This window comes from Mauremys reevesii, linkage group 3 (assembly GCF_016161935.1).
Source record: "Mauremys reevesii isolate NIE-2019 linkage group 3, ASM1616193v1, whole genome shotgun sequence".
Classification (NCBI taxonomy): Eukaryota; Metazoa; Chordata; order Testudines; family Geoemydidae; genus Mauremys; species Mauremys reevesii.
Genome location: NC_052625.1, coordinates 38,057,523 through 38,481,344, shown reverse-complemented (window position 1 = coordinate 38,481,344; position 423,822 = coordinate 38,057,523). Strand labels below are relative to the sequence as shown.

General features: G+C 42.6%; 2 protein-coding genes and 1 long non-coding RNA gene across 12 annotated transcripts; 2 read left to right on the top strand and 1 right to left on the bottom strand.

Moving 5' to 3' along the window:
• Window positions 1-10,963: 10,963 nt before the first annotated feature.
• On the top strand, window positions 10,964-346,798 carry THADA (THADA armadillo repeat containing). Of its 10 annotated transcripts, none has more exons than XM_039529575.1 (38): window positions 10,965-11,174; window positions 18,179-18,279; window positions 20,181-20,266; window positions 20,731-20,861; window positions 26,758-26,906; window positions 27,069-27,101; window positions 28,540-28,588; window positions 29,779-29,969; window positions 32,013-32,107; window positions 32,231-32,451; window positions 40,737-41,428; window positions 42,181-42,332; window positions 42,490-42,645; window positions 45,017-45,139; window positions 45,627-45,750; window positions 47,877-48,025; window positions 49,377-49,590; window positions 52,633-52,768; window positions 53,303-53,439; window positions 54,685-54,843; window positions 56,033-56,190; window positions 61,567-61,676; window positions 78,969-79,101; window positions 85,045-85,158; window positions 90,744-90,866; window positions 93,810-93,901; window positions 140,222-140,311; window positions 150,611-150,742; window positions 178,767-178,935; window positions 237,643-237,758; window positions 272,180-272,265; window positions 286,383-286,795; window positions 287,354-287,475; window positions 293,605-293,677; window positions 295,224-295,368; window positions 301,979-302,110; window positions 344,081-344,247; window positions 345,419-346,798. In XM_039529575.1, exons 2-38 carry the CDS (start codon window positions 18,204-18,206, stop codon window positions 345,758-345,760), a joined length of 5,790 nt encoding a protein of 1,929 aa, XP_039385509.1. In that variant the 5' UTR covers window positions 10,965-11,174; window positions 18,179-18,203; the 3' UTR covers window positions 345,761-346,798. The 10 variants fall into 10 exon arrangements, with proteins under 10 accessions (XP_039385513.1, XP_039385514.1, XP_039385515.1 ...); XM_039529574.1 differs by having other exon boundaries at window positions 20,172-20,266; window positions 32,016-32,107; XM_039529572.1 differs by having other exon boundaries at window positions 20,172-20,266.
• A 4,736-nt stretch (window positions 346,799-351,534) lies between these two features.
• On the top strand, window positions 351,535-355,838 carry ZFP36L2 (ZFP36 ring finger protein like 2). The gene is made up of 2 exons (XM_039529582.1): window positions 351,535-351,808; window positions 352,500-355,838. The coding sequence occupies exons 1-2, from the start codon at window positions 351,758-351,760 to the stop codon at window positions 353,850-353,852; spliced, it is 1,404 nt and encodes a 467-aa protein (XP_039385516.1). The 5' UTR covers window positions 351,535-351,757; the 3' UTR covers window positions 353,853-355,838.
• A 19,673-nt stretch (window positions 355,839-375,511) lies between these two features.
• On the bottom strand, window positions 375,512-377,769 carry LOC120400212. Its single transcript, XR_005595603.1, has 3 exons — window positions 377,700-377,769; window positions 376,942-377,067; window positions 375,512-376,037 (listed from the first exon to the last, which is right to left on the bottom strand). It is a non-coding gene; the product is annotated as an uncharacterized LOC120400212 (long non-coding RNA).
• Between the last annotated feature and the right edge of the window lie 46,053 nt (window positions 377,770-423,822).

Genomic DNA, 423,822 nt, shown 5'->3' with positions numbered 1-423,822 from the left:
CTGTCACCGTATGTGTACTAGATGCCGCTGACAGAGGCGATTCAGCAGCGCTACACAGCAGCATGCTTTTGCTTTTGCATGATAGCAGAGATGGTTATCAGCCATACTGTACCATCTACCATACCATAAATTGGTAATAAGATGGGCATGGCTACCAGTCCTTTTGCACTGTTCCATTTGCTGCTGTCATAAGTGCCCCTGGCTGCTCTTAGCCAGGCGCAAAGCAAAATTGGGAATGACTCCCTGAGTCAATCCCTCCTTTTTGGTATCTAAAAATAGAATCAGTCCTGCCTAGAATATGGGCAAGTGTACTAGAGAACCGCTGTATCAGAGAAGCAGAGAGCACAGCTGCTCTGTGTCAGATCCTGCAGAAATTATGAGCTGTATGCTATTCCAAGGGGGTGCTCCTGCAACAACCCCACCTGTTGATTCCGTTCTTCCCTCAGCCTTCCTTTGCTACCGTAGCATTGTCCCCCCACTTGTGTGATGAAGTAATAAAGAATGCAGGAATAGACACAGTGACTTGTTAGTGAGATATGAGTGGAAGGCAGCCTCCAGCTGCTATGATAGTCCAGACAGGACAGTAAGGAGTGTGTAGGAGAGGAGCCCAGCATCTCTCTGCTAGTTCAGGGGCACTTGAATCTTTTCTTTACACATGAAGGGTGGGGGCTGATGGAGCTCAGCCCCCTGTTGCTATGACGACGATGGTTATCAGCCATACTGTACCATCTACCAGGAAAAATTAGGACCAGGCGACCTTGATCGACCTGTCCCAAGCAAGTTGGTATGGTTACCAGTCCTTTTGCACTGCCCCATGTGCCAATAGGCTGATGATGAGGACTGGTACCAGTCGTATTGTACCATCAGCCAGCCATAGCGTGGGGGGAGCAAGGATGTTGGTGTTGAGTGCTGCACCATCGCGTCTATCTGCAGCATTCAGTAAAGATAGGGTGACATGTAAAAGAGTCAGAGGATTGTTTTCCCTTTCGCTTCTGGGGGTGTGTGTGGGGGGTGAGTAGATTGCCAAGCTATGCCCTGACCCACCGCGGACACTGTGTTTGACCCTAGAAGCATTTGGAGCTCAGCCAAGAATGCAAATACTTTTCGGAGGCTGCAGGAACTGTGGGATAGCTTCAGTCCTCCAGTCCATGAGCGTCCATTTGATTCTTTGGCTTTCCGTTACGCTTGTCACGCTGCAGTGCGCTGAGTCCCTGCTATGGCGTCTGTCTGGAGATTTTTAAAAAAGGATTCTGAATTTCATCTTCTGTAACGGAGCACTGATAGAACGGATTTGCCTGCCCTTACAGCGATCACATCCGCATGGTCCGTGCTGGAGCTCTTTTTTTATTTTGATTTCGGACTGCATCGCCACCCATGCTGATCGGAGCTCCACGCTGGGCAAACAGGAAATATTCAAAAGTTCGTGGGGCTTTTCCTGTCTACCTGACCACTGCATCCGAGTTCAGATTGCGGTCCAGAGCGGTCACTGGTGCACTGTGGGATAGCTCCCGGAGGCCAATGCCGTCGATCAGCGTCCACACTAACCCTAATCCGATATGTTAATACCGATACTAGCGTTACTCCTCTCGTTAGGGAGGAGTACAGAAACCGGTTTAAAGAGCCATTAAAATCGATATAAGGTGCCTCCTAGTGTGGACGGTTGTGGCGTTAAATCGGTTTTACGCTCCTAAAACCGGTTTAAACGCCTAGTGTAGACCAGGCTTAAGTGTTCAGCGTGCTGTTCAAGGTATACACTTTACTTATACATATTGCATGATAAAAGAGTGTTCTCCAACTTTTATTCTGGATAAATATCATTTTATGTAAAGGTCATTATTGCTATTATTTCTTGGAGAACAGCAGCTAGCTGGGCTTTGCCTCTGGACATGATATACTGGGATGATTTTAGTTCTCACAAAATGTCCTATGGTTCAGATTCTCTTAAGAGCTTGGCAGATAGTTCACCCTTCCCCATAAGCCAAACGTGTATTAATTCTAATGAACAGTGCCACATTATGCAGTATTCATTTTTGAAAGTTTATAATAAGCGATGCTCCGGGGGGAGAGGACCGGGGGGTGCAAGGTGGAAGTTTTGCCTAGGGTGCAAAATATCCTTGCACCAGCTCTGATAATGATATACCTTGTTTTGTTGCTTCAAGAACTCTAATTGGCTTTCCCCCTTTCCCGCTGTCCTGCACAGACATCAGAGGAACTATTCACAGTTAAATACACATGTAAGTCTCTACAGGATCGGGACGCAAGAGGGTAATAAATACACTATTTAGAAATCTTTCATTAATGCTTTTCAATTTCCTTTGGGAATTTCCTACTGTTGCTATCAAATCCTGGTTCTTTCACTTCAGTCATTTGTATCCTGTAATAAATTCCCTACCTTACACTTTTCCAAATATTTGAAGGAATAATTTAATGCATTGATCCAAATGGGTAGTACCCTGTGATGCTACAGGCTGAGACCCAGAAGGCCAAAAAGAAGACCAATTGACTCCACAAGGGCCTGTCCACGTGGTTTACTTCATAGGAGTAAGGCCCAAGTGTGAGCTGGAGAGCAGGTCACAAAAGGCATATCACTTACAATACACGTTACAGAAATGAACATTCAATATTTTCTCTGTTTAATTTCTCCTCACTTTGACATAGCTGCATGTATTGTTTTAGCTTTCCATAGTATAACTTGGGAATCTTGCAGGACAGTTTTCCTGTCCAAAAAAAACTAATAAAAATATTTTTAAAATACAAGAGGATTGCTTCTCCTCTGCTCCTCTTAAGTCTGAGCATTAGCCAGAATGCTAGGTTGAGGAGAGGATCATAATATAATTTGTAGTACTGAAATTAATTTTATTAGTGAAACAGTTGTACAGTATAACTGGTGCAAAAAGAACTAACAAAATATAATTTGTTGTATTCAAAACTTTTGGAAATGAATTGTATAATAACTTTATAATATGATTTAGAATCCCTTAGGATGAAAGTTACAATAGAAATGCAGGTTAACACATTAATATATCAACTATATACAAGAATGATGTTGCTATCTCTGTGCTGAAAATGCAGGGTGAATTTCAAGTAGGCCAGAACATAATTACCTGAGTTCCAGTTTGGCCAGAGTAATGGACATGAAATCCCTACTCATGCAAGAAGTTCCATGGATCCATAAGTAGCGAGAACATCAGTTTTATATCTCATCTGTTATTCCTACGTAGGTTTTAAATGTAAGAAGATGCAACACAATTTCACATAAATCATCTATTGATATGCAGATACAATACAATGAACATATGAATAGATATTGTGTATTCATATAATTATACTTGTACCTTTTCAGAATAATTTACCAATATAAATAAATGATTCATCCTCAGAGAATATTGTATGCAGAACTGATTACCCCATCTCAAAAAGGATATTACAGATATAGAGAGAGTTCAGGGAAGGGTACTGAGAATGATTAAAGGCATGAAAGAATTCCTATAAAGAGAGATTGAAAAGACTGGGATTGTTTACCTTAGATAAATAAAACAGGACATGATAAAAATATATAAAATAATGAACAGTACAGAGAAGGTAGATTGAGAACTTCTGTCCTTCCTGTCTCATAACACAAGAGCAAGGGGATATTCAATTAAATTAAAAGGTGGTTAATTACAGCTAATTAAATGAAATGATTTTTCAATATACAACATGTAGTTGGATTGTGGAACTCATTGCCACTAACTGAGACCAAGAATTTAGCAAGATTCTAAGGAGATACTGGACATTTATATGGATAACAAAAATGTTCAGAGTTATAATAGTTAATGCTAAAAAAGTTTTGGAACGACTATAAAATCTCATGCTTCAGGGGTTAAACCAATATTTAATTATTAGGAATTATGATGAGACCTTAACTGGTGAGAGATGGGGAAGATTATCCCACATCTGTCTACTATGAGCCTTTCATCTTCCTGTGAAGCATCCGTTGCTGGCTATTGCTGGAGACAGGATCCTGGACGAGATGGACTATTGGTGTGATCCAGTGTGGTGGTTCCTACGCTTTTCCTTTATTTTTTGTTTGGTTTTTCTTCATCCTTCACTCCAATTTTGTTTTACATTTTTTTTACATTATATGGATTTTTCTCAGTCTCTCTCTATTTTCCCTAAAAATAACTGAAACACATCCTCCTGATTCTGAAGTTTATGAGCACCTCAGAAATGAGGGTGGCAGTGCTGTTAACATTATTCAGCAAAAAAAGTAGAATTTACCAAATATAAACTCAGGGGTTGGAATTGTGTCGATCACCAGGGAAGGGGTTTTGACTTGCATGACATAAAACTTGACTTTTAGGAGTTTTTTCTCATTAAATAAGCAGACCAGTCCATGGCTGAGCAAGCTGCCTTCCGGTTACCTGTAGCTTTCTCAAGTGCTTGTAAGGTACCAGCACTGTATTATCTGAGCACATAGCTCTTGAACACAGTGAAGAAATCTGACTGGTTTCAGATTGCCTGTTCCCTTTTAAGAAAATTGTGCTCCATCTGCTTATAAGAGGCTATACTCCAGACCATGCTTTGTATCAATATCAAATAGTGTGAACAGCAATTTACTATAGAATATAATGATCTATTTAATTGCATTTTTAAAGCACTTTTCACTGAACTATTTAAACTGAGTATTATGCCATGTGAAATAAGTGATTTATACAGTAATGTTTTACCAATAAAAACAATTGAAATAATGCAGAGTATTTCTATTTGAATTATGTTTGAAAAACAATTTTTATAATTATAATTATAAAATATTTTTTAAATATTACAATATACATATGTTATTACAAAATGATAAATATGAAGGGAGGAAATTGACATAATTTATCTTCACTTTCTCTACAATCTCACAATACATGGGCATATATGGTAAGACACGCTGTGATTAATTGAAAGGACCCCACATGGATTCTAGCAGGAAAAGAGTTAAAGATCTCTGTCCAAACAGCTAACAACCTTTGCACTCTAGTAATGGAGACAGGTGATTTAGCAGATGCTAACGAGTCATATGCTGGCAGTAGCCCCCTAATTCCCAAATTATCAGGGAAGGAGTTGTGTATAGATTTCAGGTAAATAGTAAGCTGAAGTCTCTCTTTATCTGGATATGTATAGAATAGCTGGTTAGTTTTGTGACTTGGCTAAAATATGTAAACTTTGTCTCATATGTATGTTTTCACATGGACTGTTATGTAGGAAATATTTGTTTGGCTTATGATAGGAAGTTGCAGCAAAGTTTCTTGCCTCTCTACATTTGTAAACAAGTCACACATTATAGCATTTCTTCTTCTAGCAGGACCAAGTACTGATTTTGCCCCAGATGGCCCCCCTCAAGGATTAAACTCAGAACTCTGGGTTTAGCAGGCCAGTGCTCAAACCAGTGAACTATCCCTCCCCTATAATAAGTTGTTACAAGGAGGAGGGAGAAAAAATGTTCTTTTAACCTCTGAGGCTAGGACAAGAAGCAATGGGTTTAAATTGCAGCAAGGGAGGTTTAGGTTGGACATTAGGAAAATCTTCCTAACTGTAGGGTGGTTAAGCACTGGAATAACTTGCATAGGGTGTGGAATCTTCATCACTGGAAATTTTTAAGAGCAGGTTAGACAAACACCTGTCAGGGATGGTTTAGAAGATAATACTTAGTCCTGCCATGAGTGCAGGGGACTGAACTAGATGACCTCTCGAGGTCCCTTCTAGTCCTATGAGTCTATGAAAATCTTCTGTCAAACTTTTCTTGATGGAAAATGGCTTTTCAACTGAATGGAAAATTTTGCAAATTCATCAACATTTTGACAATTATTTCAATTTAGAAGTTTTTGTGGAAAAACAAATTCCTTGACCAGCTCTAGTTACTGTCCTGACTTGTCACAATCTGTTCTGTTTAAAGCCTACAACTTGTATTTTAGTGATGGATGAAATTAGGGTTTTATAGAAATAGTTTTAAATATTCCTCAGGTGCTTTGAGACCATTGGATGAAAGAGTCTATAGAAATGTCAATTATTAGTAAAGTCTTTTTCTGCATATAAAAAATACAATCTCAGGGTTTTTAGTGTCCCTTCAAAGGTGCAAAGATTTTTTTCTATTGCATGATGCCACAGAGTGGTGAAATTTTGTATTGCTTTAAATAATCAATTTCCATGAGACTTTTGGCATTTAATTATGAATTTACCTCATCTCTCCTAAACTAGCACTAAAAACAGAAAATCCTCTTCATGCAAACAGATATCGGCATCACTTGTTCAGGTTAACAATAGGTCAGAAAGGAGACTCTAGAAGAGCCAAGAAATCCATTGCTGGATTTCTGATAGCAAGGTACTTGGGGAGCCTAGTGGAAGAGAGGTGAGAAGCCCTAATATGAGAATGATTGGGGAATCCTTGAGGAGAGCCAAAAGGATGTGCAGGAATTGAACTGAACATTGCACTAGTAATTATTCTGGAGAAGTTCTATGACCTGTGTTATACAGGAGATCAGACTACATGATCACAACTGTCCCTTCCGGCCTTGGAATCTATGAATCTATGACTGAAGAATTGAAAGCTGATTTCTTTTGTTGGATTCTATGTTTACCTGGGGAGAGGACAAACTATATGATGGGGGTTGGAGGGCTATATTAGGCCTCGTCTACAGTACTATTTTTGTTGACAAAAGTTATTTTGATGACCAAAAAGAGCTATAATAACATCGCTATTGCATGTTCACACTATGCTCTCTCTGTTGGTAGAGTGCATCCACACTTGGTGCTCTAGCAACAGCAGTGATAGCAGTCCACTATGGATAGCTATCCCACAGTGCTATTCACCACCTTGTGCTACCAGGACTTGTGGGTTGGTGGAGAGGATCACAGTGCATAATGGGTGTGGGCTCAACGTTCCATGATGCATTGTTTTCTGTTCCAGTATTCCATAAGCGTCTGACTGCAGTTCACAGCATTTTTCAATGGCCCTTGTTTGCTGTCCACCTACTAAATCTATGTGAAAGGATGGATCCCACAGTGCTCTCTACTGCTCTGTTAAATGTCATTAACACATCGTGGATGGCAGTGGAGTTAATCAAGTTCCTAACTAAACAGGATTCAGACTTGCCTGAACTGCTGTGTGACAGGGATAGGAGTAACGATTACTTTTGGAATTCACGGCGCTGCTGTACATGGTAGATTGTCACTTTTGGTCTTGGGAAACTAGCACTGAGTAGTAGGATCACATTGTTATGCAGGTCTGGGATGACAAGCAGTGGCTGCAGAACTTTCAGATGTGGAAAGCCCCTTCCTGGAACTGTGTGCAGAGCTTACCCCAGCACTGTGGCACCAGGACACCAAAATGAGAGCTCCCCTCTTGGTGGAGAAGCACATGACAATTGCAGTTGGAAGCTGGCAACTCCAGACTGCTACTGGTTGGTCGTGAATCAGTTTGGAATTGGGAAGTTGACTGTCAGGGCTGCATTAATGCAAGTGTGCAGGGCCATTAATTGCAACTGGCAATGTGCGTGAAATAGTGGATGGCTTTGCAGAAATGGGTTTCCCTAACTGCAGGGGGGTGGTAGATGGCACGTATATCCCAATTTTGGCACCGGATCACCTTGCAATGGAGTACATCAATAGAGAGGGATACTTCTCCATAGTGTTGCAGGCGCTTGTATATCACAGTGGTCATTTCACTGACATAAACGCTGGATTGTCCTGGAAGGTGCATGATTCACATATTTTCAAGAACACTGGCCTGTACAGAAAGCTGCAAGGGCAGTGGTGGGCAAGCCGGTGACAGGCCTCTGAACCATTTGCATGGCCGCCCACAGCTCCCACGGGCTGCAGGTAGCCCACCACTGTGCAAGGGTGAAATGCCCTTAGAGATCCTGGGAGACCCAGCATATCCCTTATTCCCATGGCTCATGAAGCGTTACAAGGGAAACCTGGATAGCAGTAAGGAGCGCTTTAACAATAGGCTGAGTAGGTGCAGAAGGAGCATGGAATGTGTGTTTGGCAGATTAGAAGCACGCTGGTGATGCCTTTATGGCAGGTTAGACCTCAATGAGGATAATATTCCCTTGGTCATAGCTGCCTGTTGTACTTTGCATAATAGTTGTGAAGCTAAGGGTGAAAGGTTTGCTTGGGGCGGATTGCTGAGGCACACTGCCTGGAAGCTGATTTTGAGCAGCCTGATACCCATGCTATTAGAGGGGCACAGTGGAGGATAATTTGACTCAGGGAAGTTTGAGGCAACGATTTGAGAATGAGAACCAAGAATGTATATTTCTATGCTGCAAACTGCAATGCTTCATTAAATCAAGTTTTGTTAGGAAACACTTGTGGTCTAGGATCTCAGTAAGCAACTGATTAAACTGCCTGTGTATGTCTTGCTGCCACCTGATATCACAATTTGTAGGACACAAATAAAGATCACTTATCTTTCAGATTCTTTGTTTTTATTAAACAATCACACACACAAATGCTTGGTGGGAAAAGGAGGGACCAGGGAAGGGCACACATCATCCATGTGTGTAGGTCCAGCTATCATTTTGAAAATTGTCAGAGGCAGTGGAGTCAATGGGAAACCGGCAAGTTCTGGAAAGCATAAGGGAATGTGTGGATGGAGTTGGGGGAGGGGTATGAAAAACAATGTCAATGATGCAGTTTTCAATGAGAATTTCACCTGTGTAAGGACTGCAGCAAACATAAGGCTGCTTATCTCTGTTTGGAGAAAGGACCCTCATCCACTGTAAATCACTGATTGGAAAGAGGAAAGATCATCCTCATTTGATGTTCTGTTAAGTGTTATAGGGTCCCAGTTACTGTGTGGCTGTGGGAAACGGTGCAAGACACACTGTACAGGAGTTGCAATCTAACAAAATCCATCCCATTTGACACTTTAATAGGGAATGTTTGCACAGCAAAGTAGCTTCTACTTAGCTAGCTAAAGCAGAATCAACTTTAGTTTTGTTTTATTAGTTTTATAGTTTTATAAAGAGGTGTTCAGGTGACAAGATGACAAGCAGAGTGCTATTTGTTTGGTGGTGAACACCTCCAATTTTGTGGGTCAGGAGACATAAAATAAACGTGTGCAATTGGAGGGCAGTTTTCAGACAAAGTGTTACTGTATTTTTATATGGCACTTCACAATGTACAAAACAGACTGAAAACCTGATCTGAGGAACTTTCAGTCTAAGGATCTATCTGGCAAAAAGTGCTGAGCGCTGATTTTCTACTGATGGGGATCACTTCATCGTAGCGAAATGCAATCACCTCTGAGGCAAAACCTAAGTAACTGTTGCATACAGCAATGATACATGACAGCCTAAAGTCGGAAGTGATGAATGCCATATCCAATTGAAATTCAGGAGGGTGGTTCAGTTACAGTAGGCGTCAGAACTACCCACAATGGAATTTGGCCTGGAGAAAGAGGTAACATTCTAACTTATATGATTTCTATTTAAGTACCAATCCATTGTTGTGAGTACTCTAACAATAGTTAAAAGCATCAGTATAAAACATAGAAGTTTAGTCATGCATAGTGAAGACCCTACAGAGAGCATGTTCTTAGTAGCCCTTCCAGTCTAAAGAGGGTGCTCTAACTCAGTGGTTCTCAACCAAGGGTACGTGTACCTGTGGGGATATGCAGAGGACTTCCAGGGGGTACATTAATTCATCCAGATATTTGCCTAGTTTTACAATAGGATACATAAAAAACACTAGTGAAGTCAGTACAAACTAAAATTTCATACAGTGACTCGTTTATACTGCTATATATACTATGCATTGAAATGTAAGTATATTGAAATGTAAGTATAAATTCCAATTGATTTATAATTCTATGAGAAATGAGAAAGTGAGCAATGTTTCAATAATAGCATACTGTGGCACTTTTGTATTTTTATGTCTGATTTTGTAAGCAAGTAATTTTTAAGTGAGGTGAAATTTGGGGGTATGCAACACAAATCAGACTCCTGAAAGGAGTAGTCTGGAAAGGTGGAGAGCTATTGCTCTAACGTGTGTCAGTGCTGATTGCAACTGCAGTGATATTACAGTAGGGTCAAATATTCAAAACTGGCTGCTTAAATTGCACCAACTGAATTTACACTCACATTGCAATTGGAAAACCTCAACTTGTATGGAAAAATAATACAAGTAATTTTAATGGAAATGTCACATGGAGGATTTTCAAATGAAACCTAAGTTTTGGAACAAACCAACATCTTCCGCTGCCTAGTGGATCCTGGGATTGGGAAGACAGAGACCAGGAGGTGAAATTCTAATAGAGGGGTTCCAAGTCATGGGCCCAAGTGTCTGATGCCTGGATTCTGTGAATGAAATTCAGAGCCAATTTTTACTACTGCAGCAACCAGGAATGGATTTTTATATCAAACTCTAAAAATGACGCCATCTGCCTATAGCACAGTGCGCACTACTACCACTGCACGGCACTCCATACCATTGACCCCACTAAGCAGTGGGCCATACTAGAAAAGCTATGTAACTATTTGGGGTGATTTTTTTTGTTAATCCAATATAGTTTTACAGCTATAGCTTATTCTGCTTCCTGAACAGTCACAAGCCATGTGCTGCTGCAGGCAATTTCACTTCTATATACTTCCTAGCTTTCACCCACTGATTTTGAGACTGAGGAACTTTCAGTCTAAAGATCTAGCTGGCAAAAGAAGTAAAGGGGCAACTGCCCTCCAAGGGCATGCGGGTCTCAGATACCATGGTGGTAAGTGCACCATAAGTTTCCTGGGTAGACAAGCCCTCAGCACACTTGACTGACAATTCTCCCATCCACGTACTGTCCCTGAGCAGCACCGCTTAGCTTCGGAGCTCATCCTGCTAACGGAAGGGCTCTAAGCCCCGCCTCTTCTGGAGGCCAGGGGGCAGTGTCTGTGTCGTAATTGGCGAGCGGGATCTGTCAGTCAGTCCCTGTACCGAAAGCCGGAGGGCCAGCGTGCGTCACTCACAGCTGCCGCGGTTTGGTTCCGCGTCCCGGCCCCGCCCTCTCCCGCTCCGGCCGGGAGCTCCCGCCCCTTCCTCAGCGGGGACGACACGTGGCCGGGCCGGAACCTGACCGAGACCCGCCGGGGGACGGAGGCAGTGTGGGTGGGTGGCCAGGAGGCGGCAGCAGAGGCTGGGTGCAGAGCCAGTGTCCCCATCGGGTAAGGGGGGCGCGTCTCAGTGAAACCCCCCGTGCGGGGTGCAGGTGATGGGGGTAAATGCGCCAGAGGGGTGGGAGGCGCAGGTCCTGCCCCTTTCTCTGGTGATGGGGGGATAAATGCCCCAGGGGTGTGGAGTCACAGGTCTAGCCCCTTTCTCTGGTGTTGGGGAGAAGGAGGGTAAATGCCCCAGGGGACGTGGGGGTCACAGGTCCAGTCCCTTTCCCTAGTGATGTGGAGAAGGGGGGTAAATGCCCCAGGGGACGTGGGGGTCACAGGTCCAGTCCCTTTCCCTAGTGATGTGGAGAAGGGGGGTAAATGCCCCAGTGAGTTGGGGTGGGGGCACAGGTCCTGTCCAGTTTTTCTGGTGATGGGGAGAAGGAGTGTTAATTCCCTGGTGCTCTTGCATTTCATGCCCTTGCCTGCAGGGTGATTGGAAGCTGTACGTTGTAGGTGAAGAGCAAAGCACTAGAATGCTAGATTCCTGGGTCCTCTTCCATGATGTTGTCATTTATTTATCTTGGCCTGTTTGCTTAGGGCAGTGGTCCCCAATTTTTTTGTGGCCAGTAGCACATTCATGTTTTCAGAAGAGTGTGGTGGGTGCCAACAATTTTTCAAGGCTTATTTTGTATTTGTACATTAAAGAATATGCAAAACATCATGTTTAATATTACATAATATATGAACCCATAAGATAAGAAGGGTAATTTTACATGTAGAAGATATTAATTAATTATTCAGCAATTACTCTTTCACCTTACCATGTGAATTTGCTCTTTTTTATCTACCTGTAATAAAAATTAATGCGTTTTTACAAAATAAATATCATAAACAGTTTTCATCTTATTTATTTAAAAAAAGTAAAACATTGTTGAACTGCTGGTCCAAATATATTTATTATTCTTACTTTAACATAGAATGAAGCCTGCAGCCCTAAAGTTCTCTGTCCCCAGCAGGCGTGGGGCTGCGGGCTTCTCTCTGGCTTAGGCCACAGCCCCACACCTGCCAGGGACCGAGAACACCAGCGCCCGCAGCCCTGGAGTTCTCTGTCCCCGGCAGGGGTGGGGCCGCGGCTTCTCTCCGGCTTCGAAGCCAGAGAGAAGCTGCGCTCCGGTGCCTGCCGGGGACAGAGAACACCAGCGCCCGCAGCCTGCAGCCCCGGAGTACTCTGTCCCCGGAAGGCGCAGGGCCGCAGCTTCTCTCTCTGGCTTAAGCTGCGGATCTGTGCTTGACAGGGACGGAGAACGCCGGCTCCTGCAGCCCCGGAGAAGCCGGAGAAAAGCTGCAGCCCCGCGCCTGCCAGGAACAGAGAACGCCGGTCCCTGCAGCCTGTGGGCCCCGGAGTTCTCGGTCCCCGGCAGGTGCAGGGCCATGGCTTCTCTGCCCTGCTGGGCACTAGGTGAGCACACATAAATACCCCGGCGGGTGCCATGGCACCCGTGGGCACTGCGTTGGGGACCATTGGCTTAGGGCCAGATCTTTATCTATGTGGTCTCTGAGGCATTTGGCTGCGTAAGAAATAATCTCACCTTTGGGCACAACTGGGTGGGTATGCATGTCAGAGTACATTTTGAGGCCAGGTGAAAATTTAGCTCTCCACTATGTGTTTGTTTCCTCATCTCTAAAATTGGTATTGTAGAGAACTTCGAGATGCTTAAATGAAAGGTGTTGTGAACGTGTAGTACCTCTCATAACTCAAGCCTGACCCCAGATGTACAGTACCTTCCTTCTTAACTTGTGTAAAACTGATTTGAAACATTAGCTTTAATAATTTTTTTTAAAATAAATATTACAGTCCTAAAGTTACTTCCTAAAAGTAGTTTTGGGCTCTCATAGACTTTAAGGTCAGAAGGGACCATTCATGATCAACAAGTCTGACCTCCTGCACTTTGCAGGCCACAGAACCTCACCCATCCACTCCTGTAATAGACCCATAACCTCTGGCTGAGTTACTGAAGCCCTCCAATCATTTTTCTCTTTCACGTGCATAGATTTGCACTAATATTATGTATTTAATATAAATAAAATCAGTCTCTTCTCTGGGAGGAGACTCTTCCTGTCCCAAATCGTGTTTTCTTTCTCCACAAATTATTCACCTCTAAAACTGCTAGAGTAGCATAAGAGGTTGTATCTGGTTTATTAGTCCCTGCTGGCAGTGATTATGATATGATAAGTAGGATAGTATAGTTTTCTGCTGGTGGCATCAGTAGTATAGGCTGTGGACACCAAGGCACTTTTGCCACTGTGTCATGTAACCATTGCGATCACCTGGAATCACCTGGTGGTGAGTGATGGAGACTAAAATGCCTGGTGTAGATAAGGTATTAAAGTGGTCGCTGATCTACTGTATGTGTCTGGAGAATGGAAACTGGTACAACCTGGGACTTGCATCTGGCCAGCTAACAGCTAAAAAGTAAATGGGATACAGGAAACCTAACTTTGAAAGGAAACTATTTTTTTTTTTAAATAATACAGAGCACTTATGGCATTTTTCATCCGTAGTTCTCACAGTGTTTTACAAAAAGTAAGTCTTGCAGTTTTACTGATAACCTTTCTCTCAGCTCAGATTGCCTAAGGGTGCAATCCACAAAACAACTTAGGTGCCTGAAGTCCAGAGTTAGGCACCTAAGTCCCTGTGTACGGCACCAGTGCAGTCCTAAATGGCTGCTGCATAACCCTGTAGGTGCCAAAACTCACTGTGAACCAACTTTGCACTGTAAAAATCCCTGAGACACCTAAGTTTTAGAGCCTGGGCCATGCCCTCTGCAGGCATCTGGATGTCTGTTTCCCATCTAAGCCCAGAGTGATTCAGAAAATGAGAAGATAGACATTCAGCCACCTAAGTTGCATGTAGGGCCTGATCCAGTAGGTGGCCTTCAAGCGTGCCTACTGAATCAGGTCCCATTCCAAATCTGGTTGGAGGTGGTGGTGCCCACCTTGTAATATTTAGTGTGGTAGATAGAGCACTTGCCTGGGTTGTAGACAACCCAGGTTCAATTTCCCCCTCTGCCAGAAGGGGAGCAAGGATTTGAACAGGGGTCTCCCATCCCTCAGGAGAGTGCTCTAACCATTGAGCTATGAGATATTTTGATATGGGGCTTTCTCAGTCTCTCCTTTTGAAGCTGTTCCACTGTGGCTAAATAATGAGTGATTGGAGCAAGAGGTTTGAAGCGGGTCCCCTACCTCCCAGGTTGGTTCCCTAACCACTAGAAAATAGCATTATTCTTGTTATTTCCATTCTCTCTTGTCCCATCACCTCTTCCTCCTCTGGCCATTTTTTGTGTAGTGAGGCAGGTACCTAACTCATTCCCACAAGAAGTGGCTTAGGTGCCTAAACTGAGTGACCCCAGCAAAGATAGGCACCTTCCTGCAGCCTGGACTCAGGACAATCTCTGTGAGAGAGATGGCACTTAGCACACGCCTCTCTCGTAGGCATCTCCCATTGGCTAGCTTAGGCAGCTCCACACCCTGCATGCTGGCTTTTGTGGATCACATGCTAAAGTGCTTATCTCTCCCTGTTCATTGCAGAGGGCAGTGGTTCTCAAAGCTGGTCCGCCGCTTGTTCAGGGAAAGCCCCTGGCGGGCTGGGCTGGTTTGTTTAATGGCCGCGTCTGCAGGTTTGGCCGATCTCGGCTCTCACTGGCTGTGGGGGCTGCAGGAACTGGTGTGGGGCGAGGGATGTGCTGGCTGCCCTTCCCGCAGCCCCCATTGGTCTGGAGCGGCGAACTGCGGCCAGTGGGAGTCGCGATTGGCTGAACCTGTGGACACGGCAGGTAAACAAACCAGCCCGGCCCCCCAGGGGCTTTCCCTGAACAAGTGGCAGCCTGGCTTTGAGAACCACTGGCATAGGGAGCCTAGGCGCCTTACTCAGCTTTGTGGGTGGCAGTGTGGATCCTGTGACTTTTCGAGACACCTTAAAGTTGAGTGCTCTGATACTCAGTGTTTCAATGCCCGAGTCTCTCTGTGGAGCTAATCCTAAGTGATTTGGATAGTAATGCCAAGAATGAGACTTGGGTGTCCTGTCCCCCTGTGCTGTTCCCTATCCATTGCCTCCCTTAACAGTAAATTTAAGTTTGTTTTGAAATGAAGAGAGATCAGTCAAATTAGCCCTCAGTGTATGGAAGTGTTATTTAAATTCTTGGGATTTCCAAGGACAAGATTGGTTCATTCTTTTTCTATAGCGGGGTAGGCAACCTATGGCACGAGTGCCAAAAGCGGCACGCAAGCTGACTTTCAGTGGCACTCACACTGCCTGGGTCCCGGCCACTGGTCCTGGGGGCTCTGCATTTTAATTTAATTTTAAATTAAGCTTCTTAAACATTTTAAAAACCTTGTTTATTTTATATACAACAATAGTTTAGTTATATATTATAGACTTATAGAAAGAGACCTTCTAAAAACGTTAAAATGTATTACTGGCATGCGAAACTTTAAATTAGAGTGAATAAATGAAGACTCGGCACATCGCTTCTGAAAGGTTGCCGACCCCTGTCTGTAGACTCAAATGAGACAATTTGACCCTTCCTCCACACCTTCAGTGACCAAGCTAGCTGAAAGATGGCATAACTGTGTTAAATTATAAATTGTGTTCTTCTCAGACAGTCTCACGGGAAAAAGTCACTACAGTCTACAAAAAGGAACACTTCTGTGTCATTGTTTTGTCAAAGTATTGCTGTTCACGGATTCACACAATGGCATAGGCAGTGGCAATACTAGCTTCCCCACACTGCCTTGATCATCTGCTTCAATACTGATATGGAGGAACCAGGGTCCGGATCCACAAAGGGACTTAGATGTCACTATGCTCAGCATCAGAATGCCTAAGTTTTAGGTGCATTGAAAGTCACTGGAATCCACAAAATCTGAGTTACCCGCCTAGCATCCTTATGCAATGCGTGGGGAGAGGTATGTGCTGGAGAATGGGATCTGCAAAAGCCAGTAAGTTAAATGAGGAGCTACCTAGGCTACCCAGTAGAAAATGCTGATGAAAAGGGTGTGTCCTAAGCGTTGCCCCTCTCACAGAGTTAAGTGCCGAAGTCTGGGCTGTAGGGAAATGTCTCGGGTTGTGATCCAAAGCTGGAAATCTCTCTGTTGGAGTCAGGCGGCTAAGCTGTTTCTTGTTAGCCAGGTGCCATTCTCACTCAACGCAAAACAGCTAGGTGTGGGAAGAAGAAGCTTCCTTTATAAAACTTAGTCTGGTGATTAGGGTACTCAACTGGGATGTGATAGATTAGCTAGATAATGAGAAGAAAACATTTGAACAGAGGTCTCCCGCTTTGCAGGTGAATGGTCTAACCACTGGATTGTAGAGTGATTCTCACTCTCTGTGCCCCAATTAATATTTAAGGATTTAATTAAAGTAGAGTGAGACACCCACATCAGAATATCCCTTAGTCCAGTGTCTGACTCAATCATCTGAGAGCTAAAAGATCCCTGTTCAAACCCCTTCTTATTGGGCAGAAGGGGAACTGAACTGAGGTCTCTCTCATGCCAGGTAGGTACCCTAACCAATGGGCTAAAGATTAGACAGAGGAAGAGGTGGCAGCCTCCCTCTTTCCCAGAGTTGAGGATCATGCTGGGGCTTAGGCATGTGATAGGCATCCAGATGCCTGCCTGAAGCAACTGTAGAATGCCCAAAGGCAGCTACTTAGGCACATAGGGGATTTTTACAGTGAAAACATAGGTGTCGAGTGACTTTATGCACCTACAGGATTAGGCAGCAACCAAGTGAGTGAGGATTTTGTGGATCACAGTGGTTTTTAAATCTGAGATTTAGGCACCTAAGTCGCTTTGTGGATCTGGTCGCAACTCTGGTGGCGAGAGAATAGTTTACTCACCAGTTTTGTTTGCTTACATGTTACAGTAGTTTTGGAGGTTAAAGTCTGGTAGTTCTTGTGAAGTGGGTGACTGTTCACCATGAGCTAGGCTGAAACTATCATCTCATTTCACAGAAACTATCAAGCAACCTTTGGATGGTGATGCTTTCTGGTCATTATCAACCTAAACTAAACTTTGAATTGTTAACCTAGAACTGAAAGGCTCTGTGCCCCATTTACAATCACATGCAACTTCCAATTCGTAAAGTTTTGAATCAAATAACATTTAATTGGGCTTTAAAACATCTTTTTAGTACTGGTGAAAAGTCACTTGTTTGTTACTTAACACTCTTTATTAGAAACCCTGACATCTCTACACTAGTAGATCTCTAAAAGACCTTGCCTGGTGGATTTCATATCCCATTTATACAGGTCATGCTGGCCTTAAACATTAAGTGAGATAGGACCTTGGCCCGTTGAAATTTAGCTCTTTAATTCTTATTCTCCCAACAATTTTTAATCATTGTTTTTTGCCACTATTACATGGCCCAACTGCTCTGCAAGGGCTTACAGTTCTCAGGTACCATGGTGATGAGTGCAGTATAAATTGCTATATAGTTCCTATCTTTCATCCTCTGCTTTTGAGACTGTGGCTATATCTACACTAGAGATCTTACAGCGGCACAGCTGTACTAATGCAGCTGCGCCCTGTAAGATCTCTCATGTAGCCGCTCTATGCCATTGGGAGAGAGCTCTCCTGTCGACATAATTATACTACTTGTAACGAGTGACGGTAGCTATGTCGGCAGAGGAGCTCAGTATCACTTATCTCGGCAAAACTTACGTTGCTCAGGGGTGTGTTTTTTCATATCCCTGAGCGACATAAGTTTTGCTGACATAAGTGGTAGTATAGACATGGCCTGTGCTGTGTTTTTTTTGTCTTCTGTTTTGTGTCATGAATCCTCAGTGAATTTTGTATGAAAAGCTTGAAGTGCTTAAAAGTGACAAAATGAAACAGGAGTGAATTTACCACATTTCCTGTAAAATGATTGTGGAGGTTAAAATGGAATGGAACAAACTATTTTAGGGAAAATATGAAGATCAATGTTAATAGCTAAAAATGAAACTGAATTAATTATGCTTTGAAACAGTATTTTTAGCAGGTCCTAAAGTTTAAATTTTTTTTTAAAGTAGGTTACATTTTAATCAAACAAAAATGGTTTTGAAGAAGAAGAAAGAAATTCAAGTTGATGCATTCGTTCTTGAATGCCAAGAGCTTGAAACACTTCGGTGTAAGTATTTTTTCCCTAAATTAATTTGTGTAATTTGTCTGTTTGTAGAATTACCTGAATACCTACTAAAATTGATTTTTTGTTTTTTATTTTTTTAAATGTTTTGTGTCTGAGAATAATTTAAAAAAAAAAAGGCTTTTTAGCTTGACAGGCTTCAAAGGAGTCCTATTCCATCCTCCTTCTGAAGAATCTTGGCTGTTACTTATGGGTGTGAATGGATGGTTTAAAGTATGAATGGACCTTTTAGGTGTATGAGGGTTCCTAAGGAGAAAAACACACAAGAGACTTTAAATAACTGCAAAATAAGGTATTCCTGTATTTCTCATGATTCTTGGATTTTCCAAGGCCAGTTTGATTTGAAGAGGTAGTTCAGATACTTTTAGAATGTTGTATGTTTGGTGATCAAACGTGATACAAGTTTTCAGTAGTCTTTGTGAAAGAAATTAGTAATAAAGACAAATATGTTTATGTTATTGAGAATTTTGACTTTGTACCTTACAATTAGGAACATAGGAATTAACACATGGATCTGGGATCCATGTAGTCTAATATCTTTTCTCCAGTAGTGGCCAAAAGCAGATGCTTCTAAGGAAGGTTAAAAACACCACATTAATCAAATATGGGATGATCTGCTTCTGACATTAAGTTCCATCCTGATCTTAGGGTATGTCTATAGTGTAGTTCAACATCCTCAGCTGACCTGGGCTCGCAGGACTCAGGCTATGAGGCTGTAAAATTGCAGTGTAGGTCTCCAGCCAGAGTCCAAATGACTGCATTGTTAGTGGCTTGTGCCCTAAAGCATGTGGTTTAATATCACTTCCAAAAATTTTATCATTCATTACAATAACTCTGGATAGTTTTGTTGTCCATGTACATGTCCAGTCCCTTTTTGAATCTTGCTGAGTTTTTGGCCTCAATGACCGTTCTGCTTTTTGGATATGTTAAAATAGAATGAGAGAAACTTAAGCACCTCCCTTCTGCTCCCATATCACTCTTGTGTTCTGGGAAGAAAATCTGCTGCTAGCAGGTCCTTTAGTCCTTAGGTCTGGGCTGCTGCTTCTTGTCCTCTCCCCAAAACCCTTGTGTAGGACATGACATGCTGTTGGCTATAGGGACACTGGGAACAAGCAGCCCACCAAAATTAGTCTGAGATGAATGTTTTCTCCTGTATTTGGCACTGTGTCCCTGACCCAGCACAGAGAAGTGACCAGGGGCTGTGGTCTACCTATGCAATTCTCTTTACAGGCTTGATGCCTACATATTCTGATCTTAGAAGCTCTGCAGTTGGCCCTTTTCTGAGTCACTCCAAGTGACTTTTTAAATATGAGGTCTGAACAGGCTTTTCTGTTTCCTTTTGCTTTTTTTCTTTGCATTGGGTTTTGTCTAGTTGAACTTCCCATTTAGCATGGGTTTTCCCTTTTTCAGCATGGTGGTTCATTTTCTTACATAACGTACATGAATATGAAATTTGTGCTTGTGTGAGTGTGTTTTCAGGATCACCTCCTTACGTTCTGTAAAAGTACGTGTAGGAGTACATTCTTCTAGCCACACAGATTGTTTTGCAGAATAATAATAGGCTGATTCTGGCTTTAATGTTTATCTACTATTTTCATATAAGTGCAGTCGTTTTTGCTCTGTGAAGAACTTGGCTAAGGGTTAAGGTCTATACAATGTATTGAACATGTAATGTATTCTTATAAGTGCTAAGTATTGTTATGATAATGAAAGGCTTGAGAAAGCGACAGATTAAGTGTAGGGGGAAAGGATAAAACAATAGTGATATGTTACAAATATGATATAATTATGAATTGTTTACTGGTTCAGAAAATCAATTTATTATTTATTACATGGTTCCCAATTAAAGACAGCTTCTTTTCCCAAATAAAATGTAGCATTTGCAGATGCTGAAGACCAAAATCTGGCTTCTCTGCTGTTGCACTGTGTACAGCTGTCTGATGGCATCCATCAAATCTACTCTATGAAACAGGTACATCTTTGCTAATATTAATTAATGGTAAATTGTAACTGCTAATTTATCATGATACCTGAGAATTTTCTAGGCACCAAATAGCAAGAGCTATTTTTAATGTACACTTGTCTTGTACATTTTAAACATTATTAGGACCAGTTTAAAAGAACAGTTGGTATTTCTCCACATGTATTAAAAGTTTAGTCTGATTTTTCAGAAATGCTGATATACTTCAGTGGGAGCTGGAAGTGCTCAGTGCCTCTGAAATCAGACTATGCGAGGTGTCTGCCAGCAGAAAAAAATACAGAACAGGAAAAATTTTTGAACCTTTATTCTGACAGTTGAAATTTGGTGGCAGAAAAAGAAACTTGTGAAGTAAATTCTTTTAAATTTTAGGTAAAGGAGAATTTCATTTCTTTTATGTATGAGTACATAAACAAAAGTTTAAACTCTGTGTATGGTTTTTAATTTGTTGATCACAGATTGTGACATTATTGAAGAAGATGGATAGAAACTCTGCATGTAGCCCCATGATTAAATGCTGTTTGGATATTATTGGAGTGATGTATTTTTCACTGGGCGCAAAGAATCCCTTGAAAAAGGTGTTGGCAAGGTAATTAATTGGATAGTAAATAAAAACCCTTTTTTGTTTTTCAAAAATAGTAGAATTTTAGCTAAGGATGAACATCTGCTGCCACAGAATATTTCACTTAACTTTCAAGTACTTTATTGTATTATAGTTCCATTACTGACATTTATTATTATAGTAATAAGGATGTGGGTTGTCCTTTCTGCCTTAAAATTAGCTGGCTTCTGTAGAAATGATAGATTTATGTTGGTTGATGAATATGATTTATTTGGGCAGGTAAATTATTTGATTTATGGTCTGAAGGTATACTCCATGAGTAGAAATGGTAGAATGTGAAACATAAAGAAGTAACATACATGTAGGTACTATAAACTGTATTAAAATATAACTTAAAAATGACATTTGGGTAGAAAATAAAACTTGTTTCCACAGTCAAAGATGAATCTTAGTGTCTGTGTTCCATCTAGTTACAAATAGTTTTATTATGATAGCGACTATGGTGGCACATGCTTATGCTTCGGTATTGTGGAGGTGCTGTTGTATGGTTTTCATTAATTTTACGCCTTTAATATGTTTGTGGTTTGGGATCCTGTATTTAAGTGTTTTAATTTCATACACTCCAAAACATAAGCAGTAAGAAATTATCTGTGCTCCAGCATACAATATAAAGCTTCAGTTGTGCAATGTATTCTGTGCTGGTGCCCCTCTTATAGCTGCACAAAACTCCATTGACTTGAAGTAATTGGGAGCCTGTGTGGGATGGGAACTTGTGTGTGTGCATGCACCAGAATTAGAGCCTGAGGCCTTGATTTTGTGATGAAATGTGCGCTGGTGGACCTAGGCTCATGCAAGCACAGAAATTCAACTCCACACATTTTTGTGCAGCATCTGATCCTAATTCTGTAGCTGTGTGGACCTGATCCTTTGGTGCTTATACGGGCTAGGCTCCCACTGACCTCACGGTGGGCCTCAATACTGCTGGTGATCTGTAGATTAAGGTATGATGCTTGAGATTTGGAATTGGTGCAGCAGTGACTTAGTGGAAAAACCATGGGTGAAATCCTGCCAAAACACCTATTGACTTCACTGGGATCAGGATTTCATTTTTGTGTCTACTGAAGGGATAGAAGGGAACAAGAATCCCAAGGAGTCATGGGGAGTAGAAGTCTTCTGGGGGGTTTGAAATCTCAAGGAGGTAGGTGGTCTGGGAGCGTGGGGAAGAACTTACACAGAGGCACCTCACTGTTTTTTAGAGACCTGTTTAAATTTTGATATAGCCATATCCAGGCTCCACTTAGTTTTAATCCACCCTGGATTTTATTCATACTGTCCTAGGAGAATGAACAAATACTGCAGAGTCTTGGTTTGGAGTAATTTTAAAAACATTAAGGAAAGGCAAGTAAATACTATTAAAAAGGAATCCAAGGTAAGCAATATGAGAATTTAATCTGATACGTGCTCCACTTAGCGTGTTTGTTTATAAGACAACCCCCCAAGATAGTTAGGTAAAAATATGTATGATCCTTTCATAAGCTGACCCTATATTTCAGGGGTTGGCAAACTTTGGCTCCTGGCCCGTTAGGATAAGCCTCTAGTCACCTGGACGTTTTGTTTACCTGGAGCGTTCAGAGGCATGGAGCCCATTGGTTCCCAGTGTCCGCGGTTTGCCGTTCCCAACCAACAGGAGCCACTTCCCGCAGCTCCCATTGGCTGGGAACGGCGAACCGCGGCCACAGGGAGCCAAGAGGCTCCGTGCCTGCAGACATTCCAGATAAACAAAACGACAATATATTAGATATTCAATTCAATGATTCCATAGAATTTAAAATAATCAAATTTTGGTGTAGACCCGTTTATAAGCCGATCTCTGCTCTTTGATGTGTCACTTTTTTACATTCGGCTTATGAACGAGTATATATGGTAATTCCTTTAATATAGTGGCTCTATCCAAAAGCAGTAGTTCAGATTAAAGAATTTAGGACTAGTTTTACCCTTTGTGTGTATGTAATTCATTAAACGCTTTCCAAATGTCATTTTAAAATGATGTTTTTGGTTTGGATACAGCAACAAATAGATTTTAATTTAAAAAAGAACAAACTTTGTTTTCTATAAAAGCATATCACTGAAAGTCATTTGGTTCATGTTGCTTTAAAAACCACTCTTTTCTATTGTGAGGAACTATGTGCCAGATTTAAGATAGGAAGGAATTTCTTTGGCTATTATAAACCCCAATAAATAAAGGTTCATAGTGGAAAAGCTGACATGCATATATGCTCCACTTTCAAAATTAAATTAGAATGTGTCATATTAAATAAAATATTTTAATAGGTTTAAATTAATAAAGTTAAATAGGTCATTGTCATAGAAACAAAATATTATGCTGTGTGTTTAATTTGAATTCTGAGTTAGAAAAGGGGCGAAGGGCTAAATCTAATAGCTCTATATTCTAATGGAACCTTGTGCGATTAAACAAAATTAATATAAAAAATCAAATTACAGAACAATCAACTATTGTCCAGTCAGAGGTGAAGTAGTAAGGCTGGCAGATATTAAATACATTTGTATTTAGTACAGTATTCTGGATTCCAGCATGTAAGGGGCTGGGACTCACCACTGCGGTGCCCCCTGCTGGATGTCCTGGGGATCAGCTCTGTTAGTTATTGCGCCCTCTTCTGGTGGTGTTTCACCGCCGTCACTTCTGCTCCAAGTGGTATTTGCTACCTTTTCTAGGCCATTGTTAGCTCTTTTTATTTGTTTTTGTTTTGGACATTAAATGTAAAGCCAAGATTAATCTTGCTGTCTTCTTTGCTTTCAAAATTTACTTGAGAAATACTTTGATTCCCCAAATATTTTAACTTTTTAAACATCTGTATTGGGAGCTGGACTCTCTTTACTTCTATTCCTCCCCCCCCCCCCGAACAATATAATAGCAAGGAAAAACCACAAATAGGATGAATGGCACTCAATAAATAAGTTATTGCGATGAGCAGTCCAAATGCATTCTGTGGGGACAGATGAAAGGTTCGGTTGTTCCATCCCATGGGAAAAGAACAGGGAAGTCAGGAACCTCCACGAGTTTGACCTGGTGGAGAATCCAAGCAGTCGTCTTCTCGGGTGGGAAGCAGGAAAGAAGATTGGGCAGGAGGTGTAGCATCCCAACTTCTCAAATCCTAGAGGAGCTGTAAGGATGGGAATCCCTAGTGATTTGGATGCAGAGATATCTGAGTGGAGGGCTGATTTCCAGGTGCTTCAGTAAATTAAATTCCCATGTAGCACTGGAGTAACAATGGTAGAGAGGACCCAGTACAAATAAATATTGCTTAAGCAGCATTTACTTCTAGTCAGATATTCACAGCATAAGTGAACAGTAGAAGGCCTTTGGGTCTACCTCCCTGTTGTCTGTTCTCAAAATACAGAAAGAAAAGCCCACATGGAAGCCCCTTTGCTGGAGCACTTCATAGTTATGGATGTTTCAGAAACGCATAGTTAGGTGCTGCGTATTCATTGCTCCTTCTCTTTCATTTCTCCTTTTCCAAGAGAGAGGTGGTGGATCAAAGTCCCTTTCCCTTAGCCCAAGGTTAATAGCTGTTCTGTTTTGCACTGAGGTTTGTTTTATGGCTCTGAGGACTAAAGTCAAAAGAAATGCCCAGTGCTCTTAAAGAGCTTATCTGATGATGTCCAATTTATTAATTTGACACAATGTAGAATTCTGTGATAGGTAAAGAATGGGTATATAGGGAGATATCTCTGTATTTTTCTCCAGGAATGAGCAACAGAGTGGATCACTTGATGATTACCTGTTCTGTTTATTCCCTCTGGGGCACCTGGCATTGGCAGGACAGGATATTGGGCTAGATGGACTTTTGTCTAACCCAGTATGGCTGTTCTAATGTTCTTTGTTCTTTGAATTCCCTCATCAGTGTGTTATCTCATTGATGAGTCTTGCAGTTAAACAGTGGAAATGTGATAAAAGGTCTGATCCTGCAGCCTTTCATCAGGGGAAATTGCTATTTATTCCAGTCAGAATTTTTCCCTGAGTAATGACTACAGGACCAGACTCTAAATACATTTTTACTATAATCTAATTTAATCTAATGTAAATACACTTTTAAGATTAATACTGTGGATACTATTATTTCCTTGTTCGTTTCACAGTCTGAGAAGTAAATTTGCTTAGTGTTCACAGTGTATACACTAAATAAAATGTTTGGGGGAGAAATCCTGACTAGTTTGATTTCCTATGAGTTATCCAAATAGTTTGCACCAAAAATACTGTCCCATCTTCTATGCTTTCCCTCCTTATATATGAAAAGTAACTTTTATAATCTACTAATTTAGGGGACAATTAAATGCTGAAATAATGTTGGTTGTATTTTGAGTGTGAGTGAGTGCTTGGCGTCATATACATAAGTAGCTCCCTGCCCTAAGGATGGTAGTCTACTTTAACAGATGATACATTGGGTGACAAGCATGAGGTATTGAAGCAGTCTGAATCTTGCAGTGATCATCCCTGGAGGATTTCATGTGATAAGTGTTTATGTTTGAGAGGTCTCTTCTTTTTTGGGGCGAGGTGCGGGGATGTGTTACAAGGTTAGAAGAGATGAGGTGAGGGCGGCTACTGAAAATCAAAGGGGCAGCATGGGAGAAAATGAAAAGATGAGTGGTGGAAAAGAAGAAGAAGCAGTTAGCCCAGAATACTCCTGGGGGGATTCTGTGTGGCTGTTCACCCTTAGAAAATGCACCTCCACCCCTGCAGAATTCCTGTACTTCCCTGCTGAAAATGGGGGTGGAACAGGGCAGGGGGAGGGGAATGTGGGAGTGAGGGGAGGGGGATGGAGAAGAAAAGGGGATAGGGCAATTGCAGGGGGAAACGGGAGCCCAGCATGCGGTATCCCCTCAGCAGCAGCTGTTGCTCCCCTGTTAAACAGGCCCATCAAACCCTCACCCTGATAAGCCCTACCCCTCTATACCTGGACCCCTCACACCCAGACCCCCGCACTGATCCCCAAGGAACTACACCTGGACCCTCACCCCATCAAACCCCACTTCTCCAGCACCCGGATCCCCCCCCCCATCCCCGCTGAGCCCCACCCACCTTCACCTGGATCCCCTGCAGAGTCCCATTGCCCCTGCACCCAGAACCCCCAATGAGCCTCTGTGCATGGAGATCTCCCACTGAGCTGCCCACACAGAAACCTCTCACTCCACACCTGGATCCCCCCACACTAAGCCCCTCCACACTTGGATCCTGCTGGGCTGAGCCTGCCCACATATACCTGGTGCAGGAGGGCAGGGCCTGGCCCTGGGGTGTTTCTGGGGCAGGCTCAGCCCTAGTAGTGTATCCGGGTCAGGTGGAGCCCCCCTGTCGAGTCCCTGTACCAGAGGAGGTGAGGTGGGAGATCACTCTGAAGCCCCCAATACCACCAGTGGCCTGTGCTCCCCACTGCCATGCTGGAGCCACATTTATTTATTGACAAAATTTGCAGAATTTTTAATTTTTTGGTGCAGAATTTTTAATTTTTTGGTGCAGAATTCCCTCAGGACTAAGAGCGGCTTGGGAGAAGCTAATTTTTTAAAAACAAACGTTATACTTCTGGCTGTCATTAAAAATGCCTCGTGTCTTAGAGTAATGTATCTGAGACTTGTTTCTACCGAATACCTTTATACTTGCATTCATTTATGTTTATTTTTTTTTCAATGTTGTAAAATGCCTTAAACTCCGGTCCTGTAATTAGATCTGTATGGGTACATCCTTGCACCTGCACAAAACCCCATTCAAGTCATGGGTGCTCAATACAGGCCTGCATGGATCCAGTTGCAGGACTGAGGCCTAAGTTTTTCACCGATTTGGCAACTTTGATATTGAGGATGCTTTTTAATATTCTGTTTGAAATAATTGATTATTCTCTTTCTATTGTAGTTCACTAAATGGCCTTCCTGAACAACTTACGACTGAAGCAGTGCACAGTTTTGTTCGTTGTCTTAAAGAAGAACTAAAAACTACAGACTTATGCTTGTACCGAAAAGTAATGGACAATCTTGCTTCCTGTATGGAAAACTTCAGCCTAGGTATGATCACATGCAATATTATCTTTCATATTTTTAACTTATTCAATTGTGATTTGGAACTTGGTATTGTTTATAATGGTCTTGGTCTGATTGAGATTATTGTAAAGTAAATGATTGCTTCTAACACATACTTATTGAAATACATATTTTCCCCCCCCATAGGTAAAGCAAGTATTAACAATTTATTCAAAGAAGGTAAGGTCATGCTATTTCTGTAACAATACAATAAATGTAACTTTTTGATTTCTTATGTTTTCTTGAGACTACCTTAAGGCAGGCAGGAAATTTTAAATGTGCATAAGCCCCACTCTTACTCCTCTATGAAAACTCACATTCAACAAAAACTAAATGTGAAGACAATATAAACAATTTTTGAACAGCTCTTCTTAGTGGGCTTACTAGAAGTGAAAAAATTGCATGAAAATATTTTTCTCCATTATAGCTGGAACTTGGTAGATTCGTCTGTTTTTCCATGACTTTTTGTCTTTCATCTTCAATTCCCTTAGTTGCATTTATTGCTGGTCTGAATGAACAGATCTCAGTGGAACCTTTTCAGAGAAGGAGTTGCAATTAAGTGACATGAGGCATTCTCTCTCTCACACTTCCCCACCCTAAGGTTGGATGTGATATCTGTGAACGGTTACCAGCCTCTGCTAACCAAAGAGAAAGAACCAGGAACTGGCAGTGATGAATAATTTGGTCTACCAAGAGCACAGTTAATTATTGTATCATTTATTAGAGTCCGTTTCTAGACCATAGGGTAATGGCAACTTGATATATTGGAAAACTAGGTCTTTGTCCAGATAAAATTCGAAGACCCTAGGCCAGGGGTGGCCAACTGGAGCCAGATGCGGCTCTTCAGAGGTTAATATGCAGCTCCTTGTATAGGCACCAACTCCGGGGCTGGAGCTATAGGGGCCAACTTTCCAATGTGCTAGAGGGTGCTCACTGCTCAACCCCGGGCTCTGCCCCAGGCCCTGGCCCCACTCCACTCCTTCCTCCAAGGCCCCTGCCCCTTCCCCTGCATATGCCATGCACTTGCTTTTCCTCCTTCCCCCACACTGAGCCTCCTGCACATCACAAAACAGCTGATTGTGGTGGGCAGGTGTAGGAATGGAGGGTTAGGTGCTGATGGACAGCGCTGCTGGTGGGTGGGAGATACTGGGGGTCAGGGGGAGCTTATGGGGAGCTGCTGACGTCTTACTGTGGCTCTTTGGCAGTGCACATTGGTAAATTCTGGCTCTTTCTCATGCTCAGGTTGGCCACCCCTTCTCCAGGCTGTTGCAAAGCTGCATGAGTAAAGCTTGTGTGAGTGAGTTCCTTTCCTCCAGCAAGCTGCCAATCCTTATTTTGGAACCATCTCTTTCTCATCGTAACTTAAGGTTGCACAGCCCAGGGGAATTGTACAATTTTTATAATGGATTTTTTCCACTTCCTTTGAACACTACTCCTATGAGACTATACTGAAGTTCAAATTTGATTGATATGTACTGTTGTAATGTTGCTTCCATTTGGCAAATAATTTTTCTGTCCATGCACGAACCCTGCACGCACACATGTGGGACCAATTCATATTTGCAGTTCAGTCTGTTTTTAAACAAAATAATTTCTTACTATAATTTATTTTTAATAGTTCTTCAGTTTCTGCAGAAGTCTGTGCTTGAAATACAGGAGGAAAACAGGCAAGTGAAATTAAATGTGAAATGTATTTAGCTATTTCAAATCCACTCTTTGTGGAAGATACAGTTGACTATGAATATTCTTTCTGGTGACAATAAATGCCATAGTGATAAAGTTGATATGTGCAGTACTGTGCCATTTATAAAAAAAAAAAAAGGAGTAGGGAGTTTCGTATCCCATCCTGGTGCATGCTGGAATGTAGAGGAAGGCGGGATGAAAACCAGGATGTGTCAGTATAAGAGGCATAGAGACCTATAAATTGTGGGTACTTTCTTCATTACAAAATTGGATCTGAAGTGTGTAGTTCATGAATACCATTGAACAAAACTATAATGTGGTCTTCCACTTCCCATGTGATTTTTTTGTTTTAACTTAATGTTGTTATCAGATTACTGAAGTGGTTGTCATTGGAATTTACCCAAGAACCTAAAAAGGACATAATAGAATGTGTCCATTTTAAACACAGACTACCATTGAAGCTGCTGGTTTCTCTGGTAGATTCAACCCAATAAGTTGTTTAATAGTTGCACTTTGGGTTGGGGGATCATGCTTTCCTAAGGGCAGTGAAAGGGATTAAGCACTGTGTCAACTCCCTTCTCTGTTACACCTATACTGAAATTGGAGTTCAGCTGACTAAGGTGGGCCTTATATGTGCTTTGTGCAACTACAGTTGAATTGTGCATGTAGTGGTGTATGTTTCTTATAACCAGTAGCACTCTGGTCCATTCTTCTCTTCATATTAATGAGAATGGGACCTTAGCTTACATAGCAAGGGCTGAATAAAATCTTTTCCGTGTTAAGTTTTTAGTATTCCACTTGACTTTCCCTGCTCCATGTTTGTTAAAAAATGATCACAGCACGAGTTATCTTGACTTAGATAAAATATCAAAAGAAATTGAAATATTTGTGGCTGTTTTGTGATTAATATTATTGATTGTAACAATGCGAAGACTGATGAGATTTGTTCACAAAGTTATGCATTTGTTTAATCAGCATGCAATGAGGTTTTTTTGTTTTGTTTTTTTAAAGTGAAAATGCCTTGGACTTAGCTTTCCTGTTTTATTTTTATAATATTCTCAGTGGATAGAACAAAGTAAAAAACTTCCTTTCTGTAACTTTGGCAAAATATTTGCATGGGGGAAACACAAATTTTAGTTGACTTTCTTCTTTTTTTTTTTTTTTTCCTTTTCAGAAAGCTTAGTGGAAATAGTATTGCTGAAACTCGACTGATGCATGATTTATTGATGGCCATTAAAGTTTCAATGATGCTACTACAGAAAGTACAAGAAAATTTTCAGGGAAGTCTTTGGAAGAAACCTGGTTCTCTTGTTTGGCAAAGTATGTGTGGTTTACTGAAGAGCTTCTCAAACTTTTTAATGAATGGTAAGTATCAGCAGTTTTTAAATATTATAAAATTTGTTCTTAGTAAGAAACTGAAATAGTTCTTTGTTGGAAAAATTTGTCTTTTGGACTTGTCCTCCTTCAGTCTAAGTCACTGAGCATTGTACTGATTCTGGTAGCTTACTAAGTTCCCAATCGTACTGCTATTATCAATTCAGAATGAGCAGAATGTACAGAGGGAGAAATGAGACTTATCAATTATAATGAATAAATATTTTTGATGAGTGAGTGGCATTTCTGTTATCTTTCAAACTTTAACAAATAGGTTCGGTGAGCATTGCCAGACTTTTATGTATGCAGAAAATTTGTACCAAATAAATACAGGGTTGTGCGATCAGAAGCACAGGTACCAATGTCACAGAACTACTAACTGGGGTATGTAACCTATCATTTAGTTCAGGTTCTGTGCCAGATGACTGGAGGGTAGCTAATGTGACACCATTTTTTAAAAAAGGCTCCCTAGGCGATCCTGGCTTTACAGGCTAGTAAGCCTAATTTCAGTATCTGGCAAATTGGTTGAAACTATAGTAAAGAATAGAATTATTGAACACAAAGATGGACACGATTTGTTGGGGAAGAGTCAACATGGCTTTTGAAAGGGAAATCATATCTCTCCAATCTATTAGAATTCTCTGAGAGAATTCTTTGATTCTTTCTTTCAACAAACATGAGAACTAGGGTGATCCAGTGGATATAGTGTACTTGGATTTTCAGGAAACCTTTGAGAAGGTCCCGCACCAAAGGCTCTTAAGCAAAGTAAGCATTCGTGGGATAGGAGGGAAGGTTCTCATGGATCCATAACTGATTAAAAGACAGGAAACAAAGGGTAGGAATAAATGGTCAGTTCTGAAAGTGGAGAGTGTCCCCCAGGGATCTGCAGTGGGACCAGTGCTGTTCAACGTATTCATAAATGATATGGAAAAAGGGTAAACAGTGAGGTGGCAAAATTTGCAGACGATACAGAATTATGCAAGTTAGTTAAATCCAAAACAGACTGAGAAGAGTTACAAAGGGATCTCACAAAACTGGGTGATTGAATTTCATCTGTCATTTTGTTGCCCAATGTTGATAAATGCAAAGTAGTAAAAAACATAATCGCAATTATGCATATAAAATGATGGAATCTAAATTAGCTTTTACCACTCAAGAAAGAGATCTTGTAGTTATTGTGGATAGTTCTCTGAAAACAGCTGCTCAATGCGCAGTGGCAGTCAAAAAAGCTAACACAATGTTAGAACCCATTAGGAAAAGGATAGCTAATAAGACAGAAAATATCATAATGCCACTGTATAAATCCTTGGTACACCCAAACCTTGAACACTGTATGTAGTTCTGGTCACCCCATCTCAAAAACCATATATTGGAGTTGGAAAAGGTATAGTGAATGGCAACAGAAATGATGAAGGGTATGGAACAGCTTCCATATGAGGAGAGATTAAAAAGACTAGGATTTTTCAGTCTCAAAAAGAGTCGACTAAGAGGGGATATGATAGAGGTCTATAAAATTGTGAATGGTGTGAGAAAGTGAATAAGGAAGTGTTATTTACTCCTTCGTATAACACAAGAAGCAGGGGTTACTGAGTGAAATTAATAGGCCTCAGTTTTAAAACAAAAGAAAGTACTTCTTCACACAACACATAGTCAACCTGTGGAACTCATTGCTAAGGAATGTTGTGAAGGCCAAAAGTATAACTGGGTTCAAAAATATAATATGAGCATAGCAGACTCTGCCAGAGACTTCCTTTGTGACTTTGGGCAAGTCACTTAATGGCTGTTTTCCCCCCATATATACTGTGGGGATAATATTTTCCTACTTCACATGAGTATTTTCAGTATAAGTTCATTAATACTTACAAGGAACTCAGATACTGCGGTGATGCAGGCTATGTAAATAATTGTACATTCTGTCAAAAAATAAAATAGCATATTTACAGTTCTAATCATTTCTATCAAATAGAGCAAGCATTGTACAATGAAGAATGTTGGGTTATTTTTGTTTGTTTTTTTTCCCCCTCTATCATAAAGAAGGTCTCTTGCCTACTGTTCAGACTACCTCAGGATTGGCTGTCATTCTCTTTACTAAGACTATGTTTGAGCCTGTTGAAAAGTTACCTTGTTTGGTAAGTATGCTTCTTCTCTTAAACTAAAGCTATATCTATTTACTACTACCAATTCCTAGGTACTTTAATGTTCTATTTGTAATTAGTCAATAAGATTGGCATTAATTGATTTTGCTTTTGCAGGTCAGTGACTTGCTCCTCCGCTCAGTGAAATGTGCTAGTGTACCAGAGTGGTTTGTGAGCAGCTGTGGGTGCCTCTGTACTGAAGAGCTCTCTGATTCAGTCCTCCTCTTCCTTTGTCATGGAGCGCTGGCCATGTTAGAGTGGAAGAATGGCAGTATGGGTGAAAATGGAGAGAAATTACTCTTAGATATTGTGTTGGTTTTGTTATCTTTGGCTTCACGGTAGGTCTATTTTTTTTAATGCTGTTTTATTAACTATTTTTCTGACCTTTTACATGTTCGTTCCTGTTGTTGAAACCACATCTACTTATAATGGCCTGCAGTCCATGTCCTTTTCTGAAGTTGGAAATTTAATTACTCTTGTCCAAGTTTTGCCACCTTTAATACCTTATTCTGAGTAATCCTAATGATATCAATTCTAAAATAAATACAATATTTGTATATTTCATTGCCTAGATTGGGGTGAGCAAACTTTTTGGCCTGAGTGCCACATCGGGGTTGTGAAACGGTTTGGAGGGCCAGATAGGGAAGGCTGTGCCTCCCCAAACAGCCTGTCCCCCCAACCACCCCTCCCACTTCCTGCCCCCCTCCGAACCTCCAACCCATCTAACCCTCCCGCTCCTTGTCCCCTGATTGCCCCCTCCAGGGACCCCTTGCCCCAGACTGCCCCAGGGACCCCACCCCATCCGACCCCCCCTCCCAGGACTCCCTGCCCCTAAACGCCCCCCTGGACGCCCCTATCCACTCTCCCCCCGCCCCTTTTGGAATGTGGCCCTGCGAACATGGGCGGAGGACTCAGGAGGAGCAGGGGCAGCCGCGCAGCCGGAGAGAAGCGGCCGTTTCCCCTTCAAAGCGCCGCTTCTCTCCGTCCGGCTGCGCGGCTGCCCGGTGCTCCTCCTGAGTCCTCTGGCCGCATTCCTTGCGCTCCCGTCACCCACACTGCCCGCCTCCTCCCCTGCCCCTGCGGTGCAGCCCCTTCCCCCCACGGGGGGGTGCCCCAGTCCTGAGCTGCCTGAGTGCTGGGCCCAGGGGCCCCCTATTGTTGTGGGGAGCTGTGCCAGGGCACCCTGTGTTCACCCCTGAGCTGTGCTGCCTAGCTGGAGCCAGCCAAGCCACCGTGCAGCCGGCACGGTGATCCGAGGCTGCGGGGGAAGGAGGACAGCAAGGGAGGGGCCGGGGGCTCAGGTGCCGGGCAGGACAGTCCTGCGGGCCACTGTAGTTTGCCCATCTCTGGCCTAGATGTATTTGCAGTTTTCCACTGTTTCCTAAATGCAGAAATACGTAATTTTTCTTTTGATTTCGGTAGGACTAGTGTTGGAGTAAGGGATTACTCCGCGTGAGAAAGTGTGGCAGACTCAGTCCTTATGTAATAATGTGAATCTTATTTGCTAGATTTAATCTTTTCTGCAAAAGATTCTTGTTTTCTTACAGAATAAAAGGAGTGGAACTCTTAAAATGTGATGAATTATGTTGGAGTACTTGATGACCTTTTAAAATTGTCATCCCTATTAAAATGTGGATTAAAATATATCCCATATCCAGCTCCATCCTCTCTACCTAAGGGGCCAAGGAAGTGGTTACTGTTTTTTACATTATGTCATTACTATACTGTTTAATTTTTAATTTTCTTGTAACAAAGAAAACATTTATCCTTTTATTTTTAAAGTAGATGTAAAGTAATTATGTGAAAAATAGTAAAGCTGTTCAGATATATCAACAGATACTCAGTTCTTTATGGGCTTAGTATTGACTGGCTATTTGGACTATTTTAAAATTAAGACTACACCTCTACCCCTGTATAACACTGTCCTCGGGAGCCAAAAAATCTTAGCATGTTATAGGTAAAACCGTGTTATATCGAACTTGCTTTGATCTGCTGGAGTGCGCAGCCCGCACTCCCCCTCCGCCCCCCCCGCCTCCGGAGGACTGCTTTACCGCATTATATCCAAATTCGCGTTATATCGGGGTAGAGGTGTATTTGTCAAGACTATTTGTCAGGGAATTCTAGCAGTGATGATAATCCATGGTAAAGAAGACAGGGTGGTTTATTGCAGTGTTTCTCAACAACTGGTGCATGGACCAGCACCGGTCCCTGAGATCTCCTTGACACAGTTTAGGAAGGCAGCAAACTAGTCCCTGGTATCAAAAAGGCTGAGAAACACTGGAATTTGAGTTTTGATCCTGCCACTGACTCAGTGTGACTTGTCACTTAACTTCTTCGAGTGCTTGCTCATATCGATTCCAATTAGGTGTGCGTGTGCGCGTGCCACGTGCACGTTCGTCGGAAGATTTTTACCCTAGCAACACTCGGTGGCTTGGCTGGGTCGCCACCTGGAGTGGCGCCGCCATGGCACCGGATATATACCCCTGCCGACCCAACGGCCCTTCAGTTCCTTCTTACCGCCTGTGACGGTCGTTGGAACTGTGGAGTGCGGCTTTGCTGATCTCCACTTCCCTAGCTTACTTGTTGTTCTTTATTGTTAATTGTGTTTATAGTTAGTGTTAGTTGTTGTGTATGTATATAGTTGAGGGGGGATCGGGGATTAGCCCCTTTCCTCCACCCCGGTGCCGGGCTCATGCCCAGGTCACCGGGATTCAAACCGTGCTCGGCGTGCCAAAAGCCAATGCCAATAGGGGATCCCCACGACTCCTGCCTTAAGTGCCTAGAGGAATCCCACCTTCCTGACAAGTGCCGCATCTGTAAGTCATTCAAACCGAGGACGAAGAAGGAGCAGGATTTTCGACTGAAACAGCTCCTCATGGAGGCAGCACTTAGCCCTGCAACGTCGGTACCGAGCGCTCAACAGCCTGTATCGGTGAGGAGCGCTCCTTTGGCTCCGGACCGCTCCGGTACCGCGAAGGAGCCACGGCACCGACCCTCACCGCCACCGACGTCTGCTTGGCACCGCTCCCTGTCCCCGCGGCCCAGGAAACAACACAGCGCTCCAGCTGCTTCGTCATCATCCGCACCACAGAAGGAGCGCCTGTTGATGACGGATCTCCCGGCACCGCCGAGTGCAGCACTGCTGAGTGAGGCACCGTTGATTCCTGTCCCGCAAGGGCCGTTGAGTCCGGTGCCTGAAAGCTCCCCGGCTCACGCTGTGCTTGAGCTTGTTCTCTCATCTACGCCGGAGACCTTCTCCACAGCAAGAGAGCTGATAGCCATGATGGAGACCGCACGGCCTCAACCCCAAGCACCGCCGGTGCGGGTCATCCAGTCCATTGGGAAACCTGCCTTGGTGAGGCCACCCTCCGTCGGACCCGCAGAGAGACGTCGTTCAAGATCGCGGTCTCACCGATGCTCTCGATCACGCTGATCCCGCAGCCCCGGCGCCACTTGCAGTCCCGGCACTGCTCTCCATTGCGGTACCGGTCGCACTCGTGGCATTGATTGGCCTCCCGTTCGCCTGCCAGATACACCCGGTACCGATCCGACTCCCGGCACCGTCCACGGCACCGCGCATCTCGCAGCTGCTCCAAGCGAAGGGACTCGAGATCCCAGTTGAGCTCCCGGCACTGCTACGGTCGCAGGTCCTGGTCTCGATCGCGGTACTGTTACAGTTCCCGGTACCACTCCCCAGTGCCGTCCCGGGAAAGACCAACCCGAGACGTGGCTCCCTCTCAGGGTCTGTCAGCACCGCCTTGGCCATCAAGGCACACCTCGGTGTCATCACAGACTTGTAGCGTTTCCTATCCGCAGGATCGTGACTCGGATGTCCCCAGCCATATATTCCTTGAGAGCCAGGGCCACGAGCAAGGACTCCATCAGTGGTCGTTATGGACACCATGGGCGTACCACCAAGCCCAAGGTGCTCCCTCAGTTGCACCACGGTCTGCCCCGTTGGAACACCGGGCACCAGAGGCAACCGTAAGCCGCCCCCCCCATGGGTACGGATGAGGATTCGGTACCACCTGCAGACACCCAGGTCCCACCTGAGCCTGACGCTGCTCCTCAAGAACAGGAGCCCCCACAGGACCCTCTTGTCCCTGGCCTCTCCTCTTCCTCCTCGCCAGACGAGGCTGTGGCAGAAACATCCTCTTCCTGCCCTCCCCCAGTTGAGCTAAGGGCCCATCAAGACCTCTTGAGACGAGTGGCGCAGAATATGAATCTGCAGGTGGAGGAGGTCCCTGAAATAGAGGACCCTGTAGCGGACATCCTGTCTGCAGACACACCTACTAGAGTGGCTCTGCCGTTTATCCGCACTGTACAGGCAAACGCGGACACCATTTGGCAATCCCCAGCCTCGATTCCCGCCCCCACAGCCAGGGGAGTAGAGAGAAAATACATGGTACCCTCCAAGGGGTATGAGTATCTCTACATACATCCATCTCCTTGCTCCGTAGTTGTTCAATCGGTGAACGAGAGGGAGCGTCATGGCCAGAAAGCTCCTGCTCCTAAGTTGAAGGAGGCTAGGCGCATGGACCTCCTAGGCCGCAAAATATATTCGCCTGGGGGCCTTCAACTTAGGGTAGCAAACCAGCAAGCCCTCCTAAGTAGGTATAACTATAACACGTGGACGTCCTTGGGGAAGTTTACGGAGCTTCTTCCCCAGGAGTCCCGACAAGAATTTGCGGCCCTACATGAAGAGGATAAAAAGGTGGCGAGAACCTCCCTCTAAGCCTCTCTGGGTGCAGCGGACTCTGCTGCCAGGACTCTGGCATCAGGAGTGACGATGAGGCGTATCTCCTGGCTCCAGGTATCAGGCGTTCCTCCTGAGTTGCAACAAACCATTCAGGACTTGCCCTTTGAAGACCAGGGGCTCTTCTCAGACAAGACTGATCCCAGATTACAAAGACTGAAGGACAGTTGCGTAATAATGCACTTGCTGGGCATGCACACACCAGTGACCCAACGCAGGACCTTCCGACACCAGCTTCACTGTACTTACCCCCCGCCTAGGCCACGACAGGACTTCAGCAGAAGGCGTGGCTGAGGGAATAGACGGAGGCAGTCTGGCCCACAAGGGGGTCAAAATCAGGCCCCCCGTAAACCACTGGTGGGACCCAAACAGAACTTTTGATGGGATGCCCGAGGACGGCCCACCAGTTGTTTCCCCGGATCCTTCCCCTCCCTTTTACAACTGCCTCTCCCATTTCCTCCCTGCGTGGTCCCATCTAACTTCAGATCGTTGGGTCCTGCGCATGGTGGAGTTAGGATACCACCTTCCCACCCTCCCTCCTTGTCCCTCTTCAGGGACCCCTCTCACGAGCAATTCCTCCTACAAGAGGTCCAGTCGCTCCTAACCATTGGAGCCATAGAGGAGGTACCAAAAGACCTGAGGAGCAAGGGGTTTTATTCCGCTACTTCCTAATCCCCAAGGCAAAGGGAGGTCTACGACTGATCCTAGACCTGCGAGGACTCAACAAATTCATGATAAAGTTGAAGTTCCGCATTGTATCCCTGGGGACCATTATCCCCCGTCTTTGGATCCCGGAGACTGGTTTGCCGCCCTCGATATGAAGGACGCGTATTTCCACATCGTAATTTACCCACCACACAGATGGTACCTCTGTTTTGTGGTCAACCATCAACATTTTCAGTTCACGGTTCTTCCATTTGGCCTTTCTACGGCTCCACGAGTATTCACAAAATGCATGGCCGTAGTCGCCGCCTCCCTCAGGCGTCGTCGGGTGCACGTCTACCCGTACCTCGACGATTGGCTCATTCGAGGGACCTACGAGTCACAATAGAGACATCACCTGTACATTGTCAAAGACCTCTTCAGGAGCCTAGGCCTAATGATCAACATAGAGAAGTCTACTCTGATACCCACGCAGAGAATAGACTTCATCGGGACGGTTCTGGACTCCAATCTGGCCAGAGCCTGCCTGCCGCAGCCTTGTTTTCAAGCGATGGCTACAATTATTCAAGGCCTCCAAACCTTCCCGACAACATCGGCTCGCACTTGTCTCAGCCTAGTAGGTCACATGGCCGTATGCACCTTCGTGACCAAACACGCCAGGCTATGCCTCCGTCCATTTCAAACCTGGCTTGCCTCAGTATACCGGCTGGGCAGGGACAACCTGTATTCGATACTCACTGTTCTTCCGAATGTTCTAGGCTCCCTAACCTGGTGGCTAACCCCCACTTTAGTCTGTGCAGGGATGCCATTTCATCCACCGCAACCTTCGATGGCCCTAACCACGGACGCGTCATCTCTGGGTTGGGGTGCCCACTTCAAGGGCCTCCGCATTCAAGGCCTCTGGTCAGCTCAAGAACTAACCTTACACATCAATGTGTGGGAGCTGAGGGCAATTCGTCTAGCGTGCCAGGTGTTTCGAGAGCATCTCCAAGGCTGTTGTGTTTTGATATTCACGGACAACACAATGGCCATGTTTTACATAAACAAGCAGGGCGGAGCACGCTCCTCCCTCCTTTGTCAGGAAGCCATCCAGCTCTGGGACTTTTGCATAGCCCACTCGATCGATCTGGTAGCATCCTTTCTCCCAGGAGTTCATAACACTCTGGGGGATCACCTCAGGAGATCCTTCCTGTCTCATGAGTGGTCGATTCGTCCGGATGTTATCCATTCCGTTTTCCAGAAGTGGGGTTTTCCCCACATAGACCTCTTCGCCTCCCGCGAGAACAGGAAATGCCAAGTGTTCTGCTCCTTCCAAGGGTGCTTCCCGGGCTCCCTCTCAGACGCATTCCTGATATCGTGGACGAACCGTCTACTTTACGCCTTTCCTCCATTCCCGCTGGTCCACAGAGTCCTCCTCAAGCTCCGCAGGGACAGCGCCCACCTGATCACGATCACTCCAGCGTGGCTGAGGCAGCACTGGTACAGCATGTTGTTCGACCTCTCAGTGGCAGACCCAATTCCCCTACCACTCTGGCCGGATCTCATAACTCAGGACTTCGGCAGACTTCACCATCTAGACCTACAGTCTCTTCACCTCACAGCATGGTTGCTCCGTGGTTAAGCCGATCCGAGTTACGCTGCTCTGCCTTGGTCCAACAGGTACTCTTGGGCAATAGGAAGCCTTCCACTAAGTTGACATATCTGGCCAAGTGGAAGCGTTTCTCCTGCTGGTGCGCTCAACGTAACACTGTCCCCGCGCAGGTACCAGTTCCTACTGTCCTGGACTACCTCTGGTCCCTGAAAGAACACAGCCTAGCGGTCTCTTCCATAAAAGTGCATCTGGCAGCCATCTCCGCCTTCCACCCGGGGGAGAACGGCCGATCAGTCTTCTCTCACCCCATGGTTTCAAGGTTCCCCAAGGGCTTGGAACGTTTGTATCCGCAGGTTAGACGCCCTACCCCTACCTGGGACCTCAGTCTGGTTCTAGCCAAGCTTATGGGTGCTCCTTTTGAACCATTAGCCACCTGCTCGCTGCTGTACCTCTCCTGGAAGACAGACTTCCTCGTTGCTATTACTTCGGCAAGGCGAGTATCCGAGCTTTGGGCCCTGAACAGCGGACCCCCTGTATACAGTGTTTCATAAGGACAAGGTACAGCTGCGACCACACCCCGCCTTCCTCCCTAAGGTGGTGTCCGCCTTTCATGTCAATCAAGACATCTTCCTTCCGGTCTTCTTCTGGAAGCTGCACTCATCGCATCGGGAACAACAGCTGCACTCCCTAGACGTCCGCAGGCTCTCGTCTTTTATATCAAAAGAACAAAACCCTTTCGAAAGTCACCTCAGCTCTTTGTAGCAGTGGCAGACTGCCTGCCAGTCTCCCCCCAGCGAATTTCATCTTGGGTGACATCTTATATCCGCGCCTGCTATGATTTGGCTCATGTTCCGACTAGCCACCTCACCGCCCATTCTACCCGGGCTCAAGCTTCATCTGCCGCCTTCCTGGCCCATGTTCCCATCCAGGAGATATGTCGGGCAGCTACTTGGTCATCGATTCACACCTTTGCATCACATTACGCATTGGTACAACAATCCAGAGATGATGCAACATTTGGCTCAGCAGTTTTACGTTCTGCAACATCTCACTCCGACCCCATCGCCTTGGTAAGGCTTGGGAGTCACCTAACTGGAATCGATATGAGCAAGCACTCGAAGAAGAAACGACGGTTACTCACCTTTGTAACTGTTGTTCTTCCAGATGTGTTGCTCATATCCATTCCAAACCCGCCCTCCTTCCCCTCTGTCGGAGTAGCCGGCAAGAAGGAACTGAGGGGCCGTTGGGTTGGCAGGGGTATATATCCGGCGCCATGGCGGTGACCCAGCCGACCCACCGAGTGTTGCTAGGGTAAAAATCTTCTGACGAATGTGCACGCAGCGCGTGCACACCTAATTGGAATGGATATGAGCAACATATCTCGAAGAACAACAGTTACAAAGGTGAGTAACCATCTTTTCTCAACTTCAGTTTTCCCACCTACAATGTGTGGTCACTGTTTCCTTACTTGCCTAAGGGGAAGGCGGAGGAGGATGTTATGAATTAATGTTTTTAGTGCTTTAAAAATGTAAAGCAATATTTAATAAGTAATACTGAGTGGATAATGACAAATGGGAATACTGCAGATTTTTTCTTTTTTTCTTCTTTTAAAGATTAAAGGAATCCAATATGGCAGTATCCTTATCTAGAATCTTAGCTATTTGGACTAATTCAGCATTGGATGTCCTTGAATCAAGCTCCCAAAATCTAAAGAGCAGTCTTAATGGAAACTCCAACACAACTGGGAAACTGCTGGAATACGTGTACACGCATTGGGAACATCCTTTGGATGCTGTTAGACACCAGGCCAAGTTGATATTCAAGAATATCCTGCGGATACACCAAGCCACTCTTAAAGGATCTGTTGTAAAATCAGACCCTTTCTTTTCAATGTTGACAGAGAGCTTGCTAAGTTTAGAATGGCACGTTAAAGGAAAATATGCTTCACTTGGCTGTCTGGTGGAGTGTGTGGGTGTTGAAAATATTTTAACAGTGGATAGAACAATCCCAGCGCAAATCTTGGATGTAATGGGTGATCAGTCTCTTGCACCTTATGCAAGTGATCTTTTGGAAACCATGTTTATAAATCACAAGAGTCATCTAATATCTGCATTTCAAAAAAACATCTGGATTAACCACTGGCATGACACATGGGTATCTCCTCTTCTTTTAATATTGTGTGAAGGAAATCCTGACCAAACTACTTATGTAATAGATTATTATTTACCAAAACTGCTGAAATGTAGCCCTGACAGTCTGAGCTACATGATTAAAATTCTTCAGGCTTCAGCTGATGCTAATATTGGTAAGAAAATAAACTTAATATTTATAGTTCAGATGTTTAGATAAGCTGCAGCAATTGTAGAGAAATGATTTCTGTTTTTGTCTTAGAAGTAATAAGTGGGAGAGGCAGGGTGAGAAATTCCAAGCTTTCCTTAATTGCTCTCAGCATAGCTGAGAGGAATTTACAATGATGGCTGAGTGCATATATAAGAGCTTCTCCACTTTAAGTTATGTGTTTACACCCTCACCATAAAGCCAAAATGTCACTCTAGCTTTACTTGTATTTTTTTTAAATTAAGCCTGCCTTATTAGGTTAATTAATAGTTTATTAATAGTTTCCTTATTTATCAGTTTTTAGTTATAAAATGCATGAGAGTTTCTACAGTATTTCTGTATATTTTGTCCATATTTCTTATAAACACTTGCACACAACAAGTTATAGAGGAAACAAATCAGTAGTTCACTTTTGTAGTTCACTTTTAATAAAATATTTTTGTTACAATGGGCTGTGACTAAAAGGTTTATGGTGCTGTTGTAGCTACATGGTTTAGTGGTGGTTCTCAGAGTGGTTTTGTGAACTGCTGCTGTTGGCTCTCCAAGCCATTTCTGGTGGTACTTGGAATAAGGAATGGGGGACCTGATTGGATCCAGGAGAAGATCCTTCTCTTAGGATGTCACCTATAGACTAGAAAGGTTGGGGATGCCTGAAATAGAGTATTGCCATTCCAACCAGTAATATATTAATAAAACAGAAATTATTAATTCTTTCTTTAGGCTCTTGCAATACAAGAGGTGCTCTTGGAGCCTTGATGGCATGCCTGAGAACAGCTAGAGCTCATGGACATTTACAGTTTAGAGAGATCATGAGGGATGGTCTACTATCAATTGGATGTGTAAAGCAAGGTTTAGTTCATCAGCATAATCAGGTAGATGAAGAAAGTTTATTTTTGTGCTTTAAAGTGTGAAGACTTGGTTAGCCTTACAATGTTTTATTTCAGTATCATTATACAAACTTTCTGTCTCAAGTATTTATTCCAGGTAAAAACAAAAAAAGTCTACAGTTCACTTTGAAATGTTTTGTAGGTTCGCATTGATGCTTTAGGTTTGCTTTGTGAAACTCATCGGAGCACAGAAATCTTGACTATGGAGGAGATGCAGCTAATTCAGTTTTTTATTACATACAATTTGAACAGCCAGTCTCCTGCAGTGAGGCAGCAGATTTGTTCCCTACTAAAAAAGGTAATAGTCGAGAATAAACAATATGTACTAAGGCCCATGTATTTATGATGTTTATGCTGTTTAAAACCAAGTCTCTTAGCATGTTATAAAATGGGGACTATTTGTGATCCCGTAATGCTTAAAAGCTCTAGTTGTGGATCAGGCCCCATTGTGCTAGGTACTATACAAACCCAGAACAAAAAGATGATCCCTGCCCGTAAGAGCTTGCAATCTAAATACAAGGTAATAGGGAGTCGGGAGAGTACATGAAAACAATGAGACAGTATTCGTCAACATTATAGTCAGTGGTATCAGTGCGTTATCAGTTTTACTTTTGTACCATGATGCCTACAAAAAACTTGATGAAGAGTTTTGAGGAGGATAATGTGTTATATTTATGGAGAGCTCCTCTCAAGCATGAGGGGCAGCATGGGAGAAACCAATAAAGGTGCTTGTTTGGAAATTTAACAAGTGGATGATGGAGGCTGATATCATTATCCAGTTAGAGCCGGAAGTTGACATTTCGATTAGTGAATGAGAAGTAGGTAGAGTGAGGATAGACTGTGAAGGAACTGAAGAAAAGCAGCTTTTCCTCAAGAGAGGGTAGGGGCGCCAGTGGAAGGATTCAAAGAAGGGTGATGTGGTCAAAGCAATGGGCTAGGAGAATGATCTTTGTAGCAGTATTCTGAATGGATATGAGCAGAGCAAGATTGCATTTGTCAAGGGGTGTTGCGGTAATCGAGACATGAGGTGAAGGAGAGTTTTATCTGAGTGGATGGATAGAAAAAGCTAAAACTGAGAGGGGTTATGCTGAAATAATCTGCAAGATGTAGACATAATCGGGATGTGAAGAGCTAGAGAAAGAACTGCATTGAAGAGGACACCCAGGTTACAGACTGAATGACCAGCACATTGGTAGTGGTGTGCACACTGGCTGAGAAAATTGGGCATGAAGGAGAAAGGTGGGCTTCAGGGCAAAGATTAAGAGCACTGTTTTTGTCATGTTCAGTTTAAGCTGATGGCTAGACATCCATGGGGAGATGTCAGAGACAGGCTGAGATTTTTAGTTTGAACAGAGAAGACTGGTCTGAAATAATCTGTGAGTTGTCAGCATAGGGAAGATAGTTTAATTTGTGCTTGCAGATGAGACTACTTGGAGATAAGCTGTTGAGAGAGAAGAGACGGGGACCAAGGACAAAGCCCTGTGGAACCCACTTAGAAAGCTGGAGAGGGGATGAAGGAGCATCCTCTGAAAGGTGTGCTGGAAGAATAGGTAGAGAAGTAGGAGGAGAAACAGGAAAGGACAGAGTCATGAAATTCAAGAGAAGACAAGATTTTAAGAAGAGCATGGTTGACCATGTTGAAGTTGTCTGACAGGTCAAGGAGGATGAGGACCGAGTGCTGGTTCTGAGCTTTTGGCTATGAAGAGGATAGTAGAGAACTTGGCAAGGGCAGTGTCAGAGGAGTGCAAGGGGCCAAAGCTGAATTGGAGTGGGTCTAGCATGGAATTGGAGGAGAGGAACTCCAGATGATGATTGTAGACTGCATGTTCAGTGAGTTTAGTGTTGAAAGGGAGATGGAGTGGTAGTTGGAGAGGCAAGTGGGGTTAAAGGTGAGAGAGACTAAAGCATGCTAGTATTGTCAGGGAAAGAAAGAACCAGAGGAGGGTGACAAGTAAAGGAGAAGAGTAAGGTAGGGCAGTGCTTCTCAAAGTGGTGGTCCGCGGACCGGTGCCGGTCCGCAAGCTATCAGCTGCCAGTTTGTGGCGAGTTTCCTCATAAGAGCGTCGAATAAGATAATAATATGGCACCGGTCCCTTGCACATTGGGGGGAAAAATTGCCGGTCCCCCACATCAGATAGCTTGAGAAGCACTGAGGTAGGGGATAAGAGTGGATTTGAGAGCAATCAGGAGATGGGGTTGGATGAGGTCACTGGAGCAAGTGGAAAGGTTAGAGGAGGACAGGAAATACGAAACTTCTGTGTATATGATGTGGGAGAAGGAAGAGAGAGTTGTAAGGATGCAGTCGCTGAAGGCAATGAGATATAAAGAAGTGTCTGTGAACTTTTTACAGGGTGGGCATTCCAGAGACAGCAAGAGAAGAGGAGGAGGGGAATGGGCGTGAGGTTAGGAATGGTGGCAGGGATGGAGGAGGTGGATGTGTTATCTAGATTTGTGCTAGCAGGAGAAGGGGGCAGATCAGGGTGGAGAGGGGAGGATCAAGGAATGATGTCAGTAGTGTGTGATTGTTACATGGTGCATGAACTTGTACGCTTTTTGAAACTATAAGCAACTAAACCTGAAACCTATGCCCAAATGTTTTTGTTTAAATCTCCTATTAGTCATACTTCAGTGTGTGTCTGATGAGCTACATTTTGTTTGTGTTTTAAAAGTTGTTCTGCAGAATACAAGAAAGTTCCCAGGTACTTTATAAACTGGAGCAAAGTAAAACCAAACAAGAGTTAATTAAAGAATCAGCTAAATGGGATCATTTTGCAACTTTACAGCAGTATAAAGTAAGTATAGGAGCTGTTGCAAGAAGTATAATAATAATAATACTTAGCATTTTTATAGCACTTGAAAAGCATTAACTACTAATCCACATAACACAGTCAGGAAAATGAAAATGAAGGATATCCAGCTGCCTGCCTGAGGGCTCTTCTCAATTTCACTTTCTAAAGTGAAATTGAGAAGAGCCTTCTAGGCTGGGCAGTTGAGAAACCAAAAAATTCCAGTTTGGTTTTCCCACAATGGAATTTTTTATGAAATCTTTTCCTGGTTTGGGGCAAAAACACTTTTGGAAAGCGCTATTTTCTTTCTTTCTTTCTTTCTTTCTTTCTTTCTTTCTTTCTTTCTTTCTTTCTTCTTAGCTCTAATTTTTTGCCCGCTGTGTTGGGATGCATAACTATATGGGTGTCATCTTGTATCTGATTTCTCAGTACATTTTTGTTAATGTGCATAACATACAAACTGTACTCAGCACATGCCTTTTGTAATCTTCAGGATTTCATGTCATCTATATGTGACAAACTTTTTGAAGCCCTGTTTCCTGGTTCATCCCATCCAACCAGGTTTTCTTCATTAACTATTCTGGGATCAATGGCAGAAATATTTTCTGCTCCAGAAGGTGAGGTGTTTGACTTTCATAGTGGGGCAACGGTAGAGTTTAAAAATGGGTTTGCTTACAACAGTGCCCTGGTTAACTGGGTACTCAATTTCTGTGTCAGTTTTGCAAAACTGACACTTCAGGTGCAGTTTGCTAAATTGTTTCTTCTTTAAATAAAATGAAGGTGTCAATAAAATAAGAAAATTCTGATTTTGGAATAAGTGTAAATTAAAGGATGATAAATGCAGTTTTCAGAAACGATGGGGAATTGAACATGCTGCAGTTAAAATATCAAGACCATAAAAATTGTTAGATTTGTAAAGACTCAAATGATACTGGGTTCTCTGAGTACTGCACAATAAAAGGGTGAATGTTTTTTAATTAGGTGATTGCTCATGTTCTGGTGCAGATAAAGTATTGAGATATTCTTTCTTTCAGTATCAGGACTATCATTCCAAAATATTCATAATAGGAGCCTGTTTTGAAGTGTTTATAATTAGTAAAATCTGTGTTTACGTTGTATGACCAACTTAAAACTAAAATGGTTTGTAAAAAATTATGTAGAAAAAGCTAAGTGTTTGAGCAAGAGAGTAGAACGACTAATGAATTCAGAAACTAGACAATGTTTTTAGAGTGGACTATATTAAAAATTTAGCTAAGTGATCTTATATGTAGGAGTAAAAGTGTGCTTTTCAAAACAGCATTCACTTTTGAGTCTGTTGCTTCATTCCTGTTAATGCCAAGTAGTCAGTCATGGGTAGTCAGCCCCAAAAATCATGTTTTTGGTTTTTTTTAAGAAAAAATATTTTTAATTCTTTTTATTATCTTCTGGGTTTTGAGCTTTTAGAGCTCAGTCTGGTCACATTTTCAGTCTTCTCTCTAAAGCCATAACAGCTAGAAACTTTTTTTTTTTTTAAATGAAACCTGAGTTTCTCACCTAGTAACATGGCTAGAGCTTCAAGGAAAGCTAATTTGGTGAGAGTTGGCAACTATGAGCTTTGAGAATATGAGAATAATTTTTTTTTTTAATGTGGTAAGTACCTTTTGTACTCCCTGGGGCTTGCTTTCTATATTACAAATATATATTTTTAAACAACTCATACTGATTTGTAGGTAGTGATAGGAAAACTCTGTATATTGAAATAATGCATTACTCTGTTTAGCCTTAACACAGTCATAGAACTTGTCTTCATTGTGGGGTGGTGCACACTATGGTGATTTCTGAAGCACACTAATGTAGATCCTGTGACGGGTTGGATCACAGAAACCCTCTTGGGGCTGCCAACTGATGTGCCAAGACTACTTTCACAGACTGGATGCCTTCCTAGTCTGGGTACAATCCTTTCCCCTGGTCCAGCCCTTGTTCCAGCTCAGATGGTAGCTAGGGGATTTCTCATGATGGCTGCGCCCTTTGTTCTGTTCCACCCATTTATATATCTTTTGCATAAGGCAGGGATCCTTTGTCCCTCACTGGGTTCCCACCTCCTCCTTCTCAATGGAAAAGCACCAGGTTAAGGATGGATTCCAGTTCAGGTGACATGATCACATGTCACTATAAGACTTCATTACCCACTTGCCAGCACACATGTATACAGGAAGACTTACAAGTAAAACAGCCATCTGCAGTCAATTGTCCTGGTTGATGGGAGCTGTCAAGATCCCAAACCCCCATTAATGGCCCACACTTTGCATAATTACAATAGGCCATCCGAGTTATATTTCATATTTCTAGTTTCTGATACAAGAGTGATACATTTATACAAATAGGATGACCACCCTCAGTAGATTATAAGCTTTGTAATGATACCTTACAAGAGACCTTTTGCATGAAGCATATTTTAGTTACATTATGTTCACACTTATCAGCATACTTTCATAAAATCATATAGAGTGCAACATCACAGATCCTGCTGGCTCACATCAACTGTTTAACTAGGGAACATTGAGTGCGCATCAGCAGGGTCTATATAGACCAATTAATACTCAACAAATTAGTGTGTGTTAGAAATCAAACTCCCGTAGTATGCATTATCCCGCTATGTAGACAAGCCCTTAAGGTTTGCAGTAGTTCCATTAAATAAAAGTGGAATACAAATTCTTGTTATTTGATAATAACAAAGCATAATGACATTGGTTTCTTTGAACAGGTCAGACGCAAGCAGTCTTTCAGTTGGCTCAAGAGATTGATCCTACCCGTGTTCAAACGTTAATCCAGTGTTTTGCCAGCACTTTTGAGGAAGTAAAAGTTTTAGCATTTGAACTTCTTATGAAACTACATGATAGGTTAGATTTACAGGTATGACATAATTTTAGTTTAAAGATACGGATTCCCTAAAAATCATACTTCCCGTTTTAATTGTTTTATCAAGAACACAGACCACACATCAAATGGAGAAGATCAGAATATGATGGTCATTTTCACAGTAGCACATGAAGAATATGTTTTTGATCTGATATCCTTTTTTGCCTCATTGGTTGGGAGAATAGGAGCAAAATTTAGTGGGGAAGGGAAAGGAACCTTAAGAAAATGACTTGTGGCTGCATGACCCTGTACTGTGATTGTATCATATCTCATAAATTAAGGAGGGGTCAGGCCAAGTCACTACTTAGAAAGAATTAGTGATATGGGTGGTTTAATAGGTGCCAGTTTTCAATCTCCAGCATGTTTGAGGCACTGTTGTTGAAGGGGCTGTCTTCCTGAAGAGGCGTAAAACCCGAGGACCAAACCACTTCTGGTCATTGAAGATCCTGTGGCATGCTCTGATAGACTAGGGTTAATGACATGAGTGTTCTAGCAAAGTTCCAAGTTGGGTGGTTATATGCTGAGTATCTAAATTCCCCCATTAATATCAGTTGAAAACAGATACTTGTTACTTTCTGCTTTTAAATATTGTGTTGCTATGTGTTGTTAAGCTGCTTCTGCCTTCACCCCTGAGGTGTTTCATTTTAGTGGTGGATGAAGTGAACACAGTATATGCTTTGCCCATCACTAGGTAAGGAATCCCAGGAAGGAAGGCACTAAAGAGTGAAAAGTATTGACTATCCGTGCCCTGCTATGCCTTCCTTTTGAAGGGTATTGCTGAGGCATTTGACTCACCTATTGTTGTACCTTAGAACATTCAGCTCTTGGTCTCTCTCCCTTACACTGGTTCTTTGTGGCTGGTTTTAAATTTATTTTTTAAGCTGTTGCCTCTATTGTCTGCAAATTGTCCCCTGATTAACCTGATTCTGGTTTATTTAATTCTTGCCATTTATTACCCTGAAAAAGCTTGATTTAGAATGTATAAACAAATCAGTGGGCAGCTGCTCTTTGGTTTTGATTGTTTTTTTGTGTGCTGCACAGTTAAAATGCAGAAGAACATGTTTTGTTTTCATAATGTTTGAAGTGTCTGAGCACTGCTTGGTATGTGAAGAGTCTTATTTTCAGATTTCCTGAATGTTAGTAAATGTGCTTATGCAAATCCCTGTCTTGACATATGGTAGGTAGTTGGTATACCAAAGAGAGACCTGTGAGAAAATGCATTCCAGTGAAGTCACTGAAAAGTAGACCCAAAAGGGTTTGAATTAAAATAATTAGCACTGTTGATATGCAAACTGAAGAAAAATGTATATTGAAAATTACTGAACCTGTATTTTTTTTATTTCAGGATTCTGAAAATCTACATCTCTTATTTCAGGCAGCCATGGATCTTAGCATAAGTACCAAACCCTATGACTGTGTTACTGCCTCATATTTGCTGAACTTTTTAATACATCATAAAGGGCTACTGAATGGCTGCTTAAAACATCAACAGGTTGCACATACATTTCAGATAGATGAGGATATGTCTGCAAGCACCATGGAAAAGAACACTTTAGCTGGTTAGTTCTGAGGAATAGAAACTTTTTGGATTTGTTTGTTTAGAAGCCTCCATCTTATTTTCTTGCTGGCTATTGTTATGGGCATTCCGGAAAGAATAAATGTACCCAAACTTTTATGAAAATAGGTTAGATTTAAGCATTATACTTGGTATAAATAGAACAGTTTGAGAGCTGATAGTCCTTGCAGGTCACCTCAGGGATGGCAACTTGTCTTAACCCCTACCCCAGCCATGTACTGTAGGACAGAAAACTGGCCCCGCCCTCCTGCGCTAGATGTAGCCGTATAATGCTCCACTGCCTATGCCTTATTCATACTGAAAGCTTGGGCTTTCTTGTTAACACACTGTTCTTGGCCGCTCATAGTCTTTATTTATTTATTTGTTTTATTTATTTTTAATTTGTAGAAGGCATGTTTCTTTCTCATAAATTCTGTAGAATCGCCTATAGTCTCAGGCCAAATTTTTAAACATGGCATCTCAAAAGCACCTTAAGTAATGTTTTGACTCCTGAAGTAAGAGCCCTGATTTTTTTTTTCAGTGGTGGCAAGCACCATTAGCTCCTGTTGAAGTCCTGCTGAATTCCTAATGGCCTGTGGTTGCCCCTGTAACTGTAAAAGACAGGTACAAAGCAAGGGCCTGATCTTTTTCTTGCGCTGTGCTTCAGAATTTTTCTTACCCATCTTCTTAACTTGGAGGAAGGGTGTTCGACTCATTCTCTGGAGAGGGCTGAATTCTATTTGCATATGGCCTTGAGTTAAAACTTCGGAACAACGTTCTCCCCTCCATCCACACCGTATTCCACACTGATATCAATGAGCAGTTTACACAGATATCAATGGTAGAGTATATCCTTTATGCAGTAAATAAGCTTTTATTTATTTACACTTTACTTTACCATTGCTCTCTGCATTGCTCAGTGTGAAAATATGCTCACTTTTAGGCTTCACGGCTATTTCTGCCATTTTTTCTTTTTCTTTTCATGGTCTCTTCCACTGTTTTTCCTTTGTTTTCTTTTCTGCATCAACTCTTAATTGCCTGCCCATGACCTGTGTCAGCTTAAGTCTTAACCTCTTCAGCATTCCAGTGCTAAAATAAACAACAAAATAATATTTACATTTAAAATGCCTTTAGGCTTTAGGCTTTAACCCCCCCCCCCCCCCGAGTAATTAGGCAGGGGAGTTGACTCCTCTGAATCATTGTTTCAAGTGATCTGCAACCTCAGACACACAGCACTGTGTTGGGTACATTTTATTCAGTGCAGCTATGAGGGCTAGAAATCTTTTTTAAACAAAAGCTTAGATTTTGCACGATCAGCCTACATATGTTGTGTGGGCCCCACAAATGCATCATATAGGCTGGATCCAGCCACAAACGCTATCCATCTGTCTGTCTTGGATACTGAGGTATTCAGATACTTCAGTCTTTTAAAGTATTTTTGACACCTGTGATTTATGCCTTGTCTACACTGCCACATTTTGTTGACAAAACTTATGTCGACACCCAAAAATCGCCAAAGGGTGTTCACACTTGCTCCCTCTGTCGACAAATCATGTCCACATTGGGGACACCATCACCGACAGGGTGAGCAATGCACCATGAGTATGTATCCCACAGTGCAGTGTTGTAGGAAGGAAGAGCTGATTGCTGCACATCTTGGGATTCTCTCAGAGTTCTCCCACAGCCCCCTGAGCTGCCGAGAGCAGCATCATGAGTAGCTCTGTGAGTTCTCCGTGCTGAGGAATGGCAAAGAAGCACAGCAGTCTGTCCCCCTCCCCCTGCAGCACCAGTCTGTCTGGTGCTGTATTCCTAGTGCATCTCAGAACAGGAGCATTCCAATGATTTGCTCCTGAAACGGAGCAGCACACAGATACTTCCCGGAGCTTTGAAAGGGGAGGGGCACATGTCTGCAGGGCAGCAGAGGTCAAAACACTGCGCAGAGCCATCAGGGCAGGCATTGTGGGATACTGGCTGAAGCCAGTTCTGTCGACAAAACAATCAGCAGTGTCTACACTGGCTCTTTGTTGACAATAAAGGGAGGGGAAAAGACAAAAGTCTCTCGCCAAAACAAAGCATTTTTTGTGACAAAAGTCCCATTGTAGTGTTCTTGCTGTTTTGTCGCCAAAAGGCAGTTTTTGGCAACAAAACTTAGTAGTGTAGACAGGGCCTCTGTATAGATACCTTTGTCCTAGAACAGGGGTTGGCAACCTTTCAGACGTGGTGTGCTGGGTCTTCATTTATTCACTCTAAGGTTTCGCGTGCCAGTAATACATTTTAACGTTTTTAGAAGGTCTCTTTCTACAAGTCTATAATATATAACGAAACGATCGTTGTATGTAAAGTAAATAAGATTTTTAAAATGTTTAAGAAGCTTCATTTAAAATTAAATTAAAATGCAGAGCCCCCTGGACTGGTGGCCAGGACCCGGAAAGTGTGAGTGCCACTGAAAATCAGCTCACGTGCCGCCTTCGGCACCCATGCCATAGGTTGCCTACCCCTGTCCTAGAGTATGGAGAGAGGTGATGATGCTCTCCAGTGCAGTGTTTTGGGCCCAACCTGTTTGGTTGTCTTTCAGCGCCACCCCAATATAAATGTTGTAGTAAGGATGGGAAAGTACGACTGAAAATCACTTGTCCGTCTTAAGTGCCGAAATAAGGATTTATATGTCATCCAAGTTTGAATGTTCTGCCAAAGTGGTTGTTATTTAACTAACCCTTCTTTAAGGGCAAATTCCTCCTTCTAATATGTGTATGTTACTTCCATTTACTTCAATGTGAGCTGTGTGATTGTGTCTGAAGATAGTGTTTGATCATTAGTCTTTACAGAAAATAGTCAACTTAGGCTAAGATTTCAAATTGAGCTTATTGTTGGACACTGAGTGAATGAAAAATGTGGATAATATGTTGGGGCAAGAACTTGAAGGACAGTGACAAGTTTAAAGAGAACAATTACTGTGCAATTTACCGTAATTTATCTTGCTGGCAAGCTTAATCTGTATATGTATTTAAAATAATTTTCCTTTTCTGTGTTATGCTTTTTATTCTAGTAATCAAATATTTGTTATCAAACCTCGAGCGAGAAATATTCCAAGCTGAAAAGTCTCTGCTGCAAGCAGCAGCTTCGTTCCCAATGTACGGGAGAGTACACTGTATAACTGGCGCTTTGCAGCAGTTATCTTTAAAGTAAGTAAAACATACTGCTGTGTGTAGTGATAAATGAGTAGTGAAATTGTCTCAGCCTTTCACAAGAACATTAAAGAATACCACCTAATTCACAATAAGATCAGCAATGTATAGTCCTAATGCAGTGGTTCTCAAACTTTTGTACTGGTGACCCCTTTCACATAGCAAGCCTCTGAGTGTGACACCCCCCCCCCCGCAATAAATTAAAAACACTTTTTAATATATTTAACACCATTATAAATGCCGGAGGCAAAGTGGGGTCTGGGATGGGGCCTCACAGCTCGTGACCCCCTATGTAATAACCTCATGACCTCCTGAGGGGTCCCGACCCCCAGTTTGAGAACCTCTGCCCTAATGCCTGGATTCTTTACTGTTTAGGGTTTTTTTAGTAGGTGCTGACTTCATAATTCTGATTTATGGAACATCTTATTTAAAATTAATTGTATAATTGCAGATGTTATTTTTACTTCAATTATTTCTTGAAGTTTTGAATATATAATTACTTTTAAATTCCTTGTTTGTATTTTCTTAAAGTAACTTGACCTTGATGACAGAATGGAGGCAGATGGTTACAAAGCTTATTTTAATGTCATACAGACTTTCGTCTGTAGTATCTCCCATTGTCCAGAGTTCATCGCCAGAGGGCCTTATTCCAATGGATAATGATTCAGGTAAATGAAATCCATTTTAGCAATAATTGAGGTTGCTAGTGTTTTATTTAAGCATTCAAATTATGTTGTAAGTCCAAAGTTATGAATGGTTACAAAGTTTTTAATCAAATGTCTGTAATATATTTGTAATTGACAAAGTACTTTAAAAAATCATACATTAGCATTTAAAATCCTTTCAGGAAGACACAGTATGTATTGGGACTGGTCCTACTAGACTACTCTGTTGGACTTTCAGCATGTACCTGCAGCCTACCCATTTTGAACTCCCCTTGTCCTTAGCCCCTAACCCTCGTGGCCAGCATCCTGATTCATCTTCCCCATCAGCTATCATCCTTCTGAGTCCCACAGAGACAAGTGAAGGCAATAAGTTTGTTACCACTTTAAGGTAGGCTGAGTTAGGACATAAATCCATTCCCCAGATGCCAGCAGTCGCACACCCCTGCCAGATATACAAAGCTATTGGTAGAGGCTTTGAGTTAGCATCTGCCTTTGCACATGGCCCCACAAAACTAATACTGCCCTGGTAGGGAACTCTAAGCAATATAGACTGTAAAGTCTGGGCCAAATCTTGCTGAATTTATGTATGTGAAGTACTCCTGTGTCATCAGCCAGGTTACTTTTTTGCAGTTCTTAATTTGTGCCAGGGCTGAGCTCTGATACTTGTAGGAATGGCAATTCATAGCCCCGGCAACTCTGGGCTTGCTGCATTAGTTATGAATGTAAAAAAAATGGCTTGAGCTCTGGTACATTATTACTTGAGCCCTTGCACCTCTTTCGTGACAGATTATGCACTGCTTTTTTGAGGATTGTGTCCAATTTTTGTTAAAGTTGAGTTTAGTTATACATGTCTGATATTGTAAAATAACAGTGAACAGTAACTTCTTTTGTTTTAAAAGTTCTTGGATATGTACAGACTTTTTCCTTTGAGTTGTTTTATTTTAAAATATCAGAATCTTAAACCATTAGCTAACTTGGATAAAGGACCTATTTTCTCACACTCTAGTTAGAAAGCATTCGTTTGAAGCATAAATATGACAAAGTGAGTAGAAGGAAGACTGTTTTCTTAACAAAGGCAGAACTGATTATTAGGGAGGTATTTGCTTTTTATTACTAACCAACTGTTTTCTAGTAATGTACCTAAAAAAGGTCTCTGTGTGTGTGTGTGCGGGGGGGAGGGGGAGTTGTGAATGACAAATGTCAAAATGATGAATTATTATCTTAAATATTCTCTTATTTAAAACTTAGAAACTGCAGGTCATTTGCAGATGATCCTGCATGAGATACAGCCACGAGATACAAATGATTATTTCACTCAAGCAAAAATATTGAAAGAACACCACAGAGTAGACTTTGCAAAACTGACTGACAACGAGCCAGTTGAAAATGTTTGCACAGAAATTAGAGGTAATTCAGAAGCTGCTTTTTAAAATTAAATCAGGATATTTTCCACAGAACAAGCAATTTTCTGTGGATGATCCAAGTTAGAAGTTATTTGGTATGTATAGCATTTCACTTTTAATAATAAATATGTCAGAAGCTAGTTTGTTTATGGGCATGCTTTTAAAGGTTAATTCACTGTATTTCCAGAAGATTGTGGTTAATCTCTCTCTTGGCTACAAGAGAAGATGAGTCATTTGCTGTTGGCCTAGTTATCTATTGCCTTGTCTACACTGGCCAGATAATCTTTAACACCTTTATATCAAGCTAGGTTTAAACACAGTTTTTGCTTTGATCCTAGTATAGTTTCCCTGTGCAGCGTACACAAGGCCGGTAGGGAATTTATTAATGCAATAAAGCCCAAATCATGAACTGACACAAAGAGCCTCTGCTTTGAAGACTCCATTATTAAAATAATAGGGGATGTTGTGTAATTAATCCACTGGGGCTGGATGAATTGTAAACTTGTTTTTCATACTTTTTTTAAAGTCTTTGTTCGTGGTGATACATAATAATACCTAAAGTATAAAAAAAGTTGTATTTTATACAGTTTTTAAAGGTAAAAACCTAAAACTTCCAACTGTCTGGACTCATTTATTTTCATTAGTTTAAAATAGTTATGGATGGGCTGTGCTTTTTTATTTCATGGAAACAGTACTGTAAATACAGTGTTTTGGACTCCCTTTTTATTGTAGTTCATGTGATGAACACTAGATGGGGCCATTGAGTTATAAACATTTATGCTTATAAAAGGTCTCATAAAACTTTGAGTCTAGGTTAAAAACAAATAAGATGTGGTGAATGATAAATTTCTGACTGGTATTGAAGCTTAATTCCAAAACAAAGTAAAACCTACGTTTACTTTTCATCCCGAAGTTGTAGTTATATGTGTGGTTTTATTGTCAATAGAATGGCTTCATTGACCAAAACAAAGGATATCAACCATTTAAAATATCACACTGATTTTTTTTTTGTCAAATTGTATGCCAAGCACAACAATGTAGTATAGGAATCTCAAGAATGGAAAATTTTGTTCATATTAAAATTATTTTTGTAAGAAGATTAAAGTTAGGAGCACTAATGATGAAACAAATTTCTATTACAATTTATTTAACTGAGTTATATGATATTGCAAATATTTTATTTTATTTTTAAGGTAAAGAAGGGCAAACATGTGATGTAACAGCTCAAATGGTACTAGTATGTTGCTGGAGAAGTATGAAGGAGATATCCTTGCTTTTAGGGATGCTGTGTAAACTTCTGCCTTTACAGACTGCGTCTGGATCTTCTGATGGGTTAATAACAGTAGAACAGGTATGAAAATACTTTCTGCTATAAAATCTTGCATTTCTGGAAGAGGTTTCTAAAAATTTCTGGAGGGGGAAAATATGGAAAAATTGCATTCATTATCTTGTTCTTTATTTTACATTGTTTATTTTTCAATAAATTGATATGCAAAAATAATCAAAACTGTAGGAGTAAGAGGCGAGAAAAAATAGAGTAACAAGTTATTAAATTGTACATAGTTGCTGGAATTAATATTCTGCTAACGAACTCATGAGCTATTCATTCTTGTTCAGTAGTGTTAGGGCCTTTACCAGGTATACGCTACAGCCATTGACATTCTGTCCAGTGTGAGGCGGTGTTGCACATATTAATTTAGAAATAGGACTTTACTCTATTTTAGTGAATTAAAGACTCAATGGAATGTCTTTGCTTCCATTTTGAAACATGGAAGTTCAGACTTAAGTTGAAAATGTTCTTTTCTTGGACTTCATACTCAGTAATTTTGGGGGAAGAATTATGTTGATTGTTTCTGAGTATCATGTTCTGCATAATATGGTTGATTAAAATTATAGACATTTTGTGGGTTGGTCCCTCTTTCAACTGTCCCCCCACCTCCCACCCCACCGTTTTTAAATTGAAAGACCACAAAAGCTAGCACACTGCCTGGGAATGTTCAAGAGGCTTGAGTTCTGTGTTTACTAGAAATTAGGTTACCGCAAGTATTTTATTTGGGAATATTTTGAATTTATTAGATTTCTGTTTTTAATTGATGATCTTTTTCCTTTCCATATGGTTTCAACAAAACCAGTTGCCAACATGGAAAACTGAAATATGTAGCACATACTTCATGTTTAATCTTTTTCAACTGAAAATAAATATTTAGTTTTTCTTAAGGTGTTACCACATTCTAGAACAAAATAAATAACAGTATAGTATGCTGGTGATCTGATTTATTATGCTGTCTCATGTGCAGTGCCTTGGAAATAATGCTAATATTTTTTTATTCACATATTGTCTCCAGCTCATATGTTTGCATCTGGTTAGCAGCTGTGCTTGTACTGTTGCAAAGCTCTGGAGTTTAGATGAGAGAACAGCAATATGTCTCTACTGTTATGTTTCTTAACCTGTTCCAAGTCAAACAGGAATTGGTGTCTTGGAGTTAGTCAGCTCTGGAGCTGGCACTTCCATCTTCACTTGGAAATGCTGCAACAATTAGTGCTTGCTTCATTGGTGTTTGTCAGGGTATTTAGACACATAACTCTGATTTTCATAGGTGGCTCTGCTTTCATGCCATATATAAACCAAAATGTCTATGTTTTCTTTTTAAAGAGTAATAAACTGACTTTTCAGTCAAGTGGTTGAATCGTGGAATCTTCATTTACTTAGGATTAGCAGGAAAATACATGTAGACTGATTGACTATATCAGGGGTAGGCAACCTACAGCACGCATGCCGAAGGTGGCACGCGAGTTGATTTTCAGTGGCACTCACGCTGCCTGGGTCCTGGCCACCAGTCCGGGGGAGGTGGGGTCTGCATTTTAATTTAATTTTAAATGAAGCTTCTTAAACATTTTAAAAACCTTATTTACTTTACATACAACGATCGTTTAGTTATATATTATAGACTTATAGAAAGAGACCTTCTAAAAAACATTAAAATGTATTACTGGCATATGAAATCTTAAATTAGAGTGAATAAATGAAGACTCGGCACACCACTTCTGAAAGGTCCCGACCCCTGGACTATATTTAGTATATAAAATTGTGTCTTCTAGCTAGAAAAATGAAACTGTTTCTTTAGTCTAAAAATAATTAATAAAGTTGTATAGTGCCATAGTAGTATTTGGAAATTTTAACTTCAGAACTTGTATTATCCTAATTAATAGACTGTCTTCATGAAAACATCACCATTGAAATCCTTTAGTGAATATTCTGTTTGTGTGCATTTTTAGTGTAATAATGTTTGACTTAATTACATAATCTATATAAACAGAAGAAAACATAACTGTAAGCTCCTTTTTATGTAGCAGCACCAGATTGTGGATTTAAACCACTGGCATCACTGGTCCAAAGTAAATGAAAATATTCCTGCCGACTTTTATAGGTTTTGGATCAGACATGTGATGCAATAGACATCCCAATGAAGAATTCTCACTCAGCGTTCTCCCTGGTGCACTGGGGCAATGTGTGCTGTAATAGTAGCTCCATTGCGCTTGGAAAGGGTGCATACGCTTCTCCCCACATTGGGCCCAACGCTGCTGGCACATGCGGAGCAGGGATGGTTAATGTTCCTGCAGTCACACTAACTTGGAGCAAGATACCTACTCTTCGCAGTCTGGTGTGGCTGGCCCTGCACCATGATACAAAGGGAAGAGGAAGTTTCCTTGCCCTGGCTGCCCCCATATTGAACTTCCGCTGCTTCTTACTTTATTAGATAAACTGTATTTATTTCCTACATGTTAGTTGTGGAATTAAAAAGCTCTCTTCGTATTAAAGAAAATATGCATCTTTCAACAATATAGAATACAAATAAGCCATTTCACTTGTTTTCATGGAAGATGCTGTTTGTGTTAATTGGATCTTGATATCCATTTCCAGTAAGTTATATTACTTGATACCAAGTTCACTCCATTTAAATGGAAGTCCATTTGAAAACTCATGAAAGCAAATTTAATAGCATTGCTCTAAGCCAGGTATGTAAGACAAGCAGCTAATGGACAAACCACCTGGCACAGCACTACCAATCCTTTTCAGTTTTGATCTATAATATTCCTTTTTTTCCAGTCCTGGGCCTTTCTTGAGTTTAGACTGCTAATTGTGCAAAATGATCTGGTGGTTTTGTGATGTGGAGAAATAGCAGTGGCAAACTATGATGAGATCAGATTCTTCTCTCACCCATGTCAGGATTTGAACTTGGAAAGTGGTGCTTTGATGTAAGCACTAAAAGTGCTCAGCACTTCAGTTGCTTAGCTTTTCAGTTTCTGTATGAAGAGGGTTGGACTTTCACAGCCAGACCATAGGTCATATATGGAGTCATACCTTTGGGTGAGCAATGGTTATTGGCAGCCAGTCGTGGCTGTCCTGTGTCAGAGCCTCTGCCACGGCTAATTCTCAGTGCTTTTTTCAGGAGTTCTTTTTCAAGAGCTGGCTGACTGTGTCTGTCTATAAAGGGACAGTGTCAGGGAGAAGCAGCTCTTGACTGATCCATTCTCTGCAGCTGGCAGTTAGGGATAATGCTCTTTTTTTTCTAATTCATTATTAGCCCAGCTTCATTGAAGTAAGACGTTAGATTCATATGGTGTTCATGCAAGGCCCAGTGGCTGCTTCATACTGTGGCAGGCCTTGGGGCTATGGCTTTTGTCAGGGCTGGGAATGAAGTGGTCCTTGTAGGTTTAGGAAGTGTTAGGGTGCTTTGAATTTGAGAATCAAAAAGTGAGGAGGCTGACGGCCTGGAGTGGCTGTGGTCTTAATCCTCCTTTCCTCTGCTGCCAGAACAGGTTGCTTTTGGGACATATCTTCAGGGTCCATAAAATTGCCATCACTTGGCCAAAAAAGGTAAATTTTGTCTTTGTGCTCATCGGTGTTTACCATTCACATATGAAACTGAAATACTAAGGCTTTAATTTTGCATTCTCTTACTACTGGACTAGTGACTTCAGTGGGATTCTGCTCAGTAGTAAAGACTGTGCCTGCTAGTAAGTACAGGTGTGTTTATATATAAAATGTCAGTATCTGTATCTAGATAGCAGTGTTGCATCTCTTGCAGTCTTTTCATGAGTCTCTGAATGTTTGGTATTAAAATCCTAGAACATGCAGTCAAGTTTCAAGTCCTCCTGGTTATAGAGAAAATCTTGAAAATGTGACTCCTAAAGCTTGAAAAGCTAGAGGCAAAGAAAAAGAACTCCAAATGTATTTTTAAAATATCTTGATTTATGACTTTTCTATGCTTGGGATTGCCAATGCTATGTGTGTGAAAAACATTTCAGAAGGGAGAGATTTACATCTGCCTCTGCTTGGAAAGCTAAAATCTTATATGTGCACTAAGATGATATTTGGATTAAAATGCACTTCAGGAGAGAGTTTAGCTCAAATATCTGCAAGTATTGATACCCTTTTCTTCCTGTATCTTAATATATGGATTTCATAATATATGATGAAAAAATATTTAGATTTCCTTTGACTGTAAAAGGGGAAATGTCTTCTGTTTGGTGCTAGCTTTTACTTTACCAGAATTTGGATAAAATGCATTATGAAGCAGTAGAAGTGGAAAACTATATGCACCTGGCTTAAGTTCTGTGATAGTATCCTCTGCAGTTTATAAACTGTTACTTTTAGTTATCACTCAAAATGAGTGGGCATAATTTTGTTCCTGAGTTTTATTTGAGCTGCTTGTCAGGTTGAACTTTTGTGAATCGGCATTAAAAATGTATAATCATTTTAGATTTGTCACATGATTCAGTAATCTGCTTTTTGTGTGACTTTAGTAAACAGTCATCATGGAAACTCACTGAGAATAATAGGTAGTATTGACAAAATTTTCTGTTTTTTTGCAGAATAAAATCCTGGCATTTCTGAAGATGTACTGATGCTTACACACTTGATTTATTAATAGAATTATAGGACATGATGTCAGTGGCATTTATTCTCTGAAGACAACATTTTAGTGTATCTCACATTTTAAGTGTAGTTCTTGTTATACTAAACAGTTAAATGGACAGTGTAGACTATTTTTCAAGCTTCTAAAAGGTTTTTAATGACCACAGATTGTAAAAAAGAAAGTATATTTTCTTACTAAATACAAAACTTTTCATTTGGCAATCTGTTTTTCTTTTGCTGTGAACAAAGCTACCCAATTTAAGAAGTAACATGTTTTGAGATGTAAGGGGCCAGCTACTTAAAATATAATAGGAATCCTTTTCTCTTCACAAATACCCTTCCAAATGTTTATTTCCATTCATGTTCTTCAGTGTACATTTGTCTCTGCCCTTTGCTAACATCCTGAGTAAAACCGCATGAGAGAATCTTGTTTGTAGCTCAGGAAATCAGTGACTCACATAGGTCACTACAGTCTTCTATAATTTGTTCTGCAGTTAATGACACTGCACTGAGAACAAGAATTGAGTCTAGCATGTTTTAGGATAGTTTTCTTATGTTTAAACTAAAATGCCTTTCACCACTTGCATTCTACTTTTGTATTTTCCTTGCTTTGTTGATAACTATCTGACCTTTTTAACCTGAGAAAATGTTGTTGTGTCTCAAATGAGAGGTATAAAGGCATAAGGTGGTATTGACACCGTTGGGGAACACTTGTTTGAAATTTCAGTCTCAAAGTATTTTGTGTAAATAAATGTACTAGTTGTATCAACTCAAATCATGACTTGCATTTTTAATTTTTTTTTCTAGGTTAAAGATATAGGAGACTACTTTAAACATCATCTTTTGCAGTCAAGGCATAGAGGGGCATTTGAATTAGCTTATACTGGCTTTGTGATGCTCACTGAAATACTCTCCAGGTAAAACCCACATATTCCTTATTTTAAAAAAAGTGTGTAACAGTTTTACAAACTATGGCCTTGATTCTGCAACTGACTGTGCAAACAATGCCTTGCACCTTTGTAGAGCTCCATTGATTTCAATGAGGATTTATATAGCTTCAGGTGTACATCGTTTGGAATTAGTTGCATGATATATGACTGTATGGACTGTTTTATTTTAGTTGTATCCAGGCACTCGAGTTGGAATGGTAAGAGTTAAATGGCTAGTTCTTAAAAGAAAAATAAAACAGACAACTCACCCTTTTCTTAATTTCTGTAGTGCTACCTACTGAAAAATTAATAGGAGCGCATGGGAAAATTGGAGTGAATCCCATGGATCCTGCAGTTTTTAAAATCTGAGAATGAGTAGTAAATTTGCTATATTCAACAAGCAGCTTTATATTTTCCTGGAAATTCTCGTCAATTTTCATTGCATAAACTGTGTATTCTGACTTTTGGAAAATTACCTGAAAATGATTTTTCCCTGTAATTTTATTTTTATACTTTCCTATGAGAACAAAACCAACTGAACTGCCTCTGTGCCTAGGTAAGGGTGGATTTTCCATTATGTGCTTAGAGAATAATTTCACAAAATAGATAGTGAAGTGCTTGCATTGCTGCTTTGAGACCTAGGGAAAGGGGGTAAGTAGGGACAGTATTGAGTTTTTAATGAGACAAACCAAAATGCAAAATCTCCCTTAATGACTATGCTTTTCTGAGCAGCAAAGCTGACAAAAGCCTAAACATTTTGTTTATACACTGTATTAAATCCTGTCCCTCTTGAAGTGAATGGGAGTTTTGCCATTGACTTCACTGGAGTCAGGATTTCTTCCCTTGATTTCAAAGAGTCTAACTATTGTGCAGATTCACGAGACGAGCTGCTATTTACTTTCTTATATAACCTTTTGTATTAGAGCTGTACCAATTTTAGCTGTGTCGGGGGGAATTTTTTCAGAAAGGAGACTAGTGTAGGCTCAGCCACTGGATGCTGAGGTAGCAGTTCATGGGACCTGCTAAGACGGTTGAAACTCAAGTTTTTCAACAGCATGAAGAGTGTCAACCTACTTGTAGTAATGTGGTTAGTTTTTTCTGCTTATAAGAAAATTGGCACCATTAGCCACCTTTGAGATACAAAACGGGTGATTTAAAGGTAACCAAATTTGATATATAGAGAAAACAATATGTTCAGTTAGTTGAGTCTGTGGAAGAACTAAATCCAGTTTCAATGTAGATATATGTAAAACAAGATAAGAGACTAATCACTGTGGGACCCTGAGACCTCTGGGGCACTTTGGCTTCTCTGCAGGAAACCAATCTTTTATGGAATTCTCTTTTTGAAGATTATTATGGGCTAACCTACAGGCAGGCCTCTGACACATCAGACAGATCTCCTTGGTCTGTCCAAAGGTGTCCCTGTGATATTGCCAGCCTTAAACTGTGAATACTAATCCTCATGCAACCTTAGTTCAGAAAATATAATACCACCTTTTATCTTTGTACTTCTCCTGTGTTAGCAAGGGATTATCCACTATCATGGACAACTAGTACATGTTGTGGTGGGCTCCCATCCAGCTAGACAGCTTCCTTAAACAACATCTCATCTATATTATCCCATCAGCTAAGTGAATCCTATCTGGATGGGAATAGGCTTGCGCATTTGTACTTGATGTTTCCTACCATATGCCAGGTTGGGATACAAAAAAATATTCTGCTTTCTGTTGGGTAACAGCTGCTACTTAATATCTATTCCCATAGGTTTAATAACAATATTTACTATTACATCCAAGTCCTCATAAGTCTGCAGAATGAAATATTGGGCATGGAACAACCTTTCTTTTTTAACTGAAATTAATTAATTACTTCTGATGTCCTCTTTTGCAAGTCTCTGGAGTAATCAAACTCTTTCTCTTTCTTATCTAAATTTGTAACTTTAATTCTGCTTCAGATGAAGCTAACAGTAAAATCAAATTACTGTCCTTAGAACTGAAATGCTAAATGCCGTGTTGTAGCCTTGTTGGTTAATTATAAATGATTTGAAATTTCTTCAGATATAAAGAGAGTTCAGTATTAAACAATCAAACAACGAAATAAATACAAATAGTAGATCTGTATTGAGAGGCTATCCTGTGTGTTGAATATAAGGGGGAATTTGCATAATTTGATTGTATGAGCCACCTTTCTTTTTTAAGGGTCTTCCCCGCTCCTATCAAATTCAAGGGGGATTTGCCATGTGGTATTATTTTTATAATGTCAAGACTTTTGTTAGGTGAATTTGAAAGGTAAAAAGACACAGACTATGCTCCAGAATATATGTGATTTTAATAAACTATGCTCTAAATCAGGGGTGGGCAGACTACGGCCCGGGCGCCACATCTGGTCCTCCAGCCTGTTTAATCCAGCCCTTGAGCTCCTGCTGGGGAGTGGGATCTGGGGCTTGCCCTATTCCCGTGCTCCAGCTGGGGAACGAGGTTGGGGGCCACGCCAAGTGCGCGTGTCGACTTCCAGAAGCAACAGCATGTGTCTCTCCCCCCCCCCCCCGGCTCCTATGTTTTGGGGTAGCCATGGGGCTCCGTGTGTTGCCCCTGCCCCAAGCGCCACCCCTGCAGCTCCCATTGGCTGGGAAATGCGGCTAATGAGAGTTGCTGCGGGCGGCGCCTGCAGATGGGCCAGTGCGCAGAGCCGCCTATCTGTACCTCCGCAAAGGAGCCGGAGTGGGGACATGCTGCTGCTTCCAAGAGCTGCTTGAGGTAAGTGCCGCCCGGAGCCTGCACCCCTGATTCCCTCCCACATCCAACCCTCTGCCCCAGCCCTGATCCCTGTCCTGCACCCTGAACTCCTCATTTCTGGCCCAACCCCAGAGCCCGCAGCTCCAGCCAGAGCCCTCACCCCTCCTGCACCCCAACCCCAATTTCACAAGCATTCATGGCCTACATACAATTTCCATACCCAGATGTGGTCCTCAGGCCAAAAAGTTTGCCCACCCCTGCTCTAAATAGATGACAGTGGGCAAAGGGTAGGCGATAGGATGAAACAAAAGGCGATTAATTAGGGATGTCTAGTATGCATCTTTTTAGTTTCACTTATTTTCTAATGCCTTGTGTACTGTTAAACTGGGAGGTACTACTGACTGGATGAATCATAGATTGATGGCTGTGAACTCATTCTTCAGTTAACATCTAAGGATAAGGTAATCACATGACCTCACCTGAAACAAAAGGAGTTTTGAACTGAGTGACTGAAGGTTGCTACAGTTTGTAAGGCATGGGGGAGGGATAGCTCCGTGGCTTGAGCATTGGCTTGCTAAACCGCGGGTTGTGAGTTCAGTCCTTGAGGGGGCCACCTAGGGATCTGGGGCAAAAGATAAATACTTGGTCCTGCTAGTGAAGGCAGGGGGCTGGACTCGATGACCTTTCAGGGTCCCTTCCAGTTCTAGGAGATAGGTATATCTCCATATATATAATTTCATGGGAGGGGCAGTAATCAAAGTATTGTTGGGGGGAAAAATAGTCGTGTGACTGTTCAGTGGGAGTTTATGGGGAGCGTTTGGACTATAGTAAAGGGAGGGTGGTTATGAAGAGGGGCATAAATTGGGTTGGATGATAGCACCCTACTTCTCTTGGCTCCCCTCAGGTGAGGGAGGCATGGCATTCAACAAAACAGCTCTGCCAAGGTACCCCAATCTTCCTGCATCCCCACTACTCTGCACCCCACAGCTCTGCTAGCGAAATTCAAACACCCTGGGTCCGACAGCTCTGCCAGTGCACCCCAATTACCCTCCAGCCCAAGAGCTACCGGTGCACCCTGCCGCTTTGCCAGTGCTCTCCAACCGTACCACAGCCATTGAGTTCCACAGCTGTGCCAGTGTACCCCAACACTGCATGAAAACTATTAATGAATGCTGGAAGATCATTAATTGGGAAAATTGGGAGGGGTCACAGAGATGGGGTCCATCTGTTGGACAGGGGTCAGAGATCTTTCTCTCATACATAAAACTGTCAATATTTTAGAACAGGAATCCTGTCTGTAATTTTGTTTCTACTCTCTTTCAGCAATGCCCCAATGTGTCCCGTTAACTCTCACCTTAACTCTGCCAATGCTGGAGTTGGTGAAATGTACAAGATCTTCACATCCTTTTACAATCCAAGCATTATTGGATATTCTCCAGGCTATCGCTCCTTCAAAATTGGTACTCCCATTAAAGAGGCCATACTGGAGTCCGGTGAAGAATTTGGCGCACACCTGCCACTTGTGCCCCGACTCTTGTTAATCTGAATTTTCTGCTTTCTCAGTCTACCTTGTCAGTTATTCTCTGTAAATCCTCCTTGGTCAGTGCTGTGAAGTCAGTATGGTCTGCTAATCTGAGGTTATGCACAGTCCCACCATATAATGACACTCCTCCAATTTCATCTCTCAGGGCTACAGTCATTACTGCTTCCAGTACCAAGTTAAACAAATCTGGTGATAGCATGCATCTTTGTCTCACTCCTACAGTCATTCTGAACCATTCAGTCAGCTTTATGTCAACTGTCACTGCACTCATCAACTTGCTGTGGATGCTTTCTATCAGCTTGATCAACTTTTTGGAGATGCCATACATTCTCATAACTTTTCATAATTCTTTCTGCTCAATGCTATCAAAAATTTATTTGAAGCCTATAAAGTTGTAATAGGTTTGGTTGTGTTCTGTGTACTTTTACGGTATCTGTCTTATTACAAATAACTGATCTACTGTGCTTCATCCTGATCAAAATTAGGGCTGTCAAGCAATTTAAAAAAATGAATCATGATTAATTTCCTTGTTAATAATAGAATACCATTTATTTAAATATTTTGGGTGTTTTCTACATTTTTCAAATGTATTATTTCAATTACAACACAGAATACAAAGTGTACAGTGCTCTCTTTATATTCTTTTTTATTACAAATATTTGGACTGTAAAATGATTTAAAAAATAGTATTTTTCAATTCAGCTAATACAGTACTGTAGTGCAATCTCTTTATCATGAAAGTTGAACGTACAAATGTAGAACTATATACAAAAAATAATTGCATTCAAAAATAAAACAACGTAAAACTTGAGAGCCTACAAGTCTACTCAGTCCTATTTCTTGTTCAGCCAATTGCTCAGATGAACGAGTTTGTTTATATTTGCAGGAGATAATGCTGCTCGCTTCTTGTTTACAATGTCACTTGAAAGTGAGAATAGGCGTTGGCATGGCACTGTTGTAGCCGGTGTCCAAGATATTTGTGTGCCAGATGCGCTAAAGATTCATATGTCCCTTCATGCTTCAACCACAATTCCAGAGGATGTGTCCATGCTGATGATGGGTTCTGTTTGATAATGATCCAAAGCATGCAGACCGATGCATGTTCATTTTCATCATCTGAGTCAGATGCCACCAGCAGAATGTTGATTTTCTTTTTTGATGGTTCAGGTTCTGTAGTTTCCGCATCAGAGTGTTGCTCTTTTAAGACTTCTGAAAGCATGCTTCCCTCCTCAGAGATCAGTCGCAAATTTAATTAATGCATTAATTTGTTAACAAGCGTGATCACCATGGAAGCATGTCCTCTGGAATGGTGGCTGAAGCATGAAGGGGCATACGAATGTTTAGCTTATGTGGCACGTAAATACCTTGCAATGCCGGCAACCAAAGTGCCATGGCAATGCCTGTTTTCACTTTCAGATGACATTGTAAATAAGAAGCAGGTAGCATTATCTCCCGTAAATGTAAATAAAACTTCTTTGTCTTAATGATTGGCTGAAAAAGTAGGACTGAGGGGACTTGTAGGCTCTGAAGTTTTACATTGTTTTATTTTTGAGTGTAGTTATGTAACAAAAACATATCTACATTTGTGAGTTGCACTTTAACGATAAAGAGATTGCATTACAGTACTTGTATGAGGTGAACTGAAAATTACTATTTCTTTTATAATTTTTACAGTCCAAATATTTGTAATAAAAAATAATATAAAGAGAGCACTGTACACTTTGCATGCTGTGTTGTAATTGAAATCTATATATTTATTTTAAAATGTAGAAAAACATCCAAATATATTTAATAAATTTCAGTATTTTATTATTTAACAGTGCGATTTAAAACTGTGATTAATCGCCATTGATTTTTTAAATCGTGATTTATTTTTTTGAGTTAATCGTGTGAGTTAATTGCAATTAATTGACAGCCTTAGTCAAAATCCAGCCTGTTCCTCTGCAGGTGCTGCTTCCACATACCTCTTCGTTCTACTCAGCAACGTCTTGGTGATTGGTTTTCCTGGTACACTTAATAAGCTGATTACTCGGTAGCTCTTGTACTCGCTCTTACTGCATTTTTATATGGATTGGTACTATTACCACTTTCCCTCATTCGCTTGGCAGTTGCTATCTTTTGTAAATCTTGAAGAGCTGGTCTATTACCTTTGCTGTGTGTCCTCGTCTGCCTGCAGCAGCTCTGCAGTTATGTTGTCACTTCCTGGTGTCTTTTTTTTTTCAAACTTCTGTTAAGATCTTTATTATTTCTTCTAAGAATTCTGGCCTCTGTTCGCCCTTGTTTCTGCTGGGAAGCTTGTCCAGAACTATTTAATCTACTGTGTTCTGCACATTGCACAGTTCTTCAAAATATTTTTTCCATTGTTTAGTCTTTACTTGTTTGCCGTCAGTTTTTTGTCCGCGTTTGCCTTTCGCTGCTGACCTTTTCAGATTTTTTATTCCATTAATTTCTCTGACTTTGTGATACAACCCATGTCACATTTCTCTTCGCACATTCTTCTTTATGTTGTTTACTTATCTGGTTATTTTCTTTGTTTTCTGTTTTATCTGTCTGGTCAGACTTGTACTTTGCTCTTAGACTTTCGCTCTCCTTCTTGTTCTTTTCGGCTTGCTATGCTTGTCACTCAGCGGCAGCACTTTATCTGTTATCCACCTAGGTTTCTTCGTTTTGGCCCTGTAGCACAACACTTGTTCAGCTGCTCTTGTAATTCCGCCTCCCCCCTCTTTTTTTTGTAGTGTTCTGTATCTCTTCAGCATTCATTTCTTCTTTCACCAGAGATACGAAGTTTCTTCTGCGCGACTTCTTTATGTTCATTCTGGATATCTGGCTCTTTCTTTCTTTGCCCATCAGGTATCTCTGTCCACTTCCTGTGCGGCTTTCTTTATTGAAATAGCATGTTCATTATCACCAGGTTGTTGCTTAGGCTACTGAATTTCTGCCTTTCTCTTCTCACTTTCTTCACTCAGTCCAAAATCTGCCTGTTGTATGTTATACAGTTACCGTTCAATATACTGGGAGCTCTGTAACCCTCTCTGTTTCATTAATGGAAACATTAATGTTTCAGAACATAATGGAATGTCCTTCCACAGTTACATTTATAGGGCTTCATTCATTTGGGAGGAACAGGGTGGATTGATTTAAATTAGTGGTTTTCAAACCATCTTAGGCTGCAGACCCCTTTCCAAATAATGTAATCTACTGCCTACCCCATCTGAGACAAGATCATAATATATCCATGGTCAGATTGCCAAGTCTTACTAAATAAAATGCATTCTCCGCCATTACAGGATTTTTCGTGTACCCCCTGATGAGAGCTCATGTACCCTTACAGGTATGAGTACCCGAGTTTGAAAATCACCAATTTAAATCAACGTGACTGATTTTTTTTGCATTTGTATTTTTTAGTTACTTTCCTGAAGTAAAGGTGATTCTAATTGGTTGGTAACCAATAAAACATATTTATTTGCAACTAAATATAGTTTTTACACTAAATTGGGTATTAATTTTTGCTATACATGTTTTTAGCAGTTATGCAGCTTACCATACATTTATTCAGATTCTTAATTTTTACATTTTTTAACATGTTAGAAAATGGTGAATGATGCGTTTACAAAATGATGTATTTATTTATTTATTCTTGTGATGTGTCACACACTATTTGGATGGGAACTGGCATTCAATGACAAATGTCCAATGTTAAGCAGCATTTAAATTTTTTATTAGTTAAATAAAACAGCCTTTAAATGTGCTGGATAAATAAGAAAAATGTTAATCTAAACATGGTTTTCATTTAAAATTGAGTTATATTTTCCTTCTTTAATAAGTAGTTAGCGAATTGAACTGATTGTTTCAGGTGACCACGTTCAAATTTTAGAACCAGTGGAGCTCATCCTCACACCTAGTTTTTATCCATAGATGGAAGAGAAAAACAAGCTTTCTTGCATTTTCGTCTCCAAATTGGTTTCACAACTTTGAATGAATTAGTCATTGAACTGAAATAGTTGAATAAACTGAAATGAAGAGAATATTTTCCTTGTATGAGCAGAAAAAGCTACTGCAGTCAAAAGCTGGTTTAACTCTTCAATAAACTGATTCCATGTTGTTAGCCAATGACTTCTCTCAGGGTACGTCTACACTACGGGACTATTCCGAATTTGCATAAACCGGTTTTGTAAAACAGATTTTATAAAATCGAGTGCGCGCGGCCACACTAAACACATTAAATCGGTGGTGTGCGTCCATGGTCCGTGGCTAGCGTCGATTTCCGGAGCGTTGCACTGTGGGTAGCTATTCCCTAGCTATCCCATAGTTCCCGCAGCCTCCCCCGCCCCTTGGAACTTCCGGGTTGAGATCCCAGTGCCTGATGGGGCAAAAATCATTGTCGCGGGTGGTTCTGGGTAAATGTCATCAGTCACTCCTTCGTCTGGGAAAGCAACGGCAGACAAGCATTTCGCGACTTTTTCCCCTGGATTGCCCTGGCAGATGCCATAGCATGGCAATCATGGAGCTTGTTTTGCCGTTTGTGACTCTCACCGTATGTGTACTAGATGCCGCTCACAGAGGCGATTCAGCAGCGCTACACAGAAGCATGCTTTTGCTTTTGCATGACAGCAGAGATGGTTACTAGCCATATTGCACCATCCAAACCCTTCCATAAATTGGAACTGAGGATGATCATGGCTACCAGTCCTTTTGTACCATTTGCTGCTAGTGCCCTGGCCAATCAGCCAGGCGCAAAGCCAAGATTGGTTACTAGCCATATTGCACCTTCCATCGCTTTTGTACCATTAGCTGCTGTCATAAGTGCCCCTGGCCGATCAGCCAGGGGCAAAAGCAAAAATTGGGAATGACTCCCTGAGTCAATCCCTCCTTTTGGTATCTAAAAATAGAATCAGTGCTGCCTAATATAGGCAAGTGTGCTAGAGAACCACCGTATCATAGAACCAGAGAGCACAGCTGCTCTGTGTCAGAGCCTGCAGAAATTATTATCTGTATGCTATTCACAGGGGGTGCTCCTGTAACAACCCCATCTGTTGATTCCGTTCTTCCCCCAGCCTTTCTTGGCTACCGTAGCATTGTCCCCACTTGTGTGATGAATTAATAAAGAATGCAGGAATAAGACACACTGACTTGTTAGTGAGAAATGAGTGGAAGGCAGCCTCCAGCTGCTATGATAGTCCAGACAGGACATAAAGCAGTGTGTAGGAGAGAAGCCCAGCATCCCACTGCTAGTCCAGGGGCAACTGAATCTTTTCTTTACACATGAAGGGTGGGGGCTGATGGAGCTCAGCCCCCTGTTGCTATGATGAGGATGGTTACCAGCCATATTGCACCATCCATCCACCAGAAAAAATTAGGGCCAATAGGCTGATGACAAGGACGGTTACCAGTCCTTTTGTACCATCAGCTGAGGCTGATGATGAGGATGGATTTCCATCTTTTTGTACGATCAGCTGATGCTGATGACGAGGATGGATTGCCATCGTATTGTACCATCAGCCGCCCATGGCGGGGGGGGGGAGCAAGGATGTTGGTGTTGACGGCTGCAGCATCGTGTCTATCTGCAGCATTCAGTAAAGATAGGGTGACATGTAAAAAAGTCAGAGGATTGTTTTACCTTTCACTTCTGGGGGTGGGTGGGGGGTGGGTGAGTAGATTGCCAAGCTATGCCCTGACCCGCGGACACTGTGTTTGACCCTAGAAGCATTTGGAGCTCAGCCAAGAATGCAAATACTTTTCGGAGGCTGCAGGAACTGTGGGATAGCTTCAGTCCTCCAGTCCATGAGCGTCCATTTGATTCTTTGGCTTTCCGTTACGCTTGTCACGCTGCAGTGCGCTGAGTCCCTGCTATGGCGTCTGTCTGGAGATTTTAAAAAAAGGATTCTGAATTTCATCTTCTGTAACGGAGCACTGATAGAACGGATTTGCCTGCCCTTACAGCGATCACATCCGCATGGTCCATGCAGGAGCTCTTTTTTTATTTTGATTTCGGACTGCATCGCCACCCGTGCTGATCGGAGCTCCACGCTGGGCAAACAGGAAATATTCAAAAGTTCGCGGGGCTTTTCCTGTTTACCTGACCACTGCATCCGAGTTCAGATTGCGGTCCAGAGCGGTCACTGGTGCACTGTGGGATAGCTCCCGGAGGCCAATACCGTCGATCAGCGTCCACACTAACCCTAATCCGATATGTTAATACCGATACTAGCGTTACTCCTCTCGTTAGGGAGGAGTACAGAAACCGGTTTAAAGAGCCATTAAAATTGATATAAGGTGCCTCCTAGTGTGGACGGTTTTGGCGTTAAATCGGTTTTACGCTCCTAAAACCGATTTAAACGCCTAGTGTAGACCAGGCTTTAGTAGAGTGGCTTGACTTTCTTTAAAGCTTTGGTGACAAGCATGCACTGTTTAATAATTTTTTTTATTTAATAGATTATAGTAAGTTAGGCCTTCACATAGGATGTCAGAATTTAAAATTTAATTGTTAATGTTTGTTTAAAAATGTATGTAATTTAAATAAAATCTGATTTTAAATAAAAATCAATTAAAAAAATAAATTTTATTCCTCCCCCCCCCCCCCCCCCCCCCCGGGGAAGAATGAAGCAGAGAACTATGGTATAAAATATTTAGGGCTTAGTAGATTTCTTTTATTTAAGAAAAACGTATTTGGAGCACTTTGAGGAAATGACGTAATAATTATTTTATACATTGTGTACTGAATTCAGTTAATATCACACATTGTCACCAGGAAGCTATGGCATTTGGTCTCAAATAAAAATACTTAAAGGAGTCATTTTGGAGTCAGCTGGACTAATACATTTAATCCAAACTCCTTGGAAATTATCCATCTATCACTCTAGTGGTATGCTGAACATCTGCAAGTGCAGTATATGAAGCTATATGGAGAGTTCCAGTAGGGGATTGGGAGTAGACAGTCCTCTCTGCTGTTGACTGTTGTGACCCTTGAGAAGTCATATAACTTTCCCGTGTCTTCTCAAACCCCTAAAATCTGGTTAGCTGGTATTATGTAATTTAAAATTCATTAACAGGCAGATCACTGAAGTAAATTACCATTTTATAAACCTTCAAGTCATGCACTGACCTTTTTACCATAACTTGTAAAATTTTTCAGTGTAAAGTGAAATCCTCACCTATAAATGGTAGTTGCGTGGATGACTTTCTGTACTTTTAAAATGGGTAACTTCAATCTTTCTGGGCTTTGAAACTGATTTCTTATTCAAAATCACCATGTCTGTGCCCACCATTTAGAAAAAAACCCTACCCGTGATTTCTAGAGCATGCCAAACACTTATATATTCAGACACTGTAGTGTAGATAACTATAAAAGTACTCAGTTTAAAAAGAACACTGGAACCCCTACAAATGTCTAAATACATTATTCACCTGTGAAACTTTCACTGTGCGCTAGATTCTCCATTTCAGTTCCCCTACTCTCTGGGTGCAGGGAAAGAGTAGGGGTAATGGTGGCTCTATATCTTTTTTTGCACCTCCCTATTACAGAGTTCTATCAAGTCTTCAGTGAAATTTAAGGATGTCTCCAGAACTGCTCTGATTTATAACAACTTGTAACTGCTGCCTGTGAGCTGTTACATTGCTTGAGAAATCCACGTCTTCTATGCCGAGGCTACAAAGAGTGGGGCAAGGATGGCAATGTAAAGTTATTGTACCTGCTCTTAATTAATAGGGAACCCCTCTTATGAAGCACATTTTCTGGGGCAACTTCACCTTAGATTGTAATAAACTTCTAAGGGCAGGCCTTCTTATTGGTTTGTAAAGCACCAAACACGCTATGGATGTTAGTTTACAAATAATAATAGCATCCGGGACAAAAAGAAAACTACAGTAGGACTACTGGAGAGCAAAGTGATGACATGAGTTTCCCCAGGGCAAGTAGGATTAAACTGATTTAAACTTTGAATTTAGATATACTAACATAGACACCACTTCTAGTTATATGAAGTTTAAGCTACAAGCCTCAAAAATTCAGGATATCTAGATCCAAGGTTGACCCTTCATCCTTAATACACAATAATTTTTGTGTGGGGAGGAGAGTACAGCCTTATGAGTTATGGAGAGAGGCTCAACCTTAGCTTTGAATTACCTGGTTTTTGGCAGTTTGTGTCTCAGGTTTATTGGATTCAGTGAAACTGATCAGAATAGCTGTTCTGGCCAGGCATGAAATTGTTTTAACTAGAAGAAAGATAGATAAATCAGAAAAACCACTCACTGAACTGCAATTGAAGTCATTTGCATATCAAGTTACTGTGTGGTGTTTTAATTATATACTTCAATTACTCGTCTGGCAAAAATAATTAATACTTCAGGCTGATACAGATTAGTGGTCTTAACACATTTCTGAACACAATTTTTACCTTGGAAAGCTTCATTATTCTTAAATTTCAAGGCCACCTGCTTATTATGACAATAATCTGCCTGCCAGGCCATAAGAGATGCTGTTGCCAAGCATAAGGGAGTAGTCTCCTCCATTTAAAAGTCAATAGTCTCTAATGTCTTTTACTTTAGAGCAGTAACACTTAGCTTTCACAAAAAAACTTGGGTTTGGGTGAGTGATTGAACAAGATAGAATTACTTGTGGCAACTTCAGCGTTTGAAATGTCTTAGATTGTATTTCAGTATATTTTTCTCTTTCTGCTAGCTCTTAAGGTAAAATCTATTTAAAAATAAAATATGCAGTAAGATAATAATAATATAATGCAACCCCTTGCAATCTGCAGCATAGTAGCTTTTAAATATTCCCTAATATTTTGCCTTGTTCTCTTTTGTACCACCATAAATGTTAGCATAGGATGTTTGTTTTAATGCTGAGATAACATACTGAAGACTTAAGCACTATTCTTTGGATAGCTAAAATAAGAAGTTTAAACCATGTTTGAATTAAGGAAATAGGACCAGTAATGCTGGTATTTACAATTAAAACAGTAATATCTGCAGTAGTAGTAGTATACTATAGTTGAAATGGAGTCACGGAGTCTGAGGTAACCACCAGAATTACTGGTTGGTCAAAACCCTGGAAAGTTGTCACATCCATGTGTACAAAAGGATAGAAAGCCAGCCCATGTCTTAAATCATCTGAGGAAGGCCAACAGTAGGCTATGTAAAACAAAGATAGGACAGACGTGACCATTATGTTGTAAAAGGTCCAGAGGAAGATGTCGCAACTGGTTGCCTTGGTTGTGGATCTTGTAATGTTGTGTGACTCACTTTCTTTGAAGCCATGTTTCTCTGACACTTTTGAGGTGGCTGTCAGGATGGTAGTTTAGAGGTGCACTACCTGCTTGAAATGGAGCTGTGAAAAGGGGAGAAGGAAGAGAAGCAATGTAGGGAAACCATGGTGGTGCCCAGTCCTAGGGAGGGATTGGGTATCCAGGAGTCCTTCCTTTAACTGGCCCTTACAAAAGGTAGAGGACCTACTGTGACTGTTGCCTAGCTACATGGCATGCTGGTTCTTTTCTTTTCCTTTTCCTTTTTGCTGGGTAGGGAGGGAATAAGACAGACAGATTGTGTTTTTAAATATTTAGGTGGTGGTCAGATACTACAGTGATGGGGTCGATAAGAACCTAGCGAGTTGGAAATGGAGTGGGGGACAGCAGTGGTGGTAGAAATTTGATGTCTTTTTAACACTTAAACTGAGGGAATATGATGTTGGGGATGGGAAAGAAGTAAGATAAAAGTGGAAGGCTCTCTTCAGCCTTAACTTTCTTCTCCCCGCCCCCCCGCCCTTTCCTGTCTTCTCTCTTAACTTTAGACTTCTTATTTCAACCACCCAGGTTGTCAAATGGGGCTAGCAGGAGGCCACTAAAATGGGAGAGTAATTAGGACTTGTGTTTTGGCAGCAGCAAATCCTACAGGGTTAATATAATTGCAGTTGTATTAACCATAACTGATCATTATTTGTTACAGGCTGTGTCAAGGCAAATGTTTTAGTGCTTTTAATAATGATATAAAATGGCATTAATGGAAAAACTAATTTTAACTGCAAAAGCTACATTTGGAATGGCTATATAATGGTTAAGGAGTAGGTTTTATTCTGGCCGACTAAATTATATTTTGTTGAACTTTGGGCAGCGCCTGGGACTGAAGTAGGCTTGAAGTTCTGCTCCTGCCCAAAAGTCTTTTGCTTGAGGCTGTTCCTGTAATTTTGATGAAGTATTTATTTTTAGGGCTATTTGCCCTGTGAGAGTGTTTCATAGGGAATGCCAGATTGTATAACTGCAGAGGAAAAATACTTCATGGCAAAAGTGCAGTTTAGACACTTGACAAATAAGTCAGAGTACTGGTAATGAATTGTACCTTTGTTTTTTGCTGTCTTCACTAGCTGCATGGTTTTTTTTGTGTATTTTACATTTAGAATTATTTGAACGTATTTTATTTTAAACTCTTTTAAGAGACCTAGCATTATAAAAGCTTTGCAATACTGCTGCTCAGGTTTGCAGAAGCATTTTATTTAATTCATTTGTACTGAACATACACTCATTTCATAAGCTTTCAGGTGCATTGTGTATGACTAGGCCATAGTTAGTCAGCCTTAGCCAGATAGTACCACCTTCATTCTACATCCAGTCCCCAAGGTGATTTTATATTGCACAAAGGCACTATAATGAAGACAAACCAGCTACTTACCTAACCAATTCCTTTAAACATTAGACTCCTTCATAAATGGCCTGCCTCAGGCAGAGGGATGAGTACACACATGGGCCTTACGTAGCACTCTGAAGGTCAGTAAAGTCAGGCTGTGATGAATAGATTAGAGAAGTAAAGTTTCAGAGGGCAGTATCCTCCATTAAGAACACTCTGACTAGGGCACTTTTTCTCAAATGCAGCCACTGTGGCCGCATGCAGCCACCAGGGGGTTTCCCTGCGGCCACGGCAGTTTCCTGTTCAGCATCAGCCCCTCCGCTTCCTCCCTGTTGCTCCTGCACATGTTGCCTCTCTGGAGATACAAGTGGGGAACACAATGCTTAAGGAGCAAGGTGAGGAGGGGATGAGAAGGCAAGCAGTGGGCAGGGGGGAGGAGGTGAGCGGCAAGGTGAGTGGCAGAGGGCTCTGGTGGGGGAGTAAGGAGGCGAGCAGTGAGCTGTGAGCAGGGAGGTCTGGCTGCAGGCAGGGGAGTAAGGAGGTGAGCGGTGAGCCACCCACTGAGCAGGAATTCTCGTGGTGGGCAGGGGAGTGTCTGTGGCAGGGAAGTGAGGAGTCGAGCAGTGGTGAGGGAGCGAGGAGAGAGACAGCAGGTGAATAGGGGTGAGGAGATGAGAGGCGGGCACATGGGCAGCAGGTGGAGCCCCCCTTGGGAAGGCTAGCCCCCGACTGCACCCCTTCTGCCTGTGCTCCCACCCCTGGCAGCTGGATCTCTTGAGACCTCCTGCACCTGGAGCCACAAGCCCCCTGCCCAGAGAAGCCCCGAGCACCCTTCCTCCAACGGCTGGAGGAGCCCTGGGCTGGCCAAAGCCCTGAGACTCACCCCCGACACCTGCCCATAGCGTCCCCGCCCCCTTGTCCAGAGGAGCTCTGGGCTGGCCAAAACCCCGAGTCCCCCTACCTGCCCGGAGAAGCCCCAGGCCAGCCACAGCCGTGCCTTCCTTCTCCTCCCCTCTCCAGACCCAAGCCATCCAGATATGTTTTTCATTATTATTTGGATTTCTATTATGTAAAAGCATTTTTAAATTTACTTCAGAATTGCTATACAGACAACCACTTTTACCAAAAAAGCAAAAGAAACACTAATAAAAAAGACAAGAACGTGCAAAGCACCTTGTTTGCATTTCTACTCTGTTAGGCTGGTAAAGAATAGAGTTAACTGTGCATGATTTTTATTATTGAGTCTGCAAAAAAAAACCCAAAACATTACATAAATAAATTATAATGATTTGGATGTATATATGTGCATATTACTTTTATTAACGTTAGGAAAAATAAATAATTTTAGGAAAAAGTGGTAGTGTGGCCACGAGCAAGAGTTGGTGGCCGCAGTCTGAGGCCACCAAAAAATTTGTTGCGAGAACCCCTGGACTAGGGGCTGCCTAAAGTTCAAATCTGGGGACTGTTAACAGAAGCATCTTGGCTGTTCCCAGCTATTAGGAAAAAGTTGGTCTCTTAAGTAGCTAGGAACCAGCTCACCTAATGTTTTTTAGATGAAACTTTCTTATGTCCAGTTTTTGAGATATGGAAAAATCCATGAGTAAGTGAAACACACATGCACCCACATTCTCCCTGCCTCTTCTCTCCTGCTCCCTTCCTCACACATCTGTACAGGTTACAGGGTGAAGATGTGGGGAAAACGTCATTCCCTTCCACCTCATGGCTTTGCACAAGGGTTGGCTACATTCCTGATAGGTAGAGATGCTAGTAGGGTTAGCCACATCAAAGTGGGAGAGGGCATGGCCATGGACTTGAGCCAGAACAGACGACTGCATACTGCACCCTTTGAAATGCTGGTGGGAGCTCCTGATCCAGTCTTTGCTCCTCATAGCATTCCCTGAGGAAACTTGCTGAGTCAGATGGGATCCCTCTGGTGGTTTCTACTTCTATGCAGCACCTCTGTTTCTGCCCTGCAAAAAAGTGTCCGGTGGCTTAAAATAATAATCTCTTCAAGATTTTAAAATACTGTAATTACCATTTAATACAGCATACCAGGCATGTAATACTAGATCTATTTCAGTGTCTCTAATTTTCTTTTTATTTGCCTGGATACAACTCCCATGCTTAGTATCCCCAAATATGTAAGGCATATGAGTATTCCCATTTTTCAAAATGGGTTGTATATTTCTCCCAACTTTGGTCAAGTCAAATCAATCCTGCACATTAAGTGCATATCAATCCTACACATTAAGAAAAAATGGTCTTAGTTAATAAAGGTAAATAGCACTCTCTGCAACAGCAATAGGTCACAGTTTATTATCTTTCAATTTTGTTTTGAACTTGTTTATCCTAAATACTTATGCATGCTTATTTGTGTCTCTTTAGATGTACTAACGAGAGTCTACGTACATTGCCACAGCAATGGTTGTACAATGTTTTAGAAGAAATTAAATCTTGTGATCCTTCTTCTAAACTATGTGCAACTAGACGCAGTGCTGGAATTCCATTCTACATACAGGTACCTACTAATGTTGCACCTGTAACTTCATATGACTGCATTCATTTTATTGCCACATCATTGTGAGGCATATAAATCCCTGAGAAGTATCAGTGAGTACATTGTGAGATTGGCGAGAGTTTACCGATTTCACTCATTTTGGGTCAAATTATGCCCCTTCTAGATACTTTGTGAACATAGATGCGGGCAGGAGTCCACATTTTGTCCCAGTTTACATTCATGCAATTGGGATTACAAAATGGGAGTATAATTCGCCGTGAGATGTGGATCCATTGACTGGGGTTTCTGGAGGATGAGCGCACATGAGATTTGTGGTTTCAGTGTGGTATCTGTCAAATGTATGTTCAGAGATTGTAAATATAGCTGCTTATTTTATTTGATAAATAAAAATGTGGATATTGCATTGTGAAGAATATGCCTGTTTTCATTTGAGTGCTCCATTATGGAGCTGAACTCCATTTTAGTGACACTAATACTGAAACAAATGGAAATTCTTCTGTATTTGATAGATTATATTTGTAATTGGGACATGAGTCAAGAACCTTCATTCTTATGTTTGTAATTTACACTATACATTTTATGATGTCTGGATTTTTTTGTTTCAAATAAAATATGGTTGAGCAATTCTACCCCTCTTTGAAAGCCAAAAATTCAACATTGTTGAAGTTCGGAGACAGGAGGGAAAATGTTTTTTCTTTTTCTTGTCCTTTTCTTTTCTTCCCTTTCCCTTTCTCTTTTCTTTTTGTAAAATATTACAGATTGTGCAGTGATGGTAACTGATTTATGATTGAGAAAATCCTTTACTATCAATGCAGATTTTCTGTATAAAAGGAGTATTTTGGGGAGACTGGGTGGTGTTGGAAATTGTAAGCTCTTTCTCTTTTTAAGTTTTTCTTTCAAATCCTGCTCCGATTGATAAAGATAAAAAATTCTTACCCTCTAATATTTGCAAGTGGTATACATGAAATTAATTTGGTGGCTTCAGCCCTATTGCTGGGGACAAGTGTCCCATTCATATCACAAAATTTAGCACAGTTAGCACTAATTGGCACCATTAATAGCATTCTGAGAAGCCAGGTTATGAATTGGCATCTGTAAACAAGATGGATAAGCACTAAATGAGGATAACATTATCCTTTTTTTTATCTAAAACTGGTCTTTGTAGGCCGAGGTTGACATACATTGGTGGGGAAGTTTACACTGCCACTGTCCCTGCCATACCTGTTTGGATAAACTAGTCTGGAAGGTGCTGCTTTGTCAATCCCAGAGGGAGTACTAAATTCATATTCTGACCATTAAAATACCTATAAATGGAGATTTGGAACTAGCTTTGGAATTGAACTGAAACCATTTGGTTGAAGAAATGAGACGGATAAAACAAAGATAAAATATGTACAATTTTCTTTCTGGTTTTCCATTTTGTTTTTCTTTGATGGATAACTCCAGGCACACTTGTGATTCTCAGTAAAATTAATGAACCCTGAAACGGACTGTTGCATTTAAATAATCCAAAATATAGATTGTAGTATGTATTATAAAGTATCCTAAAAAGATGGCATTAATACATAAAATATCTTGTTTTATTGGTCATAAATGCAAGACTCAATGTGGCTTTTTGCCATCAGTCTCCTGAGACATGTTTTACTGGCTCAGTAAACTTGCTCTGTTGTGTTTTAATGCTTTTATAATATGTTCTGTAAGGTTACATGCATTTCTAAAATTACCCTTTCAGATTAAAAATATTGCTACCTAAAATAAATCTTTAAACTGCAGAGAGTGATTCCTTTGGGAAGAATAAGAGGAAGTAGTTGGAAAGGGGCTTTATTTCATTTTTGTACTATGTTATGATAACATTACATTTTTAGCCTTCTTATGTTTTTGCTGAATGTTAGTCTCCATACTGCCTCAATACTTCCTCTCTCTTCTCTCCATGCTCCATGTTTTCCCTCAAAGACACTGCTAAAAGTGCCAGTTACTGCCTTTGTGCATGCTCCCAGTTTCTGTACTCATCAGTGCTTCCATTGGCTGAATAGCTCAGAGGTTTTGCTTTCACATTTATTTTTTGCAATGTGATATGGTATTAAATGCCTTAATATTGGTTATTGAAGTGGATTCTATATGAGGTTCTTCCCTGTAAAAACAGAGTTAAAGACATTGATTCTTTTCCCCCGAATGTAATCTATTCTTGCTGTGTGATTTTTATTTATTTATTTATTTGATTATCTAGTATCCCTCTCTCCTGCCCCCTTCCTCAATATTGCATCACTTCTGAGCACCTGCATTCATAAGCATCTTGACTATTTTATTGTTCTTGTAATAAATATATAGTTAAACTAAAATCACTAAGTTGGTCCTCTTCCAAAATCAGGGTGCACATGTTGTGCTCTGGACTTGATGTTTCAGTGAAGTGTCTCCAGCGAGTATTTTTATGGTGTCTGAAGTGTACTCCACAGGTTGAAAGGATTGTGCTCAAAGAGTTAGTAGAATTAGTGACTACTTTCATTTATAGAAACCGTGCACTTTAGTACTAGTTTGTAACAAAATAATGTTTAGTTAATGAGGATGTTACAGCAGTACACATTTTATTGTCCATTTTGATTGTCATAATAATTATTAGGGCTGTCAAGCGATTAAAAATATTAATCGTGATTAAAAAATTTTATCGTGATTAATTGCGCGATTAATTGTGATGTTAATAATAGAATACCATTTATATAAATATTTGTGCATGTTTTCCACATTTTCAAATATATTGATTTCAGTTACAATACAGAATACAAAGTGTACAGTGCTCACTTTATATTTGGTTTTATTATAAATCTTTGCACTGTAAAAATAAAAGAAATAGTATTTTTCAGTTCACTTAATACAAGTAGTGTAGTGCAATCTCTTTATCATGAAAGTTGAATTTACAAATGTAGAGTTATGTAAAAAAAATAACTGCATTAAAAAATAAAACAATGTAAAACTTTAGAGCCTAGAAATCCACGCAGTCCTATATCTTGTTCTGCCAATTGCTCAGACAGACAAGTTTGTTTACATTTGCAGGAGATAATGCTGCTCGCTTCTTGTTTACAATGTCACCTGAAAGTGAGAACAGGCGTTGGCATGGCACTGTTGTAGCCGGTGTCACAAGATATTTGTGTGCCAGATGCGCTAAAGATTCATATGTCCCTTCATGCTTCAACCACCATTCCAGAGGACATGCGTCCATGCTGATGCTGGGTTCTGCTTGATAACGATCCAACACAATGCAGACCAACTCATGTTCATTTTCATCCTGAGTCAGATACCACCAGCAGAATGTTGATTTTCTTTTTTGATGGTTCAGGTTCTGTAGTTTCCGCATCAGAGTGTTGCTCCTTTAAGACTTCTGAAAGCATGCTCCACACCCAGTCCCTCTGAAATTTTGGACGGCACTTCAGATTCTTAAATCTTGGCTCTAGTTCTGTAGCTATCTGTAGAAATCTCACATTGGTACCTTCCTTCTATTTTGTCAAATCTGCGGAGAAAGTATTCTTAAAACAAACAACATGTGCTGGGTCATCATCCGAGATTGCTATAACATAAAATATATGGCAGAATGCGGGTAAAACACGGAGCAGGAAACATACACTTCTCCCCCAAGGAATTCAGTCACAAATTTAATTAACACTTTTTTTTTTTTAAATTAGTGTCATCAGCATGGAAGCATGTCCCCTGGAATGGTGGCCAAAGCATAAAGGGGCATATGAATGTTTAGCGTATCTGGCACGTAAATACCTTGCAATGCTGGCTACAAGAGTGCCATGCAAACGTCTGTTCTCTCTTTCAGGTGACATTGTAAATAAGAAGTGGGCAGCATTATCTCCCATAAATGTAAACAAACTTGTTTGTCTTAGTGATTGGCTGAACAAGAAGTAGGACTGAGTGGACTTGTAGGTTCTGAAGTTTTACATTGTTTTGGTTTTGAGTGCAGTTATGTAACAAAAAAGTACATTTGTAAGTTGTGCTTTCACAATAAAATGATTGCACTATGGTACTTGTATGAGATTAATTGAAAAATACTATTTATTTAATCATTTTTACAGTGCAAATATTTGTAATAAAAATAATATAAAGTGAGTACTGTACACTTTGTATTCTGTGTTGTAACTGAAATCTATATATTTGAAAATGTAGAAAAACATCCAAACTATTTAATACATTTAAATTGATATTCTGTTTAACAGTGCATTTAAAACTGTGATTCATCACAATTAATTTTTTTAATTGCTATTATTTTTTTGGAGTTAATTACATGAGTTAGCTGCAATTAACTCCAAATTAATCAACAGCCCTAGTAATTATACTAACACAGTGTTTCCTCCTTTCATCTACATATGAAATAGCTGCATTCTCCTTAGTCTCCACCATTATTTTGAATAGATAAAATACACCAGGTGAACATCCAAAGTGAGAGTTATGGGTGCATATACAACTGTTAACAATACCCTCTGGATAAAGATTACATTGTTAAAATACAAAATTCCGGAAATGCAACAGTTAAGATAATATAAGCAGTGTTAATTCATCTACATTACACATGCTCTGTTTTACAGTATGAATTTTATAGTACAGAGCCGCCCGGGGGGGGCAAGTGGGGCAATTTGCCCTGGGTCCTGCAGAGGCCCCGCAAGTCCTGGCCTGGTGGCAGTCCGGGTCTTTGGCGGCATTTCGGTGGGGGGGGGGCCCTTCAGTGCTGCCGAAGATGCGGAGCGACTGAAGGGCCCCCCACCGCCGAAATGCCGCCAAAGACCCGGACCGCCCCCGGGTGAGTACAAGTGCCGCAGCTGTCCCGCTTTGCCCCAGGCTCCCTGAATCCTCTGGACGGCCCTTTTATGGTATAAAGAGAAATATATTAAGTATATCTAAAATGAAAAAATTAATGACTCAATTTTAATGTCATAATTTATTTCTTGCATGTAACTTACTAGTTGTGGCAGAGCATTTGTGTGCATGTGTCTAGCTGGAGCTTACAAGCTACATACACTTCATGCAACTGTCTGGCTTGCTGAATTCATATTCTTTGCCAGTCTTACAGTTGTTGTAAGCACTTTGAATCAACAAAACTAATGGCATGCACACGTTTGCTTAAATGAACCTCAGTATGATTGAAGAAATATTCTTTAGTTCACACTCAAACGGTTGTATCCAGAGCTGGTTGAAAAATTTTCAACCAAACTTTTTTCTGTTGAAAAATTCCATTTTGACAGAAAATTCATTGGGGGAGGTTTCTGAGATCCAGGAAATTGGGACGTGGGGGGATGGAGCCTGGGGGTGAGAGGAGACTAAGACTGAGAGACTGATCAGCCAGGGCACCCCACCATAGAATTGCTAGTAGCTTGGTGGATAGGGCACTCATGTAGGATGGTGGGGATCAGAGCAGTGAGTTGAACATGGATTTCCTACATTCTATGCAAGTCTCTGGCCAATGAATACTTAATTATTTATACAAAGTGGAACAGCTCCAGCAGGAGATGCTGACTGTATGGCCTGGTGGTTAATGTTGCTATTATAATCTTAACTGATGACTTTTCTGACTTTTTTTGGTTCTGTTTTTATTGTTTGTTTTTTTTATTTGTGAGGGCGAGTGACTGAAAATGAGACCTTTTTTGAAACTTTTTTCATGAAAAATTTCAAAAAGGTCTCATTTTCATTCCACGTTAGAATGAAACAGTTTTCAAAAACTTTGTTTTTGCAGAATGGTATTGTTTTCCAACCAACCCATGTCGTATCAAAACTATATATTTTTTTCAAACCAATCAAAGAAAAACAGGTTTAAAATCGAAACTGTTGTGCCAGTTTCCCTAAGGTGCTCTGCTTTAATATCTTTTATATGTGTGAGAGAGATGGTAATTGGGCAATACTGATCGTAGATAACTAGAAATAACTAATTACTTACGACTTTTTACCCTCCCTTAGGCTTTGTTGGCTTCAGAACCAAAGAAGAGTAAAACAAACTTACTGAAAATGACAATGAATGAGTTAATATCTTTGGCTGTACCTGTGAATGAGTCACCCAACATAATCCCTCAGGTGAGAAGTAAAACACATCATGATATTAGGAAAAAAAGTTCCCAAAACAGTCCTTTGTCAACCAGTCATTGTGTTTTTTAAAAGTAGATGTAATTCATTTTTTTGATCCACAAACATGCTAAAGTTTAGTTTCTTGAAGCATTCAGAGGTTGTGGAGTTATTGGACTCTTCATGCAAGTGAATGATATGTTCTGAACAACAATCCTGAACATTCTATATTGACTCTTTTGGTGTATTGACCTCTTCATGTGGTGAAAGTATACTAATTCCTTTTTATTAGAATTTACATAATCAGATTATTGCCCTGTAATATTTCTGAACAAATGATGAGTAAATTTTAGTATTAAGCAATGTTCCATTTTGAGTAAATAAACAAATAGTTTGTGTTCCATTCATAGTATGGAACAGTAATGAGAACACACACTGAAAAATGACTCTTGTACATACTCAACTGCTCTTCATGCTTAAATATGTGATCAGCAACTTATATTTGTAAATCTTAAAACTAATTGGTCCAATTTAATGTCGAACATCTTTATTTTTCAACATTACCGTAGCAGTACTTTAAAAACTGGATAGCTGAGCATGGTTTGTGGTTAGCTAGTGTTTGTAGTATTTAGTTACTATGCCAGCTTGTTAGCTGGTGCAAATTTATGTAGCTCCATCAAAGTCAACTTCAGTGATTACCATCAGCTGAAGATCTAGCCCAGTATGTGTAGGGAAGTACAAGAAGAATACAGTGTCTATTGAGATAGCCCATGTATTAATCTTAGTTTAAAATTGGCAAGTTTTTCATAAACACCTGGTCCAGGTTGGGTTTTTGTGTGTGTTTTGTCTAATTTTTGAGGCCACGTCTACATTATAAATTTATGTTGACTCAAGGTACTTTGGCATACAGCTGCCACAGTTATTACATTGCTTGTGTGCGTGCATACTTGGCTCCTTGTGTTGCTGGTGTGCATACTCACCAGGAGTGCTTGTATCAGTGCAGAGAGCAGTGCACCATGGGTAGGTATCCAACCATGCAACTCGCCACCATTCAGCATGTTGTCTTTTGGGAAGTTTTGGCATTGCATGATGGGGCGAAAATGAATCGTGCAGAGATGACTGGGCGCATGGGGTGAATTTCCCAGTATGTAACTGTCTCTATCCCATAATGTTATCTATATCCTGTAATTTTCTCGCTTTTTTTCAAAATCCCACAAACCCACGTGGCCTTCCTCATTATCTAACATCTCTGAGAGAAGCATGGTGGCTGTATGCCTCTGTACTATTGTCATGAGTGTTGGCAAGCACAGGGTGCACAATCCTGGGGTATTTGCAGAGCCGTAAGAAGAACCAAATGAGTGAGAGGCATGGTCATTCCTTGGAAGACTGATTGCTGTGGGACATAATGGGAACCAATTCAAGGATTTTGGTGATGTTCATGGAACAGCTGCAGATGGTGGAGCGGCGCTTCTGGGCCTGAGAAACAAGCCCTGACTAGTGGGATTCCATCGTTATGCAAGTATGGGATCACAAGCAGTAACTGCAGAACTTTTGGATGCGCAAGGCCACATTCCTGGACCTGTGCGCTAAGTGTGCCCCAGCCCTCAAGCACAGTGATGCCAAAGTGAGAGCTGCACTGACAGTGGAGAAGCAATTAGTGATCGCACTGTGGAAACTTGTAATGCCAGATTGCTACAGGTCAGCTGGGAATAAATTTGAAGTCCCCCACAGGGGCCGTTGTGATGCAAGTGTGCAGGCCCATTAATCACCTCTTGCTTTGCAGAACTGTGACTCAGCAATGTGCAGGACATAGTGGATTCATTTGTAGCAGTTGGGTTTCCGAACTGTGGTGGTGCGATAGACAGCACATATGTCCCTATTTTAGCACCAAATCACCTTGCCACAGAGTATATTGACAGAATGGGCTACTTTTCTATGGTTATGCAACTGTCGGTGGATCACTGGGGATGCTTTGCTAACAGCAGTATGGACTGGTCAGCGAAGGTGCATGATGCTAGTATCTTCGAGAACTTTCTCTCCTGACTGGAGGATTAGCATTGGGGATGTTGGAATGTCAATAGTGATCCTGGGCTACCCAGCCTACCGCTTGCTCCCTGGCTCATGAAACCGTATGCCAGCCATCTCAACAGCACCAAGGAACAGTTCAATTACCAGCTCAGCAGGTGCAGAATAACAGTTGAATGTGTGTTTGGTCATTTGAAAGGTTGCTGGCATTGTTTACTCATGAGATTGGACCTTGATAAGAAAAATATCCCAATTGTTATAGCTGACTGCTGTGTCCTGAATAATATCTGTGAAGCAAAGGGCGCAAAGTTTCCACAAGGGTGGAGGACGTAGGTGGAGAGGCTGTCTGCTGAGTTTGAACAGACAGGTGCAAGGGATGTTAGAAGGGTGCAACGCAGAGCAGTATGGTTCAGGGAGGCTTTGAAAGACCATTTTAACAGTGAGCCAGAGTAAGTGTGTGGTGGTGTTGTAGTGTGGTCTGTCTGGCCCTGCTCTTTTGTGGCCTGGTAGGAATTGTATGGTGAATGCTGTAGGAATATAACATTGTCAATGCACCTATTAATGTTGTTTGTGAATGATTTTATGAGTTGTGTGACACTGTGTAATTGGTTGCTTTCAGAACTGCATAGTGCTCGGCAGCATGTGCTGTGAGTTAATAAATATGAATTATTTTACAAATAATAGAGTTTTATTCTGTAACAATCATTGGAAGAATGAAAAACCCAGTGTAGTTTTACAACAAATATATTTAAAAGCGTAATAAATTAAAAGAACAGAACTTATTAAGGGGAAGGATCATTCATGTTCGTTTAAACTACACATACTCCAACTGTGGCTTTCACAGGTCAGTGTATGTGAAGATGTGACTGTCTTTAATGTTCCCCGAGGTGGAGTGGTAGGGGTAGTGTAGCAACCTTTGATGCCATTTGGAATGTTGTGGGGAAGGGGAAGGTTTAGGGAGGTCCCAATGTTGAGCTTCAGAGGAATGTGAGCCTGGGATTGTTGAACCTGCAGGTCTACCAGAGTCTGCTGCAGAGTCTGCCTGAGAAGCCCCATTATGTCCTGGTGCATCTCCCTCTCCTTTTCCTGTTGGGACTCCTGGGCCTTTGTCCTCTCCATTCTTTCCTTGTCCATGGTATCTGCAATGTTCATCCGCCAGGCCCCCGTGTTCATGGTCTGATACAGCACTGGCTTGCAGGATCTCATTGAACATATCATCCTGAGTGCTCTTCCTCCTCATCTGGTTCAGGCATTCCGTGAGTGTGGAGAGAGAGACCCTGAAGGCTGCAACGGCAGCAGCTGAAGATAAAACCCACAGAGGTACCATTGTCAGTGTATTCACTATGGAAAGCGAAACTTGAGGTGCTGAACTCACTCGCCTTGCTCCTCTAAAGTTTTAAGTACAACATTGTCATTTCTTCTTGGGATTGCTTGTGCATGGCGTCAGTCACAGCGCCAGCCAGGGTGAGCATGGCCTGCTGGGGGTTGGTGTTGCATGATTCTAGTAGTATAGGGCAGTGGCACTGAATACTGGCACTTTTTTCCACCATTTTCCATTTTAGCTTTTATCTCACTCCTGAGGATAACAACGGCAGAGAGACAGCTCAGCTGCTTCTGGTGTCCTTAAGCTGCATGGGCCCATATGCTGCTAGCTTGTGTACTGCAATGGTGCCTGCCAAAGTTACCACTGAGTGGCATGGGAAAGCATTCTACCACGGAGGAAGAAAAGGGCAGTCCTCCCTAGAAACCTTCGGCAGAGGATTGCAGAGTACCTCCATGAAAATTTTCATTAAGATCTCTCAAGAGAATTCAAGGGACATCCCTGTGTACATAAAAAAAAAAAAAAATAGGCAAAAAAAAAAGCTCCAATTTGCTCCCCCTGCCTGACTCTATAGGCGAATGTAAAGCAGATAGCAACTCTACTGCTCTTGGTCATTACCACTACCTCTTCTAGCATGAGTAAATTAATGAAAAGTCAAAAGATGTGTCCTGCTACTTTGGGAGCGCCATCTCTGTAATTGAAAATTTATCTGCATGCTTGCCCAAGGTTCCTTCCCCTGCATTGGGCTCACCTGTGCTCAACTGGCAGGACTGCAGTGGAATCAAAAACAGGCTCACTGTGCAGCTTGGTCACCCATACTTCTCCTGGCTGTACCTGGCAGGGGTCTGTCACTCAACCTCCTCAGAGATATAAACGATGCTGTGGATAGTGGTGGTGGAGTCTTTGCTGAGTATGGCATGTAGCTTTATGTAAAAGTGGCAGGTCTGCAGCTTGGCACTGGATTGATTGTTGGCTTCCCTGCACCCTTCTGGTATGCCTGCTACAGCTCCTTGGCTTTCATGCAGCATTGGCGCTGGTCCCTGTCAAATCCCTTCTCCTGTGTCCCATGAGCAATCTGTAGATGTCGACGTTTCTGTGGCTGCTTCAGAGCTGAGCTCTTCTCCCCACAGGCCCAGGAGATCCAATATCTCCTGTTTGCACCAGGCAGGAGTGTATCTGGAGCATGTAGCTGACGTGATCAGCAGGGAAGTTGCACACAACAATGGAGAGCTGCTATGTGTGCTTGCCAAGCCAGGAAATCAGGAAAAGGAATTTCAAAAATTCTTGGGGCTTTGAATGGGCGTGTGTGGGCTTCCGGTCTCCGTGACCTCTTGGCAGTGGAGTTCACAATGCCTGACCAGAGTGGTCACTCTGGGGCATTGTGGGACAGTTGCTGGAAGACAGTTAGGGTTGACATAAGTACCGCAGTGTCTGCATTTGCACTCCATTAACTGAAGTACATCAGCAGTGACTCTATGCTGCTCGGGGAGATGGTGTTACTATGTTGGTGTAACGAGGCGCTTATAGCTGTGGGAGACAAATTTGAGTGTAGACACATGCACAATTAGGTCAATGTAAGCTACCTATCTTGGTAGTATGGACCAGGCCTGAATCAAAAAGTATCATTTTTTTCCCCCATCTTGGTTGTCAAATTTAAGTATAATGTACCTGAAGCTCAGAAAAGGGTGATCAAATTGACTTTACTTACAAGGTTTGATGCTTCAGATAATCCTGAGAAATTTTGAAAATTGTCTCCTCATGGTAACTGAAGAGAAAAAGTGCAACTTTTATGGCTTGATTTTACTTGTAATACAGAAGGTTCAGGATTTATTTGTCCGAGATAGATTGCTAAGCATTACAGTTTTACTAGCTGTAGTAACGAATTTGACACTCATTTCTTCATATGTTTGCTGCTGTTAAAGGATATAAATGTATTTATATTTTTTAGTTTCTTTCATCCAAGAATCTGTGTTTCATAAATGTGGGGGTAGCTAGAAAAGTGAATCATTTATTCACTGTTTCTTTTTTTAACTATGACTATGCTTTTCAAAGCACTTTGCACAGTGCCATTGTATTGATTTAATTGTTAATAGTGATAGGTTGAATGGAATTTAAAGTGGAAATTAAGTGGCATAAATGAGTAAATGCGTGGATTTGTTCATCTCCATGGCTATGGTTGAAGTATGTAGTTTGAGGACTTTTCCAACAAAGTAGCATATGTTACAAAACAAATTATGATTTTTTCCTCCAGGTTCATGCTTTAAATATCCTGAGGGCCTTGTTTAGGGATACCCGCTTTGGTGAAAACATCATACCTTACATAGCAGATGGAATACAAGCAGCAATTCTAGGTTTTACATCCCCTGTCTGGGCAGTAAGTTAATCCTTAATACATTATATTAGATTGGAGAAGCATGTGGTGATGGTGCTAATTAAAGCGTTTGTAATGTTTGTCAATAATTGTACCACTGCTGATGGAATTTTTATGAACTGAACGTTCATATGTATTACAGAATGTGATGTATCATGGCACGATACTGGAGGAAAATCACAGGAAAGCTGCAGTTTGTGTCTCAGTATTGTTATATCAATGTATTTTTTGTGTTGGTTTGATGTAATGCAGAGTGTACTTCTTTCTAATTTCAAGAGTGACAAAAGTAAATTATCTTACCATTAAAAAAAATCTGATTGGCTGATAAATAGTGAGTCGGTGCGTCATGTTAGCAAGAGTCAAGTTTTTTTTTTTTTTTTTTTCCCTAATCATTGGATTGGGTCTCAGTGCAAGATGGTTATCAGTATGTTATTTTTAAAGTCCAATATCTCATGACCTGCCATGGCTAAAAATAAATGCTTTAGACTACTGGAAACCTGGGCTTATGTTTGTTCCTTGCCCTTAATGTAGCCCAAAGATATGTCTGAACTTTGCAGTAGTTCTCAGACTGATTATTCCGGAAAGCCTCACTTTCTTAATAGTACTTTCATCTGATTGATGATGATTTTGTGATGTTCTTTGCAGGTAAGGGAGATGAGCTCTGGACCGTGGTCTCAGTGTTTTTTGATTTATGAAAGCTGTGATTCCCATTGAACTATAATGTGCTAGTTGAATTTGATTTGGTTTCTGCTGAGTGTTTCACTGGCCTTCAGTTCCCTGAGTTCCACTATTTCTGTCCTGGCCATCAACTCTGGTACTATTATTGACAGGTATCATCAATGTTGCACTTTGCAATGGGAAGCTACTCACCATCCTTAGACATGCAGAGATCCACTCTTTTCTTAATCCCATGAAAAATAGAGTTAATATTCCTTTTTAGATAATGCGACTGAGAAGGGGTACTTCTTAGTGTCTTGGTAATATTTATCTGAGAAACTCTTAAATTAGATATTACAAAAAACACACACGTAGTTTTTGGCTAATTAACATAATTGTTTTTTGTTGTTTAGATACCATGGTGCATTGTAAATACCTTGGTAAATGTTATTACATTTGTTGTACTACATAAAAAGCAGTCTGTTAAAATTTAGATAAGTGTATGTTGGGGAAACTAAATAGGAGAAAGTAGAAAAATGTAAGAAAATCAGAAAATTCTGATGTAAGCTGAAACTCCTGAGTCTTCAGTGCCATCATTTCTATGCTTCCATAGCTGTGCTCATTACAAAATGGAATATAGTTTTATCTGGCTACTGATCCCTACCTGTTCCATGAGACAGATAATGACCTCCTTTCAGGGAGGACTGGGAAAAGGCAGAACTTATGAGGCTAAGCATATGGCTCCTAAAACAGGGAGCAGGCATTGCCCTGCAGAGGGGAAAGCAGAACAACCCAGCAAGTGCTGAAGAAAAAATTCCTGTGCAAGGACAAAGAAATGAAAATTTGCCTACTACCAGACTCTCCAATTGCCTGCTATATTAGCATGTATTCTTTGTCTGATGCCAACCATTGAAAATCCATTCCAGAAAAAAACAAAACAAAAACACTATAGTCTAGGCCCCTACAGTGACACTAGCAACACTGAAGAATATGCATGTTGTGGAGTGAGAATTCATACTTTCTGGAGATGTTTGTGAGATGGTCCCTGGGCTAAAGAAGTTGGAGCCACTGGTAGATGTTCTTTTCCTTATTTTAAAGATTGGGAAATGGGGCAGAGGTTAGTGATTTACCCAAGGTTACACAGGAAGTTTGTGGCAGAGTCAGGGATGGATACCAGATTGCTTGCTTCCCAGCCCTGATCTTTTAACCATTAAGCCACACAATCTCCTCCATTAAACTGTTTTAGGTCATTGAAGTTCATTAAACTATTTGTCTGTTCCACTCACATGTTAAATATTAACAGAGAGTCCTGTGGCATCTTATAGACTAACAGATGTATTGGTGCATAAGCTTTCGTGGGTGAATACCCACTTCGTCAGATGCACGTAATGGAAATTTCCAGAGGCAGGTATAAATATGCAGACAAGAATCAGTCTAGCGATAACGAGGTTAGTTCAATCAGGGAGGATGAGGCCCTCTTCTAGCAGTTGAGGTGTGAACACCAAGGGAGGAGAAACTGCTTTTGTAGTTGGCTAGCCATTCACAGTCTGTTTAATCCTGAGCTGATGGTGTCAAATTTGCAAATGAACTGAAGCTCAGCGGTTTCTCTTTGAAGTCTGGTCCTGAAGTGTTTTTGCTCACCTGTGCCTGACAGGTGGGACTGGCAGGACTGCAGTGGAGTCAGAAACAGGCTCACTGTGCAGCTCGATCCCCATGGTCACCTATCCCTCTTACTTCTCCTTTAAATCTGCTATTGTGCGTCCAGGGAGGTTGAAGTGTTCTCCTACAGGTTTTTGTATATTGCCATTCCTAATATCTGACTTGTGTCCATTTATCCTTTTACGTAGGGACTAATCCAGTTTGGCCGATGTACATAGTAGAGGGGCATTGCTGGCACATGATGGCGTATATAACATTGGTGGACGTTCATTCACCTGCATGTCCACTCATGTTACATGTGTCTGATGAAGTGGGTATTCACCCACGAAAGCATATGCTCCAATACATCTGTTAGTCTATAAGGTGCCACAGGACTCTTTGTTGCTTTTTACAGATCCAGACTAACACAGCTACCCCTCTGATGTTAAATATTGTATAGCAAACTACTTTCACCCTCCTGTGCCGCTAAGAAGGATGCTAGATTAGGGACTGTTTGTCTAGTCTAGCATGCAAAATGTTCTGCTGGGGTTTTAAAAAATTCTAAATTAAATTGCATCTAAATTTGAAATCCAGTTTACAGTGCGGTTTGAAAACTGATTAATATCTATTCCATGTTTCTTTATACATTAGGTGAGAAATTCCTCCACTCTTCTGTTTAGTACCCTGATTACAAGAATTTTTGGAGTTAAAAGAGGGAAGGATGAAAATTCCAAAAAAAATAGGTAAGCTCCATCTGATGCTAACTTTACTTTTGCAAAGCATTGACTCAGCCAAGAATAATTTGAAAATGTTGCATGCTTTTATGGATTTATCTGAAGAATAATGTTACAAAAACATCTCAATTCATTTAAACTGTGTTTCCAAGATTAAGCTCTTGAGTAAAAAATATCTCCCCTAACGCAGTGAACATTAATTTTAATTTAAAGTGTAATTTTACAGAAAGAGCCTGATCCTGAAGGATGCTGAGCATCTACAGTTCCCAAACACTTCAATAGGAATTACAATGGTCATCACATCTTGGGATCAGACCCCAAAATGATCCTCCAGAAGCTGAGTAACTGGTCCATGATTTTCAGAGCATCAGGACTCCCAGGGAACTGCAATTTATTCATTTTTTAAATGTCTGCTATTTTTACTATACAGTGACTCATCTTGCGGGTCTTAGGAAACAATTTTATTTTTGTGTATAATATAATTAACTGTGGATGTTTTGGCTCTAGTGGTAGTCAATATGGTGGCTGATAGGGAGTTCTGAAATGTTTGCTGATGGCAGACAGCTGTATTGCTGTTGTTGACACTTCTTGCTGCTCTGTAATTACAGGAATTCCATGACAAATAGATGAAACATCGTAATTACTACCCAAAAATGAGAGCAGTACCATACCCCCAAATTAGTTACTATGATTGTATTCATGTTGGAGAGTGGGAAAGAGGAAATCATATGTTCAAATCTCACCTCTGCTGACTGTGACTTAATTGGCATCACCGAGACTTTATGGGATAGGTCTCATGATTGGAATTTAGGTATGAGAGATATAGTTTGTTCGGGAAGGGCAGACAAGATAAAAAGAGAGGAGGTATAAATAGTCATAGACTATATATATGCTTGTTCTGTTGTCTGAAAAGAGGAGAGATGCAGACCAGTTCAAAGTCTCTGGCTAAATATAAAAGGGGGTTAAAAAGGGAGGGGTGATGTCACTGTTGGAGGTCTACTATTGACCACCAAATCAGGAAGAGGAGGTGGATGAGGCATTTCTAGAACAAATATCCAAGACACAAGACCTGGTGGTAATGGGGGACTTTAAATACCCAGACCCCTGTTGCAAAAGTAATACAGCCAAACCCAAAATTTCCCATAAGTTCTTGGAATGTATTGGGGACAACTTTTTGTTTCAGAAAGTGGAGGACGTAATCAGGGGGGACTGACATTTTAGACGTGCAAGAGGGAGGAATTGGTATTGAATCTGAAGGTGGAAGGCAATTTGGGTAAAAATGATCATGAAATTATGTATTTCATGATCCTAAGGAAGGGAAAGAGTGAGCAACAGAATGACAACAGACTTCAAAAAACCAGACTCTGACAGACTCTGAGAACTGATAGGTAAGGTCCACAGGAAGAAAATCTAAAGTTAGAGGAGTTCAGAAGAGCTGGCAGTTTCTCGAAGAGAGACTATTAAAGGCACAACTGCAAATTATCCTGATGTGAAGAAAAGATAGGAAGACTAATAACAGGCCAATATGGCTCCATCAGGAGCTCTTTAGTGACATGAAAATCAAAAAGAAGTCCTGCAAAAAGTGGAAACATGGTTACTGGCCTAATGGATTGGGGAGGGAAGCAGTTGGTGTGAGAGATCTTGATTTTAGTTAGGCTTTTGACGCAGTCCCGCGGGATATTCTCATAAACAAACTAGGGAAATACTGTCTAAATGAAATTACTATGAGGTGGGTGCACATCTGGTTGAAAGACTGTTCTCAGAGTAGTTATCAATGGTATGCTATCAAACTGGGAGGATGCCTCTAGTGGGGTCCCATAGGGGTCAGTCCTGGGTCTGGTACTATTCAATACTTTCATTAATGACATGGATAGTAGAGTGGACAGCATGCTTATAAAATTTGTAGATCACACGAAGCTGGGAGAGGTTGCAAGCACTTTGGAGGACAGGTTTAGAATTCAAAGGACCTTGACAAATTGGAGAATTTATCTGAATTTAATAAGATGAAATTCAATAAAGACAAGTGCAAATTTTCACCTAGGAAGGAAAAATCAAATGCACTATTATAAAATAGGGAATAACGGGTTACGTGGCAATACTACTGAAAAGAATTTGGGAGTTTCAGTGCATCCCAAATTGAATATGAGTCAACAATGTGATGCAGTTGCAAAAAAGGCTAATTCTGGGTTGTGTGTAAGACATGGGAGGCAATTGTCCTTTTCTACTTTGCACTAGTGAGGCCTCAGCTGGAATACTCATTCTGGGCACCATACTTTATGAAAGATGTGGACAAATTTTCTTTATTAAAAACAAGTGGTTTATTTAATTCACACAAAGAGAACATCGTGCCACACACACTTATTTTATATTTGTAAATTATAGGGCACACCAAACTATAGGTGTTTCAGATTCCGTTACTTTGTCATTTTCCCCTTCTCCCATATCTAACAGTGTGAACCTATCCATTGAGGTACAAACCCTGTATAAAAGACTAGGAAATAAATATAAAAAACTTTATTAAGTGACAGTTAAGACTACATCAGTATAGACCCTATCCATGCAATGCCTACAATGCTGTTGATAACACTTCAGTGCTCCATAAGGCTTTCACTTCCTCATCTGACTGATACCAAAAGGCAATATGAACCTCAGCTTCTTCATACTCGTATTGTAATGGAAAACCTTAACTGTGATCTCAGCAGTATTAAGGCAGCCTAGTTCCCCAGATGTATGGAATCAGTATGTGACAGATGTGCTGATCTGTTGTTACGAGAGTGTCTGAGGTCTGCTCATGTTTTGCAACAGAGTGCAGCTTTCATGAAGTTGCATGTCGGTATCTGTTGGAGGTAGCTTGCACAGGCAACCTTAATTCTGTCATATCCCTACTTTTGAGTGCTTGACGCTGCAACCTCAGTGTTCTTTTAATGTAGGGTTTTAAAAATATATATGTTAAATGGATGCTGTCAACTTAAATTGTACTTCTCTCTGAAATGTCTTTGTTCACTGTTAAAGTAATACCCAGTGATTACTATAACTGAAAGATTAGAGTAGAAAATATTTTTACTGTCTTTTCAGATTGTTTACTTTGTACATTGGACAGGACTTTGGGTGTAGTCAGTTTTATTGTTTCTTCTTTGAGTACTTGTTCATGTTGATTCCAATCGTGTGTGCCTGCACACACATACACAGTAGCCAGAAGATGTTTCCCTTAACAGTAGCCATAGGGTCGGCATGGGCGCCCCCTGGAGTCGCACCTTCATGGCACCCAATATAGTGCCCTGCCGACCTGCCACCCCCTCTGTTCCTTCTTACCACCAGTGATGGTAGGTGGAACTTCCCTGGCTCTTGCTCTAGCAAGTTGCTTAGCAGCTCGACTCTCGTTGTATTCTTCTTGTTTAGTCAGTTAGTATAGGTTGTTACCTAGTTAAGTAGTTGTAAGTTCCATTGCAGGGGCTGTTCCCCTTCCTTGCTGTCCCCAGGGCATGCTGCGATCTGTAGGTTTCAAGGACTGCGTGAAGTGCATGCCAAAGAGTGACCCCCACACCTCTTGTTTATGGTGTCTGGGCGAAGGTCACCAAAAAGACAGCTGTAAAATCTGTCTGGAATTCCAACCAAGAACCCTGAAAGAGAGAGAGCAGCGGTATAAAATCCTCCTCATGGAGGCAGCTCTTCAACCACAGTCAGACCCCGGTGCTGGGGATCCTACCACCAGCACATCGTCTTTGGTGCGGAGCTTGCCGGCACCCTCTTTGAGGTACCAGGCGCCAAAAAAAGACGCGCTCAAGGAGCCTCGGCCCTGTGATGTAGCGTCTCGAGGACACTCCAGCCTTCGGGACTGGTCCCAGTCACCGGTGCAGAAGAAGAAGAGAGTCGAAAGCAGTCGATTCCCAATACCTAGACCCAGTTGGGCCACGGCTTTGAGACGCAAGGGGTGGCCATGTCAACTCTACAAAGAAACTCAAGTTCCTCACGGTCTCTCTGACCTCCGTCATTCCCTTATTGGATCCAGCAGACTGGTATGCCACCCTCGACTTGAAGGACGTGTACTTTCATATTGCGATCACTCAGCCCCACAGGAAGTACCTCAGGTTCGTGGTGAACATTCACTACCAATTTCACAGTCCTCCCGTTCCTGTCAGCAACAACTTGGGTTTTCACCAAGTGCATGGCAGTCATTGCTGCATTTCTGTGCAGGCACCAGGTTCAGGTATTTCTTTACCTCGACGATTGGCTGATCAAGGGCCGCTCCAAGACCCAAGTGAAGGCTTAGGTCAAGTTTATCAAAGCCACCTTTGTCAACCTGGGTCTCCTTTTAAATGAAGCAAAGTCCATTCTGTCCCCCATTCAGAGGACAGAGTTTATAGGGGTAGTATAGGACTCGATCAGGCCAGGGCATACCTAACGCAAGCGAGGTTTTGGGCCCTGCCATTCGAGGCCTCAAGACAGTTTCCCAGCAACACAGCAAGAAACTGCCTGAAGCTTCTGGGACACATGGCGGCTTGTACCTATGTGGTGCAGCATGCCAGGCTCAGACTACAACCTCGTTAGTCGTGGCTGACATCAGTGTACTGCCTGGCCAGAGACAGCCTGGACAGGATAGTGACCCTACCTCACCCGGTCCTTGACTCCCTCCTATGGTGGCTCGATGCTCAGGAGGTATACTCAGTGGTCCCCTTCACCAGTCCGCAGCTGTCCAGGTCTCTAGTGACAGATGCATCAGACGTGGGCTGGGGAACACATCTAGGAGACCTCAGGACTCAAGGTCTTTGGTCTCAGGCAGATCTGGCTCTCCACATCAACGACAGAGAGCTGAGAGCGGTTTGCCTGGCATGGCAGGCCTTCCGGGCATATTTAACGGGGCAATGTGTATCAGTCATGATGGACAACACCACTGCAATGTTCTATATCAACAGACAGGTACACACTCCTCTCCCCTGTGCCAGGAAGCCCTTGTGCTATGGGACTTCTGTGGAGAACATTCAGTACACCTGCAAGTGTCGTACCTCCCCAGGGTACAGAATGAGCAGGCAGACCTCCTCAGCAGGTCGTTTCATGGCCGTGAGTAGTCCCTTCACCCCGACATCATGATTTCAGTCTTCCAGAGGTGGGGCGTTCCCCAGATAGACCTATTCACCATGCAACACAACAGGAAGTGCCAGCAGTTCTGCTCCTTCCAGAATCACAGCTCCAGAGCAGATGCGTTCCCTCCTCCTGTGGGGAGGTTGTCTCCAATTCACCTTTCCACCCATACTACTCATTCACAAGGTGATCCTCAAGATCTGGAGGGAATGAGCTCAGGTTATATTGATAGCTCCAGCATGGTCCCGACAGCACTGATACACATGTCTGTGGATGCTCCAGTTGCCCTGCCGCTCTTCCCAGACCTTCTGACTCAAGATCATGGTCGTCTTCAACATCTAAACCTTGTGTCTCTTCACCTCACGGCGTGGAAGCTCCATGGTTGAACCCGATGGAGCTTTCCTGTTCAGAACAGGTTAGAGAAGCCCTCGGCTGTAGAAAACTCTCTTGGAGAGCCACCTACCTTGCCAAGTGGAAAAGATTTTCAATATGGTCGGCGCAGTGCCATTTGTCCCCGATGCCGGCCCCAGTGCCACTTATTCTGGACTACCTCCTCCATCTGAAGCAGCAGAGGCTTTCGTTGTCATTGATAAGGGTTCATGTAGCTGCCATCTCGGTCTTTCACCTGGGCGAGGAGGGCCGCTTGGTGTTTGCTATCCCTATGGTCAGCCGGTTTTTAAAAGGGTTCGACAGGCTATATGCTCACGTCCAACAGCCTGTCCTACCTGGGACCTCAATCTGGTCCTTTCTAGACTAATGGGACCACTCTTTGAGCCCTTGGCAATGGCTCCCTCCTCTTTCTCTCTTACAAGGTGGCATTTCTGGTGACGATAACCTTGACCACGAAGGTGTCTGAACTCAGGGCCCTAACCTGAGATCCCCCATATACTGTGTTCTATAAGGACAAGGTGCAGCTCAGACCTCACCCTGGTTTCCTCCCGAAGATGATGGTCGCAGTTTCACATCAACCAAGACATCTTTCTCCTGGTGTTCTACCCTAAGCCTCATTCCAGCTGCAGGGAGCAGAGACTCCACTCTCTGAATGTCTGCAGGGCGCTAGCCTTTTACATCGAGAGAATGAAGCTGTTCAGAAAATTGGTCCAGTTATTCGTGGCAGTGGGGGACAGAATGAAAGGTCTGACTGTGTCGTCACAACGTATTTCGTCATGGATCGCATCCTGCATCCGCGAGTGCTACAACCTGGCGGGGGTTCCTACGCTCCTGATCGCTGTGCATTCCACCATGGCGCAGGCTTAGACAACATGTTCCTGGTGCATGTTCATTCCAATACCCATCCTCTTTCCCCTCTGTCGGAGTAGCTGGCAAGAAGGAACTGAAGGGGTGGCGGGTCGGCAGGGCACTATATTGGGCGCCATGAAGGCACGACTCCAGGGGGCGCCCAGGCCGACCCTACGGCTGCTGCTAAGGGAAAAATCTTCTGGCTACTGTGCATGTGCACAGGCACATACCTGATTGGAATGGACATGAACAACACATCTCGAAGAACAACAGTTAAAAGAAGGTGAGTAACCGTTCTTTCCCTTGTATAGTCAGTGAGCTAATCTCACACAAACAGGGCGAGACAGAAAAAAGCTTTTTAATAGAAGAGCAAAATGAGTGTAGAACCATGAAAATTGACAGGTCCTCAAGAAGGTGTGTGTGACTTGAACCTGCTTTCAAGTTTTTTTTTCTTTAAGTTGACTTGGTTTCAACTTCATGGCAATTAGTTTATAGGAAAATGGTTTGTTTTGCTAGCTTATTTCTAATGTTTGTCATATACAGTAATGAATGAAGCTAATTTCACTTAATGTTTAAAACTATTCTTCTTCAGCAATTGCATCATTTTTGTAATTATAAACACCACTAGGTGTCGCTATTGTTGCATATCTTATCATACAATAGTCACTGTATAACTGCAATTTTACACAATTACAGTAGAGTGACAAATGCAATTCTTCTGTCTTTCCATATATTTTCCCGTATGTTTGCTGTTTTACTGGAACAAATCCTTATATTAAAGCCTAATCATGTTTAGTTTAAATTTTTGGCAGTTTGTCATCTAAAACTTTAAAATTTCAATGCCATAAGTTAGGCACTAAATTAAAATTAGCCTGGTTTTCAGATGTACTGAGCACCTGAAGTCTCATTTCTTAATTGGAAACTGTGTGTGTTTAGTACTTCTGAAAATTAGGCCACTTCTTTAGTGCCTAAATACGGATTTAGTGGCCTATATTGAGGTGCCTATGTATTACCTTTGTGATTACAGTACACACAGTAGTAAAGCAAGAGAACTGTATAATTACCAGGAAATGCTCTTAATTTTTTGGTAACGCCAATGGAATTAATGGTGGTAACACAATGATACCGCATTGTTGCTGGATAACTATGCCAATTTAATAAACTAAAAAATCCTTTGTTAAAAAATCCCACTGACAAAATAATCTTGTGTTGGGTATATTGCAGTATGCACACTAAAATACATCAGAAATGCATTTGCAGAAATAATATTTGTGTTGAATCTTTTAGAAATTTAACCTGGAACAAGAATGCAAGGTTATTTAGGTAACATTGAAATAATGTTAGCTTATTTTCACTTTGCTTCTGTTACAAGTTTAATATAGGAGTTTATTCAAAATTACCTGACCTTCTCACTGTCAAATCTGAGACAGGGCCTTGTGTACTGCAGTTTTATTGCAGTATTACTACTTATTCTCCTATCTGTATCAGGAAGACCAGGGTCTTGAATCTGGGTTTACCCCCTTCCAGGGAGTATCCTAATCTTTGAGCTATTGACTATTCTGAGGTGGTTAGTTGGTCTCTTTCTCTCTCTCTCGACCAAAAATTCCATCTGTGAAAAAAAATTCTGTTTAGACAAATAGGCATTTTACGAACACAAAAACGGCCAACCTGAGTTGAAAAATTCCTGACCAGCTCTCTTCCACATCTGCCTCCTTCTCCACTTCTGTCTCCTTTACCCCCTTCCCTTCAGTGCCTTTTTCCTTTTATTTTCTTTCCATTTAGCTTATGCCCATCTAATTAAACTCACCTCTCCTCCTTCCCTCCCCCGAGAAAAAATTGAGGAACAAATGTGACAATTGATGCCATCCCATTGTTCGCTCTGCTTGTGTTCTACCCATACCCTGCCTCATCCTTTGTCTGTCTTTTCTGTTTAGCTTGTAGGCTCGTCAGGGCAGGGAGAGTTCTACTCTGTTTATACAGTGCCTGGTGAAATGGGACCCCGTTCTTGGTTGGCCCTTAGGCACTACCCTAATAAACATGCTGAATGATAATATGTGTATTGGACAGCATGCATACCAGGGTTTATTTGTATTGGCATAAGTAAAGAAAGGACATTTACCTGAAAAATTAATGGTTGAAAAGTAGAATATGGCTGTTTCAGGAGACTTGGATCATTCTTGCTAATAATGTTTACGATGGTGTTAAGAAAGGGGGGGTTGTACAGTTTGAAGTTGTACAGTTTCTCCTTCCAGAGTTGTGATGAAAGGAAATCTTCTCTAGCTGCTTCTTATGTTAACAAAGAAATGAATACCAAAATTTAAACACTTCTGATGTGCTTTAGGGATAGTGGTTTTGGGGATCTGGAATAACTATGGTTTAAATTATAAATAATTTAACTTGAGCTATAATATTAAGAGTAAAATCAAATAAAAATTCTGTTAACTAAAATGAAGCCTTGAATAATTTTTTTCATATATTTGAATTGGGAATGTGTGTCTGTAAACATTAGCACATTTGGGAAGTAAGTAGATTTGGGACGAAATTGGAGTGACAGATTTGGGCAAAATTTGAGCGACATCAGAATGAAGTGCTGTAATGGTGGAGGATGGCAGAGGAGTTTCTGAAGCAGAGTGGAAAGTTTCTAAGTTACCCAGGTTGTGTACGGCAGGGTAGTGTGCAGTGTGTGGGAAGGCTGGCTGTGCACTAAGGCTAGCTAACCACTCCTTGTTGGAGTCAAGGTGCACTGCTGGGTGTGTTAGTTTGACTGCCCACGCAGTCTCAAAGGACTGCTAGGCAGCATCCTCCCTCTCATGCGGGAAAGACTCCCTGCATTCAACCCTTACACCATGGACCCACACAAGACAGGCAAGAGGTTTGCTCTTCACAATTAATTAAATGACCAGGGTTTTCCCTTATGCAATCAAAATACAGTTCAAATTTGCTGATTCCACAAATTTTCAAGCACTCTGGCAGAATGTGCATTTTTGTTATTAATTTCTGCATAAGTATGAATTCCTTTTTTTTCCTTTTCGTATTGCTACAGATCACAATTTACATTAAGCAAATGTTTGCTCTTGTGGTGTTTAGGATCAAGATTTCATTCTGTGAAAGGAGAGGATGGCTTGAAGTGAAGAGATTCTAAAAATATAGTGCAATACACATTGTGAAATTGAATGCAGATCTTTGCATGAAAGTCAGAATAACGTAATTACTGCAGTCAGATGGAGCAAAATAAAATTAACAACGAAATTTGAATTAAAGTCCTCATCGTCTAAGTGGTTTCTTCTTCCTGCCCAAATGAGAAACAATATAAAGGATAAGACATTTTCACCTAAATTCTAGCATATATCTATTTCAAAGACCTGAGAAACTTCCATTCTTTGGCCCATATCCAGTGCCCATGGAAATCATTTGGAAGACTGTCACTTTCTTCAGAGAGTGCTGGGTTAGGTCCTTTTCCTCATTAAACACTGCCATTTATTTGTTTTTAAAAGTGTAAATTCGTGGCCGCTGCTTTAGGCCTGGTCTGCATCTAAAATTCAGGTTGACCTAGCTACATCATTCAGGGCTGTGAAAAATTTCACACCCTGTGCAATGTTGTTAGGTCAACCTAACCCCCATTGTAGACACAGCTACATTGATGAAGAGTTCCTCCATTGACCTAGCTATCACCTGTTGAGGGGGTGTATATTTTACAGAGATGGAAAAAACCCTTCAATCAAGCTGCAGTGGTGTAGTTGTGCTGATATAGTGCCTGTAATGTATAGGGGTAGCCGTGTTAGTCTGTATCCACAAAAACAACAAGGAATCCGGTGGCCCCTTAAAGACTAACAGATTTATTTGGGCATAAACTAACTCCCTTCTCTTCATGTGTCGGTATATAATGCCAGCATCTGTAATTTTCACTCCACGCATCTGAAGAAGTGGGTTTTTTACCCACAAAAGCTTATGCCCAAATAAATCTCTTTGTCTTCAAGGGGCCACCGGATTCCCTGTTGCCTGTAATGTAGACATGCCCTTTCTTTCCCAGGGTTGGAACAGTCTGAAACTTTCTTTGAAGCAGTGCCCTTAGGCCTGGGAAGTGGATTTGTGCGTAAAGAGTGATCATTCTCTCTGATTGGCAATTGAGGTATTAATGGGCTCTTAAGAGAGTTCTGCCAAACTCTCTGAAGGAAGAATGATGTCCTCGAGGGTGCAGACTCGGGGGAGAATAAGGAAATCTCCCTGAACTTCCCACAGAGATGAAAAGGAGGATATTTCCATGAAGAAAAAGTAAAAGGGTAAACAAGTTCTAAGTGATACTGTGCAACTAGTAACTTTTTTATGCTAGAACATCTAGTATATTATTTCATTAAACAGAGCTTTGGAAGGAAAAGTAACTCTTACGCACTTAGAGCCCACTTCAGGAAAGCATCTGTATTCAAGAAAGCACTTAAGCATGTGTTTAAAGTTAAGAATATGCTTAAATTTTCCTGAATTGGGGCTTGACCATGACATTACCATGTGAAATGGCTTTTAATTTCACACAAATACATGTTATATGGAACAAATATTTAGATAATTAGAACTGTTAGGAGCACATGACCATAAACACTGCTATGTACCCAAGAACTATATAGGTATCCTGTATTTTGATCAACAAGGAAGGCAAAAAGTTTGTCACCACAAATGAGCCAATAAGGAAAATCAAATTCACTTTTTAAAATACAGAAATTTCAAAATAAGTGTTTTATAAGCCTGGGTATTTTGCACAAGTGCATAGGTTTTAAAACGATTTTAAGTGGTCATGTAAGATACTCAGTGCAGCTCAAAGAAAAATATCTCAAACCAAATACAGGATTTTTACTGCATTAACACACATGGCCATCTTTGAATACATTTATCTTAGTGAGAGTATTATAAATATGTTTCTTCAAAAAAACACTGTTGGGTGAGAAAAAACATGTATATCTGATACTGAAAGAAAGCAAGATTTGTTGGTTTTTTGTTTTTTTTTTTGCACCAAATATGTTGTAGACAACATTCAAGAATATTTCATTCTTGTAAATAGTCACACTGCTGTGATGTCAAAATTTGTGTTGTCATGGGCCATCTGCTGTTTGTTGTAAATTTCAGTCACATTGGTCATAGTTGTTTGGGACATACTCTAATCCAAGCCCTTGGCTATTTCATAACATTTTTTCTCAAATTAAACTGATATCCTTTTGAAACTACAATAAGTAAAATATCTCTCATAAATACAGACAGTACATGATAGCTGCCAGGTTTATACTTTTAGCATACTATTTTAAACAGTGGTAAGATGTGTAGTTTTATCCTCTGCAAAACCCCACATTTTATTGGGGATATTTGATCAGACTTGACATCCTCATTTCTTAGACATTTGCATCAAGTCATAAGCAGTGATGGTAGGAAGAGGGACCTGCCATCAGAGATTCTTCTATAACGTCCCCTGGTATCAGGACATCTGTCCTCAGATTAAGTTGGTTCAGAGCTTTGGTACTCTTCATTGGTATTAAATGTCCGAATAGCCGTGGAAGCAAACACCTATTTCCAATTTCCATCTGAGTAGATGGTGCTTCACCATGTCATATTCAGGGCCGTTAGGCTTTTTTGTAGCCGCATGAGCTTAAAAAACTCCAACTCCTCTAAAATCTAGCAGCACATTTACTTAGTAAAATGAATTGTTTTGAACATACCACCTCATGCTCAACTCTCTAAACTCTCTCTCTATTAATACAAGAGTCCAATTAATGATCTCTGTCCAGATATTCAAAGCCCTCCATGGAATTGGCCCTAACTGCTAGAGAAGTTATCCATTCCTCTGTGATCATGACCACCTAGAACATGTACTTTCTGTTGGGGAAAATGTCAACCAGTAACGGGGAAAACTTGTGAGGGCAGAGACGAAATTTTCTTAGGAGTTGGACCTAAACTGCAGAATTCTCTCCTGCAAAAGCTAAGAATGACCCCTAACATTGCTGCATTCAGAACTTGCATGTAAAATGTATTTCTGTGGCATAGCATTTCCTCCTGCATATGTCAAACCAGAGGATCATAATGATCCCTTCTGCCCATAAAATCTATGCTCACTCACTCTCTCATAAACCAGGCAAATTAAAAACAACAAAAATCTTATAAACTACTCAAGCTTTTTGTCCTGCAGCATTAGAAAGGAAGAGAAGAGATTTGTTGTTTCTATTTTTAAACACTGGAGGTGTCCAGATACTATGGTGATAGAGGCCAAATATGTAACTAGATAGGTAGATATTACCAATGGCCCCTGTACATATCCATGTCAGTTCCAACACCATAATATTTTTTTTGCCTATCAAGTAACTAACATACAGAAACATGTATGAGAAACAGGAAAATAACCCAGTTTTTGTGGCTATTAGTAACTGGTTGCAGTGGAATGACAGTTCTCTCGTCACTGTGGCGATTTATGTAAATGTTCATTTTTAGTATTCATGCTGACTGAAAGATGTAATGACTTCAGCACAGATGCACCATGTTATAAACAATTTTAAAAAGTTACAAATCAAAACCTGAAATATTTTATAGAGTTTTCTCCCAAACTCCATTAAACGTGCCTTTGCTTAAGCGCCGCGCCCCTCCCCCCCACGAAGTGCTCAAGTGGCTGTGCCCTGGAAACTTGTATTGTTTTGAAACACTGGGCAAATCTCCCTTTCCAGAATCTGGAAGGGAAACTTAAAGATCAAAAGTTCTGTGCATTTCAGGTTACAGCAAATGTCATGAAGAGTCAGATCATTAGTACTCAGCTTATAATGAAGGGGGACCCTTGCTCCTTTGGAGAGGCGGCACTTTTCCTGGAGACCAGCTGTTCATTGTGAGGCTTTTCTCTAGTGACCTTTTATAACTCAGTTTTTCCCTTACTGCTTGGAGTTTCAGCTGCTGCCAATATAATTCTTTTCCCATTGTTACTTTCTGGCAATGCTGCTTTTTCTCTGTATTCTTTGTTCCTCTTTCCGGTTCTGTCTCCCCCAGCTATATAGACAGGGTGAGGATGGTTCAGTGGTTAGTGAACTAGCCTGGAATTCAGGCGATGTGGGTTCAGTTACCTGCCTTGCCACAGACTTCCTGTGTGACTTTGGGCAAGTCACTTTGTGTTTGCGCAGCAGCTGGCAGGTATGATTCCCAGCGTGGAGCTAGTGTGTTAAAAATAGCAGTGTGGCTACAGTGGTACAGGCAGCAGCTCTGGCTGCCTGCCTGAGTACAATCTTACCTAGGCAATTGGGCTTACCCAAGATATTGTGGTGACACTGCTATTCTAGGCAGCAGAGCTAGTGCATGTATGTCTGCCCAGGCTGGGAATCACAACTGTCAGCTGCTTTGTAGATATACCCTTAGGCCACTACCCGGATCGGTGGGTAGTAATCGATCTATTGGGGATCGATTTATCGTGTCTCGTCTAGACACGATAAATCGATCCCCGAATCGATGCCCGTACTCCACCTCGGCAGGTGAACTTGCCACCGTGAGGACGGCCAGGTAAGTTGAACTAAGATACTTCGACTTCAGCTACGTGAATAGCGTAGCTGAAGTTGCGTATCTTAGATCGATCCCACGCCCCTAGTGTAGACCAACCCTTAGTCTCCCTATGTGAGAGTTCCTGTAATAGCACTTTCCTACTTCACTGGACCATTGTGAGGATAAGTACATTAAGAGAGTGAGGGTATGTCTACACTACAAGACTATTTCGAATCAACTTAAGTCGAATTTGTGGAATCGACCTTATGAAGTCGAATTTGTTTATCCACACTAAAAACACTAATTCGACTGTGTGAGTCCACAGTAACGGGGCCAGCGTCGAATTTGGAAGCGGTGCACTGTGGGAAGCTATCCCACAGTTCCCGCACTCCCCGCTGCCCATTGGAATTCTGGGATTTCCCCCCAATGCATGCTGGGGGAAAAATGTGTCGAGGGTGGTTTTGGGTAACTGTCATCGTTGAACCGTCAATCACGCCCTCCCTCCCTCCCCGAAAGCGCCTGCGGGCAATCTGTTCGTGCACTTTTCTGCTCAGTGACAGCACGGGCACCACAGCACTGCGAGCACGGAGCCCGCGGCAGTTATGGCCGTTGTCAACTCCTCGCACCTTATCGTCCACCTCTTCCACAGTCAGCTGCTGAGAAATCGGGCTACTTTTCAATGGTGCTGCGAGCACTGGTGGACCATGGGGGACGTTTTACCAACATCAACGTCGGGTGGCCAGGCAAAGTTCATGACGCGCGTGTTTTCAGGAACTCTGCTCTGTTTAGACGCCTGCAGGAAGGTAGTTTCTTCCCGGACCACAAAATAAGTCTTGGGGATGTGCAGATGCCTATAGTGATCCTCGGGGACCCAGCCTACCCGCTAATGCCCTGCCTCGTGAAGCCCTATGCAGGCACCTTGCACAGCGACAAGGAACTCTTCAAGTACCAGCGAGCAGCGTGACCTGTGACTGTTCAGTTTCTTTACAGAGAAGCTGAACCTGCCCCTGTTTCTTTACCAAGTTACTGTTGACCAGCATCTGCAGTTACATACCCCGTCCACCCCGCTTCCCCCACTTCCAACACAGTTCCACTGTAACTTTACAAAGGTTTCTTTATTGATGACTTTGCATTAAAGGGTTGAAACTGGGACGCAGACTGTGCTGGGTAGGGTGTGCGGTGATGTAAAGACCACCTCTAAACTCGAGGAATGACAGGCTCCTGCTCCCAGAGCGGTCTGCAGTGCCGGACTGGTTGTTTCAACAGAGCCTGCCATCCCTCCTTTTTGGGACTCTGTGTGCGGGGGCTATGTGGCCTTGTGGCGGGGGAGGACGGATACAGATTCCTCTGCTGCGTGGCTGTGTGGTCCAGGACAGGGACCGTTGCATGAGATCTGTAACCCCCCTCCCCCGCTACAAAGTCACGTACCCCCCCACCCACACAGAACCTGCAAACCACCTCCCATACCGACTAGGGTGCCTATTGACTGCACTGTGTGTGTGACCTGCTGCTGATCCTGCCCCCGTCTCTGTACCCTGCTAAAGGTGACTGTCCTATGCAATACCCTACCCCCTTCCCCACCAACCCACCCACCCCTTCAAACACAGTGTTGTGTAAAAAAGCATGACGGAAACAGTAATTAACAGCAAAGTATTTTTAATAATTAACCAGACAGTCAGGGGATGAAACTGGGATTGGGGCCTGGGTGAGTCAGGAAGGGAAGGAATTCTCAAAAATTAGGGTATGAGAGCTTTTGGGTACTTGAGCACTCTGCTGGGGTGCAGTGACAGTTTTCACGGCCCCTGGCACCACTCCTTCTGGTTACTTTGGGTGACGGGAGGTATGGGACTTTGTGGCGGGGGAGGGCGGTTGCAGATACACTGCGGGGGGGCTCTGTCCTCCTGGCTGCGGTCCTGCAGAACATCCACAAGGCGCCGGAGCGTGTCCGTTTGCTCCCTCATTAGTCCAAGCAGCGTCTGAGTCACCTGCTTGTCTTCCTCACGCCACCTCTCCTCCCGTTCATTGTGTGAGCGCTGGTACAGAGAGAGGGTCTCCCTCCACTGGCGCTACTGGTCCGCCTCGGCTCGGGAGCACCCCATAACTTCAGCGATCATCTCGTCCCGTGTCTTTTTCTTTCGCTGCCTAATCTTTGCCAGCCTCTGTGAGGGGGATGCTGTGGCAGGTCTGGAGACAGTCAAAGCTGTGTGATGGGAGAAAGGGAGTGAATTCCTTGCAAAGATACATTTTTGGGAACAATGAACACAGTCTAGTCTGTGTCTGTGAACAACACCATGCACAGCACCTATCTCGTCCGCACTCCTGTAGCAGGCAATCCTGAAAGCATAAACTCTGCCCATGTTCTACCCCATCGCAGTGTCCCCCGACCCTTGCACTTCTGGGTTGAGATCCCAGTGCCTGATGGTGCAAATTTCATTGTCGTGGGTGGTTCTGGGTAAATGTAGTCAGTCATTCCTTCCTCCGGGAAAGCAACGCCAGACAATCATTTCGAGCCCGTTTTCCCTGGATTGCCCTGGCATACGCCATAGCGTGGCAACCATGGAGCCTGTTTTTCCTTTTGTCACTGTCACCGTATGTGTACTAGATGCCGCGGACAGAGGCGATTCAGCAGCGCTACACAGCAGCATTCATTTGCTTTTGCATGACAGCAGAGATGGTTATCAGCCATACTGTACCATCTACCATGCCATTGTAAATTGGCAAGGTGATGATGGTTACCAGTCATATTGCATTATACCTTCTGCTGCTGTCATGGGTGCCCCTGGCCGAGATCAGCCGGGGGCACAAAAGACAAAACTGGGAATGACTCCCCGAGTCAATCCCTCCTTTATGGTATCTAAAAATAGAATAATTCCTGCATAGAATATGGGGCTAGTGTAGTAGAGATCCAGTGTTTCAGAGAACCAGAGAGCACAGCTGCTCCATGTCAGATTATGCAGGAATGATGAGCTGCCTGGCATTCACGGGGGGTGCTCCTGCAACAACCCCATCTGTTGCTTCCCTCCTCCCCCAGCCTTCCCGGGCTACCGTTGCAGTGTCCCCTGATTTGTGTGCTGAAGTAATACAGAATGCAGGAATAAGAAACAGTGACTTGTTACTGAAATGAAATAAGGGGAAGGCAGCCTCCAGCTGCTATGATTGTCCAGACAGGACATTAAGCAGTGTGTGGGAGAGGAAAACAGCATCCTGCTGCTATGACAGTCCAGGCAGTACAGAATCTTTTCTTTACACATGAAGGGCGGGGGCTGATGGAGCTCAGCCCCCTGTTGCTATGATGAAGACGGTTAGCAGGCCGTCTACTTATGGGCTGATGACGAGGACGGGTACCAGTCGTATTGCACTACACCATCTACAGCAAGGCTGATGATGATGACGACGGATATCAGTCATATTGCACCGTCAGCCACCCATAAGGGGAGGGGGGGAGGATGCTACAGTACAGTGCCGCAACATCGCGTCTACCAGCAGCATTCAGTACACATAGGGTGACATTTAAAAGAGTCAAGAGACTTTTTTTTTCCTTTTCCTTCTGGGGGTGGGGGGTGGTTGTACATTGACAAGCTATACCCTGAACCGCCGCGGACAATGTGTTTGACCGTACAGGTATTGAGAGCTCAGCCAAGAATGCAAATACTTTTCGGAGACTGCAGGAACTGTGGGATACCTTGCGTCCTCAGTCCCCCCTCCCTCCATGAGCATCCATTTGATTCTTTGGCTTTCCGTTACGCTTGTCACGCAGCAGCGTATGAATCTCTGCTACGCCGTCTGTCCGGAGATTTTTTAAAAATAATTTGGACCAGGCGTAACATTACAGTAATTCCCCTAATTAGATGCAGGAGTCTCCGAGCGAGATCACCCTGAGGACGGTCACTGAAGGAGACAGAGAGTGCATGCTTCGTGAAAGCCAGCACAAACCAGGGCCCTCTGCAGCTGTGCTCGGGGAGGCAATGCTCCCTGAGTACCTCATGAAAGCCTGGCGCGGAAAAGTGTGCTACCACGGAGCACCCAATAAGGCAGCTCTCCCCAGGAACCTCCTGCGGAGGCTTTTCGATTACCTCCAGGAGAGCTTCATGGAGATCTCCCAGGAGGATTTCTGTTCTATCCCCATTATATAGAGACCTCCTTTTCACAGACTTCAGATTCCTGTTATATTAAGAATAAAAGTTTACATGTTTAAAGCACTTACCGACTGCTCCTTCCCCTGATTCAGGGTCCGGGTTAACGGCCGGGGAGGGTTGGTAGGGGATCTCCATGACGGTGATGAAGAGATCCTGGCTGTCGGGGAAACCAGCGTTGTAAGCGCTGTCGCCTGCCTCGTCCTCCACAAACCCTTCCTCATCTTCCCCGTCCGTGAACATCGCCGAGGAACTGTCCGTCAACACTGTCCCATCGTCAGAGTTCATGGTCACTGGTGGGGCAGTGGTGGCAGGCTCCATAGTGTCCGTTTGCCGCTTTGATTTTTTGGTAGCCTTGTCTGGGGTCCTTGATTTTCACGCGGCGCTGCGTTGCATCCCGCCTGTATCCTCTGTCTCTCATGGCTTTGGAGACCTTCTCGTAGGTCTTTGTATTCTGTTTTTTGGAGCGCAGCTCCGAAAGCACAGACTCCTCGCCCCACACACCGATCAGATCCAAGAGTTCCCGGTCAGTCTATGCTGGGGCCCTCTTTCTATTCAGAGATTACATGAACTCCTCTGCTGGAGAGCTCTGCATTGCTGCCGGTGCTGCTGAGCTCGCCCCGATGTCCAACCACGAAATGAGATTCAAACTGTCCAGACAGGAAAAGGAATTCAAATTTTCCCGGGGCTTTTCCTGTGTGGCTGGTCAGAACATCGAAGCTCGGACTGCTGTCCAGAGCGTCAACAGAGTGGTGCAGTGTGGGATAGCTCCCGGAGCTACTAAGTTCAATTTGCATCCACACCTAGCCTAATTCGACATAGCCATGTCGAATTTAGCGCTACTCCCCTCGTCGGGGAGGAGTACAGAATTCGAACTAAACAGCCCTCTATGTCGAATTAAATGGCTTCCTGGTGTGGACGGGTGCACGGTTAATTCGAATTAACGCTGCTAAATTCGAATTAAAGTCCTAGTGTAGACCAGGCCTGAGATGCTCAAAGCTGTGATAATGGGGGTCAGATAAATACCTAAGATAGATAGCTATTGAAGCCAAAAGGTCTTATTGCTTGCTGTTACACAGTGACATCATATACTATATATTGCACAGAAAACGTTTAGAGGCTTTTTTGGTAAAGACTTTAAATGGGTTGATAGAAACTGATAGTAAAATAGATTGATGAATGTTTTTAAATCATGTAGCAAAATGAAGTCTTTTAGAGATATGTTAAGTATGCATTTTAAATAGATTACTTGAGTATGTTTAAAATGTTGCACTCATGAATGGTACCTTAGAACATATACAACATGAATTAGAAAAATGAACATGGTAGGTAGATCTAGCCTTGTTGGTTAAAATGTAATTACATCTGTGATTGTTTGGTTTCAAAGATCATTTGTAAATTTTTCATCCATTAACAGTTATTTAAACCCATAGATTTCTAAAAACCACAGGAATGGTAGTAAGAATATAGCTAAGAGTGGAGTGTGTGGTCAGAGGTATCTTGCCAAGTAATCTTTCTAAGATTTGATGAAGTAAACACTGTCAAGCTGTTTTTTTTAATACAGTAGCCCATATTAATTTTGATTAAATATTTGTCCATGCTCTGTCTTTTAGTATATTGACTTCTTTAGCAGACTTGCGGGTCTTCATGAGACAATTCTGAGCTTAAGTGTTCAAACCAATGTTTGCAGCAGACACGCTGCTGTTACGGTTTATATTGATTACCAGTCCAAAAATACTTGTTTAACAATATAAGAAAATACAGGCTTTGTACCCTACTGTGTTTTTCTAGTAATACGAGTGATAACATAACTGCTGTTAACTTATGAATTAAAGATAAGTTTTATAAAAATTTTGTGCAATAAGGCAAATTGAAAAGAGAGGAAACCCCATGTACTCCGTTTTCCATACTTCCTAAAGCTAAAAGAATTTGAATGTTGAAATAATGAATGTAATCTAAAACCATAAAACCATTTTAGGGTAGTCTTATTTGGCTTACAGAAAAAGTATATAGTGTATTCTCTGTTGAAGTTTTAAGGTGGGTGATGGATGGTAGATGGAGGATGGTTCTCTTTCTGTACATAAACACTGTTAAAGTAGAGCTCTGCTTGGGTCTAATAGTAAAGCTCAACCTGACCCTGACTAGACCACAGCTAATCTGAACCTGTCAGGTTTTTTTTCATACCTGACCCAAACCCAACACTTGTAGTTGGGTCACCTGAGATTTGGGTTGGGTTGCAAGGGTCCAGCGGCTGGTCTGGACTCCATTTTCTTTACTGTTTTTTCCCCCAGAGCTGCTGAGGTTAATTTCTCCCATGCTCTGTTCTCCACCGCAGCCCCGTGCATCCGAAGAATTGCTGTTTCCCCCCTGTCTCCCAGCCACTCCCCCCAAACTTGTCAGTGTTGCCGCTGCCACCTCATCCTTGGGGCTCACCCTAGTGGGGGCTTTCTCCTCCCCATGCCCGCGCTCCATTTCTGGCCACCTTCTCTTCATGCCCTGCCATCTTGCTGCAGTGAGAGATGCTATGACATGTCAACACACTGCACAGCATGCAGCACAGCCAGGTGGCAGTGGCTGGCAGGAGTGAGGAATGCAGCCGGTGAGATGCTGCACCCTTGGACGGGAGGAGGTGATCAGAGACCACCTGAGACAGAGTGTTGGGTTATTTTCAACCCACCTGACCCGAACTTGACTCTTGTAGTTGGGTCCCATTGGATTGCGAGGTTCTATACTAAGTTTAATTGAACTTACGAAGATTGTGACAAAAGTAGTTTATGCTTGCTGTGGGTAATATCAAGTAAACTACTAATTTACAGAGAGGGGATTTTAGACCCTGGTTGAATTAGGATCAGAGGCGCTATCATATTATATTATCCCAGTCATCCTTTTAGTCCAGTGTCCTGTCTCTGATAGTAGCCAGTTCCAAATGCTACAGAGGAAGGTGTAACAACCTCAAAGTGGCCAACTATTGGATGTTCTCCTTGTCTGTATAAATGTTTAATCCTTTTATGATTCCTCCTAAGTGCTTTTCTCAATGATACTTGTGGAAATGAATCCCACAAGCTGATTGTGCATTGTGTAAAAAGATTTCCTTTCATTCTTCTATCAGTTAAAAAATGGCAGCTTTTAATTGAGTGTGTCCTTGTAGTATGAGAGGGTTAATAGGAGTGCCTGAGTGTCTCTATGCTGTTCATTGTTTTGTATACCTCTATCATTTCCCCTCCTCTGCAGATAGTCAGTCAGTCTTTTTTCTTTCTCTTTATGTGGCAATAGTTCCATTCTTTTAACCACACTTGTCACTCATCTCTGTATCCTCTCTATTTCTAGTATATCCTTTTTGAGCTAGTATTAGCAGAACTGACCACAGTTGAGGGTGATTCCAGGTGAGGGTACACCATTGATTTGGGGAGTTAGATTTTGAGACTTGGTACTGTATGATAGTCTTTTTTCAATGCACAGCTAAAACAACTCCATTGATATTTGTAGATTCAAGGGGATAATATTTTGCATCCTTTCATCTTTGTATATTTTAGTATTCTGTATTCTGCCTGAAATTTTAATATCCCAGCCCATAGTAACTATCCATCCTGTGCACAGAACAAGACAGGAGGTTCTGTAGAAAAAATTAGGTGTGATCGCATAATTAAAGACTAAATCGTAATGCATGCACACAAGACAGGGCTGAATTAAGGTTACATAATCATATTTCCCAACTTTTGAGTTCTTGACCTTGTAACCTTAATAATGTTTTTTTAATTTAGTTTTTAATGTAACGTATATATTTAGGATCTCTAACCTATCTGATTTATAAATTTAGCACTCTCTTTAATGTCTAAAACCTACAAACAATAGTCCTGGTAGACAAAGTGCTGTGTATGTAGACCCAAATTAGGAAAAGCTTTTAATACACCCTTATCTCCCATTCTAGTTAATGGGACTTAAACAAGTGCAGAACTTCAAGCATGTGTCTAAGTGCTTTCCTGAATAGGAAGAGACTTAAGCACGTGCTGAACTACTGTCTTGAATCAGAGCCATATACTCCATTTTGAGACAGATGGTGGTTCCTCATTTTACGACTGTGATGGGTACCATATACAAACTCAAATAAAATGCTATCTCAAATGAGCAGTGATAACAATATGTGCACTAGCATGAGATGTGTCAAGAGCTTCCTCGAACCGTTCATATGTTTTAAATAAGGAAAAAGCAAAACTTAATTGGATTTTTGATTCTCCCTTCTTACATCCCTGAAACAGATCAAACGAAACAAAAACCTCTGAAAAATCTAACCATATGAGCAGGTAACTTATAGTATGTCTACACAGCAACTAGACACCCAAGGCTGGCCCGTGACAGCTGACTTGGGCTTCACAGGACTCAGACTGCAGGGCTGTTTCAGTGCCATGTAGACTTCTGGGTTCGGACTGGAGCCCGACCCCAGAAATCTACATGGCACTGAAACAGCACCTCAGCCTGAGCTCCACAAGCCTCGGTTACCTGGCATGGGCCATCTGCAGGTGTCCAGTTGCTGTGTGGACATATCCTTAGTTTTTCCATCTTATTTCTAGTGACGGAACATTTTAATTTCTCCTAATTCTGACATAATTGTTTGATTTTGTATTATATGTGAATATTGATATTGGGTCTGTCTGTTAGCTCAGATTTAAGTGACGCTCCTCTCCTTTATTCTGGCACATCATATTTTAAGATCTCTTGCCATCATACCAACAAAGTTGCCTTGAGAAAGATTCTTTAAAAAAGTTATTTGGGTAAGCTGCTTGTTACATAATACTCTATTCCTCTCAATTGCCGTTTTCCTTAAGTGTTTGCCGTGCACAGGTGTTCTTCCCATACCAAATTACACAAAGGTATCATAAATAGCAAACCAATAGGTATAAAGAGACTTGTACATAAAACAGATCAAAGCAAACAGACCATGTAGTCCTTTGGAAATCTTGGCTACCCACTTTTATAAATAAAAGTGCTTCTAAAGCAGAAAATATTCAACTACTGTATTTATATAAGCCTTGATTGACAGTTCAGTTATTAACCTCATAAAACACAGGCAATGTAAACTGGTAAGAATGTTTATTCTAGCACTTCTATCTGAAGAAAAATGAAAACTAAGATATAATGGCTTGGTCTCTATTTCTTTTAAGTATTTATTTTAGAACTATGCAGTATAAAAGAATGTTTTCTCAAGTCAGTGAACTTAAGCTATTTTGCTTACTGTTCTGGAATTTAAGTATGTTGTTATAATTCCTTAGAAAACAAACCTAACATTTACTAAAGCTATAAATTCCACTGATGCATAGTGATTCTTCCATCGTTCTTCAAAAATTCCCCCTTCTGCCAATGTAGTAAATAAATCTAAGTTGCTAACTACATGATGATGTAATAAAAAGGCTGGCACCCATTGCTCTAACTGAAGAGGTGTCCTAGAATTAAATTACTTACTGTAATAAATCTGTGAATGACAAAGATGAGATAATCCTTTTACATCCTTGTATAATTAATTACACAGGGCTTTTTATTAGCTAGTACATTATAACATTTATTTTAATTAATAACAAGGATATGCACAATATTGTTGATTAATTTTTCCATTATTTCCCTAAAAAGGTCAGTTATGTGGTCAGGATGTCTTATTGGGAGTACTAACATTCTCTTTAAGCATGTAGCAGTTTTCAACCTTGAAAACTAATACCATGAGCTCTCTAGAGACAGTATTAAAGTAACTGAAATGGCATCCTATGGCTAGGTCTAACAGAAGAGTGTACTGATTGTTGTAGACCAAGATTATCTAGAGGAAAAACTCATAAAAATATTATTTCATCTCCATTGCTATCTGGAACTGTCCAATGTGCATTGCTATCTACTTAAATTTCTAACCCTTAGAATGCTGATGTTTCCAGTCTGCCATCCAAATAAATATGTAGTGGGCTGGGCTGCCTGGTCTGGTCAGTCTTTCTCTCACACAAGTGCACACTCTTGCCTGCATTAGCTGTAATACTTTCAAATGGCAATTTTTGTTTGACAGCTGATTGGCATTATAAAGAGTAACATAAATTCATGCCAAGAAGATTGCTTCATACTGAAATAAAGACTACACTGTTTGTTTTTAGGAAAAGTTAGTAAATTCCAACTAGATCATCTTTCTTAGCTGGAGTCTATTGATTACTAAGCTCTAGTATCTGATGGGGCCTACAGATACAGTAGGAAATAACTAGTGTTCTTTTTGAAAATGGATATTTTCAGTACTGTCATTTCAAGCTGTAGCATTTATTTTGACTGAACTCTGCTTTTTTTTAGCTTCCTGGGCCCAGATTTTTCTTGAATCCTTAGCAGGTAATGAATGTTGTGCCATGAAAATGCAGCTCCCAGCCGGAAGTGATTAAAGAAATAGCAACATTTTTTCTGTTGTGTGGAATACAACTAAGAAAACCCCATATAAACCATCTGTGTTCTAACCTACCCTTAAAAGAAACATTTTAATTTATTAATAAATTAATGTATTTAACTGATAACTAACTGCTCTACAAAAAGTAATATACTGATTCAGAGAATAATTTCTAAAGGAAGAGAACTATGAAAGTGGTTTAGCCGTAATATTCAATGTAAATCTCAAAAGCAATATAAGCAGTGATTTTTTTTTATTGTGATTCTTACCCACATGTCACAAGTGTTATTAACTGAGTTTCAACAGGTAGCTATGCCTTTGAGCCTCATGCACCTGATAAACTGAGCCATTGCATACAGTAGGGTTAGCATTGGGTTTTGCACTGGATCAGTCAGCTGCACACATTTTAACTGCAAACGTAGAGCAGGACAAACTATGCTTTGTACTAGTTCAGAAAGCTGTGGTTAATACTTTTTCCAGGCATGCATTAACAGTGGTTTCTGAAATGTTGCTGAACACAGTTTGTCCTAGTGCACTCTTGCAGTTAAACCATATGTGCTTGAACTGGTGCTGAACTCATTGCCAACCCTTGTTATCACAGATCCATCAGCCCTCTGATCTCTGATGTGTTGTGGGTCACAAAGAGCCTATTAGAGCTAGGCCTTGCAGACGTAGGGGTGCACATGCCCTCCATGGGGATCACCAAAACCTACCCAGCCCCCTGCGCAGTGGAACATTACTGGTACTGCTGCAAGAGGGGTCTCAATAACCTAGAGCAAGAGGTTGGATTTGTTCCAAATAGGTGTGAACTAATTTCAGTGGCTGTTCATTCTGAAGCCCCTTTGTCATTCTGTGTCTTAGTTTTATCTTGCAAAACTATAGTAGCTGCCCTTAAAACCTTTCCAATTTTACCTTTGCAATTAGATAACATTATGGTGACATTACTTAAGCTTCCTATTCATTAGTTTAGGAAACACTGCACAGACTGATGTCTCATGTTATTTAGTTGTCTCAGGCAACTGAAACAATTTTAAGGGTGATTAATATGTCTGGAACTTCTGGGAGGTTTCATCCACCCCAAACCTTGTGTGCATTTGTGGTTACAAGTAGGATAAATTTGGCTAGTGACCTACTGGATAATATGAATATTGAGGTTTGCACTCAATCTGTGGCCTGGTATATAGAATAAAAATTACATGTTGTCGACAAGCATGTCAACAACAGGTTCAGCACCAGTAGAGGTGCACAAGATTTAAATGCAAGTACAGATCAGAACATACCATGTTCACCATCATTTCACAAATACATGGTTAAGGCTTGTTTCTGTATTGGGATGGAAATGGGTGATCTACGCCATCTGTTTTACTGATGTCTATGATTCTGCATAGCATAGAAAAAGTTGTGTATTTGGGGGTTAGGAAGACCTATCTGGTGAGAGAATTGGGAGAGAATGAAGAACCAAAAGTAAACCAGTAAACAACAACCAAAAATTTGAATATTGAAATAGTGGAATATTCTGTCCACTAAGTGTATAAGTGTGTGTGTGTGTGTGTGTTTTGTTTGCTTGCTTTCATAATTTGCTAAAAGCAAAAGAGGCAAGTATATCAAACTAGATTTGAAAACTTGTGTCCCTTTCATATGGCTATTTATATTTTCAGGCCCAAATTCAGCATTGGCTTAAAATGCTTTCTGCGGGAATTGTGTCTGCTGAGGCCAGGGCTGCATTTGGTTCCCAGTCTCTCTGTTTTATCTTTCCTCTGTGATATGCTTGATAACTCTTTAGGGTCCATTAATTTCAGTATAGTCATTGCCAGAATAAGAGTAGACGTTATTCTTGGCAGGAAAATATTAAAAAGAGGCCTCCAAGAACTCATGAAAACTACGCCCTTTAATAAAAGCCCCTGTAAATGTCTCTTGCTTTTTACCTTTATATATTCCTTTATCCTTGTCTCTTTTCCTTTTTTCCCTAGTTTTGTTTCATCCTTTATTTCCATCCCAATTTTGGTATTTGTGAGTGCCTATCAGCAGTCCAGGATTCTTCTTGTTGGTATTCATGATTTAAAATGAGTATTAGAGCGGCCTTGATAGCCCCAGAAGGTCAATTGTCTTTAAACCTCTTTTGCTATGTTTTCTTTTTACTCAAAACTCTCAATATGAGCAGATGATTCACAAATGTACTTTATAGTGTCAGTTATTAAAGCAGGATACAAGGCTATGGAGCCTTTAATTTTTCTGACAAATATGAAATCAGAGATGATATAGACTGAGATAATGTGACATATGTCACGGTAAAATGAGATGTACACACAATGTCATTGCTGTACGTACGAATTAAACCAATCCACCGCAGTATGTTCTAAGTATTTACTGCAGGAGCATTTAGCAAAGAGTACTGCAGGATTCAAACTCTTTTTAGTTTATTTTTTTATAAACATATCTGTTAAGCAATTTTAAATCCACAGATATCATACAAATACAGTAATACAACACCTATTTACAAAGACAGCTAAATGTACAAATACAGGTCTTGACCTACAGATGAGATCACAGCACTTAATCAGAATTGATAAATAAAGGAAAGAATAACTCTTGAGATATCATGTTGGCCTAGAGGCACTCATGAGAGAAGTAGGATGAATAAGATGGTGGAGGGGAACCAGCTGACCTGTGGTCATGCTATTGTCTAGTAGAAAACTGGAATCTATCTATCTATCTATAGATAGAGTTTTAAGTCTGTTACATTATAAAATGTTTTATCTATTTTATCTATTTTGAGAGTACAGTAATATTGAACAATCTTATCAGAGGAGTGGAAAGGAGATGAATAAGAATGAGGCCATTCTCTTGCTGTGACGATTCTATTAGGAAACAAATAAAGCCATAAAATCAAGTACAAATACATTGAGAAGTTACTGACCATCAAAAGGACAATAAAAGCTCCTTATGTTAGCTTTGTGTGGGAGAAGCAAACTACTTTTCTCATTCCTCCTTTTTTAAAAGAAAGTTTAGTCATCCACATAGCAAATTGCTCTCTAGCTGCAGCTTAAAATAGACTTTTCTAGAAGTTTATCTTGCGGGGTTTTATAGATCTACATCTGCCTTCGATTATGAATTTTAGCTGTAATAATGCAATGAAGGAAGGAAGTTATAACACTACATCTACATCTCCACTCTTTGCCTTCAAAGTAACTTCCGCTTCATAAGAACTCACTACATTTTACTAGAACAATTTTCTAGCTAGCATCATAAACTTTGTCCTTGTGTTTAATGAACTGTGGCGCAGATCCACGCAGACAGAAAAGGTTGGAACGAGTAAGTTCAGATGAAGGAGACAGATGAAACTAATATGAGTGGCAGGTTCAATGTGATCTAAAGTTAGAACAAAGGGCAGAATTCTTCAGTTAAGAGTTGTGGTGGTGGTGTGTTTTGTTAGCACTTTTCTTTAGGGGGAAACATAAGTAGAAGGGGAAACTGTCCCTGATTTACTCCCACAACTCAAACAAATTGTACTCATTTTCCTCCCATAACATCTCTGGATCCTGGTAAATCTTTCTTCTGACGAGAGCTGAAATGAATTGTTCCCAGAATCCATCAATACATCGGTGTAAATTAGCCTGAATGAGGTGCCACCATTCACTGAAAGGGTACTAGAAAGAAAGAATTGTGTTCTAGACCACCATCTGTCATATATAGAGAATTGGTGAACTGTGTTTAATTTTTTGTTATTGTTAAACTGCAAGCTCTGTAGGACAGAGACCTACTCTTCTATTTTATTTATTTACTTAAGTGTCCTGAACATGTAATGGTATTATATAAATGAAGCAATTACAGGGGAAGAAATGTGCTTCAATTTACTTTTCTGTATTAACTTCTTTGACATGGTGGTCAAAATGATGCTAAAAATTCTTACATGTGATTTACAGCAGCGGAAGAAAATTGATAGTACAGAAAAAGCTGTTTTATCTGGCACTTCACCAGCCGGAAAGCTCTAGAAACTGGCATTTCAGATCTTCATTGAAATTCTGGTTTACAGTTCGGTTGGAGTGGGGCTGGTGGGGGGATGGGGCGCAGGCTCTGGGAGGGAGTCTGGGTGCAGGAGGGGGCTTGGGGCAGCAGTTTGGGGCATGGGAAGAGGTGCAGCGTGCTGGATCTGGGGGGTGCTCACCTTGGGCAGCTCCCCCCAAGCGGCAGTCTGTCCCAGCTGCTCCTTGGTGGAGGTGCTTCAGGCGGCTCTGCACGTTGTTCCCACCCCACCCCGAGCACTGGCAACGCACCAACCTACTGCCCTGAGCCCCCTCCTACACCCAAACTCCCTCCCAGAGCCTGTGCCTTGCAGCCCAACCCCCAGCCCTGCACCCCCTCCCGCACCCAAACTCCCTCCCGCTTAGTTAACTGGCATTTTTCACTTACTGGTACTTCCCATTCCTCCAATATGCCGGATAAAACAGCTTTTACTGTATACTATAATCATTATTATTCTACTGATAACTCTTTTGGTTCGCATTAAAGTAATTCCTGTTTTATTAAATAACTCGGCACTATTTCTTATTGTTTAGAGCTTGCTAATCCTGTTTGAAATATTACCCTTTTAAAATGTTCTGTATCTACATGCAGAAGAAAAGGAAACTGAAATGACAGAGGGCATGGTTGAGCTATATGAGCAGGGGAAAGTCTGAAGCAACAATAAAGAATTTAAGGTCGACATGGAAAAAATAAATTTAGCAATGTCTTTGGGCTCTTCTCAGTTAATTTTTTTGTAAACAACATTTTTGGTATGTTATAAAATCTGGCAACCTATGACATGTCAGTTTAAAGGATTTAATTAAAGGTAGTTACAAAGCCAAAATCTGCATCTGAACACTATCAGCAATTGTTTGTTCCATCAGTTAGTCATCCTCATAGTCTTGTATCCATCATTCTTTGTATATTCCTCTTTTTTATAACAAATGTAGTTGGATTTTTGAGAATTGTTGTAGTGACTCTGCATGTGCATGTATCTGTTTATATCATGAAAATGGGGTGAGCTAAATCCTTTTTTTCCCCCCCTTAATTATTGGTTGAGATTCTCAAAGAAGTGCAGGGTCTTTAGCCATTTGTCTTGTATTAAAATTAATGGAAAATGTGTGACTAAATGCCTTGTGTTGCTTTGAAAATGTCAGCCATTGTCTTTATGCCAAGTGTAAAGGTAATACAATATTCTTAACCACTGCACAAAAATTTCTCTGTGTGCCTGAGATGCCTGACAGTGCACACACACATCTAGTGATGAAAATCCAAAACATCATCACTGTTTGAAAATCAGCCAGCCAGAAATCTCCATACCCCATATTACCTTCTCTTTACCTACTTTCCTGTATGTTCATTCTGTTGTCCCAGTGTTGGTCCATTTTCTTTTCTTCTCCCTTGAACTTCCCACGGTTTGTAGGTCACAGTCCTTCTTCGAGAGATGGTCCCTATGTGGATTGCAAATGTGGGTGCGCATGTGTGCTATGTACCGGAACTGTTCATAGTAGTGTCTGTTGACACACACATGTCATGTGTCGATTGTGTGGTGTGTCTGAGGCTTTAAGAAGCAGTCCGGGTCGATGCTGCTCTAGTTCCAACATACTGCCGCATGGCCAGAGTCGGAACCCCTGTTCCTTGGTGCTCCAAGCTTACGAGGAGTACTGCGTTTTTCACCATTTTTCCCCTTGTACATAGTTTTTTCTTCTCTCGTTGTAGTTAGTTATCCGTTCAGATAGTTGTTACCGATAGGACTTTCCCTCTCTTTGTGGGACTCTTCCCCAGCCCGAGGACTGTGCCCAGGCAAGCTGGGTTTAAGTACTACGCTTTGTGCCTTCACTCCTCTGGGATGGATGAGCACCAATGTTGCCTCTACTCCTTGGGCAGGGTCCATATAGCCACCTGCTGCTCCATTTGCTGATCATTTCTGTCCTGGACTTGGGAAGCTCAGGAGCTTCACCTCCATAAGTTCCTCATGAAGAAGCAATGCGGTCACGTGCCCCTTTGGATCCAGCAACGGCAGATCCGTTAGTTTACTGATCAACACCAGTGGCAGGCATTTCTCCTGGCCCTTCCCGCCCAGCACCTGACAGCCCCACCTCCTTAACCCAAATCCCACATAAGAAGCACACTCATGGGCACAAAGGTGGCTCTGCGACGGGGACCACCGCTAAATGCAGCGTTACCTCCCTGAGCTGCACCAGGTCAGATGAGAAGTCACATGTCGACTCCTGCTCTGAAGCTCCCACTCTGAAGAAGCCTCGTTTGGAGCATAAATCAAAGCACAACGGTCTGCCAGCATTGCCTTCAGCCACTGTGCCCATCCTGCCACCATCACCTCCAGCACAGTCCATGCTGCCAGGACTGGCTTGCGCACACCAGGATATTTGTCCTCCCTGACACCGACGATCGAACAGCTTCTGCCATTTGCTGACTCTCCTCAGCCTTCTGGACTGCTAGTTGTCCCTCCGTCTCCGTCCGTGGAACTTCTTCTGCTCATGAACCGCCCTGCGTCGTCCCACTTCTGCCAGATCTGTCTTCAGAGTCGGACTGATCCTCCAAACAGGACTCAGCCTTCTCACCAGCTCACTCCTACAGCCTGGACCCCCACAGCCAGCCCTATCCTCCAACCCATGGCCCGGTGGACAATCCGTAGCTTGCCTACTTGTGGGGACTGCCAAAGGCTGGCGACTCTGTGCTTGGCCCTACTGGTCCGCCTGAGACACGTATCGGTGCCACAGACTCCTGTCATGCCTGCACCACCGCCCATCCCCACCTCCCGTCGATCCACCCTCCATCTATGAGGATCCCTGTGACTCTTCCGCTTTCCTGGTGCCCTCTGTTCCACCAGCACTGCTGGCTCCCTTGGTCCCTACTGGCACTTCTTTATCGCTGGATGACATGCTCTTCCCTCCTTTGTTACCCGCTCAATTTAAGACACCCCACCTATACCCTACCGAGGGCTCAAGACATGACCTGGTCAATTTAGGGCACCCCCACCTATACTCTACCAAGGGCTCAAGGCGTGGCCCAATCAATTTAGGCATCCCCACCTTTTCCCTTCTGAGGGCTCATGATGTAAGGCACCTATCCTTACCCACGAGGCTCAGGAAGAAACCTGGTCAATTTAAGTACCTGCCCTTTCCCTTGGGGCTCAGGGCTCTATCGGTCTGCGGAACCTTTTCCCAGTGAAAGAGCGTTACACAGTTGTGCTCTAAACATCTATTTATTAATAACACACACAGAATACAAATACCAAGCAAATCTCTTATGCTCATCACTCCCAATATACAGACAAATTTCACCAGATGGCCAGTCAGGATTCATTCATCTGGGGGTTCTCGGCAGTGCCTCTACACGTCACGGTTGTGCAGAGGGGTCAGAGTTCCAGCAGCTTGATGTTGAACTGCAGTCCGGAAATGGTTCCCAAAGAGCATTGTTTTTCATTTACATTATATAGGTAAAACTAGCTCCCTCCTTCACATTTACTAAACCTATCACATTATCCTACACTCCTAAATAACAAAACATTTAACTAGTTACACATTGGCATCTGTGTCCTCCTTCCTGCACAAGTTCTTTACATTTTATCTTTCATGCCCAAATTGTAACTTAATTGTGAGCTTCTCTATTTGTGCAGATGGTCAGCATAAAACACTGGCCAGAGCTTATCTTACCATTTGTTGAGTCTCTTTCTGTATCTTCTCTAATTTCCCAGCATCTTTACAATCTTGGTGGTTATAACTCTTGTTAGGGACATTCCTGAGGTGGGGGTGCTTTATCAGCAGCAGAACATTTTTTTTTTCAGTTTTAGTGGTGAACTCCCTGAGTTTCACCCAAGGCTGGTTTAATATTGAGAGGGGTATGTAGTGAGGCGGCCTGGTCCCCAGGCGCCCCGGAGGATGAGGAGCCCAGCCGGAGGCCGGACTGGGCGGAGCTACGGGGCTCTGGGCCCGCCCCGCAAAGGGTCAAGCACCGGCCCAGAAGTACATAAGAACATAAGAAAGGCCGTACCGGGTCAGACCAAAGGTCCATCTAGCCCAGTATCTGTCTACCGACCAGTGGCCAATGCCAGGTGCCCCAGAGGGAGTGAATCTAACAGGCAATGATCAAGTGATTCTCTCCTGCCATCCATCTCCATCCTCTGACGAACAGAGGCTAGGGACACCATTCTTACCCATTCTGGCTAATAGCCATTTATGGACTTAGCCACCATGAATTTATCCAGTCCCCTTTTAAACATTGTTATAGTCCTAGCCTTCACAACCTCCTCAGGTAAGGAGTTCCACAAGTTGACTGTGCGCTGCGTGAAGAAGAACTTCCTTTTATTTGTTTTAAACCTGCTGCCTATTAATTTCATTTGGTGACCCCTAGTTCTTGTATTATGGGAATAAGTAAATAACTTTTCCTTATCCACTTTCTCAACATCACTCATGATTTTATATACCTCTGTCATGTCCCCCCTTAGTCTTCTCTTTTCCAAACTGAAGAGTCCTAGCCTCTTTAATCTTTCCTCGTATGGGACCCTCTCTAAACCCCTAATCATTTTAGTTGCCCTTTTCTGAACCTTTTCCAGTGCTAGAATATCTTTTTTGAGGTGAGGAGACCACATCTGTACGCAGTATTCGAGATGTGGGCGTATCATGGATTTATATAAGGGCAATAATATATTCTCAGTCTTATTCTCTATCCCCTTTTTAATGATTCCTAACATCCTGTTTGCTTTTTTGACTGCCTCTGCACACTGCGTGGACATATTCAGAGAACTATCCACGATGACGCCAAGATCTGTTTCCTGACTCGTTGTAGCTAAATTAGCTCCCATCATGTTGTATGTAAAGTTGGGGTTATTTTTTCCAATGTGCATTACATTACATTTATCCACATTAAATTTCATTTGCCATTTTGTTGCCCAATCACTTAGTTTTGTGAGATCTTTTTGAAGTTCTTCACAATCTGCTTTGGTCTTAACTATCTTGAGGAGTTTAGTATCATCTGCAAACTTTGCCACCTCACTGTTTACCCCTTTCTCCAGATCATTTATGAATAAATTGAATAGGATTGGTCCTAGGACTGACCCTTGGGGAACACCACTAGTTACCCCTCTCCATTCTGAGAATTTACCATTAATTCCTACCCTTTGTTCCCTGTCCTTTAACCAGTTCTCAATCCATGAAAGGACCTTCCCTTTTATCCCATGACAGCTTAATTTACGTAAGAGCCTTTGGTGAGGCACCTTGTCAAAGGCTTTCTGGAAATCCAAGTACACTATGTCCACCGGATCCCCCTTGTCCACATGTTTGTTGACCCCTTCAAAGAATTCTAATAGATTAGTAAGACACGATTTCCCTTTACAGAAACCATGTTGACTATTGCTCAAGAGTTTGTTTTTCTATGTGTCTGACAATTTTATTCTTTACTATTGTTTCAACTAATTTGCCCGGTACCGACGTTAGACTTACCGGTCTGTAATTGCCAGGATCACCCCTAGAGCCCTTTTTAAATATTGGCGTTACATTAGCTAACTTCCAGTCATTGGGTACCGAAGCCGATTTAAAGGACAGGTTACAAACCTTAGTTAATAGTTCCGCAACTTCACATTTGAGTTCTTTCATAACTCTTGGGTGAATGCCATCTGGTCCCGGTGACTTGTTAATGTTGAGTTTATCAATTAATTCCAAAACCTCCTCTAGTGACATTTCAATCTGTGACAGTTCCTCAGTTTTGTCACCTACAAAAGCCAGCTCAGGTTTGGGAATCTCCCTAACATCCTCAGCCGTGAAGACTGAAGGAAAGAATCCATTTAGTTTCTCCGCAATGACTTTATCGTCTTTAAGCGCTCCTTTTGTATTTTGATCATCAAGGGGCCTCACTGGTTGTTTAGCAGGCTTCCTGCTTCTGATGTACTTAAAAAACATTTTGTTATTACCTTTGGAGTTTTTGGCTAGCCGTTCTTCAAACTCCTCTTTGGCTTTTCTTATTATACTCTTGCACTTAAGTTGGCAGTGTTTGTGCTCCTTTCTATTTGCCTCACTAGGATTTGACTTCCACTTTTTAAAGGAAGTCTTTTTATCTCTCACTGCTTCTTTTACATGGTTGTTAAGCCACGGTGGCTCTTTTTTAGTTCTTTTACTGTTTTTCTTAATTTGGGGTATACATTGAAGTTGGGCCTCTATTATGGTGTCTTTAAAAAGGGCCATGCAACTTGCAGGGATTTCACTTTAGTCACTGTACCTTTTAACTTTTGTCTAACTAACCCGCTCATTTTTGTATAGTTCCCCCTTTTGAAATTAAATGCCACAGTGTTGGGCAGTTGTGTTCTTCCCACCACAGGGATGTTGAATGCTATTGTATTATGGTCACTATTTCCAAGCGGTCCTGCTATAGTTATCTCTTGGACCAGCTCCTGCGCTCCACTCAGGATTAAATCTAGAGTTGCCTCTCCCCTTGTGGGTTCCCGTACCAGCTGCTCCATGAAGCAGTCATTTAAAGTATCGAGAAATTTTATCTCTGCATTTCGTCCTGAAGTGAAATGTTCCCAGTCAATATGGGGATAATTGAAATCCCCCACTATTATTGTGTTCTTAATTTTGATAGCCTCTCTAATTTCCCTTAGCATTTCATCATCACTATTACTGTCCTGGTCAGGTGGTCGATAATAGATCCCTAATGTTATATTTTTACTAGAGCATGAAATTTCTATCCATAGAGACTCTATGAAACATGTGGATTCGCTTAAGATTTTTACTTCATTTGAATCTACACTTTCTTTCACATATAGTGCCACTCCTCCCCCTGCACGACCTGTTCTGTCCTTCCGATATATTTTGTACCCCGGAATGATTGTGTCCCATTGGTTGCTCTCAGTCCACCAGGTTTCTGTGATGCCTATTATATCTATATCCTCCTTTATCACAAGGCACTCTAGTTCACCCATCTTATTATTTAGACTTCTGGCATTTGTGTACAAGCACTTTCAAAACTTGTCCCTGTTTATTAGCCTGCCTTTTTCTGATGTGCCAGATTCTTTTTTATGTGACTGTTTATCATCTGATCCGTCCCTTACATTATACTTTTCAGTCCTCTGCTCCTGACTATAACCTGGAGATTCTCTATCATCAGACTCTCCCCTAAGAGAAGTCTGTGTCCGATCCACACGCTCCTCTGCAGCAGTCGGCTTTCCCCCATCTCCTAGTTTAAAAACTGCTCTATAACCTTTTTAATGTTTAGTGCCAGCAGTCTGGTTCCACTTTGGTTTAGGTGGAGCCCATCTCTCCTGTATAGGCTCCTCCCATCCCAGAAGTTTCCCCAGTTCCTAATGAACGTGAACCCCTCCTCTCTACACCATCGTCTCATCCACGCATTGAGACTCTGAAGCTCTGCCTGCCTACCTGGCCCTGCGCGTGGAACTGGGAGCATTTCTGAAAATGTACAAATGTACAAAGACTGACCCTCCAGGCTCAGTAAGGCCCCAGCCGTCAGCAAGGCTGGACGTCCCCGACCGAGCTCCCGCTGGGGAGGCCGCAAAAGGCAGCGGCTGACCCAGCCTCCCTCTCGCTCGCTACCCGGAGGAGGACTGGCCAAGCCTGCCCCGCTCCCGCTACCCGGAGGAGGACTGGCCGAGCCTGCCCTGCTCCCTCTACCAGGAGGAGGAGCCGACCCTGACGGTGGCCGCCAACCCCGAGGACTCGCTGAGCCCACCCGAGAACACTTACCTGGAGGAGCCGATGGTGGTTGAACCCTCTGCCGAAACCACGACGACTCAGGTACTCGAGGAGGGGGAAGGTGGAAGTAGCCCGGGGGCAGCCGACCCCAGTCTGGCTGCAGCACTGCCAGAACCGATGTCAGTGTGTTGCGGCCTGGATCCCCACTTACAGCAGCGAGTTTCTGCTGCTGCTAGGGCCCCGGGCTGGGACGCAGTGGAGTGGGAGGGCCTGCGTTCCCCCCTGCCACCCTTCCAGGGGTGGCAGACGTTCCCCTTTCCCTGGCCTGAGAAGGCCTTTAGACTTGAACCCCTGGCTCAGCCCTGCCTGAAGGGCTGAGCTCTGTACCTGTGTTTGTTGCCCTGCCCTGAGCCAGGGCTTGGGCTTTGTAGATTCATAGACTGTACTATTCGTGTGTAGTGAGGCGGCCTGGTCCCCAGGCGCCCGGAGGGCGAAGAGCAACCCCTCGCCCGACAGGGGCACCCTTACAGGATGTTTATCAGGTCTCAGGCCTACACCTTCTCTCTCACCTCTTCATGACTAAGCCCAGTATCAGGAACTTCTCTGCTGCATGGTGGCTGCTCTCAGCCTCCCAGTGGAAGATGTCCAGGACCCCCATGATCAGTTCCTGGACATTCTGTAGCCCTCTGGACCTTCCAGTATTGCCTTGCTCATACATGATGCCATCCTCCAACTGGCACAGGCGGTTTGGCACACTCCGGCTCCTGCGCCCCCACCCTAAACCAGGCCGAGTGCAGATACTTTGTGCCAGACAAGGGTACGGACTTCTTGTTCTCCTACCTGCCACCTAATTCCTTGGTGGTTCAGGCAGCCTTGGAACCTGCCCACCAGCAACATCTTCACTCCACCTCCCTGGACCGGGCAGCTAAGGTCTACTCCTCCGCGGGCCTCCAGTTCCTCATTGCCAGTTATCGGGGCATCCTGGGAAAATACAACTTTTTCCTATCCAAGTTCCTAGATTTCCCTGCCTTCCTACCCCCGGAAAGCAGCAGGGCTTTCAACACCTCATGGACAAGGGCAAATTAGTCACCAAGATGGCCCTTCAAGCCACGGTCAATGCTGCTGCCACTGTTTCCTGTTCTCTGGCTCTGCTGTCACACTTGTCTGCAATTCAGCAGTTTCCAAAAGGGGTCTAAACTACGCTTGAGGACCTCCCCTTCAACAACCAAAAACTCTTCAGGGACACAGCTGATGAGTCTCTCCATTCCCTAAAGGAGTCTCAGGCCTCTATATCCCTGCTTCTACCCGCAGGCAGCATCGATTGTCTTTCCGACCCCGTCCCCATGCTACCTATCAGCACCAACCTGAGCCATCTCACCGCCGTCCTCTCCCTGAATGCCCACGACATTCTACTGCTTCTGCAGAACTTTTGACTCCTTCCACGGGAACCGCAAACCCTCCTCCATTCTCTAGGTTCCGCTACCAGTCACTTTTGGGGGTCATCTTACCCTTTTCACCCACTACTGGGACAAAATCACCACAGATGGTTGGGTAGTGGACATCATTTGACATGGCTACTTGATCGAATTCTTCTCTTTTCCTCTCCCTCCCTCTGTGCAGAAGTCATCCTCTTTTGGAACTGGTGTCTCCAGAATGACATCACCTTCCATGCTGTACATCTTCCCGGCGCGAGCAACTCCCTTGTGGAGCAGCTCAGTCGCTCCTCCTTCCATGTCAATCATGACTGGGAACTCCACGATCCCAAGCTCCGCTCCATCTTTCTCCACTGGGGTACACCTCAATAGGACCTCTTCACCATGGTGACCAACCATAAACTTGCTCTCTTCTGCTCCAGGGGAGCCCTCAGTTCAGGCTCTCGGGGAGACACCCTTCTGATTCTTTGGACCAACAAGCTCTGTTATGCCTTCTACCCATTCCCCTACTCCCTCAGGTCCTGTGCAAAATTCGGTGGGATCGGACGACTGTTCTCCTTGTGGCCCCCGCTTGGCTTAGCCATTATTGCTTCCCAGACCTCCTTCATCTCTCTGCTTGTCCCCCAATTCACCTTCCCCTCTTCCCTGATCTCCTCACACAAGCCCACAGCCACCTCCGGCACTCCAACCCCAGTCCTCTTCACCTCACAGCCTGGTATTTGGATGGGGCTCGTGCATAGATGAGGTGTGTTCCGCTCCTGTACGTGACGTCCTCATGCACAGTAGGCACCAGGGCTTGCTACCACGGAAAGTGGCACTGCTTCAGCGCCTGAGCACATTGCTGCAGCTGTTCCTTGGACTCTGACTCCATTCCTATTGTCCTGGATTACCTTCTCCATCTCTGTCACTCAGGCCTCTCACATTCCTCTGTTTGTATCCATCTCGTGGTGCTTCGTGTCTCCCTTCCCGCTGTAGACAGGTTTCTTGTTTTCACTCACCTGACTATTGCCCGCTTCCTCTATGGTCTCCTCAACGCTTTTCCCTCGGTGCGGAAGCTTATCCCCTCCAGGGACCTCAGCCTTGTCCTCTCCTTCCTCACTAGGCCATCCTTTGAACCCCTGGAAACCTGCTCTCTCGCTCACCTCTCTATGAAGGTGATTTTCTTGGTCAGTGAACTGGCACAAATGATGGTGGAACTGCCCTTTACCATCTTCCACCATGACCAGGTCTCCCTACTCCTTCATGCCAAATTCCTTCCCAAAGTGGTCTCCCTGATCCACCTCAACCAGTGCATACACTTACCCACCTTCTAACCCAACGGTTCTCAATCTGTGGGTCGGGACCCCAAGGTGGGTTGTGACCCCTTTTGAATGGGGTTGCCAGGGCTGGCTTAGACTTGCTGGAGTTTGAGGCTGAAGCCCGAGCCCCACTGCCCAGTTCTGAACCCAAAGCCCAAGAGCTTCAGCCGTGGGCAGCCAGGCTCTGGTTGCAGGCCCCCTGCCTGGGACTGAAGCCCTGGAATTTCAGCTTTGGCCCCCCTGCCTAGAGTGGTGGAGCTCAGGCTTTGGCTCCCCTACCCGGGGCAGTGGGGCATAGGTGGGCTCAAGCTTCGGTCCCCCCTCCTGGGGTTGTGAAGTAATTTTTGTTGTCAGAAGGGGGTTGCAGTGCAATGAAGTTTTAGAACCCCTACCCTAAACTGCATGCCTCCTCCAGGGAGCGCATGCTGCACTCCTTCGATGTCTGCCGAGTGCTACCTTTTACCTCCAGTGTACACGTGACTTTCGCATCTCCCCATATCTCTTCCTTGCCATCGCTGACCGCTGTTAAGGATGTGCTCTTGCCTCACAATGTCTCTTCCACTGGATCTCCCACTGCACTGAGGACTGTTACACTCTCTCAGGTGTTCTCCTCTCCCCCGTGGGTTTATGCCGCCACATCAGCTTTCATTGCAGACATCCCATGGCAAGACATTTGCCGGGCAGCCATATGGTCCTTCATCCATACCTTTACCACACACTATGCCCCTGCCATGGTGGTGGATGCAACTCTTGGATGCACTATCCTCTAGACTGTGACTCCTGGAGAGCCCTTCCACCCGCTACCACACTTGAGCACTGCTTGCTACTCTCCCATGTTTGGAATCTACATAGGGACCATCACTCAAAGAAGAAGAGAAGGTTACTTACTGTAACTGGAGGTTCTTTGAGATGTGTGGTCCCTATCTAGATTCCAGTCCTGCCCTCCATCACCTCTGCTCTGGGCTCTGCACCTGCTTGATAAGAGGGACCTGGAGCGACATCAACCCGCATGGCATCTTAAAGCCTCTGATACGCCACACAGTCGATGCACAGCACATGTGTGGGGCAACGGGCACTACTATGATCAGTTCTGGCTCCAGTGCATGGCATGCATGTGCACCCACATTTGGAATCCAGATAAGAACCACACATCTTGAAGAACCTACAGTAAGTAAGTAACCCTCTCTTCTACTTGCACAGCCTCATCTTTGTACAATTCCCTTTTGTTTGCAACATTTCCACTAGTGTGCTGTACTATGTTGTTTCCTGTATGGACTGGAATGGGAAGCAGCCAAAGTTGTTGCTTAGGGTGTGTTTACACTGGAGCTGGAGGTGTAATTTCCATTTGGGTAGCCAAAGCTGTGCTACCTCTCAAGCTAGTTTGCTAAAACTAGAAGTGTTGCCATGGTGGCATGAGCAGCAGGAGGATTTAGTCATCAGAGTACAATCCCATCTGAAACACTAGGCACATGCTCAGCCCTGGTCTACCCTATGAGTTTAGGTTGAATTTAGCAGCGTTATATCAATTTAACTCTGCACCTGTCCACATGATGAAGCCGTTTTTTCGACTTAAAGTGCTCTTAAAATCAATTTCTGTACTCCTCCCCCGACAAGGAGATTAGTGCTGAAATCGACCTTGCTGGGTTGAATTTGGGGTAGTGTGGTCGCAATTCGACGGTATTGGCCTCCGAGAGCTATCCCAGAGTGTTCCATTGTGACCGCTCTGGACAGCGCTCTCAACTCAGATGCACTGGCCAGGGAGACAGGAAAAGGTCTGCGAACTTTTGAATCTCATTTCCTGTTTGGCCAGCATGGCAATCTGCAGGTGAGTGCAGATCTCATCAGCAGAGGTGACCATGATGGAGTCCTAGAAACGCAAAAGAGCTCCAGCATGGACCGAACAGGAGGTACTGGATCTGATTGCTGTATGGGGAGATGAATCCGTGCTATCAGAACTCCGTTCCAAAAAACGAAATGCCCAAACATTTGAAAAAATCTCCAAGGGCACGAAGGACAGAGGCTATAACAGGGACCTGCAGCAGTGCCGAGGGAGGGTCAACTGACGACATGGCTTACAGGGAATTAAAATCAACAAGGGGCGTGGGTTTGCATCAAGGAGAAACACACACAACTGTCACACAGAATGGCCCCCTCAAGGATTGAACTCAAAACCTTGGGTGTAGCAGGCCAATGCTCAAAACAATGAGCTATCCCTCCCCCCACTATTCCAGGCAGGACTGAATCTCCATTAAACTTTTCAAGGTGCTCCTGACAAACCTCACTGAAACGATTGTCGGCCGTTGATTTCACGGAGGGAGGGAGTGGGGAGCAAATGAATACAAAACAAATCTGGTGTCTTTCTTGTTTTGATCCACTCCATCTCTCTTATACATCTTAACAGACGGTGCAGTATGACTGCTAGCCATCGTCGTCTCCTGGCTGCTCGCCAGAAGCTGGTGCAGTACGATTGCTAGCCATCGTCGTCTCCTGGCTGCTCGCTAGAAGACAGTGCAGTACGACTGCAGGCAGGACTGAATCTCCAGGAGATGAAACTTAAAAAGAGAATGACCTGAAGTCACTCCCATGTCTGCCCAGGCATCCCTGACTGACCTCACTGAGGTCGGCTAAAAGAGCACCCAGGAGACAATGACGATGGCTACCAATTGTAATGCAACGTCTGCTGCCAAAAGGCAATGAGCTGCTGCTGTGTAGCAATACAGTACCATGTCTGCCAGCACCGAGGAGACGTACGGTGACGGTGAGCTGAGGGGGCTCCATGCTTGCCGTGGTATGGCATCTGCACAGGTAACCCAGGAAAAAAGGCGCGAAACGATTGTCTGCCATTGCTTTCATGGAAGGAGGGAAGGAGGGAGTGCCTGACGACATGTACCCAGAACCACCCGCGACAGTGTTTTTGTCCCATCAGGCATTGGATCTCAACCCAGAATTCCAGTGGGTGGCGGAGACTGCGGGAACTGTGGGATAGCTAACACAGTGCAATGCTCCGGAAGTCGATGCTAGCCTCGGTACTGTGGACGCACTCCACCAAGTTAATTATCTTAATGGTCTTAAGTGGGGACACACACAATCGACTGTGTAAAATCGATTTCTAAAAAATCGACTTCTATAAATTTGATATATTTCGTGGTGTAGACATACCCTCAGGCAGCTAGTCCCCCCTGCTTCCCCCCCAGCCCCCGCTGCTGCAGCTATGTTTCTATATCCAAATTAGCTCGGGTATGTCTGCCAGAGGTGGAAATTACATCTCCAGCTGTAATGAAATTATATCTCCACCTGCTCAGAGGCAGGAGTAAGCACTTCCTCTCACTGTCTTTAGACATGTTTTCTGCAAATACTTGACAAGTAGCAAGTAGGTTTTGAATAGATCCTTTCCTCCCCTCATACAAGATCCGGGCAGCAAACTGAGAGACAGGTTATGTAACTAGCCCAATTCAGTGGCAATTACCTTTTTGATTTTTTTTAATCATCTGAATATCAAGAAACTGCATAAAATTTACATACACTGTATATTGAGCACTTTAAGTTTAATGTTCTAGGAACTTTCACTCTTAGTGCTTAATTTTGATTTCATATTTGGTCACTGAGTTATTTTGTATGTTAAAATGGGCCTATCGTGACATGAACAAACTTTTGACTTAACGAGCTGCTTGTAATTTTTTCTTTTGAGGTGCTCAGCACCCAAAATGCCCATTGAGATCAATGAGAGCTGCAGGTAAAATCAAGACAGTTCTTGTGGGTACCTAAAATAGATGCAGTTATCTTGATAGTGCCAGTCACTATTGGGTGATGCTACATTTTTAGAGCCCCAGGACTGCTACTTCTTTAAGAAAAAAAATGCATATGTTCTTAAAAACAAAACAAAAACAAAACCCCCAGCAAAACTTTGAATATTTATGCCCCCGTTCACCAAAAATTCTCTGTTTCACTCAAGTATTTTCAAGACTTCTGTCCTTTGCAGACACATTTGAAACTATTTGTATATGGTTATAAATCCTTCTGGATATGAAGAAGGCACACATCATTCTTTTTATGCAGTCATCAGAAATCTAGAGAGGACATTTAGTCGTTTTAATAGAAAGAATGTAGATACTACATCTGATGTTGTTTCCCATTAGATGTTTCAGGGGTTAACCCTTGATAACAGTAACCATACTGCCCTCTCTTTGAAAATTTCCACTTTTTCTAAGAGAAAAATGATTTTTTATTTTTGAGAGTAAATAGAATTTTTCACACATTAGACGCGTGGCTGTCTTGGTAACATCTGCTTGGGAATTCTGTCTATTATTACTTGGTGCCTGAATTTGGTATATTAAAATGAAAATGCAATACAGTGTAAAAACTCTTACAGTACTGCTATAATGTAAACAAGCCTCCAGGAACTGGTTACAGTGGTTTCAGTTTGAATTTGCTTGGCTTTCTAGCCATACCTCCAGTTTCTGATCATTCCAGACAATGTAATGCATGGCTGGAAATAATACTTCACAATCGTCTTCTGTTTCCAAGAAGTCAGATTTCAGAGAGAAATTTTTATTTGAGGGGTAAAGGTGGAAAAATAGCAGTAGATTTGATGTTAAGACTTCTCTTGTTGACATTTTTGTTTCAAAATGTCATATTTGCCATAAATATTCTAAAATGGATTATATAATGTGTTTATCTCCTCTGCAAGGAATCCAAAGTCTCTGAATTTGTATTGATGTACATCTACGGTGTGATAGGTTAGATCAGAGGTTCTCAAACTGGTTGTCATGACCCCTCAGGGGGTCGCATGGTTATTACATGGGGGGTCGTGAGCTGTCAGCCTCCATTCCCCAACCCCACTTCGCTTCCAGCATTTATAATAGTGCTGAATATATTTTAAAAGTATTTTTAATTTATAAGTGGGAGGTCTCACTCAGAGGCTCACCAGCATAAGAGCTTGAGAACCACTGGTTTAGATTCTGTTAAAATGAGGTGGAGGTGGAGGATTTCTCTATAGATTTTAATTTATGTGGGCTGACTGGAGTTTAATCCAACTTCTCTATTCTTTAGTCCCAGACTTTTTTTTCATACTGTTCTTTTTTTTTTTTTAGTTTGTGTTTATAGGTATTAACATTTCTTTGGTTTTAGGGATTACGTGCTTGTTGTGAATCCATAAGAAGAGGGTATTATTTCATTAGTTATACCAAATCACCTTTTAAGCTTATGCCCAAGGGCTATATATATTCTGCAGCAAGTTTGACCCAAATACTGTAATAATAATAGGAGATATACTCATCTCCTAGAACTGGAAGGGACCTCGAAAGGTCATCGAGTCCAGCCCCCTGCCTTCACTAGCAGGGCCAAGTACTGATTTTTGCCCCAGATTCCTAAGTGGCCTTCTCAAGGATTGAACTCACAAGCCTGGGTTTAGTAGGTCAATGCTCAAACCACTGAGCTATCCCTGTAGCTAGAGCAGCTGGATTCTGGGCATATCACACTGTAGTAGTTTAGCGATTCTACATGGTATCTTCATAGTAGATTAAGTTTTATTGATTTAAGAAAGGAAAAAGAATGATGTAATCAGTAATATATCCCTTGTGTGTTTAATTTTATGTTAAATATTATTTGTTTTGCACGGCCACTGTGTTTTAAAATGTCAGTGTCCTGCACAGTTTGTACAGAAAATATGTAACCGTGCTGTAGAAATTGGAAGTTTTGGCAGCTTGGTATGGGGACATTTGGCGCTTTTGGCAACTGGGAAGCAGTTTGAGATTGTGGGTTAAGCAATTAGTTGGATGTTTCTGCTAAAATAATTAGTGAAATAGTTAATGTTGATGTTTGAATTACCATCATTACTTCAGTTTACTCTTGATTCACATGTAGAAGATTTTCTTTACAACCATATAGGCTAGAAGCTCAATTTAAAAAAAAAAAAAAAAAGAAATCTTTGGAGCAAAATTCTGTGGCAAATCCTCTGCATATGCCTATAGTTATAGATAGTTTGGGATTTTGGTATACTTTTTATGTGCCTACTGAAATTTTCCTGAACCTTTGCGTTTGAAAGTTTGTTTCCATCTAGGGATCATTTTTGCTGTGTTTACTCTATGGCCTGTGGCTAAGGCATGTTTTGTTAGCTGGGTACTGGATGAGGCTTTGCTGATGTTTGCCATGTGGTGATTTTACTCCTTGCATGGTGGGTTTTTTTGCTTATTTTCACTAAGAATTCATTTTTGCAATTCCTCCCTGTGATTTCGTAGATGCTAGCATGAATCTTTACAGTGAAGCTTTGCTAACGTTTGTTCACGCTTCTTCTTCTTCTTTTTTTTTTTTAAGTAAATCATGTGGTAGAAACATGTTTTACAATTCTGCTTTTTTCTTCTAGTGGTTAATTGTTTAAAAAAATTCAGAACCCCTTTTAATCTGTCTAATGTATATTCTAATTAGGCTCTTTCCTACTATGAGATATGAAATACAGTTTTTGCTGTACAGAGGTGCTAACACAGTTTCCTGGCCAGGGTAGACGGTGTCTGTGTTTATAAAATGGTTTAAAAGGCTGTGTTAAAGCTTATGCTTAGTTTGATTTTATTCAGCGCCATAACTTGAGCTTTGCTGCTTTATTAAGTCTGGTCATTGGTTGAGCTTTGCTGATCATTGGCATAAACTGTATTTTATTTAATTTATGTGCTGGAAATCTGTTTTGAATCTTGTTGTTATGTAGGCTTATAAGGCTGCAAATACACTGGCAAAAATGGGACCTGAAATTTACCACCATGGTCCAATGGTCAGCTTTCAGTTTCACTTGTAAAAGCGATTTAGTCACAGAAGTCAGATTCTGTGACTTCCAAAGACCTCTGTGACTTCAGTCAGCACCCACAGGGAACGGCAGGGTCCCGTGCTGCCTGTGGAGGCAGGGAGCTGTGGGGTACTCCCATGGCCCCAGGTGGAAAGAGCTGGCGGCAACAGGTGCACTCCCCACAGCTCCCAGCCACCGCGGATGGCAGCAGGGACCCCCGCCACTCCCAGGTGCCCTGGGCGGCAGGGGGGACCCCCACTGCTCCTGTCTACCGCAGGTGGCAAGGGTAACCCCCCAGAGCTGTCTGCCTCTGTGGGTGGCAGAGAGGAGTCCTGGAGCTCCCGGTCACCATGGGCGGTAGTGGGGGACCCTTGCAGCTCGGAACTGCCAGCAGAGGGGTGACCCTGGAGCTCTGAGCTCCCACGGGTGGTGGGGGCTCCTGGAGCTCCCAGCCTGCCCGCAGTTGCCCAGGCTCCTCATTTTATCATAGATATTTTTAGTAAAAGTCAGGGACAGGTCATAGACTTCTGTGAATTTTTCATTATTGCCCGTCACCTGTCCGTGACTTTTACTAAAAATATCTGTGACAAAATCTTAGCCTTAGTAATAGCATATGGTAGAAACTGTATTATAGTCAGGGTTGAAAGTGGGCTTGGGCATTTTTACAACCATGTCTTATAACCATGTTGTGAGCTACTACTTTGGGTTATACTCAGGTATTAATAAAAAAAATGAACACTTGTTGGCTAATTGAACATTTTGAGAAGAATAGGTAGTTATAGAACACTAACTGTTGTTCTTTTTTGTCCCTTTTGCAGAATGACAGGGAGGGAGTTTTTCTCTCGGTTTCCAACCCTTTATCCTTTCCTCCTCCAGCAACTGGAAGTTGTAGCCAGGCCTATGGACAGGTAAGAAGATAAGCATGTGGAATTCTACTGAATACAGTGCAATTTAAGGGTGAGGGCGAGGTGGATTTGATTTAAATCACTAGTCAGGAAGGCTCGATTTAATCATGGATTTCTACATAAAAGTGCATTCTTGTTGGTTGTTATAACCTTAATACATATTCTTCACAACTCAGAGATAGATGTAGGTTTCATTTTTAGAAGGAACACACTATACATTTTTTTAAGTGATCTGTTTTTAAAACTTTTTCATATTAGTTTTACAGCTATATCAGAAAATGAATGCTTGTTTGGTTATTTCATTTACCGAAGGTAATTGAAGCAGATATTTATGAAGTCATTGGGAGGTGAACTATCTCACATTCAACAGGTTAATCACTAATGTTTGGAGGAGTTTCTTGCCATGCTGTATTAGGAGGAGAACATCACCAGACAGACATTTAAATTGTTTTATTTAACTAAAACAACAACATTAAATATTCTGGATTTTTTCTTCAACAACAAGCATAATATTTTAACAAAACAAGCATATAAATTTTTGAATTTAGTTAAACATTCAAGTTTTTTGAAATCAGGTTTGTTTTTGTTAAAATTGTTTTTAACTAAAATAGTTAAATGAAATATTAAAAAAAAAAATTAAATTGACTATGTCAGCCAGGTCAACATAAGAAACTTAAAATATTGGCTTCTGCAGCTAACTCAGTCATCTTCACCTTCATTTTCCCATTTGTTCATAATCTGGAAAAGCAAAACAAGCTTTCCTGCTTTTTCAGGTCCCAAACGATTTCTCAATTTGGAATGAATTAGTCTAAAGAAAGAAAATATTCTTTCTACACCGTCAGAAGAAGCTACTGCTGTTAAAAGTGAGATTAGCACTTCAGCAGTCTCTGAATTCAAGTGCCTAAGTGACTTCCACCACTTCACTGGTGTGATTTTTCTTTAAAACATCATCAGCAAACATGTATTTCTTGAATGGTTCACGCTTAGCTCTGAAGTTTATTGTAGTTGGCATTATTGAAGGATGATTGCTGGATGTCCATGTCATAGCCAACTCCTCTTCTTCAGCAATTAAGTTTTGATCCTAGTACTGAGTATTGAGAATATTTGCAAGAAAATGAGCTGGAGATAGTGCTTGTCCCTTTCACTTTTTTAATGCTTGTAATTCAACTTTTTCATTGCATATTTCTCTTTTTAAGATCTCACTCTATTTCTTCAAATTTCAACAGTGTCAGCAATAAAACAGCTATTTCCCTGCATTTTATTCAAGGCTACAAAAATAGGCTTCAGGGTTCTCAGCATGTGTTCAACATTTCTCTTAAGCCCAATGTTGAGAACTTTGGCTGTGACAGTGCCATCTATTTTTTTCACAATTTTGTTCGCAAACTATCATCAGATTAGGCCAGTTCTTGATCTAGTGCTCAAAACAGTCCACTACTGAGTTCCATCACACGTCTTGTGGGAGAGTTAGCTTGGTTCCTCCCACTTTTTTAAGAGCAGCTGCTGCAAAGTGGTTGTTACGGAAGTATTTTGCAATTTCAACATTAGCCTTTATTTCTGGAACACTGAAGTCTTTGGCTAGGAAGTGCATCAAGTGAGCACTGCAACCGTACGTTATTAGCTTGGGATTCTCTCTTCTAAATTTCTTCTCATCTTGGATACATTTGCAGCATTGCCTGTGACCAACCTGCATACTAGACTTGTGAATTTTTGTTCATAGTTTGTTATAGCTTTTACTGCTACTTCTTGTAAGTATTCTGCTATGTGTGCATTTCCTGATGTACCAATTGTTTCTATAAGGAAGGCATTCCCTTCTTCTGTTGTCACACAAGCACAAACAACAGGATCATTGTGGACATTGCTCCACCCATCAAGACTCAGGTTAAGAATTTCACCTTCTAGACCTTTTGCACGCTGCTCAATTTTTCTTTCATACACTTTATTCAGCAATTTGCCTGCGACATCTGCTCTGTTGTGTGGACTGTATCCTGGTCTTAATGACTGAATCATATTAATGAATGTGGGTTCTCAATCATACGGAAAGGAGTTTGTTGTATAAACAAACTGGGCAATTTTTTCATCAATTACCTCTTTTTGTAATCTGCTGGTTCTCATCTCAAACTTATCTATGATTGTTTCTGGATGATGGAGTGGTTTTTTTTTCTTTTTGCTACAGGTGATATACTGTGGCTGTGTGACATACAGGATGTGACTGAAACACTATCATTGGCAAATAATTCTGAAACTATAGAAAATGATGGTGATCTTGAAGGTGGATAGTCTTCAGAATCCTGTATGTTGAAGATGGATTCTCCTAAACAAAACAAGTCAATGCAGTTATTTAATTATTATTACCATACTGCTCATTTAGTAGAATGAGCAGTATTCACAGCAGTAGAACTCGTTGCAGTCACTGACAGTCAGTACTACTTTAAAGGTGAAATTGTAAAAGGAAGATCTGCCTATTTCATCTATTTATTTTTTATCACAACTGCATCTAAAATGATAGTACCGTAGAGTAACAACTATATTTTTTTGCTCAAACATGAGAATTCAAGAATAGTCCAGAAGGAAGACAGGCAGTCCTTAAGAAAGAAGTATGAAATAAAAAAGTTTACCAACCTGAAGATCTTGCATGTTCCTGTCATCATCTTCAATGCAGCTTCCTCCTGAGAAGGAACACTTCTCATGATGTTGTTTCATTCTGGTAATCAGGCCTTGCATTTCTTTGTTGCACTGTTTGCATTTTGCATGCATGCCTGTCTTACCCACAGGTAGAGGAACTTCATTAAAATATTCCCAAACTGGGTCTCTTTCATGGCCTGCTGCCATTATAGGTTTTCCCTTCTAGTGAGAGAATGGTATGGTAGATCTCAACTCAATGAAGGTTACACTCAAAAAGACCTCAAAACTTCTGGAATATGCCACTGAAACAGTTTCACTTTTGTTTCTGCTGCCTGTCTCTCCCTTATCACATTTATCTCCAGACTTCTCCTTGTCCAGATCTATTCTGCCCCCAACAATCTTCTATTCATTGAACTTTTTGAAACTTTGTACTTTTAGAGAGAGGTAAGGGATTGACTCTGTGTACACAAATTTTCAGAGGGACAGTAGGGTTGAGGTCTGTTATTTCTCACCTCTATATACTATTTATTTGTATAAAAACATTGTTGCTGTTAACAAGCATGTTCTTTCTGGAGTCACAAATTCATAGTTTGAGAACTGCAAAACTAAACATCTCTGATGGTATCTTCCAGACTGAGCACTGAGTCCCATTGTGTAGATAGAAAGATTAATCTAAATAAACTATACAGAAGCCCCTGGAACCCTCTAAAATTGGGTCCCTAATCCATGAACTACTGGAACTCATTTACAAAACTTTTCTTAAACATTACATGAATATATTGTCTCATACTATATAATTAGAATTTATAATCCCTATTCCATGATGAGGTATCTTTGAGCTATAATGTATCTTAATTAAAACTGTCTTTAGATAAAAAGCTTTTTGAGGAAAAAACTTATCTAAAAAATCCGATTTTTTGATTTTTTAAAAAAAGAAATCATTGATTTTTATCCACCCTGGGTGAGTGGAAGTGAGTTAGAGGTACTGTTCTGTTGATGTATTGTTAGTAAGACTTTGTCCCTTTCTCTCCCTCAGTGGCTGTTCAAGGGGCACTGTTGTAAAAGAGTAGTGTGTTAGAAGGGGAAAAGTTTAGAAGGATGATCAGGCAGGGCTAGAAGCAGATGGGGCCACTTCAAGAGAATGTCACTGCATTATCCTTCCTGCTGACTGCAAGAGTGAGGGTATTTATATCCTATGCATCCCTGGAGATGCCCTCTTTACTAGGATTGGCTGGCTGCACCTACTCATCCAACTATGAATTTGGCAAAAGGATTGAGTTCCCTCATGACCTGCTGTGGGCGTTGTTTGACAGAAAGCAGGGGCGGCTCTAGGCACCAGCAAACCAAGCTGTTGCCTAGGGCGGCCAAATCTAGGGGGCGGCAGGCTGGGCCGGTGGACCTGCCGCAGTCATGCCTGCGGGAGGTCCACCGGAGCCGCGGACGACCGGACCTGCCGCAGGCATGACTGCGGAGGGGGGCTCGTCCCGCGGCTCGGCTGGACCTCCCGCAGGCATGACTGCGGCAGCTCAAGCGGAGCCGCCGGACCGTGCCCGCGGGAAGAGGGGACCCGCCGCGGGACCGAGGAAGGGCGGCGCAGCACACCGCGCTGCCTGGGGCAGCCTAATTTCTAGAGCCGCCCCTGACAGAAAGCATCCCTTAAAGGGTGTGTGGGATTCCTACATCTAAGACATTGGGGAGGCGACCCTCCTCCTTTTCCTATTCCCCTTTAATGGAGCTGAGGGTTTGGGGCTCCTATTACCGGAACTGAGGGGAGCCAATTCCTCTCCTTTCTGCACTGTACAGTTGTTGCTAGGTACTCCCAGATAATTTAAGTGAATAAAGTTGTAGTCTCATTAAACTATATCCATTGCCTCCTGTATTTCTTCTGGTGTGGTTGAACAATAATATTTAAAAATAGAAGCCTAAAGTTGGACTCCATATCCATATTTAGGCAACTAAGGGTGGGATTTTCAAAAGCACCTAAGTGACTTACAAGGACAAATCCCACTGAAGTCTAAACATGGATTTTAGCCCAGCTTCAGGATTCTACTTTTGAAAATGTTGGCCTGCAGCTTGTTTATCCAGTGCCTATTTCATTGGACACCTGATCTGGATTGGAATCTTTGCGTCCTACTGAAATTCATATATAGTTATTATTTGTATTGCAGTAGCACTCAGAGATTCCAAACAAGATCAGGAATCCACTGAAGTAGGCACTGGATAAACAAGCTACAGGCCAATATCGTCAGAAGCAGAAGCCTAAAGTTGGTCTAAATCCAAGAGCGTATTCCATAGTGCTATAAGTGGTTATTTTAGAACACTTTGAAATACACTGAGTTTTAAGGAAGTTGAAGAAAGCACTATTTGTTTTAGTCTGTAACTGTTTATCACTGTTGGCATTGCTCCACTGAAAATTAAAATCATATCCTCTAGTGGGGGCAATTTTATCCTCTAGTGAGGGTGATTTTAGCGTACCACAACAAGGAATATCTAGCTGTCAGAAAACAGTCCGCAGTGCTTAACTGTTATAACAAATTGCCTTACACACTCTTGTTTGTTATCACCATTACAGTATGCTCATATTCAAATAACACTTTATATTATGCCCCAAAAAACTAAGATAAAGAATGTTAAGATTGCAAAGTGAAGCACTCAAAAGTTAGGAAATGCCCGATTAAGGTTGCTTGTGCAATTTTAATTCAGCTTCCCTGTGAATATGTATTATGATCTAAGTTCCCTGTAATCTGCGTGGCCGTGCAGCAGCCTATTTAGTGCTGTGCAGGTGTCCAGGGAACCTGCTCGGGGACCTGCAGCAGCTGGGGCTCTGCTGCAGTTGGGGCGGCTGGGCTTGGCCCCAGATGTGTCCCAGCCCGGCCCCAGGCACAGCTGGGGCACACGTCCCCAGCTCGGACCCAGCCCTGGCCCCGACCTGCTGGGGCTGGAGAAGGGGCGCCTATCCTGCTCCTGCGGCGGGGAGAGGTGCCTTCCCCTCCCACAGCCCTGATGCTGCAGGGCAATAGAGCGCTGGGGGGAGTCCTCTCCCTGCAGTAGCTCCAGAGCACCCTCCTGCACCCCAAACCCCTCACCCCCGGCCCCACCCCCTAGAGCCCGCACTCCCAGCAGGAGCCCTCACACCCCTGCATCCAACCCTCTGCCCCAGCCCTGAGCCCCCTCCCACACTCCGAATCCCTCGGCTCCACCCCCACCACATGAAATGTAGTCTTTATTATTTATGTCTTTAATTACACAATCATGTACTATTTTTTTCCACAGACCTTTTTTTCCTCATTCACTCAGGCTTTATTTGCCATACACTATTCAAACCCTGCTCTGAATACAAAATTGTTTATTTCTTCACAGGCATTGCTGTGGTGCTCTTGCCACAGTATCTGAGTGCCTCACAAACTTTAATTAATTTATTTTTCCAACCCCCTGTTAGATTAGCTGGTATTATTTTCCCTATTTTCCGAAAAGGGGGAAACACTTGAAACACTTTGGGCTTGATTTTTCAGAGTACTGAGCATTTTTATAGCACAATTCTTCTTCGAGTATTGTCCCTATGGGTGCTCCACTGAAGGTGTGTGTGCATCCCTATGCTGCTGATTGGAAAGTTTCAATAACATTCCATCTCACCTGCACACATGCAGCTCCCCGCCTGCCATGAGGCTAGCCAGCATATATGGATTTCCTCCTCAGTTTCTTTTCAACCGCCCTTGCTAGTACTAAGAGCTATTCGTTCACGGATCATTAACTCCCTATAGTTTTGTAAATTTTGGCTTCCCTTGAAGCCTTTTTCTTTTAGTACCTTGTTTGTTTTCAGTTGGCCATGCCAAAAAAATAAAAATAAATAAAAGAAAAAGAAGAAAGGGTTTGCCTCCTGCCAACTCCGGTGGGGTGGCCCCCCCCAGACAAGGGTGCCTGGCTCTCCTGCAAAGAATCCATCCCAGTGACAGATGGACATTTGCAGTGCATTTGCTGCCTGAGGGAAAAACACAGTCCACAAAAATGTGATTGGTGCCAGCAGTTAAAACCCAGGTCCAGGAAGGACAGAGAGTTAAAGCTTGAACTCCTGCTCATAGTCTGCCCTTCAACCTCCAGACTGCTGGTGAGAGCTATCGCCGCAACCTTCTACACTGAAGGCAAGTGATACCAAGGAGATGAGCCACTCACTCAAGACCACTAAGAGAAGGTCTGTGAGTCCCCATAGTGAGCCGCAATCAAGGTGGAAGCAATCGCTGGCTCCATTGGTATCATCGGTACCAACGGCGCCAATGCTGTCTAGAGGTGGTACCCAGGGCACACGGTACTGAGCCGACAGAGCAAGTCAATTGTCCATGCCCATCAGGTCTTTGGGCACAAGAAGTACTGGTACCACATGGGCATGAAAAACATGGAAGATCTGCCCCAGGGAACATCAATGTGGGCATCGGTATTAGCACTGACCCCTGGTGCACGTGGCACCAATGGACCATATGACTAGATCCATGTCTCTGTCTCCGGTACAAGTCTCTCGGCACTGACAACCACCGGCACTGATATTGTGTGCACCGGCAGATCTCTCAATGTCTGATGCACCGGACTCGCCCCTACTCAGTGCCAGGGCTCCGGTGCCAAATTCTCCCAGAGCATTGGATTCAATGACCTCTCCATGCCGTGCACCACCTTTCTCTTCATCAGAGTCAGATTGTGAGGAAGAGGACTTGGGTTCCTACCACTCATCCTACCCACCATACTGGTCCCAATTTCATCATGGACACCAGGCATACTGCCCGCCTGACTCTCAACCTCCATGGTACCAGCCTCCAGACCCCTACCCTCAATGGCCATATTGGGACTCCTGGCGGGCCCAGAGGCAACAAGACTCCCAGGCTCCTAGTGTGGCATACCAGCAGGCAAGGAGACACCCTTCTTCAGCTGTGGTGTCAAAGGGTTTGGAACCTCCTGAGCAACTGGGAGAGGAAGTTGAAGCTGAGGCAGAAAGAGAAAGCACCCCTCAAGCTTGTCTCTCATCGTCCTCACCTGATGAGACGGTGATGCCCCCTCCGCCATCCATGGCAGATTATTTTAAACCATTCCAGAATTTAGCTCAGAGGGTGGTAGAAGTCCCGCAGATACAACTGCATGAAGTGACTGAGGCTCACCACACACTAGTGAATATTCAACACTTTTTTACCTCTGCCAGAGTGCTCCTGCCAGTTAATGAGGTGTTCCTGGATCCTGCTAGAGTTATATGGCAGACCCCTGTGTCCATCCCGCCAACATGCTAATGGGCTAACAAAAGGTATTATGTGCCAGTGAAGGACATAGAATTTTTATTTTTGCACCCACCTCCAAATTCCATTATTGGGGATGCAGTTAATTCTAGGGGGCCACCAATACCAGTTTAAATCCGCCCCGTATAACTGAGATGGGAACCGCTTGGACCTGTTTGGCAGAAAAGCGTATTCATCATCCATTCTTCAGTTCTAGATGGCTAATTACCAGGCCTTGCTGGCCAAATGTGACTACCAGAACTATGTGAAACTGTTTATTGATCAGTTCCTGGACTCCCACAACGACCAATTTATGGCCATAATTAACGAGGGTGTTAATTCGCTGATGGCGAAAACGTCTCTCCAGTCTGCACTGAACCCAAAAATGAGAAACACACAGTTAGTGCCCAACTGTGAATCTTTTGGTTTCGGTGATTTGCCTAACATCACTTGGGAACTCTGTGGCACACATAGGGATAGAATCCAGTTCTCCAGGGCAGCATTTAGCTGCCTTGATTATGAGAACATCCTTTGTCTTTGTGCAATATCTTGCTTTGTTCACTACACACCTTCCAGCTTCTTTAACAGGTGGGGCAGGGTTCCTACAGACAGCAATGCTCTTCATTACACAACCCTGCCTGTGCAAAGTGAGGCATTGGTCCTCAGAAAAAATAGTATGTGATCATGTAATTAAAGACTGTAATATTAGGCTTGGAAGGATTATTTTTACTGGTAAATGTCAATACACATCAGTTTCACCATGAACACACAAACTGATGAAAAAAATTTCCATCAATAGAGATCAAAATGTACAGTCAGAACAATTCTGCTTGAGAATTTACTAGATTTTGATATAAGGATATTTACTTTGTATATTTTAACACACAATGTTGACAATATATGTTTTAGTGAGGATAAAGGTTTAACTTTTTGAATCTCAACGTTTATTGTCACGAGACACAGCTGAAAATTTAAATAGATAAAAAGAGGAAAAAATGCTAAAAACAAAAACAAAAAAGCACTTGAATTCTGCCAAACCTAATCATAGTGCATAAGCAGACAAATTAAGTTTGCATGTGCAACTTTAGTTCTGGCATTTCCTAATTTTTAAGTATTTGAATTTGGAACATTACATGCAAAAACACATTAAAAAGCATTATTAATTTCCTAATTAAAAAAACCTGAAGAAACAGAATTTCTGTCATGTGGAACAATATTGACCTCAGCTTGGATCTCGAGCTAGATTCGGACCTTTAGATCTGTACCACAGGCCTCTACCGTTTGAACTAACAGAGTAACTTGTAGCATTTGTACGCTGTTAACATTTATGAGGGCCAGCCACTAGAAGTAGGTCTGACACACAGTTTGCCAGTGGGTTTAACAGCTATTTGCTGACAGCAGAAAAATGTAGAGACTCAGTACTCCTAGGTTCAGTTCCATGTTCTGGAGGGGAATGTGTTCCACTCCTATGGCCCTGGTTCTCTCTCCCCACCCCCAGAGCCTATCGACTCCCCTTTGCCTCACTCCTGCTTTCCTCTCCCTCTGCTCTTATATACACACCTACCTCCATCTGCCATGCTCCCAATGCCCACAAATCTTCTGGTTTTTACATTTGTAAATCCTTAAATGTATTGAAATAAACTACGCCAACATGAGCACATTACATCATTATAACTGCATCTGTACGAGTTGATTGCACCAATTTAGTTGTATCGGTTTTTACATCAATATGGTTAAATTGGTATAAAAACTGATTACACCTGCCTTAAAGCCTTTCCACTGAACAATCTTAACTGATCTTTTGCATGTAATAGCTTGGCATGTTAGTTGTTTTGCCTGTTGGATTTAATATCAAAATATGCTTTATAGTTGTCTTTAGTTTTTAACTTGGGCTATACAGACACCAGCATTCCAAAGTAAAACCTGCAGGACACCACATGCTAGTTTTCCTGCCTATCTGAAGATAGATGTATTTTGTTCTCATGCTTTCATATTGTATTGATCAAACTTTCTCAATTTCCCAATTCATTGGGAAGTGTTACCTGTTCAGTTTTTTAAGTCAGGTTAGACAATAAGTATGTAATGTAATGCACCAACTCTTTTGCCAACCTCTTCTGTTTCTTTTTTGTACTTCATCTTATTTTCCTAGAGTTGGTATATATAAAAAGGGATTTGATTGATTCACTGAGCTATCTGGGTGTCTCACACATGCATTTGAAATGAAATAACTCCTATCATGTGTAGGGCCCTATATTTAAAGGTTGAAAGTTTTTTTTGTTTTTTAAAGAGGAATAGTAGAAGGATGTGTAATTTACTTAAATCTCTACTTTGCAACATTTTCTGATATACCAGGGCCAATTATTGGTGTTAGCAGACATGTTTAAGGATAATGTCTTTAACCAGATACCTCTTAATTTTTTTCATTTAGTGAAACTGGTGAGTTGAAGCTCCATCCAAGTTTGTTTCTTTTGCTTTTGATCCTGGGCAAGCTGTATCCTTCTCCAATGGATGGCACTTATTCAGCTCTCAGCATGGCACCGTTTGTTCCTTTTATTATGAGGTGAGGTACATATTTCAAAAGAATTTTCTACGCTTACTAGAAAACATTCTCTGGTGTTTTTTTTCATATGAAGAGAAGCATAGTTTTTTAATATACTTTTCAGCATATTTCAAAATGCTTTGTAAATGTGTTAGTTACCATTTAGTTGAAATAACTCATGAAAAAAACTGTTACTTTAATAGTTGTTTGCAGTGTTTTTGTAGCCATGTTGTGTCCCAGGATATTAGAGAGACAAGGTTTATGAGGCAATATCTTTTATTGGACTAACTTCTGTTGGTGAAAGAGACAAGCTTGTGAGCTACACAGCTGAAAAAGAACTCTGTGTAGCTCACAAGCTTGTCTTTCACCAACAGAAGTTGGTCCAATAAAAGCTGTTATCTCACACACCTGGTCTTTGTTACTCTGATACTATATTAGATCAAAAGTTCTTGATTACATTTTAATACCTATTTTATTTTCACTGGGTTAAGAAAAAGACTAGGGTAAACAATTCTCATGCCAGTCACTGCAGGGATCAGAGACACTTTCCCCTCATGTACAGCATTGCACAATTAATTGGTTAGCTGCATTGTGGGTTTTTTTTAACTTTCATCTGAAGCATGATGTATGATATGGTCCCTACCAGAGACTGTACACTAGAATTGATGGATGAAATTGATTGACTATTCTGTGATCGGGAGAGTAAGTCTAATGCTGCTGATCTTTAAGAAGAATGTTTTCAACTCCTGTGGAATGGATTTAGATGTTCATTTCCCATAAAAAATTATGGGAGTTGTATATTTGATCCACTGTGCATGGTGTGGGAAACATAATGCTAAAAAAATTAATTGCTTCCATGTGGAGAGAGAATTATGGTTTTCAAATACTTTTTTTGCTCTTGGGTAATATGGTGAAAGAAAACAGGACTGGAGGTTGGGAAAGAAATTAGAATAGTTCTTAAGTACAGAGGAGGGCTTAAATGCCCTACCAGCTATGGGAAAATAGATTTTACAGTCCAAAATATTACTCCTTAAGCTTGGAAAGTTCATTATTAAATCTATTAGAGCAGTAAAAGAAGTTAAACATGTTTCTGCCCCAAGTCTTGTGATCATTATTTAAGCTGCTATTTACAGTGGAAAACAATAGTAGCTCTGCCTGTTTATCTCTCAGCAGATATGACATTAAAGCATAGTGTCTTGATTACCACAGCGTTGCTCAGTGTTTGTAGATAAACTCAATTTACCATATACTGTTTCTAAAAACAAGAACTGAAATAACAGAAGTTTATCTAAAATGTTTCTACCATTCCTGAATCTCAAACGTTTATCTATAGATCCATCTAGAGGGGCATTTATTAGTTAGGTCATTTAAGCTATATTCTGCCTTCATACCATATGCTACTTCACTGAAGTTTTATATATGGTCTAGAGTAGAAAACAGTGCCTGTCAAACATTCATTTATGCTATTTTTTCAGTTTACCTATTCTGTTTTTCATGTTCAGTCTGCATTCTGATTGGTTACTCTTAGTGAGAATGTAAGCAACATAAAGCTTCAGCATTGCTGTCCTCCTTAACAACTGCTGTGAACATTTTTTGGACCTGTCACCATTAAGCCTTTTCACAGAGATGTTATGGAACAAATAAAATATATTTGAATTAAAAACTCAAGACATTAAGAGATCTATATCACCAGGGACTTGCCTTCCTTAACTCCTATCGACTATAAAGACATCTGTATGGACATCTGTAAGGAGAGCAAAGAGATTTGTTTTTAAGATTTTCTTTCTGTTGAACATGGGCAATAAATTAGTTACACTTTTAACAAATTGGTCTAAGGCTAGAAAAAAGTAGTGACATCTTTCAATTTCCTGTCTGATACTTAGCAAATTGCTGACTTTTTACAGTTGTCTTGAGCTATACTGAAAACACTGTAGCCTTTTTAAAAAATCACATTGTGTTTAACCTGACATTCTTGATTGCGTATCATTATATAATTTGTTTTTTTTAAATGTACATAAACACTTCTGTGGATGCATTGATAATTAGTTAATTTCAACCTCTGTGTGCATTATCTGTGATTTACAGAGGTGAATCACCTAGGGAAGGATACTTTAATTCCTTCCTTTAAATTTTCCCCTTGCACAAGGGCAAATGAGCCAAAGTAAAAGTACCTCTTTTCTGAATATTTCTGATTCCTTTTAAGATTGCAGGTGCCAGTGAAGATTGTTGTGAAGTAATTCTAAGTGAGGATCAAAGAGAAAGTATAGTACCAAAGGATGTTAATCAACAATATACTAAACCAGCATACGTTAGTCATCCTTTGAATCTCCCCATGTAGATATATTCATCTATCTATATCTATATCTATATATCTCTATAGATGAATGTGTGTGTATATAATTACTTGGCAATCCAATACAATTATAAAATGTAATTGCTATATTTTATACATCATATAGTTTTATATGATTTCAAGTTCTGTAGAGCTCTAACATCACATTTTATAGAGGATAGATATTATATATGCAACGAGAGACAGAGGGAGTGAATGAACAGTATAACGTAGCTGATCTTTATCCCTACACACAATAAAGTGGCATTCATTTATTGATCTGAGAGAATGAACTGAGTACTTAGTGTGTTTGCAAGAAAACAGGCAGCTCCCTTAACAATACTGTACTTGCTTGGAAGATTTCTAATTAGGCTTTTGAACAGTTTCAGTTAGCTAAAGTGGAATTTTCCATCTAGTGGGAGTAGAGTTAAGGTCGCTCTGACCGTGCTGAAATGAATTGCACGATAGGAGTAGGATTAAATGCTGCAAGGACAAATCTCGGTCTCCCTGTAATACATATACTTTCTACTCCCTGCTAAACTAGGACATTTGATTGCCTATCTACATTTCTGTTAAAAGTACGTGGTTTTTTTCCTCCAGATGTTTTATTTGGAAGAGAACACATTGATTCACAACTTATCATCTCACTTTTTAAGATATTTGAAAGAAGTTGTTTTAGAGCTAGATATGTCTGACGTACTGATTACTTTTTAGCATGATGGAATGTTCAGAATGTTTTTGATTAATGAGGGAGGTAATCTGGAGGTGACATTTTAACTATAAAACGAAAACACTTCAAAAAAAATTCTTAGCTGTTAAAGTGATCCAAATTTTAATGACGCTTGTATCCATGCCCTCCTCAATGCAACGTTATTCATGAAGTGCTTAATATTGTTGGCTGAATTCTCCGTGGGAATAAATCAGTGTTCCTGTGGAATGGTGGTGAGACTCTAGCCCTCTACTCTTAAGGGCAGGTTTCAAAGCAGAATCATGAGTAATATAAATCATTAAAGGAAATGCATTCTGTGGAGAAAGTTTCATTAGAAATACAGAAATCTTGCTAAGTATTTAATATTTTTTAAATGTCACCATTGCTACATCATGGGAAATCTGTGATTGGATCTTTCTATTAAAGCACATATTATAACAGCTTAAAGGGTTGGAAAACCCCGTAAAAGAAAATCACACATGCCGTTTTATTTTTGAAAGTGTGGTGTAGTTCAGAGAACAGCTGGTCCTTGTTTCTGCTTTACCTTTGTTCAAGTATTGCTCTACTACATTTTGATTTTGAACATAAAGTATAGTAAGCTTGGAGAAAGTGTAGAGGAAGAGGGTGCCTGACTCGAATACAGAGGAGAGGAATGCTAGTCTGGGGATGGGGAGAAGTAGTAGTTTGTGACTGAGAACTGGGGGTGTGTGTGGGAGGGAGAGGCAAGTGAGACTGGAGGCATATGGCAGTGGAGGGGTGCAGGAGAAAGCGAGAAAAACAGGGACGGATAGTTATCAGAGTGGTGGGACAAGGAGACAGGGACTGGGAACCAGGGTGGGAAGCTGCAAGCCAGCGCAGGAGGAGGAAGAGTGAGTCAGAAAAGTCCTAGGTATGGTATAAGAACCTAAATAAAGAGGTACTTGTAGGTGGGCCTGGGAAAATAGCTCCAAGATCTATGCATATGTGAATCGAAACCTTTACTAAGAGGGTGCTACAGGTCTTCAGGATTAGTGACTGAACAGGGCCTACATTGCAGGTCTGCAGCTTGCCTGGAGGATGGGGGTGGAGCCCCTCCACTAAAGCTTGATTACATGCATTTTATGAAGTGTGTGTAGAGACAGGCTCTTTCACATTAAGGGTATGGCTGCTAGAGGTTACTCTTTCCAACTTGAGATAGTTAATCTGTGTCAACTGGAAATTAGTTATCAGGATCACACCCTATTAGTCTGGATACTCCACAAACATTTGTTGCAGGTTTGTGGCCTCAGTTAACTCAGGTTTTTGAAAAACCAAAACAAAACCCTGTAATATAGATGTAGGCTATGTGGTTTGCGCTACAGCTGCAGTATACTTACATAATTTAATATTCCAGAAATTAACTACATTCTGAACTGTATTTATCCAAAAAATAGACTGTAAGCAGGAAATAGGTAGCTGTTTTTAAACTAAATTAGACTAGCACAGAGTATTTTGTAGGTATATTGAACATGATTAATTTAGGAGTGAGCTGCAAGCTTGATACAAGAGATCTGGTTCTTTCCAGTTAACAGTCTAAAAGGAGGTTCACTCCCAAGAGTCCTATCAAAAGCTGTTCAGAGATTAATTAGCCTTGTGTGTGTCTGAGCCAATATTTGATAAACTATTTTAAGCAACATGACGGTATTACTGAAATATTGTCTTGTGTATTGAAATACGTATTTGTTCTAGTTCTGGTAGAAATACTAGCGTGAATAGTAATGTATTATAGTTAATACTGAATATAATTGTTTATGGGCTAGGACAAGTCAAAGCTTACCTTGACTGATGTTTACTTGAAGTTTAAATAGAATCACCTTCACTTGTGCCTTGTTGATGGTTTGTATATAGAATGAATTTCCTCTTAATGGGCTTTCTGATCAGTAAAATATTTTTTCTGATGTTGAATAACTTTCACCATAAAGATATGTAATCAATTTGTTCCCAAAACACAGATTTTTTTAAACATTATAGGTATATATGCCATAATTATGATTGTAGCGCCTATGAGCCCAGCCATGGACCAGCTCTCGTGCGCTAAGTAATGTTCTAACTGTACTAATTGTGCTGATTTGCAGTTAACTAATTTGTCTCCCAGTTGTTTTTCACTTCACTAACTAACAGCTGCCATTCCAATGTAACTACTTTGTCTCACTATATCACCTGTATTTCTCTATCCTTCTCCAGGCTTTTCCCTTCATCTATCCCCACCACTCACCTTCCCAAATTCCCCCTATCTTCTCTCCTGTCTTCATCACTCTGTTCACCTCAATTCCATACATGTAAGGGGAAAGCTATCACAATGATAATTAACAGCTATCACTTCTGAACAATAAATTCAATTACTTTTAAAAACCATGGAGCCTCCAGGATGCCCATACAAAGCCTATAAGCTCATTGTAACCATTGTGTTACCATTCCTGTAACCCATTATTGTAAACCACTTATTTTGTTAAGCTTGGTTGTATGAATGTGTGAGTAAGGATTTGCAGGATTGAACACTTGAATTGTAAACTTGTTAGAGGAGTCCAATTTTCAGAAGTTTTGAGCATCCATAACTCTCATGGACTTTTTAATTCCATGTGAAAATGAGAGTGGCGCTTATTTATCTAAAGGAACTATATGGCTCTCTAAATATTAGTTTTTGTTACTTTTCATAAACACGTTTCATTATTTTTAAAAGGAAATTATGATGAATCTTCACTAGCAAGTGGTTAATTTTTTTCTTTGTATTTAGAGAAACTTAACCTCCATAGACAGCTTGTATTGCTTAGATAGCATTATCGCTCACATCAGTAACTTATGGTAAATTGTTTTTTCAGTAAGTGCCTGATACTGCTCCCATTGAAGTTAGTGGCAAAACTCTCATTCACTCCATAGGGACCAGGTCTGGGCCCACAATGAGTAACAGAGCAACAAACTCAAAATGTAAAATGAAAAGTGTTTGTAAGGCTATAAAGTACACAGTCAAAATTTTCAAATTTAGGTACCTAAAGTTAGACTCCTAAATTTGTTTTTAGGTACCTAAATAGCATTGGCTTGATTTTCAGATATGCTAAGTACTCACAGTTTCCTTTTCAACTCAACAGCTACATTAAAAGGAGGAAGCTACATAATCTCAGAGAAAAGTAAACTAGTGCAGATCTTGTCCTGTCCTGAGAGATCTACAGTACATTTTTTGAGATTCTATAATTTTATTGAAAACTTCGTTAGTAACTTTATTTAGGAAAAATATTTCTGCAAACATTTTTGGTGTCTTAGATATTGTAATTGAAAAATATTCCTTATTTATTTATTTACTTTGTTTAAAAAAAAAAGAGATTCTCTGATTTTGATTTCTTCCTTATGTGCAGTTGCTTATGTTGACTTAACTATTTCGTCCTGTATTTGACTGGTACAGTATTTAACTGACTTTCTCACCTCCAAACCGTAGTACCCCTTTGAGAAGTGGCCAGTGTAGATTGCTACAGAGCTGTGTAACAATGTGGCTCTCTCTACCTTACAGCCTTTTTCATTTTGCTGTATTTTAGCATATTATGGCACCAACAGGAAACTTGATGCCAAAAACCTGCCTGATTGCAACTGCCAATGCTATGAGATAGAGATTTTATCAACAACCAACAGAAATTTCTGTTGGGATAAACGTTCAGCGTGATATGAAGAGAAATACACTTGTTGAAGCCAGTTTTACATTAATACAACTGTTGTGAGTTACTATTGTTAATTTAAAGTCTGTCCCTAAGTCTCTGTGTTAAAATGTAGACATCCTTCTTTTTTGTTTGTTTTTTATATTAGCTGGTCCATATGATTGGTTTAAGTTGTAGTTGGCTGGAATTATTTTTAGTATTTGGAATGTGAATGATGCAAAAATATTAGAAATATTCAGTTCTTGCTAAGGAAGCTCGTTGGGCCCATTTGTAATTTTACTACAACAGCAACTATCATCTTTAGTGTAGTTCGGGCTTCCAAAACCTATAACCTGATGTAAGTACAGAGAAAAATATATAGATGTAGATACATAATATAAAAATCATGTATATCCTGTTGTAAAATGTGGATTTTTTACATTTGTATTATGTTTTTCTATGCTAAATACTTATTGTGAGAGCACGTTTATATGTATTTTTGTTTGGTGCAAAACCTTCTTAGACAATAGTATAAATATTTCTTTTGACGGGCCTAGGATGCGAGTTCATTTGAGATGAAACAAAGTGACAAATACACTAAGACTATCAAAAAAAAAAGGCTAGTAAAAATCTGCTACTCTTAAGTGTTAGCTTTTGAGTATAGTAGCCAGTGTTTGAGCAAGTGATCAGATCTGCACATAACTCTCAAATGTATCTGAAAATACAATTTTTGGAAGCTAGTGGCAGCTGTTGGCATGCCCATTTCTGCATATCAGCTTTCTCTGACATCCAGGCTTATTTCTTTTAGAAATTTTAACAGCTCTCCATACAATAAACATAAAAACGGAACTGTGCTTTTCAATTGATTTGCACAGTGGCAGTGGTTGAGCAGACAGTGAAATGCTTACTTTCTGTTGATGGTGTATGGGAGAGATGCTTGCACTGCTCATCAAAAGTGGGCATGATTTTCTGACTTTTCAGAGAAATATATACTAAATGTCAGTGCAATAGGAGAAAGGCTTATTGGAAATGATAGGATAAATTAAAATCTTCTGGAAATATTTGCTTTAATCTTGAATATAGGTTTTCCTCTTAGATGTTGTAACTTGCTGTATTTAGTTTACACAATTAAGTCCCAGTCCAGCAAAGCACTGAAGGACAAGCTTAACTTTAAGCACAGGAGTAGTCCAGTGAAATTAGTGAGTCTACTCATACACTTAAAGTTAGCATTTGATTAAGTGCTTTGCTGGACCAGAGACATTTAGTCACATAACCTTCCTTCACAACAGTATACACAGGAAAGGGCAGAAAAATAGAAAGAAAATTGACAAAAATGGAAAGTAAATACTGCATGTTCCTCAACTAATTTCAGATTAAAGTCAAAATGCACGCAGACCAATTATAATGCATGTGAATCCCAGGAATGAGCAACTGAAGGTAAAAAATTTGATGCTTAATTTGTCTCCCTTTGGATACATTAGTTCTTGGATGATATAAAATTCTATGTGGAGCCCTTTAAATCATTTAAAGTATAATTAATATTCACCCCTGTTTACTCTAGGTTGGTTTCACAGCTGTGATCATTTATGAAGATATGTTTTTATTCATAAATGAAGTAAAAATTGAGTCTCTGAGAAGACAGGATAGAAAAGAATTATTTGCAAAATCTTTAGTTGCATAATACATTTGATCACAGCAGAAATTATTTTGTGACCCTAGCATATTATTTGTGGATACAAGAAATGCAGGAAAAGTCTCTCTCATATAAAATCAGAGATTTTGTGCCAAGCAGGTTGTAGCCATTGTTGGGGAGGTAAGGACACCACTGTAAGACTGAAATACCTGCACATAGACAGTAAACTGAAAACGAATCTCATTGCCCATCTCTTTTGATAGCCATACACAAATAACAAGAGCTCCCACAGTCCTAATTAAAGATTGTATATAGTTTGCTTCAGCATTAGTCCGCTCTCTTCTCAGAGTGTACTCACATGTTTATGGGCCTGATCCAAAGCCAATTGAAACTTTGGATCAGACTCTGTATATCTTGTGCCTCAAGAAACCAGTAACTTGCTTCCCCATTGAGGATTAGATTCTGTATAGAATCACTGACTTTCAAGTCATTTGACAGCCTTCACAGGTGTACATTGTGGAATATTCTTCAGTCGTACAGAATCCCAGTGAAAGTCATCAACATCAAGGCCACATACAGAGATGTGAAGTGCTCTGTAAGGGTGAACAACCAGATAGCAGAGTGGTTCAGTGTGGACACTGGCATGACAGAAGGCAGTATTTTATTTCCACAGTTGTTTGGAATTGCCATAGATTGGATAATGAACACATGTATTATCAACACAGATTCCAGTCTGGCATGGGTAGATGGCAAATGCCTAGAAGATTTAGGCTTTGCTGCTGATATTGTGCTATGAACAACACCCCAAAAAGCTACAAAGAAAGACAAACAATATGGCAAACATAGGAGGCCTACCAGTGTTCAAAATTAGTTATTCAAAAAAACACATTCTTGAAATCTAGATGTAAGGCAGTAATATCATATTAGAAGGCAAAAATATCAAGAAAATATAACAGTTCACCTACACAGGCAGCACCATATAAGTCCTTAAGAAGGAAGTGACAGCAAAAATAGGAAAGACCTCCACAGCATTTACAAAACTCAACAACATCTGGAAATCAGATATACCGCACCAAAACAAAACTGAGAATTTTCAGTTCTAATGTAATCTCGAGGCTACCATGCAGCTCAAGAGCTGGAGATTTACTGAAATGTTGGACAGTAAACTAGATGGCTTCTAGATTATTTATCCTCTTAAGGAAAGATATTTTCTCATTGATTTTCTCCAATATCAATGAGGAATCTAAGAGGAATAGTGTGGATCTACCACAAAAATAAATGCCTATGAAAGATTCTGAGCATCGGAAAGCCTCTGTCACCCGTGAAGAGATCTAATAAATTATCAACCAGCAGCTCATTTCTACCAGAAGCAGAAGGAAGCGCTGGACATCTGTGGGGCATGTACTCTAAATGCCAAAACACAGACTGCCATGTCAACAAAAACTGTAAGAAGAACGCTTAGCAAGCAGGGTAGAATAGACTATTTTAACACCACAGAGCAAATGGAAGCAGCAGCAAATGACAGAGAAATGGAGGAGACTGGTTTTCACCCTGTGTGCCAACACTGGCATGGGAAAGATGTAACACGCTGTAAATAGAATCACATATATTAGCTTTCACTTGTTTGAAATGCTAAAAATACTCTCTAAAGCTAGTAGAGGAAAATGGAGACTGGCTTATAAACCTACACTGGGGAAATTGTGGAGGAGATTCAAGCTTTACTAGGGACAGAGAAGAACCAGTTCCCAGGCATCCCAAGGGAGGAGGAAACAATACAGTGCCTTCATTGGGCAAAGAATCCCCTCTTTCCCAGTAGGATTAAATCCTGAGATAATGCTATTGTGCATAGTGTTGGCTGTGTGGGTATGGCATTTAACTGCTGCCCAGGTTGTAGGTAATACTAAGAGAAATGGTATATTACCATCTCTCTTAATTTCTATAAACCTATGCATTTGTAAAGCAAAAATGCAAATAATTATTTAGATTCTAAGGGTCATTGCTTTTATATTGGGTCAAATGACAAATGCAGAGTAGGTCAAGTTGAAGACCTCAAAGGTTTGATAATATCCCCTTTAGGAAAAATATTCTTTCATTGATTTTCTTTAATATGGAAATCAGAAGAATATTTAATAGTGGGGATGCACCACACAAATATTTGTATAGTCAGCGTACTATTCTTTTTACACCTAACTGCATAGCATTGCTAACTTCAAAATGTGATTCAAATATTATGTCTTACAAGGGATAATTTAGCAACTTAAAATGAATTATATTGAGCATCTATGAATAGAGCCTGGAACAAAATCATTTGATCTGATTTGAAAAGGAAGATAACTAGAAGCATTTACTTCATTTTTGTGAAAGTCATTTTTGCAGGAGCTCTTTCACGCTGAACAGACAGTGCAGTTTAGCTGGGCTGGTAGCTAAATTTTAACACAAAACTATTTTTTTCTAATAAGAACTTAATCCACTGCAAATTGAACAATACATAAAAATAACTTTCGGGTTCCTCAAAAATTATTTAAAAACCAAGGTAACTCTTTGGTTAACTTTGGGTAAGGCTGGCAAGCGATTGACCCAAAGACTAAAGTTCAATGTTCATTTTAATTGACAAAGTTGGCTATGCTCTACTGTTGTATTGGTTAGCAGTAGAAGTGCTGGGTTAGATATTTTTATAAGGGAACTGTTCATCAGTTAATCAAAAGAACAAAGGGTACTCTAGGAGTGGGAAATGGGTCCAAGACAGAAGTGTATGGTGAGCATAAAAAATGATGGAAATATTTGTCTGCTGTGACCGGGTAATCTGTATACTGCTGAGTGAGGGGGAGAGTAAATGTATTTTTTGTTCATACATATATATGAAAATGATGATTTAGTCTTAATGTAAGGTACACCATTTTTAAATTATTTTATTTATCCAGATTACCAGCAAGTGGTAAGCAGGAAATACATGGTAGTTCCTATTATTGCATTGGGCATTTTTATGAAAGGATTGGATATGTGCTTAGTGGCTAAAGCCGTTATTAAATATTGTTATTCTTATTTGGTAGTCACAGCTCTTCATCCCAGCTTAATTTTACTTTAGTCACAAACAGATGAAGCTTGTGCGTGACCTGTTGTTCATCCGTTTAGGTTTAAATAGTGTTGTGTGTACACCACTTATAATAATGGATGATATACCCAGGGCTCTGTTGTTGCCGAGGGTAGAGTGGGGGGAAAGGAAATAATATAAGATTCCCATTTATGGGCTGCAGCATTCAACCGTCCCCTGTGTCACCAGGATCCATCTAAACTCCTTTGTTCCCACTCCTCCTCAGCTTTCTCCTAGGAGAACATCTCAGATGCAACCTCCATTGTTTCCTGAGCTGCATGCTAATAAGCATGATTTGGGGTGCACCCCTCCATGTTTGTATAGGGTCAGGGTATTGTATTACTTCTATTATTATTATTTATTATTTGTATTAGCCCTCAGAGTACCCTTTTTTCTGCTGTCATGCCGTATTTGATATGACTTAGTGACAAATGTAGCATCAACATTAAAAGGACACTATTAACTTTTTAATTATTTTTTAAAATGTTTAAAAACGTTTCTAATCAAAATAACAAATTGATTCTGATAGCGTATGCTTTAAATAGCATGAACAGAATTTTGTTCTGTGTTTTTAAAAAGGCTGTTTTATAAAAAAAATTATTAGAGGGCTTTTTCCTGCTCCCACTGGGGTAAAAAAAGGACTTGGGTTGAATTTGAGATCAACACAGTGGTGTCCCTCCTTGCTCTGCTCAAGGGCATGCTTGTTGTTTATTCGGTTCCAAACACCCTATTTCATGTTTTGGTGAAAGTAGTACATTTCAGGTTACTCCAGACCAGTGTATGTGAATGTGGTACCACTATTCTAGTTCACTAACTTCCTACTAACCAAATAGTGAAATTGATTATACATAAAGTACTGTCAGACACCAGAAACAAACTAAAAATAGAGGGGATTTTTCCTGCTAATCTTTCTTGGTCTGCAGTTTCTGAAATTGTAACAATAACAGGTACAAAATTTTCATGTGGAAACATGATTTTTCAAGTTAACTCTGTTCCTTTATATTTCTGTGACATAGCTAATGTGCAAATAGTGAGAAAAATGTTTTAAAAATGTTTGTTTTATGGTTAATTTAGTAATCTGAGAATTGGTGAAAGTGAGTACTGCAGAAAAGGAACAGTTATAAATAGAAGTAAAGGAAACCATGCATATAGGGAACACCTTAAATTCTTTTATAAAAATATATTTGAAGTACTTCTACTTTTCTTCTCAATTAATGTCCTGTCATTTTTACCATTAAGGTAATTAACTGAATGCTTTGAAGTGTGCTTGGGAGTATAAAGCCTTTTCATGCCTAGCACAAGCTGCTGATATAATTTATGGATTAAATCTTGCCAGTTTTAGCTGGTTTGTTCAGGATCTGAATATTTCTAAGGTTGGCTAGCGCAGTGGAAATATGTTGAATCCATAATTAAACTTGCTGGAGTCTGTTCAGATTTATTGACTTTTTGTTCTTGATCACGAACTGTTTGAGGTAAATGTGTTACATTCAGTAGTTCTTGATGTATGTAGATGAACAGTACTGGTTTGCACATGAAGTACTTATTTTGATAATTGTGTCTAGGACTAACATTTACTTTCAGTGGATGGATACAGAATTGAGATTCTCCATAGGTAGAAATGTGGTAGTGTATTATTTGAGAATTTTGCAAACTTTTCCAGTTGACTAGTATTTTGAGGTGTAATAAAATAAGGGTGGATATACCAGCATGTTTGTTAGCAATTTTATAATTGGACTGAGGCATGATTTCACACTTTCCCTGTGACTCTTTATAAAATCTGTCCAAAGAATATCAGATCCTCAAGACACACATTAAGTATTTTTCAAATCTAAAGAAAATACCCACACTCCTCCCAATACACTCCACTGCTCACACTTCTGGCCCATGAAGAAGATGAAAGAACCAAGCAGCCTGTGATAGGTTTCAGCCACTTCACTTAATGTATTAGTGGAAGGTACTCAAACTCCAGTGATAAGCACAGTCTGAGAATCGATAAAGAACAGAACAGAATTTCAAATCTTAAAAATACTATAATTCAGTAACTGTGTCCTGTTCAGAATGGTTGGTTTCAGTTGGCAATGCACTGTTTTCATAATTGACTCTTGAAAATGGTTCCTTAACATGGCTCAAATTTTACTGAGGACCGGGCCTCTGATTTTAGGTTTCACAACACAAAAGTGCATTGTTTTACATTCTCAGGGCCTTCTCAGCAGTTAGAAGGGCCAAGATTAATTTTAAAAATCTCAAAAAAGTTTGTATTCTGCTGAATACATTGAAATCTCTGAATACCACACAGTTTGGTGAAGCAACTAGTTTACAACATGATGAATTCCCTCAGTCCCGAGCCAAGTCCTTGGAAGAAGCAAATAGATTCTCCCCTTTATCAGACAAAGGACTGCAAAGTCACAGCACCTGAACTATTTTTGATTTGTTACTCGTTTTGTCAGAATGACTGCCTGCAGTCTAATCCAGAATCCAGCACATAGACTATTCTGAAGAGTAATCAGCTTTCTTCTCAGAGAAGATCACATGTATACAGAATGGTCTATATGGGTCCCAGGATGAGGTAAGCAATCACAAAATAAACAGCTCAGACTGCTCCTTTATGGAGATTGGTCAATTTGCACAAGCAGCGGTCTGTAATATACTGAAGAACATTTGAGTTACTACCTGCTATGTAGATTGTGTCCTTCCTGGCTGGTGAAGGACAACAGAGAGACTACTCAAGCCATCTACCGACACAGATTGTCAACATTTCCTTCCACAAAGGCTCCTAACATGCAGCTGTCCAAGTAATACTTAAGACACAGCCTCCCGCCATCCTCGCAACCTAGTATCTGGTATATTCACAGGAACTCTAAACTAGCATAACCTAGAGCCTAATGGCCACAGATAACCTACTAAAAAGCACGAAAGCACATTAGTCAAATTCTAATTGTTCAGGGAAAACAGTATTAGTTATCCATTGTTTGTACGAAAATGTTGTTGCATGTGTTACAGTATACTCTGTATGGAGAAGAAAGTATTGAAAATGAAAAATATGGCATTTAGCTTTCAGTAGAATGCCTCTCATCAACCCCTGTATAGTTTCCTGCTCTCACCATTACTTTGTTTTATAATTCTACAACCACCCGCTGTGAATATTGGAAGTGTTCTTCAAAAAGTTCGAGTTCATTTTTAGCTCTGTTGAATCACTTTGAGCTGGTAGATTTTTTTTTTCCGAACCACCTAAGTAATTTAGGAGCATGTGTCCTATTGAGTTTTCCTCCTTAGTCACTTAGGCACTTTTGAAAATCTCACAAACTATCTTTAATTTGTCCCTTAAACATTGTCAGGTTTAGTGCTGCCTCTGTGGAATACAGGACAGGGAAAGACAGGAAAATATCTATCCACCAGTGAGAAAAGTTTACAGCACTCTCTCCATTGGTGTCTACGACTTTCTGGTTTACCTCCATTGTGTTGCCAGGGTTTCAGGGAAACCTTCAGTATCTGTACCATGGATTTTTTTTTTGAATAGTCAAGAGTGCCACCGTTTTTACGTTTACCCTCCAATACAAAGGTTAAATACTTAGAGCACAGTGAGGAAGCTTATTTGACTAATAAAGCTCATGGTAGCAAGCCAAAAAGATTTTCCAGCTGCTACTTGTATATTTTTCTTTGTTTATACAATGTCAGGAAGAAAATCCCCCAGATGAATTGAGCAGAAAGATCAAACAGAGATTAAAATGAAATCCTGTTTGTTAAATCCAGCTTCATTGCTAATGAACTGTATATGTTCTTTATTTATTTTTAACCTTAAAGTACTAGGTTTCACTATAGATGCAATAATTGTCACTGTCATTTTTGTCTTTAGAGATTGTTCCTAATTTGACTGGTCAGATCATTTCCCATATTCATTGTAAATTGCCAGTGGAAGAAGTATTTGTATAGACAGGTGCTCCAGAGTCAGATAGTGTGAGGGTCTCCTTTGTGACTGTTATAACAAGGAAGCAAGACTTGCCACTCAAAGCTGGAATTTTATGATTTGTTTACATTTGCCTGACTCTTGTGTTTGAGCTCATTCCTCCTCCCATTTTCCGATAATAAAACTCTTTTGAGTTAAGTTGCTGATAACAGGTGATGGCTGAGACAATAGCCATTAAAATGTCACATTCTCTGAGTCTAAGGTAGCCCTATTGGTTAAGGAATAAACTATGAGGGTATACATTATGAAGTTCATTTGTAAACTTCTCATGTAGTTAAGGCATGAAGCCAAGTACCTTCAAAACACCTGAGATGTATATATCAGGTGCCTTCAGGCAGTCAAGTTCATTGGCAGGTTACTAATGGTCACCCTGTTGTGATATATTATTGTGTTTAAAAACAAGAGAGAGAGAGAGAGAGAGAGAGCTTTTGGCGCATTACCAATAGTATATTTTGAAAAAATAAACATTTTTCTATGCATTCCTATGCCAGAAAAAGTAGTTCCTAGGAACGGGAACAAATATAAGAGAAGTTATTTACTATACAGAAGAATCTTAGTACTGATTTTGCTTCTCTGAAAAGCAAATAACTTGTAATAGAACTCTGTGACCTTATTCTGTTTCTCAGTAAGAATTTAATATAGTGCTCTCTGGAGGTTTCATATAATAAAGATTTCAGTACTTTTTCAAATATGTATATTACCATATATTTACTAATATGCTGTTAGATGTTATCATAGTTTACGTGTCAAGGTAAACAAAGTGCTTTTTGTTATGCAGTATCCTTCATTTTTAAAGTTTTGATTATCTAAGTCCAAAAACTGAGCCTTCCCAAGTGGGTCTTCAAGTCATGTAGATGGCATCAAGAGATTTGGGGGAATCAGGGAGGGCCAGATCTATTAGCAGATTTCCATTCCAGACCTCATGCACATTGCAGACCACAAAACCTCACCAACCCACTCCTGTAAAAGACCCATGACCTCTGCATGAGTTATTTAGCTCCTCAAATCATGATATAAAGACTTCATGTGACAAAGAAGCCACCATTTATTCTCATTTAAACCAGCAAGTGACCCATGCTTCAGAGGAAAGCAAAAAACTCCCAGGGTCTCTGCCAATCTGATCTGGGGGCAAATTCCTTCCTGACCCTAAATATGGTGATCAGTTAGACCCCTGAGCAAGTCAGCAAGGCCCACCTGCTAGACATCTGGGAAAGAATTCTCTGTAGTAACTCGGAGCCCTCCCCATGTAGTGTCCCATCACTGGCCGCTGGAGATATTTGTTACTCACAGTTGCAAATGGGCCACATTCCACTGTAGGCAAATTTGCCATACCATCCCCTCCATAAACTTGTCAAGCTCAGTCTTGAAAGCAGTTAGGTGTTTTGCCCCAACTGCTCCCCTTGAACAGCTGTTCCAGAACTTGTCTCCTCTGATGATTAGAAACCTTTGTCTAATGTCAAGCCTAAACTTGCTGATGGCCAGTTTATATCTATTTGTTCTTGTGCCAACATTGGCGCTTAACTAAAATAACTCCTCTCCCTTCTTGGTGTTTATCACTCTGAGGTATTTATAGAGAACAATCCTATCTCCCCTTAGCCTTCATTTGGTTAGGCTAAACAAACCAAGCTCCTTAAGTCTCCTTTCATAAGATAGGTTCTCCATTCCTCTGTAGAACGGTCTTCCATCCTAGTAGACCTTCTCTGCCCCTGTTCCAGTTTGACTTCATCTTTCTTAAACTGGGAGTCCAGAATTGCACACAGTGCTTTGTATAATGATACTATCACTTCCATACCTCTACTGGAAATACCTCACCTAATGCATCCTAGGTTTGCATTAGCCTTTTTCACAGCCACATCACATTGATGGCTCATAGTCATCCTGTGATCAACCAGTACACCCAGATCTTTCTCTTCCTCTGTTGCTTCCAACTGATGTATCCCCTGCTTGTAGCAAAAATTCTTTTTGTTAGTCCCTAAGTGCATGACTTCACTTTGCACTATTAAATTCCATCCCATTTCTATTACTCCAGTTTTCAAGGTCACCCAGATCTTCTTATATGATATTCCGGTTCTTCTCCATGTTGGCAATACCTTCCAACTTTGTGTCATCTGCAGATTTTATTAACACACTCCCACTTTTTGTCCCAAGGCCATTAATTAAAATGTTGAATAAGATTGGTCCCAAGACCAATCCCTGAGGAACTCTACTAGTAACCTCCCTCCAGCCTGACTGTTCACCTTTCAATATCACCTGTTGTAGCCTCCCATTTAATCAGTTCCTTGCCCTCCTTTTGATTCTCATATTAATACCCATCTTCTCCAATTTAACTAATAATTTCCCATGTGGAACTTTATCAAATGCCTTACTGAAATCCGGGTAGATTAGATCTACCATTTCCTTTGTCTACAAAATCACTTATCTTCTCAAAGAGATCAGGTTGGTCTGGCATGATCTACTTTTTGTTGTATTTTATCCCAATTACCGTTTACCTCTATGTTCTTAACGACTTCCCCTTTCAAAAATGTTCCAAGATCTTTTAAACTAATGGGCCTTTAGTTTCCTAGATGACTTTTTTTCCCCTTTCTTAAAAATAGCTACTGTATTAGCAATTCTCCAGTCATATGGCATGACCCCGAGTTTATTGATTCATTAAAAATCCTAGTTATTGGGCTTGCAATTTCATGTGCCAGTTCCTTTAATATTCTTGAATGGAGATTATCCAGGTCCTCCTATTTGCTCTCATTAAACTGTTTGAGTTTGACTTCCACCTTGAATGTGGTAATTTCTACTTCCATATCCTCATTTCCATTAGCCACCCTGCCACTACCCCTAGACTTCCCATTACTCTTATTAAAAACTGAAGCAAAGTGTTCGTTTAGGTATTGGGCCATGCCTAGATTATCTTTAATCTCTACCCTATTATCAGTATCTAGCGGTTACACTTCTTTCCTTGTTTTCTTTTTACTTATATGGCTAATGAACCTTTTACTATTGGTTTTATCTGAGACTCTGTGGTGTGCACTGCCCAGGACTCAGGGCAGATTGTAATGGAAGGAAGGAGATTCCACCACCTCCCTAGGTAACCCATTCCAGTACTTCACCACCCTACTAGTGAAAAAGTTTTTCCTAATGTCCAACCTAAACCTCCCCCTCTGCAACTTGAGACCATTACTCCTTGTTCTGTCATCTTCTACCACTGAGAACAGTCTAGATCCATCCTCTTTGGAACCCCCTTTCAGGTAGTTGAAAGCAGCTATCAAATCCCCCCTCATTCTTCTCTTCTGCAGACTAAACAATCCCAGTTCCCTCAGCCTCTCCTCATAAGTCATGTGCTCCAGCCCCCTAATCATTTTTGTTGCCCTCCGCTGGACTCTCTCCAATTTATCCACATCCTTCTTGTAGTGTGGGGCCCAAAACTGGACACAGTACTCCAAATGAGGCCTCACCAGTGCTGAACAGAGGGGAATGATCACATCCCTCAATCTGCTGGAAATGCCCCTACTTATACAACCCAAAATGCCATTAGCCTTCTTGGCAACAAGGGCACACTGTTGACTCATATTCAGCTTTTGGTCCACCGTAACCCCTAGGATCTTTTTCTGCAGAACTGCTACCCAGCCATTCGGTCCCTAGTCTGTAGCAGTGCATGGGATTCTTCCCTCCTAAGTGCAGGACTCTGCACTTGTCCTTGTTGAACCTCATCATATTTCTTTTGGCCCAATCCTCTAATTTGTCTAGGTCCCTCTGTATCCTATCCCTACCCTCCAGCGTATCAACCACTCCTCCCAGTTTAGTGTCATCTGCAAACTTGCTAAGGGTGCAGTCCACACCATCCTCCAGATCGTTAATGAAGATATTGAACAAAACCGGCCCCAGCACCGACCCTTGGGGCACTCCACTTGATACCGGCTGCCAACTAGACATGGAACCATTGATCACTACCTGTTGAGCCCGACCATCTAGCCAGTTTTCTGTCCACCTTACCGTCCATTCATCCAGCCCATACTTCTTTAACTTGCTGGCAAGAATACTGTGGGAGACCTGTATCAAAAGCTTTGCTAAAGTCCAGAAATAGCACATCCACTGCTTTCCCCTCATCCACAGAGCCGGTTATCTCATCATAGAAGGCAATTAGGTTAGTGAGGCATGACTTGCCCTTGGTGAATCCATGCTGACTGTTCCTGATCACTTTCCCCTTCTTTAAGTGGTTCAGTGGTTTATTCAGTAGATAAATGGTTGGTTGTCACAAAATATGAGATTGACTTTACTATCAGCTTGTTGTTAATAAGGTAGAAGTGCTGGATTTTATTACTTTTCGTCCTTTCTGAATAATAGTATTTGCTCTTGGGAGTTCGATGACATTTGTATGAGTGTACGTATGCTGGTTAAAATCCTGGCCCCATTGAAGTCAATGGAAGTTTTGCCATTTGCTTCAAGGAGGCAATAATTTCATTCCTTGAGTAGCTCCATTGAAATACATGGGGCTACCTGTGGAGTAAGGTATTACTCCGTGTGAGTTTGTGTGGCAGAATCTGGCCCTAAAAAATGACATGTTGGTACACTTAGGAGTTAATCACTGTCAAACTTTTCAGGCATTCCTGCATATATTTTAGTGGAACCAAAGTCTGCATTTCTTCTCTCCCCTCATCTGCAGAGGTTCCCCACAACCACTGTGGAAGAATTTTGGAAACTATCTGGGGAGTGTTGGTCTACATCTACAGCATACTTTGTAGCCCAGCTCTGGAAAGTGAAACCCCAGGCAGCAGTGTTTAGGAGATGAGCTGGCAGGGGCAGAGGATCTGCTGTTTCACAGATCCTCCAGTCAATGCCCTTCACAACAGGGGCACGGCAACAGGTGGAGCTACTGCAGCCTTAGCAATTGTGGAGCAGCTTCCACTCAACGGCTTGGAGGGTAGTAAGGATCCATTTTCCTTCAGCCCATGTGGAACCCACTGGCATCTCAGCTTGCATATTGAAGCCAAGATTGTGACCTTTTAAAATAATTAAGTTATATTATTGGTTGTTTATAAGTTTTGAAAATGTGTAGAATAAACAGTGTATAAGCAGGTTTTCATAGCAGAAGTCCCAGCTTTTATCCAGCAAATATCTGCTACAAATATATTATAGATGTGGTCCATTTTAAATAGTTTTTTTGACACCATTCTTTCCATTCCATTAATAATGGTCATTTAATTAAGTGGGGTTTTTTTGTATGTAGGGCTCGGTTGGAAATTAATGATTTTGCCAGCTCTCACTGTACTGCACAGGGAGAGGAGGATTGGGACCATAATGTTGTAATATCTGCTTATGTTAATAGTAAATTTATAAATATATCCAACTGGAATAAGTATTTACAAATATATAATTCTTGTATGTGTAAAGTTTTATATTTTGTTCAGCAGGTAGTGAAATGTTATTGAGAAAATGAAAGAAAATACTTATATCTATTAATAATAATTTTATTTTCAACTAGTGAAAAATGGTTGTATAGGTTTTCTGCAGCTGACATTTCAGAGAAAATAGGAGAGATGACTTGTGTAAGCGCCTAATCCAACAGGGCTACTCTCAATAGGGTTACTTGTGTGCCTAATTGTTTGCAGTATTGGATAGAGGGTAAAATTTTCCAAAGCACCTGTGTTGACTTTCAATGAGACTTAAGCTCTGAAGTACCTAAGTCGTTGTTGAAAATGGAATTTAGGCTCCTGAGTTTAGGCACCTGAATTTAGGCACTTGGGAAATTTTATCCTTAACATGTTTTTTTGTTGTCAACAATAACATACACTGTGGTTGCTTCTTGCATTACCTTAACAAATGTAATAAACAATAATCTGGCAATAATTGTCATATGGAAAAATTGTACAATTTTTTTAAGAGTGCTTATTGCAAATTGTTTTAAATAGAAGCATAGGACATAGTTTAAAATGAGGTTACTTAAAAATTGCCTGGAAATCTATACTTGATTATGTTACTAGAAAAAAAATATAGAATTCCATTCCATTGTATTTAATTGCATTACATTTGGGGAGGGAGAGAACCCCCAAACCCTGTGAATCATATGGTTTTGGAAAATACCTTTGCACAGGGTATCTGGCTGCAGCAGACTCTGGCTCTTTCCCCATTTTCCATTCTTTCTCCTGAACAGAGGCCAGATTCCTTTGGGAAATTATCATTTATAAAAGGTCATGAACAGAATGAGGGGCATTCTTTAGTATACAGTTACTGCTAATTAGAAACTAAACATCTGTAACCATGTCAGAGTTATTTGTAGCTGAAAAGAAACATTTATATACAAGATTCCCTCTGCTAACATAAAACATGGTATAGCACGAATACAGGAACAGTTGTAGACAGATCACTTTCCGCTGTGCTGAGGTTATTGTCTAGTAGAACTGAAGCATTCTCATTTAAAAAACATAAGTTCTTATTAGCACTAAACCAAATATTTTCTTACACTTGCCAATGCAGGATTAAAGGTTTTACCACATGTGGCCAAAAATACAATATGCAGAAAGGGTTAGACTATGACTAGGACTGACCCACCGTTCTTTACTTGTGTATAGGACACCTATTGTCACACTCCTTGCATTTCCCTGGGGCACAAGGACTATCCTCTCTTAGAACCTCTGTCATGCAAGTCACCTAAAGGAAATGTGGAAGAGATGGGGATGAGGAGAGGGGAGCATGCTGCACCCTCCAGAGGTTGTAACTGAATTCCAGGAGGGAGAGTTGCAGCTCCTACGGCAGTATAACTGCTCTGCACTTCTCCCAATGCATGCTTGTATCTTCAAGGTATAATGTGGTCTAAAATGGATACATTGTCAGATACATTATGCTGCTAACTAAGACAATGTCTACACTGCAAAGTTAAATCGACATCATGTAAATCGACATTGAGCCTCAGATTTAAGCAAGTCGATCTTGCATGTTCACACTACACTTGTGGCGGCAGAGTGCATCCTCATTAGCAGGGCTTGCATCGACACACGGAGCACTGCACTGTGGGTAGCCATCCCACAGTGCATCTAGCCAAGTGGAGTTTTGGGTTGGGCTTGCAATGCCTTATGGGACCAAAACATTGGCAAGCGTGGTTATGGGAACATGGCGTTAGCCTCCCATGATGCAGTTACCTCTCTCCCTCCCTCCCTCCCTGAAATCAATGGCAAACAAACCAAGCCTTTTTTGCGCCCCCCCCCTCCTTTTTTTTTTTTTTTGTGGTAAGCCTGGGTTATCTGTGCGGACGCCATAGCATGGATCCCGCTCAGCTGTACACTGTTGTGATCATTACAAACACCTTGCGCCTTATCCTGCAGTATTTACACAGCTGATACACACAGAACAATGTGATGCCATGCAAGCAGCCCTGCTGGAAGACAGAGCGGAGCAATTCGCAGTTGCTGGTGAAAGTCATGCATCACCTTTACATGGTTGAGTGCCATTTCTGGGCTCGGGAAACAAGCACTGACTGGTGGGACCGCATCGTTATGCAGCTATGGGATGATGAGCAGTGGCTGCAGAACTTTCGAATGCGTAAGGCCACTTTCCAGGAACTGTGTGAAAAACTTTCCCCAGCCCTGAAGCGCAGCAATACTAAAATCAGAGCTGCTCTGACAGTGGAGAAGCGAGTGGCAATAACTCTGTGGAAGCTTGTAACGTCAGACTGCTACCAGTCAGTGGGGCATCAATTTGGAGTGGGTAAATCTACTGTGGGATCTGTTGTGATTGAAGTTTGCAGGGCCATTAACAGACTTCTGCTAAGAAGGGTAGTGACTCTGGGCAACGTGCAAGACATAGTGGATGGTTTTGCCATGATGGGGTTCCCTAACTGTGGTGGGGTGATAGACGGAAAGCCTATCCCTATCTTGGCACCAGACCACCTTGCCAAAGAGTACATCAACTGAAAGGGGTACTTCTCGATGGTGTTGTAAGCGCTGGTGGATCACAGGGGCCATTTCACCAACATCAACGTGGGATGGTTGAGAAAGATGCATGATGCGTGCATCTTTAGGAGCACAGATCTGTTCAGAAAACTGCAAGCAGGGAATTTCTTTCCAGACTACAAAATAACCATTGGTGATGTTGAAATGCCAGTCGTGATCCTGGGAGACCCAGCCTATCCCTTGCTCCCATGACTTATGGAGCTGAATGCCGGCAGCCTGGACAGCAGTCAGGACCCATTCAACCAGAGGCGGAGCAAGTGCAGAATGGTGGTGGAATGTGCCCTTGAACATTTAAAAGATCACTGACATTGTTTGCTTACTAGGTTAGACCTCAGTGAAAGCAATAGCCCCATTGTTATTGCTGCCTGCTGTGTGCTCTATAATATCTGTGAAACAAAGGGAGAAAAGTTTCTGCTGGAGTACGGGAGTTGAGGTCGATTGTCTAGCAGCCAATTTTGAGCAGCCAGACACCAGGGCAATAAGAAGAGCACATCGAGGGGTGCTTCATCTCTGTGAGGCTTTGAAAACCAATTTCAGCATTGAGTCAGAGTAATGTGACACCTATCTGTGTTGTTCCTTACCAAACTGCCCCCTCCATTGCATTTTCTCCCCTGTAAACTCCATCCCCACCAACCAGGTGTGTTGAATGAATAAAGACCCTTTTCTCCTCAATCCATTCAGTTTTATTATGCACACAAACACACAGAGACAGTAAAGAAAAGTAAGATAACCTGAGGCAAAAGCACTGATAACACTGTGGTGGGAGAAACATGGAAAGCTTGTTTAGAGATGCACTGCAATAACAATCAAAGGTGTGGGAATGGGCGTCTTCTGGTCCTTGTACCCTCCGCTGGTGTTGAGTGCAAGGGATTCTGAACTCCTCCCACCCCCATCCCTGCCTCATAGGACGGTTGGGGGGAGGAGGATGTAGAACTGGGTGATGATGAAAGCAGGTTCCGCATAGGCTGCAGAGGGACTCTCTAGCATCCAGCTGCTTTTCTTCTTCCTCAGCATGTCTGTTTGCTCCTTCGTAATCCGCAGCATCTCTTCTTGCATGGCATGCGTTTGTTCCCTGTGTGCTCTCCTGTCCTTCCTGTCCATGTCCAGGTTCTCAGACAGTGTAATCCTCCATGCTCAGAGCTCCGTCTTGTCACTCTCGGAGATGCGCATTAACTCATTGAACATGTCCTCCCGAGTCGTCTTTTTCCGCCTTCTAATATGGGAAAGTCTCAGTCCCGGTGTGGAGGATGCACTGACGGACAAGGTTTCAGCTGCAAGTATTGCAAAGCACCAGGGTTGCATTGACAGTGCATACATTGTTTCTGGTGCAAGGTTAATTATTTTTTATAAAAAACAAACAAACCCTCAATATACTTCACTGCAAGTCACAACGTAATCAAAATTGCTGGCTATTGCAAGAGTCGGTTTCCTGCTTCAGCCATGGTGAGTACGGCCATAAGGCATGGGCAAGAGGTCTTGTGCTTCTGCTTTTGTGAAGACAGCCTCAGGATCACAGGTTGGAAATTGAGAAAAGCTGCCTTTCCCCTTACAACCTGGATAGTGCTTGAGGACAGGCACCAGCGTAAAGCCCCCTAAATAAAACAGGAGTACTTGTGGCACCTTAAAGACTAACAAATTTATTTTAGCATGAGCTTTCGTGAGCTGCAGCTCACTTCTTTGGATGCATAGAATGGAACACACAGACAGGAGATATTTATACATACAGAGAACATGAAAAGGTGGAAGTATGCATACCAACAGGAAGAGTCTACTTCCACCTTTTCATGTTCTCTGTATGTATAAATATCTCCTGTCTGTGTGTTCCATTCTATGCATCCGAAGAAGTGAGCTGCAGCTCACGAAAACTCATGCTAAAATAAATTTGTTAGTCTTTAAGGTGCCACAAGTACTCCTGTTCTTTTTGCAGATAAGGGGCAGGTCTACACTACGGGGGAAAATCGATAGAAGATACGTAACTTCAGCTATGTGAATAACGTAGCTGAAGTCGAAGTATCTTATATCGAATTACCTACCGTCCTCACAGCGCGGGATCGATGTCTGAGGCTCTCCATGTCGACTCTGCTACCGCCGTTCGGGTTGGTGGAGTTACGGAGTCGACAGGAGCGCGTTCGGGGATCGATATATCGCGTCTAGATGAGACGCGATATATCGATCCCCGAGAAATCGATTGCTACCCGCTGATACGGCGGGTAGTGAAGACGTACCTACAGACTAACATGGCTGCTACTCTGAAACCCCCTAAATAGTTTGTTTTTTATAAAAGTATGGGGGGAAGGGAGACAAACAGGAAGCTGCCACCCTCTCCCCCCCATTTTTTTTCCAGTGCTGCTTGCAATACACGGTGATCCCTTCCAACCACAACCACAGCACGTTTGGGAAAGTGTGGTTGTGTGACCCAGATTTCACCAAACGGGGCGGATTACTTGTTGAATTGTTTGTGGTTTAAGGGCTAGTATTGAAAACTTCCCCCCCCCCCCCCGTTTCCCCTAGGTGACCCTATGCAATATCACTCTCCTGAGGGTAACAGATGCAGCAAAGGAGCAGATACTGCAAGTGTCTGGGTACAGACCTGGTCTTTATGCTGTAATGTTGTGTGCTGCAAAGATGCCAGCAGAGTTAATACTGGAATGGTGCAGGAAAGTGTCCTACCGTGGTGGACCAAATAAGGCAGCCCTTCCCAGAAACTTTCTGCAAAGGATTGCGGAGTACCTCTATGAAAGCTTCCTAGAGATCTCCATGGAGGATTCCCAGGCCATCCCCCTGCACAGAAACAGTTCTTATGTAACCCCTACTGTTGGATTGGAAATGTGTGCTCAACAAAGGTGCCTTCCTCAGCATCACGCTCTGCCACCAACTGGTCCTGTGAACAGATGGGTTCCAGGGTTTAAAACAGTTCTTGGCTTCAGGGAGAGTGGATTCTCTGCTTGCCTGCCTCACATTCTCCTCCTCCTCTTCCTTATCAACAATGTCCTCGTTGTTGTTCAGAGTCGCCCAGGGCTCCTGGGAGCTATCCACGGAGTGTTTTGTGGTAGCGGTGGGGTCCCCGCCGAGAATCTCATGCAGCTCCTCATAAAAGTGACATGTCTGTGAGGCAGAATCAGAACAACTGTTCGCCTCCCTTGTCTTCTGGTATGCTTGCTGAAGCTCCTTTATTTTCACGCGGCACTGTTGCATGTCCCTGGTGTAGCCCTTCTCCCCTATACCCCGCATGATCTTGGCATAGATGTCAGTGTTTCTTCTGCTGGATCGGAGCTCTGCCTGCACAGACTCTTATCCCCACACAGCGATATGATCCACCACCTCCTGTGTACTCCATGCTGAAGCACGTTTGTGGCCTTGAGTCTCCAGGATTAAGGCTAAGTTTTTCTCACGGATACTTTTAGTAAAAGGACAGGTCTCGGGAAATAAACAAAAATTCCCTGACTTCCACTAAAAATATCCTGGACAAAAGGGTAAGCGGGTTAAGCACCCATTGCTCCCGGATCCCCCACTGCTGCCGTATGTGGGAGCTCCAGGGTCCCCCAGCCCACGGGACTGGGTTGCTGCGCGATCTGCCCGCTGCATCTGGGCAGATGCGGGGAGTCCCCACACCATGGCTGGGCAGCTGCAGGGTCCGCCAGCCCTCTGCCGCGACTGGGTAGCTACGAGGTCCCCCCACCAAGATGGGGCTGGGAGCTGCGGGGGTGGGGCTGGCTGGGAGCTCCAGACCCGGGGGAGAAAATGTCACGGAGGTCAATGGAAATCACAGATTCCGTGACCTCTGTGACATAATCGTAGCCTTATCCATGATGAGTTGTGCTGGTGAGCTCTCCACACTGATTAAACAGGAAATAGAAATTCAAAAGTCCCTGGGGCTTGAACAGGGGAGCAGCTGTTTTCTGTGTACCTGGCTGACGTGCAGTGGAGTTGAAAGTGCTCTCCAGAGCGGTCACAGCGAAGCACTGTGGGACACCTCGCTGAGGTCAATTCATTGAAATTGCACAACGCGGTGTCTACACTAACCCTTTGTCGACCATGGATGTCAAATCATGAATGCCTCTCGCGGAGGTGGAGTACAGAAGTAGACTTTACAGGCCACTTAGGTCGGTGGAAGGGACTTGGTAGTGTAGACATGTACATTATTAAATCGACCTAGCGTGGCTTATATCGACCTAACTTTGTAGTGTAGACCAGGCCTAAGTGTGTCTGCTGTGTACTAATCAAGGCCTTTTTATACATTTGTTTTAGGAGCATGTGTCTTATTGAAAGTTTACCTTATATCTGTATATCTTGTTCATATAAAATGTGTATTAGGCATGTTGAGAATCATAAATTTTAGTAAAATTATTAAGCATGTTCAAATTCACAGTTACTGTTTGTCATTAGTAACATCAATGGGCAACATAGATGGCTACTACTGAACAGCTGGGTCTATGGTCCCATTATATTTTTGTCTTAAAGAAGACAAGGAAATTTTTGAAGAATAGGCTCTAGTGTGGATATATTTAGATATAGGTGGCTGGAATTACACCCTATCAGTAGCTAGAGGAAATATTATAAAAGTATGTTTTGTAAGGAACATGTTTAGTTTTCCCTGTGTTTAGTCATTTATTTTGCATTTTTATTTCAGAATACATTAAAATAATCATATTTGGAATAAATGTGTAACTGTTACTTGTTAAGTAATAGCAATGCTTTCACTGTATGTGGATGACAAACTTGTTTCTCCCTTTTCTAGATGTGGCCACTCTCCTGTGTATCGTTCACGTGAGATGGCAGGTCGAGCCCTTGTTCCATTTGTTATGATAAACCAGATACCACATACAGTACAGTCTCTGCTTGCTGGGCTTCCAGAGTGCACCAATCCATGTATACGACAGAATTCTGTTCATGGAATGCTTCTGCAAGTAAGTTCTCCTTTTGTGTAATACGATGTAGTCATAGTTCATGGTGAGTAGAGAAGCATTTATTAAGCAGTATATGAAAGCACTTTACAAATCAGTTGTCTAAGAGGATAAATATAGGAAGCCAAATTCATAGATGATATAAATGTTGATATAAATCACAGTTCGGTAACTTAGTGTAAGCTGATTTAATATACATGCAAAAGGAGCAGAAGGACAGAGTTGTAAGAAACAGCAATCTACAAGAAGGGTGCAAGATGGTGTACAACAGCGATGACACTCATATAGCGTTTTTCATCTTTGAATCTCTGAATGCTTTTAAGAAATGGGAAAATATTCCCATTTTGCAGATGTGAACATATATGTTCAGAGAGGTTAAGTGACTTGCCCAAGGTCACACACCAACTCTGTGGCAGGTCACAGTCTCCCACTCCCATATCCTGTCTATTGATCCTCCTTACTTATCTGACACATTTTTCATGATCCTTTTGGTTGCCGCTCTTGCCACAACCTCACCTTGTTGTCCTCTTGGCATGTATTCTACACCCACTTCCTCTTACACACTGACTTATGTAACTTACATTACCAACTAAGAAACATCAGAATTTGTCCCCATATGTAGAAATGCGTAAATAGCCTATAAATAAATATTTAATTGAATCCATAATTGAAAAGCAAAACTGAAAATAATGAAAAGGTGTAGTTAGAGAATATGATATCTATCTATCTATCTATCTATCTATCTATCTATCTATCTATCTATACTTGAATTAAATTTATAAATTTGTGAAACAGTATTATTCCAAAAAATCTCTGAGCCCAAAAACGCAGAGAGAACACCTCCCAGGCAGAAATAATGATGTCTAAGGGTTTGTTAACATCTGTATTTCCATTTTGTTTCTAGAAATGTGCTCTTGATCCTCTTTTTGATTTTCTTTTTTGAACTATTAGGACATAGGACTGTAAAGAGACATTACTAGCTTCAAATTAACGCACAAAATTTTGTTTTTTATACAGCATCCTTTTAAATAGCATATCCTGAAATCCTTTATGAAAATTCCCTTCAAAATTGTTGTTTGTTTTTTGTTTGTGTTTTTGCTCATCTGTAAACATTTTCTTTTTAGCACAAGAAAAACTGACTGCCTAACATGACTTGGAAGCAGTAAAACTGACTATACACAAAAGTGCTATTAAATGCACAAAGTAAAGAAACTTAAAAATCAGAGAAACATTTGTTCCTCTAATGTTTTGATAATAGTAATATTAGTAATATAGTAATCGTATAACTATAGTAGATTTTAAAAAAAACTTTTATGCAGACATGGCTTTCAAGTTGATCATGTCCCTTTTTAAAATATGTAGCTGTGACAAAGATAGAACTTTTTATCTATGTTATTGAAGAAACTTCTTGGGACACGCAAGTATCAGTACTACATGCTTTCTTGTCTTTGATATGGTAATTGTCTCTGAAGGAATGAGCTATCAGTTCAAGATAGCTGTGGCAAAAAATGAAATAGTAAAGGACACCCTCAGTGCATTCTTTTCTACAGTAATGCATTTTCTTTCACATTTTCACTCAGAATTGTGCTGTTTCTTGTAAAATGGTCGTATCTACCCACTTTATAATTTTTTCACAAATTGCATTTTTGCAGGATTTCCAGAAGGAAGTCCATTTGATGCAAACAGACACCTTTTTCGCACTAAAGACAAAATGATATTAAATGATTTCATCAACTTTGAGTGGGAATAGTTAGTAATCTGCTGACATTTACATGTGAGGTTTATCATATGATAGTAGTAGTTGCTTTATGTCCTGAACCACGAGTGCTAACATCTCTTGTAAATTTTAATCATAGCATATGATATCCTCTTATTTCTTCTGACTGAAGGGTATATTGATAGGTACAGAGCGGCAGGCCAACTCTATTTGTACAGGAGTGTTAATGTAGACCTGTCATATTGGGGATGGGTATTTTAAAGTGCTTTATAGTTTAAGACATTATGGACAGTAGCTTTGCTTGTCCCCTTGTATGTTTTCTAAATCTTTTTCTTCTTCCAAACAATTTTTATTGTTCACTTTTAAATGGAGCAATTAAGTATTTTCTATGTGCTTCTTAATTCTGAACCCAGCTGCGATAAGCTTCATATTCTCTAACTGGAGGTCAAATTCTAGGAAACAGCCCGCGATCAATTTGGAATAATAAATTAACTCACCTGCTGTTCCTTTAATTTAGGGTAATCAATTGTGTTTTGTGCTTACTTTTAAATTTGTCATACTAGTAATTTAGCTGCTTTATTGCCTTTTTGAGAATTCATCTGACAATGCCTTATTGTGCATGTTCACTTCTGTTAGTCTGCAACTGCCCATGGCTCTCAATGTATCTTGGCACACCTTCCTATTGCGAGTTCTCTTATGTCTTTTCCAGAGTGTTCTTTTCTCTTAAATTTCCTGTATGGTCAGCAATTTTAGGACAGGGCAAATGGAGGGGAGTCCCTATACAGCTGTTATCCTTAGCTGTACCTGTGCCCCATGATATATCCAATATAGTTTCTGGTTTATCATTAACTTACATAAAGTTAGTTGTAGGTCTCCAATAATTCCCTCACTATTTTTAGACCCTGAAATGAGAATCTGCTGGCAAATCTATCTTCCCTCCTGCTTTATTTTATTTTATAGAAGAGAGTTCAGTGCTTGTGAAAGGAGCCAGACAGTGGGATCTAAAGAATGAAGTCTTTTGTTTATCTGTAAAATAGGCATATCCCAGGTAGTGGCATTACAAAATTGGCCTGACTGTAACACCAGTGTTCTTTCTTTAGTAATCTAGCAGAACTATTTTTGGGAAGCTGAGAGGGTAATTCAGTCTCCATGTCGAGGCTGCTAAAAAGGGTTTCATTTCTAATGATGGTCTTTGTGATATTGACATCTGCGGACCGAGACCACCAACTTATTTCACATAGCCTGTGAACTGCTTCAGTCAGCTGGAGCCAAGTTTGGTCATTGCTAGCCTGGGGCTTTTAATAATTGAGTCTACAGCAACACTAGGTCCTGTTAAGGGGCAAAAATAGTTCCTGTCTTGAAACTCTTGACTATAAAGCTATTCTCCAGTGTAAAACAAGATTCATGTTGATCATTTTGTGCATAAAAAGAAAAGTACTTATGAGGTTCAGGGTTTTGTCCTCACCAGGCATCTGTGAGGTCCAACTCCAAAGTGTCCTGGGTACACAAATGTATCCAATAAATGTTCTCCATGGCACTTAAATTATTGCAGGGAATATCATCATTTTGTAGAAATTTCCAAGTCACCTTCTTGAGAAGCTATTATTCTCTAGCAGAAAAGATAACATAAGGTACATTAATATGAGGTTGGGGGAAAGGAAATAACTTACACTGCTCTAAGTACTACACAGTCATAATGAATAGGAATTTGTCAAAATAGTGCTATTTAATTCTATTTAATTTTGAAAATGAAAAATCATTTAAAAAGAAAAGTTTCTCTCTCCAGTACGGTTTACATCAGGGGTAGGCAATAAGCGGACTGTAGGCCAAAGCTGGACCACCAGACACTTTTTTTTAATGGACCCCAAAATCTTTTTATTTCCTTATTTATTATCATTGTTGTTGTTGTTGTTTTTAAAAAAAACATGACTATACCCTGATCAAGAAATTGGGACCTTGACAAAAAAATAATTAAAACTGCAAGTGTTTATAAATCTTTATAAATCTTAACTTTTCGTCATGCTGTTTTGTTTACTTTTTTTGCATTTCACTCACTTTGGAAAGGTTTCACTTTTGTTTCTAGTACTATCTTATTAATTTCCCTTACAGGAGCAGGGCCACTCGGCTGCAGTGGTTGGGTTGTATATGCTGCAGGAGAGGAATATTTTACCTCAAAACAAAACTGTTTTTAAAAATTAAAAATTCATGAAAAATCTATTTTATTGGGCTTTGTAAAATTTCCCCTTCCCCTTTTAAAAATATATTTACAAAATATATATGTTTGTAAAACAATCTTGCATTGTCCCTTTAAAGTGAGCATATGTTTTCCCCCTTTAAATAATGAAATGAAACAAAAAAAAGCCCAGAATACATGGCTTCATACACTGTAATGATAGCACTATACATAACATAAATAAAGAAAAAAGACATATTCAATTATGGTTCTTCTAGTTATATGCTGAATAAAACCACCATTGATGGTAATTGAAAAGGATAAGGAGACTGGTTTCATTTTAATTGCTGAAATCCTGGTTTAGGAATTCTCAGATGGAAAGATATTTAGCTCTTATCTATATATAAAGAGCCATAAAAAAGGAGGGTAGGTAATTATTTTAAATGAAAATTAGAGTTGCATTTTTGAAAAGCTCTTCTGACTAGTTTTGAAAATTGAGTATAACTTCCAAAAATATTCAGAACCAGATCACATCCTCCTTTTGTAGGCATGAGGACAGCAGAAAACCAGTTGATATAAGCAAGATGTAATTGGAGGAGGTATCTTTGAGCAAATGTTGCATCATTTTTCTTGCACTGTTTATGGAATACTTCTGTGTGATATCTGCCAATTTGGCAGGAGATGGTTGGTTAGGAAGAGAGTGGGGCATGGAGAGAGTCATTGTAAGAACATAAGAACGGCCGTGCCAGGTCAGACCAAAGGTCCATCTAGCCCAGTATCTGTCTACCGACAGTGGCCAATGCCAGGTTCCCCAGAGGGAGTGAACCTAACAGGCAATGATCAAGTGATCTCTCTCCTGCCATCCATCTCCATCCTCTGACGAACAGAGGCTAGGGACACCATTCTTACCCATCCTAGCTAATAGCCATTTATGGACTTAGCCACCATGAATTTATCCAGTCCCCTTTTAAACATTGTTATAGTCCTAGCCTTCACAACCTCCTCAGGTAAGGAGTTCCACAAGTTGACTGTGCACTGCGTGAAGAAGAACTTCCTTTTGTTTTAAACCTGCTGCCTATTAATTTCATTTGGTGACCCCTAGTTCTTGTATTATGGGAATAAGTAAATAACTTTTCCTTATCCACTTTCACAACATCACTCATGATTTTATATACCTCTATCATATCCCCCCTTAGACTTCTCTTTTCCAAGCTGAAGAGTCCTAGCCTCTTTAATCTTTCCTCGTATGGGACCCTCTCCAAACCCCTTAATCATTTTAGTTGCCCTTTTCTGAACCTTTTCTAGTGCTAGAATATCTTTTTTGAGGTGAGGAGACCACATCTGTACGCAGTATTCGAGATGTGGGCATACCATGGATTTATATAAGGGCAATAATATATTCTCAGTCTTATTCTCTGTCCCCTTTTTAATGATTCCTAACATCCTGTTTGCTTTTTTGACTGCCTCTGCACACTGCGTGGACATCTTCAGAGAACTATCCACGATGACTCCAAGATCTTTTTCCTGACTCGTTGTAGCTAAATTAGCCCCCATCATGTTGTATGTATAGTTGGGGTTATTTTTTCCAATGTGCATTACTTTACATTTATCCACATTAAATTTCATTTGCCATTTTGTTGCCCAATCACTTAGTTTTGTGAGATCTTTTTGAAGTTCTTCAAAATCTGCTTTGGTCTTAACTGTCTTGAGTAGTTTAGTATCATCTGCAAACTTTGCCACCTCACTGTTTACCCCTTTCTCCAGATCATTTATGAATAAATTGAATAGGATTGGTTCTAGGACTGACCCTTGGGGAACACCACTAGTTACCCCTCTCCATTCTGAGAATTTACCATTAATTCCTACCCTTTGTTCCCTGTCCTTTAACCAGTTCTCAATCCATGAAAGGACCTTCCCTTTTATCCCATGACAGCTTAATTTACGTAAGAGCCTTTGGTGAGGGACCTTGTCAAAGGCTTTCTGGAAATCCAAGTACACTATGTCCACCGGATCCCCCTTGTCCACATGTTTGTTGACCCCTTCAAAGAACTCTAATAGATTAGTAAGACACGATTTCCCTTTACAGAAACCATGTTGACTATTGCTCAAGAGTTTATGTTTTTCTGTGTGTGTGACAATTTTATTCTTAACTATTGTTTTGACTAATTTGCCCGGTACCGACGTTAGACTTACCGGTCTGTAATTGCCAGGATCACCCCTAGAGCCCTTTTTAAATATTGGCGTTAAATTAGTTAACTTCCAGTCATTGGGTACCGAAGCCGATTTAAAGGACAGGTTACAAACCTTAATTAATAGTTCCACAACTTTACATTTGAGTTCTTTCAGAACTCTTGGGTGAATGCCATCTGGTCCCGGTGACTTGTTTATGTTGAGTTTATCAATTAATTCCAAAACCTCCTCTAGTGACACTTCAATCTGTGACAGTTCCTCAGTTTTGTCACCTACAAAAGCCAGCTCAGGTTTGGGAATCTCCCTAACATCCTCAGCCGTGAAGACTGAAGCAAAGAATCCATTTAGTTTCTCCGCAATGACTTTATCGTCTTTAAGCGCTCCTTTTGTACTTCGATCGTCAAGGGGCCCCACTGGTTGTTTAGCAGGCTTCCTGCTTCTGATGTACTTAAAAAACATTTTATTACCACCTTTGGAATTTTTGGCTAGCCGTTCTTCAAACTCCTCTTTGGCTTTTCTTATTATATCTTGCACTTAAGTTGGCAGTGTTTGTGCTCCTTTCTATTTGCCTCATTAGGATTTGACTTCCACTTTTGAAAGGAAGTCTTTTTATCTCTTACTGCTTCTTTTACATGGTTGTTAAGCCACGGTGGCTCTTTTTTATTTCTTTTACTGTTTTTTTTAATTTGGGGTATACATTGAAGTTGGGCCTCTATTATGGTGTCTTTAAAAAGGGCCCATGCAACTTGCAGGGATTTCACTTTAGTCACTGTACCTTTTAACTTTTGTCTAACTAACCCCCTCATTTTTGTATAATTCCCCCTTTTGAAATTAAATGCCACAGTGTTGGGCTGTTGAGGTGTTCTTCCCACCACAGGGATGTTGAATGCTATTGTATTATGGTCACTATTTCCAAGCGGTCCTGCTAGAGTTACTTCTTGGATCAGCTCCTGTGCTCCACTCAGGATTAAATCTAGAGTTGCCTCTCCCCTTGTGGGTTCCCGTACCAGCTGCTCCATGAAGCAGTCATTTAAAATATCGAGAAATTTTATCTCTGCATTTTGTCGTGAAGTGAAATGTTCCCAGTCAATATGGGGATAATTGAAATCCCCCACTATTATTGGGTTCTTAATTTTGATAGCCTCTCTAATTTCCCTTAGCATTTCATCATCACTATTACTGTCCTGGTCAGGTGGTCGATAATAGATCCCTAATGTTATATTTTTACTAGAGCATGAAATTTCTATCCATAGAGATTCTATGGAACATGTGGATTCGCTTAAGATTTTTACTTCATTTGAATCTACACTTTCTTTCACATATAGTGCCACTCCTCCCCCTGCACGACCTGTTCTGTCCTTCCGATATATTTTGTACCCCGGAATGATTGTGTCCCATTGATTGCTCTCAGTCCACCAGGTTTCTGTGATGCCTATTTTATCAATATCCTCCTTTATCACAAGGCACTCTAGTTCACCCATCTTATTATGTAGACTTCTAGCATTTGTGTACAAGCACTTTAAAAACTTGTCCCTGTTTATTAGTCTGCCTTTTTCTGATGTGCCAGATTCTTTTTTATGTGACTGTTTATCATCTGATCCAGCCCTTACATTATCCTCTTCCGTCCTCTGCTATTCCTCACAGTGTCACTATTCCTCACAGTCCCTCTCGAAGCATGTCTGGGATGATTGCTGGCAGTCTCCACTTTTTCCTTCTCTTATGCTTTTGACCATTGGAGCTTTATTGTGTCTGGATTATGCCTCTCAAGACTCCCCTTCCACTTTTTATTCGAACATCCACTTCATCTGCTTTGGAGGACAGGGTCATAATTCAAAATGATCTGGACAAATTGGAGAAATGGTCTGAGGTAAACCGGATGAAGTTTAATAAAGACAAATGCAAAGTTCTCCACTTAGGAAGGAACAATCAGTTTCACACATACAGAATGGGAAGAGACTGTCTAGGAAGGAGTACGGCAGAAAGGGATCTAGGGGTTATAGTGGACCACAAGCTAAATATGAGTCAACAGTGTGATGCTGTTGCAAAAAAAGCAAACGTGATTCTGGGATTCATTAACAGGTGTGTTGTGAGCAAGACACGAGAAGTCATTCTTCCGCTCTACTCTGCGCGGGTTAGGCCTCAACTGGAGTATTGTGTCCAGTTCTGGGCACCGCATTTCAAGGAAGATGTGGAGAAATTGGAGAGGGTCCAGAGAAGAGCAACAAAAATGATTAAAGGTCTTGAAAACATGACCAGGAAGGAAGGCTGAAAGAATTGGATTTGTTTAGTTTGGAAAAGAGAAGACTGAGAGGGGACATGATAGCAGTTTTCAGGTATCTAAAAGGGTGTCATCAGGAGGAGGGAGAAAACTTGTTCACCTTAGCCTCTAATGATAGAACAAGAAGCAATGGGCTTAAACTGCAGCAAGGGAGATTTAGGTTGGACATTAGGAAAAAGTTCCTAACTGTCAGGGTGGTTAAACACTGGAATAAATTGCCTAGGGAGGTTGTGGAATCTCCATCTCTGGAGATATTTAAGAGTGGGTTAGATAAATGTCTATCAGGAATGGTCTAGACAGTATTTGGACCTGCCATGAGGGCAGGGGACTGGATTCGATGACCTCTCGAGGTCCCTTCCAGTCCTAGAGTCTATGAATCTATGAATCTGATCATTTGCCCCATACTTATGTCGTACTGTCCTGGAACTGCACTCAAGAACATATAATGCCATCCTGATACCTCCATCTAGCTCATTTGTGGCTCTTCTGATTGAAATGTGTTGTTAATCATTTCTCTTAACTGCTTGTGACAAGTTGGGAATTTCTTGGAACACTTCTCTGAAAACAACTAATAGACTTGAGTGCTATCATGATTTCTTTCTGTCTTTCTTCTAGAGTTTCTTCAATGGATATTTTCCTTCTAAAAGAGTGTTCCTATCCTGGAGCTCAAACATTGTAAAAAGTAGACATGTCTGCATGTTGGCTCCCAGTTTATATCAGCTGTGCAGTCTGTTTGCTGACACAGAACACATTCCTCCAAGTCCAGTTAGTTGCTAACTCCCTATTGCTCCCCAGTAGGGGTTTCTTACTGTATTTTAATTTTTCTGAGTTTTACCCCTCCCACCTCTTACAGGTGCAATGCAGTTTTCTTCTCATTTTCTTCAAGATTTTACATTGCCTGTTCGTTCTTTAAATTCAGCCCATAGCAATGCAATCTCAGTTAACACATCACAGAAGCACCACCATTAGTACTTATTGACATCCTTGTTGGCATTCTGAGCAGAAAGGCCAAAGACTGGATGCATATGGAGGCTGAATTATACTCTCTCTCACCTAGACATGGGATCCCTCCAGGAAACAGTTGAGACACATTACCACTGCATATGCCCCATACTCATTGTGTGGACAAATAGGAAATTCAGTCTACAGTGTGGCCAATCTGTCACTGGTTGCAAGTAGTAAAAATGCTTATATACAGAAGAGATAAGGAAGTGAAATCTCTTTATATATTTGAATTAAATTCTGTGGAATGTTTCCCTCCCCTTGTTTGTTCCCTATTGTCTTTTGGGCAAGGTGAGGATTTTGTACTAAAAATGATCAGGGGGTATAGGATAAATTCTCTTAAAATTAGTTTGTTTGTTGAGGCTACCTGTCCCTCTTAAAACTGGAGTTTGTTTGTGTGGGTGTGGGGGTAGGGGTGTGGTATATAAAAATCATGTAGTGTAACTTTGATATCTCGATGCCCAGTTTAACTGAGCACAATGTCTGAATTAGCCACACTGCTTCTAATTTACAAGTCCAGTCCACTTATCTGTTATCACAGTAAATTCAGTTGTTACACATGAGATTTGTAACGAGCTAAGCAAATAGAGCATGCTCCATACCTCGTTCCTCTCAGATTTTGGAAGGCACTTCAGATTCTTAATCCTTGGGTCAGTTAGAAATCTCACATTGGTACCTTCTTTACATTTTTTGAAATTTACAATGAAAGTGTTCTTAAAATGAACATGTGCTAGGTCATCATCCGAGACCGCTATAACATGAAATATATGGCAGCATGTGAGTAAAACAGAGCAGGGGACATACAGTTCTCCCCCAAGGAGTTCAGTCACAAATTTAATTAACACATTATTTTTTCAACAAGCGTCATCAGCATGGAAGCATGTCCTCTGGAATGGTGGCCGAAGCATGAAGGGCCATATGATTGTTTAGCATATCTGGCACATAAATACCTTGCAATGCCAGCTACAAAAGTCCTGTGCAAATGCCTGTTCTCACTTCCGGTGATATTGTAAATAAGAAGAGGGCAGCATTATCTCCTGCATATGTAAACAAACTTATTTGTCTCAGCGATTAGCTGAACAAGAAGTAGGACTGAGTGGACTTGTAGGCTCTGAAGTTTTAGATTTTTTTTTGTTTTTGAGTGCAGTTATGTAAGTTGCACTTTCACAACAAAGAAATTGCACTACAGTAGTATATGAGGTGAATTGCAAAATATTATATCTTTTATCAAGTTTACAGTGCCAATATTTGTAATAAAAATACAGTTTTATTTCAATTACAACACAGAATACAATTTATATGAAAATATAGAAAAAGATCCAAAATGTTTAATAAATTTCAATTGGTATTCTATTGTTTAACAGTGCAATTAAAACTGCAATTAATTGTCAATAAGTTTTTTAATTGTGATTAATTTTTTGAGTTAATCGGATGAGTTAACTGCGATTAATCGACAGCCCTAGTTAAAATGTGCTTAATTACATGATCTCTGTATTGGCAATATTGGGTCAGATTAATGATCCATCTAGCCCAGTATCCTGTCTTCTGACAGGCCAGTATCAGATGCTTTAGAGGAAATTAACTGAACAGGGGCAATTGTCAAATGATCCTTTCACTGTTGTACAGTCCCAGTTTCTGACAGTTGGAGATTTAGGGACACTCAGAGGATGGGGTTGCTAATAGCCATTGATGGACCTATCCTCCATGAAGTTATTGAATTCTCTTTTTAACTCAGTCATATCTTTGGCCTTCACAACGTCCTCTGGCAATGAGTTTCACAGGTTGACTCTGTGTTGTGTGAAGAAGTATTGTCTTAATTTAGTTTTACTCCTGACTCCTATTAATTTCATTGGGTAACTCCTGGTTCTTGTGTTAGGTGAAGGAATAAATAATAGCTTCCTATTCACTTTGTTTACACCATTCTTAGCCTTCTATCATATCCCCCTTTCATCATCTCTTTTTCTAAGATGAACAGTCCCTGTCTTTTTAATCTCTCATCATATGGAAGCTGTTCCATGCCCCTGATAATTTTTGTTGTCCTTCTCTGTACTTTTTCCGATTCTATTATAACTTTTTTGTGATGGAGCAACCAGAACTGCATGCAGTGTTCAGAGTGTGGGCTTACAATGGATTTATACAGTGGCATTATGATATTTTCTGTCTTATTATCTATATCTTTTCTAATGGTTCCTAAAATTCTGTTAGCCTTTTTTGACTGCTGCTGCACATTGAGTGGATGTTTTCAGAGAACTATCCATGACTCCAAGATCTTTCTTGAGTAGTAACAGCTAATTTATACCCCATCATTTTATACATACAGTTATGTTTTCCATTGAGCATTAGTTTACACTTACCAACATTGTGTTTCATCTGCCATCTTATTGCCCAGTCATCCAGTTTTAAGAGATCCTTTTGTAACTTTTTGCAGTTAGGTTTGGGCTTATCTATCTTGAGTGGTTTTGTATCATCTACAGACAAAGCCACCTCACTGTTCACACCCTTTTCCAGATCATTTATGAATATGTTGAACAGCGCATCTCCCAGTACAAATCCTTTACAGACATTGCTGCTTGCCTCTTTCTGTTGTGAAAACTAACCATTTATTCCTACCCTTTGTTTCCTGGCTATTAACCAGTTTCTGATCCATGAGAGGACCTTCCCTCTTATCCCATGACTGTTTAATTTTTTTAATAGTCTTTTGTATGGGACCTTGTCAAAGGCTTTCTGAAAGTGCAGATACTCTGTATTCACTGGGATCACCCTTCTCCACATGCTGATTGATGCCCTCAAAGAATTCTAATAGATTTTTGTGGCATGATTTCCCTTTACAAAAGCTGTGTTGACTCTTCTCCAACATATTGTGTTCATCTCTGTGTTTGATAATTTTGTTCTTTACCATAGTTTCAACCCGTTTGCCTAGTACTGAAGTTTGGCTTCTCAGTCTGTAGTTGCCAGGATTGCCGCTAGAGCTTTTTAAAAGATCAGCATTACATTAGCTATCCTGTAGTCATCTGGTACAGAGACTGATTTAAATGATAGATTATATACCACAATTAGTAGTTCTGCAGTTTCATATTTGAATTCCTTCAGAACTTTTGGGTGAATACCATCCAGTCCTGGTAACTTATTTCTGTTTAATTTATCAGTTTGTTCAAAAAATGACTCTAATGACACCAATTTTAATTAATCTATTAATAGATTATAAATAAAAACAGTGAGGAGTACTTGTGGCACTTTAGAGACTAACAAGGACTCCTTGTTGTTTTTACTGATATAGACTAACACGGCTACCCCTATGAGATTATAAATAATGATTTTGAAAAAGTGATGAACTTTCAGCTTGCTTTTCTGGGCAAAACAGACCTTTTGTTCTTTTCATTTTATGAAACCTGTATCAGTAATGTGGGGGTTACTTGACTTCAAAAGCTGTGCTATATGTGTAGGACTGGAATCCCATCATATCAGTGCAGTGGAGTAACAGAGTGTGAGATACAGATAGAAGTGATCAGTCATCAGTCTCTGTTCATTAGTATCTAGAACCATCTTGCTCATTCTTGGAAAAAGCTTGACTAATGAGAACACACACAGCCCACACAAAATGTTCTTTTTAAGAACATTTTATTGAACTGCTATAACTAATTGTGTAGCAGATGATGTAGTATTTTGGATCAAACCTACAATAGCAGAGAATAGGTTTATTTCTTCAGACAGAAAAATCTAAACATAACTATGTCATCATCTTCTATTTTATGAGCCACATACACCTCCCATTGACTTCAGTGAGAGCAGGATTGGGCCCATGCCTTTTATCCTATAAAACTGATTATATTTTGTCTCTTTACAATATCAAATGAATGAAGATTATTAGAAGAGGCAGTGTGGTTTTAGTTAACTTCTCTGTGCCTCAGTTTGCCAATCTTTGAAGTGTGAATAATAATACTTATCTATCTCACAGAGGTCTTGCAAGGATTAACAATTAGAATCAGGTAGCTGGGTGCCATGGAAAGATATGGGGAAAGTATAATGAGCCCTACTCCCACTTCATCTTCCTTGCATCCCTTTCACAAGGGCCAGTCACAGCAATATTCCTTTCACTCTGGAGGGAGTGCTTGCACTCCCCATAGCACCTCTGGGATACAAGTTAGCCTAAAGAGAGAGAGGCTGAGGTAGGGCTCCTTGCTCCCCCACACCCCATTGTCTGCAGCTGACATGGTACACAAAGGAAAGCAAGTTCATTATCCAAATGGGTGGCGGTGTGTGCACACTCCCTCTGTGCACTGGGGAGCTGCAGGATATTTTTTTGTATCACCTGAGAAACAACTCCTCCCAGAGTTCACAAGCAGGCACTTTGAGACCGCTGGCTGAAAGTTGCAATAAATGTGCTAAGTATTTAGTTTTATTTAATTTTTCTATTTTATTTAGATGTTTATTCCATTCAAGCAGCTGTGTATAAATATTGAGTGACTTAGTCTTGAATTAAAACTGCATAGGGCTGAAAAATTCAATATCATTCTTGAATGTTACTTACATTAAGCATAAGCAGAACAACCCATTACATTTAAGAAATTGTAGTAATTTTTCTAGTTTTGCCCAAAAATTAATAAGATTTTTACATTCCTAAATGACCTTCTATTGAAATACAAAATCTGATAATAGTTATAAGTAGTTAACTCACTATTTCATAGGAATAATCTGGTGAAGGAAAGCTTTTCTTCTTTCTTGTAATACGTAGTCTTCACTAGTTCAAACTATTCCTTTTAGATCATGTGTTATAAATGCTTTGAAAAGAATGTGATTGTTGCTACTGAAATCAGTAGCCTGTATGCTTCTCTCACAGGCAGTGGTGAATTAGCCACTGGGTCAATGGGGCCCGTGCCCAGGGGCCCTGGAAAAATGGGTGCCCTCATGCCCTGACCCGCTCTGCCCGCCCAACCGGTGCTCCTGCCTGGTAGTGGGGTCAGGGTGCAGGGGCTTGCCCCACTCTGTCTGCCCACCCAGTGCTCCTCCCAGGGAACGGGGTTGGGGTGTGGGGGCTTGCCCCGCTCCACCCGCTCAACGCTCCTGCTGGGGAGCAGGGGAAGCCTCTGCACCTCAACCCCGCTCCCCAGCAGGAGCGCCAGGAGAGGGGGGTGGGAGGGACTGCAGGTGGAAGGGGTGGGGAAGGACCCCCACTTGCTCTGGCCCAGGGCCCCACAAAACCGTAATCTGCCTCTGTTCATAGGTGTAATCCGTGTAGCTCTGATGAAGTCAGTAGAGTTCCTGTTGTGTAAACCTAGTGCATGTGGTCTGAAAATTGGGCCCAAAGGGAGGCGAGGGCACTCAAGGCTTGATACTGCGTCATTGAAGTGGTTGGTAAACTCATTTTTTACTTCAGTGAGTCAGGAGCTCAGAGCTCAGTGCCTTGCATGAAATGCTCAGCATCTTACAGGTTTAGATCTCATGTTTATGAAAATACTCCATGTAATGAGCATTATGGTTCATGATACTTTAATATTTAGTTGGGTTGGCTTGACGCAGTGGTTTAGAAATGTCGTTTGTGAATTACTTTGTTTGGCTTGGCAGTAGCATTTAAAGCATAGCAGTTCATAGTTAAACTTATAAAATCTAATATAGTGAGTGCATGTTATTACCTGGAGATCAAAGAAGAAAAACTACTGTCATTAAATGTTTTCAATTGAAACTTCCTTGCAGCTGCTCTTCTTCAGAGCTCAGTTTTTAGTGTCCAAGATAAGCCTTACTTTTAAGATCAGAACAAAGAGAAAAGAAATATTAGTGTCAAGTGAAAAAACATTCACCTAAACATAAGTAACAGTAACAAAGCAGCTGTCTTATTTCTTCATGCTGTAAATTCTAATTCACTATCTATATATTGTCATAGATGTAGATAGTGCTTTATAAGTATGTGAGCAGACAAAGGCCATGCACCAAGTAACTTTTCATTGTACAACACAAATATACCCGTAGCTAAATTGGCAAAATGGAAGCTGACATCTTGGGTGAAGAGATGGAAAATGGTGGAAAATTTGCCAAAAAAATATCTTTCCAACTCCTAGGTTTTTTTTTAATCAACTCACATGGTACCAACAGTTAGAGATTTCATATCTAGACCAGACAGTACTTTGAAGAAGCCCTTACTTTAATTAATCAATAGCTCTCCCATATATTGACACTCTGACTTCCTGAGTCACATCGCCAGTTCTCAGGATGAAACAAAATTATAGTCTGATTTTACAACTCTCTCAGGTCATTTGATCTAGCCTCTTCTAGTTTGTTTAGTTCCTTATTTAGCCTAAATAGGTGAGCTATTAACTGGGGATATGTAGAAGAGCTCTGTCTTAGGCTTTTTCTTCACTGCTTTAAAAAAAAAAAAAGGTGTGTTTTTACAACAGGATAACTAACATGATTAGTTATCTGTTGTAAAATTCAAGTGGAGACAAGGCATTGTAGTTTTACCGTGAGGTAAATTTGGGGAGGTCAATTATCAGCAGGTGTAGTACTGGTCTCGCCTAAGTACCTCACAGTAAACACTACAGGGAATTTGTCTCCCTTAGGATTTTATAGTGAGAACTCTTTTGCATTTATCTCATTGTAAAAAAACCCCCAAAACCACGTCTTTAAGCAGTGAAGACAGTCTTGGTCTACCTGATAATTTTCAGAAAGAGCTTTCTGTTTCAGTATTGTACAAGAACATAAGAATGGCCATACTGCGTCAGACCAAAGGTCCGTCTAGCCCAGTATCCTGTCTTCCAACAGCGGCCAATGCCAGGTGTCCCAGAGGGAATGAACAGAACAGGCAATCATTAAATGACCCAACCCATTGCCAACCACATATGTTCAGAAATCATGAGTCAGGCCACTAAAATCATGAGATTTAAAAAAAATAAAAAAAAAACCTTGGGATCTTTTGTTTTTCTCGTTTTTGAGGCATATTTAACCTTTTCTCTGCAACCATGAAGGCTAAAGCCTTCAAATAAAAGCTAACATTCTCATGCAGTCGCTTGTCTTCAGAAGCTGGGGCTTAAAAAACAACAACCCACAAAAAGCACCAAATATTGTGAAACGTGATAAAATGGTGAGAGTTTGCAACACTGCTGTTTCCAAAGTGACTTAAATGGATTCATATAAACAATAGATTCATATTAACAAAAATGATTAAAGGTCTAGAAAACATGACCTATGAGGGAAGATTGAAAAAATTGGGTTTGTTTAGTCTGGGAAAGAGAGGACTGAGGGAGGACATGATAACAGTTTTCAAGTACATAAAAGGTTGTTATAAGGAGGAGGGAGAAAAAATGATGTTCTTAATCTCTGAGGATAGGACAAGAAGCAATGGGTTTAAATTGCAGCAAGGGCGGTTTAGGTTGGACATTAGGAAAAACTTCCTAACTGTCAGAGTGGTTAAGCACTGGAATATGTTGCCTAGGGAGATTGTGGAATCTCCATCATTGGTGATTTTTAAGAGCAGGTTGGACAAACACCTGTCAGGGATGGTCTAGATAATACTTAGTCTTGCTATGAATGCAGGGGACTGAACTAGATGACCTCTCGAGGTCCCTTCCAGTTTTATGATTCTGTGAAAATGCCTTCATATTTATTTATAAACAAACATGAATATACATCACAATAAGATATTTCTCCCAATGATATATTGGCTGTGCGCATACACCAAACAGGAATTAAAATTGTTGTTCATTTTATTTAAAAAAATCTGAAGATATAGTCCGTACACACACAAACAATTTTTCAAGTAATATGAAATAATATTTAAACTGGACGAAATAGATGACAATTACAGAATTTTAAAATATCTTTAAAAATGCAGAACTTTTCAAAAATTTTCTACAAGTGCTAAAAATATGAAAGAAAAATTTTAAACCTTGTACTTATAGAAATTGTTCTTTATTGTATATTAACAATATATTTTCATTGGCACAGTGTTCCAGAATATTTTTATAGAAAGACTTTTTATAGAATAAATTCTTCTCTACATTTATTACAATAATTTAGGGCCTGATTCAGAGCCTACTGAAATTAATGAAAAACTATCATTGAATTCAGTGACCTTAGCTACTGACTTGGAGCCTGATTTAGTGTACTATATCAGGGGTAGTCAATAGGCAGACCGCAAGCCAAATCTGGATTGCCAGATGCTTTTGAACAGACCCCAAAATCTTTTTATTTACTTCTTATTGTTTTATTATTTTCTCTGGAATATTTTCTTGATCCAGAAATTTGGACCTTTACAAAAAATAGACTACCCCTGAACTATATGTTTTCTTTTCAGTCAGCAGCACAACTTTCTTGAGATGCATTTCAGACTGAGATTTGTCAATTGGATTGAGACAACTAATTACAACATTAACTCAGCTGCAGACTTAGATGACCTATATCTGCCAGTCTATTTTCCACTATTTTGTTACATTTAGGGCTTGTCTATACTTACAGCTAAATCGACTGTGCTATGATTGATGCAGCGGTGTCGATTTAGTGGGTCTGGTGAAGAAAAGCTAAGTTGATGGCAGAGCACTCTCCCATCGCCATTTGTAGTCCAACTCCCCGACAGGCAGAAGGTGAGCTGGCGGAAGAGCGTCTCCCCTCAACACAGGGCAGTGTAGACACTGCTGTAAGTCGACCTAAGTTACGTCGACTTCAGTTACGTAACTGATGTAGCGTAACTTAGGTCGAAGTACAACTTCAGTATAGAGCAGCCCTTAATCTGTAGTAAATTTTATATAACAGTTTACTGTGTATCTTTATATAAAACAGTTTTTAAAAAGTGGAACACAGAGTAGTACACTGATCTACAAGATGTTTCATAATTTGCTTAACTTTACTACTAGAAGTTGTCACATTGAAGTTAAGCAGCGGAACAGTTGGGGGCATGTACATGTTCGCAAGATTGGGGCATTAATGTAACTGCATGAGTGCAAACAGGCAGCTGAGTAACTGTATTCATGTGCCAGCTCCAGGGGCACTATATTTTTCTACATTGCAAGATGCACAATGAACAAGAAAAATGATCCTATTGAGTCTTGCTCACGGTACACTTTTCTGAATGGTTTTTTTAACTGTGTGGGTGTGTTATGTAACCCATTTTTGCTCTGAATGCTGTTAAGAATTGCTGAACACCTTAAATATAGCAGTCCCTGCTCCTCCCCATATAATGTACTGATTTATTTGAAACAGTCAGTGAATTTGCAGGTGGCAAAATATTCGTTTTGTGATGGGTTCAGGGCCTAAAAGACAGTTTTAACTTATATACCATAGCATGTAACAAACAATACTGTTGCCCTTTTGTAAATTATCTTTAAAGCAGGAGCTATTTTATATAGAAATAGGTGTTTTTCAACATCTAAAGTTTTATTTAAATTAATGTGGCTAAATGTATTAATTATTTTTATTAACACCATTGTTAGCACCATGGTAAACTCTTAATAGTTTAATGAAAAGGAAATTCTAATATTTGTAAAATCTTAAATAATGTGGATGTTAGAAGCAAACGATGTTGGCAGAAGGTACTTCTTTTTCCGTTTAGATCTTTACAAAAGTGAAACTATTTTGAGCTTTGGCCAGTTAATTTGATTTAGTCCTGACTGATTTGGATTCCCTGAAGAGCAGGTTGAACTTGAGTGAAATCTTAAATTTTTCTCTTATTTTTAAGAGTTCAGTTATGCATTAAAGTACATATTTCTTGCATCTGTTTTATATTATGAATCCTTATTAAGTGTCCCCCCCATGATTAGTCAGAAAAGCAGCACTATCATTCTGTCATAGACAAAGGATGTTTTTACATTTGGGAAGGAAAAAGTTGAAACTTGTAAAGTGTATTAAAGATATATCCTACTAGGTGGTATGGTGGATTTAATCTCGCAACCTACAGAGTTCATTTTTCATCTATGAAAACATGTTTTCTATCCCACCCACATATAGGTATTTTTCTTCCTTTTGATCTGAAAACTATGTCTTTAATAGGTTCATAGCCAAAAGAAAGATAATCCTGGATACACATCCTAGATACGTGTCTTTATAACACATCATGGATTGGTATTTTAAGTGTCACAGTCAGGAAAAATGTTTATGAACAATGAGGGCTTTTTATTAGTTAGTAATTCAGGTTTTTAAGAGAAAGATGCTTTCTGATTCTGATTCGAGGAAATGATGGTTGATATAAATAGCTTTTCATTATACCCAGTATCTTTTAAAATTCATACTACATTCAGAAAACAAAGAAACGTGTCAATGTTTGGTCTCTGGGAACTTTCTCAATCTAGTTGAAAAAACAGAACATAATTTTACTTGAGACAAGGAATTGGAGAACCAGCATCTAAAGTGATGGATGAGAGAAGAGAATGATGAGAGGCAAATAGATACAAAAAAGTGGGTAAATTAATTGTCAAAGGATACGTTTACATACAGCAAAGGCCAAATTTAAGAATCCCAAACACTAGAATGAAGATTATAAGCAAGATTGGAGAAAAGGAACAGCAAGTAATAAAATAGAGCCAAGTGAACAAAACAGAATGAAATAAAAGGATACTTGACTAGGGAGGGAAAGTCTTTTTAATAAGAAACCAGTAGAATTAATTTAATACCACTTTTCTTCCCTGAATCGACAGCTTTGTGATCACCTTACTGCTAGTCTCACTGTCTTTTTATCTGATACAAGTCACAGTCCTTTCGCGTGCTAGCCTTTTGGCTGTCCCTGTCCTCTCTGTGTTGTATTGATTGTTTAATTATTTTACATATCTGCATTTTTAAAGTAGCAACAATTGTATAAGGATTTGCTGGGAGCAGGTGGGATGCAGCTGTTTGATTATTGACTCTGAATAAAGTGTGTTTTACTTTTTTTACTTACAAAAATCTAACAGACTAAGTGGAGTGTGAGAGTGGGCTGAGAGCAACCCTTAAAACACATTTGGTGGTTCTTCTGTTTTATTTTTCTGTCCCAAATAAGGTTGTGGGTTTTCCTAAATGGGGAGAGTGAAGAGGGGTGGACATTCAGGCTGAGCAAGGATTTTGTAGAAGTTTGACAGCTGGATTCAGGCAAGTTGGTTGAGGAAGAGGTTTGTCATATAAAAGGAAAAACTAGGGGGGGGAAGAAGTTTGATTATGTTGAGGAGGAAGCTAGAAACAAGCTGTACTGTACTTTTGGCAAGTTGCTTTTTTGTTTGTATTTGTTTGTGTTGTTTTTTATTGTAAACTCTTTGGGCAGGGACTATCTTCTGTTCTATATTTGTACAATGCCTAGCACAGTGGGACCCCAATTCTCTTTGGAGTCTTTAGTAGCTAGTGAAATATTAGTAATACTAACTGTCCAGTGGGTCAGTAGAAACATGAGCTTCAAGTTTCTCATTGGACTCAATTCTCTGCAGAGGAGCTTGCACCCTCTGAAACAGGCCATGTCTGAAATGTGGTGGATGGGGCTAAGCACATAAGAATGGCCATACTGGGTCAGATCAGTGGTCCATCTAGCCCAGTATTCTGTCTTCTAACAGTGGCCAATGCCAGAGTCTTCACAGGGAATGATCAGAACATGGCAATTTATTGAGTAATCCTGTTGTCCAGTCCCAGCTTCTGGCAGTCAAAGGTTTAGGAACCTCTGGGAGCATGGGGTTGCATCCCTGACCTTCTTGGCTAATAGCCATTCTGGACCTATCCTCCATGAAGTTATCTAATTCTTTTCTAAACCCACTTGTAGTTTTGGGCACGACGTCCCCTGGCAATGAGTTCTACAGGTTGACTTTATGCTGTGCGAGTAAGTACTTTCTTATATTTGTTTTAAACCTGCTGCCTATTAATTTCAGGTTGCCCCTGAGTTATGTGTTATGTGAAGGGGTAAATAACACTTCCTCATTCACTTTCTCCACACAGACATGATTTTATAGACCTCTATCATATCCCCCCTTAATCATCTCTTTTTCAAGTGAAACTCTCCCATTCTCTTTAATCTCTCCTCATATGGAAACTTTCCATATCCTTAATCATTTTTGTTGCCTTTCCCGGTACTTTTTCCGATTCTAATATATATATGAATTTGTGAAGTGGCAACCAGAACTGCGTGCAGTATTCCAGGTGTGGGCTTGCTATGGATTTATACAGTGGCAGTGATATTTTCTGTCTTATTATCTGTCCCTTTCCTAATGGTTCCTAGCATTCTGTTCACTTTTTTGACTGCGTCTGCATATTGAACAGATGTTTTAATAGAAATGTTCACGATGACACCAAGATCTCTTGTGCAGGGATGGGCGGCAGGGGCACTCCCCCTTCTGCTCCGGCCCCTCCCCCAAGCCCCTCCTCACCCCTTTCTCTCAGGGTGGAAGTCAGGCTGAGTGCAGATGGAGACGTGCCTGGGAAGGGCACTGCAGCTAGCGCTCTCGCTGAGCCCCACTAGATGGCGCCCAGAGCAGGGAAGCTGGGCTGGCAGCAGAATTCTGGGAGAGGGAGCCTGGGAAGCCTGCTTAGTCCCACCCCTTCCTTGCCCACAGCCTCCAATAAGTGTTTCGAGCCCGGGAGAGTGGCGGAGGCAGCGGGGCATTGAGGGCATTGGGTGAGAGGACGGTATTTAAAGTCGTGCCCCCGCCCCAGTAGTCACATTTAAATCCCTGCGCATACCCCTGCTATTGTGCATTACTTTGCATTTATCAGCATTGAATTCCATCTGCCACTTTGTTTCCAGTCTTTGTTGCAACTCTTCTTAGTCTGCTTTAGACTTAACTGTCTGGAGTAGTTCTGTATCAGAGGGGTAGCCGTGTTAGTCTGGATCTGTAAAAGCAACAAAGAATCCTGTGGCACCTTATAGACTAACAGACGTTCTGCAGCATGAGCTTTCGTGGGTGAATACCCACTTCTTCAGATGCAAGTGAAGAAGTGCATCCGACAAAGTGGGTATTCACCCACGAAAGCTCATGCTGCAGAACGTCTGTTAGTCTATAAGGTGCCACAGGATTCTTTGTTGCTTTTGGAGTAGTTCTGTATCATCTGCAAACTTTCCTACCCCACTGTTGGTGGGGAGCAAACTGAGAGGGTGATAGGCGATGGAATTTAAAGATATCCCTAACATACTTCTTTCTTGCCCCCATAGCTAGAGGCAGATCTGAAGGCATGATATTCCCCAAGCCTCCCCTATTGTCTTTCCTTCTTCCCACAGTATATACTGTTTGCCAAACACCCCCCACGAATTCTGCTGTCAGAGGTTTTCCCCCGTCTCTACACTGTGCATGATGCCCTCAGTCCTCCCACTCTGTCATGTTGTCCCTGTTTCCTTGATGTCACTTGCTACCCCAGAACATTGTTGTTTTCATTAGTGGGGTTCCTTTCTGTTTTCATAATGTTCCTGATGTTCCCTTGCATCTGAGACCAGATGTGGATGTAGTAAACCCAGGCATTAGGCACAATGCAGGGGTTACTAATTGAAATATAAGGGCCAGAGTTATGCGGGAGGGTGGCAGATTAGATGATCATAATGAGCCTTTGGCCTTAAATTCTCTGGGAAATATTGGTGGGGCCAAATTATGGCAAAGAATTTAAATAATCGTGTTAGTAAAATTTTCCTAAAAAACGGTGTAAGCATTTTTGTCCATATATAGGTAAAAGTATAGAAAAATCGATATCTGTATGTCTACTTTTGCTTCAGAAAGGGTTGAGTAAAAGGGTGAGACTCATCAGGAAATCTTACAAATGATTATATTTGTCCTTTAAAGTGCCTTCCTCTATTTCAAAATTGCCCTACCACTCAGTATCATCATCAGAATTCACATAAGAATTCAATTTTCATTGATTCCTGTTGACTTATGACCTGACTTTCAAAGGTTTAGCACCTGTAGTCCCATTGACTTTGATTTAAATAATATCTATGGTGTCTTTGCACATTTAATTTTTTCCCCTTCCCAGACTATAACTTCTAAACAGTTTCTAGTTATAGACTGTCTAGAGGTTAAGGGGTGTTTTGGTTAAAGTTTTACTAAAACAAAATTTCAGATATCCATTTGTTATTTACTTTTTCTGACTATATAAGAATGTTCTCCCTTCAAGTTAGTAAACAGTGCTTTAGGTATTGAAAAGGGTTTTTTTCATGGAGAAGTTTATTTGAGAGGGAAAAATAAATAATCGTTATGGTCCATTTGCAGCTGTATATTTACAGAATGCATCGACATAGGACTGAAGTTTAATTTAAACGTGATGGTTGCACTGTCTAAATGTATGTATTTATTACATTTCATAATGTTAGAGATTTGATTTGATAATCTTCAAAGAAAAATCTGTCAAAGTGGCAGAGTTATAATTTATGAGGCCTAAATTAAAAAAAAACCCGCTAAGAAACAGCTGTATAGCAAATTGAATATCTGTTATATCATTACCGCCCAGTTAAAAATATTCAGCAGTTTTTCCCCTTTTTATCTGTTCTCTTTATTTGTGAAACAATGCAGTATACGTAACTAGATTAATAAAATGTAAAGAGATCAACAGTCACTTTTATACAAAGCTAACATCACTATATGCACCCCAGATGGCGTCTGTCTTCTTGCTTCTCTGAATTTTAACATTTGAGCTAGTGTGTGGTGGTGTTGTGAATGTTTAGGGTAACCACTAGGGGACATAGAGCAAGGCAGTAAGAGTCAATGTAAACAGGAAATAAAGACAGTCTTGCATTCACCCCAACCAAGGTATGCTAAACCTATGTAATCTTTACATTGTATACCATAAAAAGATATCAGCTGGAGAGTTTGCTCTTCCATTGAGTCAGAATGATTTTTGAACAACAAAATGAAGCTGTGTATTTTGTTTTTCATCTGGTGGTGATCACTATTCAAGACCAAAAGAGCTATTGTCAGACATAGAAACAGCTCACATTCAGTTGCCTAGATATTTGAGTAAATATAGTGGTTTAAAACATGTTAATTATAAAACAAGATTACCATCTATGTGCTTTTCCCCCCTTACTAATACAACCTATATAATAAGAAAAGAGAAGATGCACACTGTATATGTGTATTGCTATAGTTACATCAAACAATGTCTGATTGAAACAAAATCGCTTTCTCCCTCAAACAAGGAGAGACTTCATTGATGGTAGTTCAAGTTTTTAAGAGAAAGATGCTTTCTGGTTCTGATTCCAGGGAATGATGGTTGATATAAATAGCTGGTAAAAGAAATCATTTTGAAGTATTTCTCATTTTTATTCTGCAGATGTCATTTTAGATTATTCAGTAGCCTGGAAATGTCGGAAAATTTTGAGCTTTATGTGTATTACACATAAAAACACTATGTTAAACAATATTATTAAGGCTGCAAAGTCAAGCTGTCAAAAGTTAGGAAATACCAGTATTGAGGTTGCCTGTACAATTGTAGTTCTTTTCTGCCTTGTGTGCATGCATTATGATATGGTCTTTAATTATGTGATCACATACTATTTTTTCCACAGGACACCTGCCTTATTCAGTGCAGGATGGATGGTGCTCACTTAATGAGCAACAGTTACAGCGCTGGCTGAGCTCCCTCATGTGGACACTCATCAGGCTGCAGACATAGTTCCAAACCCTGTCTTCCATATGCTCTTGGCTGGGTCTGACCAGAGTCCAGTGATTGTCTCAAGCTGTGGGCTTTTGGGCACACTCTTGGGGTGCAGATCCTATGTGTAGCCCCTTTGGGGGGATATGGTACTTTGCAGTCCAAGTGCTTAGGCTCTGAAACTTGTGCTGGCCTTCCCAATCGTCTCCATAGCAAATGTATGCTCGCTCAGTTCTTCAGAGCAGCATTCAACTGCCTTAAACGTGAGCCTGTCCTTTGTCAACTTGCAGTCCCCTAATTCATTGACTACACATCTTCCGTCTTCTTCAACGAATGAAGCAAAGGTCCTACAGTCAACAGTTTCCTTCAGTACATAACTCTGATTTATGCCTAGAATTGGTCCATTCTCTCTACTAAATGACATAGGGTCCTGTGGAAAAAATAGGATGTGATCATATAATTAAAAATAGTATATGAAAGTTGAGCGCCCTCTGGATTACCATCTCACCCTTTCGAGACTACGTTACTGTTAAAGCAAGGGGGACACACACTTTGCAAAGGAATTTCTAAACCACTGACATTACTTTTAGACAAAACACAAGAGAAGTACAGATTTCTGGAAAAATAACAGACACCTTGCAAAATCTTGCCTCCAGTGTCCTGACCACTCTGAGAATTTGTCAGTCTTGTCCCAGTCTCATGTTTTTCTTCCACCCACCGGTCCAGCTCTTGTCCTCTCCATTTTTGAACCAGGAAGCTTCATTCTCCATGCTGCCTGGGCATAGGGATCAATGAGAGTACAGGAGAGGCAGTCTCCCTGATCTTAGTTCCAGTGCCTGGACATGGCATGGCGTACAGCAGCCAAAAGTTAGAATTTCATGGAAAGTCTTGTTCAGCTGCCTGCAAACCTGGGCTGCAGCATGCTCTGTGTGGACAGAATCTTCTAAGTTTTGAGCTGCAAATGTTTAAGAAGTCTTTCCTGATCATGTGTGAACCGCGATTTTTTTCAGTGGCTTGTAACTTAGCTAAGTATTGGTGGATTTTCACATGAACAGCAAAAGGCACATCCTTAACACAAATTTCAAAGCCGGGCTCCAAAGCATGGGGGGTATTAGAGTCTCTCAAAGAAAAGTTCACCAGCATTTTTTAACAGAACAACACATTTTTTCACTGGAAACTTCTCTGTATAATGATATCCTACGTGATGGCATAAAATCTCAATCAGTACACTGGTTTCAGAGGGGTTGCTGTGTGAGTCTATATCAGCAAAAACATGCATCTGATGAAGTGGGTTATAGCCCATGAAAGCTTATGTCCAAATAAATTTGTTAGTCTCTAAGGTGCCACAAGGACTCCTCGTTGTTTTTAATCAGTACACTGTTTCTAATAATATATTACTTATCATACCGTGTTTTATATACACAGTTCTAAGAAGGGCTAAGTCCAGGTTGTTTAACTGTGTAGCAACATGCGCCTGGTTTAGAACATGAGTTTATCTTGAGCCATGTAACATGAAAACAAGGGGTTCCCTATTATAGAAAGCTTTTGAATTACCTTTGGAGGAGTCTGTAGGGGAATTGTTGAGTTGACAGTACTTTAGGGTGTCTGTGATGACATGAGTTATTCATATATCAAATCAGTAAATCTAATAAAAAATAATGGCAAAATAAGTAGGGGATGGTTCGTTTAAGACCTTTTCTATCCTTGTGGCTGCATGTAGGGTATGTGTAGCTACGTGCTGCAGTGAAAGACAGGCTGTGTACATGCACACTGTGTTGTGTAGCTACATACGACAATGAAAGGCTCTGGCAGTGGGGAGGCAGCAGGGAAAGGTTCTGGCAGCAGGGAGCTGCTGCAGTCTTTCTCTGCTACCTTCACCTTACCAGAACCTCTCCTCCCTGCCAGAGTCTTTCACTGCAGAGAAATTAGCAGGGCAGGCATGGGAGGCACTGCTTGGGAGTATAGGGCATATACCCTAGGGTTCAAGGATGAAGCGCATTCAGTGCCTCTCCTTCTACACTGCTATTTATACCTGTGTTAGGTTGGCGTGCAGTGTCTGTACTCTAGATGCTGCCATAAGTGTAGATGTACACTTAGATATCTCCACTATATTTGCTCTCTGTTTTTACTTCATAATGAAAAACTGATTCAGTAATTTGAAAAAAAAAACCTGATAGGTGATTAATTTTGTTTAATAATTTAATTGGTTTAAAATATTTAATTAAAAACACTTCATTTCATAACACTAATCTAGAGTGAGCAGATATTGCAAAATTATGGTATAATACACTCAAGACTGTAATTATTTTTGCCAGTGCTTTAAACATCATTAGGCATGCACAGTGTAGTGTTATAGCAGCAGCATGCTCTTTCTGTTTTAACAACTCCGTTTGGCAAGCATAGGCTAAACTAGCACTTTGTATTGTCTTAGCTCTTAAAACTGTTAGAACACAAAATCTTGAAGTTGTTCAACTGATCTGTGAAAAATTAGCTCTCTATGGTTTTCAGAGTTACAGTTGAGTAATGTAAAGCATAATCCTGTTCTCCTCTCCAAACAAATGTTTTACTGTTCATCAGTGGATAATGCATGGCATTAGGAGAAGCATATAGATCCACAAGGTATCCATAACATGCACTGAGAAATGTTTCATGTCCCTACTTTGCCCTCTATCTCTTCAATATGAGGGTTTTAACATTCTGAAAGTAGAGACTATAGTGCATTTTTGCTGGCCATCAAGTAGATTTAAGGTATGTGCTGTTTGGATACTTTTGCGGAAAAAACACATTTTTGGATGGTATTTGTGATACATTGATAAACATATTAATTTCAATTTCTTCTTTAACCCATATGACACAAGGAGCAGCACTTCTAATTATACCTCAAAATATTTTGAAATATTAGATGTTTTGGTATTGTGCTAAAAAGTTGGGGCTGTTCCATGTTCATTTGTCCTAACAAACCATCTCCTCCTTGAGATTTATTAGCCCAGGATATTGCTATTACTAAGTTAGCAGGATGCCTTCTCAAGTCGTTATACTGATGTGTACTTTCTATCATCTCACTTTGCACTGGCCTTTGCTACTATAAATCCCGTTGGCTATCAATAACTACTTTCCCATATCTTTCCAATGTATATGCCTATAGTAGGCATGGTCACCTCAAATTCTGACCCATTCTCAAGTCAGCCATCCCACCTGTCTTCCCAGTTCCCCAGTTTAATTATCTAATTAAAATGAGCCAGTGACTTCTTAATAAAGCTCTTATTTATGAGCAAAAAGAAAATCAGGTTATTCTAGGCGGTAAAGTCTTGAAATCTAGGAATCCAATTGTATAATGGCTCAAATTAGTCTACTGGCCTAGCAATGTGTAGCTCACATACCTAAGAATTCTATAATAAATTTCTCTTATTCTTGCATGGTCTATGTTGTATTGTAAACAAAGGAGGGATCTATTATTGCATAGTTTCTAGACATGCTGTAACACTGTTAACCGTCTGTCTATCATCAGATCTTGAAGCGAAAGTCATAATGTGTCCAGTTAGTGCTATATTGAGAGGTTTGACCCTTAGCCTGTGTAACAAAGATTTAGACTGCTTTTTTCTTTAACTTCAGCTTGCTAAGAGATCTATCATCTTAAAATAGAAACAGATGGCGGCTCTGTTTGCAGCTGGTTGATTCATGCTTAAAGGATTGCAGAGCTAACAAAACTGACAGTGCACCGATGATAAGTTAACTAGTTTTGGAAAAAAAACTGGGAACCTTTTTTGAGACCATGAAATTGCTATTGGTTAACTACTGTACATACAGTTTATCAAAAGCTATGCAGTGCCTCCTGAGTTAAAGTTTGATGGACCAATAACTTCTGAATCAACTCGTTGCTGTTACTTCCTCCTGAGAAGAAAGATACTGTCAATTCTCCCTTCTTGACTTAATGCTTCAGAGAGAAATGGTGGGCCTTTTTATTGCATTTCTGTTTCTCTTGTATATAGTAATGCATTCTTTCAGCTTGTTTATATTTTTATCCCAAAAGGTAGCAAAGCTGCGCTTACTTCTGCACTGCCTTCAGAGCTGGGCAACCGGAGAGCAGCGGCTTCTGGCCGGGTACCTCGCTCTGAAATCAGCGCTGCCGTCAGCAGTAGCAAAGAAGTAAGGGTAGCAATACTGTCACTCCCCTATAATAGCCTTGCGGCCCTCTTTTGGGTCAGGACCCCCAGTTTGAGAAACGCTGTGTACTTTTTTATACTTTTACCTTATAGTATAGGGTATTTTTATAGTATAGAGAAAAGTACACAAAAGACCAGATTTCACGGGTGAGACCAGATTTCACGGTCTGTGACGCATTTTTCACGGCCATGAATTTGGTAGGGCCCTATTCATGATGTACGTTTGTTACTTTAGTAAGTTTTATAGCTTCTAAAAAGCAGGTAAGGTGCAGTAAGCCTTCTAATTTGAAAAAATAGTTACCACCAGGCTCCAACAACATGGTTCCAATCAAATAGTTACCACCAGGCTCCAACTAAGGTTCAGGCCATGATATAGCAGAGACAGCTCTAGTGGCCCTACTAAATTACCTCTTTAAGGCCATGGACACAGGCAAGATCTCCATGCACACATTGTCGTACTTTGACATAATGAGCCATGAGGTATTGCTAGCTCACCTACATGGCATAGTATGGAGCAATTAATTAAAACTTTAAAAATTAAAAACGAAAACCTTATCCCAAACACAGGTTTAACTCCCCCAAAAGGACACATTCCAAAGACTCCATGAAGTTCACTAGGGACTTCTCTACTGCTATTGAATTTACGTGGAAGGAGAACATAAGAACGGCCATACCGGGTCAGACCAAAGGTCCATCTAGCCCAGTGGCCAATGCCAGGTTCCCCAGAGGGAGTGAACCTAACAGGCAATGATCAAGTGATCTCTCTCCTGCCATCCATCTCCACCCTCTGACAAACAGAGGCTAGGGACACCATTCCTTACCCATCCTGGCTAATAGCCATTAATGGACTTTACCACCATGAATTTATCCAGTTCTCTTTTATAGTGCTGCCATCTACTATGGTGATGGCAGCTGTATAAAATCCTTAGATGATAGACAAACAGAGTCATTTATGAAATCATATTATTACAACTTAAAGTTCCAACGTAATTCAGAGTGCAGAGGAATGCTTGACCGTTTAGAGTTTCAAACTAGTATGATCTGTACAGGCTGATCCTTTATCTGAAAAAATGCATTAGATGATGAGATTTGTGGGGAGAATACATTTTAGCTGCTTTAGACAGATGTGTTTAAATGGTTAGCTAAATTAAAGTGTGGGGACTGAAAAGCGGCATAATATATTGCAGTTGTACTTCTTGGTGTTCACTTCAAAGCATAAATGCCATATTCATTAAGCCTGTTCTTTGATTATGCAGTTAGCCCTCGCATTGCCCTTAAGTTTACCTTGGCTTGGGCACTTGCAGTTAAATGGCACTGCGAAAATTACTGGAAAACATTAACATTAACTTGTTATTGTAAGCTGACATCATGCTGAGCCTGATGGGAAGTAACATTTATAAATAGCCTTGTCTGTATGCGTAGAGTGAAAATCTGCTGAGTTTCAGCAATGGCTATTATAATGTGGTTCATTTATTTGCTACGGTTTAAATTTCATTAGGGGTTATCTCTGTTTCTATTAACATGTTTTTGTAATTTTGAAAGGTACACAGTGCCAGGGGAAACAGACAGGAAACTCTATTGTCTAAAACTTTTTCATATGTTATTAATACTGAGGGAATACTGACTTGATGTTTTCACCAAGTGTTTCTTGTGGTGCATTTTATATTTTTATCCATTTTACTAAAATAGATTTTCCCCACCTTTTTTCAGTAGTGAGCAAGACACTCACTTAAAAATAAAATAGGCTTAAAACATAGCATGTTTTGCACTTAGATATGTATGTGGGGCAAGGCATTGAACTGGGACTTGAAAAATCTGAGTTGAAATCCTTACTCTGCCACAGACTTCCTCCGTGACCTTTGGCAAATAACGTAATCTCTCCATGCCTCAATTCCCCAGCTGTAATACTTCCTTTCTGTCACCCTTTGTCTGTTTTTTCTTTTTTAGATAATAAATGCTTAAGGGCAGGAGATTTTTCTGATTCTTTGTATAGCGTAATGGGGTCTCAGTGTTAGTTGGGGCCTCTAGGAGCTACTGTAATACAAATAGTAAATAATATACACAGACCCACATATGTGTGTGCATATATACAATTTTTTTCACTGTGTATCAACTAAAGAAACAAGGGTTTTTTGATGTATCTGATGTTATCCTTGTATCTGTTTAAACTGCTCAGGATTTAAGGCCTTGTATGGGTTTACACTACAAAAAATTCCAGATAATATAATTTGGAGGAACAAGAATGTGGATGGAGGTGCAGTAATCAGGGGTTGTCAGGTGCTTACTTTGCTTTAAGATTTTATAAGGCTATACATTCATCAGTATACTATATTTTGTTGTTGTTTGGGATCCTGGTCTGTGATTGGGGCTTGTAGGTATTACAGAAATATAAATAATATATAGTGCAATAATAAAAATAAATAATATCTGGCTCTTATAGTGCTTTTCACTGTACATGTCAAAGTGCTTTACAAAGATGATCGTATCTCTATCCCATTTTACAGATGGGAAAACTGAAGCACAAAGGAGGTTAAAGTGGTTTATCCCAGGCCACACAGCAGGCTAGTGGCTGAGCTGGGACTAGAGCCCAGGTCTCCCCCTGTTGCTCTATTCACTAGGCAAAACTGCCTCCACATTGCAAAACACACATACATTTCTACCACCAACTTGTACCTGCTAAGTCTGCAAGCTAAATTCAGAACTAGTAGTAGCAGATGCAGCTCCCTTGATCTAAGTGTGCAGTCTGCTAGTGATATTGGTAAGTACACCTTGCCTTTGGCGTTAATTATGAACCTTTCTATTTTTTTCTCCCTCCCCCCTTTAAAAAGTCCTAGTAAGTTATGTTAAAAAAACACATTAATACAACCTTTAAGTTTGCACAGTTAAGCATTCAAAGGTCAAGGAATGCAAAACGTTGAATGCAATGTTAACTCTACCCCGACACACTTGTGTTAGATACAGTCGTTCTAATAACTTTTATTAAGGTTGTATTAAAAAGATTGTGGTTGAAAAATTGTGTGTGAGCACATGATTAAAGGCTGGGCTTGATGCCCCACTACTTGCACAGGAAGAGTTTGCGGGGACACTTTTCCCCCAGAGTTATTCATCTCTGGGGAAGCATGCAGTGTTTGCACTGCCATTCTCCACTAGGGGTATTTTAAACGTATGATTCCATAGGAACCCCACCAGCAGAGACTTCATGGGAACAGGCTGATAAGCTACAGCCTCTTCCCAGCCTGTAGTGTCCACTTTAGAAAGAGAGTTGTGGGTACTTTAGGCCAACACAACCCTTTCTAGCCTAAGTGGCCCTATGTCCAGGATTATGTTGGCTTCCAGGGCTGAATATAGTCATGTATTGTAATGCATATTTATAAGGGATCTAAGGGTAAGTTTTGGAGGGCAAGGGCCATCTTTTTTTGTTCTGTGATTGTACAGTGCCTAGTGTTGGTTCATTCCTAGGGCACCTTCATGATGCATGACTGGGGTTCTTTCCAAGTTAAGTGATTATGAATTAATATTGCATGTTCAGTCTTAACTTTTTGCTTTGGTAGTCCTGAGTATACACTGACTTTGTAGCACTGACCTGCACAATGTTAATGTTGCATTCATGCTTTTTGCATTGTTCTTTACATTTCCTTACATGTTATACAGATATGCTTATAGTGTTTTTACTTTGTTGAAATGGAGAACATTGTTGAATATTGCACATTCCTGTCTGAAGAGGCAGTAATTTGACACCGTAAAATTCTTGTGGGTATTATCTGCATTAAGAAAATGCATTAATGAAACTGTAGAATGGTCAGTTTTTGTAACATTTTTTCTGGTACCATAAATACAATGTGGCAGAAGTGAAAAAAGATGCCATGGTTTTCAGCATGCCTAGAAGATCTATTAATATAGCCAGAGGAAGACCCTTTGAGAACACAATTACTACTAGCAACTACATGTATGAGAGTTTGTTTTTGTGTAAGGGCTGAAATGTAACTGTAAATGGGGAATAGTCCTTGAGCAGATCTGTTTTCAGAGGGGTCCCACATGAATTGGTTCTCGGGCCTACACTATTTAACATTTATTATCATGACCTGGAAGAAAACATCAAATCATCTCTGATAAAGTTGGCAGATGACACAAAAAATGGAGAAGTGTTAAATAATGGAGAGGACGGGTCACTGATTCAGAATGATTGGCTCACTTGATAAACTAGGAACAAGCAAACAATATACATTTTGTTAGAGCTAAATGTAAATGCATGCCTCTAGGAACAAAGAATGTAGGCCATACTTACTGGATGGGGGACTCTATCCTGGGTAGCAGTGACTCTGAAAAAGATTTTGGGGTGGAGTGGATATTCAGCTGAACATTAGCTTCCAGTGTGACATTGTGGCTAAAACAGCTAATGCGACCCTGGAATGCATAATCAGGGGACTCTTGAGTAGCAGTGGAGAGGTTGTTTTACCTCTGTATTTGGCACTGGTGCGACCACTCCTGGAATACTGTGTCCAGTACTGGTGCCCACAGTTCAAGAATTCTGTTGATAAATTGGAGAAAGTTCTGAGAAGAGCCACAAGAATGATTAAGGTATTACAAAACATGCCTTACAGTATAGATTCAAGGAGCTCAATCTGTTTGGCTTAAGTAAGAGAGAGCTAAAGGGTGACTTGATCTCAGTCTTTAAGTATCTACACAGGGAAGAAATATTTAAGAATGGGCTCTTCAGTCTAGCAGAGAATGTTTAACAAATTCAAACTAGAAATAAGGCATACATTTTAAACGGTGAGAGTAATTAACTATTGGAACACTTTACCAAGGGTCGTGATGGATTCTCCATTGCTGGCCATTTTTAAATCAAGACTGGATGTTTTTCTAAAAAATTTGCTCCAGGAATTTATTTTGGGGAACTTCTATGGCCTCTAAGTTATACAGGAACTCTGACTAAATAGTCCCTTCTGGCCTTAGAATCTATGAATATGGAGAAACATGTATGGCAAATCATTGCAATGGAAAAATTGACAGATAATCTTATACCAGGATCAAGCAGATTTTATAGTGTATGGGTACCAGTTTTGGAATTAGAACAAAATAAATGTGTAGATAACAACATGAGGTTGAACAAGCACAACTGTGTCCATTAAAAGTAGCAAATTCTAGGGAATAAGCACAAGTGGGACAGTGGAGGTGATTCCCACACAAAGGGAATCTTTGGCAGCTGGTTATGACCTACATGATTTATAGAGGGGAAAAATAATAGAAGGGAAAAATTTTTAGATTTACATGGGCATAAGCATGAGATAACACCATGAGGAGAAGATGGAGTAACTATTTACATTTCAACAATGTGTGCTGCAGACTATTGACTAGCCCTTTGAACAGATGTTTGTGGTGTTGCAGTCTGTAGACCTGAGACACTCTTGTTGCTTTTCATCTTAAATAAAGTGAAATCAGTAGGTGAGGAACTGAAACTTACTTTATAGCTCTGGATAAGATGTACTATATGTGTTTGGAACTGTGAATTTATTAGGTTTCCATTAATAAGGATAAACATCTGTATAATTTAAATGATTAGTTCTTAGTTCACATATGCGCTGTAGTATTTTTTTTTCTTTCAGTTGAATGACACTTTTTTTAAACCTGCTCATTTTCAGCTGAAATGTTACCTCTTTTGGCACTGGCTGGGTGGAAAAGAGGTGAAATATTGGAGCATGGGCTTTTGCTCATTACGGCAGTTTCTATCACAATACTTTTAGACTAAATTAATGGACAAGTTGCTCTTTCCAAAACCAACAAAAGTACTGGTTCATGAAGTAGTGGGTACTTGTGAGCTCTCTTCGCCTTTGAAAATGCAGATTAGACAAAATACCCTTATGTAACTGACCTTGCTCATTGCCCTTCAGCTCTCCTGTTTCAGTGGGATAGTTTATCTCTTCCATGAAGCCTGCCTTTAACATCTGTCCTCGTTCTAAACCTCCCAGTTTAGAACAAATCTGTGCACCCAGGAACCTATTTGGACATTGCCTGTGGACTCGGGAACATGGTTTTTACTTAAATATGACATAAAAAACATGGGCACAAGGGGCATGAGGTGTCTAAGGGCCTGTTCCTGATCCCGTTAAAGTGAATGTCAGAATTCCTTTTAACTTCAGTGGGAGCAGAATTGGGCCCTAAACGTAGAGCTTGTCATTAATAACACAGAGACAAAAAAGTGAACTTAGGATAGTGCCAGAAAACACATATGGGGTATGATACTAGTTGGCAGCAAAAGAGATATGTATAACTCACTCATAGAAGAGCACTTTTGCACGTACCCTTTTACCCGATTGTCTCTTCCCCACCACTAGTAATTGTCGATGTTTTGTGTAGTGGTTGGTTGTGTTGTGAGAGGGTAGCTAGGTAAAGGACTGTGTGTAGAATGGTGGTTCTTTTTCGAGTGCTTTCTCATGTCCATTCCATGTTAAGTGTGCGCGCCCCGTGCACCGCTGCCGGAGATTTTTTCCCTCAGTGGTATCCATTAGGCTGTCTGTAGCACCCTCTGCTGCCATGCACTCATGCACCCTGGCCAGCCCCACAGTCTCCAAGTACCTTCTTACCACCTGTGACAGTCACAGGAACAACTTCTCTTGTTTGGGCAAGGTGTTCTACCAGTGGTTCTGTTATTCTTTAGTTACCTTCTGTTTTATTTTCTAGTATTAGTGTTCATAGTGTGTATAGTAGTGGTGTATATAGTTAGACCCTCTCTTTTATCGTAGAGGGGCATGCCCCAGTCTTTGGGCTTCAAACCCCGCCCCTCCTGTGGCAAGCACATGCTGGTGAGTGACCCACACCACAGCTCTCTGAAGTGTCTGGGGGAAGCCCACATATTAGAGCATTGCCAAATTTGCCGTCAATTCAAGCCTCGTACAAAAAAGGTTAGGGAGGCCAGACTAAGGGCTGCACTTAGACTGGCATTGAAGCCAAGCAGGTTGGACTTGGCACTGAGCACCTTGGCTTCAGTATGGAGCGGTCCTCCGGCAACATGGGTTTCTCGGCATCATTTCCCTTCTCTGGTACCAAGAAAGAAACACAAGAAACAACAGTCTGAGAGGGAACGCTCCCCAGAACTGTGAAAGAACAAGCAAGGGGAGGGCAGCAGAGTGTGACCTGCATCTGGTCACTCCTCTACCCCCGCTTCACAAGCAGTACCATTGACTCCACCCTGTTTGCTGGTGCCGTTGAGTCTGATGCAGGACTGGCCACTGACACTTGTGGGGGATAACATTGTGGGGCCAGTGGGATAATGATGCCTTCCACCCTGGAGGCCTTTGCAGCAGCCAGGGACCTGATGACTGTCCTGGTACCACAGGCTCCAATGGGCCAACTACCGGCACCAACGAGAGCGTCAAGCAGAAGGAAACATGTTACTCCAAGCTCCTATCCATCACCAGAGGGAAACTGGCCCTGCTGATGTGGCAAAGACTTTCCTGCCCCAACACTGATCCCCAGACCCTCAACACCAGCCAGCAGAAGCGAGGGATACTGCCCCCTCCCACGGTTTCCTTGAGATGAGTCGAACATGGAGCTCTGCACGCAACCAAGGGCCCATCACCAGCACCTGATTTACATCCCACCAGATCTCGCTGGTGCCTCTCCTGGCACCTGTTCTGGAGGGCACACACCTATGCATGTTCAATGTCCCAGTGTCTGGGCTTCAATAGGGTTTTTCACTGGTACAGAGACTACTTTCTAGCTGTTCATGGTCAGTGATGTTCAAGAGAAGGGCTCCTCCTCCATACCCATACTCCATTACCGATCCTGGTACCAACACTAAGGACTGAGGCCTGCATGATGTGGTCGGTGCAGAAGAAGAAGAGGAAGGCCCCCCCACTCTTCCTCCTCCTACCCAGACGAAGCTGTCTTCGGACCAAGCAACTTGGTGCCACAGGATGATTTTAGAACTTACCAGGAGCTCTATTGGAAAGGGTGACTTCTAACCTGGGGCTAGAGATGGAAGTTCTTAAAGAATCCTCACATAGCCTCATTGACATTTTGGCTGAGGTGGCCCTACCACTCAATGAGTCTGTTATGGGTCCAGTAACATTCCTATGACAGACCCCTTCCTCTTTGCCCTCCACCTCAAAAAGAGCAGAGGAAAAAGTACGATTTCCCTTGTGGTCACAGCAGCCAATGAGCGAGACAAGCAAGAGCAGTGAGGCGTGATCCCCACCCTCCAAGCAAAAGGACTCAAAAAAGCTAGACCTGTTTGGTAGGAAGATTTATTGTACTGGTGGGTTACAGCATTGCATTTCCAACCAGCAGGCTTAGAATCATAGAAGATTAGGGTTAGAAGGGACCTCAGGAAGTCATCTAATCCAACCCCGTGCTCAAAGCAGGACCATCCCCAACTAAATCATCCCAGCCAGGGCCTTCTCAAGCTGGCCCTTAAAACTCACCGGGGCTTGCTTGGGAGGTTTGATTATAGCAGCTGGGACTCCATGGCAATGTTTAAGGACTCATTGCCACAGGAGTCCAGGCAAGAGTTCTCCGCTCTGATGGAGGAAGGAAAGACCATAGTGTGGCCCAGCCTCCAAGGAGTCCTAGATGCAGCTGACGCAGCAGACAGAATTATGGCTTTGGCCATGGTCATGGGGAGGTGCTCCTGGCTCCAATCCTCAGGGCAGCAATTCATCCAAGATCTGCCCTTTGAGGGAACCTCCCTCTTCTCTGAGCAGACGGACTCAAAATTTTATGGTCTGAAAGATTCCAGGGCTACCCTCAGAATCTTGGACCTCGACTCCCTGGCACATTCGAGGAAGCATTTCAGACCTCAAGAGCGGACTGGCTCTTTGGTTCTGCCACCTCACCAGGACCTGTTTAAGAAACAAAGCAGGGGTTACAGGCATAGGCAGCTGCACCTCTCCATCTCATCCTCGCTACCGGGTTCACACTGCTACCCTGGAGACCTCAAGCAGAACTTTTGAAGGGGTGCCCTCAGGTGTTATATCGGTTCCTATGCCAGCTCTTGCCCCACTTTTGTTTTCAGACCAACTCTCTTACTTCAGCCCAGCATGGTCCCTCATCACCTCAGACTGTTGGGTGCTGAGTATGGTGGAGGAAGGTTACACCTTCAGTTTTCTTTCACCCCTCCCTCTTACCCCCTGTTCCTCTTCAGGAACCCTTCTCACGAGCAACTTCTAGTTCAGGAGGTGCAAACCCTCCTTTGGGTAGAGAGTATGAAGGAGGTGTCTCAGAACTTGAGAGGGAAAGGATTTTACTCAAGTTATTTCCTAATCCTGAAGGCCAAAGGGGGTCTCCAACTTATCCTAGAACTGGGTTGCCTCAACGGTTATCTCAAGAAACTGAAGTTCCGCATGGTCTCCCAGATCTCCTTTATCCACATGTTGGATCTAGGGGACTGGTACATCACCCTCGACTTGAAGGATGCCCATTTCCACATCTTCATCTTCCGGGGCCACAGAAGGTTCCTCAGGTTTATAGTAAACCAGACCCACTACCAGTTCACTGTCCTTCCCTTTGGCTTGCTGGCAGCCCCTCAGGTTTTCATAAAATGCCTGGCTGTGGTGGCGGCCTTCCTCAGAAGATGAGGCATTCAAGTCTACCCTTATCTCAACAACTGGCTGACCAAGGGCTGGTCCAAGACACAGGTGAAAGCCAGCATCAACCTGATCCAAGCTCCCTTTTGAGCCTTGGGCCTATTGATGAATGAGCAAAAGTCAGCTCTCATACCCATCCAGAGGACTACATATCAGGCCCCTTCAAGCCTGGCTGGCCTCAGTGTACTCTGAACCTTCACCACTTGGACTCAGTGCTTATAGTTCCTGCCCTGGTCCTTGTTTCCCTTGACTGGTGGAAGGATCCTTTATCGGTGGGTGCGGGCAATCCCTTTGTCACCCCCCAACCTTCAGTAACCCTAATTTCAGATGTCTCCAATCTGAGTTGGGGGGCTCACCTTGAGAACCTCAGGACTCAGGGTCTGTGGTCCCAGGAAGAACTCTCCTTGCACATAAATGTCAGAGTGCACAGAGCAGTCCACTTAGCATGCCTGGTATTCCTACCCCAGATCATGGGCAAAGTTCTAAGTGTCCTCATGGACAACATGTTTTACATCAGCAGACAGGGAGGAGTGCCCTTGTCTACCCTGTGTTAGGAGGCCATTTGCTTGTGGAACTTCTGAGTGGAACACTTCATCCACCTCGAAGCTTCCCACCTTCCGGGAGGCCAGAACGCTCTGGTGGATCACCTCAGCAGGTCTTTCTCTTCTCACCATAATCCTTTCACCCAGAAATGACCAAATCCATCTTCCAGAGGTGGGGGCTTCCCCACATAGGCCTGTTCGCAACCAAGCAGAACAGGAAATGTCAGCAGTTTTGCTCGCTATAAGGTCACAGCCCAGGATCGCTCTCAGATGCCTTCCTATTTCTGTGAACAGAGCTCCTGTTCAATGCATTTCCTCCCATTCTTCTGGTGCACAAGGTACTGCTGAAAGTCAAGCGAGACAAAGCAAGGGTTATCCTTATAGCTCCTGCGTGGCCATGATAGCACCAGATGGGCATGCTGCTGCATCTGCTTACTGCCACTCCCACCCCTCCTGGACCTGAACTCGCAAGAACACGGCCGTTTGCTGCACCTGTACATCAGAGCCCGCCACCTGACCATAAGGAAGCTCCAGGGTTGAATCCGGTGGAGCAGGCCTATTCAGAACAAGTCCACCAAGTCTTACTAAGTAGTCGAAAACCGTCTACTAGAGCGACTTACTTGACCAAGTGGAAGCGTTTCTCTGTGTGGCCGTCCCAAAGAGGCACCTCACCAACTCAGTCACCCCTCCAATGAATGCTGGAATACCTGCTCCATCTGAAACATCGGAATCTAGCCATTTAATTGATCAAGATGCGTCTAGTGGCAATCTCAGCCTTCTACCCTCTGGTGGATGGTAGGTTGGTCTTCTCACACAAAATGTCCATTTGCTTCCTCAAAGGGTTAGAGAGACTTTGCACTCAAATTTGCGAACATATACCACCTTGAGACCTAAACCTGGTCCTGTCAAAATTCACAGGCTCTCCCTTCGAGCCTCTGGCATCGTACCCTCTGTTGTATCTCTTCTGGAAGGTTGCTTTTGTAGTAGCAATTACCTCAGCCAGAAGGATCTCAGAAATCAGGGCCCTTACGTCAGATTCCTCATATACAGTGTTCTTTAAGGACAAGGTTGAACTGCACCCCCACCGACTGCTCCTTCCAAAGATAGTCACGCAGTTCATTGTAATCAGGCTATTTTCCTACCTGTTTTTCCCCCCAAAAAACCACACAAGAATATAAAGGAATGGCATCTCCATATGCTGAATGTTAGACGCACTCTGGCCTTCTATATTGAGAGAACCAAGCTGTTCTGTAAATCCACGCAGCTCTTTGTGGCAGTGGCGGACAGGATGAAAGGTCTACTGGTTTCAGCCCAGAGAATTTCATCCAGGATCACTTTTTGCATTCATACATGCTATGAGCAGGTAGGTATCCCACCTCCTGCTATCTAGACTGCCCATTTGACGAGAGCCTAGGCCTCATCGGTGGTGTTTCTGACCCAGGTCCCGATCCAAGACATTTGCAGAGCAGTAACCTGGTCATCAGTACATAGTTTCTCCTCACACTACACCATGACCCAGCAGGCTTGGGATGATGCCATGTTTTATAGAGCAGTGTTGCAATCCACGTGTCCATGAACTTCGAGCTCACCTCCTCAGGTACCGCTTGGGAGTCACCTAACATGGAATGACATGAGCAAGCACTTGAAGAAGAAAATACAGTTACTAACCTTTCCGTAACTATTCTTCAAGATGTTTTTCTCGTGTCCATTCCATGACCCACCTTCCTGCCCCTCTGTTGGTGTTAGCTGGCAAGAAGGAATTGAGAGAGTGTGGGGCCGGCTGGGCCGGCCCCTACCGGTGCATGAGCGTGCAGCAACAGAGGGCGCTAAAGCCAGACAGATGGATAACACCGAGGAGAAAAATCTCCAGCGACAGGGCACGCAGTGCACACACATCTAACATAGAATGGACTTGAGCAACACATCTCGAAGAACAACAGTTATGGAAAGGTAGGTAACCAGTTTTTAAAAGGGGTGATGAAAGGCTGGTGTCCTTAGGGGTTGCAGAGTTAAGACTGTGGTGCATAATCTCTGATTGTGATGCATAATCTCTGATGGTATTGGCCTGGGGGTGGAGTAGAGGAGGCTTAGCACCTCATTTCCTTGTGGTTGTGTGTGTAGCACCCTAACTGCTTTCAAAAGAAGCTTTTTATGTATTCACTTCTAGGGATTTTAAGTTCTCTTTTTAATGAGATTCTTTTGAGGAGTGGAGGCTGTAACAAGGCAGGGAGGTAGATCTGTAGGGGGGGTACTAGTGCAGCTGTTGACAGAGAATATTTTATCTGTGAGCAACTCCACACAAACCCATCTCTGCTGTCAATCTTTATCCTACAACAAAATGTTGCTTCTGACAAGGCTGTATGTGCCCTATTCGTTGATCAGATTTGCATGTGCACAGCCCCATTTATCTATCTGGCTTGTATGCACCAGGCCGTGTGCTCATCTATCAGTCAGGCTTTCATGCACCTAACCTTGCCTCTCTCATCAAATAGGTCTGGGTCCTCCGTCCTCTTGTCCCCCTCCCCTCATCAATTAACCAATCAGGTTTGTGTGCAAACGCATAAACTTTCCATTGTAATGTGAATAATGGCTAAAAATTATCCTAAATCCCAACTTTTTGAAACACTAAAAAGCTATCCATTGGACTAGATCTAGTTGGGGTTAACATCTCTGCCAAGTTTTGTATAGACAGATAAACAATGTATTTAAGAGAGAAGTCAGCAATATCATGCAAACAAAAAAGTCTATTGCACAGACAAAAAAAAGAGTAAGTTGAATTAGGACAGTGCCAGAAAATGAATATGGGGTAGTGACACTAGCTGGAAGCAAAAGAAATATATCTTGCTCCTGGGACAGCACTTCTGGACACACACATACTTTTACTAGACTATTCCCACAACCCAACAGTAGTAGTAGCAGCAGGACCAAGGAAAAATTTCAGCCAGAGCCCAAATTTAAACTCTTCCTATTAAAAACATATGAAGAGAAACCAAACAAAAACTACCGGTACATAAAAATTCAAGAGGCTTAAAATTAACCCCACATCAAATATCGCACCAGTTGGCCATCTCCTTTTAGAAAAAAGCAGGAATTTATGCTTCACTATAAACCTGTTTTCAGAACATACCAATTATGAAGTCACCACTATATGCCTCCATAATTTAAGGGAAAAGTGTATGCATTATTTGAGAAGGTTTCATTATTGTGTATGGCAGGTTCATCATTTTCAAACTCGTTGCTGTGTTTTGCTGGCTCACTTAAAGAAATTACTAGTTTTTATATTTTTATCCACTACTTGATTACATTTAGGATTCCATATTTTGTCCAGCTTTTTAGTTTAATGAATGGAGCATGTTTTCTTGTAATTTAATTGTCAGTTATTCCTTTTCTTTTTATCCAGCAAAATCTTATTTATTACAATAGTGATATTTGAATGAGAAATAATTAAAACTCCAGTGTTTCATGTATTAATAAACAAAGTAAATTTGCATAATTACGTTATTGTAGGGAGCCGGGGTGGCCCCCTACCGAGCTGGACCCGGACGTGCCGCGTTCTCCGCCCAAGAGGGTGGGGCCAGGGTGCGTTCGCTCCGACCCCGGCGGTGGGAGGGGCGGAGCGGACCGGGACGCGCCGCGTTCTCCGCCCGAGAGGGCGGGGCCAGGGCGGGTTCGCTCCGACCTCGGCGCTGGGAGGGGCGGAGTGGACCGGGATGCGTCGGGTTCTCCGCCGGAGGGGGCGGAGTCAGGGCGGGTTCGCCCCGTCCCCAGCTATGGGAGGGGCAGAGCGGGGAGTACAAAGGGCAGGGCCCTTTGCTCCAGGGGCGCGGCACCATGGACGGAGGCAAACGCTGACGCCGAGCCGCTTCCGCCCGACATAGCTGCCGACTCCGGGGAGGCGGAGGACCCGGCAAACCCCGCGGAACCGGAACTGCCTGCCGCGGTCTATCCGACCGAGCCGGAGGTTCGTGGATCTGGACATTTACCAGCGTTCCCCTGCTAGAGGGGCACGCTAGGGACTCTTACCAGCGTTCTCCTGCCCAAGGGGCGCGCCGTGGACCTTTGCCCGCGTTCCCCCACTAGAGGGGCACGCTAGAGACTGCTACCGGCGTCCCCCAGCCTGAGGGGTGCGCTGTGGACATTTGCCAGTGTCCCCCTGCCTAAGGGGTGCGCTGTGGACATTTGCCAGTGTCCCCCTGCCTGAGGGGTGCGCTGTGCACATTTGCCAGCGCCCCCTGCCTGAGGGGTGCGCTGTGGACATTTGCCAGTGTCCCCCTGCCTGAGGGGTGCGCTGTGGACATTTGCCAGCATCCCCCTGCCTGAGGGGTGCGCTGTGGACATTTGCCAGTGTCCCCTGCCTAAGGGGTGCGCTGTGGACATTTGCCAGTGTCCCCCTGCCTGAGGGGTGCGCTGTGAACATTTGCCAGCGTTCCCCTGCCTGAGGGGCGTGCTGTGGACACTTGCCAGCGTCTCCCTGCTAGAGGGGCACGCTAGGGACTGCTACCGGTGTTTCCCTGCCTGAGGGGCATACCACGGACCCGCCCCGCCGCCGCTGGCGGCGGTAGCAAAGGACGCCCCGGCTTACAGTTATAAAACACAGATTAAATCAAGTTGAAACTATGGACAAAATGCAAATAAATCTTCTCTCTTAAGTATGTTACTTCCCATCTGCCTTATATAAAAAGAATGAAATAATTTTATCAAGATACTTCTTCAAGAGGCAGGAAGTGTAGAATTTCCAATAGGAACACTTAAGTTATAACTTTGGAGATCTCCATCGATTCAATTGGGAACAGAAAGAGAAATTAAAAGAGGAAAATCTAAACACAGTTTGCACTATGAGGATGAAAAAATTGTGAATAAATATCTTATCAGTCATAAAGCCATCATTACAAAGTTATAGGCTTTGGAGAAGGGCACCTTTGTACCATTTTCTCAAACATGAATGATCCATTACCACAGTTTTATAACTTTTTCTCAGATGTTCTTATTAACTGGCTGTGTGATTTAAACTACATCTCTTTTGTGTGAAAGATTTCATGCTCATGCCAAAAAGGCTAATTTAATTTTTGTTGATATAAATCATCCTGTTGGTATTTATGCATGCCCCTCACATAGTAATATCTAATCATAAGATGTTACACTGCTGCTAATCACTTAATGGTCCAAATTCAGACCGAGTGTATGGGGATATTAGATTGCATACAACCAGTCATAATATATAACTTCATAAATTTATTGAGTATTATGATCAGAGTGTGTCTGAAAAATAATTGTAACGTCTTAAAATGGATGGGCAGGTCTGGTGTCCATGGCCTCAGTTTGCCAGAAGCTGGGAATGGGCGAGAGGGGATGGATCACTTGATGATTACCTGTTCTGTTCATTCCCGCTGAAGCACCTGGCATTGGCCACTGTTAGAAGACAGGATACTGGGCTAGATGGACCTTTGGTCTGACCTGGTATGGCCATTCTTGTTCTTAACCAGAAAAGGTGGTGAACCTAACATGGCAAAAGGAAGGACTTTCAAGGTATGGATGGAGCTTATTAGCTCTGGAGGTCGAGACGTGTACTTCACCAGGACTAGTTAAACTTCTGAGGACATTAATGTATGTAGCTATGCACTATATAATATAATGATAAAGAGGATGGGGCCTTTTTGCTTGGTACCTTGACCCCTTGCCCCATCTCTTCTTCCCACCCAAGCTGTTCTTTTCTATTCTTTTGCCATTAGTGTTCTTCATTTCTCCAGTGCTTTGATATTTAAACAGGAACATGAATAAAAATATTTAATTTCCCCCTCAAAAAAAAAAATTACAGGGGAACTCATCCTCAGTCATCTTTCAGCGTGTAAATGGATCCCTGAGATATCCCAAAGTAAATTTCCACTGTCTTAATTATGACACTGTGTAATTTTGCAGGTGCATTACAGGTTTTTTTCACCATCATGGCAGGATGTATATTGGCCATACATGAGAGACAGGGTACGGATGAGTAGAACAATGAGTTGATTAAACTGTATATTCCTAAGAAATTATAGGCCCAATTCTTCATTCTCTTGCACTTTTTGTAGTCGTTTGTACTTGTGCACTCTGGTTGTAAAATGCTACCAGTAATACATATAAATGGAAAATTCTGATTTGGTAGCGTTTTTACACCTTTTTTGGAAAAGAAGAAACAGCTACACAAGGGATAGGCCAGTGGAAAATCAGGCCCTGTGAGAGCAGAAGATGACCAGATCGTAGTAAGTTTTTAAAACAGATAAAATAAAAGCTGTTTTATCCAGCACTTCACCAACCCGAAAGCTCTATAAACCAGCATTTCTGATCTTCATTGAAATTCCAGTTTATAGTCCAGTTGGCACAGGGTCAACAGGGGGTTGGATTGTGGGAGGGAGTGTGGTGCGCAGGCTCTGGGAGATAGTTTGTGCGGGGGAGGAGGTGCAGGGTACTAGATCCAGGGGTCGCTCACCTGGGGTTTGAGTTTTTCAGTGCTGCCATGTTATGTATGTTAAATAATAATATTGCTTCTGTTGCTTGCAGTAGCCTGTTTGTACCACGAAATAGAAAGAAATTGTTCCTAAATTCCTTTTTAACTTTTTACCCCATTATTCTTGTAAAGGGTATATTTGTTTTGCTTCTGACTTCCTTCCATCTTATTGGAAAGGAGAATTTTCTAAATTCCAGTTTTTGTCTGGAGCAAAGCAGATAGCTTTTGTTTTCATTGTAAACCTGAATGTATTTATCCATTCTAAGAGAAGGCAACTTTTGCTATTGTGCCATTTTGCCAATTTCCACTTTCCCATTCTGATAGAATGATCAAAATAAGGCTTTTTTGAGAGAAACTTTAACACAGTGAGATTTATTGTATGGTAAAATGTAGTATTTTGCCAGATAAAAACCCAGATCTCTCTGTTTGAGTTGTGCATTCACAGAACTGAATTTGTTCTCTTATTTTCAGGCAACAGATTGAGACTGACCCATTCCAACTCTGTCATCTTTGGCGAAGTGCAGTCTTTTTACTGCTGCCATTTTGCAAACACCCTTTTTTCCTCTTCTTGTTGCTTCAACCCCCACAGTTTAGTCAGCGCCACGTTTTTCCAAGCTTGGTATTTACACAGTGTTTTATTTCAGCTGGTGAAACATCTGTATTTTTTCATGGAGTTAAATAAATGATCTATGCCGAGAATGTACAGTATAGGGTGATGTCAGTTTGCTTTTTTTCAAGAGTCACTGAGCAGAACAGTCAGAGTATTGTTTCAGCCTTAGAGTTAGGAATGTGAATATTTATACTGTATACTTAATTCATACAAATACAGCTAAGGGCATGCAAGCAGAAGTTTTTATTGCTTTAGGTCAGCTTGAGGGGAGAAAAGTCTAACCTTGCTATTTCACTGAAAAATGTGTAACTATATCACTTGCAAAAGTGTTGTTGAAAAATTATGCATTAAGAAGGGACTTTGTGTGTGACTACGTGTTAAAGATGGAGAATATCATCAATATCCTTTTTTTCTTTAAACAAAAACGTGCTCTCTCAGCATTCATGCCTGCAGTTAAACAACAAAATTTATTGTGAAGATCTGAAAACCACAATTTCTTCTGTAAGATTAACACTGGCATTACAAAATGTAAATTTATTTCTTTTTCAGAAAGAGATAATGTGACACAATAATTTGCAGCTGCTAGAGAGTTACGTTGCATTTGCAGTACTATGTGTTGAGAATTGACTAGCCTACCAATGCAGCAATACAACAAATATCTCATGGGATCAAAAAGTGATTAACATTTTATTAAGCAAATCCATCAACACTCATCAGTTTTTTTTGTCGGTTTTATACTGATGTAACTCAAAACAAGTATAATCCAGTGGTGAATCCATTCAACTTTTTAAAGATATGGGGGTTAGCATAATATCATCGTTCTTAAAGCTGATGTGTAAAGGTAAAGAATTGAGTTTGTGTACTTTTTTATTTTTCAGTGATGTATAGATAAGGCAGGGGTTGGCAACCTTTCAGAAGTGCTGTGCCGAGTCTTCGTTTATTCACTGTAATTTAAGGTTTCGCGTACCAGTAATACATTTTAACATTTTTAGAAGGTCTCTTTCTATAAGTCTGTAATATATAACTAAACTATTGTTGTATGTAAATAATATTTAATAAATGTTTAAGAAGCTTTATTTAAAATTAAATTAAAATGCAGAGCCCCTCAGACCAGTGGCTAGGACCCAGGCTGTGTGAGTGCCACTGAAAATCAGCTCGCGTGCTGCCTTTGGCATGCATGCCATAGGTTGCCTACCCCTGAAATAAGGTTTTAATGAGATTTATTCGTTTGGTTGTTTGAGCAAAGTTTTAAAAATATTCTGATTATGGTTTGTTGGCTATATATTAGGAATATCACTTATGAAAACTTGCTTTCTCTGTTTCGTGTTGGCAGTCTCCTCGTGGAGTCAGAAAATGGGGGCAAGAGCTTTCTCAGCCTTGATGAATCTTTCAAAAAGAAAACTTTTCCTATGGGTGTTGGTCTCGTGCTTGAGTTAAATGGGCATCAACAAAAACAAAACTTTAAATAGCCCGAATAAAAATTAATTCACTTCTTAAATTTCAAGTACCAGTGTCTTGGTACTTTCTCTGTCCTAGTCCTACCGGTTCTTCTGCTTTCCAGGAAAAACAGCATAGACAAGACCTGGATTTCTACTGCAAAAAATCAGTTTCCTGCAGCAGGAAAAAAGACCTTTAAAAAGCAAATGCCTCAGACCTTTGTAGCTCTAATGAATCAAAGTACATGAATGTTTTTTGGTTTTCTTTTATATTTAGTGTTTCATTATTGTGGCGGTAGAAGAAATGCAGGAAAAATTGATTTAGTCTATCTTTGAGACCACAAATGATAGAGCCTTGTGTTACTCAACAGTGACATCTGTCGGTAATTCAGTAGTGGCATAATAGATCTCTAAAGGAAGAATAGGTCAGTATAGTCTTCCCACTCAAAGGATTAGTCTTGGTGATGTGTAAGCAATGTATACAGAAAAGTTATAAAGGAAGAAAATTCAGCATTTGTGAAGGTTTGCATTGGACTTTTTGATTATCAGGTCTCAAATTCTGTGACCTAATCAGGTTTCCATTCTTCACTCCACAACACATGAAGAAAGCCTGTGTGTGTGAATGTCATGATAGTGGGAATTTATAATATAGTGGATAGTGCCAGCTGGCTGCTATTTGTGGTTTGGGAAACCTAACACAGTATTAGAAGCAGCACAGAGAGAATTTAGGAATACAAATAACTGGATGTTTAATACTCAGTTGATATTTGTTTGGGAAAAATATTAAAATAAGCAATGAATGGCAACGTTTTCAGAACTATTCATGTGAAACGCAAGTATTTGTACATGCAAATAGGCACCTGTAGACACTAGCAGATAAAAATACCCATTTTGCATACACAAGTACGTTTTCTGGACACACGGGGTGCACATCTTGTACCCAAACTCCCTCCCGGAGCCCGCACTCCCCCTGCACCCAAACCCCCTGCCTCTGCCCAGAGCCCTCTCCCACACTCTGAATCCCTCGGCTCCACCCCCAAGCCTGGACCCCAAACCCCTCATCCCTGGCCCTACCCCAACCTGGACCAGCCCAGAGCCCCCTTCTGCACCCTAAGCCTCTCATTTCTGGCCCCACCCCTGAGCCCATACCCCCTCCCACACACCAAGCCCCTGCCCTAGCCTGGTGAAAATTAGCAAGTGAGTGAGGGTGGGGGAGAGCCAGCGACAGAGGGAAGGGGGATGTAGTTAGTGGGGGCAGGGTTCGGTTTTTTGTGATTAGAAAGTTGGCAATCCTAACTGCTGTAAGTGCAGACACAGCCTAAGACCTTGTCTACACTAGAATTTACTTACGTCACTCAGGGATGTGAATAATCCAAACCTCTGAGCAATGTAAGTTATACCAACCTAAGGGCCGGTGTAGACAGTGCTATGTCAGCAGGAGAGCTTCTCCCACTGACATAGCTATCGCCTCTCATCGAAGAGGAGTAATTAAGCCAATGGGAGAACTCTCTCCTATCAGTTTAAAGTGTCTTCACCAGAAGCACTACAGCAGTGCAGCTGCATTGGTGCAGCTGTGCCACTATAGTGCTTAGATGTAGCCAAAGTGTCTGTGAATTCAGCTGATGAGCATTAACAGTTCTTCAGTGTGCTTTGATCTTCTCCACTTTCAAACAAGAGATCAAAGCATGCTGAGGAACTGTTAGTGCTCATTAGCAGTGTCCATACAGACACACCCCAGCTTGCAGGGAACTAAGGGCTTGGCTACACTTGAGAGTTGCAGCGCTGGTGGAGGCTTTCCAGTGCTGTAACTTAGTAACTGTCCACACCTGCAAGGCACATCCAGCACTGCAACTCCCTGGCTGCAGCGCTGGCTGTACACCTGGTCTGCTTGGGGTGTAGCAAGTGCAGTGCTGGTGATGCAGCGCTGCTCGTCAGGTGTGGCCACACACCAGCGCTGTTATTGGCCTCCAGGGTATTAGGAGATATCCCAGAATTCCTGTTCAGCCACTCTGCTCACCAGTTTGCACTTTACTGCCCTGGCCTCAGGTGACCCGCCCTTTAAATGCCCCGGGAATTTTAAAAATCCCCTTCCTGTTTGCTCAGCCAGGTGTGGAGTGCAATCAGTGAATCTTTCCAGGTGACCATGCCTCCACGCGCCAAACGAGCCCCAGCATGGAGCAATGGCGAGTTGCTGGTCCTCATTAGTGTTTGGGGGGAAGAAGCTGTGCAGTCCCAGCTGTGCTCCAGCCGTAGGAATTACGATATCTTTGGGCAGGTATCAAAGACCATGCTGGAAAGGGGCCATGACCGGGATGCGGTGCAGTGCAGGGTTAAAGTGAAGGAGCTGCGGAGTGCCTATTGCAAAGCCCGCGAGGGAAACCGCAGCTCCGGCGCTGCCCCCACGACCTGCCGTTTTTACAGGGAGATGGACGCGATACTTGGGGGTGACCCCACTGCCAATCCGACGACCACGATGGACACTTCTGAGCGGGGTGGGGGACAGAAGGAGGAGGGGGGGAGGAAACCGAGAGTGAGGGTACTGGGGTGGGGGGAGACACCCCGGAGTCCCAGGAGGCATGCAGCCAGGAGCTCTTCTCAAGCCAGGAGGAAGGTAGCCAATCGCAGCAGCCGGTACTTGGTGAAGGACAAGCAGAGGAGCGGGTTACCGGTAAGCGGCTTTTATTTTCAGGATGGAAATGTTTCGGGAGAGGAGGGGGGGTTAGGGCTGCATGCATGCATGCCTAGATGTGGAATAGCCCATTGATGTGGTCTATCACGTCGCGGTAATCGGCTGCGGTAATCTCCTCAAAAGTTTCAGCCAGAGCGTGGGCAATGCGCCTGCGCAGGTTTATAGGGAGAGCCATTGTGGTCCTTGTCCCAGTCAGGCTAACGCGTCCGCGCCACTGTGCCGCGAGGGGTGGGGGGACCATTGCTGCACACAGGCAAGCTACATAGGGGCCAGGGCGGAATCCGCATTGCTGTAGAAGACCTTCCCGCTCTTCCCTGGTGACCCGCAGCAGCGAGATATCTTCCAGGATTAACTCCTGTGGAAAATGTTGGGAGAGTGTTCAGTGCAGATGCCCCCTGTAGCTGTTTGCTGTCCCCAACGCACAGAAACCCCTGCACAGCCCTGAAGCAATCAGTCCCCCTTACTCACCATTTCGTGGCTCCTGTTGGGTTATGTGTGCTCTGTTTGGTATGGGAAAAGTATGCTAAAGCAAAGACTGTAAACTCCTTCACTGTGTGGGAATTACTGTCTGGATGAGATTATGAACAATGCTACCCCTGTTAACTGTTGCCATTTTTGCCTTTCCAAAAGCGACCTTGACTGCTGGACTGCCCGTCTCCTCGACTGCACAGAGACTACAAAACCTCAGGAAGAAGCCGCGAAAAACCAAGGAGGACATGCTGAAAGCAGTTATGGATCACTCTGCTAGAGAGAGTAAAAGCCTGCAGGACTGGAGAGAGAGGGAAAGCAGGATCCGCCAGAGAAACGCAGTGGGCAAGAGGAAAAGCACAAAGCAGCTGCTAAGCATCCTGGCGCGCCAAGCGGACTCTATCCAGTCACTCGTAGCCATGCAGGCAGAGCACTACCGTGCTGCCCCCCCACCCCCCGTCCCAAAGCTTTTTCCCTTGTGCCCCAAGGTCAGCTCCAAACCCCCTTCCCCAGCATCCAGGTTCTTACCTCCACCAGCTGCCTCCAACACCTGTACGTTCACCAACCAGCAATGAGAACTACGACCCTTACCCTATGCACTCAACCCCCATCACCATGCAGTATATGCACCCTGAAGTGCAGCAGTCATTGCACAGCACTCCAGACAGGACATATGCAAACCTGTGACTGTACAGTTCACCAACCCACCCCCCAGCCCGTGTAGGTTCCTGAAATGTTGTGTGTCTGTCAAGGAAGTTATTTTCTTTTCAATAAAAGAATTCTTGGCTTTGAAAACAGTCTTTATTATTGCAGAAACTGAAAGATACCTTAGCCCAGTAAAGAAACAGGCACTGCAAATCATTTTAGGGAACATAGAATCCTACTAACAGTGTAACCACTGCACTTCACTCCCGTGCAAGGCAGCAAACATTACTGTTGGCTTTCAGTCTCAAATTCCTCCCTCAAGGCATCCCTAATCCTTGTAGCCCTGTGCCGGGCCTCTCTAGTAGCCCTGCTCTCTGGCTGTGCAAATTCAGCCTCCAGGACTTGAACCTCGGTGGTCCATGCCTGACTGAATGTTTCACCCTTCCCTTCACAGATATTATGGAGGGTACAGCATGCGGATATAACCGCGGGGATGCTGCTTTCCCCCAAGTCTAGCTTCCCATACAGAGATCTCCAGCGAGCTTTTAAACGGCCAAAAGCACACTCCAGAGTCATTCGGCATCGGCTCAGCCTGTAGTTGAACCGGTCCTTGCTCCTGTCAAGCTTCCCTGTATAGGGTTTCATGAGCCAAGGCAGTAACGGATAAGCAGGGTCTCCAAGGATCACAATGGGCATTTCGATGTCCCCTACTGTGATCTTCCTGTCTGGGGAAAAAAGTCCCGGCCTGCATCTTCCTGAACAGGCCACTGTTCCGAAAGATGCGTGCATCATGCACCTTTCCAGGCCAGCCTGTGTAAATGTCAATGAAACGCCCACGGTGATCCACAAGCGCCTGGAGACCCATAGAGAAATACCCCTTCCGATTAACGTACTCGGATGCTAGGTGGGGTGTGTGCCAGAATAGGAATATGCGTCCCATCTATCGCCCCTCCACAGTTAGGGAAACCCATTTGTGCAAAGCCATCCACAATGTCCTGCAAGTTCCCCAGAGTCACGGTTCTTCTTAGCAGGATGCGATTAATGGCCCTGCAAACTTGCATCAACACGATTCCAACGGTCGACTTTCCTATTCCAAACTGGTTCCCGACCGACCGGTAGCTATCTGGAGTTGCCAGCTTCCAGATTGCAATAGCCACCCGCTTTTCCACCGTCAGGGCAGCTCTCAATCTCGTGTCCTTGCGCCGCAGGGTGGGGGCAAGCTCAGCACTCAGTCCCATGAAAGTGGCTTTTCTCATCCGGAAGTTTTGCAGCCACTGCTCATCATCCCAGACTTCCATGACGATGTGATCCCACCACTCAGTGCTTGTTTCCCGAGCCCAAAAGCGGCGTTCCACGGTCCTGAGCATTTCCGTGAATGCCACAAGCAATTTAGTGTCACACGTGGCAGGCGACTCGATATCGTCGGACTCCTCACTGTCACTTTGGAGCTGAAGGAATAGCTCAACTGCCAAACGTGTTGTGCTGGCGACGCTCATCAGCACAGTCCTCAGCAGCTTGGGCTCCATTTCCCACAGAAATCGCGCTTCACAGAGAGAGAGTAAAACACAGCAAGAGACTCACAATGGTGCCAAACGTGGCCAGAAAAACTATGACTGCTGGGATGTGAAGCGATGCATCACGGGGCGTTGGGACAGGAAGCGGAATGACCCGCACCCTTCCGTCCCCTTCCCACAACCCACGGTGCCAAAATGGGACGAGGTGCTCTGTGGGATAGCTGCCCACAATGCACCTCTCAATACAGCGCTGCAAATGCTGCAAGTGTGGCCACACTGCAGCGCTGTTAGCTGTCAGTGTGGACACACACCAGCGCTGTCCCTACACAACTGTACGAACACAGCTGTAACTCCCAGCGCTGCAACTCTCAAGTGTAGCCAAGCCCTAAATGTTTATGTGGACAAGCCCTTTGACTGGGACCCTGGTTTTGGGAGTATTCTTTTTAAAAGCACATTTTGTACCTGTTTTCTTTGTTTTCTTTCTTTATTTGTGAACTACCTTCGCCCAACCAACTGAAGGAGCTGTCAGCTAGTGCAGTTGGTGAATTTGGCAGAAAGCTTGTTATACCAATAGAATAAAAACCAGCAGGATCTTATTAAGAGGGGTAAGGCAAAGATGCCACATTTATTGTAAATATAATAATAAAGCAAAAGATAAAAATAAACAATGTTGTTTAACTATTTATTCCTATCACTACTTATTCCTTACACACACACATTATATATATATTCACACAATCATTCATTCAAGTTCTGTATAGGTGTTATAGTTACCAGCCTAGAAGTTGCTCATGCCAAGTTACTGGCCAGGTATCTTGGTCATGAGGATGGAGCCGAGTCTGTGTCAGATGCACCTGATGCTCCTGGAGGTTGGCAGCGGAACCAGAGACTCAAAGTCCTCAATCTTTAGAGTCCATTCTTATAGGAATTCATTCCTATGTTAGTCTATGGGAACTGTTTCATCCTGCTGTTGCTGACTCAATCAGCAGATGGCACATTCCTGGTGGCTCCACACTGTCCAAAGTTTGTGTTTCTCATCCTTCCAGGTGTTGGGGTGGATCCCAGTTTACCCTCTTGGGGTTGTCTGGTGGTCCACTTGACACATTCTTCGGCCGATTCATAGATTCTAGGACTGGAAGGGACCTCGAGAGGTCATCGAATCCAGTCCCCTGCCCTCATGGCAGGACCAAATACTGTCTAGACCATTCCTGATAGACATTTATCTAACCTACTCTTAAATATCTCCAGAGATGGAAATTCCACGACCTCCCTAGGCAATTTATTCCAGTGTTTAACCACCCTGACAGTTAGGAACTTTTTCCTAATGTCCAACCTAAACCTCCCTTGCTGCAGTTTAAGCCCATTGCTTCTTGTCCTATCCTTAGAGGCTAAGGTGAACAAGTTTTCTCCCTCCTCCTGATGACACCCTTTTAGATACCTGAAAACTGCTATCATGTCCCCTCTCAGTCTTCTCTTTTCCAAACTAAGCAAACCCAGTTCTTTCAGCCATCCTTCATAGGTCATGTTCTCAAGACCTTTAATCATTCTTGTTGCTCTTCTCTGGACCCTCTCCAATTTCTCCACATCTTTCCTGAAATGCGGTGCCCAGAACTGGACACAATACTCCAGTTGAGGCCTAACCAGCGCAGAGTAGAGCGGAAGAATGACTTCTCGTGTCTTGTTCACAACACACCTGTTAATGAATCCCAGAATCACATTTGCTTTTTTTGCAACAGCATCACACTGTTGACTCATATTTAGCTTGTGGTCCACTATAACCCCTAGATCCCTTTCTGCCGTACTCCTTCCTAGACAGTCTCTTCCCATTTTGTATGTGTGAAACTGATTTTTTCTTCCTAAGTGGAGCACTTTGCATTTGTCTTTGTTAAACTTCATCCTGTTTACCTCAGACCATTTCTCCAATTTGTCCAGATCATTTTGAATTATGACCCTGTCCTCCAAAGCAGTTGCAATCCCTCCCAGTTTGGTATCATCTGCAAACTTAATAAGCGTACTTTCTATGTCAATATCTAAGTCGTTGATGAAGATATTGAACAGAGCCGGTCCAAAACAGACCCCTGCAGAACCCCACTTGTTATACTTTTCCAGCAGGATTGGGAACCATTAATAACTACTCTGTAAGTACGGTTATCCAGCCGTACGGCTATCCAGCTGATGGGTACTCCTTTTCTAGGCTGGCACCTCCCTAACCATTCATGTACATCAAGCATTCATCAACATACATTCCATATCTTAACCATATTTTAATTTACTGTCTCCACCACTTTCGGAGTGTGTGCTAATTCATTTGAGACTCCCGGCCCTTTAATCACAGAGAGTGGGGGTCTGTTCCTAGGAGCTGTTGCTGTTACGATGAAGTGAAAGTCACTTAACGGCTTATAGCGTTTGTTTACATTGTATCAATTACAGTTTAAGGCTCACAGCAGCGGTGGTATTATAGTGTTCACTTCAAGAACAAAGTCAATTAACTTGTTTGTAAGTTTTACATAGTAATAGAGTATCTTTCACAGAACAGATACAATCAATGGTTTCTACAGACAGTAGCTTACAAGTTTTAACAGAAGAACTAAAAGATTTTTGTATTTGGTGAAACTGTTGGATTTTTAAAGCGGGGGGACAAATTATGGGGGGGGCCCACTGTCACTTAGGGGAATCACTGTTAGTACCTTCTTTAATATCCCTACAAGCTGACACCTCAAGGATCATGTTTCCACAAGGGCTATTATAGGTTGCCACTTTGCCCACCCCTTTCCACCAAGCCAGTGAGCCCTTCTGCAAAAGTCCATAAGCCAGACCTACCACCCAAGCAGAATCTAACTTACTGGGTGCCATGGAAAAAGGACGAGAGAGAGGGAAGGACTGGCTTCATGTACTTCCTGCTGCTGCTGCCAAAACCACATTCCTGCACAAAACTCCCTAACCTCCCATCCCCTGCACCATGTGTAATTTTGAAATCTGGTCACCCTAATTGTTGTAAGTTCATCCACCTATCAAGAAGATAGGGAATGGTAGGAATTTAATCACAGGGCTATTGACATAAAGACTTAGGTCACAGGAGTTTGTGAAGGAAACACTCCCAGTGCTAGTCCTGTGTTTTTTTATAGTACATCTGAGCACTATGGGGCTGGATAGATCCCCAAAGCATGCAATTGGTGCCAGTTTCCCTACACGTGCAGTCAATGCCCTCTACCTTCAGCACTAAACTCCCGCACCTACGGGCCAGTTGACTTTTTCTCCTCTTCAACATCACTCCTGGTAGCAACTTTTCTTACTCACTGCTGTTTTGCAACTTTGCATTTAAGAAAAAAAGTATGTATATAAAATGTGTATATATTGTTCAAATATGTTTATTTTTTGTTTGTTTTCTTATGAAATCAAAAATTTGGTATGACAGCATATGCCCTAAAGGCAGTGAATCCCAGAATGGAAGAGATGACTTCTTTGTTTAGGAATATTTGAGGTGATACACTTCTATAAAAATAAATGCTATTTGGTGATGGATTATTTTGTTGTTTAAAATGGAGGCAAGTTTTTGCTTTTTAATTTGGTGTGTTGAACAGCTGTTAGGAGCTTTAGGGAAAAAGTGGACACAAAGCGCTTTGAATTGTTCAAAGAATGTCCTTAAAATGCCTCTTGTGGCTGCATTGATCATTCAGCTCTGAACATTATCAGAAAATATTGCTCTGATCATAGCCTCCATGTTCAGACCCCTTAGTTGTTGACATAATACTTCAGTCCTAAGTTCTCTTAGTTATAAATCATTCCACATTTGTTTGGTCTCTAGTTGTTGGTGAGGAAATTGCAGCTCCTGATTTCAGAATGATCTAGCCAGAGATTTTATATAATGACAATGCGACATAGGTGGCACAGTTGAAAGAAGACAGCTTTACTTTCACAAGCTAGGCTGAAACTTACCCAAAGTTACAAAAACATGTTTGTTTGTTTGTTTTTCCCTGATTAAACTGAGTAAATGTGGCACCGAGTTTATACACTCGTCATCAAGTTGCCATTTGAGCTATGTTGATTTTTTTTTAAACGAAGGACATTTAGAAGATTTGATTGTTGGAAAATAATTGTAAACTAAAGTGTACACAGTTTATAACTTAGGCCTTGTCTATACTACCAGGGTAAGTTGACCTAACTAGCGGTGTCTACACTGTGCTGCGTCAACAGGAGATACTCTCCCATCGACTTACCTTACTCCTCTCGTTCCAGTGCAGTGCCGGAGTCGACCAGAGAGTGCTCTGTAGTCAATCCCCGGTTAATGTAGACATGGCCTTATTGTGTGTTGCAAAATTGTATCATTTTACAATGGCTTTTAATCAATAAATATTAAGTTAGTGGTGACAGCATAGAAAGCTTTTGTAGTTTGTTGTTATGTAACTCCCTAGAAGTGGTGTTGGGGAAGTCAGATGGCATTGCAGGTCTGCTTTTCTGTAGGTAGGAGAGCCCTGCAATAAATATAGGGAAGTAGGGCAGCGTTTTTTGTTGTTGTTTTTTTTCCTTCATCAGCTGTAGTCAGGGTCCAAGTTTTGAGGGCTTCAGGAAGGATAGTTTGGGACTATCTCAGGTGTTCGTGAAACTGTTAATATACAACACTTTTCCCTCCTGTGATAACATCACTACAGCAGCTGACATTCTAAGAAAAGAAATACAGTAAAAAATATCATGCACGGGGGATAGCTCAGTGGTTTGAGCATTGGCCTGGTAAACCCAGGGTTGTGAGTTCAGTCCTTGAGGGGGCCATTTAGGGATCTGGGGCAAAAATCTGTCTGGGGATTGGCCCTGTTCTGAGCAGGGGGTTGGACTAGATAACTCAGAAGGTCCCTTCCAATCCTGATATTCCATGATTCTGTTATTTTAATATTATGAACAAGTCTATTAATAGGCAGAACAATGTTGAAACATTGGGCCCAGAACTTGCAATGAGATATGCACAGGCATTTTGGCTCTAGGGATTCCTCTGTGCACATCTCATTGCAGGACTGGGGCCTATCTCTTTTTTATTATCCAAGTAAAACAAACATGCAGTTGATAGTATAATAACCAGTTAATTAGAATAATTACTCCAAAAAATGAAACCAATTTCTTACACAGTTTTTATCTATGACCTGTAGATTCAAATAAAAGCTAGAATGTTTAACACAGATGTCATTACTACACATACTATTTCATTAATTTTAAAGGGTTAAAACAATTTAAAAAGTGATTGTACTTGTTCTGATTAGGTTGATGAAAAGATAGAAGTCTCATTAGGAGGGACTAGTTCTAAGTAATTTCCATTTGTAGAATAAGCATGCATGGATTTGCTGCCACCTCTAGATCGATAGGTTCATTTTGAGTAGATGCAAAACTGCTGGTGTCAAGAAATATGTTTAAATTGTTTTGCTCTTGAAATCAGTTATTAGGTTGTTTTCTATATTTCATTAGTTATAAGCTTATTATTATGGGATAATTATCTTTTTATTTTGTATTGTGAAAAGTGCACGTAATAGAAAAGTAGATTGAGGATGTAACTTGCCATTATCCAAAACTAACACACTTTTCTGCATGAACAGTAGAGGGTCATTTTGCTAGTGGCAGTTTTCTTCTACAGGGTTATTTTGAAGAAGGGTGAAAGCTAGGAGCTGAGGAGTCAAAAAAATATTTTTACAGCGGTCTGCAACTTTTTTTCTTTTTGGATTTAGGTTTTTCACTTGCTGAGGTCCTACTTGGAATCTAAACACCGGGTTAATTCAAACCTTCAGCAGGGGCTTGTTGACATCATCACTTGTATAAAAGCCAAAGTGTGGTTGGCCAAGAGGTATGTTCAAAGACCATATATGCAAGAAGGTATCAAAGACTACTAATAAATACACTGAAGGGTTGGAGGGGGCTGTTTTTGTGTGTTTGTTTTTGAAAGGCTATTGACATAAGTGCTGCAGAAATATTCAGAAATTTGAGTCATATTCATAAAAAGTATTTATTCTTTTGGCCTCCCCCCCCAAAAATAAAGGAAGAATAGCGTTTATGTGCTTTTCTCACACACATCACTTTTTTTTTGCTTTATCAAGCTTCTTTCCTATATATGAAATAGTTGACTATCGTTTATATACCACAAAAGATTCAGAAGTCCAAATGTAAACAGTCATCTCAAATATTAGGTGAACAATACTTGCATTTAGATTATACCAGGAGAAAAAGAACAAGAACATTTTAAAGAAAGGATGAACATGGCTGTTATGATAAAGTCACGGTAATATATACAATATGGTCAGTAGCATGGCCATACTTTTCTTATTTTCTCTGGTCATTCTCACCAAAGAATGTAGAAAATGTGTCAGAGCATGCAAATGCTGGATCTTTTGCACGCTGTGTCCACCCAAACATCAGCAACGCAGGATAATTCTGGACATCTTTCTTCCGTTTTGCTGCAGAAGAATGTTGAGGTGGCCAACATGCCACCATAAAGCAAAAAAAGAAAATAGCATGTTATTACAATGATTCTCTGAGCACATGTGAAATATTAATAAATTGTACACACATCCTGTTGACCAACGTCAGTAGAAAGATACCTGCATAAAATAAACTAAGAGCGAACCCCACCCTGACAGAAGAGATGGGCCTTGCATATGTCTTAATTATATGTGCATAGTATTTTTAATCAGTTTAGATGCTCCCATAGACTCTTTGAAATGTGCCCATTTTGTAAATGAATAACATTATTAAATATGCTAGTCTTCTGACTTTCAGGAGAAAATATATTTGTAGGTTTCGGATAGAGGAATTCTCTGCAGCATTGAGACTAAGAAATCCAGCTTCCTAATCTGGATGTGTGGCCAAACTGCAATATTTCCTCTATTTCACTTGTACATAAAAAGCCACTCTCACATAAAATGACCGTATGCATTAATGTAAGCCTGCATCATTAGGCCGTTTTCCTTTGTGTATCTGCTCTAGACTCCTTTCTTGATTCATACATTGTAAATTATGGTGTTAACATATGTATATATGGATATAAAAGATTTTTCTTTTAAATTAATAGAGCTCTTATTATTTAGCTTTGACAGGAGGAATAAGAGTGGGATAATTTTATATATATATTTTTTAAACGAATAATGTTTTTCTGTATATTTTGAATATAGAGTTCTGGAAAACTATGTTAAGTCATACAGTGTTGGTTTAAAACTTTTCAAAACAAGTTTTTATCCATAATTTATTTGCTCATTCTCACTTGATCTGTGTTATTTTTTTTACTTAAAGGACACCATGAACAGAGTGAAGTTTGTTTTTACCTAACTGAAGTAATGAAAATATCTGTGAAACATTTGATAACACAATTTACTTGTACATGTATTAAACCTAAAAAGAAAAGGGAATGATTTCACTAAAATGGAGACTTTTCTTCTTCAAGTGGTTGTCTCTGTGGGTATTCCACTGGAGGTGAGCATGTGCTCTGAGAACTTGAGACTGAAAGATTTTACACTAGCAGTGCCTGTTGGTCCATGCCTGTGCCCCGTTGTGCTCAGAAGTGAGGCGTAAGAAGAGGCCCAGAATGACTACCTCTCTAGTGCTTGTGGTCTGAGATGGAATCCTTGGTGTCAGCAGCTTTGCTAACGGACCTGCTTCCAGTCAGGTTTTTCTGTAAATAGTTTTACCTTTTAGATAGTTAGTTAGTTTTAGTGCTTAGATAGTGCTCTGGGAACCAGGGTGTTTCTCCCTTCATTACCTCTCCACCATTTGGAGTTCTTAGTATAGCTGAAACTAGATCCCAAGGTGCAAGTCTGGTGTGTCTTCCCAGTGAGTGACACCCCCCCACCCCCGACTTGTGTTGGTTACCTTGGAATAGGGTTACCAACAGTCCTGTATTAGAAGGGATATCCCTTCTTTAAATAGAAAATTGCTTGTCCCGTACTAAATCAGTATGGGACACCTTTTATCCCATATTGAAATAGCAGGGGGCAGTACCCATAGCTGCATCTTTCCACTCCCTCCCCCAACCCTGGCCCTTCAGTGTTGTGCAGGAAAAACAGTGTCAGGAGGGGAGTGGAATATGCACCCATGAGTACTGGCCCCTGCTGGACAGGGTCCCCTGCTAACTCCAGCCCTTGAGCACAGCCCCATCTACTTTCTCTGCACAGGCTCTGCCTGGCAGAGGAAGTGAGCGGGGCTGTGTGTCCTGTAACTGCACTGAAGGGCCAGGGTCAGAAAGGGGCTCTGTCTGGCAGGGGGTTCAGCACTCCCAGGGTGTAGTGTCCCTTCTCTGAGAGTCTCTGCCAACATCCCCAGCAGGGTGGACAGCACAGCAGCAGGCAAAGACCAGCAACTGCAGCCTCCACCTTGGCTCCTGGTGTCCATGCAGAACCTGAACAGGAGTTGCAGCAGCTGCTGGCCCAACACCTGGGGCCCTGGATTCTCTGCAACATCCAGCGCTGATGAGAGAGAAACTCTAGAAAACTTGGGGATGAGGGGAAAGGGTCTTGTCCCCAGAGGTTCAAGTCAAGATTGGGGACATCTCAGGTCAGTCCCATGTTTTTAAATACAATGTTGGCAACCCTACCTTGGAGAATCCCATTAGTTGCTGTTATTTTCCATGTTGAACCCCAAAATCCTGTGAATTCTGGGTCCAAAGACACCTGATGGAATAATCAATGAGGCCTCAGTCAGACCCTGGATTGTGTGATATTGTACACTGGCTGAAGGTGCATCTCTTGGCCAGATGCTGCCTAGCTCTGGACCATTAGTGATCAGGCCTAAGAATTCTAGCAGGCAGCAGGAAGAGGGTAAGAACAAATGCCCTCATAAAAAGTGGAAAAAATCTCCTCCCAAGACCTTTAGCGAAGGACTGCCTCCTGTATACTAATGAGACTCTGTACAGGTGTGTCAGGAGGTTGTGGGGAGCAATGATCCGAATTGCTGGTATTGAGGTCCAAGAGCACTCCAAAGGTACTAGCCATGAGAGAGAAGGAAGCAATCGCCTGGTGCACTGACGGTACCACACCAGAGTGGGAAGAAGGACTCAGTAGTATCAACATGCACTGCTGGACCTAAGTCAGTATAGTTGGCTCCATGAAGAGTCAGACCCCGCTCCCCAAGTCTTAGACCTGGGTGTACTATTCTTGAGGAACTGGCTCTGTATTCTGACCTGGAATCACCGATACGCTCAGAACTGGAGTTACCTTAGGGAGATACCCACACTGTCAGTGCACTGTATGCCAGTCTTATCTGCCAGCAAAGGCATTACGTAGTGTACAGTACCAACAGTTCCACAGTGGAATCTGAAGATTTGTGTTCCTCTGGTGAGCTAGAACAGTGGTTCTCAACTAGGGGTACTCAGAGGTCTTCCATACAGCTTCCTTACATGAACTCATCTAGATATTTGCCTAGGTTTACAACAGGCTACAAAAAAAGCACTAGCGAAGTCAGTACAGACTAAAATGTAATACAGACAAAATGAGAAAGTAAGCAATTTGTCAGTAATTGTGTGCTGTGATGCTTTTGTATTTTTGTAAGCAAGTAATTTTTAAGTGAGGTGAAACTTGTGGTATGCGAGACAAATCAGACTCCTGCAAGGGGTACAGTAGTCTGGAAAGGTGGAGGCCCACTGGGCTAGAGACTGAGACAGTGGCTCCTCCGTCTGCTTTGAGATGCAATGTTAGCTCTGACAGAGGTTCCAGAGACTGGTAGGCACCCTTGCACTCCTGCAGGCCACGTTACCGGGTTTGGAAGCAGTGGTATCCTCTCCTTGGATACCATTTCCTTACCCTTACAATCTCACTCACAGGACCTATTGGGGTTCTTGGGATCCTTACATCTAACTTCTCAACTTCAAAGGATCTGAGCAGGAATTCAGACTGAGGTCACCTTGTACAGAATAGCCTCAACCCCCTGGGGAGTGTTCTGAGGAGGAAGATCAATGTGAACAGATGGGCCCACTCAGTCACCCTGTGGCACGCTCATCCTTATCTCTGAACAACGTGGTAGCACCGGCTTCACCATTGCCATCCAATGACTACAGACAATTGTAGGACCACCTGGGGAGAATTGCAGAATCACTCCAGATTCCCCTGGAGGAAGTTCAGGACTCCACTCAAAAATTTCTGGACATCTTCCTGACTGCAGGCCCAAGCAAGGGTCAGTCAACAAAGCTATACTGGAACCGATCAAAACAGTCTGATATACCCCAGCCACCAGTGACCTCACTGCTAAGAGAACAGATAAAAATTACTTTGTACTGTCTAAGGGAGTGGAATACTTGTTTTCACACCCTGCCTCAAACTTCCTGGTGGTTCAGGCCATCACTGAATGTAACAGACCACCAATCTAGGTCTGCTCCCTCCAACAAGAATGCTAAAAAATTAGACCTCTTCAGAAGAAAGTTTTTCTTCTCCTCCAACCTTCAGTTTCACATTGTGAATTATCCTGCATTGATGCCTAAATATTACTTTATTAACTACAACAAATTGTCTGAGTTCACCAACAAACTTCCATAGGAACTAAGACCGCAATTTCAGGGCATCATTGACGAGGATAAACTGATAGCCAAGTCATCCCTCCAATCTTCAGTTAATGCTGCAGACATGGTTTCCCGCTGCATGACAACTGTGGTTATCATGAGATGGGCTTCATTAGTTCACCCCTTTGGGTTTCCCAAAGTAGTTCAGGCTACTGTGGAGAACCTCCTTGTCAAGGTCAACAATCTGTTTAGTGAAAAACTGATGAATCTGTGTGCACCCTTTGACAAAGCCAGGCTGGATGGCTGCAAGAGGGTGCTAGAAGGCAGATATATTAGCCCCCGAATGTTAAAGTCCCTCTTTCCTACTAGCAGAGAAGGGGTTGCCTCAGGCCAATAAGGGACACCTGATTCCAGTTAAGGGCTGCCTTAGGACTTCAAGTAAACAGAAAAGTCCACTTTAGTTCCAGTGCCAAGTATAGACTTTATCAGAGCAACTGTGGACTAAATTTCAGTGATAACATACTTACCTGTGGACAGATTCCACATGAGCAGGGATTTCATCTCCTGGCTCTGGCAATAGTTAGATCCCACCAGGATGTCCTAGGCCCCATGGCTGCCTTCACCTACATGACTCTTTAGCAAGGGCTCCACATAGTCCACCTTCAGGCATTGTTATGGACAGTCTGCAATCTGAGCAGGGAACCTGGACAAAAAAAAGTCTGCTCCCTTCAGTGACCTGACATCATTCACCTACTGGGAAAGCAAAGAAGCTGTGTGCATTGGCGTTCCCTTCATTCTTACCCTCCCACCTGCAAAGATGGTGACTTTGGTTGGCCCTCTACTGGAGTGGGGAGCACATGTGGATGATCATATGGCTCAAAATTTGTGGTCCCAACAAGAATCCAAGCTGCACATCATCTCAAACTGCAAGCAGTAGACGAAGCCTGCAAAAGATTCCTTCCTTTCATCTAGGCCCTGCACATTCAGGTCATGTCAGGCAATATGATCATAGTTTACTACATAAACAGGGAGGAGTGGGATCCACTGCTTTCACATGGGAAAGTCAAACTCTGGAAGTGGTATATCTAATACCAGATAACCCTGTCAGCAGTGCCCTCCTGGGAATACTGAACACTTTGGCAGACAGACTCAGCAAGCACTTTCACAGGGAACACTAATGGGAACTGTGTTGACTCAGTGGCACAGAACCTCTTCTGGGAGTGGGGATTCCCATTGTGGGTCCTCTTCATCTTCCAGATGAACATGAAATGCCCAGCCTACTGTTCCTAAATAGTTTAGGGTCACAATTTCTGAAGAGGCCACATCCCTAGTTCAGTGATGAGAGCCATTAGGATATGCCCTCCCACCCATATCTCTCTTACCTTCAGCCCTGAGGAAAGTCAAGTAGAACAACCCATCAGTAATCCTAGTGGCACCCTGATGGTTGAAACAGTTTTGGTTGGTGGCATGTCAATGCATCTAAATCCATCTGTTTCTGAATCTGCTGACTCAGGAAAAAGGCAAGCCCAACCATCCCAACTGAGCATCTCTCCATCTAACAGCCTGGTATTTGAGTGGATGATGAGTTTAGAAAGGTTATGTTCAGGGAAGGTAAAAACCATCCTCAATAATAGTAGGAAAATCTCAGTAAGAAAACATTATGCAGCTAAGTAGAAGAGATTGTATGTCTGGTGCTAGCATCATCAGATACCTCCAGAGGACTGTGTTCCCTACCAACTTGGACTACGGCCTTTCCCCAGAGAAGTTGGGCCTATCTCTGAGCTCTCTGCATGTGGATTTAGCAGCGATCAACACCTTCCATTCTCTGGTGGTGAACTGTTCCGTCTTTACTGACACTATGACTTTAAGGGTTCTGAAACCTTTATCAGAAGCTTTCATCTGGTACTGAAACTGATGCGAACATCTTGTCCTTCTACCTTCTTCATCTGTCTATAAAAGTGGTCTTCCTCACTGTGATCATCTCTGGGAGGAGAGTTGGTGAGCTCGGAGCTCTTACAATGGACCCTCCCTACACAATCTTCCATAAGGATAAGGTTTCTTTGGGTGTGTCTACACTGCAGCATAAGTCTGGGCTCAGATTCAGGGTTGAGCCCCAACCCTGCTTCCATCTACACGCACATCTGTCAGGCTTGGACTCAGGGTCCTAGGACCTTGCAAAAGTGGAGGGTTTGAATCCAAGTCAAGCTGAAACCCAGGACTCAAGCTCTATCACTTTGCTGTGTAAATGCAGCCCCTCCTCAGCCCTCCAACATCTGCCAGAATTATCCCACAATCCCATGGGCCAAGTTTCTTTGTCCTCTCTCTCCCAGGAATCACCAATCAATTCCAGGGAAACAGAAGCAACATTCCTCTTGTAGTGCAGCAGCTCTGCGAGTCAGCATTGAACTCTTCTACTTCGTTCTAACCACTGAGCTGTGAACACACCTTGGGAGAATATTGTGCTCTTGCAATGGACATCAACCAAAAGAAGTCTTTTGCAAAGTGCCGTGCTTCATGGTCACAGGAGCACAGCCAGACTGTGGTTAATCTCTAGTATGTGACCAGGACAACAATTTTTAGTTTGGGATTTTAGCAAAAATATTAGGAATGACCACGCATACCAGCAAATAGTAAAGAATCCGCCAGTGCTGGAAATTTACCAGACTGGCAACTAGTGCGGGGAGTGGATTAAGTGGTTCAAAACTGAGTACTGGGAAATCAGGGGCCAGTACCAATTGACACTGCTAGTATAAAACCTTCTAGCTGCAGGTGCACCAACAGTGGAATGCCAATAGGATCCAGACATCTCAAGTAACTTGTTACTGTAACCCCCTTTCCCTCTCAGGGCATTTCCTGAGGCTTAGTTGGGTGCCCTAGCATTACCAGACTGCGCAGCTCCCCTCAGCTATTCATTAGTCCCAGGAAATGTCCTGCACCAAGGTCATTGTTACTACTGCAAGATGAAAATGGAAAAACAAATAGGCATATGGATTCTTGTTAATGGCTGACTCGGTTTCAATTGGCATATACAGGGTAGTTCCAGAGAATAAATACGCCATACAGAATTGGCCAGATGGGGAAAATAAGTGTAATTCCATTGCAGTAAATGAGTGAAGATCTGGCTCCTTTTCTCTCTATTAATCTATCTAATCTGTCTTCTTTATATGGTCCCTGTCACCATAGTACTGTAGCACCTCCCAAGTATTTAAAAATAACAGTAACAGGCTCTTCGCAAATGTTTCCAGTAATATCATATGATTAGAGCTGGGCAAAATGTTTTGCTTTTTTGCCAGTAATGCAGTTTTGGTCAACTCAAAACTATTCGTAAATTTGACAGGTTTGCAGCTCTGGGCATTATGGCTTTGGTTAGTTCCTTAAGTACTCTAAGGTGAATTTCATCAGGTTCTGCTGACTTAAATACATGTAATTTATCTAAATATTGTTTAAGCTGTTCTTTCCCTATTTTGCCCTCAGATCTTTCCCCCTTTTTGTTAATATTAATTATGGTCACAATTAACCTTTTAGTGAAGAGTTAAGCAAAAAAATTAGCACAAAACTCATCTCAAAATATCGAAATCCTCCATGAAACAGAATTACCTTTCTCTGCACAACTCTAGTCCTATATGTATGTCCTAGAAAGAGAGAGAAGCAGACTACAGCAAAGAATTACCTGTTTGGTTTTTTTAAATTCTAAGTATAAAAAACCCTGTAATATCTCAGATACCACAGTGTGGTGACGCTTGGCAAACATGATCTTTAGTGGCAACCGGTACTTATTTGCAATGGGTAGTAAAGCTAAAAATCATGGGGAAATAAATTTTAAAATTATTTAGTCTTGTATTATCGCCACTAGTTTCACATTCTGATTTGATTAAAATTAATTTGTCATTTCTGTACTCGTTCTGCATGGTTCCTAGCAACTTGAGTTAAAATATACACTTCCACTGTGCTCTGGAGCAATTCTTCTTGAGAGCCTCATACTCTTATGATTCTGGATGACAAGTGTGGGTCTCAAAATTATGAGGCCAAAGTGTGCTGTTACCTAGCAACAGCACTTAGGTGCATGAGCTGATTCCTGCTCCAGATATACTTAGCTGTCAGAAGGACTGTCCCTTTTTTTTCTTTTTTGGGGCTGCAGACAGCAGTACTATTTTCTAAACACTTAATTTATTAGCATAAAAGAGACTGAGACATTATTGCATAAATACTGTAGCACTGTAATTTTATTTTTTCAGGCAAAGGCATGTCTTTAGGGAACAAAATAAGACTTTCCCCCCTCATTTCCCCTAGTAAGCTGATTTTTTTCCAATGTGTCTCAGAAAACTTTTGGGTTTTTAGCTGAAATTTTCAGCCTATCATTAAAACAAACCTAGTGGGAGTTTTTTCTTTGTGGTCTTTGCTGCTAAGGCATCAAGGGAGGAAAGGCACTGATATTTCACCTCATTTAAGCTGTAGCTTTTAGTCTTTCCCTCTATTTGCTTTTTTTTAAAAATGATACTTTTCAAACAGCTAAATATTTATCACTACCCTTTTTGGACAAATATTAAAAGTAGGGGGTTTTATTTTTCAGGTTGAGTGAATTTGATGCTTATTTTCTGTCCTTCCTATTTTTTTAATTTTTATTAAGGTGATCTTTTTTAAAGTTTTCCTCCATGTTGTTCTTGTAGTTTACACTTCGTTCATTGCAGCATTTTTTTCTTTTTCTAAAAAAGGCTATGCTATGCCTTTCCCTCAAATGCTACAAACAGCAAAATAACATTATTTTACTTTAACATTTATTAAAATTATATATATATTTCCTAGTGTCGGAAACACAGAATATTTGAAAAGAACAGAAATGTGAAAATCTTGTTGAAGAGCTAAGCTTATGGGAAAATATTCTGGTGAAAAGCAGTCAGAAATAATCAATATTTCAAGCTGAACCTTTGAAAGATTTTTTACTTAACTGTGTGCCAAGGGGTTAAAAGACCAACAGTAGGTGCCTTCTACTTTGTAAATATAGAAAGTTACAAGTACAACATGGAGCTGTAATTTGTAAAATAGAAGCCATGGAAATATCTGTCTTGTTTCACTTGTGGCCTTTGGCAAGGCAGAATATTGCTGTTGGAAGATTTGTGAAATGTTCACTGCCGAAATTTGCTATGAGATGCAGTGTCTCCAAGTGTCTTTAGTTAGTTTTCTTAATTCTTCTTAAGGGAGGAGAATCAAGTGTCTTTTAGTTCTTGTAAACATCTATGGTATATGTTCAATTTTGCTTACACATCAGTACGTCACATCACACCACAAAGTAGTGTATCAGTTCCTAGGTAAAATCTTCCTTGGCCATTTTCTGACCAAGTAATCCCCCTCTTCAAAATCCTCTGTTGCCCCTCCGTCCTACACTGCATCAAGATCATGCTCCTTATCATTTTTATAAGTCCTGTATGACTTTGACCTCTCCCCACTTATTTGCCTTTGTCTCATTTCATTTTCCTGCTTCTGCAATAAAAGCTCTTCCCCTTTATGTCTGAGACACCTAGCGCATATTAAAATATACATGTATAACTTTCTCATCCAGGATATGTTTCATCCAATAGTTTAAAATTCACAGCAGGCACAAAATCTGTACAATAACTATGTTCTTAGGCATAGCTCCTCTCTTGTACCCAGCATATATAAGAATATTATTTCGCAGCATATCAAATTATGTGCCAAATTAATCTCTGATGTTAACTGTATAAAAGTAAATGGATTTTCACCTGGGATGAATTTGACCTCATGAATTTTTATAAGTCACCAAGGGGAACTGCATATGCGTCTCCTGAAGAGAATGAAAAACATACAACAGAATTTTGGCCCTGACAGAGAACAAGGCCATGACAAAACACACCCACCCCACCATCTGGTCCAATTCATCAAAGACAACTCAAAACACTACATCTCTAATTAAAAAAAAAATCTACTGAAAAAAGAGAGAACTGAAAACTCAGTAAGCTCTCAGTGGCGTCACAATAAAAAGAGTTTTTGCAGCTTTTCCTGAAGCAGTAGTAGCTTCCATGATGTTTCCAGGAAAAAAAAAAGCATGATAGCAGCAGCAAAATACTGGTGATGGCACACAAACTGCAACCAACACACTGAAGAATTTTCACATTGAGGAAACAACATTCTCTGATGCAAGGTTAACAGCTTTCATGTATGGGGGAAATCATGCAAAGGGACCTTGTTAGCAATTGCTCCAAGAAGGTTCCACCGTGGCAGTAAATAGCCACATCTGTACACCGTCACTTGATGTATTGTATTTGAGTGCTGATATTCTTGAGTTTCCAGGCACCAAACAAAAATTCTTTGTTTATGTTGCCTGCACATTTCATCTAGCCAGTGACACTTGATATTTCCGAATGCATTGCTGTTAACATGTCAGTCTGTTGACCATAGTGTTTGCTGAATAGATGAACATCTTGTTACATGGTTAACAGCATTAGTGTTCAAATTTAAAAATTAATAATTAACACCTCATTATTAACACCTCCTCATGAGCACTGGAGGAGGTTCACACCTTTTGCTGCTTTTGTTTCAGTCTTTCATGTCTCCACAAGACAGAAGCTTACAATATGAAGGTTGTCTTTCTCAATCAGGAGGGCAAAAATTTCTTCCAAGTTTTGGTCCCTACTGTGGGTATAAATGGGCTCCGTGCACCTGAGAGCAGAGAATTCTTTTAAGTAGTGTCCATTGGTCCACACCTAAGTTCCCTGTAAGCTGCACAACAAGCTATCAAGGGCTGCGCAGGCGGGGAGAGGCGCCCCTCCCCCGGCTTAGCCCAGCCCTGCCAGAGCTGCTGGGGAGAGGGGCCCCTCAGCTGGCCCAACCCAGTCCCACTGGAGCTGCCAGGGAGAGGGAGAGGCAGAGCTGCTGTGGCCGGGGAGAGGTGCCTCTCACCCAGCCCTGAGCTGCTGCAGCGAGAGAGGGCTGGAGGGAGTTCTCTCTCCACCGCAGTCCCAGGGCAGCCTGCACCCCAAACCCCTCATCCCTGTCCCCACCCCAGAGCCCTTACCCCTGCCTGCACTCCAACTCTCTGCCCCGGCCCCTCGGCCCCTCCCACACTCCAAACCCCTCGGCCCCACCCTCACCACACATTACCTCCAGATTGGTGCACATAACAAAATTCATTCCTCACATGGACGTAAAAAATTAGAGGGACCACTGGGCCACACCTATGCTGTTGCTCTCCTTGTGCTCCAGGATGAAAGTATAAGGGGCAGTGTGGACTGATGCCGCTCCAGTTCCTTCTTACTGCTGCATGGCCTGAATCAGAATCTCCATTGTCCAAAACTACCTCTTCAACATAAATATTACAATGTTTTATATATAGTTAGTGTTGTTAGTAGTTTTACAAGTTTAGCTAGCAGTTGGAGGATTCTCTGGGATGGGGATCAAGCTAATTCCCCCATCACAGGACTTAGATAATGCCCAGGCTTCTGGGCTTCAAAAAACTGTGTCTCTTGCCCTCATACCTTTGCGCTCAGCAATGATCATGTGTGCTGCCTCTATTGCCTCAGAGAAGCTCATTTCTCTGCTAAGCGCAGTATCTGTCGCTCCTTCCCCAGACAAACGTGGCAGGCATAAGAAGTGCATTTTGGAAGCACCTGATGGAACATGCCATGAGGCTTCAGTCAGATCCGAGCCAGGTAGCCACGGCACCCCAAAGCATACATTGGCCTGAGCCATCGAGAATTGCACCTCCTAAGTCGCTGTCTTGACTCAGGAGTGGGAATGGCTAGAATGAAGAACCATTTATTTGTCTGGGTCTTCTCACAAGAGTAAGCATAAAAGCAGATCCCCTTCTAGATCACTAATAGAAGGAGTCCCTCCCAAGCCCTGTCTACGTTGGGCAAGTCTTTGCACTCAGGACACAAAGACTTATGTCCGCTAAGCCTCGTGGTCATGATCAGAAGGCACATAGAAGCAAGTCTCCTTCAGTACTATCCCCACATTGTCATCAGCACAGACCATGGTACCAACTTAGACAAAGCACCAGTAGACAAGGGACCATGAATCATCAGTACCCGCAAAGACCACGCAGTTGGAGACTCCTTCACAAGTGGTACTATCACAGCCCCATAAGGAACTACCGATTACCAAGAGTCTCTTTACACTGAGGCAAGGCAACGAGAAGCATCCTTCGAAGGCTCCAGTATCTTACACCACTCCAGAGTATCCTCTGGATACTTCATCCTCCTGGATTCACAGTCTCCTCAGTTGCTGGGACTGAACCTCACCAGGGAAATTCCAATACCAGTAGACGTCATGGACTCAGGGAGAAGCCCATCTTCCATCCCATCCACTAGCCACAGCTTTTCGGTACCAGTACGACCTCCTTCTCATCAAGAGATCGGATGTACTGGTGGAACTGTCTTACCCTCCACCAAGAGTTCAGCCCAGACAGAGGATCAAGAGCAGGGGTTGTCAAACTGGGGATCGGGACCCCTCAGGGGGTTGTGAGATTATTATATGGGCAGGGGGGTCGTGAGCTGTCAGCCTCCACCCTAAACCTCGCTTTGCCTCCAGCATTATAATGGTGTTAAATATATTAAAAAGTGTTTTTAATTTATAAGGAGCATCACACTCAGAGGCTTGCTATGTGAAAGAGGTCACCAGTACAAAAGTTTGAGAACCACTGATCAAGAGTCTCCTGATACAAGTCTTATGTGCCCAAGTGAGGACCCCCTTGTGGGGACTGAGGGTACCCAATGCCTTGGAATCTACCACAATCTATGTTTGACCCCTCATGGTGACCTAACTGGGGGCAATGGGACTGTGCTATGTGATAGGAATGGAATGTGCTATCCAATGGGAGTCTGTGCTATCCAATAGGAAGTCTTACCATGCCTCCCCTCCAAGAGGCCAACTAGACTCTCTTGAGCCTATGGAAGAGGAGGACAATGATCAGGATCAGCCAATACCACCGATACTGAAAGGTATATCATCTTCCGTGCCTGATGAGGTGGTTACTCCAGCCTCACCATCTCCTCTGGATGACCACAGACAATTCAAAGAACTGTTTCGTAGAGTAGCAGAATTTCAGATCCTCTTAGAGGAGGTCAAGGACTCACAACACAAGCTTCTGGACATCCTACAGCCTACTGGATCCAGCTGAGTAGCACTCTCAGTGAATGAGGCCCTACTGGAATCAGTAAGACCTTTATGGCATATGTTGCCTACCTGTGCCTGAACCCCCAAGAGAGAAGAAAAGCAGTACTTCACTTGAGCTGAGGGAATTGAGTTCTTATTCTCCCACTCTGCCCAGATCTTCTTTGTAATACAAGCAGCCACAGAAAGGTCCAGGCAACAGCATCAAAGGGTCACCCCTATAGATAGGCAAGCCAGGCGTTTGGATCTTACGGAAGAAAGGTGTTTAATTACAGAGGCCTCCAATTTTCAATTTCTAACTACCAGACCTCCTGGCCAAATAAGTTTTTTGAACTATTTTAAGTAAGTTCCATGACTTCAAAGACAAGTTATACCAGGAAGATAGGGCTCAATTTCAAGCCCTTATTGATGATGGCAGATTAGTGGCAACAACCTCACTACAAGCTTCTGTGGATGCTGCAGATATTGCATCGAGATCTATGGTGACTGCTATAGTGATGCATTGGAAATCTTGGCTACACTCTTGGTGTTCGCAAGGAAGGTGTGGAACACTGGACAAGCCCTGCCTTTTGATGAAAGCAATCTGTGTACTGAGAAGACTATAACAGGGTTTAAAAAAAAAGAACTAGATAAATTCATGGAGGATAGGTCCATCAATGGCTATTGGGCAGGGATGGTGTCCCTAGCCTCTGTTTTGCCAGAAGCTCGGAATGGGCAACGGGATGGATCATTTGATGATTACCTGTTCTGTTCGTTCCCTCTGGGGCACCTGGCATTGGTCACTGTCAGAAGACATGATATAGGGCTAGATGGACCTTTGGTCTGACCCAGTATGGCCGTTCTTATGTTCTTGTGAAGACAGATGAATCTTTGCATTCATTAAAAGACTCCAGGCAAACCTTTGTTCCCTCGGAATATATACGTCATCCCCGAAGAGGAAATAATATAAACTGTCTTACAAGCTGAGGCCTTTACCCAGCGTCTCGCCCCAACCAAAAAATTATTTTTGACAAGATGCTGGGGATCTGCAGGCCAATGTTGATGCCATCTCCACCCGATTCTGAGATCTGCTTTGGTGGATGCTTGGTACAATTTTCCCACTACAGGAGAACAGCAACAATGGATAAGTGCATGCTGGATATCATCCATTCTGGCTATAGCACTGAATTTCTCTCCCCACCAGATCACCCTTCCCTGAAGCTTTTCAGGGTTCATTCTCATGAGGAGATCCTCTTTCAGGAGGTAAAATCCATCCTCTAGTGGGGAGCAACAGAGCAGATGGTACTTCAACATCAGGGAATGGGTTTTATTTTAAATACTTTCGTGTGGATATTCACCATTTCCATGAAAGATTTCTCAGATTTGTGGACGGTCCTGACAACTATCAATACAGGGCCTAGCAGCTGCACCCAGGATCTTCATAAAAGTGTTTTCCATAGTAGCAGCACTATTCAGACGGGCAGTTCTTCCATCATCCTGTATGTAGATGACTGTCTTCTTACAGGCAGCACTTGTCCAGCAGTCATTGCATTGACCTTGTCACTGCTCCATCTCCCAGCATCCCTTGGAATCTCTGTGAACATGCAAAAGTCTATCCTGACATCAGCACAGACTAGATTTCATAGAAGCGACCTTAGACTCCAAGCAAGGGCTTATCTCCCTATAGACAGATTTTGGGTTACGCACAACCCTCACATATCACTCTGTATTTGCCTTACTCTACTGGATCATGTGGCTTCATGTACTTACATCCAGACTGCACCTCCACTGCTTGCAGGCTTGGCTTTGAACAGTACATATACTGAGCAAACACAGCATGAACACTGTAGTGAAAATCCCCATCAAGATAAGGGTTTCTCTGACTTGGTGGAAAGAGCCTTCACATGTATGCATGGGCAATCCTTTTCTATCCCTCGCACAATAATCAGAAGCCTCTTTATTAGGATGGGGAGTCTCACAGGACACTTCGACACCCTGGGAAATCAGAATGCATGTGAATCTCCTGGCATTCAGAGCAGCAGGTCAAGAATCTTGTAGGGTATTTTTACTGTTAATCCAATCTCACCATGTTCTCATAATGTCAGACAATATGACAGCCATATTCTGCATAAATAGGGAGGAGCGAGATCCATTCCTCTGTGTAAAAGAGTGTCCAGTCTGTGGAACTGGTATATCAAAAACCCAATGCCCTATCAGCAGTGTAGCTCCCAGGAACCCAAAATTCACTAGCGGACAGACTCAGCAGATACTTTGCCACCAACCACAAGTGAGAATACACAGGTCAGTGGTGAACAGCATCATTGTTAAATATGAAACCCCTGCCCAGGATCTGTTTCCTTCCTCAAAAAGTAATCTTGGGTGTCAAAAGGTTGGAGACCACTGCTTTATTGAATTTCATCTTGGAGAATTGGTCTGAATTCAACAACTTGTCAAGGTCCTTTTGAATTCTAATCCTGTCCTCCAAAGTGCTTGCAAATTCTTACATTTTAGTGTAATCTGCAAATTTTATAAGCATACTCTCCACTCCATTATCTGTGTCATTAATAAAAGTATTGAATGCTACTGGACCCAGGACTGACCCCTGTGCAACCCCACTAGAGACACCCTCCCACTTTGACAGTGAACCATTGATAACTACTCTTTGAATATGGTCTTTCAACCAGTTGTGCCACCCACCATATAGTAAATTTATCTAGACCGTGATTTCCCTAGTTTGCTTATGAGAATGTCCTGTCGGACTGTGTAAAAAGCCTTACTAAAATCCAGATATATCACATCTACAGCTTCCCTCCACCCTTTAGGCCAGTAACTCTATCAAATAATTCAATAAGGTTGATTTGGCATAATCTGTTCTTGACAAATCCATGCTGGCCATTCTTTGTAACGCTATTATCCTATAGGTGCTTACAAATTAATTGTTTAAAAATTTGTTCCAGTATCTTTCCAGGTATCGAAGCTAGTCTGACTGATCTGTAATTCCTGGAGTCCCCTTTGTTTCCCTTTTTAAAGATAAGTACTGTGTTTACCCTTCTCCACTTCTCTGGGACTTCACCTGTCCTCCATGAGTTCTTGAATATAATTGCTAATGATTCTGAGATTGCTTCAGGGCTACTTTGTATTTACACATACAATCACCTCTAGGTTCTTAAAGGGCTTAATTAGAACTTTCTGACAGGTAATAAGACCAGTCCCTGAATGGGACCTTTCAGCATTTACCAAGCCACCTTTTGAACCCCTAGCTACCTGTTCAATGCTTCATCTGTCGATGAAGTTTGGCTTTCTCTTTGCCATCACCTCGGCCAGATGGGTAGGTGAATTGGAGTCCCTAATGGCAGACTCTTCTTATACAATATTTCATAAAGACAAAGTCTCACTGTGACTATGCTTGCAATTCACCCAAAGTAGTTTCTGAATTTCACATAAACCAGACTGTCCACTTGCCTGTGCTCTTCCTAAGCCCCACACCTCTAGCAAAGAGAAGAGATTTCATTCCTTTGAATGAACAGATCAGAAAGTCACCTAAGCTGTTTGTTGCCATAGTGGAATAAGCTCAAGGATAAGCTGTTTCCTCCCAGAGGATCTCCCAGTAGATCTCTGGAAGTATCCAGCTTTGCTATGAGCTAGTGTACCTTCCCTGCCACATGGAGTACAGGTTCACCATAGAACAGCACAGACAGCATCAGTAGCATCATTATTATTATTATTATTTATATTATTATTATTTTATCACTTCAGGAGGTACTTCTGCTTGATATTTAGAAGACAGCAACATGAAGTTCCATCCACGCCTTTTTGAGACATTACACCTTGGTCTAAGCCTCCTCTGCTGATGCATCCTTTGGGACAGTGGTTCTATAAGCAGCCATACTACCTGCATTTTCACACCCTCCTCCTCTCTAAATATTCCTGGTCAATCACTGTCAAGGCTGATTCCCCACTCTGGCACTTCAAGTGCAGAAGGTGGGAGCCCGCAAGGATTCTAAAAATTAATACAGGCCACTCCAAGCTTGTATTAAACTCCCAAGGTTACAGCTTCTCTCTGACCTTGGATGGGTAGATGCTGCCACCACCCAAATGCAAAAAAAACCCCTTTTAACCCAGGAAGGCGCACTTTGGAATTCCTCCTTGTGGGGTACCCTCAAGCCCTTTCATCCGCCCCCCCCCAAGCTAATAAAACAACCTATGCACAAACCTGTTAGGACACAAAAACCCAATCCTGTTCTTAAAAAAGGTAAATTTTATTAAAAACAACTTAGAAACTTAGGCTATTGCTAGATTTAAAAAGAGCAAATATAATAATCAAGCATCAAGAATGGTTTTCTTGAGGTCCAGCTTAATGTTTACAAGCAAAACAAAAGCATTTGGGGGTTAGCACAGAGGAGTCCACAAGCCTTACAGAAATAAGAGATAAACCTAATCGCGTCTTTCTAGACATTTCCTGATCTACTTACGTATCTGGGGTTTCAAATTGAGTAGTTTTTAGGTATGATCTGGTGATTTTCATACCTGGTTCACAGCTTTTTACAGCATAGCTTCAGCCCTGTTTTTGCTCTGTCCCCTCTCTCCAGAGAACAACAGACAGACAGACAAAGGGATAGTTCTTTCCCAATTTTAAAAAGTTTTAGCCTTCGCACTGGGTGGTCAGGTGCCCATGCCCTTCCTTTTACTTATGGTTTTTTTTAACCCTTTACAGGTAAAGCAAGTAGAGAACAGCTACTAACTAGGATTTTATAGCTAACTGACTGGGTGTTCATAAAAGGGAGGCCCCTCCCCATTCATTTATCACAATGGAATGTGGAATACACGTAGGGGCCAGCACTCAAAGAAGAAAGAAAAGTTACCCTTTGTAACTGAAGTTCTTTAAGGTGTGTGGTCTCTATCTGTATTCTACCTGTCCCTCTGCTTTGGATCATCTCTGATTTGTGGTAAGAGGAGGAACTGGAGACATGTCCATCTGCACCATGCCTTTACCGTTGGCATAGAACATTAGAAGATGAAAGGTGCAGGTGCAGACCAACAGATGCTACTTACAAAATTCTTCAGTCTCAAGTGCATGGAGTGTATGCACGCCCACAGTGGAATACAGATAGGGACCACACATCTCAAAGAATTCCAGTTACAAAGGGTAAGCAACTTCCCTTTTTAATTTAATTTTTAGTATACAGCAAATTTGAAAAGCCTCTGTTTCTCTAAATTATGGAAATCTCCATTGTCTTTGATTGTCATGCTGAACATTTTGGAAAGATCTACACCATGCTTAACCAATGTGAGTTGCACTGTTAAATCCTGTCTTTACTATTAAAAAAGCTATCTTGTTGGTAGACATTGTAGTGCCTAGCACAGTCAGAGTACAGTTCTAGTTTGCCAGTGTAAATATACCAAGTGGCAGTCCCTGCTTAATTGCTATTTGTGTACCACCTACTGTCTAAATTAAGTACAGCTTTGTGACATCCCCCGTTCCTGCACCTCAGTTTAACTCTTGCTGAAGCAGAAGTCAGAGTTCTCTCTTTGCAGAAAGCATTAAACTTTCAGGGCTATTGTATTCAAAACACTGTATGTAATATTGATAACATCTCCCAGTCAGCTTCAGGGAGAGAGTACCACACCATTTTGTTAAACAAACATTTAATATACAAAAAAATTGTGAACAGTATCTGGACTGCTTATGAATAACTTTTAAACAAAGCTATTAGGTAGTAAATCTACTGGTGTTTCTTATATACAGTTAGCTAGTAGCCAAATGTAAATGGCTTATCCTCTAGGAGCAGCAAATGCTCCACTCCCAACTCTCCCTGTAAGTCCATAAAATACATTGTAACAGATCATACATTTGTCTGAGGACTTCTCTAGTAAGTACAGCTGGAGTAACACTCATCTGTATCCAGGGACTCAGCCCTCAGAGCAGACCCATCTCTTGGCCTGCATCAATCAGAAGCTGAGTCCACAGGGCTGTCTTTAAGCCTCCCTTCCCAACATTTTGATTGGCTCAGCTGTTAGATAGTGAATATGTGTGGGGTCTGCAAGAGTGCTTGCCCTTAATGGAAACTTTCTGTACAGCTTCCATAACTACTGCTGAGCATGTTTAGTAACTGCCACACACCCTACTTGTGGATGTTTCTGGACAGGATGATAGGAACAGAGCAACACAAGAATGGCTCTGGCCAACTCTGTTAGATTGTGCAGATTCATCAACTTAACCTCCTTATGCTTTGACAGCTGTAAAAGGATCATCAGGAATATTTTATTGTCAGCTAATGACATCAATGCAATTTCTTTCCCATATCCAAGGTCATGATCAGATTGACTATATCAAGGAAATTCCTGTGCCACAGCCTATGCTTTACTCGAACAAGTTACTGGACTCAATAGAGGAGTAACTGGATACAATTCTGTGGTATACACGAAGTCAGGCGAAGTGATTTAATGGCCCCTTTTGGCCTTAAAATCTAAGACTTTATTAAAATATTTTCAACATTTGAGGATAAAAATCTTGCCAAAATTTGCCAGAAATATTTGCAAATTTTTACTGGCTCTGTTCTTAAAAGTTAAAAGCCAACTGACAATTGAAGCCATGTCATAGGTTTATTCCCCACTTTGAACTTTAGCGTTCACAAGATGGGGACCTGCATGGACTCCTCTAAACTAAAATTCTAGTTTAGATCTGGTTTTTGCTGCCACCAGTCAAGTTTTAAGTGTCTGACACACTCCCTGTTCCCCCAAAACTCTCCCTGGGGAACACAGATTCAAACTTGAATCTCAACACAAAGGGAAACAACCCATTTCCCCCCTCCCCTCTCCTAGTGCTTAGGAGAGATACCTGGATTCAAATTCCTTGAAGCAAAACAAAGAGGGATTCACTTTTCTCCCCCCCCCTTCCCCTGAAAATCCAAACAAGGAAGAAATCAATCAAGTTCTAAAAAGAAAAGATTTTATTAAAAAGAAAGAAAGTACCCTATCTCTGTAATACCAGGATGGAAAAATACAGGGTCTAACTTATAAACCTGGAGAGGCTCTCCCCCTGACTCCTTTCTCAGAATAATCAAAGTAACAGCCAACAGAAATAAAGATATTTCTTCAGCAAACACACAATTGCAAATGTAGAAATCAAATTATAAGACTAGTCTGCCTTTCTAATACTCACTAGACTGAATAGAAGAAAATACTTCAGGAAACTTGGAGAACTTGAAGAATATGTCTGGCCTCTCTTAGATCCAAAACGAGAACAAAGACCCAACAAGGAACACAGAGATTTGAAATTATCTTGTCCCCTGATTGGTCCTCTGGTCAGGTGTTCATCAGGTTACTGAGCTTGTTAACCCTTAACTATCTGTTATGACAAGCCAAATCTAATTATATGGTATGTGGAGTGTCCGCTGTAATGGTTACAGGGAGCCTCTGTCACCTTTCTGGACTCTCTGAGTGCGCCATCTCAAGTATCAGGCTTTGTGCCTTTACCTCTTCTGGATGGAATCCTGTGGTTCTCCCACTTTTAGACTCAGCCCTATGCTACAGTACCCTGTTTATCCTTCATTCTTACCCTGTATGTCTGACCAAGTTTGGGCACCTGCAGTTGTTTGCTTTGCAAGTTTGTGACCAGTGGTAAATATAGTGACCAGACAGCCTTCTTAAACCAAAGTATTGTTTATTTTAGCAGTAGGAACAGAGCATTAGAGGAAAAAAAGGATTTAAAAACAACTACTAGTCTATATGCATCACTGTCTTGCCTAAAGGCTTATCTTCCCCTGATGATAACCTAGGTAGGCCTAACTTCTTCAGATGCTCCCAGCAGGTCCATGTGTCTCACTCTAGTTTCCCCCCAAAAATATACCCTTTTAATCCTCCCAGAGAACATAAGTACAGCCATACATTGGGTCAGACCAAACGTCCATCTAGCCCAGTATCCTGTCTTTCGATAGTGGCCAATGCCAGGTGCTTCAGAGGGAATCAACAGAACAGGTAATCATCAAATGATCCATCCCCTGTTGCCCATTCCCAGTTTCTGGCAAACAGTTCTTCTGTTCTTCTGTATTCATGGGCCTTTCCTGTCCTGGTCCAAAATACTTTTTCTGGTTAGCTGGAGAGGAGGCAAAATCATGAGAGCTTTAGTTCTGGCATTATCTCTTAACAGTTCTCAAGTGTTTGCTGAGAGGTGGCTTATCTTGAGCTATTCTTTTCTTTCCTGCCTGGTTTTCCAGACAGACGCCTATTGAGTTAAATCAACATAGTCATACAGAAAACATCCCAAAAACCATTCATAAATTACAGAGCAGCTGCCAATCTGCCACATCCCCTTAATCTTTAATTTCAGAATGATAAAGTTCCCTGAAATTTCTACCATTTTTTTTAATCTGCTTTTCCTGCATAAAATATATCTTTTTTGTTAGCGACCTAATGCCATTCATCAGGGAGAAAAAATATCCAATATATTATAGGCAGGAGCTGGAGTATCTCTTAAAATGCATAGAATAACAAAAGCAACCCTTTTAAGGGCCAAATCGTGCCTTACTTGCACAGAACAAATTTGTCACTTACCTATGCCAGTGCAGCTATGCTAGGAACTAGGTCACAACTTAGTCCACAGGTAAAACTCTGATTGGTTCAGCAGGGTTGTCTAGGTTAAGTAATGCAGGATTTTTTACAAAGGCTTTACCAGTGGCATCCAATATGTTAGCCAGACTGTTAGAACAACAACCATTTTGTTTATCATTTAAAGGACGGGAGGAGGGAGAAAATAGGTTAAAAAATCAATAAGGGCTGGGAATTAAATGAAATTACAGCAGACCAATTTATCTTCTATAACCTGACTGAATTTAAAGTGGAGGTTTAAATATAATATATAGTTGTTGCTGACCACTGTCTTTCACACACATTTCTGTTGTGCAAAATGTAAGTGCAGTTTTTCTATGAGGCTGTCTTAAAGTGTAAGCAGGTAGGAAGTGTTCGTACCAGGAATTTTGGACATCTCTCCAAACTCCCAAAAATATTTAAAATTCCAGTAACAATTACTTCTTTATGACAGGTTGAGGAGGGGACAAGGTAGTTCAGTGAATCAATGCTGAAATGAAAATCTGACTTGGGTCAAATGAGACATAAGATTAATTGTTATTCTAATTCTGCACTAGGCATTTATGTATCGCCCCTCTCAAAAAGGCCTATGTGAGACTAGCTAGACCTGGTTCCCCTCCCCCTAGCCACTCAAGTGTATCTTAGGCTAATTTGACAGAGTATGCGGGGGAGGAAAGGGAAAAGGATTCTATGTAGGCTGCAAAATTTTGGCCACTGTTTTATATTCACTTAATTCAGAAGCCAAATTCCTTAGTCAGCTTTTAAAACTGAGGGTAGGGGAATAAAGCAGGAACAATGAATTAAACCCTATGCCTCTGTCTGAATGAAATATATTGGGAACAAATCTGTGTTTACACCCTGTGTAGTTAGTTATTACTTTAGAATTCACAAACTTGTGTTGTGCATTTCGCATATGAATAGGAATAGACTATGCAAACTTACCATAACCATGTGTTCTCGTAACAGAATAATACTCTGGTCTGAGAGCGATTGTTGGGGTTAACCAGGCTGATTTAGTTGGGGGTTGGTCCTGCCTTGAGCAGGGGGTTGGACTAGATGACCTCCTGAGGTCCCTTCCAGCCCTGATATTCTATGACTAATGCAATAAGAGCAGCTGCTGGATAGAGGTTGACTATATAAGCCTGGAAACTGTGTCATAGTCCTCCAACCAGCAACTTCCAGAGTTAACACGCATTGTAAACGGTTAACATAGAAAACCGTTAACCTCCCCCAATTAACATGGGTGGGAATAAACGCAGAGTAGAGGATTTTCCTGTTATGAGCAGACCTTTGTGGTTAATTCAGATTGTCTATTCTCACACACAGACTGTTGGGAAGTAGCAGCTACCCACCTGAGTTTGTGTTGGAGTGGGGTAGGGAACAGAAAGGCGGGAGGAGAAAAGGTAATGGCAAATGGCAATTTGAAGAACCCAGAAATCAAACACAGCCTCTGAAGAAGCCACATCTATTTTGTAGTGTCTAGTTAAAGAATGTGAGTATTGGCAGGTGGCCACTCTGCATGTCTCCTCATCCTCATAAGGCCACTTTGTTTTTTTCCTCTGAGATAGAAACAAATGTTGTAGAACACACTCTAAGATTTGAGGAACAGATGTTCCAGCCTTCTTATAAGCTTTGGTTGTTGATCTGACCTAATGAGAGGTGATTGTCTAAAATGGTTCAAGGCCTTTGTCCTTGCCAGCAATGAAGAAGTTCTAATCAACTACCAGTTGTTCACACAGGAACAGAGAGAAAGTAATATAAGATGATTAGGTCACTAGGAGTCCCTGTGCCCAGCCTAACTGATCCTATTATCAATAACATATACCAGGGACTCAGTAAAAGGAAAATATCTTTGCCTTAAACATTTATTCCTTCTCAAGAGGAAATTGGATGCCTGATTGCACTTTAGGGTGACCAGATGTCCTGATTTGATAGGGACAGTCCTGATATTTGGGGATTTTTCTTATATAGGTGCCTATTTACTCCCCCCCCCCACACACACACACTCTGTCCCGATTGTTCATACTTGCTATCTGATCACCCTATTGCACTTTAAGAGGAGAAAGAAGCTTTCTTAGAGGAATTTATAGATTTTTTTTTTGAAGGCTTCTTATTTCTGGGAACAGATCTCAAGAGGTAACAAGTGAAAGTAACAAACAATGAAGAAATAGAAAGGAGTTCAGAGTTTACAATAACAACATTAGATGGCTATTCAGAATGGTTTTGTGCCCATCTTGGCACGAGTGGTTCCAGTTTTTAAGTTATGTAATTTGACTCATAAGAATCAAGCCTCTAAAACCCTATAAAGCAATTTGAAAGCTTTTATCCAGTTTTTAAAATATCACTGAGATCTACAAGTAAACTTACAGTCTCATGAAAGCTGAGTTTAAATTTTATGCACATAGCTGTTTTATTTATAGATATTGGCCACCTACTCGTGTATGAAATTGCCAAAATATTTGTCCTCTGAGTTTGACTAGAAAAAAATACTTTTACTCAATTTTAACTAAATTAGATATTTAGCAAATATCAGAATTAATGTACTGTTATAGTTCCTGTTCTGCTAATTATTATTGGAAAACTTGCTTCGCAGTGAGCAAAAATAGCAAGTGTAAAGCAAATTGCTGATTTTGAAAATATCTAATTTCAGTGAGAGGGAAAAAAGTTCAAAACTAATATATTATAAATGAATACAAACCATTTTCATCTTTATATGCAGGAACCCTTATGTGCATTATTTACATATGAAATGAAAACATTTGTTAATATAAGGTGAGTTTATACTTTTCTACAGGGACTTCTGCATGATGAACAGGAAACTGCATGAATATCCTCTTGCAGAGTTTCCTTTGAATTGTTTCATTGGAGGTCAGGAGTGGAGACCACAAAAGATAGTACTAATAGGGATGCTATATAAATAGTCTCGGCATTAATAGCTTGAGAAGGGAAAGCCCTATGGTTGGATGGCGATGAATACTACATAGGGTCGCATTTCCCAAATGAATATAGATTGGATTTAAAGGTTTCTTCTGCTGACTTTTGTGTGGAGGAGATTATAGGTGGAGAAGAGATTATGCCCAGTACTGCGTTGGTTCAAATCCTTCCTCCTTGCTCTGACAGAAATGAGGCCAAAGGATTGAGTTTTCCATTTCTTTACTCTCTTCCAAAGGAAACAACAAAGAGGATGACCTGGCTTTTAACTCATTCATATCTTCTTTAAAAAAAGAAATAAAGCAGTAATACAACAGAAGTCTAGTTTCAGTAATTAAGACAGGTACTATTGATACAATTACACACCTGGTCCAGTGAGCATGTAATGTGGTTGACTAAATACTGCTAGTTTCTTCCAATAAATTCCTATTCATTTAGTGTCAGCTTTTGCAGTCCAGAATAAGCCAGCCAATGACTGCCTTATATTGAGCATGACTTTACTATAAAAGGTGAAGCAAACTATTAAAAAAAATATTTGCAGAGCTCCAAACTGAGAGAGACTAAGATTAATTTCATCTTGTATAAACCTAGTCTACAATCACCACTGCTTAGGGGAGGTAAAGGTAGAGCAAAAATCAAAGGGGTTCCAACATTATTATGCATTCCAAAGCCAGCGGGATCAAAATGTAGTTGCACATTAAGATTCTAAACCTGGCAATTCAGATTTACATTCGCAGAGGGGGGCATATCTTGTGAAGGATACATTTCCTGATTCACATACCAATCAGTTTCTTGCTTTAAACAAATCACTTATTGTTATCTCAATGATATATTACTATATAACTGCTAACTTTGGACCTGTTCATAGAAATCTGAATGTGAGCACATAAAGATAAAGGGAATATTTAGTTTTATTAACATTTTCTCTTAATTTTTTTCCCTGAATTCTAGGAACTCATGAAAGGTTCCTATTTTTGCCAGTGACTTCAACTCTTCCTAATTTTATATTCACACACCAGAATTAAAAATGTAACTACCACCAAGTCTCAGACTACAGTGATTTGTTCAACCTTAATGATATAAAATTGGCCAGTCGGTTAAGTCTTATTTGTAAGGTCTAACCCAGAGTTAGTGGATGTTTGTATTTGGTATGGAGGGTGATGTCTGTGATTTTTCTTTCAAGTCTCTGATCCAGAATTCAATTCCAGTTATAAAGATGAGATTTTATTTGTCAGGAAACACTTTCACAGCCAGAAAACAATGTCAAAGTTGAGCTTGCTAGTGCTTTCAAAATGAAATAATGCAGCTGAGGGCCTCATACAAACCTCACTATTTCTTCACACTTCCTGTTTCGTTTCCTTCCAGTCATCCTAAGCCCCCAAATCTATGAAATTACATGGTGAGCCAACGCGGCCTTTATGGCACTGTCTCTTTTCTCTTCTTCCTCCTCATCAAATTAAAAGAACATTCCTTCAAGACCTTGAGTGATTATCTGTTGATGGCAGGTAGTGATCGATCTATCAGGGATTGATTTATCATGTCTCGTCTAGACGTGATAAATCGATCCCCGAACGCTCTGCCGTCGACTCCAGAACTCCACCAGGGCGAGAAGCGGAGTCGACGGAGGAGCCGCAGCCGTCCATGCCACGCCGTGAGGGCAGGAGGTAAGTCGATCTAAGATGCATCGACTTCAGCTACGCTATTCTCGTAGCTGAAGTTGCGTATTTTAGATCAATTCCCCCATCCCAGTGTAGACCAGGCCTAGGAGAAGCAGGAAGTGATACAAAGGCACCACATGGAACTTTTAGGAAACCACATTTTTCCTCCCTCAGATATAAAAGTCCTGTCAAGCCTAAGTCCTGTGTAATTTTTTATGAACAGCCTATTTTCTTCATATTTTGATTTGATTAGTCATCTGGACTGGATGCATAATGTATTTTTTTCATAAATACACCTCTACCCCAATATAACGCAACACGATATAACACGAATTCGGATATAACGCGGTAAAGCAGCGCTCCGGGTGGGCGGGACTACGTGCTCTGGCAGATCAAAGCAAGTTCGATATAACAGTTTCACCTATAACGCGGTTAGATTTTTTGGCTCCTGAGAACAGCGTTATATTGGGGTAGAGGTGTATTCAGGTGGAGAGGAAAGTGACCTACATTTTGGCCATTTGTCTGTGGACAAAAATAAGGAGTGCTGTTTTGAATGCTTAAACTCACATCCTAGCTACTGCTAGGATTTTTGGCTGGAGACAAGATTTCTGCTGGGCTTATTTACCAGAGCACCATTATATTTAGTTAACTACCGTTGTAGTGGAAAGGGTGTGAAACATTTTTTATATTAATAATAAAATAAAATGTAAGAGCACAGTTTCTGTAGAAATCTGTGTGAGACATAATTTTAAATTATACAAACTGCGCATAACTGAAATATTTCAGGATAGGCCATCCAGCTATTGGGTGCTGTTATATAAAGTCAGTTTCAGCATTGAGTTCAACACTGAGAGTTTTTGTGACAGCCGGAGCAATAGTGGAATTGTTCACTTTTGGAAAATTGGATTTTCTGCTGTGTCCAACTGGCATATATTGCTAGGAATTTTACTCACATGTGCAAAGCACTGAAACAAGCCAACACCAAACATTTGGCTAACCCTAAGCTAATAAAGCACCATTTCTAAAGCAGAAGACATACGGTACACACAAGCTTATATGATGCTGTGGTGCTGTTGTCACTTTTTCCGTAAAGGTTATGTCAGCCATGTCTTTCAGAGACATAGACTAGAAACTGAACATTTGCTTTGAGTCAAAACATTGTATAAAAAGTGGGAGTCTGGGGGCAGTTTTAGCTCCCAGGAGATTCTCTGTGGTCCAGTTGGAACTCTGTATGCCCACCATCCACCCCATTTTAATTCAACTGTCTCCCAGCCATTGTCCTCTTCTCTCCAGATAACTGGATGGGACTGTTTTGAGCCCATCACTTTGCTTCTTAATGTGTTCTGGATGCTCACTGTTGAGTCATATTCTTTCCCCATGCATTGAGCATGCTATCTCTGAAAGGCTTCTAGTTTCTGCCAAACTAGTGTGTGAAAATTGAGAACACTGACACAATGCCAAGAACTGAAACTTGGCTGTGTAAATATTTGGACTTTGCTTAGTCCATGTGTGTAGAAGCTATTTTTTTTACAACTTTTAAAAATAGGCATAGCCATATTGAAATGATAATGGCTTCCTCTGGGCATTGTTCTTAATGATATACATCTTTGCTGGGGGCAGATCTTTGCACTCTAACACTGCAGTGTGTTTTGGTTTCTCTGCACTATTTCACTTTTCTGGCTCACCTGGATAAAATATCCATGTTGTGAAAGATGTATAATTATTCATAAGTTTCTATACATGGACTGTACTTGTATTACAAATTGTAAAACCTACTCATAAATATATAGCTAGGAAAATCATACTGGCTTTACACTGCTACATGTTCTGAAGCAGCCTTTAAAGCATTGTATTGACTTTCCAATGAATGTCTCTATAGAACAACACAGCATTTACAGTGTTTGGATCACTTATGATCTGATAAAGTGTAACATGTTTGGGACTCTCTTTAAGTGAGTTGTGTCCAAAGTTAAAACTTAGTGACTAAAAGCATTTGGGTTTTATGTGGTCACTTCAAACCTGTCTTTCCATTCTGTGGGTTTATTTTCTTAAAGAAAGCTAATTATAATAAAATATCATTATACCTCCAACAAAAAGGGACGCTGTCAGTGCCTCCCAGTGGACAGAGCACTCACCTGGGATGTGGGAGACCTAGGTTCAATTCCTCCTCTGCCTGATGTGAGAGAAGGGATTTGAACTTGGGTATCAGTCACTGCAGGAGAGTCAGTGGGCGAGAGAGAGAGAGTGAGACTGACTCTATAGCCTTGTGGTTTGGGTACTCACCTTGGAGATGGGAGACCTTCATTCAAAACCCCCTATTTAATTATCTATACACAGCCGAATAGTTTCAGTGCGGGGGAGAGATGTGCTGTAGAGTATCCTAGTGGCCAGGGCACTCTTGTGCACTGTATGGAACTCAAGTTCAAATCCCATTTTCATGTCAGGTAGAGGGTGGGAATTGAACTCCCATTTTCATGTCAGGTAGAGGGTGGAATTGAACTCCCATTTTCATGTCAGGTAGAGGGTGGAATTGAACTCCATGTCTTCCTCATTCCAGGCAGGTGCCCTAACCACTGGACTAAAAGTTAGAAGGGAGGTCGTCACTGCCACTGCTTTTCTTACTCCACCACTCTTTGGGGGGGGAGGGCGGGGAAGAGGGGCTGAAATTATTTGTCAACTTCATGTTAAATTTGCAAATACTTTTGGGTCAACAAAACCTCAATTTTTCTTTCTATCTATCTATCTATCTATCTATCTATCCACACATACATACTAAAGAGAAACACGTGATATTCTTACCACAGGCAGGAAATGGATCTTGATTTTCAAAGCTGCAGTTCTTGAGCTATGACAGTCCAAAGTTGGGAGCTATCTATCTTTACTTTTAAATATCAGGCTTTTCAGAGCTGACCCAGATTTTGAAACATGTTGAGATTCGAGTCCTTCAACTGGTAGAGGCTTGAGTTTATTGCAGTAATGATGATACAAGTGGAATATAGAACAGAGGGTGACAACCACATACTTCTTGTTGCATCTCTTACTAGTCATTTAGAAGAGGCTTTATATCTCTTTTTTTATTGGAATGGGAAGATTAATTTAAGGGGAAAATAGCCCCTGAATATTCGCATTGGCTCTACTAGGGAAAAAAAAGGACTAGGAATTTTTCCTTCTTTCATTTGGCCGACAGTTTTGAAAAATGTATAATACCTTATGTCACTGCATAGGAATAATATATGTAGCATGGAAAAGTTACAGGCCAGAAAGGTAAATGTGTGTTAGGCTATATATGTTTATAACCAAGTTTTCCTCTCCAGGGGTGTGTTACAACAGCTGGGTTTTCCATTGCCATGACGGACTGCCTCTTTTGTAGTCCAATACAGCTGCAAAACTTTTGTCCTAAAGCAAATTTTTCATTTTCATGTCATGGTTGTGTATATTCTCTGTAAACTTGCAAAAATGTTCCAGTGTTTTTTTCCAGAATTTTAAAGGAGTTGTAAAGTTGAAACTGTTTCTTGAAATATACTGTAATTAAATCCTTGAGTGAATTTAAAGCTTAAAATTAAGCATGCAAAACAAACTTCAGAAACTAAAATTAAAATGAAATATTGAACACTGAGTATTAGTAAGGCCCTACCAAATTCACAGGCCATTTTGATCAATTTCACAGCCAGGAGATTTTAAAATTGTCAGTTTCACATTTTCAGATGTTTACATCTGAATTTTCACAGTGTTGTAACCGGGGGGTCCCAACCCAAAAGGCTGTCAGAGTGTGGGGGTCACAAAGCTATTGTAGGAGGGTGGTGGAATTGCCATCCTTCTGCCCTGCTGCCTTTAGAGCTGGGCAGCCAGAGAGGAAGGATGCTGGCCAGGAGCCCAGCTTTAAAGCCAGCGCCACTGCCAGCAGCAGCGCAGAAGTGAGGGTCACAGTGTATGGTGGGGTGGGTTACCATATGTCTGGCTTTCCTGGCAGTCTCCCACCCAAGTGGAGGGATGACAGCTGGAGCCACAGCTTCCCCGTATAGGGGGCGACAGCTGGAGCCGCAGCCTCCATGTAGGGGAGGTGGGGGGTGTAACAACTAGAGCCATTGCAGCTTCCTGAGGTTCTCGGAAATGGGTCTGACCCACCCTGGGAGTGGCCCCTGCAGGGAAAGAGGAAGTCTCATCCCTGACCAGGACTAACAGCTGGAGCCCTGTGCAGGGTAGGAGCCCCTAACTGGGAGCCAGATTTCATAGGGGAGATCAGATTTCATGGCCCATGATGCATTTTTCATGGCCATGAATTTTGTACGGCCATAAATATTAGTCACAGCTAAAGCTTGCAGTTGTTTGTCTCTCCTACAATGTCAATTTATGTTTGTATTGTACTGGGTTTCTTTCATTCTATAAGTTATGCCCTAGCAAAGGGTATCCTGGCTGAAACATACAGTGATAGTGATACAGAGAAAAATAAAGAAATATGCCTGAATTAACTTTCATATTGTCCAGGTGATTTTAATTACTTGTGGTTTGATCAAGTGTAGCAGAAAGTGGTTTACAGTTGACTGATGCTATACAACTGAAACCCCCACAATTAAATTTTGGGTGCACAAAACAGAGACTCTGAATTCAGAAACTCATTATAACATGTTCTAAACCAAAGCAGAAATGTAGCTGTGCCTAACAAAAGATGTAGCAGTTAATTTGTGATGGAGGCTGCCCTTGATGTATTCAAAGGGAAAAGATTTTGGGGGGACAGAGAGAAGAGAAAATCTAGACTCTTGTTTTTGTTCTTTTAGTTAATTAAATAACAATAACAAAATAAGTAGATTTGTCAATTGACATAGTAATGAGACACTTATGTGATCTGACTCTCCCAAATAAGCTAGTTTAAAATAATATAGAAATGTGTAATAAGACATTTATTGCTGATGGGAACATAATGGGAGGAGTATCAGAGGGGTAGCTGTGTTAGTCTAGATCTGTAAAAAGCGACAAAGAGTGGGAGGAGACATTTTTCATTCCATTAGAAGGGCTGTCATTCAGTCAGAATGTAAATCTCTGGGTCATTGGCCTATTCTTTTGCATATGCGGTCTAGTACAAACAATAGATCTGTACTAATTAGACAATAAATTGAAGATGTTCCAGTTTTTGACTCAGCTAGTTTCTTTATGTTTACAGTAATACAGTAACAACTGAAAACTGTCATGATGCAAAGGAAAGACAGGAAGAATAGTAAGATGCCAGTATGGCTTCATTAGGAGCTCTTTAATGACCTGAAAATCAAAAAGGAATCCTACGAAAAATGGATACATGGACAGTTTGCTAAGGAGGAGTTCAAAAGAAGTAGCAACAGCATGTAGGGACAGAATTTGGAAGGCTGAGGCACAAAATGAGTTATACCTAGCAAAGGACAAAAAAGTCAGTAAGAGAAGGTTCTTTAAATACATGAGAAACAAGAGAAAGATGAAGGGAAGTGTAGGTCCTCTACTTACCAGAGAAGGAGAATTAATAACTAATGACATCCAGAAGGCTGAAACAAAACACCTCAGTCTTCACTAGGGAACTTAAGAAATTAGCTGAAGCAATTTCAGAACCCTTAGCAATTATCTTTGAGAACATCTGGAGGACAGGTGAGGTCACAGAAGACTGGAGAAGGGCAAACATAGTACCTGTATTTAGAAAGGGGAACAAAGAGGACCTGGGAAATTATAAACCAGTGTTAGCCTAACTTTGATACCTGGGAAGATACTGGAACAAATTATTAAACAATCAGTTTGTAAGCACTTGAGGGTTATAAGTAATAGCCTTAATGGATTTGTCAAGAACAAATCATGTCAAATCAACTTAGTTTCCTTCTTTGACAGGGTTGCTGGCCTAGTGGACGGGGGAAGCAGTAGATGTGATGTAATCTTGCTTTTAGCTAGGCTTTTGAGACATTCCCACAGGACATTCTCATGAGCAAACTAGGGAAATACAGTCTAGATGAAATTACTATAAGGTGGGTTCACAACTTGTTGAAGGACCATACTAAAAACAAAAAATGAAGATATAACTATCTCCTAAAACTGGAAGGGACCTTGAAAGGTCATTGAGTCCAGCCCCCTGCCTTCACTAGCAGGACCAAGTACTGATTTTTTGCCCCAGCTTCCTAAGTGGCCCCTTCAAGGATTGAATTCACAACCCTGGGTTTAGCAGGCCAATGCTCAAACCACTGAGCTATCCCTCCCCCCAAAGAGTAGTTATCAGTAGTTTGCTGTCAAACTAGTAGCGCATATCTAGTAGGATCTTCCAGGGGTCAGTCAATATTTTCAGTAATGACTTTGATAATGGAGTGGAGAGTATGCTTACAGCATTTGCAGACAACATGAAGATAGGACGGTTTGCAAGCACTTTGGAGGACAGGATTAGAATTCAAAAGGACCTTGAGAAATTGGAGAATTGGTCTGAATTCAACAAGATGAAATTCAGTAAGGACAAGTGCAAAGCACTTCACTTAGGAATTTAAAATCAGATGCACACCTACAAAATGGGTAATAACAGGGTAAGTGGCAGTACTGCTGAAAAGGATCTGGGAGTTATAGTGCATCACAAATTGAATACGAGTCAAAAATGTGATGCAGCTGTGAAAAAAGTTATCATTCTGGCGTGTATTACTAGGAGTGTACAATTCTGCATGCTACATTTTAGGAAAGATGTGGACAAATTCCAGAGTCCAGAGGAGATCAACAAAAATTATGAAAGGTGTGGAAAACCTGATCTGTGAGGAAAGGTTAAGAAAAATTGGGCATGTTTAGCCTTGATAAAAGAAGACTATAGGGGGGCCCTGCTAATAGTTTTCAAATATGTTAAGGGATGTTATTAAAGAGGACTGTGATCAATTGTTCTGCATGTCCACTGAATGTTTGAATGAAGGCTTAACCTGCGGCAAGGGAAATCTATGTTAGATATTAGAAACATTTTTCCAATTATAAGGATGGCTAAGCTTTGGAATAAGCTTCCAAGGGAGGTTGTGGAATCCCCATCATTGGAAGATTTTTAAACAGGTTGGACAGACACCTGTCAGGGATGATCTAGGTTTACTTGGGGTATGTCTTCACTACCAGCCAGATCCGTGGACAGCTATCGATCCAGCGGGGATCAATTTATTGCATCTAGTCTAGACGTGATAAATCGATCCTCGAGCGCTCTCCCGTCAACTCCTGTTCTCCAGCTTGGCGAGAGTCGCAGGCAGAGTCGACGGGGGAGCAGCAGCAGTCGACTCACTGTGGTGAAGACACCACGGTAAGTCGATTTAAGTACATTGACTTCAGCTACATTATTCACATAGCTGAAGTTGCGTAAATTAGATCGATCCCCCCTCTCCCCCCAGTGTAGACTAGGCCTTAGTCCTGCCACAACACAGGGGGCTGGACTTGATGACTTCTCAAGGGTCCCTTCTGGCTCTATGATTCTGTGTTACAATTTCAGTGTCTGAGCAGAGTGGGAATTTTATAAGGAATTTACTTTCTGTCAACAATTTGTTTTTCTAGGCTGAATCCTTGTTTGGTGACCAGAGCTGCATATCTTGATGTCCTTGTTGTGCTGAGTGATTATCTTGGGAAATCTAGAAGAAAAGGCAAGTCAACTGTAATATACAACTTCTAAATCTGCTGCAGGAAATTTCAGTGCTGTATTAATCCTGGGTGAGGGGGAATAGATGCACTAGTTAGACCAGTGGGAGCTGCTGGTGCTGAGCACTTTTGAAAATCTGGACACTTTGTGTAGGGGTCCAGATGAGGAGAAACTCATGACCCATTGGTATCTGTGAAAACCAGTACTGGCAGGGGCCGCTGAAGAGAAGGAGGGTTCCTTCCTGCCAGGGGTTAAAGGTGTTGCCTTTTCAGCATTCATGTTCCTTCTAGTCAAAAGCTTAAAAGTCAAACTCTGATCCCCTACGTAGCTCAAGCTTTCTAAGTAGTTCTATTTTATTGATGCAAAATTTCAAAGATGGAATAGTGTCTCCAATCCACCCTGGAAAAAATGGTTAAGTTCCATGGGAGTATGGAAAACTTCATAGAGATCATTTCTGCAGTAGGGTGAGAAGTTTTACAGAAAGTCACACCTCCAAAGATTCAGCAGTTTGATTGTTTACATCATCAATGGGAAGTTCTTGGATGAAGGACGAATCAAAACTATTAATGGCATTAAACTGTTGCTTAGCATGTTATTTATTGTCATACAAAACACAATAAATGATGAAATAAAGTGAAAGCACGATTAGAAGGCCAGGCCTCTGGAGTGTGACTGAGGGAAGGATAAATTCTGTGCAGCTATAATTAGCTTACTGTGTCTACGTATTGCACAGTTCTTCAGCATGGTGCTTTTTTATTATCCTGTCCTTAGCCACTGGTACAGCAAGGTGAGTTAAGGACAGTTTTGTTGGTTTAATTCAAACCCATAACATAAGTGTTTTTGTGGTTTAATTTTAATGTTGCATTTAACTGATTGAGACAAATCCTTTATTTATAAGAGGGTCTCTTCTGGAGGGAGGCACTCTCAGAATTAAAACAAATACATTTCACTTGTTTTACACATTTTCTTGCTGAGGGGTTTCTGCAAGGCAAGAATAGATTTAACTTACATAGGAGTGCTGCCAGTCAGACTACTTGGCTAGCACCACTCCAGTTTTGGGGCAAAATTGGCAAGCTCAAGCTCCCAGGCAGAGCAAGAGCTGCAATTATCTGGTACTGCTTCATATCCCCCTCCCCCGAATGAGCTTTCCACCCCCAGGGACCCACAAGCTCTGGGCGACATTAAATCCAGCATAGCCTGATGCTGAATCCAAATGTATGCTTTTACTGACGGATCAAGCAAAAAGAGAAGCTGTGGGGAATGTGGTCTTAACCAAGCAGAAATATCTGAAGTAATTGCAGTGGGGATGTAGAAAATAGCCCCCAAAGGGGCATACTTCATGGGAGGAGGTTAGGAGGCAGAGGCCAATGCAAAGGGTTCATATATCCTGTGCAATGAAGAGGTTGCTCCTGCACCATGCCATGGGGCTGCAGGCTTAGTGGCTCCACGACTACGTAGATCCGATATAGAAACATTGAAATTCCCATCCTGGATCAGACTAGTGCTGCATCTAATCTGGTATCCTGTCACAAACAGTGGCCAGTATCTGGTGCTTCAAAGGAAGGTACAAGAAATGTTGCAGAAAGTAGTTTTAGTATAACCTGCCTCCAGGGCAGGGACGACTCCAGGGTTTTTGCCGCCCCAAGCGGCAAAAAAACCCACAAAAAACAAACAAACAAAATAAAACCGCGATCAGCAACAATTCATCGGTAGCTCCACCGCACCACTTTCTTCTTTGGTGGCACTTCAGTGGCAGGTCCTTCCCTCCAAGAGGGACTGAGGGACCCCGCTACCGAATTGCCGCTAAAGAGCCTGACGTGCCACCCCTTCCCCTTGGCCGCCCCAAGCACTTGCTTGCTGAGCTGGTGCCTGGAGCCGGCCCTGCCCCAGGGAAAATTTCTTCCTATCCACAATAATTAGAGTTTGACTTGTGCCCTGAAACATGAGGTTTTATATCTCTTCCAAAAGTCTCATTTTTAAAAAATACATGTAAAAATATATTTACTACTATAACTCCAGATATTCTTGTTATCTGTCTAAATGCCCTGTCCTTCTTGGAATACTGATACGCTCAAAACATTCAAAACCTGCCTTCAAGACCATTCATTATTTTATATATTTTTATCATGTTTCCTCCTATTTGTGTCCTTTCTAAGGTGAACAATCCCAGTCTTTTCAATCTCTCTTTATATAAGAATTTTTCCAAGCCCCTAATCATTCTTGTTGCCTGCTTCTGAGCCCCTTGTAATTCTGCACTAATCCTTTTTAAAACTGATCAGAATTAAATACAATATTCCAGGTGTGGGCATCTCATTGTTTTATATAGTGGCATTGTCATATTTTTTATCAATTTCCATCTCATCCCTTACGCATCCCAATGTCTTGTCTGCTTTTTGACAACTGCTGCAAATAGATCAGAGGTTTTTGTTGACCTGTCCACATCTGTCAATTCATCTGTTCCTTTCCAACCCTCATCTTTTGAGGAGCAGATTCATTACAGAGTCTCTTGCATTGCTGTGGCTGTACAAATGGTAGTGTCTCCACTCATGTCTGGGGGTTAGAGGATTTCATTCTCTATTCGCAGCTCCTGCAACTTGGGCTTTGTGCTGTGGGAAAATATGTGATCCTAAACAAACTGATATTGTGTATACATATTTATCTTTGTTCATGTGTACTCCACTGGGAAAGTCATTAAAATTTGTGTTCACATATGATAATTTCAAAATACTACATTACTTCAGTACATTTTCTATGAAAATGCATTTAAATAAAGTAGCTTTTATTGACTGAAAGAGCACTCTGTTATGTTATATACAACTAGAAGTGTCCTAATAATATATTAAAGAGAATCTGTAGCCTAAGCAGTGTTGTCTCAAGTCTTATACTGAAATACTGTAAGCAATCATTGCAATTTGAAGTTTTACATTCTTCATAGTTTAAACATCTTTCTCCAGTGAGTGTGTTTCTGGTTATGGGCCACAACTGTTCTATTTTATTCTTGATTTGTAAAGTTGTTTCACTAAAATAAAAGGGGGATGGACAAGTCCAAATAAAACTGTTTCTTAGTGTGTTTATATAAGAGGCCCCAGGAAGTGCTGTATATGAGTTCCAGGCCACAGACTGAAACTGATTTTCATCAACACAAACTGGAATGCAGTGTAATGAGTCTGCAACTGGTTAAAATCAGACCACTTCTAATTGATTGTGCCTGTCAAAGGGGTTACAATTACAAAGACATTTTCAGAGTACAAGCATGCCTAGTCTTTTCCTATTTTACATTTACTTTCTGTCAATGATTTGTTCTCTTCAATAAATAAAACCTCTCTGTTAAAGTCCAGTTTAGACCATGTGGAATTTGCTACACAAATTCAAAGCAATTTAAGATGCAGGAAAGGGAGGCGAGGCAGCAGTGGTAGAGACTAAAACTATCTTGCTCAACTAAAAATTGATTATAACCCCAAAAATATATGTTGAGATAAGGTCCAGAAGTATTTATCATCTTAAAAAGGCTAGATATTCTGCCTTACTGCACTTCCTCAGAAACCTTTATTAAAATTAGAGACTTGCATCATAAGTTTGCACAGTTTAGTCTCTGTACACACAAAAAACGTATTTGGAATGTGTAACAACAAATATCATACAGTAGTCAGCTTCTTAAAGCACATCTGGCCACTGTTCATTTGTTTCCCAGTCTGAAAGCCCTTATGCTCCTCAAGCAGTATGCAAAGTTTTGATGCTTAGAGCTAGCTTCTGCTGTTCTTTTGGATCTCAGTGCTAAGACTCCTGAGACGCCACATGACCCAAGATAATGTAAATTTTCAAGAAATGTTTTACCTTTCGCTTTTCTTATAGGTTATAACTACAGTTGAAACAAGGTGAAAACTGGTTCAAATCCAAACTTTTTATATCATTCAGATATATAGCACTTTCTCTGTAGCTCCAAAAAGACCTCTTCTGCCTTTGTTGAAATCCATTTTAAGGTTTCATCTGGTTTAGCTTCTTTGCTGAGCTGGTTCCTATCTTCAGTGGTTATAATAATACCTAACACAGTATAGTACTGCGTACCTTTAAACCATTATGTCTATGTTAACCATCTACAGGACTATGTTGGCCACAGTCTTCAAATCTGGCATGTTCCAGGGTTTTTCCAATTTAATGAGGGAGGACTATGCATTCTGGAGCTCCTCTGACTTGGGGAAGCCTGGGAACTTTAAAATTTGTAACTTGTAACAAGTGTATCCTGCTGGAGAATAGCCAAGTACTCTCCCTCCAAATAGAACAGCACTACAGTGGACAACATAGGAGATTAGGGAGATGGGGAGTCAGGGAATTATTGGTGATAGGAAATTCAGAGAGTCAGGTAGCTTATTAGTAAAAGGTAGTGGAAAGTAAAGAGGAAACTGATTTGAGTTGAAGGAGGGAGGCAGAAAAGAGAGTGGTCACTTCACTATGCAACCTTATCAGAAGTTTGTCTGATACATGCAATCTTGACATTGCTTGATTTTTTTTCATTGCTTCTGAGACTGATTAGCTATAGTGGTAAACTATACGGGCTGACTTTCCTAATAGAAGTTTCCCAAACATAATAAGCCATCTTGGCAAAAGGACTTTCTTGCTGGTATAACTTCATCTACACTGGCTTTTGCTGGTATAGGTTTGTTGACTGGGGAAAGATTTTTTCACAGTCCTAACTGACATAGCTGTGCTGGCAAACTTTTAAGTGAGGGCCTGGCCTCAGCCAGCATTTCCTGAATTTTGAATGCTTGATTGTCAACTTTAATGTTGCATTAAATCTACATGTTTTGCATGGTATTATTACTTGTATTTTCAATAATATCCCAAAGCATAGAACTAATACAGTAATGGGAGAGTGGACTTCCAAGTTCTAACCGGAATAAAATGTAGTAGAGACTTGTGTCCCTGAGGCAAGCGAGAGTCTGAATGCAGGCAATAAAAGGGTCTGTTGAATAGGTCCAGTTTCACAACTACACTGTTCAGTGTAGATCTGCGTTTTATGGCTTAATAGAAGAATTGACTGACAAATAAGAGTGATTAGGAAAAAATATTATTTATCTGAACCTGCTCCAGAATTTCCATGGGAATGCAACAGAATCCAGGGACCTTGCCACAAAATTTAGGTCCAGTTTGCTACAGGATAAGCATTGGGCCAGGTTTGTATTTCTAGTTATTTTTGAAAATTCTAAAAAACACCAGCTGAAGTCAGGAAGAACTGCTCACGTTGTACTATTGCACAATTACATTCAGCATTGGCCTTTGCCAGAAACAGTGTACAAGGCTGGATGGACTATCCATCTGTTTAGGTGCAATATTTTTTATTACCAGATTTCTCTAAAGAGCACACTCATCTGGATTCCGGGCTGCTGCTCTAATTCCTTAGTGGCAGGTAACTCCAGCTGGTTAGTAGGTGTCATGGTGCGCAACTCACCGCTGCAGCACCTCCTGCTGGTCGTCTCAGGGAATTAGTGTTTCCAGCCTCCAGAGCTCCCTCTGCAGGCCAGTGTCCCACTGCCACTCCCAGGACCCGGTGTCCCTTGTCTTTGGGGTGCTGCCCCCTGGCAATGCCCCCTCAGTCTCAGGGTCTCCCCACACGGGGAACCCGCAACCCTCTATCCCCACCTTGCCTCAGTCGTGGGCTACTGCCAGTCACCATCTAGCCCCCGCTCACTGGGGCAGACTGCAGTGTAAAAGCCCCTACCTACCGGTGGGCTGCCCCTTGCAACCCCAGTACCTAATTGGCCTTCCACTAGGCCGCAGCCTGGGGGTTTCCAGGCTGGAGCTCCCCAGCTCCCTTGGCCTTCCCCCAGCCCTGCCCCACTCCAGGTACCTTCTCTCAGCTCCCTGCCACCAGGTCCCTCCCTCTCAAAGCTACAGAGAGTCTGTCTCTGGCTTCTGGCCCCAGCCCTCTTATAAGGGCCAGCTGGGCCCTCATTAAGCCGGCCTCGGCCTGATTGGGGCGTGGCCCTAGCTGAGGCTGCTTTCCCCAATCAGCCCCGCTTTTCCTTCTCTGCCACAGCCCTCTCTCCGGGCTGTTTTCAGCCTTTTAAGGCAGGAGCCCAAGGCTACGACATGGCTACATCACGGCATACATCCTCCCTATAACAGGTGGGAAACCCTCCAAGACACAACCTTCCCTCCTCAGACAGATGTCCCTTTATTTGTGCCATTCAGTGATTTGGCAATAGCTCTTGTCAATAGCTCTTTTCAATTCATAAAAAGCAAATATATATATAAAATTATAATATGAGCTCTAATAGTAAATGGCAGTTTGCACAGAGTAGTGTGCAAAAGCAGATATTTGTTTATTTAACATACTGTTCTCCCATAAATCAAATAAGAATATATAAATAAAGAAGAAAAAGAAACCAGTCAAAGCTACCAGAGAAAAGATGAAAGAAAAGTCTATGTATAAGTCCTTAATAGACACTTTTTTCTACTATGCATATACTGCCAGCCTCCTCGGGCCCAGTTCTGTCCTCAGATATGCATAGGCAACTCCTTTTGACTTCAGAAGTACTGTAGCGTTATATACCATTTTCAAAAATACTGTTGCTTCAGTAGGAGAGAGAAAACCATGAGTATGATCTCAAAGGTGTGAACCTAATGGAATAAAGCCATTAGAATTTCATGTCCATATTTAGATTTTTGACAGTTTGAGAGTGGGATTTTCAGAAGTGCCAAGCATTTGCCTAACTCTGCTTTTATTAATGTCAATGGGAGTAAAGTTAGACTAATGCTGAGTGTTTTGACAATTGTACCCTATGTCGACAGCTCCTTTTGATGCCAGAACGTAGCAGGTCAGTAATCCAGGTAAAATCATTTTATTGAAATTGAAAAACTAGATTCTGACTTGCATGCCAACTTTTAGCATTTTATTCCTTATATCAAGTGTTGTAGGTTTCACAAGCACTGTGCAGATTGGTATCCAATTAGCATTCTCAGTCCCATGATGCACTGTAGTAAATAAACTAATAAACTGGACAGATCTGACTTATTTTTAGGTATCTTTAAGGGCTCATATTTATCAGTAGGTACAACTGCAAGAATATAGTGCATCTGAAATGTGAGAGACACAAAAAACAGGCAATCAGTAAAGTTGTCTGGCATTTTATTTTTGTTTTACACCACATGGCCATGCTATCCTTAGAACAAATATTTTACAGTGGTGTTATCTTTGTCAAATATATTTGTGGTTTTCTTTGCTAATTAGAATGCACAGTACTTGTCCTGAATTTCTGCCAAATGTAATAAACTTTGTTTAGCTTCCATATATTATCAAAACTCCAAACGTTTTACAGTAACTAGTTTGTGAAAATGAAGCTGGAATCTCCAAAACAGTTTGTCTCAGTGATAAACTCATAGATATTATATATAATTCTAAGGCTGAGAATCTGGGTGTTTTCATTTTATACAACTTGCTCTTAAAAGGAAGCTAAATGCTAAGTAAAGTAAGCTTTCCCAAAGGCTAACTTAAAAATTAATTATGGTAAAATGGTAAAATCCAGGAAAAATAGTTAAAAGTACTTTATACTCCTTACAACTTGAATAATTAACGTGACAAGAATAAGTATAAGGTCAGTTATTTTAATGAGATTTTAACTTTCTTTACCTAAATCTCTAAGAAATGTGGCCAAACAGTTATAACGGGGGGGGGGGAGAGAGGGACCATTGGCAGCTTACAAATGCCTGCTTTGATTATTTGGTCTAATTAGGTTAAATTTAACAAATTCCATCTGAACAAATTGAAAACAATTTTCATCTGTTCATTATGTCATAAATTATGTAAACTCTGGGTGCAGATGCATTTAATGTGGTATATGGTCAATGCCATTCTTTTGACTAAAGATTTAAAACATATTTTTAGAATGTGCAGACTTTTAGATAGTTTACTCCCACTGACTTTCAACATGAAATTTGGTTGGATTACCCAGTATTCTGGTTTAATAAAATTAGCTCCTTGTCCTGGAAAAGATTGGTATTCTAGGCAAAAAGATGATTTTTCCCTATATATACATAGAATTTGAAAAATCTGTCTCACCTGGCTACTTGCCTAATTAGGTATTTATGGGTGTCATCATCATTTATCATTGCACCTCACAAACATTACTAAACAGCCCAATGAGGAAAGGAAATATTTAGTCCCATTTTACACATAGAGAACTGAGGGACGAAGCATCAGAAAGGGGGGCACCATTGATGCCAGCTCTAGCAGTTTTATCACAAGTCTCACAATATTCAGATTTTTTTTAAAGATTCTTGTGAATTGCTGATTTCTGCCTTCAATCTTATGAAATTTTTCCCTCATCCAAAATGGCCAGCATCCCTCATTATTGTCAACATGACTGAAGCCACATGTCGCCTTCCAACAAGATGACCACCATGTCTCTCTCACCTTTGCAAATGAAAGAAAGGCTGCTCCCAGCAAAAATGATTGCCATCTCCCACTGCTTCAAATAGGGCTGACACCAGCTGCCATCAGGGACAGTGGTGGCACCTTAATCACCATGTGAGGGTCAGGGGACAGGAGAATGCTATTCAGGATAGTGTTATGGAATTGGACAGGGAACTGTGAGGAATCACGAATGTGTAAGAAGCAAGAGGCAGAACAAGGGAAGAGTACAAGGAAATATGTGTTGAGACAGGAGGGAGACTGAGGAGGGTGCAATGGAAAATAAGGGGGCAGGAGGAGTGGGGATAGGAGACAGACTCAGGGCAGTTGCAGGGAATTGTGGGGGCAACGAGAAGACTTGAGGGGGCTGCAGGGGAATGTGGCATAACAGGAAGAATGTGATGGATTGGGGACTCTGAAAGGATATGTGGGAGACCAGTTCATATTGGAGAAGGTGGAGGAGAGGATAGTGGGGGGAACATGGAGAGAAAATGTAAGCGTGCAGGTGCCTATCCTTTGTCTAGTTAGGAGGTAGGAGTGGAGAAGGGTAGAAAGTAGCTCTCCACCCCCAAGGGGATAGGTGAGAGTAAGTGGAGACACTTCTGGTTGTTGAACAGAGAAGTCACATTCAGGGCCAATCAGAGGGAGGGCCAGGAGGGCCATTTGGCCTGGGCCTCAAGCTCAAAGGAGGCCTCAAATTTAGACACTTGATAAATTTCACTACTTGTTTTTATGCGCATCCCTATCGGACCAAAATGTGACACACTCTCTCAGTTTAGAGATGCAAATTTAAGCAAATAAGAGATGTGATTTGGTAAAAGACATATTTTTTTGTTAACTGATATAGATTTTGTCATATTAAAGAGTTAAAATGTTCATAAATATTAATAAAAAGATAACGGTTCTGATGGCGCAAGATAAGATCATGTGTCGTCATTTTTTATTTTTATTATGGCTAGGACCTCAAAAGCTGGAAGTGGCCCAGGCCTCTCTGGGCCTCTGAGGGGGCCTGGTCACATTTTGTGTGTGTGAACTTTGAACATGAAATTATCATAGGAGATTATTATTTGGGAGTAGACAGACAGCTTCTTCCAAAAGGTGAAAAAAATCAGACAGGAGACTAGATAGAGCAACAGAAGTATCTGTATTAAAGTACAATACACTAAGTTTTAAACATTAATTTCAACGTGCATAGGGCTTGTCTTCACTGCAGAGTTAACGTGAGTTATAACTTGAGTCTTGCCTCTAACTTGAGTCCCATTGATACATACACATTCTGAACTCAAGTGTGGTGGTGCAGGGGGTACAGGTTACAGCTCATGTTAGCACAATTTATCAGCTGCTGATCCAATCACTGTACCTCTGGAGTGGTATTTTACAGTGTGGCTGCTCTCATTCGAGCTAGGCTAACTCAAGAGGAGTTAACTCAAGCATATAAAACTTGAGTTAACTATACAATGAAGACATCACCATAGGCTTTTAGATAGGACTAGTAGAACTAAAATGTTCTCTTATTTTAGTTATAAACAGAGTTTGAATTAATTAAAAAAGGTGCTCCTAAACTCGACTCACAAGCCAAGCTCCACTTAACAGTAGACAGTGCTGATGTTCAAAATATCATCACGCAAGCTCTGCTGGGTTTCACTGGAGTCCTCAGGCGTTGCTCACTCTCATTGGGGTTTGGATACACCCATAGGCAGGACTGGACTAAGGCATAGGCAGAAGAGCAGTGTGACTAGGGCCCCGGGTCATGTGATGTCAGGATCTAAGCTTTCATTTAAAAAAAAATGTTTGTTGTCCTTATGGTTGTAAAGAAAAGCTTGAAAATGTGACCATCACGTAACCAATACCATGAGGGCTGCCTGAGCCTGCAGCCGGCCTTCAGTAGAGAGAAGAGAAGCCACCAGGTCTTGCATCCACATTCAGAGTAGACTAGGTAGCTAGCCCCAGTCTTGCCACTTTTGGGTGCAACTACCACCAAGACACTCTTTGCTGCTATTGTGGCTGTGGGAACCCTGCGTGTGGTAGTGTTTCAGAACTGACTAAGGAGAGCACCATGTTTGGACCTGCTAAAACTGAGGGCAGTTCCACATTCCTCTTTCCTTCTACTCTCAGCAGTGGTGGTGGTGGAGGAAAGGCATAGTTGACCAAGAGTGAGGTAGGGCATCCATTCCCAGCTATGATATAGACTGGAATATCTGCGACCACTAAGTTGTTAAATGGTTGGCTAATCAGACAGTCTCCCATCTCAGAGATCCCTTACTATGTTCCACGTGGAGGGAGGCTAGGGGACGGTCTGCCCAGGAAAGTGTCTGAGTTGTTTCTACATTTAGACTTGAATTTGTTTCCTATCCTTGATGGATGATGTATGCAAATAGCATAATTTGTCCCAATTAGATTATGTCATTTTACAGATGGGCATCTATCTCTTCCAAGAGATTTATGCTGCGTAGATTTTTGGTCCTTGAACATCTTCCCTGAGTTTGCTTCTCTACCTAGAATACTTGCATCTATTGTCAAGACTCTGGGGCTTGGTGTAACTAAAGGACTTGTGATATTTCTAATGGTCTAACACAGCAGACAATGGATCATCCATGGAGATATTCAATCCTTAGACTGATTCCAAAGGACAAGAATAAATCTCCGGCGTTCTAGCCTTGTCTGTGCAGAAGACTCAGAGCCTCAATAACTGTAGATATAGATAGACAATGATGTTGCTGTTCTCTGAGCTCCTGTTCCCCTATATCTTTTGTGTAGGGAATAAAACCACTAAGAACACACAAGTCTGGAGCATGCTTAGAGTTCACTGCATCTTTCAATGAGACACCCAGTGATACTCAAATCAAGAGGACATTTAGGAATGGGTACAGAGAAGTTCCTAGAGACTTTAACTAAAACCTGCATGAGTTCCCTAAGAGATGATAACTGGTGGACCTGAAGGAAGTCTTACAAATAGATTATTTTTTAATGTGGTATAATGGCATATTTCCTCATACAGTGTTAATAAATACATTTCACAATTATATAAATCACCAGGGTGTTGTTAGCTTTCAGAAAAGACTCACTCTATACCTCCTTATAATTAGGGCCCCACCAAATTCATGATTCAGTTTAGTAGTTTTTATGTGTTCAGATGTTTACATCTGAAATTTCATGGTGTTGTAACTGTGGGGGTCCCGAACCAAAAAGCAAGCAGGGTGGGAGGGTCGCAAGGCTACTGTAAGTGAGTCATGGGATTGCCACCCTCACTTCTGCCATGCTGCAGGCAGGGGCGCTGCCTTCAGAGCTGGGCAGCCAGAGAGGAAGGATCCTGGCCACGCACCCAGCTCTAAAGCCAGAGCCTTTGCCAGCAGCAGCGTAGAAGTGAGGGTTGCAGGGTATGGGGGAGTTGTTACCATATGTCCTGTTTTCCCGGCAGTCTCCCACCCCACCCAGTGGGGGGCTGACAGCTGGAGCTATTTTACAAGTTCTTGTATTTCACCCATTTGAAATGATGGGATCAATACCCACTGAAGGCCATTTCATAGTGGTTCCTGATTCTGACACAACCACATAATGTATCATTCCACCCTTCCTAAGGAGTTGCCTTTTCCTCCTTTAAAAGCGTTCAAATGCTGTTACTAACAGTATTTAGGTATTTCTGCAGTTTTGGAAGGCCTCATAGGGCAGGGTGGAGTAAAAGTGTATTATTTTTGAGCTCTCAATATGCTAACTTTAATCATTCTTTCTGTCTTTATTGCCACACCACCTTGAGCTTTAATCCTGAGCTTTAAATCTGTGTGATCTTATAAACAAAGCAGGAGGTGACTTGAAAATGACTTGAATGGGAGCTATCCAAGGAACACCTGAATGCTTCAGGAAGTGCTACTGGTGATTTAGCAGGTGCTATTCTTCCTTCCAAATTAGTACTGATGCAGTGATGGTAGGGGACAGTGAGCTGATGGAGCTGATGTGTTTCAGTTCAGTTGTAAATCCAGGTTCCTAACCAGTTCTAATCATGTTGACTAACTCTGGTAATTCCATTCTGCCATCCTTATTTCCTTCTGCAGTTTCAAATGAATAAGGGATTCTTCGCTTCCTGACTGGCTAGATGAGAGTAGATCACAAGTGAGAGGAAAACACCTACCAGCATTGCTGTGGGAGATGCTAATATATCCATGACTTCATGGAGCCTCCCCAAGATATTTTATGGAATTTATGTTTTTCATTTAGAAACCAGATGTCCTTGGGTGAAGTAGTATCTATTTTCCCCATATATAGTAAATACATTAAAAGATTCTGAGGCATTCAGATATTACAATGATGGGAACCATGTTAATATCCTGTGGGAGAGGGGCAGTTCCTTCTCATCCCAGTCAAGTACTGAGGGTCACCTCATTTGTTCCTTGTTTGTACTTCCTCCTTCATTCTTGAGGCTCCTTGTTGCATCTGTCACCATCCGGGTTAAGGAGGACTCAACAAAACTCCCTTTGCTGCTTGCAAACATCACTGCTTAGTCAGCCATGGGTGGTTCCTGTTCCCTCTTGCAGCAGCTGATCACCCGGACTATGCAGAATGTTTTTGTTTGTTTGGTATTTTAATAACAGACACAGACATTTACTTTGGTAATTAATGTGTTTATCGGTTTAGTCAAAAGTTTTGAGTTTGGCCAAAGAAAAGAGTTAAGCAGAAAAATAAATATTTCTATAAAAGCCTGGAAAAATGTCTTTATGCCGAGTATAAAAACAAGAATATTTTCACTATATTGAGATAAGAGGTATTTATTTTTGTGGAGAATAATTTTGGAGAGAATATGGAGCATTGTTGGTATCCTAAGGCAAAGCAAATATGCAAAAATATTACCAAGTGGGCCTGAAGTTCCTGTTTTAAGGTTTCCAATACTAACAGGACATTATTTGAAACATGAAGAATTAGGTACAAATTATCCAATCTCCCACCATACACAAGGAAGCCGGAAATCATCCAAATACAGAAAAAGTGTCTGGTATGTGTAGAAAAAGGAGAGAGATACCAGAATGACATTATCCCCCTGCAACATGCAGTGTAAGCCCGATAGATGTTTGGCCCTGCATTTTTGAGGTGTCAGAATAATTCCCCTCAAAATCTATGGGCATTTACTCCATAAGCTTATGCTGTCCCTAAAGCCTTGCAAAGCTATAATGAAAGCTTACTGACTAGGTGTAAAATCTGCTCACCCTGTTGTACCATGAACCATACCATATGTCCCTGAAAAAAATTACTTGTTTTGAGCAAGGGGGCAAGTGAAATTTTGCATGTCTAAAATACCATTGTGGACAGCTCTGAAGCAATCTGAGGACACAGACTCTCTAAATATGAGGCCTTTAGTTTTGGAACCAAAATGCTTGAACTTGAAACTTTTTCTCATTTATATGATTAGTTTATACTGTACAGTTGAGAGAGTTTAGTACTATATTATGACAGTTTATAAAAATGTTTCTTTATTTTTTGAGTTATTAGTCTTTAAACATAAATACATATGACAAGGCATCTGTGACAGTAATTTTATAAATCAGATCACTTCAAAGCAAAGAAGGAAAATAACTTTGTTTTCACTTTAGCATCTGCATTTATGTGGTGGCCATTTTTTCAAACCTCAGGATTTTTAATTACATAGAATCCTTTAGTTGTCAAGAATACATGTATAATGTCAATTTGTATTTTTATTTATTTATTTATTTTACATTCTATTTCAGGAATAGAGTTATTTGGCTTTTGGGAGGAAATAAGTAAGGTTATCTCAGCTTCTGAGCTGATGACAGGTATCCACTACTTCTCTGCGATACCAGGATTCACACAGTATCTTCAGAGTATCACCAAACTTGTAATCTCTGTGCTCTCAGTGGCTGCAGATCCTGACTTCTCAAACAGTAGTTCACCTGTTGCAGAGCAAATGATGAATCCTTCTTCAATGGTAGTTCACTTGCTTCAATCTGACTTTCACGAAGTGCGTCTGCCAATGTTGGAAGCAGTGCTGCTATGGTGGAAGCAGGTAAATTCTAAGCAGGCTACAGAGGAAAAGATAGGTCCATTGTCCTTACTTTCTGATTTGGAGGTGACTCTTCTTAGGATGGCTATGAAGGAAAAGCATCCAGAATGTTTTTGTAAGGTAGGAACCATTCATTTTTCTCAAGATTTGAAATGTTTTCAGTAAATGTGTCTAATTCTTTTCAAAAAATGCTCCTGCTGTATTTTTGAGCATGTCTTTTTTGTATTATATTCAGTATAACATGGGTCTCTTTCTCTTAATATTACCCAGGAATTTTACTTTGATTTTGCAATAGAGAGATAGAAGTCCATTTTCTTGCTTAAAAGTAAAACTTCCACTGTCTGATATTTATATCCTTATCGCTTTTCTAGTCCTGCTGGGAAACCTACATTTTTTCACCATGGTTTGGTGCCTGTACATTATGTCAACAATTTGTTAGAAGTGAATCTGTGCATTTGAGAATTAAATACAAAATATGTGGACTTGTATTTATTTTACATAAACTACACTATTGGTTTGAAGCCCATCACCCAGTTACTAGATATAGATAGGTATATAGATCAATACATCTAAAATATAATTGTGATAAATTCATTGCTGATAAAACAGAAAAAAATATACAGCTGGCGTCACTGTTTTTTTACTTACCAGTATTTTGTTTGTGGATTCTACATGCAGGTCCTAGAAATTCTTCATTGTATGGATCTCAGAAACGTGCTTCCAAGGACAGAAGATTCTATAAAAATGAATCCAAAAGAGTTCGTAAACTGGGCTATGAATATCATAAGTGCCTCTGACAGGTATAGTCTCCATCTTTGCATTTTACCAATCTATTAAAATATACATTGTTTGCAGTTTTAAATAAGTCTCTTCAGAATTGAAGGAATATTTAATGTGGAAAGAAATAATTCAGTACTTCAATAAACCCCAAACCTAAAAATAAAATTTAAAAAAAGGTTTTCTTTCTGTTTACAAAATAGGTGTTTCACAGAAGTGAGTGGTTATTACAGAGAGATAGGGAGCATGTGTGCTGTATTTTTGGATAAGTGTATCTGGCTCTGAATTATCTAAAGCGGTCCCAGACCAGGAAGCGAACATTCGATAAATGAGTGAATAATAATCAATTGGGAATTAACAAGATGCTGCAGCTGTCAGATGGTGGGGCCAGTGTATATCATATGACACTTCCCAAACAGTAATCAGTGAACACCATGTCACGTACAATTACTTCTCCCAAATGCACTCTGATTCACACTGGGTCTCTCATTCATTTGTGTAGATTAAAAAGGTTCTATTCTACGGTTTCACATCTGTGGATCTGCCTAGAGACTATCAAATTCTGTAATTCACAACAGTATTGTTTGTAAGAAACTATATTGGTGATTTAAGATTTTTACTGGAATTGCAAGAATTGACAGGATTGCTCATGACTTTATTATCTAAAATAGGCCATCAAGAGATTTTAAAAAAGAGAAGGATTAACCCAAAGGCATTCAGTTTTATTGCTGTGTTTTCCCATTGGTCACCTGGTTTTTTATATATATATATATATCTGTATAATTATAATGGTAAATTCTGGCCATCAGGCAGATACTACTTTCAGATGTTTTCTGAATGAACTGGAATCCCTTATACACCTCTACCCTGATATAACGCGACCCGATATAACAGGAATTTGGATATAGCGCGGTAAGGCGGTGCTCCAGGGGGGCAGCGGGGCTGCGCACTCTGGCAGATCAGCAAGTTCGATATAACACGGTTTCACCTATAACGCGGTAAGATTTTTTGGCTCCCGAGGACAGCATTATATCGGGGTAGAGGTGTACTTAAATACACGCCTTCAGTTGAGTAGGTACAAGGCATACGAGTAGGTACAAACTGTGATGCTCTCTTCCTTTCGTTAGCTTCTGAGAACATGTATGATGCACTGTATGGTCTAGATATGTGGGGTTCAGCTGAGCTGCACTGTCTTTGGCACATTACCCAATTTGGGTGGGATAAATGTGTCTCAAGTCAAGAGCCTTTAGGACTCTTAGAGGCAGTGTTTCAGAAGGGACTTGAGAGAGGAATAGTCATGTTAACTGGTAACTCAGATACCACTGTGTAATAATTACTTGAATAGTCTAGCTTTTTAATGGCAAACACTGTAATTATTTGTTTCTCTCTGTCATTTCATAATATCTTCTTAGAATTGTAATTTTTTTCACAAATGTTTATATATTTTCATTATACTGATCCTGTTAGCTTGCTACAGGATATGCAGATTGCTTAAAAGTTGTCAAAGTTTAAATGGATAAATTGAAGCAGAAAGCTCTTAAATTAAATACATGTCCTGAAACCAAGGTTGCATGGCTACCACTGTTGAATGAAATTGTTGAAGAACCTGACTATGGTGGTTCTTCGAGTGCAGGTCCATATGTGTGTTCCATGGGTGCCATGCACCTGAGTCCAGATATTCCAACAAGCAGTATGCATTAGCCTGCACATGCGCAGTAGATCTCCTTGTCACGACAGACAGTTGACTCTTGGAAATTATCCATCAACAATACTCCATTGAGTTTCTCTCCTGCTCTCACAAAACCCTTTCCTGGTCCCCCTTCAGGAACCACTCTCTGTAGGTGACTCTTTATCAAGAGATGAACTCCCTCCTACAATGAGGGGCAATAGAACATATGTCACCTCAATATAAGGGAGAGAGTTCTATTCCCTGTATTTCCTAATGTCCCAAAAAGACAGAGGATGGAGACCCATTCTGGACCTTCATCAACTAAACGTGTTTATTTGAAAGCTGAAATTCAGGATGGTTATGTCAGCATCAATAATCCCCCTCCTTACAGGAAAGGATGTGGTTTGCGGCTCTCAACATGAAGGATCCATGCTTTCATGTAGGCATTTATCCCTCCCACAGAAGGTTCCTGCAGTTTATGGTGGGCCAAGAACATGTCTTATTCAGAGTCCTTCCATTTGGCTAGCAACCGCAGCCAGTGTATTTACAAAGGTTTTCTCTTTGGTGGGAGCCCATTATGAGACATCAGAGTTACAGTTTTCCCATGTCTGGACGATTGGCTCTTGGTAGGTCGACAGAGTTTCTGCTCCATCTTCTAGCAGCTCTGCGCATCTGCATAAACAAAGAAATGTCCGTTTTATCACCCGCACAGATGATAAACTTCATTGGAGTAACACTGGTCTGTGTCTGTTTCTGTAAGAGTTTTCCTTCCCACAGAATGGTTTCAGTTAATGAGCAGCCTGATAGCACAGATTAGACCAAGGACTACAGTCAGAATGTGGCCCTCGCTTTTTGCCATATGGCCTCATGCATTTATGTGATGCCATTCATCAGGCTTCATCTACGATGTCTACATGCCTGGCTTCAGTCGATCTACGCATTAGACAAAGATCACATCAACTCTAGTATGACTGTTCCTGCCAGAGGCATCACCTCGTTCATGTGGTGGCCAAACCTGGAGAGAATGAGAATGGGCATTCCCTTCAACACTGCCACCATCGTAACAGATGCTTCCCTTCTGAGTTGAGGTGCTCACCTGAACAATCACACTGCACAAGGTACAGGGACTCATGGGAGGCCAGACTGCACATCAGCATAGTAGAACTGAGGGCAGTCTGCCTGGCTTGCCGAGCCTTTCTCCCACGTATACGTTCACTCCATATCCAAGTGATGTCAGACAACATCACCACAATCTTTCGCATAAACTAATGAACAAGATCTCTTCCCCTTTGCCTGGAAGCAGTTAGGCTTTGGAACTGGTGAATCAGAAACGGCATCACTATCGTAGCCACATTCTTCCCAGGTGCTCAGTACTCTTCAGCAGACAATGTGAGCAGGCACTTTTCTGCAGACCACGAGTGGGAGATTCATGACTCTGTCATGAGTGAAATATTCAATGGGTTACATCTCAATGAGATTTCTTTGCATCCCAAATGAACAGAAAGCTTCCCTTGTACTGCTCCTGAGGAGCTATGGGTCACAACTCCCAGGGTGACGCTTTGTCATGGACAAACAATCTCAGCTATGCCTTTCCTCCCTTTCTCCTGTTACCAAAGGTCCTGAGAAAGATCTGGTACGACAGGGCCAGAGTCATTTGCCTTGCTCCCAATTGGCCCAAGCAGCTTTGGTGCCAGAACTCTTGAAAATATCAGCCTCCCCTCCCCCAAGCAGAATCTGCCCCTTCCTGGACCTCCTAACTCAGAAGTGGGGGCAGAATCAGACACCCCAGTCTGGACTCCCGCCATCTCATAGCCTGTTGTGTGGATGGTCATCAGAAATAGAACGCTCCTGTTCAGCACCTATTCAGGCTATCCTTACACAAAGTAGGAAATATTCAACTAGGACCTGCTACCTAGCTAAATGGAGACATTTTTCTACCTGGATGCAACATAATCAATCTTCTCCATGCACTGCACATACTCCAGTTTTTTAGGTTATCTCCTGTTTCTAAAAACTCAGGTCTCTCCATTAGTGAGCTGCAAGTCATTCTTGCAGCAATTAGCGCCAGAAGACATTCTGTTTTCACCATCCAGCTACAGTAAGATTCATGAGGGGCCTAATCAGGACCATTCCACCAGTGGTCAAACCTACATTTCAATGGGACCTCAATCTTGTCCTGTCAGCACTCACTAGACCACTGTTTGAACCCTTGGTGACATGCTTCATGTCTCACCTGGCCATGAAAGTTTCATTTTTAGTTGCTAGAGAGACAAGGTGGGTGAGGTAATATCTTTTATTAGACCAACTTCTGTTGGTGAGAGAGACAAGCTTTTGAGCCACACAGAGCTCTTCTTCGGGTCTGGGAAAGGTACTCCCAGTGTCACAGCAAAATGTAATGTGTTTAGCAGAAGCAGTTAGCACATATTGTAAGGGAACATTCAAGGTAGAGTGACCCATTAACACCTCTGCGGTCCTTGGACAAAAAGAGTGGGTTAGTGGGTTAAAGATTGTTGTAATAAGCCAAAAATCCAATGTCTCTGTTCAATTCATGATGTTTAGTGTCTAGCAGAGTAATGAATGTAAGCTCCCAAGTTTGTCTTTTGAAAGAGTTGTGCAAGTTTTCTTTGAGGATGAGTACTAATAGGTCAGATGCTGTGAGTACCTTTCCCAGACCTGAAGAAGAGCACTGTGTGGCTCAGAAGCTTGTCTCTCTCACCAACAGAAGTTGGTCCAATAAAAGATATTACCTCACCCATCTTGTCTCTCTATTATCTTGGGACTGACATGTCCACAACACACTGCATAATACAACAATTTTTAGTTGCTATCACTTCAGCCAGGAGGGATGAGTGACTTGGGAGCTCTCGTGGCAGACTCTTTTTAGATGGTTTTTCACAGGGAAAAGGTATCCCTTCATCTCCATCCTAGGTTCCTCCCCAAGGTTATTTCTGAATTCCATGTCAACTAGAATATCCAATTATCTGTCCCTTATCAAAAACCCCACACTTTTGCTAAAGAGAAGAAACTTATTTTCCTCAATCTCAGACGTGCGCTGGCATTCTAGCTGCAAAGGACTAAACCTATAAGAAAATCACCAAGACTTTTTCTTGCCATAGAAGAAAGACCATGAGGTCAAGCAATATCCACAGCAGAGGCCTGAACTGGCGCATAATGTCTAGCGAACATGTGGATGGTGCTCCAGGATTCAGCAGTGAGAACTGCAGTACTGCAAGCATCTTTGCTGCCAACTTCCCCCCACCTCTTATCCCAGTCTGAGCACTGCTTGTCAATCACCCACATGTGGAATACACATAGGGACCAGCACTTGAAGAAGAAATGGAGGTTACTTACTTGTAACTGGAAGTTCTTTGAGATGTGTGGTCCCTATCAGTATTCCCCTATCTGCCCTCCATCCCTTCTGCTTTGGATCCTATTGGATTCTTGGTCAGAAGAGGAATCGGAGAGGCATCGGCCCACATTGCCTCTTGTGCCCTTGGTTGGGACAAGGAGATCTACTGTGCATGTGCAGGCCAATGGACAATGCTTATTAGAACTTCCGGACTTGGGTGCATGGCGCACATGTGAAGCCACATGTGGAATACAGATAGGGACTATACATCTCACAGAACTCCCAGTTACAGGTAAGTAACCTCCATTTACGCCTACACTAACTTTTTTTCCCCTTAAATTTCCATCATTCTACTCTCACTGTGGCAACTCTACCAATGCAATCAATAGTGAAAGCAATTGTCAAGACTCACTGCCAGCATTTCAACTATGGTGCCATCTAACCATATTAGAGGACTTTGTGGGTAAAATTCAGGCAGTTGACCTACATCAGCGCTTCCACCAGCACTAGAAATGGTGGAAGAGCAATGATAGGACTCTTGAAGAAAACTGTTGACGTAGACAAAACTTTAAAAGGTCTGTGCTTCATTTATCACTTGAAAGAGCATGAAAGAATACTACTGTCTTTGTATGTTGACTTGGGATCTGCATATGTATGTGTTATGTATACTCTAAAGGAAGTGGCTAGATAGGAAGAAAATCGATTCTAGGGAAGTTAAAAGAACAGTTTATGTCCATTTGCATATTAACTTTAAATGCAGCAAAAATTGAGAACTGTAAAGACCATTGTGTGCTCAGTTTGTAATCTAACCTTTAAAAAACCCTATTTGAACATGACGAATACCTGAAGTATAATGATAACTGCAGGTTTATATTCATGAAACACAAATCCTCATGACTAAACCAAAAAAACAAATGTTATTTCTCATCTGGATGTGTGTTCAGGTGCTGAACATTCATAACAGATTAGATTGTGTTGGGTTTCAAGCTGGCTGCAGCTAACTGTGTATAATGTGTTCAGCAAGTGAGAAGGTATTTTAATATTTGCTGCCAGTGATTTTAAGTGTTTTTAGATGTGAGGCGATGGCAAAATGTACTGTATTTTTATGATGTGTTCTTTACCTTATTTTTACAGCATTAAAATTCAAAGTGTAGCTCTCAAATTAGCCTCAAAGTTGGTCACCCATCTTGTACAGAATTGCCAAGAGGTAAGGAGATTTGTTTCTCAATCCCAAGCATATTGCTTTTTAATGTTTTGTTAGTTTGTTTTATTGTGATAGAAGGGTTGAATGGTTTTTCTTGGACAGAAATCCCTTTAACGCCCATTTGGTTTAATTGTATCTGTAGTGTTAGTTGTTCTTTGTTATGTTAGTGTGTCTCTCCCTCTGTGTACACTGCCACATTATGAACTGGAAGCCATATCAGCATTATTTTAATATTTCAGTCTCTCAGTAAGTTGAATTTGAATACATAAAATACATCTTTTAAGTGCTAGTGGATTCAATGTGCATCTGACTTCTGATTTCTCCTTTTATGGTCAATTTTATTGTCCTCATTCATAGTCACTCTGCATTGGAGAGAAAAAAATAATTAACATGCATATCCATAACATGAATCCAGTAATAATCCACGTAGCTCAAAGTGTATTGTATTTCTGGGAAATGAATATTGAGATTCAAACTTAGGGAAAAAAGGAAATGCAAAGCTTTGACTGCTGCCCTTTCCATCCCCAGCATATGCAGTATCACCTGCTGTATGCCTAAAACCTTGAGTCACATTGTAGGAACAGCAGGTGAAGCTATGTACAGAGATGCAGACTTAATTGCCTTTTAATATTAGTGTTTAACATACTAGAGAGAGGTAATAAGTCCTCATAATGTTATCTGCCCTTATAAATATTATAAATACAGATTATTAACCCAGAAGATTTACTTCCATTTTGAATTGGTAATTTGCAAATCCATTAATACTGTATATAAAGAGCAATGTTACTGGAGATATTAATGTCTGTCAGATGTCCATGCGTGTACATACATGTGCAGATAGATAGATATAGATTTTGGGTTATTTTTAAAACATATTGAAATACCACAATTTTTTCATTATAAAAATGTTCTATGTACAGTAATTGCTTTTTCTAAATGGAAAACTTTTAAAAAATATACCAGAATACCCGACAGAAGTAGTCTATACTGTGTGCTAATGGCCTGCAGTGTCTCATTTAAAAAAAAAAAAAGTAGAAGAATTGAAACAATTACTTCTTATTTTTTTGCATCCTCTTAGCTTAAAAAATGGCAGAATGTACATTTTTCAGATTTTGAAATATAAAATAACTGTGTAAACCTCATTTCACAGGAGATAACTTATTTGCCAAGTTTAAATCTGGAATATATTGTTACAATAAAATTTATGATGAACCTTGAAAAAAGAAGTTTATAGTGGAACTGTTGGCACAACCTAACCTATAGCAATGCTAACAAGAATTGCTATGATAATCAGTGTAAATCATGGAGTCTTAAAACTGTTACCTATATATGGAATATTTTATATTCATTACTAAAGCATGATGAGTGATTTGCACCTATTTAAGTAGTTCTTTTTATTTGATTTGCATTCTATGGCTCATTATTGGCAGGGAGGACTTTGGCTGCTGCTTTAGAAAAAAGTTAATTTAACAGTTTGTAGTTTAGTGTGATCCAGAATCCGCTCTAAATTGTACAGTTGAATACCTCACATGCATTTCTGTGCTTTCAGGTTATGGAATCTGAAATGAGACAGTGGATTCAGTTAGTAACTTCTTGTTGTGGAGATGAGGAACAAACAGATATACGATTGGCAGCTGCAGAAGTCCTCGTAAATATTACACCACTTTTCCTGACCAATCAGAAACTTATCCTTGGTGAGTAAATTTTAGGATTAAGCACTTTAGAGACTGGAATAAATGAAACTCAACAGTACATGATATTTTATATATTGAATGTGTTGTGATACAGCATGGCCAGAGGGCAGCAGGAGAGGGTTAGAAGGGAGTCTTATTCCCTGTAAGGGGAAGAAAGTTTGCTATAGATTAACTAGAGCACCTGATGCCAATTAGAGCACCAGAAACCAGTTAGAGCACCTGAAGCCAGTCACATGATAAAAACCCATGCTTCAATCAGACAGTGTGGGAGTAGGAGCAGAAAGGATTGGTGTTGGAGCAGAGAACAGTTTGAAGGGAAGCAGAGGACAGTTTGAAGAAGTGCTGCAGTGGGCTAAGAAGTCCTAGACCCTAGGTAAGGGGCACCTGGCTTGTGCAGAGGGAGGGCAGGAAGCCCCCCCACAAGCTGAAGGGCAGGAGAGGGAAGTAGCCCAAGGAAAGGAACTGTCAGTTCAAGTGGTTCACCACTGTCCTCAGGGCCCCTGGGCTGGGACCTGGAGTAGAGGGCGGGCCCAGGTCCCTCCCTCTCCACTCCCCTCCTCTAGGACACTAGTGGGGCAGTTAATATTCCAATTCAGGGGCAAGAAATGGCGCCCTGAGCCCCCCCAAAGAAGAGAAAGCACAAGACCCATCATAATAGTGCTAGGAATTTGCCACAGTGTTTTAATCATATCAATCAGTTATTCTGAAAGACTTAAAAGGGTATTATACACTTTAAATTGACCCTTTCAATATTGGAACAGCTGATTGTGTGTTTCATCTTACTGAATTAATGTGGAACAATAATTTACTAGAGAGCTCTTTAGTGTAGCAGAAAAAAGACATAACAAGATGCAATGGCTGAAAGTTGAAACTGTGAAAATTCAGTTAACCACCGGCACACCTTACAAAGAGATGTGAATTTTCCATTACTTGAAATTTTGAAATCAAGATTGGATGTCTTTTTTTAGAATATGCTCTAGTTCAACCACAGGTTATTGCATTCAAAGCAGGAATTACTAGATGAAGTTCTATGGACTGTGTTAATCAGGAAATCTCTTCTGGCCTCAAAATCTATGGTGGAATCCTGGCCCCACTGAAGTCAATGGTAAGATTTCCGTTGACTTCATTGGCTCAAGATTTCACTCTAGGAATCTGTGAGCATGGAGAAGCCTGCAACGTCAGCCATTCCTTTGCTACTTTATTTATCTGGTTGTAGTAAAGTAGCAGGAAAAGTTTAGAGCCCACAAATTAGTGCATAAACATCTCTGAAAATATTTTTGCTTTTGCCACATATTTGGTTTCTCCTATAAAATACTGTTGTTACCATGTAGAAAGAGAGAAGAGAGTGAGAATGACTCTCTAGCATGTTGATTAGGGTGTTTACCAGAGAGAGGGGACATCCAGGTTCCAGCTCTTGCTCCAGTCCCTGAATATTTAGTATGGAAAGTGGAGCAGCTTCAATGAGAGAGATCAACCCCACAATATCCCATAGCTAAGGCTGCGAATTTGTCACGCAAGTCATGGATTCCGTGACCTCTGTGACTGCTGCAGCGGCTGGTGCGCCTGGCTCAGGGACAGCTCAGGCAGCCCCTGTGCCAAGTGGACTGGCCACTGCTGGGGCAGTCTTGAGCCACCGCCCCCACCCCCTGCAGCAGAGTTTGGGTGTGGGAGGGGGGTAGGTGGTTGGGGAACGGGACGGGGTGAGGCGGGCTCTGGGTGGCGCTAATCTGGGTGGTTCCCTGGAAGCAGCAACATCCCACTCACTCAGCTGCCAGGCGGAAGTGTGGCCAGGCAGCTCTGCACACTGCCTCTGCCTGCAAGCACCTCCCCTCAGCTCCCATTGGCTGTGGTTCCCAGCCAATGGGAGCTGCAAAGCTGTGGTTTGGGCGGAGACAACACGCAGAGCTGCCAGGCCACGCCTCCAGCTGAGCGAGGGGGATGTCACCGCTTCCAGGGAGCCCCCCAGGTAAGCGCCGCCCAGAGCCCACCTCACCCTGTCCCGTGCCCTTATCCCCTCTCACACCCAAATTCTGCTGCTGCTGGGGAGGGGAAGAGGCGTGGAGCCAGGTAGGGGGCCTGCCAGCCCCGTCAACCCCCTCCCCCAGCACCAGTGGGGTGTCCCGGTCCGCACGCCACTGCCCGCCCCCTCCATTAGCACCTGTGGCACTCATTGGAAATGCCACCCTCTTTCTCCCCCCACCCCCCTGCAAGTTTTAGTCACGGATATTTTTAGTAAAAGTCATGGACAGGTCACAGGCCATTAATTTTTGTATACTGCCCGTGACCTAACCATGACTTTTACTAAAAATACCTGTGACTAAAACATAGCCTTACCCAAAGCCCGGCGGTTCGGGTAGTCCCCTGCAATATTGAAGACACAAGTTCAAATCCTTACTCCAAATCAGGCAGAATAGGGGCTTGAACCTGGATCTCCCACATCTCCAGGGAGATGCTAAAAGCTATCATCCCTGATCTCGTGTCTACAACAGGATGGCGGGGATATGCAATGAAGATTGTATTGGTCTGGCTTGGCTTCAAAGTTCTTTAAATAAATAAATGGTTGGGAGGGAGTGAAGTTAGTGCTTACAAAAAAAGGTGCCACACTGACAGTCCTGAAAATCAATATTCTTTAGTGATACACAAAACAGACACAGCATAAATAGTGGCATTGCCAATTTTCTCTCACAAACAAGCCAAAGTGAGGTGAATCTGATCTCCATGCCCAGACTTTCTTTGGCCTTTCTGCTTAGATTTCCAGCAGTGCTGCCAACTGTCATGGCGGTGAGTTTTGTGTGCTGTGAACACAGGTGTCCTTAGAACTGGACTTACACCATCAACTCCTTTTACTCTAGTCACAAAGCAGTCTTCAGATGGTAGCTATTTTCACTTGCTGCTGAAATGGATTTGAAGAAATGATTCTTAGTTGACACTCTATATCCCATTGCCACTTCTGTGAGTCAGGCAGTGTCTTGACTCCTGTTTTTTTCCCTTTGTCCCTCTAGCGCCTACGTTATTGTACACCTTCTTAAAGCCTTCTTTTAGTTGTTTTTCCTGGTACAGCTCCACCCTCCTGCCCCTCAGCATTTAAGTTACTTACACTGCTATTTATCTCACATTTTAATTTACCATAAGTTCATAGGTGTTACCATACTGGTGCAGAATGTGGGTCCAGCATGCAGCCTCCACCATTGATCAGTAGCTCGTGGTTCATATGAAAGTGAGACATTTCGATAATGCGTCTAGCCATCTGTGCACTTATGTACATAGGAGGTGGGGGAAAGAAATTCCATCCTGACCTTCTCAAACGATCAGCTTGGACCCTCAACGTGAAGTGTGTGGGTATCCTAGCTAGTTGTAGTATGTCATCTCTTGCCTTGGCCTAACCGGAAACTTTTAGACTCTGGCTGTTGAATTGTTTAACATAATATACAACATAATAAAATGATGTGAGAGCTGGATGGTGGGGTTTGATCAGATAATAAACAAACTTACTCAACCCATTAAGAACATATGAAGAGTATATGTATTCCATATGTTTGATAACATATACAGAGCCTTTGAAAGCTTAGCTTTGATATAATGCCAACTTTGCATTGACTCAGAGACTTTCAAGGTAAATTAATTTTGAAAGAAAGTGAGAATAGAAATTAACATATTTTTGCTTAATATATAAAATGGACATATTTTGTCGTCTGAGATGTCGAACGAGCTAAAAATGAGACAATAAACTATTTGTTTGGAAACGTGTCTGTTAAATGATAGTGATAGCATTTAGCTAGGCTAATTCTATGCTAATCCTTTGGTACCAGGTAGATGCAGCATTTATGTACTGTGCCTGAGATTATCACATTTGGAAATCTTGACTCCTAGAACCAAAGTTAGAGCCAGTAATAAGACAGATTTTATCACTAATATAAAATGAGGGAGACTGGGATGTTTGAATGACTGGTACTGGAATATTAAAGTTTTCATCTCTGTCACTGGTCTGAACTGGGCTACAGTTAGCAGTGATCAAAATGTGAAATGAGTCAGTAATTCCAGTCCTTTTCTGGCAGATGTGTCCCACTTGAAACCAAAATTGGCATTAATTGGCACCCTGGTTGATAGTCTTATCAACGAGGGCAAGGCCTGAAGAGTAGGCAGTCTGAGCTAGCATTTCTCCCCAAGAAGAAGGGCAAAGCAGGCCTGAGTTGAGACAGGAAAAGGGACTGTTCATCCTGCATGTTTTCTAGAGAGCTGGCAGTCTGGCATCTTTCCCAAACACTAAATGTATCACACGGAAAAATAATACCAAGTAAAGGGCCTGATTCTGCTGTCAGTTACACAAGTGTAAATCAGGAGCCACTCTCTTGAAGATTGTGGAGCTGTGCTTGTGTGAAACCTCTGTAAAGGAGAAGTTGGCAATTTATACCTGATTCTACTATCAGTTTGTTCAATGGCTGATGTTTTAAGATAGAAGTTTTAAAAAGCTAATGCTAAACAACTTCAGCCAATCAGAGAAATAAATACAAGAAGAAAATGTTTCTTAGAGGGAAAAGGATCATAGGACTCAAGGGAATGATCTGGACTCTCCTCTCTGCCTCTGCTTAGTGTTGCCTGAGAAGTCAAGAAAAGAAGCCTTTCCAGAGAGGCCATTTTCAGTTTTGCCACATCTCTTGGGAACACTGTAAGAACTTGTTTACACAGGGAAATTGGCTGGCATAGTTATAGCAGAATAATTATTCCACTATAGCTGTTCTGGTGTAAGCCCCACCCCCCCTTGTGTGGAAACTATTCCAGAATAAAAGTGCCTTGATTCTAGATTTATTAAAGTGGAGTTATTATTCTGAAATAGAGTCTCCAAGTGTGTGTATGCGAGGGAAGCTATACTGAAATAGCTATAGTAGAATAATTATTATCCTACAGTATGATAGCCAGTTTCCCTGTCTAATAACACAAACCCAAATACCCTTGCCCTACCTCACCCCTTCTCCCGAGGCCCTGCCCCTTCACCAAGGCCCGGCCCGCTCACTCCATCTCCCCTTCCTCCATTGCTCGCTTTCCCTCACCTTCACTCACTTTCACCAGGCTGGGGCAGAGGTTTGGGGTGCAGGAAAGGGTGCGGGCTCTGGGCTGGAGCAAAGAGGTTCAGAGTGTGGGAGGGGGCTCCCAGCTGAGCCTGGGGCAGAGGGTTGGGGTGCAGGCTCTGGGAGGGGGTTGGGTGTGGGAGGGGGCTCAGGGCTGGGGCAGGTGTTGGGGTGTAGGAGGATGTTTGGGGTGCTGGCTCCGGGAGGGGACTCAGGGTTGGGGTGCAGGCTCCGGCTGGGCAGCACTTACCTTGGGCGGCTCCCGGTTGGTGGTGCAGTGGGGCTAAGGCAGACACCCTGCCTGCTCTGGCCCCACACCTCTCCCGGAAATGGCCAGCATGTCCCTGTGACCCCTGGGGGAGGGGCCAGGAGGCACCACACGCTGCCCCTGCCTGCAGGCACCGCCCCCTCACCTCCCATTGGCCGCAGTTCCCAGCCAATGGGAGCTGCGGAGTTGGTGCTTCGAGTGGGGCCCTCTTCTCCCCTCAGTGGCCGCAGGGACGTGTTGGCCACTTCTGGGAGAGGCGCGGGGCCAGAGCAGGCAGGTAGCCTGCCTTAGCCCCACTGCGCTGCCTGACTTTTAGTGGCCTAAAATCTCCTGGTTTGACTTCAGTAGCCTCTGGGAGATAGAGCCTGATTCTGAGAGACTCTTGGCGAAACCTGGAGTGTTGGCAACCCTACTGGGTACACAATACCTAAGAATCTCCCACTACATGCAAGCAATAACATGGGCTTAATTCTCCACCTAAATCTCCATCACACAAACCTCTGAGGGAGAACCTGACAGAAAAGTGCTTTCCCCTACAGCAATGTGGTAGAAATAAACCTAGGCAACCACTGCATTGCTCCCCAATCTCCAGAGTGTAATCTGTGATATGGTGTGGTCAGCAGCTAGTCACTTTTTCAAGAGAAGTCCCAGTATATTCTCTTTATCATCAATGACATTCACAACCTGAGCAATAAATTCACCTGAGGTGCTCCAGAGAGCAGTACCATCAAGCAAGCTTTCTTAATACAGCCACTTAGTGTCAACCCAACATACTGCTGTTCCCCAGACACCTCCAGATAGAACCTCCAGCCAAAAGTCATTACTTCAAGGACCTGCTGGATCCTCTCCCACACTTTAACAGCAACCTACTAATGCCCAGCAAGAATTCCACACTCACAGGAACTGCAGAAATTTCAGAGCATTAGTGGTTACTCAAGACTCTGAGTATCCCAGCATTGGTTTGATGCTGAAGATGGTCTTTCCTCTCGCCAGCTACCAACTCCTAGGACCAGACAGGGCCAACCATCAAGGGGAGATAAAAGAGAAGAAAAGGTGGGAAAAATAGGTTGGCTGTTCAGACTTCAGCATTACAGAGCAAACAATATTTTGACTACATTGCCACAAGTCGTCCTCTTTTCTCCCCTTCACCCCCTTTTTTTGTGCGTTTCACTAAATTTTGTCATTTTTAGATGTGAGAATAAATATTTCTGTAACTGTTCTGATTTATCTGTAAGAAGCAAAATTCTAAATGCCTTGCCTCTTTGTAAATGTTCAGGTCTCTCCAGTACACTTGCCATGTGGAAATGCGTAGTTCTGCTGTTGCAGAGTGAAGAGCTGATAGTAAGGGATACAGCTGCGGATGTCATAAGGGTGGCCCAGTCTCAAAGCAATATCTGTAACAAAACAGGTACAGTTTGGTAATTTTTCTGTTGACTTGGACATTACTGGGTATTTGAGAGAAGAAAATATTTCCCTTTTCAGCACAAAAGGCAGTGCTTTAATGCTTGGTAATTGTAAAGTGACTCTCACATCTCTCATCACAGTGTGACATCACATACTGTAGAAGAAAACGGTCAATTATGGAGGTTTAACACCCCCTTTTTTAGTTTTTACATTTCTTGGTATAATGTGAATATAGTTATGTGTTTTTTTAGGAGAGACTGCTACAGTACTTAGAGATGGTTCTTCCTGTCATGAGTCAGACTGGCTCTGGTATAAGTAGTAATTTTGGAAATCCTGATCCATTTATATTAAATCATAACTGGAGATAAGGAATGGAAGAGGCTACTTAGACCCCAGGGCAGTGCAGCCAAAATACTCTAACATGAGGTGGCAGGGGACTGGGAAACAATGCCCCTGGGCTCTGTTCCTGTCTTAGCTACTGATTCATTGGTGGGACCCTGGGAAGAGCCCCCTCATGTGATCACTTCCCAGACTGCTGTGAAGGGAGCCAGGTGCTGAACCTGCCAGCTGCTGAACCTGTGGTGTTTTAAGCAAACAGAGTCTGAATGGAGCCTAGCCACTGCTGCTCTGTTAGGGCTCTGTTAGGGCCTCTGTTAGAGTGTGAGTCTTTGGTCTGGCACCTTCTCCTGAAAGCTGTGACCATGCAGCCCCCTGCTCAACCCCTAGACCAGTGCTTGACTGCTCAGACTCCCCCTGTAGCTTCAACATACCTTCTCCCAGAAGTTTCCTCACCAATCCAAAAGCATTTGTTGGGCTGGGGTCAGAGTCATATGGGGCCATCCATCCGTCCCCTTCTCCTCTTCTGCCCCATGCTTCCTAGGTCTATGTCTGAGTTTTCCTTCTGTGATTCCTTTTAAAACTCCTCCTTTGTTGCCTCTGTCCCTTTGTCTTGCTGCTCCTAACTTTCCACTCGCTTCTCTTCCCCTGCATACAAATAGAAACTATCTTCTCTCAGGTCCAGCAAACCTTCTTAGCATGTCTATTGTCTGGTAACTAAAGCACAGTCACTAAAGTTAAGTACTCGCCACTGTCCCTAGGGCTGGGTATGTGCTAGGTCCTACCTGACCTTGATGGATACACATATAGAGAGATTCCATAATACAGCAATTACTTCATAATAGCAACCAGAATTCATAACTTGTATATAGATTCCCCAAATCATCACAGGTCCCTTATGTTCTCTCTGCCTCAGTTTGCTCATTTGTATTATGTTTATTAGTTTACAAAAAAAAGCTCAAAGACTATTATTAGCTTTAACTAAGCTTGAATCTTATTCCATAGAACTTGGATGGTATCTTACATTATTTTGACTAATCCTGTTTCTTTGGCATCATATCTTACAATGGAAATGAAAGTAATTGAGCGTGAAAGTTTAATTTCTGTATAGATCAGAATGAGAAATGGGTGGCAAGCATTCTGTTTTCATACAATTTGTGATTTTCAGGTCCTGCAATGAAAGCTGTGCAGGTCCTACAATGAAAGCTTTTAAAGCTTATTGTTAAACCTTGTAATTTTTCTTCTTCTCCAAAACCACTAGTTAACATGAGTGATTACGGCTTCTTATATTTTCAGTTTAAAGAGACATCTGTTTTGTTTAGTTCATCAAGCCTTGCTCCAGCCCTAAAACCCAATGTATTATTATATACTGCCTCCTGGAGATTGATAAAGCTGCAATGTCTAGTATTTCTTGCTGAGCCTGTAAGACATATAATTGATGTCATTTTGCCAATAGAAGCCTAAATGGAAAGAATGTCACAGGATTTTCCATTTATTAGAATACAGTGCCTATCTGCCATGATTATACAAAAGTCACCAGGCTGAAATCCGTCTTCTTTATTATTTTTTCTAATTGTCAGAAATATGACTGTTTGGTGCTGGCAATGCCAACCACCCTCCCTACCTTCTTTTTTTGTGAACATCACTAGTACCAGCATTATGCACAAGCACCTGCTCTGAGTTTACTTTTTTTGTGGACATATTTAAGCATCCTGTGAAGAGGCAGCGCTGGAACTTTTTAACAGGACAGCTTCTCCTTTAATGTTTGATTAATGTAATATATCCAAGGAGGCTATTCATGGCATGATAGCTGTTCCTGAAGGTTCATATAAGGTTCAAACTGGTCCCGTTTTTCCCTACCAAAGAGTACAGTAGTGGGGCGTGTGTGTCTCTGTGTAGAATTATAGAATTATAGGACTTGAGGGGACCTCAAGAGTTCATCTAGTCCAATCCCCTGCATTCATGGCAGGACTAAACATTATCTAGACCATCCCTGACAGGTGTTTGTCTAACCTGCTCTTAAAAGTCTCCAATGATGGAGATTCCACAACCTCCCTAAGCAATTTATTCTCGTGCTTATCACCCTTACAGTTAGGAAGTTTTTCCTAATGTCCAACTTAAACCAGCTGTGTTGCAATTTAAGCCCATTGCTGCTTCTCCTATCCACGGAGATTAAGAAGAATATTTTTTCTCCCTCCTCCTTGTAATAATTTTTTATGTACTTGAAAACTTGTATATTGTCCCCTCTCCATCTTCTCTTCCCCAGACTAAACAAACCCAAGTTTTTCAATCTTCCCTCATAGGTTATGTTTTTCTGGATCTCTAATCATTTTTGTTGCTCTTCTATGGATTTTCTCCAATTTGTTCACATCTTTCCTAAAATGTGGTGCCCAGAACTGGACACAATACTCCACAATACTTGAGGCCTAATCAGCGCGGAGTAGAGCAGAAGAATTACTTCTTGTGTCTTGCTTGCAACACTCTTGTTAATACATCCCAGAATGATGTTTGCTTTTTTTGCAACAATGTTACATTGTTGACTCATATGTAACTTGTGATCCACTATGACCCCCCAGGTCCCTTTCTGCAGCACTCTTTACTAGACAGTCATTTCCCATTTTGTCCATGTGCAACTGATTGTTCCTTCCTAAGTGAAGTACTTGTATTTGTCCTTATTGAATTTCATCCTATTTACTTCAGACCATTTCTCCAGTTTGTCCAAATCATTTTGAATTTTAATCCTATCCTACAAAGCACTTGCAACCCCTCCCAGCTTGGTGTCATCTGCAAACTTTATAAGTGTACTCTCTCTGTCATTATCCAAATCATTGATGAAGATATTGAACAGAATTGGACCTACAACTGATCCTTGAAGGAACCCACTCAATATACCCTTCCAACTTGACTGTGAACCACTGATAACTACTCTCTGGGAACAGGTTTCAGAGTAGCAGCCGTGTTAGTCTGTATCCACAAAAAGAACAGGAGTACTTGTGGCACCTTAGAGACTAACAAATTTATTTCAGCATAAGCTTTCGTGGGCTACAGCTCACTTCTTTGGATGCATAGAATGGAACACACAGACAGGAGAAAAAAAACCTCCTGCTGACGATAGTTCACGTCAATTGATTAGACTCTTCCACTTGGTATGCATACTTCCACCTTTTCATGTTCTCTGGATGTATAAATATCTCCTGTCTGTGTGTTTCATTCTGTGCATCCGAAGAAGTGAGCTGTAGCCCACGAAAGCTTATGCTGAAGTAAATTTGTTAGTCTCTAAGGTGCCACAAGTACTCCTGTTCTCTCTGGGAACAGTTTTCCAACCATTATGCACCCACCTTATAGTAGCTCCATGTAGGTTGCGTGTATCAAGATAGAGCTAATCTTAACTTTGACTCTGCTTCTACCAGATGAGATATTTGAAATTTGAGTCTATGTATTAGTAGCAAATTATGAGGTTGGTTGTTTGGGACGCGCATATAACAGTTGTGATGCACTTTCCCATATTTTCTGCCACATTAGTGATTGTCTGTGTTACCCCACACATGTGTGGCAAGTGTGGGCTGGTGTGAGACCATATGTACCTCTTTTAGGCTATGCATTATGTTTGTAGAATAATGAGATCAGAGATAAATGATCTTACTGTACGTTTTAGTATGGTTTTATGCCCAATAACAATTACAACCTTACACAGTTCTTTGATATGTTAAATGACCTCCTTGAAGAACAAATGCATTATAATTTAGTACAATTTCAACCTTTTTTCATTTCCGGACCTCTAAAAATTTTCAAATGGAGGTACGGACCCCTATGGAAATTCAGCCTGTGCTCCACAAACCGCTACCATAGAAGTCTTAGACTGAAAACTGACTAAACAGAATTCAACTATGAATGTTGCTCGTGTTCGGCATGGCATTTGACTCAGTATGAGAAAGGATGCTAAGGTGTGGGCTTCTGTGGTAATGACAACACTTCCGGGTTTTACCCGTAGGTGGGATATTCACATATTTTTGATTGATCAGAAAAACGAAATGCCTTTTCTGTGATCTGAAACTTTATTTTCGTAGTCACCTTTCGCAGACCCCTTAGACTGAGGTCTTGGCTACACTTGCAGATTTGCAGCGCTGCAGCAGGGTGTGAAAAAACACCCCCTCCAGCGCTGCAAGTTGCGGCGCTGCAAAGTGCCAGTGTGATCAGAGCCCCAGTGCTGGGAGCACGGCTCCCAGCGCTGTACATTAATCCCCATGGGGAGGTGGAGTACAGACAGCGCTGGGAGAGCTCTCTCCCAGCGCTGGCGCTCCGACCACACTCGCGCTTCAAAGCGCTGCCACGGGAGCGCTCCCGCGGCAGTGCTGTGCAGCGCTAAGTGTAGCCATAGCCATAGTCTGCGTACCCTGAGGGGTTCACGGATCACAGATTGAAAACCACTGCTATACTCCATGGTTTTTGATGATTGCAGTGCTCAGCTCCATCTGCTGGCTAATCCATGCAGCTACATATCAGAGTTAGTTTTAGATGGCAGTGGCAGAAATAGAGACAAATTAATAAGGATAATATAAAGCATTTACCAACATGACAATGGTGTGTAAATAAAACTTTTGTCCCTCTTGTGGATCGGAAGGAAAAGTGCACAGAAGAGCATCTTTTCTGAGAGAGATGGTGCTAAACCAAAAAACTCATTTCTTTTTTATAGACTAGTGTTACTTTCCAATAGTGTCAGTAGACTGAAGTTCATTTTATATATATTTTAATTTATTTTGAAAAGCTGGATTTAATTTTGTTGCAAAAATTGATTCAGATGCGGATGGCTGCTGCCATTTTTCTGAGAAAGTCATGACACATGGAAACCAAACTGTCTAATTAGGAGCAAGATTAATTATTGTTTTGTTTGTCTAAAATGGAAGCTTGTCAGGTAGTTAATGTCTTACTAATGACCTCCCCATTACAAATCCAGTCAATGACTAAAGCTATTGGATGTATACTGACTTTGTTATTGCTTCCTCATGCATTGAGGTGTAAACTTCTGTGAGATTGTTTTATTGCTGGTAGTGTGAGGGAGAGCACAAGAAGACTTGTTTTCAGTGTAAATGTATAATAGTTTCTTTGAAATCTAATTAAATTAGTGACCCATGGCTATGTACTGTCTAGACCCATTCACAGCCCTATTGCTTATCCCAGAGCTTATTCCTTAAAAGAAAGATGATTTAAATCAAGGAACAGAGACCTTCCTTCCTATACTCATGGTCATTTTCCTGAATGTCCTGAGATGTTCAGGTAATTCAAGGCTGGAATGAAAGCTGCATCTATTACTGTGTCATTTTCAGTTTGGCTTTTGTTTACAAAGGAAGAAATGTCTTCAGTAAGGCTGTGGGCTTGTTGAGATTAGAAAAATTTCACCTGTTTAAATAAATCATTTTATAATTGTCCTGGTTAAATGTTTGCAAACCTCTAATGTAGATGCCCTTAAATAAGTTAGCCCTAATGCTGGTAAATTTAAGACCCATTTAAGTGTATGTACATTAGGACCTAGAACCAGATTAACTAGATTGATTTAACATTGGTTTAGTTACATTGTTGTAAACTGGGGGGTAGAGCTGTAAAGGCGGCTAAATTTTTTAGACGGGTTTATGTAATTTAGCAGCCTAAATCGCTTTTTCAAAAGTAGTATAGGTATGTAGGAACCTACATTTCATTGAAAATCAGGGGGATTTTTAGGCTCCTAAATGCTTAAATCACTTTTGAAAACAGGACCAGGGCTCCTAAGTCATGTAGGTGTGTTTGAAAATTTTGTCCCAGTCCTATATAATTTTTGTTCTGAAGGCCAAAAATTTAGACCTCTTAATCCTAATCTGAACCTACAATTCCAATTTTTTACCATTAAGAAAGTATCAACAAATAACATGAATGTGCCAGAAGTCCTCATTTGACACAGGGCAATTCAAAGCCATCTCTCCTGATTTCAGTGCTGCTCCCTGCTGTGTCTCTGTGTCATCTAGGAAAAGTGGTCACTCAGTACAAATGACTAATATCCCAACCTTTGAAGCACCAACACAGATTCTTCAGCGCGCGTGCGCGCACACACACACAGAGTGTTGTTTTCTCTCTCTCATCATGAGACCATAGAAAAATAGACTCCCCAGGGGGAAGATTAACCACTGTGGCTAATGTTTGTGCAGCACTTTGAAAATGTAATGCACTAGGTAAGTGTTGCTTATCATTTTTAGGCGCCAGTATGTAAGAGTTGAGGGAAATCTGAGGGCATCTCTTATTAACAGAGGGACTGGTAGCTGTAGTTGTTATAGGTAGGGGATGAGCCAAGGAGGAATTCTCCACCCCACTCCCCCAAAGGAAGTTTTGTTTGTAAAGGAAGTTTTGTTTTAACTTAGAGGGCAGAGCCCTAAGACTTCATCTAAAGTTTATATGAAGAAAGACACAGGACTCACAGTTCAGTGTGTGAATGTCTTGTATGCATCACTGCATTCTTGCTGTATCTTGCTTAAACCTGTCAAACCAATTGCAGTACTACAGCATTTGTAGTGTCTCAGTAATGAGTAGGGTTTGGCTACATTGTTTTACTTTTCACCCACGGCAAAATAAGTATTTCAAATTAGTTAAATTTACTGACTGTGTTAGATTTTTTTGTTGTTTTTCCATTGAATTCACATTTTATCAGGCTATTCTGAAGCCGTCAGTCCATCTCTATTTTCCCCCTCTCATACCCTCGTCAGAAAACTCACATTCAGAGAGAGTAAGAGGGAAATAAGACTGGTTGCTTCACTGTGGAGCTGGAGGAACGAAGCACCCCCAGCCATGCTGACTGAGTTCCACTGAAGGCTTACTCACTTCCTTGGCAGTGCTCACTGAGGAATAGAAATCACCATACTAGAGAGAAGATTTGGAAGCTGTTATTCCAGGATGCATCACTGAAGATCATTAGGGTGCTCAATACAGTATCAGTAGGGTGACCATAATTTCCCAAAGGAAAAACAGGACAACGCAGGGGCCAGCCCAAAGCCCTCCTCCCTCCCCCCCGCGTGGGGCCGGCCTGAGCCCCCCTGCTGCCCATCACATGGGGACAGCCCAAGGCCCCCATATACCCCTGCAGGCCAGGTAGTCCAAGCCACCCACTGCTGCTCACCCACAAGGGGACAGCCCGAGGCCCCCTGTCGCCTGTCCACATGGGGCCAGCCTGGCCTAAGCCACTCTCCTGAGCCCTCCCTCCCACACGGGGCTGGCATTGCTGCTCCCCGCCCTGCACATTCGTCCTCGCCCCACTTTAGTTTCATGATCAGTTGGCAAGAGCAAATGGGACAATGCCCAGTTTTGCTATAGAAGTTGGGACGGCTGGAATGGGGCTTAAAAAAGGGACTGTTCCAGCCAAATCAGGATGTATGGTCATCCTAAATATCAGTAACAGTATCAGCCTTGTTTAGTAATGTGATTAGTTCTGGCTTGTAATATCTCAGTTCTATTTTATTGCATTAAACTTAAAGTTTGTCTACAGGTTATCAGCCTTTAAGTAACCCTTACTTTGTATATAGTGATTAGAAAATGTAAACGGGGTGCGGGATATAATAAAAAAAGTGTGGTACTGAAAAAAATTGAGTGAAAATCATTTTCATCAGATTCATAGAAAATGTATGTGTGGGAAATCTCAATTCCTTGACAGAATCAAACTGATTTTATAAAACTTTTCTACCTGTGAATCACCTTCCTAGTATGCCCTCACTCTCCCCCGTACTCCCAAAAAGTTGCACAATGCGCTGTTCTCTAAAAAATACAACGATTTGGTTTTTCATAGGTGATGAAGCTGGAATGGAAATTAAAAACCAAAACTACAGCTTGATCTAAAAGCAAGCATGAAGAAAACGAGATTTTTTGGGGGCCGCTGCAGTATTGCTGATTTCATTCATAGGACTGGAAGGGACCTCAAGAGGTCATCCTTCACATGCCCTGCACTCATGGCAGGACTAAGTATTATCTAGACCAGGGGTGGGCAGGGTTGCACAACTGTATGGAGGGCCGGGTAGGGAAGGCTGTGCCTCCCCAAACAGCTTGGCCCCTGCTCCCTCCCACTTCCCACCCCCTGACTGCCCCCCTCAGAACTCCCAACCCCTCCAACCCCCCCTGCTCCTTGTCCCCTGACCGTCCCCTCCCGGCACACCCGCACCCTATCCATCCCCCCTGCTCCCTGTCCCTGACTGGTCTGACCCCTATCCACATCCTTGCCCCATGACAGCCCCCCTGGGACTCCCACCTCCTATCCAACCGTCCTCTGCTCCTCATCCACTGACCACTCCCTCCCAGGATCCCCCACCCCTAACTCCCCCCCAGGATCCCACCCCCTTATCCAACTCCCCCCCACTCCCTGTCCCCTGACTGCCCTCCTGACAGGCCCCCCGGGACTCCCACTCCCAACCCTCCCTGTTCCTCATCCCCTGATGTGGCCTGCGGGCCGTAGTTTGCCCATGTCTGATCTAGACCATCCCTGACAGATGCTCTTAAAAAACTCCAGTGATGGAGAATCCACAACCTCCCTGGGCAATTTATTCCATTGGTTAACCACCCTGACAGGAAGTTTTTCCTAATGTCCAACCTAACCTGCCCTTGTGGCAATTTAAGCTCATTGCTTCTTCTCCTGTCCTCAGAGGTTCAGGAGAATCATTTTTCTCCCTCCTCTTTGTAACAACTTTTTTATGTACTTGAAAACTGTTATAATGTTCCCTCTCCATCTTCTCTTCTCCAGTCTAAACAAACCCAATTTTTTCAATCTTCCTTCATAGGTCATGTTTTCTAAACCTTTTAATAATTTTTGTTGCTCTTCTCGGGACTGTCTCCAGCTTGTGCACATCTTTCCTGAAATGTGGCGCCCAGAACTGGACACAATACTCCAGTTTAGGTCTTATCAGCACAGAGCAGAGCAGAAGAATTACTTCTTGTTTCTTGCTTACAACACCACTCCTAATACATCCCAGAATGATGTTTGCTTTTTTTGCAACAGTGTTACACTGTTAACTCATATTTAGTTTGTGATTCACTATGACCCCATATCCCTTTCTGCAGTACTTCTTCCTAGGCAATCATTTCCCATTCTGTACGTGTGCAAATGATTATTCCTTCCTAAGTGGAGTACTTTGAATTTGTCCTTGTTGAATTTCATCTTATTTTCTTCAGACCATTACTCCAGTTTGTCCAGATTATTTTGAATTTTAATTCTGTCCTCCAAAGCACTTGCAACCCCTGTATTGTCTGCAGACTTTGTACGTGTACTCTCTCTGTCATTATCCAGATCATTGACGAAGATATTAAAGAGCGCTCCCAGTGCTGGTAGCTACTCCCCTCGTGGGGGTGGGTTTTTTACAGTGCTGGGCTTGTGCCACAGCAAGGTAGTATCAAAAGCCTTACTAAAGTCAAGATATACAACATCTACTACTTCCCCCTATCCACTAGGCTTGTTGCCCTGTCAAAGAAAGCTATTAGGTTGTTTTGACACAATCTGTTCTTGACCAATCCATGCTGACTGTTACTTACCACCTTATTATCGTCTAGGTTTTTGCAAATTGATTGCTTAATTATTTGCTCCATGATTTTTCTGAGTACAGAAGTTAAGATGACTGGTCTGTAATTCTCTGGGTTGTCCTTATTTCCCTTTTGATAGATTTGCACTAATATATTTGCCCCTTTTCAGTCCTCTGGAATCTCTCCCGTCATCCATGACTTTTTGAAGATAATCGCTAATGGCTCAGATATCTCCTCAGTCAGCTCCTTAAGAATTCTAGGATGTATTTCATCAGGTCCTGGTGACTTCAAGACATAAGGATTGCCAAAGTGCTGTTTAACATGGAAGAGGGGAAGTAACTTTTATTGGTATTACCAGTACACCCTACTAAAGAGATGGTAGAAGAGATTGGAGTCAGGGAGGTGTAGCTGCGTGTATTTGTGCTAGAACTTGTAGTTAAGGTAAGGAATGGGAGAAAGTGGAGAGAGAATCGGGATGAAAGTATACTAACATAGAAAGAGAAGAGAAAAGAAAAAACCCTGCTGAAATGTGCATCTCCCTGTGAAAACTTTCCTTTAACTAAAGTAAATCTGTGCCGAAGTTTTTCACACTCACACACCCTTGGAGGGACCTAGTAAATCACTTCAAAGAGAGATAATAGATAACGGAGTCTGTGTGATGTTGGTGTTACACAATGGACCTGGCATTCATCACCACCACCACAGGTGATGTCAGCAAATCAGTAGTGGCTGGTGTGATTGCAAAACTTCCAACCCAGCTGCCCTCTACTGCTGATCAATGAAGAATTTCAAGACAAGTGCCTGAAATCTAATCAGCTCTAGTTGTTAGTGAAGTAGATAAGTTATTCCAGCTGACCTGCAACACTACTACCTTTTTGTCCATCACTGTTTCAAATACCATGTTTCCAGTGGCTCTGTCTATGCCTTTTAAAATACCATTGCTCACATGCCAGTATGCATTATTTGTAGTTTCCCACCATTACAGTAGCACCTAAAGACTGCAATCAAAATTGAGGACCCATTGTTCTAACATAACATGTCCCTGCCTCCATGCCTTATATGAGGACATTGAGGGAGCCAGAGATTGTTATCTTAGGGTATGTCTACACTACAAGTGTAGTTCGATTCAACTTAAGTTGAATTTGTGGAATCGACCTTACAAAGTCGAATTTGTGTATCCACACTAAGGACACTAATTCGACTTTGTGAGTCCACACTAATGGGGCAAGCATCGACTTTGGAAGCGGTGCACTGTGGGCAGCTATCCCACAGTTCCCGCAGTCCCCGCTGCCCATTGGAATGCTGGGTAGAGCCCCCAATGCCTACTGGGGGAAAAAATGTGTTGAGGGTGCTTTTGGGTAACTGTTATCATTGAACCATCACTCCCATCCTCCCTCCCTGAAAGCGCCGGCGGGCAATCTGTTCGCGCACTTTTCTGGTCAGTGACAGCGCAGATGCCACAGCACTGCGAGCATGGAGCCTGCTGCGATCATCGCTGCACTTATGGCCGTTGTCAACTCCTCGCACCTTATCATCCACCTCTTCCACAGTCAGCTGCTGAGAAATCGGGCGAGGAGGCTCCGGCAGCACGGTGAGGACATGAAGTGTCAGAGTGGCACAGACCTCTCAGAAAGCACGGGACCCCGCGCCGTGGAGATCATGGTGGCAATGGGTCATGTTCATGCTGTGGAACGGCGATTCTGGGCCCGGGAAACAAGCACGGACTGGTGGGACCGCATAGTGCTGCAGGTCTGGGATGAATCACAGTGGCTGCGAAACTTCAGGATGCGTAAGGGCACTTTCCTTGAACTCTGTGAGTTGCTGTCCCCTGCCCTGAAGCGCAAGGACACCCGGATGCGAGCAGCCCTGACTGTGCAGAAGCGAGTGGCCATAGCCCTCTGGAAACTTGCAACACCAGACAGCTACCGGTCAGTAGCGAACCACTTTGTCATGGGCAAATCTACCGTGGGGGTTGCTGTGATGCAAGTAGCCCACGCAATCGTTGAGCTCCTGCTCTCAAAGGTAGTGACCCTGGGAAACGTCCAGGTCGTCATAGATGGCTTCGCCGCGATGGGATTCCCAAACTGCGGTGGGGCTATAGATGGAACTCACATCCCTATCCTGGGACCGGCCCACCAGGCCAGCCAGTATATTAACCGAAAGGGCTACTTTTCAATGGTGCTGCAAGCACTGGTGGACCATAGGGGACATTTTACCAACATCAACGTCGGGTGGCCGGGCAAGGTTCATGACGCGTGTGTTTTCAGGAACTCTGGTCTGTTTAGATGCCTGCAGGAAGGTACTTTCTTCCCGGACCACAAAATAACTGTTGGGGATGTGCAGATGCCTACAGTGATCCTCGGGGACCCAGCCTACCCGCTAATGCCCTGGCTCATGAAGCCCTATACAGGCGCCTTGGACAGCGACAAGGAACTCTTCAACTACCGGCTAAGCAAGTGCAGAATGGTGGTGGAGTGTGCTTTCGGACGTCTCAAGGGGAGATGGAGGAGCTTACTGACTCGCTCGGATCTCAGCTAAACCAATATCCCCATTGTTATTGCAGCTTGCTGTGTGCTCCACAATCTCTGTGAGAGCAAGGGGGAGACCTTTATGGCGGGATGGGAGGTTGAGGCAAATCGCCTGGCTGCTGATTACGCTCAGCCAGACAGCCGTGCGATTAGAAGAGCCCAGCGGGAAGCGCTGTGCATCCGGGAGTCTTTGAAAGCTAGGTTCCTCAGCGAGCAGCGTGACCTGTGACTGTTCAGTTTCTTTACAGAGAAGCTGAACCTGCCCCTGTTTCTTTACCCAGTTACTGTTGACTATTCTCTGCAGTTACATACACCGTTCACCCCGTTTCCCCCCTTCCAACACACGTGTAAAAATAAAATACATGTTCCATTGTTACTTAACAAAGATTTCTTTATTAATGACTTTGCGTTAAAGGGTTGAAACTGGGATGCAGACTGTGGTGGGTAGGGTGTGCAGTGATGTAAAGACCGCCTCTAAACTCGAGGAATGACAGGCTCCTGCTCCTAGAGCGGTCCGCAGTGCCGGACTGGTTGTTTCAACGGAGCCTGCCATCCCTCCTTTTTGGGACTCTGTGTGCGGGGGCTATGTGTTCTTGTTGTGGAGGAGGACGGCTACAGATTCCCCTGCTGCGTGGCTCTGTGGTCCAGGACAAGGACCGCTGCATAAGATCTGTAACCGCCCTCCCCCGCTACAAAGTCACGTACCCCGCCCCACCCACACAGAACATGGAAACCACCTCCCATACCGACCAGGGTGCCTACTGACTGCACTGTGTGTGTGACCTGCTGCTGATCCTGCCCCCGTGTCTGTACCCTGGTAAAGGTGACTGTCCTATGCAATTACCAACCCCCTTCCTCACCCCCCCTTCAAACACAGTCTTCTGTACAAAAACATGATGGAAACAGTAATTGACAGCAAAGTATTTTTAATAATCAACTAGACAGTTAGGGGATGAAACTGGGATTGGGGCTTGGGTGAGTCAGGAAGGGAAGGACTTCTCAAAATTTAGGGAATAGGAGCTTTTGGGTACTTGAGCACTCTGCTGGGGTGCGGTGACAGTTTTCACGGCCCCTGGTGCCCCTCCTTCTTGTTGTTTTGGGTGAGGGGGGTATGGGACTTTGTGGCGGGGGAGGGCAGTTGCAGATACACTGCAGGGGGGCTCTGTCCTCCTGCCTGCGGTCTTCCAGAACATCCACAAGGCGCCGGAGCGTGTCCATTTGCTCCCTCATTAGTCCAAGCAGCGTTTGAGTCGCCTGCTTGTCTTCCTCACGCCACCTCTCCTCCTGTTCGCTGTGTGAGCGCTGGTACTGAGAGAGGTTCTCCCTCCACTGGTTCTGCTGGGCCGCCTCGTCTCGGGAACAGCTCATAAGTTCAGCGAACATCTCGTCCCGTGTCTTTTTCTTTCACCACCTAATCTTTGCCAGCCTCTGTGAGGGGGATGCTCGGGCAGGTCTGGAGACAGTCGAAGCTGTGTGATGGGAAAAAGGGAGTGAATTCCTTGCAAAGATACATTTTTGCGAACAATGAACACAGTCTAGTCTGTCTCTGTGAACAAGACCATGCACAGCACCTATCTTGTGCGCACTCCTGCTGCAGGCAATCCGGAAAGCACAAACTCTGCCCCTGTTCCACCCTCTCGCAGTCTCCCCCGCCCCTTGGAATTCAGGATTGAGATCCCAGTACCCGATGGGGCAAAAATCATTGTCGCGGGTGGTTCTGGGTAACTGTCGTCAGTTGTTCCTTCATCCGGGAAAGCAACGGCAGACAATCATTTCGTGCCTTTTTCCCCTGGATTGCCCTGGCAGACGCCATAGCGTGGCAACCATGGAGCCTGTTTTGCCTTTTGTCACTGTCACCGTATGTGTACTAGATGCCGCGGACAGAGGCGATTCAGCAGCGCTACACAGCAGCATTCATTTGCTTTTGCATGACAGCAGAGATGGTTAGCAGCCGTTCTGTACCGTCAACCATGCCATTGTAAATTGGCGATGAGATGACGGTTACCAGTCCTAGTGCACTATACCTTCTGCTGCTGTCATAGGTGCCCCTGGCCGAGATCAGCTCGGGGTGCAAAAGACAAAACTGGGAATGACTCCCCGAGTCAATCCCTCCTTTATGGTATCTAAAAATAGAATCAGTCCTGCCTAGAATATGGGGCAAGTGTACTAGAGATCCAGTGTATCAGAGAACCAGAGAGCACAGCCGCTCCGTGTCAGATCATGCAGGAATGATGAGCTGCATGCCATTCACAGGGGGTGCTCCTGCAACAACCCCACCTGTTTCTTCCCTCCTCCCCCAGCCTTCCTGGGCTACCGTTGCAGTATCCCCCCATTTGTGTGCTGAAGTAATAAAGAATGCAGGAATAAGAAACAGTGACTTGTTAGTGAAATGAAATGAGGGGAAGGAAGCCTCCAGCAGCTATGATAGTCCGGTCAGGACATTAAGCAGTGTGGGGGAGAGGAGACCAGCATCCTGCTGCTATGATAGTCCAGGCAGTACAGAATCTTTTCTTTACACATGAAGGGCGGGGACTGATGGAGCTCAGCCCCCTGTTGCTATGATGAAGACGGTTACCAGCTGTTTTGTACCGTCTACTGGGAAGCAGTAGCACTCATGAGCTGATGATGAGGACGGATAGCAGTCGTATTGCACTACACCATCTGCCGCAAGGCTGATGATGATGACGACGGATATCAGTCATATTGTACCGTCAGCCACCCATGAGGCGGGGGGGGGGGGGGGAAGCTACAGTACAGTGCCGCAGCATCGCGTCTACCAGCAGCATTCAGTACACATAGGGTGACATTTAAAAGAGTCAAGAGACGATTTTTTTCCCTTTTCATTCTGGGGGTGGGGAGTGGGGGTACATTGACGAGCTATGCCCTGAACCACCGTGGACAATGTGTTTGACCCTACAGGTATTGGGAACTCAGCCAAGAATGCAAATGCTTTTTGGAGACTGAAGGAACTGTGGGATAGCTTGCATCCTCAGTCCCCCCTCCCTCCCTCCATGAGCGTCCATTTGATTCTTTGGCTTTCCGTTACGCTTGTCACGCAGCAGCGTGCTGAGTCTCTGCTACGCCGTCTGTCTGGAGATTTTTTAAAAATACTTTGGACCAGGCGTAACATTACAGTAATTTCCCTAATTAGATGCAGCAGTCGCCGAGCGAGATCACCCTGACGAGGGTCACTGAAGGAGATAGAGAGCGCATGCTGCGTGAAAGCCAGCACAAACCAGGGGCCTATGCTGCCATGCTCGTGGAGGCAATGCTCCCAGAGTACCTGAGGATAGCCTGGCGCGGAAAAGTGCTACCACGGAGCACCCAATAAGGCAGCTCTTCCCTGGAACCTCATGCGGAGGTTTTTCGATCTCCTCCAGGAGAGCTTCGTGGAGATCTCCCAGGAGGATTTCTGTTCTATCCCCATAGATATAGACCTCCTTTTCACATAGTTCAGATTCCTGTTACATTAATAATAAAAGTTTACATGTTTAAAGCACGTACCGACTGATCCTTCCCCTGATTCAGGGTCTGGGGTAACTGCTGGGGAGGGTTGGTAGGGGATCTCCGTGAGGGTGATGAAGAGATCCTGGCTGTCGGGGAAACCAGCGTTGTAAGCGCTGTCGACTGCCTCCTCCTCCTCATCTCCTTCCTCATCTTCCCCGTCCGCGAACATCGCCGAGGAACTGGCCGTCGACACTATCCCATCGTTGGAGTCCACGGTCACTGGTGGGGCAGTTGTGGCAGACCCACCGAGAATGGCATGCAGTGCCTCGTAGAAGCGGCATGTCTGGGGCTGGGCTCCGGAGCGTCCGTTTGCCGCTTTGATTTTTTGGTAGCCTTGTCTCAGGTCCTTGATTTTCACGCGGCACTGCGTTGTATCCCGGCTGTATCCTCGGAGTGCCATGGCTTTGGAGACCTTCTCGTAGGTCTTTGCATTCCGTTTTTTGGAGCGCAGCTCCGAAAGCTCAGACTCATCGCCCCACACAGCGATCAGATCCAAGACTTCCCGGTCAGTCCATGCTGGGGCCCTCTTTCTATTCTGAGATTGCCTGGACTCCTCTGCTGGAGAACTCTACATCGTTGCTGGTGCTGCTGAGCTCGCCCCGATGTCCAACCAGGAAATGAGATTCAAACTGGCCAGACAGGAAAAGGAATTCAAATTTTCCCGGGGCTTTTCCTGTGTGGCTGGTCAGAACATCCAAGCTCGGACTGCTGTCCAGAGCGTCAACAGAGTGGTGCACTGTGGGATAGCTCCCGGAGCTACTAAGGTCGATTTCCGTCCACACCTAGCCTAATTCGACATAGCCATGTCGAATTTGCCGCTACTCCCCTCGTCGGGGAGTACAGAATTCGAACTAAAGAGCCCTCTAGGTTGAACTAATTAGCTTCCTGGTGTGGCACCATCACTTCATGTAATTTGTTTTAAGATAAACTGGACAAAAAACCCAGCCTAAATGAGGAAATAAACAATATCTAGATGCTGTAGCTCTATGAATAAAATATCAATACTTTACCATACGTCTGTATACAGAGCTAGATATTTCAAAGTACTTCCCAATATTTTCATTACCACAGTTGCAAAGTAAATAAAGCATACAGCCAAAGATAACTCATCTTCACTACTTTCCGTATGGATGCTGTAGTGACTAAGTAAGACATGGTCTCTTGCAACTCCCCCAGTGATGTGAATAACTTTGATGGGAAATGCTGGCCAAGTAGGAGTGAGTTATTCAACAGCAGAATTTGTTAGGCAATTCTTTAATGTTGGTGCAGGACTTGCATGTTTAGAGACACACTGAGGTGTTAAAATCTCTCTTGGGTACTTTAGATAACACAGGTTGAGGATAAGGGAAAATAAGGGTCAAAGACATGCCTGGGTATTTTTAGTGATGCTTGAGAGTGTAGTAAAAAAGAGATTCCCTGCAGAGAAACAACAGCAGATTGAGGACTGGTCTACCCTAAAAATTTAAATTGTAGCTATGACGCCCTAACCCCAGATGTAGTCAGGTTAGATTCACAGAAGAATTCTCCTGCTGACCTAGCTACTCCCTTTCAGGGAGGTGGATTACCTACAGTGGTGGGAGAATCCTCCTGTTAGTATAGTGAGCTGTAACGATGCTGGTTCTGGTGGGACCCAACTGAGAGTGCCAATTCAAGACAAATTGCTTAAAGCAGGTAAGTTACAGTGCAAGGCTGGGGTTTCTATGCACACCAAGGTAAACCAAACCAGCCAAACAGAGAAAACTTTGGTTTTACCCCACTGGCTAACCATAAGTCACACAAGCAATTCCCTTAGACAGTCCCAGTATCACCACCAGTGCCACTCGTTATGGGGAGAAATGGTTATGAAAACCAATGCCCCAGTAAAAGAAAAAACGTTCTTCCAATCCCAAAGGACCAAGCCCCAGACCCAGGTCAATATACAAATCAGATCTTACCCACAAATCATGCTGTTGCCAATCCTTTAGAATCTAAAATCTAAAGGTTTATTCATAAAAGGAAAAAGATACAGATGAGAGCTAGAATTGGTTAAATGGAATCAATTACATACAGTAATAGCAAAGTTCTTGGTTCAGGCTTGTAGCAGTGATAGAATAAACAGCAGGTTCAAATCAAGTCTCTGGAGTACATCCACAGCTGGGATGGGTCATCAGGCCTTTGTGTAGAGCTTTCGTTTGTAGCAAAGTCCCTCCAGAGGTATGAAGGAGGATTGAAGACAAGATGGAGGAGCTGCAGCTGCTTTTTATAGTCTCTTGCCATGTGGTCTCTGCTTTCTTTGTCCCCAAGATAAGCTGTCCATCACACGTCATGGAAAAACTTCAGAGTTCTGTCCATAGGCATGTCCCTGCATACCTTATTGAGTCACAAGGTGTGTCTGCCTTCTCTCAATGGGTCAGTTGTATAGCTAATGGTCCTTAATGGGCCATCAAGCAGGCTAGGCAGAGCTGACATCAACTTGTCTGAGGTGTCACCCAGAAGCATAGCGTAAGTTTGAAATACAGACAGTATAGAGCCAATATTCATAACTTCAACTACAAAATGATACACACATATAGACAGCATAATCATAACTAGCAAATCATAACCTTGTCTTAAACACTCCTTTATAAAAGATTTGGTGCCACTACAGGACCTTGGTTGCAACAATGATCTATATGGTCCCAGTTCATGTCAATAACGTCACAAGCGTCTACACGAAAGTAGCAAAGAGTCCTGTGGCACCTTATAGACTAACAGACGTATTGAAGCATGAGCTTTCATGGATGAATACCCACTTTGTCGGATGCATGTAATGGAAATTTCCAGGGGCAGGTATAAATATGCAGGCAAGAATCAGGCTAGAGATTACGAGATTAGTTCAATCTAGGAGGATGAGGCCATCTTCTAGTAGTTGAGGTGTGAACACCAAGGGAGGAGAAACTGCTTTTATAGTTGGCTAGCCAGTCACAGTCTTTGTTTAATCCTGAGCTGATGGTGTCAAATTTGCAGATAAACTGAAGCTCAGCAGTTTCTCTTTGAAGTCTGGTCCTGAAGTTTTTTTGCTGCAGGATGGCTACCTTTAAATCTGCTATTGTGTGTCCGGGGAGATTGAAGTGTTCTCCTACAGGTTTTTGATATTGCCATTCCTAATATCCGATTTGTGTCCATTTATCCTTTTACGTAGGGACTGTCCAGTTTGGCCGACATACATAGCAGAGGGGCATTGCTGGCATATGATGGCGTATATTACATTGGTGATGGTGTAGCTGATCTGGTTAGGTCCTGTGATGGTGTCGCTGGTGTAGATATATGGGCAGAGTTGGCATTGAGATTTGTTGCATTGATTGTTTCCTGAGTTAGAGTTACTATGGTGCAGTGTGTAGTTACTGGTGAGAATATGCTTCAGGTTGGTGGGTTGTCTGTGGGCGAGGACTGGCCTGCCACCCAAAGTCTGTGAAAATGAGGGATCATTGTCCAGGATGGGTTGTAGATCACTGATGATGCGTTGGAGAGGTAAAATGCTGCACTGCTGTAGCATTTTAAGTGTAGACGTAGCCTGAGAGAATAGTGGACCTGAAGTGAGAGCCTGTTTTTCTACCTGAAGTGGCCACCACTGTTGAAACTGCAGTAGTAAAAGAAAAGACAAGAGGTGGGCAAAAGAGGATTGAATATTGTTTTGGGGACAGTTGTTGAAAAGAATAAAATATATATTACTCTTCAAAAAGAGATTTCCCTGGTGATGGAGGAGGGCACGAGTAGTAAGGAATTCTGGGAATATTTAGTGTGGAAGTAGGGAAGAACGCTCACTAGTAACATCACAAAGGTGAACTAATGTCACCTGTGCTTGTAGAAGAATGAAAAGAATGGTGTTTGCAGTTAATGAGGAGGATGTTCCGATTTAAAAAAAAGTTTAGACTGTTGTTTAGAGTGAATATCTTTAAAATACATAGGGATACTATTTGCAAGGTGTAAGAAGAGGTGAAACTGAGGTGATGACTCATTTTCCTTTTCTGCTGGTAATGATAAATGCTTTTATTTATGTATTTGAGCAGACTAGGAATTTAAGGAGAAATTGCAGCACCAATGACAGATTTAACCCATCATGGATTCAAAGGAATACATTTGTAATAGATTTTGCTTACCTGATGATGATGTTGGTCCGACACTTAAGAAGTTTGTTCCAGACAGCAAAGTGACATGTGGTAGCAATTATGAAAGATTGAACATGGCTGGAAGGCATAATTAGGTGGCTTTTGGTCCAGTGTACTAGTGTCTAAACAGAGACCAAGTACAAGAGAGATTTGTGAGGTGAAAGCAGTGGGTACTACTGCTGAAATATTAAATATGTAAATGTACTGGGGAAATTCAGTGGTGGCATTTGGCCCATTTCTTTCATTTGTTTCATAGTTAGCCTTAATAAATATATTTTGTGTCTTTATAGTAATATTTTTGGTGATGTGCTATGCTGTTTGTAGCTGTTAATGTGCTGTAGAAAATATTTTGTATTGTTTTTATCAAAACCATTCCTCAGAGTATCCAGAATTACTTTAAATAGTTGGCAGTCTTTTACCAATTATGGTTTCTGTGGTAATTTGTTAGTCTCTAAAGTGCCACAAGGACTCTTCATTGTTTTTGTGGTAATATGATTGTTTCCATAGTCGAACAGTGACTAAAACTCATTGATGAGCAATGTTCAAATGTTTTCAATAAGTTCGGAGAGGATAGAACCAGATTAATATTTAATAAATACATTTGTGCATCTTTAAAAGTTTTTAGCTCAGAAAACCTTTTTTATAATTAAATATGCAGTTTGTGGCTCACACCTTTGTTTTTATTTTCAGTTGTAGCCAGTACCTAGGGTGACCAGATGTCTCGATAAAATCGGGACCATCCCGATATTTAGGTGTTTGTCCCGCAATCTTTGTTCGGGAAGCAATTAGTCCCGATAATCCTCTCTCTCTCTTTTTTTTTTTTTTTTGGCTTCGCTGGCAGCACTCTTTTTGTTGTTGTTGTTGTTGTTGTTTTTGGTTTTTTTGCTCCGCCAGCGGACCCCGCCCCCAACTGTCCTGATATTTTCTCCCTCTCATCTGGTCCTCACCTTTATTTACAAAGCCAGATTAAAGCAAGGCTGCTATATCCACAGGAAGTTGCCCAGGAAGGTCAGAATCTCTGTGCCTGGGTAAAATGTTAATGAATGACCACTTCATGGAGGTCAAGATGAACATTCTTGTGCAATCTGTGAATGAAGGATTTCTGACTGCATGTACAGTAATTGTCTTGTCATTTTGGAAGTAGAGTGTAAAAAAAATCTTTGTCCTCATGATGACACCTTTCTGACTTATTGCTCAGTTGCACTTTGCTTTTGATAAAGGATTGAAATTGTATCTTAGTTTGTTGCTCTTTCCTGTTAATTTTTTCCCCTGACTGCTTAGAGGAACAGCAAATGCCAGTGGTAATTGTCTTACTTCTATATAGATCTTATCATCTACATTGATCAAAGAACTCTTTGCAAACCATTCCAGGTTACTATATAAACTCAGCTTCTCCAGTACGTGTGCAATATGCATAAATGAAAAATTACAAAATAAAGGACTGTCCGTAAACACAGCCACTTCAGCCCACTCCTTCCTCAGTACAGTTGCTACGATTCCCTCCTAACTTGGCTGAAATGTGGCAGCTGTTTAGCAGTGCGTTGGAACACTACAAAGCGGTTTATAACAGGCAGTGAAGAATAGTGTATGTTAATGAAAATAGAGGGGAAATGTATGTACATCTGGTTTATCCTTTCCTGTAAGAAGCATTCTGGAGAGTTAGCATTGTGGTGCCATCTACTGGAAAGCTAGGAAGCAAAAGAATCTAGTTCTTTTTTCCTCCTGTTCAGAAGTATGTAATCCTTGCCTCGGTGCGCCTGAGCGGATAGTTTTCAGAGAACTATCCACAGTGACTCCAAGATCTTTCTTGAGTGGTAAAAGCTAATTTAGACCCCATCATTTTGAATGTATAGTTGAGATTATGTTTTCCAATATGCATTATTTTGCATCTATCAACAATTGAATTTCATCTGCCATTTTGTTGCCCAGTCACCAGTTTTGTGAGATCCCTTTGTAACGCTTTGCAGTCTGCTTTGGACTTAACTATATTGAGTCATTTTGTATCATATGCAACCTTTTCAACCTCACTGTTTACCCGTTTTTCCAGAAGAGAGGAAAATTGCAAATAGGGATATTGTAGGGCATATAAAGCAGTTTACATAATGTAAAAACATAACATTTGACTTAGTTTATTGTGGGATCAACTCTCCATAGTGTCAGAGCAGAGCTTGGACATAGCTGGTTACAAAGCCCTAATCCTGTGCCACCCAACCCTGACAGAAATTAGAGCAGAGCTCTATCTACTCTAACTTATATCCCTACCATAAGATTTCTAAGGGGTCAGAACCTGCCCACATTGCACTGCCTAAATGTTGCAAAGTGGATGAAGCAGACTGGAGAATCTGGCCCAGTTGTCTTTCATAGTCAAGTTATCCTAAAATGTTATGCACTTTGATGTATAATAAGCCTTTATTTGCCAGTTTTGCACTAAATAATGTAAGAGTGTAAGAGTCTCTCTCTCTAGATGTTCTACAAACAGTTAGGCTAGAATACTAAGTGAGAACAAATGACACGCTGGGAAACCCCCCAAACTTTACGAGTTTCTTATTAATTATTTCTGCACCTTTGGTATTTCACAGCCATAGAAGAGATATACACCGCTACCTTGATATAACGCCACCCGATATAACACAAATTCGGATATAACGCAGTAAAGCAGTGCTCTGGGAGGGTGGGGCTGCGCACTCCAGTGGATCAAAGCAAGTTCGATATAACACAGTTTCACCTATAACGTGGTAAGATTTTTTGGCTCCCAATGACAGCGCTATATCGAGGTCTTGGTGAATTTCATCCTTCTTGAGGTGATTCCTTAAGATCCTTTCACCCGCAATGAGATGGTAGTAAAGTCTGCAGGTCCATTCAATCCTAGGTCTCTCTAGTGAGACTGCAAGCAAGATGTCATTTCTGATGTTTGTGTATGTGTGAAAGGGAGGGATGTGGATACTTGTCCATTAAGAACTAGACTACCAAACAGCCATCAATTGGTAATGACGGAGATAATATCACCTGGGCCAGAGTCAAAGCAGCGACCTAGAATAAAAAATTTTTTATTGGATTATTAATTTCCTGTGCCATAGATTTCCCACCAAATTTAGTTATTTTTCATTCGTTTTTTAAAAGCAGCCATGGGACACAATGGGTTCTTACTTCAAACCCTGAAATGTGTTAAACTACACTTCTTTTTTTCTGTAATCAGTTCCAAATGAGCTCTCACTGTAGGAAAAGTCAAGAATTGACTTTGTTGAGCAAATTGATTTCTCATGTATAAGGAAATCAAGTAAAAAATCTTTGGCAAGAAAAGACTAGAATCTTAACTTTAAAGATGTTGTTTGAGTTTTTGTAAAGTGCTTTTGATTGTTATCATACTTAAAAGAGTAAGGCTATGTTGAGACTGTTTTGAGGGCCAGAATTATTTATGGCAGTTGCTTACTCTACCACTGCGGTGGCACCTTTGCATGTTTTTAATTTTGTTCTCTTGGCGTGATCTGTTCTATGTTAATGATCACCTTGTCATGCTAGCAGTGGAAAACTTTTTTTATAAATAATTCCCAATGGTAAGATGAAAGTGTTAACAGAAATACTTTAGTGGAGGTCTAAATTAACTTAAACACTTGGCTAGATCACAGGAGAGGTTAGGCTTACAATATCTTATTACCAGCACCAATAAACCCCCATTCATTTTTTTTCATTTAGTATGTTAATTACATTCTCATTCTCTCTCATGCGCAGACACACAACAGAGGCCTATTTCAGTTTTGCATTGAATACCACAATTATATTTTACGCTTATACTTTTAGTGTTATAAATTCACACCCAAACAAATCAAATTAATCCAAACCTTCTCCCCTCCCTCATTCCAAAAACAGACTTGTTAGACTCTAATGCCACAATTTAAAAAATAGATGTTTAAAGTTAGATTCTTAAATCCATAACATAAGCACCTCAATAAATGGCCTGACTTTCAGGTGTTGAGCACCCAGCAGTTCTTATTGACTGATTTCCAGGCCTGTGCCTTAATCACAGAATTATCCTTACCCTTTAAAACAAGTAAGTAAACTTCCATAACAAACAGAAGTATAAACACTGTTGAAAGGCATTAAAAATTGTGCTGTATACAAGGCATACACAGCCTAAGCTCAACAAATCATGCAGGAGTTGCAAAATTTCTGAGAAAGTGCCCTCTGAATTGATACTAAGTTTACTAAACATGTTTTATTGCTACTCTGAGAAACGTAGAAAGCTCAATCTCGTAAACCTCATCAGAAAGCCGATGTTTTTGTGTTTTTTTGTTTTTCTTCATGTTTCTTAGAAGTGGTTATCACTTCTGCGAATATTAAAAGATACAAAAATAGGGATAAAATTCCAAAATATAACTTCCCTGCCAATCTTATTCTCAATCACAAAATACAAATTGCTCAAATAAAACAGCCTGCAACAAATAACCTCCCTTATCTAATTCCTCAGCCCACTCACTCCAGAAATACCCAGGAAAATAGATGTTTGCTGCATTCTCTGAAGGTCACTGGCCCCCATGCTGACACTTCTCATGATAAGATCTTGTTCTCAGTTGCTTATCACTTTGCCAAACTTTAATCATTTGGACAGAAATTTTCCATGCAGGATGTCTGCCTCAGGCTGAATGTTTTTGAAAATTTCAGCCAAAATGGTTCCCATTTCCAAGAATGAGGCTAGGGAAAAATACATGGTTTCGCCAGTGTTTAAAAAAAAAAATTGAGACCTTTTCTTTAAAATGCTCTAGTGCCCACATGCTTTGCAGCAGGGACTTGAATTTTTTTGGTGGGGCTGAGGGGTTGTGCCTTTGCTGTCCCTGTGAAAATCACCCCAAATCTGGCCAAGTTACAAGCCTTTGAAAAATCACAGTTCACACATACTCAGAAGAGACTTGATAGAGATTGCACCTTAAAACTCAGAAGATTCTGTCCCCATTGGGCATGCTGCAGCCTCTCAGAGCTCTGACTGCTGACCAGATTATGCATGCATCATCCACACAGTGATGAGCATGTTCCAGCCCAGGGGCTCAGAATGATTTTCCTTCTAATGGCTGATCTCAGCTGCTCTAGTGCTGAGTGTTGAGAAAATAAACTAGGAGAAGGAGCCCAGGAGGACATGGGAGCAGACCAAGCTTGGATGAGGAACCCAGGGAGGCAGACTGGGACTGGGAGGCAGTGGGCAGGGAGAAAGAGAGAGGTTGGATGAGGAGCCAGGAGAAGAGATCTGGGACTAGGCTGGGCAAAGAGACAAGGAGTTGGGGGGAGGGGAGATTGGAACTGGGCTGGTAAGGAGATCTGTACTGAGCTGTGAGGGAAATTGGGGCTTGGCCAATGAGCCTGGAGGGGACACAAGGCCTGGCTGGGCAAGTCGACTGGGACTGGGATGAGATGCTTGAGGAGTGGAGACAAGGACTGAGTAGGCAAGAAGAATGGGTCTAGGACAAGGAATCTTGGGGTAAAAAATAGTATGTGAGCATACAATTAAAGAATGCATCATAGTGCATGTACACAGAGGGGCCAATTTAAGGTTCCACAGACAATCTTAATTCTGGCATTTCCTAACTTTTGAATGCTTGACTTTGCAACCTTAATAATGTTTTAAACAAAGTTTTGTGTTTGTATGCACATGCATACAAAAATATAGAACTAACATTGCTTTCCAGCCATCCCTGTACTTGTATTTTGCATCCTTCTCTGTCACCCTTTGTCTTGTCTGTGAATACTGGAAGCTAGTCAGGCTTTCACCATGTGTTTGCACATTGAATAGTCTGTACTATAAATAAATAATACTCTTTTACACCCTAATAACTATTTAGAAAAGAAATTTTGTAGTTTTTGAGAACAGACCAGCATAGTACAGCAAAATATTTTTATTTTGAGGCAGGCCTGAAACTATTTGATTTAAATGTTTACTGCACCGGATTTATTTTATTTTCTAGGAAAACATCATCATAATCAGTTCATGTTAAATGTCTTCCTTTTTTTAAATGGGGAAAATAAAACAAGTGTAAGATTCAAAAGCAAATCACCTCTATTTAAACAAATGGTCCCTAGCATTATTAAAATTATAAGACTCCTCAAGAGACATCAAGACTGAGTCAGAGGTCCAACATTCCCATTCTACTTAGTACTCAAAGTGTCTGCATTCAGTTAGTCACAGACATTCAAGGTTCAGATGTTGCATAGTAATTTAGATAGTGTCTTCTCTAGTCGGACATGCTCAATTTAACTAAAGCTCACAATGAATCTGAAACTGCATTCTCCCATACTTTAGAAGTGAGCCAGTTGAAGAGGAAAGAGAAGCCATAACAATGTAAATTAATGTTCAGGGAAAAATACAGATCAAGATCAAAGCATGTTGCAACTTAAGAATTCTTGGGGTAGTTCAAATATCTCATTAATTACATATTGATGATTTGCCAAAAAGCAAAATTACTCCATATTTCATAGTTCAATAATGAATAGTTTATTGTGTTAGCAGTTGTCACCGGGGTGGTAAGTGTATACCTAGAACAAAGATCAAGATAGCAAACAAACCTTGAAGTACAAATGTTGCATCAGTATTTACGTATAAAAATATGCAGCAATGATATGTATGTCTTACAAAAGTACCAAAACACCGAGTTTATTAAGTTTAGTTACTATTTCAGAACATTTAGCAGAATAATTGAAAGGGACTGAGTACTAGCAGACTGAAACCTGTGATTACCTTAACCAGCATTTATTTGGAAGGTGGGGAGGGTGGGGCGTGGAAGAGGTGATACTTATTTCAAATCAACTAAGTGCTTTTGTCTGAGAGCTTTATATTGCTCCTTCCTCCCAGTTGTATTATTTTTCCAGTCACTGAGGATTACATTCCATAAGAACACATGACTCACTGTGACCTTGTACTAATATTCCCACATTTCATTTTAACACCAGTTCATCATTACAAGTTCTTCGTAGAGTTATTGCACAATACTAGGTCCTTATCTGGATAAAGGAACTTATCCAGAATGAAGTTCCATTAATTACAATGGAAGAGTGAACCAGTTGGAATTAATTAATATCAGCTCATCCTTCAAAGACTGGTTGAGGACCTTTTGCTGATAATACTTCATTTAGTCGCATCAGTTGCACTACTGTTCTATTATGCAGTGTTTGTGATTTGTGATGTTCTTGAAAAATATGGGAGAATATTTAAAAGGCAACTGTACTTGCTCAGCCCTGGAATCTGAAAATTCAAAATGTTGAGAAGAAGTTTGACATTAATAAACTATGAAATGTAATTAAAAATCAACTATAATTATAAATACCATTTCTGAGTTTAATGATGGTAATGGGCATCTTGCTGAAAGTTGGTGGTGTTTGACACTTATAGTATTACACTGTAGGAAAGCCTGTATTCTGCTTTATTACTTTCAAAGATTCAAATTTTGTTTTCCTGGTTATACTAGTATTGAAGCAGAAAGGAAACTTGTGTAGTCTCTTGCATTGAGCTCCCACGCTGCCCATGTTGTAAATGTTATTCAAATAATGAGGCTTCCACTTCTTTTTCCAAAGACTATTCCAAGGTCTATGGTCTTGTTTGCACTAGAGAAGCTAGACAACTTCATGTGGTCCCCCTAGTATGTATGCAACAGCCTCTCACCCACACTCAGAAATGCTCCTCACAGTACACCAGCATTGCATCTACAGTTTTTAGATTAGTCTTGCTTAAGCAAGTCTCACCATGGTGTGCCCTCTACCACATCAGTTTCCACCATTGTAGTGGCAATATGTATGGTGACTGTTAGTGTAATAGCCTCAGTGGTAGAAACAGTACTCTCACTACCGGGTGCACCAGTCACTGCTGTTTCAGACAGGAAGATTTTCCTAATTTTTTTTTATAGCATATGTGTTCCTTTTCTTAATTGTAGCCTTTCGTTCCATAGGGCTTAAAGCTGAACTTCAGAGAGAAAGGTCCAGAAGTAACCAAGGGAGAGTAGAGGAGGGTAGACATCAGAGACTAGGATGGTGGGTGCATAATGGCTGTTTGGGCGCAATCAGGGGACAAAAGTGAGAAGACCGTGGATGTGGAGGGAAAGGAAAAGTAGCAAGAGGGCATAGGGAGTGGAGCATGAGTGATTTTTTCCCCCCTTCCAGCTCCCTCAATTTGCCCCTTGCTCTTCATCAAGTATATTTAATTCCAAGGAGATTTCCAAATGCGTCTACTTTTGAATGAACGTAAATACTTGAAGATGTTGTGGGGATGGCAAAGGGAGGAGTTATTTGCTTCCTTCACACTGAGGCAGGATGATGACTGGTCTTTGTATCTGGGATTTTTTGTTTTGGCAGCAATGGAACTGGCCAGTACCAAACACTTAACAATTTTGTTTTAAGTAGCAGCTACTTAACACACACAAGAAGAAAAAACAGCAACATATATGGCTGTTTCAGAGCTCTAGAATTCTGCCATTTTTTCTCTTTCACGATAGTTCATTCTCTACTGCAAGCTTGGTATTGAACTTATTGAACCAGAAGATCCCAAGGAAAAAAAGTTTTTACATTGAGGGTAGGTCCAAACTTGTGGCGGCATATAGAGTATGGGCACTGCATGAGGCGCTTGCACAGGTAAAAACAGCAGTGTAGATGGTGAGGCATGGCTTAGGCAAATAGAGTAGAGTGCCCTATAAGCCTGAACCCTAGAGTATATACTCTACGCAGGCTCTCTGCAAGCCCAGCCATTGCCTTCCATGTCTATACTACGAACAGCGTAGTGCCCTGCTGCCCCGTTGATGGTGCCTTTCCTAGCCATGAGGGAGACAGCAGGGAACGGTCTGGCAAAGGGAAGGCAGTGGGGAAAGGCTCCAGCAGTTCCTGGCTGCCAGAGACTTGTCCTGCTGCCTCCACACTACCAGAGCCATTCACAGTGATGTATAGCTGCACACAGCAGTGAGTGTGGACACAGCCTTTTACTGCAATACGCACAAACCACTGCAATTGTAGAGAAGATCTTAGCTACTCCTCAGTTCCTTTACCCTCTTTTTTTGTATTGCAGTGGCATAGCCCCCACAAAATAAAGTTTCCTGGTAAAGTGACATTTAGTAAAAAGATCTTAGTTGTCATTAATATTTATTGAGGAGAATTCATCTCTCCAAGAAAACATCCTCTTCCATCTCCATTGCTTTAGTTTTAATTTTTTCCTCAATTTACTGCTTGATACATTTGTTGAGCTGACGTGGGTGAGGATATGGTTTATTGGTGATGTTCTCCTTTAGGAGATTTTCCTTAACTTCCATGCTAAACAGACTTGTAAGTACGTTTGGGTGCCAAATGTATTTCTTCAGACACAAAGTCTACCAACAGACATTGTTCCTGACTCTGTTCTCCTCGCATAAGCAATAGGGGTTTTGCCTGGATCAAGAGCACAGAATCACATCTTTCATGGAGTTAAACTCAGATCTACATAAGTACTTATGCGTCTAAACCACAGACTTAGGCACCTAAGTCTAGGGTTGAGGTGACAAAGTCCCAGGTTTCGTTCCACAGTGATCCAGAAAACTTCGGCCAAGCCCAGTAGGCACCTAAACTCATTAGGTGCCTATGTTTCTGTCTCTCGATTATGCATACTGCTGCCTCTCTTTATGCGTCTGGACACCTGTCTCCCACCTAAGTGGTGATTTCCCGTTTGTGGATTTCTAAACAGAGATAGGGCCTGGTTGTGCATTGCTAAAGGAGGAAAAAGAGAGAGGCACCTCCATGCAGCCTAGGTTAGGCACCTATCTTGGAGAGAGAAGTTGGGGCTTAGCACACACCTCCTGCTGTCAGCATCGCCCATTGGCTAGCTTAGATGGCCCCCCGCCTAGCATGCTGGCTTTTGAGCCTATCTCTCTCCACTCAGCTTTGTGGCTCCGTATTGTTCCTGGGATTTTTCTAGATGCCTAAAAGTGAGGTGCCATGACACTCAGCATTGCAACACTTAGGTCCCTTTGTCGATCCCACCTCTAGTGATTACTTAAAAACTTGAGGCTTTAATAACCTTATGTAAATCATGTTGTCCTCCATTTTATTCATGTGCACAGTTAGGCAATTTGAATATAAAGAGGTTGAGGTATCCTCTTCAGGTGCTGGGTAAGTAACTTGATCTCTTTTCCATGTTCTCATATAACAGAGTTATTGATTTATTAACACCACCCTTTACATGTGTAATTAGAGTATTAAAAGCCTAATTTGTTTTGTGCAGTTTGCAGTAAGTGAAATGCCTATTTATACAAATCTTTAACAAGAATTAATCTGTGGTTTAATATAAAATACACCGCTACCTCGATATAACGCCACCTGATATAACACAAATTCGGATATAACGCAGTAAGCAGTGCTCCGGGCGGGGGCAGGGCTGCTCACTCCTGTGCATCAAAGCAAGTTCAATATAACACGGTTTCACCTATAACACGGTAAGATTTTTTGGCTCCCAAGAACAGCGTGAGTCGAGGTAGAGGTGTAAAATCAACTTGTCCTAAAACGTATTTTATTGTATTTGCACTTATAATATAGGCTATCCTATTAAGGGTTTTGATTCACATACTTTTCTTTTAAAAAGTACTTTTCTTTAAAAAAGTAGGTGAATCAAGGCCTTAAATGGAATAGCTATCACTTAAGAAAAGTTTTCAAGGATTAAAAATAGCTGTTGGAAGCCTGAAACGAAAGGGACACCCTCAACTTGAAATTTAGTCAATTAAAAAATAAGAATAAAAGGTACTTTTCAGGTACTGCCCCTGTCCCCAGATTAAATTGTCACTTCTCATATTTCTGCTAATAGTCACAAACTTTCTAAAAATATTACATCATTTGTGACTTTATGAACCTCCTGACCCTGCAAAGACTTTCACAAATGCTTAACTTTAGTCACTGGGAGTAATCCCATTGAGGCCAAGGGAACTACTCACAGTGTATAAAGCTAAGCAGATCCGTAAATCTTTGCAGGATCGGGGCCACAGATAGTAATTCAGGTTTAAACTTTTTGTTTTGCAGCATCACCCACAATGTTCTAGGAATTCAGTATACAGATATACACAGGAAAACATAGTCCTTGGCCTAAGGAGCTTACACTGTAAGAATTCAAGCAGTATACCAGGATGGGAAAGAAGGATATAATCAAGATGTAGAATTATATACTCCTTAATGTAAAGAAAAAAAATTAAATGCAAACACTTCAACTATAACTACCCCTCAAACTATGCTTTATTAGCTAACCAATTTTTTGTAGGTGACACGGAAGAGTTGGGACTTGCTTTCCTTCTTCTTGGAGCCAGATCTTCAACTGTGCCCCTTTCACTGGATGCAGCTGTGACGGGGAGAAGCCAAAAGTGTGGGGAGGGGATAAGCTATACCGGCACAGCTGGGCTTTTATCAGTATAAGCTGGATCCACATTAGAAGCACTTTGCTGGCACAGTATACCAATATGCTTAAAACAGTAAAGCACTCCTACTGTAGATCTGGCCATAGAGTAGGTTAAGGTTAAGCATAAGGGCTGCTTTCAGGTTGCTGGCTGGATATGGTCCCTATGGAACCTGCCAGAGATTGACAGAGTGTATTGTGCTCCAGCCATGGTCCTGACACTCCCATCCATGCTCCAACACATCCCCTATGCTGAGGGCTGCAAGTGTCATCAGAGCTGTCTGACTGAAACCGTGCTGGGGATTCCTTCCAGCTGGGGCGGGAATGTCTCCTTTCCATTCCCTTAGCTTCATCTGAAGAGCACAAAGGTCCCAGAGCTGTGGGACAGAAACTAGTCACTAATGTTATAAACCAACATTCAAGTAGCAACTTGGTTTCCTATATTTTTGTTGGGCCCCCATGTATGACCAATATAATAAACAGTATCCTTTTTAATGAAATGGTGTCTGTTAGCACAAGATACAGAATTATTTTTTTTAATTAAAATTTTGAATTTAAATGCAATTCACGGTTTGTGTTTGGCAAGAAAGGTTTCCCACTCACAGAATTTGGGAGTAAGCAAAAAAAAGCAGCTTTAAATGGAACAGCACAATAACCAAATTCTTAGGTATATGTTAAATTTTAATTGTATTTGTCTTTTAAACTGTGTTAATCTCCATGTTCATATTACCACTATTTCTTTATTTCAGTAAGCAGACCGTATTAACCTGTATCCTTATTCTCTTCTAAATTTAGAACAAATAGGTGAATAAAAAAATAGGTGTTACTCATTTTCAGAACCTGTGAGATTCTCCATGTTTCTCTTTAATAAATACTTTTAGCAGCCAAATGGCACTCGGGAAGTATTGGTTTTCTGCTGACTACTGAGGTACAGTTTTCTTTGTGAAAGGTGATAAAGGCAAGTGGTAAATGTCCTAAGTTCATCCCCTCTAGAATTTCTGCTGTCTGCAATTATTTCCTAACAAACCCCGTTTCAAAGCAAGTCTGGTATATAGAGGGTAGACATTTTTAATTCTTAGGACATCTATCTGCTGCTGTGAGAGCTAGAAGATTTTCTTTCTTCCATGTTCGAAGACTGAGTTTTAAACAGTTCCGTGATAAAAATATTTTTGTGTGTCTTATGGCTCAAGAAAGAATTTCAAGTAATTATTTTATTCATGAAGGATATTTATTGCACAGGACTGAATAAACTGAGTTGTGAACTTCTTTAATTATGATAAGATGAGACCTTTAAAGCCAACACTGAGTATCACTATGCTTTGTAGACCAAGACTAGAAAAAATATGTGCAAGAACTTCCAACAAGTTTTGAACACTTTGTTTTGAAAAACTGTTATACTTTGACTTTTTCTTAACTTGATGTCAAGGAAAGGCCTCTCTTAAAAAGTTGTTATGAACAAGTACAGCTACAAACCAGAGATTCAGGCAATGAAATGGAAACCAGATGATTTAGTTGTATGTAATATGGGGAAAGATATTTCTCTAGAGGACTAAAATGATCTAATCTCCTTTGATTGTATGAAACATTATTAAAGGAATCTGCTTACAGAATAGATTTTACATAAATGGTCTTTTTTTAAAAAGGGAACTTCCTCATTTATAAATGAATTTTTGAAATGACAGAGTACAGTAAACTTAGCACATTTTCAAACAACAATTCCAGGCCGACATTCTGGGGGTGCTAAGACAAAAGTTAGTAATTTTCTCTCTCTCTCTCTCTCTCTCTCGCTCATCTGTCTTCTGTTTTTAACCTTTGATATGTTCAAAAGGACTGTCAGGCTGAAGCAGTGACTCTGGAGAATAGGTCAGGGCTATGGACCTTCTTGGGTTTTTACCTGCTGCTTGTTCTATAATTTGGGTATTTTTCTTCTCCCGTTTTACCAATGCACATATTTGCCATCTCTCTTCCTATATCCTCATCTGGAAGAGCCGTCAAAGGGCTTCATCTAAGCAGGTTCTCTGTATATATTTGCATGGCTGTAGAATTGTGCTCCAGCTTTCCAGACTCTCTTCCCTAGCCCACTAGGTCAATGGAATTTCTTTCCCTTAAAGACGTTGCATATTTTGTGATGTGCACACACACAAAATATTAGATAAATGTCTGTCTGCAGCAATACGACACTGGGTTGTGATTTCATGTTATATGATGAGAATAGGGTTAGCCCTGTTCAGTACACAGAGAAGAGGTACAAAGAAAACTTGGGATGCTGCAAAAAGTGTTCCTAGTGAGTCTGTAGCTGGTGATTTCCTTTGTGTGAATACTGAATCAATGCAGCAGCATGATCCTAGGGACATTGTGCTGCTGAAGCTGCCATTTTTGGGATGAGATGTTAAACTGAAAACCTGACCTGTCATACATTAAAAAGAGAGGCATGTATCATGTTGTGTTTAAGGTACTGAAATGAGACTCAGTATATCTGGATTCAATCCCCAGATTTGCCATAGCTTCACTGTGAACGTCACTAATTCAATCCCTCGCGTCAGTAAAATGAGGATGATAATATTACCCTACTTTACAGGGTATTTGTGAGACACTGAGTTACTAGGATGGCATAATAAGCATGTAATTACCTACCTATCTAGATCCCATGGCACTTCTTACAAAAAGTAAAATTTGCTAAATTTCAGCATGATTTATTGTATCCCGTCTACCTAAAAATCCTCCTTTAATTTCATTCTTCTAAAACCTATTGTTGCTCTTGGATAGCACAATGTTGTTGTTTGTGAGCCCCAACAGGATTTTTATACTGAGCTCTAAATATTGAACCAATTTGTTCTATTTATATTTGCATTGAATGACAACTTTTCTTCTATAACTTGCACTATTCTGCAAACTAAAGCTAAATTATTGTTTGACAATTACTCGTGTAAAACCAATTAGGAAACAGTTTATAGACACGTAACTCTAGTTTTTAATCTTTGTTCTCATAGTCTGTATCCTGCCTTTTCTGTTTTGTTTGTATTTTATCATTCTTGGCATGTATACTTCATTCCACTGTACTCAATGTTTGGGGTTTTTTCCCCCCAATTCTTAGTATAATACAAAAGTTTGAAAAGAGTATATTTTGAGGACACATAATAGGCTACCAGGAGAAATGTTCACATCTGGCGTGATCAAAGGACTTGTGGTATATGAATGTGTATGTGGGAGGTCTATTTCTTCCTCGGGTGGATTAACAAAGAAAACCCAAACCACTATAGTACTTATCCCTCCCCCTTTATGAAAATTTACTTCCTGAACATAGAAAAAACATCTAATACCTTATTTATATCTTCTATTTTTCATTTTAAGCAGTATTATTAATTCTTATGCTTTATCTTGTAACTACTAGTTTAAAGCACAGAGCATTCTGTGTATTTCAACCACTGAAGTGGCTTTATTTAACAAGATGATAATCTTGTTTATGACTGACATTTTTGCATGTTGTAACTTATACATGTCCTAGAGTTTTGAGAACTGATAAGTGATCATTTCAACACTTCTGCAGTGAATGAGCCTATAGATCCTGCCCTTTATGGAATGCTTACATTGTTTGTTATGTTCATTAGTAGCCTCTTGCAGTCTGACTCTTCAGATTCAATTCCTGCTATTTTATTTTTCGTTAGTAGTAGTAAGTTGAATGACTATATAAGTATAAAATATCTAAATGATACAGACAACTGGTTCTGAACAACATTGTTTACAATGTGAGAGGCTTATAATACTGGGTCATTGAATCACTTTCGTTAGGACTCTACAGTCACATTACTCTAAATTATGAACACAATATCAAGTAATATATAATATAAGGCTAATTGAAATCAGTGATGTTTGTCTATTGCCTATAAACATTAAATACTTCAGTGAAAACTATGTACATTCTTTTAAAGTTACCTATAAAGAAAGTTGTATTCTTCCTCTTTATGCATGCATATAACATCAATTATTGTCCTTTTACTTTGCACTTATGTAGTGCTATTCATCTTCAAAGCATTTTACACATATATAGTCATTGATCTACTCCATGCCGGATTTTCAGGTTGCCATGTCTACCTATGATCTCAATATGAGAAATTATACAGATGAGTGATGGATAAAATAACAGCAAAAATACTTCAATAATCTAGTTCCTGTACATCAGCGTCTGTAATTATTAATGTTAATCGTTCAGTTAATTAGAGTAATAGAACATATGCTGTCTTGGGGTAGTGAGTAAAGAAAGAGTGGATTGATTCAATGTATGCAGCTGGACATATAGTCAGTCCCAAAAAGAAGTGATCAACATCAGTGATTGGGCTATGCTGCTGACCCCCAGGATCTGGTTTGGATATGGAGAGAGACTTCTTTACTGTTTTTAATTAAATAAATACTACTGGGAATTGTGCGATTATGGGAGACTTTAACTTCCCAGGTAGAGATTGGAGGACAAGTGCTACTAAAAATAGTAGGACCCATATTTTCCTGGATGTGATAGCTGACAGATTTCTTCACCAAACAGTCAGCGAGGTGATGCCATTTTAGATTTGGTATTGGTGAGTAGTGAAGACCTCACAGAAGAACTGGCTGTAGGGGACAACCTTGGTTCTTCGAGTGCTTGCTCCTGTCCATTCCTGTGTAGGTGTGTGCGCTTGCCACATACACTAGTGCCAGAAGTATCTGTAGGGGACTGGCTCTGGCGCCCTCTGGAGTGGCATGCGTATGCACTGGTATAAGGGGCGCCGCTGACTCCCTCCACCCTCAGTTCCTTCTGACCGCCAGTGACGGTGCTGGAACGTCTCCTTGCATCAGCAAGCTTACTCTTCTCAACTGTGCCTAGTGGTGAACTTTCTGTATATAGTTGTTAGAAATTCATTAGTTTTATAGTTCCCTTAGTGTAGATTTAGTGTTAGTTTGTTAGTCCCAAACGGGACTTAGCATAGGGATGGGGTATGCCCCAGTCCCCAGGCTTCAAACCTTGTGACTGTTGCAAGAAATCCATGCCAATCAGCAATCCCCATAGAAGCTGTCTGAAGTGCTTAGGGGAAACCCATGTGAGCGACAAATGTCGCATTTGCAAGAGCTTCAGACTGCAGACCAAAAAGGAGCGGGACATTCGTCTCTGAGCAGGGCCGTCCCTACCCATACGCAAAGTAAGCAGCTGCGTTGGGCACCAGGAAATTTGGGGCACTACATTTCCTGGTGCCCTGCACAGCTGCGTGCTGCTCCAGCCCCACTCCGCCTCTTCCCCATGGCCCCTGCCCCTGGTCCGCCCCAGCCCCAACTCTTCCTGCCCCCACCCCCACTCCACCCCTTCCCCAAAGCCCCCGCCCTGCTCCGCCTCCAGTCCCCTGAGGTCTGCTGAAGGGGTGGGGCCTGCACTTACTGCACAGTAAGTAGAGCGACCCGGCCCCAGCCTGCTCCGCTCCACCGGTGAGTGCTGGGGGGCGGTTCCCCTCTGCCTCCCAAGGCTGGGAGCCAGGGGAGCAGATCGGAGTGAGCTGTAGCCGTGGGGTGGTTGCGTAGGGCACCAAAATGGCTAGGGATGGCCCTGTTTCCGAGCGCTCCTTATGGAGTTGGCCCTGGCACCGGCCTCAGAGCCGACCAGATAGAACTCTGCTCCTTGCACCGCAGTCTCAGTGCGGAGCGCACCACCAGCACTGGCCTCAGACCGGCACCGATTCCCATCCCTGGTACCGACTAAAAAGTAAAGGAAGGCCAAGAAGGGGCAATCTCCTAGGAGAGGACCGGAGAAGAGCAAAGACCTGTGAGGGGCAGATCTTCCCCTCCAGATAGTGGCCAGGCTCTGACTCCCGCTGAGTGGTTGGGCCCACTCAAAGATCCGCCCGCCACCCTGGGGAGCAGCAGAGGCACTTGGCACCTAGCGGTGCTATCCATGCCTGAGGCCTTTCAGGCCACGAAAGACATTCTGTCCCTGCCGGTGCCACCCATGCCGGCCACTGAGGTGCCCGGTTCAAGGGGTAAACCAGCCTTGGGACCCTTTCAGTGGTCCCCATCAGTGTGGCACTGTTCCTCGCCGCAGGGGGGCACCCTGTCAGCACTCGCCCAAACAGCACCACTAGCCCCCAGATGTGGGTCAGATTGCCTGCCAGAGTACCCAGCATAGGTCCCCGGACTCCAGGCATTGTTCCTTGGGCTCAAGGTGGCGATCGCCAGTGGGCTGCACAGACCTGCAGGAGCGGCACCAGTTCCACATGGGAAATTATTAGTTAAATTGGAGAAGATGGGGATTAATATGAGAACTGAAAGGTAGAGAAGGAACTGGCTAAAGGGGAGATTACAACAGATCATATTGAAAGGTGAACTGTCAGGCTGGAGGGAGGTTACTAGTGGAGTTCCTCAAGGATTGGTCTTGGAACCAATCTTATTCAAGATTTTTATTACGGACTTTGGCACAAAAAGTGGTAGTAATAAAATAAAATAAAATTTGCAGATGACACAAAGTTGGGAGGTATTGCCAATACAGAGGAGGACCGGAATATCATACAAGAAGATCTGGACAACTTTGAAAACTGGAGTAATAGAAATGGGATGAAATTGAATAGCGCAAAGTGCAAGGTCATGTGCTTATGAACTAACAACAAGAATTTTTGCTACAAGCTGGAGATTTTTCAGTTGGAAGCGACAAAGAAGGAGAAAGGCCTGAGTCTACTAGTTGATCACGATGTTTATGAGCCAGAGATATGTGAAAAAGGCTAACACAATCCTAGGGTGCATCAGATGAGGTTTATCCAGTAAAGATAGAGAAATGTGTTAGTACCATTATATGAGGCACTGGTGAAACCTCGTCTGGAATACTGTGTGCCATTCTGGCCTCCCATGTTTAAGAAAGATGAATTCAAACTGGAACAGGTGCAGAGAAGGGCTGTTAGGATGATCAGAGGAATGGAAAACCTGCCTTATGAGAAGATACTCAGTGAGCTTGGCTTGTTTAGCCTAACCAAACACAGGCTGGGGGGGGGGACATGATTACTCTCTATAAATACTTCGGAGGGGTAAATACCAGGGAGGGAGAAGAGTTATTTAAGTTAAATGCCAATGTTGCCACAAGAACAAATTGATATAAATTGGCCATTAACAAGTTTAGGTTGAAATTAGACAAAATTGATAAGTTTATGGAGAGGATGGTATGATGAGACTGCCTACAATGGTATACAGCTGATATGCGACTGCTAGTAGCAAATATCCCCAGCGGCCAGTGATGGAGCACTAGATGGGGAGGGCTCTGAGTTACTATAGAGAATTCTTTCCCAGGTTCTTTCTAACTGTTGGGTCTTGACAAAATGCTTAAGGTCTAACTGACCTCTATATTTGGGGTTGGGAAGGAATTTTCCCCTGGGTCAGATTGGCAGAGACCCTGGAGGAGTTTCACTTTCCTCTGCAGCATGGGGAACAGTTCACTTGCAAGTTTAAACTAGAGTAAATGATGGAATCTCTGCAACTTGAAATCTTCAGTTTAAATCATGATTTCAGGACTTCAGTAACTCAACCAGAGGTTACAGGTCTGTTAAAGGAGTGAGTGGACAAGATTTTGTTGTCTGCAATATGTAAGGCAGTGGTAGGCAACCTGCGGTTCATGGGCCGCACATGGCCCATCAGGGTTAGGCAGGGCCGGTGCAAGGATGTTTCGCGCCCTAGGCGAAACTTCCACCTTGCGCCTTCCCCCGTCCCTGAGCCCCTGCCCTGAGGTGCCCCCCCATGCCAGCTCCCCCCCTCCACCCTGAGGTGCTCCCCCTGCGGCAGCTCCTCACACCCCTCCGCCCTGAGGCACCCACCTGCTCCGCCTCCACCCCGAGCACGCCGTCGACGCTACGCTTCACTTCTCCCACCTCCCAGGCTTGCTTGCGGCGCCTAAGCTGATTGGCGCCGCTTCACTTCTCCTGCCTCCCAGGCTTGTGGCGCCTAAGCTGATTGGTGCCGCTTCACTTCTCCCGCCTCCCAGGCTTGTGGCGCCTATGCTGATTGGCGCCGCAAGCCTGGGAGATGGGAGAAGTGAAGCAGCCATGGCATGCTCAGGGAGGAGGCGGGGCAGGGGTGAGCTGGGGCGGGGAGTTCCCCTGCGTGCCTTGCCCTTGGCCGCCTGCAGCAAGTCTCCCCGCGCCCCTCTGCCCCAGCTCCCTCCACCTAAATGCCAGCGGCGGCCGAAGATCCGGCCACCGCGGTTGCTGCTGAAGAAAATGCCGCCCCCCAAATCCTAGCGCCCTCGGTGACTGCCTAGGTCGCCCCCAATAGGTTGCACTGGCCCTGGGGTTAGGGTGACCAGATAGCAAGTGTGAAAAATCGGGATGGGGGTGGGAGGTAATAGGAGCCCATATAAAAAAAACAAATATCGGGACTGTCCCTATAAAATTGGGACATCTGGTCACCCTAATCAGGGTAATCTGCTGGCGGGCCGTGAGACAATTTGTTTACATTGACTGTCCACAGGCACAGCCGCCCGCAGCTCCCAGTGGCCATGGTTCACTGTTCCCAGCCAACGGGAGCTGTGGGAAGCAGCGGCCAGCATGTCCCGTCTTCCTGCTTACCCTCTTCTAAACTCTTAAGACAGAGAAGTTGCTGTTCTCTCTTTCATCCCCTTCCCATATCACTGTACTCTCCCTTCACAGAGAATTGGATAAGTACATGGTAGATTGGTCCATCAATTCTATTGACCAAAATAATCAGGGACACAACCTGATGCTCTGGGTGTCCCTAAACCTCTGACTGCTGGAAGCTGGGACTGGATGACAGGAGAATGGATCACTTAATAAATTGCCCTGTTCTGTTTACTCTTCTGAAGCATTTGGCACCAGCCACTGTAGGAAGACATGATACTGGGCTAGATGGACCATTGGTCTGATGAGTATGGCCATTCTTATGTTCACAGTCTCCTGTCCAGGCTCCCCCTCATACCTTTTCAGTACCTTGCCCTATCCTGTCCAGTATCATGCCCCTTCTCCCTCCCATTTCCTGTCAGGTCTCTATGCCCACAGTAGCCTTGCCTGCACCCTCACATTCCTTTGCCCAACAAGTCTCACTGCTTTCTTTCCTTCCTTTGCATTTGTGTTTGCCTAGTGCAGATGTCAAACTCCATTGTGGATCTGTTGTTCAATTTGCATATCTGAAAATCAGCTGTAAAGTAAGTGGAAAATACACAATAGAGATCCTCGCTGCAGCTCAGAGGGAGTTGCTTCCAGTTTAGTCTTTTTCTGTCTGCATTTTTGTTCATTTTTAATCTCAACAATCCTTTTCCTTCATCAGATGAAATGAATCCTCAGAAAGAGGAAGTCAGTGCCAGCCTCCAAGTGTGACTAACTTTCTGGGTAGCTGTGATTACATCATTCCACCTTCCTTTGTCCTGGTAAAAAGGTGTCTTGGAGAACAGCATTACTTTAAAAATAAGCCCTTTGCATGAATAGCTTTTCTCTGGTGAATATAGATGAACCTTGCTAAAATCCATTTTACATCATGCTCTAGACAGGGAGTTTGCCTGCACTAGGATTTCCCCCCTATATTTTCCCACTGTTGCTACCACTAGTGAGCTCTACTGCTGATAGCAACAATGAGAACTCTATTGTAGACAGAGCTCTAGAAGGTTGCTGGCATTTTTACCATAGTCATCGAGAGCAAGCAAACACAGTGATTAAAACATAATTTGCACCAGCTGGAAATCTAGGGAAGAAACGCAGTGTAGAGAGGAGCTTATGGGTACAGTTTATAGCGTGGTGGTTTATCCATTTCTGCACTGTCCAGGGAAACTATATTAGCATCCTGCTAGCAAGACCTGTGTTTAACCCAATTCTGGCCAAAGATGCCTTGAACTCTTATGTAAACGGCCTGAATTTTTCTGGCTTTTGGGTTTATTTTAACCTTTGTTGTTTTGTCTATATTTGTAGCCCACAAAAGCTTATGCTCAAATAAATGTGTTAGTCTCTAAGGGCTAGTCTACACTTACCAGCCGGGTCGACGCGGTGAGTTCGACTTCTCGGAGTTCGAACTATTGCGTCTAATCTGGACGCGATAGTTCGAACTCCGGAAGCGCCGCGGTCGACTCCAGTACTCCACCACTGCAAACGGCGGTGGCGGAGTCGACCTTGGAGCCGCGGACTTCGATTCCGCGGCGTCTGGACGGGTGAGTAGTTCGAACTAGGGTACTTCGAATTCAGCTACGCTATTCACGTAGCTGAACTTGCGTACCCTAGTTCGACCCCCGCCCTTAGTGTAGACCTGCCCTAAGGTGCCACAAGTACTCCTGTTCTTTTTGCGGATACAGACTAACACAGCTGCTACTCCGAAACCTGTCATAATACTGAATGTTACTATCTGCACAACAGTAATTTTTAAATGTAATTGTCTTAGGTGTTACATGTATTATTTTGAAATAAGAAAAGAGCCCAACCCTCACAGTTGGCTAAGCATATAGTTCTAACTACTCGTGACTGTAAATTAGCATTCTAAATTTGCTTAAGTTCAGCCTTGGTATTCATATGAGAGCTCACTTATATGCCACTGTTAATGTAAAATGATGTTTGGTCTCAATTTACATTATTGTTCCTGTTTTCTCTCCATAGAGTTTGCCTTTCGTGTAGTAAATGCATCCATGGCCTTGGATTTAGCATTTGGCATACTGTGTGAGCTGCTTCAGCAGTGGAATCAAACCAGTGCTGGTGTCCCAGTGTTACTGGAGTGGCTGCTGGGAGAGGATGAGCAAAAAAAAGATTTGGAGACTACAACACTGGTAATAATAATAACTACTTAATTTCTGGAAATGGAACAGACTTAAATTTTAAAGTAAAATCTTCACAGTGACAACAGTCTGTTTAAAATAAATAAATAAATTGGGCCTGATCCTGCAATTCTCATATAAGTAGTCCCATTGATGTCAACACTAAATCATACCCTTTTTTTAAAAAGTTTAATGGTCTTCCTGGGTTATTTTAACATATCAGTTGTCACTCAACATTTGAAAGATGCAGGGCCTGATTTTCAGAGGTGCTGATCAGCTATAGAACTGATTGACATTAATAGCTGTTTTAGATGCTCAGCATGTCTGAAGTCCAAGCCCATTACTCCTGCTACTATTGGTTTGCTTCATGCTATTGTACTAGTTTTTCCAGAGCTTTCAAATTTTGTTATATTCTGTGGGCTCAATACTACGAAGTCTTACACACATGAATCATCCTCACTCATTGAAACCGTTAACTTCAGTAGATAGGACTATTTGCACAAACAAGACTTCGCAGGATTGGACCTACAGAACTTAATATTGTAAGTTAGGTGCTAACTTGCCTTGGAAAGGCCAAGAAATATGAATATAATACTATAAACTGGTAGTAGTGGCAACAGCAACATCTTTGAAACACTGGCTGACAACTGATATGATAAAATGACCATTCAAATGTCTTATGAAACTTTTCTTAAGCATTTGTGTTAGGTATGTCTTTTTTATGTTCTACTACTGTTTTGTTGACAGATGTAATTTTCCTTTATTAATTAATCTACTCCAAAAGCTCCATGATATACCCAGTTACCATACTGATTACAGAGGTCTCTGTATAATACAAGACAGTGATACAGTGGAAGGCAAGCTAATTCTGCACTCCCCAACGTACATTTTAATATTTAGGCTGTTTTTTTACTTCCACTATTTCAAAAATAAAAGTTACATCATAAGCGCCTGATTTCTGGAGATATGTCATTGGCACACTGGGAAACTTTGTTTTTTGCTTTCCAAATCTTTGAATAAATTGAAGATACGTATATGAATTCTTACCCTCACATAAAACAGCAAATAAATTGTTTTGGTAATATTTTATATCAGCATTATTTCTCCTTAATGTTGTTTAATATTGGATTATTTCCCCTTTATCATCAAACCACTGATCCTTCTTGTTTTTCTTTTCATTGAGATGGAAGATGACAACCTGTTTAATAAAGAGGAAGTGAATTTTTGGGCAGAGACGCTGACTAACGTCAGACAGCTTAGTAAACATCTGTTCTTGCTCATACCAGCCACTCGCTTAAATTCGCCAGATCAAGGAGAATTCCTTCGATTGGCAAGAAGAGCATCTGATCAAGCGAAGCTTGTTACACAGCTTCTTAAAGAGCTACCTCCAACTCCAGAATTTTCCAAAACTGTGGAATTCACAAGATTAGCCATTCAGAACGAAAGAATATCAACTTGCCTTAAGATATTAACCTTGCTTGAACTTGATGATGCTTGCAAGAACAAAGAAAATCCTGAAAAATGAAACACCGGCAGCTTGTCCTGTGCTGGTTGTATACATTTTACTACATTGTGAACAAAGAGTTGAATTCTCTCTAGGTTTGGGCGGGATATATTTGTTTAATGACTGTAGTAAACGTTTTTAATAGTACATGCTAAAAACACATTTTTCATGAATCCATTGAATCTTTGTCAGACTTGCTGTAGGAGAATATTTTTTTAATGCATTTACTAATTTCATTCAGACCAGCATAGTTTATTGGAGCTACTGTAGGACGCAAAGCAGCTAACCTTAATATTTTCCATTCATCCAGGTGCAGGCCACCTGCAAATCTGGTGTGTTTTATCCCACAAGTTATTCCTCCTCTACTCCAATGCCATAATTCTTGACTTTGTTTTTCCTTTTGTCAGCATATAGCAATTCTTAACATACTCAGAGTATTAACCAGATACTATTTTATTTTGATCTTTTTAAAAACTGTTCTTAAAAAAAAATATTGACTTCCTTTGCTTGCCCATTCCTGAATCAGAGTTTTTAACTTCATTTAACTTCATTCCATTTTTAACCAGGGGGGAAGTAAAGGAGCCTGATTTTTAAAGGTGACCTCTTGTTTTGCATGTGCAAATAGATGTGTAAGTGCTGCCTAATTGCTCCTGCAAAGAAAATAGGTATCAGAGTGCTAATATTTTTGCCTTCAAACCAGAGGCTGGGTTTGAAGCCCTTTCCAGAATGAAGACCACTGTGTTCAAAATAAAAGTATAAGGTCATACTTCCTCACTTAGAGTATGCTTTACTCTGTAAGTAAGGTGTGAGTAAAGATAGCAGAATCAGGCCTTTACAAAATAGAGCAAATCTGATAGCAACCTTCTGATGGTGATCAGAATAATTTTATTTTGACATTACTGTCTGTTTTAGGAGATTTGGAATATAGCAATGTGTTGTCTCAAATCATCAAAACAGATCTGGAGTTCTCTTATTTATGTGTGCTTTGTAGATTTCTCTTTCTGAATTCTTGAATTTGGTTCCCAGATAATAACAAGTTCAAATAAATAATTAAAAAGACTCAGTGCATTATTTAATCAAGAGCTAAAACCTATATAGCATGCATGCAGTAACCAAAACAAAGATATAACTTGCTTTAGACTGATTTTTAAATTATCACTGCAGGAATGATGGGGTTATGATCAAACAGTAATTCTTTATTTGCACTTTCACCCTTCATGTCTTTTAGTAAATGTTAACTGGAAATCTTACTGAAAAGTAATTAATAGTTCAATACAAGGTTTTCTGAAGCTCAGTACTTCAGACACTTTAAGTTATATTCTTAGTATCCCAGTAGGTGGCGCTATAATACAACATTTTCTAAGAACTAGTGAAACGGGGCTGGGTTTCACATTAATGTGTATAGCTTAATCTTCAATGTAAACCTGAAGCCCAGTTCAATTAGTGTAAAATGAATTTCTCTAGCAAGTATTAGTTGTATCATTGTTAATTTTTCATAATACTGTTATAACTAGAATGGGCTGCTAAACTAGGCTCTGAAAAATATTTTGAAAAATGTGTTAGATTGTCACAATTAAACATTTTTATTTGAGTTAAAAGTGGAAGAGAGCAGTTTGACATAATATTTGCTTTCCACTGCATAAGCATTAAGCTGAAATTAAAGCCTAAGTGGTTTATTTTCAAAACAGAATATTATCTTTTATTTCAGTGACTTTATATCATAAATATTTTCTGTAACTGCAGTTTCATGATTCAGCATTTCTCATGTAAATAACTTACAATAATAAAGAAACATGAGATTTCAATGAGGCAAAGGAAAACTTGGTTTACAATGAAAGGACGGTTCACCAGTATTCATTTTATCCTATTTACTAATAGATAAATAAAACCAGAATCCAGATTAATCATCATATATTTTTATGAAAAAGCTGTTTTGCTCATTAGATTAATAGCATACATTTTATCTCAGCTGTTCATAAGTACATTTGTTCAACACTAATAGTTAGCAACTGTCACTTTGCACACCTTTCCAACTTTTTTTTAACATCTGGTGTAGCTATTCACTTTTTATGGTATAATACAAATAGAAATGAATCCCTCTGAATTTCAAAAATCCTTCACTGCTGCTCTTCTTGTGTGGAGCTTGGTAGTTTGAATGGTATCAAAATGAGTAAGACAACTTTTAACAGCACAGTAGTATATCCACAAGATTTATAACAGAACATAAGTAACTTTTTGGTAAGCCTCAAGAACATGGTTAATCAGTTAACAAAATTACTTTAAATCTTTATCTTCCTTATCAATGTTTTTAAACGTGTAACTTTAAGTAATATCTCTTAGTTTATAGAGAGCAAATAATTTTGCATCATCTTGTATACATTTCACCACATATTGTTGGTAATTTGGGTTACTGTATAACTACTAAATCAGAAACCTTTAAACCTTAAACAGCAGCTGCAGTACAGGATTAGCAAAGTCTAGTAGAGAGTACTTATCTGTGATGTATTTGATCTAAGTCAATGTATCAAAGTATTTGTTGTTCAAAGGCTGATTACACACTGCTTTTTGCATGATTATCTTCATAAACTATGTATTTAGACTGGTAACTAAGGGGCAGGATCTGCCACCAAGATGGTGTTTTCAAATCTTATTACACGGTTTAGTTTTTGAATAGGGGGAGGAGAGGGACGTTTGAACTAACCACATTAGCATGAAACCAAATGGAAGGAGAAAATATACATTATTGGAAATATATAATGTTAATCGCAGTTTAAATTTTTCCCCATTTCTCATTATGTGGTAAGTCACTCACAACTATAATGTTTTCACAGAACTGCAGAAAAATATTAAAGGAAAACTTAAGTTTTGTTTGGATAGCGGTGAACATAGAATATTGTTGCCTCCTCTAACTGGGATGCCTTCGCAGGGTTGAGACACTAGAGGGTGACATGTTACCATAAAACCACTGCGGGACTAAATGTCAACATGTCACGTCCACCTCCAATTTAGCAACGCAGCTTCTCAGCCGCGAGTTAGAAAGCGCTGCCAAGTAGATTAGTTTAAAAGGTGCATTTGGTGTGTTAGAGATTTGTCCCATGAAGAACTGTGGTACGGAAAGGAATGTGATTTGGTGCTTTTTTCTCCCTCGGGTCCAATTTCTTCTCGGGTATCTTATTTTTACACGTAAATGGCCCACGTTAGAGTTTCTCGTTCTTTATAATTTATTAACACACTGTTAGCAACTGTGACCTTTTAACAGACTGAGCAATGGGATGAAATATCGCACCCTATGCTGCCTTTTGCAGGAGGAGGGACTGTGCTGCTGCGCTGAGACGTTGCTAAACTGCAGCCGCTCCCAAAAGTGCATTTCTCCGCGGGGCTGGACAGTCATACTGAGGAGGAAGCCAAATGGAGGCGTGAGCCGTTTTGCGAAAAACAGGTGTGAAGACCCGCCGCAAAATGTTCCAATAAAACGCCACTGAAGTTGCTTTTCCTTTTGGTAAATTTCTTTGCAAAGTGCAGGTTTCCTGCTGACGTGGGCAGACTTGCACCCTCGGATTTTCAGGGCTTGACAACCCAACTCAGAAAGAACCGAAAGAGGATCAAACGTCTCCACTGCTTTTGTAACCCATAACATGCAGGGAAACTTTTACACGCGCATCCATTTTCCCCTTGCATATGTTCCAACTGTTAGCAAACGCAAGTATTGGGAATGCAGAATCGTGCAGTTGAACGTGTTTATACAAGCCTGGATGTCGGAGTCAGGCCAGATTTATGAATGTTGCGGGGGGGGGGAGGGGACAAGCGGGGTTACCTGCAGTGTACAGTGTGGTTAAAAACATCCGCTGCTTCTCTGGGGGGGGCGGCAGCTTCCTTTTTGGCCGTTCACTCCTTTTAACCACCACTTCGTCCCCCGTCCCAGCTACCGTCCAGACAAGGGCTCTTCAGGAGGGAGGAGCTGCTGAGACCCAGAGCTGCAGGGGAAGGGATAACTTGGCCGGGCAGTTGCACAGAAAGAGCTGTGACCTGGGGGGGGAGGGGTGCTGCAAAGCAAGGGGCCCCGCCAGGGTTAACTCTTCCCCTCCCGGCCGCGCGGACTCTCGTAGGCCAAGCTCACGGCTCGTTTGTCTTGAGGAGCGCGTGTATCTCGCGGAGGCCAGGAACCCACGCGGGCAGGGCGCCTGCCCCCTCCCCCGGCCGAGGTGTGGCGCACAGCACGGTTACGTCCCTTGCCACTCACCCCTAGCACTGGCTTCCTTCCTCCCTGCTGCACAAGCTAGGAGCGCTCCGGCCTGGGGCCGCCCTGCAGCCACAGCTCGGCGGCACTTCCCCGGGCGGCGCCTCCCGCCCCCCGCGCACTGCGCCAGGGGAAGGGCACCGAGCGAGCGGCCCAGGCTGCGAGCGCCTGTGTCCCCGTTCCCGCCCTCCTGCTGCTGCTGCTGCCGCCCAGGGACGGGCGTTGGGGCTCCGAGTCAAAGGAGAAGAAATTGGCTTTGCTAATCGTATCACAAGACCTTGAGCGGCTGCCAAGTCTCTGTGATCTGCTAGGCCTTATTGGAAAGCTCCGGGAGGCGGGCACATGGTGCAGGCGGCGCGGGACGGGGAGGCCCTTTGCTGTGCAGGAGCCGCCCGCCGAAAGGGGAAATGATTCTTTCTTTCTGCCCTCCCCTCCTCTTCCCTCCCCCCTCCGCCCCCAAAACCCGATCTCTTTAGCCATCCGCGCTTTGTGTTGCAAAGTCACACACCCTAGCGACCGTCCGCTAGTTACGCGGGCGCAGCAAGCAAGGACCCAAAGTTTGTTTCAGACCAATTACGTGGCAAAAGTTGATGTTCGGTGGGGAGGGAGTAAGAGGTGTCCCGTTTCACTCCGAGGTACTCGGATGCGTCTTCCTTTTTTATTAAGCTTCCCAGCCTACTCGCCAGGAATATTAAACTGAGAGGAAAGCCCTTTCCGACATGTGCTGGTTGAACAGTCCTAGTCAGGGAGATGGTAGCGTGTATATCTTTTGCAATAAAAGGGACACTGATTTTCCCGAGGGGTTTTAAAAGAAAATTGGGAGTTTAATAATATCAACCGAGCAGAGCCTCCTATATTCGTCTGCAGAGTGTTTTTGCGTCAATAACTCCTAAATGTTAGCGTAGTTTCTAGGTAGTCGGTTCTGTAACAAGTCTTACTTTTGAGTGCTTTCTGTGCAGTTTGTATTTGTAACAAACCTATATGCACTGTGCTTTCGGTAAGTGCCTTCTGCGTTTCCATAGCAAATCGCAATGTATAGGACCATGCTTTCTATACGCATGTATACGGTGCAATCTGTAGCAAGCCTTCTATGTTTTCTCTACACTAATCTGTAGCAGCTTTGTATACACTGCACAGTGTTTACTAATACGAGTGTATACACAGTGCACCCTGTGTATAGTGGACTGCCTGCTACCCACAGTGCATTGTAGAGCAAGCCTTTTTCTATACACTTTCCACGCTATAACCCCATGCCTAGCAGAGTCACAAGACTGTATAGTACAATCGTGTAGCCAATGGCTCACTGCAACCCCGAGTGAGCATGACGTTAGCCGTACAGCCGACGGCTACCCCGCCCGCCGCGCTTTCTCTGCCGCTCAACCCCACAGCACCTCCCTGCACTCCAGGCCCCTGAAAGAAATTGGCGGCGCCCAATGAGAAGCAGCGGAGCGGCTGAGGAGGGGGCAGGGCTGGGTGAGAACGACTGGGCGGTGTTGCTGGGAGACCCCGGCGGGCCCGGCTGGGTCCCGCCCCTTGCACTGTCCGGCGTTTATATATGTGCCGAGCACAGGCTTGCAGAGTTCCAGCAGTCAGCTCGCTGCAGCAGTAGCCACCGCCTTCGCCGGGCACCCACTAACCCACCCCTGCTGGGAAAGTGATTGGACCATTTCGGATCTCAAGTAATCAGCCCTTTCCTATCTAGTCGTGGCTTTTCCAAAGCCTCCGAGGAAAGCGGGATCTTTCGGTCCTTCCTGTATTTCCGATCACTACAGGATCTCGAAATGTCTACGACACTTTTATCTGCCTTCTACGACATCGACTTCTTGTGCAAGGTAGGGGAAGAGTTTGCATTTTGTCTGCCAGGCACTTGGAACGTTTTAAATAGCTCTTAGCAAATCTGAGCACTTGAGTATTTTCTTTGCAAGTTTGTGTGACTATTTAACAAGTGGAATTAACTCCTTTTTGTTGTTGGGGGAGGGGTGCTGCTTTCCATGTGGGCTGCATTTTGCATGTAACTTGCTCTGTGATCAAGTTAACATTTAAATTGTGACAGTTTGTCTGGTTGGTGTTTCATCCCTCCCAAACTGATCTGCAGTTCTCTGGACACAGGGTTCTCAGTAGATTTGTTGACTGGAAGTTTATCAAGAGTTCGAGTTGTGTTGCAGTGGGGAGCTTCAAGGTCTTTAACGCTTTTAGTTTTAAATGTGCTGAAGTCAGTACTAGATTTCCCCCAAACCTTCGAACTCTTGCAATGGAAGTCCTTAGGCTTATGCTGTGAAGGTGAAGCTTTAGCTGGAGCTGTGTCACCTTGTTAAAGACACTGCTGAGAAGTGAGTTTTAGTGCATAGCTCTTAAGCTGCAGGGGAGACATTAAGCTGTCCCACGCTCGCGCTGCAGATGTGCTGCGAGGGGGGCGTTTTACCCCCGTGCAGTCTCAGGGGGCGCTGGCAACTTGCAGAACTGCTGCCCGGCCGAGCCACTTTGCAAACTCTCTTTCTCCTCCTTTCCCCCTCTTGTTTCCAGAGTGAAAAAGCCCTAACCAACCTGAGCAGCATGCTGGACAAGAAGGCGGTGGGGACCCCCGTGACCTCCCCCAGCTCCAGCTTCGCGCCGGGGTTTCTGCGAAGGCACTCGACCAGCAACCTGCAGGCGCTGGCCAACAGCTCCAAGTTCCCCAGCTCCTCGGGCTCCAGCTCGTCGTCCTCGTCCTCCTCTTCCTCGTTCGGCAGCCTGAAGGAGACGGGCACGGGCGGGGGGGGAGGCGGAGGGAGCAGCAGCCCCACCGCGCTGCTCAACAAGGAGAACAAGTTCCGGGACCGCTCGTTCAGCGAGAATGGCGAGCGCAGCCAGCACCTGATGCAGCAGCTGCAGCAGCAGGCGGGGAAGGGCGGCGGCGGGGCGCCCATCAACTCCACGCGCTACAAGACGGAGCTGTGCCGGCCCTTCGAGGAGAGCGGCGCCTGCAAGTACGGCGAGAAGTGCCAGTTCGCGCACGGCTTCCACGAGCTGCGCAGCCTGACGCGCCACCCCAAGTACAAGACCGAGCTGTGCCGCACCTTCCACACCATCGGCTTCTGCCCCTACGGCCCGCGCTGCCACTTCATCCACAACGCGGACGAGCGCCGCCCCGCGCCCGGAGGGGGAACGGCCGCGACCGCCGCCCCGCACCACCACCCCCACCCGCCGCCGCCTCACCCCGCCGGCAGCACCGGTGACCTGCGCGCCTTCGCCCCCCGGGACCCGCCGCTGGGGGGCGGCGGCGGCGGGTTCGGGCCCCAGCGCGGCGCGGGCGCGCGGCCCAAGCTGCACCCCAGCCTGAGCGTCGCCGGCGTCGCCGCCCACCACCAGCACGGCTGCGGGCAGCAGCCCGGCGGGCGCCTGGAGGCGGCGCTGCTCGAGAGCCCCGGCGGGTCCCGCACCCCTCCGCCGCCCGCCTCCGCCTCCTACTGCGACGAGCTGCTCTCGCCGCCCTGCGCCAACAACGCCTTCGCCTTCTCGGGCCAGGAGCTGGGCAGCCTCATCGCGCCGCTCGCCATCCACAGCCCCAGCTTCGCCGCCAGCCCCGCCGCCGCCGCCGCCGCCGCGGTAGCTGCCGCCGCCTTCTACCGCTGCCAGCAGCAGCAGCCGCCGCCGCCGCCCGGGGGCAGCTGCCCGCCGCCGCCCGCCTCGCCTCCCTTCAGCTTCCAGCCCCTGCGCCGCCTCTCCGAGTCCCCGGTCTTCGACGCGCCGCCCAGTCCCCCGGACTCGCTCTCCGACCGCGAGAGCTACCTGAGCGGCTCCCTCAGCTCCGGCAGCCTGAGTGGCTCCGAGTCCCCCAGCCTGGACTCCGGCCGGCGCCTGCCCATCTTCAGCCGCCTCTCCATCTCCGACGACTAGGGGGAGCCGGGCCGGAGAGAGGGGAGCGGAGAGGAGGGGGGGTGAACCCCGCGGAAGGGGGCAGGATAAACCCCGGGAGCAGAGACCGCAGCCTTGAGAACTAGCCAAGCTCGCACAGTCCTTCGATGATCCTCTTGGGTTTGGTTTTGTTTCATTGCTGAGCAAGTAAATTAAAAAGCGAGGAGAGGAGAAAAAAAAAACTTTTTATATCGAGAGATGAACAAAACATAAATTTGCGAAAGGGCAAATGGCGACATGAACAGAACAAACCTATTTTTATAGAGAGACCTTGGAAGAAGGGGATTTTTTTTTTTTTGTTTGGAGACTAGTTATAATATGCACCAGCAGCAGCAGCCATTCCATCTGTGTGTGGTTTTTTTTTTAAGCATTAGATGGGGGGGGGGGGGGAACAAGACAAACCCACACCGCCAGAAAGCAAGCAACAATCCAGAGGGGCATGAACTCTGCATTTCAAGCCTCTCCACATTTTTATATACAAAAAAGACAGGATTTAATAAGTAGTTTGTCTTTCAAGCCAATTTCAAATAAAGACCCACACCAGTACTAAACCTATAAGCTTTTAAAAGAAAAATCCAACATCCTGCCAAGAATATGCCTTGATAACAACCCTCTAGGTTTTTTTATATATAATCTATATATATTATAACAAATGCTAAAACTTCCATTCCAAAGTTTAATGTTGGTTCCATTGCCACCACTTAGTGGATGTTTGGCTTAGAACAATTTTTTGTTGTTGCTTTATTTGGAAGCACTCAACTGAGTCTAGTTTGTAATTGTTGGAGAATAACTGCTGATTCTTTTTTTTTTTTTTTTAATTTTTTTTAGCTGTTTGAGTTGATTGCATGAGTCACTGCACAACTCAATATGAAACTATTTAACTTATTTATTATCTTGTGAAAAGTATACATTGGTAATTTGTTCATACTGTATTTATCGGGTATGATGAAAAGCAATAGATATATATTCTTTTATTATGTTTAAATTATGATTGCCATTATTAATCGGCGAAATGTGGAGTGTGTTCTTTTCACAGTAATATATGCCTTTTGTAACTTCACTTGGTTATTTTATTGTAAATGAGTAAAAATCTTAATTTAAGAGATTGTATGTAATATTTATTTCATTAATTTCTTTCCTTGTTTACGTAAATTTAAAAGATTGCATGGTTTCTTTATAGAAATCGGTCTCTATGCTGTGGAAGTAGTATGAGGAATTTCTGTGGGTTTTTTAGAATGTAAAATGGTTGTAGCCCGTCCACATAAAAAACAAAACAAAAAAAACCCCAACAAAACTACTTTGCAATCAGACTTCAAAGTGGCAAACCTAATTCAAATGTGTTTAAATTAACCAAAAAGTATTTTTGTTGCCTAACTCCACCAATCACACTGTGATATAGTCTCAAAGTATGTAGCAATAATTGGGGGTCCCAGTGTTATGTCTCACAGTGCCTTCTCAAGGGTCCATGCTTGCCTTAAATCTTCCTCAACCAAATAAGTATTTTTCTTAATGCTTGAGATAATTTGAATGTAGGGATGGGTTTTAACTACATGAAAAGTTTCACCACTTTTTTTTATAAGCAAGGAGGCCACCTTTGGATCTGAAACTTTATGCAGTACATGAACATATCTTGTTTAATTAAATTCCAAAACTTGTAATTTTTTCCTTGTGTAGAAAGTCAGGAGTTTTCCGAAACTTTCCTGGACGGTGGATGAATGAGCAGTAGCTTTTAGTTTTGTTTGTACATAGGTACAGATCAAGCACTATGTACTCTATTTGGACTACTTTAACAGAAGTATGTTTTGAATGTAACTAAAGGATAAGTCAACTTGAGTTGTAATATATTTTCGGGAGTCAGTTCACTACAAATTGAGTGTGAGACTGTAAACTTTGTACTGTAAATGTTTTGTAGTTCTCCCAATAAAATTTTTGGAAAAAAAAATCAAACTATTAAAGCCATGTCTGCAAGGTGGTTTTTTATTAACTTTTCCCTATCAGAAATGTGTCTAGCTACAGATTAACCAGGTTTGAACAGCAAAATGGCTCCATTCCTGTAGAAATCATTGGTAGTCTGCCAAAACTAATAAACAATGTTCCAGAAGGTTCCAAGGTACCTAGTGCAAATCATATACTATATCAGGCTTCCTTAGGAGGACGGTGGGGAACAAACCTTTGCTTTTTGTACCTTAACAGCTGAAATGGAAAATCAGTTATTAAATGCTTGTTAAATTGTTTTTATATCAGGCACACTTGTTTATGGAGGTTATTAATATGCCATTAGTCTTTAAAGTTTGTATGGGACAAGTAGGAAATGGTAATCTGGGTAATAACTTTAATGGTTTTTTTTTTTTATTTTTTTAAAGCTTTTGTTCCAAATGCTCTTCCTCATTTAAAGGAATAGACTTGTAGCCTCATTCCAACGCTGAGAGTGTACTGGTTTTAATGCTAATTTGACTCTTCAGTTAATTCTGTCACCCAAAACCCAGTGGCTAAAGACTATCTAGCATTGCTGTGGATAAATATAATATATGGAGGCTTGTAAATTATACATACATGTATAAGGCATTTTATTAATATAACTTAATAAATTAAGGTTTTTTTTATGGAACCTGTTGGAGTATGTGCTACGTCATGATTCTTTTGTCAGCCTAATAAATGTTAACATAAGGGCATCTCTGGACTGTCACAATATTTTTTTTATAAATACAAAGTAGAATGTAATACTGGTGCCATATGTTTGTATAATCAATCTAGTACTGACTTGTAGTTTTAAAATGAAACAAATATATAACCATTCAAAATAATCTATAGATGGGATGATGCAAAATTATTTCTCTAGGTTATGCTCTGGTTTGTTTGCTAAAAATTATTTATTTTTTTCCAGAAGAAACTTTGTCTGCAAGGAACAGGAGTCCTTGAGCAAATTTTTACCAAATATTGGAAGTAGGCTTCTAATTTTTCTTAGTTTACTGATGTCTACTTGAGCTAATGCAATCTTGTTTTTTTTAAACTAACAGTCAAATTAAAACTGCATAGTTACAGGTGTGTGAGTGTGTATTTCATTTTACTTTTACTTTTCATTTTCTTCTAACTGTTCTTCCTAAACTAAGAACACTTATTGCTAAATCTCTTAGCTGGAGCTGCTGTATTCTATCAGCCCATATATTTTTATCTCCTATACAGTCTTTTATGCATTAAGTAGGATCTTGTGAGTCACAGAAGTACAGTTTGGAGTGTCCTGGTTGGGATATGAATTCTGAAAATTTGCAGCAGCTGTTCCACATTAAACACAATTGCACTCCTGTTAATTGAAGCATTTTTGTGTGTTGCAAATGCTGCCAAAAAAGCATGCATACCAGTTTACAAAATTTGTGCAAAAGGGTAGTGTATTGCTGTATCTATTGGTATTTGTGGGAAAGCAGGGCCTCAGCAGCTTTGCATCCTTCTTGCTGTAAGTGATACTCTGAGGTGAACAGTGACTAGTTTGCTATATCTCTGCAGAAGTGCATGTCAAAACACTAGGTTCCACTCTTGTTTCTTTGTTAAAAATCCCCAGCAATCCTTTAATGGGAACATTAGTGTCTGTCTTTTATGTCCTCCGCAACTGCTTATTAGCCTTTAAATTGACTCTTACATTGTTAACTCAAAAGTTATATAGCTTTTATTTCAGAATTAGATGAAACACAAAGCTGCCCAGACCATTCAGAAATTTCCTGTTGTCCTGCAGTAAATTGTGGCAAACCAATGCAATCTGTGTGACAGTACACTGGTGGTTTGGTTTTGTTTTGGCAGGTACTTTTGAATTAATAGGAAACAGGCCTCCTTTGGGAAATTCATTTGTTGCTGGGACTTGGTGATCTGACATGGGTGTGCTGTTATCATTACTTGTGCTTAATGGAGTTTTAGAACTAAGCCTTGCATGCTTTTTATCCTTTAGCTGAAACAGTAGTCTTTGAAACGGTAATGAACTTAATAAAACTGGTGTATTCAATATGGGATTCTCAAATCTATCAGACTTTTTCTTCTCCATACTTTAAAAGTAATCTTTTAAAATAGGCTCTCAACCTTTCCAGACTACTTTCCAGGAGTCTGGGGTATCTAGTGGGTTTCTGGGAACTGGGCGGGCAGAAGCCCACCCAATGCTAAAGGATTCTCCCCCCCGCCTAAGGGGAGGATCTACAGGACCTCCAGAAACCCACTAATTTCGGGGGACAACTAATAAAAAGAACAGGGACAGGAGTGCGGTCAAAAGGTTATAAGCAAGACCAATCAAAGTTTCACCTCACTTTAAAACCACTTGCTTACAAAATCAGACATAAAAAGACAAGTGTCATAGCACACTATTACTGACCAATTGCTTACTTTCTCCTTTTTACCATGTAATAAAATTAATCAATTGGAATATAAGTATTGTACTTATTTCAGTGTATATAGAGCAGTGCAAACAAGTAATTGTATGTTCTTTTTATGTAGCCTGTTGTAAAACTAGGCTAATATCTAGATTTAACATACCCCTTGGAGACCTGCATACCCCCAGGGCTATGTGTACTAAGGATTCCCCTTCATTGATTTAGGTTATGGATCTGTGCTACCTGTTTAATGAGAAGACTAAAACTGACTCAAGATGCATGTCTGAATGGATTGTGCAATATACAGAATAATGTATTCCAGTGGCATGCAACAACCAGAGCCATTGCCCTTTATTAACATACCATAGCTCAAGCTTAAACAGTGAGGCAGCTTCTTTCTGATAACATTCCCAGTTCAGTTGGAAGCTGAAATGCTGTAACTTAAGTAAAGTGCTTGTAGTTTCCACCACAAATCAGACTTTGCTGTATTCCAAAATGTAGGAGACAGCATGTGAACTGTTAGTTTAGGTTAGTTCATATTGTACATTTCTTCCACTATCCCATTTTATTTGTCCACACTAATGGTCTTGAAAAAATAACTCCTTTTATCCCCTCCCCAATAAATTTCTAATCTCTTTAACAATTGCTGAGGTGGGGGATTTAAATCATTTTGTGGCTCTGACAACCTCATATTGAACCAAAGTTAAAGATTTCAGTTCAGTTTGCAAGCGAGGCCTGTTTAGGCATACTTTATCCCATATCTGAACATACCTACTAAAGCTAAATGATTTGCACTGTGTATTGCAAATGGCATAGGTTCCCTTTTCGTTCTACCTCCCAATGACTTTTGAGTGAATTTTCATTTCGTGAGCTCGTATGTGGCTCTTGAGTAACCCCTGCAGGGTGAGTAGGAAACTCTGTTTAACTGCAGCTTTAGCTGACCAAAGAATTGTGTTGACAAGTTCCAACAGGAGTAGCTGTATTCACTATAAGGCTGGAGTCAAGACCTTGAAGGTGGTGGGCAGGAAGAAGAAATATGGGAAGCACTAAATGGATCACAGAGGCCTATCCATTTCTCTCCACCCTCCTTTTTATTTATTTAAAATTCTTGGTAGACAGGTTTTCCCAACCTCACCCAACACTAGTTTTTTCTGGCGTTATGAAGTGGCCTTGAAGTCAGTGGTATAATTATACAGTCTACTGGGCAAGCAGTTAGAATGAACTCTCAATCTTTATGTTTAAAAGTACAAATATTAAACAGTGGGAGATAGGAAAAACTATAAGCAGAGATATAAGCCCCTCCTTCTGCCTGTGTTGTGGAGTGGTAAGGCCAAAGAAGACACTTAGCTATAAAGCCCTTACTGTGCTTTTCTGATGTGTTGGAACTCCTCTTTTTAACTTTTCAATACTAAATTACACAAGAATGGCTAGTTTGTTTGCTAAGGTAGTGACTTTCTCTGGTGGGGAGAGGGGGATGGTTTTGTTCTGATGTTAGGAAAATTACTGTAACTCCCTTTTAAAGCTCTATTTCCATATTGGCAGCAAATCAGTCACCCTAAGCTTGAGCGTGTGTTCTAAAGTGCTTTTATTTAAAAAGAGAGCTCATTTATTTAAAAATAAGGCTCAAATCAAATGGAAAGAATATGACTGTCAAAACTCTTCTATAAAACAGCTTTGCAAAAATATGAAATTTACAAATCAAGCCACAAAAGGTATTTTCCAACTAGTGCATTACTGTCCCCAAACAAATAAAATTGTGCAAGATTGTTCTAAAAGTAAACCACACCTGATCATTTTAGTGCAATGTGCACTATAGGGGTAGTCCCTGCTCCAAAGTTTACAATTAAAAGGTAAAGGAGCAATACATAACATGACAACAATGGTCAAATATTAGTATATCCCTAAACTCTCCCTCTCTAGTTTGCCTACAACAAATTAGCCAGACAACAGCTCTGTTCTGGAAAGAAGATGAAATACAGAGTTAAGAGGGAGATAGTGATGTATTCTGATAGGTAACATTGCAAATGGTAGACTGTTCAACTGGAATTGTGTAATTTTTCTAAAAATCCAGATCATGTTAATTAATTTCTTTATTAGAAAAAGAAATTGCTATGTAAACTCAATCTCTGGCCTGTATTGATTTCTATGAATGTTTGAAAGGTTACTTAGCTGGAATGGCAAAACATGAAACAGTTGAACAAATGTTTTAGTCAGTGAGAAGTTTATTCTTGAGACTGAAGTATGCAAATACAAGTAATCTCAACTTTCTTCTCAAACTAGATCACAATAAATGTGGTAATGGAAGCCTTTTGGGGTGAAAAAGTAAAGATTAACTATAGACAGTTGTGTGGAAAGCAGGCAAAATTACCCAATAAATTGTTTATTGCTGATGGATAGATAACATTTGTTGAATAATTTCTAAGTCCTACAGCACTTGAGAAGGAACTACAGAATAATTTAAACCCTCAGTTTTTCCTCCTTGGTTAATAATATGAATAGAGAGGTAGCTCTAGAAGCACTGAAATTTAAACACAGAAGTCCTGTACCACTGGATTATTACCTGGGTCTTTTCTCAATCGTGTTCACTTAAATATCCACAGTTCTGAGAACTGTTCAAGATAAAGAATTAAAGGGCGACTCTATAACAGTAAGAGGCCTGGTAACTGGTATTGTGATTGGTCTTCAACAGTGCATAAAATCTAGAATAAGATCCATTGTAGTTTACTCACCAGATCGCTGGTGTAGAAACCATTTTCCTCCGGGGCAGGAAAGTGCTAGGAACTGGCCTTTATGATTGCTAAGGTTTTTCTACACATATATGCAAAAAAGGTCCTTTATTTAAGCTCACTTCTAACTCTTCCATGAATAAAAGTCTGTAGCTTAATTTTTAGTTACCTGGATATTCTGTCTCCCCTGGATAAAAGATGATGAGTAGAACTGGCACCTGGATGCTCCAGAAACCTTTGTGGATGGATAATAGCGTGAGGTATGTGGATCTTTTGAGTTTTGCTGTTATCAGATCTTAAATGGGACTCTTATAAAGGTCTATACCTTATACCTGCTCCTCAACTACATGAACATGGAGAGGGGGTTGCAAAAAAAATGGGACCTGTACCCAGACATTTGTTGTTTTACCAGTCTTCTGATTTTTGTTGCTCTTGTTGGAGGAGGGAGGGTACAGTACTTCCATATGTCCATAGTCAGCCCCCTAATTTCACCAGAACTCTTAGTTTATTTTTAGATTTCAGTGTGTACATCTCTTTGCACTGAAATTGTCTGTGTTCAACTCTTGGAACACAGCTGTTTTGCCTCTTGCTGAACTGGTCAGTTGCAAATAAATGGGAGTTGGCCCAGTAGACTGCTGGGTCAAGAGACACTGAACACAGATTTCATAATGCACCGAGGTTAACTCCCAGATTAAATGAAGGTTTCTGCTGTCCCAGTTCCTAATTCTCTTAACTTGTTTCCCTGGAGTATCCTAAAACTTGCCAGCAGCTTTGCCAGAATGCCTATCTTGATTCCCAAATGAAGAGTATAATGTGAAATTAAAGCCTGGGTTTTTAAATGTATTTTTAACCTACATTTAATTAACCTTACACCTGCTGTAGAATTTTCTTTTGTGCTATGAAAGAGCTGGTTCCTTGGGTTTTCATGCATTCTCTGGACATTTCTCAGATGCTGAAATTTTTGTTAAGCCTTTTAACTTAGAGAATGACTCTCCATTTCTATTCATCTTATATCACAGGTCCTCCAAGGTGCATATACATGCTTCCCTTCTGCTCACCCAACTGGAATGTCTACCGAAGAGAATGGATGATCAGTCACACAATTCTTGTATTAATATGAAATATTTAGCACTTCTGTTGTTCTGAAAACACTAATCCTCTCAACATTCCTGGATGGTAACATAATGTAAATTGGGAATAAGTGACACGCCAAAGGTCCCCCATGCAGTATCAGAGCTGGGATTGTAATACAGGAGTTTCTAGCTCCTAGTCTAGTGCATAGGCTCTGTCCAAGCAAACCTTTGTCACTGCAAGGCAAACATAGATCATATTCTAGAAATCCATTTTTATTGAAAACATACAGAAGGTTCGCATTTAATTGCACTTCACTAATGTCTCAGGATAGCAACTTAAATGGCTATATGCTCAGCCTGAAGATGTGCACATCCTCCGTGGGGGAATGTAATGGATCCCATTTGTTATGGTTACGAACAGTTGTAAAATCAAAGATGTTTATTATGCTGCTTCTCCAATGAAGCCAATTTGGCTTCCTTTGTTCAGAAACTACAAATATCTGTCCTGGTAAGAGGCATGCTCTGGCACTAGTGTGTTGTGTTCTGATTGTTTATGCACATACAAATGGAATTCCCTAGTGTATGAAATAGTGTTGGGTGGAGGGGAAATGAGAGCCTCATGGAACAATCTATATTCAAGTCTGTTAAATTGAACCTGAACGTTTTGCATTCAGTTTGGCTGTACTCCATTCTGGGTAAGGCACCTGGAAAGATTGGAGAAGGGATGGCTTCTTGGAAAAGCCTGTGCCCCTGGACCCTATTGCTGGTACAAGGTGGCCACTTCCTGGTCCCTGAAGGGACATCAGTGCTGAACTCCAGCTGGGAGACTTTCTGTGCTAGTGTTACAACGTAAACATCAAGTCATGGCATGGGTAAACTACAGAGTTTATCTCACTTTGTGCTTACCTCTCAAACGTCTTTTGGCTGTGCCTACCCCTTTAAATATCACTAAATCCAGCTGCATAAGAAAAAAACACTCTAGGCATCTACCTGGCAAATTGTTTAGCAGCAAAGTGGTTAAAGAGAGAGCAAATTGGTGCTTTTTTCTTTTGTGAGTGAGCTTTTTTAATGGTATCTTAATAGATTTAGAAATAGCACACAGGCTAATAATATTCAAACAGTGTGCTGCATAACAGTTGTGTATTTTGCAAGCACATTATAAAAATGAATATCACAAACCAGGTATCTCATTTTGTGTGATATATTTCTATTGGCAAAAATATATATTGGAATACATATCTGAAGGCTAATAATTTTATAGCCTTTACACTACCATGGATATTATCAGTATATGCAACTGAGGGCAATAGAAGGTTGCACTAATAAAACATTTTTTTCTCCTGCACATATGAACAACCACATGAAGATGTTAGGGGAGAGGGAGAATACACAGGAGATCTCTAGCCCCATTGAGGAGGACATCAACAGCTCAGTAAACAGTCCCCCTCAGTTTTCTAATGCAAATGAAGGCCAAAAGGAGGGCAAGAAAGACATTCCTGAGGAAACTAACTTTCCCACCCAGGACACATTGGCAGGGCTATTGCGCTTTATATGTCCGCATCTTTTCTGGAGCACTGAGAAGGATAATCTGCTAGGGTGAGTAGAAAGCATCAATTTCTGGTGGGGTTGGTGGATGTCAGCCCTTACAATTTGCTGTACTTCTAAATAAATTTTAGAAAAATACCTGACTGAGTACAATTCACTGTTATACACCTTATTGTAATAATGAGATATTTTAGAGAGGAAGCTTTTAAACCACTTGTAAATATCACCACTTGCAAAAGTGAAATGGAATACCACAGCATCGAAATGTACTGAGGCAATACAAAGCTTCTGCACCATGGAGCTGAGATGACTTGATGCCCCAGTGTGAGTTTCGGGGAGACTGGCAGTCGCTAGGCTAAGTAATGTGCAGTAACAAATCTTTGAAAACTGATTCATTGTTAATAAAAGTATTAGGTGGGATGAGGTTTGTTACAGATTATCTGTAAATTCACATTGCTGTAAATATGTGCATGGTATTTAAGGTATCCCTACACCTCCAACTATCAGTGTATGTTTTAAACCTGAAAGGTCTTAGCAGGATCTAGTGCATGGTGTCATCAGAGCATCAACCACAGCAGAGGTATATCTTTCCCTAAGGGAGACCAGGGCTCTTGGAGAAGAGATGCTGTGTGCAATGGGGAAGGGAGATGGGTCCATGCCCACAACTTTTCTTGATTTTATCATGTTGCAAGAGCATGGCTCTGTTGTATGTACTTTGTAACATACTCTTTAAGATACCCAAGCCAGGAAGAGGGTCCTGCTCAGTTCTGTGTTGGATACTTAAAAATGTTTTTCTAGTCATTGGAGACAAGGGGGAATGTAACAGCCAGCACTTCCTCTGCCCCCAGTTTGCAAACGAGAGAGCCACTAGAAGGAGTTGAGGAGAACTTCAGTCCGGTGGCTGGGCAGTCAGCACCCGAGGACCTGAGTTTCGGTGACAAGAAGGATTATGAGAACAACCCTTAGAAGAGACTCAGGTAAAACGGGTTAGGAACCATTTTTCTCTCAAAAGCATTTGGCACAGCACATCTACTTTGCTTGTGGTTTTATGCTGATTTTAACTCTTATCCTTGTAGGTTATTTATATTTCCAGGATTGTGCCCTATGATGACTATCAGTTATTTAATCTGTTTTATTGTAAATTGCCTAGGACTCTTTGGTAGCTGCAGTATAAATTATTATTAAATTGACATAGTTCTTACCATCATACAAAGTGTGAGGGCCCAAAATTAGCTCGATCCAGTCCTGAGAAACTCATGCTCACAAAAGTGTAGATTCATCTTCTGTCTTTCCCTTAGCCATAAGAGAAGGAATGTGTGTCCCAGATGTGGTGATCCAGTCATGTCAAACCTTTTCCTGTGTTGGAAGTGTGCTCCTAAACAGGGGTGTCCCCATTGGCAAATGAGCCAAAGAAGTGATGCAGTATATGAAATTCTAGTTTCTACTGTTGGAGATGTGAGTGCCTGGTTGTTTTTTTTAATGGTTTTATAGAGACAGTGTTTTATAACCTGGAATGCTGTCATTGCCAGCAGCGTATTATTGCCTAGGCCGATAAGGCCTAGGACGGCAAATTTGCAGGGGCAGCAAATTTATAAAAGCAGCATTTTTGTAATCATGGCATCAATGACACTGCAATTCTACCAATCATAGCGCGTATTGAAACCACTAATGATGGCGCAACGCCATTTAGTAAACATACTCGCGAGAATCCTAAATGTTAATAATATGACCAGAAGGAAGAAATTAAGTGGTTCTCAGTTTTGGATCCATGCGCGGTCCCGCGCTACAAGCAAAATCATGCTATACAGACGTGCGTTCAAGTGAGGGTCAGCTGTACTTGTAATTTTATTTATAATAAAACCTGTAAATGTTCAATTATTTTAATGATATTTAGATTAATTTTAGTTCAAAAGAATTTGTAAAAAAACTAAAAAAAGTTCATATGGGGCTGGAGACGGCAATTATTTCAGGGCCTAGGGGTGGCAAAATCATTAATCCGCCACTGGTAGTTGCATGTTGTTTTGCTAACTTGCAGCACCCAAAACTAATTGGAAAGAACAAATGTTTAAATATTGTGGAATTCATGGGGATCAAACTGATGATTGGACACACACAAATCCAGATTGTAAGCAAGGAAAGCAGTAAGTGTCCTAATAATAGGTACCCTAAAACAAAGCATGTTGGAAATAACCACAGAACTACTAGAAGGAGAGCAGAGTGTCTGCCAATTCTAATGTGACAAAAACAAAAACATGACAGTTCACAAGATTTCTTGATTGTGTCAATGTGCTTGGTGCAACAAAGGGAGAGCATCTTGGAAGCTGAAAACCACAGCATGTAACTAGCACTATTGGTTTGGCCACAAGAAGGGAAAAGGCAGTGGAGAATGTAAACACCATTATAAACAACTTCCCCTTCCACAGCCATGGTGCCATAAAGAGTGTCCAATATAAAAAATAATCCACTTCAGAGTTTAACAAAAGTAACGACAAGAAAAGGTTAAGTTTTTTAATTGCTGCTTGTATTTCAGAAAAGAAATGGAAGATATTAATGATATTAATACAGTTGAACCCTGTTATGTCGCCGGCCTAGGGGTTTGCCAAAAAGCGTCGAGATAACCGATGATCGAGATATCCACCCCCCCACCCCTGAACTCCCCTGCCCTCTCTCCAACACCCCCTCCCTGCCACCTTACCGCGCTGCCTGCACGTGGCTGGATCTGGCGAAGCGGGACGGGGAAGCGGGGCCAGGCGGCCGTGGACGGGACCCGGAGCCGGGCAGCCAAAGAAGCGGACCCGTAAGCGGGCCGGGCGGCAGGCGGCGGGAGCGGGTAAGCGGGCCGGGCGGGCAGGCGGCGGGACCGTAAGCGGGCGGGCGGCAGGCGGCGGGACCGGGTAAGCGGGCCGGGCGGGCGGGCGGCAGGCGTATGCGGGTCGGGCGGGCGGGCGGGCAGGCGGCGGGACCGGTATGCGGGCCGGGCGGGCGGGCGCGGCGGGCCGGGCGGACGGGCGGGCGCGGCGGGACGCGGGAGCCGGGCGGCTGGGGACGCGGGAGCTGGGCGGCTGGGGCTGGGAGCCGGGCGGCCGGGACGCGGGCGGAGCCGGGCGGCCGGGACGCGGGCCAGGGCAGGAGTCGCGCGGCTGGGGACGCGGGGCCAGGGCAGGAGTCGCGTGGCCGGGGAGGGATGCGGCAGGAGCCAGGCAGGGCCGCCGCCGGAGTTAGTAGTTTACCGGTAAGTGGCAAATTCGGCGCTCTTCTGTGCTCGAGATATTAGGGTTCGGCGAGATTAAAGAATCGACATAACCGATGAGAAACCGATAAGACAAAGAGGGAGTTTGGCGGTTCCACTTCTAAAACGTCGACTTAATACGATTGGCAAGTTAACCGAGGTCGAGATAAATGGGTTCGACTGTAATTGTCTTTCAAGTTAGAATGTTCAGGAGCACTAAACTATTCATTTGGGGCCTAATCCTATGAAATGTTTAGTGTAGCTTTAATTCTCAGTGAGTGGTCAGCATGTCTCAGGAGCAGGCCCTGGAATATAGTAATGGTGTGTGTGTGTGTGTGTGTGAGATCTGCTGCAGGATTTTGAGTCTTTAATGACAAGGTTTTCTTCTTGCTACTCAACTGTCAATCTTTCATAATACCAGCAATACACTTGGGCTGTTGCATTTGTGTTTGAATCCTAGTGGTGCAGAGAGAGGGGGAAGTGAATTCTACATTGTTATTGCAGCTGTGCATGTCAGTATTAGAGCTGGCAAATAGAGCGAAATTCACTTCATGCAGAGGGCCTACATAAGGCCTGTATATTGCTAAAGTCCAACTTCAACCTTAAGCCCGCTGTTAAGTTGTGCAGAGACCTATGGGGTTTGCCCATAGTGAGTGTAGTGGGGAATTATTCACTCAGTTTATGGAGGGAGGTGAGGGAAGGCGGCATTGTAATATTTGATAAATATGAAATATCATTCTTCCTAATTCAACCAGTGTATTCAATACTGAGGGTGAGTGGTCTCATGAAATGAGAGATGACCACAGACTTTCAGACAACTCCTTTGGTGAAGTTGGAGGAAGTCTGGCTAGCTCTTTCCAAAAGGATGCTTTAGTTCTCTGGGTGCCAACACGGCTGGGTTCTTTGTGGACACCACAGCAGTATTTCTGATCTTGCTGGAATTAGGGGGCCCTGGAAATCTGGTGAGAGCCTGCTCTTGTAAGATTTCCAGTGCAGCTTTGCAGGTGGGGAAGACCTGGGTGAGAATCTGAATTTTAGTGCACTCCTCTGTAGTGAACCTATGACTCTTTTCAGGTTCGCCTGTTCCAAGATGTTTAAGGTCTTAGCTCCAAGCGTAATGCCCCTTCATAGTGTGCCACTCATACATCCACAGGACATATTCGATCCTTTTTGGCTGTTAACTGTACCTTTATGTATACACATTGATGTAATTCCAAAGTGTATCCTTGGTATCTTTGAACTCCTTAGGCAGCATCTGCCTGAGAAGGAGTCACAGATAGGGGTGACTTCTAATTAAAAGCAGTACATCAGCATGAAAATTGGCCTTAATTAATATTTTAAAGCTAATTCCCTGAGTCTGTCGTCCTTTCTTTCTGAACTTTCAGTAGTTTCCTAAGAATCTTTGCCTGTGCTTAGAGGCTGTCACTCTTTGAAAGATGTGCTTCAGGGTTGACAAGTCTTTGTCTCACTGTGCCATGTGGGCACTTTGTCAAGAAGCTGAGGACCAGACCTTGGGCCACAGTGTCCCCTGATTTGCATGGGGAGGGAATCCTCGATCGTTCCCTGTAGAATGGGGACTTAGCTGCTGATGTCTCTTGCACTTTCCCGTTCTCCCCACCCCAATTCTGCCGTAGTGCTCTGTGGAATAATGAGACAGGGACTGAGCAGACCATAGTGGTGAGCTGTATGGGAGAAACGCACATCATCCCCTTTCCAACCTGCAGATCCTACCCAGAAAAGATAATATAACCTCAGACTGTATTAGCTTTTACTTGTATCTCCCTTGGGTCCAATGGAGGTGTGGGTGTCACACTGTCAGATGAGCCCAACTGTGGTCCTGAGTAGATGTGCATGCAAAGAGCTTGTACATCAATGATCCTGGCCTGTGGATTCTCTGGGATCAACCTGGGGTGTGCACTGCACCCTTTTTGGTGAGCTAGGGAAAAAACCCTACTCCCACCAGAGGAAAAATCTGAGGGAATCTTTATGCTAAATTTCTTCCTGTGGCTTTTAATGTACGAGGCGACTATTTGGGCCCTAGCATACATAAGCTCTAGCAAGATGGAGCATTGAATGTTGTGTCCTTTGCATATGGTCTCTTGGGGCTGCAGCTCTGGATTAAAGATGGGAGGTTGCACTTTGGACACCCAAATATATCCCGATTCTTAGCAGAGTAGTCCAGTGGATAGGGAGCCAAGAGACCAGGGTTCCAGTCATTGCGGTGCTGCTGATTCGCTGGGTGACACCATGCAGCCTTTGCCTCTCTTCTGTGTCTCGTTTTCCCCAGGTGTTAAATGAGGGCACCCACCTTTGTAAAGTACTTTGAGGGTATGTCTACACTGCAGTTAAAAACCTGCAGCTGGCCCTTGTCAGGTGACTCAGTTTTGGGAGTCTCAGTTTTGGGGGGAGGGGCTGTTTAATTGCAACATAAATGTTCAGGCTTGGGCTGGAGCCTGGGCTCTAGGACCCTGCAAGTAGGGAGGATCCCTGAGTTCGGGCTCCAGCCTGAGCCCAAACGCCTACACAGCAATTTTTAGCTGTGAGTCAGCTGACCTGGGCTTTTATCCCCATACAGATGTACCCTGAGAGCTACAGATTAAAAGCACAATATAAACGTTAACCATATAATGTTGCTTTATGGGCATATCCACTTCAACAGTTTTAAGGGGACACTCCTCCATAGGCATTTTACCTTTAGATGAGTGACAGACTCCACCAATTTGGTTGATTTTAATATACCTTCTCTACACGCATGTATATCATACATCATTTGAAAGCTTCTTATGTCTACTTTAAGATGAGGTATGATGTGGAGCTGTCAAGTGGTGCTGTTACCACATAAATGGGGATAAATAATGACACCATCAACACATTAAAATGACCACTTTGAAATATGGTCATTCATTTCTGTTAGTTTAATGACTCCCTGTATTATTTCAAGAAAGAAATGTGGATTTCTTTGTGACCTTAGAGCATAAAACAAAATCTAATAAATTTGTACATGTGTCATTGAAATGTAATAGCAACCGTGACATTTCTAGTCAACATCATCATCTTGTTCATCATTATGATCTCTGTCAAGAGAGTGCATGGGTTACCACAGTCTTCATTGCCTTGCTGGGTACACAGTTCTGTGCGGGGAAGATTGTTCTTACTACAGACACAGTTGATTGTGCAGCAGCACCTACTGGTACAGCCATAAATAAGATCTTGTAGATGCTCAGGTGCCATTGGTCCCTAGAAGAATACAGGAAGTAGTTCTTCTTCAAGTGATTGCTCATGTCCATTCAACTTAGGTGAGTGTGTGCTCGCCACATGCACTGGTGCTGGAAGTTTTTCCCTCAGCAGTATCCGTAGAGGGCCATCTCCTGCACCCCCTGGAGTGGCACCACCGGTGCCCCCCACCCTCAGTTCCTTGCTGCCAGTGATGGTGCTGGAACTGTTGCTGCTTCAGTGAGTGCTGTAGCCGCTCATTTGTACGAAGTAGTTATCTCCTGTATTATACTGTATATAGTTTTCTGTAAGTGTTTATAAATCCCTTTTTTTTGCCAACCGCCTTTCTACTTTCCTCCCTTCGTTGGCATCTATAACATCGGACCAATGGGTCCTCAGAATGGTGGTGCGGGGTTACACCCTTCATTTGCTTTCTACTCCTTCTTCCTACCCTTCTTCCCCCTCCCTCTTCAGGGACCCTTCTCAAGAGAGTCTCCTCGCGCAGGAGGTAGAGGGGTTACTGCATCTAGGTGCGGTCAAGGGCGGTTCCAGGCACCAGCGCAGTAAGCGCATGCCTGGGGCGGCAAGCCAGGGGGGGCGGCCTGGCGGTCGCTTTGAGGGTGGCAGTCAGTAGTCTTTGGCAGCATGCCTGCGGGAGGTCTGCCAGTCTCGCAGCTTCAGCGGCAATTTGGCGGGAACACCGAAGGCGCAGGACCAGCATATCACCTGCAGAAACGCTGCCGAATCCACATGATCAGCAGACCGAAGGTCACCTGACTGCCGGGCTTGGGGCGGCAAAAAAAATAGAGTCGCCCCGGGTGCGGTGGAGATCGTTCTTCCAGAGTTCAGGAACAGGGGGTTCTATTCCTGTTACTTTTTAATCCCAAAGGCCAAGCGTGGTCTATGACCTATCCTGGACTTGCAAGACCTGAACTGCTTCCTACCAAAGCTGAACTTCCGCATGGTCTCCCTGGCCTTCATCACCCCCTCCCTGGATCCGGGAGACTGGTACGCCGACCTTGATCTGAAAGATGCGTACTTTCACATCGCCATCTTCATGGAACACAGACGCTTCCTCCGATTTATGGTAGGTCCCAACCACTATCAGTTTGCGGTCCTCCCATTTGGCCTAGCAATAGCACCGCAGATACTAAGTGCATGTTGGTAGTGGCTGCCTACCTCAGACGTTGGGGTGTCCAGATCTACCCGTACCTCAGCAACTGGCTAGTCAAGGGCAGAGCCAGGTCCCGGGTCCAAAGGGCTGTCGCGATGCTGTTTGCCCCCTGCCGTTGCCTCGGCCTGTTGGTGAATGACAAAAAAATCCACGTTAGTTCTGGTACAGAAGCTAGCATGCATCGGAGCGGTGCTCGACTCAACTTGCGCCAGGGCATTCCTGCCTCTGGAGAAATTCAGGGCACTGACGGACCTCATCGCGGAAGTCTCCGTGTTTCCCCTGACCACGGCCAGGGTTTGCCTGCGCCTACTAGGTCACGCACACCTAAGATGAATGGACATGAGCAACACATCTCAAAGAACACCAGTTATGGAAAAGGTAACTGTCTTTTCATCATTTACACTTTTTCTTCCATGTTGCAATGATTTATCTATGTGTGAAGACATCCAAATCTTCGTTTGCTCTTTGACATGCTCTTCAAAACTGTCCTTATTTGGTAGGAGTTTGACCAATAACTTGTCCTTTTTGATGGCTAGAGTGAGGCGCAAGCAATTCAGTTCTCTGTGAGTCTCCTTTTCTTTCTCGCTGTAGTCATATTGCACTGGTACCAGTTTCCTTGCTGCAGAAATTGTGGCTTGTTCATCACTCTCCCAATTTGGCAAGATCCCTTAAGCCCTAAGCTCCCTTTGTTTTGACAACATTGAACACAGATTTTTCCACAGAGGCACATTTATGTTACTGTGTGTACAGCAGGCAGTATGTTGCAGAAGTCAGGAGTGAGTGCATCACAAATTACATGTACAGATATGAAGCAATACTTGTCAGTTGTACTGGTAATGGTGCATGTTTCAATCTACATGTTATCTGTGTGTTCCATTTTTGGAAAGTAGCGAACAGTAAGGACCAAAACATCTGTATCAGATGACCTAATTACTATGGTTTCTTTGCCACCAAGAGACCCAAAAGCACAGAGAGCATGCAGAACAAGCATCCTTTGTGTCTGCTTCCTTCTGAGTACTGTACAAGTCTTGGGCTTCTTCAGCACCTCTGCTGGTGATAGACTTTGTTACTTCACCATTGGAAAAACCTCCAGCAAGAAGGAGTGTTTGTTTGTCTTGGGTGTGCTCCTACATTCTCAGGTGCATTTTGAACCGTATATTCACAGAGGAATTTTACAAGTGGCAAGGTCTTCTTCACCATATCAGAAAAAGTTTTGATGCCAGATTTTTGGACTGGTCTGAAGAAGCTATGTGTCCCTTCAGAATGAAATGCACCTTTCACAAATCTCTCCATTTGTTCTTCATCAGCATCTGCTATTTTCAGTAAAGCCTCTTGTACATCTAATGTTCCATGCAGTACAGTAGATAGGTTGATAAGCACCTCTGGATGCACCTTGTGGAACTCCTTACCTGAGGAGGTTGTGAAGGCTAGGACTATAACAATGTTTAAAAGGGGACTGGATAAATTCATGGTGGCTAAGTCCATAAATGGCTATTAGCTAGGATGGGTAAGAATGGTGTCCCTAGCCTCTGTTCATCAGAGGATGGAGATGGATGGCAGGAGAGAGATCACTTGATCATTGCCTGTTAGGTTCACTCCCTCTGGGGCACCTGGCATTGGCCACTGTCGGTAGACAGATACTGGGCTAGATGGACCTTTGGTCTGACCCGGTACGGCCATTCTTATGTTCTTATGTGAATCAGTGTCAAATGGGTTTTCATATTGTTGATGACAGGGTTGGTAAGAACTGTAACAAGGTCTGCATCCTCTTCCAATGCAGAGACAAGGACTTGTTTTTGGACTTTGTCTTCACCACTTCTTGTTTGGCCATTTCTTTCTCTCATAGCTTTTGCATATTCATAATATAAAGCAGTATATTGTCATCTCTAACAGAAATACGGACCTGCACATAAGTGTCACTGTATTGAAAAGCTAGTTTCTAAAATATTTCGAAGGCTAGTACTGAATGCTTTGGCAATTACTAATTAAAACCTTCTGCAGACTAGATGCTACATTGCATGTACAAAAACTTGCAAATGGAGAAACATTACAGTGGAAATTCACCTACATTTAAATCTATCCACTATGCAGTACAAACTATTGGCATGCATTCGACTGCCACTGGTGCACAACCTTCAGTATGAGACCGATCTAGTCAGCAAATTTCAATTGAAAATATAGAAGACTATTATCACTTGTGAGATACTTTGACAATTAACAATATGTGATATAAAAACATTTCATGTTAGTATATTGCAAAACATAGATATTTGCCATTTTTCTCACATGCTAAATAGCTTCATCATTTCTAAAAGAAAAAAAACTTGCCCATGAAAACTAATATTTTAATATTATTAAATATTGGTAGCTTTGACCAATAACCACCACATTAAGGTGTTGAAATTAACTTAAAAAGTAAAAACCATCGTCATAGTCATGTTGCAGTATTATTAGAACTGTGCAAAATATGACACTTTCTCATTTGGGGTACCAGTGTTTCACCTAAGCTACAGGCTTATGGCTACAATTGACAGTTCCACGTCATACTTCACCTAAATGTACATAAAATAAGCTTTCAAATGATATATGATGTAGGTGTGTGTAGGTTGCTTGGGTACGTTAAATGGCAAAAATATGGCCCTTTTTGGAGAATTGCCATGTCTAGAAGAGCACTTCCATATTTCTGGCTTCCTCCAGTAAGGGTCACACCCAGGAGACATAGAGCACAGACCAGACCCTGTGATTCCATGACAAGGGGTAAAGCAAGTACCTCCCAGGGTGTAGCTTACCCCAGATTCATAGTTCTTCTATGCTAGGGGCTTGTACTGGTGCAGCTACCTCAGTGGCTACCGACTGATGGCTGAAATTGGGGGAATTCCACAATGTAAACAAGACCTAAATCAACATTAATTTAGATGGATTCCCTCCCTATCCATGATGTGTAAACTATGCTGAGAGAGAACTGTAGGGCACAGCTGCACCAGAGCTATATAGTAAAAGTAGTAGAAAGCTGTGATGAGTGGGTTCTGCATGCTGAACTTCCCATTCACTCACTCCACTCACTCTTCCTCTTGCAATGATAGAGTGATGAATAGGAGGGTCCCCAAGTGCAGATTTTCTGTCCTTTTGTCGGAATAACCTGAACAGGCACTTTTGTGGTCCCCAAGAATATCTTATGACTCATTTATTTAGCAGATATATTTAAAAAGAAGGTGCCCACATTAATGTAGATATTTCACAGGCAGTGAAATTCTACTTGATTCATAATGAATGCCAATGTTCGCAATTATCACTTAGTATGTTTCCTTTAAGTCTTTCCAAAATCTGTGATATTTTTATTTTTCAAGATGCAAAAGGAGTGACACTAATGAGGAACGGAGTCCCCCACTCCTCTCCTGCTTTCTCCCACACTCCAACAGAATGAGTAGTTCAGTCATTTTCTAAACCCAGAGCACCAAATTCTATCCTGACTTATGTTGCATTAAAGCCAGTGACAGTCAATACCATCTAGCTCCAAACAAGGGGGACTGCAACTAGAACATTCCCAAGGAGAAAAACTGCTGCTGAAGTTTCCTGCACGACATCAGACTTGGAGTCTGAAAGGAATTTTTCAGCTGTTTTTCACCAGAGCTTCTCCCATGGCTTCCAAGGTTGTTGCTAAGGTCACACTTTCAAGTTATTGCAAAAATTCTTTAGTGCTCTGGGGTTTTCTAGGATGTTTAAATCTGATTAGCAAACAAGAAACAAACCCATGGGGGGAAATATTCTAACCTATACATGTACTTCTGCTGCTCCTATTCTAACAGTGGCATTGGCATGATGTCTCTTTTAGCAGCAACAAATTGCCCTTGTACTCTTATATTTTCAGAAAAGGATAGATTCCCATAGCCACAAACACAATTCTAGGGGGAAAAAATCAACCTCTTATTTTTTTCCTAGTAGTTAACTATGTGACTGTATTTGTTTTACTTGCTATCCTTTATGTATCAAAAAGGTTTTGTTTAGGGAAGGTGGAGTTCTTGGCATTATTTTTTATATCTCTACATGTTTTGTGAAATGCTGGCGGAAACTTATTGTAATATTAATTGAATCGTATTTGATGTAAGGCTTTAAATGAGCAGCAAAAATTATGTAAATTAATGGCGAAAACCTTTTATTCAAAGGTATTTAAAATTCCAGGGCATGTTCAAATATGGATGAAACACCAGAGCACATGTGTGATAATGCGCTGAGGATTTACACATAAACTTTGCAAAATTGTTTACACATGCACACTGATTTGAAGCAGAGTGAAAAGACTATAACGGCCATGTTATCGCACTCAGAGCGGGTGAAAGGATGAGCTATGCTATACTGGGAGGAGTTTGTTAGACCACTACCCAAAAGACTGATACATCCATTGTCCGTGCATAGGCAGGAAAAATCTTTAAGGGGTGAAAATGACAGGTCCACATCACTGCCTTTAATATTTCCTTGTGCTGTGTTTGGACATTCCTGCATAGCAGCCTTTGATGTTTCTTTGGAGTGTGTTTTGATGTTGAATTAAAGTCCCTGTCCCAGCTGAAAGTTTGCTTGGTTCACTTGATGATTTAGGCCAGATTAACCATGTAAGTGTCAGCCTTACACAAGGTACAAAATGATGAGTCCCTACCCTGGAAAGCTTACATTTGAAAAGTCAAAGAGTAGACAGGCTGCCTTGGAAAGCCCAGAGGAGGGAATAACTAGGATTTTGAAACTGCTGTTATTAAATATTTACTTGTCATCTCATTGGCATCATAGGAGAAATGAGTCTTTTGGAGGAGAGGATAGTGGCTTTGGGGTGCTGTAACTGGGAGGCTACTCTTCGCATAGAGGTCACCTGGGAAAAAGGTATAAAAAGACTGTTATGGGAAAAGCAAATCAGCAGGGCATTGATGCTGGCATTAGTGATGGAGCACTGGGGCTGCTGAGATAAGAGACCAGGTCTAAGAGGCAGGCTGGGATGGCAACGCCCATAATCCTATAAAAATTACACAAAATAGCTGGGAGTGTAAGGGCAAGTGCTGGATTCTTTCCCTGTTTCAAGGCGCATTCACTGAATTATCTCATGAACCATGAGCACCTTGGTATTCTTTGGAAGTTTCTCATATATTGGCAAGTCTGACTTGATCATTATTACTTATTTTGTTTACTAGTATTATTGTAACACACAGGGTATGTCTGTGCTGCAATTAAATGCCCACAGCGGGCCTGTGCCAGCTAACTTGGGCTTGCAGGGCTCAGGCGAAGGGTGTGGACACATGGGCTCAGATTGGAGCCCGGGGTCCAGGACCCCCTGAGAGGGGAGGGTCCCAGAGCTTGGGCTCCAGGGAGACCCCAATGTCTACACCACAATTAAACAATTCCTGAGCCTGAGACTCAGTCAGCTGGCACAGGGCAGCCGCAGGTTGCTGCATAGATAGAGTCATACAGGCCCTAGTCAGGGATTAAGATCCATTGTGCTTCTTTTGGGAGACTAAGCTCTGAGACTGACTTAAATGTGCCTGGGTATTTAAAGGTCAATGTGTGGTGTTGTGCTGGTCCAGTCATTCTAGGGGGACATCTTGCAGGCTGCTTGATTCCTGGAATGGCTTTCGTGACTGATACTGAAGACAGCCAGAAACCTTCTGATCCAGCTGGCAAGAGGAACCTCTCTACAGAGCCTGGATGTCAGAAATGGAGATTCAAGTGGCAACTTCACTGCAGTGACTGGCTGTCATTGGGATAAAGAGCAACTTTCTCACTGAACTATGAGTTGTTGTAGACATGTGTGGTCTGACTCGCAGAGGAAGTGGTGGCGGTGGGAACCAGAGTCCAGTACCGAATGGGTACATACAACAGGAGCCATCTTCTGGGTTTTGCAGCTAGTTCTGGAAATAAAATAAAGGAGAACACAGCAGGGTGAGATAGGGTTATATTTGATATGCAGTGCCTGGAAACAAGAGGCAAGTCTCAATTTGTGTCCAGCTGCTTACGGATTACCACCCAACATAGTATTATCATTCTACCCTCAGGGAGCTCATCCTATGAAAAGAGTTATTGATGGCTGATCTCAACATTTTTCAGGCCTGAGCTCATTGTTGAGGATCTACCCAAAGCTTTTCTGATTTCAAAGTAAAATATTTTTCATTTTTGTTTTTTTTCCTCCTAGGACAGGCACAGAAGCAACTCATCAGCCAGTACCCCGTTGTGGGTCGATGTGGGGTGAGGAAACGTCTGTCTTTTCTGGGGCCTAGCCCTCCAGCCAGTTCACTTAAAAGTGCAGAGTCTGCTTCTGGGGTAGCCAAGTCCAGCTGTAACTGGTCAGGCCCCAGCTGGCTTCCCCTAGCTGTCCTCTTCCGAGTCCCTTTGCCTAGCTGCCCCTGGGCTAGCAGCAAAGTCCTTCTAAATCAGAGACTCGCCCTCTTTTTCTGTAGAGCTGCAGATCCCACGGCTTCTCCCTGGTCCCTCAGTAGAACTCCAAAATTCCAAGGCAACTAAATTCTAACAAAACATCTTTCACCTCTCTCTGGGCTTGAGCCTCTCATCCTTTTGGGCTCAGTCAACTCTCATCCCAGTTCAGAAGATTCTCCCAGTCCCCCTTCCTGGAGCTGGGCTTGTGCTTCATATGTTTTTTTCTTAAACAGGAGCCGCCCAGCTCTGATTCTCAGAGCTTGGTTGTTAGGCAGCCAGCTGCCCACTCAGCTGTCCCCCTTTCCTAATTAATCCTAAAAGAGGAAGGATGGTCAGCTGACCAGCCTCCTCCTGCTACTGTATACTCAGTGATGAGGAAGGAGGTCCCCTTGTCCCAGCACATCCCCGATTGGTTGAGTAAGAGGGGAGCCTAGCCCCATCCTCTCTGCAAGACTCTTGGTCTTGGGCCTTCAAAGATACGGTTACAGGGTTTTCTCCCAAGCCTCACTTAATCCTGCTACCACTTTTCTCTGTCAGTAACTCCTAGGACTTCATATATATACTGCACCTTTCAAACCTTAAGGGGCAAGCCATGTGACAGGGTAGGCTCACCACTAAGCACCACTGCCCTTAAAGGAAGACTATCCTGTCACATTCCCTTTTGCTCAGAATCTAAATTCTGATATAAATCATCTTTTTAAAGCTTTCTATGCAGAGAACTGGGTAGCTATGGACAAATATTTTTAATACAAGTGATTTTATTTAATTTGTAAGAAGTTATCATTCCAGTTACGTACGGTGAATCAACCTGTTTTTTCATGCCCTGATGGGTCAACCATTCAAGTCCAATTAATTAACTGAATGTCATATTCTATCCTATTGATAGAAGCAAGGTCATTTAGTCATCAGCTCAGAGCATCAGAGCTGGGATATCTGTCATTTGAAGAGTAATTCTGCATCTTTTGTGGAGACAAAGGTTTTCAGATTGTCACAAGTGTTCATACCCAAGGTAAAACAAATCATTTGCCATTCTCAGGAAATCATCTAACTTTTTAGCCTAATCTGAAAACACCTTATGGAAATTTTATAGCACAAATCCAACATATAGAGCAGTGGTTTTCAAACTTTTTTTCTTGGGACCTAGTTGAAGAAAATTGTGGATGCCTGCAACGCAACGGAGCTGGGGATGATGGGTTTGGGATGTGGGAGGGGGCTCTGAGCTGGGGCAGTGGGTTCGGGTGCACGTGCAGAAGGGAGTCAGGACTCTGGGCTGGGTGTGCAGGCTCTGGGGTGGGGCTGGGGATCAGGGGTTTGGGGTGCAGGAGCGGGATCCAGGTTTGGAGGGGCTCAGGGCTGGTGCAGGGGGTTGGGGCGCAGGCTTCCCTTGGGTAGATACCAGTCAGTGGTGCAGTGGGGGTGCTAAGGCAGGCTTCCTGCCTGTCCTGGCACTGTGGACCATGCTGCACCCTGGAAGCAGCCAGCAGCATATTTGGCTCATAGGCAGAGGCACACAAGTGGCTCTGTGTGGCTCTCACCCACAAGCACCGCCCTCAGCGCCCATTGGCTGGGAACTGGCCAATGTGACTGCGGAGCCAGTGCTCTGGGCAGGAGCAGCGTGCAGAGCCCCGTGGCCCCCCTGGCTAGGAGCCAGACCTGCTGCTGGCCGCTTCCAGGGTGCAGCACGCTGTTAGCCGGGCAGCACCACCAACGGGACTTTTAATCCCCATTAATCAAATCCATTCTCCCCAGAGGGGAAGGATGGGCTTGTGGCTCAAGCACTGGACTGGGATTCAGGATATCTGGGTTTAGCTCTTAAGGCTACCACAGATGTACTGCCAGACCTTGGGCACATTACTTAGGTTTTGTCTACATTAAGGATTTAGGGATGAAATCCTGGCTCTGTGGGAGTCAATTAGAGTTTTGCTATTAAGTTAAAGAGAGACAGGATTTCATTGTAGGTGAAGGCATTGGTCTCCCAAATGGAGACAAACCCTCAATCTCTCTGTGTCTCAGCTCCACATCTGTAAAATGGGGATACTTGCTTCCACGCTGTGTCTACCTTGCCTGTTTAGATTGCATGTTCATCAGGGCAGGCACTAGCTCTTATTTTGTGTTTTGTGCCTAGCATAAAGGAGCCCTGATTTTGGTTACGGTCTCTAGATGCTACTGTAATACAAATAAGAATGGACGAAATACTGGAAAACACGGATACTGTCAGCATATGAAATAATTTAAGAGAACTGCAACTGTATATTGTCTATGTACCATTCATTTCTTCACAAATCTATCGTGTGTGTGTGTGTGCACACTGTACCAGTGCAAAACATATGGGCCAAGAGTGCCAAATGTCATTCACAGACTATGGCTCTGTGCTAGAGTTTAAAGCTTCTGGAAAGAAATTTGCTTGAATTCCAAAGTGTGTCATAGGAACAAAGTTCACAAAAATAGTAAAACTATTTGGAAATATATAACTTTTCTATTATCCCTGTAAAGAAAGTGTATATTAAAAATCACTGGCCCACAGAGATGACCTTTCTGCATGGACTGTGGAATAATTTAATAAAAGGCTGTCCTCCATAGGAACAAGTTACCTACCACTTCTCCCAGGGAAAAGAGAGGTCAAGTGGATTTATATGCTGGAATTTTTCAAGAAGCAGAAAATAGATTATTTTATTCCTTTTCCCATAACAGCTGATTTTGAACTGAGATATTAAGTGCACTTTTAAATATGCTACAGATTTATATTTGTAAATGTCATTTCATGAGAGATCTATGCAGTGTTGTTGTAGTCAGGTTGGTCCCAGGATATGAGAGAGACAAGTTGGGTGAGACAATATATCTTATTGGACCAACTTCTGTTGCTGAGAGAGACAAGCTTTCAAGCTACACAGAGCTCCTCCTCAGGTCTGGGAAAGGTACTGAGTGTCACAGAAAAAGTAAAAAGAACAGGAGTACTTGTGGCACCTTAGAGACTAACAAATTTATTTGAGCATAAGCTTTCGCGGGCTACAGCCCACTTCATCGGATGCATGCAGTGGAAAATACAGTAGGAAGATATAGATACACACAGAGAACATGAAACAATGGGTGTTACTATATACACTCTAACGAGAGTAGTTAGCATATATTCTAAGGGACTATTTGAATATGTGCTAACTATTTATGCTAAACTAGCTGTTGGATCTTGTATTTAGCTCTGACACTCTTACTGTCTTGCCCACACCTGAGGAGGAGTTCGGTGTAGCTTGAAAGCTTGTCTCTCTCACCAATAGAAGTTGGCCCAGTAAGATATATTGTCTCACCCAACTTGTCTGTAATTTCATGATAGCTATTCATGTAACCTTCTTTCGCCACAGGTTGAATAAATAAAACCATAGATATAAAAAATACAAAATAAAACTTGGTGTTGGACTTGCATGAGTGGCATTCAAAAGGACCCGTGCTTCTTTGTTAAGCAGGATTGAATCACTCTAGCTTATGAGAACTTGTTTGTCGCCAGGTGTCTGTGTAGCAGCATTAAATCTGAGGGTTAGATTGGGCCTTGGGCACAGCCCAGGGTAAGGGATGATGGAGAGTTTCACCGTCTTCAGTGTTGATTAATTCTATAGTCAGTTGCTTGACCATGCTTTAGTTTGTTATGAAATACACTCAAGAGACCAAATAGGCACTGTCACTGATGCCAGGCACTGGTTTATTAATACGGTACAGGACAAATGTTCTGTGCAATACCAGTCTCCGACGAGCAGTTCCATGCAGTGATGTTACCTTCACCTTATGCAGAATGTGTGCTCCCCAAGTTACACATTTCAGCTGGTATTAGTTAAGATGATTTCTCAAGTTACACCTCTTTACACATCAGTAAAATCCAACCCATCAGTTTCTTGCAGTTCCCTAATTTGTTGTTTTGTTCCTTCCTTATCTTTGTTTTGGATACTAGCATTCCAGGTGCTGGTCTGTGAAGGTCCCTCCTTAGCTTGTACTAAGACGTGGAATGAATGTATCTTGATTTTGACATGTTTCCGATCTGCTGTTGCCCAATGCTTACTTCAGCAAATGCAAGGAGTTATACTTAGCATAAGCGAACAGGATTATGGTATAGGCCAGTTTTGGCTGTATCACTGCTACAATATTTGTGCTTAATGTTATTGGTGCTTAATGCATACTAATAAATAATATATATGTATACACACACACATATATGTGGAGGATAATGCATATTATTCGTATGATATATATTTATATGCTAGCCAGCGTATAATACTCAGCACAAGGGATCCCCATTCTCCCTGAATTCTCTGGCAACTCAAAGGGAGCATCTTCCAGATGGGGTTCAGCTGCTATTCCCTGCATGCCCTAACTCATTTTGGGGGTTGGAGGAAGGTGGGGCCTCTGTGGGCTCTCAGGAGAGTAGAGAGGAAGCCATCTTTATACTCCCCAGAACATAGGGACTGCCTGTGAAAGGGCTGGGCAGAATCTGGACCAGATGCTGCAATCCTCTGTCAGGCAAAACTCCTTGAACTCAATGGAAGAGCTACAAGAATGGGTCTCAGTGGTGGAAAAGGCCTATTAGGAGGAAGGACTAGATAGTTGCAGGATTGTTCCCTACATGTACACATTTCATGGAAATTACATTAGTTTTAATTCAAAAATGAAGCTTCCAGACCACTTGTCTCCATGTATCATATGAATAATTAGAGCTATTGCTTTACCAGCCTGCCCTAAAGTGTCTACTATTCAGAATGTGGGTAGTGGCTATCCTATCTCATCTGCAGGAATGGTGATGAGGGAATAATTGTAATAGTAGAAAACAAAGGTACTTATTATTGCAGAGATGACCAGACATGCTGAGAATGAATTGAGCTCTGCTCATTCCTTCCCCACCTGGGCTCCCAGGCTGACTTGAGTTTTAATTTATTTTTGTTGGTTTGCATTTGTAATAAAGATCTGGATTAATTTCATGTGGATGGTGATCATTAAAGGACAGCTGCTCTTTTCCACTTCCCTTTAGCAGATAAATGTGTCTTTGTTATTATTATTTTTTTTAAATTCATTCCTTCCCCCCCTTTGGTTTTATATTTGTCAGTTTTTCTAATTAAAAAAATCAAGTGAATAGATTTTATTTTTGAAAAGAAAAAAAACCCTCACCCCTGATACCCTCAGTCACTGTCGTTTTACTGTTGAGATAGTTTGCTTTTAAGAAAACCTGGCATTTGAGCTTGTCCTTGGCTTTTGAGATGAGCCAAATGCATAATTCGCTCGCAGTCTCTGTGCACTACTTTTGAATTCTGCTGCTGGTCCATTTGCAAGAGAATAGAGGGGAGGATGTACAGTGTCTATTTCTTTATTCCATTTGTGAAACAGAATGAAGGGGTGTTGGTTTGATTAACTATAGGCCACTGAAAGGACAGAGAAAAAAAGGCAAAATGTAAATGAACCCGTTCCCAAATAGTTTTTGCTACTGACAGTAGTGTATAATGGGCCATGACTCTGAAAACACAAAGGCTGCTGAAAATTGGTATAACTTAAAACTAAATTTTCAACAGTGGACTCTGAAAATGTGCCCATTTGGGTGGACAGATCTCACATTTACCTGTGCCAATGGGCAGCTGCGTGCACAAATTAGGTACAGTTTTTTAGACAGGCAATCATTTACCTGTCTGACACATAGAATTGCACTAGCTTACTCGTTAAATGGTGAGGTACATGCATGCAAAGGAACATGGGCTCAATTTTGCAGACACACTTTTGAAAGCTGAGATGCTGAGACTTATCCTAGCCATATATCTCTCAGGCTTTGGCTACACTTATACTTCAAAGCGCTGCCGTGGCAGCGCTTTGAAGCCCTAAGTGTAGTCAAAGCGCCAGCGCTGGGAGAAAGCTCTCCCAGCGCTGTCCGTACTCCACCTCCCTGTGGGGAATAATGTACAGCGCTGGGAGCCGCGCTCCCAGCGCTGGGGCTTTGACCACACTGGCGCTTTGCAGCGCAGCAATTTGCAGCGCTGGAGAGGGTGTTTTTTCACACCCTGCTGCAGCGCTGCAAATTTGTAAGTGTAGCCAAGCCCTAAGGTTAAAATCTCCTTCCTTTACTTATCTTAACCACAAGGCCCTGCAGCTGTGAGGCCCTGGTGTAAATAGCTGGCCCAGCAGTTTATTAGTAGCACAATCCATTACTTCCTGAAGAGTTTGAGTTAGGGAAGGTCTTGAGAACGATTCCCCAGGATCAAAGGCAGGGATGTGGAGCACAGCTGGGACATCTGGCTCAACCTCTGGTATGGGGAAGAAGCATCACACCTCACTCTGTTGTAACCCGTGGCTGTCAGGATGGTCACCATAAAACAAGGCTCTTGTGATGGAGAGTAATGAAGAAGGGAAAATGCGGGAGATCCTCAGGGTTCTAGGCGGGACGTTCAGTATAAAAGAAAATTAAACAATCTGGTTTAAACTGTCCCAGTCGAGGAAATCAAGAGTTAAGTATTGTTGAGTTCTTTGAATAGTAGGTGGTTTTCAGATGTCATATACAGTTCCCTGAAATGCAGACAGACCAGGTGAGTTTCAGCTCAGATGATGTTGGCTTAACTCTCTCAGGAGTAAATGTTCAAAGCTGGTCATACATCTTTCACTGAATTCAGCAGGAGCCATGCAGCATCTACCTGCAGGTGGAGAAATTATTCTTCCCTTTCCCCTCCACAAAGTCAACAGCATTTTCCATGTCCTTTGTTAAAATGGAGAGCCTGACCCTGCTTTCATTGAAGTCAATGGCAAAAATGCTATTGGCTTCTGTGGGTGTAGCTCAAAGGTTGAGTAACTGTTATATAGTATTAAAAACAATGTAGTGAAATATCATGGAGTCTGCAGAATGGATGCTAAAATCCATCTCGGACATCAGAAATGGCTGGGTTCATTGCTGGGTGAATGTAAAGCATTTTAGAATCTTTAGAATGATGGGTAAGGATATATTACTGTTTATAATAACAATCCTAATAAACATGGCTCCTTTTATATGTGAATCTCAAAGCACCTTACACCCCAGTTTTACAGATCTGGAACTGTTCAGCTGGGGCCTGATTTCCACAGGTGCTGCCCATCACAGCTCTAATGGAAATCATTGGCCCATAAAGCTATAGAGAAGGACACCCCAGAACAGAAACACTCAAATTAGAGGCCGCTTTTAAACATGTCTCCAGATTTACACAGGAAGAAGAGGGCAGAGTGGAGACTAATACCTAGGTCTTCTGGCTCTCACCTCTGTGTAGAAAGCCCATATGAGGCCTATCTGAGGCAGAGGTGGTACACAGAGGCCTGGGAGAACCCTAACAGTTTATGAAGTACCAATTTTTCATCTGGTCAGCCTTAGCTCATGAACACAGTGGGGATGTGGTGAATATTCTATTTGTACGTGATGCACACACAAACAGTACTATTTATCTATCAGGTGTTTGTGTGAGCAATTAAAAGAAAAACAGAATCCCCAATAGCTAAAACAAACAGGTACTAGTTGCTAAGATTTGCAACAGTCATTCATTTTAGCATTAAGGTCCTACGGAAGCAACACTAAAATAAATGTTTCATGGAGTTTAAGGACATTATTAAATGTTACTGGCTACAGCCATGGTCCTGCAATGAGTCCTGTACTTGTGTGAAGCCTATAGATATACTAGTGCTCATTGCAGGATCAGGTTTTGCATTTCTAAAATTATTATTCACATTCTTATTTATCATTCAATTAACACTGGTAGCCATCATTTAATATTAGGCTAAACAGCAGCAAAGTCCATTGATGTTTTTATTAAACACCTGTATAAATTAATTCTGTCCAAAGCCAATTTAAAAAAAATATTAGTTACATTTAAACTAATGTACCACCTTCTCTCTCTAAGTTACAGACTGGAACAAATGGTTACAGACCCTTACAAACACAGTGGACATGCAGGCTTGACATTTGTTTTAGTGGCACCATCAGGAGCTTGAGGAATATTATATAGGGTATATCTAATATATATAAATCCTGGTTTGCTAGTGGCTTTTTTACAGTTATTACCCAGCCACTGCAGCCAAAGTGAGGGAGTGGCTCTCTTATTTCACACTTTTTTTTTTAAACTGGGCTGTGAACCTAGAATGTGTTAGATCAATGCAGACACCATGAAAAATAACCAGGACATGCCTTAGTGGCTTTTGATGTAGCTATGGCTCTCTCTGAAACTAACAGATGCAAAAGCTAACTGCCAGATCTCTAGCATGTGTGCCAACACTAACAAACCTGCCAGATGCCTGGCAGCTGCTCTTGCCCCAACTCCAGTGGCTCTCTTGTATATAAAATGACTTGGGAACAAAAATGTGTTTCTTTGAGCTATCTCATGAAAAATTCTTCCCATAAATAGAGAAATCAATCATTTAGTAAGGTGAATAACCTATTGATACCAGGGGAGGAGGAAGGAGGAAGACTCCTGAAACTTTGCTGATATTGATATATTTGTCAAACATTAAAGATTCATTTTGGGGGGTATTATCATCAGCGACAGGAATTAGTTTAATGTTCACCATGTAAAAGGTCATTCTGTCCCCACACAGCAAGAGTTGTTATCAGTAAGCCAGGATTTACAACTGAGCAGATTGGGGCTTTTTTGCCTATTTGGATTTTTTATAAACAAAACTTTTGCTGTTGCAGTCTGAAATGCTGAAAGGAAATCAATGTTTTTCCACCTAATGTGGTTTTATCTGAGCAGTATAAACAGTTCAGACAGGATATTGGTGCTAAATTTATTAATGTCTTCTGCAGTCTTGACATTCTGGGAAAAGTTAACCGATACAGCCTGGAAAAGGCTCCAAAATGTTGCTCCATTTTTTTCCCTTTATTTCCTGTTTAGGCTCCAGTTAGACATTTGACAGCTTTAACAGCTGAATTGGAATGGAACACACCATCCAATTAAAAACAACTGTGGCAAACGTAAACCTAAGGAATCCTGATGTTTGGAGATTAGAGTAAAAATGCATCCTGTAGCATGTCAGTCAGCATGATGATGACAACACAGTAACAACTTCATGTGCAACTTCTTCTGAACACTTTTGAGGAAATATTTCTTCTCTGTCTTCAAAGAGTGATGAAAGTGGACTTGTTTCTGCATTTGGTCAATGAACTAGTTTCACCTGAAGGTACTTTAAGGTCAGACTTGGCTTAGTTCATGAGTGAAACAATTTGGTGGTCTCAAAACTATGTTCCAAGTGGGCATCTCTGCACATCCCAAAACCACCATGTAGTATTGGTCAGAGTTTGACTTGTTTAGCATACTATGCCCAGGAGAGGCTCAGGACTGGTAAATAGCAGGGGTTTTGCAGCTCACGCCAGAGGTGTATTGGGGAAGATAGCACAGAACCTGCCCACACTGTCCTGAAGCCCATTATACCAGTCACTTCCTTTCATGAAGTGAACCATTCTCTCTGTCTCTCTCTCTCTGATGAGAATCATCAGCCCCTTTTGCAGCATGAAATGTATTACAATCTAAATGTGTTCTTTATTTACAAAATCACTGCAAGGATGTACAGAATAGATGCAGATGGTGTTTTCCAAATCCTCAATCCTACAAGGTCCCTGAACAGAGCCACAGGCACTCTGTGAAGACGCCAGGCTCTGCTCACAAAGATCCAAGTGCAGGATTGGCGTCTTACATTGGAAGTTAAGGAAAGTTCTAAAGTCAGGGATGCAAATGGTCACAGCCAGTACTATTATTCTTTATAGTGCTGTATAGGTTTTGTGTAAATGGGAGTAACTCCACTGACTTCAAAACAATTACAGTGGTGTGACACCAGCATCAGAGGAAAATGAGACACAGTTTTCACTTCTTGTCACTTGCAGCTTCAGGCTGGCACTATTCCATTTATTCTACTGCAAACTTTTCAAAGCCCCTTGGCTTTTTGCCAATTTTGCATTTAGACAGACTGAAAATTGCAAACTGTACCAGCTCATCTTGCTCTTCTGATGATGACTCTACCTACTTTAGGGAGCATTAATGGGGATGTTTCAAATTAGAGTGAAAACTCCCAATGAACCTAGCAGTATTACTCAAGTTAGGGTAACTAGCATATTTTTTTCTCTCTGACACTATTGGAATCAGCATAAAGGGGAGACTCTAGCTGCTCTGTGCAGGAGATATTCTACCTACTAAAACCAAGTTTTCATAACTCAGTGCATGCGCTTTAACCTAAGTTACCAAATACACTAAAAATGAAAGAGCCCATTCAGGCCCTGCAAAGTTATGGCAATGTATGTTTCCCAGGACCTTGTTTACTGGTGAATTCCGTCTTCCCAGACTTGTGTGAGTTTCAAGGACATGACATTCTGAAACGGGATGAAAAGAATCACTTGTTTGCCCAACCTGTTAAGGACTGTTTAGCGGGATCAGTTTGAGGGTTTTTTGCATGTTGAGTGAAGCGTCTGTACTGCTCGTTGCTTACCCCTAAAGTTCAACATTTGGGGCTTAACTCAAAAATATTTTGGGTAAATGCTGCCCTGATTTATACCCTTTGCACCTCATTAACTTCAGTGAGATTAGCACAGGGTGCAAATTAGAGCAGGATTTGGCCTAACTCCTTGTGCTTGCCACCATTTTATTATATTAATTATTTTAACATGGAAACCAACATTCTGTTCACTTACTTCTGCAATCCTCTTCCTCAGTTCACTGCCTTTTTTGAGTACCTGCAGGAAGTCTAAAAATTAGAGGGACCTGTTTAGATAAAATACAAACCAACCCCAGATTCACCCGGAATTCTTAATTTAACCTTTTTTTGAGGTTCAGAAGAGTTTGCTCAACTTTTCTCTCTCATTATCGTTAATTGTCTATAGCCACTGCCCTTCCTGGGTAGGGTGACCTGATCTCCCGATTTTATAGGGACAGTCCCAATATTTGGCGCTTTTTCTTATATAGGCTCCTATTACCCCACACCCCCGTCCGGATTTTTCACACTTGCTGTCTGGTCACCCTATTCCTGGGTCTGGCCAGAAGTGGATATATGATGAGAAAGGCAGGCGACCTGGTATTTCTGCTGACTTGGAAGCAGGAAGCATTGGAAATCTCACAAGGGAGCCTGTTCTTTGTAGTCTTGAAGATCTTCACATACAAAAGCGTGTCTCATTTGTTTTCTGTGCCAACCAACCCCACCCCCACCCTCAGCCATTTGTTTGTCACTGCTTTAAAAAGTTAGTCCTTTGGAATGATGATCTCTTTCTTAGCAAATTCGATTGTTTTGGATACCACCAGAACTCTTATTACTTATTTAGGGCTTGATCCTGCTCCCATAAAAGTAAATGACAAATTTCCCATTGACTTCAATGAGCCAGGCTCAGGGTACGTCCAGACTACCCGCCGAATTGGCGGGTAGCGATCGATTTTGCAGGGATCGATATATCGCGTCTCATCTAGACATGATATATCAATCCCCAAACACGCTCCCGTCGACTCCGGAACTCCTCCGGAGCGAGTGGTGGTAGCGGAGTCGACGGGGGAGCCACGGACGTCGATCCCGAGCGGTGAGGACGGGAGGTAAGTCGGGATAAGATACTTCGACTTCAGCTATGGTATTCCCGTAGCTGAAGTTGCGTATCTTACCTCGACACTGCCCCCCAGTGTCGACCAGGCCTCAGGCCCTTATTTGCTAATGGTAATTTATTACCCACAGCGGGCAGGGTGCAGGGGCCCTTACACTGAATTGTGCAAATGGAGTTAATAGCAAGTCAGGTGCTCCAAGGAGGGGCCATTAAAACACCTGCTCCAGGAAGAGTATGGGCTGGTCTACACTGGGGGGGGGGGATCGATCTAAGATATGCAACTTCACCTACGTGAATAGCGTAGCTGAAGTCGAAGTATCTTAGATCAAGTTACCTACCGTCCTCACGGCGTGGGATCAACGTCCATGGCTCCCCCTGTCGACTCCGCTACCGCCGTTCGCGTTGGTGGAGTTCCGGAGTCGACAGGAGCGTGTTTGGGGATCGATATATCGTGTCTAGATGAGATGCGATATATCAATCCCCGAGAAATCGATTGCTACCCACCGATATGGCCGTTAGTGAAGACATACCCTAAGACAGAGACTACCTGGGAGAACACTGTTCTCTCTACCCAGGGCTGGGTAAGAAAGCCTGACTTGAGGATATTTGTGTGTTATACTGAGGTGATTGTTAGCTGTTTTCCTGTGATCAAGAGATAAAGCTCTCCCTGGAAAAGAGGGTCTGATTGGCTGACCCTGTGTGTTGCATACTGAACTGCTTCACCAGTGCTGACCAGCTAGGGATATCCCTGGGATTCTATGACACCCTGTGCAAAATGGAGGCAAAAATCAGGCAGCTTTCTACAATGTGTACCTCTAGAGGTCTTGGGAGATTGGATGGGAGGAAGTTGGGGTGAGGGGACTGGAACATGGGAGAGGGTTTTGTTTTTGAGAGAAGCCCCTACCAGAACCTACTTCTGAAGGATCCCAAATCGTGTTGAAGTTCAGATCTGCTTCCAAACTTCTCAGGTGACCGATGTCTTTATAACAGGTCTAATTACGATCCTGGATCTGAACATCCCCGAGCTTGGGAGGTGCTTGGATCTCAAATTAATTTTGCATTGTGGCCTCATCTCTATTTTTGTGGGATGTATTTGGGTCTGGTTTTGCCAGCATCTCTTTTCCCTCTGTGCTCAGAAGAAGGTCTAGCAGTGTGTGGTCCTGTACAGGTCTATAGTCCATCAGTAGAGTGCCTGCTCTAACAGTCTCTATAGCTCAGAGAATAAGACAGGCAACCCTATTCTGACCCTGAAATCACTGATCACAGATATACTCATCCTGTTTAGCTTCTGAACAGTAATATTCCAGACTGGCTTTTTTTTTTAATTTAAGAAAATAAATCAAAGGTTTTTCCTGCGATGTGTCATTTCTTGGTTAGCACCTAAATGTATATGGAGCTTATTGTTCATCTGACCTGTTGTATTCAAATCCTTTGGAGCTACAAACTGGGCCAGAGTTAAGCTTTCTGGCTTCTTTTTCTGGCTGAGGGGACTGTTCTGTGACAGACACACTTGCTGTCCCAGCATGAAGCTGGGAAATGACGATGGAAAAGGAAGATCGGCTCAGAGAAGGTTCAGTTCAAGTTTGGGGCAAAAGGCTTCTTTTTGGGGTGTGGGAGGTTCCTCAGTTATCTGAACTGATGATTCATTCATCCTTAGCCTTATGGAAGACTCCTGCAGAAGCTAATAGGGATTAAACCAATTGGGTTCTGTAGATATTGTTCTAACCTACCTATAGGCATTGATAGACAGGGGCGGCTCCAGGAACCAGCGCAGCAAGCGTGTGCCTGGGGTGGCAAGCCGGGGGTGCGGGGCGGCGTGCCGGTTGTCGTAAGGGTGGCAGTCAGGGAGGTCACGCAGCCTTGGCGTCAATTTGGTGGCGGGTACGCCAAAGGCGCGGGTCTGGCAGATCACCCGCAGAACTGCCGCCGAATCCGCGGGACTGGCGGACCTCCCACAGAAACGCCACCAAAGGCTCCCTGACTGCCATGCTTGGGGCAGCAAGAAACATAGAGCCGCCCCTGTTGATAGAGAGTGATATCCTTCTACAGGCTTTTTTAATCATAAAAGTCCCACATCTGCACACAACTCCCTGCAAGTATTGTAGGCCTGTGGATTGTAGCACTTGCCTACAATACCCAGCATAGCTCCCTGTACTTGCTAGGCTGGTGCAGGTGCATATTCTTTATGGTACATAATGTCATTGGACCCTGTTCATGTTTTGGGAGTGCTCTATCCTGCATGAGGATCCATGCATGCATGATAAGGGGCAGGAGCCATACCCTGGTGTGTTCTGGGCGCCCTGCCGGCGCGCGCGCTAATATATACCTTATATACCCCCCAGTTCCGGCCGGCCTCCGGCCGGTGTTCCCTCGCCTCCCCCGTGCTCTCTGCCCTCCCTTCTCTGCCCTCTGCCTCAGTAGCTATGTATATGTTAGTTCTTTTACATATATAGTTAGTTAGTAGTTATAGTTGTAGTTATTATAGTTGTCTTAGTGTAGTTGTTTTAGATAGTAGTTGGTTAAGGGGCGGCCTTTGCCCTCCGGGGCGGGGCTCATGCCCAGGCACCGCTCAGTGCGCAAGCGCTGTGTGCCAAAAGCCTGCCGTTGCGGCTCCACACGGGCGCCTGGCCTTCCCTGCCTCCGACGCTCGCACCAAGCCGTCGCCCGACAAAGAGCCACCTGTGTGCGCGGCCACAAAGCTTGAACGAGACCACAGGCTTGGCGCTCCAACACGCGCAGCTGACGACCGAGGACCTCGGCACCAGCACCGGCAGCGCGCGTTCAGCGCGCACCAGCGCCCCGGGCCCGGCGTACCGAGCCCGGCCGCAGGCCACACCGCCGCCTCGGCCGCCCGCACCGGACCTCCGCCACTCGCCGCGAAGCCCCCGCCATAGCTAACAGCCCTAAGCGGAGCTCGCGCGCCGCCCCAGTGTGCGCGCCGCGCTCACTCGACGCTAAAGCGCAAGGGCCGCACTGGGCGTTCCGTCCGCCAGGTCGCGGCCCCCGGTACCGCGCCCCCGGCTGCGCCCGCAGTTGGAGCGGGCGCGCGGCGCGCCCCGGGCGAGCCGAGCGCCCGCTAATTCAGTCAGCGTACCCGTCCCCCGGCCGGCCGGCACCGCCGGCGCGGCCCCGCGCGGCTGCCTCCCGGGCTGGATGCGAGGACTACGACCCTGACCTCCATCTACAGGACCCACCGCCGTCGGCCGTCGCCGCTTCCGCGCGCGGGACGCCGGCGCGGGCCCCGCCCGACGGTGAGATTCGGCGCTCGCCGCGTACCGCGCGTCGCGCCGCCCGCGCGGTCCCTCACCGCCCCCCCGCCCCGATCCCCCTCGGTCGCGCCGCACTCCGCGCGTCCGGCGGTCCGTCCACCGTCGGCCATTCCGCGCCCCGAGTCGTCCCGCACGATCCTCCGCCGCCCCGTCCTCCGCGCGCCGTCCGCTCCCGGTCGCTCTCCGAACCGGTCGAGCCCGCCGTCCCCGGTCCCTCGGTCGCCGCTCGGTCGCCGTCCGACTCGTACTCCCGCCGCGGACGCCATCGGCGCCGGGCCTCCGCAGACCATCCGGCCCCGGCGCGGCGCCTGGCCCGCGGTCTCCGCCGCGTCTGCGCTCGCGGACACGACGGACCGCCGGCCTCCTGACACGCCGCGCTCATTGCCGGCAGGTGCCGCACCAGTGGGGGATCTCGGTGCCCTGGGGTCATCCATCGCGCGCGGCCAACATCCGCGCCATCCATCGGTGCCCCCCACCCGGGGGGCCCGCGAGCAGTCCGCTGGGCCCGCGGGGGGTCGCCGCGGTCGCCACCTGCCCGTCCAGCCTGGCCGCCCTGAAGGCAGGGCCCTGCCCAGCCTGGCCTGGCTCGGGCTCCCGCCGGGCCCCTCGGCGGCCAGGCCGGTAGCGCGCCTCCTGCCCCTCCCCCAGTGGCTGGACTGGCGCTAAAGACCGCCTCCCGGACCTCGGCGGGCCACATGCCACTGGCATGGCTCCGGGCGGCCGCGGTGGCGACGCCATTGAGGGAAGAGGGCAGAGGACCAGGAGGATGAGGTGGTCATACAGTGCTGGTCGTTCGGACACTCCAGTGCTATGGCAGAGCCTTACAAGAGGCGAGCGCCCCGGCACCACAACTCCAGCCCCACTTGCGCCGCCCCCCCCGGGCGCTACGTCCAACTGCCTCTCTATGACCCTGGCGACGTGCAGCCCACCCCGACCTAACGCAGTGTCGCAAAACACTGCGCGCGCGGAAACGAACCCCCTCGGGCCGCGGACCTGCGGCGCTAAATCAACCCGCCGCGGTTGATGGCCTAAAGCGCGATGGCCGGGCGCCTGCAGATGCGGCACGGCTGCCAATCCATCAAACAGCCCTGTATGTGTATGACATCATGACATCAATCCCTGCCTGGGACAAAACGACAACTTCCGCACAGCCTTCTTTCGGAGCTTCTCCCATCCTCGAGGCCCTAAGCAGGAAAGCACCCGCCGCCTCTCGAGCCCGGACTGCGGCGCGGGGCTCGGCGGATCGAGGGGCGGCGGCGCGCATCTCATGATGGCGTGGCTCACGGGCAAGAGGCGCGCACACCTCGACGCGATGACCTGCACGCACAGACGCCTCTCTGCTACGCCGAACGAACGCTATTCGAAAAAGTATCGAAAAGACCGGAAACCTTGAATGGACGAAGCGCGGCCAGCGCGACGGACACATTCCGCGCACCCGCTCGCGGCCGCAGCGCCGCAACAGGGCTACCGCGCAGTCCGCGGCAGCAGCCGCGGGCAGGCGCGCGTCCGACGCCAGGTCCGTAAATCACCAGTAACGCCGGCTTGCCTCACCGCCAGTCCCAGGCAGTCGCCTCTTCGCACCCAGGGCCCAAAACAGGCCTCTCAGGCGGCCGGCCGGGCCCTCAGTCTCCCCATCTCCCCCTCCTTCCTTTTCTTTTCTCCATCTCGCTCCCTTTCCCTTTTTGGGGATCCTCCCAATAACATTCCCACATCGGACCGCTGTCGCGTTCTCACTGTGGTCCAGGGAGTTCCCCCTACTTCCTGTCCATCTCCTGTTCCAAGTCCCTGTCCATGTCCTCTCCTCATCAACAGGTCCCAGTCCCCCTCCTCCTCCTGCAAGAGGTCCAGTCTCTCCTGACAGGATCCTCCAGCAGGGTCTCGACTCCAGGTTCCAGGGGCAGGGATTATTCCTATTCGTTATTTCCCTTATCCCAATTCCCTAAACAAGGGGCCTCAATATTCTGGACACCTCTGAGCTCCTATTCTGGACCTTCCTTTCTCCTCTGGGAGATTGACCTTGGCATCCGGCACTTCATGATCGCCCTCTTTGCGAATGCCCTCTCTCTCACTCACATCCCTTCCCCCTCTTTCTAGTCAAACCACCCCCCTCACCGTCGCCTCTGCTCCTTTCAACAAGGTACGCTTTCAGGGCGCCGTGTTACGTTTCGCAGGAGCCACGTGGTGTGCGTGGTGTTTGCGGGTCGCATGGCAGTGGTATGGTCAGTTGCTGGCAGGCCCGGGCAGGACGCGAGGGCTGGGCTACAGCGACAGGTGGGACGGTGAGATTTGAGTCTTTCGGCCTGCGACTACTGGCGATCGAACTGCTCTGAGCGACAGCAGCGACTGCCTGTCCCTCTTTGGACGCGATGCTCCCGCTCTGCTCGGTGGGCGGCCTGACCTCCGACAATGGGTGCCGGCTCAGCGCTGCCTCCCTCATCTCCTCGGCGCGGTCTTCTCACCTCTCCGGCCTGGTGGTCACATGGCGGTGCTCCTCGGCCTCCTCACTTTACACCGGTCACGGCCTCGTGTGCGTCGTCTCTCCTGTCCGCTCCGCCGTGCGCGGCTCGTCCGCCGCCCGCCGCCGACCACCGATCCGCCTCCCGATCACCGGGGTGATCCCCTTGGTGCCGCTCGACCGGTCCCTCATCTGCCCGATGCGCGTGTCGCCTGCTGCGTCCGTCCCGTTGCGCCCCCTCCTGTCCCGTCCCAACGCACCCACCGACGCTCGCACTCGGGCGGGCGCCTCACCTCGTCCGCCGCACTCAGCTCGCTCTGCACCTTCACACTCAAGGCGCTCCCTCTCGTCTCGCGAGAGCTCGGCCACGCCTTTTGCCATGTCACGCCTTTTGATCAAACTGCAAAGTCCGCGCCACGACCAACTTCACGACAACCACACAACTTGACAGGCAAACCCACAAGCAGGGCGGGGTCCGCGAGGCCCCCAGAGGCACCCGCCCAGGCTCGTCGACCACTCTCTTCACTCTTTCCTTCTGCGTGGCGTCTGCGTCCCCCCCTTTCGCCCGGGACCTCTAGCCCTCCCACCCGCCTCCTCAGGGCCCTCAGCACACGCAGTGGGTCGTCCCGTCGTCCCGGGTCTCCCGACCAGTTTTCCCGGTCTCCGGCCTTCGGGTCCTCACTTCCGCTCCCAGGTGCTCTTTCATAGGCTCCTCGCCCGGCACTCCTCAGCTCTCCACTCGCCGCCAGCCTCCTCTCCTCCCGACGCCCTCTCCTCCCCTCCATCTCCTCCGTGCTGCTCGTGCAGCCCCCGCTCTCTTCCACTCTCTGCGGGCCAAGCTCCGGAGATCGGGCTGCCATGATACCGGTGGCATGCCCCTGGCCCGGCAACTCAGCCTCACCCTCTGGCTCCCTCGAGCCTGGAGCCCCCATCACTCCCCCTGTGGCCCGACCATTATGGCACACTCTCCACACAGCCTCCACCCAATGCACACGCTCCCCACACACAGAAGCCTCCTGGTTGTCTGGTTCCAGGTGAGCTACATCTGGTTCAGCAGCTGCTTGTCCTGCTTGAGATGATGTTCGTCAGCCCGTGCATACCCGCACATGCATGGGAAGAGGTTCGCGCTCGAGTGACCAACCCAGGGCTCCTACCATTCAGGTTATCCATTCTGGTGGTACCTACCTACCCCTACCTGACCCAGCAGGTCCTGTCGGTGTCTTTCGTCTATCGGCCCTCGGTCCGTCCGCGCCGCGTGTCCTCTTTGAGGTTTCGGGGGGAGGGTCGGCCCATCTTGCATCGCCGCCTGAAGGGCCTTCCTGGGCCGTACCGCGCCCCCCGCCCGACCGCCCCCCGCCCTGCTGGGACCCTGAACCTCGTCCTCTCCTCTGGCTTCTCTCCTCGGTCCTATGGCTCGCTCCCTCTCCTCTCCCTCTCTCCTACCTCGGCCTTCCTGGCTGCCTCTCCTGGGCAACTCGCCGGCGAGTCTAGAGAGCGAGCATGGTGGCCTCCCCTCCCCGCCCCCCTTCCGTCTTCCAGGTGCAGCCGCGCCTCACCGGCGCCTCACCCCGCAAAGGTGTCTCGGCCTTCCCCTTCCACCCGGACATCTTCCTCCCGTCTCTTCCCCTTCCTCCCGCCCCCGCCGCCACGCAACAGCCCCACACCCACGGCTCCCGTAGGCGCTGGGCGGCTTTCCGGCGACAAGGCGGACCGCTCCCTTTCAGCGCACCCAGATCTTCATTCATCGCAGTCCTAGATCGTCTCCCGCCCTCTGCCTCCCACCCACCCCCCTCCATCCGGTCACCTCCCGGTCACAGCTCTCCCTAGCTCCGCCCCGCCACTCTCACTCATGCTCACCTCCTCGCCGCGCCCGCCGAGCGTCCTGCGCCTCCCCCCCCCATCCCAGACATCTGCAGAGCGGCTACCTGTCCGGTTACCACACTCCTCAGGTTACGCTGCACGCAGCGGTGCAGCAGGGTGCAGCAGAGCCTTCGCGGTTCTCGTTTACACTCGCCCACCCCACCGCCACCGACCGATTCACCAGGTGCTGGAATGCATTGGGAATGCATTGGAGAGAAAGAAAAGAAGAGAGAAGAGAGAAAGTAGAAAGTGGTGTTTCGAGATGTGTAGATGTGTTGCTCAATCCCACTCCCTCCCCGCTCCTTCCCCTCCCCACCCAGGAGTAGGCAAGCAAGAAGGACTGAGCGGGCGGACGGGCGGTATATATTATATATTTAGCCGGCGCCACTCCAGGCGCAGGCGCCCGCCGGCCGCCGGGGAAAAAAAAAAAAAAAGTGCGTGCACGCGCCAGCGCAGCACACACAACTGGAATGGATTGGAGCAGCAACATCTCGAGACACCAGTTACTACAGGTGAGTAACCGTCTTTTATCACACTTGCAAATAGGGGCTGTCCCTCCCCTTATTTTAAGATGTATTAAAACTGATAATAAATACCATTTTAAACAAAATTGAAGCATATGATACTTGCATGGAATACTTCAGGGCAGTAGAAACATAAACCTGAGAGAAAAATACATGACGTGGTAAGGGGGATGGTGTTTCCCATAAATGTCCATTAAAATAAAGCATTGACCCTCATTTTTCATGTGGTTTCTCCCTTATTTCCACCCAACAAAGGGGGTCATTCTACTTGCCGGTGCTATTACTGTGAAAGTGCTGGGGGTAGTCTGATGAGCACTGCCTTGAGAGGGGAGAGGGTGCCCAGGATCATAAGGAGTTTGGATTTATTCTCTTCATGACTTATTCTCTCACTTTGTTACTCTTCTCTTCTCACCCCTTTGTAGACACACTAACATTTTTTTCCCCTACTGTGTTTCCCTCTGGGATTGGGAGATGAGACTGATCCAGGACTGGAGAGGCAAAAGGCCTCCTGGGATCTCCATGGTGCCCAGTCTGTTCCCCTGTCCTCTTGCCTCCACCTAATGCCCTCTTAGCAGGAGAAAAGCCTGAGCATTACGTGTATGGCCCCCTGCAGGAACAGAAATCAGTAGCCGCTCAGCAGGCCTTTATCCTGCATCATCCCAAATCCAGCGGGATAGAAGGCCTCTTAGTGCACTCCCTCGTCCTGGTGGGAGGAATTGGAATTGCTGTTGGATCGGGGCTGCTGCCCAGTGAAGACTGGAAAACTATATCGGATGGAATGTGGCAGACTGAATATCAGGGTCACTCAGCAGTACAAACCCCTTCAAACACTTGGAAAGGGAAGAAAACGCTTTCTGGGTCCAGTACTCCCCTGAAGCATTCAGATTCAAGTGACATATCCTGCCCCCTCCTCTGCCAGTGTGGAGATCCCCATGAGTAGGGCTCTGTGTTTGTCATGGAGGTCGTAGAAGCAGGGCTGGCTCCAGGCACCAGCAAAGGAAGCAGGTGTCTGAGGCAGGCAATAGAAATGGGTGGCAGTCCGTCCATTGTTGGGACAGCATGTCCGGGTCTATGGTGGCAATTAGGTGGCGGGTCCTTCAGTCCCTCGCTTCCTCTTCGCTGGCACTTCGGTGGCAACTCAGTTGTTCCGCTTCAGTCTTTGGCAGCAATTCGGAAGTGGGTCCTTCACTCCCTCTCCTCCCTCTTTGGTGGCAGCTCAGTCGGGTTTCTCTTTTTTTTTCTTCACCGCTTGGGGTGGCAAAAAAGCTGGAGCCGGCCCAGCATGGAAGTCACAGATTCCATGACTAACTGTGACCTCTGTGATTTCTGCAGTGGCCAGTGTGACTGCCCCCGGGGCCAGCTGCTCAGGTGGCCCTGGGGCTAGCCACACTGGCTGCTGCTGGAACTTCTCTGCAGCCAGTCGCTTAGGTGGCCCCACAGCCAACTGCACTAGCTGCTGCTGGAATGGCCCCGGCACTGGGGCCAGCACTGGCAGCTGCTCTGGTGGCTCCGGGCATCTGGCCCCAGGGACCGCCTGAGCCGCAGTCCTGGGGCACCCAGAGCAGCGGGTGGCCCCGGGGCTCCCCCTCAGCCACCGGTGCTGTGGTCCTCCTCCCAGCAGTGACCCCCGGGGTATTTATGGTACAGTATGTCATGGACAGGTCATGGGCTATGATTTTTTGTTTCTTGCCATGACCTGTCCATGACTTTTACTAAAAATACCCACAATTAAATCATAGCCTTACCCATGAGCAGTGGATGCAGAGGAAGGGGCAGGATTTGGGAAGGCTCCTGCATGGCACAGAGCTCTGTGGAGGTTACACTCTGTGCTCCCTCATGCAAGAGAAGAGTGGGAGAAATGGCGGGGGGTGGGGAGGGGAGAGGGGGAGGTAGACTAGCATCTGCCCCTTTGTGCATCCTCCAGTCTTGTGGGTGGTATTAGATGCTTTCCTGCCACTGAACTGTGGAGCAACTGCACTACCTGAGGGGTGGGAGATTCCTCCCCACACCCTGTTCAAAGTCCCCCAGTCACTTGGGGGGCTGTGCCTTAGGTGAAGGATTTTAGCTTAAGCGAGTAAGGCCCAGGCCAGCACAGCGGAGAGAACTATGGAAGGCATCACGTTATAGGAGGCGCAGTGCCTTCCCCAGCTCCCTGACGTGAACCCATGCTTCCCCATCATTTCAGCTGGTGCGGCCTACTTCCCCTGAGCTGCTTGTTCCACGCTGTAGGCCAGTGCAGAGACGCTGGGGAGAGACGGATGTCCTTACCCCCTCCCTGAGTCTGCTGAGGCAACTTTCACCCACAAGGGCTCTAAGAGGGAGCAATCTGTGTGCTTCCCTGGTCCTTGCCCAGGGCATACACTTCTTCTGCCGCTCACTCCCCCACAGAAGGGCCAAGGGCAGTTTATTCCATTGGATGGGAGACGTTCTGCCCTAACATACACAGAGGAAGCTGCGTGCATGTGGTGGAGGACAAAATCTGGCCAAGAAGTGTCTCTTGTTTTCTTTTGTACTTCTCTTTCTTAAGAAGCCCCCACTCACATTCACAGAGTAATGGGAGGGGGAGGAAAAGAGGGGGAAGCCTGACTGACTCACAGTTCTCCTTATACACGTCCATTCATCCCCAGTGACCTCAATATGAGCCTTCAAAGGGCTTAAATGTTGAGCTTTATTGTAGCATTTCAATCTGCAAGGGAACAAAAGGCCAGTTCCCTCTCCAGGGGCAGTGAGTGGAGAGGATTTCTGTTTGTGAATAGGCTTTGGGAGAGGATGGGTTCTGCTGTATGCATGTGTGGGAGGGAGAAGCCCCTTATGGTGATCCGGTCTCCCCTGGGGAAGCACAGCTCTTGGCCAGATTGTCTGTCTCTCTCAACACAATGCAAAATTTCCTTCACCATCAAGGACCTGTCCCCAGGAGGAAGCTATTTAACAGCAAATTGGCCTGGTAATTTTTAGTGATGACCTTGTGTTAATTACAAGTTGCTATATTAGTAAATCCCCTCTGAAGACCAGCTGTTGTGTTGGCATTAACTCCTTGATGCAAAATCAACTGTTTGTTTACTAAATCCCAAGGCAATTTTTTTTTTAAATATTTTCCTTTATTGTTTTTATTTCAGTCCAGTGCAGCCAGGTGAGACGCACACCCCCTGTTGCGTATTGTTGCCTACCCACTGGGCAGAGACTGCATTTAACAGAGGCTGGGTTCTCCCGGCTAAAAACTGGATACTTTGTATTTATTTATTATTGGATAGCACCTTGGAGCCCCAGTCTTGAACCAGGACCCCAGTATACAAGGTACTGTACAAACTCTGCCTCAAAGAGCTTCCATAATTAATATTTGATAGTCACCCAGAGAGACTTCCAAAAAGGAGAAATTATTCCAGAACAAAGTCACTTTTACTCTGGAATAGAATGTCTCAGAGTATCGCCCAGAGGAGTTATACCAGACTAGCTATAGTGGAATAGTGATCTCATTATAAGCTGGGTCAGTCAATTTCCCCATGTAGACAAGCCCTAAGGGAGAGGCTGACAGGATCTGATCCTTAATGAGGAGGGTGGGAGGGGAATCAATTTGTATTAAGCCCCCTCACCCACCCATTGTATAAATAGTCATTGAAGAAAGATTTCTGTGTCATTAGTCCCAAGCTGCCTTGGGTGTTGTGGGGATGGTGACGGTAGACAGGGAGGTTTTGAAACATACTTAGGACAAACAAACTGGTAAATATCAATCCCTGGCAGGTGAGGAGGCTTGCGTGAAAGTGCACTTTGATGGGAAAAGAAGGCTGGAACTAAAAGACTCTAACGGCAGAGGTGTTACTTCCTAACTAACAGATCATACTGCATTTACAGAGGGAGCTTTATCCATGGGTCTCAAAGTGCCTTAGAGAGGAGGGTATCATTGTCTCTGGTTTATAGATGGGAAACTGAGTCTCAGAGAGGCCTAAGTTTTACTCTGAGAGTGGATGGCTAATCCCTGAAGATTCCCCCTGTTTGGTGGCCCATTCGGTGCCTCCTCACCTCTCCTCTCCCCAGGGCCAGCTCCAGTTTTTTGCCGCCCCAAGCAGCAAAGTGGGCTGAGGGGAGAAGCCGTGATCTATCGAGAGGGACTGAGGGGACCTGCTGCCAAAGACCCGGACATGCTGTCCCCTGATATGAGCCGCCCCAAGCTTCTCCCCATCACAAAGCAGCTTGTGTCAAGGATTGCAGCAAGTCCAAAGGAGAAAAGAGTTTTATCCGGATACTGATTTTTTTTTTCAGTGCTTTGCCTTCCCCTTCTCCTGCTCCACCCTGCCAGAACACCTAGGCAGAGCCACTATAGGCCTTCTATTTTACTAACCTATGTGTCTCCCCCTCAGTTCTCAAGGAATATATATGGAATTTGGGCAGGATTGTGGGGTTAATGCCTCTGTTCTTGTGAAAGTATTGTGTGATCTTTCATGACTACCATGTCATTATTGTTTATTTGTATTCCCAAAGCACTGAGAAGCCCTTTGTGCTAGGTGCTGTACAAACAGAACAAAAAGACAGTCCCTGCCCCAAAGAGCTTCAATTCTCCTCCTCAGCACAGTGCCCCTAGCCCCCCTGCTGAGATGCTGGTTCCATAATGACCTGGAAAGAAAGGGCATACAAGCATAGACTAAGGGCAGAAGGCGCTGCCTGCTCATCCAATCTGACCTGTATATCACAGGCCACCGCCACTACCCAAGAGCACAGTTAGACCAAAGTAGTATAACCTACACAAGACTAGACTGTTATGTGCCACAGGCCGAAAAGAGGTGGGACTAAGGGACACCAGTGCCTGAGTCCCCAGTGGTGGAAGAGAAATTATTTAGGGAGATATAGCCAGATATTCCTGGTAAATGACCTGCAACCTGTGGCGAAGAGGAAGGCAAACAACCCCAAGCTCACTGCCAATCTGACAGGGGGGAAATTCCTTCCTGACCCCACACATGGCAATCAGTTAGCCCCTGAGCATGTGAGCACAATTAAGCACCTGAGAGAGAGCAAGAGAGAAAGAGACAGAGTGCTGGGTGCCATCTCAGAGCCCTAGCCCTGCCCAGGGCTGGCTCTACAGTTTTCGCCGCCCCAAGCAGCACGCCAAATTGCCGCCCTGGGCGGGGGCGGCGGGGGGCGGTCCGTGTGCCCTTAGGGCGGCAGGTGCGTTTCCGCAGCAGCGCAATTCAGCGGCAGCTTCTATGTTTAGCTGAAGCCGCACTGGACAGCTAAACATAGAAGCTGCCGCCGAATTGCCGCCGCCGCGGAAACGCGCCTGCCGCCCTAAGGGCACACAGACTGCCCTCCCCCTGCCTGCGGCGGCAATTCGGCACGCTACTTGGTGGCAAAATAAGGGGGACTGCCGCCCCTTGCAGAATGCCACCCCAAGCACCAGCTTGGAATGCTGGTGCCTGGAGCCGGCCCTGGCCCTGCCCATCCAGCGTCCCTGGCCCTGCTCTTGTGGCCATTCCTGCTGAGGAAGGATGGGCCATGTAGTGATTTGCCACAGCCTCATCTCACAACAGAGTGGGTTTTTCTACTAGATCTCTCCTCCAAATACTGACCTGACCCTGCTTAGGCCTGGTCTACACTGGAGGGTGGGGGGTGGGGGTCGATGTAAGATACACAACTTCAGCTACGAGAATAGCGTAGCTGAAGTTGACTTACCTCCCGTCCTCACGGCACGGGATCAATGGCCACAGCTCCCCCGTCGACTCTGCTTCTGCCTCTCGCCCTGGTGGAGTTCTGAAGTCGACGGAGACAGCGTTCAGGGATCAATTTATCACGTCTAGATGAGATGTGATAAATTGATCTCCGATAGATCGATCGCTACCCGCCGAGCCAGCAGGTAGTGTGGACGTACCCTTAGCTTTGGATATGTGACTAGCTTGCTGCTTGCAGTGGGATAGCGGCAAGCCATCCTTGTAGTGCATCCATATAGGGTGCCTGCATATGTTGGCCTTGTTTACTGTAGTGCTTTTCCCATGTTGGTCTAGCATCGGTGCAGTTCTACCCATGGAAGCACTAGTGTAGGCAGGGCACAGTGAGGTCAAGTGGTATGGAAACCAGAGTGACACACGCTGGGTCAAATGCCAGCCTCCTCAACCCTCCCTACGACCCAAGTGAAAGCAGTGGGGTTGAATGGGTGGGATCTTGCTCGGTGGCTTGTATGTCTACTTTGGAGAATCAGTTCACACAATCAAAGATCGCAATGTCCCTCACACAACTACTTTTCATGCACTGTTGGCAGAGTGACTGCAGCATATGAGGACCTCTTGTGCACCTGTATGGAGAACTGGTAGCTCATCCCCACTGTAAATGCTGCAGGCTAGGATGGAGCAAACACAGGAGATGAACCCACACTTCTCAGGCTCAGTGTCAAAGTTTTAAACTGGGTTTAAGGCCTTGTGTGAGCCCTCTGAACTAGGACAAAATTCTCCCTATATTAAGCGGTTAGGACATTAAAGCAACATAGGAGTCAAGACAAGTAGGAGAATGACACCAAAAGCGTGTGTGTGTATATACTTCAATGACATGTAGTTTCCTCTTTATGGGGTGATTAATTAGTCACATTCCACTGGCCTAGGGGTAGGTCTCACTTCCTGTTGCCATTATTTTCTGCAGCAAAAACATCATCTTCTCACTACAGATCAGTGCAAAAATCTCATGCTGTTTCACAGCAGCTAAAGTAAGTGCTATCACCAGTGCGATTTATGTGACCCATCACTGAGGAGAAAAAAAAAATCTACTTGCTCCAGAAATGTTTCCTCCTTCTCTGTCCCAAAATGTGGACATTTCTCCCCAGATTACCCCAGGCTGAAACCCAGGCTGGAGAAGATTCAGTCCTGGGCTACTGAGAGCTTTTCTATCTGTAGAAATATCAGAACTTTGACATTCTTGCTACCCTGCACAGGTAGAAAAGGGAGCTTCATATCATTGGGTAACGTGGCCATTCCAAACTCAGGCTCATAATGCACCACTCCATCCTATGTTATTATTAATCATGTTTATTAGAGTAGTGCTTAAGGGTCAACTGAGACTGGGGCCCTACTGTGTCAGGTACCATACAAACACAGAATGGGGATGGGCCTTGCCCTGACACGCTACAATCAGCTTGCAACAGTGGGGGAAGAGGTAGAACACACAAGCAGAGTGACCCATATGATGGCAACAAATGTCATATTAGTGCCACAATTGTGGGGGAGGGGTTTACTTAGGCTTGATGAGGTGTGTACCCTTCACAGGCAGAGAAAGGGTTAACAGGAGCCTGAATCCAATTAGGCCAGTGGGTGGCACCTGCAGGGATGTTTGTTCAGTATAATTGGTGATCCAATCCAGCTGGGAAGGCACTGGGTGTTCATAAAGGATGGAACACAGGGCAGTGGGAAAAGAAGGTTAGGGAGGGCGAAGACATGGATGAGAGGTAGTTGGGAGTCTTTCTTTGACAGAATCCTGGGGCTAGAAATGGGTCCCCCTGAGCTAGAAGCAGTGAAGCCTGGGGCTAGAGGAGGGTTGTCCTGAGCAGGAGCAAGTTGGAGGCAGTGAAGTCCAAGAGGCAGCTGTAGTAAAGCCCCAGCTATGTTTGGACTGGAATTTGAGGGGCTGCAGGGAGAGAGGGGAGGCCTCCACTATCTTTCTCTTTGCACTAGAAAGTGGAGATTCTTCAATTCTGTGCCTTCCAGGTATGCTCCTGTGGCTGCCCCTCACAAAAGGGGAGGAACTGTACCTGTGGGGTAAAGCTGTGGGAGGTGTTGCATGTTGTGGCTGTAGGAAGGGGTTTGGGGAAAGGGCCTAAGAAAAGACTAGCAGTAAGGAATCCAGGTCCTGACACAAGGCCTTGGAATTATTTGTTGGATTTTTGTTTCTCTAGACTGGGAAAGACCTTGATGTGACCTGACAGGAGGGTTAAGTCCAGAGGTGTGGCAGGCCACCATGACAGTGGAGCAACTGTCAGTACAGACTGCTAAAGAGAAAAGAGTAGCTAGGCCACACCAAGCCCTGAGGTGCCCACCAGTGGTGAGTCAATCCTGCTACAGAGGCACTAAACAAAATGGGAAGGGATGGGGCTGTAAAGGACAGGGAAGGAAGATTCAGATCTGTGGCCCCATCTCTCTCCTTATCTCTTTCCCCCAACCTCTTGACTCCACACCTTTAGCTGCTAAAAACCAAGTCTCTCCTGAGTGTGTGCAGTTTTTAAAGGTTTATAACTTTGCTAAATTTGGGTAAACTTCACCACAGTGGTGGGCAACCTTCGGGCTGCGTGCAGCCCGTCAGGGTAATCTGCTGGCGGGCCACGAGAAAGTGTTTACATTGACCATCTGCAGGCACAGCTGCCAGCAGCTCCCAGTGGCTGGAGTTTGCTGTTCCCAGCCAATGGGAGCTGTGGGAAGCGATGGGAGCTGCAGGGATGTGCTGGCCACCACTTCCCGCAGCTCCCATTGGCCGGGAATGATGAACCGCAGCCACTGGGCGCTGTGGACAGGTAATGTAAATACTGTCTCATGGGCCACCAGTGGATTACCCTGATGGGGCCCACCACTGCTTTAGCAGGAACAGCAAAAGGCACATACCTGACACAGCAGCCGCCCCTCTGCAAATTAAAAGTCCTTGCTCCAAAGCCTACAGTTGCTAGAGCTATTCAAAGGAAAGGTGGACAGAAACTTCTAAAATGGTCAAAACCTTTTTCCTTAGCTCATTCTTTGAAAGAGCTGAACTATTTTGGCTGAAACTTTCCAAAACATTTCAGCCTGAAGTACGAGAAACTTCAGACCAAATGGTTAGTTTTTAAGCAATTGAAAACCGGGCCTTAAAATGGGATAATAACTTTAATAATTAGAGGTACTATCAGCTCTGACTAATGAGATATGTGAGAACAAATATGACAGGTGATATGAATACATGTGTCTACCTATACACACAGTTATGGCCTGCCCCTGCTAAGGGATTCATCTTCACACCCACTTGACATTCCATTGTCTTCACTAATCCAACAAGGAGTCCCGTGGCACCTTAAAGACTTTAAGGTGCCTCTGAACTCCTTGTTGTTTTTGTGGATCCAGAGTAACACAGCTACCTCCTGATAATTGTCTTCACTGGGACTTGGAACAGGCAGCAGGGCCCTTTCCAGTAATGGAGTTTCAATTATGATTGATCAAATGCAAATGTGTATGAGCCAGAAAATGGAAAAAAGTTACTCTTCAAATAGTAATAACTCACTCACATTGCACATGTAACTGGAGGAATTCTTCCCCACCACAGCCCCTGTACACCACTGCAGTAGAGTAGGGGCTAGAAACACCTCAGGCAGCTAGGAGAGAATTTCCTCTGTGTGGGCTCTGCATAGGGCTGCCAAAGTCAGGTCAACACTGGCTCCTGTTATAGGGGCAGGGAGGAGAGTTCTCACAGTACATTCTGCTGTAGGATTGGGGGCAGTTCTAGCTTGCAGTGCAACCCCCTGGTTGCCCAGACGTGGCTGCTGTAACTTAGAGCCACCCTTGAGGTTGCTCTAAGTCATGTGGGGGCTGTACCAGCACCCGTGGAAGGGTTCAAAGGTGTCTTAAGGACACCATTGCCCCACCTACCTATCGGCTGTCTGTGCTGCACCTGTGGGGGCACAGCACATAAGTTGCCAAGAACATTTATATTTACCAGTGACTATTAAATGTCAACCTTCAAAAACAGTTACTGAGACAAACTTATTGCCTGACCTTTGTGTAAATTAGTTGCATTTGTGCATGTTGCATTGTTGCCCTTTTTTTTGTTGACTTGGATATTTAAAGAGGAAAAATGAAACTGAATTAAAGTAAAATGCATGAAGGTTAGGTTAAAAAGTTTGTTCTGTAGGCCTGGATGTGCCTCTTATTGTTAACCTGGCTGCATATTATGTACTTTAGCCTCACTTGCACAGGGAAGGCCAACCTATATGATGCCTGACTGTATTTCAGTCTTGCCAGCTCCCACAATTTCTTTGTGAGTCACAGGACTTTGGCTGGGGCTAGAGCCAGTTTTGCAATGATGTTAGAAGCTCCAGCCTGCTAGTGAATTGCCTGGAGAAGGAAACCCTCTCTGATAGGCTGCTTTCCCCACTTCCCTGCCTCCGGAGGAAGAGCAGTCAATCATGGCAGCTGCTGCAGGAAGCAGATTGAGCTCGTCTCCTTCCTCCTGCCCCCTGGAACTGACACTCCACTCTCAGAAGGGGAAGAGGGGAGGAGAATGTAGAAAGAGTCCAGCAGCTCTGCACCCTCTTTAGCTCCTTCATCCCTGCAATACCCAGCCTGGCAAGGGGGAGAAGAGGATACTCTGGCAGCACCCCCAGACTTGGGAGGGTGCATGTGAGTGTGTGGTGAAGAAAGGCAGATGAGGGAGCTGAATTTACGGGGGGGCCTGGGGAACAGGCAGGGTGGGGAGGGAGGGAGGAGAGGGAGAGGGGAACAGCACAGAATTAATTAATTGGAATGTTGAGCTTTGGGGGAAGCTGGAAGCTCTGCATCATCAGGTAGCCAGCAAGAGCTCCTGCAAGAGTGAGGCCAAAAATCACCAAACTCCGACTTGGGAGAGTTGACAACATTAATTGACATGCACTGGGTGTGGACAAGGGGGGTTCAAAAACCAAGACACACCAAACTATCACAATATAAACTACTTCTTAAAAATGCCTTTTGTGTTTTGTTGGTTTTGGTCTGGCTCATGACTTTTGGGTTTGGCAATATTGTATCAACCATGTTTTATGGGGTAGATTGAACAACACTGTTCTCAGCCCGTTGTAGCGCTTGGTATTGCCAATTCCAAGAGCTGAAACATAGAATCATAGAAGATTAGGGTTGGAAGAGACCTCAGAAGATCATCTAGTCCAACCCCCTGCTCAAAGCAGGGCCAACACCAACTAAGTCATCCCAGGCAGGGCTTTGTCAAGCCTGGCCTTAAAAACCTCTAAGGATGGAGATTCCACCACCTCCCTAGGTAACCCATTCCAGTGCTTCACCACCCTCCTAGTGAAATAGTGTTTCCTAATATCCAACCTAGACCTCCCCCACTGCAACTTGAGACCATTGCTCCTTGTTCTGTCATCTGCCACCACTGAGAACAGCCTGAGATAGTCTCATGATTTCAGACAATTTTTTTTTTTAAATTGGGTTGTCTACTGGCTTTTGAGCCTTTAGGGTTTGTGTCTTCTAGCTCTTCTGCAATCATGGAGACTGGAAATGTGTGTTTTTTAAAAAAAAATTTTATAGGTGATAGTCTCAGATAACACAACTCCAGGAGCTGGGGCTTTAATAAAAACACCAAATATCTGCCACATGATAAAAAGTGAGAGTTGGTGACACACACTGAAATTCTGTCTGATAAACTGCCTTTTGGAAAAGGTCTCTGGAAAAAGCCCCTCAAAAGCTGTCCAGCCAATTTCTATATAAATGGATGACTGAGGTTTTCAATTTCTATGGAAAATGAAAAAAACTGCTTTGTTTGGTTTGAAGATTGTATAAAGTCATTTAAACACTGACACATGCTTCCTAGCCTAATAAAGCAGCACTGCCTAGAATTTAAGTGTAAACGTCACATCTGTTGAACATGTCAAAAATCCATTTGTGGAAGTGACTTTATTTTGTTAAATTTAAGCAGGGTGACTTAAATTGGGGGGAGGGATAGCTCAGTGGTTTGAGCATTGGCCTGCTAAAGCCAGGGTTGTGAGTTCAATTCTTGAGGGAGCTATTTGGGGATTGGTCCTGCTTTGAGCAGGGGGTTGGACTACATGATCTCTTGAGGTCCTTTCCAACCCTAATAATCTATGATTCTATGACTTCAACCTGAGCCACCAGTAACCATTCTGTCTGCAACCCTGTTAAACAATATATTGTCTTTAAACTTAGGGCTGGCTTTCTCATTTGCCATTCAATATCAGGGCTCAGGAAAGGAAATCTAAGACAGTAGGAGAGGATACCCAACTACGTTCTCACCCTTAGAGTTGGCTGTTTGGGATACATGAGTGACACAATGGGAGTAAACTTTCACTGCCTCTACCCAGGCTGTGTGGATAAATGGAGTGCTTCATATTTAATACACTTAGAGAATGATTCATTTAAAATACCAGACTAAGCTCCATTTAAAAAACTCTTGGGAAACTGCATTGGCCCTGCAGCTTGCACAATTCAAGCCAAAGGGTAAGAGCAGTTAGGAAACTTATTTCTTATGAGCATAGTTGGTGCAGAATGTCAGTTGATTCATGCTTGAGGCCTGATTCTGTCACCTATACTCACATTGAATTGTGGTGGTATCCACAAGGAACCCTACTGAAATAAATGGAGTCAATTCTCTGTTTCACTAGAGGCCTGTTATATTGTTCTGGTGACATAAAGAGGATGCGAACGGGCCCTATGAAATACCCTTTGTTGAAGAGGCTTCCTCCACTGGTGTAGCGGTGTGGAACAGGTCCCATGTCAGCTCTGCTCCTGGGCCTGTCAGGGGTTGGCTGGGAGAGAGCTTGTGTGTTGGGGAAGAATGGAAGGGTAGAAAGAGTGCACTGTCACAGCACTTTCTGCGTCATAGAACCCACAGGGGATCGTGGGAAGCGGAGCATAAGCTGAAACAGCCCTGAGATTGCTCTAATGTACGCTGGAGGGAGGACAGGCAGGCCTCCAGCTGCTTCAGAATATGGTGAATGTGATAGTGGTTTAAAGTCACATTTGTCCTGTGTTCCTGCAATCAGCACTAGAACAGAGGAACTCTGGGTTGGAACTAATATGACTACTTGTGGAGTAAGATACTACTTACCATGAGTAAAGATGGCAGAACTGGCAACCTGGAGAGGTGCCTCTAAGCATCAGATTGTGTGTCTGAGATTAAAGTGTGGCCTGGCCCCTGAGAGTTAGGGGAGGGGGGAAGAATTGTTGTCTCTGTAGCCAAAATGCAGGCTTTCATGAGGAACAAACCACATGTCCAGGAAAGAGACCATCAAAACATTTTTGACAGCTTTGTTTCAATGTAGATTGCATTGGTACTGACAAAAGCAAAATCAGGATATTAGCATAGTTCCTTGAAGAGTTCAGGCAATCATTGATGCTAAATGGCGTGACAAAGCATAAGTGACAATTAGGCCTTGCATCAAAAGTGCTTGCTGTTTGGTAGGTCAAATGACTGCCACGCTTCCTAAAGCTATGTAAAATATAACAGTGGTGTATCTGTAATATGGAGACCTTTGGTCAAGTCAGTGTTGATGCCTGAATTGTGTTTTTTCCCTCTGCTTCTCAGACTATTTAGAATGAGGAACCAGCAATATACAAAAGTCTTTATTTTACAGATAATTGTCCCTTGATGTTCATCAAAGCTTTTAGTGTTGAATGTAGTGAAAGAACCAAGCCTTTTTTTTTTTTGTACATAAAAAAACACCCTTGTCTTGGGGTTTTATGTGCTCCATCAGTTGTTGAATCTAGTTTTGACGATGACTATATCTAGTTGTATTTAAAGGGATACCCTCAACTTGAAACCTAGTCAATTTCAAAGTCTAACTTAAAAGCACTTTATGGGCCTACCCTTCCCTATTTTAATTTCCACCTGCCAATTTTTGTTGTTTTACAAACATGTTCTCTGATTTTTTTTTTCCTCCCCCAAGTTCCTCACTATAGCTAATGCTTGTGGCACAGACAGTGTAGTCAAATATCCCAGAAGTGCTGGTGTTTTGTCACTGTGCTTGGATGAAGGTTAGATGTCAGAGTGGCTAAAAAGCCCATCACTGCTAATGCTCCATGCTCCCACCAATCCCTAGTACCAATGGGGCTGCCCCAGTGCCACAGGAACAGTAGGAGAATTTCAGACAATCCTAAGCGTACAGTAGGCCACAGAAGATTTAAAATACTTTGAATTTACACAGCCGCTTCTGCCCAAGACATTTCACTAATATTTATTAAGTTTCACAACATCCTTGGAAACAGCTAAGTATCATCTCCCTGTTGTACAGATGGGAAACCGAGGCAGAGAGGTTAAGTCCAAATATTCAAAGGGAGCCACAGATTTGGGTGCTTTCCTTTAAAAAAAAAAAAAGAAATAATAAAATAAAAAACCACCAAGGAGCCTGATTCTGATCTCTCACAGGTGTAAATAAAAAGGCAGTGGAGTGACACTGATGTTTGAGAGATCAGAATTGAGTCAAAGAGAAACACAGAAAAACTGAGACACAACACATCAGAGTCCACTTTTGAAAAACTAGTGACTTGCCCAATGTCAATTTCAAAACTGGGATTAGAACCCCAGTCTCTTTGCTCCTAATCCAGGGTTTTTATCAGGAGGCCATGCACAAATCAAGGAGTTAGTCATTTCATGTTGGTCTGTTGCCACTGAGTTTCACTTTGCATTTTGGATGTGACAGATCTCTAAAACTAACAGCAAATTGAAGCTGTTGAAGTCTGTATAGTTTTGATCAATAGCCACTTGCAGAGACTCTCCTCAAATCTCTCTTACTTTCTGATGTGCTTGGGTGGGGAATCCAGTGGCCTGCAACTCCCAGGCCTCCAACGGCTTGCAGGAGCCAGTGGGCAGCTAGTTGACTTTAACCCTCCCAATGTCTGTGGGGAAGGGGTTACGTATGTCCAACTCCAACAGGCCTGAGTGAGGCCAGCAAAGTCATCTTGTTCCCCCAGTGTCCACCTACATCATCTGCTGGAGTTGGGAGCTGCACATTCCAACACCAACTCCTAATTCAGTAGAAGTGGGATTTGGCACAAAGGCTGACTTCCACTCTGGGACAGTAATCCTTTTCTCAGGAGCTTTTATGCCATCCTGAGTCATACCCTTGTCTGTCCCCTCAGTGCCACAAGGTTCAGTGCTACATAAGGTAAAATCTTCAAAAGCATTTTAGAGCCTAAGTCCCATTTCAAAAGTGAATTAGGCACCTTTGAACCCTGAGATTGAGGCTCCTAAATCTCTTAGATGCTCTGAAAGTGTTACCTACAGTCCCAGCAGTAGCCACTCTGTGCGCCAGTGATTCCTCCTTTGCCTCAGTTACAGATTTTAAATTCTGATTCCTCTTTAATACAGCTGCTGGCTGGTTTCTGTAGGTAGGACAGTTTTGTTAGGAGATGGATTGTGAGGAAGATAGTGCTGTGTCCCTGATCCCCAAGCTGAACACCAGTCTTTTGAAAATGTTGCCACTTACTGAGTTTTTTTTTCATTCAGATGTTTTTGGTATTGGTCTTGCCCCTATAATCTCTGAGGGCCCTATGTGTTGGGGATTTGTGGATGAGGGGTTGCCTTGCTATTCCTGGCCCTCTTTATTATTGGTTCAGTTGTTATGGATCAGATATAAATAGTAGCCACCACGTACATGCTGCGGAACAAAATAACCTGGCCTCTGCTACTATTGTATGTTCATGTGTCACCTAATGGTGAGGGACCTCTGGCTTTTAAAATAAAACATGATGATAAACTAATAATTCCCATTGCCCAGAGAGATGAAATATTATTTGTATTAGGGTAGTGCCCAGAGGCCCCAATCAGGATCAAGGCTCCACTGCAGGATGCTGAGTAAACATACAGGAAGAGACGGTCCCTTTCCCAAAGAGCTAATACTAGTGGAATTTTTGCCAAAGGCCAAATCCATCCTCTATAAAAGCCTCTCCCTCAATTCCGCTACTCTCTGCCAGCCTCACTCTATACTTACATGTATAGCCAGACTATGGCCGTTGGGCCCAGGCCACGCTTGGGGGCTGTGAGGAGAGTCACCATGACAGAAGGAGCTAGTGTGCTTCCTTGGGAGGGTGCTATATGCCAGCAAGATCTGCTGGAAGATGAGTGTCAGGTTCTACCTCCTCTGGGCTTGTCTGTGCTGGTCCCTGCACTGGGGCATAAAGGGAGAAAGTTCCTTGCACAGTATCAGAGGGGCAGCCGTGTTAGTCTGGATCTGTAAAAAGTGACAAAGAGTCCTGTGGCACCTTATAGACTAACAGAAGTATTGGAGCATGAGCTTTCGTGGGTGAATACCCACTTCACTGACAAAAGCTTATGCTCCAATACTTCTGTTGGTCTATAAGGTGCCACAGGACACTCTGTGTCCTTGCACAGCAGTGAGTCAGATTCAGCCGATAATGATTTAGGGCCAGATTGCCTGCTGGCATTACCGCGTGAAACTCCCATTCACTTCAGTGGAGCAGCACTCACATTGGTGGTGATTGTGGCCCCAAGTGCATAGAGAGTTACAAAACATATGTTATGTGTGTGTCTGTAAGCAGAATTCTGAGTTGCCAACTTTCACAATTGTCACAAGTCTGGTGATGTTTGGTGTTTTTCTTAAAGCCCAGCTCCTGGAATCAGGTTATGACCTGAGAATTTCAGCTTTCAGTTGAAAATAAATGTAAGTTTCTAGTCTCCTGGTTGTAGAGAAAAATAGGAAAATGTGACCCCCTAAATGTGCCAGCACCAGCTGACAAATCAAAAGAACCCAACATTTATTATTTTAAACATTTCATGATATTTAAGATGCTCTCAGGATTTTTTTTTTTTTTGGGAGCCTGACTCATCCTATTTGAATGCTGGGGGTTGGCAAAACTGTGATCAGCTAAACACAGCCCTTCTGTGTGGAGCCAGACCACAAATAGCAGGATGGCTAGCCGCATGGCATCACGTGAGGTAGGCTTATCCAATCAAGGACCCAGAAGATCTGCCATGTAATAAACATCATGTGACTTTTCACAACAAACTTCGATCGAACCCAAAATGAACCAGCAACACTTGGGCTTCAATAGTCATGTCTACCTAGAGAGGGCTTTGCTGAAGGGTTTGCAGGCCTGAAAAAAAAAGAGTCTGAAGGAAACCCAGCTAGTTCAGTTTTTGAGTGTAAATCTGAAATCAGGTAGAGTTTTGGTTGTGCAATGAAGGTTTTACACTACCCTTGTTCCTATAGTCCAGTGGTTCTCAAAGTCCTGTACTGGTGACCCCTTTCAAATAGCAAGTCTGAGTGCGACTCGCCCCTTATAAATTAAAAACACTTTTTTATATATTTAACACCATTATAAATGCTGGATGCAAAGCATGGTTTGGGGTGGAGGCTGACAGCTCGCGACCCCCCATGTAATAACCTCGTGACCCCCTGAGGGGTCCTGACCCCCCAGTTTGAGAATCCCTGCTCTAGTCAAAGCTGAGATATTTTCAGTCTAAATAATTGCTTCTAAAAGAAGGGTTTGATTAATGAGCCAATTATCCTTTAGCTGGCTGGGCATTTCAGTTATGCCATACTGGTTTTGCATCACCCTGTCTGCTGAAGCAGGGTGGGTAGGTACCTAAGTGGTGCCAAAGAGCAAAAATAGCTATGCTGCTCACACAGTGACTTTCTGTTAACGGACCATCCTGTAAACTGAAGTGTTAGGATTTCATACAAACCTGCCACTTCCACCACATCAGCAGCCAAGCTCTGCTGCACTGAAGAAGGATTTTTTTTTTAAATGCAGTTGCACTCCATTGAAGCTACAATCATATTTTCCACTAATCACAGATCTGAAACTGCTGACATGTCTGTTTTAAATAAAACTGGGAGGAGAACTGATGTAATCCTCTCTGGGTTATGTTTGGGGTTTTTTGTCTTCTGCATTTTTAACCCTCAATTTCCCCCTGACTCCTGCAGACTCACTTTTTGTTTGTTTAAATTCTTTCCTGATCACAAATCACTGGGGAAACTGAATAGCTATTGCAGCAAACAAGAGCCTGTAATGTCAGGTGGAATAGATAATGGATTTCTTTAAAGTCCTTAAAAGAACAGAATGCTGTAATGGCCTGGCCTACTTTAATGTTTTCTTTCTTTCTTTCTTTTCTTTCTCCTTAGGGATTTTGGTTAGTTTAAAATGATGGTAGCACAGATCAAATGTAGTTAATGTGTATGTTGCTTTGGTTGCATGTTCGACTGGAATATCTCTCATTTTGTCAGCAAGATCATGAAAAGTTTTTGAAAGATGTGTTTAAGTTGTATTTTAATAAACGGCAGCAAGTCTGGTTCTGGAAGGATAAGTGAAATCTGTTGTTCTACTTTTTCTACTATTGCCTGTGATGATTAGAATAGTTCAGTTCTTGCTTATAGTGGCCTGTTTGGGAATGCTTACGTTGGATTTGCAACGCTCAGAGTAGGGATCCAGGCTCAGTCCTGTGGGACAGGCGCTGCTGCTGTGGGGTGAGTGTGGGGTGGGTTCGCTCTTCAACACTGCTACCCCCCTGGCCTCCTCTCAGTGGTAATATTTTTGGAGGGATCGAGGGGGCCTCCGCTGCAGATTTTGCCCTGGGCCCCCCAAAACTTCTGTGTGATCCTGTGGGCTTCTATGTGACTTCAGCACTTCTGAAAATGGGATGTAGGTTCCTAAGTCATTTAGATGCTTTTGAAAATTTTACCCTAAGTCCCATATAAGACTGTAAGGATAAGATAATTATTATTCCCATTTTGAAAATGGGGACCCTGAGGCACAGAGTTTACTTGCCCAAGTTAACATGAGTAAGTGACAGAGCTGGGAACGGAAGCCAGAATCACTAATTCCCAGTGTGATGGTCTCCCCAGTAGACAAAACTCTCGGTCCTGACCACCCATGAAAACAATTCAGCAATAGCTTGGTGATCTTTCTGCTGGGGCTGAGGTTGATGTATCCATGGAAAGGAAGAGGACAGAAGGAGGAGGACAAATGTTGGACTGTATAGGTCAAACTCACAAGATTTAGGTATAACACTTTGTGTTGCAAATGCTCAGTTCCCCTCCCCTACAAACGCTCTTGTTTGTAGTGTTAGCAGAAACATACAACTAGCGAGGTCTTTCTGTACATTTTAACCACTGACTGACCATTCATTTTGGCAGCTTATATATAGGAGAAATTGAAATACTGAGCTTGGTTTCCTTTATCTCCTGCTTAGGATTTCTCTCAATTACAAGACAGACTGTGCTAAGAACCCTTTTTAAAACAAGCTATGTTTAATTGTTTCAGCTAGGACAGTTTGCCTTCTCCACACTGGGTGAAAATCCAGACTGGTAGAAACCATTTTTTAAACTTAAAAAAACCCAAAAAACCTAACAAAACCGCAAATCTTTCCTAGCATAGTCATTTGTTTTTGTCTAATTTTTTGATGGGAAGTAGTATAAATATTGGAAGTTATTCATAGAAATTAGAGAGGGAAAAGGTCTTTATGTGGCAGATCTAGCATTGCAACTGTTGTTAATGCACTGCATCTTTTAAGATAAAAGTGTGGCCCATTCCCTGTGAGTTAGTCCTAAGTGGCAGCTGCTGGTAGATAAGTAGCATACACCATGTGTTTTCTCTCCCTCTCTCATGGAGACTTTGTATTTGTTCCTTCTTTCTTCTTTTTTTTAATCTAAAAATACCCTCTTCATTCTGGGTAAATGTTATTACTTTTATTGGAGGGCAGAGGGAACTAATGCTATTAGGCCATCTTTTCCCCTCTCCTCACTGGGCTGATGCAGGATTGTTGGCTATAGGGTATCCTGTCAACTTCTTGATAACACACCAATATTTCTGGGGCAATAAAAAATCAACCTGTGTGTGCGCCTCTGCAATCAGAGGAAGAGACAATTTTGGCCTTACCTTTTCACTTGGTTGACAGACCAGCCTGCCTGCCATCAGATGAATTTCTTGTCTTTGTGTTTTAACTGCCGCACATTTTTACCCTTTTTTACTTTAAGATCAAATGTTGGGGATGTGTGTGGGAGGGCTGAGGAAGCTGCCAAGCTATGTTTTATGTCTTAACACACCCTCTTACTATTAAGGGGAGCAAATGGATCTAGTCCACAGGAGCTGTGAGTGAGAGACCAGCAAACAAAATGAGTCTATCTTCATACATTTCATAGCACTTAAGCTTTATTGTTTGTCAGAGTAAACAAAGATTAACATTGCCATGGTTGGTCAGTGGAATGAAGGTCTGGGAGAGAATTCCCCTGCTTTCTGGGGAAGGTGGAACAGGCTAGTCCCAGACTCACCCAGGGTGCTTCACGAAGCTCTGTGTTAGATCAAGAGAGCTTGTTTTCGTAGGGCATGTTAAACTGCCCCAAGCCTCCAACAGCAGCACAACATGTGGCCATGTAGGCAATTCAAAACTGGGACCACACGTGTATGGAACAGCTCCAAACGCTTCAGTGTTGTTACTGTTCAAAGCTCCATCGTGTGCAATTTATACTAACGTTTTTCACTTCTCAAGGTGCTTTTCAAGTCTTAGACCTCACATCATCCCCCCGTCAGTTAGTGAAGTACTGTATTATTTAGGCAGAGTGAATGCTAAGTTATCAATTTATTCCCATTCGATAACTGGGGAACAGAAAGACTTGAAGCAACTTGTCCAGGATTACACAGCTAGTCAGTGACAGCTGGGACTAAAAGCCAGGAGCCCTGAGTGCAATTCTGTGACTCTATCCACTAGACAACAGTTCATCTCTAGAATACTGTAGTATCTTTTTACAAGGGCAGGTCCGGGAGTGGCAGGAATGGGAGCTGTAAAGATACATATTTTGGGCAGAGGGGGAAGAAACAGCAACATATCCATCTGCAATGACCCCTTTGACTCAGGAAGCAATATTGACAGATTTGGGCAATGAAGAGACATTGAGGGTGGGGAGGAATAAATGCACAAAATCAGGGGCTGCCTTTCTTATGTGACTGGTAACAGCTAGCGGAGAGAGTTGCTTTCTTCTAAAACTGAACAAGGATTTTTGTTAGAATAAGGGAAACAGTATTATCCCTAAAGCTGCTCTGCTTCAGGGCAGAGATCCTGCCTGATTTCTGCTACAGAGAATACATGTTCTACAGACTCTTGAGCCTCTGAGAGGGGTATGGGTGAACCTCTGGCATATCCTCCCCAGGGGAAACTAAATTAAACTGTTCATTTGAACAATGCAAGGATCTAGTTGTACTACACGAGCACTAATAGTGGGGCCATGGGATGGTATTTAAAACACACACGCTTCAGGCATCGCATGCCTCTCTTAAATAAGCCAAAATAAATCAGCACAAATAAATAAATACAAGTAGAAGGATATTGAGCTACAATCCATGCAACGAATACTAGCAAAGGCAATGTGTCTTGTTATACAGTGGAGTGCACTTAGAACAGATAGTGTAAGGCACCACAAAGGACACTAGCACATTTTCTATAACAAAGCAGGTTCCATTTGGTAAATATTTTCCTTGTGCTAATGTTCAGAAACCGGTTATTCAAGAGATACTTTCTGGTATTTTATAAGCACTACTTGTGCTCAGGGGAGGAGAGGGTCTTGATGAGATGAAGGAGCTTCTGAGCTCAAATTTCCTGCAAAATAATTCTCTACAACCTCTGTAAACTTTGTTTAGTTAAACAAATACCGTGAAAGACAAAGAGATTGCATTTTCTTTGCGATCCTCCCAGTAAGAACTGCCTGGGTTCTTGGTGTCTAGGCCCTATTTACAGCCAGGCCAGCAGATTATGCTTTCCCAGTGGCAGTGAATTTGCCTTAAAAAGGTGCGAGTCCCACTGCAAACTGAATTTAAACAAACAAAAAAAAAAGTGACTGGTAGGATTTTGAATACTTGTTCATCTATAAAATAGACTGAGCATCTGATTCTGTTCACACACCACTGTAAATCAGGAGCAATGCTAATTAAATCGGTGGATATTAACTGGTGTGGGATAACAATTAGGCGGTCAGTTACCATTAAGATCATGATGATTCATAAAATCTGACACTAATATAATGTCTTCTACAAGCTCTTTGAAACAGTAATTCTCCTACCATAACTCTACTCAGTCTGAGCTTGGTGTTTATATCTAGACCCATTAGGTAGAAGTCAATGAGCGATTTACATCTATAAGTTTGCAGGCTTGAGCCATATATAAAAAGTATCTATACCTTTATTCCTATGCTGCAGGATCAGGCCATATGGTAATTGTATATCTGTTCATCTGCCCTTTAAATGCAGCTGTCTCTGGAGTGGAATATTGAATCTCTTCAGTAGCACACAGCAGTTCTATACAAGTAGTGTGTAAAAGGGCCTTGGTGTAAATGAAAATTGAGTCTGACATGCTCTAGGTGTCCTAGGTAGTACATGTGAAATGATTACCTGTCTACAAATTATGCTCCAATAAATTTGTTAGTCTCTAAGGTGCCACAAGTACTCCTCATTCTTTTTGCGGATACAGACTAACATGGCTGCTACTCTGAAACCTACCTGTCTACTAGTAACCCTCACAAGCTCTTTTTCTTCATGGAGTCCCTCAGGACTTACATTTTTTCTCAGCTAATCCAGTGAATCCCAAAGGCTGTAAATTGGAGACATCTCAGGGAGGGTTGGAGATAGGGTGACCAGATGCCCTGATTTTATAGGGACAGTCCTGATTTTTTGGTCTTTTTCTTGTATAGGCTCCTATTACCTCCCACCCCCTGTCCGATTTTTCACACTTACTGTCTGGTCACCCTAGTTGGAGAATACAGAAAACATAAACATCAATCTTTAATAGTGGGCAACAGCAAAGCAGGAAAAAGGAGAGAGGTTCTTGAACCCATGTCTGTGTTCCATGGATTTACCATGAAATGGGCTTAAGTTGCAAAATTTGGATCGGGTGCAGATTTCAAACACCCCAAAATTCAGAGTTGTATGTATTTGAATTTTGCTTCGGGGCTATCTCCAATTTAAGCTTCAGGAGCGCATCCGCTAGCAATGGGCTAACTAAGGGCCTGCCACCATTCAGAACTCCTTGCCAAAACTAACTGGACCATAACACTAGCAAACAATCTCAGCCCAAAGCACACGTTTCCCTACACTTTTTAAAGAAGAGACTCCACTTGGCTGTTTAATGTAATAGCAGTGGGAAGTGACTTAAAGGGAAACCGAAAATCACATTCTTGTGTGCACTCACTCTTTGTTTATAATGACCCCTTCGAAGCTTGAAGTTAAATCAAGTCCCTTTGTTTATTGAATTGTGCAGGTTATTACACGATAATGAGGGCTAGGCTTTAGGCATTTTTCTTTAAAACAACAAAACCCAAACTGCAAATCGTTGAGATTTAAAAAGTAGCTGTGTTATGCCTGCGCAGTGACTCTATTTCAGGGCCTGAGTCTCCACTGCCCTGCACTTTATGTAGCCATTTACACCAGAGCAAAAGTGGCTGTAAAATGCTAGTAAATCAGAATAGTAGCATTTTACACCTGGCTTGTACTGGTGTAAATGACACATAATGAGCTGTGTATCCCGTTGGGCATTGTGGAGATAAGTACCCTACTGCACATTGTCAAAGGAGACACATTTAATGTCCCTGATAAATACGCACGTGTCTTGTTCCTGAAATGTCCATCAGCTTTTCAAATTGAAGCCTGCAAAGTGCAGTGAGCCCAATTCAGCCGGACAGTGCACTAGATTTGGACAGACCTATGCAAGCTGCACTGTCCCTCTGTTTTGTCCACAGAGCTGGGAGGGTATTTAAAGAGAACAAGATTCTTGCCAATTTCAGTGTGTTGCTCACTCCCAGGGAGGAGACGGGAGAGTGCAACACACTTGTCTGCCAACCAAAGCAAAGTGAGTAGGTCTAATTTTAGGACTATCAACCTTGACAGTGTTCCTGATCTATTGTACTTCAGTACTGCAAGCAGTTCCATGTGTGTAATGTCATATACTGTGGCATGTGCTTGCTGCAATACCAGCCTCTGTGTCATTGAAGATGGCTTAATGGCAGACTCTCAGACTTTGCTCCAAATGTTATAGGGTTTTGTTTCATTTATCTGTCAGGCCCTCCAAGTAATTTGAGCACTCTGTGCATTTTGTGTGTGGAGTTCTATCCAAAAACCACAGGAAACAGTTAATTAGCCTTTTTTGCAGTATCTGATTTAATTTATTTTCAGCTGCAAGGTGAATTACTTTGCATCATTCTGTGCTCCTCTGCTGCTGAGTAAAATAGCTTCAAACATTGCAGTTAAAATGGACTTGGCTTGATTTATGGGAGCTGTGCTTTCAACTGCCAGCTTCAGCAGTAGAACCACCACTCTGCCATCTAGCTGCAGTCCCTGCTTTGGACTCTTCCTGTAGCTTTGATGGTAGAGTTCCCTGGGATCAAATTAGTTTTTGGCAATCTCTGTTTTAGAGCTGGATTCACTGCTTGGGTATTGGATTCCCAAGGAGTGGAAATCCACCCGCAGTGGGTGCTGCAAACCATGCTCATAGGAAGGGACTGCACCTGGTTGGTGAAGCCCAGAAAGTGGATGGGGCCACTCAGGGACAGGTTTGGGCTGGGACCTCTGAGTGATTTGCTGAATCAGTACATCTCTCAGGGGCCTCTGGGTGCTACTGCAATATAAATAATACTGCAGGAGCTACCAGCTACTCAGAAGCTCCCTCCGCTGGCTCACAGTCCATTTAAAAACATTCCCATAGCAGGGCTCATTTTCACATGGATGCATAAACAAGAAAGGAAACAAGAGAGGTCATGTTAATTTGAAGTGTCAGCAATAAACTAAAGGAGGGAAAGTAGCACTCTGATTTCTAATGGAAAAAGGCCAATATCTATAAGGAAAAGATTATTACAAGTTAACGGGGGAAAAGTAAAATCAAACTGTCTCTATACTATACACACACACACACACACATTTATTCTGAACTTCACATTTTTCACTGGAAGCTGCTTGGGCTGATTTTGGAAATGTTACATGAAGAGAAAAAACCACTGGTTGTTCACGATTCATCTAGAAAAATAAGAGCTTACTGGCTTATTTGCTTCACAAAGTGAACTGAGCACTTGCGGACCTTTCTGTAGTTGGTGGAGGGCAGGGGAGAGGGAAATCTTCTGTTTTGTTTGTGAAATGGAACAGTGGAAGAAAAAAAATCCTCTTTGTTCATTATTTTTCTCAAATCAGAAGACCACAAGACTCCTCGATGAGTAAAGACAAAATACTGTAACAGCAACAAAATGCAAAGCAAAAAAATCCCCACAGAAAAGAGTAAACAAAAGCTGACAAACTTAGGGCAGAGTGGAGTCTAGCTACTTCACTGTGGCTGTTGCTATGCAAATCTGGATGACTGTATGAGATGTGGATTTCAGATACCGTTGTCCTCAGGCAGTGCCTCAAAGTGGGAAAGGAAGGCAGCTGTTGAAGCACTGGTTGGGCTCTCTGTAAAGGTCCCTGAATCAGCAGAGCACTGAAGCACATGTCTTAAGTTCAGCATGTGCTTAAACACATTGCTGAAGAGGAACTTTGCTTTCTTACCTGGAAGCCTAGTTTCAGGCTACTATGGATCTTACTGTACACAGTTCATTACTGATATGAACAGTAGAATGGTAGCATTTATTTCCCAGCACTGTTTTGGAAATAAGATTTCTCGCTGAGAGTCAAATATTGTTTCCTTCAGTAACCAAAGGGATAACATGCCTGTTGTGGGGGAGAAGGCAGGTTATGTTTTATGAGTTGACAAGAGGGAACCAAATGGTAATGCTAATTTCTCAACCTTATGAAACAGGAAACAGTGTAATAAAAGCTGATGAGGGAGCGGGGACAGAGAGGCCAAAGAGCCCATTAGAGCAGGGGGTGCCAAAGTGCATCCTATGGGCTATCTGGGGCTCAGAATTTCTGCAGTGTAATGGTCAGTAGTTGCTCTCGTTCCCAATAAGATGCTTTTGCAGATGGAAGATGCGATGTATGTGCAAATTACTATTATTGGTGTTACTAAAAACAATGTGCTGTAGCACAGGGAAGCTACAGGGTCCAGCACAGGGCATGCACCACTCTTCCCAATTCAGGCAGCTCAGTGAAATAATCCAGTGTTTCTCAAACTGGGGTCGCAACTTGTGAAGGGAAAGCCCTTGGCGGGCCTGGCCAGTTTGTTTACCTGCCCCGTCTGCAGGTCCAGCCTATCGCAGCTCCCACTGGCCGCGGTTTGCCGCTGCAGGCCAATGGGAGCTGCTGGAAATGGCAGCCAGTATGTCCCTGGGCCCGCGCTGCTTCCAGCAGCCCCCATTGGCCTGGAGCAGCGAACTGCAGCCAGTGGGAGCCGCAATTGGCCAGACCTGAGGATGGGGCAGGTAAACAAACTGGCCCGGCCCGCCAAGGACTTTCCCTACACAAGTGGCGACCCCAGTTTGAGAAACACTGAAATAATCTTTCTGGAAGATAGTACATTTGCTATGCTCTGCCCAGATTGTCCCTTTCTACTGTAAAAGTAACGCTCAGGGATTTTGTACTTGGGAAACTCTTTAAGGGCACCCCCTTCACCTCACTCATGCTTTTAAACCTGACTGGCTCCTCAGAAGCAACAGCCCCATAATCCAGCAGCAGCGCTGGGCTCTAAGCACCCAGATCCTGCCTGCTGGGACTATCTCTGTCTAGGGTGGCTGCTGTGGAACAGCAGGAGTGGGATACAGCTTATGGATGGCTGTAATGTTGCCAACTATCATGATTTTGTCATGAGTCTCATGATAATTATTGTTTTCCTTAAAGCTCCAGCTCCTGGAGTCAAGTGGATATGTGATGATTTCAGCTGTGGAGAAAGCATCAAAATGTGATCCTAGTGCACCCTAAAGGCTCAAAAAGCAGAAGGCAAATAAACACCAAATCTATTGTTTTTACAAAATCTCCTGATTTTTGGTAAGCCTGACTCATGATTTT

Coding starts and splice junctions, on each gene's coding strand:
- THADA (XM_039529572.1), top strand. CDS start 18,204: ATGGTTTTGAAGAAGAAGAAAGAAATTCAAGTTGATGCATTCGTTCTT. Junction 32,452..40,736: donor TTGTTATCTTTGGCTTCACG/GTAGGTCTATTT, acceptor CTTCTTTTAAAG/ATTAAAGGAATCCAATATGG. Junction 61,677..78,968: donor CTCACTGAAATACTCTCCAG/GTAAAACCCACA, acceptor GTGTCTCTTTAG/ATGTACTAACGAGAGTCTAC.
- ZFP36L2 (XM_039529582.1), top strand. CDS start 351,758: ATGTCTACGACACTTTTATCTGCCTTCTACGACATCGACTTCTTGTGC. Junction 351,809..352,499: donor ACATCGACTTCTTGTGCAAG/GTAGGGGAAGAG, acceptor TCTTGTTTCCAG/AGTGAAAAAGCCCTAACCAA.